Source organism: Amia ocellicauda, chromosome 3 (assembly GCF_036373705.1).
Source record: "Amia ocellicauda isolate fAmiCal2 chromosome 3, fAmiCal2.hap1, whole genome shotgun sequence".
NCBI classification, from domain to species: Eukaryota; Metazoa; Chordata; class Actinopteri; order Amiiformes; family Amiidae; genus Amia; species Amia ocellicauda.
Window position 1 is genome coordinate 5,984,174 of NC_089852.1, and position 415,489 is coordinate 6,399,662.

At 36.5% G+C, this 415,489-nt stretch overlaps 1 protein-coding gene across 4 annotated transcripts; it reads right to left on the reverse strand.

Moving 5' to 3' along the window:
* Positions 1 to 97,407: 97,407 nt before the first annotated feature.
* Positions 97,408 to 406,557, reverse strand: fhit (fragile histidine triad diadenosine triphosphatase). 4 transcript variants are annotated; one of them, XM_066697923.1, is made up of 10 exons: positions 406,525 to 406,557; positions 400,358 to 400,458; positions 326,177 to 326,252; positions 299,019 to 299,141; positions 179,006 to 179,151; positions 171,986 to 172,015; positions 156,655 to 156,711; positions 147,796 to 147,864; positions 101,737 to 101,847; positions 97,408 to 97,654 (listed from the first exon to the last, which is right to left on the reverse strand). In XM_066697923.1, the coding sequence occupies exons 4-9, from the start codon at positions 299,128 to 299,130 to the stop codon at positions 101,746 to 101,748; spliced, it is 516 nt and encodes a 171-aa protein (XP_066554020.1). In that variant the 5' UTR covers positions 299,131 to 299,141; positions 326,177 to 326,252; positions 400,358 to 400,458; positions 406,525 to 406,557; the 3' UTR covers positions 97,408 to 97,654; positions 101,737 to 101,745. The 4 variants fall into 4 exon arrangements, with proteins under 4 accessions (XP_066554020.1, XP_066554018.1, XP_066554019.1 ...); XM_066697921.1 differs by lacking the exon at positions 326,177 to 326,252 and adding an exon at positions 331,312 to 331,386; XM_066697922.1 differs by lacking the exon at positions 326,177 to 326,252.
* Positions 406,558 to 415,489: the final 8,932 nt, after the last annotated feature.

The following is a 415,489-nucleotide window of genomic DNA, read 5'->3' on the forward strand; positions in this document are numbered from 1 at the left end:
TAAAGCTGGTATTCTATATGAAGAGCACAATCTCTGAATATTTGTTAGCAGACTTCACTCTAAATGTACTGAGGATAAATTGTGATAATATATTGAGAAATGTATATATTTTAATCATCCTCCTTTTTCCATAGTAATGAGGCAAATGATTGGAGAGACATAATGGTACAGTCAGGGTATATTCAATGGTGCATCCCTGCTATCCTGTGTCGCTTATGAAAAAGTGATATAAAATCAGTAATTACAGTATTTATGTTACTAAAAGTCAATATACAAGTTATTATATGTATTACTTGTTCTTCAGTTAATGTAATTTATCTCATTTCATGATGGTGGAGTCAACAGTGTGTGGGCAAAACTAGTCATCAGCTGAGGACGTGTATGAAAACAAAAGTACCAGTCGCAGAGGAGAGGTATTTGAGTATTAGATTTTTGCTTTCATATTACCCAAATGCTCAGCAAACAAGAGTTCAGTTCTATTATAGATAAACAGATTTTCTCTTGAAGAATAGCAGTACGGTGGCCATTGAAACATATGTAAACTTTTAGTCTTCTTTTTTTCACAGAACAGTCAGTCTCCTGTGCTAAATTCTATTGTCATGGAAACAACAAGTAGATATCCCCACTAAATGGCACCAGGTCATCTGTTGCATCTGTTGTTCTGCTTTTAACATTCCAAACAAAGGATATCACACAGGATAGCATAATACAAAATGTGAGTTAGTGTCTTAGCATCTCTGCAACTTGAATGAAAAATACAGAACCATAAGTTGTTGATTGTTATAATGGATCTCACACAATATTCAATTACTTCAGCAAGAGGACAAAAATATAATGTCATATTTATTTGATTAGTGTACAAAAGTGCATTTGGTATGAAATCTTTTCTATATTTGTAAAGTGTATATTATAATATATTCTGATATAATATCGAAGATTAAATGCATCTGGTACTGTTTTTGTCTATCAATCTTTGGGGGGTATTTAAAGGGAAACTGATGGGAAAAGTTGATATGCCACACTTTCGTTAAATATTAGACAGGCTGATCAATAGCTTATTCAATACCATCCATTTAAGCACCATTCTTATTTAGACTGTTAACTCAGTTACAGCAACCTGAATACCCATTTGGCAGATCATTTATATAAATTAGGAAAAGCAATAATCTTAACTAGTATCCCAGGGGTAATGAATGCAGAAAGAATGTATACAGTACATATTTAAATTTCAGCAAGCCATTATGTTAAAGTAAGGAACATTTAATTGTTGCATTTACAGTATAATTAGCTCTATCAAATACTCACTTTAGCCTCTACATACTTTCATTATTACTCAATATTTCCAAGTCAGTTAAGTTAAAAATGAAAAATACACAAATCTCAAATTTCCACATGTGCAGTTGCGTGGAAACAAGATGATGACAACTTTTCCAAGATAATATTCATCACATTTTAATTCATTCTTATTCTGTTGAACAAAGCTAATGTTCACAATTTTGTATCAGCCTCGTCTCACTGCAGAGTACCCTAATATACTTACTGAGTGATATCCTGAATTTGGGGATAAATATTGACCATGAGACCATAAGACCATACAAATACAATATATTGCCAATAAAGACTGAGAACCTGGAAAAAAAAAAAAACATGAAAAACTAAACTCTGAATCAGTGAAATCACTTTTACATACAGCAAAGGAATCCAAGAGCACAAATTGTAAGCAATTTGGGTGATTCTGTGAAAGCAATCCTCAAATGTCATACTGTACATGACGTATGTTGAAGAATATATCTCACAGCAGTAACAAGACTTATTTCTGTGGCAACCATAGCAACTTTATAGAAGCAATATTTCTGAAAGTATGCAGGTGTCATCACATTCACAATGAATAATCATTTTCTGCTCTTCTAAATATTCTGCATAGTTATATGCAATAGCTGTATATAAATATATTGCAGATTATGCTATCTATGTAAGGATTTTAGATGTACAGAATATATGCTGTCATATGAGCATATATGAGCTTGTGCAAATTGTAGCCTCTTTTTCCTATTTGTAGTGGAGATGAGTGGTACCCAGTGGGGTCTTCTGCTGTTGTAGCCCATCCGCCTCAAGGTTGTACGTGTTGTGGCTTCACAAATGCTTTGCTGCATACCTCGGTTGTAACGAGTGGTTATTTCAGTCAAAGTTGCTCTTCTATCAGCTTGAATCAGTCGGCCCATTCTCCTCTGACCTCTAGCATCAACAAGGCATTTTCGCCCACAGGACTGCCGCATACTGGATGTTTTTCCCTTTTCACACCATTCTTTGTAAACCCTAGAAATGGTTGTGCGTGAAAATCCCAGTAACTGAGCAGATTGTGAAATACTCAGACCGGCCCGTCTGGCACCAACAACCATGCCACGCTCAAAATTGCTTAAATCGCCTTTCTTTCCCATTCGACATTCAGTTTGGAGTTCAGGAGATTGTCTTGACCAGGACCACACCCCTAAATGCATTGAAGCAACTGCCATGTGATTGGTTGGTTAGATAATTGCATTAATGAGAAATTGAACAGGTGTTCCTAATAATCCTTTAGGTGAGTGTAGTGTAGTGAGAATGGGCCGACTGATTCAAGCTGTTAGAAGAGCAACTTTGACTGAAATAACCACTCGTTACAACTGAGGTATGCAGCAAAGCATTTGTGAAGCCACAACACGTACAACCTTGAGGCGGATGGGCTACAACAGCAGAAGACCCCACCGGGTACCACTCATCTCCACTACAAATAGGAAAAAGAGGCTACAATTTGCACAAGCTCACCAAAATTGGACAGTTGAAGACTGGAAAAATGTTGCCTGGTCTGATGAGTCTCGATTTCTGTTGAGACATTCAGATGGTAGAGTCAGAATTTGGCGTAAACAGAATGAGAACATGGATCCATCATGCCTTGTTACCACTGTGCAGGCTGGTGGTGGTGGTGTAATGGTGTGGGGGATGTTTTCTTGGCACACTTTAGGCCCCTTAGTGCCAATTGGGCATTGTTTAAATGCCACGGCCTACCTGAGCATTGTTTCTGACCATGTCCATCCCTTTATGACCACCATGTACCCATCCTCTGATGGCTACTTCCAGCAGGATAATGCACCATGTCACAAAGGTCGAATCATTTCAAATTGGTTTCTTGAACATGACAATGAGTTCACTGTACTAAACTGGCCCCCACAGTCACCAGATCTCAACCCAATAGAGCATCTTTGGGATGTGGTGGAACGGGAGCTTTGTGCCCTGGATGTGCATCCCACAAATCTCCATCAACTGCAAGATGCTATCCTATCAATATGGGCCAACATTTCTAAAGAATGCTTTCAGCACCTTGTTGAATCAATGCCACGTAGAATTAAGGCAGTTCTGAAGGCAAAAGGGGGTCAAACACAGTATTAGTATGGTGTTCCTAATAATCCTTTAGGTGAGTGTATATTGCAATGTCACTGGCAAATCGAAAGTTGTGCAAATAAGTTCTGCTTAACTTGATTAATTTTTCTTCCCAATCCAATATCCTGAACACTTCTTCATGAGTTGCTGTGAAGTTTTTTGGAGAGGTTGTGTCTCTTTGACATACTCCTTATACAATATATACATTTCTATTTTCTAATACACATATATGCATATATGTTGTCAGGGGCGCAAGTATTGTTTCACAAAAACAAAACGCTTACAGTTTGTATTATGAAACATCAGTACTCAATTACTGAGTGCAAACCCAGAAAAACTGAAACATTAAAAATAATCTGTTCAAAATATACCAGTTATTTTAGGATTTAACAAATCACTTGTATACAATTAATTGGCCAATAATAATAACAACAGTTGAAAGTATATGACTTAAGGTGCTTTCACACTGGACATGGTGTGCATACCGGATGGCAGTCACCAGACCCCCCTTGACACCAAACGTGAATGAGCTGTATGACTTTGGCGCCACTCTGTTTTGACGCTTCTTAACTCCGCCCCTCTGCCACAGCAAAATCAACGGGAGCTGCTGTGCCTAGTCCGGTGTGAAGCCCATTTAACCCATGGAGTGATGACAGAAACTTTGACATTTCAAATGAAGCAATACACGAGAGACACGGTACATACTAATTTAATAGAAACACTACAGATAAAAACCAATATGATTATTGTATTTTTGGGGCCCCTTGTGGCCTGGGCCCAGGTTCACCGCACCTCTAGAACCCCCCCTAGTTGCACCCTGCCTGTTGTGAAGTATTACATCAAATATAGTTGCACTGGCAGGTCTTAATTATGATATATTTCTGCATTTAAAATAGTTCAGCAGTGCATATGGTGGGACCTGATCCATTGTTCCAGATAGTTAGTTCTTATCGTACTTCCACCTCTGAATAAACTGCCATTTTGTAATGTTGTCCTCAGACAACCAAAAACAACTACCAGGCAACAGTGGACTAAAATAAATATTAAGCACTCTTAAATGTAAAATACACATAGCCTTCCTCTACATGTTATATGTGATAAAATAATAAATGCAATACATTATACATTATATATATATATATATATATATATATATATATATATTTACTCATGGCAAATTACCTAGCAGAAAAATGACAAGAGTAATCTATTTTTTTCACAGCTGGCCGGTTGGCCCTAGTTTCTCATCAAGAAGTACATGCTGCTTGCTTCCCAGATGGACAGCCTGGATGAGTTACAAATCCACAGTGCTGGGGACACTAGGTGGAATTTGTACCACCACTGCCTTTAATCTCACACAGCTCTGCTCACTAGTAATTGCAAGTGGCCCATTTCCAAATCAGCATCTATTAGGACAATATCATGGATCCTGTCAAAGCAATTCCAACTAAATCCTTTGCCGGAATTAAGCTAAAGCTTGCCTGTTAACCAGCATGTATTAAGACTGGAGATATTCAACAGGTATACAAAAAGTCAATCTCATTTTAATAATGCTTTATTCCAACAAACATCCCTTGCCTAAGCTATGTAAGTAAGATAATCTTAAAATCCAGAACCTCTGAGACTTTGCTCTCCTTCCTGCACACAGCCTTATTTCACAGACCTCCGTGTGTCTTAAGTTTATTCTAATCTCTACCCTGTGAGAACATGAGTTAGAAGTAATGATTTATTAATAAGAAAAACTGGAAACATCTTGTAAATACAGACATTAAATGCAATTAATGGGTATAACAATACTATCACTGGATACATCGTATCTCTATTTATAATATAAATATACTGTATTTTAAATGTTATGGGGTATCAGACAAAATAGTTTTCTGTAAAAACTTCTCTTATCGATTCTGTCTCGATGACCTTGAAATCTGCCATTTTGACAAAGACTTTGCAGATGTGCTTTATTGTTTTATTTGACTTTGCTATAAATAATGTAATGAAATCATATAATAATCTGGTTGTCATGTAGGGCAGTTCTAGTTCAAATAAAAGGTTCCCTTTGATCAATCATGCTCTTTTTCATGACCTATCCCTTGTGCTAAAAACTGTTGTCATTAGAGTTGCCAATTATGCGTGGCCTTAAAATGCAAGAGGATGGGTATCAAATGAATTAAATTATCCATTACATAGAACTTAATTTGTTTGGTCATGTGATATGCTAGTCATTTCCCTAGGCTTCTGTGAGTCGTGTGAGCACTGGTTAAACTAGTCAAAAGACATCATGACAAATCAAAGCAATCCAACATCATAAAGGGCATGATAATGGGCTGTCATGCAACTGTCTTGTTCCTAAATTCCCTGCTTGCAGTGTTTCTCTGAGAAGGGCTCCAGGGGGTCTCCTGCAGGAGCAATATTAGCAGGAAAACATAGTTTTAAAACACAACGCTAGTCATGGGCAGGTCATGATGGATCACCCTGGCAACAAAGTGAAAAGGACTGTGCCAGTCAATAGTCATGTCACTGTGGCCATCACAAGCCATTTCACACCAGACATAACAAGTGTGTATTTTTCTTCTCGCAATGTGCTAAGAGCTGTCCTCCAATGCCACGTTAGACACCACACAGTTAGAAAACATATATTTATGACTTTAATGCCATACATGGAATTAATTTACATTAATTTAGCCATACATTATGAAATACGTGGGGCTATATGGATGGGTGTCCATTTATTTGTAGATTAAATCATAGATCAGCGTAAGTGCTTCTTCAGAATTAATACTCATTATGGTAGTCTAGTTGTTTGGGCACAATCCATGAAACCCCAAAACCCCAAAAAAGTATCCAATGTGGGAAATAATATATGTGTGTATATGTATAGGTGCACAAATTACAATACATAACTGAACATCTAATTATATTATTCTAATATGTTTACATACAATGGTATATTATATCCAAACTACTGAAAACTAAATACAGAATTCTAATAAAATAAATAAAGTCAATCACATGTATTGTTTATAAAGACTTATTAGCAGTCATAAAATATCTGATGTGGTTCTTGTTGTTTTGTTGTCATTGTTCTTAATAATATTTAAATAAATGTAAATCCAGAAAGAAAAAAAAATCTGGTTCAACTAAGCTTATGTTTCATGCAAATGAGGCTCAGTGCATTCTCGAAATGATCATTGAAGCAGATCAATAGTAATTGTATTTTCTCACATTACAAAATTAATGCTAATCTAACATTTGAAACCGGTTCATAGTCCTGGTTCATTCCACAGAATTAGCATATATTCTACATTAACAATTTGCACTTTAGAGCTTCTTCAAACAGTCATGGGAATTATGGCTCCCCGGATGGGCCTCTTATTCCCATAATAAAAAAAACAGTATAGAATTTTGAAGGACTAAACTTCTCTAAAAATATAACATTGTATCTACAATCTATCAACACATTTCTGCATTTACTTGGACTGCACCCAGAATTAAAAACGAGTTTAATTTGGTGGTTGGCCATCATACATCAGCAGTTGAAACACACATGGAAATACAACTAAATACTAAAAACATAATAAACACATTGATTTAAATAGAATAAGATTTTGACAGAATTAAACAAAGATTGGTGTGCCACACAAAAATAAAAAAAATAAAAAGGGTCAGTTGTTACATCAATTGGATACTTATCTTCCTTAAAAAAATTAATCTTCACTTTAACACCCATACAATACACAGCTTGAAATGAACTGTGATACTACAGGGCAATGCAATGGACAATTGTCTAACTGGATATGGTAATCAATAATAATAGTAATAATAAGTATCCATAATTTAAAAGTTTTTAGCTAATGATATACAGTAGGTGAGACAATTGGCAGTGGCAAAGTGTCCAACAATAAAAAAAAGTACCATCATAGCTCACACATTTCTGACTTTAAACTAACGGTGTGCTGAAGCCTTTTTTGCAACTTTTTATTTATTTTTTCATAATGTTTTTTATTGGCAGACGTGCATCAAAGTCCAAACAGTTTCAAGCTTGAATTCTTCAGGTTATTTCAAATTGTTATCCAGCATCAATAATGCAAACGGAGGCATGTCAAGCAGAATGAGATGGCATATTCCTTTGATAACAAGATACTGTTATTTCTTGAAAAATTCAACAGCAGGCTAGCAAATAGTAAGCTTTCCCTTGGACAGATCAAATTACCTTGTGAAGCATTTAATAACGTCATTAACATTTAATACTTCATCTTCAAACCATGTAATTAAACATCATAAGAGGTAAATATAATTTCCTGTAATTTGTTTAATACAGTATCAGGGGTTATATTAAATGTTCATTTGGCATTTTTTCACCATGGTGGTAAGATAATTCACATCTGTTTGCATTCAATTTAGAATGGTTTATAATGATATATCAAAGTATCGCAAAGGTAATTGGTAAAAAGAAAAAAAAAAAAAAAAAAGGGGGGGGGGAAAAAGTCAAGGGAGTGTATTATAAATGAAACGCTTATATTTACATAAAGACCAGTATAATGAACTTGTTATTTTATTTATTTAAGTGATATGGATTACATTTATATTCCCAAGCATTAAATGCCTTATTGGTTCTATTTCAGATCTTGGAATGTAATTGACAAGATTTTTATATATATATATATATATATATATATATATATATATATATATATATATATATATATATATATATATATATATATATATATTCTGAGGGATGACTGTACATTACACTTTATGTAATTTTTTTGTTTCTATATAAAAACAACCTTACTAGAAAGAGATATTGGGATGGTAGTCTACTTATGTTGCCCCTTACCACTAAGTGTGCTGGAGAGAATGAAGATGAGAGCTTTCACCCGACCATAAGATCCTAACAATAGTTTTACACTGAATCTTAACTCTATCCCAACCCCAAGTGATCTTGACTTCAGAAAGTGAGAAGATTTAGAAATTAGCATAGGTACTCTTGATATGTGTTTTTGATCACGATTTAAACCCTTTTTAAGTCAAATACATCGCTGCCAGAATTTTAAGCATAGTTTTTGATTGAGAACCCTTTGGGGTCTCATAAAAAGTTTGTTTGTCCGCCTCATTGTGTGCACCGGTGCTGTAGATCTCGTGAGTCCTGTAAAACAATCCTTGTAAGGCACCTAGTTAAAAATAAAAATAGGATTGCATTTCATTTTATAGTATACAATCATTGACCTTTTTACAGCTTTAGACAAGGCATATAAACAGTATACAGTATATTTTAGGGTTTCTTTCAATAAACATTAAAATCTGTTGATAGGTAACATTTAAATAAGGAAGAATCAAAACTGTGCAAGCACATATTGAGGCATGATAAATAGTAGACATTTTGTCATTATCGCAAGTTCTCTCTGAGCTGCCTTAATGCTTTTATGTAATACTTTAAAACATATGTTATTATCTTTACTATTGATTATATTAACACTATGTGTTTGTCAATCTGCTTAAATGCCAAAGGGGATATTTTTATTTATTGATGAACAATATAAAATACTGGTACTTTTTGTTTCTTTTAGAGCACAAAAGTATGCTACTGGCACAGAAGGATACAAAACTTTCAGGCATTTGTTGAGATGAGAAAATATATATTTAAATATTTGTTTACCTTAAGTGAGCCAACACTTAGATGAAAAGCAGTATTAAGAAATCATGAGCATGCGCTTTTTGTAGAGGATATAGTTTAATGAGAAACAAATTGTTAATGAGCATGGGATTAGTAGAATGAAAATATTTGTAATGGCAGTCTGTTGCTTATTTGCAGCTGAAATGAAGTTTTAATTATAGTGATATTCCTGGGTGTATAGGCTAAGGAATGTTCCCCTAAATTTTGAAATTTCCTGCTTATGTCAGATCATTCTTCATTAATTTGCCATTTCAAAGCTTAGTGGGACGTTAAGATTGGTATCTGATGATGAAAGGCATCCCTTTAATGTGCAATTTGTTCAGTACGGAAGATTTCATTTACACATGCCAATTAAGTAAATAACAGTTAGACTCATTTGCAGGTTAATGCATTAACTTAAGTTATTCCATTCTGGAGGACTGCAGGACGCAGCCAATTAATGTAGTAGGTGTAAACCCCCTGATGTACAGTACTGCATGTGCAAATATAAAAGGTTGTGCTTTACTCCTAAGAGCAAAGCTTTTTGAAATTAAGTTATTTTTGCGGGTGTTTAATACCATGCTATTTATGCTGCTAACATTTCACAGAAGTTTATAATCAGCCAGTATAGCATCAACAAAGGTATATAATGATTTCAGAACATATGACTGTAAAAACATTACATAAATTGTGAAAGATCTAAGTAATTAGTGTGATACATACACAAATTCCACATTTTGTTAAACCAAAGTTAACATAAAATCTAAGGTTTTCTGCTGTACATTTTCACTGCTTCATTAATGGAGATGTGTTGTGTTGGTACAGCAAATTTTAATCACTTACCTTCCATGGCACCAAATATAGAATCCGTAAGATGCCTGTTGATCTGCTTCAAGACTGTTTTAAACAGTCAAACTCAGCTAATCTTCACTGTTGTGATTGGACATTGTATTCGCTATGGGGGAAAAGGGAATGAAAGATATTTACTCTAGACCCAGTTCATAGCTAACAAAGTGATATACATAAATAAGGACACATTTTATACCCAATGTCACTTTAGTTGTGTCAGGATACAGACATGTGCGCAGTATGCAAAAAAATTGAGAGTAAGCAACAAGTCAACTCATCTGCAAAGTTCACTTTGAACCTGAGATTGGACCAGTCCCAATTAAGCTAAATCAATCCCCTCTAATGTGTTCACTTGATATTTTGCAATTTACTAAAGTGTTCTGCAATTTTACTCCTTCACCACAGTACAGAATGTTAAAAATACATTATAGAAATGCCACTGCAAGCAGTTCTGTCTGTAATGTACCAATGCTCAGCTAAAGATCCAGTTTAGTACCTGCGTGCATCAATATGTCACGGGAGATCTCATGTCCCATTTGATGTGTAAGTAAATGTCGAAGTGGATTGCAATAGTTTGTAATCTAAACTGTTGAACAGAAAAAAATCCTCAAACCACTGCCTAAAAACAACACACCATTCTGCCGTTGTTAAAATAATATTTATTACATACTCTTCAATGAAAACTTCCATTTTAAAGTATGGGTTAAGATTGATGTTTCCTGTTGAATACCGCCAGGTTTCATAAATTATTTCATTTTTGTTCTTGAAATATTGAATACGCCTTTTGATTAATAGCAGACTAAAAACACACTAGCTTCATACTGTGATGAGCTGGGTTTATTTAATAAGCGTTAAAGAAAGAAAAATTGAGCAACTTTTTTTGCCATTTTTCATCATTTATTGGGGCAATTAAATATTTCAGAACCTTATTTCAAAATGTTAGGCTTCTCAGTAGAAATCTGTTAAGACTTATTTAAAATATTTACAATCCCTGTAGCAGACTGGCATCTATGGAAACACAATAAATGCAAGAGACAGAGAAGATTAAAATTGTTTTTTCTCTCCACCTGCAAGGTGAAGTCCTCTATTGACAGCCTAGTATATATGCAGTATATATATATATCACCCAGTGAGGGAAAAGTATTTGATCCCCTGCTGATTTTGTATGTTTGCCCACTGACAAAGAAATGATCAGTCTATAATTTTAATGGTAGGTGTATTTTAACAGTGAGAGACAGAATAACAACATGCTGGAATACCCATCCACGACCCATTTTCAATGCCCTGGCTGAGGGAAGGAGGTTCTCACCCAAGATTTGACGGTACATGGCCCTGTCCATCGTCCCTTTGATGCAGTGCAGTTGTCCTTTCCCCTTAGCAGAAAAACACCCCCAAAGCATAATGTCTCCACCTCCATGTTTGACGGTGGGGATGGTGTTCTTGGGGTCATTCCTCCTCCTCCAAACACGGCGAGTTGAGTTGATGCCAAAGAGCTCGATTTTGGTCTCATCTGACCACAACACTTTCACCCAGTTCTCCTCTGAATCATTCAGATGTTCATTGGCAAACTTCATTGAAACTCCATGAGGTGAGATCTTGCATGGAGCCCCAGACCGAGGGAGACTGACAGTTATTTTGCGTTTCTTCCATTTGCGAATAATCGCACCAACTGTTGTCACCTTCTCACCAAGCTGCTTGGCGATGGTCTTGTAGCCCATTCCAGCCTTGTGTAGGTCTACAATCTTGTCCCTGACATCCTTGGACAGCTCTTTGGTCTTGGCCATGGTGGTGAGTTTGCAATCTGATTGATTGATTGCTTCTGTGGACAGGTGTCTTTTATACAGGTAACGAGCTGAGATTAGGAGCACTCCCTTTAAGAGATGTTCCTAATCTCAGCTCGTTACCTGTATAAAAGACACCTGGGAGCCAGAAATCTTGCTGATTGATAGGGGATCAAATACTTATTTCCCTCATTAACATGCAATTCAATTCATTCAACTTTTTTGAAATGTGTTTTTCTGGATTTTTTTGTTGTTATTCTGTCTCTCTCTGTTAAAATACACCTACCATTAAAATTATAGACTGATCATTTATTTGTCAGTGGGCAAACGTACAAAATCAGCAGGGGATCAAATACTTTTTTCCCTCACTGTGTATCATATATATATATATATATATATATATATATATATATATATATATATATATATATATATATATATATACACACACACACACACACATACATACATACATACATACATACATATACACATATACACACACACACATAGAGGAAGATAAGTGTGGAATTATGTGAGAGAGCCTCTCAAAGGTCTTTCTTCGCTGTTACAAAAAATACAAAAATAAATATATCTACCCCACAAGAGCTGCAGTTTTGGAGATGGTCTGACCCAGTCATCTAGCCATCACAATTTGGCCCTTGTCAAAGTCACTCAGATCCTTACGCTTGCCCATTTTTCCTGCTTCTAACACATCAACTTTGAGGACAAAATGTTCACTTGCTCCCTAATATTTCCCACCTACTGACAGGTGCCATGATAACAAGATTATCAGTGTTATTCACTTCACCTGTCAGTGGTCATAATGTTATGGCTGATCGGTGTTCCATCTGGCCCAGGTGATTTGTTTCTTTCTATTCTGCTTTAGTACATCCTCCTCATTTATCCTGATCTCTCTTAGGGTTGACTGGATTGATTGTTAACCTGTGGCATGTTATCCGTTTTTTCTTTTGTAAAAACCTCTGTGAAATACTCATTTAGAACATTTAACACATCTTGCTCATTTTCCAAGATACTTCCATTTTTGCCCTTTATCTGTTTCACTTCCTCCTTTAATCGACCTCTTGCTGTTGTAGTATTGAAAAAAAGCTCTTTGCATTAGTTTTAGCTCCAAGAGTTGTTTCTTTCAATTTCCCTCTTTGCTTTCCTGATCTCTTTCTTAAGATCTCTTTGGAGTTCAACATATCCTTTGTGTTTTGTTTCGTCTCTATCCCTTTTGTATGCACGATACAACATTTTCTTTCACTTTATTTTTTTGCATACTTCTATTAAACCATTTTGGCCAATGTTTTTTGGTCCTCTATTTGTTATGTTTTGGTACAAATTTCTCCTGAGCCTCAAGTAGTATATTCTTAAAATATAACCATCCATTTTCAACTGAATCTGTATCCAGTGTGCTCCAGTCTAGCTCTTCTAAGTGCCACCTGTCCTGCTCTAAGATCTCAACTCTCCTAGGTTTTGGCGTGCACACCATCTCTCATGGACCGATTGACTAATTCTTCTATATCACTAATACAGCGCTAATCAACAAGCTGAGCCTCAAGATCATGGACCTTGATCTCTAGGATTTCAACATGCCGACAACGTTCACACATGAAATCTTCTTGGATAAGTTCATCCAGGAAGGCAGTCATTCTGCAAACATGACACTGTAGTGACCATATGCTTCTAAATGTTACAGTTTTTTCAGTCTCTTGGTTCCTGTTCTCTAGTCAACTGATTAACTTTTTGTCACAAAAAAACAGCACAGCTCTTTCTCAACAGCTGCTTTAAGTAGCTTTTGTCTACCTGCCACCAATTCACACCTAACTGGCCCCACCTGGAACAGGATTCCTGCTAGTCCTTGACTAAATCACTGTTCTACAACCTATTTACTTTCACCAACTCAGCAGCTGAACTGAATTGACTTTAATTAAGGCAAACTACAGACAAGATTAACTTAAATTAAGGAAAAATGTTAAAACAAAATGAGGAATGCTAAGACTGGTCTGAAACTAGGAAAACACCTGTACTCTCCTGTGTCTGTCTGTGGCAACTTGTAAATACTTCTGTAACTAGGGCTAGGGCACTGATTGCTATATATATATTAGCAATGTATATGTATATTATCACATAAATGGTGTATACAGATCACACTCATACCAGTTCATATAATGTAAGTCATCAACTTATCTTTGAGTTCACTGTAACTGGACAGTGGCACATTCAAAATAAAAATCCCTCACCTGCAGTATCACAGATCAGAAAAAGCTTTCCCTCCGTGATGGATTTTCTATCACTCCAAACAATGAAAGCTGACAGGGCGACTAAAGAAAATGCAAGTTAAATAAAGGATTGTTATGGTTCAATAACTTTAAATTATATCAGCTGTGTTTTTATTTTGAAATATTCATGCGGGATGTTTGACTGACAAAGCATGTTTTACAGCTGCAATGACACTCCATAAATTAATACAGAGCATCAATGTATACATTAATATGCTGTGTTGCAATTTCACACACTAAAGCTGTAGATGTATTAGACACGTGTTGTACACATAGACAAGCATGGAAGTTATTAAATCTGGGGACTTTGCATGCAAAATACAATTCCCGTTGTAATATATAGCATGAAATATCCCCTTAAATAACAAACATTTCAAGGAACCAAATGTAGTGTGTAGGTTGGAGCTCCCGTTTGGATTCAAGGCACACCTCCGAGCAGTACAATCATACAGCTCCACCCAGCAGAGTCTCCCAATGCGGGAGATGTATTATAAATCACATATGAGAAACCAGCCAATCACAGAGCAGCATTTCCCAAAATTCTTATACCTCTTATCATGTGTATGAATATACTCTTGTGAAGAGAACTATGAGTGTTCACAAAATAATAATGCTAGTCATTTCCCAACACTGAAACTCGAATATGTGACACATACAACAGCTTTACATACCAAAAATCACCATGGTGGTCTTAAAACACAAAACAAATAAGTTACTGTGTAGGTTAGTGAAGAAACCCTCTTAAATTGACGAAAACGGCAGCGCAGGAGTTGTGTTGCAAATGGTAAAGAAGTATTTTAATCAGGCCGGCCCGGAAGAAAACCAGAGTGAACTCGTGTTCAAACAGCTTTTTTACTGATCTCTTCCGGGTCTTACATTTTATACAGTAGTAAACTAAAGGTGAATAATGTACAATCAGCAGAGGGCAGTGTCCCGGATGTACATGTGGATTGGCTCAGCCCTCGCTTCTCTACTTCCTCTTCCTCCTTTGGAGTGTAGGGTTACTGAGCACCGGGGGTGACGTCACCGCTTCCTCCGCAAAGCATTCTGGGATGCGCCAAGGACTGTGGGGGAGAGAGTGGTTCGACGTATTTTACACGTGGAACCAGAAAAGTGGGTTTGCAGGGGGAGAGAGACAGACAGACAGACAGGACAGAACTATACAACATCATTTTACATATTCCATTCAAAGAATATATATATATATATATATATATATATATATATATATATATATATATATATACACTCACCTAAAGGATTATTAGGAACACCTGTTCAATTTCTCATTAATGCAATTATCTAACCAACCAATCACATGGCAGTTGCTTCAATGCATTTAGGGGTGTGGTCCTGGTCAAGACAATCTCCTGAACTCCAAACTGAATGTCGAATGGGAAAGAAAGGTGACTTAAGCAATTTTGAGCGTGGCATGGTTGTTGGTGCCAGACGGGCCGGTCTGAGTATTTCACAATCTGCTCAGTTACTGGGATTTTCACGCACAACCATTTCTAGGGTTTACAAAGAATGGTGTGAAAAGGGAAAAACATCCAGTATGCGGCAGTCCTGTGGGCGAAAATGCCTTGTTGATGCTAGAGGTCAGAGGAGAATGGGCCGACTGATTCAAGCTGATAGAAGAGCAACTTTGACTGAAATAACCACTCGTTACAACCGAGGTATGCAGCAAAGCATTTGTGAAGCCACAACACGTACAACCTTGAGGCGGATGGGCTACAACAGCAGAAGACCCCACCGGGTACCACTCATCTCCACTACAAATAGGAAAAAGAGGCTACAATTTGCACAAGCTCACCAAAATTGGACAGTTGAAGACTGGAAAAATGTTGCCAGGTCTGATGAGTCTCGATTTCTGTTGAGACATTCAGATGGTAGAGTCAGAATTTGGCGTAAACAGAATGAGAACATGGATCCATCATGCCTTGTTACCACTGTGCAGGCTGGTGGTGGTGGTGTAATGGTGTGGGGGATATTTTCTTGGCACAATTTAGGCCCCTTAGTGCCAATTGGGAATCGTTTAAATGCCACGGCCTACCTGAGCATTGTTTCTGACCATGTCCATCCCTTTATGACCACCATGTACCCATCCTCTGATGGCTACTTCCAGCAGGATAATGCACCATGTCACAAAGGTCGAATCATTTCAAATTGGTTTCTTGAACATGACAATGAGTTCACTGTACTAAATTGGCCCCCACAGTCACCAGATCTCAACCCAATAGAGCATCTTTGGGATGTGGTGGAACGGGAGCTTCGTGCCCTGGATGTGCATCCCACGAATCTCCATCAACTGCAAGATGCTATCCTATCAATATGGGCCAACATTTCTAAAGAATGCTTTCAGCACCTTGTTGAATCAATGCCACGTAGAATTAAGGCAGTTCTGAAGGCGAAAGGGGGTCAAACACAGTATTAGTATGGTGTTCCTAATAATCCTTTAGGTGAGTGTATATATATATATATATATATACACTTGAATATTTATGCAGAGCTGATATGTCATTTATTGTATTTAAATTTGACAAGACCTCAGGTCTTTCAGTTAGTTACAGCGCATCCTGGCCCAAACCATTTTAGGATGGGGAGAAGGGGAGTTGATTTTTACATTTTATGAAAAATATATATTTTTTGTACTGTAAAGATATTTCTGGGTCAAATTCTTGCATGTGTGATTTATAATAAGTTAGGTCCGTATTTTAAACGGTCAGCCGGATCCGGGTCGGGTCCCATTCTTGTACTTCGGGTCCCGGGCCTGTTTAACATTGTGTGTATTACCCGAGTGACTCAACGACTTTACCAATTGACGATTGGCTCTTTTAATTTAGAAGGTGGGACTTATTCCGCCATATCGGTGATTGACATATGACATATATCGGTGAGTGCATTATTGGTGTCGGCGTGATTTTTGAGATATCGTAGTTGGAGTTCGTTCACTTTGTATCTAAATCTATGACAGATGCATCTCAGAGCACAATGACAGCACATTAGTAATGCTAACGTCAGCGCCGTGGCACTGAACGAACAGTCGTTATTATAGTTCAAGTTATCGTATTATGACAGATACAAAAAAACTGCAAAGCTGCAAAGTCGCGTTTGTCCTCCGCCACCGTGACAGCAATTGGACGTTTGAACTGAAATAATAAGCAGATTATATAGGCACTTTCAATCAGCAAGAGAGAAACAACATGGATGTTATTTTACCAGCTGTCCTGGCGAGGAGGATGGGCTGTGTGCGTCACGGTCAGGTACAGGAGAGAAGCTACTAACGTTACATTAGGTAAGACACAAAGTTTTATTTTCACAACTTGTAAATTAACTTGTTAATAGCGATTAGCTGTGGGATCTGTGCTGATCGGGTCCGGGTCCAGATTTCAAATAATAGACGGGTCTGGGTTGGGTCCGGATAGCACACTTCCGGGTCTCTTCGGGTTCGGGCACACATTTTTGGACCCCTGAAGACCTCTACTTGGAAATATTGTATGGGTTAATTTATTTTCTGAAAAAATAAGGGGGAAGTAGTATACATTTTAAGTGGTATAATGGGATGCCTACTTAATTTCTCTTAAAGTTTCCCTTCCAAAAGCACACAGCACAGCACATTGGTGACTGACAAGCTACTAATCACTTAATATTGTTTTCTTTTTTCTTTCTTTTTTAAATAATGTTATTTGCACCTTGTTTTTTCAGGTTTAGTGGACTGGGACACAGATTTGTGAAATGTCTCAACATCACCTAATGAATCTCTGACAGAGCTGTATGTCAGCGCTGCCTCTCCCGGGCCCACATGCATTTGTGTTCTTGTTTTTTTTCCTCTAACCACAGGTCCACATAGTCTTTCATCTGTAGCAGCAATTCTAGAGGCATGAATACAATTTTAACAAGAGCATTATATCTGACTCAATCTCATGCTCCAACCAATACCCACTGGTGTTTTAGAGCTGAGCAGAAAAAAAAAAATAAGGCAAAACTGAGCTCAGGCGCAAGACAGAATTCTGCCTCACATGCAGCAAACAATGCTGGTACAGGCTGGCTTTAAAAAAAGGAACATTGTATCAATTCCCAAACTACAAGACATCCCAGGACTTTGAAGAGTCAGCAAACAATTCATCGCAAGACAATAAGGCTTTTATTTAAAAACTTAAAATAAAATATCGACTCTTCTGCAAACAGAAATATTTTTTTTTAATAATAACTGGATGTCAAAAGTAATTACTCAACACATAGGGAAGCATGTGTCAGTTACTCAACCTTACCATAAGTGAAGGGGATAATGCCACAATTAAAGACGCTTGACTCAATTTCTTTCAGGTACATTTCTCTTTAAAATGTTCAACTAAAGGGTGGGATTTATTGCATACATTAAATATTTTGTCTAGTCCAGTTGTCTATTATAATACATGTTAAGTCAAGGTTCAAGGTTTTCTATTTAGTCATGTCAAAAGAAACATGAAATTTGCCTTCTTAGTTATTTAAAAACAGATATTAAAACAGTAAAAACAATAAAAAATCACAATGTACTCAGGTAAAATGAGGTCAATGACTGTGACAATGACAGGAATGTCTCTGATTAAATAGCCATAGTATTAGGGATAAAGTAATCTCTGGACTGACTGATTTGGGTGAGTCATCAAGGCCAACAGCCTCCCTGTGCAGCTGTATGTAAATGCATAATGCAGAGGGTGGTTGGCATCTACTGAGATCTTTTCCAACTTCTCCAGCATTGCCCTCTGACACACACTCACCAGGTCCTCCACATCAGCACCAATGATCTTAGCAGCCTGCCTGGCAACTCGCAGCAGTTTTGAAAGATTAAGTTTTGTGAGGCTGCCAATCCAGGCACTGGTGGTGACAGCTCAAATGACATTGACAGGTGATGAAGTCAAGTTAGAACGAAATGCATGCATACATTGATGGCAAGTGAAGTAACAGGGAAAGGTTTTTCATCTCCTGCTAAAATGGGTAACTAGAATATATGAGTTTTCAAAGTATTCATGTTATTTAAATAATATGGTTTCCTGTTGAGGTCTACTGAACCTTTCATATCCCCCTAAAGGGGAATAATCAGCTGTAATTAGAGCTCAACATCCCAAAGCCTAATAACTTATTGACCAAATGAAATTGCTCAACCTAATACTCAACAGCCATCAAAATATATTTTAAAACAGAGTACCTGATCAATGCCAGGCGATATATGTCTCATCATTATACCAGTGTGGATCACAGCTGTTACACTCGATGAATTCCACAGCTGTTGGGAAGTCTATGCTAAATACTACATAATCTATCTTGCTATATGATGCCAATTCAAATATCTATTACATAATGAACACATACATTTTTATACAATACACAAATGCAAGTTGTCTTCAGTGTATGTCATACTCATGGACATTTCAACAACAGTGATCCAACTGGGAAATGTTGCTGTCACTGTTCATGATTACTAACATAAGAAATGCACTAAGGTAGCCAACTCAAGTAGGATGTGGTCCAGGAGGTTTTTTATTTTGTGTTTTAATTTATCATATGTGCCTTTACAGATTGATTCAGTAGCAATTTAAAACTCTTTCATAAGGGTCCAATACATTACACCAGTCAGAAACAGTATATATCTCCTCCATTTTTGGCCCTCAGAATAGTCAGAACTCCAATCAAAGCCAAAAACAAAATCTGAATCTAGGCCCAATTCACAATGCAATCTGTTTTAGTAGAAATGCATCTCTAATGCTAATGGATGCCAATGTGTTCTGGGAAATGTAACCAAACCCAAGCCCATAATCTGCGCTCTAAATGTATTCTAAAACAAATCATATCTTAACTAGTCACAGTCTTTCTCTGAGACAATCTAAGGGCAGGATTAAATCAAAAACATTTGCAAGGTTCGAACGCGAAAAGATGCGGAAAAGTCGCAGGAGGGAATCTCGCAGCTCAGCTTCTCGCTGAATTAAATCTAAAATATGATGACATGCGCGTGGGGAGGAGATGTGTTTCGCTGCGTGGCTTCTGGGATGAGGCACTGCGAGCCAATCACAGTGTCTGAAATTTAAGAGAAACCGGAGGTGGAAGAGCAGGACGGTCCTGCGAGAAGCAATGATGGGTCAATAAAGCATATAAACACAGTGATCTGGCGCTCTGTGCTGTAAATGCACAGCATTAATCTCCCAGCTGACACAAAACTACAAGCCTACATAGCGGTTTTACAAATATGAGTAAAAGAAAAAATAATACAATAAAAACCAAAGTCGCCTTTGAGGAAAGCTGTGTAGTTATTTTTATTATTATTATTATTATTATTATTATTATTATTATTATTATTATTATTATTATTGGCAGACGCTCTTGGCCCTGTTTCAGAAAGCGGGTTTAGTGAAAACTCAGAGTTAGTTGAGTCAGGGTTGAAGGAAACTCTGGGTTTTCAGTTTCACAAAGCCAGTTCAGCTTAACTCTGAGTCACTTACTATGGCAAACATACTCCGTGAAGCAAGTTTTCTTCAACTAACCTTGAGTTGCTGCTCCTCTTTAGCTGAAGCATGCAGACTGAAGGAGGTGTCAGACATGGCACATTTCCAACGTGAGTTTTCTATATAACATCAAAGACACTGAGCATAGTTCCATAACTGTCTGTCGGGCGGGGAGAAATGTGACTCTTACACTGAAACGTTTACTGTACAGTTTTGTGCTGTTCCCAAGTCACAGACCCACAAGACTCATCAAAGAAGAATTCCACAGAATTGCAGGTATCAGTCTAAGCAATAATTAATTTATTTAGTATGAAGCTTTGAGACTAGAAGCACTAATCAGTTAATTTGATATATATTAGGGTTTCCAGGTGTGATTGGCTGCATAGATGGCACTCATATTCCTATCACAGCTCCTTCACTAAATGAAAGAGATTATGTGAATAGGAAGTCTTTCCACAGCATTAATGTGCAGGTAGGCCTAAATAGTAGCCTTTAGCATTCCAGATGAAAGATACTTCACAATTCAGCTAATTACTGTCCTGCACTGTGAAGATCATATGCGATGGAGCCCACATCATCAGCAACGTGGAAGCAAAGTGGCCTGGGTCTGTGCATGACTCGCAACTTTTTCGTGAGTGTACATTGAGCGCCAGATTTGCCCGTGGTGAGTTTATATATATATATAGCTATCTTCTATTATAATCAATATTTTGTTTTCTCCTATTGCAACTGAAAATTTAAACTGTATCCTCGTATTATCATACAAGAGTTTGATGGTTTCCTGCTCGGTGACAGACGGTATCCCTGCCAGCCCTATTTGCTGACCCCTTACCCTGATCCTGAGCCCGCCCCACAGCAACGTTATAACTTGGATCACTGCAGAACACGAGCCAGGATAGAGATGACCATTGGGATGCTCAAGGTCCGGTTCCAGTGCCTTCATAGGCTCAGGGTCACCCCAGAAAGGGCATGTGACATTATTGTGGAGAACAATGTCCTACTCAACCAGTGAAGGATCCTGATAACAACCCTGACCACCCCGCTGACGCATGAGATGGAAGAGCAGTCAGAGACACAATATGCTACCATCATTTCTGATTGATCCATCACCTCCCCAGTGTCAAATAAAGACAATATGCCTTTCTTTTTATGAAGTCTTCTTTATTTCCTGCAAGTACAAATGCAGTAGTTAATATGTTTTATGTTGTTCAAACAAGTACCAATCCACAAGAAATGGGACAAAATTGAGCCAGGAAAATTACAGACCAATCAGTCTCACCTGCATCACTTGTAAAATGTTGGAACAAATGATTAGACAGAAAATAGAGGAGCATCTTAATGAAAACCATATTCTTGGAGATAGTCAACGTGGGTTTAGACGATCATGTCTTACTAATCTATTAGAGTTCTTTGAACATGCAACTGCAGCTGTAGATCATGTGAAAGCATATGATATGATATACTTAGATTTTCAAAAAGCTTTTGATAAGGTTCCACACCAAAGACTGATCCTCAAATTGGAAGCTGTAGGCATTCAGGGTAATGTAAGTAGATGGATTATGAACTGGTTGATGTATAGGAAACAGAGGGTGTCGATTAGAGGAGTCGCTTATAACTGGAGTGAGGTTGTTAGTGGAGTTCCACAGGGATCAGTACTAGGGCCTTTGCTTTTTCTAATCTATATAAATGATCTGGACTCTGGGATAGTTAGCAAAGTTGTCAGATTTGCAGATGATACTAAAATAGGTGGCTCAGCAGATACAATCTCGGCAGCACAGGTTATTCAAAGCACCTCAGATAATATTCAGTTGTGGGCCGACACCTGGCAGATGAAATTCAATGTGGACAAGTGCAAGGTATTACATGCAGGTTACAAAAATGTCCAATATAATTACACTATGGGAGGAATAGAACTAGATGAAGTAATGCATGAGAAAGATTTAGGAGTCTATCTGGACTCCTCACTCTCCCCATCCAAACAATGTGGGGAAGCAATAAAAAAGGCAAGCACAATGTTAGGGTATATTGTCAAAAGTGTAGAATTGAGAACAAGGGCAGTAATGTTCAGACTGTACAATGCATTAGTTAGAGCTCATTTGGATATTGTGGACAGTTCTGGGCTCCACACTTCAAGAAAGATATCGCTGCTCTAGAGGCAGTTCAGAGGAGAGCAACCAGACTTATTCCAGGTCTGAAGGGAATGTCCTACTGAGAGACTGAGGGAACTGAATCTTTTCACTCTGGAACAGAGGAGACTATGTGGGGACTTGATTCAAGTCTTCAAAATCTTGAAAGGCATTGACCACATCAAACCAGAGGAGCTTTTCCAGATCAGCAGGGACACACACACCCGGGGACACAAATGGAAATTGGGCTTCAAGGCATTCAAGATGGAAAACAGGAGACACTTCTTCACACAGAGAGTTGTCACAATCTGGAACAAACTCCCCAGCGATGTGGTTGAAGCAACAATTTGGGAACATTTAAAAATAGACTGGATACGATCCTTGGACACTTAGTTATTAATGGACATCAAACGAGCACGATGGGTTGAATGGCCTCTCATTTGTAAACTTTCTTAATTAAAATCACCCACCTGTGGGCACCTCCCCCACCTTTAACTGATGTTCCAACAGTTGCATTTCTATTTTTGTCTTTTGCATCTCCAGCCTTATGTGGTCCATTTCTAAATTACATTTTTCAATTTGTTTCTCTAAGTGCACCTTGTACAGCTGTTTCACAGGGAGCTATAGGAACACACAAAATGACATTGAATTTCACAGTGCCAGGTCTACTTAGTTTCATTGTAAGTCATGGGCCAAAGCTGAACAACATCTTACTGAGGTAAGTTGTGCTGTGGAGGTGGATGGACCCTCTTCCTCATTGTAATTTCCAGCATTTCTCTGTTAGAGAAAAAGAAGGTGCAAGTTTCAGTATGGTACAACACTAACATCAACTGTTAGATGTTATTTTTAAGGTGTGAACCTCAATAGGCCTCTCTGTATCTTCCCTCTCTGTGGCAGCTGACAAGGTGTCTGCATCACCCTCCTGTAATGAAAATGATCAATTTTTGTGTTGTACTCTAACCCATTATGAAAAATCTGTGGAGTATTAAGAGTACTTACAACTGCATGGAGGTCTGTTATGGCAGAAGGCTCCACCAGACAGATTACACCATCAGTAACTGGTAGAAGATGAAGAAGATTAGACAGTTAAATTATAACTTTACCCAGAAAAGTGCCCCACCTAATTTGAATTTTGTTTTTACAACAGTGTGCAGGCCACATCACAATTTTTCAAATATATAACTCTGAGTCACCTTAAAATAGATTATGATGTCTGAAGGACAACTAAGATTCTGAAAAAGTAACAGCAGTCAATTACAAAGAATTGTACTGCTACAAGAAAATCAGTGAGCCAAGTAGTGTCTAAGATGGATGGGTGGGCGTCACTGAGCTAACACTGGGAAAAGGATGAATGTACATATATCCTCCAGAGATGCCTTCAGCAATAGGTCGCCCACTGTTTTGACTGAGGGCCATCTCTTCAGCCTCTGTGAGAGGTGGTGGTGGTGGTGGACCCTCACTTGTTTTTGGACCCTCAGACTTTTTTCTATTGGCTATAATGGAGGTCAAATTTAAACATGTCCAGTAAGCACAAAGTTGGAGACTTGTATGTATAAAGGCATTTAGGTGTTACTTTCAAATAGACTATTAAATACTGGCAGTGTATGGATGGCTGAAAAATGTATGTCTTTTGCTTAGAAAATTTCATTAACCACTTAAATATATCACATGTTGAATGTAGCCACTGAATGCTATTTAATTAGGTAGGGTAGGCTAAACAACATCACAATTGCTTGTAATGAAATTATACCTTACCTATTTCATCTTCAGTTGCTGCAAAGTACGTTTTGTGCCTGTTGAGTTGCACCTGCATAAATATTAACCATACGCGCACACACACACACACACACACACACACACACACGCACTTATATATATATATATATATATATATATATATATATAATATAAATATTGAATAAGTAGAATACTTGAGATAAAACTTTTCCTTTTATTCAATTAATACTCACACATCAGTCAGCACTTTTCTGCCACGCCAGCTCACGTGCTTTTACTGCTGCTACTGTATTGCTTTTCTCTTAAATATATACTCATAGTCTGCATATGCATTCATTAATATTTCTAATTCCACTCTCCACTGGGGAGAATTAGGAGGTTTGAGTCCTTTTTTCTCCTGTTGTCATGATGAATTATGTTATCTGCGTTCCATTGTTGAGGGCTTCTGATCTTCTCATGCATACGCTTTACTCAGGGTTAACTTAACTCAGAGTTGATTGAATTACTTGTTATCACTTGTTCTTGATCCGAAAACTCTGAGTTTGACAGCTCAGAGTTAATGAACCCAGAATTCAGGTTTAAACTCAAAGTATGTTAAACCTGCTGACTGAAACAGGGCCCTTATCTAGGCATTATCTATTAGCGGGTGGATCAATGGTGTGTTGGGTGAATAACAGGTCAATGTAAATACTTAATTCAGCGTCCATTTCCCAGCTAACAGACAACGTTGCCATGCATTACGTTGCTACAACGTTGTGGCAACATTGTGTGATAGCTGGTTTATGTGTAATGGTAAACATTAAAAACAAACTGTGACGCACCAGCTACAAAACTCATAGTGATCACATTTATCATTGGAAGAAACTAACAACTAAAAATAAGATGCAACTGTTTATTGGAAATCAGCTGTTTCCACTGCTGATGTAGGCATTTCTATAGTGAATGCATATCTCCTGTTGTGATGCCCGACTTCAACAATAACATCAACATACATCATTGTGGGGTTCTTATTTATGTACAGGTGCTCGAGTCTTTCTTCTGTCACAGTGGAGCACAAATAAGTAGTTTTAGCTCTCTGAACATCACTTGTAAAATGAGCATATAATAAGTGACATAACCCTCCATATAAATAAGTGCAGTGTTAAGCCACCTGCTTCAACATATCTACCTAATTGGCCTAGGGGGTGTAACACAGTGTTGGGGTGCTTTGAGTGCCTTTTTTATAAGATGACACTTTCTTCTAATCATAAATGTAACCGCTATGATGTACAGGTTTGTAGTTTTCTATTAGCGGGTGGGTCAAAGTTTTGATTTAATCCGGCCCTTAAAACCATGATAGTTTAGCAGCGCGATATCCATTCATAGACATGCCACTAATGCTTCTGCGAGCGACTCGCAGTGTGAACATTTTTGATTTAATCCTGCCCTAAATGTAACCATCAAACCATTCCTACATTGGCCTGTATCTCTAGTTATAAAGCCTAGTCCAAACCTGAAGCCCACACTGAGCCAACACAACCCTTACCTTAAATGGAGGATTTAACAGAGGGTTAGGATCCAGGTTAGCAGTTGATATCCCATTCATACATGAGAATTGTGAAAAGGATAAAAATATTTTTGGCTGATCTTTGCATTATATCTTTTTTAGGATTACACTCTATGCAGATGATGCCCAGATCTTAATCTGATCTTCTTTCTCTACTCCCATACTCCTCCTCACCTTCTACTGATCTCTCCATCTCATTTCCCTTGGAATCAACCACACTCTCCCCCTCTTCTTCTGCTAAGAGTCTACATACTCTGGGCCAAAGCTTCTGATCGCAATAGTCTCCTAGCTTTTCTCTAGACCAAACAAAAACTTTGACTGACTCTTGCACCCTGTTGCGGTTGTATTTATTGTAAGAAGCCACTTTCCCCTACTTATACATTCTTTTATCATTTCTATTCATATATGAATTATTATATTTATGAAAAACACAGATTGGTTAGGCTATACATTTAAGACAGATTTTTTCCTCTCATGTGGAGCAGGGCAAGCAGTAGCTTTATATTCCAACCCACATTAGGTCTGTGTTGTATGCTTCAAGCAATTTCAATGGGTTTAATCAACCCCTTACTGAACTATTGTTAGACTGATTGAAAATGAATATTGAGCATGTCTAATACACTGTCTTCCCCAAAATGAAAAAGATAAATCAGCATCAGGACCTTTCTCCCCTGCCACCTGTTCATTATGCAGATGAAAATTCAGTTTCTAATATATAATCTTCACTTTGAAAAGTCCATAAAGGTAAAGTACTATGCAAAAGATCTTTGCTGCATGCGTCCCACATGAACCAAGAAGTCACTTTAATATTTCCCTAGTGAAAGTTAACATCTATTCAGATCACACCCCATATTGTGTGAAATTAACTTGAGAGAAAGCATTCATTCAATGATTAACAATATTTTATTTATACTACACATATTATGAGCATTGCTATTGTTACATGTTAAAACTACATGAATTGCCCTTACAAATCTTCATGTATAAATCATGACTGTAGTTGGACATGTAATCAATAAACGTACTGATACTTTATTCTTGTTCATTGCTGGTAGCATTGTATTGACAGGAATTTGGAGCCAAGCTCTAACATTTGAGTACTTTTACAATAATATAAAATGCTTTTAAAATTGAATTTAATAATGAAGTATATATATTATATAATGAATTTAACTGCATTGGAGACACAGGTTTAGAAAGCTTTTTCTGAATTAATTTAAAAAAATCTTTTCACATTTATGCAAATACCAAAGGGATATCACTTCAGGATTACAAATATTGGTTTTGCCACATGTTAGATTAAAAATAAATCATAGTCCCAACAGTGGTGTGAAAGGTACGAACTGTATGCAAAGCCAAAAGGCAATATACGAGCTTGCTTGAAGTCAATTTGTTCTAAACCTATTGCACACTTGTAAGATAATTCTGAAAGTGTCAAGCCAAGGCCTGTGGCCTCCATTACATACAAAGGGACTTTTTTTTCAGAAAGAAAGTCATTGTGTTTCCTATGGCAGAAGAAAGAAGAATATGGGTCATTATCAAATGGCTGCCTAATGTTGTTAACCTCTAATACCCATTATACACCTGTATGTCCTGTTAACTGAAGCATACGGTCTATAGTCCTGGCTCGTGTACAGGCACTTGGAGACTAAGGTACAAGGACTAGCTCTTGCATTCATCTTAATAATTACTTTGTCATATCCCCCCTTGTCATTTGAGCTTCCCTACATGCCGCTGCTGATAATCCAGTGCTCTGCCAGCAGTATTTCACAGCATGCTTTCTTACCTACTCTAAAAAACTCCAAGTGCAATGAGACTGGCACTATAGCAACAGAGCGAATCTACAGTAGTCACATTCGAGGAGAATAACTGACCTTAATTAAGACAACCAGAGAGAAAATACGTCTTATTTCTCTCTTTTTTTTAATACAGCCGTTTCCGTGTACTCATTTATTTCTTTTTTTTTCTTTTTACTGATTATCATTATCATTCTTATTATTTTATATTAGCTTTGTTCTCCCTCGGGCTGTTAACGGTAAACTGGTTGACCCCAATTTCATGTTTTAAAATACCTTTTTAAATATATATCTTTAAAAAACAAAGTAAGCACAGCAATCTCTGCAAAGGGCCATCTTCTTCGATACAAAGCTCCTGTGAAATTTCCGTTTTATTATTCAGTTACATTCAAATCTTTCAGATTAATATTTGGTTTATAAACAAAGGCTTTAAAAATTAATTAGGCCTAGTAATGAAACAGAAAAATACATGATATGGATTTCATGCTAAATATTACATGGAAAAATGCTGGGAGGTAAACATAAAGCAAGAATAACAAGAATTAATAGCTCAATGTGTTATTTAAATTGGAAACCTTTTGAAAGATGGCCAAACCAGGTCAAATGAGTACTGAATATAAAATTGTTATTCTGTGAAAGTCCTTTATAATGAAATGTCACAAAGCTCTAGAAACATACTAAACAGGACTTAAGAACAGCACTGGTAAGAAACATGATCCTTTGTAAAGTATAAAAGTCATGTGCTAAGATAGACATAATTTTAACACCATATATATCCACTTTCAACATTGTGGTTTTCATTACTGATATAATGTCCTATATTGGTGGCTAACTTTAATTTAAACCAATCACAAACATTACTTTTTTATGACCATACAGACCTGGCATAGCATGAATTTTTAATATCTTTGATTCCAAATTTCTACTCAACCATTGATATTGAAGGTATAGCCTATCTATAGATGTTTCCTGAATATAAAGTGTTTAATTTGTGTTGTAATTATTCTTAAGCAATGTAGACTTACACAGAGTATTGTTTTATGTAAGAACAATGTAGAAACTTGGTTTAAATTGACTTAAACATATGTTCTGGCTTCCCAAGGTTTCCTGGGACACGTGATTTATCTTAGGTGGTATAACCCTATTTGTATCAAGGTCTAAGACACACACTGTGACTCCTGTAGACTCTTGCATCTGTTCTCCATTGTGCATATATCTTGAATATCTCATTTAAACAGTCAGACTATCATTCATGTTATGGCGATGTTGAATCACTCAAAAAACTAAAACAACAGAGGACATAAATCAAATTTCATTAAAACATATTAGAAAATTGCTGTCTACAAATTACATTTTTACATCTTTGGGAAATATACTGACAAACCATGATCATTTTATTGAAGAGTGATGCTCTCTGTTTACAGATGCCATTGCCTGATGGGTACTAACTTTCCAGATTGGCGTATCTACTGAGCCATAAAATATTAGTTTCTACTTTGGAGGCTAATTTGAAAAACAAATCTTCTCTCAATGTCAGTGTATAGTTTAAAATCTGACCCAGAACCTAACCTAAGTAATTTCAAATTCTGGATTAAGAAAGCACTTAACTGAGAAAAATCAATAAAATGAAAAACATTATTTTATGGTTTATTTAATACTGTGTAATTATAAAAGATGAATAATACATAAAATACGTATCTTTCTTCATATAATGTTCATTTCCTATTTCTTTAGCTGAGCTTAATATGAAAATTCCTTCATGATAAATAAACCGTGAATTGAATTCGAACTTGAGTGAATTGCCTTCTAGCAAAGAAGAGACGACCCCACGTTAGTTAATACATTCAAACGCAGAGCGCATATCCAGTCCTCCTCAGGAGAATCTTCCTATTGAGGACTTATACAGCATTATAACGTTGATACCATGTTTTATTAATCTGTAGTTAACATAAAAATGAATCATTTATTGAGGCTGTTTGTTGAAGCTGTCTCACTTGGGATATACATTTCTGTCTCCTGTACAACTTTACGACATACATCACCTTAATGTAAGACACAAGCAAATCATACTTTAGAGAAGGCTTTAAAAGAACAGCCTTAAGAAAAGACAGACTACAAATAGTACTGAGCCTGAGATTCTGCCCTAGTGCATTCACATGACCCTAATATAAAAGGAAAAGCAATTTATAAATGTATGAGTTTAAGGTAAACTGCCAACATTTGCAATTTGAATTTAAACAGAAAAATCCTCATAGGTATTTGATCCTTCAGAAAACAGACAACTGTTTTTATCCCCTTCTGTCCAGTGTATTCATCAGGGAATGATTCTGGACATCCCAGAATGCTTTAGGATGATTTAAGATAGTTCTGGAATCTGGCTATTGAAGATAATTCGCTGCACATACATAACAGCATAGCAACCTTTTCCTGCCGATGTGTTCAAGAGGTTTCTGTATGTTAATTGTCTGTTGTCTCATTACTATTTGTAATAAAGTCTAACTGATCTGTGGATTTTTTTAAAGGCCGCTTCATATACAACAGTCAGATTGTGTATACTCAGTCATGTAGGTCTATTCATAGCCAAGAGATTCTCTAGCCTAATTGAAATTGAACAACTTTCCACTTCCACAGATATACTCCTAAACCATGGGTTATCAACACTGTTTTGAAGGTAGCTTAGATGGTAACTTGGATATATTGTTATAAGTTAATTGAACCGATTTCACTCTTCCGTTTGTCAAGTATTTAATTCTTAATCTAATTGTTTGTTACTGCATTGGCTGCCGTGACATTTCTGTGGTGCCTCATGAATCTGCTTACAAAAAGGTGCTACAGAAAAGGATGTTTTTGTTGGATTAGGTGGTGGACACAGATGGCGCTTAACCTGAAAACAACAGGAGCTAATTAACATCTCAGGAAATATTAATAAAATGTGCTGCTCTCATCTACAATTACCAATGCCAACCTGCAAGAAAAAAAAAACAAAAAAAAACTTTCCTTCAACAATTAACGGTTTTTGAAAAAGTCAAGGAAAGAAAAAAAAATAGTTGTTGTTTATCTGCCTCCTGGGAATGAAAACCTCTGACACTGTTGTATCCTCGGCAAATAAAATGAAGGGTTTGGAATCAATCCAGTTACATTTATTCAAGATTTAAATTCAGGGAAGCTATTCATGGGAATGTTGATTGTGTTTAAAATGGAAAAAAAAGCATGTTAGCAGTTAAGTAATTATTATGTCAATGTCTACCTTTTTCACAGAGAGATACAAGGGCATTTCATTGTCTGTTTCTGTCAGAGCTTTCCGAGTAAAACAATGGAAAGATCATTCTCTGAAACTGAAAGGAACCTTTCTTTTCCTCTGGGAATGGCTTAAATCACAGAGAGGGGTAATTCGGTTAAATCTTGTTCATTGCCTGTTGGAGTGGAAAGTGGATCAAAATAAAGGGCTATGAAGACGTGTTCCTGCTTGTCACACGAATGTCAGAATCACTGTAACACAGCAATGCATTACAGGCATCAAAGAGTTTGAGAAAAATAGCAGGTTTGTCATATTCTGTCAGTTAGGCAGAAAACATGACACACTATCATATTTCAAAATGGAAAGCAGGGTTTTTGATAATGCATGAAGATGGGAAACATGTTCTTGTGTAACAGGGTTATACAGTTTTCCCCAACTTATTTACAAACTTGCACCCTACAAGTTCTTCTGGCATTTCAACTCCAGATTATATGAATTTAAAGAACGTATTCTGCCACTCATTTTATTAATCTGTTGACAAAACCCTGAATTATATCTTCAATACGTGATTTTAACAGCTTGTGTGTATTTAACAAAACTGTCAGTGCCTTGACGATGAATGAAGAGAAAGGTAGTTTGTATGTATGTGTTGCTCTGCTAACAGTTCTAGCTGTTATCTTTCTAAAAGTTTCAGGGAAGACAATTCATATCCTGAAAGTTTTCATAAACTGCACAATACTCTTTATTTGTTTTAAATGTTAAACACAGTTGGTGGCTAAGGTCAGTACACATTATGGGGGTTATAAGACAAGATAGCATGATATTTCTTCCAGGCAGCCTCTATACAACACAATAAACACAGTACTTAACACAATCCATCCAGACCAGTAAGCTGTTGCAGTCCTGATGAGTGAGTGGACTCTTTATGTCAGGTCTGAAATTCCTCTGCTGTATAGAAACATTTATTTATATCCACCTGAAGTCTAGAGCCACCCACTAGTGCACTGTTGTAAATCAAAATAAAATATAATACAATTCTCTTTTTATTTGTCTTTACCCATTGAAATGATTGAATGGGCCAGGGGATGGGTCTCCACATGGATTGCCATGGCAGCAGTCTACAAGGTCAATACATGATACTGTTCAATGGGAAATACTGTCCAGTATTACATTTAGCGGATCTGCTACTTTGAGCAAATTGTCGTTTTCTGAATTGGCGATTTTGAAAAAAACTGTTTTCAAATTCAAATCTTGAATTGACACAAAAATACTTTACATTTAAAAGACATAAAATCAGTAGGTCTTTTCTGCTCATTGCATGGGAGTCTTCAAAAATGTGTCAACTAACGTGTTTGTAGTTTTCACTTCTTGCTCAGAGACCCGATGCACGGTCAGGCACACGTGACATAGTCTTGATATTGACGGTGTGTTTTCCATCCACGACATGCTCTTTATTTGAAGACCTAAACATAGCATATAGCGATCACCTTGAAACATCTATTTTTAACTACAAAGTATTAGATCCTTTACCAAACCCTCCACAATGTCAGATTGGGGGCATTGCGCACTGTTTGCGGAAGCCATCATCACAAAAGGATACAAATGATCTATGTGTAGCCAGGAGTACATCTTTCATTATGAAGTATCAGCAGAGAGCTAATAGAGGTGACTATGAAGCTTTAGTTGATATGTTATATATCAGTGTGTTATATCTGCTGGAGAATAAATATGTATTGAAAAGAATATTTCATCAACTATTTGAATAGTTTATTTATTTACTACTTTCAATTTCAGGGAAATGTAATTGTGATAAATGAATCTAGAGGGGCAGCTTGAGCTTTTTAAGAAGACTATTCAGAAAGACAACTCAGGGGAGTAGAGACTTATCCAATTAATTTATAAAAATATTTCAGGTGTATATATATTTCCCTGTAACAGTGTGGAGTATGATGTGTAGATAAATGGAAATAATCCTCCTTTAAAAGCACGAAACTCTGAGGCACTGACACAACAAAATATGAAAAAAGTTCAAGTGGGTGTAGACTTTTCTAACATGTAACATCTCTTCCCTGTGGTCCTTTGTACACCGTGGTCCTGTTTAATTAGCAGAGATAAGAGACAGATCAGAAGCTTGTTTTCTTTTTATCATTGTGCTCATTGATATATCGACAGCTCACTGACGCTGAATTGATATATAGACAATTTGTCAATGCTGTGAGAAAAGGAACAACTGTGCACTGACTACATTAGGAGGTGATTTCAACTCCAGTCTTCCATTGGAGACCTGTTTGCATTGCAAAATCAATAATATAGATGATATTGGAAAACCCACGGGGGAAAGAATCAAATGCCTTCACGTCTGCACTCATTACATTTCCAGTAACGGCTTAAATCCTGCATTACATAAGCTTGTTAATGGCATTACACATCAACCATCAATAACTTGATGGCTCAAGCATCGGTAAGAAGTGAATATTGTATCACACAATTTCACTTGGGTGCTTCTGGGAAGCCTCAGCGGTATAATAAATAATGTAGAGAAATGTTGAGCATTTCTAAACAGAAAAAACCCATCAGATTATGTGTGCCGGTGGGAGGGTTTGTTTAATTTCCACATGGCAAGGAAGGCCATAACTAGGACCCCAGGACCAGCTACTTGATCCCTTGTTTCTAACAACTTCATCAAGTGTACATTAGGGACAATACCTTTGAAGTATTAATAGACATGCACATAATTAAGCTGTTTGAAGTTGGTTCAGAGCTAACCTATAATGATGTAAGAGCCAGCTTAAAGGGCAAAGTCTATCTTGGAAAAAGAAGAACCAATCACATTTCCCAGCACTATCCACAGAAAGACCATGCCACCAGAGAAAACAAATTCAAACTTTGAATTATACTGAATAAGACTGGCTTTTATCTCTTTCATCTGATTTAAATAAATTGCTGGGTACAATATGTTGCTGAAACTGCAATTAATTACTGTAAATATCAGAATGTATTTAATGCACATCTGCCTGCTGTACAGTCATCTATGTTATTTTTGTGAACTATACTTTGGGCCAGAAAAATGAAAAAATGAAACCTGACAGTTTAAAATAATACACTGTGTAAGAGAGGGACTTCTGTCATAGTTTAAGATTAAAAAATGCCCACAAGGAATTTGTAACTATTAGTACCTGTCATGAATGCTGCATGCTTGACGCATGGATAAATTACAGCAGCAAAAAAGTTGTACTTACCATATATTAAAGAGATGAAAATATAAAATCTTTGCGTGCACTGTTTCTGAATTTTTGACAGCTTGAGTTTCAGTCCTCTTCCCCGTGCCTTTAAAATGAATGAGCCCTTACCTTCAAAATACATACTTAATAGGCATGTCTATCTATCCATCTATCTATCTATCTATTAGTATTTAAAAAAACTGTTTCAGTTCTCAATTATGTTATATTATTTATTATGTTTTTACCTGGAAAATGCAGATTTAATGTTGCATTGTTTGAGGCAGTTGTCATTTTTTAAGGGCTTGCTTTGTCAGCTGAATAACAAGATACATATTCTGATTAGGAGCTATTTTGCTCCCCAAGACAGGTAGAAATGATCAAATTTGAGTTTTTGTAATTTAAGTGACTGTGAAAAAAATATATAGTGAGAAAAGCAGTATTCTAAAGTTGCACGCTCGTATAAGCACAAATGGTGGGATTGAACTTTATTTAAGAACGAGGTGTGCTTTCATTATTCTGAGTAATTGTTCTGTATAATGCTTGACAGTGCAAAATAATACAATACACAGAGAGGAAGCGATAAAGATGAAAAACAACCCTGGAGGATTAGTAACCATTAGTAGCAGTCAAAGCCACTGTGAGTGGGATGTGTGGATAAATTGCCACTGCTCTAGAGGTTACTCTTATTAGCAGCACACTCACAGGAAATAGCAAAGGCCATTCATATGGTAACAGCAAGTGAAATTAGCTTGTCTGTATTGTCTAAGTCTAAAAACTAATGAAGCATTCAATAACTTCCTTGAAGCTTCTCTGACATGTTGCTATGGGCTTCACCAACAAAGCTAAAACCAGATGAGGAATGCACTTATAATGTCAAAACAAATTACACAGTAATGTTCAAAAGAATGCAGTTTTTTTTTTTGAAGAATTATATGAGGTCAAGCATTTTGTGTGTGTTTGTGCGTGTTTTCTCTTTCTTTCTTTCTTTCTTTCTGAAAGACTCTCGTACACAATGGCAATTGAAATAATAGCATTATTAGCAAGAGACCAAAGGCAGTTAGCAAATGTATCCACCTACTATAGATACTTCAACAGCTTAGAGTAAGTGTTGGCGTTCAATGAAAGAAAAGAGGGAGTAAAATGGACCCAAAAGGAAAATCTGAAATCACATTTTTGGCTCCCAATTTTCCCAGCCACGAGACTTGCAAAACAAAACTTTTAGTAGTTCTAGTTTCTAATAGTGCTAAAATGGGATATGGTATACTGAATTAACACAACAAACCTTCAGGGAAACTCTGTCACTTGATAAATGATTTGAATATATCCAGAATAACTTAGTGACTATCAGTTTCATTCAAATTCACTGCAAAGTGTGATGTATGGATAAATTGCCATTGCTCCTGAGGTTACTGTTATTAGAGACCGACATATAGAATAACCCCAAAACGATTAATGTGGCAAGCACCTGGGAAATTGCCTCGTCTACATTATCTGAGGTTGTATACTAATGGAGCATTTGAGAAGAAAAAATAGAAAAAAAGAAAGAAACACATAGCTTAAAGTGCAACTGGGGTATTATACAACACTTACAAAATGCAATGAAGTCCTTAGAAATATACAGTGCCTGAAATAGATTCAAATGCTGTTCTGCAAAATCAAAAACACCTATTAAACCTTTGAGTGTTCAATTTTCACAAAACAACTTGTTTATGCGAAAACCTTGGTTCCCACCTTTTATACCTCTCTGTGCTGACCACCATAGAGTCAACACAACTCAAGTGTCAACACATGCTATTTGTTTTTGCTTTAATTTTCTCACCAGCTGAATGCATCATGAGAATGTACATTCTGAATGTATTTCAAAACATTGTATGTTACAAAATGCACAATACTTAAATACAGACTTCCAATTCAAAATGGCAAGTGAACTATCTACGATTGTATATGTAATTTCTGTTCTGATGCTTGTATTTGTGATACTTTAACAATTGTTAAGCAAGTTATGAGTTTTTTTGTGTATTTCGTTTTTTTCCCTTCCTTTTCAGGTATGCCATTAAGAAGCAATTTACAATGACACAATCTAGTTGAGACAATGCACAGTTAACAGATCATTATTATGTTCATGAGTTCAACATAAATTACTATTTCCTTTAGGAAAGCAAATATGGTATCAAATTTTAACAAATTGACGCATCACCAAGAAACCACCTGCAGAATCATAATCACTGATTAGCTATCTACACTCACCTAAAGGATTATTAGGAACACCTGTTCAATTTCTCATTAATGCAATTATCTAACCAACCAATCACATGGCAGTTGCTTCAATGCATTTAGGGGTGTGGTCCTGGTCAAGACAATCTCCTGAACTCCAAACTGAATGTCGAATGGGAAAGAAAGGTGATTTAAGCAATTTTGAGCGTGGCATGGTTGTTGGTGCCAGACGGGCCGGTCTGAGTATTTCACAATCTGCTCAGTTACTGGGATTTTCACACACAACCATTTCTAGGGTTTACAAAGAATGGTGTGAAAAGGGAAAAACATCCAGTATGTGGCAGTCCTGTGGGCGAAAATGCCTTGTTGATGCTAGAGGTCAGAGGAGAATGGGCCGACTGATTCAAGCTGATAGAAGAGCAACTTTGACTGAAATAACCACTCGTTACAACCGAGGTATGCAGCAAAGCATTTGTGAAGCCACAACACGTACAACCTTGAGGCGGATGGGCTACAACAGCAGAAGACCCCAACGGGTACCACTCATCTCCACTACAAATCAGAAAAAGAGGCTACAATTTGCACAAGCTCACCAAAATTGGACAGTTGAAGACTGGAAAAATGTTGCCTGGTCTGATGAGTCTCGATTTCTGTTGAGACATTCAGATGGTAGAGTCAGAATTTGGCGTAAACAGAATGAGAACATGGATCCATCATGCCTTGTTACCACTGTGCAGGCTGGTGGTGGTGGTGTAATGGTGTGGGGGATGTTTTCTTGGCACACTTTAGGCCCCTTAGTGCCAATTGGGCATCGTTTAAATGCCACGGCCTACCTGAGCATTGTTTCTGACCATGTTCATCCCTTTATGACCACCATGTACCCATCCTCTGATGGCTACTTCCAGCAGGATAATGCACCATGTCACAAAGGTCGAATCATTTCAAATTGGTTTCTTGAACATGACAATGAGTTCACTGTACTAAACTGGCCCCCACAGTCACCAGATCTCAACCCAATAGAGCATCTTTGGGATGTGGTGGAACGGGAGCTTCGTGCCCTGGATGTGCATCCCACAAATCTCCATCAACTGCAAGATGCTATCCTATCAATATGGGCCAACATTTCTAAAGAATGCTTTCAGCACCTTGTTGAATCAATGCCACGTAGAATTAAGGCAGTTCTGAAGGCGAAAGGGGGTCAAACACAGTATTAGTATGGTGTTCCTAATAATCCTTTAGGTGAGTGTATATATATATATATATATATATATATATATATATATATATATATATATTACTTCTATTCTTTCAAAAAAGGGCTGCAGTTTCCAGGCAACAGGTGTGACAATGATGTAACTTTTAACTGATTGATATTTTCTGTATTTAAGTGACTCAGAGGTTAACAGAATCTATTTTGCATTCAGCACTCAGTGCTGCATTGTAGAAAGAAAAGAACAGCATGCTTTCTTCATAAAGTAAGTCTCTTTAATGTAACTTTGAAATTCCTCTGGAATGCATTATATTGTAAATTGAAGCAGAGCTGGGCCAAGCACACTTTTTTATACCGTATAGAGTGAGATAGAATAAAAACCATTGCATTAAAATTGAGCCTTCATACAAAAGAGTTTCAAACGATGGATTTTACATTGTCTTGTGTGGTGGAATGCAGTATTGTAATTTATTGTCGCAGTTAAGCGACGGACTGAGAGTGGAGCTACTTACCATAAAACACAGGAGGCTCTTTATTATGGTAAAGAAGAGTGAGAAAAAAATTAATTACAAGTCAGAGACTGTCACAGTTTCTGAAACATTTGTGGGAGGAAAATTAGATTAAAATTAACGCCTCTGTCATCGGAGTGAGGTTCCATTAATTTCTCAAAGGAGCATACCTTCAAATTGGTAAACTTTCATATTTGCAATTTAGATCAGGATCATTTCTTTAACACAGAAAATTTGCCTGTAAGGCACCTTCACACTTTATTAACAGCTCAATCAGTGCCAAAATTGAAATAATTCCCCACAATCCATGTAGCAAAAACACAGAATACAGTTTAGATAGACAGGAGCCCAGTCTTACATTAGTTTGTGTCCATAATATTTTCAGACACACAAAGTTTATCCCCTTTCCACTTTTTGTATCACCAGTATATGTTACCATGTTGATTTCTAGTGGGGCAAAAGCAACAAGATTTACATAAAGCACCTAAACAAATCCATAACAATCAGCTCCCAAAGCAGCATGAGGCTGATGTGTCAAAGCAAAATGGGATGTATAATGCTCATTTGATCCGCCTACTTTCATTGCTTTTTTATTTATTTTCTTCACATATCTTGCTATTCCCCGTTTCTCCTCGGTAATGATAGTCACGGTGTCTGGCTAAGTTCTCGGTACATGTGACAGAGCACTAGTTGTGTACTTTCTGGAGAAAGGCAATAGATGACACGACCAAAATCGAGATTAATAGCAGAAATCAATTTGTGGTGTCATTTCAGAGGGAAGACATCCATCTCCGAAGATTACTAAAGACGAATGACTCTGAAGGAAAACGTCTTGATAATGAACTTTATAATGATGGATGGTGTCAGAGTTTAATGAATAAACTCAGGGATCAGGTTTGTTTTTAAAGATATGTACACAGAAAGTGCAGCTATAGGGAGAGGCTACTGCAAGCCTTTGTGTATTTCTGAAACTTGTTTTGAAGCATCTTTTCAAGCATGCTTATTAAGTATATATTATGTTTTTGTTTTTCCCATTTTGTAGGATCAGTTTTTCATAAGTAATAATGGATAAACACATTCTGTATTTTAATTCATGATTTTTAAAAGTCCAGTAGGCACAGAAGGCAATTATAAGGGTATAAAAATAAGTAATTTTCATAGGGATGTAATATATGTGTAGTATATAGCACTGCACCTTCCTATTTAAATAGAATATTATACTACTGTTGATTATTATTCTATCTTTGTAGGAACCTCATGAAAAGATCTCATGAAAATTAACATGAGTTCTGAGGACAAAATATATTTTTTCCTCTGACAGTCCAAAGACTGTAATAATATCACTCTCCACTCCTCATAAAGAATAAAAGAAAAAATAAAGAACAAATATTACTGGGATAATAAAAATGTCATATATAGGTTTGTGCTGTTTACCATATTTTGAAAATATGATTCAGTACTAGCCATTGCTTTATAATGTGCAGAGCGATAAGTTAACTATGGCGAACTTGAGAGATGCATTAGGTTTCAAGAACAGTTTCTGCTGTGATATAAACAAACAAACAAATAAATACATACATAAATACATAGGTTAGTAAATAAATATATAAATAAACTGAAATGTCTAGTTAAATCCAAGAAAATGTTAAAACACAAAGCTCTCTTGTTATCCATCAGCCTTGTCTAGACTTCATTGAGTTAATCAAATAACTCCCGACCTGCAGCACTTTTCAATGTTGATTCAGCGGCCTTTTATGAGTCATGAAAATATATCAAAAGCCAAATTCAGACTGCTAGAGCTACCCTACTCTCTATTGAAATATGTAACACAGTCTCTTTCTGTAAGATTATAGTCTGTCAATGTACTCAGGCAATCAGTTTGCGCCTGAATTGAGCAAATACAGTATAAGCAAGTGAATTATATTGCAGGACCCCAATTTTCCGGTCAATGAATATATATTGCATTTTTCAAAGTTGTGTAACCTGAGAATATATGTACTGTGGTATATCCTTACAGAATCCATATTATCAGTATGAAACAATCAACACTATTTTTGCCCAAGCTTTGATATGTAGGCTATTTACTTTCGTGTGATTTTTCATACATGAATTCAAAGTACTTGCCTTAGCAACCTGTGTCAATCACTGTTTTCAGGATCGCTTCATATTTCTCAGTTTAAATGAGTTTAATTCAATACAGTCAATGGTTTTAAAGAGATAACTACCAGCAGTAAATGGGTCAGTAATGGGACCAAGGTTAACTAACTTAATAAGACAAATAAGATACTATTCAACATCTCTACCTTAAATCCTATTATCCAAGGGGGCCTCAGGCTTTACTGACCCTAGATAAATTGCTATTACTTTTGCATCATGGTGTTTTTTCTTCTCAGAATAGACCTTTTACCAGCCGTTGACCTGCAATTTAAAATTGCTTTCATAATACCTTTATTTTTCTTTCTCTTAATTAAACCCTTTTAAATTGTAGTACAACCAGAAGCAATCTTTATTCTCATGACGTTTAGACAACTAAACTCTGAGCTGAACAGAGATGATATTGTGCTGGAAGATTGTTGTGTTTGTGTTAGGGGGGTGGATAAACACTCTCATATACTGTTCTGCAATTTTGTTTGTTTTATCTATTAATAGTGTTTATCAACGAAAGCTTAATTAGATGTCAAATATATGGTTATTATTAGACTATGTATACAATCATGTTATTGTTTATGGTGTGTGTGTTTGCTAGTTGTTTTTTTTTCTTTTCTTTTGTATTCAGTGGAATGGATGTGAGATCTACCATATATTAATGTGTGTATTTTGCTACATTTTTCAAGCCTCTTCTCTTGCACATAATAGAGTCACTGACCAGCACAGTAAGGTTAATTGCATTTCTGAAGATAAAATGAGTTTAAGAAGAGAGACTAACAGCTTTTTTTTCGATAAGGTACTATTGTAGTAGTATGGAATAGCATAATCAAATTCATCAACAGCTATGGTGAAATTGAATGTCTCACACTGCCATGGGTACATTTATTCTGTTCAAATATGTACAGTTAAGTCAGGTCTACTCAAGCAGTAATGTTTAATTAAAAGCCATATATTAATATATTTTGCACACATTTTACAAATCATTCTTTGGCCAAGCATTTCAAAGTAGCCCTGCCTGTAGTAAGAGCAGGAAAGTGCACACGACTGGGGCAGGGAGGCTTCTAGTCTATTGGTTAGGGGGAACTGTTTAAATCTTCTCCCAATAGTTCACTGGAAGTGATAAGCTTTCAACTTCTACTTACCATCCAAATACACTCACCTAAAGGATTATTAGGAACACCATACTAATACTGTGTTTGACCCCCTTTCGCCTTCAGAACTGCCTTAATTCTACGTGGCATTGATTCAACAAGGTGCTGAAAGCATTCTTTAGAAATGTTGGCCCATATTGATAGGATAGCATCTTGCAGTTGATGGAGATTTGTGGGATGCACATCCAGGGCACGAAGCTCCCGTTCCACCACATCCCAAAGATGCTCTATTGGGTTGAGATCTGGTGATTGTGGGGGCCAGTTTAGTACAGTGAACTCATTGTCATGTTCAAGAAACCAATTTGAAATGATTCGACCTTTGTGACATGGTGCATTATCCTGCTGGAAGTCGCCATCAGAGGATGGGTACATGGTGGTCATAAAGGGATGGACATGGTCAGAAACAATGCTCAGGTAGGCCGTGGCATTTAAACGATGCCCAATTGGCACTAAGGGGCCTAAAGTGTGCCAAGAAAACATCCCCCACACCATTACACCACCACCACCAGCCTGCACAGTGGTAACAAGGCATGATGGATCCATGTTCTCATTCTGACTCTACCATCTGAATGTCTCAACAGAAATCGAGACTCATCAGACCAGGCAACATTTTTCCAGTCTTCAACTGTCCAATTTTGGTGAGCTTGTGCAAATTGTAGCCTCTTTTTCCTATTTGTAGTGGAGATGAGTGGTACCCGGTGGGGTCTTCTGCTGTTGTAGCCCATCTGCCTCAAGGTTGTACGTGTTGTGGCTTCACAAATGCTTTGCTGCATACCTCGGTTGTAACGAGTGGTTATTTCAGTCAAAGTTGCTCTTCTATCAGCTTGATTCATTCGGCCCATTCTCCTCTGACCTCTAGCATCAACAAGGCATTTTCGCCCACAGGACTGCCGCATACTGGATGTTTTTCCCTTTTCACACCATTCTTTGTAAACCCTAGAAATGGTTGTGCGTGAAAATCCCAGTAACTGAGCAGATTGTGAAATACTCAGACCGGCCCGTCTGGCACCAACAACCATGCCACGCTCAAAATTGCTTAAATCACCTTTCTTTCCCATTCAGACATTCAGTTTGGAGTTCAGGAGATTGTCTTGACCAGGACCACACCCCTAAATGCATTGAAGCAACTGCCATGTGATTGGTTGGTTAGATAATTGCATTAATGAGAAATTGAACAGGTGTTCCTAATAATCCTTTAGGTGAGTGTATATATATATATATATATATATAATTGAAAATGCATGGTGAAAGAATACAAGTTGGAAAAACAATAGCTTGTTGAAGATAAACACCATGTAATTCATTGTTTGTAAAACAGAAATCGAAATGGATGTAGATGAAACAGAAATAATCCTTACTGTTCAGCCATTACCTTTTTTTGTGACATAACATTTGCTCTACACCTGGTACTGTGCAGTAGCATGCATTTATGTATGTATTTATTAAGTTTAATTTAATCACCTTATAGTTTGCTAGTTTATAGTTTTACTTAATTCTCAATGAAGAACCTCATAGCAGTGTAGACTTTCTGAGACATCTGTTGATCACATAGGGACATACAACGATGAATCAAACACAGAAACAAACAGAACAAAGCTCAGTTCAATAATTTCATTAAAATGTTCAAGATTAAGGTCTGATTTTAACTCGGAAGAAAGTGTGTCAAATTATAAAGGGAACACTCACAAATTGATAGATTTGTTTCTGAGACATTTATATTGTAATGAACAAACTGAATCTGAACATAAACATTTGTATTTTCATTTATATGTCAAAGATGCTCATGCACATAAACACAAGTGGTATTGAAAGTCTATTCTTTTAGTTATATATATTTTTCTTATATGGTGGTATTGTATTTTGCACGTTAGTTTTAACATTATGATGAGAACGATTTCATAACTGCACTTGGCATTTTTGAGCACTTTATGTATTGTCTTCAGAAATAAAATGATTTATGTTCATTCTTGTACACATGCTGCACTCAGTCCCAATGCCACAACACAATGCTTTATTCAAGTAACCTGGCGTGATGTCAAGACAAAATAATTTTCTTCTGAAAATGTTAAATTGCTTTTTGTGCAGCATATCATTATGAAAATACATTTCACCCACTTAATTAGGAACATTGTAATTGTGTTGTATTAGTGAGTCAGGAATGATAGCAATCGCAATGAACTATTTTGTATTGATCATACCGTAGTATTCTGTAGCCTGCTGTGCGTGCTTGTTTTTGTGATGATAGGACTGAAAATTAGGACCAAGAGGAAAGACCTGAGGATTAAACAAAACTGATATTGGTTATGTCAACTCCAAGCAGGCTGCATAAATTGGTCTCAAACAAAATTCAACATTCTCTGTTCTTGCACCTCCAATGAAACATTAAAATATCCTGCAGCCCTGCTAATTGGACTAAATCCAAGTGAGCATATATATTTTACTTATGCACCAAACTAATTTCATAGATTTTAAATTAAATTGAACTTTATAACACCATTGCTATGCTTAGAAAGTGTTTCACAGGGATATGATTCTCCTATCCGGTAATTTAGAAACGTACGCTGGGATAAAGCTGACTACAACACTCAACTTCAAAATGGCCTAAAGAAAGCACTGCTGAGCAGCCAATTCATAAAAGCCACTGAAGCTGCCTCGAGAATAAGTTAGGACTTTGAGATGGCCTTTCATATAATTGCAACTCACTGTGTTCATTTCATCAGACAGTCTCATTCAAGACAGCTTTCCCGTGTGTTTGAGATACGATATGTTAATTTTAAGCAATAATGTAGTTTAGAAGAAAGCATTTATGTTATCACATTTGCAATTTAAATATTACTTCTGTATGCTTAAAGAGGTTATGTTAGGTGACTATACAGAGTGTTTCCCAATGTGTACTGTGCATGAACAGGTATGAAACAGACTTTTGAAAAGTCAACCAAGACAAACTTTTAAAAATAACTAAATACAAAACAATAAACTTCTCATGTATTTAAATTTTGTTCCTGACAGAACTGAAAAAAATGGTTTCTTACTTGCCTTAAACATAGATAAATTCACTTCATACAGGGATACAAAATAATGAACCTAATTTAATCTCTTAACTTCATTATTGTGCTACATTACTCCGAATGATTCTATTATTTTCTATAATCTAAACAACTGAAATAACCATTAAACCATCCCTACCTTCATCAGTATACCTAATTAAAACGTAGCTTCTGAAAATGGTCTCATTTCAGATTTTCTTTATTGTGATTTTTTTAAATACATTCAGATCTTTCACTTCATATAGATATGCCTGTTAATTAGCCTAACACCTTAATATTAATCAGACTGTTTATTCTGAACTCTGATTCAGAATTCCACATGAGAGATTTTTACACCATTGTATGAAATCAGTAGCTTACCTCCCCCAATTTAGGGTCAAACCACAGCCTGAACCCCAGCCCTAGCCAAAATAAACATTTCAAACTGGGCCCATTCATATATACTCTGGATTGAGTAAAGTCAGTGCAAAAGCAACCTAAAGTCAATTTTGGAATCAAAACGAGTTCAATTAGATCTGATTTTACGTGCGTTAAAAATGACATTGACCAATGAAAAATGATGGATGATGTGGATTGATGCACTTTGTTTCGGTCCAATGATAAAGCTTATCATCTGTCTGTCTAACCATGAAGAAGTATACAACAAAGCAAATAAATATAGACACACAATATATGGCAAGCTATCACGAGGAGCTGGGCATGAATGGTACCTGTTGATGTAGCTAGAAAGAGGTTAAGCACAGATAAACAACACAAACATGACCTACGTTATTTACAAATATTTGCACTTTCAAATAAGTAGTTTAATGTGGATGCATTCTGCTTTTGTGTCTGAGCTGTAGTTTGTGTGTGATTGTGAGACACACACCAGCACAAGAAGGGGAAAGGCTGTGTACCTGGTGCGGTTTTAACAGATCCAACTTTTCAGATGATGGACTGATGTATCAGATCCTGTGTGCAACGGCCTTTACACTGAAAGAATTTGCAGAACCTTTATTCTGAACTGTTGTACTCCATTACAGTGTCAACAGGAGAGACCTGCCCCTAGACACCATGGTATTACATTAGGGGGTTAACACCGCAGACACAGAAAACAGAAGTCTGTTTAATAAAGCAATATATAAAGTGTAATTCGGATTTAAAAAAAAACAACTTTATTTCCAATTTCTTTTTAACATTTCTTTCAGAGAAAAAGTTTAAATAATAGTTCTATTCAGGCCTTTTATATTAATATTTCAGGCATGCCATGATAAATAATCCGAAAAGCCCAGAATCCAGAGGAGATTTAAATTTCAAGGTGCTAATAACTTTAGAGCACTTAAGGCTAAAGTTAAAAGGACTGGGATTAAAATGACATTCAACTTATTTTTTAGATTTAATTTGATCTATTTTTTATACAGTAACATAAATTCCCAGTTTGGCTTATGAAGCATGTAGCAATGTCATATATCCTTTTTGGGGTAATAAGTTTAACAAAAATGACCCATATATATATATATATATATATATATATATATATATATATATACTAAATAAAATTTGATATTTCAAGGGATCTAGTAGAAATATATCTTGTTCTCAAGGCCATTTGCATTGAATATTCTTGTTATTTATTTATCATGCATGGAGTGGAAATTAAGACTTTATTTTATTGCATAGGTTAACAATAGCAAGGTTACATGACTGCCTGGTATGTAATTAGTATGGTAGAGGTGGGCAGGCTGTACCACGTCCTTAATGTAAGAAGAAATGCAGCAACCTTGACTTACCTTGAGGTTTACAGCACGCTGTCTCCCCGAGTAACATAGTGAGGACAATCTATTTATGTAGTTGCAGGTTTTAAAAACACTGGATGTTGCAGGTCTACAGTTACTCAGGCAGCATGTATAACGGGCAGAATTGAGAAAAACACACCGGGTGAAGGATATGGTGACATTCCTCGAAATGGGTATTATTAGTGTCGTCTGTCAAACCCACTCCTTTCGATTCTACATGCAACAAAGTGCCTAGTGGAAGAAAATGTTATGCAATCGAGGTGAGTGGGGGCCACCCCTGTAGCTCCCGGAAAGAAAGGCATATGCATTGAGCCTTCATGATTTAGCAAATCCCCACTAGTGGCATAAAAATTCTGCTTTAGCCTATGCTTTCCCGATCCCCCAGAAGCTGGCATTCACTTGCTTCAGCCTTACATCTCCCAACTTCCAGGTGCCCCACACGGCATGCTTAAGCCCACAGGCTCTGTGCTTCCAAAAGCCGCTATTCACTTGCTTTAGCCTTATTCTATCGGTTCCGTAGCGTTGCATTTGTCGTCTTTCATTTGATCCCATGGAGAGGCAAATGGATAGGCTACATTTTAAACATGTGATGTCTTGAAGGAGCCTTTATTTATACATTTGTGTATTTATTTATGTATGTATATGTAGTGTATTTAAGACATCGTAATAGAATGAGGACAGGTTCATGCGCTCTGTATGGAAGCTAGGTGCCACCTCCAGAATCCACAATACCCTTGTTTAAGCCTTATATCTCGCAGCTTCCAGGTGCTGTACAAGGCATGCTTTAGACCACCTGCCCCTGGGAGCTGAGAAAATAAGGCTAAAGCAAGTGAATAGCAGCTTCTGGAAGCGCAGAGCCCGTGAGCTAAAACATGCCATGTGCAGCACCTGGAAGCTGCGAGATGTAAGGCTGAAGCAAGTGAATGCCAGCTTCTTGGGGGCCGGGAAAGCATAAGATAAAACAGTGTTCTTATGCCACTAGCAGGGATTTGTGATGGTTGTTCCATAGACTACAATGGGGGGCTATATTGTGAAGGCTCAATGCATATGCCTTTGCTTCCAGGAGCTATTGCTAAGCGATTGCATAAGAAATTATTGTACTAGGCGCTTCGATGCATGTAGAATCACAAGGATCGGGTGGTCTGTCTCGTGGACACCCTGTGCAGCGGGGTGTGGTGGGTCAGGTACAATTAAGAGTATTTGGTTTTATGGCCCCTAGCCACCCCTGCACATCGGTGCTGTGACTTGAATGACTTAAATACCTGTGGGAAGATGCATGTTTGGGGTTTTGTGTACCATAACAATAGGAGAGGACACTGATGCGAGTTTGATAAAATGAATTTCTGAAGAGTAATCTCAAAACACTGCCAGTGCAAAGCATGCTGCGTTGAAAACATGTAGCACAGAAATTGTATGTTTTTCAGTTGTTAAAGTCCTATTAATTTATGTATTAAGTCCAATCTAAAGTCCTATTTTTCCAGGAACTACCTCCTCTCCAATAGGCATTACTTACTTTATTGTGTTCAGTGCTAAGTGGTGCAATTTATTAACATCGATTCACTAAACGTGTGTGTTGTTTTCTCTATTTATAAAAGAAGAAAATCCTTAATAATGCAAGCCTATTAAGTATAAAATTAAACAGTCCAAAGACAAAATCCTTGCTAAAACAGATTAGTAGATGTAAAAAAAAAAAGGAAAAAAAGGGTCTGCTCTACCTGCTAAACACGTTGTCATGGAAACAGAAGAATCAATATCATCCAGCTGGCCAGACAGTTGACAGTCATTTCTGCTGGGTCATGGGATTTGAAGGCTCTGGATGAATTTAGTTATGGGATGATCATAATAAAAAGAAAAATTAAAAACAAATCTCTTTAATTTGTTTATTATTTAAATTGGGACAGACCATGGGTGTAATGCAATGACATGACTTTCATTTGGATCACCCTACAAGTTGTGTAAACAGATTTGCTATCCTGATGAAAGCCAACAACGTATTCTTTTAATGTTTCTTAGATACACTTTGGAAAGAGATCCCACAAGAGGGGAGACAGAAGGTATACTTGTAAAAAGTACGTAAAAAGAGTCCTTAATAAATTATTTACTTAAATATTAATACTTAATAAAATTCTTCCAAATGTGGGTTTTTAGCATGTGTCACACACCCATATATACCCATATATGCCTATATTGCTCCATAATCACCAGAACACTTTGAGACAGAGGATGGATTTGTTTCATCTTTAGAGATTCGAGCTGATTTAAACAAGATATGGTGGCACTAAAATCTAAACTCAATTCAATCAACTGTAATTTGTACAGTCTTCTCTATGCTGTACTTGTACTCAAAAGACAACAAAAGACATCATTGGCAAATACGTGTAGTTCAATGAACACACAATAACACTTTACAATAAGTCTCCCTAGTTAGTTTATTTACTTAGCAGGTACTCAGTAACTACTTCTGTGTTTACTCATAAGAACAGTGTAATTATTCATTAATATAATGTACTTAATGTGTAATAATGATTAATGGTATATGTAATAAAAGTTATCTGGTAGGGATGCCCATCAGGAGGCTAACTTCAGAGCTATACCAGGCATAGCCCACTTTTTACACATTAAGTACATTAAGCATAATTACACTGTACTTATGAGTATCTAGAGTTGTAGTTACTACTACTACTATGTAAATACACTGTAACTAGGGATACTTATTGTAAAGTGTTACCTATTAAACAAAAGCCACTGAAAAACACTGAACTTTACATATAAAGAGATTAGAGTGCGTACCTGATTTAACTCGGTCATTCTGTATGGAGGGGTTAAGATAGGACAGCATGTTATGCTTTACATAAGCACAAACTACCACCCTGGTCCATAACGATTTCATTTAATGTATGGAGTTCACATTGATAGATATAGATCAATATTTAAAACCATCCTGATTAATTTATTTCACAAGACTGTACTTGCTTTTCTCATCGATTTTCTTTTGACATGACATTATGCACGGAGGGCAGCCGGGCTGGTTTCACGTGTCATTCTCAGAAAGGCTCTCCTTGTAGCCGAGATTACAGTCAAGCCGTCTCTGAGACCCAGGCAGAGAGACTCTCCAGCAGCAGCAGTGCTACCTGACATCAAAATCAATTATTCATTTTATCATATTAACATATAAATCAATCATTAATCATATTATTTTATTCATAACTTTCTCTACACTACTAAAAGTGCAATCACGTTGAGATTAACTTGATTTTCCCAAGCTTTTGAATACATTGGAGGGGATCCATAATGGAAACCCAGACATGAGTTGATTAATCATTAATTAGAGATTATTTTATTTATAACTCCTCTCCCCTTTTTAACTAAATGTGGGTGAAGCTTGGTTAGGTTGGATGGATGAAGGCTGTATGCACATGCACACACACACACACACACACACACACACACACACACAAATGATCATGTATTCAACCCTGGACCGGCCCGAGACCATGTCAAGTACAAAAAAATTAACCATGCTCTATTTATTTGTTGCTCAATAAATTGCCTTTATTATAAACCCATTAAACAAAACATAAAACATGACATGGAGACCAGTGGGTTTCAAGAGCATTAATAAATCAAAGTTGTATACCATCCCTTCTGTCTAAGCAGGATCAAAGAATATAGTTCAGAGTGATTGATTAGGCACACTTAGAGTGATTGTAAATCTCACAGGCATCAGAACTATTCATTGACTGTGTCCAAAGACTGAACCCATACGGAATTAACAATGCGGCTAACACACAGGACAAATCAACAATATGAGATTGCTTTGCACAAGCACAGGTGAAAGAGTATAAACTGCTGAAAATCAAGATGCACGGTATACTGCAAAACTCACAGTTCCGACCTTTGTTAAAACACCAAAAGGATTTGTGAAGTTGCTCCTGCTGGTATTCTGGTGCCAATTTAGGTGACATTGTGAGTGGTATTGGAATGAACTGGGGTGGAAACAAAACTAAATAGAGTTCTTGGCTTGGAACATAGCAGTGGGCAGTTTAACTAGGGGACACAACAGAGAAAAGAAAAGACATAATAAAACAAACAAATGTGTTCTTATCATTTATTCCTGCTAGAAATCCAGCAGTTCTTGAGACCTAGACTGAAATTTTAAGACAAAAGGCAAAACCGAGCAACCAGTGTACGTTAGCAACATTAATAACCATGTCATCTTGGATAAATTGTTAACATTAAAGGTTACCCTGCAGTCAGAAAATACTGTTCAACTTCTCAGTAGAAATTACCAAAATAAGCATCACAGGCGTTGTGTGCCTGGAGGTTAATGGCTTGGGTTTGTACATGCACAACATGTTTGAGTGGTGAAATGGGGAGGGACAGACCACATGCTCTTCAAATGAGGGATTGGGGGCTCCTGGCTGTACAAGTGCCACTGCTGTCTATACTCATTAAAGGCAGTGCTTTCTTTTATTAAACTAAAAATGAAGTTACCCATTGCAGATCCCCTAATGCTTCTGCATTGTTTTGACACCATTCAAACACTATTTTCACTGCCAAGACTGAATTGCTTATTTCAAAAAGGGAAAAAAGCCAATAGTATTAGAACTCTGTGCCCAGCCCTTCAGTTCAATCAATTAATACATACATACATACATTTATATGTAGAAACCCATCTACCCATTAAGCCATCTTTCTGTCTCCTCTGTGTGGATGGCCCCTGGGGGCCAACGAGGAACCCCCCAGGGCTGTTGAGCCACAGATGAAGCAGCACTACTTAAAAACTTCCTCTTGCTGTCAGATTATGTTTACATTGCCTGAAGGGAAGGAAACCATTAGGCCTAGGCCAGAGACCCTTGTCATCCTACAAGAGTTTTAATTTTTCTCTCCTTCGTGCCCAATGGTTTACTTTTATATTTTGCACAATTTAATTTTGAATGTGTGAAGCGATCTGCAAAAATGCAACTTTGTGGAAACAATGTGATAAAGCTAAACACAACAATGGAAGACTGGGCATTTTGCTGCCCATTCAATACATTGCAACACCAAAATCTGAGCTAGACCCAGTCCTAATATATACAATCAATGTATATCACGCTTGCCGAGGAATCATCTGCATTAATAGTTTCTGATACCGATGTTTAAGCGGACAAGTAACATATTTTTCCGGTCCCAGAGCATTATGTCATATAAATCCTACTGACTGACCACTAAAAAAGTGATATGTGAATGAATAGTAAATGGTTAATATTGTTGTTATTATTATAGTTTGGTTTTGAAATGTTCTACTTTGGCACTGCATTTACAGGTGCTCCACAATGTTAATAATTCTGGCTGCACCATTTGCCGTATTTGTAATGGATAAAGATCCCATTGTGTCTTATCAAAGGAAGGCCATGCAAGTGTAAATAACAACTACCACCTCCACACTTGAAAGCAGAGAAAATACATCTCCACTTTCTGGCATGTTATCACTGTGCCTTTTTAAGGTTCTGTACTGAAAATTATCTTTTCCCTCAATGTGTTGTTGTCTGTCGATGCTAACAGGCACATAATTAAAACACAGCAGAGTAACCAGTAATGTCACTCTTGACAAAAACAGTAGCACAAAACCAGTAAAAGCTGTGTTTAAGGAGTCACAGCTTTTTGGCCTTGAAGAGAGATTAACAATGTTCTCTGTTTATTCAAGGGTATGTTTTTTTAGCTTACATTTATGGCAGACTAATTGTGTACTTTCATAATAGACACCCACCTTCTCCTGCACATTCCTCGCTGTGTTTTAATCTCTCCTTCTCAATGTTGGTGAAAGGATGTTGTCAGAAAGCAGAGAGCAGGCCCAGGAGGACAGGCACCTTATTTATCTTTACACAAGGACAAATTATTTGCAAACAAGGATATAGAACAGTATGCTTAACAGGAAGCTTGATGATTCCTGAAGATTTATGTTTGCTAAGTGCTTGAGCCCCCAGCACAACATACCTGTTTACCAACATGAGGGAACGCGATTATTAGAGGACCTGAAATCACTTGGTGGAGAAGTGTGTGACAGTGATCGATGGGATTGTACCACTCCTCCCTGCCAAAGCTGCTGACTGGCTGCATGTTTTATTCATGGGATCTGGGGCAGGAAGGGATGCCAAAAGGTTTAAGAATATATTAAGAAACTCTTTGAGATGTCAACCAAGTTGTCAGGTACTGTTAAGCAAAGAAGCTGAGACACTACATTTAGGCCTTGCTGGAGGATGAGAGCATGCAGCGGCAATATATCAAGAAACAAAGTTTTATTCTTCATTGGAAAGAGAACATACTGGAGATATGATGAAAGATACAATCCATATGATTGTTTTGTTCATGATTATATATATATATATATATATACACTCACCTAAAGGTTTATTAGGAACACCTGTTCAATTTCCCATTAATGCAATTATCTAACCAACCAATCACATGGCAGTTGCTTCAATGCATTTAGGGGTGTGGTCCTGGTCAAGACAATCTCCTGAACTCCAAACTGAATGTCTGAATGGGAAAAAAAGGTGATTTAAGCAATTTTGAGCGTGGCATGGTTGTTGGTGCCAGACAGGCCGGTCTGAGTATTTCACAATCTGCTCAGTTACTGGGATTTTCACGCACAACCATTTCTAGGGTTTACAAAGAATGGTGTGAAAAGGGAAAAACATCCAGTATGCGGCAGTCCTGTGGGCGAAAATGCCTTGTTGATGCTAGCGGTCAGAGGAGAATGGGCCGACTGATTCAAGCTGATAGAAGAGCAACTTTGACTGAAATAACCACTCGTTACAACCGAGGTATGCAGCAAAGCATTTGTGAAGCCACAACACGTACAACCTTGAGGCAGATGGGCTACAACAGCAGAAGACCCCACCGGGTACCACTCATCTCCACTACAAATAGGAAAAAGAGGCTACAATTTGCACAAGCTCACCAAAATTGGACAGTTGAAGACTGGAAAAATGTTGCCTGGTCTGATGAGTCTCGATTTCTGTTGAGACATTCAGATGGTAGAGTCAGAATGAGAACATGGATCCATCATGCCTTGTTACCACTGTGCAGGCTGGTGGTGGTGGTGTAATGGTGTGGGGGATGTTTTCTTGGCACACTTTAGGCTCCTTAGTGCCAATTGGGCATCGTTTAAATGCCACGGCCTACCTGAGCATTGTTTCTGACCATGTCCATCCCTTTATGACCACCATGTACCCATCCTCTGATGGCTACTTCCAGCAGGATAATGCACCATGTCACAAAGGTCGAATCATTTCAAATTGGTTTCTTGAACATGACAATGAGTTCACTGTACTAAACTGGCCCCCACAATCACCAGATCTCAACCCAATAGAGCATCTTTGGGATGTGGTGGAACGGGAGCTTCGTGCCCTGGATATGCATCCCACAAATCTCCATCAACTGCAAGATGCTATCCTATCAATATGGGCCAACATTTCTAAAGAATGCTTTCAGCACCTTGTTGAATCAATGCCACGTAGAATTAAGGCAGTTCTGAAGGCGAAAGGGGGTCAAACACAGTATTAGTATGGTGTTCCTAATAATCCTTTAGGTGAGTGTATATATATATATATATATATATATATATATATATATGGAATCAGTGCTTGGGAATTCTAGTCTGATTGTCCCAGAGGAGAGCATATGAATTGTTATATTGCCCTTAGATCCGGACAACATGGAGCAGTGTAACAAATGTTACATTTGCTCATGACTCAGTCCCACCCTTTTTCAAACAAAGTTTCAACCTTCACCCGTAATAGTTGAGTGAAACATTGAGGAACAGCATTTCTGTAGCTTAACAGAAAGTAAATAACACAGTAAACTTTAAAAAAATGATTCTTCAATCACTAAAATATTGGGAGAAAAACAGGTCTTTCATTGCTTTTGGACAAATTCAACCTGAATATGTAAACAGATTTGAAACCCAGCAAGGAAATGAAAGGCCCTTTGGGAGACTATAGTTACCTCTAGGATGCAAGGCTGCAGCTTCAGGCATTATAGCCCATGTTCTTCCCTTGGGTCTATAATTTTCCTCTATATCCTTTATCCATATTTTAAATATAAATACACACACACACATCTGTACAGCTTGTTATACCTTGTCATGGATGTGGTATGACAACAGTTGACCTAACTGAGTTCCAATCCTGTCTGCAAAAAACACGAAGCTGCAGTTGCAGTGGGCTAAGGAACACAAACACTGGACAATGGAGGATTAGAAAAGCATCATCTGGTCTGATGAATCCTGGTTCCTGCCTTTTCATGCTGATGGGAGGACCAGGATATGACACAAACTGCAGGAGCCCATGGATCCATCCTGCCAGGTGTCAACAACGCAGGCTGGCGGTGGCAGTGTGATGGTGTGGGGTGTGTTTTCATGGCACACATTGAGTCCCTTGATATGAGTAGAGTTCTTTCAGCAGGATAATGCTTCATGGCAGAAGGCTAGGATTGTCCAGCAATGGCTCCCGGGAACATGACAGTAAGTGGACTGCCTAGTCACCAGATCTCAATTCAGTTGAGCATCTGTGGGATGAGATGAAACGAGCTACTCAGGCCACCGGCCTGGAAAGCAATGGAGTCGACAGCTTTTCAAGTCCATGCCTCGACAAAAACATACTGTTCTGATTGTAAAAGAGGGAGCAACTTGCTATTAGGTTGGTGTACCTAATTAAGTGGCCACTCACTGTTCAACCAGTGGTGGGCAATACCCTGAACACAGTCCATCGACACTCCTGAAATAAATTATGATAATGATTATAACAGGCATTAAAAGTATTTTACATTTTCCTAACTAGTAATGTGTTTGCTAGTTTCAATTTCATATTAAATCTCTGTATAACAAAGGAACAGTAATAGCAACATCTTTGAGAAGCAATTCTATAACCTTTGTTGGATGTGAGGAACATTCAACTTCTAAAAGGGCACTAAACCATAAACATTGTTCATGAGTACATTAAAAAAGAATGTCATGTACACCTGGCTACAGTGGAAATTGACAAGGAAACATGAAGGCTTGGGGATTGTTGTTCTTTTTCTGGTGTATAAAATAGGAGAATTCATTAAAGACACATCATTATTCAACATAATACAATACCCTCAGGAAGGAGACCCATAGATAAAGGCTTTGTTTTCCAGCATGATAATAACCGTAAACATAAAGCCAGTTGAAATCTAATTTAAAAGAAATAAAGGAAGGAAAACAAGAGGCACTGAAATTGATGCACTGGTCTCTCCAGTCCCCCGACTTTGACCCATTGTAATGTTATTTTCGTTGTTGTTGTTGTTGTTTTTTTTTATAAGTTTTAGCTAGCTGTCAGTTTTTAACCAGGGCTGATGCAGGCCACTTACTGCATGTCAGACGACAAAAGCAGTATGTTTTATGAGGTACGCCATTGCATAAACATGAAAAACAAGGCTCTGAGTAATAGGAACAAGAGGTTCAAAGAGATCTTGGCTTTCATACTTTGTGATCAATTCTAAAACTAATGAAAGGTCAGAGCTGTCTCTATGATGTCCAGTGGATACAATTCTGAATGCGAAATATCACAGATCTCGCATGCTTAACATGAACACGAACAGGTACTTTAAATACTCCAAATACTCTAAACTTTCATGTAAAATTACATTTCACCACAGATACATTTCTGTAGGGCTTCGGTTATTTCACTTGTTATTGAAGGTGCTGTTGCTGTTTGGTTTTGATTTTTACTTTTTTGATTACTGGTTTTGATTGAAAGATTGGTATCGGCTTTATTAAAACATAATTTTGTTCAAACATGAATTATGCAGAAGGAGATGTTTGTAGCATCACAGTGATAACCTTCAGATCTTCGGTTGCATTACATACAACTATTTGCAGAGGAATGCAGTATGTACAGTTAGGTCCATAAATATTTGGACAGTGACACAATTGTCATCATTTTGGCTCTGTACGCCACCACAATGGATTTGAAAGGAATCAATCAAGATGTGCTTTAAGTGTAGAATTTCATCTTAATTTGAGTGTAGTTATATCCAAATTGGGTGAACGGTGTAGGAATTACACCCATTTTTATATGTGGTCCCCCCAATTTTAGGGGCTCAAAAGTATTTGGACAACCTAACATAGTCATTAATTCAATTGTGAGTTTCAATACTTGGTTGGAAATCCTTTGCAGACCTGCCTGAAGTCTGGAACCCATAGACATCACCAGATGCTGGGTTTCTTCCCTGGTGATGCTCAGGCCATGCATTGATTAGGTCTCAATGACATTACGATTAAATATCGATACCCTCTGCCCTTGGTGCCCGTGGCGTTGGAGCAAGTTCAAGGGGCTCGCTACTTCACCAAGCTGGATCTTCGAAGCGCCTACAATCTCATACGCATACACCAGGGAGATGAGTGAAAAACGGGCTTCATTACCCAGTCCGGGCATTACGAGTATCTTGCGATGCCCTTTGGCTTGGCCAACGCACCCTCAGTGTTTCAGGCATTCATCAATGAGGTCCTGAAAGATTTCTTGCAGCTATTTGTTATAGTATACATTGATGATATTTTAATATTCTCCTCATCTCTGACAGAACATATAACCCATGTACGCCAAGTATTAAGTTGCCCGTTACAAAATGGACTGTTTGTGAAAGGGGAAAAATGTGAGTTTCATCGGCAGAGCATCTGGTTTCTAGGGTATGTCATTGATACTCAGGGGTACACGTGGATCAGGATAAGGTCAGTGCTGTCACCAAATGGAACCAGCCCCACACGGTCAAAGAGCTCCAGCAATTCCTTGGTTTTGCCAACTTTTACAGGCAATTCATTTGCAACTTCAGCACTGTCACCTCACCCCTCACTCCTGAACGGCGCAAGGCACAACCTCAGCCACCCTGGCATTTCAACAATTAAAGACTCTGTTTTCCACAGTCCCCATCTTGCAGCACCCGGATCCAGCACTTCCCTTTGTGGTCGAGGATGATGTCTCCGAATCCGGTGTAGGGGCTGTCCTGTCCCAAAGCCAGCAAAACTTTACCCTTGTGTCTTTTTTCCCAGATACTGTCTGCAGCCGAGAGGAATTACAACATTGGCAAACAGGAACTCTTAGCCATGAAGCTGGCCTTGGAGGAGTGGTGACACTGGCTGGAGGGGGCACATCATCCGTTCCTGGTATTGACTGATCATCACAACCTGCAATATTTGCGCTCTGCCAAGTGACTCAACCCCAGGCAGGCCCAGTGGGTGTTGTTCTTTATGCGGTTTGATTTTATTTTGTCTTATAGACCGGTTCTAAAAATGTCTAGGCCGATGCCCTGTCCCGTCAATTTGACTCCATCACTGCACCCACCATTACAGCACCTATCCTGCCTCCATCATGCATCGTCACTTTGATCTGCTGGGACATCATGGCACAGATCACTCAAGCCCTCGAATTAGACCCCGCTCTGCCTCGATGCCCAGCTTCTCGAACCTTTGTCACAGTCTCCATGTGCACCCGCCTGTTACATTGGATACATACATCTCCAGTCGCTGGAATCCAGGTATACAGCGCACATTAGCCCTTGCAAAGAACACATTCTGGTGGCCCACGATGATCATTGATGTAACTCAGTTAATCAATGCCTGTGTGTCCTGTGCTCAGTCAAAAGCTTTGTAACAGCTCCCCGCTGGCTTATTGGAACATCTCCTCATCCCACATCGGCCCAGGTCCCACATGGCAATAGACTTCATAAGAGATCTTCCCAGTTCTCAGGGATACACCGCCATCCTAGTGGCCGTCGATTGCTTTTCTAATGTGTGTAAACTGGTGCCCTTGAAGGGGCTTCCGACCGCCCTTGCTACAGCTGAATTTCTGTTTTACTATGTCTTTCGAGTGTATGGTCCGCCCGAAGACATTGTCTCTGATAGGGGACCGCAATTCACCTCACGTGTCTGGACTGCATTCTGTAAAGCACTTAATGTCTCTGTCAGTCTTTCCTCAGGATACCATCCACAGTCTAATGGGCAGACGGAGCGCCTCAATTAGGAGATCAGCCGGTTCCTGTGCTCTTACTGCAGTGACATCCAACAGGACTTGATTTCTGCCTTGGGCAGGATATGCCCAGAACTCCCTGATCAGCTCCTCCACTGGTCTGTCACCCTTTCAGTGTGTCTTAGGGTACCAACCGCCTTTATTTTAATGGACAGAGGAATCCTAGGATGTCCCAGCAGTGGATGACTGGCTTTGCTGCAACGCGGACGTGAGATCCTTATCGGGTGAGATCCCTGTTACGCTCTCACCGTCGGGGTTGTCACCTACAATACCTGGTTGATTGGGAGGGCTACGGTCCGGAGGAGCAGTCCTGGGTTCCAGCGCATGATGTCTTGGACTCATCCCTGATCATGGACTTTCACCGTTTCCATCCCGACCTCGCGGTACATCCCTCAGCTGCAGATCTCGGATGGCGGGAGCCGCCCGTGAGGGGGGGTACTGTGTCATCTCCACTCCACAATTCCACTGTTTGACACCAGAGGTTGTCATCCCCTGAATTTTAACCTGTCTTTCTCATTCACCGGCATCAATTATCCAATTGACATTCCACAGCACCATGTGTACTTGCAACAGTCAACCTCCACCCTCATTGGATCAGCACCTCACATCCCTGTCCCCTGCCTCTCTCTGTTCCATATATAAACCCCTTGTTCCTTGCATTCAATGCTAAGTCTTGACTTTCCTTGTGTTGTCATTTCTCAGTGTTTTTCTTTGCCTGCCCTGACTACTGTTTCTTGGATTCCCTCTTCTGCCTTGTTTGAACGATCGCCTGACCTCCTGCCTGTCACCCTTGATGACTCTTTTGCCTGTTCCCACGGATCCTGTTTGCTGGCCCTCGACCCTCGCCTGTTTTCGACTCCTCTTTGCTTCTCTGCACCTGGGTTCGTTCCGTCCAGTGTCTAGTCTGTCATTACAAGTAGAGTATGGAGAAGGGAAGGAATTGCTCATGATCCGAAGCATACCACCTCATCTGTGAAGCATGTTATGGCATGGGCAGATAATATAGAGCAGATACTATAGCCCTAAACACTTCAGAATTAATCCTGCTGCTTTTGTCAGCAGTCACATCATCAATAAATACAAGGGAACCAGTTCCCTTGGCAGCCATACATGGAAGGATTAATTCTGAAGTGTTTAGGGCTATATTACCTGCTCAGATTCAGCCAAATGCTTCACAGTGCAGATGGACAATGACCTGAAGCATACTGTGAAAGCAACCCAAGACTTTTTTAAGGTGAAGAAGTGTAATGTTCTGCAATGGCCAAGTCAATCACCTGACCTGAATCCAATTGAGCATGCATTTCACTTGCTGAATGCAAAACTGAAGGCACAACGCCCCAAGAACAAGCATGAACTAAAGACAGCTGCAGTCCAGGCCTGGTAGAGCATCACCAGGGAAGAAACCCAACATCTGGTGATGCCTAAGGGTTCCAGACTTCAGGCAGTCAATGACTGCAAAGGATTTGCAACCAAGGATTAAAACTCACAATTTAATTAATGATTACACCGATCAGCCATAACATTATGACCACTGACAGGTGAAGTGAATAACACTGATAATCTCGTTATCATGGCACCTGATAACGAGTGGGTACAGTGGGTGGGATATATTAGGCAGCAAGTGAACATTTTGTCCTCAAAATTGATGTGTTAGAAGCAGGAAATATGGGCAAGCATAAGGATCTGAGCGACTTTGACAAGGGCCAAATTGTGATGGCTAGACGACTGGGTCAGAGCATCTCCAAAACTGCAGCTTTTGTGGGGTGTTCCCGGCCTGCAGTGGTCAGTACCTATCAAAAGTGGTCCAAGGAAGGAAAAGCGGCATCAGGGTCATGGGCAGCCAAGGCTCATTGATGCACGTGGGGAGCGAAGGCTGGCCCGTGTGGTCCGATCCAACAGACGAGCTACTGTAGCTCAAATTGCTGAAAAAGTTCATGCTGGTTCTGATAGAAAGGTGTCAGAACACACAGTGCATCGCAGTTTGTTGCGTATGGGGCTGCGTAGCCGCAGACCAGTCAGGGTGCCCATGCTGACCCCTGTCCACTGCCGAAAGCGCCTACAATGGGCACGTGAGCATCAGAACTGGACCACGGAGCAATGGAAGGTGGCCTGGTCTGATGAATCACGAGTTCAAGGTGTTGACTTGGTCTCCAAATTCCCCAGATCTCAATCCAATCGAGCATCTGTGGGATGTGCTGGCCAAACAAGTCCGATCCATGGAGGCCCCACCTCACAACTTACAGGACTTAAAGGATCTGCTTCTTAATTTCTTGTTGCCAGATACCACAGCACACCTTCAGAGGTCTAGTGGAGTCCATGCCTCGATGGGTCAGGGCTGTTTTGGCGGCAAAAGGGGGACCTACACAATATTAGGCAGGTGGTCATAATGTTATGGCTGATCGGTGTATGTTAGTTTGTCCAATTACTTTTGAGCTCCTAAAATTGGTGTGACCACAAATAAAAATGGGTGTAAATCCTACACCATTCAAATGTGGATGTAACTACCCTAAAATTAAAGATAAAAGTCTACACTTTGAGCAAATCTAGACTGTGTCGTTTCAAATTCATTGTGGTGGCGTAAAAAATTTTGTCCTTGTCCAAATATTTATGGAACTGTATGTAAGTAATGTTGTTATCATCATTTATTTAATATTGTACAAATTGTGGTGGAATGTTGGAATGTGGAGTTTCTGCTTTTCCCTTGCTACTGAGCGAACACATTATTTGATTTTACTTTTAAATGGCTGAGAATTCATAATGATATACCAGAGGAATAACACCTGAATATCTTATGCACATCCTTTGGCTTCTAATTTTAAATTTCTTTGATCTGATTGGAATTTCTTATAAAGAGTAGACATCAATGTTTTTTTCTACCTTTAGCATGTGAGTAATTTGCTTTTATCTTATTTTCCAAACGATAAATCAGCATCATGGAATTGAAGATATTTCACACATCTTTGGAAACAGTTAAAAAAATAAAAGGTTAGATATTAATTCCATCTCAATACTGTATGATATGACCTGAACATGTGACGCACTTCTTCTGATGTGAATCATATGACTTAAGGGGCATAGCTCATCCATAACCCGAAGCATTTTCAAACATAACAATGTGATGTGAATTTTGAATTCATTTCTAAATAATAAAACATAATGAACATAAAACACATTTTAATTAAGTATAGAAAATGGTGCATAACCATCCCAATAAACTATGTTTGAGCCCCAGACACTTTTTCCAATGGATCAATATCAGATCAGTTATCCATCACACCGTATCACCTACTGTTTCACATCTGGACTAAAAGAGGAAAAGACTCACTCACTGCTCAGTCTAAAGTGCAGTGTGTATGCACTACAGACGTCTTGCTTGCTTACAATATATTGTCTAGAGGTAACATAATGATTGCTTATATAATTTCCAAAGTATTATTGTTTAATACATTATTTGTTGCATGACGCATATAATTCCACATAAACTGTAATTTGCCATGATTCTTACACACATCTGTAAAGGTTGTTCAGCTGTGTAAAGTAAACAGTGTAAGCAAATTAGCATGAGCCCTAGCCTTTTTGCCTACTACTAAACTACTATTGTGCAAGACTGATATAATTCATTCTTCTCATACAGCTCTTACAATTGGTTTTCAAACAGCTACATCTTTCGTTTAGCTAGACAAACAGCTCATCACTATTCTAACAACACAGCAAGGCAGACAGCCTCACCGTATATCAGGATTTACAAAAACGAAAACTAAAGCCAATTTATGGGTAGATTAAATCCAAACTTTGACCCACCCGCGAATCGCTAATTACGAAGTTGTAATTCTAATAATTATTTAAACTGTGAAAGGTTACAGATTTGTACTCTGCGATTCACGTGTAGGTCAAGGTTTCGTTTTGGTCTAACCCTAAGTCATAGAAGAGTGCCGAACATAACTACTTTTTCAAATGTTGGAGGATTTGTGTGTACGGTATGTTTTTCTTTTTCCTTTTCATAACATGATTTTGATGAGACATTTATGCTTTATGTCACAGAGATTCACAAAATTCTCAAATAAAATGTATCAATAGACTGATCACAAGGTATAGAGAAAGGAGTGAAGATCTCCCTCTATCACTATAATACAGCTATGCTCAACTCAAAAGTTTCTTCTGATACACTGAGTCAGGTCCTGTCATTTTGAGACTGCACATTGATTTGTGCTGTTTGAATGAAAGATGCCAGTTGTGAGACATTGCAATTCAGGTGGTGTGTGAAGAATTGTCAGTTACTGTGCAGATTGCTTCATAAAAATGACACTTTACACCATCTATAAATTGGCTCACATCCTGGGATAAAACTAGAGTTGACAGTGGATATTGGTCTTGATGAAATGTTGATCTTTCTTAAACCTCTACAGCACATTATAACAGTGCAGTTATGTTGCACCACATTTTTTTAATGGAACCTTTACCTGTCTAAAGTAAAGGTCTTGGCATCACCTGCACTATTCCCGCGATTTAATACAAGCTCTCCTTTCGTGATAATGATTCGACCAACTTTGGAGCTCATAGAATTATACACTGATTGAAATTCACAACGATGCAACCTGGAGGTCACTAAAATGAACTAATATTCCTGATATCGGGCGTACTTGAGCTGTTCATAATAATGTAATTTGTGGATGTGTCAAATATTAATCTAAGTGCTAATTAAATCTGTTTGCCCAAGATTGTGAAACACAAGCATTTGCAGTCATTTATGAATACATTAAGTTATTTATTCAACATTTCAGGTGTTTGATTTCTCCTGACCTTTAGTTGCTAATACATCATGTACTTGAATCCATAGTTTTATTGTTAGTGTGGTCATACACATAAAACATAAATGTCTTCTACATAGAAGGCTGTTGTATTTGAAACATCCAAGAGTACTCATTGCAGCTCAGCTGTCCTTGGGACATTGGCCAAGACTGGGAACTTAAAGAAATATGAAATTCTCATGAAAGCAATATCAGAAGAAAGGTGCTGTGAGAATGCCGCGACAAAATGGTGAATGCTGAAAGTAAACACTTGCTGCCTGAAAGCATTTAGAGCTGGAATTCATCCACTACACCTGTTTTTATGATTTCTGAGACATGTAACTCATAAATGTGCTTTAGAAAGTTTGTATTTACTAACAGAATCTCTGGCACCACTGCAGAAAACAAATCGTGTCTTAGTGGAAGGTGGCATTCTGTACTATTTATTCATAAAATGCATAGAAATAGATGTTCATTTTGTCATGTGAATCAGTATGATTGCATTACAGTAGAGAAAATAGTCTAATAAAAACTTGTGTTATCAGATCTAAAAGCCTCATACAGCAGCATTATTTCCTCTCTTAAATGATATTAGTCATGTACAATGCTGGTGTATCAAAACATTTATTTTTATTTTGTGTTACAAGTTCAAGCTAGATATTTAATTACGGTTGATCAAATGGCAATAGATGATTATTAATAATTTACATTATTTTGATCTTATAGCATGAAGAAATTTCAAAGTGAAACAAAACCAAACTGCATTTATAAAGCATTTACTGCTACATATACACCATTGCCATGACAATATAAAACAATACATACAATACAATGCAAAAGTACTGGATATGGTAGGAAATAAGTGTATTCTTCATATTCCATTGCTAAAGGGGGTTTCTTGATAATGATCACATAATTCATTGACTTAGAACCCCATAGTGAATATATTGCAACCATATTACTTAAGCAAATTATATAATTCATGAATTAAGAATTCTAAATATTCTAAACACATTTAAAAACAATACATTTGCAGACTGTAGTGACCAATTCATGCATTGAGATATTAGATGCATTCTTTCAATACATTCTGCAACTGAGTATTGGTTTTTTAAGGACCATGCCCTTTAGAAAGTTAAACCAGTCAGGTACCAGAAAAAACATATGTACGACAAGTCCAGAATTTAGATGATAGTGTTACATAATTAAAGAAAAGAGCAATTCTCCTATAACTTTCCCTAACTAATATCTGCAGCTCGTATTTCTCGATCTGTTCTGCACTGACCTCTGTATCCAAAAGCAAATACAAGCTCAAAAGGTGAATGTGTAAAGGGAATAATTGTATCTCCCAGTGGCAATTATGCGGTCATTTATTCAGTATCATAAAGGAAACCAGTTTGACATATGGAGAGAGCGCTGACTTCTCACCTTTCTGTGTGAATTCCAGCATAGCTTTGGAACGAAAGCAACTGTGCTTTAAACTGTTGCCATGCAGCCACAAATCTAGTCATGCACTGGGAAATCCCAGAGGCCCTGGAGTGTGAAAGTAGAGTTAAATGCCTGTAATGATTGCACAAATTCTGTTCCAACAGGTTTCTATTTCCCCCCCTTATAGTATCTGCATTTTCATGTTGGTTCATTACAGTGTTAAGTGAGTGTGCGTTCGTGTATTGCCATCTTCTCATATAATCAGTCAAAATCCCCCACTATCCAGGAAAGTTATCTTCAATAGATGCTTAATGGTAGGTGTCTCAAGTGTGGAGATCTGGAGGATTACTCATCAAGATATTACTCAGTCTTCTAAGAACCCTTCCAGAGAGCTCGAGATGTGGATGTTCCTCCGGGAGCATCAGATATGAGAAATGTGTCTTGCGTGGGACTACTTGCACTCTCATTTATTTTGAAGACCCACAGCACAAAGAAACAGCTGCCATTTACTTGATAGAATTTAATTTTATGTGTACGGAAACAGAAAAAGATAGATTATGCATGTTTCATAAGCATTTTTTCAGACTTTAGTGCATTAATTATCTATACTATGAAAGAAAGAGGTTTCTGGCCACTTCCTGCAAACACAGGGAACAGAAATGCCCTGAAGAGTATTTAGGGTAAGATGTATTCTGTTGTAGTATTGTAGTCACTGCATTCAATCATTTGAATTTTTTCCGATAACAATATTCTAAGCTATGAAACAGAAACATCGAATTTTCAAACAACATGAATTAAAGGGTAGCATTTTCAATAGCTGCTTTTTTTGGAGATTGATTATTCAGGACAAATTAAGTGGGTTCACTATGGAAATCAATAGTTGAGGCTGAATTTTGAGCTTTAACTGGAACAGACCTCAGATCACAAGATGCTTCTGATGTTGTTATGCAGTTTGAATATTATATTGCAAAAAAAAAAAGTAATATATCTATCTGCTACATTAAGGAGACTTTTGTATTTTTAACATTGAGTAGACATTTGTATTTTGTTATTCAAACTCTCAATATATATACCCTACACGGTCAGTTGTCAAATTTGACGTTACCAGCAGGATTTTATATTTTCCTTGAACTGGTCTCTCCCCAGTGGTGCTCTATACCAAATCATATTTTTCAGGGATAGTAACTGAAGCATGATTCACTTCACCAGGAGTATTTGGACCTCTCCAAACATTCACATAGTGAACACTGCCCTCTGAAAGGCATAACGGCAAGTGATATTTATTAACAAAGACAGAACCCTGTTAATATCTTTTATGAGAAAATTGCTAAAGGGAACTGCTGACTGTGCAATAGCTGAAGTGTTCAAATTGAATGCTTTTTTGGGGGGTTTAATCTCAAGTGGCTTATGTATTTCCTTCAAGAACGTTTGCGGAAGCTATCAGTTAAACTCCACCAAGCTCAACATCTAAATTATATTTGATTTTGCTTTTCTATGAGATATACATTATGAATGTAATATTTAATACATCAAAAATAATGATTCCATTGGATCACAGATTATGATAATAATCAGTGTTATTATGATAATAATAATAATTATTATTATTGATAATAATAATAATTAACCTTTATCTGATATGATTATATATAGTTCAATTCAATACAAGTCTAAACATAATGTTTAAAAGTGTGATGTATTATGGAAATAATTACATTTTGTTAAAATAAAACAGGTGTTCCCACTGTCAAACTGTCACACAATTCTACAATGATGTGTTTGGGATTATTGGTGTTGAAATTTTGTCATTCATCAAATATTCAGTACCCCCAGAGTCCTACATTGCTTGATCTTAACTTGATCTGTTTCATAAAAGAAATAAAACCATTTACGTCATTATACTAAAGCTCAAAATGTATAATGCAAGCATTTCGATATTTTCAATACAAAATATGGGGCAAACAACTATATATATATATATATATATATATATATTTTTTAACAATCAAATAGCTTACTCCACAACTGAATAAAATAAAACTCTCGCTGTTATGAAAAAAAATGCTAATATCAACAGTATATGCAATATTACCATATGGCCAGCAGATGGCGCACAAAAGTTGAAGTTAATTAAAAGGTTCTCTAACTTTAGAGAGTCTGACAGTGGTGAATACAGAGTACAGAACAACCATGGATTTGTTTGAGATCAGATAGTTTATTGTTTATAAGCATTTATGAATCCATTGAATGATTTGTATTAAATTGTGCTGTTCATTTCAATATTCAGATTAGGAGATCCTCTTTACTTCTGAGATAATGCTGAGATAAACAGATATATATATATATATATATATATATATATATATATATATATTAATAACTACAGGGCTATCACCATCAGCCCATATCGATTCACTGCTGGATGAAGGACTCCCCTTCTTCCCATTGTTTATGTGGTTGTCTTCTAGGTCTTTTTTCATCTTTTGGGATCCATTTGATAGCTTCTTTTGTCCATCTTTGATCTGTTCTTCTTGTGCCGAGTCGGGTCCATTGGCACTTTAACATTTTCACTCTTTCAATGATGTCACATATTTCTGTTTGTTTATTTATTTTCTATCTCCTCTTGTTAACAACAACTATATATATATATATATATATATATATATATATATATATATATATATATATACACACACTCACCTAAAGGATTATTAGGAACACCTGTTCAATTTCTCATTAATGCAATTATCTAACCAACCAATCACATGGCAGTTGCTTCAATGCATTTAGGGGTGTGGTCCTGGTCAAGACAATCTCCTGAACTCCAAACTGAATGTCTGAATGGGAAAGAAAGGTGATTTAAGCAATTTTGAGCGTGGCATGGTTGTTGGTGCCAGACGGGCCGGTCTGAGTATTTCACAATCTGCTCAGTTACTGGGATTTTCACGCACAACCATTTCTAGGGTTTACAAAGAATGGTGTGAAAAGGGAAAAACATCCAGTATGCGGCAGTCCTGTGGGCGAAAATGCCTTGTTGATGCTAGAGGTCAGAGGAGAATGGGCCAACTGATTCAAGCTGATAGAAGAGCAACTTTGACTGAAATAACCACTCGTTACAACCGAGGTATGCAGCAAAGCATTTGTGAAGCCACAACACGTACAACCTTGAGGCGGATGGGCTACAACAGCAGAAGACCCCACCGGGTACCACTCATCTCCACTACAAATAAGAAAAAGAGGCTACAATTTGCACAAGCTCACCAAAATTGGACAGTTGAAGACTGGAAAAATGTTGCCAGGTCTGATGAGTCTCGATTTCTGTTGAGACATTCAGATCCCACAAATCTCCATCAACTGCAAGATGCTATCCTATCCATAAGGGCCAACATTTCTAAACAATGCTTTCAGCACCTTGTTGAATCAATGCCACGTAGAATTAAGGCAGTTCTGAAGGCGAAAGGGGGTCAAACACAGTATTAGTATGGTGTTCCTAATAATCCTTTAGGTGAGTGTATATATATATGTGTGTGTGTGTGTGTGTGTGTGTGTGTGTGTGTGTGTGTTTATGTGTAGAAGATAAAAATTAAGATACATTGCCTTTTTAATTTAAAGACTGCTGTACTGATAGAAATGCATTGCACTGAAACATGTCTAACATAACATATCTATTCTCCAGAAGGGATACATTTTAATGGTCACATGCCAGTCTAACTTTATGGCCCATACATGCTGATGGAAATAGAACTACACCACCACAGGAACCTCTAATGGGCTCAGATGTGAATGGCTGCGAATGAGAAGAGGAGGCAAGTCCCTTGTCTAAACAGCCATCACGCTGATTCTAATCTGACAGTGTAACTCCTTCTGGGAAAGACAATTCCAGTAGATATGGTGTTTAAAAGACTGTGGTCACCTCAGACATTTGGCTAAACATCAGAAGAGCAGTTTGCCACAGATAAGTCATTCAAGATTATGTTTATCCACTAAGGAAGGGAGATAGAAGCATCATAATTTCAGTCCAGCCCCAGTTACACTACAATGGATAGGAAAACAAGCACAGGCAGATATGTCCATTTGAAACCTTTTCTGTAAAATGTGTGACGGAAATGTTTCTGTAATGCTTTCCCCAACCCTGCTTGGTTTTTGTCTGCCAAGATACTCTCTCTCCTGGTTCATGGGCATATAAGCAGCCACCCAGAGTAGACTGCCTCTGTCATTCAGGTGCTGCGCTTTAAACAAGAGTGCTTTCAATTTGACAGGATATAAACTCTTACAAGTGACATTCTTCTTACCCCACTTCAGGGAACATAAAGGGCATTTAAATTTGCTTCTGGTGTCTTCTGACATCAGACATGCTATTGTATCTCTGAAAGGATGGGAAAACATGGCTTTCATAACGAGAAAAAGAAATGACACACATTTCTCATAGAAGAATCGGGTTGCTTCACTTCCCCACATCATTCCCAAAAGCAGTGAAAATGCATAAGTAGTTTTCAGAGTCCTGCCATTCAGCCAAACCATCAATAACGAGACAGTCAATAGCGTTTGTGTTAACATCATTGGCCCTGTTATGACCTGCGTGAAGAACAAAGAACAGCACTTATCAAACCAAACAAAGTACAGTTAATTGATCTTATTATTGCACCAATACAACACAACCGAAGACTGTCTTAGGGCCGGATTAAATCAAAACTTTGACCCACCCGCTAATAGAAAACTACAGAACTGTACTCATTTTCAGTTAGTTGACACTTTCTTCTAACCATAAATGTAACCGCTATGATGTACAGGTTTGTAGTTTGCTATTAGCGGGTGGGTCAAAGTTGTGATTTAATCCGGCTCTTAGTCTATTTTGAAATCAGTTTAGGAATATTCTTGAAATACATAATCCAAGATTTGTTTGAAAACATACAGTATAAATGAAATGATCTTTATTAAACTCTGACACTTTTGGGGTCCCATTGTATTTTCCCAGATAGCTTACAGGATAGGTTTTAAACAATGAATGAAGTTAGCCTTGGCAGTTACATCCATTTTCTCAGAGTGTTAGAGTCTTCTAATCACTTCACTCCGTGCTAAGTAAGATCTTATTAATATTAGAAATTTCTAGTTAGACCCAGAAAAACCCCCAAGGGGAAAACTCATTGAAGCCAATGCAATGCAATCACTAAAGTTAATAGGCCTTACAAAAGTCTCAGGACCTGAAAACATAAATTAATCCTAGGTATTAAATAATTCTATAATAATGAAACAGTTGTGCAATATGCTGTCAATGTAAGAGATCAGTATGTAAACTATAATAAATTCAGACTACATTTATTTTATAGTCTGCAATTATTTCACAATTTCCCAAGAGTTTTTTCATTGGTTACTGTAATGGAGGAGGATTATGACTGGAACTAAAAGGTGATAATATTTCCACAGACATGACATTTTCCCTTATCTCTAATTGTGTTTGTGTTATTCTTAATATTATTTAGTAACAAAATAGCTAACACAGCAAATCCCCGTGATATATGGCATCTGAAGTGTGAATTTGCTTAATTTCCATATTTTATAGTGCACTTTTACATAGACTAGAATCACAGATATTAAATTAGTGGTATTTCTGGGTCAATGAGATTTGTAAATACATACATACATAAATACATACATAAAACAACCATACATGGGATGCTGTTCTTATATACCGTATACAGAAGATATTGAAATGTTTCTTTTAAAAGTAAGATTTATAATATTTATAATATTTTATAATACCATACTGAGCAGGAAAAGGACTAACTCGGATGAGTGCTACTGATCTGATAAAAATTATACTGTTTCAATACAGTTTCCATTATATCTTAGGCATGATAAAATACAACAAAGTGAGAACTTCTATTTATTAGCTAAATTTCAGTTTCCATACACCATACACAATGTCTTATACAACCGTAAGACCTTTGTGATTACCTCTGTTAAGTTCATGGACATTTAGCTGAATCCTTATTGGATAAGGTGAGACTTTTTTCTATCTAAAAAGGATTTTACATAGTCCCAATACACAAAACGACAGCATGGTTATTTGGTTAAATCCATCTTTTATTTCATTTTCTTTGTGATTGTCAGTCATACGATGTCGTTCCATTACCAAAGCATCATAATCAGAAGAAATTCAAGACAATTACATGGTACTTTCTCTGCACTGCAAGTTCATCTTATGAATGCTAATCCATCTATTGCAATGTGTATATCATAAAAAATAAAGAAAAACTTAAATACAATAAAGAAGAAAAGTAAAAGTGTGTTTCTAATTGACTTTTAAACGTGTTTATATAATATTTAACTAACTAACTAACTGGCTGCCTTTGAGAAACAGAGCAATACAAGCTAAGCTGAAGGTTATTGTTATGAAGCTTGCCAGCAAGAAGTGTTGGAGGTACGTTTCACAACGAGCACATGAACTCTGACACTCTTTAAACATTCGGCAGAGATGTAACACTGCAGCGAGTGGGTCAACAGAATCATAGGAAATTGCTCTTCAAATGTGATTACATAACCAAGCCATTGCTTGCTAATTTTAATGGATGCATATCCTTCATATGTCTATTTTAGGAAACCTCATTATACAAATATTTGGAAAGTTTGGAAAAAAAAAAAACTGGAATAGTCCAGTTTAAAGAAGCACTGGCCTTATCTGGATAATCAAGGTTTAGTTAAGATCGATAACTGCTAAGATGCATAAACATTGAAAACCGACTTGTGTGCCATGTATCTCAATAAAAAAAAAATACATAATAAATAAATGAATGAATAAATAAAGCAAAATGAATGCACTCTCAAATTGAAATATGTTTCTCCCTTGGCAGTTAATTAAGAATTATGATTCTTTTATCATTTCATACAGCTATAGTAAACAATATGACAATGACACAACAGTCAAGTTTGCATTTCAAAAGCAAAAAGCTTGAAAAACAGTTATTATATTTTATGTAATTTCAAATGTTAACTTTGAATCCAACATAAAGCAGGCATCCCCAATGACGTTCTGTGTCCATATACATTATTATATTACCCAGAAACAGCAACGGAAATGTAGGAAAACCTTTCTTAATTCCTTGATAATAAATGGACATAAAGTATGACATGTGCAAATGTAGTCTCAAGTAGTCAAAACTTCCTGATTCAATTGTAAACTGCAGGCCAGAATTCAAAGAAAAATTGTGTGTTCCCGAATAAAGTGAAATAAAGTTTTTACAGGGTTTTTGTTTTGCCATAAAGAGCCATTTTTCACATGTAAACTGTCAAAAAGCCAATTCTCTAACCAGGTTTCAGCAGAGGAAATATATTTGAAAGTTCTTTGGACAAAAGTGCAGTTCAGGGAAAATTTTATATCAGCAATAAAAATCTCATTAGGGATTGAAGAGATTTGTAGGGGTTTAGACACGTCTCCTTCACTTTGATTAGGATTTTCCAGTTCACTGATGGTACACCGTGCATTGTACAGTACCTTTGGCTCAATTCAACCAGGGTAATAAAATATTGAAGGGAATTCTTGCATAATTAAGCAAATCAGAATCAACCACCCATATCCACAAATAGGTTTATAGCATCTCTGGCAGGCATTGATAGTAAGAGCCTTTTTTTGGTATTTCTATTTATTTATGTATTGGTTTGATCCTTTGTTGGTGTGTTCAAAATCAAAACTGAAGATGAAATAAACATTTGCATGAAGGTCCTCAATGATTGGTCTACAACTGATTTCATCCAATGTGTGTAGTCATCAGGGGAAGTCTCCAGATCTTAAATGCTCTGAGATTGTGTGTATTGGTCAGTGGAGTCTCCCTTCGGCAGAATTCGACAGATCACTTTGAAAAGTTATTGAAACTATGACGAAGGCTTCCATCTTCTGGAAGACTAGAATTACTAGAGTTATATACATGAGTGTTTTAAAATGTAATGCCAAAATATGAAGAAAGGCCTCCTGGTTATTTAAGGACAACTGAAGTATGACAGCCATTTTGATTTAGTCACCAGCTGCACAGAAGGCATCCTCAGTCGACAAGCACAATGAATAAATTAATTTCATTTTCAGAGGACTGCCATTTGTCAGATCTTGTAAATCTATTTTTCTGAGGTTGGGGAAGACAATTTGTAAATATATTCTAGAGCATCATCTTTGGAGTATTATCTGTATAAACATACTATAAAATCGTATTATCTGTATAAACACAATACTATAGCAGTGACTGGGACCTCATGGATGCACTTTATAACAAGAGCCTTGGAAATATCTTTAGTTTCTTGATTGTCAGTCTAAAACATCCCCAAAAAAATACTATATCAGCTTCAAATATAATAGGTTTAGGGTTTCTAGTGTGACATTCACTGTCTTGTAAAATGGCTTGTTTCCTAACAAAGAAGTGTAAGTCTTTTATATTATTAATACTACCAATATTATGAAGGAAAATTATATATAGAGGATAGGATTTCGAATTGGATTGTGTCCATTTATTAGTTCTGTATTTAAAGAGGGACCTGAGCTGGGGGTCGATTTGGGGATTTTATTATATATCCATTTATACACATATACAAATATATTTATATAGACAGATACATAGATAAAGAAAATAAATGATGGCTTCCTAGTTTTAAGAAAACATTTTTCTTATATCTTTGATTCATGTCCACTTCTAGTCCTGATGCAATAAACGGGATTGGAAATACCTATATAGAGGAAAAAAAGGTTGGCATTAATTCTTATTCTCGTTAATTCTGACTGTCAGAGTGGGAAGGCAGCTCATAAATAGTGAAATCTGAAAGGGTTGGAGCAAAAGCTATAGATTTAAGACTAGTCCTTATGGACATTATTAAAGGGTTACCTTTTATCTTAGCAAATCATGCACGGCCATTAACAGTCATGCAGTAAAGCATTCTCCATGGCACACTGCAACAGCTCATTTAGAATAATGAATTTTAGAGGGTAAATTTGACAGTGTCTTTATATTCAGCCAGATATAAAACAAAGCTGATGATAAAATGTGGTTGACCAAGCTTTATGTTATGCTACAGTAATTCAAATAGAAATAATAATAATATATTTTTAATGCAGTTGTTTTTAGAATCATACTCAAGTGCTGGCAAAGTGACCTTTGGACTTCAATGGTTGTAAAATGAGCTGAAAGGAATGATTGGTTTGGGTTTAGACTTCTGGAGCTTTTCTGAAGTATGCAAGTGAACTGGTACATCATTATCCTTTGTCGTTCTGTGTGCGAGGGGGTAATTTCACAGTGAAATATTTTGGAAACACTTTGAAATAAGTCCTGCAAACTCATATGCACATCTAATGACATAACATGGAGTGAATGATGAGCACTAATGGCCAAAACTAATGAATACAACCTTATTATTTAGAAGTGTTGCCAATATTTTATTCTAAAAAGTACTGATCATGTATATAACTGAAAAGTCAATTGATTAATAAGTTAAAAACAAAAGCAAATAATAAGAACACAAAACGTTGCACCTCCCTGTTAAAATTAGTTATTTAAACATCTTGGTTTTAATCTGTTTCAGTAGGATGCACAGTGATTCTTCTCCTATTTAGAGCATAATTGTCTGTTTTCATGGACAGCACCTTTACAGAGAAGTTAAGTGCCGTGATAAGGTGGAGCAGCTACCAAAATCAATGGCTGTTGTAGCGTAAGGTACACTTATAAATTTCAATTAAAGAAGTGAATTTATAGTATCACCTTATCACGAATCCTGGAATCTTGTAGAACTCAATTTCTGTAATAATTGGACGCAGACACCAATTCCAAAGATATAAATTGTCAAATTTATTCAAAACAAAGACTAAATGTAGCACTACACTAATTATACAAAAGGGAAAAACGAATTAAAATTCACTCTAGATCAACAAATCAAAGACAAATCACTTTCGTGACCAAATCAAAGACCATGGGATCGCATATGATATCACACAAATCGTTAAACAAAAAAGGTTATAAACACATTGACTACAAAACCGGTTAGTAAGACGAAAGTGAGTCTCTCATTAGTATTGTTAGTCAGACATTAAATAACTACGCAGGTTAGTATTTATGTCAGGTAACTTCTCGTTATATATATATCAGTCTCATTTACGTTTAGGTGCCGAGAAAGATCCTATCATTACTTGTTACCACAATTTCCCTTAACTGATTATTATTCAATGATTAAGGATAGGCAGGGCCACCAATAATCTAATGTCTATTAACTTGTGTCAATTTCAGACTAAACAGTTAAACAGGAATGAGAAGATATTTCTCGGCGTTGACAGATTTTATTTCTAAAATTATCAACAAAACAGTTTAATGCAACACACATTTATATTTAAGAAAACTAAATGATATTACACATTCTAGAGTTATGAATCACAGATTAACATTTCTAATTGATTTCACAAACTGTTAAACTTATCTGAACTTCGTCACAGAGAGGCCTCTCTGGCTTCGGGCTCAGATAACAGCACACGGCACGAGGTCCGTGTGGTTGGAACAAAGGCAGTCCGGTTCAGCTTTGTCCAAGAACTTCCACTCAGTCGATGCACCTGGAAGTTGGGGTTTCGCGAATGTAGAGTCTTTTCCAAACAGATTTTCCACTGGTTTGAAGGCTCCAAGGTTGTGCACAAAATCTTCTTTGTAAGCAGGGGTTCCACCGTAGTTACTTGAAGACAAAGTCTTTCAGGAAAGCAGGGCCCTGTTCGTTCCAAGGGTCAAGTTTCTTAAGACTCAAATAGCTATTTAAATGACTGAACACTTGCGTATACAGTCGACTTAGTCAATTGTCCAGCTGTAAAACTCCACTGATCAGGTGGGCACAGGCGGGCAGCGCAGTCTGTAAAGTTCTTTATTTAATAAAGTCCTTTAAAAGAATTCTTCGTACGGCTCAATCTCCTTCTCCCAGTTTAACTCTTCTGTTGCCGGCAAAGACTTGGTTGGTTTCTGGTTCCGGTTCTGGCAACAGAGCTACAGGTTGAGCTGTGGCAGCGAGTTACTGGTTCAGGTGAGAGAGAGAGAGAGAGAGAGAGAGAAAGACTGTCCGCTGTTCCTTATAGTCTGTCAGATCAATAGATGATTGGTCCCTGAGTTCTTGAGATTGGATTTCGGTTTCAGCCCCCAGTGTCCTATTGGAGGGGGGCTTGATTTATGACTGATGTCAATCCATGCCATCTTTTGGAAATGCCGGTTGGCCTGGGTTCGTAGCTCTATGTCGGGATTTCGGCTCTCATCCACTTCAAAGAGTTTTTATCACCTACAGGCCCCTTTCTCCAGACATCTCATAGCAGAATTCCAAACTATTTGGCCTCTTCTCGGTGCCATCCTCCCCAAAACTGTCACTTTGATGCAAACCAGTTCCAAGCTGATGAGCTAAGGGAATCTGATAACGTTGGGGGGGGGAGAGGTCTTCTTTAGATCAGTGCTTCAGCTCAGAGCCCAAATGCTCTTATCCAAATACACCCAACATAATGGTACACTGTTCTCATCTTGAGCTTAATGATCTGCTCCATATTTTACATCACAGCTACATCCTGGGTGTCCAATGGCATGTCATGGAAAACTTCAGTTTGCCACACAACTCAAAGGAACAAGATCAAAAACTTCCAATCCTGGTGTCCACAATCTAAGAGGGAGGTAAAGGCAGCTAGGTACTAGGTTTGACGCTGTGGGCATCATGGCTTCAGATGTTGTAGTGACTTGCATCCCTATGAAAATATTACTCATTTTTAGGATGCTGTCCATTGCCATATTTGTCTGTTCCAGTCTGATCAGTAATTGATTGTTCCAAGTAGTGTAGCTATGCGAATTCCAGCATAGCACCCTGGCATTTGTAACACTAGATTTTAATTATTCCTTCGTAATAAATTAGAAGAAGCTGGCTGGTATATTGACAAGTAAGCAACTTGTGCCAGGCAAATGTGAAACATTACCTATGCTGGTATTACCCACATATTTCTTCTATCCAACTCATAAGTATGATATATGCTACAGCATTAATAGAAAAGTAAGAGCACTTTCATTTATTATTGCTTGTTAAATATATGACCTAGTTAAAAAAATATAAAGGTCACAGACAATTGATATGCTTTTAAAAAAATCATTAATCAGTTTTTTTTCTTTTCTTTAAAGAATCGGATGACCTTTACACAACATCTTATTGATGAGTGTGTGTCGCCGGAGGAAGCAATGAGTTTGCTGGGAAAGTATTGTCTATGATGAAACCAAATGGATAAAATCTTGTTTGTTGGAGATCACTGAGGTCTCTAATGACTCACACACGCCTGGTATGTATCACTGAGGACTAGTACAAGCTATTTATTAAGACCAGTGTTTCATATTGTTTTAAAGTAGGTTAAACAAACAAATTACCCATAGCTGACATCATAATATATTAATGTCATATATGAAGGGAATGTGTACAATCAGTCACCACCAAGACACTTGTCTGTAACGAGAAAGGCTCAAGGTATTTGAAAATCTCCGTCTACATAGACAATCATGTTTTCTGCATAAAGTCTTGTAAGATAACACCTACATTCATATAATAAAGTTAGTTGCTTTCATAAGTAATCTGGACTGGATGACTATTCCTCAGAGAATGTATGCTGTAGTCGGTGATAAAATAAGATCAAAACAAAAATAACAACAACAAAATAATAAATTATACAGAAGAGATGTGAAGCATATGATTTTCATTTAAGTTTTTAGTTTGGAGAGTTTTCAAAAGTTTTTACTGGGTTTGCTTGTCTGCACCTTTTAAGAACGTTACAATTGGATCGTTTAGAGACACCTACTCTGTAGGATTCCAGGTGTATGCTTATGTACATTTAACATCTAAGGTTGGAAACAGATGAGATATAAACTAAATATTTATATTTTATGATGTTTAAAATATTCTGGAGAACTTTAAGATATTAATTAACCAGTCTTTGGATGTATGAGGAACCATAATTTAAGATGTGTTATCAAAAATAGAGAATTGAAACGGTTGTACAATTCAAATTATATTTCAATATATATAAATTTCGCCTTTCTTCACAAGAGACTATCACAGTACACACCAATGTATGCTGGTGAATCTGTTATTACTGGAGTGCAATGCAGTACTTGACAGGAAAAAAACAAACCTATTGTTTTAGCAGTGATATAGGGTGTGCAGATGCACTGATGTGAACAGGGCTGCAAAATCTTCACTTACTCTGATAGTAATGACAATATTGAGAATGTGTGATCACAAATGATTGAATAGTTATGCTTTGCACAAAATGCGCTTCCAAAGAAGTTAATTGATTTTAACAGCAATGTGTGACTTATTAGCCCCATGATGGTGCTTAATCTCCAGTAATTCGCAAAAGGTTAAAGGTATGACTGGAAGTATGTGTCACTGAAGATAAGGAAAAGCGTGCGTTTTTTATAATTAAATTACATTTACATCATCTACGTTTTCAGTCATCCTATTGAGAAATAACTGTGTGAAAGGAGCATGCGTTTTTCTTTGTCTTTTGTTTGGACTGGAATAATCCTGATTCATGCTCAGGGATCTAGGGGAAGTTATAAGTGACTGCAGGCACATTTTTTATTAACCCATCAGAGGTAACACTTTGTATTAGTGTCATGTGCTTATGCTTTTGAAGCATTTAATTAGAGCTAAACACAAACAAACAAAGAGAAAAATAACTTTAATGTTTAAAACCTGGTGGGCTCAGATATACTGTATGAGAGCCTGAAAGAAAACCTCTACAGCTGGGTCCAACCCCACCCACCCAGCTGAGGCAAAACCACTGATTTCTTTTAGACTCAGATGAAAGACCAGGAAAAAAAGCAATCTAGCTTTGTGTCACCGAGAGCACCCAAAATGCTTGGGTGAAATATTGTTAAAGTACCTATCCTTGTGGTTTTTCACTGTGTGATCTGAACATTGTAGAGGGTAGGGCTAGCATTTATGTGGCACCATCCTTTTCTTCTACAGATATTCCCAGAACACAGAGGTGGTTTAGTGCTACATCTTGGTAGACTGCAGAAACTAGTGGTTTTGTCCATTTGCTATACACATACACACACAATCACACACACACCCAGCTAACACACAATGTTGTGTCAACATTTCAGAAAAATCGGTGTACAACATCAATTATTTGATTCTGTCAGACACAATGTTTTAGTGACGTTACAGAAAGGCAAGATACTTTTAAATGACATTCATAGTGGGGAATTTTTTATATATGGTACAAGATTAGTATTGTACATCACTGACAGGCATGTTAACTCTGTTCCATTGTTTTTCAATGGAAACATCCCTGTAATAAATATCTCTCTGTAATAGTTGTTATATAATATAATGGGCTTTCATGCAAAATCTTAACCAGAACTGAGAAATTTTGCAAAGCCAGGTTGTTTTTTTTCCAAGCAAGTTGTCATTTAAACTTCAATAAGATGTATTGCATACAGATTGTCTTACTACATTAACACACTGAAATGCATTTATTTCATAAAATTTTAATAAATAGCACTGAAATGCGAGAGTTACCCAGTTGGTGTAAATATTTCCTTGCCATAAATATTTACTTCAATAATGATTTAAACCAAAAAAGAAGCCCACAAAAAATGTTATCATGACAGTACTTCTGTAGTGCTGAGAGCTGCGAGATGAGAGCCCGGCTCAAGAGAGACTACCTGAGGAATGATTGGCATACGAGGCCTTGATGAAATTGATATAAGTTCAATATTTCAGCCACGCTCTGCCTTAAGTCCCCAACCTTTTACTCCACCATATATTCTATGAAATAGTTCTTTTTATGTAGAATGAAAAGTCCTTATGTTTATGCATTGCTTTCAGTGCAAAAATCATTCTGAAAGGCAAACCACATAAAAACCCATTCCAAAATATAAAACACCTTCTTCAGCAATTTAATATTACAGACGTGTGTGCCTGTACCAAACGGTATCTTTAGCTATTCTCTCCTGTGTTGAAGGAGTTTGGTATGCTTGGTGAAATCCATCAAAATCTAAAAAAAGTCTAATTTAGTCTTTTCAGTAGGTCACCAGAACATCCACGTTCAATTCCTTGCACATCAACTATATATATATATATATATATATATATATATATATATATATATACACTCACCTAAAGGATTATTAGGAACACCATACTAATACTGTGTTTGACCCCCTTTCGCCTTCAGAACTGCCTTCATTCTACGTGGCATTGATTCAACAAGGTGCTGAAAGCATTCTTTAGAAATGTTGGCCCATATTGATAGGATAGCATCTTGCAGTTGATGGAGATTTGTGGGATGCACATCCAGGGCACGAAGCTCCCGTTCCACCACATCCCAAAGATGCTCTATTGGGTTGAGATCTGGTGACTGTGGGGGCCAGTTTAGTACAGTGAACTCATTGTCATGTTCAAGAAACCAATTTGAAATGATTCGACCTTTGTGACATGGTGCATTATCCTGCTGGAAGTAGCCATCAGAGGATGGGTACATGGTGGTCATAAAGGGATGGACATGGTCAGAAACAATGCTCAGGTAGGCCGTGGCATTTAAACGATGCCCAATTGGCACTAAGGGGCCTAAAGTGTGCCAAGAAAACATCCCCCACACCATTACACCACCACCACCAGCCTGCACAGTGGTAACAAGGCATGATGGATCCATGTTCTCATTCTATTTACGCCAAATTCTGACTCTACCATCTGAATGTCTCAACAGAAATCAAGACTCATCAGACCAGGCAACATTTTTCCAGTCTTCAACTGTCCAATTTTGGTGAGCTTGTGCAAATTGTAGCCTCTTTTTCCTATTTGTAGTGGAGATGAGTGGTACCCGGTGGGGTCTTCTGCTGTTGTAGCCCATCCGCCTCAAGGTTGTACGTGTTGTGGCTTCACAAATGCTTTGCTGCATACCTCGGTTGTAACGAGTGGTTATTTCAGTCAAAGTTGCTCTTCTATCAGCTTGAATCAGTCGGCCCATTCTCCTCTGACCTCTAGCATCAACAAGGCATTTTCGCCCACAGGACTGCCGCATACTGGATGTTTTTCCCTTTTCACACCATTCTTTGTAAACCCTAGAAATGGTTGTGCGTGAAAATCCCAGTAACTGAGCAGATTGTGAAATACTCAGACCGGCCCGTCTGGCACCAACAACCATGCCACGCTCAAAATTGCTTAAATCACCTTTCTTTCCCATTCAGACATTCAGTTTGGAGTTCAGGAGATTGTCTTGACCAGGACCACACCCCTAAATGCATTGAAGCAACTGCCATGTGATTGGTTGGTTAGATAATTGCATTAATGAGAAATTGAACAGGTGTTCCTAATAATCCTTTAGGTGAGTGTATATATGTATACACACACACACACACACACACACACACACACACACAGATAAACAAGATAATACAATGCATTTTCTTGTCTACTTCTTTCTGTGGCACAAGCTCAGAATCCTGAAAAACATCAACAGATCATTCAAGGTCCACTTCAATTGGGGTAGAATGAGAAATAAAGGAGTACAATTCTATTAGCTTTCTATCTGAATGAAAATCAAGTTGATTTTTTCTTTCCTCTATAGCCCAATCTCCCAGAAAATAATTTCACTGTGCATCAGCTATTTTTTATTGCACTAATTCCTTTGGGAAATGTCTACAAGGTTAGCATTTTATTTAAATATTTTCTCTGCAGCCTTTTTACGGTTCCTCAAACATACTGGCTACGAATGTTGCTGCAATGATACAGAACATGCACAAAACATGCTTACAAATTCATGGATCTCTGTCATACATAACCACATTTGAAATGGAAATCCATTTGGGCAACAGGATATGGTACTGTATATATTTATAATTCATATTCAATAGTTTTCAGAGATATCTCCTGAGGTGCCCTAAGGGCAATGCCTCTGGGAGAAAAAGGGTAAAGGAGATGTGAGTAAAGCATAATTTTCATTCTTGTCGATAACAATATTTGTATTAATTTATTATTTCAGGTTTAAGGCAATATTATATATCTTTGAAAGCCCACATTGGATGTCCCTTACATGAATACATCTTCGCCTATCCATATTATTATACTCAAACATGTTATATAAAACATACAACAACTCAAATATTTTCCAGGAAAGACAGCTTAAATACAAATATAGAGTTATTATCTTTAACAATGTTGTATGCTCCTCAATATGTATCGGAACGTAGCCTACAAAATCAGTTTGTTTGTTCACTTTTTCAATTCATGTTTCAATACATGATACAGAAAAATAAACATACTGTACACACTGTACATACTGTATCATGAGGTGAGGTGTGTGGACAATGGATACAGATTTTCTAGCATTAAGAAGTGTGGAAAAACATAACAGAAGATTACCATTCTAAGCAAAGTGACAAGACAAAACAGAAAGAAACAGAGATTGACTGACAAGTAAAGAAATCATAGGTGATATAAGAAGATCTACAGTGATTCAGTATGTCTCTCTCTCCACAGGTGTTCAGCATGGATCTATGTTGGGACCCCTTCTTTTCTCTCTCCATATTTGCTGCCTGGGTGCTCTTTATTTTCAACCATGACTTCTCTTACCACGGCTATGCTGATGATGCAAAGACCTCCCCCTCCTTTCCTTCTTAGCACAATGTCTTCACAGATTTGTTTCTGCCTCTCTGTTATCTTCTGCCTACTCTCACATCACATCACATCAAACAAAACCTTTCCAAACCTCGCTCTGTCTCTCCTGCTCCTTCCTTCTCCGTAGTTACCTCCCTGTCGTTATTCCTATTGATTCTGTTACACTCTCACCCGCCACCTCTGTCAAGAACTGCAATGGAGTCCCTTCCCTCCCTCACTCATTACATCTCTCGCCTGGTCTACTCCAGCCTTTTAGTTGTACATAACATGTACTGTATCTGCTGTACTTAAAATGCTACTCTGCTCATACTTGTGTAAATCTGCCTGGGCTGACCTCCCTGCCTTGCCAAACCTTCCCACTCCGACTCATCCAAACCTCTGTCGCTTGCTTAGTATTTCCTCACTTCATCCATGCTACTCTACCTAACTGACTACATGTCTCTGCCTGCAAGCAATTCAAGAATTTCTCATCTAGCTGACCTTTGTCTCCATCACTTCTCTTCCACCAATTCTTAATCAGTTATTCCTCACTAAATCTACTCATCTTCTCTGCTCTTTAACCGCAGATCCTTCTAATTGTATACCCCCTCCACTCCCCACATCCAGGTTTTGTTTCTCTTCCCCTCGCATCCATTAGGTTGGCACACCTGCAAAAGGTCAGAACGGCTATGTCTTTCACCATCCACGGGCACATCCTCAGAATGTACCCCTGCCATCATCTACAGCATCCCTCTCCTAAAAAAAAATCAAAAAAATCACCAGCATTGTGCTACTTGACAATGCATGTAATCAAAAATCAGATCACAAGCACCTTTTGTTTCTTCCTTCTGCACAGTGGCAGATGCATGATTTTGTCTTGTCTCCCCTCGTGAGACAGGTCTAATGCAGGGCTATCTATCTGCAGTAAATGCTTTGGTACGCTGGAATAACAAACACAGTGATGAGTTTATTCTGAAACTGAAGAACACGGTAATTCTATAATGACATCCGATACACCGGCTGTCTCTGCTTGCCTTCCATCTTTAACGTGCCCATTATCTGACACAGGTATCTGCAGTATACAAAAATAATTGAAATCAATAGTTGAAAGTGCTGTGTCTGGACACTGTCCTCGTGATGAATGGACAGCCATGGTAAATTTACAAGGGTTTAAGAAGCTTTAAGAATCTGCATTAACACTAGGGGGAAAAGAGGAAACATGAAGAGGTATACTTTTATATCTGTGTTATCAATGATAATGAATTTTCATTATGTGTCTATACGCATAAATAATGTTTAAGATTTTGGAGCTTAGGTATACCACGACAAGCATGCAGACTACACATAACAACACTTAGATTAATCTGAAAACTTTGTTAGTTTGATCTCGCAAGTACATTATGTCATATTTTATTCTAGTCCTGTATATCATTGATAATGTTGTGATATAAAAAACAAAACAAAAAAACATGCTGTTTTTTGCTGTTCTGACAATGTACACTCAGTATACTCCAAAACGAGCATTAAATAAATACAGGTACGGCATTGATACCATTTGTTCTGCTCCACTAATCAATATATGTAAAACAGAAGTAAACAGATTAATCCACCAATTGACCTTGTAATGCATTAGCTCTTCAACTGACAGAAATAGCAGACAAAACATGACCTACAGTGAGGGAAAAAAGTATTTGATCCCCTGCTGATTTTGTACGTTTGCCCACTGACAAAGAAATGATCAGTCTATAATTTTAATGGTAGGTGTATTTTATCAGTGAGAGACAGAATAACAACAAAAAAATCCAGAAAAATGCATTTCAAAAAAGTTATAAATTGATTTGCATGTTAATGAGGGAAATAAGTATTTGACCCCTTTGACTTAGTACTTGGTGGCAAAACCCTTGTTGGCAATCACAGAGGTCAGACGTTTCTGTAGTTGGCCACCAGGTTTGCACACATCTCAGGAGGGATTTTGTCCCGCTCCTCTTTGCAGATCCTCTCCAAGTTATTAAGGTTTCGAGGCTGACGTTTGGCAACTCGAACCTTCAGCTCCCTCCACAGATTTTCTATGGGATTAAGGTCTGGAGACTGGCTAGGCCACTCCAGGACCTTAATGTGCTTCTTCTTGAGCCACTCCTTTGTTGCCTTGGCTGTGTGTTTTGGGTCATTGTCATGCTGGAATACCCATCCACAACCCATTTTCAATGCCCTGGCTGAGGGAAGGAGGTTCTCACCCAAGATTTGACGGTACATGGCCCCGTCCATCGTCCCTTTGATGCGGTGCAGTTGTCCTGTCCCCTTAGCAGAAAAACACCCCCAAAGCATAATGTTTCCACCTACATGTTTGACGGTGGGGATGGTGTTCTTGGGGTCATTCCTCCTCCTCCAAACACAGCGAGTTGAGTTGATGCCAAAGAGTTCGATTTTGGTCTCATCTGATCACAACACTTTCACTCAGTTCTCCTCTGAATCATTCAGATGTTCATTGTCAAACTTCAGACGGGCCTGTACATGTGCTTTCTTGAGCAGGGGGGCCTTGCGGGCGCTGCAGGATTTCAGTCCTTCACGGCGTAGTGTGTTACCAATTGTTTTCTTGGTGACTATGGTCCAAGCTGCCTTGAGATCATTAACAAGATCCTCCCGTGTAGTTCTGGGCTGACTCCTCACCGTTCTCATGATCATTGAAACTCCATGAGGTGAGATCTTGCATGGAGCCCCAGACCGAGGGAGACTGACAGTTATTTTGTGTTTCTTCCATTTGCGAATAATCGCACCAACTGTTGTCAGCTTCTCACCAAGCTGCTTGGCGATGGTCTTGTAGCCCATTCCAGCCTTGTGTAGGTCTACAATCTTGCCCCTGACATCCTTGGACAGCTCTTTGGTCTTGGCCATGGTGGAGAGTTTGGAATCTGATTGATTGATTGCTTCTGTGGACAGGTTTTATACAGGTAACGAGCTGAGATTAGGAGCACTCCCTTTAAGAGAGTGCTCCTAATCTCAGCTCGTTACCTGTATAAAAGACACCTGGGAGGCAGAAATCTTGCTGATTGATAGGGGATCAAATACTTATTTCCCTCATTAACATGCACATCAATATATAACTTTTTTGAAATGCGTTTTTCTGGATTTTTGTGTTGTTATTCTGTCTCTCACTGTTAAAATACACCTACCATTAAAATTATAGACTGATCATTTCTTTATCAGTGGGCAAACATACAAAATCAGCAGGGGATCAAATACTTTTTTCCCTCACTGTACTTGCCAAAACATAAAAAAATAAAAAATAAAAACTCTTGATTGGTGTGATCACCTGCACCAAATTATTTATATTATTAGATACAATTATATTATAATACAGATTATTGCAGGAAAATCAAAAAGTATAAGGCAATCCATAGACCATTTAGCATTGCACATGAATGATTTGTGGAGGATGATAAAATGATCTTATTTCTCTGCACACTTGCAGTATCCTAACTTTTCAGCATGTTTTTCATGATGTTAATGATTATTACTGCCCTTTTGTGCTGTCCAGCTCTAACTTTGAAATAGATAATTGCACCAGTTTAATGAAAAATGCAAATACTGTACAATGGAGAGAGAAAGAATTCTGGACCCAAGGTGAAAAGGGTGGATTTTGATTGGTGTGCACACAATACTAATTCATGGAAAATAAATCGCCTTGCCTACCTCAGTGCACTTATGGGAAAAACGATAAGTTCCTCCAAAAGAAAGGAGAAAAAAGGAATTTTTAAAGACCCTGGAAATATACAGTCTCGTGTTTGGAATTCATCACATTAAGCACTGCGGTTGAGAAATGACCTTGTACTGCCTAGATCTCAATACAGTGTTCTCTACTTAACTCTTTGAATACACACAACTCTTTGGTAGATACCGATTCAAATAGGTCCCTGGGCAACTCATGGATAATGACATTTTCTCTAAACATATTCTAACCACTGTCTAACCAATACATCCTGCATCCCCATGAATGTTTTTCATCCCCTGAAGTAAGCATCTGAGAGTGACAGCAGAAACAGCCACAGAGACCAGTTAGGTACAGAATGTATGCATAAACATTTCTTAGCACTGGCATGCACTCTAGGGCAAACCTGCTGTCATTATTTTTATTCACAATGAGTTTACTGTGAGCTTTCATCGGTCCAAACTTGTGGAGAGCAAATCTCCAGTCCTCCACTCTAGGGCTAGGGTTACAAATGACAGACCTCATTTCCAGAATGAACTTTACTTGTTCCCAGATTAATGTATGCAATAAAAGGCTTACAGTCCCTCAAGATAAAGACTGAGAGATATGGTACTGTGCATATTTTAGAACTATTTGCAAGATAAAAGGATTTGAAAATATCAGAGAGGGATTATTTTATGCATTGCTTTAATCAAAATGAAGTTCTTAAAGTTATTATACTTGTGGTTGTCTTCAGAAAAGATTACTGAGTTTCCAAACGTAGTTGTGTAATTACCAGTAACTCCACATAAATTAACGCAGTGCATTACTTATTTTTTCCAGAGTTGGCTGAGCTAACCAGGTATATACAGTTTGGCACCGAAAGGCTGAATATTCTCTATATTTTGATATTAGTAACAATAGCAAAGAAACTAAAAAAAATAAAAAAATAAAAAATGGTTATGACTTCAGTCTTCTTTTTATTAGTCTCATTACATTTGTGTTGAACCCCAATTAGTAAAATATACAGTTCTCAGAGAGACAGCGGGGAAAAGTCAACAATAGTTCAAGGTAGATGAAACTAGCAATAACAAGCACAAAAGGAATCTAAAATTGAGCACGTTACTCTCATACAATGGTGAAGGTCACAATGTCAAGGAACAATGGACCATTCAACTGACCTCTGTACCTTTATATCCCTACACACATTGTACTGTAGAATTTCATTAACATGTTCATATTATAAGAAAAACCTTTAAAATAGAGGTATTTAAAGAAAGGAAAAACATAAAATATGAATGCATTTGCACCAGACTAGAATTATAGTCGGATGAAACACAAATGTAACTTTCTGGACGCACTGACTAGAGCTCTATTTGGTCCAAAAAACAACATCAACAAACCCATATCTGTATACTAAGTTAAGATGCATTTCTTTTTCAGGATATTATTTTCACATTCCTCAGTAGGAACACTGTAGTTTGTATTAAAAATTCATTTAGGACCTTGCAGAACCTGCTTGATTGGGTTACCATTTGTGTCTTCCTGAAGAGATGGTACTCGCAACGAAAGACAGCTATATATCATATATATATATTCATGTAATACAAGATTCATTTGAATTATTCGGTCATTACGTCTGAGTAGTCCTAGCATATCTTACTTGAACAGTCTTAGTAATTATGAAAAAGAAAAATTATGTACAGCATATAATACTAGTGGAGGGTTACAATAATACAAAAAAACACTTTTGCTAAAGTAGAAGATGAAGGATTATGGATGTTTGCATACAAAAAACTCTCACACCCAACTTTGAGGCCACCTGCCTTGAATACTAACACCCAATTTCCAGCCTGCAGACAAGCTTACACTATCTTTCTCCATCTCTGTTTAGTATTCAAATCACTAATGGCACAATTCTTATTTTTCTAATTTTCATTCCACTATCCCCTTTTGGCTCAAGGTTTTTAAAAAAATGTTTGCACTATTGATCTTCCACACAAACGCCTGCTGTTCTTTTATTGAGCCTCACTCTCTGTTGACCAAGAGACAGTGTGTTTGGGGCCAATGAGATGTTTGTACAGGAAGGATTTATACCCCGTGCCTAATATATTCCGATCTTAAAATTTGCTGTATGAGATTTCCCCGAAGCCAACCCCTCATGAAGTGAAAAAGAAAGAAAACAACATGAAAGGTTTCACAGCTTCATTTGAAAAAACAGTAAACAACCAAAAAAGGCATTTTTGTGGGAAGGCGAGAAGTCAGTGGCTGAAGTAAGCACAGTGGAACTATTAACAGAGCCAGTCATTGTGAAGCATTTTAATCAAAAGGACAATATTGCTGGAAAGGCACTTTTGGTTTTCCAGGATCACAGGCATAATGGTACTTCGTTCATAGCAGTACCATTGTGAGCTTTATGAGGGTTTTGAACAGCTTAAGAAGAACCATCTAAGAGATCAAAGAAATGTTTTAAATGCCCTCCAGATCTTTTTCAGCCTAAGGGGGATATGTCATTTTTCGGAAAGGCTGTAAAACAATGGAGTGCGCATTACATCCTTGATACGGCTCCCCAAAGACCCTTAAAGAGCAATTTATATCGGCAGTTCTTTTGAAAGCAGGAATGATGCATAGAGGTTTTTCTCTCTACTATTTTACTGTTTACTTATCTTTCAACATTTAGATTGTTTTCTGTTTATTGTGTAATAGAAAGCATATACCTCATATGGAACATTTATATGCCACAATTAGCCTATTTTAGTATATTTCAAAAATATGGGATACATTTGAATGCTATTTTATTGTGTAATCACAAAAACAAACCGTGGTTTTTAAAATGTTTATGTTACATATGTCGTTTTTACAGAGCAGTGCTGCTGCTATGGTTCTTGTTTCTCCATGTCTCACTAGAGATGATTACCAAGCTACCGGATGGCATGTCTTTACCCTGAATGGAGCAGTTAGCACATCACATTGTTTACTTCCCGAGAACATGGCAAGTTGCCTGAATAATTGGGATGCATTTGTCCGCGTATCATTGATTCTTTTTAAAGCCTGATATTGCTTTACATCATCAATGCAAAGTCCATTTTTACTTTGTTGCATTTGATGCTAGACAGATGTTTGCAACTGCATTTTTTGTAATAAAAATGCTCAACTAGAAAACAAATCCATGTCAGGTTGGATGATTTAAAACCTTTTACTAATTTGCTACCTCTAATCACTTTTTCATAATAACTTACTACGCATACAGTAGGGCGTCTTTCATGTCAGGCGTTCACGGACAGGCCTAATCCACAATAATCAGAGATTTAAGATCGTGTTATAAACTTTACATGGTTTAAACATTCTAAAACAGTAAAAAGGGATACATTTGTATCAAATGCAACACTGATATATCATTACTTATTGCACTGGAGTGAAGACATGATTGGGAAGACACTAGGGATCAACTAAAACCAGATATTGGATACCTTTGTGTTAGTTTTTGATGTACTCACACCTGTAAGCTTAAAACGACAAGAAAGTCCAGATCTCAAGAAACAACCACAAACACTCCTGGTTTTTGAAGGTTCGTCTGGAATGGTGAGTATATTGTCAATCATATGCTAGTGTTTAAACAGCTGTGACATAATCTCTCTCAGGTCCTTTTGCTGGGAGGTCTTATTCTAAACCCTAATAGCAAAGGCTGGGGTTGTATCCCCCATCGGCATTGGCTTAAATAATCAATTCCTTTCATTAGCTACGGAGAAATTGCAAGTAAGCCCTCAGCGGACCTTTTTTACAGCTACTGTAACATAATTTATTTTTAATTAATTTAAGTCCCTCCTAAGAACTATTGGGGCATTTATACATTTTCGCCAGCTGAAGAAGATTCTTAACACCAGGGGGAACTTGACATGTAATTTCCTTTTCTCCATGGCAATGGAAAACATGCACAATTTAGGAAACTAGAGTTGGAGAGAGTGCCCTTTTTTAACCTGTTTTAACCCGTTTTCTCCCATTGCAGTAGCTGAGAAAGACCTGCATGTTAATCGAAGTATATGCAGTTTTATAATAAAACTATGGAAATGAACACCAAATTGTAATGGCAATAATTCAACATTTTCTGTCATATGTTAGATGACAGGTGATAATATAATATTAATAACAATTTCCTGCACTAGAACAGAAGCAATAGCAAATATAGCTGGGGGCAACGATTATTGGGGAGCAGTCAGGCTTGTCCATGATGACAGTTGATAGTTGTTTTCTTATATGGAATAAATGAAAAATGTTAATAGAGGAGGCAGATGTATTTGGTTTGCGTAATACAAGTCTGGAAGGACAAATGAACACATTTGCTGTTTTGGGAATCCTATGTATGAGTTTCACCTTACAAAACGACATTAGTTGCTACCATTTGCATATAAAAAAAGATCATGTCTCATGTGCTTTTTTACAGATGATGTGGAAATATTATCCAGTCTCGCATGGAAGTGACTTAACTGCCACATTTCATAATGAAAATAATGAAAAGTGATTTTCATAAGTGAAAGTAAGTAAATGAAACCAATACATACTATTAACTATTCAATTTGTTAAAATAAATATCAAGAAATGCAGAAAAAGACCAAACACTTACAAACAATAGTAAAGTAAAACTCATACCTGTATGGTGGGAGTTGAGGTGCTTGACATTGTGATGCTTGTATTTTTGCAGCAGCAACATTTTTCCTTTGCTTTAATGTTCTTTGATGTCCGTTGTCAGAAGGTGCACATATTTCTGGCAAAGGTTTTGGACAGTTTGTTTGTTTGTATTTGTTTTGAACAGACTGTATTGCTTTGTTTGATTTTAATGACATTAAAAGACAATGCTGTTTGAAAGGATAGCAAGTATGCAGTTAGTTATTGGCGTAGGCAAAATGTAATGGGGAAAACTAAATTTTTCGATGGCCATTTTAGGAATAATAGATTTAATCTGTCTCCCATTCTTACAAATTAATAAACAGTCCCATATTTATTTCAGATGGTTCTGTAAATGCCATTACAGAGAATGGAAGGGCGAAATAATGTGATTTAAGAGTAATGGAGTGTTCTTGGTTTGTGAAACGACATCTCAACTATGAAAGAATAGATTGTTTTTGCGCTTTTCAATTACTTTTTACTTTATCTGTTTCTCCTTTTGAGTGTCTCGAAGATATTGCAACCATGGTTTCTGTTACCACGAAACTACTTTGAGTCTGTTGATTATGACTTCTTTCTACTATTCTACTTTTCCTTCTTCATTTATATAATCAGCAAGTTTTCTTGAAGCATTATGAGATCTTATTGTGAACAAAACACAGATAAAGAGATGCACAGTCAGCGAATCTGATCTGCAGTGCACAGTGAAGATAGCACTGTTGGTGTCGGCCTTTAAATCACAACATTCCTCTCCCTTTGTTCCTCAGTAGAAGCCTCAGTAAGTTCTATTGTTTAACAAGATTAATTAACATTATTCATGCATATAGTGTCATGTAAAATGTATCCATGCCCAACTAAAAATATCCTGTCATTGCATTAAAGGTGAAACTATGATGACATGAATATAAATGATTGTCTATGTACAAATTAATTTGGAGGAGTGAATATTTTGTGTGATTGTCTAAAATACTATAATAATACAAACTAAGCATGCATGCTCGCAGTCATGAAGATTTGCAAAATGATGATTGATTAAATGCTAATTGTGGGTCAATAATGATGATATGATATCTTAAATGTGCCCTCCTTGCACCATTGCATTAATTTTCACAATACGGCTGCTGAAACTGTGTAGGTGCTATATGTTTTTGGTTTGACAGCAATACAGCTACTTCTGTATTTGTAGCAAAACAGATAATTGTGTGCAGTATTCTATGTAATAGATGCTTTAACTAACAGATCAGTTTGCAGAGACTCTCTACGTAACCAAATCCTAATGAAATCTCGATATTAAAAAGGCTTTGTGGGAGATAAAGACGGATCTCCAGTAGTCGATACGACAGTCTCAGAAAAAAGCAAGTAATTTGCGTCAATGTATATATATATATATATATATATATATATATATATAAAGTAATACTGAAGTGTCAGTAACTTCTCAAACTGTACAAACTGACACACACACATTGGCATTCCTATGCTAGGCTCAGAAAAAGAAGCACTACAAACACATGTTATTCTAAATCAGAGTTAGGCATTATTATTATTATTATTATTATTATTATTATTATTATTATTATTATTATTATTATTATTATTATTATTATTTAAAAGTGCTATTAATCATCCTTAGAGTTTCCACTGTTTCTAAAAGCAGCCCTGGGTTATCAAGGCCCTATAGGGAATAATTATGGCACATGATTGTGCAAGGTGGAGGTATTTCAATCAGGCAGCAGCTGCATCAGTCATTTGCTTAGCATATTAAGTGGGAAAATAAATAAATAAAAGGAATATAATCATTCATGTCAATCTGTGGTTAAGTCTCAAATCTTTCAATTTTAATTACATTTTCTGTGCTGTTGTTTACCTGAATACATTTTTGTTGTTGTGTTTTCTGTTTTTCCCTTTATACACAATCAGATATGTCATTGTATACACAAACTGGAAATCTCTCTTTTCTGTCCTCTGATGGTGCAATTATCTACTCGGTCACAAACAAGGTGCTTCTGACACCAGGCAAGGAGAATTTTACATGTGTTGACTAATAATTCAGTTTTCTTAGCTCTCACAGCAGCCTTTGGTTTTAAACATTTTAACACTGCAAATTTCTTTAATGATTATTAATTAAGTCAAATTAACATTTCCCAGTGGGCACATGTTGACTTTGTATGGATTCGCATGACTTCACCATCACTAAGACATTTACTCAACATAATAAAATATGATTTATATATGTTAATAGTTGCTTTACACTAATCCAATAAGGTTTGCATTAGTGTATATATAATCACTTTTGACCCACCAATAAACCATGTTCATTGTTTTGCCCCACAGCCAACAGCCTTCATAAAAAACAGCAATATAAGGCTCTTACGGTGTTGAAATGTAATATAAGCTGGATACTTCTAGAATATTTAAGACTTTTCCACCTTTGTTAACTGACGCATGAAACATTTATTAGTTTATGGTTCTAAATATTGCCCCGTATAATCAATGGCTCTGGAAATAAACTCAGAGAGGGTCTTAATGTGAGTTTCATAATAATAATATAAACATGAAGTGCAGAGAGAAAAATGTTCTTCTTTCCTCACCAGAAAATAATAATAAAGAAAAGTTATATTAACAAAAGTGGGGGGAGGATTTGACAACTGGATTATCTATTTTTTGTATCCCCCAAGGCTATATGATAAAGAAGTCAATATCAGATGGCGTTCTGATGCTGATACTATATCATTTTCCATAACCTTCTCCATATATCCAGAGGGTGATTACTAAAACCAATGCAGCTCAGTGCCTCCCATTAAATACTGAACCAGAGAGGTATACTTTTGGGTAAGCTTTGTATTTATTTAGGATGTTCATGGAGATAAGCTATTTAGCCTTTGTTGTTACTTGGTTCAGGCAACGGAAAGGCTTATGTTCATGTGATGACAAAATGCAAAAGTGAAAAGCCATTTCAATTTAATTAATTCTGTCCTAGAGCAAGTGTAAATGTATTTCTAGAGCAAGTCCATTAGTTGCAAATAATGTGTTTAAAATATGAAACCACCACCCACATACTCCAGCAGTTATGTCCTAGTGATAACTTAAAATTCATCCCTGAGGTTTTGATTCATGGCAATGCATGGGGGAGGAATAAAGGATTTAGATTTACTGCAGTTAACCATGTATTGCATCTAAGGCAAGACCGAATGGACTTTCCACACAAAACACAGGACCTTCTGTAACATTAATCAGCAGAGGAATATTCCATTCAAATATGTGTCTTTCTCTATACAAGAATAAATAAATACTTTATTTTTCAACAATAACTATAAACAAAGATAGCAAATAGTATAGTTAATTCAAATTACAGCCCATGTGCAAAACACAGCACCTTGTTCTGGTAAAACACCTTTCTATTTAACAATTAAACACAATTAACAAAAACTTAAGAGGACGAACAACTCCCGGAAAAGACAGATTAATGCCAGTAAGGTTGAATAATTGAAACGGATAAGCAGAAATGAAGACAGAAGCTCGTGGAAGAATCTTGTTGAGCCCTTCATCCAGCAGGGAATAGAAAACAGTTAAAGGTGAGGATTTTAGTGACCATGCTCTGAATATATATACAATTAACCACTGAAGATTCATGTTACTGAATAGTCTTCAAAAACAAAAACAAAAAGGTATAGTTTGCACTCTCTAAGCAAGGCCTATGTCCGTTTCTGCTATCCATTAACACTGTGGTGCATTTAATTTATAAATGAGTATTGTAAATAAATAAATAATGTATAAATAAATAAATAAATAAATAAATAAATACAAACATAAATAGTAATTATAGGAGTTACACAGCAGGGGTTTGCTTTATTATTTTTCAGCTCTGTGTGAGGTTATCTTTAGGTAGTTGTGTGGCAAGATCAAAAGATAAACATTTCCCCAGCAAATCAGAGGCCTTGTAACGCATGCCAGGCAAGTGCATGAATACAGAAGAAAATCTTTCTTTCTTGGTTTTTAATTTAGTTTTAGCCACAAACTGAATGTGCAGACTTGTACTCTCATTATTAATTCCATTATCATTATCAACTCTAGTACAATTTCCATATTTCAAGATTATTTCTGATTCACCAAGTACACATGCAGGGACATACAAAGAAAATGCATTTCAACATTAACAAAGACACTTTAACTTGTTTTTTCCTTCTTCCTCACAGTTATTTACAGTGCCCCATGGTACAATAAAAGTGATTCATTAGAGCATTATTCCAATGACCTCATAATCTCCTATAATATATAAGAGTCTTTAAGACCTATAACCAAGTCAGAAAGGTAATTAAACCATATATCAGTAAATAATGGTCTTTGCAATATTCATATAATGATATCTGGACATGAATTCTAATTGAAATTCCACACTCTGTGCAATCTATTTCAAAAACATTCTAAATGGCTAATTATATTCAATATGTTTTAAAGATTCCATTTCAATCTATCCATGCTAATGATTTCCTATTACAATCAATGAAAATATGACCATAACAGTGAATCATATTTTGTATGCTGAAGAGGTATGTGGCAACACAGTCTTGCCCTGCAGGTAAAGCACGAAACATACGCTTAAAGAGTGAATGCCTTTATTTCACATATTACCCAGTGTTTATCTCTGTAGAGTCATATTTTATAGATTTCTTCCCCAGACTCCTTAAATTACCAGCTTAAAGGAATCCTTCATGCTTAATAATATTGTTTAAAATTGATGGTCCTTTTAAAACTTGATTACCACAGAAGCTATGGGTTTCAGCTATTACTCTGTCAGCATCATATTTTCAATGGGCAATACTTCCAGCTGAATAAACAGTGAGTTTGATCATTTTATACTCACATCAATGAAAATACATTTTAAAAAACAATCCATCTTCTTTTGCTTGCTTTCTTGCAAGTTACAATTAAGCCAGAAAGTATCTATGAGGCCGTACTAACTCATCCTTTCCACTTAAGGTGACTGTAAAAGTGTAAGAACAGCACTCACGCATTACTGCACTAGTATTTATATACTGCCTCCGCCACTTCAATCCTTTTTGATTATTATACCTAATCGTCACAGTGTGACAACGGTGTATCTGCTACATATACAATCAGATTTCAGACTAAATTAAACACATTGTACTTACAGGATGTAATGATATCTGATTTATATAAAGCAAGAGGGTGGACAATCCATACATTCCCGTCCCTATAAACTAATACAGTTCTGATAAATGAAAAGGACAGATTGATTCTTAGATGATGGTTCTACGCCGTGCGATCACCTCAGGTCATTTACTGTGCATGGATAAGCCCAGGTGGTCCATGTTGAATTTCCCAGTAGATTGTGTGGCGTACTTGTTCTCCAGCTGCTGGCTGGTGTTGAAGGCTCTGACAAAACATTCGTGACAGGATCCATCTTCTTACTCTGCACAACATACAGTAACACAGCCTCCCATAAGTGACGCAAGTCTGAAGTGTTAATCAGTCGGGTTTCTACTCTTGAACACATGCGTAGGGACACAAATCAGAAAGGGTGAAACCTGTGACAAAAGCCTTTTGATTATCTGTGGCACCCTACTTGTCTCCTTCACTCCAATAAATTCGATTTAATGAGCCTCGCAATATTCCCTCAACAGATGCTGCGTTTTATTGGCCACATGTTACCGTGATTACAGTATATTTCGTCATCCGGTTTCCATGCCCCAAAACGCTGTGCAAGTGTCAAATCAGCGAATTGAAGATTTGCCCCTTTTATTTTTGAAAGGGTATCCCGTTTTAATTGCTTTTGACAAGAACCTGCTACATTGTAATCGTGTGCAAGAGCATAATTTTAGTCTGAGCTTGTGTCTTACAGGGCCCATTTCTGGTATTGTCTTAACAATGAAAGGTTATTATTCAAAATATTTTTACTGTTCTTTTCTCATGGATCCTTGTTACTGCCTTATAAAAAAACAGAATACAGTCATAGCTATTATTTCTCTGAATAGTCTCAACCTTCAAATGAATGTTATTATTGTATTTATGTTACTTTTAACACTCTGATGTTTGGTCAGGGACTGCTGTAGAACTCAAATGACCGCAGCCCTCCTGGGGAAATTGACATCTAGCCAGTTTGAACATGATTTCCAGATCAAAGGCTTGTTTTACCATTGCCTCAGCATCGGAAGAAAAGCTGTGAACCTGTAACAAAAGGAATTGCCACCTACAATGACATCTGACACTCAGCAGACATTGTACTTTTTTCCAATCTGTCATTCTATGAACACCTTAAACTGGACATGTTATTCCCATATAAACCTCCTTTTATACCTGCAGTATTTATAAATATCACCGATTGAATTCACAATTAAATATCTGTCTACCATGAATGTGACATCCAGTAGAGCAGTTTTTTTTCCACTGACATCTTGGTGTTATAATCGTGTTTTTGTTCATGTAAATGGGCTGTGTTTTGCTGAGCGAACAGCTCCGCAGCATCGAGAGGCAGCTGGAGAGTGTTTATGTTTACAGTTCTGTAGAGGTGTTAAAACAACTCATATGTTTGCATTATTTTCTTTGAACTAGAATCAAACTGTGTTGCCAGTTAAAATACAACACTACATTTATTTCCACTTCAAGTCACAGGGGTCTGCTGTGTATGGTTTCTGTGACCAAAATAAAATGTAACTTTATGAAATAACTTTGTTAAAAAAGAACTGTTTTGCACACCTTTTCTTGTCCCATTATATTTGGTCATACATAATACCCCAGTTTGACAGCTTAACTTGCAAGACCAGACAATAATACAAGGAACAGCAACTGAAAATGTTACACTTCAGCAGAAACTGAAGCTGTTAGGATTTATCCGTTCTGGGATATAAGAAAACCTTTGCTTTTCAAGATCATAATAAAACTCCAGGAACTGGTCGTACTAAATGCCTTGAGTACATAAGCTGAATTTAAATGAGAAGGACCACAGTTACATCTCAGCATAGACCCAGACAACAGACAAACATTAGTATTTTAAATGCTCATGTAAAGACTTTATTCAAAACTTATGTCTCTCGGCAAGGCATCTGAGACAGTTCCACAACAAGAGTGAGAATTGAAATTCAGGAAATGTTAAATGTCCATCACAAACTACTGCAAATGATGACATGACTAGAACTAAATTTGCACGAAAATCATTATGCTCCATCAAACTTTTTCCCCAGCTGCTGTTTCCACCTGAATCACATCCGGATCACAGAGAGTCTGAATTCCTGATGGCAAAAAAACATCATGAGACATACGATTCAGACTGCATTACCACAGGGTAACCACTTAAATATTAACATCTTATTAAAAATACTAATTTGTCTGAAAATGCACTGAACTCACTGCCCTGATTAAATACACAGGCATCTGGATGTTAATATCAGGTAGTTGCTAAATGCTTTAAAATGTAAAATAAGGTCCTAAAACTTGCTCTAATAATAATAATAATAATAATAATAATAATAATAATAATAATAATAATAATAATATATAACCAATTAGAGACTACAGTGGATCGGAGGGTTGTTTTTTTTTTGTTGTTGTTGGTTTTGTATGATGTTAAACAACTTAGAAAGCAGCATATTTACTGCACTCTATCAATACATTTGTAAAACTATCTCACTGAGGTGAATACTAATACCCTGTATAATGATGTTCTTCGTTTCTCGTTTCTGATTGTTTCCTGCTTTTGTTTTTTTAACCGTATTAATCATAAAAAGACATGCATAAGCTCATTCAAGTTCAATGTTTATGTTGTAGCCCCAGTGAGCAAAGGCATACCAGCTGAAAAGGTAATGATAATTCACTCTCAGCATGTTATCAAATCCCATTTTCAAAACAGTTTAACTTTTTTTTTTTCATTTGGTTTTTCTTTGAATATTTATATTGCCTAAACTACAAAAGCACTGATTATCTTAATAACTTGGTGCTATGCATACAAATAGAAGAAGAGAAGACATACAAACTTTCAAAGCTGTAGAGAACAAAACCTCATTCTGACAGACAATATGGTGTCTCACACAGCTTCTACGGCCTTTCATAGTTGCTTTATTACACAAAATAGATAAACAATGTAATATAATAATGTAATAGACAATAGCTCAGCAAACAAATGCATTACCTATATAGAGGTTTCATTAAACTATAGCCTAGTTATCAACAAAGTAATAGTCGGAGTAAGATTACAATCTCTCCCAGCTCATGAGTGACTGTCTGAGTATCACACCCCCCAAGTGTTTTTCCTTAAGGCTGAAAATTATTGCTTTCGATCATATTAGATTGTCATTTTGCCAGATATATGAATAGAAACCCTAATGTGGAAGTACTTCAATTAAATTTAAAATAATTTAGGTACTGCATTGATGGCTATCAAGGTTTTTCCTTTGGACTTAATTATACTTTAAACCTGACACTCCATCTTACTTTTAAGAAGATTTAATTTCAAAGAGCCAATTATTGGTTTTCAGATAAGGTATAATCACCCAGTCCTCACGATTCTACATGCATCGAAGCACCTAGTAGAAGAAAATTTTATGCAATCGAGGAGAGTGGGGGCCGCCTCTGTAGCACCCGGAAACAAAGGCATATGCATTGAGCCTTCATAATATAGCCCCCCATTGTAGTCTATGGAACAACTACCGCAAATCCCCGTTAGTGGCATAAAAACGCTGCTTTATCCTATGCTTTCCCGATCCCCCAGAAGCTGGCATTCACTTGTTTCAGCCTTACATCTCGCAACTTCCAGGTGCCGCACACGGCATGTTTTAGCCCACGGGCTCTGCGCACAAAGAAGCAGCTATTCACTTGCTTTAGCCTTATTCTCTCAGTTCTGTATACAGCGCTGCATTTGTCGCCTTCATTTGATCCCATGGAGAGGCAAATGGATAGGCTACATTTTAAACATGTGATGTCTTGAAGGAGCCTTTATTTATACATTTGTCTATTTATTTCTGTATGTATATGTAGTGTATTTAAGACATCGTAATAGAATGAGGACAGGTTTCTGTAGTTTGCCTTAATTTAAGTCAATTCAGTACAGCTGCTGAGTTGGTCTAGTCTAGGACTAGCAGGATTTCAGTTAATTGAGTTGTGCCAGGTGGATCCAGTTGGAGCCAGTTAGGTGACAAAAATGTCAAGCAGTTGACCAGGGTACAGAAACTAAGAGCCCAAAAAATAAAATAAAAAAACTTGCAAACTTTAGAAGCACTACAGTGTCAGGTTTGCAGAATGATTGCCTTCCTGGATTAACTCATCCAGGAAGATTTAATGTGTGAACGTTGTCAGCATGTTGAAATCCTAGAGATCAAGGTCTGTGATTTTGAGGATCAGCTTGTTGATTTGCGCTGTATTAATGATATGGAAGAATTCAGCAATCAGCCCATGAGAGAGATGGTGTGCACGCCAAAACCTAGGAGAGTTCAAACCTTAGAGCAGGACAGTGTAGAGAACTGCTGGGTTACAGTAGGTCATAACCACAGGAAAGGGTGCACACAATTCTTAGAGACATCCCAAGAGCTAGAAATGCCCAACATGTTCCAACTGCTGGACACCAAGTTGGACAGTGACGGCTCAGAGCACCATGGTGCCCCGTACCCCCCAGAGGAGGGAGGTAGTTATAGTAAAAGACTGGATCCTTAGAGGTGTAGATCACACAGTGTGTTCTAGTGATAATGATACCTGCATGGTATCTTGCCTGCCTGGTGCTCAGGTTGCAGATCTCCCTAAACTAGTAGACAGGCTACTGGCCAAAGCCGGGGGGGAATCCACTGGTCATGGTCCACATTGGAACTAATGACATAGGAAAAGGAAGGGCAGAGGTTCTGCAAGACAAATGTAAAGACAAAACTAAAGAGCAGAACCTCCACGGTTGTTTTCTCCAAAATACTTCTGGTACCACATGCATGGCCAGGGAAACAGGCTGAGATTAGAAAGTTTAACACGTGGTTGAAATCTTAGTCTAGGGAAGAGGGTTTTATATGTATGGAGCATTGGTCTTTCTTCTGGGATAGATGGGACTTGTACAGAAGGGGGGCTAATGCATTGGGAGAGCATATGTGTAGAGTAATTGAGAATCTTTTAAACTAGGGACCAGGGGGGCAGGGAGCTCTGACAATGGGAGATGTTCCACTAAGGAAAGAAAACAAAGGGAAACTGCTAGTAGGAAAGTCCTGAAATGTTTGTACCTCAATGCCAGGAATATAAGGAACAAGATGTTAAAATTACAGACCAATCTGTCTCACCTGCATTACTTGTAAAATGTTGGAAAAAATTATTAGACAGATAATAGAGGAGCATTTTAATGAAAACCATATTCTTGGAGATAGTCAACATGGGTTTAGACGAGGCAGATCATGTCTTACTAATCTATTAGAGTTCTTTGAAAATGCAACTGCAGCTGTAGATCATGTGAAAGCATGTACTGGAACTGGGCGGCACCTAGCTTCCATACGGAGCTCAATACAGGCTACATGAACCTGTCCTCATTCTATTACAATGTCTTAAATACACTACATATACATACATACATAAATAAATACATAAATGTATAAATAAAGGCTCCTTCAAGACATCACATTTTTAAAATGTAGCCTATCCATTTGCCTCTCCATGGGATCAAATGAATACAACAAATGCAGAGCTGTATACAGAACTGAGAGAATAAGGCTAAAGCAAGTGAATATCGGATTCTGTGTGCGCGGAGCCCATGGGCTAAAGCATGCCATGTGGGGCACCTGGAAGCTGCGAGATGTAAGGCTGAAGCAAGTGAATGCCAGCTTCTGGGGGGCCAGGAAAGCATAGGATAAAGCAGCGTTCTTATGCCACTAGCGGGGAATAGCGATAGTTGTTCCATAGACTACAGTGGGGGGCTATATCGTGAAGGCTCAATGCATATGCCTTTGTATCCAGGAGCTACAGGGGAGGCCCCCACTCGCCTCGATTGCAAACATTTTTTGTTGCATGTAGAATCGTGAGGATTGGGTGGTATAATTTGTACTGAAGAGTAAATGCAAGTTAAACAAATGCATGTACAGTATGGAGTATATTCAACATTCGTTTTTCAAACAGTATGTGAGAGGGTATTTTAAATGCTTAGTTTATATCAAAACATAGATAACAAATACAAAAGTTCATATTGAAGTCACCTGTGGGAAATTATCTAAATGCAAATAACAGTGTGACTCAATTTATTTTTAATTTGTTTTTTGTGAATTTGAACTTTGACCCAGGGCTAAACTTAGATACTGTCATCATACCTTTAAAACTGTCCCTTCTTTAGCACAGTAATAAATAGATGAGTCATGCTTACCTTGCAAATCTAGTTAAAGTATTTCTTCAGATCCGTGGCCTCAGCTGCCATTTCTTCATCGGATCTCCATTTGGCAGGTATATCCTCCTCTTCTTTGTCGTGCTTCTGGAGCTTTGAATTGAAACATGAAAGCTGATGTAAGAGCTATATATAAACGTTACACTTACTAACCAGAGCTCATTGATTAGTACTGCCTGATTATGTACTTTTCAGGATTGCTTTCCAATAGCTGCACTGAACTTGCAAACCTACAGTGTTTTACAGAGGAGAGCACTTGTATGTTTAAGCTGGACAAACTATAACTATTATCATCAACATGCAAACTTAGACTAGATAGATAGCATTTCAATGGGAGAAGCAATGGAGAGAAGAAACACAGATTACATCTAAATGATCATTTTAAAAAAGTAAACACGAGCACAGAGGAAAACATTTCTTTCAAGGGAGATCATTTATTTGACTCAAGTGCTTGCTTCCAAAACAGTAAATAAATTGAATGGCTAACATTTAATTCAAGAAATATACAGCCCTGTTTTGCTGCTGCTACATTGCCAAAAACAAAAACATAACTTTTGCTATGAGGAAGAAGTCATTTGATTTAACACACTTTCTGTTCACAAACTTAATTGTATTGCTATCCATTCCTGTTTCTTTTCATTGACAAAATATATTTGATCTGTGTAGATAATTTTAGTAATTTGATAAAGCCATTTTGTCTTCGGTATAGTCTACTGCACTATGAAACTACTTACATTGTTTTAATTGACAAAGTCTCCTATATATCAGCAGTATTGTGTGCTGGGAAATGTCTATGTGTTCTTGACATATGACAGAGGAAATGGCTCTGTACTTGTAATACCCATTATCTGTTATAACTGCATCCCAGGAATCTGACTTGTGCGGCAATGTGTTTTGTGCCCAGACTTGTAAAATCAATAAAGACATGGAGTGCAAATAAAAGTTTTATAAATTTGCTGCTGTCTGATTAATTCTGCTTAGGCCTTGTGTCTGTGCAGGAAAGTGAGTCGACGATGCTTGGAAAATATAGGCTGTGTTTGCAAAGGGTGCCACAAATAAAAGAGGGAGCAATACATCATTTTTCTTTATTATTTTATTTGATATTGTCAGCGTAACACACAACCATTTTTGACATTAAAGGGGCAAGGTTGACACAAGCACCAGGTTCTCTTTTCAATAACCTTTAGTAAACAGGCTTTAAATTGGAAACAGAGGGTTCTGTTAGATATTAACAACATTCCACAGGTTCAGCCAGGTGAGTTGTTTACACTGTATGTCAAGACACATAGGATTTGTCCTGATGGAGTTTAGGTCAATGGTAGTATTAAAAGGGGATCCACCCATTATTGATTTTTATATAACAACAGAGCACAAGCAACAGCAAAGACAGGAAAAAAGACAGGTCTGTTTAATCAGAAAGCAATAGACTTTTTCTCTGTACCTCAATAATACCAGCAAAGCTATATAGGCTTGTTAATACTGAAGAAAATACCACTTGAGTTTTTAAAGAAAATCGTAGGTAGGAATTATCTGATTACAGTTTTGAAGGTCAACGTTAGAAGTGTAACACAGCTAGGTCAAACTTTCATATGAACAAAAAGTGCAAAACATAAAAAAGGAGCTACTTCAATATAATTCCAAATATTTGTGAATGTGTGTATGAATGCATACAAGAAGGTATAATACATGTCCCAATCACACATATAGTCTATGAGCTATTTTCCTCAAATCGAGCACAGAGAAATCTTCCAAAGTTTTCTTTCTACCCTCACCAAACTCAGTACCTCCATGCATGCAGAACATTTCCACACACTATTTTTATACTCTGCACAAACACCATATTGTGAACTGAGACTGATGGAAGGCAATTAATGAAGTTTAAATCGCTATAAGAATGATCTGTTCGCTTAGCAAATGCATATAGCAGACTAAAACCTAGAGAGAAAGTGACCTTGAGGGCAACATCATTTGATCTATGATCTGCGAGAAGCAGAGTCCCGCAGAGTTCTGTGCCGAGTCCTTCGCTCTTCATAATATAAGCAAATGACCTGTATCAGGATAAATGTGGTAAATGTGCTGACTATTCAGAGATAAAGGGGAGTTAGCTGACAAAGCTGCTGTGAAGAACCAAGGAAATCTAGATGACATATAGCCATGGGCAGATAAATGACAAATTAAATACACTATTTGTACACTACAAACTCTCCATGATGGGGAAAAATAAATAAATATTGATTGCGAGTATGAAATGTTTGTCACAGAACCGGACTGTGTCTGGTGGGATGATTTCTTAGTGGATTCATTACTATCATTATCTGGACATGGGAGAGAAGCAGCTAAGACAATAAACAGGATGCTTTGGTATATATGATCAAGTGTAGAATAAAAGTGTGGATAATTTAAGGTGAAGCTGTACAATGCAAATAGTATGAATATAACAGTTCTAAGGCAACCATTAAGGTGTAATTTCTTGAAGGTCTTCAGATTCTTTAAAAGAACAAAAAGGCTGATTGCGGCATTTATTTCAAACTTACTTCAAATAGCAGGATACAAGGACAGGAAGGCAGTGAAACCCAATCTGAAGTTAATGTGACTCATTTTAACAGTGGTTAATGCAAAAAAAATGTTTACATGGGCATGTTTTTGATATGAATGTACCGAGATATCCTTAAAGATGTCTTAATTTTAAATAAGACAGAATATGGACCAGTTCTGGACCTCTGGCTTACTTGAGAAAAATAGTTTGATTTCCTTGTTGTTGTAGATTTATATATATATATATATATATATATATATATATTTAACTGTATAGCCATTGCAGACATATGTTTTCTTCATAAAATATTAAACACATCTAATTACATTGAATATTGTCCAAATGCAAATTGCTATTAATTCTAGCTTAGTGACACTGCTACCTGATCGAAATGAATTCCATGAATTCCACTTCCAGATCAGCTGTTACTAATCAGCTGGCACATCCTTTTTAACAGCGTGACAAAGAGATTGCAGTTTTGCAGGTACTAGCAAATTCTAGATGAGGAGGTGTAAGTGTACAGTAATTACATGCCAACAAACTGAGAGAAAGGATATTTTATGTTAGGTTTCTTTTCTGTTAACCAGCACTTTAAAATTACATATAATGAATTTGAGGGGGAAAAAACATGTTTTTGTTGTAAAACAGTGTGAAATTAGTCATGCTGTCAGTAACACCTGTCTCACACCTTCTTTAAAAAAAAAAAAAAAAAAAAAAACTTTTACCAAGTGCTGCAGTCTGTCCCCAAGCTACCAAGAAAATGAAACTGTTGAACCAATCCGAAAGCTTTAAGGTCTTTCCAATAAACAGGATGTGCATGTATTCTGGAGGGAAAATCACTTAATTTTGGGTGACATGATCACAGTAAACAAGCAAGATTACAGTACAGCACTACACTGATTACAGAGGTGTTTTAATCCCATTCATTATGTTAACATATGTTACCAAATGGCTAGAAATATTCAGGGCAAATCCTGGACAGATCTCCACAGCTCGTCTGATATCTCCTGACAGCATAACAGCTCTGAATGTGTTTCTCTGAGGCCACCTCAGCACAGAATATAAAAGCAACACACTGGATGTTTATATATTCTCCACCCACTGAAACAGTGAATGGTAACATCCGATTCAATCCCTACTGTACAATGCCTCAGAAAAATGGCTTAGAAATAAACACTTCTTCATGTATATTTATTACTTTTGCGTAACAAACAACTCTTAAAGCTTACACAGCACTGATTCTCTCAGTGTACTACTACTACTTCTGTTACTAAATCTGAATTTGACAACTGCTAATCCATAGTTATACAACCATAACACATTACAAGATATAGATTATCATTGGATAAAGACACTGACTGCTTGGGCTGGGAAAAACTGTGGCAATGTCTTTACCTCACAATGTTCCCGAGAAACGACTATATCCTGTAACACATAACCTTTTTGTTATTAATGTTTCAAAATATTGCATTTGCAATATCATCTACTGAGTTAAACAATATGCATGAATAAATAGAATAAATGTTAACTTTATTGTTATCAGCGCAGTCACACACCGGTTGTGTGCTGAAACGAGCATGTGAGCAGACAAACTTAAAATCCAATTTGTCTAAATAATGCTCCAACAATCAAGGCAGGACCTTACCTTTCTATTTCCTAAGGTAGGAGTTAAAGTTCCTGCCAAAAAATTAGAAGACATCCACCGAAGTGATTAATTTATTCACTCGCACCCTGCTTGATACCAGTTCAGCGACTCACTGGAAGTCTGATTGGGAGGAGACCCCATGCCGCTTCTGTACACGGTTCAGAAACAGATTGTATTGGAATAAAACAACAAATTATCAAGTCTATCTGTGAAATGATGAAACGTGCCAAATTGCAAATAGTGGAAATACATTTGTTTATAGCATTGATTTACGCAGTGTAAATCTATTCACAGATTGTGTCGTCCTAATTAGGTTTTTGTGTAACAATGAAGAAGAATCACCCCTCCTGTAATGTTCTTCAGTGTTATGACTGCACCTCTTAAGGACCGTAATAAAACAATAATGCCCAATGAAATGAGATGGTGTAACGCATTGTGGGGGGGCGGGGGGGGGAGATGAAGATTAATGCGGTGAAGTATACTTGGAAAATGAGGCAGCGGAAATGTAAGCAGCCCTGCTGGGGTGGCATCGAGGAATGTGAAGAGATTTTCTTTATCATATTTAACTGCTGATCCGAAAGTAAAGTTGACTTTAAGTGCATGTAAAAGAACAAAGTCTCACTTCTTCCTGCAATTTATGCAAGAGGACCACATTAGGATGCGTCGAGAGTAGGATGGGAAAACATTGGTTAGGACATATCCTAACTCCGCCAGTCATTCCATTACAGATGTTGAGAAAATGGTAATCTTCAACATGCTAGTGCATTAGAAGTGACACGGGGGTAAATTAATCCAGACAAGAGCTGGGATTTTGATAGGGCAACAATATTCATAGCCGAGGGGGGTGCAGATATTCAGAAAATCCCTTTCAAAGTTCTCAACATGTTTATGACTATAATATGTCCTTTCTGTTGTTAGCAACATATCATAGCTCATCATGTGTTCAAAAATATATTAAATATACAGTATTTAATGTCGTAATGTCATAGTGATCGAAGAAGACAGTATTATATGAAAGTTACAATTTAATTTGTGATTAGAATTCCCTGGAACTTGAGACTGATTTATGTATTAGCCAACACACTTTAGTGTTATTAAATATATACACAATTCACTCATCAACAGTACAGTGCAAGTCCTGAATGAGTGAAGTGTTTGCACTTACATGAGACCTCAGCACACAGAGGTAGAAGGGTTTTCTACGGTGGAATCACATGCTGATTATGAATCATATAATATACTTTGACATTTTCCTAAATCATTTAGTGCTCTATCAAAATATTAAGAGGCTGACATTTTAATATACCCATGTTCCAATTCTGACAGCTTGTATTTGTTTTCTAAAGGAAAACTGAATAAGACTGGCTAGGAACTTGTCAGAATCTCTAATGAACTCTTTGAGACCTTGACTCACGAAGCAAAGAGAGATATCACTGAAAAGCATGTGTAGCCCACGAGCAATGCTGTCAGCCCGAAAGCTTTGAGGAGACCCGCTGCAGTTACCAGCTCTGATGTTGTGTGAAAATGAAGTGTGAAATTTCAGGGTAAAATTAGTTGAACAGGTATGCAGGAGATAAAACTTTCCAACGCTTGCTTCACTCATCTTATGCTCTGGGAATAGCACAAAAGCATAAACCAATCTTCATTTCTTACGAGAAATATTGGAGGGCATCTCTGGCTTTGACACTGATGTGCAAACACTCATCAGTTTACATTTACAGAGACTGACTGAAAACAGATTAAATTAAACAGAACTCAGGGAAAAAATCACAGATGAAAAAGGAATCGAGCATTTCTACATATTTCTGAATTACCTGCTTTTACTGCTACCCGACCTAAAATAACATTGGGTAGTCCAAGTCTAGTGCTTAATTTGGGTCTGTGGCCATAACCCACAGTCAGTTTTCACTCATTAGCCAAGGCTGACATGCATGTGCAGTAAACCATCAAACAGTTACTAAGAGTTTATATTTTTTCCATTACTATTTCTATCTTTTCCTCCCAAACAAAAGTATTATCCACACAGACAGAAATATATGTATTGCAGTTTGTTTTGCTAGCATGTCAACTCAGAGTTGTTTTTTCTTTCATCTGCTTCATGTCTGTTAGATCCATTTTGAAATGGATTATCTACCAAGATTAATCCTAAAAGCTATGTGTTCAGAATAAATGTGTTTAACACTGCAGAGGTAAAATCTCTGTAAAGGAGATATCCCATCACCGGTACATTTGATGGAGATGTACTGTGAATCTATTCACTAAACTTATCAACAAGAAAGAGGCAAAATGTATCAACTGGATAATAAAGCTTAAACTGCAAAGCTTTTAGTCATCAGTGAAGATGATGGGCGAGAAACTCTATGGATTACAGAGTGTTGCTAAGCAAATGTACTTTTTATATCTCAACAGCACCAGCAGCCAATAAATCCTTGTTTACTACATCCCAGCTTTCCTTCTTCTTTTTCCTATACAGAATGAATAGAAATGGCCACTACTGTGCTACCTCTCTCCCAAAGCACATCATTACTGATAAAAAAAAGTCCTCGGGCTTTCTGATAAAATAAACCCCAGTCTTACTTTGAGCAAATATCTCCAGTTCCCAACCCAGCACAACACTGTCAGATTGAATTATTTAAAAATGAAAAACCTATAGAACTTGTACCTATCTTTAACAGCACACATGTCCTGGTCTAGGTCTGAGTGTAATCGGATGCCAATAAGTCTGTCATGAATACCTGATGTTATTTTATTTAAGCTTTTGTAACCACAGCTCGATTGTTAAGCACGGTGCCTTAAGGTTGTGGATATAGAATCCCGGAGACAAGACACTTACACTATTATTAGTTTTGAAACGCTAGTTATATTTCACACGTAAATAATGCCAGTTAGCCACTTGAAGATCTGATAGTTGTCTCCTCCAATACCAGCCACTGTTTAGAAGACTATTTTAATCCTTACATGGGGAAAAAAGAGATGCTGCCAAATGCTTTGTAGTATAAATGTAAAATGTGAGTTTTTACTAATGTCTTGGGAGTAAACACTTTCCGCACATACTTATGTCTTTCACACAAGGCCATCATCCGCTCCAAACCAGAAGGAAGCAATCAAAGCTATCTGAACCAGTTGTTTGTTTGTTACATCTGAAGCCAGGTAGCTAGTGTGACTGTACTGCTAACCGCATGCCAGAGCTGTGCAGGTGTACACGCCGCGTGTAAATCCTAGCCTCTCATGCCATAACTGCTGTTCTGAGCTAATCCCATTACTATTATAATATTTCTTATCCTTATCCAGGGCGACTACAATATATCATATTATTTTTACATACAATTGCCCATTTATACTGTTGAGTTTATTTTTTTACTGGAGCATTCTGGGTACAGCGCCTTGCTTAAGGGTACAGCAGCAGTGTCCCTCACCTGGGATTGAACCCACGACCCAGCACTTCGAGAGTCGAGAACCCTGACTAATCAGGCAAAAGATTTAAATGCCATAAAACACAGCTTCCATACGTACACCTTTAAAGGTGAATGCACCAGAAATTACATTCAGAAAGCATTATCCTAGTCTAATTGCAAAATTCCTAGCAGGCACAAGAGAAAAGCAGTTTTTTTGTGGTGGATCACAATGTACTAATTGATGATGCCCCATTACTCTAAGCAAACGCAAACACTCCACCACTTTTTTAACTCTTTTAAGTAACTTAATATCACAAAATCACCACACACTCTCCACTCGCAACAAGCTGCATATCAAATATAAATGGCAATAGATGTAATAGCCCTGTCTGGAGCGAAGGATTTCAAATGGAAACTAGGCATTGTTTGCTTATCATATCCTTAAGCACATTTATTCTTCCTGTTCAATTTTATAGTTCCCATTAATATTATACTATAATTAACCATTATACTTTATTGACAGCCCATTAAACACAAACACGTCCAATACATACTTCATCAAACATGTAAGGAGAAACCCCCAGTCTTTTTTTAATATATGTTTGAAAGCAAAATATGAAGGTGTTACGCAGAAGCAAACAATGCCAAGGAACATAGTGACAGGACCATTCAGGATTAAAACAGTCCTTTAAAAACAGGCAAGAATTCAGCATTCATCACTGAGATAATAATAAACACTACCTGAGGGATGGCTGATGCTGACAGCAAGACTGAACACAGAAAAACTAAAACTGGCCCTTTTCAGCGTTAGATGTGTTGAAAATCGTATTGATGTATTAAACACCTTTATATATAAAATTATATTTGGCCTTCTGACTTTTTGCCTTATGAAAATACATAATGTTTATTGCTGACATTTGTCTCTCGCTATTATGAAGTTAGCATTACACTGTCAGGTCACATTGGAAACCATGGAGTGTGACTGTTCTCAGCTCAAGTGAATTTATTAATTCATGCCCTTATTAAAAATATAAACGTGGGACAGTGGAATATAATAAGTTTCTTGACTCTTCCTGACATTTAACAAAACACTCAAGTAATGGGAAAAGGCAAACTCGGTTATCTGCCTCCTGACATTATAACCTTGACATACTTTAATAGCTTTTAAATGTAACGCTCTAGGTCAGCGCATAATTATGACTGTACAAAAGACTTTCAAAAGACAAGTATGAGGACCTTTTGTTCCCATGCAGAAACTGCAGAGTGTCTGCTTTTGGAGGAAAACTTTAGGGAATTAATTGTTGACCACGTTTTAGAATCAAGTTTAGCACTTAACACAACCCCAACACACACTAATTAGTGTTTCCTGAATTATCTCCGGAAAAAGCGAAGTCTGAGGAGATATCAAGGAAAAACAGCAGCAAATAATCTAGAATTTGTTTTCTCTGCAGCCACATTTTTTGACTGTCATATTTTTGAATGGCTTTGATGATGAAAGAACACTGCCCGCAGACAGAAAATGTAAAAGGAGGTGGTGACACCTGTAAAGATACTGTATATAAGGCTTTTCATCCCAAAAGATATCAAAGTGCTTCACGGGTAATGAGGGACTGACAGCATTTACCATTAAAGTCCAGTATCCTCCATATAAATTTAATGAAGTGAAAAATTGCCTGGCCAATGCAACCAGACACAGGATCATTAACAACCGTAATCAGTCAGGAGCACAATTGAATGTCTCTTTTTTTTTTACAGTAGTCCCCACCTGTCCCCATACTGGGACAGGGGCTGCAATTTCTGGTCTAGAAGGAGTACCACCTACTTGGGACAGAGATCGGTGATCCAATCTCAATTGAATAAGAAAACCTCACTGAAACTGCTCTTCAAGTTAAGAACATCAAGATACAGTTGTTTTTCTCTCTTCTTTTATTGTGCTTTTAAATCTCCAAACACACAGGGCCTGGAGAGTAGGAAAGAGTGAAAAAAGCTCAGGGTGAGCAGCAGCTAAACAGTGGTGTCTGCCTGGCCTGGAAGCTTAAGTGATTTGACTGCTATTGATTCTTTCTTTCTGTGTGCATCAATGGTAACATCTGAGATGTGAACAAAATGTATCTGGTAATTGCTATTGGTCAATCCCTACATTTCAGTGAAATGAAAAGACTATTACACTGAAGTCAAATAACCTCTGACTTTGACAAATATGATAATGTTTTAGTTTTTTAAAGAACAAAACACAAGACAACTCCAAACAAACAGCCAGATGACTATTTTAAGGAGACTAGCAAACAAATTTGTTTGTTACTATGCATTAAGTGATAGAATGCCAGTTTTATCCTTATGAAAATCCTTGTCAACACTCATATATTTTACCTCTTAATCATGCAACTTCATTGGCAGGGTTACATATACTTTTCCCCCTTTCTTCCCCCTCAGTTCTCAATGTGCAACATCTTTTAATCAGTATACATAATTACCTATCACAATCTGGCATGCCAGACATATTCTCCATTAGTCTAATTAATTTAGGCTTGATAATGATTCATTTTTTATTTAGCAGTATGCAAAGCAACTAACAGATAAAGGTAGCTTAGCTCCTTCTGATAACATTTCTCATCTGAATCTTTTTTGTCTAAGAAGTTTTTCATTTGAATAATCAAGAAAACTTCTGCAGCTTTTTACAGCCCTTCTTTATGTACATGTCCTAGATTTGACCTCAGACTCAAACACTGAAAAGTGTGCTGCGGCAGTTGCTTGTGAACAGATGATTTAAACCATCACGTTGAAGAAGAAAGAAAAAAAAAAGCTTCTGCTTTCGATCTGCTATATCACCATGTGACCTTATAAATCTCTCGGATGTAATAAAAACTCATCACTAGATCTTTCACGTTGCATTCACTTACAGTATCAAAGACTGTTTATAAATAGTATCCAGACTGAACGATTGTTATAAGTCTACATTGTTATCTCAAGCGTTTGGTCATTGTTTTATAGAGAGGTGAGATTCCTTTTCTTATGTTAATGAAGTAACTTGCTAAACCAAGTTGACATCATCACTAATACATGAGAGGCCTAGCAGCATAATGACATAATGTTTCCTTCAAATTGAGAGGTTCATTATACAGATAGGATTATCAGAATAGGAAGAAGATATGCAGGAGGTCTTGCTTTAGGCTCGTAGCTACAAGGGTAAATGACTGGGAGGTTGTGGGTAAATCTAAAACTTCTCCAGCACCAGCCAAGTGAAAAGAGCAAATTAGTTGTTTGGAACAGAAAATGGGGAAAAAAAAACAACACATTTACCTACAATTTTATTATTGACTTCTTGGACACAGAGATGTATACAATTAAAACATTTATCAGAAAAGAAAGGGAAAGCAACAGTGGGGAAGCTAAATGGTTTGTATCTCACAAGTAACAGGCATTCTGCAGGGACCTGTTAGTCTACAGCTGGAATCAACAGAGATAAAGGACTTACTTTTCGAAATATGTCTATAAAATGTGACAAAGAAGCCATGTTAGTAACTCAGTTCATTAGATGAATAACAGACACCTGCTTTGGGAATACAACAAAACTTGCATGGGATAAGATATTTTAAAGGAAGGCTATTTATACAAAGGCCACGATCTCGATGGGGAGGGATGTTTGTTATGCTTGCATGACAATGATTGTCAACTGGTTTAAGTGTCAAAACACATTACCCCTATTCACTGTGTCCACATCTTAAAGCACTGCACACTACTGGTGAGAATGTACAATGAAAGATCGAGTGCTGAGTGAAGATCTTTTGCACAAGCCAATTAAACAGCAACAACTAGGCTGAAATTAAATATGGTACTTATGCTGACAGAAACAGATGTGAGAAAGTACGCACTTCAGAGAGTATTCTTGATGATGCATGTTTAATAGATGTTTTGTTTACAATTGAGAATTTATTTCACTCCTTCTATTTGAATGGCATTTATCATTTGTTGCGTTAACCTTGGAGAGATGTAAACATATTTGGAGCCTGAAATTGATAAATAAACCTGTAATCCCAGACCTGTCAATTCACACAGTGTGACACAAATACATAAACAACCATTTAATAAGTATGATATATTATTATTTAATATACATAATCATTTGCACCATCAAGTTCAAGAGTTGTCGGTGGCATTTCTACACAGCATTTTAAACAACGGACCATTTTAGGGAGCAGTAAAGAGTATGGAAGAGTTGGGGGTGGGAGCTGGGTGATTTGAAGGAATCATAATCCACACATTTTATATATAGATCAAAGTTAAACAACGAACAGCTTTCCATATTTAAAATTCATCAGATAAATTGTTAAACATCAGCCACCAACAAGGTAGAGCCATCAAACCCATTGTATGGTCTGCTTTCACTTTCTGCCTTAAGAAATAAGTGTCTATTGATTGATATCTCTTACACACCCTCATCCTCTGTGGTCACAGTCTTACCCTGTCAGTCAGTCTCCACTTCTCACAGATCAATTGTGGGCTGTCTGCAAGAGTGTTGATCATTCTATTAAAGACGACCACTAAGAAAAAGGCTCAATTTACTTTTTGTCTTATATGGACTACAACGTCCCTTTGAAAGAAAAAAAGTGTATTGAACAGAGTTATGTAAACAGTTCACTAAGTAGGAAATCAAATATAACGCCCTCGTTAATATCTAGATTTAAAAATAATAAAACAAATACACATCCAAAGGAAACAATAGTTAAACTCTGTAAAAAACAAAAAAATCCAAACCCAAATTTCCCATGGTAAACATGGATAAGGATTCCGGTCAAAACCTACACAAAAGAAAGAAATAGACCAGTTCTTTGGCAGTGGAATTTAATTCAATAAATGCACCAAAATAATTTATTAGACTGTATACAAACACCATCTATTAAAGTAATGTAAAAAATACTACGCAATAAAAACATATGCACACAGAGAAATATGTATGTATTGCAAAGCAGTAAAGTCAGCTGATTTATAATTACAAAGCATTTTTTAACTGCTGCTCGGAGGATTGAAATTGAGTCTTATTTTCCTCAGCCTGCTGTGCCTGCTGGCCTTGTGACCCTAATAACCCCAAAAGAATGTGAAAGTCTTGCTAAACAAAATATGAAGAGACTGCTTTTATTTCTCCGCCTTTCTTTCAGGACTGAAGTTCCCCCGAACGCATGTAAATGATGTTTAGCAGCCAGTAATTACCAACAAATAAAACATAATTCAAGGTTTTTCCGAAGCATTTTTGACAGCTTGTCAAAAGCCTAACAAATCCCATGTTGCCGATTAAGCCCAAGTGGTTTGTGCACTCATTAGGCAATAAAGTCACACAGGATGTATATGTGTAGCTAATGGACCCACCATCTCTATTCCAGCCATACCATATCTCTGACACTCGGAAATCATTGACACAGCAGGCAGCTTCACCTGGCTGATATTCATGAGCCCCCATGCAGGTCTCTTGTGCTAGCAATTATTTAATGGAAACTAATACTAATACTAATGATATTTAATATAACCTCTGGGATGTTAATGAACAACTATGGTCAGAGTATGGGCTTCTGTCTATAAATAAGTACTTGATAAACGACAGATTCCCCAGAAATAATAGCGTCGTTAAAAAAAAACAAAAAAACTTTTGTCAGTGCATTGCAAATAATGTAGAGTTTGTGGGGAATGATCGGGAAAGGTAAAATGTGTACAACAGCAGAACTCTGCAAAGCCCCATTTGGCCATCAGAGGGTTGGTCGGGTAAATGTCAAGACTTCCTTCTGCTTTTCTCATTAGTGTAAGGACATCTCAGACTGTGAAAGCTGCCATGTGCATCGTGGAAAATGCTAATTGTGCTATATAGTGAAAACATATATAACAGATCTGTAACAGCTAATACTATGGCTGAGAAGCAACTTTGAAGAGGGACCTGCGTTCTCCTGATTAGTGAAAACATTGCTCAAGATCAGGAGAAGCTTAGAAGAGTAAAAGTACTTAGAAAAGTAAATATTCCCAAACCGCCACTTCCAATGAAGTGGTAAAACTAGTTTTGGTAACCACAGATATCAGCCTGAGTCTGTCCACAGCAAATACAGGCATTTGGACAGTAGTTGCCAGTTCTCTCCATGTAGGGTCCTCTGTCAAATTAAGTCTCACGCACAAACAACTATCTATGTACACTGTCAGGAGTGGATGTGGATTGTTGAAAGCAATCTTATGGATAAGTGAAAAAACAGATACAAATCTGTTCAGAGACCATGCACCACCAGAATATGTATGATATGATAAGGGATGAACCCCATGTAAATACAATATGGAACACAAGCAATCAATTTTCAAGACTCATTCTTGGATTGTTTCAATGAATTTACTGTCTGTCTTCATGCGAAGTTCATCATGAAACTCCCTTTCAAACCAAAGTTTAGTGGCTAAGACAGGAAGCTGGATTGAAACGCTTTTTTGAATTGCACAATGAGATATGCTCAGTGCATGACCCCTGTTTGTTGCCTGGATTTAATAAATACATATGGAGCATTCCAGTAATTGTCGGAGTAATGCAATTTTATTAAGTTTGGATGGCTTTGAAGAAGAGCTTGAAGAAAATAGTGAACATGAATACAATTGCAGAGTGGAGTGGGTGGGGCAATACATTTGCAATATGGGATGATTGACACCACTGGTCTAGGCCCTAATTCTAGAGAGGAATTTTGAAATGATTTAGCAGGAAAGAAAGAAAGTCAAAACAATTTTTAACAGACCACACTATTTAAGTATTCAAATAATACAAATTAAAAATCACCTTCTAATTGAGACATGATGCTGGAATTTAAACACAGGGTGAGATGCTACGTTCAGCACAGGTCAATAACTAAAGTGTTCCAGGACATATCTATGGACCTTAATAGTAAACTTTTTGACTTGTAAGCAGTCAATAATCCTTAGGTCATGCTACAGGTCTTCAATTCATGACCCCGTGGTCATTATTTAATGGGAGCAAGGCTTGCTTGACTTATTAGGTCTTGCCCTATATGTGGTATGTTTCCAAGGCTGGAAATGTGGTTACTTTGGGTTAATAAAAGGCCAATTCAATTTCTCAGGTTCCCAATAGGAACTTACCGCTTTGGAGTTGCACTACAACCTGGCTGTCCTGAATGAGATAAAACCATCAGTGCATTTTTCAAAAGTGTCTAACTAAAGACTGTAACATGTTCTTATGTTGTTAAACCCTTTTTCCTTATAAAAACCTAATTAAAACCGAAGTACAGCAATAATTATTTGTACATACCTTAGGATAATTTAAAAGATATATAAGTAGGACTATGTATTTAAATATACATATGTGTATATATAATTCATTCACTTACACAATTTAATAGTTATGAGTGTGTGTGTTAGGCTACCATACAACAAAGCAACAATTATTGATTTAAAACATGCAGAACAAGTTTAAACAATAACATTTTTTAATTATAAAAATATTTCTGATTCCTGTTTATTGTCATGTGTATTGAAGCACAAAAAAATATGTCGTGGGAGTCAATCTAATGTGACTCCTTCTGTATATTTTGGCATTAGGTTAGGTGACCAGCACTTTATTTGATGTTGGCTATAAAATATAACCACAGTGCAGTCTTCCAATTATCTTTATTGATTAATTAATCTGGTTTTGCAAACTATTATGTGAGACATTAACCCAAAGCTTGGAGTGAAATACCTTCTTAAAGCTTTTAGAGAAGTATTTCTTCCTATGGGTTATGACAATATACATTATATACAATATATGTATACTATTATTCATTAACATTCAAGTAACATAGTTGAGTATGTATATTCTGCATTATGTATGAGATTAATTTGGCATAATGCAGTGCTTTTAAATAATATATATATATATATATATATATATATATATATATATATATATATATATATATATTTAAAATCTGATATCAAGGTGAGTTTTAAAGTTACAAATAAATTACATGCTTTTAAAAAAGCAGTCTAAAAGCTCTGTAATATTATTCAAATTATACTGTTATTTATCCATTAAAATATACTTAGCAAGTTTTACTGTCAATTTCATATTCATAACTCGTGAACAAAAAAAGCTACACACTCTGTTCAACCTATGAAGGCATGTTCAATTAGCTTGGGATTTCCATAAAATATAATTTATCTTGCTATTTCTGCAATAAGTATCAACCATAGGCATTGATGTTTAGACTCTGAATAGACTACAGCAATATGTGCAACTTCAATATCAAAGAGTACAGATGCAGACAAGAAGCATTGTGCATCCCGTGTTTTGCACAGAAAAAATACGTATTTTTAAAAGCCACAAAACAATAAAATGAGTATATTTAGGAAAGTAAAACGAATCCCCAAACTATTTTAAGAAAAGTTAAGTTATGGCATTTACCATTATAACATAGATTGTTTACATAGACTAAAAGTTCGAGGAAAATCTCACCACAATCTGTAAGAAAAGCTGCTTTCTTTTGCATACTAAAACCCCAAATTTATGGCACAGGTGATTTGCTTTTGATAGCACAGTATTCAAAAGTGTAGACAGGTTTTAAAAATGCCTTTCCTTCCTTCTCTTTGGAAGACTGAAATATCTGATCTTGTTGTGTACAGCAAGGATAAATTACAGTGGCTCAATTAGAAAATATGCCATGGCTGCATGCAAATGTGAAGGCAGGGCAGTGCATTATGGTTGCCAACTGTCTTGATTTAAACTTCAGGCTTATTTAGGCAGTATGAATATTCTCCTAAACAAATATACATGTCTTAAAACGTATGTCCAAAGCAATGATTTTCAACATTTTAGTTTGTATTTGTAGTGCCGGTGTATCTCCTCATGGACTATTTTCCCATCCTCTGTAGCTGCTGAAGAGATGTCATGAATAGACTTCTGATTCTCAACACTTTCATTTACAATTCTCATTAAAAAATAATAACATTGGGTCTGATTCAAGTGTGCTTTTATTTTTTTTGCAGATCCACACAAGAAAACAATACTTGAAACCTGTTTTTCAACGTTCCCACCTTACAACAGCTGTGAGATATCACTTGTGAGTTAATTAATTAAGTTGGTTTATTTATTTATTAGCTCTAATTGGTGCAGAAACTGGCAGAGAACAACACATATCTGTAACAACAGTGTATTTCTTTCAAACCTGTGTTTCTGTGTAAAGAAAAATACAAGTAAATTTAATTACAAACTCAAGTGTCAATTGTGCTTAATACCAATTCAATTCCTCTTTCATGCGCCATTTCAGAAATTAAATTGTGGGTTATTTTTCAATGCCTACCTTCTGAATGTTCATGTGTAATGAGTATCACTGTTACTTGAGCAGCCATTTACCGAGGGCTTTGGCTTTGAGTGACTGGAGTGATAAATGACTACTGAGACAAAAAAGCAGGGCTGTAATGCGAAGAAGCCCTTGAGCCATTGGACACAATCTCCCACAAAGAAAACCAGAGAAACACAGTGGTTCAAGAGATTGGGACAATCCTGTTAATATGGTAGAGCATGGGATATAATGTTCATTAATGTGTATTTCGCCTCTGCACACACTTAGCATGAAATGTTGGTTTTCTGGACAAGGAGGGACCCCCTGGGAAATAAAAGTTGTGTAAATAGATCTGTGAGGTTCAGGAAACACAAGGAGGAAATTAGCGGAGGTGGGGGGATACACTGTGCTCAATGGAAGATATTAAGGATTAGCTTTTAATCGCACTGCCTCTCCCCACCAGTTTACTCATATGAAAAACACATTTTTGGTCATAGGAAATGTTGTTCCTTAAGATATGCCCTTTTTTTTTGGTATCCCAACCAATTAAATTAACTAAAATTATTAATGACATGAATGCAAACAGACTGTTATGTCTAATTTTTTGGAATTCCCTTTTTCTTAAAATTGATAAAACTGAATAACACAAACAATTTTAGTGATGTGTTTTGAAAATAAATATAAAATGCATATCTATGATTCTCCTCTGAATTGATTATGCTCACAGCAAAGCAAGCACAGCTGAAGATTACATGGATAAAATTGTACTAGTAACTTTAAATATGAAGTGTTGCCTCTTAAGTATTTGTATCATTATAAACGGTGTGCTGTCACAAACTGGTAACTAAAATAATTGTAAATGTTAGACTTATACAAAATTATTTGAACTGAACAGTTGACATTTTCTCAGTTCACTGCCTTAGAGTAGGTAAACTAGAAGAATAAGATATGTACTTTGTTAAAGGACAGTGTATATCCTTTACCCTTGGCACTTCCTCTAATATTATCACTTTGTGAGATTATTTTATGTCTTTTGCTGACTCCATAATTTCATACACAGCCTTTCTATATAGCAAAGTAATGATTTATTTTCTAGACGTTCTGTCACATAAAATGACATCTACTTTAACAGGAGTCCACCCAGCTGAACTGGAATACAATATCTGACAGCAAAAGTGCCCCCTTTGTCACAGTTTGTCAATAAGACACACCCTTTAAAGCATTACACCTTAACTCTCATTTACACTAGCATGAGCTGTTCATGAAAGGGCATCCTTTTACTGGGTTAAATGCTACTTTAAACCGTATCAAAACAGGGAACTGAACAAGGTTTTAGAGTATTCGATGCCACTGACAGACATTTATTTTATGTTTTTTTCCATCTGGTAAGTATCCTTGTCATTGCCTACAAACATTATTTGAAGAAAAACCAAGCATAAGTATACCATCAGGCACTTTTTCTTAATTAAATATCACCTTTCAACATGTGAAGGAACGCCATAATTATTTAGTTTGGGAAAAGAATAAAGCACCACCTTTTTCTTTGCTTTTTCCCCCCAGCATGTTCGATTTTCGTGTTTTTATTTTGTCAGTTCATTCACTTGTTTTGATCCTTTCATTAAATCAGTGTACCAAACCAACCCTCAGGGGTCATATTCACAGACAAGTGCCATATATTTTGACAGGTTCTCCATAGAAAGGCTAGTGTATGGCCCAATGTCAAACAGCTGTCTCTAGTACCAAAGACTAATTAGTTCTTAAAGCTCGTTCATCTCATTTTTCACTGCTCCAAAAACATCTGTAATCCAGATCCTGGGATCTATGAGGGAAAACCTCATTTGTGTAAAGTAAATTAAGTTTCTTTGGCTCATCATAAGAACACTAATTGAGCCCTGACTTATGCTACCTCTATTTCACCTCAAACAAAAACACTTCAGAAAGTCTCAAAAGTCCTGTTAAAGCATTATGTTTTGACAGGGCTCTTTGTGGCTGCAGCTTATTTAGTCTCATGGTTTATCTCTGCTCCTTAGTCGGTAATTATTATTATTTATTTCTTAGCAGACGCCCTTGTCCAGGGCAACTTACAAAATATAAGAATACAAAGTGCAATAATATAGTTTACACAAGTGTATACGATATATACAGTAACAATATATGAGGTCTTACATCCTGGATTGTAAAAGCTGATAAGTGCCGACAAGATATTAAGTCACAGTCAAGGGCCAGGGGAAAGGGAGCATAGAGGAAATCAACATAAACAATACGAGTACTAGTAAAGCAAGGCAAGAAGTATGACAAAACGTTGTGTAAGTGCTATTGTACAGGAGAGTAAATTACTAAATTACAAGTACTGTCTGAACAGATGTGTCTTGCATAAGCGCCGAAAGGAGGTAAGAGACTGCTGTTTTAATAATGTCAATGAAAGATAAGTATCTACAGATGGAAAATACATAGACTTGTTATAGCTGTAAGAGGGAGGAGACCCTTAAGGAAGAAGAATGGATCTGGAAAGTGATCCTAAGATTGTTACATATCTACAATAAATATAACGAGATTAAAAATATGGGTAGGTAGACATTTTGACGAAAGTGGACTGGACTGGAGAGTCTCACACATTCGCGGAGAACCAGAAACCTTTCCATCGAACGCAGATAATCGACAAAATCAAATACTTAGGGCTTATAAAATCAAAATGTTTTACAGACTTGAACACAATCATGGTTTCATTGACTCTTTTCCTACTACTCAAAAATAAGATTTGCACATAGTTCAAAGGTTTGATTTGGTCTAGGCCTTTGGATTATAAGAGGTGATTTAATTATTTAATAGTGCAAATCCATTAAGCAGGCAAGAAATCAGCACTTCTTGAGCCAGATTCAGTGTATATATTGGTGGGTGAACTGTAACTCATTGACATGGGCTGGGACTACATTTCCTTGGATTTTAATAAAGTGCAATGTCTTCTATTTCGGTGAAGTAAGCCCTTATTCTTCGAGATGCGCAAGCTGAAATGTGCAGCGCTTTCACAAAGTGAATCGCAACACTTTTCACTGCGTGCAAGAATTAAAAAATAGGTATTCATGTCCATACTCAATACAGGAGAGACTCCATCAAAATGTAACAAAGTGCATTGATTTTGAAATGTGCAAGGATTTACATTGCTGGTGTCCAGCGTCTTTCATAATTGGTTTCAACTGCACAGTGCTTTGCCCTTGGTATTTAACCGCACCATTTCATTCAATTTTCTCCTAATAGAAAAATGAATCTAAGACGGCTACATATTAAAATTACGATAAAATCTTAAGTGTGACTATTATGATTGACATCCAAGTTCGCAATAAATATTGTGATGACATGCTCCAATAGTTTATATTATGTAAAAAAGGGATAAACAACAGATGCAGAGGCAGCTGACAGTTTCAGGGAAAAAGTCCAATGTGCATCCATGGATATCTTTAAAAAAAAATCACAAGGGCAGCAAATTGATTGCAGATGCAGACATACATTTCACTGTATGATATTCAATTTGAAAATAACATTTCTACTTTCCTAATTTCAACTTAATCTACACCGAGGGATTTGGTCAGATGCTACAGGTTCTGTAGTGGTCGCACCACAGCACACGACACAGAGTATGTACTCTCAGAAGGATAGCAAATTATCATTCAGGCTGCTTACAGTTTTGTTGTTTGACAGTTGTGGTGTGAGAGAAAAATCACTGAGGAACAAAATAATGAGACAAGTCTTCATTAGGCAATCTAAATAAAAAGGACTACATTCTGTAGAGTATGTACCAAACTGAAGTATGTTCAAAAGTACATTTCAAGTAGCACGATCACTTTAGTATGTTTAAACTCCTTCTCTCATCACAATACTTTAAGTTTATCTGCCTCTTCTGTTTACAGGTGGCAGGTGATTTCAAGTAATTTGTGAAGTATTTGATTGCATTGCTTTTATGTTCATCCAATTAGGTTAATGTCAGATCAATATCAGATCGCTGTCGAAGCATTGCTTTTCGGCTCTGGTCAGGCTGTGTGATGTTGGAAAACTGCTGCTCTAATGACCGACAAGGTTTTAGAAACAGATATAAAACATCGGCTAAGCTTGACCATTGCTGTTTGTACAACTCCAGTTGATCAAATATACTCAATCATTTTATAAGCAGAAGTTCAATTTACATCAACCTACTTAAGGGTGGGGAATGAGGGGCCATCCCCTGTCATACTCAAACATCTTGAGTTTTGTAACCTTGAATTCAAAGTGGCGCAAGAACCACAGTTCGACTGGACCTGTCAATCCTTCCCTTGTGGATTTCCTGATTTTCTAGCCTCTGCCAGATCATCAGCATGCTTCTGAATGCTTTGGAAAAGGGACTGAACTTAGCATTTTAATTCACACATCCATTGCACAAAGTGTCTATCAGATGCCTCTAAAAGGTCATTTTGAAATGCAAACATACACCTTGTACATATTTTTACACCGTTAATACAGGAAAGGCTTAATAAATATGTATGAAACTGACATTTTTAAATTAAACACTGCTATCCAATAAGTTACAGAAGCAATTTATGCCAAAGTCGATGAAATATTAAAATACCTTTAACTGATAGCTGATTACATTATTAATTATTGTTTAACATTTTATGCAAAGAAAAACACTACAAAAACACATTTAAAGAACTGCAAATATGTCAAGCCAAATTATCATTTAGAGATATCTCTAAATGCATTTCAAGATATCTTCAAATATTTCGAGATATCTCTAAGGGCTGGATTAAATAAAAACTTTGACCCACCCGCTATTAGAAAACTACAGAACTGTACTCATTTTTAGTAAGATGCCACTTTCTTCTAATCATAAATGTAACCTCTATGATGTACAGGTTTGTAGTTTGCTATTAGTGGGTGGGTCAAAGTTTTGATTTAATCCGGCCCTAAATCATTTAAAGATATCTCTATCATTTAGAGATATCTAAATAAGGTGCTTTTTAAATATATCTTTAAATGGTTTAGAGATATCTGCAAATCATTTAGAGACTTCCTGTATTTTGGCTGAGATTATCACTTCCTGTTTCCTCATTCAGTTACATAGAAACGAATTAACAAATTAACACTAAGTGATAATCTTGGGCTACATACAGGAAGTGATTTGAAGATATCTCAAAATGACTTAGAGATATCTCTAAATAAACAGGACGTCAATTGCAGATATCCCTAAATGATTTGCAGATTTTTCTAAATGATTTAAAGATATCTGAAAATCATTTAGAGATATCTCTCAAAATATTTGAAGATATCTTTAAATTAATTAAAGATATCTCTAAATGATCATTTGGCTTGCCATAATGCAAATAGCACAATTACAATTTAAGCCTGTGCTATTTCAAACTGTTTAAAAAGACAATACAATGAATGTGTAGAGATTATGTAATGATTTTAAGCTTGCCATGATTTTGAGGGGATTAACTGAATAATTGTTTTCCCACCACAAGCAAAAAAGATAATTTTATTGGAAAGAAGGTTGTTTATCTTTTTCTCAAACAAAAATACACGGACTCATTTTAGATTAATTATTTCTACAGCAACAACATGGTGTTATAGTAAGCGGTTTTTGAAAAAGGACAGTTGTCTGCTCTTGTTAAACCTTGTTACACTGAAGAAACATTTTATAAAGTTTAACTCCTATAAGATTTCATGCTAAGCACATTTTCCTAAACCACAGATTTCTGGACTGTACCTCAAAAAAGCCTAAAGTAAATAAAGTCCTTCCCTGACGATTTTATATTATGCACACAGGTGAGGTAAACTGTGAGAGAAAGATACAGATTCAATCAATGTTTGACTTGAAATATTCAATTAAAATATTCAATTGCCATTGGTTATATTCCATTATAACTGTAATTCTATTACACAATAAGTTAAATTACATAGTGAGAAATGGGAAAGTTTAATAAATTGAAGTACTCTAAGGAGAATGCATCTATTAAACTCATATATACAGTTTTTCACAGATGGAGAGACCACTGGCATCAAAAAAGCAAGCATGAACTTGCCAACAGCAGGCATCAATGAAAGACCTTGTTATTTTTACCCAGGGAGTAATTTTGCCTGTAGCGACAATGTTACACCAAACACATCTCACAAAGCGCTCACCTTTTACATTGCACTGCAACACACACATTCGATTTAATTCAGAGAAAAAGTGGCTCAGAAAGGCGGCCTTCTGAATATTCTCATGTTTTCAGCAAACGAGGACGTGTAATTCTACAGATTTTTGATGTGTTGGCCATTGCATTTTCAGTCTGAGGGAGAGTCAATGAAATATCCTTTCTTTGATTAGTGGTGCATTATTCAGACTGCGACTGATGTTGAATTAGAGCAAGTTTGATTTTATTATCATGACTTGCGCTATACTTTGATTTACGGGTTTCAGTCTGAATTTGTGAAGCTTAGTTGTCAGGAGAAATTAAATCCTTGAACGTTTCAGGACTTCAGCCACAAGACTGAAATAGACTGCATTATAGAAAGAGCCGACTGATGTATAATATTTATAAAATGAATAAGGAGGAATTCACAAGATTGACCATTATACTACAGTCTTGTAATGGGAAAAATACATTGTATGGTGTTCAGAATTAAATACAGAATAGCCCATTGAGGTTTTAAAAAGCATAGAACATGCAATATTTTTCAGACACTGGCCCTGGGGAAAATTATGTCAAAACTTTGACCCATCTACTAGTACCAAAATACAATATAATACTTGATAGTGGTTATACTTTTGAGTAGAAGAAAAAAGCATCCGACTCATATACAGCTGCCACTGAGTACAGGTTTGTAGTTTTCTATTAGTAAATGTCTCAGTTTTAGTTAATCTGGCTATAGGTTTAATCAATAAGACCAGTGATTATATTAAACATGATAAACCTGAGGTAATACAGATATAAATATATTATCTTGGCTTAGTGTTGTCATATTTTTTAATTCTTCATTCAAAGAGTCCCCTTTTGCCTCAACAAAATCAAATTATTTTCTTAAATTGACTATACCAGGGATTCTCAGTGTAAGTTATCAGTTATGTTAACTTATAAACTTTTTACATTTCTGAGCATACTACTGAATGAAAATTCTTTTCAGCCGGAAATTAGTTTTAAACAAATAAAAAGCTATATACCATTATCCATCTCTTAGCGGAAGCTGAATTACAGCCAAATCAAAATGCGATTATGTTTTTACAGTTAGCTATAAATAAATGCCTCAGTGGTAAGCAGGAACTTATCAAGTTTAAATTAGTTTTCCTGTTCTCCGGTCAGAAGTCTTCTATTGGATTTGATGAATGTTAATTTTAGCACATCACTCCAGATGAATCGTGGACATTCACCACCATCTATTAATTGTAACTGAAAACAAAAAAGCATGGAATGAATTATAGATAATGATTTTTATTTTATTGTTATCCAAGAGGACTAAAGTCACCGGAAATTAATTTCTAAAGTATATTTCTACATCATATACAGAAATACAAATGTCATTAAAAATAAAGTCATGTAGCTGTACTTTCAGGTTGGTCCACCAATTTAAGCATTTATGGATTTGAATGTTTTCATGAATATCTTTGCCAATCAAGTTCCCCTTCTCAAGAAGCTCCAGCTTGTTTGCACATGGACTTCTCAGCAGGAAAGTGAAATACACATCCAAATCTATGACAGGTTAAGCAGGCATACTGTTTCTGACTGGGCATCAAAATATTTAAACCAGGATCGAATAGTATGCATGGCAAAAAGCACAAAGCACACAGCTTAGAGTAGCTGTCCAGGTTCTGTGTAGAGCAGTGATCAAAAATCCCTCCTGAAAAGGGCCTATACAGTTATTAGGCTACAGGCTGCACATTTTCACGGTTATCAGATTCAGAGGAGGATCTGTAAAATACAAATTTTCCAAGAGGTAGATAGATGTGCACATTGTGTGACTGGAAATGTATGGGCTTTGTACAGGTATGCTATTGATACTATTGGTTCTTAGCGTGATAAGTTTTTCTCAGTATGAATGTAACTGAACTGCATTTGAGATTCTTGGACAATTTGGTGTGGTATACTGAGATTCGCACTCCCAGTCAAACTGGTTTGGAAAAGTAGAAATACATATATACAAACAGGACATATATCCATACACATGTATTTATATATTTAAAAGGTAAAGCAAACCCACGTGCATCTCAGTTGTCTATGTTGTGAAATTCCTAATTCTCTGTGAGGTCTTCAGTAAATTATAAAGATATAAAGCTGACCTGGTAATTAAATTACACTCTGGTTTGGTTTATGTTTGGCAGGAAGGAAAAATCTGTGCTCGAGGGTTTAACAGTAAATGCCTAATCGGGTTGCATGTTGCATCTCCAACACGTACAGTCATATCACTTTCTGTGAAGATGTTTCATTAAAAATGCTAATGATATTACTTCTACTAATGTCTAAAATCAACATTATAATCCTGAATTTTAATTAGTGATTAGAATGAATCATCATTTAATTAATAGGATATGTGAATGGTAATGGTCTTAACATGTCTCAGTCCCTAGGCCTGTGAGATTTTTTTTCCGTGTTTAATTTTAATCTCACCGTGGATAAAATGAAAGTATGATTCTGTTCCCCCTTAATTGCAAACTATTATGTCATTTTAACCTTTAGAAAAGAACACAGTGTCATACATGAGGCTTGGTGTGTGTTAGAGGCAGTAATATTGTTCCCATATTTAAGATTCTGCTGCGTGCTTCCCACACCGAAGAAACGCTTTACTGCATTGCAAATCCACAGCCTTAGCAACTGCTGCCAATCAAAGTGTAACAAGAGTAAGTGCTCAGCTCCCCTGAAATTGTACCATATAAAGCTCATATTTATTTACACATACCTTGGAAATTATTAATTTGATTGTATGAATTCTTTATTTTGACTTGTTTTTGAGTTTTGCTGACTGGGGTTGAACTATTAGCACACACCTGTGTTTTGTTTACTGTTTTTTTTTTACTTCTTATGAGGTGGGTGTGAAAGGACAGACTACTATCTATGTACTTTTAACTTATGAAACCAGCCCACTTATTGACTGGTATCGAGGCTTTCTTACATTTTACATTTGATCTTCCTGTGTATTTCCATTATACAAATTTAATTAAATCCACTGAAAACATAGAAGGTAGCTGTATGGATTTATTTATTATATATTATATTTAGGACCAAATAAATTAATCTGAAGTCAAACAAAATATACTTCTGCCCATGCCTTTAGGGCCCAGATTTGTTGTGGTATCAGTTTAAAATCTGGGACAGTGTTATGTCTGTTCAGTCAAAAGGCATAAATGCACTATAAAATGTAAACTGCACAGTCTCAATCCCATGAGTTTACATTTTTACTTGCTTCAATATGTCACTTTTTAAATTATTTTTCAAAGGTATTAAAAGAAGTAAGCCATGCTTTGAAAAATAAGTCAGCTTGGGAAATGATGATCAAAGTGAAAAAATATCAGTTAAAAATGTGCAATTAAACATATAAGACATTAAATATTCTGATTGCATAAAGTATAATTTTAATACGTGCAATCACAAAGTAATTAAGCAGTGTTTTTAAACTTTTTACAACACAGTGGGGCTTATTCCAAAAAAAAAGAGAATCTGAAAGAAGCTGAGGTTTTTGTTTCTACAGAATTGGGTAATATTACTATTAACACTGATTTTGATATATACATGATTCTTGTCTTTATTTGTTTATTATTGTTATCCCATGAATGCAGATATTAATGTTATGATTGTATAATTAATACAGATGAATACAAACACAGGGACACCAGAAGGTACATTATAAATTAAACCAAGCATCTATTTCAAACTATGTACCATGGTGTGAGTGAGAATCAAAGCCACCTCTGCCAACAGGACATGACCGTGTTAATCAAGTGTATTTATGGGGTAAATCAATTTACAATTACCTTTGATGGCAATTTTTGTGTACTGCACACAGTGACATTTTAGTATTAAACCGATAATAACATCTTCTTATAATGAGTGCTAATTTGTATTTTTATACAGCACTATGTAGACCAAAGACTAAGACCACACTGTCCACCCAGAAAGGTATTGTTCTGATACAGCTTTGGTTAAAAACATTTTATATTTTTTCCTTATAAAATCCAGGTATGTATGTAGAATATATTCACTTTGAAGACAGCAAGATAAAATTTGCTTAGAAAGAATGAAAATGAACGAAAGCTGTGACTTATTGACAGATGGTAAAGTTGCGGAGGGCCTTCGGGGAGTTTATGAGACAGAACCATGTTTCTGATGAACACAGTCCTCGAAGAAACAACTGGTCCCCTGTAGGATTTCACCACATGGTGACAGTATTAATAATGTATACACTTCACTACCTAATGACAAATGTGCGAAGCTCAAAGTTATATGATACATTTTCTTAATTAACTACTACATTTGAAATAAATGCAATTAATACACACACACACACACACGTATACATATGTGTATATATATATAGACAGTGCAGGGGGTTTTGCCTGCACTGCCAGGGATCTAAAGATGGGGCTCAGGAAACACTAAAGCATTGGTAAAAGGACAGAAATGAAACCAAATCAATACCTAACTCGTCTCGAACCACCCTGAACATGTAACACCAATCCCTCGCTGAACACAACTAACAATAAACACAAACTCACTGGCAAACAACCACAGTTTAGAACTGTGCAGCCTTCTATTTGATGTTTACAGTTCGTTAAGATGTAACTTCTCTATTTTCTCCATTAGGACTTCCATGATGATTTTAAAGTGTGCTCTTCCTTTTTCATGTAGTTGTCCTCATTCCTAATAAAATCCTCTATTGCCTGATTAGAGCAGCTTGATGTAGTCGCATGGGTTTGGACAAGCTGATATCTCTTTGTAAACTGGATAATTATTCTTGCTGCTCTTTTAGAAGTGCTGTCAGATCTGATGATGTTCTTCTTCAGTCTCCTGTGTATAATGAATCCAACACCACTTGTGCGACCATTTTTGTTCCATGATCAAATAAAATATGTCCACTCTTCAATTCAATTAGGTCTTTTAATTTTCTCCCATTTAACTTTACTATAGAGAGAGTTCTGCAGTCATGTGTAACCAGGGTCAGGAGACTATGGCCGCCTGTCCGTACCCAGTGATTGTTTGCACCTTCTGCTTTCAGTCTCTCTTGACAGCTTATTTTATTTCAACATCATGGGGGTTTGTTAGCCATAACTCATTACTTTGGCCAGATGGGTTGGTGAGTACCTCTTTAGACAGACTGGTTAATTATGTGTTTTACAGTTCTTGAACGAAGCTGTATTTCACCTTGCACATCCATCTAGTTCCTTTCTCCACACTAAGGTAGAAACGCTTTCTCTGCTTCTCCTTTACATAGCCATACAGCCACCTAATATAAATTAATATTAGCTTACCAACAGCAGCAAATAATAGCATTTAAACCACATAAATTACCTTAGATTCTATGCCTATGGCTCAATTGGTATCAATAAAGGCCCTTATTCAGAATGGTTTTGAACAGAATGGTTTGGTGCAGAATTAATCTCAGTACCAAAGTGTAAAGAAGAAAGCTAATGAAGAAACCAAACAAGCCAATCAGCATTATGAACCTCAGAAATCATCAAGCAAAGTACAAATTAGAATTGATGAACTGATTTAGTGTGCTTCATGACCAACAGCAGAACCTAGATGCATTGAAGAAGTGTTCAAGACTTTGGACTGGGAAGAAAAATAAATCAAGTTAAATGGAGCTTATTTTAACAATTTGACAGGCGTACTCTGGAATAGTTAGTAAACTTGTCAAATTTGCCGATGATACCAAAATAGGTGGCTCATCAGATACAATCTCAGCAGAACAGGCTATTCAAAGGGACTCAGATAATATTCAGTTGTGGGCCGACACCTGGCAGATGAAATTCAATGTGGACAAGTGCAAGGTATTACATACAGGTAACAAAAATGTCCACTATAATTACACTATGGGAGGAATAGAACTAGATGAAGTAACGCATGAGAAAGACCTAGGAGTCTATGTGGACTCCTCAATTTCTCCATCCAAACAGTGTGGGGAAGCAATAAAAAAGGCAAACAGAATGATAGGGTATATTGTCAAAAGTGTAGAATTGAGAACAAGGAGCTTTTCCAGATCAGTAGGGACACACGGACCCGGGAATACAAATGGAAATTGGGTTTCAAGGCATTCAAGACAGAAAACAGGAGACACTTCTTCACACAGATGTGGTTGAAGGCGACAATTTGGGAACATTCAAAAATAGACTGGATAGGATCCTTGGATCACTTATCGGTTATTAATGGACCCGAAATGAGCATGATGGGTCGAATGGCCTCCTCTCGTTTGTAAACACTCTTATGTTCTTCTAATTTACAATTTGCCAATGACATCACGTTTTCAAAAGTACCTGAAGACCTGCAACTTAAATTTCAAGAACTCTCAGATGCAAAAAAGAAAATGTGACTTAATAAAGCTGAGTAAAAGAAAAGTAATTTTTAACAGCTTTATTACATCTAAGAAAGTAGATCAACAGATACTTGAAGAAGTCAAAAGTTATGTCTAATCAGTGCAGACGGATGGAAGAAATCAAAATAACAGTGATAATGTAATGGAGTATTTGCTCAGTGCATACTACCAGTGCTCAGTTATGACTGTGAAACCTGGCCACTTAATGCAAAAATGTTACAGAAACCGCAGATGACACAGAGGAGCATAGAAAGATGTATGCTTGGAATAACAAGAAGAGTGAATGGATCCGAGAACAAACAAAAATGTGACATCATTGCAAAGAAGAACAGATCAAATATGGACAATGGAAGCTATACAATTGATGCCAAGAGATGAAGAAAGACATAGAAAACGACCACATAGAAGATGGGAAAATGAAATCATAAACTTGATATGGAAAAGAGAAGCTGTAATTGAAGCAAGTGGAAACATCCTGGGGAGGCCTTCATCCAGCAGTGGATCGATGGGCTGATGGTGATATATACATACATATACCTTTACAGTACAGAATATGGAGCGTGTCCTTCGAAGGAATTATAGATGACTGTACACGTCTAAAATCCTGCCGATGCCCCTCTTTCATTTGTCAAACATAATACTATACACAGATAATACTCTTCACATTCCAGTTGGGACAGGATAAAAATGCCCTTTCTGATAGCACACTTGCATCTTTCAGACATGATAATCACAGCATCATCTTTGGGTTTTGCCGGGAGTCGAGTATTTTATAGAAGATTCTTGTTTCTCCAGGGATCAAAGTCGGTTGCTGGTTAACATCATTAATAATGCATAGGTTATTTCCTAACCCTTGACTGTTTTTTTTAATTACACTCTTTAATGGTTGATTAATTCTGTCATCTTGTGATAACGACTGAAGATCTGATAGTCACTAATTAATATGCAAATTCCTAGAGTTTATGGCTTATAAGATTTTTTTTCTCCCTTTGATAGTCACCTTTTCAGCACCCATGTCTAAATCAAATCTGAAATTCGATTCAGAGAAAATCACAGAATACAAAACAAAAAAAGTTGTACTTCTTACATAATTATAATGCTCAATTCATTGGCAGAGCAGTATGTTTCTTATTTAAATAAAAACATAGATGCTGCAGCATTTTGCACTGTTATTACCAAGACATTGTCTCTGATGGCATGGATAGGAGATATGCCTTTTACTGCAGTATGTATTTGTTCACTGCTTTGGTATTTACTTAACTACACTGTATACCTCAAGTACAAGAAGACAAATACCATTCATACTGCGTTATATTTATACGATAACATTTCATATTCTTTACCATAAAGGCTTTTGCTCCTCTCGCTCATACTAAATAAGAATGTGTAATTTCAACAAATTTCAAATCCCTAGAAGGTTTCTTCATTTCCTCATCATTTTATAAAACAATCCATGAAAAAAAGGAGTGCCATTTAAATGTCAATGATATACTATAGTGAAATATTATGGCATTTCTGTTATAATACAATGAAAGTTTTTATTACTTTGAATTACTTTATAGGGAACATCTGGGATGAAGTGTCCAGGCTACAGGCAGGAGAACACATTACTCTGGACAAGGTAGCGAGTTGAGCTCATGAAGGTTAATTAAAAACTAATATATGCCTAGGTAAATATCCCAGAGATTGGGAATTAGCCAGATTGCTTCATACTGACACGGAAGACATAACACAACAGGTGTCTAAGTGAGTTAAAGCTGAGGTGAAAACATGCACTGTATACAAAAATGTTTGAATATAATAGGAAATAATAAATTTTGGGTTACAAAACATTCCTGACAAATTTATAGCCTTTTTTTCTAATATCACTGTGTTGAATTGTTAATTAAAACACATTGTATATTATTTCAGAAAGTGGAATTTTGTTACCATTTACTTTGTAAAACATGCATTTAAGAGGTAATGCTTAAATGCTACTGCAATTAAAAACACATTTAATTATATTCACTGTGAAGGGATATATGCATCTATTTGTTTGAACAATGCTGAAACTTCAAAGGAAGTCATAAAAAAACTAAAAAAAACTAAATCTACTGGCTGTCACTGCGATAAGTTATAGTTTACTTTTCTCTCACGGAGATTGATCAAAACCACCACATTTACTGTCATGAAAATGGGAAACCACAAACAAGCAAGAATGCAAATGACTATGAGTGTTGCACATAATCTATAAATTAAGCCGAGGAAAAACGCTGTGCTCGGCAGAAGCGGTGTCGAAGGTCAGTGTATTAAAATAGTCTCGCGCATTAGCTTTCTGCTTAGCAGGTGTTTGGTTTAGGATTAAAAACAAACAAAAATAAAACAAGAAAATGCTGTTTTTCACTTGATAAGAGTATTATATGTAAGCACTTTTAAGACCTAAATATATTTACTTTTTGCATATTAGGGGGAAAAATTGATGATGTAAAGATGTCTCAGTGAGGTAGTTATTCAGTGCTGGATAACACACCTGGACGAAGGACAGCACTATGAAACAGATCGTAATGAAGCTGAATAATCCGACAGAAGTATTTAATGCAGAACAGTGTTCGTTCTCCCCAGCTGATTCTTGCAGACACAACCTCGTTCTGACTGCCAGCAAATGTATGTTTTAACTACTATTTGTCATATGTAAAATTAATAAAGACAAAACAGTGAGAGACAAATTGAAATTCAGCACAGCGCCCCATGTAGTGTCTCACTAAATACAAATTATGGAGAGAAGAGCCATGGGATAGTGGTGCTTAATACAAACAATCAATACTAAAGGAAAAAGGCAACAAAAAAAGGCAAGACCTCCAAGATTGATAACAGTCAATCTGCTGATTAAAGTTGGATAACTTTAAACAAACACAATAAATAATATGATCTGAAATGTACTAATGTAACAAAAGAAAATGAATTAATTACCTATTTTTCTTATCACTATTATTATTATTATTATTATTAGAAGTGGTAGTATCATTAGTTTTGCAATTTTTTACATAAGTAATTATACTAAATTAACTCGCCTTGACCTATATCTATCTTATTACAATGACCTGCCTGTAAGGGAAGGGGATAGCAGGTGGGCCTTTGAGTGACAGTTATTTATTTCATATGTACCTAAGACAAATAATCAAATTACAATTGATCAAATGTCTCATGTAAAGTAGGTCAGTGCTTTACTGTTTGATGTAGGCCCATATGTATGTTTTGTGCTTTAAAAGCAAAGACTGTAAACCAATTTGACATGTGAAGTGAATGTAACACACAAGAACACGATCCTAGTTGGTCCCTTCTGATTAATGACATTTTATAATTAACTGATAGCTGCTTAGTTGTAGAATTACCATTTATGTGATAATCGGTGTCACTGTGGTGCATTTTAATTGCTTTATTTTGAAAACAGAAGGTCACAAGAACAGGTGAATAAAAAAAAAATATGTTCAGTAAAATAAAACAATATATAAACATGTTTATTCATCTGTATACATTCTTTTTTAGTCCACTCATTCAGAAGAGTATAATTATCATAAAAAAATTGTAATTCTTTGTACACTGCACTCAAATAAATAAATATAGTTTCCCACAAGACAATGATAAAGTCTCCATATTCTCTCCGTTAATACCTTTGTTTCAGAAAGTGACTACTCCTAAATTTGCATATTGTCCTCATAATTAAACCACAGGAGCATAAGCTGTGATGTAAGGCTGAAGAAGGACTGAAGGGGACATAACCGGTTTCTGCACTTCTGCGTTCAGTTCCTTGTTGCCTGTGTTTATTATTCAAAAACTAATTAGAATTCAAATCAGAATTAAAAATTCTCTTTAACAAGGTGGTGATAGAGAACTGCCTATGCTGTTCAATAATAAGAAGAATGATTTTAAAAACCAGAGCAGGAGGACAGTTTATAATTACACAGTGTCTTTCAAAAGAAAAACACAGAAACCATCTCCCAGTAGAAAACAAATGCAGAAACTGCGTTTTTATCGTGTTTTGCACATGCTACTTCACTGATGTGACAGGCCCCATTGGAAATAATATGGATTGTCGGTTTCAAAGTTCAGAATGCTTCACTTGCAAAAGTACAATAACAGGGGGAAAAAAAGACAGAAAGAAAGAAAGAAAACAACACAAGAATGGATGTGGATTCTGATGCCCAGCAAAGGGATTTTCAGAATCAAATTACAGTTTCCCAGCAGGTATTTCAGAACAGCAATCTTTTGGGATGCGTCATTTATTCTCCCCTAGGCAGCCCCCTCATTGAGGACACAGTTGAAGTAAATCAGAAATGATTTTTGCAAAGGTTAGCTCGCATCATCTGCTGTTGCCTACTTTGTTACAGACTGCCACTCTAGATAAGCCCCCCACTTCTAGGCGAACCAAAATATTTCAGAATTTGACTTTTATGAATGATTGACTGATCTGTAATGAAGGTTTAAAAAAAAAAACCCTCAGAAACATGACACCCGACTGTAAACTTTTACGTTGAACGTCAAAGGGAAAATGAAAACATCCGAATCAATTTAAAGGATCAGAAACGCCCCTTAACTGTTTACATAAAAATACAATAACTAGTAATGTTACATGCAGAATACCCATATCGACTGAAGATGGAAATTCATATTATTTAAAAAAGAATAATTGCTCCAAGCCAGCACAGCAAGCTCCCGAATACTTTCTGTTGATATTATAGATAACCGTCATACCCATCATTGTCATTAGCCTTCTTTTACAATCGGCTGAGGGATGAAAGCCACCATGGGATTTTTCCACTTCTACAGCACTTTAGAAGAAATATTTGAAGAATTACATGAAAATGACTGGGTATGATAAAAAAAAAAGCATTAAAGAGAAATAGTGAGATACAAAGTTAGCTCAAGAAACAGCGGAGATACCTTTATCCTTCATACATTTATAGATGCTATGAGAGATAGGCTATTATTAGTCATTATTTTCATTTTTTCAAACACACTTCTCTAGTATCCTTCTTTTTGACACAGTGTACAGATTAATAAAGTTCAGTGTCTGTTGTTGGGTAGAGTAAGACTTTGTCTAATAAAAAAAATCAAACATTGAAATACCGCAGTACAGGGCCAAGGGCATGTTGGATAAGTATGGATACATCAATATCTAAGAGATTGCTGATCATTCTGTACCCAACTGAAGTGGTGCAAAGAAAGGTTTTTCTTAAATGAAGCAAACAGCGTCAGTTTGAGAAGCCACAGGCCCCTATGGGACGAAATACCCTCCCATGAAACCGATCAACCTTCCCATTAGGATGCGCAATCATAAACAGCTTTCATTAATCTGCGCTCATGTCACGTGTTATTTTACATGGCATGTTCAGTGACTGTGAGAGTCATGTGCTTTTGACCAGCTTGCTGCTGGATTGAGATGGCATTTCGCTCAGCTTCCATAAAGTCAGTAAGAACACAGAAGTGGTCTGTACTGAAGATGGTATGATTATGATTTTTCTTTTTAAGTTAGTAAAGTGCCTTGTTTTGTAAAAAGATGCGACACTTGGAGATGTTATGTTATAAGCACTTGAAAGCTTTTACAATTTGTATTCATTTAAGTTTTTCAATTGCTGCCTCAACCCCTACTACCAGTATATTATTCATATATTTAAAATTCCCTAATGCCTGCCGAATATCAAAAATGAGTGCTACAATATTGCTTAATAATACCAAGGGTTATGGATATTACAATATAATACTGCATTTCACTAGTAAGTGGATAAACTTTTTTTTTTTTAAGTGCTCCATTATCTTACCTATTAAAACCTGGCCCACGCAGCAGCATGGACAGAAACTCAGTTACTTATCTTCCTAGCAGTGAATTTTGATGCCACCGATTAGTATATTAAACAGCTATACCTTTGGCATGAAAATATTTCTGCTTCTTTGAAGTACTGAGTTGCCATCCAAAAGTCACTGAAAGGAAAAAAACACAGGGATCCATTGTTCTAGCAGTCTAACTCTCAGCCAGCTAACTCCTTTGTTTCCATGACAGCAAACTCCCTTTACGCTCCTGATCAACCGCACATATAAAATACAAATAAAGCAATATTCTGCACTTCTACTTTATAAATACATACATAATTTAATAATGCAGGGATTGAAATAAGATTCCCACTGCAAAACAGCTTGATCCATTTTAGGTTTTAATGGCTCTGTGTACCGATAACGAAGAAAAACTATTATTATGTTAACTCAGTCTATGAAAATGCGACTGAAATAAACTAACATGCATCAGGTGTTTAGTATTTGGTGTTGGCGTAGGCACAGGAGCCTGCAGTTCATAAAACTAGGGATGCCTTGAACTCCTATGCAAACAGCCTCAGTTTTACAGAACCATAGCATATGTGGTAACCTCACTTTTATAGCACCTTCTCTTGAAGAACTATCATAAAGAATGTACCTGATTGGCCAGTTTATAAGATTTTTTTTTTTTTTTTTTTTTAATTTTTAATTAAATAAGATTCGGTAAATGGAATTCATTCAATTGACATGTTCAGTCAAGACTGTTGGGGCACAAGGTTTATTCAGGTCAGGTAGGATTATGGATTATGGATCAAAGGATTATGAAGAAGTGATGTTTACAAAGGATTATTAAAACTGATTGTATCATTGATTTTCTAATGGTTAAGGAACATATAATTCTTCCTCATTCATTGCTGAAGTTATCTAGTTATCTGCTTGACATGTTGCACACTTATCAATAATTGGGTGTATTGTACATTATCATTTTCCAAAAATGCTCTGCTTTGAGATGTCGCATTACAGTTGTGGTCACCTTGGTCCTCTACGGTATTTATGAAAAAAAAAACAGAGAACAGCATTAGTGGCAATAGAGACTTGACCAGAAAACTACTCATCTTGTACTTCTTTTTAGATTTTCTATCCATCAGTTACCTGAAATTGTACATTCTGGTAGATTCAGACATCATCCTATTTGGAAACTACAAGTAGTAAAAATAAAAAAATAACACTGAACTGAGAGAGGAAAGTAGACTGGCCATGACAGAGACATCAACATATCCAAAGCTTCATAATGATTTCAAACAAGAAGAATCCCATTTCTTGGCAGCTAGTAGCAATGCTGAGAATAAGTCGATTCAGCATCGGTGACCTCCATTGCAGATCAGCTCCCTTACCCCACCTCCAAAAGCAGGCAAATTTAATTTAAAAGCTATTCCACCAGGGCATTAGCTCCGAATTGTGAACTTGAAATGAGACCAGCTGCCAGGGGTAATCATAACTGTTTTCAATATGTTAAATTCCACAATACACAGAAAGGGCCCATGGTCTGTAAACATAAGCATTATGGCATATCAGATTTTTGTCTTCAGAGTTGTATTGTTCACCCCTGTTCTCTGGGGAAGCCTGGATGGTATTAGGGGGAGAAAGGGACCAGTAGGCTGGATCGCATGACTCCTTGGTGCCAAGAAAGAGATTTCATTCCACTGATTGAGATTCTTACACTCATTAGCATTCCAAACGACATGCAAATCTACTTTTCCAGACACTGCTACACTCACCTCACACTCTAGTTGCAATGATATTCAAATTGCATTCAGCTTAAGTGCTGGTATGCTGTCACTGGCAAACACACATACAACCAAGGTGGTTGCTTTATTGTGCAATTCAATACATTTTCCCCCTCTTCTTCAGGAAACATTTGCATTTTGAAAGATATGTACCTTTGCTGCTGAGAAAAGCGGAGTTGATGGCGTTTCCATATGCTCAGCTAAATTAGTTCAATGTGTTAGGCAGTCATTTGAATAATTAACAGCTTCATCATCAGCAAACATTGTCAATACTAGATTATAGCAAACACATTTATAAATCTGACAAAGCAAAGCCCTAGGGAAAGCTAGCTGTGCTATTAAATTGCACAACTTATCTTGCAGTCTGGGCATATGTAGAAACACTGTGCAGCTGTAAAGCAGTGAGATACTTTCAATGTTGCTTTATTACCCAATTCCTTAGTAGACACCTTTATCCAGGGTGACTTACAATTGTTACACATTCTTTTTACATTTGTACCCATTTATACAGCTGGGCATTTGAACATATATCTATTTCATTATGATATTTTATAACATTTATGAATGAAGTTTTTTAATACTACATAATACACTAGTCACAAGAAAGTTTCAGGTAAAAACTTAAACGCAGAATGAGTCTGTATATACTAAGCATCTTCACACGTTTCAACTGTAAATTAAATTGAAACTTTGGGACCTTCATGCATAGAACTTTCAAAATTCAATAACACAGCCGGGGACAACTGGCCTACATAGCAATACACATACTATACAAAGGTTGTCATGGTGTACTGCACAAACAGTGCTGCACTGACTCGAGGTAGACTTATCTACAGGGATGCTGAAAAAATGTATGATACATCCATTGACATTTCTGTTAAAAGGAAGCATTTAGAAACATATTAGAAGAAAACATGTTCTTGTCTGTAGTTGACCCAGTTTTTCAGACAGAAGCTGCACATTGTGGCCATGAATGGTTACTATTCTAAAAGAGTGCTTATTATTTGCTACAAAGAACTATAAAATGGGTTCTTTATCTTCTTAATCTATCTGTAGTTCTCCTGAAAACTCATACTTGTTACCATGAAAAATGACAAATTTCCCTTCTGATAAAAATGTTAACAAGGTAAGTGTCAGTGAGATGGATCACTGACTGTCACTGCAGGCAGGGACATGAGGATACATTGATATTTCTCATTACATTTCCTGCTTCCCCTATGTTCACTAATAACATTGCCACTGTGAGGATAATAAATCACATACAAATAACAAGCTCTGCAGCATCGCTTGAATATGATAGGTTTGTCTTAATATCTTCACACTCATAGTGGAAAACCATTGATAATGATCTAATGAACTATTTTCAAAAGCGACTGTGTCTAAAATGCTGAGAAAGATCCATTAAATACTCAGACGAGACACTCTGGACTGGAAAAGGGCCTGCTAGTAAAATAATCTAAATTGGAGACCTAATTGATTTAATGAGTGAGAACTGAGAGTAAAGTAAGTTAAATAACTAGAATTGAATCACTATCACAAGAGATCACACTTCTCGAACTCGGAACATGCACAGGGAAAAAATTGTTTATAATAATGTTAGAAACCCATTATTGAAGCTGGTTTCCCAGTAATAAAGCTCATTTATATAGCCTATTTGTGCACTAAAATGTTGTGTTGTGAATACTGCACCATACATATTTGTATTACAGTTGAGAGCTGCTAGAAATTTGGAGATGGATACTTGTTGTGCATATTTCTGTTAAAGCATTTTGATGCAGCATATAAGTTTAATAGGTAACACTTTATATTGCGGTGTCATTAATAAATGGTTGGTAAATAGTTTATAGAACAGTTAGGAAGCATTAATAACTTTATTTATAAATTATCAATAAACCTTTAATACATCATTTATAATGAAACAAAATAGTGCTTTGGCATCTCCCAAAACACTAGTTTAGTTTTTGTATATACATATATAAATGATAAATCATATTAAAGATTTATTAATAATGTATAAATGGTTCCTAACTGTTGTATAAACTATTTACCAACCACTTATTAATAACATTGTAATATAAATTGTTACCGTATAATGATAGGATAACAGTATGTGACAAACTGAGGAGCAGGAACCAGTTTTTATGTTTTAAAACTAATACAAACACCTGGGTAGTACAAAGACACCAGGAAATGTAAAACTCAGTGGGTACCCATTGCATTATGTATTTATATATTTTCACTCAGTCATCTGTCAAAATTGGCAGGTTCTTCAGTCAGTAGCTTAGTGTGGAGATGTCCTTTATTAAGGGAAAGGCCAACAAGGGCTGTAGAGGTAGAGAAAGCACAAACAAAAATCTATTACTGCAAAATGTATTACTGTTGATGTATTTATTATCATTATTGCACTATTTTAGTTTTCTTTCCACCCCTGTAAAATAGTTACAGTTATCCTGATGTTGCAAAAGGTGCTGGCCAACCTCATTCTGCTCAGCACGATGCTCACAACAACACTGAAATGACTGTCCAGTTTGGCTATTTCAGTCCAAGTCACAAATGTGATCTTATATCTGTATTTAAATGTGAGTTTGTTAGTTTTGGAATTCACCCTGCTCACATCACCGGGCATATGTCTGAGGGAAGAAACATAAACCACCTGTAGTCTACTTAACTTGCAGATTGAAAAGAAAAAAGAAAAGAAAATAATATTGCCTTCAATATGCAATATCTACAGTGAATGCCAAACGCTAGCTTGCCTTCTGTTTCTACCATAGTGCTGGGCAAGGAAGCCTTCTGGTCCAATGTTCTCTTTTTTTTTCCTTCTTTGTTTGTCAGACTTAGCAAAAAGTAACTGAGCTCCATGTGGGTGGAGCAGAGCAGAACTGTGCATTACAATATGAATTTTTAACCTCTTTTCATCAACACAGTTTAATAAGTTTGACCATATTTCATTGCTCTAAATCTAATTCAAGCTGCATGAGTCTATCCTTCAGTCATCATCTGCCCACATCAGGTCCAGATTAAATCAAATCACACCTGGCAATCACAAATTACAAATGCAGTGCTTGATGGTAGCATTTTGTTTGACAAAGGTTTTTCTTGTAAGAAACACGGGAAAGAGAAATACCAGAAAAGTAGCTAAACCTAAATGAGGTACTTTCTTCCTGATGAATTTTCAGTGAGAGCATTTCACCAGACTTAGTTAATTCATGCTTCTCTTCAAGCGGAGATATATTTGGTAATAAGATTGATAGCTCTGGTATCTGAATCATTCTAGATAGCATTTGAAGAATGGACAATAACTGTAAGGCCTTCTACATAACATTCAACCATTGTGCAAGGTGTCTTGGCTCTACTGTTTGTGAAAAGATTTAGGTTAGAAAATGTAGTACTTAAATCTCCCTGCTTATCTGATCTTGACGACATTCAGAGAGCATACTGAAGTGTATGGTCTATTCTGATGTATGCCGATCTCCACTGAGAACTTAAATAAAATGCATATAGTATGAATTGGATTTAAACCAAAATCGGATGTGCAAGGCTTTAAAATTTTGTGAATCAGACACTGTGCTGTGACATGGAATCCTGCAGATTTAATAATAATAAAAAAATATATATACTCCTTATTAGTCAGACACACATCGACACGCTTGCATGTAAACTTAATAATGATCCTTTACCTACCATTTTATTTTCACAAGGAACCACACTGAAATGTGAAATAACAAGATTTAAGTGGAGAAAATATTATTACAATGTATAATCGTTTGTTGACATTGTTTCTTTACTAACAAGCATAGCAATGAGTAATTGAGTTCTGGGTGATCTCTGAGGTGGTTCATGGTACAGAAAATTAGACTTGGCAACATCTCACAGTTTTCCTCTAATTAAACAGCCATAAAGTGTACCTTGTTCCAAGAAGCATTGCTTACTTTCTCAGTCCAGGCGGTTTGAATACCAGTAAAGCGGAATCCTGGGGTGATGATATGGGGCTATATGCTATAATTTGCAGACAAAACTGCCTTATTCATTTCACAGCGCAGTTTCCATTGAAAACCAAACCTGATATCATTTTCCAATTGTGTGATTTTGAAACAAGGTTCAATTAAGTCTTCTATTTTTAAATAACATTCATTAGCTTGTGCCAGTGCAGCAAGACATTTGATTAAAGTTCAATTAGTTGGACGTATGTACCCACAGGAACAGTGTTTGCAACCATTTAACACAGTGGAGAAAGCTTGAAACATTTCTAATATGTTCTAATTTCTTCTTATTCATTTTAACATTTATAACACTTTCTATTATTTTAATTGTACAGGGGGCATTGTGTTTAAAGGTGACTAATAATTTTTTTTGTGTGTCATTAACGGTTTATTAATATGATATAGATTACTTATAAACTGCTATTCATATGACCTTATTACTAACTATTTACAAATATGCAATAAACATATGAGTGCTTGATTAATACTTTTAATGTGTTCATGCTATAGTGGACATTGTATTTTTTCATAGTCATGGGTGGGGAAAACATGGTTAGAAATCTGAGATATTTTATTTAAAGTACACCAAATTGACGCAGTCTTTCACTGATGGCAACAAACAGCAGTTCATGTTTTATATTCCATTCCACTAGTATTTCAGTAAAATATGAGCCAGAACCTCGATTCAGACTTCTGCTCCAGGCATATTACTGACAAGCTGAGCCTCATAGCCCACATGAGCTGTACACCCACTACACCAGGTATTTGTACACACTTGAGAACCCAGGGAAGTGACTGCACTGCAAAAAGGCTCACACACTCTTAACTGTGCAGCAACCTTGGCAACTGATAATCATCAACAACTTGATTTGGATCATGGTATTACTGTCTTTCCAGATACACCTACAAACAGCAGGGTCACAAAGCCCAAGCGCACTACTAACCTAGTGTATCAAAAGACTGGTCTCCAACAACATGAGAGTGACATCACCCTACTGCATGTTCCTTGGTTAACATTTGCAGGATTTGACCGTTTTACCTACATGACCTTGCTTTTATCAGAGCCGTTAATAATATGCCAAGTTCCAATGTCAATCTGTCTCTGCAGAGGTTCCCTTCATTAAAATGTGTAGTTCTTTTAGATAATACACCACATACATGGATCCCAAGGACTGTTTAATAATGAGATGTGATTGTGTTCTAGGAATGCCAACTATAATTCAGTATATTTTTCAGGCTGATTAAAAGGTCAAAATACTTATTTTTGAAAACTCCTGACCTTTAAATGTGTAACGAAAGGAGCCTTTGAGGATTGCAATGGAGGTGAGGCAAAATGAAAGAGTGCAAGGGAGACATCTGACTGTATTGTCTCAAAAGCCAGTGTTCAGGGAGGGGATTTAGCAAAATATGAAAAGCACCTCCATGCTGTACGTTGCTGTATCTATGTCTGTACTTCTTATGGAGAGCTTTGGATGCAGAAAATAATAATCAAAATAAATCAAATATTTATACACAGCATATTCACCTAAAATCAGGTTTTGAGTGTATAGAGGTGGGAAATTCAATTCGTGTGTTAAAATGTGAAGATATCACTTTCAAGAGTTAATTAAAACCCTTTCTTAAAGGAAGCTGTTAGACATTGTCATTATAGTGCCGGTGAAGTCATGTGGAATTGCTTCATTTGTTGACGTATGGCACATTTATGAGTAGACAGTTGTAGTCACTTCAGCAGTTCTGTTCTTTAAAAGTGCTTTTCTCACTTTGAAAGGTCAAATTGCTCTGTGAGTTGATTATGAGGATGCAGTAGGATGCTGATGATGAAATAATGCAAATTTTATTTTTCTGGTTCCTCTTTGTACTTTGTAATACATTTATCACATATAACCAGGTAGTGCTTTCAAACAGTTCATTAACATTATGCACACACACAGAGTAGGCATGTAGATACCATACAAATGCATGCATGCCTCAACAATTTTATTACATATTATCTTCAAGTACACACCTGAGCCCTCTTCCTACAGCTCATTTGTAAACATTTCAAGCTATTGGTTATTGTGCACATAAATAAATCAATCTAACGAAGTCCATTTCACAAGATAAAGTATACATTTCCTTATAAATCATACAGTGTAAAGTCTTTTGAATGTCACATGCTGCATGTAGCAAGTTTCCATATGACAGCATCTCATTTGACCCCTCTAAAATACAATGGTCCACAATGACAATGTTTGAGCCCATCATCTTTAACATGTGTCTAATTCAGTGTCCCTGTAAGAACACATGGGCTTATTATCATGTGAGATGCTTAAATATACACAATGATTTTCCCCTTCCCTACTCAGGCTGGTGTCCTTCAAGAAAACACAGCTCAATATTTAGCTTCTAATGTGTACTTGCAAAAACGCTCATTAAGTTTTCATCCAAAAATCAACATATTGCAAGTCAGACAGGAAAACTGAGCTCTGTGTAATGTAAAGTGATATTTTGTTGCCACAAACCAATCCACCCTAACCATTTCATTAGATAATAGAACTTGTTGCGAGCAGGGACTTGCTCAGACTCGTTTTTTGATGCTAGGGGGTTCTGAGGCAAGTTCCCGTGTTGTTGTAAATGAGGAGTAACTTACGGGGGTTTCTGAGAATTGAATCACAAATGAGGCTGTCAAAAGGTTTCTAGTTACTTTATGTAGAAGATCACGTCCGAAAATGGCCTTGGGTAATCAGTTATTGACATTTCAGCCTTTGTCACTGAAAATCAACCTTTCGTTCTTCTGCTAACCATCTTGGCTGGTATTTTCACTATGCATCACAAGCTAATTAACTTTAGGGATGGTGGGAAGGGATATTACATAATCCCAGGATGAACAAATGTCAAAAAAGGTTTCTTGAGACCTAAAGGATACAAATGTATTACCTTCTACTGATACTACAGTCACCTAATATGATTTAATAAATTAGTAAAATGCAAAACATGTTGAAATGCACTCAGTCAATATCTATGACATTAATTAATTAGTAGTTATTGGTAAAACTGCATTTTCAACGGCGATATTTCTTTCATATCTACATACGGTACACTGACAGCAATAATAGTAAAAAAAAAAAATACAAGATTAGACATTAATATATGATATCATAATAATATTCGAAAGAGAGAACAATCTCAATTAAGTGGAGGAATTAAACATTTCAGCTGACTTAAATAAGCGCCCCCTGAAGTTCTCAGCTGATGGAAGGCAAATGGGGACAACAGTGGGAGTCCAGCTGTTTGTAAAAGGTCAGTCATATAATAATCTTTAAGTATTGCTGTTTCTAACATGAGTTTATCGTAACTGAAAACAACAGGGGATTGGGTCTATACACAGTGGGGGCTTTAAACAACATCAATAGTACAGTACTTCCTGGAATTACCAACTCAGTGCAAATTAAACATCAAAGGGAAGCAGGTGACAAGAGCCACAAACAGTTGTTGTTTTTTCTATATTCAACATGTCCTTTGATATATGTTACTTAGGAAAAACGAAATATAAGTCAGCGGTATTTGTCCATTAAAATGTAATGGTTAGATAATCCAATAACCACTTCCACTGTAGTTTCCGGTTATGCAGGCCTTTGAATAGGAGAGGACCACAAAACCACGTGGTGAATGGAGAAACGACAAGTAGGGAGCCAGTACTAATCAGCACTGAATTAAACTGAATTAAAACTCACTGAAAGAAGGATGGGAACTGTTGCACAACACATAACAACAATACAAAAGAATACCGGAGACTACATCTTATGTAACTCTCCGAAAATGCACAAGAAAGGTCTTTTATGATTGCATTGCCTCAGCGTACAGTAATGTGGCTTTATATCTACATAAACTGACAAATAAAACTGCACTCCAGAGCCCTATTCCCAAAACACGACAAACCATTTGCCACTGATATTTTGCCGGCTGCCACAGCAGCGTAATGGCTCTGACTGCCATAAAGGGCACTCATAATGATTAAAATAACCATTAACAAAACGGTTAGGTAATTCATTTTGTTTATTTTATAGTTTGGGTCCACAGGCAATCAATACCTTCCTGTGTTCATTAACAATCTATTTAACAAGGCTAACTGCATGCTAAGGGCATCGAAAGGGGGAAATGTTGAAGGCTATTGAGTTTAATATATGTTTACTTACAAACCAGTCATCAAGGCTGCAATCTTCAAAAATAACAGATAAATGCACTCCTTTCCCCCAAGTTTCAAGTACTCGACAAGAGAAAATTAAACATACGCCGAGTGTCATTATAAAGCCACATAGACTTACAAAAGCTAGACAAATGCGGATAACTTTTCTGTAATTATTTATAGTAATGTATAATACCTCCAAGAAATATATTGTTTGCAAAAGAAATGACATCAAAAAAATAAATGGCAGAGCTGGTTTCAGAATACCCCAGATGGTTTAAAATGCAAATTTCAAAAGAAACTATTTATATTTTGCCACAGTGTAACACTGATGAAGGGGCGGTCTGTTTCTCCCTCAGCTCTTGAGGGAAATATTAGTCAGCTTCCATCCTTCAGATATCGTTATTAAAATATTCCCCAAAAATTTTACTCAACATTTGTTTGTTGTTGTTGTTTTGTTTTTCAAAGGAGAAACTAACTTTTGTTTTTGACTGTAGGCAAGTCACTTAAATACATTAAAATATGTGCGGAGGTTAGGCGAACCAATCAATCAAACAGAAAATGTACATTGAGGAAAATAGAAAATAAAATTAGAACGATGCCTTCAAGAAAAATGATGAATGGTGTCTGTCATTTATAAAAGCAAATCTTTTAGCTTAAAGTATGTTGCACGAAAAACAGATCTACTGATTTAAACAACAGAGACATTATTCTCTTATGTTTGTTTTTCAAAAAACAGTATAAAATGTGTATTCTTCCAAAAAGACATGATTAAATTGATTAATTGATTTAACTGCAGTTTCATCTTTTTATCTGGTTTACATTTCTAATTAGTGTTTGCTGATTTTTAATTGATTTAAACATGTTGGCCACTGTTTACATAAGGAGGTTCACACACACACACACAAAAACAAATGCTTACCTCGTCATATATACTGTCATTCTTCTCAAAGTCTCCTGGCCTTCTTGGGAGGACATGGACATGGACATGCTGAAACAATAAGCAAGGAACAGGGCGTCAAAGATCTGGTTCTTCTTTAAGGAGAAGATGTAGAATACTTTAGCTATAGCAGCTATTTTCACTGTAATCTGTCAATAGTAAAACCAAGGAGTTACCTGATTAATTCACACTCTGCTAGTAGTCACTGCCAAATTGTATCAGACTGCTTTAAAGCACAGGGGGAATAATGCTACATTTCATGAAACACTGTGTCGTTATGTGGTGGAGACATTCTTCTGACCTGTCTATTTTTTAAATTTAAATTGACTTTGTCAGGTATACCTAACATTTCCCAGAGTAGGCTGATGCAGTAGACTAAATCACAAATGCACATTATGATTATTATAGGTTGCAAAGTCTTACCATAGCAACCACAGGGGGATTGTATGCCAACATTTTACAAATGCATAAGATATGTAACTCCGACATTGTTTTCTGTAAAGATGTAAGTGCATGATAAGATGGTTTACTAATAATTCCAGCCACAAGCTCTAGGTTTTGTTTAGAAATATCAGTCTTCATGAACATAATCAGATTAATATTACGTGTATGGTATTAAGGTGTGCTGGCTATGGTTGGCATCCTGATATTACAGCTCACGGTCATTAAAAGCCCCGTGGTGCTGTGATGTCTTCTTATTTTTGTCACAAACAAATACGATGACAATCTGAAACAAATTCCCAACACTACATGAGAGGTGGGAAGTACATTGATATATACGAAGTTCTCACAGTGAGGAGGCAGTGTGCACTGTAACCTGTGCAATGTGTTTATAGTCTCCCTTATTTTCCACTATCATTAAGCTTTGAAGAATATTTAATAGGTAATGCTAGTTGCTTGTAGTTGGTAACTAGTAAATACTAATCTAAAAGGGGAAAACAGCAACAGATATTTACCAGATTAAACTAAAATATAAACCCACTGACCAAATGCAAATGACAGAAACAATACTTCATAATGTTGACTTTCCATTTGGACAATGGTAAAATTATGTGGCACATATGGTAGCTAAACAAAGTATTCACAGGGAGAAAATAAATACAAATAATAAATGCATTAAAATGTCAGGTTGTAACACAATGTAACAAAATGTGAAAAAGTCCAGGGGGGTGATTGTAGTCTTTGTAGTGTTTATAGTCTTAATGTTATCTGGGCCAATATGTAAGAATACACACAAAATAAATGGACCACATTCATGATAAAATTACTGGGCATGTTGTGCATCTGTTTATGCTGGTTGAGATATTTATTCATGTATCTATATTGATTTATTTTTAAAATAGGACCCTAAGAGTTTAAGATTAAACCTGTATAAGCTAACGTCAAGAAGGAACAAGTCAAGAGCAGTTTAATTATTAAATATATCTATTCTGACAAAAATACTTAACTACTTAAATTGGAATGTTTCCATCTAAACTTTTAAAAGTAATGTATCTGATCTACAATTATAATTGTAGAAGGCTACATGTTTACTGGCTGCATACAAATCGATAGAATACAATAGAAAGTGACATATTAATGTCTTTGTAATGTATGCAAAGCAGAACTGATCCATTTAACATTAAGGTGACTTAAATTAAAATAATTTCACAAAATGACAATCAGCCATTGTAATTCACATTGGCGACGGGCCGGGAATGAAATAAAGAATTGAATTTATAAAATCAGAAACAATGATTAAGAAATTCATGCAAATTGAGAAATAGTGAAAAAGATTAGTATGCTGTCAGATAAACAGTCACTTTCTAAAAGGCAAACACAAAGGAGTGCGTTCTTCTGTTGCAACTCCATGATGTATCCCACAGTGTTGTTTTTTGTTAAATAACAATTCAGTCTCTTCCATTTGTTTCAAAGTGACAGAAAAGATTTATAAAAGCTTCCTGGAAATCATCTCTTGCACACATTTGATTAACTGTTAAATAGCATTAAATATGGAAAGCAGTGTATACTTAAGCTTTTGTTGTTGTTTCTTTCTCAATGTTTTTAATAATTTAATTTTTTTTTTGTCTGGTCTTGTTTGACTGAAGTTTTTAATTTTTTTATTTTAAGTGTGTATATATATATATATATATATATATATATATACACTCACCTAAAGGATTATTAGGAACACCTGTTCAATTTCTCATTAATGCAATTATCTAACCAACCAATCACATGGCAGTTGCTTCAATGCATTTAGGGGAGTGGTCCTGGTCAAGACAATCTCCTGAACTCCAAACTGAATGTCTGAATGGGAAAGAAAGGTGATTTAAGCAATTTTGAGCGTGGCATGGTTGTTGGTGCCAGACGGGCCGGTCTGAGTATTTCACAATCTGCTCAGTTACTGGGATTTTCACACACAACCATTTCTAGGGTTTACAAAGAATGGTGTGAAAAGGGAAAAACATCCAGTATGCGGCAGTCCTGTGGGCGAAAATGCCTTGTTGATGCTAGAGGTCAGAGGAGAATGGGCCGACTGATTCAAGCTGATAGAAGAGCAACTTTGACTGAAATAACCACTCGTTACAACCGAGGTATGCAGCAAAGCATTTGTGAAGCCACAACACGTACAACCTTGAGGCGGATGGGCTACAACAGCAGAAGACCCCACCGGGTACCACTCATCTCCACTACAAATAGGAAAAAGAGGCTACAATTTGCACAAGCTCACCAAAATTGGACAGTTGAAGACTGGAAAAATGTTGCCTGGTCTGATGAGTCTCGATTTCTGTTGAGACATTCAGATGGTAGAGTCAGAATTTGGCGTAAACAGAATGAGAACATGGATCCATCATGCCTTGTTACCACTGTGCAGGCTGGTGGTGGTGGTGTAATGGTGTGGGGGATGTTTTCTTGGCACACTTTAGGCCCCTTACTGCCAATTGGGCATCGTTTAAATGCCACGGCCTACCTGAGCATTGTTTCTGACCATGTCCATCTCTTTATGACCACCATGTACCCATCCTCTGATGGCTACTTCCAGCAGGATAATGCACCATGTCACAAAGGTCGAATCATTTCAAATTGGTTTCTTGAACCTGACAAAGCATATTGAGGCATTGGTAATTACTTTATAGCTGCAATAACTGTCGCTCTTCTTGCTGCCACTCTGCCAGGACATTGGCAAAGCGAAACACAAAGGGCTGAAAGGAAAACTAAGATAAATAGAGGATATAAAAACACCTCACATTACCATGGTCTTTAAACGTTAAGAGTCCAATTTTGTTCATGGCACAGTCTCTCCAACATGGTAATACTGATATTACAAAATACGTTACACTGGTCAGATGTATTGATGAAAGCATAATTAAAAACTCAGAGTTCACTGTACTAAACTGGCCCCCACAGTCACCACATCTCAACCCAATAGAGCATCTTTGGGATGTGGTGGAACGGGGGCTTCGTGCCCTGGATGTGCATCCCACAAATCTCCATCAACTGCAAGATGCTATCCTATCAATAAGGGCCAACATTTCTAAAGAATGCTTTCAGCACCTTGTTGAATCAATGCCACGTAGAATTAAGGCAGTTCTGAAGGCGAAAGGGGGTCAAACACAGTATTAGTATGGTGTTCCTAATAATCCTTTAGGTGAGTGTATATACACAGTGCTGATTTTGTAGGTTTGCCAACTGACAAAGAAATGATCAGTCTATAATTTTAATGGTAAGCGTATTTTAACAGTGAATCCAGAAAAACGCATTTCAAAAAAGTTATAAATTGATTTGCATGTTAATGAGGGAAATAAGTATTTGATCCCCTATCAATCAGCAAGATTTCTGGCTCCCAGGTGTCTTATATACCGGTAACGAGCTGAGATTAGGAGCACTCTCTTAAAGGGAGTGCTCCTAATCTCAGCTTGTTACCTGTATAAAAGACACCTGTCCACAGAAGCAATCAATCAATCAGATTCCAAACTCTCCACCATGGCCAAGACCAAAGAGCTGTCCAAGGATGTCAGGGACAAGATTGTAGACCTACACAAGGCTGGAATGGGCTACAAGACCATCGCCAAGCAGCTTGGTGAGAAGGTGACAACAGTTGGTGCGATTATTCGCAAATGGAAGAAACACAAAATAACTGTCAGTCTCCCTCGGTCTGGGGCTCCATGCAAGATCTCACCTCGTGGAGTTTCAATGATCATGAGAACAGTGAGGAATCAGCCCAGAACTACACGGGAGGATCTTGTTAATGATCTCAAGGCAGCTGGGACCATAGTCACCAAGAAAACAATTGGTAACACACTACGCTGTGAAGGACTGAAATCCTGCAGCGCCCGCAAGGTCCCCCTGCTCAAGAAAGCACATGTACAGGCCCGTCTGAAGTTTGCCAATGAACATCTGAATGATTCAGAGGAGAACTGGGTGAAAGTGTTGTGGTCAGATGAGACCAAAATCGAGCTCTTTGGCATCAACTCAACTCGCCGTGTTTGGAGGAGGAGGAATGCTGCCTATGACCCCAAGAACACCATCCCCACCGTCAAACATGGAGGTGGAAACATTATGCTTTGCGGGTGTTTTTCTGCTAAGGGGACAGGACAACTGCACCGCATCAATGGGACGATGGACGGGGCCATGTACCGTCAAATCTTGGGTGAGAACCTCCTTCCCTCAGCCAGGGCATTGAAAATGGGTCGTGGATGGGTATTCCAGCATGACAATGACCCAAAACACACAGCCAAGGCAACAAAGGAGTGGCTCAAGAAGAAGCACATTAAGGTCCTGGAGTGGCCTAGCCAGTCTCCAGACCTTAAACCCATAGAAAATCTGTGGAGGGAGCTGAAGGTTCGAGTTGCCAAACGTCAGCCTCGAAACCTTAATGACTTGGAGAGGATCTGCAAAGAGGAGTGGGACAAAATCCCTCCTGAGATGTGTGCAAACCTGGTGGCCAACTACAATAAATGTCTGACCTCTGTGATTGCCAACAAGGGTTTTGCCACCAAGTACTAAGTCAAAGGGGTCAAATACTTATTTCCCTCATTAACATGCAAATCAATTTATAACTCAATAACCATTAAAATTATAGACTGATCATTTCTTTGTCAGTGGGCAAACGTACAAAATCAGCAGGCGATCAAATACTTTTTTCCCTCACTGTATATATATATATACAAACAGTATTTGTAATCTCACAACCAGATTAGGGCTGTTTGCCCCAATGTACCTTCAACTTTTAACGATTTGTAAATTAGGTTAAAAATACCTACTGTTCAATATCTTATAGTGTACTTTGTGTGTCACTTCTGTCTACCTGAATATATGTCCCTCTTCCTTCAGCTTTTGGCACTACCTTCAATTCCCCCAGGGCACTGCCTTGGCAGAGTCCATTTATACAAAAACACACAAAGCTTGCAGTCATGACACTCTGAAGTAGGAATTTGTATGTGTTATATACCCAACCGAATCCACACACATTCCAAGCTAAAACAAAAAGAAAGGAGTAATAAATATGAAATAAAATTAAATAATAAAATAAAAATTAAATACAAATGGAAAAGTCATGATTTCATATGTATTCAAACCCTCTGATATGGCAAACCTAACTTAATTAAGGTGCACAAAATGACCTTAACGAGCCACACAATTGTGAGGTTCCTTGGTCAGGTAATGAATTTCAAGCAAAGACTCAACCATGAAGACCAAGGAGCTTTCAAAGCAAGTCAGGGATAAAGTCATTGAAAAGCACGGGTCAGGAGAAGGGTACAAAGCAGGGAGTGGAAAGCTTGTTAGGGCTGGAGCAAAGAACAGGCAAATACTAGAGGATAACCTGTTTCAGTCTGCTAAAGACTTAAAATTAGGGCGAAAATTCTCCTTTCAGGAGGACAATGATACAAAGCACAAGATCAAAGCTACACTGCAGTGGATAAAGAATGAGAAAATGAGTGGCCTTGTCAAAGTCTTGAATTGAATCCTATGGGGAGTCTTGAAAACTGCTGTCTATAAACCATCCCCAAGCAACTTGAGAGAGCTTAAGCAAATCTAAGTAAAAGAATGGGCCACAATTGCATCAAGCCAGTTTGCAATGTTCGTAGACTTACCCAAAAAAACCTGCAGGTGTAATTGCTGCCAAAGATGCTTCCACCAGATATTGAGGGGTCTGAATACTTATGCAATCAACATATTTCAATTTGTTCTCTTTTTTTTCTCGTTTTTGCTGACATTTACTGCAAAAAAAAAAGTGTATGCATCATTTTGTAACTTCACAAAATGCAACACCATGGGAATGGTCTGAATAAGTTTGCAAGGCACTGTATACATATATTATAATATGTATTTTCTTGCAGCTTTTTGAGTCATAATATTTAAGCAAGAATGACTGAGTAGGTGGATGTTAAACTCGTTTTCTGAATATTGTAATGTGATTAATATTATTGAGAGTTTAGTCTTTTCTCAGTTTTAAATTCTTTATTAAGAAAAAGCCCTAGGACCCTATTAGCATGATTTATTACCTACACATGTAGATAGAATCAAGCAAAGCATATTACATTAACTTCCATTTTTACATTAACATGATAAATTTACAAACCTTATGCACACATCACATATGAGTAATGCATGATAGGATTGGTTTGTAGCTAAATATCCATAGACTTTATGATAACTGGCAAATTTAATCATCACTGTGGACTCCAAAATAGCAACACAATAATACAACAATAGCTTGCTTTACATTTAATGCATTCTTAATATACTTAATAACACATTCATTTTTGCAGGAAGTGCAATCCAGTCCATGAAAATACTTTACAATTCTCTCTACATTCTTAAAATGGCTGACTACTTTTTATGCTCACAGACCAGCCGTATATTTGTCTCAAAAAAGTGGAGCTTGTGTCACGAAGAACACCATCCGCACAGAAGCCACCCAAATGCATGCTTTCATTAATTTCAGTTTTAAGCTGTTATATAATAAACACAACAGGCTACATGAGTAAGTGCTTACCCAAGGTTACAAACAAGATAACATGTTTAGAAGCATATTCGTTGTCAGAAAACATTCTGTATTTAATGAGGTCATTTGCATAATGTCTGCATTATTAACTGAACCTACCTTAAGGAACCTTTGAACAAAAACACTTTCATATTATTCATCAATTGAAACAAAACGCAGTCATATTAAAACACATACGTATTTAAAGAGGCGTTTAAATTGTACTTTGTAATAATGCTTAATTTGAATTTTGTATTGAATTGTATTATTGCATTTTTGTAATGCTTGCATAGACTGAAAGTTGGCCTGGATAAGGGCCTGTGCCAATAGAGAAATAATAACATTTAAATAATAATAATTCAGCACTAACTACTAACTAAAGGGACTAAAGTCAAATTTCATATTTTAAAATGTCAGGGGACTTCCCTCCTGTGAAGCATAATAGCTGATTATGTTCAAGGAGAAATCAGATATATTGACAGGGGGTTGGTGAACATGCTGTTCCCTTCCTAAAAAAAGTCCCGTGTTTAAATTAAAGTTTTGATTAGTAGTGTGCCACTTTAGGATAAATGTAAGACTGTTTCAAAGTAAACAGATATATTTGAGTAATATGTTAAAAGAAAGCTAAAGCTTTTAATTTCCATGTTTGCTTTGTAAATGTTTGTTAGGTATTAGTAAAGTTATTCAAGTCTATGCTAGAGCAGTATAGTTAAGGCAAGAAGTCTATTACAGTAAGTGGAGTTGAAATGAGAGAGTAAACAAGACAAGACGTGTGTGTGTGTGTGTGTGTGTGTGTGTGTGTGGAGTTTGTTAATAAAACCTGTGAAGAGGTAATCAATCTGCATCCAGATTAATTATTATTAAAAGAAGGATTATATCACCACCTCCAGACCCCAACATTACATAAAGATGACAGAAGACAGTTAGGTTTTCTTATTAAATCAGAGTTGGATTCTTATATGGAAGGTTTGAGTATAAAGAGGTTAGCAAAACCCTTCCATAGGGACACAGGGTTTACAATAAGAGAGAGGGTGAGCTAGTAAAACTGTGTCAGTCCTGCCTTGGTGTGTTTAAGGCAGAAACCTGTGTACCGACAAATACTTAATGGAAACAAATATGTCACCCTATTGCATCCACCGAATACTTATACAATTCCCCCCTTAGGTGTTAAAAAATAGGATCCTAATTGTTATTAGGAATGTTTTTCATTTTTATACACTGTTGCAGTACAAGTCTCTGCTGCTGAAAATAACCTTGAGAATCAATTAATCTTTGTCAAACAAAGCAAAGCCATGCACTCTTAGCACAGGTGGAGAATGCAATCAATAACTGTTCGAATATGGCACAATAAGCACCTGAACTCCTTTAATTTGATCATTTAATGCTTCACTATTCAATTAGCTGGAAACATACTACAGTGACACTTTACTAACTAGTGGGTCACTCAAAATACATCTGTGTCTCTTAGGCTATTTGTTTTTGTTTGTTTTTTCCGAGCAAAGCGTCTTCCTTCAGATGAATATTGAGAATACCGAAATCACACGGCTGTGAAAAGTCACAGTTTTATACTGATGTACCATTAGTTGGAGCTTATTTTTGAGCCATTTGTAAAACCAGACTGTTTATCCTTTTCCTTCCTTTGATCAACAAAAGTTCTAAAATCAGAGCTAAGCAGTCCCAGTGTTGAAGGTTAGTCAATTTTGTATAAGTGAAGGAGCCAAAGATACACGGCAGGTTTTCAGCTTTAGTTACTTTCTAGGAAGTAGGAATCTAGCTGTGACTTGCTCTCAGGATGTTTAATGGGGTCTAAAACATGCAGCAAAGGTACCGATGCACAATTTGTACCATATATTTATAACTCCATGACTTACATGCACATGCCGACTTTCTTTTAGAGCCAATTTCAATCTCAGATGTGGAAAAAAAACCTATTCAAAATAAACAGAAGAAAAATGTAAGTAAAAAATACCTGAGGAAAATACATTTATGTTATGTGCCACATATTTTTTAGGGATAGCTGTGTCTACTGCAAAGCAAACATGTCTTAGAATTATAAATGTAATTTCCATAGTTAAAGATCTCATCCTAAAATAAATATGAAACTCTTTGCATAGTTGTCGAGTTTTTTTTTTTAAATATATATATACAATTAATATATATATATATATATATATATATATATATATATATATATATATCAAAAAAATAAAAATAAAGTTTTATTTTCTGTAAGCAACTAGTGCACAGTGATTTAAGAACCATGCTGTGTCTGACTACTAAACAGATCAGAACATTTGTAGTTCACTGTTGCTACCTTCCTGGGCAATGCATAACTGTGTTTCTGTTTCTTTTTAATTAGTTTTGTACAAGTTTATTACTGAAACTTGTACAGTAACATTTTGTTCTACGTTTGTTTGTCCCTACTAATAATTGCTGCCCTTTCTTTACAGGAGCATGCATCTAATAGGTCGGCCTGTCCTTCAGTTATGCAGGTTTTGTCATTTTGAAAGGCAGGGTACCAACTGCCAGGGAAATAAGAAATACTTAAGGTTTACCAAAAGCTAATTCAAACAGATGTCTATTAATTATTTTTGACTGGAAACAATTGAGAAAAATGGTTATTCTGCTATTTATATTGTTTAGAGCAAATCTACTAAGACAGGCTGACAAATTTATTTTGTCATGAACAGCTGTGTTCTTATTAAGACAGGAGGGAAAAAAACAACTGTGGCTAAAGCACTAGCTACTAATTAGTTAAAAGAGATCATTTCCACTCGACATGCTTTCTCAGCAAACTGAGGTCTTAAAAGGATAGCAATTTATTGGGAGATTCATCTTGCTTTACATTTTGATGGGACCATTTACTTCATGCTGGTAACATATGCTCTCAATTGCTTTCTGAAAGGCATATTTGTAGTTTATCCACTTTCAGTACTCATAATAAACATACTAACGCAAGCTGTTTGATTTGAATAATGTTAACATTTACATAGCTCCTGGCAAAGTCCATCCTCAGACCTGTTCTTTTGCTTATTTGATTGTACTATACTTATCATAGATGCCACATAAATAAAACCAAAATATGCGAGCTTATAATTCCTACAATTAAACACACACAAAAACATTTAGAAGTAACACAATCTGTGTTCTCAGTTGAAGATGTTTCCTATTTACGATCCTGTTTACAGCTTATTTAAATATAATATTACAATCTCTTACATGGATGCTACATTCATTACTAATTAAACTGCTTTCAACAATTTATTGCATATTCTACAGCAAGCCAGGACATTGTGATTCAGAATCCGCAACTACCTTCCTCAGGAGAACACACTTTAATACTAAATTATTCCTGTAACTTTTAAATAGCTTCTTGACTATGGACAGTGCTTCTGTTATATATTTTCCTTTCCATGTCTCAGTTCATAATCTTTTTCAAAAGGCAACACTTAAAATCTGCCATCATTAACAAGAATGGCTTACTGCCCTTTAGTAACATTCTGAAGTAATTTGATGGGTTTAATTTGTCCAAGACATGTGGTTGGAATTTAATATAAGTAGGCTGGGTTACAGGTCACTATTGCCCAGAGTTATTGTATCATCACTGTGGAGATGCAGTGATGTGTGAAAATGTAATGATAATAACTGGTATAGATAGTATTCTGCATTGTGATCTAAATTCAGCGATTCCCTTTTCAGGGTCTACTGTCTTCTCTGTAAAAACAAAACTATGCAAAATGCAAGAACAACATGTTTTAAAAATCAGCCCATGTATATGAAAATGTGCTTCTACTTTTACTCTATTTCTGGGCATTTTTTAAATATAACATTTATTCAAAGTATTCAGGAAAGACAATTAGTTTTATACTTTTTTGCCTGAAGGTTTGTCAGAAATGTCATATGCACAAGTGAAAATGTATACACTATATAATATAGTAAACTGGAGAGTTCACAGGTTTGAATATAGTGCTACACTACATGGCCAAAAGTATGTGGACATCCCTTCTAATCAGTCGATTTGGCTATTTCAACCACACCCATTGCTGACAGGTGTATAAAATCAAGCACACAGTCATGCAATCTCCATAGACAGTGAATTTCATCGAGGCACCATCATAGGATGTCACCTTTCCAACAATTCAGTTCGTCAAATTTCTGCCCTGCTAGAGCTGCCCCGGTCAACTGTAAGTGCTGTTATTGTGAAGGGGAAACATCTTGGAGCAACAACAGCTCAGCCATGAAGTGGAGCCACACAAGCTCACAGAATGGGACCACCGAGTGCTGAGGCACAGAGCGCGTAACAATCGTTGGTCCTAAGTTGCAACATTCACTAACGAGTTCCAAACTGCCTCTGGAAGGAACATCAGCACAAGAACCATCAGCTTCATGAAATGGGTTTCCATGGCCGAGCAGCTGCACACAAGACTAAGATCACTATGCGCAATGCCAAGCGTCGGCTGGATTTTAAAGCTCGCCGCCATTGGACTCTGTAGCAGTGGAAACAGGTTCTCTGGAGGTGATGAATCACGTCTCACCATCTGGCAGTCTGATGGAGGAATCTGGGTTTGGCGGATGCCATTAAAGCATAGAACAAATAAACAAATTGGAGATAAAAAATAAATCATGGATTCAATTTATTTAACAAAATGTAACTCCTTAAGGTGACAAACCCCTCTGGTACCCTAAAAAGGGCACCAAATCCGTGTTTCTCTGTAATCCCATGTGTACTCTTCACTGTTGTGTTGTTTGCCAAGTGTCTGGCATCGAATAAAAACTGAGACTCTCAGGTTTCTAACGATGTGAAAAATTTGATTTTTATACCCCCCACTTACTTATGCTCCCCCCTGGATTCTGAAATGGGGGGGTGGGGGGATACTTGGTCTGAGCAGGAATACAAAATCTCAGAAAACACTGACAATTGTGACACATTCTGGAACCACACAGTCTACTGATCAAAACAAGACCATCAACATTTTGGTAGAAGCAACACACACCCATAGAGAGCTCAAAATGTCAAGATGGAAAACTCTGTGTACAGTGTACTAATACACAACAATTTTACATCATTGGATTTGAACTTTTCTGTGTTTGATAGAACATCAAATAATACATACTGGATTAATCGTTAGGTTGTTCTGAACAAAACAAGCATATTTGCAAAAAAATCCAATCAAAATGGAATGATCCCCCCTCCCCGGAGCACACTGTGCATTTACCCCTCGGGCTCTGAATGACGGCGGGCGACACGGAAACTGTAAATCGGATGTGTTTGAGAATGAAATGTGCTGGTAGCCAAGAGGATAAGCTGGCAAATGATGTGCCCATTGTAGGAGTACAGTGTAACTTCTATGAACAGGAGCTGCATGTAACACTGCCAAATAATGCTTAAGAGGGTGTAGTAACAGTATATAACTCTGAAATGTACATTATTTTTCAGTTTTTGGTTACCTACACTTTTTTTTAAACTGTCAGTTTACCGCTTACCTTTGTACCATTTCAGGTTATTCATTGGACTTGAACTACTTAAAGTTCAATAAAAACTGGAAAACTTGAGTTGTTCTAAAGCGGTAGTGTATATATAGTAATTCCTGAATATAACATATAAAATATTTAGACTAAATAAAGACAATATAAAGATGTAAATTAGGTCTTTGAGAGCTCTAAAAAACACAATAATATTGAGGCACAGATCTAAAATTAATCTTCCTGAAGCTTCAGGCAAGAATCTCACAAAAGCCTATTTGCTTCTATAGACTGCTGTGCACTTATTCAATCAAAGACCCAATTTTTAACACATGACAACAGCATGCTGAACTTGATTGCAAAATTCCTAATGATAAATTGAGGTGCAGCATGACTCTAGCAGGTGCACTATATGCACATGATAATCTGTTTTCATAAAGTGGGATTCTCATTAAAAGTAACTGAATGTTTAAAATTGGTTTAATAAAATAGGTAGATTATTCACATCAGAGGAAATCCAAACACAAAGACGTCTAGCTAGGATGGTACCAGCAGTAAACTAGAAGGTCCGAATATACATGATTTTACTGGACAATTGGTACTCATTCAGAAGTCCTGACCTGCTTTTTGTTTTTGGTTTTTGAGTGGTGTCTAACAAATATAGTGAGTTTCAAAATAATCCCATTGTTCTATTTAATTCCACAAGGATGTGTGCATTTCTGTTGTAAGAAGGGAGCACATTGTTTAAATACTGTCATTTCAATTATCTAATCTGGATAAAACCAAATCCAAACCCTTCAAAAAGGTTATTCTGTAATAATTTGTAAAAGCCTTTCCTTTCATGGATATCGCAAAGACACAATAGTCTGATCCCTACAAAGAGAGATCATCGCACATGTTCCACCGCACCTGGTCTCGGGGGCGATGTCTTCCAAATACTGACCAAATCTGAATCAAAAACTCCATGACTGCAAGCTTGTGCAATAATTTATTATTCATGGTGGTTATTTTAGAGTTGATTTAAAAGCTGGTCAAACAAAATGGATGCCGGCCCAACTGGCAGATTGGAAATATAGATTCACAAGGCGCAGATGGGAAGGCTCAGCGTGTTGAGCCCCTATGAGCCATTGCAACTGCCCCCATAATTCAAAATATATACGAGAAAATAAAAACTCTTCTGGAACAGTAATGCATTAGATAATTTTTAATATTTCCTGGAATTTAGCAGTAACTATTTCTATGAATCCAGTCTTTGCAAAGCTAGAAAGAAAATGCTGTTCTTTGCCTGCTGTAATTTAAAACCTTATATTTAGTGATAAATTCTAATTCGAATTATATTTCTCTTTTTGTCAATAATGAGATGCAGGGCAAAGTGGATAAAGCAGAAGACAACTAGAAACTTTGACAGATTTTTTTCTTCTCTTTTTCTTTGTTTTGTGCTGTTTGCAAAATACCGCCACTCTACCATTGCGCTCCGTAGGTGATCATTTTCTCGTCTCACAGCCGCTTAAGGGAATAAATAAGAGGTTGCAAAAGAATTTGAACTGAGAGCTGTGCAATGATCATAGCAAGTTTAGAGAGGGGATATTTGCAATAGAATCGGCTACGCTGTGTTATTCACATAATTTCTATGGCATAACCTCAGTTTGACAACACAGACACACAGACTGTGTGTGACTTTGCCTGCACACTTTCAGACTGAGCTGGGTTTGTTACGGTTAGACGCAGTAACTGAAGTCTGGCTTGACTTGAATGTAAAATGTGAAAAACAGCTCTGAAAGATAACCTTTATGATTAAACTGTATATGAAATGCATTTTGACACTACACTTCAACCTGCTGCTGTTGTAATGTCCCTGTGTCCTCCAGGCTACTACTGATGGCCACAGATATAGTATTTGTCATGATAAAATGTTAGTTGGATCAATTGCCAGTTTAGATAACTTAAAACATAGATTTTTTGGTATCTATCTTTTTTTATATATAAATAATTGTATAGCTACAGTTTTTTCACCTTTTCAAATACTGACTTTTTTCCCCTGTTCTAGCCACCTGTGTTTGATGAAATACATATAATCCATGTACAATTAAAGATTAAGCAAGTGGAAAAGGGTGATGCACATATCTGTTCCTCACCTTTAAAACTTTCTGAACAAGCATTTCACTTTTCAGGCAACTTTTCTCCAGCCGTGAATTGCAAATCAAGTTCTTCATCTGCAGTGTGTACTTAATCAGGGCCTCTCATATAAACCAAACTGTTATTTGAAGGATAAATGCCAAAAATGAAAAGCTTTCAGCAAGAGATGATCTCTTTAGATTATTTATTTATTTTCCAGAAAGGAGGATCAATTTAATATTTTATAAGGGCCCCTTTTCTAATTGCTTGTTTTCCCTATTTCTCATACTTACAATTTAATGCATTTCATTTAGTTTGATGACAAATATGCATAAATTATGCTACAGTTTGTTTGCTCACATCTTGCTGTTCCAGTGCAACGTAAGGAGCTATGAAACTGAGGCTTGGCAGCAATGTGTTTTTCACTGATTAAACATTTCACATGAGATCCATTCCCCAGGGACTGAGACACAATTTGAAGAGGGATATATATGTGTATATATATATATATATATATATATAATATGACCTCCTCAACTTAGTATCTTTGGAATTCAACTACTTTAAACATGCATAATTTTCTATAATACGTTGTGATGAGTGCTGAGTACTGCATATTTATGCAAACTGAAGTGTTTAAAAACCTGAAATACATATAATAATTGCAAACATGTGTGTATTATCATTGGCCAGTGATTTACATAAGAAGTGCAAGCGAGAACTAGCATGGGTTTTTCAGTAAATTGGATGCAGAGATGTTCAGGGATTACAAGTGCCAGAAAGACTGACGTGAATAAGCAATTAGACGTTCACAAACCAGCTTATCACAAATTACAACCCCGTACTATCGTCTACTGTAATGACCTTGAAAGTTGCTTCATATCTTCCCTAACTTAATGAGCATGGTGAGTATAATCAATTATGTCTGCAATTAAAATTATAATTTGTCTAACAAACTCCACTTAGTTTATGGGCGTTTAGTACTTGTACTTCCACATAAATGTTTTTTCTTTTTTTTAGACAAGCGGATATAATTAATATTAATTTGTTGAGAATGATGCATGTTTTTCTCCCTCTAATCATGATTTTTTTATGGGTTTTGATCTCTTTGTTGTTGTTTTGTGATAACGTGGAATGCCTTTTTTGGGGGCTGTGGTCTTAAATGTAACCTAGTTCCTGAAAAGAGACTCAAAGGATAATCTTCAGCTCAGAGATATTGAATTGAATATAGAGGTGATGATAACCTGGAAACTCGTTACATATTTTCACCTTTAAGATACTTTGTCTGATTGTGCATGAAGCTTGTTCCATGGAGAGGAAATACAGGTGTAATTAAGTTATTTAGCAAACATGCCATCAAAACAAAATGCAGAAAAATGTAAGAACTATGGACAGAAAGAACCATCCCACCCACCCTGCATCTACTTCCAACCTCCCCCCACCTTGAACCCACCCTCTTATCCCTCTGTAGTCTGGAGAACAAGTGCAGCTCCAGTCTGCAAATGGGAGTCTGCTGCAGAGTATGAAGCAAGGCACATATTCTTCCCAAAAAAGATTATAAATAAGCAGGTTCCATTTTTGCTCACAGATTATTGTAAATTTACAAATATAAAAAAGCAATAGTAATAGCACTTCACTAGCTCAATAATATTTGGTATATGTCCCTTTTTATTTTGGACAGTGAGAATCTTTAATCCTCATTCAAATTAAATAAATAAATCATAATTGTACATAGTGGAACACCATGCTAAAGCATGTCACAACATTAAAGAATAAGTGCATCATACAATTACTACATAATTTAAATGTAGCAGTATTGCTACAGTACAGTAAAATGCATGAATCACATTTCATCACACATTCAGTTTGAGGATTATAATGCTAAAGTACATTTAAAACACCCATTAAAATCACAATCTATCCCCAAAACAAAGTCCCACAGAAATAGTCCCATTGCAAGAAGAAGACGTTTGAACATTTGGCTGCATTAGTAACCCTTCCATTTTTTACATTACATTACATTATTTGTCATCTAGCAGACGCTCTTATCCAGGGCAACTGCGCATTTTACTGGAGCAATCTAACTGAAGTACCTTGCTCAAGGGTACAACAGCACTGCCCCACCCACGATTTGAACCAGAGCCCTAACCACTACTCCACAGTTGTTTTGTTTTGTTTGCACTTGCACTCAACCATTACCAATGCACCTTCGTTTGTTTCAACATATGTTTACTTAATATCCACTGCTTTTTCATTTTGTAAAATAACTAAAACTGGTATATTAATATACATTGTGAGGCACTTATGTTTTAAGACAAAAATAATGCAGTGTTATCAATCTACCGTGAGTGCACAAATGTACTCTACAAATCAAAGGCATAATTTGTTTATTTCTGAGAATTTAGCTTTCTTTTGCCAACTTTATGAAGTTTATGAAGGAGTGTTAAATATGAATGATTGTGGCCATTATTCTCTATTTAATACAGAACATAACGGTAAACAAAATGCTTTCCCCCAGCGTGTTCAACAAACCCGTCCTTTGCTGACCACAATGAATCACTACAGCACAGACTTACAGTTGTTATTTTGCTCCTGCTCCCAGAGTGCTGCACCGCAGCATAAACAGTCATCATATCATTAAGTGCCAATCAGTTTAGACAATTGAGGGGTGGGCTGGCAAAAACAACAACAACAAAAAAAAAACAGATAGTCGCTCAATTGGCGGGCCAACCTATATGGCTATGCATGCCACAGGTTCGCCATCCCTGGTCTAGAGCATTAGCAATGCAAACACTTTGGCTATCATCCCTGCCAGTTTTAAAATCAATATATGTTAGTTATTTGGTAATCATTTACTGAGATGAAGAAAACAATGTTCAAATAAGTCATTGCGCCAGCTAATGAGGTAGAAAGTCTTTTTAATATTTGCCTTTTCTTAATAGCTGCTACAGTATTGCTGCTGAGGTGGAGCAGTTCAGAATATATCCCAGGTCCACTAACCCTCAGCACTATCAGCTCGGTGTGTGAGTCTGGTGGTTCTGGACAGTGGAATGTGTTGCCTTTAAAATACAAGAATATAATTTCTCAGTCACCTCCTGATTAGTTTTGCATACCTGCATGATGTTTTACACAGTTTAAATAAGCTTTAAGAGACAACTTAAAGAGAGAAAAGTTCATGTAACACTCCTACATCAGCATATGTTTTTCGGAGATGTCAGAACAATATCAACAACATGAAGGAGAAATACGGCTCCAAACCAGAGCAATGTTTCACTGTAGCAGCTGTCATGTAAAAGCAAACATTAAAATAAAAATCTTCTCATCAACAACACCCTGCACCCTAACCCTGGACAATGACTAAATAATTTCAAGCTAACCCCGATCAAATCTACACAAAATATAGTTAAGGCAGTAGAAAAAGTATCCCTAACCTTAATTATCTAAGGATCTAACACTAAATTGGGCCAACATATAAAATACCCAATTTAATTTAATTGCAGAATGCAACTGATTTCCTAAAATTAACACTCTCTAAACAAACCAAATATAACCTTTCAGGCTTCTAATTTCCATTTTTGATTGTGATTTTGTTTTTCTTAAATAACCAAATCTTCAGATATACCAATTAATTACACCACACCACAATTTTAATTCTGAACTACAATACTACATTGCAGTGTCAAAAGGAGACACCTTATACTTTACACCATTATGTAACATCTGTAGATTGCCTATGGTCATGGAAATGTTGTGGATATGCTACAGAAAAGTGTGAAAGAAACACATAACAATAAATAATTATTGAATAAATAAATAATTCCTCCATACATTAAGCACAGGGTGGGTGGGCGGAGGGATTGGTGTGCTGTTCAAAATGTTATGTTAAATAGGCTTGAAAAGATTTGGAAACATGAATCTACAGGACCATATTTATGCAACGTGCTTCAAAGAAGACCACATAGTATGAAAAAAAGGTATAAGTGTATTGGAGAAGAAATCACTTCAAAGCTAAAGTTCGAGATGTATCACAAATATTTAAAAAAACCTACTCAAGCATTAAATAAGAAATTTCAATAAAAATTTTGTTAGCTACAGTATTTTGAAATCATGTTTAAAAAATTATAACACTTGCAGTGTGATGATAGCTTTGCTATGCTTCTCTTTAGCATTAGTGAAAGGTTCGGTAAACCTTTTAAACAATTTCCACTCATTAATTTCCTAATTTAAACACAGATGTAAACTGTTACACTCAGATAGGTTCTGTACTTATTAAAGTTACTTATTTTGAATGAACTCGTTCAAAGCTGTTGATTGCAATTTTTGTCCATTTGTTTTCATCTTGACTGGTGATTTCTGTTTTCTGATTCACAAGCTGTTTGCAAAGTTACCCTCAGAAATAAGACTGCTAAACTAAATAACTGTATGTTATCTTTTTACATACATACATATATATATATATATATATATATATATATATATATACACTCACCTAAAGGATTATTAGGAACACCATACTAATACTGTGTTTGACCCCCTTTCACCTTCAGAACTGCCTTAATTCTACGTGGCATTGATTTAACAAGGTGCTGAAAGCATTCTTTAGAAATGTTGGCCCTTATTGATAGGATAGCATCTTGCAGTTGATGGAGATTTGTGGGATGCACATCCAGGGCACGAAGCTCCCGTTCCACCACATCCCAAAGATGCTCTATTGGGTTGAGATCTGGTGACTGTGGGGGCCAGTTTAGTACAGTGAACTCATTGTCATGTTCAAGAAACCAATTTGAAATGATTCGACCTTTGTGATATGGTGCATTATCCTGCTGGAAGTAGCCATCAGAGGATGGGTACATGGTGGTCATAAAGGGATGGACATGGTCAGAAACAATGCTCAGGTAGGCCGTGGCATTTAAACGATGCCCAATTGGCAGTAAGGGGCCTAAAGTGTGCCAAGAAAACATCCCCCACACCATTACACCACCACCACAAGCCTGCACAGTGGTAACAAGGCATGATGGATCCATGTTCTCATTCTGTTTACGCCAAATTCTGACTCTACCATCTGAATGTCTCAACAGAAATCGAGACTCATCAGACCAGGCAACATTTTTCCAGTCTTCAACTGTCCAATTTTGGTGAGCTTGTGCAAATTGTACCCTCTTTTTCCTATTTGTAGTGGAGATGAGTGGTACCCGGTGGGGTCTTCTGCTGTTGTAGCCCATCCGCCTCAAGGTTGTACGTGTTGTGGCTTCACAAATGCTTTGCTGCATACCTCGGTTGTAACGAGTGGTTATTTCAGTCAAAGTTGCTCTTCTATCAGCTTGAATCAGTCGGCCCATTCTCCTCTGACCTCTAGCATCAACAAGGCATTTTCGCCCACAGGACTGCCGCATACTGGATGTTTTTCCCTTTTCACACCATTCTTTGTAAACCCTAGAAATGGTTGTGTGTGAAAATCCCAGTAACTGAGCAGATTGTGAAATACTCAGACCGGCCCGTCTGGCACCAACAACCATGCCACGCTCAAAATTGCTTAAATCACCTTTCTTTCCCATTCAGACATTCAGTTTGGAGTTCAGCAGATTGTCTTGACCAGGACCACACCCCTAAATGCATTGAAGCAACTGCCATGTGATTGGTTGGTTAGATAATTGCATTAATGAGAAATTGAACAGGTGTTCCTAATAATCCTTTAGGTGAGTGTATATATATATATATATATATATATATATATATATATATACATACAGTGAGGGAAAAAAGTATTTGATCCCCTGCTGATTTTTTACGTTTGCCCACTGACAAAGAAATGATCAGTCTATAATTTTAATGGTAGGTGTATTTTAACAGTGAGAGACAGAATAACAACACAAAAATTCAGAAAAACGCATTTCAAAAAAGTTATAAATTGATTTGCATGTTAATGAGGTAAATAAGTATTTGATTCCCTATCAATCAGCAAGATTTCTGGCTCCCAGGTGTCTTTTATACAGGTAACGAGCTGAAATTAGGAGCACTCTCTTAAAGGGAGTGCTCCTAATTTCAGCTCGTTACCTGTATAAAAGACACCTGTCCACAGAAGCAATCAATCAATCAGATTCCAAACTCTCCACCATGGCCAAGACCAAAGAGCTGTCCAAGGATGTCAGGGACAAGATTGTAGACCTACACAAGGCTGGAATGGGCTACAAGACCATCGCCAAGCAGAAGGTGACAACAGTTGGTGCGATTATTTGCAAATGGAAGAAACACAAAATAACTGTCAGTCTCCCTCGGTCTGGGGCTCCATGCAAGATCTCACCTCGTGGAGTTTCAATGATCATGAGAACGGTGAGGAATCAGCCCAGAACTACACGGGAGGATCTTGTTAATGATCTCAAGGCAGCTGGGACCATAGTCACCAAGAAAACAATTGGTAACACACTACGCTGTGAAGGACTGAAATCCTGCAGCGACCGCAAGGTCCCCCTGCTCAAGAAAGCACATGTACAGGCCCGTCTGTAGTTTGCCAATGAACATCTGAATGATTCAGAGAACTGGGTGAAAGTGTTGTGGTCAGATGAGACCAAAATCGAGCTCTTTGGCATCAACTCAACTCGCCGTGTTTGGCGGAGGAGGAATGCTGCCTATGACCCCAAGAGCACCATCCCCACCGTCAAACATGGAGGTGGAAACATTATGCTTTGCGGGTGTTTTTCTGCTAAGGGGACAGGACAACTGCACCGCATCAAAGGGACGATGGACGGGGCCATGTACCGTCAAATCTTGGGTGAGAACCTCCTTCCCTCAGCCAGGGCATTGAAAATGGGTCATGGATGGGTATTTCAGCATGACAATGACCCAAAACACACAGCCAAGGCAACAAAGGAGTGGCTCAAGAAGAAGCACATTAAGGTCCTGGAGTGGCCTAGCCAGTCACCAGACCTTAATCCCATAGAAAATCTGTGGAGGGAGCTGAAGGTTCGAGTTGCCAAACGTCAGCCTCGAAACCTTAATGACTTGGAGAGGATCTGCAAAGAGGAGTGGGACGAAATCCCTCCTGAGATGTGTGCAAACCTGGTGGCCAACTACAAGAAACGTCTGACCTCTGTGATTGCCAACAAGGGTTTTGCCACCAAGTACTAAGTCGAAGGGGTCAAATACTTATTTCCCTCACTATATATATATATATATACACACACAGTGCATCCGGAAAGTATTCACAGCGCTTCACTTTTTCCACATTTTGTTATGTTACAGCCTTATACCAAAATGGATTCAATTAATTATTTTCCTCAAAATTCTACAAATAATACCCCATAATGACAATGTGAAAGAAGTTTGTTGGAAATCTTTGCAAATGTATTAAAAATAAAAAACAAAAAAAGCACATGTACATAAGTATTCACAGCCTTTGCCCTGACACTCAAAATTGAGCTCAGGTGCATCCTGTTTCAACTGATCATCCTTGAGATGTTTCTACAACTTGATAGGAGTCCACCTGTGGTAAATTCAGTTGATTGGACATGATTTGGAAAGGCACACACCTGTCTATATAAGGTCCCACAGTTAACAGTGCAATGGAAGAAGTTTGGAACCACCAGGACTCTTCCTAGAGCTGGCCACCCGGCTAAACTGAGTGATCGGGGGAGAAGGGCCTTAGTGAAGGAGGTGACCATAAACTCTGACACTCTGACAGAGCTCCAGCATGTCTCTGTGGATAGAGGAGAACCTTACAGAAGAACAAGCATCTCTGCAGCACTCCACCAATGAGGCCTGTATGGTAGAGTGGCCAGACGGAAGCCACTCCTCAGTAAAACAGTTCAGCACCTGAAGGACTCTCAGACCATGAGAAACAAAATTCTCTGGTCTGATTAAACAAATATTGAACTCATGTCTGGAGGAAACCAGGCACCGCTCATCACCTGGCCAATACCATCCCTACAGTGAAGCATGGTGGTGGCAGCATCATGCTGTGGGGATGTTTTTCAGCGGCAGGAACTGGGACACTAGTCAGAATCGAGGGAAAGATGAATGCAACAATGTACAGAGACATCCTTGATGAAAACCTGCTCCAGAGCGCTCTGGACCTCAGACTGGGGCAAAGGTTTATCTTCCAACAGGACAACGACCCTAAGCACACAGCCAAGATAACAAAGCAGTGGCTACAGGACAACTCTGTGAATGTCCTTGAGTGGCCCAGCCAGAGCCCAGACTTGAACCCGATTGAACATCTCAATCTGAGATCTGAAAATGGCTGTGCACCGATGCTCCCCATCCAACCTGATGGAGCTTGAGAGGTCCTGCAAAGAAGAATGGGAGAAACTGCCCAAAAATAGGTGTGCCAAGCTTGTAGCATCATCCTCAAAAAGACTTGAGGCTATAATTAGTGCCAAAGGTGCTTCAACGAAGTATTGAGCAAAGGCTGTGAATACTTATGTACATGTGCTTTTTATTTGTAATATATTTGCAAAGATTTCAAACAAACTTCTTTCACGTTGTCATTATGGGGTATTGTTTGTAGAATTTTGAGGAAAATTATTAATTGAATCCATTTTGGAATAAGGCTGTAACATAACAAAATGTGGAAAAAGTGAAGCGCTGTGAATACTTTCCAGATGCACTGTGTGTATATATATATATATATATATATATATATATATATATATATATATATATATAAATTGCTATACAATTTTAAGATATTAAGAATGTAATTTATCCCCTTCATACACAATTTATAAGTGATAATTAGTATTCAATCACAGGCACAATACCGCAGTAAAACCCTCAGGCCAAGCAAAGGATGTCTACATCCATGCATCCTCAGAAATGTGAATTGTCAAAATGTCTGCCCATCTTCCTGTCATGAGCCCAGACTACACACAGTGGAGCTACCATGGTGGATAGAGGATTAACCAAGTTCTCACTGATGACACCACAAACAGGCACCTGACCAGTGACCGGAGTTGTTGTTGTGTGGCAAATACACTAAAACACTAACTTAGCAAGCAGTAATCAGGCAATAACATTGTTTGTCCTGGTATTTTAGCGGTGCATCATTATCTAAATAGCACCAATAAACTATTGAGAGAGATAATTTATTCAGCAGGGGGAAAATATAAAAGCAAACACAATTAGAATGAGGCCAGGATCAAACAAACACATCTGATGCATGATGAGGTGTAGCAAAATTCAAACACTGATTTTGATCACAGAAAGAAAAACGGATATCAGCCAAACGGAGGAAACCTTGGCAGGAGAAAGCTAGGAGAAGTGAGACAAAACATGGTTGCGCTGGCTATATTTTTACCATGCCAAATTGCCCTTGCTGCAGATGTGCAATGCTGCTATATTTACGTTTTCTGTGAAGCTAAATATGTGGTAATTTGTTAAAGATATTGGTTCAAGTGGGTTCAGAGAAAATATAACTCAAACCAAGCATCTGCAAATCCAACATTTCAGAGCAACGGAGCAAGGCTTACCCAAAAGATACAGACAAAGCATTTACAAAGAAATCCATTAATAATTTACATGCTCTAAGAATTTGGAATTTGAGAATGAATATAATTATTATTTAATACGATATAACTGTCACGGAGTCTTTATAATATATTTAAAAGAAGAGTATTATTAAGTCCTCACCTTCACAGTTTGTCCAGCTTCGGGGCCATCCTGAGGGGAAAAAATGAGATAATTAGATACTGCTGGGAATTCAGGAATATATCGTTAAATAATTTAGCAGCATTTTAATTTCAGATGAATCACACCATTTTCCCAAAGCATTAGGTATTAGAAATTTTCCTTGAATTAATTTGAATTGATGCCTCTATGCTAAGGCACAATTGTTCTATGACTGGTGTATTTAAATAGGAAATCTCAGGCGTGCTAAACCCCTTAAAAAATATTTCTTTAGACTGACATTTGGAGTCATAATGAGTCACATTTTAAAAGCCACATGGAAGTCTTCTGAGTTTGAATAGTTCAAAGCTTGCATGATAAATACTTAAGCACTCATACACTATAATTTTATTTTTTATTTAACTTTTCAGAGGCTTGCTATGCACCAGAAAAAAAGAAAGTTACTGTTAATGCTAAATAATACCTGTAATAGATGATTTTCATTGCTCAATATGACATTAAAAACAAGTGTTTTTAAAGCGAAAAAGACCAATCAAAGAGAAAGAGAGCTGCCCTATGACTGAGTCTTCTAATACATTGTGATGCCAGCTTCATTTATCTAACTTGACGCACACAAAGTCCAATTACAAGGCTGTTTACATTGCACTGAACTGCGCCAGGCCCTCGGTTACAACCTCTTGTTATGAAAAGGTCAACGCGACGCAAATTAAAATGCAGCTGTTAGGACTATTAAAGGGAATATGTTGTGGTTTAGGATGAAGGGCAGTCACTATTATTAAAAGTAAGTTGTCTAATGATGGCACTTTCTACTTGAAAGAAAGGACAACAAAAATTGTACGACAATATTCTCTGAAAAAATTCAATTTAGCAGGACTGGTGTAGAGTACTACAGTAATATGGGTTGAAGAGGAGTTATGGTTAAGTTAGATTACTGATTTTTCTGACACCCTATATTTCGGTTAGATTTTCGTCTTTTTGTATGTATGTGTTTGTGGTGGGGGCAATTACAAAACTTACAATGTAATAAAGGGGTGTTTTTTTACTGTGATACACTGCAGCATTGTAGTACAGTTCAATCAGACATGCTGATTGCTATTGAACCTACACTTGTATGAGATTTATGGGAGGTCCATCATCTGCACAAAGGCTTGCTTTGTTCCTGGAAATAGACAGGCTTTTAAGCCTGCATTGATATATAAATAACCACAGAATATGTCTTAATCAGATTTTTGGTTAGGATTCATTGTGCAAAATGTAGATTTATGTTAAGTAGCTGTGCCTTAGGCTTGAAAGGGGTTTGCAGTATTGGTGTAGGCCTACAGTAGAGTCAATGCTGCTGAATTTGAATAAATATTCAAGGACAGTCTTTATGGATAACTCATCCATATTTAATAATGTAATCAATATTGACACCAACGATTCTATTTCCTGATTAGAATAAAGCTTCTATGTGATTTGTTTGCTTTCTCACTTTCTACAGCGGCAACTTGAATGGCTATAACTTGACTGACGTCTGAACTGGGTTTTCTTTCAGTATGAGTTAAGAGTTAAGAGTTAAGGTAACTGGAATTGTCTCTGTACGTTTTGAAATGTAATGAATGAATAAATAAATACAGCAGTTAAAGAACATGAAATATATACAAGTCGAATCCGGTCGTGTTGGCCGTCACCTCATTTCTCAAAGCTGTAAGTTGCATCTCATTGTCAAGGTTCTGCATACGTTTGACTGGCAATTGTAAGGACAGCACAAAGAGCTGTGACAAAGATAAAGTAAAGTATTGATACTTTGGAGGTTGTTTTCATGCAATACTCTGTATTCACCATAGTACAGATAATTCTCCAACTGATTAAAGAGGCAACAGATATCTTTGGTCCTGTGCAATCCTATGTGGGTACAAAATAAAGTTTTAAACCAGTTGTGGGCAGTGCATACTGAGTGACTGCTGCCACCATCCCATTGACAGCTCCTATTTATGTATAAATCTCTGTCAGGGCCACAGGAAGGTGCATTTCACCTGATACTTGGCAGCTTTCCAACATCATGGCATACCTCGCAGAGGCGCTCGAAGCACCATCTGCACAGATCATGATCGTAGCATCGCAGCCCGGCCATTACCCTTCATTGTACGGGGCACCTCAGGTCATTCATCTCCTTAGCTTGTTGTCAGAACAATACTCAACCATCACTTTAGCAGATGCTAGATTGACTTTCATCGCTCCACAGAATTTCAGAGCACTATTCACGATCTCCTTCCTGTCATCTGGTAATTTTAAATAACTTTGTGCACTGTGAACTTTAGGTGACCCGACACATTTCACATTGTTACCTACAGAACATATGACATCTTCACAGGCTGACGCACTGCCATACAGTGTGTGTTTGGGTTTATATAAATGGTTGGATTTCTCTTAATAATTAACCATATCAGTTTTTTCACTGTAAGCTCATGTGGGGAGATTGAGTAATCAGTGCCTCTGTGCACAAATGTGTTGTGTACAAAAATCATTATGATATCTGTAAATTATTATGTTTATTAAGTTAAAGGTATATTTATTTGTACAGATACTAGCTAAAGACTCTGATGACATGGATAAGGCATGTAACTGATATCATATAACTGAGTGTTTTTCACTGTAGTTGTCACAATACATTGGTATTTAGATACAATCAAACAGAAAGACAGTCTAGTGTGTTCTATGAAGAGTAGAGAGAAACATTAATTTGGATCAGTTGTTTTGGGGGAGGAGGTGTAAAAAGCTGCAAATGATGCACAGTGACAATCATCTCAAATCCAAGGTATAAAAAAACACAACTTTTCAGTCTGCACTGAAATCCAGCAGAATCAAATCAGCTTAATTGCCTGCTGTGTTATTTTAAGGTTAATTTATAAATAATATTAATTTGACAAGCTGTTTTTCTGTGCTGGGAGGCAAGGTAGTACTTAGCACTGTCAATAGTAGACCGTGCTGGATATATTTGTAAAAAGTAGCTAGCATGTTCAGCAAAATGAGATTGAAAGATTAGATCAGCTAACAGAAGGCATACATTCCAATTAGGAAAGAACACATTTAAAAAATATATATATAATCAAACTGATTTATATATAATATGTATTTTCTGTTTTCACATTACAGCTTGAAAACATGATGATTACCATCTTCAATATTTTAAATCCCACTTAAATAAATGCCTCACATACAGATTTAACCAGAAATAGCTCTATCTTCTAGAAAGGCAGCAGATTACATTATATATACTGTATGTCATAATTTTGTTAATTATATGCTATAGCTAATTTAAAAAAAATCTGAATCACTGTGTATATACAGTTAGGTCCATAAATATTTGGACAGTGACACAATTGTCATCTTTTTGGCTCTGCACACCACAACAATGGATTTAAAAGGAAACAATCAAGATGTTCTTTAAGTGTAGACTTTCATCTTTATTTTGAGGGTAGTTACATCCAAATTGGGTGAACGGTGTAGGAATTATACCCATTTTGTGTAGGTCGTCCCCCCAATTTTAGGGGCTCAAAAGTATTTGGACAAACTAACATAGTCATTAATTCAATTGTGAGTTTCAATACTTGGTTGGAAATCCTTTGCAGTCAATGGCTGCCTGAAGTTTGGAACCCACAGACATCACCAGATGCTGAGTTTCTTCCCTGGTGATGCTCTGCCAGGCCTGCACTGCAGCTGCCTTTAGTTCCTGCTTGTTCTTGGGGCGAACTGTACAGGGTTCTTTAGATGTTTTTTGGCAAACTCTAATCTGGTCTTCCTGTTTCCTGTTTACATCTTGTGGGAACCCCTCTATATTTACTCTGGTGAAGTCTTCTCTTGATTGTAGACTTTGACACAGATACGCCTACCTCCTGGAAGGTTTTCTTGATCTGGCCAACTGTTGTGAAGGGGTTTTTATTCACCAGGGAACACAGTTGTTTTCCATGGTCTTCCGGGCCTTTTGGTGTTCCTGAGCTCACCAGTGCGTTCTTTCTTTTTAAGAATGTAACAAATACTTGATTTGGCCACACCTAATGCTATCTCTCTGATTGGTTTGTTTTGATTTCTAAGGCAAAACTGAAGGCAAAATGCCCCAAGAACAAGCAGGAACTAAAGACGGCTGCAGTCCAGGCCTGGCAGAGCATCACCAGGGAAGAAACCCAGCATCTGGTGATGTCTATGGGTTCCAGAATTTAGGCAGTCATTGACTGTAAAGGATTTGCAACCAAGTATTGAAACTCACAATTTAATTAATGACTATGTTAGTTTGTCCAAATACTTTATTGGTGGTCCCCTCAAATACTTACATTTGGGGGGACCACCTATACAAAATGGATGTAATTCCTACACCGTTCACCCAATTTGGATGTATGGTTTCCTTTCTAATCCATTGTGGTGACGTACAGAGCCAAAATGATGACAATTGTGTCACTGTCCAAATATTTATGGATCTAACTGTACATCCATAAATACTCACTCACATATGAATTCTTGCATCATGTGCTCGTGTGCGGTACATATGCATGCTAACTATTTATACAGGTTGAGGAAAGTCTGCATGCTTTATTTACTGCCTTTCTGAGGAAAAAAAAGGAAATATCAACACTTGTTCTTATACTATTCCAGCAGAGGGTGTCATTCTATTAATTCTCAATACAATAAGCCCATACAGAATATCTTATACTGAATAGGGAGTTTAATATAGTGTGATGTTTAATAGAAACCTTTAATTTTCTGTAGCTCCATACCGAGGTGAATATAAGCTCTCATTTAGCAAGCTTTGCATTACCTAAGATGATCAAAACACACCATATTCAGCAATTATAAACAGATTTGTCTCCTGCTATGAACAATTTGTAGAATGGTAAAGGCCTCCGTCTGTATTAAACATTAAACCTTAGAATTGGAACTGTATTCTAATTGTGTTACAGCATTTTATGTTGTTAAAAATAACCTGGCTACATGTTAACCACATCAATTTAGTAACAGGCATTGTTTTATTAAGTTACTGATGTATTAGTTCATTTATAGTTAAACAATAAGAGATTGAAACTATTTGAAAGTTGTTCTAAAAAATACGAGTTGTGAGAAGTGCTATTGATCATATGTAGTTATTTCTATCACTACAGCACTGCCTGTAGGCTGGTCACACTGGTAATAACCTATCCAGTTCCTGTGCAGTCTTTCACTTATCCTGCCAATAATATTAAGAAAAAGTAATAAAAGATCTGCTACTAATCAATATTGTGTACTTTCAAACCAAAATGAGCTTCAATAAGTCTAGAAAATATTTGAAATGGTCAAAAGAAATACAGCAAAAAAACAATTGAACTAAATTTCCCAAGTGATTGTCAGAATCATTGCCAGGAGCTACAAGCAAACATTTAACGAGATTGTAGAGTAACACTACATGGTAAAGAAACAAATGAATACCATGTATATGCCCTATCGTATTATCAAGTCCATAAACACTATAAACGCAAAAACAAAATGACGATAACATAAAGCTTTGAGCGGAGGTATGCCCTTGGCCTAGTAAGGAGTGAGAAGAACCATAATAAAGGGGCGTAACATTTTTTTAAATAATTTAAAAATCTTTTATATATGTAAGAAGTTAAATTTGTTCTTCTTCGCTTTACTAAAGTAACAAAGAAAATAATAAGGCAGTGACCACATTCAATTATAAAATAACATATGTAGGGTGTTTCCCATTATTGCAATGTGGTAGAAGCAGCAAGACCATGACAAAGACTGCTTAACTTGTAAGGCTGATTTTCAATAACTTGACAGTAACATATCATATATCTGCTTTTCTGCAGTCTGGCTAAGATCATAAGAAAGCCAGAACTCAGGCCAAACATTATAAATTCACTTTAAACAAGCTGCAGAAGACTCTTTCTGTAGGTTTCTGAGATTTCACAATTGTGTGTCTCCCCATTAAATTGTAATGAAAGACGGTCAGTAATGGTGTGGTGATCAAATTCCCACGCTCAGTATTTTTTGGGGTTTTGTAATTTTAATTATTTTGCATTGCAGATAGTATCATTGATTAACAACCTGCTGTAGAAATCAACCTCTTTACAGGCACGGGAATTTCCATGGTAACCAAAGCCTTCTTGAACTGATCTTGGAAGAGACATTTTTACCTTTTATTTGTGATCTTTTTCAAAGGCGTAAATGGCAAATTCTCACAGATTCGGAATAAAAAGGCATTTACTTTTCATGTGGTCTCTTGGTTTTGAGACCGTCTTTCATGCATTTTGAAAAATAGAGGGAGAATAGACAGGGCCAGAGAGGCAAAAGAGAAAAGTTCTTACCGACAACAACACATCAAAGCATCCCAAGTGATTAATAGATGCATTGTGCTACATTCGGACCACATCCTACAAATTGTCTCTCTGTTCAGAAACAGGCAGTGACACGGACGGTCACCATCTCCTTGTGTCTCTCTCACACACAGAGGTAATGGATATATACTGGCAGAGGTTACATATGCATTAAAATAATAAAATCTGACATGAAAAAAATCATATCCAGTGTTTGTGCAGTAACTTGTTTAAGTTCAGTCTTCGTGACATTTGTTGTTTTAATGTGTTTAGCTGTTGTTTTTTCGCTCTTGATACTTATTGTTGATATTATTTGTAGTAGTAGTAGTAATAATAATAATAATAATAATAATAATAATAATAATAATAAAAAACCTCAAATACACCATGCTTTGGCAATATGTTGTTAATGCTACGACACAGTAACTAACTCAGACCCTAACCTTGAGGAATATTCTTGAGTTTGTGGACTTCACAATATCACGTTATACTTAATTTTCGTATCGTCTTCTACCAACTTAAAATGCACCAAAACATGCTACAGGTATAGTACAGTTTTTTTTTCTTTTTTCTGTTAATTGTGACAGTCTATGTTGCATTATTTCATGGCTGTTAGGCTTTTAAAATACATGTGTGGAAAAACAAAAAAAATCCTGTTTAATCCTGTTTCTGTCACCAAGTGTGAATGGTGTACCTGGATAGCGATCGTCAGCGAGGAACCCTGGAAGTGTTGTTCCACCACATTTGCCACTCTTTGTGTTGCCTTGAATAAGTCTGCCACCTCCTCTGGATGCAGATCTCTGAACCGCTCCACTGATCTGCGAGGACAAACTAGCACGTCTGAAAAGTGCTGGTTAAAGAAAACAAATAAATGACACGCTGAAAGATAAAGATCTTGAATGCCTTTTTTGTTAACAAACAAACAAAAAAGTATGCACTCTACCTTCCTGTTAAACTGTATACAATCTAAATCAGGACCAATACAATATATTTAAACATGTGCACGTAGTGAAAGAAAACACCCAGGTGTTTTCGGATTCATTTCCTATACATTTGGTCCGAAGCAAATATTGTGTTAAAGAAAAACACAAGTGGATCTGTCTCTTACACTTTCCTGATTGTCAAACCTAAGCTTGATGTTAAGAGGTTGTGAAGTGAAATTGAACTAACAATAATATACTTCAAAATAGATGTTTCATTCAAGTATGAGTCCTTTTACCCTAAAGCCATCATCTGCTCCTTATGGTTTCCCATCCCAGTTTTCTGAAGCAATAAAGCACTGAAGGATAAGAAGCTGTAGTCACATGACTGGTTTTGGTATTATGTTGTGTAGCTTATATAGATAGGGGAAGAAAGAGGAAGATTGAAAGAGAAGATGAGAAAGGCATTTAAGTTCACACATAACGGCCCTTGTGAGATACGCTACACAATACGAAGCACTGGTTCCTCTTTCACAGGGGTCTGCTCTCGTATTACACATATGCACTGTTCATCTTTCAGAATTTGTTACACATAACTTTATTTATGTATTTATTATAGTTTAGTTTTTTTAATTCATGTGTTGTTCAGAATTCTATTATTAATCCAGTTGATTCCACAGCGCCGCATGCTTACACTTAGTTCTGCCCCACATGAGAAGAGATAACTAAAGCTGTACTTCAAAACAAAGCATCCAAGGTCTGTGATGCATTTATTATTAAACTATATTAATACATTCATATGTCATCCTTTGTTCTCTGAAAAAGGCAATTAAATTCAAGCGTTTGGAACAATATTATGTCCTATTTATGATGCGCTACCTCGGCTTCAGACAAAGGAGAATGGTACATGAAATATCACTTAAACAATAAAATAACAGCACGGTTTCAGAATGATCTATTCATATGATTCACATGCTTTAACAATTCAGTGGTGCATAATGGAAACGTCGACATTTTGTACACCCTTAATAAACACCTTGTTGTCATGACTCATAAGCACTTCCACAACCATAAAAAAGTGAAGATTACGGAAGACTACAGTTATGCTCTTTTGTATTTGTAGGCCGCACTTTGGAAGTAAGATATTTCACTTCAATGCCATCATGTAAGACAATCTGTGCATACAACGACAATACTGAGATCCGCAGTGTCCACTGTAAATCCTTACCAAGAGAAAGGCATGTTACTGACCTTGTTAGACACACTTACACAGCTTGTAATTTGTCAAGGTTAAGTGAACTACCATTAAAGTAAATGTGCAGCCATTACATTAGGAAACAAAACATATAATTACTCTGCAAAGAAATAGTTTTATGGTTCTCATGCAATTTCCTTTGTAACAACATGTAATTATTTTAAATTAACAAGACACATGCTATAAAATCCATTACTGGGAAAACAAAGCAAATTCACCAATAGTGGGGGATAAATCCATTAAAACTATAGCGGCCAGTTCAATAACATCCCTAGCACCATGCAGACTCCTTTCAACTGACAAGAATATGTCCTGTGTTAGTTGGGCAGATCTTGGAAAACCGTAACTTTACGCTCATCCACATTGATAAAAATATGATCTAGACTGGCTGAATGCAAACATTGACAATATACACATTTATTTATGGGGCAGGTGTTGAAAAGATGCAGACTCTGGAGGAAGGGGAGCAGAGAGGGGGTAAAGTTAATCTTCTGGTGCAAGAGAACCAGAGAAGTCGGGAGGGAGTGTAAGGAGGGATGAGAGTCTGAACATAGCTGGCTGCAGTCTGGTTGAGACAACTGTAGGTAAGAATCAAAATCTTGAGCTGCATGCTTGCCGATATCGGGAGCGAAATTATAGCATATTGCCTGGAGTTGTTAAAATGAATGCAAACATTATGAAAACTGTATTCAGAAGGAATAGAAGATTATTATCAAAATAACACCTCATCTACCTAACAATGGTACCCAGACAAAAGAATAGCAGATCAAAATACATATTAGTTTTATGCACTCAGGGAAAACTCATTTCACTTGCAAGAAGCATGAAAATATGAGATAGGTGGGGAAAATATTTTTCTTGCTACAATATTCAAAACATTTTAGTACAAAGCCGATTCCTGAACAGAAAAGCCCTGCTGAGATAAAAACAAATTATCAGCATATCAATGGTTTTGATAAAGGAGAGATAAGGACATCTGAATTGGAAATGTGCATCCATTTTAGATAAGAATTATTCTCCTCTTTCAATAAAAGGAAATCAATATAAATTCTCATCCAACAAGATAAGAAGTATTTTATAAACTTAATTTACCCGGCATGGAAATATTTACAAACATTTGCATTGGTACGAATCAATCTTAAATACAGAAGAACAGATAAAACAAATCTTCAATTGAAAAAAGAAAAAACATAATAATCCATTTATGAGGATGATAAAACATATGATATGAAGCGGCACTCACTTTTGTGTTTTCTTTTTCTCCAGTTAAACATACTTATTATTACAGTACGACTCAGAGCTAAAATAATGTTTTCTCATTTTAAAGACAGCAATGTGTAATGTGTTATTGTTTAACGTGATAGGAGTTATTTACAAGATGGCCGGTGGGTCACTGTCATGCGACACAGCGATTTACACAAACATAGGACATTTTGGTAACCAAAAAGGAGAACAGGTGGACAGAGAGAAACAATATGGCAGCAGCATAAGAACATAAGAACATAAGAAAGTTTACAAACGAGAGGAGGCCATTCGCCCCATTGTGCTTGTTTGGTGTCCATTAATAACTAAGTGATCCGAGGATCCTATCCAGTCTGTTTTTAAATGTTCCCAAATTTTCAGCATCTTCAAGTCTACCTTCATGAACAGTCAGATAAAACAGGAGTAAGTTTCCTGGGAACCTGAGAGGCCGGTACAGCTAGGTATATATATATATATATATAAAAAAGGTAACACTCTTCTTGCCTTTTCTGTATTAAGTTAAATTGCATCTTTATATTTTTCATTGTTGTTAGTGGCTTCTTCAATATGGAACATAGTTACTCGTTTTTTAATTTATGTATGTATGCATTTGTTGTCATTATAAAGTATTTTCATATTAAGACTTTGTTGATATCTGTATGAATCTCTCAGTATCGACAATAATACAATACACAATAAAGCTTTAAAACTTTGAGCACCTTTCTGATAACACACTAGATTGTCTACACAATGTTTCAGATACGACTGACACTGTTTCAGATTTGCATTCATTAATTGCCAGTGATACAAAACTATGGAATCTCAATCCGAGTAAATCTGAATTGACAAGGTGTCGCCAGTCTGCAGATAGTTCAGGCAAATAACAGAATGACTAGAATGGAGTCGCTAGTGGTGTCATTTCAACTGCTGCTACAAAAAATGTGATGCCATTGCAGAATGGGGGAAATCATTGGAGATCCCATTCCCCCAACACACTGGTGCTGTACCGACTCCGGCAACGGGTCGGGGCAGTGAGAGAACATGCAGGATCCACTTCATCAACAGGTTTAATATTCCTCTGAGTATTCCTAGCAGCAGAAACTGAAGAATGGTAATCAATTTGTCACTGTAAATTGTGTAGTTATAAATATATTATTATTATTTTTGTTGTTGTTATTTCATATTAAAGGCCTCAGTTGTTTAGACTCAAGTGGAGATCCTTCATTTTCTGTCTTACATATTTTGATCAATAACCATGCCCTTGACAGCCTAAACAAGACAATTGTTTCTTATACACTGCCGGTCAAAAGTTTTAGAACACCTCGATTTTTCCAGTCTCAATGTACTAATAGAACAAATAAACAACTGGAGATAATAAAGAAATCACGGAATCGTTTTGTTTAACAAAATGTAACCCCTTAAGCTGACAAACCCCTCTGGTACCCTTAAAAGGGCACCACATCCGTGGTCTTCTCTTTAATCCCAAGAGACTCTCAGCTTTCTAACGATGTGAAGCATTCTCTGACATGAAAATGTTGTTTTTTCTAGAGATTATGAGTGATCTATGACCATCTGAATGAGACACCGCCCCCCCCCAACTTTGAAATGTACATTATGTTTCAGTTTTTGGTAACAAACTTTTTATTTTAAAACTCTGGCAGTTTACCGCTTACCTTTGTACCATTTCAGGTTATTCACTGGACTTGAACTGCTTAATTTCAATAAAAACTGGAAAAATATGGGTGTTCTAAAACTTTTGACTGGTAGTGTATTTAAATTCAAGTTACCCAATACAGAGCTTCTGAGAAACTATACTTCAATAATGCACACACTAGAAATGTGTACGTTGCTTTAAATAAACACAACGTGGTAATGTAGTAACAGTTCATAAAGGCTCTATAACAGTACATAAACAATTGGATGAAAATATTTTCCATTGAGTGTAAAACTGCTGATTAAATTATATTATACTAAAGAAATGCAGACCCCAAATCTAACCCCGAATGAATGATAGCAGTAATGTAATGAATACTTAAGTGTTGTGTCATCAGGAAAATGTTGATGAAAGGATTACAAATGTGGTTATGTTGTGTTATGTAGCCTTCAGAAAGGTATTGTGAATGCTACATAGATAGGGTATCAAATAAATAAATATATATATTTAAAGTGATATATGAATATAATATGTATACATAGTATCCCAAATGCCATCTAGTCAAAGGGTTGCACCAGGCCAAGAATGAGTGCAAAACTCTTTTAATTTGTGTCTGTTGTCGCAACGCTTTAAGGACTGCAGTGTATATATATGCAGGGTGTTTTTAGGCTTAGCATCACAATCCTGTTAAACTCAAAAAGAAAACGCAAATCCAGTCAAGTCAGATAAAGCTCATGTGAATTTCTGTATCAAATGTACTCTTTCCTGGGAGGTCTAGAGCCTCTGTATATGATTAAGAAATAAACCCAATGAAAAAGAAACATAATAGGTTTTCTACAATGATAATCTGAGGCAATTTAATTTGAATTTAATGTTATTGTTATGCTAGGGATTTGAAATTTGAGGTCTATTTGATTGATCAATCTAAATTGTTATTATATTTTTCTTATTTTTATTAGGAGTAATAAAAAAACAACTAAGAAAAAAATAATGATGATGGGATAAGTATTTTCTGTCACTTTCCAAACTGGTACAAAAGGAGATGAATTTCTTATTAAACCAGTGCTTTTCATATACTTATGGTAATTCACATCCTGATGAGTATGTAAAAAATAAAAAGCTTAGTCTGAAAAACTCAGTAGGCATCATCTTTTGTGGGGTAAACTGTATTCAAGACAAGAAAACTGACGTTTGTCACAATACTACAAAAGCAGTGCTTTGAAGTATTTTTTTTCTTATGAAGAAAAGGCACAAGGCACAGAATTGTCAAATTTTTCCCTGATAAAATGGAAGTCAATAACCCCAGCTGTCATCGGCACCGCTAATAGAAAGGAAATGAAGCGAAAGCCTATCAAGAGTCTGTATACATTATTATAAACACAGTGGCACTTAGGTGGCAGGAGTCTGATGTCTCACATCCAAGAGTATTGGAAAAATAAAGCATTAACAATGACATGTCAGCTTTATTGGCAGTATGTGGTTGAATTCTATTGTACGTCAAAAAGAGACTGATGCCATTTGTGTTAAAGAAATGCTAAAACTTATTATTTATTTCCAGATGGCTTGAATTAACTTGTTAAAGGAATTCAATAATTATACTTCCATCAAGTTCTTAAGAAGTACCTTTAATGTTAATTTCAAAACAATATAAATACAATACCTCACTAAAAATATGTAATAGTATAAACTTCTAATCTTCTGATTTGAACCAATGTCAGAAGCATGTCTCTAAGAGTAAATATCAGTTTCAAACTCCAAATGTATATGCATATTTATAAAAACACAGCTATTCAGCAGTGAATCCACTTACAGGCATTTCCTGTAGCCTTTTAGTAAGTTCATAAATTGCTCAGGGTAGGTTTTTGGATGTGTGTTTTTGTATCTTTATTGTGGTAGAAAGTCTTGTGAGTTTCTTTACAGAGGACATCAGGTTTATTGACTAAAATATCCCACTGTAAGTAGAAATCCATCTGTCCTGCATACAGCTAGTTTGTATGTATTAAAACAATAGACCTGAATTAAACAAAAAGCATCTGAACTAGTCTTTTGGGACCATGTTTTGGGGTCAGATTAGTTTGTTTGATCATGCTGACCAGTGCAATATATGTAGTGAAAAAAAAAAGGCTAACATATGTGACTATTTTTGAAATATATGGTATTGATGCAAATATGCATAAATGGTTATATTTGTACTATTTACATTAACTATTAGACACACTTTATAAAGGAAGGTAATAATCCTTCATAACTGTTTTTCATAACAGGCATGCATGTACTCATAACACTGACAATAGTACTTTATGATTAAGGTGAAGGGAAAGGTTCATTAACCGTTTAAATGAGTGTACTACAGTCTACATTGTTTCAATCACCAATTGAAAACCCAATGAAAAATTGTAGGCTTTATTATTATTATTTATTATTTATGTCTTAGCAGACACCCTTATCCAGGGCCATACAAGGGCAGTAATGTTCAGACTGTACAATGCACTAGTTAGAGCCCATCTGGATACTGTTGACAGTTCTGGGCTCCACACTTCAAGAAAGATATCGCTGCTCTAGAGGCAGTTCAGAGGAGAGCAACCAGACTTATTCCAGGTCTGAAGGGAATGTCCTACTGAGAGACTGAGGAACTGAACCTTTTCACCCTGGAACAGAGGAGACTACATGAGGACTTGATTCAAGTCTTCAAAATCATGAAAGGCATCGACCACATCAAACCAGAGGAGCTTTTCCAGATCAGCAGGGACACACGCACCCGGGGACACAAATGGAAATTGGGCTTCAAGGCATTCAAGACAGAAAACAGGAGACACTTCTTCACACAGAGAGGCATCACAATCTGAACAAACTCCCCAGCGATGTAGTTGAATCTGAAAATTTGGGAACATTTAAAAATAGACTGGATAGGATCCTTGGATCACTTAGATATTAATGGACTCCAAACGAGCACAATGGGTCGAATGGCCTCCTCTCGTTTGTAAACTTTCTTATGTTCTTATGAGTCCTGTCTGCATCCGGGACTCGCCTCACCTGGGACAGCCAAAATTGATGGTGTGCCGCCACAATGGCTACCAGGGAACGGCCATTTGCTCACACCCCATGGTGCATGACCGTCACTAGCAGATCTGCTAATGATTAGGGAGGGCCGATTGGGCCACCTGCGCAGTGAGTAGGGCGCAGATCTGATCCATCCTGGTGTTGACAGCCAGGAATGGCAGGATCTTGCCCCGTGTCCGTGGAGCTCGGACCCCGGCGCCGGCAGAGATGGTGAGGAAGAGGAGGCAGAGGGGGCCCGGGGATGTCTCTCCATGGGCCTCCTCTCTGTCCCCCTACAGAGGAGACAGAGGGGCTGAGGGCTAGGTGGAAGGAAGGATCTTCCGAAGCCTGGAAAGGAGGACAGCCTGGCGACACGGCGGCAGGGCCCACAGATGCTCTGCGCGAAATAATGTAGTTTTCTGGTTTTACACAAACACAGAGGCTCTCTTATGCATCTTGACAAACCAAGGCGAAGGGCAAAAAGAGGAAGTCTCTGTGCAGACGTCACCTTTGGAAGGGTCTTGTTTGAGTGACGGGCACAGGAGCCAATGGCAGCTTTGTATATAGGACACAATTTCATTATCATACACAGTAATGTCCCAGAGGTTCAGCACAACTCAGTGAAAATGACTACTGCAGTGAACGTCTGCAAAAATGAGTAAGTACCAAATAAGTCACACATTGAAAGGAGAAACATAGCAAGGTAAACTAAAAGACATACTAAGCCTCTGAAATTAAGACCAAAAATTAAGAGACCACTCCAAGTTCAGAAATCAATGTTAAGTGGTCTCTTAATTTTCCCCAGAGCTGTATCTATATGTATGTATGTATATATGTATTTATTTTCCTAACAGGAAGAATTAATTAAGGACTGTTGCCTGAATACCATGTACCTGAGATGAAGAAATAACAAAAGCTGAAAGCGTGTGAAAGGAAATACAAATCATTTGCAGACAAAAAAAATAAAAGCAGTCATTGGTGCCTTTTTCTAATACGAAAGATCAATGAATTGCTTTATATTTCCTACTGTTTCCAGGAGGTTGTTAAGACTGAGGGCTAAATTTAAGATCATAGACAAGTAACCTGAGAATGTGAGTCTTTGACTTTCAATCCCCCAGAGCAGCAGTATCAGTTAAAAGTCAGCAGATATACCTTTTTGTTCTTTTTAAAATTCAGAAAGTCAAAAATAAGAAAAACACAAAAAGAATCTGGTCCCAGATATGCTTGAACAATGTCTGTAACCTAGAATTATATTGTATGTACTCTTTAGATTTGTAAATCATAAGCCAGTATATGTATGCTTAATTAGATGGTCAATATAAAGACACAAACAAAGCTTATCATTGCTCAAAATATGAACCCATATCTATATATAAGGTTAAAACATTTAGTCAGAAGGGGTTACAAAGGAGAGGAGGCCTCTTTGCCCATCCAGCTCTTTCCGTTGCATGGCAATAATAACTTGATCCAAGGATGCCATTGCAATTGTTTCTTGAAGTGTACTAGTGTGTCTGCTTCAATGACAATGCTTAGTAACCTGCTCCAGACTCCCACAATGCACTAGAAGAAGAAGTGCCTCTTGTTTCTGTTCTAAACTGAAGAGATTCCTTACCTGACAATCCTTTGAGGCCAGGAAGCAACATGGTTGATCGGATTCCAGAGTAGCATTATCTTTTTTGTAATGTGCCGATTCAAATGGTACACACATTTCATAACGGGGTCTGACTAGTGCATCAGACAATTTTAGCAAACACTGATTACATTTTAAAATATATATTGCAAAAAAACTATTTGACTTTCTTTATTGCTTCCCCACATTGTCTAGAGAAAGACAATGAGTCGGCATTAACTTCTTGACATAAGTAGCATCGTCAAGCTCATTGGCCCCCCATTTTCCTGCATGTAACACTGTAGTCAGCGTCGTAGTAAAGGGGGAAAGGTGATGACGACTCAGGGGGCCCTGCATGTCTTGTCTGTGGAGCCCATGCAGCAGGGACATGCCTATTGTTTGCGATCTCCCCTTCTCCTAACCATGCCGCGATCTGCAACTTGAAACTTAGACTGCACCTCGGCTGTAATCCTCCACCCAGACCGGACTTTGCCAGCACTCCCCCCCAAGCCTGCACCTCGCCAGCCTCTCCCAGAACCGCACTTTTTGTCTTTCATGGCGCCCTGAAATTCTGGCTATGCCCCTGACTTTAGTACCACGAAGTAACCTTGCGTACATTACATTAAACTTGCCGTATGTCAGCCAAAGTCCTGAACTGCACATACTTTGTTTTCTAGTTCCCCTGCAGTTACTATACTTTTAGCTGCGCCCTCACACACAATTTTACCAAAATTTTTAATCACTGATGTAAATCAAGATAAGCAGTCCTACCAAAACAAATCTCTGTGGCATTCCACTAATTAATTACTTCACCTCAATTTGAGATTTCACCCCTTATTACCATTTTGCTTGCCTCAAACAGCTCTCAATCCATGTGAATACATTTCCCATTTTGCCTGTAATCCCTATGTTTCAAAGTCCGGTATACATTTTCACATAAGACACGACCTATCGCAGCACGAGTCAATCCACTAAACTCACTTTTCTTCCTCCGAAGATGTGAACTTGAATTGCCTGTGATCCAATTATTAGCTAGCAAAATAGTTCTTTGACCTGCTTGATTTAATGTTCTCTTGGGTCATCTAACATATAATAAGCACAAGGCATATGGATTGATTTTACATTGCAAATGCAATCATTTCTTCCAGGTAAACATCCGTCCAGAAGATTATCATTTCCATTGTAAGCCAAGTGAACAACAAACAAAAGCGATTTCATTAAAGTGCATGGAAATTGAATAGCTAGATTATGTGGTAAACAAATGAACTGATAAAATTTTTTAATTTGATTCCACCATAAATCTCTTGATTAAGTTGAGATGAGTGTATATCAAAATACGTTTGCTGTCTGAAATTGAGTATGCATCTGCAGGGGGCAAAGAATGACTTTTCATTTAGAAATACTGTGACCGATACAAATACGAAAGAGCTTGTTTAGGTGGAGCAAGGATTATTAAGAATTAAGCAGTCATCTTACTTTCAAATTGTGTGAAATTAAATCTGCCTGACTGGCACAATAAGGAGTCTTTGCTAGAAAGAGAAGTATGCTAATGCCTTAGCAATTAACAGAAGATATGCTCATTTAAAAAACAATCTAACAACAAAATCAAAGAAATATAAAGATTCAAAGAAATAGCTGAATTCAAGACCATGTTGGTGTGGATCCAACAATGAAATGAGATCATTCTGAAACCTTCTGTTTTTCCATAATTGTTTAAATACCAGACCTACTGCTGTTGCCTAAACCAATATTCTCGTAATGGTAACTGAATTAGTTTAAGCACAGACAGACACTTCTGTTTTAAAGAATAATGGCCCAAGTGGATATGTTTCTATCTAAAGATCATACTAATTGTTACAGCCCTGGGCAAGGACAAAGATAGCATATTTTATTTTCCTATGTTCAACTGCATCTAATTTTAGAAAACTAAAATTTTGCAATGATGACATATAATATAGGCTTACATATAACATGTAGGAATACAATGCAGTACTAAACCAGGAACACATCAAACTTGCTGTCTTTCACGTGGGACTATTTTCTGTCTGGGGTCATAAAATAGAAGTGTATTATAACTTTAACTTTAAAAATCCAGCGACACATTGTGAAACCGGGATGGCAGTTGTTGTCGTTATTTTTGACAGTTTGACCTCCCAGTGTAATCATGATTCATTAGGTCTGACTACCAGTCATTTATAATGTCCCTGTGTGTATTCAAGGTTTAGCAATTTAGCTTGCTAGGTAGAGAGCTAGTTACTGTGTAGTAGTGATTTTGAAGGATGGGGGATAATGTCAACTTTCAGGTCTAAATAAAGACCTCAGATTTTTATTAATCCATGATTACTGCATTTGGTTATAGAATTGTTCTTAATCTTGAACTGAATGAACAGCTTGAACAATGTGTATTAACTCAGTATGTCAGTGTGTCACCAGGAATGAACAAGTGTGTGAATGAAAAGTCACATCAAAATCAAAAAATAATTAATTGAAAAGTAAGAATACATTACTAATTGATTTACATTTCTGACATTTCTGACCGAATTATAAAAGATTGGTGTGTCCCAAAACATTGTAAACATGTGTACTTTATTAAATTATGTCAATAGGTTACCTACCACATTTTAGGCCCAGACCACAGTCTGAACCCTAACCCGAACCAAAACCAAAATTTCAAACTAGACCCATACAAATCAACATCCAATTCAGTTCAAATTTAGCTTGGGCAAATGTTAGATTTTCTAAATTGCAGATGGAAGAGATTACACACTATACACCATTGTATTACATCAGCAGGCTTCCAACCCCATAGTAGTATTTACCATTGTCAGATGTTCTAATTTTGGGAGAGAGATGTCAAAGACACACATTCAATAAATATATGATTCCTCCCAGAATTTCTCTGCAGATCAGGGAAAGCTTCAGTTTTTCACTGCAAGTCAGTTTTGCTTTTAAATTCATAATGAGGTGGGCAGTTGGGAGAGGATGGTGTGCAGCCCAAACGCTTATATTAAGTAGGTGTGAAAAGCTAGAGAAAAACTGTATTAATTGAAGATATATCACTGAAAATCATTTATATGAAAAAAAAAAACAAAAAAAAAACATTGCCATATTTGCAGACCTACCCTGAGACTGAAAGTTGGGTGAACAGTAATCTGTGGTTCTGCTGTTTATGATATTGGGTGTTCTGACCCATGGGAGCTGATGGGCATTAAGCAATACATTCTCAGTTTCATTATGTTCTGAAACATCTTGGTTGAAATTAATTAAGGCAGCCTACTCTCGAATCATGTTGGCAACCACAGAAGAGGCTAGATTTGAGAAATGTATCATAGGTTACAATTCACTCTGTGTTGCTGATTACTTCTCGGTTGAAATTGTCAAAAAATAACCTCAATAAAGTGATGTGGAACTGCTGACAAAGGTATTCAGTCCTTGAAAGGGTTTCATTCATCCAGATTATGTCTCCCTGGCAAAGGACTCTCCTAGTAAAACAAAACAACTCGATACAATGCAACACCTTTATTGTAGGTTCTCTATTGCAGAGTCGGTGAGTAATTTAATGAAATAAAAAATTGGTTCATTGTTAAAGAAGAAAATAACTTTCTCATCAAGCTATATATGCATTGACATTCAATGGTTATTGCTGCATGTTGTTCATTCTTATTTATTTTTTTTGTAAATATATATGTATTACTTTCTACATTTTTCATCATTTTCTTTTCAGGAAGTTACAATAACCATTTAGGTTTACTTCATCCTTGCTGCTGACATCTGACTTTTACCGAGAGCCTGACATTGCACTGAACAGTTTGGTTCATGTCACAGATTATAATATTAAACGTGTAAAACCTTTTTTGTTGTTTGTTTGTTCTCGTCTGCCTTTGTGTAGTTAAACTGATTGTGTCTGACTGAAATACATTAGAGAGATAAAATACCAAAAACAGGGGCTGCACTTTCTCGGGTTGCGACATTAAAAAGCATCACTATATTTGTCTTCAATATATCTCGAGTTCTAGTTGGATGCAACACAACATTCTCACATTTGGGTTTAATGGCAAAAACAGAAACATGCTAATGTCTCCCAGGTGTGTAAGAGGAATATGACTCCGCAGAGATTTTCCATTACAAACACCACCTGTGTTCAGGCAGCTAGAACAAGTTTCAGGAGTAACTCACAGTCTTTGGCAGATCAAGAGAAAATTACATTTGGGCTTTGTTATTAATGCATGTCAAACACATAGACTCGTATCAAAACATAAAACATAATATCTTTAACTATTTATAATCCAACAAATACATTACATTATTTTATCATATTCAGTATTTACTTACTTTTTATGTCTTGTGGAGGGAGAAAGCAGATTATGAATTAGTTATGAATGGCATTTACATAATATGTTTGTCAATTAATTTATTAACCCAGTTATTAAGAAATTTGCCTTATAGGGCAACAGGTGTAGTATATTATTACATAAAGCAAGTGGATGAAAAAAATATTCTGATTGGTTTTTGTTTGGTTTCATTTTTAATATTTTGTTTTTTATTATTACAAAATTGAACCATCGGGATTGTTTATCAAAGCTGATGTTTCTGAGATCTAATTTCGTCTGCTAACAAAATATATTTCCCCAAAATCATCACATCCTGTTAGTTAAATAAAATAACTGAATAAATAATAAGAGGAAAATATTGGGAATATAGGAAATAAACAGAAATTGAAGCTTCAGCTTCTTTAATTGTATAATTGAGCAAATTAATTTGCAATCCAGAAAATAATTAAGAAGAAAAAACTCATTTGCAAACGTTTTTTTTTTTTTTCGTTAAACTTCAGCCATGAGCCGGCTGTTTAGGCCTGATACTTCAGAAGCAGAAACTCTATTAAAATGAGCCCCGATTAATGAACAGACCTACGCAGCGCTGGCTGCATGAAGCCTTCCTGTCTGTCATATCTGTGGTCTTAGAGATCATTCCGGCAATGCAAGATAACTGAACCGAAAGGTCAAAGACACCTCTAGGATAGTTTCTTCACATTTCTGAGTCTGACCAGCCAAGGACAAATGTGTGGCTCCAATAAAAAAAAACAGGCTTTAATTTTAAAAAGAGAACACAAGCCTCAAGGCAGAAATTGCATTCCAGCTAAGCCTGGTCTGGTCCAGCCCTCTAAGTGAAGCTAGCAGGACCTGCAATAAAACGGGGCCTCGGGGAGCTGTGCTGCAGCTGAAATCTCTAACAAGCCCGAGCAGAAAGCCGTTATTTGATTTAATCCAAGTAGTCATTTATTGTCAAAAGACCCTAGCAGACTCTAAGCACTGTCACAGCGTTGCTATGACCAAGTTCAGAAACTGCGTGATTAATTCCCAGGGCTGGTTTGGGACAATTAAGACTCCACACACGGGTCTGCTCCACCCCTGAGCCGCTTCTGTACATAATTATTACAAATCCATGTTTTCTGGGTCATAAGATGTCTGTAGGTTTTTTTTAAATAATATTATTATTCTTAACTTTTACATTCTTCCCATATAGGATTTTAATGGAACATAATGCATTGGTTACCTAATGCATTCCCATTGATTTATCCTTTCTCTCCACTCGGCTTTCAAAAACAGGTGCTTCTAAAGCTGTTATTCCACATTTAAATTCAGCACGGTAACAATGATTATCCGTAGTCTTAAATCCTCAGAGAGAAATTATATTTGGGGTCTGTTATTACTTATGCGCTCTAAATGTACTTTGATGGTCTCTCAAAGTGTAATGGCGCTGCTAATTTTAAGGGCACTTTGCACTACTTTTTGTCTTCCCTTCAAGAAGAAAGACAGGATTATCAGGCGCCACAGAATCATTTTCTTTACATGATTGACAGGAGGCAAAAGCAATCACCTTTGAAGTGTCACTAGATGTAATACCTCTCCAATTCTCTTTCTTTTCGTGACATGTAGGAGTAATTGAAGGTGCAGTCACAGCATAGGATGACCAATGAACCTGGAATGACAGCCCCTTTACTATAATGCCTATCAAGTATATGAACAACACAATGTCTTTCGATATGAGCAGATTGATGTGACGTGACTCCTCTTTGATAGCGAAAGACATAAGCCAAGCTGCTTTTTGCTGGGTTAATGCCAACAAATGGGACAAATTATCAACTTCAGGATCAGATTAAACAATAAGAGCACCTTAGTGTGGCCTTTAGACTATTAAGCTACTTAACTGTGCTACTATTGACAATCGAGAATGTCAAGGCAGGCCATGCTTTGGATGAAACATGTTTGCCATTAAGTCAAATAGCGCCATAACCTATTAAATCACATCCTTGAATCTTTCTTAGTATTTTATAGCAGAATAAAAGGCATGTGGAGTATACATTACCACAACAAAATATACTGAAACAAAAAAAAAACTAGAAACACTAGTTGTTGTATCATTAGTATTAGCAATGAACGTAGTAGCAGTACAGTAATAGTTATATTCCTATTCAGGAAAACAGCTTGTTCCTTTGAAGATAATGAGGAGTTCTGACAGAGAAAAGCAAGTTGTTCTAATCTTGTGTATCTGATGACATTTAATGCTTGACAGTAATGCTGTATACCATTTATATGCTATATATATGTACTGATGTGTATCAATATGTAGTGCTCTGGTAGAAGAAAATCATAAAATATGATCGCAGGATAAACAAAGCTTAATGTTGCATTAGAATCACTAATTAAAAACAATAACAGCTGAAAATTGACCATCAATTTGCATATTATTTAAAACAAAATGCTATAGCACCCAAACATGGTCTAAACATGGACCACAGTATTGAACCTGCTAGTGTACTTTTTCTTCTCATTACCAGAATCCACACGAAGACAACAACAAGAGAAGAGCAGGGATGAGTACTGTCTAATCTATTTAATATCCGAGTAACAAAATCATGTTAAAACCACTTAACGTCAGTGTTATTGTGAAATTTCAACATGGTTTAAAATCTAACCTGGAATAAACATCTCTAAAAACAAAATATCATATCGCCACGTTTCTAATTTACATATACTCTACATTTACTTGACAGATATCATTGCACATAAGTCTTGTTGTCACACAAATCATTCCGCCTTCAAAAAATGTCAAGAGAAAACCATCTAGCAGTCACTTCTGTGCATCTAAGCAATTGTGCTTCCTCACTTGTATTCTGTTATGCCATCGTAATGGACAACCCTATCCTTTAGCTTGTCACCTTAACTCTGGGACTGTGAAGGACCAACTGTAAGAACTTCCCAGGAAGCACAAGAGGCCTTCCTGAAACCCAGAAAGTCTGGACATGTCCTTAACTTAGTCGTGGCATGATCTATATCACAGTAACTAGGAGGGAAGCCATGGTTTACATCAGTGTGCAAAGCAACGCTGACTGGCAGAGACAGAATCAGATGATCTTAACTGACAAGGAGAAGTGGAGTATCCCACATGATGAACTGAGCTGTGAAAGCTAGAGTATTTACAGCAATGGAGATTTTCAGAGCATAGCCTGTAGAAATATCATATTACTCCACTATGCATGAATCACCAAATGGGTGTCTCTTCTGTGCTCTTTTAGCTGTTCTACTTTGTGACGGTGTATGAAACAAATCTACATGTGTGTATAGGATGGATGTAGGGCAAGCAGAAGACTTAATATGATCTAAAATATGACTCTTTAGGAAAAGGGCTGCCCCCCGATCTAGACCTTTAACACATGGTTTTTGTTTACTTTGTTTCTTCATGCAATAAATGTTTATGTAATAAACACAAGCAATAAAGGAAATCCTTAAAAAATGTGTCATATTGAATAGTATATGGTATGATTGAACGGAACCCTATTTTGGACTGACTATCTTCACATTTATTTCTAACAACTACTGAAACTAAATTTAATGTAGTTCCCCACTGTTGTCTCTTGTTATCAAGAAATACAAAAATACCACATAGGTTGAAATCAATATTTTGACCCAGGAACGATAGGTTGCGTATGCAACCCTGGTTATCTGAAAAAGGAAGCACTGCCCAAGGGGGATGGGTTTCTGCGCACTTCTGTGGGAACTCGATTGAAGCGTCACTCTATCAAAGCTGCCATTGGCCCCTGCACTCGTCACTCAGAACAGGTCCCTTCCCACTTCCTCTTCTATAAAACATGACGTCAGCGCAGGTTCGTCCTCTTTTGCCGGGAGCTTGGACTCCCGCGCGACCTTGCAACCCTTGGCCAGTGCTTCCTTTTTCAAATAACCGGGGTTGCATACGCAACCTATCATTATCTTTCAAGTCGGAAGCACTGCCCAAGGGGGAGGGGTTACTGTATAACAAAACCGTCGCAAGGGAGGAGGCAGCGAGCTGATAAGGGAGCCTGCCCCGAGGTGCACCGGTAGGGGACCTCGGCAACACAATTCCAGACAGTAGCCTCAGGGGCCCTGTAGGGCCACACCTGAGCCGTCCAGGAGCGAGGACCGTAGTCACGCTCTACCGGGAACTGTCTGCAATCAGCATATACAAAGCGGGACTACAGAGGTTAACTCTTACGCCCTCCGCTTACAAGAGCAAGGCCGGCTGCTCTACTAGTGCAGCTAGGAGCGAGGCCATAATCTACTTGCACAATGTCTGGCGCGGGCAATCAAGCACTTGTGCGTCCTCCGCGCAATATCATGGCAGTGGACCCCTGATCCAATAGGAGCGGGGCCACAGACCCAGTGAGAAAATTACAATATAATACATAGCTGGCTAGTCAACAGAGTAGCCGAGCTGAACAGTACATAATACATATATATCGCATGACAGCAAGACCTTCATGCACCACACGTGGAACACAGGAGCAGTTGACACCTGTCGAATAGTGCAGCTAACGCAGGGCAACTACAGCTCTACCGTGCGAATAAATGAACTATGTACACAGCGGGGCACTGGAGAACTCAAGTGCCCTCCGCTGGAGGACAACAGCAGCGGTCCCCTGCTCTATGGCATAATACAGCCAGAGCGGGCCACAGACCTGCTGACCAATACACAGAGCGGGGTACAGGACAAACGCATGCACCACTGCAACACAATTACAATGAATGAACTATATAAAGGGCGGCCTCTTAAGGCAACATGCCTGTAGGCCGCACGACAAGCCACGGGAACACATCGACAGGGCTGTCTGTACATCCAGGAGCAGCTCGCGTGGGTGCTCGACTGGAAGGCATAGTCTGGTGGAAGCGAAAGACATGGTTCACTAGCTCCCTCAGGATGCACTAACAGGGGCAGACTGGGAGAGGAAAGGCAGGAGCCAGAGCCTGTAGGCAACTGGGGCTCGACTACAGCCAAAACCAGAATCACAATGGAAAGGACCGGTCCCGTCACATCCAACCTGTAGAACCTGGCAAATGTAAGCGGCGAGGCCCAAGCTGCAGCTGCACAAATGTCTGCCAAGGGGGCACCTTAAAAAAGGGCCCACGATGTGGCAACGCCTCGAGTCGAGTGGGCCACCAGGTGATCAGGCACCGGGGTCCCGGTAGACTTGTAAGCCATGGTAATAGTGTCCACAATCCAATGCGAGAGGCGCTGCTTTAAAAGCGCCTGGCCCTATGTCCGCGCTCCATAAGACACAAACAGTTGGTCTGAGCACCGAATGTCCTTAGTGTGTTCCAAATAGCACCTGAGGGCCCGCACAGGGCAGAGCAGGTGAAGCCGACTCTCTTGCTCTGAAGCGAAGGGAGGAGGATGAAAAGCCATCAACTCAATAGGCCTGTTGACATGAAATGGAGACAGCAGTTTCGGGAGGAACGTAGGGTTAGGCCGTAGGGGGCCCTGGAGCCATCTCCCACAACACGGACACACGATGGGTGTACGGACAGGGCGTGTAACTCGCTCACGTGTTTTGCAGAGGTGATTGCCAGCAAAAACGCAGTCTTAAGTGACACCAGCTTCAGCTCAGGTGAGTTCAGTGGCTCAAATGGGGCTTGGGAAAGTGCGTCCAGCACTACATCAAGGCGCCATGCAGGCAGTGAAAGGGTTCGAGGAGGCCGTAGCCGTCGAGCTCCCTTCAGAAACTGCACAGCCAGAAAATAAGACCGAGGAGGCTCGCCATCAATCCGAACATGACATGTCGAGATGGCCGCCAGATACACTTTGAGTGTGGACGGGGACTTGCCCTGGTCCAACAGCTCTTGTAAAAATTGCAATATGACCCCGATGGGGCAATTAATTGGGTCTTGACTGCCGTCTTGGCACCAGGTGCTAAACGTCTGCCAGCGGTAGGAATACTGCGATCTCGTAGAGGGAGCTCTCACCGACTGAATAGTGGCAACTACCGCGTCCGACAGACCCCACGCAATCAATCGCTCCTGCTCAGGGGCCAGGCCCAGAGCTGGAGGAGGCCCGGATTGGGGTGCCAAAGGGTGCCCTGCACCTGGGAGAATAAGTCCGCTCTCACTGGGAGCTGCCAAGGCTCTCCGTGGAGGAGGGCGATCAGGTCCGCGAACCAGAATCTGCGAGGCCACCAGCAGAACTGTTGCTCGTTCTCTCCTGACCTTCTCCAGGACCACCGGGAGAAAGGGGAACGGTGGGAATGCGTAAAGGAGACAGCGCGGCCACTTGTGAGCTAGCGTGTCGATCCCTAGGGTTCCTGAGTGGTCTTGGACGGAGAACCATAGTGGGCAGTGTGTGGAGATCCACGTCCGCCCTACCGAACCGGCTCCACAGCTGTTGTACCACAAGCGAGTGGAGGCGCCATTCCGAGACCGGGGGGCCTCCCCGAGAGAGGAGGTCCGCCGCCATGTTGGACAGGCCTGTGAGGTGAACTGCTCTGATGGAGCGGAACCGTGGTTGCGCTCACAGAAGCAGACGGCGTGCTAGACAGTACAGTCTGCGCGACCGGGGACCTCCTTGCCTGTTGATATAGGCAACCACCGCTGTGTTGTCCATCCGGACCAGCACATGTCTGTCCCGCAGGACTGGCAGGAAACGAGACAGTCCAAGGAGTACTGCTTGTAACTCCAGGATGTTGATATGGAGGGCCCGTGCGGGCTCCGTCCACCTGCCTCGGACTCCACGTCCGTCGCAGACTGCTCCCCAACCCTGCTTGGAGGCGTCTGTCGTCATGACTGCTCGGTGGTAAACTGGCCCCAGGGGCACACCGAGGGTCAAATTGTGGGGGCTCCGCCACCGAACGCTGGAGTGACTGTAACTCGGTGTGCTCAATCGCGGCGAGGGTGCATCCTGAGAGACCTGAACCACCACTGCAACGGCCTCAACTGGAGGAGGCCGAGGGGGAGGGTCTGTGATGCAGCCGCTAGGAGGCCCAGCAGCCTCTGGCAAAGGGACACCCTGACACAAGCTCTCAGTTGGAAGAGGGACAGACACGTGTGTATTGAGGCAACTCTCCCTGTCGCCCTTGCCCCCTGGCGCATCACCGTGACCAGCTGATCCGCCGCCGCCGCTATCTCCGAGATAGGGGGCGGGATGGGTGATGTGCCATGTTGCTCCGAGGGCTCCACCAGCTGAGCCAATTACAAGGCCAGCAGGCTTTCCGTATTTTGGAGGCGAGCCGCTTGGGCTCCAGCCTCATACACCCTCCGGAGCAGCGTCTCCATGATGCGACACTGCCTGTTGGGGCAGGCCAGGTCGCGTGGCTCCGTGGACAGCGGAGGTAGGGAGACGAGCGCAGCTATGGTGGAATTTACACTGGGAAAATCCACCAAGCCCACTTCTGCCGCGCCCTGAGTCCTGGCATTAAGCCTCCACTCTCCTGGCTAGGGTGGGGGCTGTTGCTGGATGGTCCCAGGTAGCCCTCAGCTCTTCGAGGAGGTCAGGCAGCAGCGGGAGGGCCCGTGTGGGCCGCTGCGCGTGCTGACCCCTCTCGAACCTGGAGCGCGGCGGGGCAGGATCAGAGGGCCAGGGGAGCTGAAGAGACTCCACAGCCCTCTGGATGACTGCCCAGAACTCCCTGTTGCACTGCTTGCGCTGCCTGCGCGGCCAGGAGAGCGCAGATTTGATCCATCCTGTTGCTGAGAGCAAGGGTAGCCTCATTGCACTCTCTGTCCACTGAGCCTGACCTCCGTTGCCGACGGCGGGGCGGGGAGGAGGCCAGCGAAGACTCAGAAGAGGGGGAGGGAGCCCGGGGGTGTCGCTCCACCTCTCCTCCTCATCATTGGCGCGCACCGCGGGCATGTCAGGCAGGGGCGGCGCGGCTGTCGCAGGGGGGGGCAGCTGCCGTGGCAGGTGCGGGAACGACAGCCGGCGCAGCAGCGGGTGTAGGTGGGGACCCCGGTGCAGGAGGCGCGGCTGTCCCCAGCACTACCATCCTGGAGGAGGGGACGGAGGGGCTCGGAGAGAGGCGGAGATCCAGCGCCCCCGAGGCCCCCGTCACTCGCCGGAGTGGGGAGTCGCCGGGCACAGCAGCGAGTGCGGTGGCGCCCGGTAAAATGGCCGTAGCGGACCCGGAAGTCGCGGCCAAATCGCGCCCGCTGTCGGTGCCCAGACAGACGGGGCATAAGACTTCCCCACTCCAGGCGGGCAAGGTGCGCTGGCCACAAGCAACACAGTGGTGGGGGCTAGAGGAGCTCATCGTCGAGCGCCGAGCGCACACGTGCGTGCACAGGGAAACGTGCAGCAGAGGCGCCGATCAGTGTTTGCACCGGGGGCACACAACAACTGGAACGCCTCTGAAACCAGTGGAGCACCTAGCGGGCCCGCCGCTGTAAGTGCGTCTCCACCTGGCAACGTTTATATACACGGGGGCGCTGCGACACCAACCACACGCAACCTTGCTGTTGCCGGACTGAACACTGTGTATACCAAGCACCAGATGCTGGATACAAGCGCCGCATAGGCCCGTAGGCTTAACCACACCGTGTGTGCCGGGGTTTCCGGGGACACCGGGTGACGCGGAGTCCGGGGTCCGCGGGGGCCGAGGGTAGTAGACCACCAGCCGTAGCGGGATCTAAAACCGAGGCACGCACGCACGGACCGGGAGGGCTAGCAGTGCTCATTCTCTGCGAACCGAGAGAGCGAGATCTCCTACAGCCGCAGTTGCGAGCTGTAGTGCGGGTGCAAGCCGGCAGAGGTGCACCTCATGTGGGCGAGATCTCTTACGACACACGATTTACGATTTTACTGCCGCTGCTAGCACTCCTGCTGTGGAGGAAAAAGCCCTGTGAACAAAAAAACCAACACAGCAAGCAGTCGGAATATATATAGCACTATATAACCATGACTATTATTTTTAAAAAGGCTCTTCTTGTGAACGAAACTGAAACCGAAAGTGCAGCCAGACCTCCGGTGCGCGGATGGGACAGAATCGGGATTAGCTATCAATAATAACTAAACACACACAAGACAGAGACAATGTGTAGCGAAAATGGTGGTGAACAACACTATGAAGTGAGCCAGCCAGCCGAAATACGCAGTTTGAATGTTTATTACAAACACAGACACAGAGAGCTTACGTTCCTGAGTCAAGCGAAGAGGCCAAAGAGGACGAACCTGCGCTGACGTCACGTTTTATAGAACAGGAAGTGGGAAGGGACCTGTTCTGAGTGACGAGCGCAGGGGCCAAAGGCAGTTTTGATAGAATGACGTTTCGATTGGGTTCCCGCGGAAGTGTGCAGAAACCCCTCCCCCTTGGGCAGTGCTTCCGACATGAAAGATAACTGCTTTTACAGACAGCTAGTAATAGTATGAAATATCTGAGTGGAAATAGTTAAATATAATCTAAAATATATACAAATAGCAAATAATTAATAATAGACATTATGTAGTTCAACAGCCTCTGAGTATGTTAGTGGTGTATGCTAATCATAAAACAAATCAATTTATAATGGTTGGAGGGTGATTCCTCCTGAACAAATCATATCCACCATGCTGACTTGGATTTATATATATCTTGGAAAAGTAATATATGTAGGGGTCTACTTTAATCATTTAAACAGCACTAGGTTAAAATGCTTTCACACAGGAAGTCTCCAGGATTTGTGTTGCTCAAGATAAAAGAAACAATAAAATGACCTAGCTAAATCTTTGAAGAGACAAGCAATAAAAACTATTTTATTTTTTTTAAACAAACTTCTGATTAACTTGCCAACTGTAGCCTACATTACAAGAGACAATCTATATTGGTTTCTATGAACAATTTAGTTGCATGGATCCTGACCTGTAGCCATGGTCACGCTAGACATATGTAATAAGAGAACACATCAACATGTCAGTCACTTGCATTGGAAGTGCAATGGCTGCTTGACTATGTATCAATATGCAAGGGCTGTTGAATTCCATGAACTAACCGGATAAGATATTTTATGTATCTTTTGCTAAGACACCTAACCTAAATACAAGGGCAGGCAAACCATTACACAAGGGGCTAATAAAATCTGTCGCTTCTATGTGAAAATTATTCAGAGCAATGTTGTCGTGTGATATATTATAGCAATATACTCTGTCTTGAGACATATTGCAATTGAAAGATAAATAATCATATTAGAAAAGATGCAAGGCCGTGTATTATGTTCAAGCAACTTCATATTCTGCCCATAAAAATGACATGAGCACCTTTAATTCCTGACAGAAATACAGTGAGTGTTGAAAGTGAGTTTCTTTATGGCATTTAATCACGTTATATATAGGAATACCAAACAGCTCTAATTTATGCTTTATAGAAAATGGCGAGAGAAATGGTTTGAGAAAGTATCTGATCTCAATATCAGATGTCAGTGCTTCTGTAAACAGGATTTCTGCCAGAGACAGGTTGATTTACAATGATCTTCAGTTTGTTTCCAAAAGGGGAGGGGGGTCAATCTAATCTGGTATCAATTATAGTGTGTCCCATAATATGGCCATGAAATGAGTTCAGTAAGAGCTCGTATCTGAAAGTTTGCCTGTTTATTTATTTATTCCCACTAACAGATTACTGTCTACTGCAGTCAAAGTGAGCTAAGCATTTACAGTGTGTTAAGTCTTTGAACACTATCTGGAGTGCCTTCCTCAAATGAGCTGCGTCAGTAAGTGCGTCAAATTGAATACCCTGGAAATTATATTCAGCGCCAGAATGTGTTAATTGTTCAGGTAGCGATTTTTAAAACCAAGTGCTTTCCCTGGGGATTGCAACTGCCCCAAGTCACTTTTTCTCTTTCTTTCCACTACAGTGACAGTGGGGGAATAAACCACACATGAGCTTTATAACTTCAGTGTTGAACAACCTGTCCAAGCCTCGTTAAAACACATTGCTTTAGATCCCACATGGGGACCATTTTTAACTTTTCTTGTACAGTAGTGTTATTTACTGTAAAGTGTGGATTATTCCTGTGTAGAGATATTGTCATGTATATGCATTACTTTCTGTTGTTTAAAAACAGTATACGTAAAGGCGTCTCCTAAATTATTTAATAATAATAATGTTTTTTGTAGGCATATTTAGTGAAGACTCTCCATCCTGCTTATATATAGCCCACATCAAAATCGCTATTAGTAGCTCAAAATAATGTTTTAGTAATTTAAATTCAAATAATGCAAAGAAACAGTTTTACAAACATGCAACCTACTTTTTTAAGATACATTTATTGTTGTCATATTTAGCAATTGAAAATATAATCATGAATTACCCATTATGCTGGATTAAATCAAAACTTTGACCCACCCGCTAATAGAAAACTGCAAACCTGTACATCATAATGGTTATATTTATAACTAAAAGAAAGTGGCATCTTACTAAAAATACAGTTCTTTAACTAATTACAGTTCTGTAGTTTTCTATTAGCGGGTGGGTCAAAGTTTTGATTTAATCCCAGCTATTAATGATCACATATTTATGTTGCAAGTAAGTATTACTAAATAGTAATAACTAAGTAACCGCAATTGATTTTGCAAAATGCAGAAATGCTAATAAACCAAAAACAAACAAATGATTGTGCTAAATGCTAGAAATTCATATACAGACACCTGGAAATCACTAATTGATTATAGACCATGAGAAGTTAATGGAGAGAGAATGCTAGGGGGAATCATCTAAGGCTGCAACTGAAACCAAAGACTTTTACAATTTTGAGTTTCCTTTTCAGTAATTGGTCAATCTGGCTACTATTTACCATTTCTTGTGCAACTATTGCCTTTGCAATTATTACCACACTGTCATGCTGGATTAGAGGGAATGTAAACTGCCTTGAGCAATCCGTAACTAAGAAAAAACCCAAAAGATATACTCTGACATCCAAAGTCTTATTTTATATCCCTCAAATGGAGAAAATGCTTTAAAGAATGACAGCTCTTGGATCAACAGGATAACAAATACAACCTTGTTTTTTTATCTTTATCTTACTGAGATCTTGATAAGCTTTGTGGATCCAATACATGGATGTTAGAGCTTTAATAATAGTGACATCTTAAAGCATTTACATAAAGACCATTAGATCATTACACAATGCCTGCATAGGGGATTATATTAGCTGTCATAACAAAAATAATGCCAAGAGAGTGAACCTGATTTCTGGTCAGAAATCTTGAAATGATAACAAAAGGGGTACAATTGAATAATTGGAGTTACATTCATCACAGGTGAAATCAATGTCACAGTATGTATATAAATATATTCAAGCATTGAAAGATGTGTGCTTGGAATAACAAGAGCTAAAATAAGAAATGAGTGGGTAAGAGAACAAACAGAAATTTGTGACATCATCTAAAGTGTGAAAATGTACAAATAGGTCGACAATTAACAGATTGACAATGGACAAAGGAAGCTATTGAATGGACCTCAAGAAATTACAAAAAAAATAGAAGAAGACCACATAAACTATGGGAAGATAATAACAAATGTTACAGTATTAATCATCATCATCAGCCTATATCGATCCACATCGGGATGTAGGCCTACCCAAGATGTTTCCACTTGCTTCGATCTACAGCTTCTCTTTTCCACGGCATGCCTGCAAAGCTGATTTGTTTAATCTGTCCATCTTTTATTTATTTGTAATGAAAAGGGCTTATAGGAAAGACAAGCAACTAGGGGATTCTCTAGGCCAAGTCAACATACTTTGAAAATGTATATTTAATACATAAAAAGTTATACGGATAATATATATTTAATTAAATTAACAAGGGTGTGATTTTTTTTTTAAATTAAAACTTCCCATGCCATACAGTGAATACAGTTTTACAGTGAATTGAAACTTCACTTTAATTTTCAATAGCTGGCTTATGTATATTTTAATATTCAAAATGTACAACAAGTCATTGCTTGTTGTTTTTCCTCCTTCATATTTAATTGTGAAATTAAGTTTTGTCCTTAAGGTAAAGTGACAAAAGAATGCTGTATAAACTCAATGATTTCACAGCTGCATTGTTGTTATTATTCGTAGGAAGCTCATTAATAATGCATCTGTAATTAAAATAAGGAGTTGTACATGGAGGTCATGAGCATGTAATAAAATAAATGCCAAATCTGAAGTAGAGTAGTTCATTTAAGTCTAAAAAGATTGCACTTCTAATCTTCAACATTAAAATGCAAATGAACAAGTAAAGTATAGATCTTCATTAGAACTCCTAATAAAAAACAATTTGCCATAATTAAGGCTTATTGTATTGCTATTCTGTGAAATAATTGTTTTACATTCACTGAATGCAATACTACACACACCTATCTTTTCTTTTTTTTCTTTTTTTTGTAGTTCAGCATTTTCCAATGAAAGAAACATTTTAGGAGAATACTGCAGCACAAAATAATAAAATAATAATAGTGCACATATACGTTAAAAGCCACCCTCTTCTGATAATGGAGAGTCCAGATGTCTTGTGTGACATAAGGGTCCCTTTTGTGATATTCTGGATAGTGTACAGCCAGTGAGTGAGAGTGTGTAGAACTAGCAACACAACAGTGCATCAAGTCAAAAAGCTGGGAGCGGGAAACTGAGAAAAGCCCTAAAAACATGTCATGACCTTCTCAGAGTCCTGGCCTCAATCCCATAATGCATTTCTGGGATAAACTGGAAAGGCAAATTGGAGCAGCACTTAAAACCAAGTGTGGGCATACCCAGTTATAAATCGCATTTTATTTTCTTTTGTCCCATTATTGTTAGTAATATATACGTTTCAAATATGTAAGCTGCACATTTTACAACTGCTTATTATTCCACAGTAGTCCAAGACTTCTTATATTAAGTGTTTTATATGCCCACATCTAATGCCATCGTTAAACCTTTACAGCAGATTATTCACCGTGACCTTCTAACTGAGGTGGGTAGGGAGAGCAGAGAATGATCAATTGTAAAACGAACTGGAAAGTGTGAACTATTTCTTGGACATTAATGCAAACAATTAGGCAAGTTAATTGGCTTATCTGCTTATGTTTCAAAGGTGTGAAAGGACTGCATTCCAACTAATTAACAATAAAATATGTTTCAATAAGCAATTGCAGCAATGCAAAGACAGACAGATGGTACTCAGTGGCTGAAGGAACAGCCTCCCAGAGTGACTTATTTAGGGAACATTGAGATGGGAAGGGTTACATCATGTGTGGCCGAGATGCACGCAAGAAGGATAAGCAGGCAAAGAGTCGGGAGAGGATTCAGATTTTCTAAATTAAAATTATGATCTGTGAAACTGAAAAGCATTTGATAAGCTAATGGGAACACTTTCTCTGTAAAACTATATGTTAAATATTTTAACTACTAAACAAATACTTCAGATTACATTAATGCAGAAATCTCTACATACATTTTAAACAGCAGCTTATAACAGTTTCCGTTATGAAAAAAAAGCAGACAGGCCTAGTTGTCTGTATTATAATGTATTAAATACCTCATTACTTCTTCCAGTTCATTAAGGTACTTGACTATCACATTAAGTCACTGTGTCCATTGTAATAAGGCACCTTTCAATGCCTAATTAAATCGAGTGTAATTCAAGCAGCTCACAAATACATGGCTTATAATACATATGAATTTCTTTGAGAATGACACCAACCATAAAGGGCCCACAAGGACCACATTTAATTGCTCATGTGAGGCTGGTATTATAGTGTTAGTATAACAGGTTGAGGCCTGCTGTACATTCAAATCAAACCACTACACTGGATTCAATATAAATGATCTACTTCAAAGCAATAATAACACATTTCAAGAACTTCTACAAAATCAGTGTATGGGGATGTTGTTGTGTATTTAACAGATACAAATACAATTAAAGAGACAAAAACTACCAATAAGTCTTCAACCAGACATAAGCAGGGCGTAGTGTATGCTGATCACAGCTACCATTGTACTGCACTCTTCCAGAAGAGTCTATAGCTTATATATATACTCAACATACGGGTTCCAACATTTACCATCTGATCACATCAATAACCAATAGAAAAGAAACTAGGCATCACGCCACCAAATTGAATACCCAATAGCAGACTGCATTTTACTAAGACATCTTTTAAAATAAAATGTATTTTATTTTAACCCTTTATACACTACAGATGTCATCTTTAAAAGATCCACATATGAACACAATGTGAGATTGTACGCATTTCGCACACTGTTCCACACAGTTGTGTGAGGAGAAGCTCAATTGCAATAGGGGTGTAAATAAGACAAAGTGCTTAGGAAAGGTGGAGTCTTGGGGACAAAAAAAAGGCTAAAGGAAGAAGCAACCACAGAGAATAACATAGTGAATTCAATGTTGACTAGTCGGGATTGATGCAGACATTACGAACAGTTTGAGATATCCATTTCACATTCAGTGAAATCATTAAAATGTCAACGTCAGAGCATGTTAGATAGCATTAGAATAAAGAAAACAAAAACATACAACGACAAAACAGGGCTAAGACGATAAGATAAATTTAACGTGCTCGTACTGTGTTGTCAAATTCTACTTTTTGTTTTGTATCTCTTAAAATCCAGCCTAAGGGTGTGCATTACTATTGTTTTAGAGAGCAGCTATCAAAGACAACACAGAGCTGGCATTGAGACAGTTTACTGCAATGCTGCAGAACACTCTCTAGCTTTGGAGCTTTGTCTTTGAAGTTAACAGACAACTGGGATGAGTTTTTGATTTAATTCCACTTTGCCAGTTGTGGAAGAAAGCAAAATGGTTCTTTGTTGTTTCTGTTGTTTCCCATCTGTTGTTGTGCAGTACTGAGGTTTGGAGCATTAAGAAAAGACAGATCCCCAGCTGTTCAGAAGAGCTCAAGTTATTTTTTTTTACAAAATGCTTTTTTTTAAACATAAACATGTGACACCATATAAATCACTTTCAATATGAAAAATGACTATATGCTTCTTTCTTTAATACTCTATAGAGGAGATGTATTAAAAAAATTAAATCTTCTCTGTATTTTGCTCCCTTGGAACTAATATAATACTCATATTAACACCATTCATAAATCCAAATAATTGGTGTGAATGCCAAAGTAGTAGTGATGCTTGCAGTTTCTATACATTGTGCAAGAGTGTACTGTTGGAGTTAATAGGATTTTATGATAACTGCATGATCAACACTGTACAATGACCAAAACTGCACACTCAAAGTTGGGAGAGTAATGGAGAATTGATGTCATATGTTTTGGTCTGCTCAAGTTCCTGAACTCAATCATAAAGATCTAGACCAGAAAAAGCAAGCTTCCTGGCTGCCACAGAAACACTGTTCATCTGACTCTCAGGAGGATTGACGGGGGCATTAAGCCAAGGGTGGGTCTACACCTTATTAAATACAGTATGAAGAGCTGTCTTTTGGTATTTTTCTATTATGTCAATACTTCTGGTAATATATCTTGTAACAGAGGCTAAGGGTTCTTTCTAAAAGGGTCCCCAATGCATCAGTTGAACACGTCAACACATCAGTAAGGAGACAATACAATCATTTTAAAAACCTTTAAATAGGATTGGAAAAATATCTGACATTTCTGTCAGTGCCAGACATATCCGACTATCATTGTGCACGTTTTAAATCAGAATCACTTGATAAGAAAGGCAAGGTGAAAAGAGGACAGTAATGATTAATGTGGTTCATAATCTAAAATATGTCATTAAATCCCTGTATTCACACATGCAGTTACCAATTCAGTTATTTTAATTTACCATCCATCCCTAATTCTTAAAAATAAGGGGGGGAGGGGAAGGAAAAATACATTGAATCCTCTGTGTATCCCACAGGCTATCCAAAAGGAAACAGCTAACAGTTTTCAAGAGACTAATGGAAAAGAAAATGGAATTGTTTCATTAATTCTTTGGTGACATTTTTACTATGGGAGAAAAGTCTAGGGAATACACAGAATATTTTACAGTTTGTAGAGGGAAACAATTTATGCTCTGCTAGGGACCATAGCATTCATTAGTTATATAGCCGTTTCCTTTGAGCTAAAAGATGCTTTCCACATAAAGCCACTCGAATCCTCTAACTGCTGGTTAAAATGAAACAATAGAGGACTTCACAAGTTATCTGCAACTAGGGACCATCCCACTCTAATCTATACCTTTCGCAAAAAATAAGTTTCTGAATTCCCAGGTGTTCCATCACACCAATCCTGAAAAACGCTCATAATCTCTAACGAGAAAATTATAAGATTAAGTAAGTAAAGCTGACAGGTTTATTATGGGGGGAAAAAAGAATCACTAAGGAGGGCTTTTTAGCCTTAGTGACCTCTTGCTCACTCAGGGGCAGAAACAGTCTTGCCATCATTACTTGAGGTAATTGGATAAAAAAAAAAGGAAAGCTATCCTATAAAACTGTCAGAATAATTATTTTTGGGATAAAGGTTATTTCAACATTTGCTGTTTTAGCAGTTTCATCAAGCAAAGTCATGTGTCTCGCTGAGGCTTATCCGGAATAGTTTTTTAACCTTCCTTTACTAAGACTTTTTGCCTTTGAAAGGGGGTTTAACACTTTTTGGTTGTTGTTGTTGTTTGTGTCAATTTCCTTCTCTGCCAGCATTAAATCTTCCTGAAATTAATACACAATCATTAAGCCTACAACAGCTGCTAGAACTTGACTGAAAATGGAGCATTACATTGCCAGAAACCATTGCAATATAACCCTTTAGTGCAATAAACAGAGTGCTGTGTCAGAGGTTTTAACAGTACTTTGAACATTTTATAACCATGATTAAAAAAGTCCTTAAATCTTCTAAAAGGAGGTTGATGACTGTGTGATTACTTTTTATGTTTCATACGGAAAACAAATGATTTAATTATAATCAGTATGCATCACTATGCAAGAAATTGTTAAGGAAATATTTTAAATAGTAGCTGACACTGAGAACAATACTGAATTATTTACTGGACGGTGAAAACAGAGAGGTTTTTACAGACTGCAAATATGTATTGCCTCAAATCAAATAGTTAGAAAAAACATTTCTATTATACATTATTACATTCTTGCAGGTAAAAAAAATAATAATATGGAGACAGAATCCTACTGAATGCTGAAATCATCTATTTCCTTGTCTTTTTGTCTTGCTGATAATGGAAAAGCTTAAGAGATCACAGTAATCTCATGTAAAATCGGTGGGCTTATGTTGTTGCTTTATTTTTGAAAGTTTTCATTGTAGCAAGAGCATTAACTCAAATTGTGAATAAGTCTATCTCTGACTGTTCAAGGATTTCCTAATAAGTATGTGCACTGACAAGCAGATTTAAAAATCCTTCAGCTGGATGAAAAAAATAAACGTGTAAGTTTCGAGTCCAAACAAATCTGTTCTATTATTATTATTATTAGTAGTAGTAGTAGTAGTAGTAGTCACAGTTACTGTAACTAGTTCTGTATTGAGGAAATTAAGATGAGTAATACTTTTATTAACAGTTTATGTAGACACGTAATTAATTGTATCTAAGTATCTTAGTATTGATATATTAATTGTATATAAGTTTAGACACTTGTCACTTAATACATTCACATTCTAGGAAAAAAATACAAATGTCTGCCTAGACTACACCATTAATAGAAGACATTGGACATTATTTTAGCTTTCCCAAGATATACAAACGACCCAGGCATTAAATGAAATTAAATGATATTGGGTACAATGTAAGCTCAATAAAAGATACATTAATAATATGTCCAACAAACATTCCATGTGGTTCATGCAAATGTTTTAGGTCCTTACTATAGTCAATCTAGTATAGTCATATATTCTGGCTATTCTAAAGCACAGAAACAATTTATATTTGTTATCCAAGTATTTATTACTCTCATGCAAGGATCCACACCTACACCAATGTATAACATGATAGCAACTACAAGAGGTATAAAATAAATCAAAACTTTCCAAATTGAACAGCAGCATTAACAGTTGTATTACTGTATATTGTGATGCTCTGCTGGGCGGCATGGTGAGGCACCACCCCAAACGGCCCTGAACCCCGGGAGAGGCAAATTATATATATAATATAATACATTCACCACTTTTGCACCATACGCATGCCTGCTGTTTCCTGAGCCCCGCCTTGTCCCAGAGCCCAGATGCCTTGTCCAAACCCACATTGGGTCACAATATATATTTTATTTCTGAAAGAAGTGGAAGAAAAAAGGCCTGGATTAAAGCTTCTTTAGTGAAAAAGCAAAACATTGTGCTATTAACCAGTTGTCTGAATAATGATACTGTTATCAGTTTGGCTGCATGCATTCTGCTCAACTGCAACTATGTAATACTGCAAACGATAAAGAGGAAAATGAAATTATAGTTGATGAAAGAGTCTAGGAGGGTAACCCACAGATGGCAGCTATGCTCCTATGGGGCACGGCTAGCTAAATTTACAGAATAGAGAATCCCAACAATATCAACTTTATTACATCTCATTCAAATGATCAAAGACATCTGCTGCCTGCAATGTCAGTTAAAATAATTTTGCCATATGAGGAAATAATAATGACAATGATAAAAAAGTTCTATGCTGCTAACCTAAAGGGAACAAAAAGGAGGGTAGGGTTTTATGTTTGTCAGGGGGGTTTGACGTATACTGAAATCACAAGGGGGTGTTACATTTAAGGCGAGCTGTCAGATAGTATTCAGTTTTCACTTCAAAGTTGTTGTTTTTTAAAGTTTTGATTGAAAGCACAACACATGAGACTGTAGCCATCATTCTTTGTGTGGGGTGGGGGGGTGGGGCATGGTTAGCTGCAAATACTAATGAGCCACCCAAACCTCACAGCTTATCATAGTTGGTACTTCAAGACTGTTTCTTATCTGCTATACCTGTAAATCGCTAAAATTGACAGAAGCATTTCAGATAATGTGTGTCAATGTATGAGATCCTGCCCTCCTCTCGAACACAACAAAAGCAACAACTTGGAAGACCCAAGTGTACACTGACTAAGGAACACTGAAACAAATGTCTTCATGTATTAGTTACAAAATAATGCATACATATATATTTATTTTTTTACGTAATATGTTTTTAAAAACTTGAATGCTAAAACTGAAGACTTTTAAGAGAAAGATAAGTTACAGTAAATGTCAGCAAAGGCTCAAGAGAAAAACATTAAATATATATCGGTTGCATTATTCTGACCCTTCAACTCAAGGACATTCACTTTCTTATTATTTAGCCACTGCAGTGTAGCTTTGGCCTTGTGCTTTGGATCATTGTGCAGCTGAAAGGCAAATTCTCTCCCCAGTTTTAAGTGTTTAGCAGACTGAAACAGGTTTTTCTCTAGTATTTGCCTGTACTTTGCTCCGTCCATTTATCCTTCAGTCCTAACAAGCTTTCCAGTCCCTGCTGAGGAGAAACATCCCCATAGCATGATGCTGCACCACCAGGCTTGAGTGTAGGGATAGTGTTGACTGGGAGATGTGCTGTGTTGGGTCTGCGCCAAATGCATTGCTTTGCATTAAGACCCAAAATAGATATGACCATGGGGGGATGACCATGGTGCTGGGTAGGAAGCAGTCACTCACAGGCAGGGATATGGTGGCCTGTTTTAAGCATTCCTATGTTAATATGTTTGAGGCTGAAACAAAATCACAGTGCATGTATAAAATATGATGCACAGATCATGTCTGTCTAATGATAAAGATTGCCTTAGTTAAATTTATGTTATAGAAACACTTGGCACCACTGTGTCCATTCAAGCTGCATATTAATGTGGGATACATTCAGTATAGTTGGATTAGAACTACATGCAAAGAAATGAAACTACAGCTGTAAGTACATGCTTGCCAACTACAATATCCTTGTGTGCTAATGTAAAGCAGAATGCAAAATAGATTAATTAAATAGTACATATTTTGTGTAAAAATTATGGTCAAAGGTGTTTTGTGCTGAAGAAGCTAGGAACAATATTTTTGAATAAAGGACAGAATCTTGCTTTCGCTACAAGGTAGCAAAGGTATTCTAGAGGGAGTTTTCCGATGATCAAAGTCTTCAGCCTGTGATCAGACATCCCAGGAAGTCCCTGTTGGTTTGCCAGCATTTCGTGCATTTTGTATTCCCTTGCTGAAAAATAATAATAAAATGCTGAGGCTCTCCTGGGGTAGGATCAGTGTCACAGTGTTCTTCCGTGTGACATCATTCCTTCTGGGCTTTAACTAGCAAGAGAACGATCTATATTTCAGCAAGATAATGATTTCAAAAACACAAAAGATTTGGGCCTTACCACCCTGCACCGGGGACAGATAAACAGGTATGTCGCTTTCCAAGTTGAATGTGATTTGTTAAAAATGTGTGAGGTTCAGGATCTGCAGAAGGGGCATGGTGAGCAAGAGCAAGAAAAAAAAAAGTATGAATATAGCTAACTTTTTTCCATTCAACAAAGGCAACTCCTTATCTCTTCACACAAAGATCCATTGCTTCTCTCATTTACAGTCTTTCATTCCACCGGGGCCAAAGTCATGCTTCTTGGTTCACTGTAATTTACAGGGATATGGCCTGTTCAATTTCAGTGTTACTCAGACTTTCACAACGCGCTTTAAATCAAATAGTAGATGGATGACCACCAATCCCAGAAAAAAAGTGTGCCCGTTTAAAAAAAAAACATCTGTGAGTCTATTGTTACAATTTCCACTACATTTTGCACAGTATAAAAGTTAGGAGTTAGAGGCACAAAATACTGGTCTACATGACATGACTAAGGCCATGCAAAAGTCACACGTGAACCTATATGACAAAGACACTAGGTTTCCAGTCCAAAATCTCAAGAGACAAATCAGGTAAACAGGTCATGAATACAATAATAATTGATCACCTTAATTTTCTTTCTAATGCTAAATTACTGAAAAAGTAAAGCTCTCTAAACCCCAGTGTAACTGTTAGACCATCCCTACTTTCGTCTGTATTGCAAATTCCTAAAACTTAGTTTGGTTAAATGTTCAGATTTAGCTTTTTGCATTTAATTGTAACAGTGATTTTTCTGTTAAACATTACAATCCTCCGTTTACATATACATATATACAATAAGTCAGCATAACATAAACAGCGTTTACCATGTCTATGCTGAACTGTGAAACAACATTTCAGTGCTGGAATGGAGATGCATATCACTTTAACTCATTGTTACAAATCTTCAGATTTTAAGTCCAGACAACAGCCTGAACCCCAACCCTAGCCAACACCACAATTTCAAGCTGGGCCCATACAAATCCACACCCAATGAAGTCAAATCGAAAATCAAATCTACCCCTAATGAAGGCCAATGTTCACTGAGGCTTAAAGTAAAACTATTCCAATATGTATTTATTTAGCTGGCATTACAACATCCTGCTGTATGTTATTGTGAATACAAACATGGATCCTTTTGAGACAGTAATTATTGGCAGGACCAATCACGCTTCTCCAATCAGTCACAAACCGGTGACAAATCCTGAACATACGCATAACCACATCAAACATGAACAGGCTTTGCTTTGCTGCAGTTTTAATGCATTGATTCCTCATGTGGTCTAGATCTTCTGAGACCTTGCAGCAATCAATGTTTTGATAAATTACATAAAAATCCTTTATGTCTGGGGAAAAAAAAATGTCTTGGTTAATTAAAGGTCACTTGTTTACATGCAGTACACTACCATGGCTGCAGTTAGATGAATGGCTGAAACATTCACTCATTTGACAAGTTTATTCTCTTCAATTAGATATATTTTTGAACATACTGTATTGACCATATGCATTGTTTAACTGTTTTCTAACCCAGGTATGGAAAGATCACACTTACAGCACTCAACAGACAATAATTTAATATCTGCTAAACCCTTTCTTCTCACGGAACCATGGCCTAACAGTTTTGTGCAAAAAAAAAGAATCCTATTGGTTAGGCTGCCATGTTTAATACATCTCTAAATGCATAGCTTTCTACATCAGTACTTTGAGAATTTTTTATTCTCTTTAGCTTTTCACTTGCTACTGACAAGCATTGGAACTGTAATTGAAGTAACTCTATGCATTGTAAAAGCTGGAGACTCTTTGACATTGCAGCAAAACTAATTACAATGAGCCTTATAAAACATTGCACATTCTTAGAAAACATATTCAAAAGAAATATATTTTCTGCATATTATATCTGTGTGAAAATGGTACTAAAAGAGATAATGATAAAGCTGACCAACAAATACAAATTATAACAATGTTACCATCCACTTTTGAGGATTTTATTATGCATTTAGGCTTTGAAGAGTAAGAAAGTATTAACATGGTCAAGGACAAAAGGGGAAAGTGTGAAATAAGACAACAGGCGAGACATTGTATCAGGCACAGGAGATTTAAAACAAGGAAAAATGGTCTTGCAGTTGACATCTATGAAACACACAATATTAGCATTGGCTTACAGAGTGTGAAATGAAATTTAAATGCATTTGATCTGGACAAGATAAAAAAAGGAAAGTTCAGAATTTGATGCGATTTTTGATTTGATCTGATTTTTTTAGATGTTCTGTAAATAGCTAGGATTACCTAAGGCTGTAACACAGAGGGAGTGTAGCAAACACATGTCAGAAGAAAAAAGAAAGAAAAAAGCTATTATGTTGCTGGAGTTTCAATCTTAATGCATCATTTTGAAATAAAGCAAATCAAATAAGAAAGAAATCATTTTTGATGTTTTTTGAGTAATGCCTGGATTTAGAAGAAAAAAAAAAAACTCTAGAATTGCATTTTCTGGCTCATGGGGTTTATTTTTGCCTTCTGAAAGTAAAGAAATTGGTAATTGTATTTCACATCATGCCATATGATTTTTCCAATGGATATGTGTCTATATTTCTAGCATGGCTTTTTCAGTTCTACATTATGAGAGGGGGAAAATACAAGCTTAAAGGACTCACATTTTTGCTATGTATTTTTTATACTGAAATCTTATTAACCTCTAATTCCTTTATTTCTCAGTTCTTTTCCTTAAGTCTAAAATGGGTCAACTTTGACCACTAGACGCTAGAAAATGTTTCATAAGGAGGTGTTAGAAGTATTATCACATTTTTTACATTATATATAGGCAAAAAATGTAGTTTTTAATTTTGAGTTCACTGGTATTTACTATGCTATACAAATAATATATTGGTATTTACTGAGTCCAAATGTAAAGTGTTTACATGCTTATGTCACTAATGATTTAGTTTTTAACCGTATCAGTTTTTGTTCATAATTCATAATTTGGAGAAAGATCAACGAACCTGAAAAACATGACAAATATTTATTTTTTTATTTTTTATGGACTCTTGTGTTCATTTATTTAATTTAAGTTAATTGCTGCTGTTCTCATTTTCAGCTTTTTACTTTCAATGTTTTTCACCCCATGGCCTAAAGCCCAGATTTCGCTGATCTAGTCAGCCCCAGAGAGCAACTCCAAAGCTCAGCCGGTCTGTGTCTGGCTTCAGTGGACACCTGCACACACAGGGGGAGACCAGCTACCCAGAGTGGGTTTTACTCCCCAACCTGCAAATGCACATATGTTACTCAAGAGCTTCCTAAAAGCCAGAGCCAAGAATTACATTTTTGGGAAGCCTGCTCTCAAAACAACTGTCTCGCAAATGCATTTCGCACCTGATGTGCATTTCATGTGATGTGCAATGATAGATGGATTAGCCACTGAGGACCTTCTGAAGACATAAAGAGAAAGGTACTTTACAGCCGTTGTTGGAAAACCTAATGTTAATCAACCATTTAAAAGCAATAATAAGGTCTAATGAATGCACAAATGTTTTTGAGTGTGTGTGTGTGAATATTCTCTACCATGTTGTAGCCTAAAGCAACAAAAGATATTAATACTTAATTAGTATTTTCTGATATGAGTAAGCTTTTATACCTTGAGGCATATTCCTTAATACATGCATACTATCCACTATCTCTGAAACATTTTAATACATGTTCTGTCCAGAAGAAGAAGAAAAAAAGGCCATTTTGAAATGTAGTATCTTAATTATGTTACATTTACTATAGTCTATAAGTTTTCAACAAATAAAACATCTGAAAACAAGCAACAGATGAAATAAAGCAAGATTCAAATTCTTTAAGCAAAACAAGCTTAAATAAATGATCGCTAATGAACTTACTAATTAATTCAAATTAAGCCCTAATTACTCCAGTGATTTCTATTCTGATAATGTTCATTAAACCTCTGATAACTAAATGCTTAATGCAGTGAAGCAAGGAATACAAATTTTTGGTCCTAATCCAGGGACAGCTTCCGAGGAATACATTAACTGACCGATTGGTTTTCACTGTAAGCCCTTACCACAGAACGATGCAAGTAAACGCCTGTATGCATGCCACACAGCCCTGCCATATTAAAATAAGCACATTTGGATGGAACTGTATTAAAACATAACTTCAGTGCATAATTTAACAAGCTTACTCAACATAATTCTTTCCAAACGTCAGCAAATCGTGTAGCATACTTTGCTTGTCCTGTTGCAGTGGCTTATTAAGACAACAGGTATGGCATGAATGTGGATGTATTGCAGTTAAAGAGGAGTATGTCACTTTTAATCTTATTTAATGCAAAAGAATGGCCACAGGGAGCTTTACAAACAATGTGAAAATGAGATACACTATTCTTGTGCTCATTCTAATATGGCAGCGAACTGCAGCTGTAAAAATAAAAACATACATGCATAAATCATATTATTGTATGGCCATGAGATTCCTTGTCATTAAAAAACATTGATTAGATTGAAGCTGTATTGCACTTTTTTGTTATGTATTGATATCTATATGCCATTCATTTCATAAACCATCACCCTGGAAGTCTGGAGAGTAACAGAGTGTCTCACAGAGCAATATAGATCTCTCAACATGGTTTAGAAAGAGAGCTGCACTGTGCAACCAATACTTGAGGGTTTCTCTGGCCAAAGAGTGTTGTATCATTTTTCTCAATTACACTCCCTTGTCTGTTAAAAATATAGTCCCTGATCAGGACTGACCTTTCCCGTGACAGGTCAAACAGATGAGCAATATCCTCAGCCACTCTGCCAGCTAAAATCTGACAGCCATTCAATTTTTGAAGCCGAGGGAAAAAAGGGCAACCCTGCCAGAGTGCGTCTGAACTCCTTAGCTCAAGTAAATTGGTCATTCACCGTTTCAATTCCTCCCTCCGAATAAATTGCACGGGACACTGTAATTTCCTTTCCAAACCATTAAGTGCATGTTTAAATGTGGGTATCTGTTAAATAAATCTGTGCTTCGCCTGTCTTTCGGCCATCAGCTGAATGAAGGCAACGGTGTTTAACGCTTTTCTTAGCTCAGACAAAATCATATTTACCAAAAGTGTTTAACATGTAGGCCTGAACTGGTTGTAAGTTCTTCTTTATTTTTAGCCCGAGGTCTCCGCTGTGACATGTTCAACAGGGAAGTACAAATCAAATTCTTCAGAATTTATAACAACAAATTGTATGTTTCGAGTTTATATATGAAATGTATTGACTACTTCAGTTTCTACAGGGAAAGCGAGATAAAAATCCATGCATTCAGTCTTGTTAAAATGAGATGAATTCACCCCAGACTTATTCCTAACTGAGCCGCTCTAATTATCAACGGGTCACATGCACACCGGTGAGGACTTTTCAATGGAAATCTCAATTGCTCATCTCTGTCCTGATACACCTCTCTGCAGGGTTGTAAAGCGAATTACAAGATTTTTTTTTTTATCTCCTTCGGGAGACATGGTGGGGGAACTTGCCAAACAAACAAACAATAAACCATAAGTCCTCGTTCCATGTCATTTTAACTGCCATTCTCAACGGTTTATCTGGAGGAATAAATGTGACTCTGGTGCAAAAGCTGTTGATAAATATCAATGATGATTCTTGCGTTCTTTCAGTTTTTTTTTTTACTTCCAAATGAATTAAAATGAATAAAATGCCTGCAGGTAATGTAACGTATAGGAAATTAATCCTTGAAGTTTCAACCTAGTTACACATATGAGTAGCACACTGAACACTTTACACTTAGAAATTATTTGACTTTTAAATTTAATTTAGGCTGTGCCCTATTTAACTGGAATGTGATTATACAGTAAATTAAAAATGTATTCACATGTGGATTGTTCCTGCTCATAAATAAATGCATTCTGGGAGCTGATTAATGATTATCAACGCCTGTCCTACCTAATGTATACCTTCCCAGGTGAGGTGTGGAAGATATCTGTCAGGAACTGATTTAATTTCCTTTCACTGAAATCCCTCAGAGAGTTTAAGTACAGACAAAGACTTGGTCGCTGTGCTCATTAGATCTGTATCACTCTGTCCCTCTTGTCTGTCCACAGAGCAGCTACAAAAATGCCGTCATTGTGAAAAGCAGTTAGTTGGAAAGCTCTTAAGAGACAAATCGTAGGCTATTATTAAACATCTTTTATTTTTCTCCCCCTACAATGGAAAGGAAAAGAAACTCAAATGAAATTCAATGCACTTACTCAATAAAAGGTAATTAATGGTGTATATGCCATAAAGTCATAGTCTTTGACCCTGACGCCATTACTGAAGTCATTAAAGAAGGTGAGGAATATTAATTCAATATATGAATACATTGGTTAAGGGCGATATGTGTTACGAAGTAAAATACAGTTGCACTTTCAAGTACTCGCCACCTTTCAGATGAGACCATGTAGATTGATGATTCATTTAGTTTAATACATATAGTGATTTATCGATTAGATATACAATTAAATGGAGCAGCAGTCAAAAGATTACATAACCATGCTGACAATTTTCCTGAGGCTAAATCAGTGCTGAGCAAACTCTGATAATATTCATTATCAGTAAATAACTATAGTTTAATGACTATATGCATTCAATTAAATTAATCATTGAATAACATTGCTTTAATTGAAGGCTTTGAATGTTTTCAGCAACAACGGCAACATATTGTATTCCGTGCTTTGTAGTCACCCACTGTTTATTTGATATTGTCTTTGTTTGTTTCATTTAATCATGTTTTGAAACACACACACCTGTAAGTCTCATAACCAGCCTGTTTATTTGTACTAGAATATTTATGAAGGGATACAGATAAAGCTTCATCAACAACCTTTTGTTTTCCAGCACAGAGTAACTGCTAGTATATCCACATAATTCACTTGTATTAAATGCCTGTTGTTATAGCTCCTCATGTTCTTCTCCTCAGCCATTTGTTAGGTCGAAAGGTTTAGGGTCAAGGTTATGTTATACGCAAGAAGTATCCTAAAAAATAGCTGCACGCTGCTATATTTTTTTTTTTGGAGGCTGGAATGACAAGATTATATCAATCAATTTATATTGAAATAGTCTCTCATACACATAAAATGTCTCAAGGTACCTTACAGTCAACTAAAACCTAATTATAAGCCTTGCTGAAAGAAAGAAAGAAAAACATTGATTCTGTTTCTAAACAAAGACAAAGAGGGGATACTCCTTATATCTCAGGGGGAAACAGATTCACAGTGCATTGGCAAAGCAGTCAAATAAATACAATAAAATATAATAAAACTGGGCGCCAACAGAAGCAGTGTGAGACGGAGATACACTAAATAGGTCATCGTCAGAGGAGGGGGAAACAAGTGGTAATAGGAACAGGAATTACGAAAAGGAGAATAAGTCCCTTTTCCCCATGCTTGCAGAAGCAAAGCATATATATCTTGATATATTTACAGCAACCTGATACAGTTAAAATTTATAATTCTCAGCTGATTATGAAACAAATTAATTGACCACTACAGTAAAGGTTATGCTGCAGCCTCTGTTGAATTTAATTTGTACAACGACCCACAGTATTAAAAGGGTAATTGTGTCTTATAAATTTACATTACTCCAGCCAAAGCAATCTATAATGCTATTTAAGTTGGTAATTGTTAATGGCTTAAGTGTATTTTCTATCTTTATTTCCAACACTAGTAAGTCAATTAAAGAGCAAGTACTTAGTTTTCAAAGTCTTGTGTTGTTACAGCTGTTAAAGTGCGTTTCTCCTCATGGTGTGTTGTGCAGCGTCACATCTCTTTTGTGATGGATCCTACACAGTGTCATACACAGTGTTCAGCATGGGTGGGGGGGTAATGGATACAATTCTGGTACTTTAAGCCTTTTTATTCCCCAAGGACATCATACATCGTTATGTCCCTGTTACCAGTTGAGGAATGTGAGCAATAACCAGAGCACATGTACTATATATATAGGCCTATATATATATTTGTTCTTCTACTTCTGGAGTCATGAGATGAGTGTGTCTGTTATACCTCTGTACTTTAATGGCGACCCTTAGGCATGTAAAATAGATAAGAGATCATTCCAAAACATTGGTTCAAATATATATGTCTACCGGTATTTACACTAGAATTGCGGTGGTTAACTTTTTAAACAAATGCTTTCTGTGTGTTCTCGTAATCATCTCTCCCCACTATAGTGTAATTTTTTCCCCCCAACTTTCCCAACAAATTTTTTAGAAAAGACATTAAGCTCCTAACCCCAAGGCTAAACGTCTGTGCTTTGGGATTACGTAGGAGAAATTGCACCGTCTATCCTCTCCGACCAACTTATTAACCTTTAGCTGCGGTGCTGAGTACAGGTGACCTGTGCTGTCACCTCGGTGTTGTGGACTGCCATAATTGAGATGTCTTTATCCAAGGTTAGCCGATTTCGTAAAGGTCAATGGCTGGGGACACAGTTTCTATCTTAAACTGCACTTTTCCTTCTATATATATATATATACAGGCACACACACACATATGCATATTTATATATATATCAGCAACAGCAATAGCAGCCTTTATCAAGTTATTGATACGTATAGTGGTCTCCAACCTTAATCAAACCTCTTATGATGTGCCACTAAAAGTTGGTAAAGATAATGCAGGTGTACACTCAGATTTCTTTATGTTTTAAATACATATTACATTCAAAAACAAAAAAATATATGACTTTTAATACTGTATGTATCAACAGCATACAGGCATGTGTGTGAGTGAATGTCTGGAAATATGCATATTGCTTAGAAACCATTTGCCACCAGAGTCCACTCATACAGCGTCCCTCACTGTGATAGAAATGAAGGCATCTGTTCTAAAATTACTCCGCAATCTCACTTCTCTTACTGCCATTATATCACAAACCCTTAAGGAAACTGGCTTGTTCTCCTATAGTGTTGCCTGCACTGCTGCACAGACACAAACATTGGAGCCATTGCAAGTACTTGTGCACACAACTACTTACTGGAGCCCCTGCCAGCGAGATGCATAACTAGGGGCTCTGAGAGACTGAGAGAGTTGCCAGCTGCATGCACTTTGTGCTACAGCATTGGTGTGAATGTTTTTTTCCAGAATAAAGCTCAATTTCAGCCTGAATACATATAAAAACATTTCGCCCAATACGTTTTTGTTTATTACATCGTAATAATTTTGTATCAACATAATAAAACAAAACAAAACTGTGAATTTAATTGTACTAAAATGTTTTAAATTTAGATTTATTATTCCCGGTTCAAGTCCTAGACACTGCAGGACAATGGTTAGTAAAACCAGGATCACAATAAGTCTTTATGCTGTAATTAAATAAAACAGGAAACATAACGTCCAGTTTGGAGGTTACTACAGATATACCCAGAACTTTTATTTATGAATAAGAAACAGATTTTTTGCTTCAAACAATCAAAGATAGGGGAAAAAACTGCTATACTTCATAGATACCTAGATAAGACTGAATGGGGTGTGTTTGTATTTAATATTGGCTTAGCAGTTCTGTGCTCTGCACTTAAACAAGCATTAAAAACTTGACATCAAAGAACCTTTTGAATTAAAGGCTTCATTTCCTGCCCATTTCCATTAAAAATGATTAATGCAAACTAAATCCTCTAAAGGCAAACCTTTATTGTGTGAAGACTCTTTGACTAATGCCTGCTCACAGACTGAAAAAAAAAACCTAAAGAAAGTAGTAACGGGTTTATAATTGCAATTGAAACAGAAATGCTGTTTTAAAGCGTGGAAAATTAACTTTCCCTTTGAGTGTTTCAACATTTTTTATGAATTCTTAATGTAGATAATACGTTTTAAAAGGTGTCTATCATTTGTGGTCTATCTGTGACCTGAGACATACATAAACCACACAATATTTAAATGAAAATAACTCCACTTTAACATGACCTAACATGAACATAGTATATGTTTATATACAAGTAAACATTTCAGATTATAGTTTAACTATATATGTTTTAATCATATTAGTAAAACTATTTTGAAACACACGCACACAGTACAACAGCCAATTCCCCAATGCCTAATTTCAATTTAAAATGAAGTAAATGAGCATTGACATTTGCAATTATACCAAAGCAAACAAACATGGCCTTAACTAAGAAATAAGACATTTATTTTTCTAGTGCTGCTTGGTTAAAGAAAATTGATAGACAGTAATTAATCTATAAACCAAGATTAAAGAACCTTTATACACGTGAGAACACACATTTAAACGTATTTGCTTAAAATTAATGTTGTATTGTATTTAATTGGAGGATTTAGAAAACACATTTCGGGATGTTCTACCTGATCGAATTCCAGGCGCCACTTTTGGAATATATGATGCATCTTTTAAGGAGATCAGGCAATCAGGTTGATTTGGCTCACAGCACAACTCATTTTAATACATTTAAATTCATTTAAATATATTTAAATACTTCAATCCATCTTGCTTTTGATTTGCATGACTTTGGGACACAAGTGGCGTGTCTTTGAAAAACTATAGGGAAATGGTGACTCTGCATTAAATACTAGCAGCAGCGGGGTAAATATCTCTGGGACAATACGGGCCCTTTGCTGCATTGTGAAAAAGCAGGGATAACATCCATAAAGGAGATATTATGAATGACATCAAATATTGATGACAGAGAAAAAAGGCTTGTTCCATCCCAGATGGATTCCAAAGTTAATGCTGAACAAGGTGAAACTTTTGTAAGATTTCAAATTAACTGTTTAATCCTTCATCCATATTGTGTACCTTCTCATTTAATCACCTCTATCAGCGGTACTGAGGTGATTTCACCTTAGACAACGTCTTCGAATGCACCTGATAAGTTCAGAACATCATACTGTACACATAGTCAAATGCATTTACCATTAACGAATAGGTTGAAAAACAAGGCAGGAGATGTGTCGAAAAAATGTTGAATAAACATATAATCCATAGTAAAACACAATTATCCAGCACAGTATGAGTTAAGAAATCTACTGAACCTAATTTCTGCTCCTTTAGATAAAGATGTGTGTGTATGTGTCTGCGTGTAATTTGATCATTAAAAAGTGCCTTGGAAATAGCAGCATTAAATTAATCACAGATCACAGAAATACAAAAAATATAATTGTTAATAGGGTGAAGAAGAACCTGAAAACGTAATTATGTTATGTTTTTCACAGACAGGAGAGAGGGTACTATGTCTAACAGGAAGTCATTGGCAGGTATTGTCCTGAAGTGACAGAGAGAAAGAGAGAAAACAGATATAGAGACGGAGAGTAAAACAGAAGCTATGAGGCGCAGATAACACTAGTGATTGCCTAGATTTTTGTTTTCCTGCATCCTACTTCCAACCTGTACATGACATATTTGCGTGCAGAGATATCAAAATAATAGATTTAATTCAAACACTAACATGAGTCCAACAAAATTCCTACAGATACATTTTTAAGTTTTTTTTTAAATATTATTTATTTAAAGCTGCTATTGAAGTCTCTAATAAAGACAGGATGTGATGGTGGACTTCTAGCTTTTTTCAGTTTTATATATATCTCTTATTTTTTAATTCTTGTTATAATGAAGTCAGTGTAGACTGCCTCAAGGACTAATACATACTAAATAATTTAAAACTGTATTGAGCAACTGCTGTTCTTTCACTAAAAGGTAAAAAAGTAACTAATCCAGTATGGTTGATTAAATATAATCTACATGAAAGAAATCGGTTAATTAATATATGGATATTGAAACTCATGACTCATTTGAAAAGACCGGACAGTACAGAACACAAAGCTAGTCTTTTCTAGTTTCAGAATAGTAATAGTGCGTACTTTTTTATATAGTTTATACTTTTGTCTGTGTGCTGTATCTCTTCACACCAAAAATGCTGAGAATACTTTTGAACAACATAACATATTGAGTCAAAGAAACATCACGCTGAATTACACAGTATAGTATACAATTAACAGCAAATTATTTTTCTCATCAGCTACCTACTGGAATGAATATTTAAAACCACTAAAAACCCCCACTGGAGACACATTGTGTTATATGAAAAGTATACATGTACGTAAGAAAGCAGCTGAAGGTGGCTGATCTTTTCTTAACACAGTAAGAGGTAACTCAGCATATATCATACAGATTTGAATTACTTGAATTACACCTACAGTACATTAACTCAGGAACATGAATATCAAAACATTTCTAGATTTAACTATTGTTTCAATTTATTCCTATATTTTTTAAATTAATTAATGTAACAGCCACAGATTACAAAACAAATACAGACAAAATTGTATCCATTATTTTTAAATGTCACGGGTCATTACATCTGGAACCACTTTTCAAATGAACAATGTGTTCCAAAACTGCAGTGGACAGATTTTGAAATTACAGCATCTGCCACCTTTTATCACAAAGCAGCAGTTAACCTTTAAAAGCTATTTTCACAATGACAATGAAGTTTGGGGTGAATTTATATCTTGATTTATTTGGAAGTGTTCAGTAATTTAGCACTCTCAAAATATTTGTCTGTATAAAGTGAAATCTGACATGATTACACTGTGAACACTTTTAATTAATGTGTATTCACCCCACAGATTGACTAGAGAACTAAAATGTGGCTAATAATAACACAAACACACACACACATTCATGTTTGCACATATGACTTTCAAATGGCATACACAAGCAGACATCTAATCTACTACTATTGTAAATTATTTTAATTCACACCTTAAATACATACCATAATGTAATGTAAAGGAACTAGTATCAAATAGAAGAAAAATCTGAAAAAACAAACATTGTAACACTATTGGAGTACATTTTTCATTGTTATTACTACAATAAACATTGCCTAAATGCAGTTGTGAGTGTACCTTTTCTTTGTCAAATGGCAGAACAAGGCCTGTTACACATAACATTCACAAAATAAGATGTATATTAAGATATATGTGCTGTGTGGAGATAACACAATGTAAAGCATATTGACAAAATAACATTTGATTATAGTATTTCGAGCACATTATATACACCAATATAACTGCAACCATAACTGTTTTATCCCACAGTATTCCCTTCTCATTTCTGATCTGCAGATCTCTCAGATGTTTTCGATTTCCTGACATGCCGCTGCACAGTCTCCACCGCAGTTGACAGGATAGTGAAGACAAACTGTCTTTTATAGAAAACAGGAGAGCTGTGCTTGAAGAGCTCTTTCTCAATCATGTAATCCCTGGTATGTTTTCCTTTCCAACAACAGGAACAGAGTCCCTGCTTGTGTACACACACCTAACAAAACGCTATCAGTTGTCAGTTTAGAGGAGAAGCGCATTCACTTCACTTAGTGCAGGTGGATGTGTAGAAGAAACAACGACAGTAAATGCTGCTTGTCAATACAGTTGTCGCACAAACCAGATGTTTGTATCTAGTTTAAAGGAATGCAAATAAACAAACACAACATCATCTTCTGGGTTTGTATGATTTACATCATAAGTGGGAAAGTACCTTTATTCACAATGTCATATGACATTAGAAGTGGTGTTACAGACATATTAGTTGTCATTCCTAGAGATGATCAACTAATTCAATTGTAAGTCCTTTTGTATGAGCCTGTGATAGAGTAATAGATACATATGAATAATCTGTTTGTTTTAAAACTTCAGAATGGGGGAGGGGAGGCAGATGGTAGGAGTTTATGAGCCACACAGAATTGTATGTTAAGTGGGTGTTGCATAGGTTAGGAAACACGGTCATAATACATCTTTCTATCAAATTCTCACAATTACTTGCCAAGGGGCTCAGACAAGCATTTAAATCAAATTAATTTACATTGTCAGATTTTTACTTCTCTCTAATCACAGTTTTTCCAAACTCTGCATACAAATATTTAAGATTCATACTCCCAAGTACAAGATATACCAATTAATTAGATAACCAAAGGGGCATTGTGATATTTGACCTTGACACTTATTCAATACATATCTTAAGGATACTGCTGACAATGTAAGAAAATCAATATAATAATATATCATCGCAAGTATGTAGCCAACATCAAAATGCATACACTGTAAGTCTGATTATTGTAACCCCTTTAGTAGTCACTATGGAAATCATAGATTGCTATGCTATGGAAATAATACATTTAGGAGAAAAGACAAATATTCCTTCGATAAGTGAAACTATCAGTTGACAATAGCTAGTACGAATCTCATTCTTCCATTCTGCATAGGTTTTTAGTTTTCTAATTACCCAGAACTGTTTTCCTATGCTATCTTGCAAATATTGCTAATTTTGTTATTTTACTGCCAAGAAATTAATCATTCACCTTGCTCTTCCATTTTGTATGCAAAATAGGACTCATTCAGTCGGCAGCACTTGAGCGATGCGTTACCCCTGTCTCACAGAGGTTCAGACTAATGTAGTCGGCCACGTGAGATTGTCTTTTATTAATTCAACTGACTAAACAAAACAAAAAAAAACACACACACACAAAAAATGTATTATGTTAATGATCAAATATACACAGGATACTGAGGGAATCCATCAGCAGAAAATGTATGATGTGAGATTTCCATTTTAATGTGGCAAAATATTTCTCATTGCTGTTGTATTTTTAATGCTGCCAAAATAATAAATTAGATTGTACATTCAAAGGGTAAATGCCCTCTAATGGCCAACAAGGTGCAAATACACCCAGGGTGAAGCAATTACAATTATAACATTTAAAAAATGCCTGAACTGAAAAATTTCCCAGAAGCCCAAAGTTACACAATTCTAGGTAAGAGACTACATTTGAATCCAAGCCAGAGTCGATGATCCAAACCAAAAATGCAATTGTATTGGTCTTGCCATATGAAGAAAAAAGTTTCAATGTGTTTGCCAACATGTGGCATTTTGATAATCAACAATTATTAAATATGTAATAAAAACACACTTCTCATCTCAATGCAAGCAGAGACAATGCATACATTCTATAGCAGTAAGCTGAGAAAGTCGACAGCCAAGACATTTGGGTTCTGATCTCGTCTGATTGCTGTGAATGAAGAAGAACACAAATAAGTCAAATTAATTCTGAGCTCTGTTAAAGGAAAGCTGAGAAAATAACCTCAGGATTACAGTGGTCCAGTCAGGACATGTTGATGGGAAACAGCGTCTGCTTTCTAGAATCAATATTCTAATAGTCATGCATTGTGTAAGTGGGATGCATCTCAGAATCAACATTCCCCATGAATGCCATATGGCGGTGACCTGATCTTTTACTCAACAAACCCATTAATATGCAACAAATTAACCATTCTTCGGATTCTTCATCAAGTCATGTCACGCAACAGCTGATCAAAGTGACCTTATGCTTAGCAATATTATTGAATTTAAATTAAATTTTCCCCAAACAACAATAAACTAGGGTGTTTTGTAATGAAAGATTTCCTTCAGCAGAATTGGCACTTGACACTTTTGAGACTTTACATATATGCTCAAGCAAACTAAAAATAAGGCAGCAGAGCTTCAACCCAAGTGTTGCAGTCAGCGGGCGACCGCTTTGTAAGAGAAATGAGGAATTGGCTAAAAGCGGATTTTTATACTTAAATGCTAGAAACACTTAAAAACCTGCTGGTAATGACATTTTAAACTAGGACTATGGGTTTTGTTGTTCTACTCCATATGGGTTTATGTGTTCCTGCCAAGCATCCAATATCTCCTCACAGCTGGTGCCCTAACAAGGCTACATCTCCAATCATCCATTTATCATGGAGTTTAAAATAATGTGGTTACTTCCCTGCTACATATGCATACTAATCAATTGAGATCTCAGTGTCTTCTAGAACATTTTTTTTTTTTTATTTCATGAGAGCCTGGGAGTTGATCTACCACAGCACCAAAATGTTAACCTGTGCCATCATGCCTGAAATAACAGGTGTGTGTTGCACTCTTCATGGGCTTTTTTACATTCTGTTATCGGGTAGGTAGCCACTGTTTAATCATGTGTTTCAGATACACAAGAACAATTATGCTAATGTAAGCAGTCTGTTGTGGCACAAGTAAGACTCACTATAATATACACTTGCATGCACACAGACAATTAGTATTATAATACAGACGACCGTTTATTGTATATGAATATTACGGATAAATTAAATGCATAGCATGTTTGACCGAGTCACAAAGCAATACCCTCCACGCTGACAATACAGTATTCTTGGCTGCATGTACTAAATCGGTGAAAGACAAGTGAAAGATGCATTTATGATTTTTGACAGGCACAAGAATACACTCTGGACAGTTTGTTACACACTATTAGAGATACATTTCTATTTCCATACTGAATACCTTGTGTATAAATATATATGTATATTTCATGACAGGTCTGCATAAAAGCAACTATAATTTAAAAAGCTCCAGATGACTGGTGCATATCTGTTAGACAGCACCCACAGTGGAGCGACGCAAAACATGGAACTACTAAAATCTCAATTATTGTATTTATCTTTGATATGTCTTCATTGTTTTTATTTAAAATCTAAGTTTATCAAATTAATGTGATCCCTGAGGCTTCGTTTAGTTGAATAATTACTGTGTTTCATTAAGCTATATTTGTGTATCAGTGCTATCTTGTCAGAGTTTTGTTGAATGCTGATTCAACCCAGTGAAAACTGTGAGGATTGTAGTTAATTGAACTATGATAAGAGAGAATGTCAAATGTTCACCAACCCCACCCCTTTTCCCTTTTTCTTTATGGCACCATGAGCATCAGTGCATATTGCGTTATCTTTCAATTTCAAAACAGCTCCCAAGGGATTATGGGTCATGACCTTTGACATGCAAGCAATTAAAATCCTTATAACAAGGCTGCTGATCGGTCTCTGTATGCCGTGTGATGCACTTGTCCCACCCACTGAAACAGTCCAAGTACACAATAAAAAAATGATTTACCTACACATACTATTATCACAAATGCAATACGGTAGTTAAAAAGAATAGCACTGCAAGCTTCAGTATTATGACACTACATATTTGGCAATATCTTTCTCTGCTATTCTGTACATCTGTTGCATAGCTTTTCACACAATGAATCTGAAATCTTCATCTCTTCCAATGTATTAGAAAACACCTTTTGCCATTTCAATATGGAAATAAATCGCTTCAAACAGAGATACTACTGCTGAAATTATAGTCTTGGCAGTGTATAATGGCATTGAATACAACAACAGTTTTCTTTGTATTGTTATAAACTGTATGTCAAGGAAGTCAAAGAAAGGAAACATTACTCTTACAAAAGAACATAAATAAAAAGTAAACATATACATTATTGTTATACATAGAGATTTTAGGATAAAATATCAAATTTCTGTGCTTTTCTGTGCTCCTGCAAAACTGTTTACCTCAGGAAATCTACAATTGTATGTTGCTTCGTGCTTTAGATTTCCTCATTAAAACTTCTTCAAACTTCACCAAGTTCAGTTTGACATCTTCCAACACCTAAAGTCCTAGATTCTAGAGTTTTCCAAATTGTGCACTGGGATGCTCATGCAGAAACTAAGACAGGTACATCGTATCCAACGGATGTCTGATTGAGAAACACATACATTTACAGATCTCCTGCATTTCCCACAAGAGCAATGCCTCTCCTGCCCCTTTCTAATACAAACCATTTGGCATTAAGTATTTTATACACCTTCCAATAATGTCTGCCATCCTCTATCCCAGCATGTCTCTCTCCCATGGGACTTTCCTTCCCCCTATCAACATCTCAATGCATAATTCATTTTCTGTTTGATCAGAATTTCCTCGCTGCATACAGAAGCTACTGATGGGAATAAAGCATGCATATATTCCTTGATCTGCAGCAATCATGCAAATCTCGCCTCACATCTTCCATAGCTTAAAAGTGATGTAATTTGATTAAATCCAGCCACCATTCAAACTCCAACTATTAATCAGTAGCTTCTGTTTGAGTAATGAAGCTGCACCACACAACCAAATGGCAACAAGAAGAACCGAAGACTGCTCCCAACTCTGAGATATTATTTCCACACTACTTACATGCTAACAACTTAATTTCATAAAAAGAGGAGGAGAATGAGGAAGATGAAGACAAATAAGAAGAACAAATGCTTTTTCTTCTCCTTCGTTATATATTATTATTAATGTAGAAATAAAGGTATGATGTATTTCTCAGTTTCTGTTATGCATTCAGAATATTTAAATTAATTTTCACAATACTAGTCTAGACATGATGTCTATCCCATTCTCTTGTTTCATTGTGGTGCCATAATAGTGAAAAACAATCCATACTATACCAGCCTTCAACCTTATCAGCAAGGTAAAAATAGGCCTCTCAAAAGAGTATAATCAGATTCTAACATGAGTGATCCTTTCTCTAAAGACATACTGTATTTACTTTGAAAGAGGAGTTATTGAGCCGACTCCTGAAGGGTAACATATCATGCAAATTAAAGATAGACTCTGCCACCAAAGCAACAAAACAAAACAAACAAAAACAAAAATAAATACCACAAAGGATTGTTTTTCCAAGGCCTCAATGCATATTTGTCATCCTAGTCCACACTGCAACACAAAGTGTCATCGACAACTGATTAATGACAATTCCTAGTCCCATCAATAAAAACACACATTTAATGTATATGAATGCATAAATACAAAACCATATAGAGTTGAAGTGAATAATGTTACTTGCGGATATTACCATGCAAATTCATGATGCTTTTTCTTTTTCAAATGAGGCATTGACTTCCTTTCTGAACCACTTAATCCTATGAGCTTGAAGTAAAAGGATATTGCTTTCTTCCTATGGAAATGTGCAATGCTGCTTTGACTTCATAACAATGAGAAGCAGAATATGTAGCTGCAACATAAATAATTTAACAAAAAATACATTATTTTAATGTTACCTTCCTCTTGAAAATGAAGCTCTTGGTGGGATTAAAAATTACATGTGCTTGACATGCACTGACAAAAAAAAAAAAACATTTCTATAGGTCTACAGTTAAGGTCGATTAAAGACAATAAAATTATAAATAGAGTATTTGCACTTCAGACTTTGGATTGCACCATTTATGTGTGATGTTTGTGTATTTGTTCTGCTCTACAAGAGTTTGAAGTATTCTTGATGGAACAAAAGCAAACAGAACCCAGAGGAAAACTGTAAATTTGTATTAAACATTAGGGATTTTAACATCATTCATCCATGCCATGAAATACAGCATTCAAATATCGATTTGGCTATTTTAGTGTGAAAATCCCCCCAAAAACATTATAGTCTTGGATATGGACTGCAGTTTAATCACTGTTGTATCTCTCTAAAAAACAATACAAACTACTTTTTTCTTATTAGGAAGAGTTGTCATTGACTTCTCTGCACGCATAAAATACAACTTTTTTGAGTTTGCCAGAATTATGCAATACAAATCTTGTAATAAGATTTAGTATTTAAAGATATTTGTAGCTGTTAAAAAATTTATGAGTTCCAATGCAACTTTATACATCAGTCATACAACATTAGACTCTTAGGACTCCAAAAGAGAGTTTGTGCTAAGTAACATTATCATAAGGATTAAAGTGTTGTTTTTAAGATGACATTTGCATTACGCAACAGCTATGTGAACTGGAGATATTCATAGAAGCACATGTTTATGAAAAACCTTCAAATGTGTCACCCAGTGCTTGTATCAGTGATGCTGCTATTTTGCTTTGAAGTGTTGAATCAGCAATATAATCCACAGCTTTCGAGTGCCCTTAGACATGAGAAGAAGAATAATGGTATTATGGGTATTTTTGATATACATTTTGCTTTAAGAGCCGGCCAAGAACATCGACATCTAAAAATGGGTGCTTGAAGTCAACTTCAGTTGGGGAAAGAATGTTATGGACATTTTATAAAACAGAAGGAAGATGTCTCCAACAAGACAAGGACATGTGAGCTGACTCAGAAAGGTGGAGACGAAAGAAGTGATTGCCTATGAAAGCACAAGCAACACTGAGAGGTGCGTGAATTTGCAAAAATATACATGGATTTACAGGATGTTTTATTACTTTTGTAATACTTTTATACACTTAAATTTAATCATTTACATTTCCTTTTGTGTGTTTGCAATATCTTAAAAGTTATGGTGAAGTTGTAATTTTCTTTATAGACCAAAACACAGGAAGTGTGGAGACTTTTATGTCCAACCGTTATGAACTTTGAAGTTAAATCAGTGGTACGCTGACCAACAGTGTGGAATTAACATGTTGAGTGGTGTTACAGCAAAGATGTGTAAAGCAGCAGATTTGAAAGGTTTTTATTCAAATCACATCTGGAGAGCAACAGCAGCAACTCGATTGTTTAGTAAAGGGGTTGACACAGCCGGGCAAAGATCAAAAGTAAAGAACAAAAGCACAAAATCTCTAAGAAACAAAAACAAGATATAATTGCTGTTAAAGGCCGCACTGATGAAATTGCTTGTGGAAGGTAACAAAATGAACAATAAAAATGAAAGGGGTGATGTGTATGTTGAATTGAATTTGTAACTAGTATGTTAAATGTTCAATTAAATCTGATAATTATTCAGTTGAGATGTTGGATTGTTTTGATTTTGGATTCTTAAACCTAATGTGAGTAAGTGTGGATTATGTAATCAATTCATCTGCACTGCATTGAGCTAGTGGATTCCTAGATATAATCAACTGACAGATCAAAGGATGATGTCATTAATTATAATTTTAAAAACAAATTCACCTAAAAATGAGTTTAAATGAAATGTATAATAGCTTAAATGTATAGCTTTTGCATATTGATTGAACTTTTTATTATTTTCCTTGTGCTATTTTTACTCCCTCAAGCCAAATAAAGAACCATCCTGCTCATTAATTTTCCTTGGAGAGACTTTTTTCCTCCCCAGGAACACCCACTTTACTTACAACATCATGCAAATCAAGGGAAAGGCATAGTTTGATATTTAAATTAGCCATGAAAGTCAGAGAATCTGAAATTGTGGATTCTACACACAGTTAACATTTGTATAAACACAAATCACAAAGAAACACACACATGTCAGATGACTGGGTTTGACTTGGGTGTGTGTTCCATTATTATTATTATTATTATTATTTATTGACAGACACCCTTATCCATGTCTAGGTGTGCAATACTTTATTCTTGCTATTGCCCAAATTCAATTCTTGTTTTGCATTTTATGCAAAACACTAAACACCAACAGAGATGTACAATTTTTGTGGTAGATACATTCCAAATATTGTTCAAACATTCAATCTGAAATGGGAGTAGTGGATGCTACTTTATACCAAGATGGAACTAAATATTTACCATTAATGGTTTATGCAAATACTACTTTATAGTACTAATATGTGAAAAAATCGGAGGATATTTTCAATTGAAATTGTATAGCTTAATATCCAAAGCATTACGGATTATAATGTGTTATCTGATTTCTTTTGAAGTGCCGTAAAATGGATACAAAATATTGTAACACATTTGTAAAGATTTAATCTCCTAAACATTTAAATCAGGCTGTAAACACTTAACTTGAATGGTATTGTATGTTACAGAAAGGAAGCAGGTTGTGTAGCTGGCAGGGCATTGAGGCTTGGTTCACATACCTAAGACTCTGATCAGATCCACCATCCAGAAATAATAAAATAAACCCTATGTAATCAACTGACATGTAGCTGCTGTTGTAAAATGTAATTGCTGAAAGCAGAATTGAATCATCCTTGGCCTTGATGAAACAATGTCAACGTGTGCTGGGAGAAGATTTCTGGTGTGGCGAATATCTCTAGTTTTATCTATACGAGAGCAAAACAGGAGGTGCATAATTCTGAATTGCCATCAACACATTACTGCAGAGATCAGGGAATCTGGTGACCAGGTGCGTGGCATTCATTTGATGGGGTCTCTCTGCCTGTTTGTGTAAGTCCAGATGCGAGTCCGACAGTGACCAAGATGCATTCCTATGGTGTACATATACTGGAACAGTCCACTGAATTACGCAGTGACCTTCAATATAGCATGACATCTGGCAAAAAGGCATTTCTAAAAAAAAAAACATTAACATTAGATTGTGTGCAGCTCAGTTGTCTGGGAGCAAAGACCAATATTATTTTGACAGACACATCCATCCCCACTGTCAAGTTTCTATTTTTACATTTATTTCACCTGATGCATCTTAAAGCATTTATATACTGAGGCTAATTTACTTTCCTCATTAAAACATGATGATTTTTTTTTTTTTTTCTGCAAAGTCTGATTGGAAATGTGACAGACCTACTTATTTTAATAGAGTGCTTATCTTCTACAGTCTTTGTCTTCGGTATTTCTCTGGTTGCAGCCATCATCTGCATACTATATTAACTAGAACCAAAAAAAAATAGATAAGGCTGGTGTTTTTTATTGCTCTGTGCTGGGGAGAGAAAGTTTCGATGGGTTTGCTCCTCAGACACTTGGAGTCATATTAGCATTTAAATAGCTGTATTTTATCATTGTATTTCCATACCCAAACAACAACTGTTTGTAAAAGCAAATGGTACTACTGCAGTTTATGGAGGTGTTCCTTGAATTTATAATTCAGGGCAAACTCAAGAGATCTGGTGCGATTGGCTCTTTAGGTAACCAATTAATATCCAATAACAACAAAATAAAATAACGTCCATCTTCAGAGCTATAATTATGCACTGGTTAGGAGGCCAGAACGCAGATACACACAGATACACACAAGCACTGCTTAATAAAAGCAGCACCTGCAAAGCCGCAGCATTGCTATGCATGTCACAACAAATCTGTATGCATCTGCTAATGAAAAATAAACAGCACTATAAAACCATATTAAGAAAATTTAATGAACTGCTCTAGTGGTTTAAAGCTGGTTAACATTGTATTTACTGTGATACAATTCTCATTTAAAGGACATGTCGCTTCCCCGGTGGCATACAAAAACATTCATACACAGAATATGACTTTGAATTGTATTTTTGCTCCCGCTAAAAAGCTTTGATAATGTGTACACAATGAATATAATATTTATTTGGACTACAAATGCTACTTTAAACAAGTGTGAAATCCCAGTAGGATAGTACAGTACATAAGGCAGTCCTCGAGTATAATTTACACCAATTTATATATTTACATAGAAAAAAAGTGTAAAAACTGCAAGACCAATAACTGTGCAAAGTGTGCACCTGTTCTAACCCATAATATGTTTTGTACTGTTTAGCAGGACAGTTAAGTAGGTCATGTTAATTAAAGGTTATCTTTATTCTGAGTCAGCTAAAGCTTAGCTGAAGAACGGCTGGGTGATTACTCAGTGGAACACCTTAATGCTCAACAGTGGAATCCATTCATTGTCTATTTACTGTGACAATTCTTTCATCTCACAGACATTAAAAACAAGCAAGGAAAATTATGGGCCCTTTTATAGTGGCTGCTGAATTTCATATGCATTTAATTAGATAAATGCCAGCCCAAGGACAGCAATCCTGACAAATAAGCAATACGGGCTAAGTAAGAGAAATAGACTGTCTTCTACAAGCATAGTTAATGATCCAGATGGTGGTCTAAAGACTTAAGGAAACATAACAGTTTTCACAAGATTTATTTTAATTATTTGTATTATTTTCATGTTACCAAACAGAGAATTGAACATAAGCTTGAAATTATATTTTAGCATGTTATGTCTCATAGTTATTTAGCAACGTATTATATTTGAAAGGAGCAATGTAAATACAAGGTTTTGACAGTTAATGTTAGCCAGTCATTCACTGTCTTAAAGTACCATAGGATCTGTATGTTATCCCACTTATTGAATCACCTAGAATCCATCTTCACAGCAGTTTATACCAATGGACCTAGAAGATCCCTAACAATGGATCATCATAAAGCAGTGATAACTAATGGAATAATGTCCTATGAAGATCATTCCTGAAATATGTCTTCTATAATATTTAGAGTATATCAATATAACACACACATGCTGTCTGAATTGTTTGTTTGATACAGCCAATTAGTACAGCAATAGTTTCATATGCCTTTAACTAACTGTCCATATGTTTTAACTATAAGCATACAACTTATACATCATCTTGAAGAAAGTATATGAGTGTGGTTGCATAGTGCATTGGTCCATGACATCAATGACATCTTTCCAGTGGCTAAGAACTGGAATTGAGTAGCTGCTTTGACATTAGGCAGGGATTGACCATATACATTTGTATCATCAACAGCTTGCACAAATCATACCCATGAACTCAACGCTTTTCAAACAGTTGTGCTGAGTCTCTGTGTAGAGGACAATTAATCACAAATAAATAAAAATGGAAAAAACAACCCCCAAAAATGGATGTGACCACTTAAAGGGATATCTACCACACACTTTTTTTTTTCCACATGGTAAAGCACATTTCAGCAGGAACACATTTTTCTGCTGCTACTTGTTTATACAATGTCCAAGGTTATTGCCATTTCTCCAGCAGTTTTGATGTGTCACAGTCCTACCCCAAACAATCAAGTCCTTCATTTTTGAGAGAAATTCCAAGCACGCTGGTAAGACTGATGAAGCAAGTCTTCCAGACAATTGACTCCCTGAGGGTCAAGACAGTGATGCTCGATCAGGATTCAAATAGGTCATAAACCCTTCATGGATCTCGCTCAAGTGGGTGGTGATGTTTCCCTGGGGCAGCTCATCATTTCCTGCTATAGTCAAGCACTTGTCATTACAGACAAACTCCCCGTCAATCCCAGGCACTTCTGCTATACAGTCTCACTGTGCTCGACACATATTGCATGCCAAATACCAAACAGTCAAAAAATATGATGAAGAATGAAGCTATGGAATATAATCATTACACCGATAGCATCAATTTCAAAGGATAACAATTCCCTTGTATTATACATGAGAAAGCAAATCATCTATCGCATTTACACAATGGTGCTGTTGTCTGTCTTTACAAAGTCTGCTCAGCTTCCTAAATGGTATCTGGAAAATCTCCAAAAAACATGGGATCTTTACTATCCTTTCCTACTTTGGCTTTTTAGTTCAAATTTCTTAGTCTAAATTTTGTATTTGCTTCTAGCCCCACCCGGGAAAAATCTGTGTTAAATTATTGTTCTGCTCAGTTAAAAGAAAAAACGTTTTAATCTACATAAACCCCCACAGCACAGTATATAAAAGTTCCTAATTGTATTATGAATAAGGAATAACTTTATATTTCATAATTATGTAAAATAAGATAACAATGTTTTTCATAGTACATAAAAGCAGGAAATGATGTGGGACTTGTATTTTGTTTACTGGAAATTTTCCTATCAACTTGTGTAAATTGGAATTTGTAACTTGCATTATGCTTTGAACTGTACTGTATTATTGCACTTTGTATTGCTCTTATATGTTGTAAGTCGCCCTGGATAAGGGATGTCTGCTAAGAAATAAATAATAATAAAATGAGTGTTACTTATATTATTATTATTCAAAAATATATATTTCTTCTCCAAATCCCTTACTGTGCCTACAACTAGGTTTCTCCATTAGCTTCCCTTGACTGTTTTAATTAACGTGCACAATATGCCTGAGTGATAACTGCCATCACAGCTGTGCAATACAGGCATGTTCCTACATGTTTCTGTGATGGAGAAACACATGAACAAACCTGTTGCAGGAGATGGTTTTCTTAGGCTGGAAAAACACAGGTCATACTTTAAGCAATTATTTCCTTGGCGAGTCAGCTTGACAATCAGATTAACCATGTGCCATTAATTGACAACTCAAGATGTCAAAACGTTTTCTGTTGTTGTTTTGAACGCTGTCCTACTTTCACTTTTAGCATTCTGCATATCATAGGCTTAGCCAATGCATTTTTAATTACACTAACAACAATGTATTCTGTTCATGTGTTTATGGGATGACTTGTGGAATATAAAGGCTGCAATGAAAAAAAATATGAACAAGCAAATGAGAAAAGGAATTAGCAAGTACAACCAGGAAACTGAACAAGTAAAATAAATTATGTAATATGCTCCATGCCAGTTTCTGCAGAAAGGCCACATTGTTATTCACAAACAATCTTCTTGAAATGACTCCAATTGATGCAGCAGTCAGTTAAATATTTTCTGCAAATAGGCATTGTGTTAAAATTGCTTTAAATAATTGTCCTCTTTCTATCACTGTGTTGCTATGTGTAGCAATAGAAATGTGGATGTTTCCAGGTAGACTTGCCAACTAAAGCTGCTGACTCACCTCAGACCTTTTAATATTAGCATGATACATGCTCTAAGGTTTACTACATATTTTCCAAGCCTAACAAATTATGTGGGTTTAAAAGGTTAGCATATATGTATCTATATATGTAGTGTATAATAAAAAACATTTCACAACAAACAATTACATAACAAATAAAAAGGTTTAAATGGTAAAGAGTATGTTAATGTGGAATTGTATCATGTTCTTGTCAGTACCCAATAAACATATATATGTAGTATTTATTTTTTTACAGTAATGCACTCTTAATCAAATTCAAAATAGAAATTATGTACAGTATATAAATACACTACATCTATAATAGTTAATGGGGCTGCTACGATCAATTACAGCAACTATCAATGAGTAAGGATGCATGTCACATATTACAATTATCAGATGCATTCCTTACAATACCATGTGGTTGACAATGATGCATACATATCAAACTGAATTTTGTTCTCCCATGTTAACATTACAATTTATTCTCAAAATCCTTAATTAGCTAGTGTAATATCTGCATTATAGAATATAATTTATTTTTTTACTTAATAATTAAAAATATTGAAAAACTGACCTATTTCAGCTGAAAATATCTAAAATTCACTTTTCTTTCCATAAATGAATGCACTAAATCATGACTATGACAATACAATAGTATTGTTCGTGCATTATTAAAATGAGCTGGTTATATCATTAATCATGCAGTGTCTACTACAAACTTATGGAAGCATATCATATTAAAATATATGCACATATATTTTGGTATGTATAATGGACAACCACTAGTATGTGAGATTTCAAAATGTTTCTTCCTCTACTATAATTCACAATTCCACAGTTTGCATGATGTCTTTTGCAAATGAAGGTTTTGTCTTTCAGGCTGCAGGTCAAATCTTGGAAGATGTATTGATAACAGTTGAACAGCGGTTAAAACATCATTACCAACTTATTGTTTTTTAGTAAATAACAGATTTGAGATTAGAGAACACGTATTAAATTACTTTAAACTGAAATTTATTATAAATATGGGACTCCATATTTTTGAAGAATGCAGTCACAATCACATATAGAATAAATATAGCATTGCATTTTCCAGTTTGAAGTTGCATCCTTGTGACAGCTGTGCTATAAACATCACACTGCTGTTTACAGAGTATCAGAGATACATACTGGAAAATGTATTCATGTTCTGTTAGCTGCTTTTCTTGAAAAGGGACTAAAGATCGAGGCACTAGATACATCGTAACTGCTGTTGCTATAAGTTATACATATAAGTTAAACTTATACTTATACCTACTACATGTATGTGTTACACAGACTTTAAGTGTAATTGTTTTTTTGTACATGGGTGCGTGGGAATTTGTTGTCCCATTGTCTTGTCTAAATGTACAAAAGTCATGTGAATGCTCCTCACATGGCAAAGAGGTTAGATAATAGGCTCTAGTCCTGTTAATTGGGAAATTACTTTTTCTTTAGTTGAAGTAACAAATTGAGCCCCAGCAGCCGCTTAAGCTGTGAGTGGAAAGCACATAATGTAAGGCACTTTATTTGTCTACCTCCAAGGCAACTTGGAAAAAATAAATACAAATAATGAATGCTTTTAAAAACAAGTAAAAAACAACTAAAAGCCAAAATCAATTTCAGACAAATATTCTATGCCATATAGATCCAGTGAGGCCAAAGCATTTCCTGTTTTTTGCAAAACAAACTCCAGTGTATGCCAAGGCCACACCTTGGCAGATGCCCACACACATCCTCTGCTTTTACAAGCTCAGGGGAGAGATGCAGTCCAAATCACAGTTACTGTACAACTCATTAAGCATGGCCTAAAAATGCAAACCGTCACTGGCAGCATTATGGATTGCAGTTTTAACTAAAAACTAAAAGGAACTTACTGTGGCATCCAAAAATTTGACAGCTGTTGGATAACATTTAAAAAGACAGATGTTAATATGTCTCCTGCCAGAGCAAGTAGCTTATAGTTGTATTTATGGATTTAATGGAGTGTTTACAGACAGGAAGAAGCAACGGCTAATAATATCAGGTATAATTCATATGTAAATGTCTATACAGTTGTTTTATGAGCAAATGTATGTCCTTTTTCTGTGTGCTTGTGACTCTATGGTGGGGGGGACGTGTAATAGAGAATTCTGTTCTCACTTGGCTCTCTACAAGAGGAAAGAGTAGTTTAACCTTCATCCATAATGCAGATCTATTTTACACATCATGTATGCCAACACGCCTTCAGCTGGTAGTCTACAGAACATGTTTACACCAGCTTAGTTATGTTGTTAATTGTGGATTAAAATGTCATATGAAATACATCTGCTAGTTTAACTTGAATAATTCTGACAGGGAAACTTAAAAAAGGCAAGCTTTCCATCGTAACATTTTTTTTTTTTTTTTTTTTTTAAGATAATGCCAGCTGTGCCTCTATTAGACTGAGTGACTTTTTCCCTCTACTCACCGAGTACCAGCATTCAATCACAAAAGAAAAATCACTCTCCACGGACTAAGCCCACATGCTTTACATCCGAGGCAATCTGCTCGTTTGTTTTTTCACTGAAGGCATGAATAAAAATTGAGGAACATTTTCCAGCTGAGAGCCCTTGTGTGTCTTCATCTCCATGAGCATGAAACAGTCACTGATATTTTAAAGGCTATCATTTATTTTTAATCCAAGTCTTTAAAGAGCAGAGAGTCAGTCCTGAGTTGTGGAGTTATTGTGGGAAAAAAAAAAAGTAAATAATACTTGTTTTAATTGTATTTAATTATTTATTGTAAATACTGTTGCATGATTTAAACAAAACTATGCAAAAACTTTGTAGTTAAAAATTACAATGCTTTATTAAAACACTCTGGTGTTTGTTTGTGCTTTTTATATAGAAGTTGTCACAGGGGATATCATTGAATGGTGAATACACTACCATGTATTTCCTGCAAGCAAACCACATTTCAAATACACAGATGATTCACTGGCAGGTAGGAGACCCATGTAATGTTTGAAAAAAATACCATCTAAAAATGGAAAAAGCAATATTGATGTCAAGATACAGTGAACTGTTGAACTCATATAGTAATTGCTGAACTTATAGTAGTAAAGGTGCTCCAAGAGTGAATGTCAGTGACAAGAAGTATTGACTTGTTGTGAACCCGCTCTGCTTAGTTGAAGTCCACAGTGTGCAAGTCACAGTACTGTCCTTTTATTGGGAATTGAAATGAAAAATAGCATATAGAGCTCTCCAATGACGATGTTTATTGAGTTGTTTATGTTTATCCACACACATATAATATTCCCACTTAAAATAAAATGAATGTAAAGGTACCAATGATAACAAGCCAATTGATTAATCTGAGATGCACTCACTCACCACCACTCAATCTCAGATTCTTTCATTCACATGGATTTATTACTTAAATTCAGAAACTGCAGAAATATAAACTGTACCAAAGTTGTGTCGCTCTCTGTTGCTTCAGTGAAGCCATAGATCAAATATATAACATACATTAAATTAAATTAATTACAATAATGATGGCTCGTGAGGATTTAAATCAAATGTCCTTCCTTTTCTGCATGAAGGCCTACAACACTCACGATGAATAAAATATCAATTGAATATTCTTATCATAAAATATCACAGAAATTGTATGAAGAATATTCATAGCATTGCAGAATCCTAATAGCCTTACAAAGCAATGAAGTAATCTAATATGCCCATAAAAATTTGACTTACTTTTAATGTTCTGCTTATTGCAGGCTGCCTGTGAAACAAATAGAAGCACAGTCAAAATCTTATGAGCCTGCTGTGCATCCCTGACATTTTCAGTCCGCACGCGTATTCACCAGCAATGTGCTGGAACTCCTGTCCGTAACATTTAATCAGACTCACCAAATTTCTCACCAAAGTAATAATAACGCCCTAATGCAAGTCATTTGGCATGGTCTTACACAGCCTAAAGACAGTAGACTACATTATTGATGTTTTGTTAATTTTTTTTCCCTCCAGGCCTGAGAGTGCATTTGAAATGCAGCTGGTGTTTTTATCCATCTCATTCCTGCTCTGAGAGTAAACATATACATACTGAGAAAAGGCCTGTTTGCCACTCCATTTACTCTGATGTGAGCTCTGTCCTCGCTGTTTTCAAATGGATCCGGTGGAACTCAAAGCGAGCCGACGAGCAGCTCGTTGGTAAAAGCCTGCATTAAATAACATTAAATAGGAACATGATGGGGCAGCTCTCGGTTTATCTGGCTCAAATAAAAAAGCACCCATGGGATTCTCAATGAGAACAACAATCACCATTCTTATTTAAACTACTGCTGACACGCTCTTGGGAGACAATCCAGAAAAGAGCGCTGCCTTCATGGAAACAAATTAAACTATAAAGTTATGGCCGCTAATTTGGGGATCATAAGACTGATTAAAACACGAACATGAGACCGATTCCACTTACAAACATGAGTAAAAAGAGACTTAAAACAGGGAACCAATCTAGCTCTAAATGTTGGCTGTGCTTGGTTTAGTTCTCCCTCATTTGTAATCATGTATCATCTAGCTTGAAGAAACACGAAGACAAGGTTCTCTTCTCCGGAAGAGGACTCATTGCACATTCCCCCTCAGGTATTGCAATCAAGTTAGTGTTCAGCGTCTAATCTGTCCTGTTTAAAACTGAGAACTAAGGACTGAAGAAGTTTGAAAAAAACAAGGACACAACAACAAATAACTACCTCAGACAACTACACTTCTGTGACACAAATGTATGGTAACAAAGAGAAATTGGATTAACTGTAGGCGGACTAAGCTTGCATTAGATGAAAAAAGGTATGAGAATTAATACACACACATATATACGTGCCACAAATATCAGAAATACCAGTTATTCATCCCAATTTACATCTGTATGTGCTGTTGTTTACTGCACTACACAACTAACTTTAATTATCTGCTAATCAAACAATTGCCAGGGAGGCACCTGTAAAAAAAAACAACAGGATGGCCTGTCTGTCTTCATATGCATTTGAGTCTGACTGTCTGTGCAGGGGAGGGGACAATCCATCAAAATGTGGTATATCCAAAACTCTGTGTCCCTTAGACAACCAGTAGAGATTTAACTTAATGATAATCTATGCTTAGTGGAAAATCTAACCCTAACCCTGGACTAAGCCTAGTTAATTAGTCAAAATATCACTATAAAAACAACTTAAATGCAACAATAAGACCATTCCCAATTAAACCTAATTAATCCTCACTGCAGTGTTCCTCTGTTCCACGAATAATGCGACCTTTCTTTGGGACACCTGAAAGGCACTTGCAAACTACCAATGATCAATGGGCCTCAGTCTGAGAAGTTCCGACAACAACAGGTCCACCAGAAAGCATTAGACAATGTAACTGTCGTTTGTTGATAAATTATATTAGACATAGAATCAGTAGGTTGTTTGTGATCCTTCAGTTCTTTCCAAAGTCAGTATGATGTATTGCACAGTGCAGGCTGAATGCAGAGCGGAAAATAATGGGATGTGTCCACTACAGAATTTTATTGTGTCATTTTCAATTAAACAATTTCCCCTTTAAAACCAACTCAGTTTGGAGTAAACATCTTCCTGCCTAGAAGTACACAATGGACCTTTCTCTGCTAATTGCGTCCCTCTGATGAAGACCACGATATTCAGAGAGTAGTGGAATCTGTATGAAAAGACCTTAAACTGGGATCATTTGTTGTCGGTGTCAGATGTTATCTCCCAGCATAGACCTCGTTAAATTTAACTACATGTGCTTCCATGCTGCAGCATGCATTGACAATTTGTTGAGAAGTTAATGAAATGTAGAAAAATAAACATTTCAACACAATCTCAATAACTATGGTAATTTCTTCCTATGCAGATTGGAAAGTCTTTATTCCAGCTGGGGCAGAACTAAACTGACTTGCCTTGTGTGGCAGAAACGACAAATTATGATGAAAGGAAAACTTTGGGAAGTGCAACAGGGAATGATTGCAACACTGCACTTTGTTATACGGATATTTCTGGGTAAATATCATAAGAGTAATGATAAAAATAATAAACTATTATCCCAGGAAATGTGTAAATTATGGGCACTTAAACAGATTTTACTAAGCGGTCCAATACATGAAGTGAAGGAGATTTATTTCCTTTATGTCACAAAGCAGTGTTTCAGATAATAAATCATCAACTCTGAATCTCATTAATTTGTCATTTTAATGTTTTCACAGTATGATGATAACCCAGTCCATTATCTTTTTTTATCATTTTCCCCACTGTTTACAGCAATATGAAGGAAATGAATGAAAGTGAAAATGGAGCTAATGATTTGTTTTCTTTAAATCCTTGAATTAATCTTTGATGAAATAAAGAAAAAATAAATTAAGGGAAATGCATAATTACAATCCACAATATATTTTAATTAAATGTTCTCTTTAAATCAATTGAGAAGGAAATACATTCAAAATTAAATACATCTACCCTAATGTTAGGCATTCATAATTAAAGAGAAAAAACACTACTCGCATTGTTAAACAGCAAAGAAATATAAATAAAACACTACAGGTACTGCAACATTTATATATTAATAAATAATTAAAAATAAAAATAAAATTAAGTATTTTTGAAAAATAATCAAGTGCTTCTGACCCTTACAGCACAGTGATCTCATCATAAAGTATATTGTTATTTAAGTGATTTAGCCATGAAACATTACTTTCTCTGTGTGTGGTACAACCCTCAAAACATGAACACATTAAAGTAGAGCTGACAAACTTTATTTATTGCATTTTTGTTACTTACAAAAACCATTTACTTAATGGATGAGTATCATTAGTAACCCAACCGCAAAATAAAGAATAAAATTATGTGGGTAGCAGGTTCATTAAAATAATATTTTAAAGGAATCATTAGAGATGAGAAGTTAAAGATCCGAAAGACAGCAACTTAGCTTCAAATAAATGAGCCCGAACAATGATCTCAAAGTTGAGATGCATGTTTTCAAGTGCATTGCCATTATACAATAAAATAAAAAGAGTAGTGGGGATTCAGTCTGAAGCTGAAGCGGATGTTATTTTAATTCAATGTGAAGAATATCAAGATTTCTCTTTCAATAGGGGGGTTATTTCCAAAGGAGGTTTGCTGGAGGATAAAGGCATAAACCATTATTGTCACACAATTTGTAACTTATTCTGACAAATACTGTATTCCAATGAGGGGAGAACACAATGAAAATCTATCCACTAGATTGGCTTATTGACCATTCTAGCTGTGTTGTCGCAGCACAAAATAATACACAATAAACTCTGCTCATAACCGACACGAAAGGTAACCTTATTACAGGAACCGATTATATTTAAAATATACTGATATAGAATGTATATGTTGACTTCTCCTTATAACAACTTCTGTATAAAGATGAATCTTTGAAGGTTACTGACAGGATGCTAATAAGCAACATCTGCTGCACTTGTATGCTCAGTCATTAAAGAGTAAACTTGTGGATAGTGTTGGTATCCACAGTGGTGCTTTCTGCCCAATTTAAGTTGGTCAAAATACATTATGGATTGCCCGCCCTGCTTGTAGGCTTGTTGTTCATAGATGTTGGAGTGGAGAGGCAATCTGGCCTTGGGACAAAAACTAGATTTCCCAGGATTAATACAGACCACATCATAAGGTGCTAATTAACATGCACATACAGCTAGCAACCACAACAGGGGCATATAGATTAAAAAACATGCAATCCCAGCACAGTTGGGATATCAATACTTACAGTCTTTGGAAAAATGTGATTTTATTAATGTGCGTGTTTATATTAAACTGAATCAAACGCATGTTTTACAATCCCAGTGGCTTACTATTTCTTTATCAACAATCAACTGTGAAATTATTATGGTGTGCACACGCATCCTAATTTCAGGCTGACGTACAGTAAAGTAAAGTTTGGTACCATTCTAAAAACACAAATCCTTTAATACTACTTTGCATGGATAAAACCACATGGACAAAAGATACCTCCAGCAGCAGTTAATTAATTGTTGAAATTATTACTGCTCAGAGTTTAAACTGAAGTAGAATTAAAAGCTTTAATCAGTATCTTTGAGTAAGGTTCATCAAGACACATTCATACAGTACAGTGGAACAGATTGCCTATTATAGTGTTCAGACTGTACTTGTAATATAACAGCTTATTCTCCTGAGCTGTTCAGGACTCTTGTAATTTTGCACATTATAGAACTGTGCTTCCTTATGATCCTGCTTACTTACACATTGTTATATCTCCTGTTGATTTACTGTGATTTCTCCTCTGCCCCCTCATACCAAGGACTTCACCGCATCATGTTTGCATGTGTTACTGCTTTGAACAAGGATGTATGCTTTGTATTTTTTATTAATTGCCCTTCTGCACTTTTGTAATTCCTAAATTGTACTTTCTATTGATTATACTACTGCACTTTTGTAATGCTGTGTAAACTATAAGTTGCCTGAGATAAGGGTGTCTGTTATAATAATAATAATTCATGTATGAAGGTAACTCTGGTATCTCAGAACTCTGGAGAGTGACGTTATTCTTGTAAAAGGACAAACAAAAGTCCTTGCAATCATTTCACAAGTAGAATATGTAAGTAGGACCATATTTATACATCTATATCCTTTAATGAATGAACTGAATTTTTTTTTACTTTTACTTAATTTCAATTGTAAGAGTTTTGTCTTTAAATATCCATGATCCGGAGAATTTATATGATGTCATGTTATTTATTTATTTTTCCCCATAGCATACATCACTTTTTTCCATCCATCTCTAGCAAGCACAGCACAAATGATCAAAAGCATATCATCCACAGCAGAAAATGGTACATGCCACAAACAAATTACTAGTGGAATACATCTTTTCTAAATTGCAAGTATTTTAAGCAGCTGAATATTGCATTGACATCTGTTTGTTTTATATGCAACTCATAACCAACAGTATTACATTACAATGTGGGGAGACTCTTCAAAATCACAAACAATGCTGCTTGATCTCATAAAAATCAACAGTACAACATAAATTCGCTGTAAAAACTATAAATTAGATTTGAATATGTAGAACATAGATTGTTCACATATATAAAATCATGAAGACACCGTGCTCTGCTGTATTCACTCAGCATACCAGCAAAACAAGGGACAAATTAAAGTGCTTTCCTTTTATCTTGACCCTCTTTTTCAGTTTCAAAAAGCTACTTTTTACCTTACATGAAAGACAATCTCATCTTAATTTTAAATAGCTATTTATCAATGTCAGAGACAATGCTCTTAAACTGAAACTTCTAATCTCATAGTCATTACATTCAGTTAGAAAGGATGAAAAGGCAAGACAATGGAAATGGCAGTTCCTGTGACAGAAACATGGTGCAGAGTTAAGGAATCTGTTTGTTTTTGCATTTCTCTGTGTCACTGCAGCATTTAGGGGGTTATAATGTATTACTGGTCCAATGACATGATAATGCAAGGTTAATACATTCACCCATCAAAGTGTATAGAAAAAACATTTGGTTTGCACTGAATCAAGAATGATTAAAATTGTATACATATAAATAATGTGGCGTTAAAATTGCTTTTAAAAGTATATGTCTGCATGGATTTTAAAGCATTTTTCCAGTGAGCAGGTGCATTTTTCATACTTTGCAAAAGCTGGATGATTAAAATTGTTCCTACCAATGGCTTGGATTTTTCCAGTTAAACTGCTTTTGACCTCATTCTATTTATTGACTAATCTCTGAAAAAGTCGGCTTACTTGTTTTTTTTTTCCATCCAATCGTGAGTCACTCTCAGGTTGGGATTCACCTTTTTTTTTTTTTTTTTTTTTAGCTTAAACTCAGTTGAAATATTATGTTAATTAATCATCCCTGTTTCTATTTAACTCTCTTTTCATTCTTGCAGTTGCATTATTTAACCTCCAATGGGATAGTTTACCATCGTGCTTTAATATTCCTTACAAACAGATTTCTGGAGAAATTGTATTTTTAGCATATACCCTTATTCAAATTAAAAACTAATTACAAGTACATCATTTAAAATATCCACGAGTGATACATATTTTGCAATCACTTGCTGTAATCTCTTACACATATAAAGTCTCCAAGGAAAATAGGTATGTCATAATGAATTAATTAATAATATGAGCATAATATGTATTATAACTAAAATGACTACGTCACTGCACACTAAGGTGAGATTCATGTGAAACTGCATCCTTAAAAGCCATGCATTTTCTCAGAAAGTTATGCATTGATCACTTATATCAGCTTAAATACTCACCTGACTGTGTGTGCAGATTGAAAGAATCAAATGCATTAATATTTGTTTTAATCTTCAGTTAAACCACCCCATATTACCTTCTTTCTGTAATGCAATAATTTATATTTTCCTCACAACCAAAGCAATGTATTTATTTATTTTTCATGTTTAAGTCTCTGTAGAAAAGGCTCAATAATGTAGGAATTAATCCCAATGTATTACTTTTAATGCCAAAACAGGTTTAACACCCATACCATCAAAACATCATTAAATAATTTTCCATCTTCTATCTTCCATCTGTTAACTGTTTAATAAGTACTTGAAAGAGAAGTGAGCAGACTGTCTACAAACCCTCTCAGCTTTGCTGCAGTCCATTTCAGTTGCTCACCAGTTTAGTAATTGCTTTACCAGTCAATTGTGTACAAGTATTGTAATGTATATGTATATTATATGTGTATAAGACAGTCAGTTTGACCTTTTTAACATTATTAGTGATTATCCAGTTTAAATAGCAACAGAAGACTTCCCATCAAGCCCGGGAAGCCTGTCCAGTGACACATTCAAACTGCAGAGCTGTACTCTGCTGTACACCTCGTAGCTTCTACATAGAAAACTGTATCAGGTATATTTATACTTCTTTTGTAGCTGTGTTGGTTCTTACACATAACGTATACATATATATTGGAGCGATCTGGGATCCATGGGGACTGTTATGCTAATTAGAGTGACTATAGTATTGTGAGGCAACCCACGCCATTTAGATAATAGCGGTGGGGGTAAACGTATAAGGTGTGTATGTGGGGCGGTGGCAGATCGTTTGGGGATCTGAGTCAGTGTGTTTGTGTGTGTGTGTGTGTGTGTGTGCGCATGTGCGCTGCCAGTGTGTTTGTGGTGGCTCCTGGGGTCAAAGGTTAACCTCATGAGCCTACATGCCTACATGTAGCCCTATAGGGAAATAAACTGGTTTGCTGTTTAATCTAAAAGATGCTTCCATTGCTTTTATTATTCTTCTTTAGCTTAACCCACATAGCTAGCCAGTGCATAAGTTACTATACATATATATATATATATATATATATATATATATATATATATATATATAGTGCATGCATAGCATTAGTATTATGATTTGATTTGTCATAATATGATTACACTTTTTGTCATTATGTTGAAAACATTTTACAATTAGTGTTTAATTTATTTAATCTAATGGCACAGCTGGAAAAAAGTTCAACCAGGATTGCTTTCTTGGAATGGCAATGGGCTTCTATTGGTACATTTTTATGTTGCCTTGACAATGTCTAAATATTAAAGGTCAGCTCTGAGGTTAAAGCAGTGTGAGTGAAGTGATCTTTAATTTCACCTTGCGCCTGACCTCATAGTCTTTTATAGGAAAGACTAAGCCCATGCACTCCTTAAAAGTTTTTAATGAGACAGATACATCACCTTCTTGGTGGCCTTTAGCAACCATTCAGCAGCTTCACAGACTGATGAGAAGGAATATTGATAAAGCTGTCAAAATTCCTTGACTTACGCCAGGTTTAACAAGCTTAGCCCAAGGCAACAGACCTGCTTTCAGATATGTGACTAATGCACAGTTAGTCACTCTTTCTGTTGTTATGTCTGAATGTGCCCACAACAAGAAATATTTTAAAGATAGCATAGCGAGTAGTGTACTATCAAAGCAGGTCACACAGGAAGCAATAACAACAAAAAGTGGGCAATGCAATGGATTTTGATGATACAATCTTTTAAAACCACTTGCAATTCTGCACAGATAAGGATATTTAAAAATCACAGAGACATCAACCCTCTCCTAGGATGGACTGAATCCATGACAAACTAGAAAGTAATATATAGCCCCCTATCCACTCAGAACATACTCTGCAGTGATTGCTTTGAAATCTCCCTCATCTAGATAACATGGTTTGCAAAACATACATCATTGAGAAGAAATCATAATCAAAACGCTTACTTTCATTTATTTGGTAACATTTCGCAAGTTGCTCTGTGTCTTTTCCAGATTTCAAATAATTACCCATGGCTGTTCAGTTTGCCCTTCACAGTAGGTGTACTTGGCCTTGTGACTCCCACTTGTCACATCCAATCAGGTCAGCCCGCCCCGACTCTGGCCTTGAGGGGATCCCTAAGAACATCCTGTTTCTTGGTTTCTATCAGCCACCTATTTTATGCAGAACATAAGAAATGCACAAAAAAGTGCAATGTGCACAGCCTTTGACCGGGCCCAAGAGAGCATGACAAATTAATCTCATTCCCAGGTAGCCCAAGCAGCTAGGCTGGGGGGGGTGGGGTGGGAAATGGACCCCTTCCTCCCCTGTAACAGTATAGTCCCTGCTGTTAAAGTATTATACCCTTTAATATAGGCCTTTACAAATGTATCATGTACCTGGATGTTAAAAATATTTTGACTTCCTCTTCATTCACTAAAAAATCTGAATCGATCGGTGATTCTTAGCATGTGGATTCCGAACCCCTCCCACAGTACGACACCATTTAAATCACACACTGCATATACCATAAACCAGTGATACATAGAATTGATATTTCATTAGCGAGCCCGAGACCTCTTTGTTCATGATCTACTTTGTAATAAATGAGCCCAGCAAGGTTTTGTGCCTTATTAGTACGCTTGAACATTATCCTGATCACTGGCTAGCTGCTGCTGAATTAAATGTAAAATGAACAACATAATGTGCTGTAATTATTATTATTATTATTTTAAGAATTGTGATTTGACTAGGCAAATATATATCTTTTAAAAAAACCTATTCAAATAATCTTTTAAACTGTAATGGAGGGGCTCCTGAGACATGTAGCAGTCAAAGTCTCTGTTGCACTACAGCAAAGAGCAAGCTGTCTCTGCCCAGGACTTCCCAGAGGGCAGCACAAAATGGGGCACCAGTGCCAAGGGATGGGAGGTGGAAATCGGCTGGGGATAGCTCAGCTCTCCATACTCAAGCGCCCCCAACGGCTTCTCAGTTTCTTGCAGGTTCTGGGTGTCTATCTCCATCAGACCTCACTGAATAATGTGAGAGATGGACAGTCAGCATTCTGAGCTTTGCGGTACAAAAAACAGTGATTGGTTTTGATGTCGTGTGAGGCGTGCATCGTGCCATCCCTTGTAAAGGAGAATGGCCATCGTAGAGCTGAGTTTATTAATTAGAAATTCCAAACTGGGCTGAAAAAAGGGTGCGGGAAAATAATTGGACAATCTAATTTTATATAAATAAGAAAAAAAATCTATAAACTGTTAAATGTGCAAAGACTACGTTTACTAAACTGTCATTTCTTTCTCTTTCAGTTAGCACATGAAGACAGCAACATTCATTGATATTCACTGTTTCCCCAATGCATAGAAATTTGAGATTTTGAAACCCAGCACATAAAATAAAATAAATAATCCAGAGAGATGTGCATATGTAAAGTCAAAACTGAGATGACATTTCCTCGTGTTGCTGTCAAACTAATCATTTTAATAAATATGTCTAAAGAAAAAAGCAAAATGACGGCAATTGTAAACATTACCTCTGAGCTCGGGGTTTTTTTTCTTAAATGGAACACATTCATTATTCAAGACTACTTTTCATCCTTGCATGAGAAGTGACAATGCAGAGAGTAAATTCTTAGTTGTTAATATTTTATCTAATTGAAGTAGCCAAGGTTAGATTTGTGTACAGTGCATAAGTCAATCACACCGCATTTAAGGAAGAACTGAATAATACATCCCCACCTCACCCCAAGCTATAATGACATATGAAATAATCATTGCTCAGATGACAATGCCAAACTGGTCAGCTTTTCACCTTTCAAATAAATATGACTTACAAATGTCCTTTGGAATTATAATTACATCATTAGGAAATGGGCTGGACATCCTAAAACCTTTTAATGAAAAAAATCAGTTCCAACCACACTATTATATTGTGTGAACATTAACAGTAGTGGTATAAGGTCTTACAATAATGGTATAAGGAAGTGTAGGATATTTTTCCAGAAAAATACAAGATAATACTAATTTAATTTATATGTATAATTCCTGAGTTCTGTTATTTTTGTTGCTTTTCAGGGAGAATGTAATTGAAAAAAAAAAAGATCTCTGAGTGACTGATACATATATTCCTATTCATTTAAATGGCACTACAACATAATGTATAAAGTATAATCACATATAAGTACATGCAAGTGCAAAACAAATATTGTTCATACCCTCAAATGTATTTAGTGCATGTTAACCACAGTAATGTGCATTACAGAATGCAGAGTCCTCTGCCCTCTATGGGTGAATTGAAGTATTTAAAAAGGCACTACTTTATTAGTAAAGGCCTGATACATTTTGTTTTCTTTTTCTTTTACTTTTTTCTTTATAGTGTTCAGTACCTGCCTCTTCAGTGAAACACAGACACATTTGGATTGAAAGCAACAATAAGATGTGCCAGCAAAACAGCTATCAATCATGATGTTCTCCAACAGATCCACAAATTATTTGTTTTGTCTCAGTCAATTACTTTCCCATTCTTCTCAACATTCACTATATATTTCCATGCAAGTGTAGCACACCAACAGCCTTCATTATACTTAATCAATATAGTCTCTGGAGGGGAATGAAAGGGTTCCTAAGTGAGTGCAGAGCAACACTATTTTTTTAAATAAGTGTATGCAGTGGACAGATTTACAATATACTAAAGTAGGAGCCACCTGGAATGCTTTATTGTTTCTGACTGCAAGTCTTCCTGAGGTGTTGAACGCTGCGTTCAAGCACCGGCTCAGTATGAAAGTATTGGAATATTATTGTACAAGAACACCCCACTAGGAACTCAATTGGACCATAGTACATTAATTCTACATAATGAATTTCAAACGATACTGAAGGCAGCAGATCAGCCATGAGTGTAAACAGCATGAACCATCATGTGCACGGTAAGACAGAAATACATTTTAAATGTAACAGATCTAGATTTCAGGAGCAACACAGTAAATCGTGACAGGCATATAAATAGATTGTGTCAATATGCTGTTTTGTTTACATCTACTATTTATTTATACACTGTGACAGCATGTGGGGGAGTGGTGCACAACGGGAGAAACTTTAGGGCCACGTTGTGTTCCCCCCATCTTTCTTTTTACACGCTGCGTGACAGCGAAGACACCTGTCCTTCCTCACAGACTGGTATAAAAGACCAGCGCATATGACACTCATTGCAAAGTACCTTGCAGAAAATGAGTGGAGGGACGAACCAGCCTGAGAAAAACTATATACTGAATGAAGGAGCCTAGAGGAAAACAACTGACTGACTGGGCACCCAGATACCGACACTGCTTTGACTGAGAACCCCCCAGGACCACCGACACTGAACAACTACAGATATTGACACTGTCTGGCATCCACAAACGTCACTGCCTGACTGCAATACAGAGCTGTGACCCCAAACAGGCTCGGCTCACACCCCACGCTGTACTACACTTATCTATTTATCTATCTATCTATCTATCTATCTATCTATACTTTATGCCAAAGGAAACATGACAAATAATAATAAAGGTTACTTTGCATTTTCAGATCTAACACACATATCTGCTTGCACTGCAAGAAAGAAATTTGCATTAATTGCCTTGTCTGTGAAATGCAGTGAAGCAAAGACATAATTTATATAGCAACTCTGTGGGAAAATTTATGTTTTTTAACTTCAATCCAATATGGAAAGATTATACAGAGTATGGCAGAACTGAGAAATATCTTTAAACTGTCTCACATTAAGATTTGTCCTTATATGAAAGTTGTATCTAAAGTCTATTTACAGGAATCAAATGACCGAAAAAGACCAATGAGGTATCATCTGTTAGAATCAGAAAGTCTGTTTCTGCAGAGGGTGACTCAAACATGCAGAGCTCTCGAGTGGTGGCCCGAAGGCTGAATTTCAAGGTTGTGTAATGTTAACAAAACGGTCATAACCTAAAAATGTAAATATCCAGGCTGGAATTATGACCACAATGACCAAGGCTTTGGTGATTTTTCACATTCATTTTCAGTATTTGCACCTTATTTTCCGCTGTTCCATGAAAAACAAAAAGGTAATTACAGTCTTCCTTATCAGTTTGATACTGGTCTGCCAACCCCTTGAGATGCACATAAAAAGTTACATTACTAGTCTATTGAACTTCATAGGTTTTGTGAATATCAAGTACAATTAGGTTATTGATCTGTCAGACTCTCCCACACTAGAATGACCACTTGGATTGTGCACCTGACATCATAAACTACCTTGAATAGCCAGGGCAATGATGTAATGGCGCTTTGATGATTCCTCCGGCGGTCATCAATTATTAATAATTAGTCTATGTAAATTGGATTTGTCAAAGGCATGATATGATGTTGCTCAAAGGGGGAGGAGAACGATCCCAGCCCATACCAAAGACAGCTGCGGGGTTTCACGAGCTTGGGTGGTCGGGCTGGCATTTCTACTTCAAATGCATCACACACATCGAGTTGTTTGGAAAGGCACCAAGCAGTCCATCATATTCAGACGAGCGCTATGTTACAACTGCATCAGCCCAGGCAGTGCTGATAAGGGCCACCATATAAACACCTCCTGTATGCATTCATCAATCAAGGTTACACATCCCTCAGATAACAGACAATTAATTTGATAGGGCCATACAAATATCAAGGGACTAGGTGTAGCTGAATGGCTACAATAAGAAAGTTGCACCATTTTATGTATATTCTAAGGCATAAGATACGCAAAGAAATACTAGCTTAACTAAGTAACTATACCTTATGCTACATCCACAGAATACCAAGTCCTCGACAAGGTACTTCTGGACACTGAATAAAAGCATAAACACTCTGAAGCTCTAGAGAAATGTGGAGAGCATCTGAGGCAGCGTATAAAATCCAATTTCTGCAAAACAGGCCATTTTCTGTAGATTAGCAGTATCCACAGCTTACAGCTCTCCTCAAATGCCAGCTCAAAAGTAAGCATCAGTGTGGCATTTAGCCACATACTGTATGACTACACAATGGAGAGAAAACTAAATCCTCACAAACCTGAAAACGTTAGCAGGGCCGTAATGCGCCAGAAACACAGCAACATTCAAGCCGGCAACAATAAGCCCGGGGCTGAACATGTGCCGTTTTATTACAGGAGAAATAACCAGCTTCTTTTTTAGTGACAACAGTTCACCTGCTTAAGATATCTCAATGTGTTTCCTTCCATGTAAACCACTTAATCGTGTTTTGCTAGCTTTCTGCTTCTTACTGCAGACTGTAGACAACTTTTCTTGCATTTCCCATAGTAAGGATATATGTCAATCTCCTGCAATGACTTAATCTAAATGAACATCCACTTAGAAGAAGCCAGACAATGCTTTGCAAGTGTGTTCTGTAAAGTAAATTCTGAAATACGAATTACTAAGACTTTGCCAAAGGAATCTATATGTTTTCAGTGAGACTAAACTAAATTACTGAGGTTATATAGTAGTACTGTATTAGATTATACACATACAGGAAAGTAGAAATGTCTCACAAGGGACATGAAAATGAAAAATGGTGTTGTCCAACACCCACACCCCTCCCCGTCCCTATTTTATTTTATTTTTAACAAAAGAGATCACATTAATCAAAATTGGGGTAATTTAAGCATCTAAGACATATAGATATCACGAGTCACATGCAATCATTTAATAGGAAGCAAACTCCAAAGGAAACGGGGCAAATTCTATTTTAATTTTTAATTTTTAAACAATGTGTGGCATAATTGGGCCCAGTGAGAGAAGTTTATTTCTTTTAACAGTTGTCAGGAATGCCACATGAATAAAACTCATCTGTCACATCCTGCAGATTAACTTGTTTCTCACTAACAATAGTATTTTCTGCCAATTACTTTATTCATATACCCAGCTGTGATTCGGAATAAATCACCACATAGAAATTAGGCTAGGATAAAATCATACGGCAATCAGGCTTTTCCATAAAATTGCTAAAATATATTTTATTGAACTGTATTTCTTTGCCTTCAGTAGTGCTTTCGTAGAATGTATAAGACCACTAAATCTGATTTGGCTGTAATGGGAGTTTCAATGCACCGTACTCCGCTTCTGCTAAGGCGTACATTGGTGCAGAAGAGTTCAATTGAATACCTCGTGACTAATATTCATTCTTAACACCTGCTACCATACAATGCCTCTGCGAGTGGCAGAAACTCAGATACAAATTGTTAGAATAATGAGGAAATGAACAGCGATATACAAGATATTTCAGAGTGTCACTCAGTTATCAAAAGCATCCCAACGTGTTGTCTCCTTAGTGTGGAATCAAAAGCAACAACAGTAGAGATATCATGAGACACCTTAGTAGGAGTACAGACGTTGTGGGTTACAATTCCAACAAAACCCATTTGCAAACAGCTTCACGAACACGCTGGCACGAGATCAAGATGACTATTAAATGTTAAGCGGGCAGAAGGACTCTCTCTATTAGGGTTATGTTTCAAAGTGTAACGCATTTTGTTCAGCGGATTCTATTACCAGAAACTTCAATACCTACTTAATTGCTTTTCAAATTATAACATACCCGCCCTTCTCTTTGCTTTTATTTGGTTCAGCATGCTACCAAAGTTGCTCGGGGTCAGATAGATACCACCCTACCATTTAAGGCTTAATCCATGTATCTCTGACACCCCGAGACATACAAGAATGTTAAAGACAAGCTAGGGATCATGTCAAGTGAATAATCAATGACTGGACAGCAGCCTTCTCCACCGACAAATTCAGATTCTGATTTCATTACACTGACAGGCAAGGTAGGTCTAAATATAATCTGAGGAGGTTTTTATTTATTTTATATATAATATCATATTGCAGAACTAGGTAGAAATTAAAAGTGATCTGTTGTGTGTTGTCAGGTGTTATTACATAATGAAATGATATATAATTCGTTAGACTTTGGCTCTGTTCGAAAAGAAAATGAATGTGATTTTATTCACATAATTAAAATATTTTACTGGATTGTAAAGTGTCTGTAAAAATATGCTTATCTGAGGCAGTGAAATCTAAATATATCAACAGTTAAAAACAAAGGCAAAATAAAATACACGCAGATACACAATGAAAATGCTTTGATGGGACACATGTTTCTTAAAACAAAACGTCACAACAGCTCCATCCAAAGTGTGAAACTAATTTCTCGAGTCATAGTTTTTGTACAGGATTTTTTTATGTCAATGGAATGCATTTCCATAACTGTCATTGGTTTATTAGTTAACAGATTAAATGAATACATTTCCCCTTCAGTGATGGTATCATGTTAAATTCCTTTTTATTTTTTATGTTAGTGTTTGCTAAGCAGCAGTATTGTGAATATCTGCACCAAGAATAAACAGGTCACTTTCATAATTTATTTTCTCCATAACACCTGTCAAAGGAAGCTTTTTAAGATGTAACCGATTATTATACAGTGCCCTTTTTCTAATGAAACTGCTATTTTAACCTAATGCTTAAACATTGTCCTAATTAGCATGCCTCAGGTGAAGTACAGGTCAGAGGGACAGAGAGTTTGATGGCATGCCAAAATCCCTACAGCTGTTGACCATCCTAATAGCTTCAAAAGCCTCCAAACTGCTCCTTGGAGAGAGATTTCACCTTGTATCTTGCTCCTACATCTGTCTGCAGTGATAAAAGAATCCAATACTGGTCTGCAAGACTTTTGCATTTCCAACAAAAGCTGTCAAAGCAAAGACAGATAGAGATTTTTCTTCTCGTTGAAACGCAGATTTTACATGTATATCTAAATGACAACATTTTCTCCACACAAATTGTTGCCTAGTTACAGCTTAACAATGAGATCCCCTTCTCGCCTGATACGGATATAAGCTTATGGGAAACCAATATAGTGGTGTTGCCTTTGCAGTTTGTCTGGTTTAAAGTACTAAAGCAATGAGCATCTGTAGCTGGCCTGTCCACTGTCCTGTTAGAAATCCAGTCCTACTTTTCAATAGCACCAAAAGCTGTGATGGAGCGATGTCATCAAGTTAACATCAACCGGCCGGCACATTTGCATCTGTTTCACTTGTCTCAGGGTAGTCCCACTAAGAAAAAAAATAAAACTGGTCCGAGCAGCTGCCGTAGCCAGTTGCCGGTAATGTGTGAGAATCATTCAGGTTTATAGCTGTTCAGCAACCATTAATAGAAGACTTATATATTGACTGTTTAATACGGGTCTTTAAATAAATAAATATACACAAAACATATGATTGGGTGAATAATGGTACGGGTAAATACAGAAGTACACGTACTGTGGAAATCCCAGCCATAAAACACCAATTCAATTGCATTACTTTTCTTTGCCATAAAAGTAACTGGTAATAAAAGATTATACACAGCCCGCCTGCACAGATGAGGAAGAATGACAACTGGGATATTATGAATGCAAGAAGCAACTCACTACAAGAACAATTACTTAACCCAGAAACTCAGGACAGTTTCCTTATGGGTTTTTGCCACTGCTGTCAACAAAGGCTAACATTGAAAAGACTGATGCACACACTGGAAAGATAATGCATTGGACTGTATCCCACAGAGCGTTGGGTCCTGGTTGGAATCAAGGTCCCTAACTACATTAGTTTTTGGATGGCCACAGCAGATGCCCTGTCTCGACTCATTAAGCACAACCTGCTAAAGTTGATTAAGAGCACAGGCTTATTATCTGTTCAAAATATCTTCGACGGTAGCAGACCCAGATGATAGACAAGTCGGATGTATTAATATGTATTCTCTGTTCACCGGGTCCCAGTTAAGCAGTTAGGCGAAACAAACAAAACGAACACTTCAGCTTCTTGTATATGCAGACTTAGGAGCTCATCTGCCAACACATGTGAATAATTGACAGGAAGTCTTCCCATAAGGAATGTGGTTGTTGAGGGCAGGCATCTCTTGCTACTTCTCGGGAAATGGTATTGAGTTGAAAGCCCCAATTATTTGCCTCTTCTCTCCATAGCCACAGTATTTCTAATCATCACAAAAGATCATGAAGGGGTGCTTTTTAGAGGGTGATATTGCCTCTGCTCAGTGGGGTTCTCTAATTACTTCCCATTATTTAGAACCGCAATTATCGCTGAATCACTTCCAGGATGCCAGGATGTTACCTCTATGGACACCATAGAGAAAGAGTTTTGGAAATGAAGTGGTGAAACTTGTGGTGTGTTTTTCCCCCCACCGCTGTAACTAACCGATGTTATATGATGATAATAATACTCCACAGCTTTCGCCATGTGCTTCTTTGAAGGGTCACTGTGTGCATGGTAAACCAGTAATTTAGTCCACAACAATGCATTTCATCCAAGTACATCCATATATGATACCTACAGGTTTATGTAATTAAAGAGTAGTCACACAGTTTAATATAGCATACTAATAGATGTACAGGTTAGAGTACAAAGATGAGCAATGCTTTTTGAGCTGTAAAGTTGAAATACTGAACCTATATATGAAAATAGTGAGGCCTCAGACAAAACAAAATATGGCATGCCGCCAAAATGAAGGTTTAGTTGAGATATTCTTGCATATAATATTCAATGCTCCCCTGTTTTAATATTCCAAGCTTGAAGATTTCAATATTTAATGCTTACACACTTTAATATTTAATCTTAATATATTAATTATTTCAATTCTGTAACTTTCACCTCCACCTGTAGTGCTGCACCTGATGATTATAGTTCGAACTGAATGTATATATTAAAATGGCGGGATTTAAGTGGATTTCTTTGTGGGATTTTAGGGGACAGTGGAAGACGCAGGCATTGAAAAACATTTGTCTCTGGTAGTTTAACAACATACTCTATCTTTAACCAAACTGAATTAACTGAATTCTCAAGAGGTAAGCAATGCATATTTGTGATGCAAAAAACACAAAATCGAATTAAGTTGGTATTATTCCAATGGTTTAACCTGACAGTGGAATTACCAATTCTGTATGAAGAATCTGCAATCTGCATTTGTTTTGGCAAATTAAAATGAGAGTCAAGTTCCTAGTTATGATAAGGACAGGGCTGGAGATGTTTCAATTACAATGTAAACACTGTAGGTTTGGATTTATATTTCACAATGTTTTAATTTTCCACATAGATTTATTTTAAAAATGACATGTAAAATAAATGTGATGAAATCAAAAGCCTGTGAAACGAATTACTGAGCTCCCCAGTGACTCAGTTTTTTGTATATTCTCAGATATGTATGAAATTTATTATCCCAGCATTCCTTTCCCCCCATATTTAAGAAAGGAATCGAAGTAGAAACTCTGCAGTGCACCAATACAGCACATCAAATGATAAGTGGGTTACAATGTCAACTCCTGCTCTGACTGGTAACCATTATCATCACTCTTTTTAAACGATGAAGGATAGCCAAGATTCTTTAAAGACACAGGACTGACAGCACGAACATGAAACCTTGGATTCATCCCTAGGTCAGATACAATGGAGGATGGTTTCTGTATGCCCTGAATACTTCTCTGCTACTGTGCTTTAAATCCGGCCCAAAGAGACAAATCATCTCCCTGAATTATAATTTATTCTATGTGATCATTCAGTTTATGGACTGGCCCAGGGAAATTAAGTGGTTATCACATGTATTAATGGCATTGAGTGAATTGTGGGAAACTATTTGTTACGGTTGTGTCTTTACTGAGGGGGGGCGGGGACGGACACTTTCAGTTCTAGAATGGCCTTCATACGTCAATAACAATGAGTTTCTGGTCCAGCTTCTCAGAGATCAATAAACTGTAAAAGAGCAGTATTTAGTTTATTTTTGTATCAAAATTAACCTCTAGGCATTATCTTAGGATACTGCCGTTATTGGCCAAAGGTTGTGGTCAGACACAGACCCTGTTACTTTGTTAGTATTAAGTGTGACAGTTCTCCAATCTCAAGATCCCCTTGCTGGAGGGGAAGACTTATTTTTGTTGGGCCCTGGGAAGAATATGCCATCTTTTATTTTTATGTTAATGCAAATGATTTTCTAGAGATTGACTGACCTGCAAAATCATCGACGGAGCTTGCGGAGAACCCTAATGCATAGCCTGTAGTTTACATGGAAGCAGAGGTCTTATTTCCAGCGCTAATGATCTCCTTGTCTTTATTCAATGCATCTCATGTCATGTGATAGGCTACAAAACTATTGGTGTCACCCAAATAGGGCAGAAGACAGATTATTTATTTTTTTAGCAATTATCCACAACTGTTGAAAAAAAGGGACGATTTTATATACAAACATTTATAGACAGTACGTCAAGGAATTATTCAATTACTCAACAAACCCAAACGTCCAAACGTTCCTATTGTATAAAGCCGCATGATTCTGTAATTCAATTTTTGGAAACAATTATTGTCAATAAACACTAAACTTTTTGTTTATAGTTTAGATTATGGTTTAGATTTTAGCAAAAACAACCATTGATGATTAAATGACTCATAATCATGTGAGATTGTGTTAAAACACTTCTGTCCTCACTCTTGATGTTAAAAAATGTGAGGTACATGTCGCTGAAACACTTCTTACAGCTTGGTATGCACATTTCTGGATTTCCGTTAATTCAACCATTTTGACAATCTTGGTTGTGATCCGAAATGTGATTTGTTTCCTCCCAATTTCACCATTCTGTCAGAATCCCATTAAATACAGATGTTCATTTAACGAAGAAGTTGTCAAGATAAATATTTCATTTGTATGCACTCAAAGTAAAATTGCAGTGTGCCAATCAACATTTATTATGAGTGACATACAGAATAGCCAAGGTCTCAATATTGCTGACAAACATGCATTTTGTTGAAAATTAACAAAAAATATCAATTTTACAGCACCATAGATTGGTTGTTATTACAGAGCCCTTACCAATTGAATTGAGCACGACCAAACATAGTGGAAAATGCAGGTTTCCTAATCTATCAACTAATCATTTAAAAACTGTGATGATACTTGCAGCTGCATGCCTTCTTTATTGTCATTCATAATTTCTCACTTACTCAATGAGCATCACAATTAGAGGCCATCAGTTGTATTTGTATTGATTAACCATAAACATCCAAATATAAATGCATTTTCTCAATTAATTAATACAAAAATACAGTAATGAAGAGATTGAGAAAAGAGTGAGTAGTCAACAACAGTTTCCTTCAGTGTGACTTTATTTTTCCTTGGAAAAATGCTGAAATAACACAAACAGGGTCGGGGTACTAAAAAAGTTCATAAAATGGATATTCACCTGACTTCAAAGTGGTTGCTTAGTGGATCATCTGCTTATGAAAATCCATGACAAATGCTACCAAAAAATGTAATAGTTCATCTCCCATCAGAGGAAAAGAAAATCCTTACATGATCAGTGGCAGTAGGTCTAAGTGGGACTGAATACCAACCCCCCCACCTCCCCGACCTGTGAAACCCCCCACATAAATATGACAGCAGACACTAAATGGCACAGCAAAATTATATCTTAAAAACATGAAAAGCAATGTGTATACATTTGGCCTGAAGTAAAGACAAGGTATCAGATTACATCTATAATTATATTACACTTGTCTGTGACAGAACAAAAAGAAGCTTCGCGAACCTAAAGCATTTGAAACTGCTGCTCAGCGGTTCAGTCAAAATGCTTTGAGCTCGTTCTGTAATGCCATTTTATTTGCATCATGTCAAACTTTGCCTCCTGCTGCTACTTTCTAAAATAGTTATTTTCTCCCCATTATACACTTAAGAATAGATGAATGAAAATATTCAGCTCCTTAATATGTATCATAAATTCCTCCATTTATGATCAGCTTATCACAGGAATACATGCAGTCGAGGCTTAACATTTCCAGAATGTATTTTTACCCAACAGAGGACTGACGTTTAACTCTATGCCAGAGCAATCTACACTGGCAACTTTCTAAAGACTTTAGCAAGCATTCTTAATTTGAGAAGAAGATATCTGTCCATCATACAACTGTTTGATCATGTTGTGTCTCTTTAGTGCCTCGTCTGTCCTGGCTTTAAAAGTTAGTGTACAAATATGTTAATTTCTGGGCTTACTTCAGTGGCTTTCACGATACGTGCTTAGTAAGCAGACAGGACATTGCATTACACATGGCCTAGCAGCCTATACACCTGTGCATTACTATCAAATACATATGGGCATAAACATAACAAAAACAGACAGAAAGAAGACTGCGATGAAATATTGAAAATAAAGGTTCTAATTTTACTGGAGACTGTAACCCTAACCTGAACCAGAATGTAACACTAATTTGATCACTAAATATAATTTAATTTGGTTACTAACCTTAATTAATTTGAAAAATTAGGCCACAGTCTAAAATAATACTGTTTAATTAAAGAAAATATTACTGCAAGACCCGTCCTATCCACTGTATCCTTAATTTCACCATCATTAAATATTTCCTAAATCTCCAAATTACATAGTATTTCTAATGCGCAATCATAATCCTTGATACTGCAAAGTTATAAACTGGGACTTGAAACGTTACCCAGTGTTTCCCAACCAGCGTGCCATCAGGCATGAACAGGTGTGCCACAGAACTATGGAAACGTCAAACATGATAAAAAATTAATAAAGTAATACATTCATTAATAAGATTAAACATCTAATGCACTTAAACTTAATAAGTTGCAGGCAGAACTAAATAATTCTGCTAGAAAAAAGCACTCCATTTCTCATGGAAAACAAACGTTGCATTTAATGTTTATAATAGTGTGGATGGGAGGGGTTGGTGTGCTGCACAAAATTGTAATCTATACAGGTATATCTTGGGCTAGAAAAGGTTGGGGAACACTGGTCTAGCATAACAGATAAGGCTCAGAGTAATTAAAAATAAGATCATCTGCTTCACTGGCTACATATTTGGCTTACTTTCAGATTCAAATTAAAATATTTAACACTGGTTCATAACAGCAAATAATAATAAACAGTCTAGACCTGGACCCCGTGACCCTACGTCAGCAGGCAGCCTGTGTACTGTGGTGACTGTGGGGAATTGATTTGTTAGTATTTGTAAGTTTGGGAAATTATATTTGCACAGCATTGTCCGGTGTTTGCTAGCTTGTAGTAAACGGGTCCCGGTGTCAGATACCGTTTTTGATTAATTAACAAAACGATGCATCCGGAATTGAAAGTCAGGTTATTCTTATTAATTCCCATATCTGTTCATGGATCCTGGTTAACTTATTGCTCTCTGCGTTTAATCACACACAGCGCATCCTATCGCAGCGCAGTCAGACAGGGTGCTCTGGTGATAACCAGTAATAGGTACTAACAAGACGCCAAGGTTGACCAGCTGGTCTCTGCTGAACTGACAGAAGGCCATGGAGAGTTTCCCGTTGTAGGATTAATAATAGGTGCAACGGTGCAGTGAAAGCTATTTAATTCCTTAATCTGTTCTTTTCAATTATTTCTAGGTTACTTAGCCAATTTGTATTTATTTTCATTAATAATAATAGTTTTTGATCATTTTTTCTATATGAGTGCAGCCATTCCAATCCACTGACACTAAAATAGGTGGCTCATGATACTAAAATAGGTGGCTCAGCAGATACAATCTCGGCAGCACAGGTTATTCAAAGGGACTTAGATAATATTCAGTTGTGGGCCGACACCTGGCAGATGAAATTCAATGTGGACAAGTGCAAGGTATAACATGCAGGTAACAGAAATGTCCACTATAATTACACTATGGGAGGAATAGATCTAGATGAAGTATCGCATGAGAAAGACCTAGGAGTCTATGTGGACTCCTCACTTTCTCCATCCAAACAATGTGGGGAAACAATAAAAAAGGCAAACAGAATGTTAGGGTATATTGTCAAAAGTGTAGATTTTAAAACAAGGTCAGTGATGTTCAGACTGTACAATGCACTAGTTAGAGCTCATCTGGATACTGTGGACAGTTCTGGGCTCCACACTTCAAGAAAGATATCGCTGCTGTAGAGGCAGTTCAGAGGAGAGCAACCAGACTTATTCCAGGTCTGAAGGGAAAGTCCTACTCAGAGAGACTGAGGGAACTGAACCTTTTCACCCTGGAACAGAGGAGACTACGTGGGGACTTGATCCAAGTCTTCAAAAACAGTAAGGCATCGACCACATCAAACCAGAGCAGCTTTTCCAGATCAGCAGGGACACACGCACCCAGGGACACAAATGGAAATTGGGCTTCAAGGCATTCAAGACAGAAAACAGGAGACACTTCTTCACACAGAGAGTCGTCACAATCTGAACAAACTCCCCAGCGATGTGGTTGAAGCTGAACATTTGGGAACATTTAAAAGTAGACTGGATAGGATGCTTGGATCACTTAGTTATTAATTGTAAACTGTTATTATATTCTCTCCAATCCTTATTCAGCCTGAAAACGCCTATGTCAATGTATGGTTTTAAGCAGAATCTATACTGATATCAGAATCCATCAAATTTCTACAGAATGTGTTTATGGTTTCTTGAACAGTAACAGTAAATGGAAAATATTTTGGTTTTCATTTAAATTGTAATTGAAATAGATAAGACATAATTAAGTTGTTTATTCGGGTGTTCTTATTCCACAGCGCATGCAACCTAATAAGGTTATAAGGAAATGCAAGCATATATTCTTTCATTTTCATTTTATAATTTTTTGTTCAAATATACATATTGTACTTTTAACAATAGTATTTCAATCTAAGAAACAAAAAAATGATGTGTTTTCTTTCTTTCTTTGTAGCTATCTGATGTGATTCACTGTGCAAATTGACTCACCTGTGTGCCCTGGAGGCTATTGAAAACTAGATGCAACATCTCTAATGGACGGATTTACTAAGTGTTTGCTCCAGTGCATAGATGAGGTCTCATTTGCCCAATGAGCTTACATTTGTATTTTGAAAACAAGCTTTCTGAAAACACATTTTAGTATTGTTCTATTTTTTTCTGACCAAATCAAAATCTTTACCCCCCCTTACCCACCAATCACAAATTACAATTCCACTGCCTGATAGCAGCTTTTTGTCTGACAGAGAATCCTTTCTTCTAACTAATGAACCAGTTATCAAGTGCATATAGATCTTTCACATCGCTTTGTACATGGGCAAAAAAATGCTAATTGCTTTTCTTTAAACAGTAGTTTTACTTTGAGAAGAAATTCCTTTTTACATTTTACAGCCTTAAAAATATCCCTGCCAGCTATGTGGAGAATCATCACATAGCTATACATATATATTTTATCACTGCCTGGACCTGGACCTGTCTCAAGCTCACCTCTGACAATTTGAACTCTTAAAAAGCAGTTGAAACGATTTCCCTGAAAGTCTATTTTTAGTCACCAATGTTCCTAACAGAAAAAGTTTAATTTTGTATGGTTCAAGTGCCTTCTTAAAAATGGACAGCTCCACTGGGAGAGGAAAGAAGATAATAAACACAAGTGAAGACTAAAACATTTTGCCCTCCAATGATCCAAGTTATAGAGGCAATGCAATACATAATAATCCAATTACATGGAGTGATGATCTTATTAATTAAAGCACGCACTATGGTTACAACATTCAGGGTATGGGTTCATCGTTGGGCTTAACCTTGGGAAGTTTTTTGTCTGCATATTTCAGGTGTCACAGAGGAGCTCAGATGTTAGTCACTGATTTCCTTTGATGTGCTGACAGTCGGTGATGAATATTTGATAAAATCCATAGTGAAATAGATCATCATAGCCATTATTATGATCTGTCTCTGAGAGCCCCATTGACCCTTGTTCTTATTTCTTCATTTTATTGTATTTAAAATATCAGTGTTTCAACTACTCACATTTTTTCCCAGATACTTGGAAAATCTACTTGGTAGATCCTCTCTTTACCATCATCTGTTGTCCCATAAGTAGGGCCTTGCGTTTTACATGACTCAAATACAGTTTAAAATGTCAGGTCATGTAAAGTCAAGTCTACCCATAAGGTCAATAAGAGGGGCTGGCCCTTACATTACTACTGAACATTAAAATACGTATTCCTCAGTAGAGGTAAATGCCATTGTTCTCAGGTTAGCCAAATTACCTTGATGTGCAGCAGATTTCAAAACTATAATTGTTGTCTTCACTTTGATTCAAATTAGGTGTGGAAATGTCAAATAATTAGATATGTATGTATTTTATAGCCATATTCTTGGATTATTTGAATATTCTACCTATATTAAAAAGGAACAGTTCTTCAAATTCAAGTTCTTCATATCTGACACTTGTGGAGATTATAATACAGAATATAAATTCACAATAGGACGTCAAATGATCCTTTAAACCTGAACAGTACAAAAAACTAAACACAACAAACTGCTTGCTGTATATAACATAAAACAGAGATGTCCCTGTAAATGTTGTGTAAAGTTGAGTAGCAAATATGTAAATAAAACAAATCTGCTAGCTTTTGAAAGGAGTTCCTATCCTCATCAGTGCCTATACAGTGCCTTGTGAAAGTATTCAACCCCCTTGGCATTTTTCCTATTTTAATGCATTACAACCTGTAATTTAAACAGATTTTTATTTGGATTTCATGTAATGGACATACACAAAATAGTCCAAATTGGTGAAGTGAAATGAAAAAAAGAACTTGTTTTAACAAATTCTACAAAATAAAAAACGGTGCATGCATATGTATTCACCCCCGTTGCTATGAAGCCCCTAAATAAGATCTGGTGCAACCAATTACATTCAGGAGTCACATAATTAGTTAAATAAAGTCCACCTTTGTGCAATCTAAGTATCACAAGATCTGTCACATGATCTCAGTATATATATACACCTGTTCTGAAAGGACTCAGAGTCTGCAACACCACTGAGCAAGGGGCACCACCAAGCAAGGGGCACCATGAAGACCAAGGAGCACCATGAAGACCAAGGAGCGCTCCAAGCAGGTCAGGGACAAAGTTTTGGAGAAGTACAGATCAGAGTTGGGTTATAAAAAAATACCCGAAACTTTGAACATTCCACGGAGCACCATTAAATCCATTATTTAAAAATGGAAAGAATATGGCACCACAACAAACCTGCGAAGAGAGGGCTGCCCACCAAAACTCACAGACCAGGCAAGGAGGGCATTAATCAGACAGGCAACAAAGAGACCAAAGATAACCCTGAAGGAGCTGCAAAGCTCCACAGCGGAGATTGGAGTATCTGTCCATAGGACCACTTTAAGCCATACACTCCACAGAGCTGGGCTTTACGGAAGAGTGGCCAGAAGAAAAACATTGCTTTAAGAAACAAATAAACAAACACGTTTGCTGTTCACCAAAGACTCCCCAAACCTATGAAAGAAGGTACTCTGGTCAGATGAAACTAAAATTGAGCATTTCGGCCATCAAGAAAAACATTTTAAAAAAAGTCTGGCGCAAACCCAACACCTCTCATCACCCCGAGAACACCATCCCCACAGTGAAGCATGGTGGTGGCAGCATCATGCTGTGGGGATGTTTTCCATCGTTAGAGGCTGGGAAACTGGTCAGAATTTAAGGAATGATGGATGGTGCTAAATACAGGGAAATTCCTGAGGGAAACCTGTTTCAGTCTTCCAGAGATTTGAGACTGGGACGGAGGTTCACCTTCTAGCAGGACAATGACTCTAAGCAACAGTTGAATGGTTTAAGGGGAAATATTTAAATGTCTTGGAATGGCCCAGTCAAAGCCCAGACCTCAATCCAATTGAGAATCTGTGGTATGACTTAAAGATTGCTGTACACCAGCAGAACCCAAATTGAAGGAGCTGGAGCAGTTTTGCCTTGAAGAATGGGCAAAAATCCCAGTGGCTAGATGTGCCAAGCTTATAGAGACGTACCCCAAGAGACTTGCAGCTGTTAATCGCTGCAAAAGGTGGCTCTACAAAGTATTGACTTTGGGGGGTGAACAGTTATGCACGCTCACGTTTTCTGTATTTTTGTCTTATTTCTTGTTTGTTTCACAATAACAAATATTTTGCATCTTCAAAGTGGTAGGCATGTTCTGTAAATCAAATTATATAAACCCCCAAAACATCCATTTTAATTCCAGGTTGTAAGGCAACAAAATGAAAAATGGAAGGAAAGGAAAAATTAAAAGGGGGGTGAATACTTTCGCAAGGCACTGTAGAAAAGTTTTTATTTAATATTGTATTGACAATGTATCACTGTGGATAAATTATTATTTAAAATGATCAACATTTTTAGTTAACTTCAATGGTGTATTATTCATGTTATGTTTGCAACAGTTGCAGCCATTGTATAATATTCAAACAAACTTATTCATTCCAACTATGTCCTTGCATTATTTCTTTGAAGATCATATTATCTAATCCATCACTGCTTATATTATTTATTATTATGTATTTGCTTGGCACCTTTATCCAGGGAGACTCACAGGGTTAAATCTCTGTCTCTGTCTGGTATGTTGTATAAGAAAAGAAGCTGTCAGCAATTGTCTTCTTTGTCTTTGTTATGAGCATACTCTCTTTATGTCGTTGTCATTGCTATAAAATGACAACTGATTAAGTGAGCTCAGTTGTCATTCTGAAGATTCATGTCATTTGTTTGATTTCCTGTTTATCTTTCTTTGCTCTACGTGTTTCTGTAGAACACATGAAGTCTATTTTCAGGGGTAAAATAGAAACAACAGCATTTAAGCCTGAAGTGAGCTTTAAGAATACAATTTCAAAAGAGGGTTTGACAAAAAGCTTAACTGGAACTTTCCCTTTTAATACATCTCCTTTAGTCAAGCTGCATCAAAGTTTATAAACCAGTAGAATACTTTACATCATAGAAGGAGATCAATAGATGCTCGACATCAGACTGCTTTATGGATTTGGAAAAGGTAATTCTTGTCTAATCCACCTTTTAGAGCTTCCTTGATTAAGAAGTAGTACAAATGCATACCAATTAAACGTATGATCATTAAAATAAATAGACGGGATTTAATCAAGTTCCTCATCAAAAATTAGGCAAGAAAGCTACAGGAGTAGAGACACTTGTGCAGATGGAACTGGCCAAGATCTAGAAGAAGGCGTAGTAATAAGGGGTGTGAAATTGCAAATTGGGATGAAGTAATCCGTGGAGTAGCACTGCGATCTGTTTTACGTCTTCTGCCTCTATGACTTACATCAATGATTGAGATTATGGTTTAATCAGTAAACTACAAGGGAGTTATAAAAATATGTAAATAGTATTCAGGGCTGGGCAGACAGTCAGCTATAATTGAATTTATACAAGTGTAGAGTATTATAAGCAAACAGTAAGAATGTCCATTATAAATATCAGAAGAAGCGACCTTTGAAAAGGTGTGTATCTTCCTCTAGACTAGGGGTTCCCACATCGGTCCTGGAGGACCCCCTGCCTTGCTGGTTTTTGTTCCAACCGAGCTCTTAATTATATAATTGAGCATTATATTGCATTGTTAGTTCAAGTAAGGAATCAATTAAGCAATTAAGATCTCAGTTGAAACAAAAACCAGCAAGACAGGGGGTCCTCCAGGACCGGTTTGGGAGCCCCTGGTCTAGACAATGCAGGAAGCACTAAAAAAGGCAAAAATAATATAAGATATATAGTTCAAAATAAAGAATTGAAATCGGAATGTGTTATGCTAAAGTTGTACAATGCAACAGTTAGACACCATTGTTGGTCTAGCTATTAATACCACTTAACTTTATAGTACTCTGTTACACAATATGAACAAGTGCAGTCTCTAAATTAGACGAGTTTTGCTCCTGTTATGTCTGGAGAAGAAACCTGCAGGAAGCAACATTTGGTCCTGTCAGGCTTTCATGTTATATTTTATTTGAAATATTTTTAGTGCATGTCAAATGGATAAAAATAATAAGCTAATGTTTTCTCACTACATCAATATGCTTCATCAATATTATTCTGACATGCCGTGCAAAGCATTTTTGGCAAATAATCTTTCCCTGTGCTGAGTTTTCCTCAATGAGCCTGAGGCATTATAGACCATAGTTATTTACTGTTGACAGCAAAGAGGGGGTCATATTAAGTATTAAACAAAATGCACCACGAAGAGGATCATAATATTAAACAAAGTCATTATTCAGGAAACATGTTGAGAAACAACACTTATTATACGGAGTTGTGTCCTAGTGGACAAGTTCATAAAGGTCTCCACATTTCATTATGCATTATTACAAATGCAGAAAAAGGCAATTAAAATGTTTCAAAATGTTAATGTTAATAAAGTTAACCTGGAGATCATGTTTTACTGAAGATTTGGTGCAGAAATGTGTTATTCATGTGCAATGCATTCATTTAGAGAATTAAAAACACAGTTTCAGTAGGTTTTCAGCAGATATTAATTTATTTTAAATTAGTAATTTGTGCTAAAGGTAAAAAAAAAAAAAACATCAACTATGCATGTAATAAAAATAAAATTTGTATGTATTATTTTTTATCTCATTATTATTATTTTAACATCATGATAAAATAACCCTAATATATTGCAAATAACTGTTTAATTATGAAAAAAACAGCACCTTGTGTCTTCATATGAATTCATGTCTCTGTGTTTAGTTGTTGTCAACGCTGTCCTTCTAAATCGTTTAATGTGAATTTGCAATAACAGGAAAAAGTGTGGTTTCAAATTGCAGAATCACAAATATGCAAATACATATTGTGACATTGTAATCAATAATATTATTCTTAATGTGGATTCCTTAGTTATATGAGGTTATTTCATAAGGAAGGGGTTACAAAGGGGTTAAAAAACAACATACTAAAATTATAACTATTATTTAATAGCTTAATACAGTTTTGGTGTTTTTATTATGACCACATTTTGTAAACCCTACACCCCCACAGCCAGGTTGATAGTTCATAAACGGCCGCCCCACTCCTGGCCTGGTCGAGACCCTGCGCTTTTAATGTCTAGTTCTTAATGGCCCTGTTCTTAGCTATAGAATTACTTTTTTTTAATTTTGCCCCATACATTGGCATCCCAGCGGTCTACTAAGGCCCTCATTGGATCATGGAGAGGAATAAAAGTATCAGACTGAATAAGTTAAATAGATTGATGACAGGATTTCCATCACTTTAAACTATCAAGACCTGAAGGCATTCCTCTTAATCTGGATCTCACAGTAGCATTAATAATTGAAATGCAGACGTGTTAAAAGTTCACTCAGATTTTAATGGAGACTATTAGTGATTAGTGCTTTTATTTAGTGGAAATACAGTCATGCATACTCGCTCTGCAACTACTACAACTACAACTGTTATTACTTCTACTGCAAGACTGAGACTTTTCTTTGCATTTAATTACTTCAATTACTGTACATTTTTCACAGGGAAAGAATACACCACAAATGAATACTTCTAATAGTGCAGCGTATGCTAAATGAAAAGGTAACTGTTTACTGTGCTTTCCACCACCACCACTGACAAGCTAATTAAAGAGTAGCAATCAGAGCAGAGCTCACACAGATAACACAAACAGCAGGATGGGGGATTAGAGGACTCTGTTCTGATTAAGTAAGTACAGTAATAACCTCTCTCACAGAGCACGGGCCATGACACCTACCCTCATATACGAGTATTCCTCCTCACGATACGTCTTCGATTGGGCAACGATACCAGTGTTGCTTTTGAAAACGGTGGTTCATATCTTATTATCTTCTGTTTATATCTGTGTGTGCCTCCAAATATTATCTTGAACTTATGACAAAGAAAACAGAGATTGATACTGAGGTTTGTTTTGCTTAATTGCAGTGTTGTGAATGCAATGTTTTTTCATCTGTGCTTCTGATAACAGAACATAGGCAATCTTTAACGTGACTTTGCATTTTCACTTTAACACTTACTGCCATTGTTTATTAGCAAGTGCTATTCCATCTAATTACAATTGATTATAAACAAGCAAAGTCTAGCAATGACGCTTCTTATTCATAGTTGTTATTATGATACACTGTTGTTATTATTAACCTGCACTGTTTGAGGAGTGGAATATTTGCTATTTAGTATTATTGTTATTGTTAATATTGTAATCATCATCAAGATATGTGCTAGTAGATATGTCTTTTAAATAGCACAACTTATTATTCTTACTACAGATTTGTAACTGCAAACAACACTTTTTGCCATATTATTTTAAATTTAATTAACAGACTTCCTTAACCAGGGTTACAGTTTCACGATTAATCATACAGTAACGGCAGCTACAATATAGCAGGTTATAATTGAACTAAAGTGTGCACATTCCAGTCATGGTGTTTATGGACTGATGGACATGTTTATTAAACCAGTCCTTAATGTTTTAGAGGGAAACCCAGACCTGCTGTATTTATTTAGTCATTCATTTAACTTGTAAATGGGCACACATTAACTAAATCGTGTTCGTACTGATTGTTTCTGAGGGGCTGTTAAACAACAGACCTGCAAACCGTCCACAGGAAAACAGACTGAAAACATCATCCGATTGTTCATAAAATATTAATAATATCGTCTGCTACCGATCCGATTATTATCCTTCAGTTTATTGTTAACTAGTCACGGCACTGCACCAGTCCTGTGAAATCCGTGTTCGGCAAGTTTTTAATACACTCGGATATAAGCTGTAAGCAGTCATTGTTTCTGTATGTGGATTTCACTACATGCTGCTAATAAAACTGTAATTTCTTTGTGATCGCACACGGTACTTGAGATATATCTTCCAACATAATGTATCTGATCTCTTCCCTGTCTGTCTACAAGTCAAGCGCACACCTCCACTTCTGAAAGCGAAGTATTTCCTTAGTTGGCGTGACGGACGCTTACAGACACGTCTGGCAGCAGATAGTTAACCGTCCACAAAACCAGATGCTTAAGCCAGTGGAAACACCCGTTTTAGCGTCCGGGACTGGATGTGTCTGGACGCATCCGCCAGTGGAAATGGGGCATTATTGAATTCAGCTTTGCACTGCACACGGATGGGAGAGAGAGGGAACTACGATTAACAAGTGCACAGTGAAAACAAAGTATCAATAACTAAATAACTGAAAGTGATGAATATGTAAATTTCAATTGGGCTGAGAACAGGTGAGTAACTGCATCAGCAAAAAAGTCAAGTTTAAAAGGATGGGTTTCGAATGTAACCACGGTTATCTGAAAAAAGAGAATACTACCCAATGGGGGATGGGACATTGCTCATTACCATGGGAACGTATAAACTTATTATATATATAATACTTTCATGGGTTTCTGTGGTAACAGCAATACCCCATTCTCCATTGGGTAGTATTCTCAACTCAAAACATAACCGAGCTGTTGGATGGAAACCTGGAACACTGCTCCGCCCAGTCTTCACACGACTCCACAGTCTCCCTAAGGGCACTCTGTTCTCCACATATCTATTATGCAGTGGTGTCAAGTCTTTGGTTAGTACTTGCCAAAAGGGGTAAGCCCTATAATGAGTCTACAACACTAAATCTGCTAAAGCTGTACAAACAGAGCTTCAAGACTAATTTGAAGGAATTACGTATTTGTAACGCAGTTAGGATGCTTTAAACTCAGCTTGTTAAGCCCTTAAACAGGACTAAGACTACGATTCCATGCCCAAAATTTCTTAACACCTTATCCCCTTAATGTGGCTAATTGAGCTGTATTAATTGATTGTACAGTGGACAATTGTCTGTCTGGGGCCACATTGACACCATTAAATGAATTCAATCTTGGTCAACAAAGCAAATATATCTCAGTCTGCCAGTTTTATCTCACTTCAGTGTTGCATACAGAAAATGGCCAAACTGACCAGAGACTGATTATACTGTTATGGTTTGAAATTGTTCTGACATATCCCAAAATATTCATGCATGTAAAATAGGACTGGAAAGGTTAAAGGATTTGTGTGTGTTATTTTTCAATTTGAAAACTAAATGATGCTGTAGAATTCTCACATTGACTTTCCAGAACAGTTCAGATGTTCAGTAGCTATTTATGTATTTATTAATTTGTATTATTATGTATTTTTTAATTATATAAACCCTGAAGATTCAAATAATTTAGTTTTCAGAGGAGTCTGTGAAAAATATGAAAAAAAAACACACAAAAAACATGCTTAAGGCTTACATTTAATAGTCTCAAACTGACTGCCAATTGCAGTATTTGACCTATGTATACAGTTGGCATGTGCTCATTAAAAATTGTAATTATACTATAGCATTGTATTTCTTGATTACATTCATATAACTGCATCTTCCCGAGACCACCAGAGAACAGGGATGAATAGTTGTATAAAAAGTAAATCAGTACATTTGGATTATAGAAGAAGAAGAGAAAAAAAACAACTCCATTATCTCTCATTGCAGCAGGGGAGGTGTCAGAGAATACATTTATTTAATGTGGCAATTTAATAAAAAAAAAAGGCATTATGAAATTTATGAATACAGTAATTTTCTCTTTATCACATGTTAATAATTGTCAACTTAATGAATATCTACGCCCAAAGTGCTTTGGTTCCTCCCAATATTTGCAGCCATTTATTTAAAGAGCCATTTATCTTACAACCATCATTCTCTTGCACATTAAAAACTTCCTAGTTTAGAAATGAAATATAGTTGGTTGACTTCAAGTCCCTATCAGCAAGCATTATAAATGGTTCCTCATAATGCGTCCCTGACACAGAATATTTTTTCCACCCCTTGAATACATACAATTACAACAGAGTGTGAACACTGCAAAGGAAAGGAATTTGTAGACTCAAACAAAAACCACGATTCTCAATTCAGTTCTAGAGATTATTAAAAATGAGCCTGGTGCTCAGATCTCATTTTCTATTAAACACACAGGTAACCTAAGTTAGAACCGGGTTAACACTATAAAAGTGTCTTCTTATTTTCATCCTCTCTGTCACCCACATGCTACAATGCAAAGAAAACCTTGCTTAAACCATAAGAAGCAGCCCAGATTATAAATGTGAACAGTCACTTGGGTCAGAAAGAAACAAACTGTTAAGCACCTCCTACCAAAATTTGGAAGTTGTAAAGCTGAATTTCTCTACTTTTCTCTCCAATCATCAGCCCCCAGGGAAGGGAAATGTCTTGCCAAAACATTTAATGAACTCAGAATGGTAGTTTCAGATAGTGATTTACTTTCTCCTTCAGTCAATAATAAAGACACCTAAAGGTTTACAGCTATTAATTAGTTTTATAGTTTCATTGGCCAACGGAAGCATTTATGAGTAAGCTTAGGTACTAAAGCACCACAGCTCTGTAATTGTGCCAATAACACATTTTGACATATTTTTTATATAAACTCACACACATAAACAGATTGATTCAGCAGGAATGGAGAAAGGTTGCAGTGGATTTATTCAGTGGAAAATAATGTAATAGGTTATAATACTTTTAATAGTACTACTAGGGCATAGAATATCTATATTTTTCCAGGCAGTTACCAAGATTGTACTGAACTAGAAACCTACTGTAAGTAAGTATATTTTAAGCATGCAGAATTCTTTAAATGGTTCCTTCTGTTATTACTTCAAAAGAACCAAGGTTTTTTTCATATCGTGTGGAAGCTTAAACTAAATGCTTTCTCAGACACTCATTTTGTTTATACATTTGGTTAGGCCACTAATTATCTCGACATTTGTTTTTGTTTTTCCTTCTACTGTCCATTTTGAGAATCAACAAATCCCGTCTTGGCAAGACAAATGATAAGAGTAATTACGTTCCCCTACCTGAATCATTTGTTCTGTAAGGCATCTCAGACTTTCAGCAAGGACAGAAAACTAAACTAATGATAGACATTAGTTTACATACATGAATTAAAATCTTTGCAAAGGGGTAAATAAAACAAGGACATTGTTTTTCTTTCATGATTCCTCCTCTCCCCTCGCCCCGCCACTTCATGTCTTGAAATACCGCAAAGACTGCACAATTATCATATTTCTGTTCAGTTAAACTAACCTTAAATTGACATTTCTCACTGACGAAATATCTTTCCCAACCAATTTACGGCCATTCACTCTATTTCACGGATATTTTCTGTCAATTCCATCGTGTTGCATTTGCTCCACATAAATCGAAAAGACAATGAGAACTATTTCCTCTGATTTTCAACACTTTTTAAATAGCCTACTCTCAACCCAGCACCACTTAATACAAATTTTGGTCACCTATGTCTCTGCCAGCCTGTCCACACTCTGTCACAATGGGATTTGGTCTATTATGGCATGTTTAATTACTGCCGCTGTTGTTCTTGATATCACACAAGATTTAGGCTGGCAGCAAGGGGTGCCGCCATCTATTTCCCCATGCTGTGCGAGGTAATGCTATACAAGCTAATGAAACTGAAGTTTATTGATTCTGTGCGCTTAATTAAAATAAAAGTCTAGAGTGAATAAATGTTTTCACTTACTGCTGGTTATGTCTTCCTTGGAAGGAGACCTTTAAATTACACCCTTACTTTTAAACCCCTCTCACACTGATGCCCAGGCACAAATAAGTAGCCGCATTGTGTTTGAAGGGAGCAATTTGTAATTTATTAATTTACTCCGCACCCCTCGCTCACTAGTTTACATTTACATTTGTTTTAACATGCCATGCGTGTCAACACGGTTCATCATCTGTTTAAGCGGTTGACAATGCAAGTGCCAATATGATGTTCTTCTGCCGGTGATGGTCAACCTCTTGCAAGTGATAAAACCCTATGTACTTTGCCTGAAATGCTCCAGTGAGCAGGCTACAGCTTCAGCAGATAACTTTCATTCCACTCTATTTCTCATGTCCCCAACTTCTATTTACAGCTGTACACACCATATCTATAAGTCTTCTAATAACCTGAGAAATCTTCTAACACTGCACAGCTATACTGTATATATATATCTTCAGGTTTTCATTAGAGGTTAAAGCTTTATGTTAGCACTAGTGTTGCTTATGCATGCTTATATGATGAGCCAAAAAATATATACAGAATATTGATCTTTATATATAAGCAACGTATTTTATCACAGTGGCACTATTGTGTGTTCTTGGGCATTAACAATAATCAAATAATTTCCCAGGCAAGAAACCTAATCCCTTCAAATGAATACAAAACATGTAAAGAACTCTTAGAAGTGTAGAGAGCACAACTATTTAAGAATATGATGGCCAAACCTGTTATTCACTCTGAGACCAAGTAAGTATAGTCTGTAATTCTGTACTGTATTTTATTTTTATTAGGAATTTTATCATTTTTCCACTTTAGCTCAAGGATAAAAATGACACGGCGGGTGTCATAAAGATACTGGTTATCTATCTTGAAAATGTCTCATATCCAATGAAGGAGAGCTGTGCACATTTATAAATCCAGATGTGTATTGCCAGCAGTGCGCTGTTACACACGGTACTTTAACACGGTACTAGACTGTCCTATTGCAAACACTAAAGGGAAGGAACGTGAGTAAATATAAAAGTTGGATATTTTCCAGAAAAGTACCTTGCAAAACAAATCATACTTCAAAGACAGAATAACGTTTAGTGTTCAGACCTAGGAGCTGGGGCAGAGTTGAGATATAAAACTTCCATGATGTTTATGGTTCGTTTACTGCAACTAAGATGGTTTGACTAGTGAAATGGGCTCAGCTTCAAATATTGATATTGGCAAGTGATTATGTTCTATTTTATGTAAAGGCAACTAAATAGGGGGTATACAAATCTTTTCCAAAGCTTAAGTCCATTTCCATCTACATTACTACCTTTAATTCAAACCCTAAACCATTCCTAAGATAAGCTATAATCCTAAACCTAACCCTTTAATAGACATTTTATCCCAACCGTACTATCTAATAGCAGTACAACTCAACGATTTGCTCTCAACGAGTCTTTCTTTTCACTCAAAATGCTGAATTTATTAACATGTGCATTGTTCTTTATTACCTGATTGCACTTTAAAGACTGTAATTTTAATGGAAGGAACAAACTGAAAAATGACTTTCAGGACATCATGAATAAAAAAATAGATTGTTTCACACTCTTGAGAAATTCCTGTCCTACATTCACCGCATATTCATATTGACTGGCTATGTTCTGTATTAACTGCACTGTATTAACTTTTTAACATCTTAATATAGAATAATAATATACATGTATATGCTTGTCCAAAAATTAAAAATGCAGCTTTCTTTTTCCTTATTGAAAATATGTCTGCCATCCTGTACTGATATTAATCTGAGATGAGATTGTTTGGAGATGATTCAACACAGTGTTTGTTGTTGGTGGTTTTGTTGTTCAGTAAACATATATAACATTTGGCTTTTTGCACCTCCAGTCAAATTCCATCAATACTGCCTGGTGCAATCGTTCACATTGTCTCATCCCTTGAGCTTCTAACATCACAGTAAAAAAAAACAACAACAAAAACCCAATCATATTTGCAATCCTTTTCACAAGCTGTCATGTCCAAACATTTTATACACCACCTCGAAATACATTAGTAGTTTCTAATCCTGGAATCATCTATTAATATTAATCAAACCGAATACGGATTTTAGGGACGTGTTATGCCAAATCTCTTTTTAAATTTGAATTTACAAGTAGGTGAGACATACTTAGAGTTTGTAGATTCATTATTCCCAATTGCAGAGATCACTCCCCTGTGATGTGAAATACATCTTCTGTCATTGCATAGTGTCATTTAGAGGCCTGGCATTTAGTGAGAAAAGTCTTACAGGCACGGCTGCTCATACTCACGCAGACACACATACACATACACACACACACACTCAGCATTAGAGATATGAAATGAATTGTTTTCCATTAAATTGTCTCATTTCACCTGAATAATTTGCGGTAATTATGAATAATGAAGTTATTTGACATTCTAATGGTGCGTTGCCACACTGCTCCTGCCCATCAGTCACTGTCAGGGAGGTCAAATATTTGTATTGAGCTGCATTGTTTGGAGTTCATTAAACGGTTAAAAGGCAGTATGCATTATAATTGTCTCTGCGAAGTGCAACAGCGGCACGGCTATTGTGCTCATGATATGTTGCCTTTATGTAAAAGCATGGCAACCTTGAAAAGGTAAAGTATCTCTCTTGTGAACCAGCCCCTTCTTCACCAGAGGGCCTGGTACTCACTTGTGGCCTTTTACGATCGAGCGAGGGCACCGAGTTCAGCGGTACATCTGGACAAGGCTGCGGGGAAAGTAGTCTTAATTATGAAAGGGATTTTTTATCCAAAAAGGAGGTTACAACATAGCAATGCTTTTGGGAGGTAAGAACAGATGAGTAGCACAATTGTCACAGTTGTGGGACTTCATCAACCTTCAAGTTTTATTATTTATGATCATTGTTGCTTATTTTTACGACTAAGCCTTCTGTTAGAGCCGTGTATCCTCTCCTGATGATCTACACAGGTGTGTGCGATGGTGTTAATGGTGTTAATATGTGTGTGTGTGTGTGTGTGTGTGTGTGTGTGTGTATATATATATAGTTTTTGTAAATAAAGCACATTCAAAATTGAAGAGTTACATCTCTCTCAATAGGGTGCCGTGGAAAATAAACTAAACGTTAAGTTAAATATATAAATAAATGGACAAATGGACAGACAGATAGATATTATCCAGAGGTATTATTACTGTTCAGATGTAAATAATGTGTATATATATTTATATACAGTACTGGGGAAAAATTTTAGGCAGGTGTGAAAAAAAGTAAGAATGCTTTCAAAAATAGACTATGTTAATAGATTATATTTATCAATTAACGAAATGCAAAATGAGTGAACAGAAAAAAAATCTACATCAAATCCATATTTGGTGTGACCTTTACCTTAAAAACTTTACATTTAGTTAGTTGATAAATATAATCTATTAGCAGACCTATTTTTGAAAGCATTCTTACTTTACAGCATTTTTTCCAAACCTGCCTAAATACATATATACAAGTTAGGTCCATAAATATTTGGACAGTGACACAATCGTGTGTTTCTGCCCAGAGTGCATACTAGATCAAAACAGGCAAGAGCAAGCAAACCTTGACCGCTGCCTGTGCCATTGTGGACTTTGATCCCGAAGGGCGGCACAAATCTCGCGGTGGCAACTCGGCTCTCTGTAGTCGAGGGACCCCTGTGGCTTCTCAATGCCTGCACATTTGGGGTGTTAGCGGTTGTGACTAAATCAAATCCTCCAGGTCATGTGGTAGGTGGGCAGTTGGTGTTCTCGACTGGAAGTGCAAAAATGTACAGATGGCTTTGACAGCGTGCGGGTTGGAGGACACATGCTTGGTCTGCTCAGTCATGAAGAGGCAAGGAAGGTCATAGCTGTAAGCCAAGCTTGAGAATCACTGATTTCAAATTGGGGTGAAAAATAATTGGACAATCTTAATTTTAAATTATATTTTTTTCATGTTTTGTTCTGTGCTAAGATCTCAGTTATTCTTGAAAGATTTACAAAAATAATAAAACTAAATCTCCATCATCGTATCCCTAATTATATGCTGCTTCTAATATGACAGCCCTATGAATAGTGCTAAGCAGATATCATTATTCATGGCCAAAAAACAACAAACAAAAAAACAACAGGTTTTTGATTTATTGGACTTACCAGCATGATATGAAATATTAAGCTACAAACACTTGTATAAAGGGCAGAAGTGACTCTCAAGCAGTTGACCTTGAGTTGTACCTTCACCTCAGTAACACCATTACTAATATAATATTAATAATAATATATTGTATGACATATGTATGACTGATTAAACATTTTATTCGTTAGGTATATGACTTTTCAAATATCAAGTCAGGCTTGCAGAAAAGATGAAGAATACCTTCATAAACAACATGTATTCCACTCCTAAATATATGTCACATGTAAGCACAGAATACTGGCATGGCTTTATTCTTATATTCCTAAACTAGATATACCTAATCTAAATGCAGTTAATTCCCTCAGCAACTAAATGTTATGATTGTTGTGACACAGCTTACAGCAGTATTGAACTGCGCTAAGACCGATGCACACAGTTTCAGAAGAACTGGTACTTATTTCAGGGAGGCAACAAAAATCTCTGTTATTATCACCAAGTTTCAAACTATTGTTTCTTGAAATAACTGAAGCAATAATAGGTGTGGGTGGCAATGTCTCAGATAATATCTGAAGCTATAAAGCCAAAATGTATTTCTTTCTTTTTCAATTAAAAGCTACTCAGAAAGAAGCAACAGAGGTGAAAAATTGGAGCCAAATGCATTCTGAGAATAGGGTACGGTGTCAGATAACAAAATGTCATCAAAGACACTACAGAGTTCAAACAAGCCAAACCTCACAAGATGGCCTTATAAAAAGTCAGTTCATGAATTGGCGACTCTCTGTTGGCATACATGTGCACTTCAATAGCAGACAGGAAGCCAGAAATACTTCGCAACCAGGTGCGTTCCCATGGCAAATTTCATTTAATCATGCCTCACTTGTCTTGGTAACAGGCCTTCAATGGCTTTTTTGAAAAACAAAAGGGACATCACACACTTGTGTTAAATGCGTGGTGATTACTGCTCAACTGAAAGTGAATATTTGAAGAAAGTGGACAAAAAAATAGCTGGAACTTCAAGACCAAGCTATACTGTAGTAAATTGACAGTATTCAATCATGAACGATAGGGGGGGAAAGTTATTTAGCACTCTGTTGGCTTGATTTTGAAAACTACTGTTTACTGTACCATATTGCTGGGTTGATTTATCCATCTTATTCCCACACAAACTTAGCAAATTAGCCCCATGCTTTTGGATTAAATTGGCATGTTCTTCTACAGTATCTAATGGTATGTGGTTACAAAGGGGGTAAATTAGCAGAGTGGGTAAAAATTCAAAGGGATAGAAGTTGCCGTATTTTGAGGGCTTTTCAATGTATTCCTGATACAGTCAGGTTGTGGACAATTAGCAACAAAAATATCGAAAAAAGTTAGCTAGATTATCTACTCATTCCCATTAGTATGGATAATTGACACAATACTGCTGACCTTACGGTCAGGACGACTGAAGATAATGACAACTCTTGTGCACCACAGTGCGTGTGAGTGCAGTATAAATGTGGAAAAGAAAAATGTAATTAATTGAGATTTACTATAATATATACAGTGCACATATATATATATATAGAGAGAGAGAGTGAGATAAAAAGGTATAATACAAATTGTGAATATGAGCAGTATTCCGATTTAAAATAACCCATTATCCAAAATAAATTATGCAGCTTCTAAGGCAGATTCAGACCACATTGCAAAGGTATGGGGAAGTAAAACTGCAATCTGTTGTTGTTGTTACGTCAAGAAAATGACATATTCTGTGTATACACTGATTCCAGAAGGACAGAATCTGTCAATAGCAACTTACATAAATAGTGATAAGAAGTAAGACATGAAAGAAGAGTGATGCTGGAAGAGTTGTCAGGAATTATTTAGTAAGGCAAGTTTAAAAAGACACATCTTCAAAAGGAATTGGCAGAAAAACTATGTATGTAAACTTTAAATTAGTGCTGTAGTATATTTGAAGTCTTCAATATTTAGAGGGAAAAGTCTTCTATAAGTTATTAATAATTGTTTTAAAAGGTTCATTTGTATTTATGTCCTTTTAAACAGGATTAATTTCAAAGTCTCGGAAACGACCATGAACTGAAACCATTTATCATTTTTAAATGGACAAATACTGTAAGCTCCGCATGACAGTATAAATTCTTAATGTCTGTGGAGGATTACAGAGATGTTAGTGCACTCAGATTCCTTCCAAATGAAACATTTTTTGATTATCCCTCAGCAACTGAAGTCAACCCTATTATAAATCTGATATTTGAAAACAGAAGCAGTGAAGGCCCTTCTGGTTAACTGGAATTTCACACAGCTACAGAATATATCTTTGAAAACACAAAATGATAAAGGGCCAGCCCCTCGCATGTCCTAAAGCTCAGAATACCTAATGACCTGATTTCTCATATAGTTTCTTACAAAAACACAGTGATCCATGTTGTAACCACCCAGCCATTTGCTGGAAGCACTATATTTCACTGCCATATCACTAGAATGGCCCGGAGGAACGAGAGATTTACAAGGTTTGACATAAGAGAACACTACAACCACAAAAAGATTTAAAATGGAGAGAATGTGTCAATCTCTTCAGGATTCAGGAGTGAGACGTGTCAAAAAACATCAGGTTTAAGACATTGCGGAATCTGTATTTTGTGGAAATAGAGTAGTGAACCGGGATCACCCACACAGACAAAGCCTATGGACTGTAAGAGGGTTATTAATAAAACATGCAATTCCTCTTCAGTGATATGCATTTATTGACCAACAATAAACAACAATTAATATCACTATGCCAGGAAACTGAAGTAATTAAAACCTTGAAAATAAATAAATAACAATGGCACATAACAAATAATTTAAAAAGCTAGGAAAATTAAATAGTTCATCACTATGATTGGGAAAAAACAATGGCAAGTCAACTTTAATGGATTCCATTTACAGCTTTTCTCTTTGGGTTAAATATACGTACAACGTGAGTGAAATGGCACTGATTGCCATTACCAGTTACCATCTTTCTGAAACTACCTTACAAATTGTCCCCAAATTCAACGTCTTATGTAAATCTATTCAGAAAAGAGTGTGTTTATAACATAAAGAGTGTGTTTAATATTGCTTTGCTGCATGCAAGGTGCATTACATCTTTAAAGAAACAAATAAAAAATATTACATTTCATCAAGAAGGTAAACCAAAACAACGACGATGGCATCTCCTGTTAGTATAACGTATACAGTGGGGGAAAAAAGTATTTGATCCCCTGCTGATTTTGTACGTTTGCCCACTGACAAAGAAATGATCAGTCTATAATTTTAATGGTAGGTGTATTTTAACAGTGAGAGACAGAATAACAACAAAAAAATCCAGAAAAATGCATTTAAAAAAAGTTATACATTGATTTGCATGTTAATGAGGGAAATAAGTATTTGACCCCTTCGACTTAGTACTTGGTGGCAAAACCCTTGTTGGCAATCACAGAGGTCAGACGTTTCTTTTTGTTGGCCACCAGGTTTGCACACATCTCAGGAGGGATTTTGTCCCACTCCTCTTTGCAGATCCTCTCCAAGTCATTAAGGTTTCAAGGCTGACGTTTGGCAACTCGAACCTTCAGCTCCCTCCACAGATTTTCTATGGGATTAAGGTCTGGAAACTGGCTAGGCCACTCCAGGACCTTAATGTGCTTCTTCTTGAGCCACTCCTTTGTTGCCTTGGCTGTGTGTTTTGGGTCATTGTCATGCTGGAATACCCATCCACGACCCATTTTCAATGCCCTGGCTGAGGGAAGGAGGTTCTCACCCAAGATTTGACGGTACATGGCCCCGTCCATCGTCCCTTTGATGCGGAGCAGTTGTCCTGTCCACTTAGCAGAAAAACACCCCCAAAGCATAATGTTTCCACCTCCATGTGTGACGGTGGGGATGGTGTTCTTGGGTTAATCCTCCTCCTCCAAACACGGCGAGTTGAGTTGATGCCAAAGAGCTCGATTTTGGTCTCATCTGACCACAACACTTTCACCCAGTTCTCCTCTGAATCATTCAGATGTTCATTGGCAAACTTCAGACGGGCCTGTACATGTGCTTTCTTGAGCAGGGGGACCTTGCGGACATTGCAGGATTTCAGTCCTTCACGGCGTAGTGTGTTACCAATTGTTTTCTTGGTGACTATGGTCCCAGCTGCCTTGAGATCATTAACAAGATCCTCCCGTGTAGTTCTGGGCTGATTCCTCACTGTTCTCATGATCATTGAAACTCCGCGAGGTGAGATCTTGCATGGAGCCCCAGACCGAGGGAGACTGACAGTTATTTTGTGTTTCTTCCATTTGCGAATAATCGCACCAGCTGTTGTCACCTTCTCACCAAGCTGCTTGGTGATGGTCTTGTAGCCCATTCCAGCCTTGTGTAGGTCTACAATCTTGTCCCTGACATCCTTGGATATCTTTGGTCTTGGCCATGGTGGAGAGTTTGGAATCTGATTGATTGATTGCTTCTGTGGACAGGTGTCTTTTATACAGGTAACGAGCTGAGATTAGGAGCACTCCCTTTAAGAGATGTTCCTAATCTCAGTTCGTTACCTGTATAAAAGACACCTGGGAGGCAGAAATCTTGATGATTGATAGTGGATCAAATACTTATTTCCCTCATTAACATGCAAATCAATGTATAACTTTTTTGAAATGCGTTTTTCTGGATTTTTTTGCTGTTATTCTGTCTCTCACTGTTAAAATACACCTACCATTAAAATTATAGACTGATCATTTCTTTGTCAGTGGGCAAACGTACAAAATCAGCAGGGGATCAAATACTTTTTTCCCTCACTGTACATCACAGTATGAAAGAAAAAATATTTATTTTTCTTGATTTTCAACAGTCGTGACAAATTTTCCTTTTGAAAACAGGTATACTGCTTTACAAAACTAATGGTAGATGCATTCCCTTTTTAAAGGTTGCTATCTTAGCACTTGCATGCACACATGAACAAGGTGGGGAGAAAAACGTAAAGGGACTAAAGAATGTAATGACAGCTTGGAACAGAATCTGCTCAAAAGGCAGAAAGAACAGAAAACAATGGGGAAATGCTTGGGAATGCAAAGCCTTCAGGTGAACTTCCGAAAGGATTTAAAATGTAATGCTGTATCTCTTGTTTTTTTTTCTTTCCATATATTATTGAGGAGAAATCATCAAGAAAGAAAATTATTTTATAAAATCGAGAAGAATTACAATGAAGGAAACATACTGTACATATTGTGTGGCATAGTGTATATATTTCAGAGAAAAAAAGCTCTCTTGCTTGCAAAGTGAAGAGATTATTGAGAACAAATGGCAATTGAAGGTATTTTCTGAATCTATATTTCACTTTGTGATTGTGATGACATCAGCAGTTCTTCATTATTTAATCAAACTACGTCAGTGCTGAAAAGGTTTTATACGGGAGTCCAGGCAGTCTGGCTTATTTGTATTATAGTGTTCAAAAGAGCATATTTGAACAAAGGGTGTCCATTTACAAAACTGCTGTGCAGATACAGACGTATAGACATTCACTAAACAGCAGTAAGATATAATATGCGTAATCAGCTTGACTACTACGCAATCATATACCTGCAGTATCCATGAGCAAAAAGAGCTTCTGTTCTTGAGTTACTTCAGGGAGTGTTTTGATTGATATTTAAAGAATGTCTGCCATAGATGATTCAAAAGCAGATTTAACTGTTTAACAAGATCAACATACATTTCAGCAGTAATAATATGATTTACCCATTTATTAGTTTTGAGTAAGATACACAGTACGCTAGCACACTGATTCAATTAACTCATATGACTGTTTCTGCTCAGCTAACTGTGGGTGCCATGGCCACTTAACTCATGAACCCCCAAGATGCTTTAACACCAAAATGGGAGCCGTAATTAATTTATGATATTTATTTTATGTATTGTTTTTGACCTCTCATGCTTAGACGTTCGCATTCTGTATGTGTCACCCTCACAGCGCTCAGTCTCCGCTGCTGGACTGTGACGGACACAGAGGCAGCAGCAGATGCTTGATTGGTTTCATCTGTATCTCCTGACATGCAACACCGCCAGTGTAACGCCTCCGACGCGCTTCACTGGTCAGTCACCTGTGTCTACCGTTGCCATACGCAACTGGGGCCTGGTTTTTTGCAACATACCATGCACTATGCAAGCTGTCAATAAAGTATTTAGCACACGTTAATTATGCATTTCATTAGCTTAGTGAATGGGGCTGAAAATAATTACTATGCATGAAGAGACTAACTTATACCACACAGCAAAGTGGGTCTTTTCACTGTAGCTTAGTGAATGATGCCTATAATATGCGCCGATAGTGTCTGAGACTCATCACAGTTCATCATTTCACCCGAATCAGTTCTAGTAGCGATGAATCAGGCAGTAGAGATGCCAAATAATTTTTATTAACATCCTTGTTGTTGAGAAATCTGCATCAGGAGAAGGAGACTCCCAAAAAATCTATCAAAGTGCAGATCTACAGAGTGCCATCCTTCCAGGGTACAATTTGAATTCTTATATGAACCTCCACATTTCATGGCATTCAACTTGAAAGAAGTTAAATGTTTATAGAAACGTTAAAAGAAGAAGGTTGGAGAAATGTTGCCAAGCCTGTTCCGTATGGATTCGCAATGACTTTTTCACAGTTAATACAGGGATAAGATGTTTAGGTTTTGAAGACAATTGAAACAGGAAGCATCTTATTTCAAACTGAATCTCTGCTCTGTTGTGGTCGGAATACACTGTGAAATGCCAGCATTTTTGTACCAATTTATAATGAGCACTGAGTACGAGTAACATAACTATTTTGATGCAATACTCTTAGCATTTGTGCTCAGATTCAGTCCTGTCCCTAAGAAGTACCATTTTACAAAAAAGGTCAGCATTTTCTTATTTAATTAGCAATTATTTAAAATAGTGTATTTTGTTTACCGATCTAAATTGAGGTAGACTTTTCTTTGACAAACTTGTACAACATACTCATTATAGAAAAAAATAATTAAATAATAAGGCCAGTTGGTAATAAAGTCATGTGCAGTACTGAGTATGAAAGAAAAGTTAGAAATGTATACAACTGTAGCATTAGAGCAGTAACCCCGAGACTATATTCACAATAAAAGTATACTTGAATATTATATTAATTGTTGTTTGTGTGTATTTATAGCACACACACACAAAAGCCCAAAGACACTTATATTGAAATATGTGACAAAGTATTATAATGTGAATGATAATTTGTAGAATTATATTTAGGTAATTGTCAGATTTTTTTTTTTAATTCAGTACCTCAGGAAGGCTGCAGAAATATTCACAGTTCATAATTAAGTTTAATAGGATTATTGGATTCTGAAATCAACAATGCACCACATCATTGTAATTAATCCTGAAGGGGAAATATTTAATCAAGATTTGTTATTCATCTTTCGAAGAGATTTATATACACATGATGAGGATTTAAAGGTAGTGCATATGTGGATAGCAGCAGAATACATAATGTATCCAGATTTGGAGGGTATTACATATCACAAATAGTTCAAACTTATATAATCACCACATTAATGTGGGCTGTATTTAAAATAGCAGCCAAGGTTTGGAAATTTAAATAGCAGTATGAACATTAGGACAAAACAAAAGACAAGAAATTAAGAGGTTTGCGAACATGCACGAACTTGCACACACAAGACGAATGTCACAGAACCAAACGTTGTAACCATAACAAGGTTCTGCGAACATAATTTTATATATTTCCTTTTTGTTCACAATGCCTAAAGAGGAGCTAACATTATCTAGATTAGAAATGATGAAAGGGGGAGAAAAAGTTCTCTCTTGGGCGATACAATGGTTAAGAATTTCCTTAATAAAATAATTTCAATAGCAAATTTTGGCTGATTTGGTTAATGCATTATTATTATGCAAATCCTCATTCTTTGATGTTTTGCATACATGTGAACATAAACATTTACATAAAAACATTAGGCCTATTATTTGAACTATGATAAGATTAATCTCTGTACATAACATTCAGGTCGTTGTTTCAGCTACACAATCAACAATGAAAGCATCAATAAATTAAAATATTTCCATTAAGAAAAGTTTTTAGTAAAACAAATCCAGACAAACTAGGGTTTTAGGTAACAACAAGGCAAAGGAATCATAATTTGTATACATTTTGCAAATTAGCACAATATAAAATATGCTGAAACTGAATGCTGATGCTTTTTAATATGAACATGAATATTAACTAAATTGTTTGAATTATTATTAGTGTTAATGATTCATTGGAAAGTGAAATGAAGGACTGAAACATAAATGTAGGCAACAATGGGATGATGAACAGTCATTATTTGAACGTAAACTCTGTCAATATACAAATTAAAATTGCAGCTGCAAATGTATTCATAATCTGATTGATTCCTGCACCAATAGCTTAGTTTATGTGTTTTCTTCCAATTCACATATATAAGCCCTACAACCAAACCTAACCCCAACCCTAACCTTTATACGGAGGTGAAGTTCATGTAATATTCAGGTAAATTCAAGAATCTAGCACCTTTCTCATGGAATATACTCGACTGCATATGCTCATAGTTAATTTCAGTAAATAAAATCTTAAAAAAAAAAAAAATCTTAGAAAAGTTTTAAAAAATAGCAATTTACTTCATTAAAATGTTTATATAGTTATACAGAATATTATAGCATTAAAAACATTACAGAAACATAAGCAACACTTGTAGCATGGCTATTTTGTATGTTATTTATTTGAATGTCAACTAATTATGACATTTATCTTACATTATAATGAACACACAATTATATATTTTAAATGAACAGATATTATTAGCAATGTATTCTGTGTCTGAACTTAGTGTACCTCATTGTAGGTAGACTGCTAGCTTACTAATTTTCTCACAATTAACCTTGCAGGTAAAGTATTAAGAGTAATCGTTAGGCTACATATTGAGAATAAAACACTGATCACCAAACTGGAAGTATAATTTACTGAAGAACAACATTGTTTCTAAGTCTCCTATTCTATACAGTCAGTCTTTCTTTAATTCCATAGATTCTGGAGGACAATATTTCAATCATTTTGTTCTGGGCTTCAGATCGTGATTACACACATATACACCAGATGCTTGTTGTCACATATGATAATACCTCAATCTGCCTTGATTGAGGAATTGGTAGAGGCCTTAATCTATCATTTGGTTTGTAATGCACAATTTGATTTCAATACATTACTTCAGAGCTTACAAAATAAAATAAAAAAACATTTAAAACCCATCTGCCTTTACAAGTTAACTGTATAAACATAAAGATTGTTATATTTGTTTTCTTGGCACGCAAAGACATTAATTTATACTTAAATTATATATTTATTAGTATTACAAATACATATAATTAATTCCATATAATCTATTCACAGTATCTGCTACTTTCACCAAGAATCAACATCAAATCAAATATATACATTTTAAAAAGTCATCAGTGACACGCAAAATGTAAAGAATACTTTAGGTTTTTTACTGTTTGTTCAGCATGCTGCAAGGTGACTGAACAGCAGTATTGCTGGTTCATCAGATTTGAACATCATGTATCAATCAGTTGACAGTGACTGAGTTTGATTAACACACAAAGCTTAATTTCATGTAAAAAATATTAAATATGAATTTCTATAGGCAAATAGTTGTGTTGTCATACTCAATTACAATCTGTATTAGTGATTCTCATGTGTAAGCTTTTCCTACCATTTAAATGGGGTCATTACAGGATGAATATTAATTTGACTTAGCATGCATTAGTTATCTTGGAAGCAGTATGCTAATTAGGTGTCTTATTTTTTAAGCAAGTTTCTTAATGCTTGAAGTTGAACTTGGAAAAATGTTTTACCTCTAAAAATATCTGATGCCTTGGGCAAATTCGCAACCTATAAGTTTTTGCTATGAGAATGAAGTCACTATTATAAAAAGCACCATCACTAACTTTCTGTCTACTAACATTACAGTCAGATTATATTCTGTCACTAATGCATGTCCTGGAAATGGAACAAAGAAGTTTAAAAAACAAAACGCCCTTTGCAACATTAGTCGTAAATCAAAACTGATGGTTTACTGTCAAAAACAATATACATTAAACCTGTGTGTCAAAGTGAATTATTATTTTTCTTAAAGATGCATGAGAAAAGTATTTTAGCTTCATTTTTTTAACAGACTTTTAAAAAACAACTTTGCAGTTAATGTTTTACTTATGTTGAATTATTGTATATAGCTCACACAGCTTTATTTATATACACACACACATACAGTATATATACACAGTCACACACACACACGCACACTACATTACACAAAGTATCGGGAGAACCGAAAACATAATAACAATAATTGCTCACACTGTATTTAACAGCATGTAGACCCACCCCTGAATTTAACAACTGTTGCCGTCCTTAAATGGACACTTTCCAGTATGTTTTGAAAGGTGGCCAGAGGAATACTGTGCCAATCCTCCTGCAGCACAGCTTCTAGTGCATCTAGAGGCATTTGATATTCTGATTTGCCATTCAAGTTCATCCCAGAGGTGTTATGTGGGATTGAGGTCACCAAAAACTTAAAGTCTAATTATGAGAAACCTTCCAAAAATAGGAAACTGGTAGGATGTTGGTGACTCAATAAACATGATTTTTGGTTTTAAAACAGAGCTCAACAGGCTATGGGCTGGAGGAAATGCAATGCATCAGATCAAACATTAAAGCAATGTACCACTGCTTAGAGAATTAGTTTGCTTACCCTACTGTGTTGGCTAAATTTCAGTAATCAATTATTACCAGTCCCTACTGCGGATTACTCTTATGGACACGTACAACTGTCCTTCTGATTTAATGAGATATTAAATTGGATCAGACTTCTGCTGTAAAAGAATATCTTCAGCAATCATATTCTCAGCTCAGTGTGTCATTGCACTAATTACTGAGTCATGTGAGACTTCCTCTCCTTGCCAAAATGTGTATAATTATGTGCAGCCAAGGAGTAGATCAAGTAAATGTGCAGTCCATATATATACGATACAATAAGTTGTAATGTTACAATTTAAGGTGAATTATTAAGCACATTTTCTAATTACTAAGTTATATATACTCAATTGTCATGAATGGCAGTTAGAGAACAGCTAGAGAATGTTTTAAAAACAATGCACATTCTTAAAATAGTTTATTGTTTGTGTGTGTGTGTGTGTGTGTGTGTGTGTGTGTGTGTGTGTGCATGTGTGTGTATGATTTGCTGTTTCAGAATGCTTGAAAATCATTGAATCTTCTCTAAATAGAAACAATATAGTCCAAAAGCCCACAAGACGTGGAGAAACCATTTCTTCATATTTTCTCTACAATAACTGAATTAAGTAAAGGCAATAACTATAGAAGATGATCCCTATATAGGATGCAGAATGATTTTTCAGTTCCACAGAACATGGTTCCAAACTCACCGAAGACAAATGTGTTTGGAATCTGTGCTGCAAGTCCCAGAGGACAATACCACAGCAGAGGCACTGGAGTAAAGAAAAAAAAAAAAAAATCTGAAGTAACTTGTCTCACTGATATCTACGGCATTCTTATTTCAATAGGAGTTTGAATGAGCAGACTAATTTAGAACAGAAGAGGCATTATGACAAACCACGAAATGAAATAATGGCAGAACAGAGTATGCAATAGACAAATAAGTGGTCCAGGACTGTCTTAGAGTATTGGTAAAATGATTAGCCTATCACAAGTCATTCTTCTACATAATCAGCTTACTGAACTGCGACTCGACGTGTCTGAATTCAGTGATTTTAAAACCCACCAGTCTAGTTATGAGAAAATATTTCAGAAGTATAGTTCCAGTAATCGTGAGCAGCCTCTCATTTAAATGCCTACAAGGCCAAGCTTCTTACAACCATTTTCTCTTGTTCCTCACACTCCATCTCTATTGATGGATCTGCTAAATTTAGTGTTACTTTAAACTGAAAAAGTAATGGGATATAATCACACGATGGATTCACCCACCCTTTTCCCAATCCTTACACCACCTTTTTTATTGGGGGTGTTAATGCGTCCATCTGCTGGATATTTAATTGAAGAGGACAGGAATAAGCAGCTATAGTCCATACTAGCTAGACGTAAAGGCAAGAGTCAAATGTACAGAGCCATATACATATGCATACATGCAATACATATATTAAGATAAAGCGGGCAAAATACTGATTTAATGAATCCCCTTTTTGTGGATAATTAAAATTGGAAACCTTTATTTTGTAATAATGAATTTACAGCACCGTCAGTCTGGGTGAATTTGTCTTAATAAAAGCCGGGGCTATCAATCCTGTTCGGATAAGCATGGGAGTTCTTCACCTTCAAAAGGTAACCCACGAAGCTTGGATTTTAGCTGGCTATTTTTAATCTCAAAAGGAAGATTCCTATTTAGATATGTTAGTGTTATACAACGGACCTTAGATTAGAGAAACAAGGTCATTTTTATATATGTCCTTGAAATCTACAAGAAGTGGATTTCAACACTCGTCACAGTCCGATTTGGTTTAAAACCTTTTGACAGTAACTGTCGATTTGTATTCTTCATATGCCTCAAACGCAGAGCAGAACCTGAGAACATGCAGGGCCACAAACAGCCTGAGGATTAAAGCCAGGGATGCTAGTGGCAAGGTAAAGGCATTTAAACAATTGCAAAAAGACTTTGCAGATGTTACCCTTTAATATTTTAAAAGGCCATATGGTCCCTTTGTATGAGAATGTAATGAATCGATTAACTTGTGCTTTAAGTCCAATTTATTATTTCAATCTTATTTATTGGATTGTTTGTTTTATAGCAGCTCAAAATGTAATTCTGACATTTAAGTTAATATATTCAGGGGTTTCTGTGAGCTCTGTCTGAAGGCCATTCTGCCAATCAAAGAGCAAGAAGTCTATTAGTAGGTACATGCAAGACATTGCTCGATCTACTGCTGTGTATTTTGACAGTTATTTAATTACAGGCTTTATATTGTGCAGTTAAAGCCTCATTTCATAAAATTTCACATATATATTATCTTAGCCTGTTGGTTTAACATTATTTTATTATTATAATTATTGAAAACAATACAACTTTTTCCCCTTGTCCCACAAAGATTATACATATTTTTTGGCTCTGTATGAGTATGATTAAGTCTCAGTCATTCAAAGAGAAAAATGGATGCGCTCGTATTTTCTAGAACTGACTATTCTCTATAGGGTGCCCTTCTCACGGCCTTCATTTCATAACTCCACCACATTTACAAATGTTGCGTCCACACTCGAGTTCATCAAAATGTATACTCAATTATATAAGAAACAGTTCAAAAACATTACGCATAATACAAAAGGGGTTTTATTGATAGCGTATTCTTAAACTAATTGACCTGGGCTCTCTAGCAGATTTGGTTTAGCAGGACCAGGTGCCTGAGATACATACATCGCTAGTGAACAAAGCCCTTTTTCATCATTAGCGGGTTTTAAAATGCATGCCTGCGAGCTTGAAATTAACTTGGAGAAATCAAAGCTGCTAGTGAGAAAGTTCACTTCATCTCCAGAGAGGGGTGAATATAAGAGAATAAACTTCATTTTTTGTTTATTGGTAAATATAAAGTCATTACTACTCTACATGCAGAGACAGTAAAGTGTATACATGCACTGGTTAGGCTGAGATGATAAAGACATTGCCGCTATACACTACAGAGTCCCCAGGGGGACTGCAAAGCCTCAGAGACAGCACATCTATGCTTCTTCAAAAAGATATAAAGGGCCCACTATAGCGGAAAGCCTTTAAGATCTTTGCCATGTAGAGTCTACCTCCCCAAACTGCTGCATATATCATGTGAGTACAGAGTCTACCTTTGATCCAAGCAAGTTGTCACCCACAAAGCCATTTCCAGGTTACACTGAGAAACGGTTTATGCATATTCAGTGACACTGCTGAACCAGGGCTGTAAAACCAGCCTCTCACTGCGTACATTGATGGTCACAACACTCACGAAAAAGTGGCCTGACACTACCAGAATTAAAGTTCATCACTGAGTGTATTATACGGTTTATGAGCCAGAGCCACTGCTATTTTGTAACTAGAAAGTGAATGTTCACAGTAAAGGTAAATCATTTTGTGAACATTTCTGTAATGCAGATTTATTTGAAAAAAATGTATGCATAATATATGCATAATGCCAAATGTCTTTACATACAGCATTCAAACTAAACTAAATAGCCCATATTGATAGTGATATTCCATGATAAACTCAAAGATAATGCCTTACAGATATATGTGATATATATTTACAATCATTATAATGTTCCTTCAGCGACATTAGAATTAAATTCTGTAAGTCATCACTTAGAAAATGCGCAATCCCTGTTGAATGCTTAAAAAAAAACATTATGGAGGACTAACGATTTTGCTGTAAAGTCTTGTGATGCTGATACATTTATTCCCAGGACCAAGTTAATTTAAACATAGAAATGTTATGTCAGGGAAAATAACTATGACAATCTGTAGACAAAGCCAAGCAGCTATTAATATTCAGAAGGAGAATAACCATGGTATTCAAATAAATCTGTCAAGGAAAATAATGTAGATATATGCACAATCTCTGTTAGTTTGTTGACAACTAAAGTAGAATTGTTTACAAGGAAGCAAAAAGCATTTTCTTTGAAAACTCCAGAGGAGAGCACAGTTTCATAAAGTGTATTAATAGGAAGTTTAAAATCAATTTAAATTAATAAAGACATCACATAACTTGCAATCAAATAATTCAGTTTTTGTTCAGACAAACCTAAAAGCTAATTTGTTTTGACTCTACATATTTATGCAATTATTTAGGTCAGTATCATCTACAACTACATCTGACTTTTCAATGCTTAAGCTCACATAATATACATTATTTGTTTTGTTCAGTGGACAAAGTGGCAACAATACAAATTCTGAGTTCAAGAATCAGTTTTGAGGCCTGTGTCTGCAATGTATACATTATTTGTTATGGGTGATACACCCTTGAATATACTTAAGTACATTATTTTATCTGGCATCATCAACTACTTCAAAGGGACATATCTGAAACTTTCTGTAAAAAACTGTTTATTTGGCCTTTTGATGAGGTCACAATAAACATTACCTCTAAAGCTACGTGTTGCTGAGCAACTAGTGCCGGTAGCACTGCAGCACTGAGCAGAGAAGATCCAAGTGACTGGCTGGAGAAACAAGAAAGCAACATCTTACCTGTACCTTGATTAAGAAAGGCAAGCCTGTCAGCCCACTGCTGTCTTGATTTCAAACAGACACTGCAGGACTGGTCAAGCTATAAAGTTCTTTTAAAAAAGGATACGTCCAGGGACCACTGGTTTTCTGTTTACCAAAGCAAAGGACGACTCGGTCTGAAGAAATACGACTGAAGCCTTGACAACATGTTGTCCGAAACGGAACGTGGATGCACTCATGCTTCCAAAGCCTGAAAAAAAAGGGACAAACTTTAAGTATTTCAGAGTAGCAATAGAGTATACCAGAATAAACCCACCTGGTAATGTTGTCACACACGTTGCGTTATCATGACTGACTTCATATGTTACAGAAGATCTCTGTAGCACGGCATTATTCTATTGTTGTGTTTAACTACATAGAAAATGTGCTCCACAATTAAACATCATGATTATTTGTTGGGTTGCAATGTTGTTTTGTGATGTTCACATTATTGGAAAACATTTCCTGAGAGTCATGATTAAGATTCATAAGACCTCTTGAAACACTTATTTTGAAAATAAAGGAAATGACTTCAAAATTCAAGCACTTCCCCAATAAAGAGATGAGGCTTCTTGATGATAAGACTATTCAATTCAACAAGGTGGTCCTTTAAAAAACAAAAACAAAAAAAAATATTTTGTCAGTGAAACCAAAGGACACCTCAATATGAAATTGGCTCTATTGAGTTCAGGTCTAAGACGTTTAAAGCTTCAGTAAAGCTTTTTTGAGCACATTTTGCCAAAATGGGTGCCGATTCATTTTTCTTACTTCTCATAAAAACAGCATCACGGCTTTTTAATGTAATTGAAAATGATAAGCCCTCTTATTAGCACCTGTCAGGGATATCAAGATCTTCTGTAGGATTCTGCTGTTTGCAGGAGCTAATGTGTGAGGTCTCTATATAGAATGTCAACAAATATCAGGACTGACAACAGTCATTACCACGGTTGTAGCTACCTTTTCTGTATCTCTGGAACAGAAGTAACTAATGATGTAAGATTATGAAACGCAAAGAATAATAAGATAAATGTATCTGGAATGTTCCATTGTTTTTTTGGTTTGTGTTCTTTTCACTTTTCAACAAACGGAGAGTATATATGTCAGGAATATTTGTGATTTTACTTTTTGTTTGTTTTATGTTTTGTTTTTTGTTTTTTAATCCGGAGCTTAAATAGCTTTAGTTTGTATTTTAAATATTTCAGAATTTGTGTTTAGTTTTGTTTCCAAAGTAGAGAGAGAAATATAAGTGTCATTAGTGTCAATCAAACAGAAGGACTGTTGTTTGGTTATGTCTCTCTGTCTCTATTTCTTTTTTTTTAAATCATTACATTTAACGACCACAAGAAGCTTTTGAATGAACTTTGATAATGGGGTTAACGAATATGGCTGAAACTTGTATATTCAACTCACTCATCTAATTGAAATAAAAAGATGACTGAAGCCTTGAAATAATGAGGTTACATCGTCTCTTGGTCCTATAAGCATTTCTGCTTTGATGATATTCGCACTACATCAGCTATCGCAATACTTTGACATGTTACTTTAGTAGGCATGCAGCAAAGACGCCTGACTATATTTGGACTCCATCCCAGCAGGCATTAGAAAAAGGCACCAGCTGTTGGGGATTCAAATGAAATTAAACAATTCCACAATTATGAATTAGAATGCTGCAATTAGTTTATTGTGAACTGTTATGACCCATTTAATGTTCATTATACCCTTTTATCTGGCCACAGTTAATATGTGAATGTCATTTAAGCCTCTCTCTTGTAGAAAGCATTGCATTCCTCTTGATGTGGGCTTGCTTTGATTTAAAAGTGTTATCTTTCTGCAAATAAAGATTACTTTTACTTTAGAACTAAATAACAGTACATTTCCTTTTCATTGCGAGTTGCAGAAAACTATGACACAATCACTCTCATTTCACTATGTTCAATGTACTTGATACACATACATTTTAATATAAACAACATAGGAAAGTTATTGTTTAATTTAATTAAGAAAGAAAGAGTATAACAGTAATAAATAAACATATCTTTACCTTTTAGATTAGACAATAATTCCATATCCAATAGCCTGAAATACATCCTTTAGCTATAGTTAATCAACCTATTGCCAATAATGTATTCAGTACTGGATGTTTTATAAACGATCTATTCAAATAAACTAATAAAATAAGGTAAAATAAGATGTGTTTATGTGAACTATACATCTAATTCAATCAAAAAGTTCTAGTCAACATTGTATAATGAGTGACATTTATAATACAATATAAAATGTTCATTTTTATACTCCAAGTTTGATGTAAATGAAATTCAATCATTTGTCAGAGCAATATATGTTCAAAAGCTATGATATTGTCTGTACATAAAAAGTTAATGGAGCAATATTTCTTGCCTGCAGCTCCTATTTAAAAACAACTATTCAGTTTAATAACAGTTGATAGAAATGTTGCAATGTGAAATATTGCCTTCCACATTTGCAGTTTTTGTGTTATGTCCTTTTAAATTAAACAATATTGAATGCAGAGAAAACTTCAAATGTCATTGCTTCACCCACATTCCCATCCTCCTGCCACCCTTTCAGAAATTAAGTATAATTAACTCTTTCATGTTTCCTGGCCTTGCAATGTGCTTAATCCATAATACTGCTAAACTAAAGTAATGGAATGGCTTTATCAACTTGAACAATGCAGCAAAACCTGATAAAATAACCTTAAACAAGTCTAATGTATTCAATTTTGAATGTTAAACCTTGTAAGTTGTCTTGCATTTCCACAATGACCTAATGCAGTTTCTCACAGCTTTAAAGTGATTAAAACACTCAAAACAGTTATAATTAGTGCCATATTAAAGTTTGAAGAGACACCCAACGGCTTATGGCAATGCATGCGAGCTAAATCTTAGAAAATCTCTGAGGATATGTAAACAGTTGTTACAGTTCCTGTAACAAGGAAGTTGAGTTTCAAGCTGAGTTGTTGTTGAGCTCAGTTACTAGTTGAGAGGGAGCGGTCAACAGGAAGGCACTGTGGCTGAGGTTAACATACAGCAGATTGAGGATAGAGTCGGAAAGAGTTCAGCAGCACTTAGGGAAGGATTTGGATTAATTAAATAAGTATAGCTCAGAAAAATGCCAAAACTCTCCCAATTCAAAAGGCTGAGAATTCAGTTTGTTTTGTATTCATTAACCTTTAAATTGAGTTTTCATTTTACTTTGAGGTGTTGTCTGCTCTGATCCTAACTACAAACCATATAAACATATACACAAAATGTGCAGCTACAGTGATCACACACTTACAAATGTTATTTCTAAGGATTTTTGTTGTTGTCGTCATCTTTTTTTGTCTATCAGGCAATAACCCCGGACAGACAATCTTTTCAGACTATCTTGTTACATCTGACCATTTAAGCCCCAGGGTCAATCCTATCACCATGAGCCATTGCTTTACACCTTAGGTCCTAAATAGGTATTGATTACAGCTGTAGCGCTGGCCAAACTGCAAGCAGGACCTCATAAAGCAAAATTGAAAAAGCATGAGACTCATAAAATGAACACAGTGAGAAAATGACTGTTTACATAAAACAGAACTGCTAAGGTATTACATCTATTGAAAAAACTGACTGTAAGAGACAATTGCACACTTACAGTATAAGCTTGATTGTGGTGTACTAGCATTCACTTAATATGCAATATGTACATTTCACACACACTTCTATAATCTACTGCCAAATCTTCAGGTATCTGAATAGAGCACGTACGTGGCTCAGTCTCAAAATTAAGAACCTAAGAAGAAAAGTACAGAACAAGTGAAGTTAATTTCTCCAAACTGTGATAATTCGCTCTCATGCAAGACTGATCCGTTAGCACTCAGGAGAGGAACAAAAAACCCCTAACAGGTAATTTTAAGAAAAACTCTGGGAATCCATGGCTGAGACTAATCACTCTTCCTTCAGGCAGGCTGACTAAAGGTCTTACACAGTCAACTAAAGGAAAAGGGAAGGCAGCCAAAAGTGACTATACACTTGGGCATTCAGCTTGATCAAATGGCTTTAATTCATGATTTAAGATGTAAATCCTATCTGCTCAGGTATTCTTAGGAATCTAGCATACTTTAAAAAATCAGTACTAACTACTCAGCTATGGAATCGTCTCTTGTAATTAGCTCACTTAATTAATCAATTACAGCTGAATTCTAAGTAAATATAACATCTCAGCAGTGTTCCAATTATGTTAAAGCATATTAATCATGCAACCTTGTTTTCAGAGTTCTGAAACAATGATATATACTGCCTATACATACATATTATAGACAGAACAACTTCAGTGTACATTTTGTTTAATTAAAAGTGCAGAACACCAGTGTTTTTATTGGGTCCTTAACATGAACTAAATTAGATCAGCCGTAATTGAACATAATGTCCCTAAATCACTGTTTACAACTTTGCTCACATTCATGGGTATACTGTTTTGTCCTTGTTTATTTTGTGTGTTCCTGGGCTTGTCTTTCAAACATGTGTGAATTACAAACAGAAGAACACTACTGATCTGCAGAAAATAAAACAAATAAGTCCTTGCATCAGCCATTTTTCAAGATTTTCAGCCATGGACAGGAAATAAGCATCTTTACAGCAGGTTCAATCTTCCACAGTACAGGCACCATTAGGTGGCAGCACAATGAACAAGCACAATAAGGATTGGAAAACCAAATCTACAATACATATATAAAGATTTGAGGTATAATTGAAGAGGCAAGTAAATTCTGCTTGACACAAACAAAAAAATACAAATCTGGATGGAATTTACAAGATTGTGATACAGGCTACAAATACAAAATTGCAACAATGTAGATATACTTGACTCTTATTAGTCTCACAGCAGTAATATTTGGTGTGCTGAACACAACTATATTTTTTCCATTATGGGGATCCGTTCAAAAACAATTGATTATCACTGGCTTATCTAGAGGTCTTACACCTCATAAAACAAACTCTAAAACATATTGTTTGATTGCACAGATTTTGCCTATCTTCACAATAGAGGTGCACAGGGGAGCTGGAAGGAAAGCTATGCCTCTTTCAATTGTTAAATATAGCTAGTCAGAGATAATTCACATGTGTCATCAAAGATCAACACAATCATCAGAGCTGCAGGATAAATAGCACCTAAGAAGTATAATAAATACTGTTTGCTTGTACACTAGTAAATATGGTATTTAAGGCTTCATTCAATTTTTACTTATAATACGTTACACGTATTTCAGGTTGTTAAAATTTTGGGGTCATATATTTGTCTGTTTAGGTTTTATTATAATTTGTGTTTACGCAACAGAGTCTGCCTGCTACGGATACCCCCTATGTATTTTCACTCCTGCTCGCACTCTGCAAAAGTAATATTTTTAACAACCATTAAACATTAGAAATATATCACCATACACCTATGATGTACAATCACATGGTATGCCTAGGGAAAGCATTATGTACAATTGTTATCACATAAATAGTTGGATAACTAGTCATCTCCTAGTTTTTGACTGCTCGGGTCAATTGATAAATATCCATGTTCACTATGTTCAAAGTGATGGCTAGCTTATAAAGATTTTAGCTGAAAACTTGCATTTGTCACTTCCAAAAAAACAAATGTAATTGAAACACATATTCCTTATTTATTGGAATTCAGAAAAGATTCACACCATCATTCGTTGTTGTTGCTGTAGTTTTTTTCTAGAACTAACACAGCACTGGTCGACAATTTTTGCATCCGGACTTCAGTGTCAGCAAGGATTTGTTTCTGCAGGGACATCATAGCCTGAGGAACACAGGGTTCTGAATACTATACTGACATCTGACTTCAGACTTCCTAGTACTGTATTTTATAATATCAATATTAACATATTGGAGAGGCTTTGATAAAACAAAATGCATGATTGGGATTCTTAACGTTTAAGGATCATGGAAATGTAAAACATTTTTATATCCACAGCTTATCTTAGTTTTCTTCTAATCATTATTATTATTATTTATTTCTTAGCAGACACACTTGTCCAGGGTGACTTACAAAAACGCAATCATGCACACAAATAAAAATGTTATTATCAAATGATAAATAATTTGGAACAAGGTATGTGAATCATTCTGTCCCTAGCTCCATTTTCTTTTTCTGTCCTATACTACACAAAATAAGTGTGTTGCCCCCTTTGTTTCTGATGGCTACAGCTGTATAATATGACGAGCAATCTCTCTGATAAATGGAGAAATGGGTTTAAGAAAATGGTTTAAGAAAATGAAACTCTATTCCATGGGGGATATACCATAGTGGGGCTACTACTGCTACTGTTTTTCATTCCAAAGGTTTTGGAGATCAATTCACACATGTTATTTAGGACAAGCCAGGGTGAACACATTACAGAATCTTCCCCAACATTCAGAGGGTTAGGCTGCTTCAATTACAACCCTGAGCAGTTTAAATGATAGCTCTAGTGCCATAATCTAAATTGCTTTTCACAACACAACACACAGCCATGTAAAGTGCTAAAAGCAAGCGCTTACTTTCATATCTTGCTTTCACAGTGGTGTATATGCTATTCTGATTCATGAGTTGTGATATGCACAGGGTATTTAAGCACAGGATAGAACAGCTTCACCTTACGTCTATGGATGCAAATCTATTCGGCATTCTTTGAGATGCTGTAGCACTGAAAATGGATCTAAACATCCCCTACGAACTGGCAGGATGAATGGCTTTTATGGACAGCCAGATGCCTCCTTAAAATAATCTTTTGTTAGGAAATCATTCTGGAAGCAGAAAAAGCCCAAGCTTCAAAAACAGTCGTACTTAAGAATCCCTTTCTTCGCGATATTCTCACCTAAATCCAGAAAGATATGCATCTCTTAATATGTGAATCAACAGACACTTCAGACACTTCAAATATGCTCTCTATTTAGAGCAAATGTATTTATTTTAAGTAAAACAAATAAGAAATCCATTCACACACTTTGAGTACTTTGAAGGCCGAGAAAATCAATTGTTTGTAATGTCTCTTCGGCCTCATGAGTATATTTCACTTCATTCAAACACTGACTTTTCATGAAATACCCTCACAACTACACTCCCATATGCACATTTATTTTCTATTCTTTTTACATGAAAAAAGTGCCATTTATTTATCACCAGGAAGAGTGTCTTTCTCGGTTTTGAATCTTGGATAAAAGGCAGGAGTTAACAGAGTTTGACAGAAGGATGATCATAGGTTGCTCTATAATTGGTAACTCAGCGAGGGTAATATCAACTGTGCTAAACATTATTATATTGAATTGGAAGATGAAAGGCTATACTGATCCTGACCATCACATACACAGGCCAGGGGAAATTACTCAATGAAGAAGATGTACCCAGAAAGATTGGGAAAATGAACTGAGCCTCTAATCTAAAGGACCTAAAAGAAACATTTAATATCTCGTCTGTTCCAGTGTATTGTGTTAGACATTCTATTCAATGGAAATCCAAGCGCAGGCAGCTGGACACAAGTTCCTTATTACGATAGCAAATGCACACCGTCTCCTCAGTGATACAACTGTTAAACGAATGCCAAATGTCTTCAATGGCTTTTCACTATCAGAACATAGAGCTGGTGTATGGAGGTTCACCTAAGGAGAAACAGGCTTGTAAATACAAGATTTTCCTTTTTTTTTTTTTTTTTTTTTTTACTTTCTGCAAATTATTGTCTAAAAAAACAAAGCTCAACATACTGAAGCAGAAATAAAAGTTGTGAACATTTAAAGGCTACAGGTAACAGGTATAGGAATACAGTTTTATGTGTGTGTGTGTGAGTGTGATTGTTTCTTTACTTTTGTAATTAAACCTAGCCTTTGAAAATTGCCACTAGTTTAATCAGTTGGAAAAAGCAGTCATCGATCAAATGATTACAGTAGTTATTAAGGCCAACAATGGGTCTACACCTTATTACAGTACACGCATAGTAAACAGCTGCCTTTCGGTATTTGCCTATTGTCCCTACACGGTTGGTAATATAGCTTGCACTCTATGAAGAGAGCTTGATAGTGTATGGCTTTTTCAAAGTCCATCCCTTAATTACTAAAAAAATAAATCAAGAAAACAGCAGTAAATACAGGACTGCAAGGAAAGACTTGCCACTGAAAGCAATGTAATAAGCATTTCTGCCTTCAAAGTAATAGCTCTAATATCTTAGCCGGCCTTGCTTTATTTAAACGCTCACAGCAATTATGAAAGATTTCTGTTTGCTTATCTCCATAAAACAAACTGAATTGGAAAAGAAAATATTGCATTTCCAAGTGCATGCACAATGTCTTTAAACAGTCAATTGAAGCTTATATTAGCACTTAGAAGGCTGCATTTAGAATGTCACTGGGCGATTTGAAATTAAAGGCCATATTCCAGCCGTCAAATTCAGTTTCATTATCAAACTGAGGAACGCAGCAAGGAAGACCTTTTAGTTCTCTGCTGAGCACGGATGAACCAATCCCAACTGAAATTTCACTGGACACATAAAAGAAAGAGGATCAACATTTCACAGACAACAGAAGGTACTTTTCCTGCAAAATATACTTATCTATAATGATGCTTATGGCAAGATCCAAAGAGCCAGTGCATTCTCCACTAAGGGCACATCTCAAACATATATACAGAAAATTGACCTTTCCCGGGTAAGACAACTTTGAAAAGTATTCTAAAAAGCATGTTCAGTTCCCAAAGGTAAGAAGTTGTAAATCTGTCAAGGATTAGTTCAAACCTATTTGTAACAGAGAGAGAGTTCTCATTCAGATCATTTCCAAAGATATTAGTTCAACGAAATGCAATACATTCCCAAGGCATCAATGGAAATCCAAATAAATCACATTGCATAATTGTATAGTTCTTACTTCATGCTTTAGTATTTCCCATTGATTTCAGAACTGATGATATATAGGTTTATTACCATATAATGCAAACCAAATAACCTGTATATTGTCAAAAGCAATCTTTCAGCTGAACGCGATTCCTTCGTTTATGACTATGATTTGCTCTACCTAAGTCTTAAACATGCCTCTTAGTAAACATCCAACTTCTATACACATAATCCTCTTCCATACCTATTTTTAAACTATTTAAACCCACAGGGGTGGACATCTCTAGGGAACTATTTTATCACTCTTATTTGATTGTATATACAATGTAATAAAGAGATGGTAAAAAAGTAATACTGTTAAAACTTTACCAATTACATTTTGTTTGCCCCACTTCCCACACAGACAAATTAACCCCTACAACTGGAGAAGCACAAGAAAACTCAAGGGAAGCTTCTTAACAAGCCACTTATTCCTCCAACTCTTCTGGCTGACATAATTGCCCATAATGATACTATTTTCCATATCAAAAATGTTAAATGGCAAGGACTTGTTCAAAAGAAGACAGCAATAATGAACTCAGAGCCATTTTAAGAAGACATGGCCTATAATTTATTTTTCTGCAAGGTTAATGTGGAATTCTTCTTTGAAGTAGGCATAGACAATAAGATTTGTTCCTAATGGATGACCTTCAGTCCCTTCATGCAATCTGAAGACAGAAGAAATATGACCATAAATATCAGAACTTCTTTAAAGGAAATATGTAAAGAGCAGTGACCAAAAAGGCTAATAACATCATCTTTAGAACCTATTCATCTAGAAGATGAATTTGTATTAAACTGAATATTTTTCCCTTTAACTTAAAGATACCCTATGCCATAATATTGTTTTTAACATTTGCATTTTACCACAGCCCAACATGATTAAGTGAAAGTTTATTAATATCAAGTCAGACAGCAATCTAGCCATCTACATTAACTAAGCCTATAAGTAAGCAAAAAAAACAACAACATCAAAATACAAAATAAATGTAGATCAAGAGAGATCATTCGGTTGCATTTTTGTATAACTTTTTTCCAATCAATTTTTCAATATATATATGGCCAAAAAGACAGAAATGGGATATAAATAGATTAGTGACTGACAAACTAGACCCGGAAAGTCTTGAGTTGTCAGAATGCTAATAGAGAAATAGACTCAGCTGGCAGATATCATCACAGTTCCTCTGAAGGTTTACGTTGCAGAACATACATCAGAAAATACATACTGTCCACTTGGTCAAATGTATGACTTGCAGATATCCATGTAGATCTTGTGCAGTTGTGGTCACTGTGTTATAAAAAGGATATTGCCGCCGTAGAGAAAATTTAACTAAGTGACAGCGGCATCCGAGACATGCCATACACAAAGACGGTAACGGGAATGGTTTTAAACCTTGAGCAGAGGAGATCATAAGTGGATTTAATTAACCAATCCAAACACGTCTTCAAGATCAATATTGACCGAGAGCGGAAATTTAGTATGTTTAGGCCTAAACATAATAGCTATGTGTGTACATATCAGTTGGCGGGACCAATTTATTAGCCCTATAGTTGGAGAAAACATTCTGGAATCCTTCAAGAAATGTAGGGATGACATTCTGGGACTGATGAGGTACAAAAAGAAAATTCAATATGGCACTTGGCACTTCATTTGTAACCACGCGTGTTAATTGTCTTGTGACTCTTTGTGTAACACTGGAATGCAGTTCAGACTTCCACTCAGCAGCAATCAAGCGAGGAGGCACATTCATGATTCTCAAACTTGTTCAAAATTGTTAGACTTCCTATTGTCTTTCTGTACAAAAATTTCTTTAAGTGATCAGTGATGATCCATATGTCATTGTCTATCACGCAGCAGGGCTTTCTGTTTGTATTTCCACTGCTTTAGAATGTATTTTTGAACTTAATGAGGCATCAGACACTAGTCATGATATGCAAGCAGTGCACTTAAAGAATTTGATTAAGGATGTTTAATAATAGAGAAAAAAGGAGAAACAGTTGCTGTCGTGCTGTACGTTTGCATGGAGAGCAGAATAATGGCACTTTTAATTAAAATTGTTTCACCAAAAGGAATTCCAGGTGTATTATTTATATCAAAGCCTAAATTCTTCAGAGAAATCTTATTTAGATTCAATTTTCTGATCAACCGTAGCTAAACAGTAAACCTGTCAGGAATAGTTTAGTTTTATCACCCTGCATCTACTCTGAGGCCCTAAACACTATCACATAAAATGAAAAGCCTCGGCCAGATACACAGATGTCTTGTATAGTCTTTTTAAACTGTAACCTAAATATGTAATGATGAGAGAACAACCATCCTGTCTAGGTAAAGAATACTTGTAGAGATTAAAGGTTGCCTAATCCCCATGCAAAGCCATAAATTAAAACAAGGCAATCGGAGACAAACAAACAAACAAACCACAGAATTGCACTGATCCACAAAAACAGCTAAAGTTGTGGCAGAATTTAAGTTAAAAATGTTTTTTTTTTGTTGGATGTCTGCTATTTTGTACGTGTGAAAGAGAGAAATGTTAAAAAAAGTCCTTTAACTAGTATATCGTGATATATCAAGTAAATAACATTTTAGTAAAAGCTCTCACTGCAATAAAACATTCTGTGCAAGTGGTCCCAACCACGTTTTAATTTCCCATGTCAGCTCCTTACTGGTTCGGAGTCCAAAGCCTGAACAACAAGCTGTATGAAAGTTTTGATCTTTTAAACATATATTCTTTCTCATGAGAAAATACATAGCTTTAAAACACAAAACTGCCGAGAGCATTAGTACCAAAATAAATAATAAATTAAAACACAGCATTAGAATGGCAGTGCAGGCTAAATTAATTGACATTTGAACTCTGATTTTGTTCTGTGTAGAATAAAAATACGTTATAAAGTGTGCAAGTTCTCAGATTTTGCAGAAAGCGAGGCAAAGTCCACATCAAAGTATTTTTGTTGAATATATTTTTTGAGATCGAGGAGGCTGGATTGCTAAATAAGTAAGATTCAATCTGAAATGAAACCGTTTTCAAGCTCATTAGCATGATTTTAGATCTTCAAGTCTTCTCATAATATGCAGGCTTTGCTTGAAACTTGGCCTACATAATGCCTACACACAATTAATCTTTCAGTTCATTTACAAAAAAAACAAATAAATCGCACTGTGTTGCCTGGTGTTTGATTAATAATGAAGCCAAATAAGAATCTATGACAAGTTTGTTAATACAAGGGAAATATTTTAATATGGTATTAGCACATACCAGCTCTGTTATACCTTTTATCACTGTGGTGGCATAACCCATAATGAACTTCTATGAAATTGTGCTCAATATGAAAATAATCTGAAATAAATAAATGACTGGTTAATTGATGAGAGACAATTCATTAACTGTATCCCAACTCTCAACCTTACAATCAGTGCTAGTCTTTTGACTGTAAATGTAACATTATTTTTTGCGGAGATTTTTCTCTCTCTTTTCCAAGTTAATCTGAAATTAGGAAATATTAAATATGAAATTATTGGTATAATTGGGCTGAGACCATTCCAGTATGAATTACTTTAAATTGTACAGGCATTAAGAAATAAGAGAAAGATCCAATTTGAGCGTATACATAAATCATTATCATAACATGCCGTGTCAGCACACTATCTCTTGAAAGGTATTAGCAGCAGAAATTAGATTAGGTGGACAAGTATCTAAGGAGAAAGGGCAACAAAATTAGCTCAAAGAAGATTAAGCCTGAGGCCAAACAGCCATATCAACATTTCAGGAGGTCTCTGAGGATTTTCTGCTAGGTCATTGATTATTTTGTCACTGTAACCTTTAAACTATGATTGAGGATTTGTAGATACTATAAATTTACATTTGCACAGGAAACCAGAAATTCCTGACCTTCGTGTAATGTTGCCAAAATTCCAAAACAGTGTTTATATTCAACAAGTCATCTTTCACACTATATACAGCCAAAATGTGAAGTGTGTGTTTTGTTTGCCATTGAAAACTATATATGGGCCTTATAACAATGAGAATATATTTTCTGATAGATAGATAGACAGACAGATCTTACAGAATAGTATGTATTGAAAACAATTATAAACAAGAACTCTATTTCCTCATTAGCATTAGGATTATGTAGCATTTGTTCGGGTTATTGTGTTCTGAAGCTCTATTTTAAATGATTAATGAATAAAAACAGAACATCAGCAATTAGAAATGGCTGAGAAGACTTGTTTCTCTTGGTGGTTGGCTTCTGCTCATGTTAGGTCACACACAGGGAGCAGAACACAACATTAACCTGCCCTCTGAAGATCTCTCCGCCTTTGCACTGTATAGAAGTGCAGAAGTAGCATGATCTACTTTCTGAGTTGGAGAAAAAATATTTTTGATTTGAGAAGTGGAGCACACACTTTGGCATTTCTGTACCGTTTAGGGATCTTTCAGGGGGCGGGACAATGCTCTGTTGTGCCTGTGATGTAATGTAATGCGAAAGTTCAGGGAGAGAGCCACGTCTTCTCAACTGTTTTTCATGGCTGATATTGTTTTATTTATTAGTCATTAAAAGGAGATCTTCAGAACGCAACGAAGCAAACAAATGGTACATAATCTTAATACGATCAAGGAACTAGACTATTTTTGTTGTGATTTATAATTAATACTATCCAATTCCACACAGAATCCATTCCTCTTTCATGTAACGCAACAATGATGTCAGCACCGCTAAGAAACCGCTTGTAAAACATTTAACAAAGATAAATTGGCTATATGTATCAATAGCAGGAAGGCATTGCGAATCGTCTCCTCTGCCAAACTGCGATCTATCACTAATGGAAAAGTCGAGCAAATCTTTCCTTAGATGTGATGCAGGCCAATTATTAATCATGCTCATTATAGTGTCAACCAGAGGAGTAGGTTACGCCTCAGGGGATTCAATGAGCTGAAGACCATCTTTGGTAATTATTATTATTGATATTTTAGAGGAGATACATTTCTTGCAATGCATAAACACTCATTCCTTGTGTTTTCCTTTGTTGGTGGAATTAAATTGCATTTTACTTTTAAATAAATGAAAAGACACTGTAGAGACTCCAGCCAAGATTTGCACTGAAAGAGTTACCCAAAACTAAACTGTTTGTCTTAAAAGATGCTGCAAGCAAGGGATAATTGAATCTCCCTTGGATGAATGGTTGCCAGTTGTTTCTAAACTAGGTGTTCACTTTTAGAAACAGAGACAGCCTCAAGTATCTGTTATATTTTACACTACATCTATGCAGTGTAAGTTATATTTTTTTTCTGTAATTTACATTAATATTGCGCTCCTGACAAGTAAAACTGATACATGATGGTAACCCATTTTTTCTTCTTTTTTGTTTTCCAGACACCACATATTTTATATTCAGAAAAATGTTCACTGCTTTAGGATTTCTTTCTCCTATACTCAAGCCAATTAAACAAACAATAGCTTATGATCACATGAATTTGAGAGTGTGTGTTACATATCACTTCTGGGTTTTAGAGTTTTATTTTATATTAGTCTATATAACTCTTTACTTTGGATAAAAGCATGTTTTTTCAATCTGTCTACAATATTATCACATGATGCAATTACAAATAAGTTCTGTAATATAGTTTTTAGCTTCTCTGATATTATTTTAGGATGTCAAACTGGCCTTGATTCAAATCATAAGCATTAAAGTTGTAAACAGAAATGATACCTTTTTTTGGTTCTGCTTGCATTAACATAATCCATCTCCCCTTCATTGGCAGTTATACTTTAATCAGACGTGTCCTTTCAACGTATTAAATAAAACTGAAACCTCAGCAGAAGGGTTGGAAACAGTCACTGTTAAAGTAAGCGATGTCACCCCATTGGCATATCCACAACCCGGACTGTAAATCTCATGAATGTGTTTCGTGTAGAAGCATAACATCTAATAAAGTGTAGCATAATTCTAATAAGAGTATTCCTTTTCCTATCTTATTAAAACGAATACCCCCTCTGTAAGGTTATATACAGAGGAGAAAATGACAAGGGTGCTAGGTATAATTGGTGACCCAACCTTCCCAATGGCAACATTTGCAAATTCTGCAAATGTGATTGCCACGACCCCATGCATATGCACACTTAATTCCACTAAAGCATGTATTAAGGTTTGGGTGTTATGAGCAGGAAGTATGCAGGAGCTAGGCAGACTCACTTATATAAATTGTATATGTGCAGAGAGAGCAGTAGAGAGTATTATCGTTGTTAGATTACAGTATTCAGTATCAAGCAAACAAACTGCATGGCATTGATTCTTCCCCTTCCGAGAGCTGTTAAGAGTCGTTCCACTAATGTACCTGCTTTAATAAAATAAGAAATTAACTTTGATAATTCCAGTTATCAAGCATACAGTTTCCTTGGGAAAAAAATAAATAAATAAATCTGATGGAAATATTTTTTCAGAATATTGAATATTTTAAATCCCAGAGCAAATGTGATATTAGTTTGTACTGCACCTCCTATATCATTTGTACTCTCTGAAGGATAATGAAGAAGAGGAAGGGGTTGAAGAATACGTAGAGATATTTCAAAGTCTTTCCACCTAACCGAGCACAGAAAAGACTTGAGGAAAGGTCTCTGAAGAATTCCTGCTAGCTCCCACGATTTTCCCCACAGAGCCACAGTCAGATAAATCAAAAATGGTCAAACCGGAGGAAGAATAAAGCTTATATTCCCATTGCCGGACAAATGCCGGTCGGGACTGGTTAGGATCTTTGCTACCAGCTCAACGGCACGAGGTTGCAATATGCATTAAGCAGTTTACAGACATGCAAATATATGCAGCCCTGCTCCCATTGGCTCCCCTTCCTTTAATTTGGCTTGTATCATTTACAGGATGAGGGAAATTAATCCAAAATATTATTTCAAAGATTTATTCCTCCCCAGCAATATCAGCTGCATTCTTGGAGATAAATGCAAAGGAAAATGATTAACGACCCTTGACATTGGAATATAAAATGCCCTTCATGCATATCTGCTGCTCTAACCATCGTTTGTATTTCAATGCCAAAATGGGAATTAGAATTGCAAAATATCATAAAGAGATACAAGGAAATTACACTGTGAAGTGGTTTCCATTGTCACACTGAAAAGGGGGGAAAAAATGAAATATGTACAATGTAACGCTGATATAATAGGTCTATAGTATTGTATCTGTTCCCGCTTTCTTACGAGTCTCCTTTTACTCGACTACTAATTAATAAGCGTACTTCAAACCAAGCTTTCATGTAGGAATACCAGGTAAAATATGTGCAGCCCCACTTTGTCCCCTTTAACTCGAGTGGGCTGTATTTAATTGTGTTTGTATAAATAAATTGCTTTACAAACACGTCATTCAATATCAGAACAGCTGGATTCCAAGAAGCTTATAAATCAAAGATAATGAACAACATAGAGAACATTTCAAACATAACATAGAGTAGCCCTGTCCATAATTTGGCAGTCAAAACAGCAGTACTAGACATCTGAACTGAAGTAATTGTTGTCAGCAAAAGAAAATAAGTATTACTGTCCACCCATACCATGTTAATATCCGGAATGCTAATTAATCTCCTTACTTATGAAGTAGCCAATTAATTATCAGAGTGTTATTGAACAGACTGGATTAAAACAGATATAAAGGTAAAAGAAAATGCCATGATAAACAATATTTTTTCTACCTTGTTACAGCCTGCACCTTTCAATAATTCAGTGCCTTGAACTGTAACATTAAATGAACTTGATCATCCAGGCTCAAGCATCACAAGTAACAAATGTCAAAATATAAATTCAGACTCCATCTCCCTCTATTAAACCCTGTATCTGAATAAAAATAATAATTCTGAGAAATGGAAAAAATGCCATTTCTCTCTTTTAATGGGCTTGCCAATCACATGAAATGTATTAACAAAGTGAGTTAGTCATGCGAACAACTTCACTTCTTTTGCAAGGTATGGTTACTCAGATGGAATAAAAGTATACCAAATACCCTGTAAGAATGCTACAGTATGTACAACATTATTTTAAATAAAAGCATTGCTTTGCTACATTTGTGGGTGAGAAAAACTGAAAACAGCTAAAAAATCGTTTTTATTTTTTAAAGAAACAAAAAAGCAGGATAGGAAGAAAATGCATTTCTTTCAAAATGCTGTTCGAAGAAAGAGAAAATGAAAAGAGACTTGAAAAAAATAAGTTTTTTTAAATGCAGTAAAAATGAGTCTCAGGTGAGCAGGTTCTCCAAGAAGAAACCCATATCAAAGAGATGGATTGATCCAGCCACACTAATATTTAATATGCTTAGCACTGGAAGTAGAAAAGATGGGGATGTTCAGGCAAATAAAAATAAAAGGTCAGTAAAACATATTGTACTCTATAACTTCAGGGGACGTTCTGCATTGTTTGAGGTAGGTTCCAGTCAATGATGCAGATACTGACAAGTCATCTAAGCAGAAAAGAGAATTAAATAGCCTTAAGGACCAGAAACTATCCATTTACTTTTTATTCTTCATACTTTATTTAGTACAGGCAGCCATATTGTAAGATATAATGTATTATGTATTTTCTCCCATCATATTCTACAACTTTATAGAATATGATACCCAAATGCAGTGAAACAATGAGGTGTTTAAGAGTCACATGTAACTTTATGTTGAATAGTGGTACAGGCAGGTAATCTGATCACAGAAATGGTCTAGAAAAAGTGGCGTGCAAATCTGGGCTGGGTGAAGTTGAGGGGGGGTAGCTGTGACATTTCATTCCTGGCATGGAAATGGAAGGAGAAGAAGTGCTGTGGGCAGTATGTCAGTGCTACATACTCCAGAGATTGTGTTGATAATAAAACATTTAATTTATATAGCACTTCTAGAACCAAAGGATGAAGTGCTTTATAGACAGAAGGGGGACTGACTTAATCTGCCAGAGAAGTGCAACACCCTCTAAGTATCATGTCATGCTCCACTGATGAGTATAAATCCCCAAAAAGGTCTCTTCCTGATTCACTGCTGGATGAAGGCCTCCCCAAGATGTTTCCACTTGCTTCGATCAACAGCTTCCCTTTTCTACATTAAGCCTGGAAAGTGTATGATTTCATCTTCCCGTGTGGATGACACAAAGTAGCATAGAAAGATGTATGCTTGGAATAAAAAGAAGAGATAGAAACATAAATGAATGGATCTGAGAACAAACCAAAACTGGTGACATCATCGAAAGAGTGAAAATGTCAAAATGGCAATGGGCTGGACACACTGCAAGAACAACAGATCAAAGATGGACAAAGGAACCTATTGAATGGATACCAAGAGATGAAGAAAGATGACCACATAAAAGATGGGAAGATTAAAAATATATATAGATAATATAAACAACTCTGTAACTGGTTCAGGTTTGTAATTAATTGGTTTAGTTAGCTGTGAATGGAGGGAAGGTAGACTGGGGACTCTCCTGTCCTCAGCAGTGTGTGAGGTAATCACATTCACAATATTTATGCAAAGGGATAAGGATTAAGCTATATAGAGCAAGTTTACTTACAACCTTGCTTTTAAGTCTGATCCAAAGGTCAGAACACAAACAGGTTCAACAATTAGTTCAATAAAAAATGTGTCAAGTCAGTGAAAGAACCAGGTGTACAGCCTGATGAATACAAAAAGACCTGAACTTTTGGTTGCAGTTTTTTCCCCTGTAGAACTGTGAATCAATGAAACCAACACATTAAGGGAAGCTATCTACATCAAATGGCAACATTAAGAGGTGCACTTAATTAAAAAAAAGCAGGACGTAATTCAGTAGTAAGCTACTAATAAGGGTACCTTTGTAAATCAATGAATGCTTAATTCTTAAAACATTAACATGTTCTATGCAAGGAACATTAAATCATAGCTTAATGTTTGTATTTGCTGTTGCATTCAAAATAGTAGACTTTTTAATGTCTTTAAATTGTCTCTATTTCTTCAGATAATTTCTATTACACCAATGAAATTATTTAAGGGGAATTTCCTAAATCTCTTTTTTTTGTTGGTTTGTTCTCAAGTCCTATTTAGATATCAAATTAAGGAATAAAACATTCAGTGGTGAAACGCACAGGCATTCAGAGTCCATGTATTGACAGAAATGTCCTGCTTTTTTTGACAAACTACAGCACACAATTAGGGTAATGCATCTAAATAAGCACTTTATTTTTACTGTCATCCAGTGGATTTAACTGACACACAAAAACAGGAAAGAAAATACAAATGAAAGATAAATTATTCTTTTCACACTCAAACAACTCGGTTCATCCGCTGGCCTGTAAGTACAGTGGTGTCTGGATGTGTCACTCTTAATGCCACCCTGGAAATGGCGAGTTGCCTGGTAAATAATTTATCAGATGCTGCAAAGATACCAATTATGATCAGAATTTCTACCATCTCCAGCAAGAATTTCTAAATGTAGAAGTGATGAGAAGGGTCACTGGCTGACCTTTAACACAGCTCCCTGAAGTAAAGAGTCAAAAAGATCACGGCGAGTCAGGGACCTTTCCAGATAAGTGTGCTACTTTGTGAATGAATTAGCTGGAATTTGCATGTAAATAGACTAACATCTCATCTCTGCAATAAAAGCAAGTTTCTAGGGATCAATGGGTTGTCTCCTCTTCATCACTATGCCACTCCAAAGCAAAATAGCAGCCGTGTATAGATTTGAACAGGTTTCTTTACGTTCCCCACAAGAAGTTCACCGAGAAATCCAGGTCCCGTGTGAAATTCACTCAATTAGCAAAGGACAGTAAAGGGGAAAAACAAAATCATAGCTTTATTAACTGCTTCGTAAAGCAAGAATCAACAGGAACTTAAATTTAATTCTTTACACATCAGCCTTTGACAAAAAGCACACCACTTTTCCTGTATCAGTCCATCAGGATTGACCAACTGTGTTTGTACTGAAGTGTTATAACTGACTCTTTCAAGTTGACAACGGGCATCCAGAAACTCTAGAGTCTTAAAAAGCCTGTAATAGATTCAGAAGTCTACGTTCTGTATTTTAACAGGTTGCCAATACAATAATTCCTTTCTAAACATAAGCTTATATATTTTTCCCCAAGTACATATAAAACTTGGCAATGCAAAGAAAACAAAGTGCAGCCATGGTAACCAGTTTTCTTTTGTCAGGGTATCAGATGGTGTAGTGTGGTTCACAATCTCATGAGGATTTCCAATAGCACATTTCACAGTATTTAGAAAGCTACTCATTTAGCACAGTGCTTGATAGGCAGGGGGGAGAAAGGACGATCAAATCGAGCTCATTAATCACCCGTCATGACCATATAATAATTTAGTCTATGACACTTAGCTGAAGGAAACAGTGTTCTTTCAAACAACAAATTGAAAGATGATAATCCTGAGACACCTGTCACAGAAACAAAAAAAATCTATATGTATCAAGCTTTCTGTCTTCTCAAAAACACAAATATATGTTAAGAAAATGACAAGTACAAAAAATTCAAACTGTAAAAGTCTGAAAGGTAGACTGGCATTCTCTCTGCTCTGTAACACGGAAACCTGTCAGAGTGGAAGACACACAACATCAAAATGAAAGTCAAACATATCCTTCCAAAGCCTTGTATTACTGTTTGAATATGGAACGATCATTTAGAAGCACAGTAAGATCTGTTCATAACTGCATGGACAAACGGGTGAAATAATTGTTCTACGTTTTGTTCCTTAAATACAATTAAAAGGGTTTTTGTTTCTTGTAAAAAGAAAGTGACAGTGAGATACAAATTCCTTCCAATAATACATTCTTCAGAAAAGTAAGTAGGTTACAGCTATATACCCATATATATATATATATATATATATATATATATATATATATATATATACACATATATACCCATATGCTGTCTGCACACTGTGAGTCAGTCATACTAACTTTGCTTCACCTATGGCCTGTACTGTATACAGCTTTCTCAAATGACAATGTTGTATTATACATGACAGTTTCAATATACAACTGTGTAACCCAAAATCATACCATGCCACATGGTGTACACACAGAAAGGCAGTTCTTCTACAGTGCTGGTAATAGTCTAATAAACGAAATGTAATAAATGTCAAATGCATACTGCACATCATTAGTTTGCAATTAAAAGCTATTGAGGATAATAGACTATTTATAGAGAACCATTTACCATTTTTAATGAATATATTTAGATTGGTACGTCATTTGCTCATATAGAACAAAGTTTTAAAAAATTATTCTTAATAATAATTAATTAACGTGTTGGAGAACACTTCGAAGAGAGGGAAAGTTGCGTAAGATATACAATAAGCACAGCAAGACAGCCACAGGGGGAAAGAGGTTTTCTATCAAATACAATAAAACGCTGTTACTGTGGCCAATTAAAGGAAGCGTGGACGTTATCTAACCAACAAGAAAAAACAGAGTGAGTTAAAGGTGAAACTGACTAAGCAATTATGATGGAAAGTAGAATCCGGCACAGCTACAGAATAACCTAAAGGGATAGTAGGTCACAAACCTCAACAGTCTCGAGTACATGTGTACGGCTTCCCATGAGAAAGTAACTGCAGGATGAAGAAAGTCAAGGATGACTAGCTTCCATTTCAGTTTTCATTGAATAAATGTAAAAGCCTGACAGGTCACAAGGCAAGCTCCTAAGTTTAAAATGATTTCCCATTATCAGTCTTTAAACTTTCACTGTCTCTTCTTTCCCTTTACACATGCACACACACAAACACACACACATACATATATATATGCTTTGTAATAACATAATTAGTAGCATAATTATATGCTTTGTAATAAGATAGTTAGAGTCAAATGCCAAGAAAGACTAATTTGATTCCTGAAACCAAAGAAAAGATGAAGAGAAAAGGATGTGTTTGTACATCACACATTTTTTAAATGCTACCAGTGGATTACATGGATATAAAGGACTGTCCGCACGTGCTCTGAGGCAGGTAGGTGATACAACGTAACCACATATGAAACCGTTACTTTTCAAACTTATGCTTATCATTCCAAACAGAAGAAATACTTGATACATTGCCAATACAAATTAATGGAAATTGACAGCTTGGTTTTCTTAATGTTTGCATCATCTAATTAAGAGCAGAAGTCTTTGTTCATTGACTTTGAAGTACATTTTAATCATCAGCTTGTAGGAGAAGCCATAATCACTCAAGAAAGCTTCAGCTTAGTGCAGATGCAGTACAATAACGAAGTACAGAACTGCCTACCTCATTGAAATTATTACACCAGGAAATCATACTGTATGTCCTTGCAGCAAATGAATTAATTGTTTCCAATCTCACTAATGTCATCCTTGACAATAAGTAGCTCATTAAATACAAATACTGCTGACATGTATTAATATCAAAAAAATTTAAGTGGTGACTCTGTCTGCCAAAAAATCTCACCTACTGTACAGGAAGCTTATGTTCTAATGAAATGTGGATGATTTGTTTTATATTATTAAAAGTAAAATATTTTCTTTTTAGAAACCTTTCTCGCAGTAACTGTCATAATCAGGCACAAAAAAGCCTCCACAAAACTTGCCGCAACTCATTATCAACATCATTACAATGACAGCATGTTAGTATTGCCAGATGGATCTAGCTATGAGTCATTAACACAGAGGTACATTATGTAAAATGTAGTCTGCTGACAATTCAAGCTGGTATGTCTTAATTTAATTGGGAAAATGTGAGCTACAGAAAAGTTGACAACAAAGATGTATTACATTGTATATATATATATATATATATATATATATATATATATATATCATACATACATATATATATATAGATGTACACACACACATACATATATTGTGCAGGAATAATAACATACATCAGTCGTTGTTTTACAGGGAAAACATAATAAATGATGTGATGGAGATATATATTCTTACAAATGTTTTTACACATGCCATATGACCAAAAGTATGAGGACAATAGACTAAGTGTTTAGTTGCAAGACTATAACTTTTTTAATGCTTTACAAAATTAAACAGGCCTTGAATCGATTTTTTACACATATACATTATTTGCACCTTTATCTTGATTGAAACTAAGTGCTTTCTCAATTATTTTACTATCCTCTAAATTAAACAGAGATCCTTAACATTAGAATAGCACCATTTCAATCATAGAGATAACTCGAAGAGATGCACTTAAGTGTCAAGGGATTATCTGGTGACTCCTACTCTAACCTATTTTTACAGCTCCTTTATATTTTGGATTCAAAGGATTCTTACAATTAGATTCAAGATTTCGCTTTTAAGTGTATTTGAACTAAATGTTGTCGATGTTCACAACTGATGCTCCTCTGTTGCGCTTTCCATCATAAGGTGCCTCTGATGTTTAGCTACCATGCCGTGTGCCAGCAAATATAATCAATCAATAGAAGAATACGGAGTAAAAGATATAAGCATAGTAGTGAGAAGATGGATGTGTTCATCAGCATTAAGGGAGCAGGGCATATGTGGGAGGTATGGGACTTGCAAAGACTGATTGTTACTAATTCTCATTGTTACTTGTATTATTCTACCAAAATACAAGATGTTTTGTATACTTTCATTTCTTCATTCCGGTGAATGCCTGACTAAACTAGTGAGTAACTGTTTATATGACATAAGCACACAGAACTTAGAGGTCTAGCAGCCGTGAAAAATACAGATGACATTATAGTACAGGGTCTGAAAATGCCTACAGTAATACAGTAAATCAAGTAAGAAAAAAGTTGTATTGATCAACAAGCCACTATGAGGCACAATATACCATATATATATAAGCCAAAACTTTTTAAATAAGATGCGTCCATCATACCTTAACCATACCCATACCTTATCTCTTATACATAAAAAAAGTCTCTAGCCTCAGCAGGTGAAAGATTAATGTTTACGACATTTTCAGCCTTGTTGAGATGTATCGCTTAGAAAAATAAATACATATTTCCACTGTGCTACCCTCTTCTGTACTTCAGCTGTAATTTGGGAGCTGCTTTTATTCCAAGCGTCTCCACAGAAGAATCCAATTCTTGGAAAGAGTTCAAACTAAGTGCAGACTGCCAGTAGAATAAACATCTGCAGAAAACATCTTCTAGCAAATATTGCCAAATCGCCCTCCCCTCCAAAATTAAAAGTCCATCATAACGTCTTCAAAAGGAGATTACTGTATGTGCCTTTTAAACAAAGAAGGAGATGCACGTTAAATAGTGTGAAAAGATGTTCGTATGTGCTGCATATCACATTCTACTGCAAATCTGCAAATGTATATTATCACTTTATCCAATGTGACCTATTTCCATATTTTTAGGTTTAGGCATTTGAGTTGTAACAAATCATGGTAAGCAAAATAAATCCCAGAAAAAATATTCATTATTCATTGAAATCTTGATTTTAGATGGCAGCCTGTGTTTGTACTGTTACCATGAATTTGCTCAAGCAATCATACTATTTACTAATTTATACATCTCCCTTGGAATACAAATGTCAAAAAGTCAATTACATGAAAAGATAGCATCTCTTAATGTCCTGTTGCATTTGTAGAGTCTTGAACATTTCTCTAACCTTTACAGCATTAAAGAATTAAATGACTAAATACCTTTTTATCATATCTGAGACCCTCTTCAGTAATACCTTGGAATTAAGAGATAAACTACATTTGCATTTATATTCAACACAAACTCTGTGTTCTTTTGATCACAAAAGATGAGAATATTTTAATCCAGGACTGGCTTTTTCTGAAGGATAACAGTAGGATGAAAGTTTAATGTATTCAGTCATTAATTACATGGTTTTGAGAGAAACAGTTTTTTAATGTTTTGTAAAAGTGTAAGCTAGAGCACAAATGTAGGCAGAAAAACCCTACTTATGTTTTCACACAGTGTTATGCAAAACATTGAATAAGAAATTGAAACATGTACTGGTATAATTTAAGTACCACATCAGTATTTGAAACGCATAGTGCAGTGATAATGTAAAGCAGATCAGTTTCCATATAAATAATTGTTATTGGTGGAGAAAAATTGATGGGAGAAAAAAGCAGAACAAACTGACTGTCATTTCAATAATAAACCCCATTTGATAAAACCGTGTGAAAGAAGGAAGTGGATTTTCTTAAGACAATTAAATGTAAGTTCAATTGTCATTTCAATTGACATTTGAGACTGTGCTTAGTGAAATTTACGCTTAACCTTTCTGAACACATGTGATTATCACCCGCTTAAGCTCGGCAGTACTTCAATATGGGAATAGTCGCTTAAGATGGCTGTTAATTATAATTGTCTCAATTAGGACAGAAGTACCTAACACATTATGAATTAGGAAAGATCAGGTACACTGCACTGAGGTCAAAACAAGGAACAACTCAGGTATAACTCTAAACTACTCTAGACAACATAACCTATTCCCAGTCTTAGCAGAAAACAACCAAGTCCTAACACTACGTTTCCTCAACTTAAAAACATAAGTTATTATTGATTGTAAAAACATAGTTTAATAAAGCTTTGACGTTAAGGAGCATTAAAGGCGTTAAGGAGCAATAGAAAGAAAGAAAGAAAGTATATTACAGATGCACTAAAAACTAAATATGACTCCTAAAACCAGAGGAGCTTTTCCAGATCAGCAGGGACACATGCACCCGGGGACACAAATGGAAATTGGGCTTCAAGGCATTCAAAACAGGAAACAGGAGACACTTCTTTACACAGAGAGGCGTCACAATCTGGAACAAACTCCCCAGCGATGTGGTAGAAGCTGAAAGTTTGGGAACATTTAAAAATAGACTGGATAGGATCCTTGGATCACTTAGATATTAATGGACACCAAACGAGCATGATGGGTCAAATGGCCTCCTCTCGTTTGTAAACTTTCTTATGTTCTTATGTTCTTAAAATTAAAAGAATGAAGCTGATGTGCTTTAAAAGATGTCATGCACTATAGTTATCATGACAGAACACTTTTTCCTTATATTATGAGGCAAAAACAGTAAATTGAGAGGTGCTAGGAGACTTTTGGAAGGAATGGGCTAACGGTGGCCAGGCAAATATAAAACAATGTAATGGCCTGCTAGAGTGATTCACAGCAGAAAGCCGATCCCTGCTGATGGCCATATTTAAATATGGTCTGAGAAGCAGAGCTGGCAGATTTAGTGTAATTACACCCAATGGACAGCTTTTCACAGCCATGTGTTCAAGTTCAAACAAAAAGCTGAAAGGATTGAGTCAACATGTCTTCCTTTTGAATGTATTTCACAGGCACACACCAACATTAAAAGTAACTCCTCTTTACCTTAACCACTCACTCTGATGATGAAAAGTGAATGCAGACCACTGGGTTAACTACCTTCCTCTTTATTACTGGGTGGAAATTAAATGTTTCATATAAATGGTAAGCCGTGTCAAGAAAAGACATCAGTCATCTAGTTCATGTGGACATCTGACATAACTACATAAACCGAAGAAGATGGAACAGTATCACGAACAGTAATTTTTCATATTGTACTGATAGAAACTCCCAAAAGTTATTGAACACGTTTTATTGAATAGGAATATTAGGTGGCCTTAAGTAATCAATCTTTCATATAACGCACTAAATAGTAAAATAAGGATTCGTCTCAGACCTAAAGCGAAGTGGGGGAATGCTAAATTATTATGAATTAAAGCACAATATTCTCATTGTCTTGACATATTATTAAATGGATACATTTTTCAACAGAAATTTATATAGGCGATAAAAATACGTTGGTAATTAATTACTTTCCCACTTTCTAGATGATTAAAATTGCAATTAATGTCAGGTATGAGGCAATTATATTATATATGTGATGTGTCTTAATTAGTTGTAAAACTTCTTGATGAATATGAAAGACAGTGCAGTGACATTTTGCTTTAAATCCCAGTAGACTACACAGCATTATAACTCCCACCCACCCCCCAGAAATATCCAATGTATCTGATATGCAAAGTTAGGCCACCCAGCTCTCAAGCAACACAATGATCTATTTACCGAGGTTTGTTTTTTAAGGATCACAGAGCATAAAGTCTATGTGCATTGCCCATGAAACATGACATGAAAACACATTTCAATATTAATGGTTTACAGTGTTTAAAAACATTCTCACAAAACAGAAAATACATTAGATGCTGATTTGCTACACAAGTCTCCAATGAAGAACTGCAGATCCTAATGTAAATGTGTGACCATAGTGTGACACTGGCCCATGCATTGCAAGCTTTCTTAGGTGATCTGGGACATTTTTCAGGGGGGATTCGGTACATGTATGTACTGCCGCTTATTTCTGCTCCTGATGAGGAAGTTATTAAAGTACCTGCAGATTAATATCAGACATCAGTGTCTGTCTTTCCATAGATGCACTGTTGACTTGAAGCAGTCTTTGATGCAATCTGTGAGGAAAACAGAAATTATCATGATTAAGAATTTTAACTGTAAAGTGTGTGTGTGGGGGGGGGGGTAGAACAGAACTATTTTTCTCGTTCCCCCAATCAACTTCTGTCCATCCAGATTAAGTGGGTACATCAAAGTGTGTATAAAGAATGATTGTAGCTACTTGTCAATTTGTTGTAAAAAGGCAAATTAGAATATTGTTCAATGTTAAAAGACTTATCTGTTTCCCACAGATTGCCAAGTACATTTCAGAACTGCTTCCCTAATTAAATCAGTCGAGAGGGAAATAAATGGACATGCGTGATGGGTATGGATCCAGGAACACAGGAAGAGTGTTTTCCTTTGCTGAGAATAACTTAAAAGTAGATCCTTATTTCCATCCAGTCCCCCCCTTTTAACAAGCTTCACTGGGATCTATAGAACGCATGCAAAGCAGGAGAAATTATTTAAATGATTCAGCTTGGAAGGAAAAAAAAGTTATTTGTTGTGTGTAATAACATATTGTGCATCATAAATCGACCTCATACAGATTAAGAATAAAATAATAACATACTTTTTTTATGAATTGTTTTTGGGGCGTGGACAGAAAATAGTAAGCTAGAAACATGTCCCTTGTGAAGGAGAATCTATTATAATGTTTTCACAGGCCGCTAGCGTTTGAGTCTATCTTTTTGGGTACGTGTCATTTTTAAGACCTCAGCAAGGCAGAATGATAGACCAAATGAACTTCTTTATCATATAGGTAACCTCTGACGATACCCATGACAGGTTAAACTATAACTCTGTAACATTTGTTTTCGGGGGTTCTTCGGCATAGTTTATGACTTTCAAAATCTTTACTGTAAATAAATCTGGTAATACCTGACATGACACATAAATTCTTTACAGCAGAGCACCGTCGCCTCTTTATAAATTACTCCTGTTATTAGCATGTATACTACTTTACTGAATTTACTGTAGACTCCTCTGACATGAATTATGAAGCTTAAAAAGACAACAACTTCAGACGAGGATTTATGGTCCAAATAATAGTATTTGTGGCTGAAGAATGACATGCTCTTTGAATATATTTTGCTGCAATAGTAAACTGAATGCCCGTTTTCATCACTGTCAATATCAACACATCTATGCTTCAAGGGCATTTAAACCGAAGGTCAAACTCGGCCATTGAACTTAATTACACTGATGGTTACAGGAGACTAAAAGCTCCATGTCATTAGCACTAATAAATGCCTATGCACCAATCCCTAAACGATGGTTAAATGTGCCAGGAGATTGTTGCAGTGCTATACTGTGCCATACGTTATCAGAGAGCAAACTGATTTTGGGATAGGATGTCGGGATAAACCATTGACAATCATGTACTGACTCAAGATGTACTAGAAAAACAGATAGATTTACATGGAATAACTGCTTGGTAATCTTTTCAAACGCAAGACTGAAATACCACAAAACACAAAATACCATGAAATATGAATCATATTTTAGTAACCCAGGTGGTGAATAGTGCTCCTATTTTCACAAGTCTGGTTAAGTGCAATAGGTGATATTCATCTAATGGCAAGGATGGGGGAAAAGGATTTATTGCTGAGGGGTAAACACGATACCTGCCAAACTTCTAAACAACCAGCAGTCTCTGTAGTGAATCTTATGCCATGGGTCGTGTGATGGATACCAAGGGATGAGGAAGGAACAAAAGTAATGATCTTATAATGTCGAACAAGTGACTACAAATTCACAAAAGGACTAATTTATATTTGCAGTGTTTTGGCATTTGTATATGAATTGCACTAGTTTAAATATAAAAAAATAAAAAATAATAAAAAAATATTTGCAACATTCACATCGTGTGTCTCTCAACTGAATTTTTAAATTTTCCAATATTCAATATGGCAGATGTCCCATCCAATTCAGCACATAATGGACAGAATACAGATTTCTGCAATCCGCACTATACCAGCAATGCAACATAAAGTGATTAAAAACTGGATTGCTGGCTTCTGTTTTCTTTTTCTCTTTTTTTACATTGAATATATTTTGGAGCTGTCTATTCTCACAGCCCTTTAACAATAGCCTACAAGCCATTTCCTGGGTAGCTGCCATAGAGCTGTGAATGTAAAGCAGAAATAATCCCCACCACGTCTTAACAAAGCAATCCCTCAGCCTAAGGGAATTGAAGGCAATATTGCCAACTCTCTCTCTTTTTTTTTCTTCATTCAACAAATAAACAAGACTGGATCTCTAATGCAACTAAAAAGTCATACATTTGTAAACCGTACATGTGTTTCAGATAGAGTGCTTTATTTAATCAGCTACTCGCTTCTATTAAAAATTATCAATCAATGTCACAATTTAACAAGTTTAATAAAATATACAAATCAAAGGCGTGGGGGAAACTTTAAGGGAAAGAGTCTGTGCTTGTCCGCATTTGTTTTTAATAAACTGGAAAGATTTCCTCTATATCTGCTGTTAAAATATGTACAATACATTCATAATATACAAACTCTGCTGTATAAGCTCAGAATCAGCAGCAGCAGCTGTCTTTTAACAAAAACTGAGTTTGGGGATCACTTCACTAAAGATATTAATATTGTTATGCATATCCTTCATAAAAATCATTTTTGTAAGTCAACACAGAAGGCAGATTTGTCCTCAGCTGTATTAGTAAAACTGCCTGCTCCTTTTAGCGTTTTGACACCATCTAAACATCCTATGACAAGGAAACCATCCGAGATTTCGTCTCTCCTAATTGAACTAATTAGATCAGCAATCCATCATTAATTGAATGACTCATTTCACAAAATTAGGATTTATAGAGCACTGAAGAATAAAAAAGAGCCCTTCGATCCCCCCACTGTGCCCCGCACACATCCACACACCATTAAGCGCTCTATATTTCAAATGTGACCCAAGCACACACATTTTGGCAGAGAGAGAAAATGAAGGGTAAATCCTGCTCATTCCTGATTTATTGACAGAGAATATTGGCAAACCCATGGTAGCTCAGAGTTCTTGGAAGTGTGCCTTTTTCTAGCGGATGCCAGTGATTAACCTACTCAAAAACCCCCAAACAAATGTTTGAGTGGAAGAATTCATAATGATTCGAAGGAGTTTGTATGAACACTGGAGAGAAGCAGACAGATACAAGCTTTCTCCCAGATCATGTTTCTCTTCACACTGTACACCTGCAGCACACACAGCAGACACAGAGCATTGTGGGAAGGTAAAACGCCACTACCATTGAGAACTGGGTTTACAGGTGCCCGTCCACCCGTCCAAGCCCACTGGGGAATAGGGATCAAGCTGTGATGTGAGTGGAAGCCTTTACCAGTAGAAGCCCATGACAAGTTTTTGCATGTGAAATTTACAAGTCTACAGTAGCTTGCATTTGTGCTGTCCCTCTCTTGTCAATCATAGCTGCCAGACAAATCCTCCAAAGCCTCATTATCATTATTATATTTCTTAGCAGACACCCTTATCCTGGGCGACTTAGGATTGTTACAATATCTCATATTATTTTTACATACAATTACCCATTTATATAGCTGTTTTTTTCTGGTGCAATCTAGGTACAGTACCTTGCTTAAGAGTATTTTCAGCACTTCTATAATTTTACTGTAACTTCCCCTGATCCACCACTTCACACATACCAGGGACTGAACTCTATTATGTCTGCAGTTGTTAGCTCATTTGTGCGTATGTATGTATAAGGATGTATGCTTATTGTATTTTTCACTGATTGTATTGAATGCACTTCGTAATGTTTTGATAATGTCTTGTGAAGAAAGAAGTAGAAGACGACAAACAGGAATCTCAGGAAGACACGAAACACTTCATTTATGTGTACTTTGTCGTTATTTAGGGGAAATACAGCTTTGAGAAAATACCTGAAATCCCAGTTCTATAGCTGTAGATACTCGAATGCTCCAGGGCAAATGGCAAATGGCAAATAAAGGTCAAATGATAGCACATCCTGTGTCCACACCTATGCATTGTAACAAGTTAAAAATACTGTAAAGCATGTTGTGAACATTAATTTATCAAAGTGGACATACAAAACATATGCCATTCTTTTTATTTATATTCCTTTCCAATTAAAACAAGATATATGTTTATTTTTCTCATTAGCTTTCTTTATCAAAACTAATGAGGTCATCTTTGAATAATCCACTAATTTACTGTCTCTAAATTCTCAATAATTAGATCTTTCAACTCTTTGAATGCTTGGGATTGCATGTCTTTTTTTAATAATAGATTTGTTTTCCAATTATTCAATACTGTTTTTGTCATGTAAAACTTCTCTCTTTATTACAGATGTGAACTCTGTGTTCATGTTTCAAAGGAAGTTCCCAACATTATGCCATATATGTCATATTGTCGTGGCAGAGGTTTTTGTTTTTTAACCGATTCCATTATAAATCGATTTGTGTATAATGGAACCTACTGTATTTGAACATTTACTGTGTTCAAATACTGATTTCAGGTATAGTGAATGGAAATTGCACAAGCCTGCTTTGTAGTGAATACAATGGTATCTCATCCAAAGACTAGTGCCATTTGATATCAGTAAATGTATCTTTTCTTGGATAAGGGATACCCGTTTTGCATTTCAGATATCAACCACTGGCTTCACCTTCAGATGAACAATAGAAACAGGGTTCTCTCATGTAGCTCAATACTATGATTGTCACTGGTTTAATTTCTGAAGATATTAATTTCTAATTAGCAGCCCACCATAATGATCCTATATGTCTGAAGTACAAAAATAAGTTAAAACAGCAGCCAAAACCAAAGGGAAATGAACCAGAAAGGGAATTTGAGAGGGTTATCATGTATCAATGGAACATATGGGTATTGAAGTCAGCTACAGGCTACAACCTAATGATCAGTACAGCTGGCTCCAAAGAAACATCCGAAAAGAACGTAAAAGTATGCAACTAAACGTGCTGCATGATAATTGCCCATTTTATGCACCACCCTGTTGCACCTTTTCCTGCCATTATAATTTCCACTTGTTTTAATCCCATAATTTTAATGCACCTCCAACCTCATTCCTACCTTTCATTCTCCTTTTGCAGCAAAACCAGTCCCCCGCCATTCGCCAGCTTAACAACTTTTAAAAGTAGGATAGACCTTTTGCAGAAAGAAAGAAAGGAAGAAAGGAAGAAAAGGAAAAAAAATCTCATCTGGTTGTATGATTTTTCTTTACACAATACTATGAATACTTTTAACATACAATTTCTTATTTTCAACTTGGACTGGAGACAGAGGGTAAAAGTGGAAACGGTATGCCTCTCACAGGAGCAATTTGACTGTGTTTTACTGCCCAGGATGAAAGCAAGAGGTCAGCAGTGTGTCCTAAAGGCCACTCTCAACTCAAGAGGAGATTATCAGTAAAAAACTATCAGAATATTTCATTAGCCATTGCACTTCAGTTTCTAGAGTGCTGCAGAAGGCATGCTTACAACCAGATTTCATTTCTTCTGTTTGTCCATGGCATTAAATACTGTTCTTCTTGGGCGTCTATTTGTAGATTTGTAAATATATGTTCTGAGATGGTGGGGGTGATTACAAATAACAGAGTGCAAGAGATTCCAGACAACAAACACATCCCTCCAATGGAAACTCATTTTTAAATAAATTAAACTGTTCTCTGCACACACAATGTATCTGAAAGTTATCCAGCAATCAAATCGTATCAAGTGTCTTTCATTACACAGTATTTCGGCTAACTTCTACACTAATTTAGTCAACATCTTATGAAGAAACTACTGACACACAGTTAAACGTGTCAGCAGCAATTAAAATGATTCTGGAAAATAAGAAGCACTTTAAATAAACACAAAAATGTATTTTGGTACAGAAACACAAAATCTGACTCGATCCCTCTAGTACACATACAGTTAGCCCTGCTATGCACTCAGTATAATGCATGGAGAGCCCTGTTCTACTTTGTAAATGCAGAGATTAATAAATGAAAAGCAAGTTATACATGCCAGACAACTGAATATTCATAAAACATGTAATGAATATGTATGACATGACCACAGAAAGCTATGCATCACCTATCAGTGCATTAGAAACTACATTTGAAAATGAATCTAAATGTAATAAGTAATGTATTTTGTATACAATGATTAATCACTGGTTAAAATAAATTAGAAATGGCATCAGGAAAAGAAAAGCAAACAATTCTAAGAATACTGAGGTGAGATTTTACAGTGTTGGCTGTGATGTTTCCAGCTCCATGGGTCTTGAATTTTGTCACTGTAACTAAGCACTTAATTACCTAATAAAACTAATTATTGGCCTAATTAGTCATAATTAATGTGATCTTTGGCCAGTGGGAAAAGACAGAAATTAAACCTGTAAGATCAGTGTTGGAAACCCTCTCTCTAAACGTATGCCATTCTTTGGTAATATATCACATTTACAAACATTATATTTCTAATGTTTTCAAATATTTCAAAATGGTAAAAATGAATATGAGAATGCATGGCCAATTCCACATCCTACATTTTTCTTTTCATTTCTTTAACAGTTTAATAATTTGTCAGAACTAAACTGGGCTGCTATCTGACAGTATCAAAATATATTTTGCTGGGAAAAGACACTGGACTGTATTAAAAAACTACAAGATAAAATATAAAAATAACTGCACTGCTAATTCATCAGCATCTCTTGAAATATCTTATGCACCCATTTCACAAAATAGTATTTTGGAATGATGAGAAAATGTACAAGTTCTGGCCATTCCAACATGTTTGCTATGATCCATTTTCTGAAAGAAATATAACTATCTTGCCAGCAGTCTGTGGTTGCATCTTACATTATGCCCTAGATGGTATATCTTCAATATACCATTATTGAACTATACTGCCTGGTACACACTGAACTACTCAAAAACACTGCTTTTCTGTAGCCTGTGTCTCTAGGAAATTTACAACAGAGATTTCATTCAAATGTAAGCAAAAGACAGCAATTTTAGTATATTAATTTTTGTATTAAATTTGATGTGATGCATGAATTGTTTGAGTAATGGGAATTAGAGAAGGTTCCTGTTTTATGAAATTTAATGCTGTTATTTTTATTGGGAGGCATATTAAACTTTTTGGTTGGAAAAACATTAATTATTGAAGCAATAACAGCTTAGAGTCATCTTGATTAAATTGTGAAAAATATGCTCGAGATACTAGTTGGCATGACAACAAACATATCTATCTTGGTTTATTCCTGCTGGCCTACAAACAGTTCAACTTATTTAAAAACTGTTCAGTATGATAAACCTTTATTTGCAATCTACAAGCTCTCATATTACAGTCATTCTTATGCTTCAGAAAGGACTTTTTTTTTCTGGAACTTTTATCAATTCAATTTTGGGCCAGTTTTTTTTGTTACCGATTTGTTTCTTTCTGTATGCAAGGGTTTCAAAACCGTGTACAAACAGGGTGATGTTTTTTCAAATGGTACCATACATTAAGCTGACTGAAGTGAAGGTGTAATTAATTATCCAGTTTCACAAATAAGCTACAAGCCATTTCTGAACATCTTCTGCAGGTCCCAGTGAGCATTGTAATAAGATATGTACCTCATCATATTCTTTTCATATCTTTTGAAAAGACATTGGTTGGTCATAAATTGATTCTTCTGATATTAATTTATTATATGTTCCAAATGAAGGACTTAATCAAGTCAACATAACAATTAAAAAGCAAAATCCATAAATCCTATTCATAATTACACATTATGTAACCATCCAGTATTAATTATCACTGTTCCTGCAGGTTCTGCCTGGCTGTAATGGAATGGAATCTGTTCCTTAATCTCTTTATGTTTTTTTTTTTTTTTTTGTTGGTTGGTTATCCATAAAATGATGTCCAGTTACACATACATCCTTAAATTGGCCTGGTCCTCATCTTAAAAACTATTTTTTTCCACCTACATGTTGATTTACATCATATTAGACACCTTGATGAGAGTTTAAATGTAGCAATAGTGTATACCTATTACTAATTCAATTTACAATATGTCAAAATGTTCTTGCTTACCTTTAAAATATAAATGATATTCTAAGTTAGATCAGATCAAAAATTACAAAATCCAAATTATAGGGGATAAATCATTTTAATTCTCGCAGCAGAAATAACGAACTTAAATGCATTCATATCATAATAAGGGTTAATATAAGCATCATGACTGCAGTGCATTGTGCTTATTTGTTCACTAAACATTACATTATTTTGTCAAATGCCAAGAAAGAAGGTATAATGATTTCCAAAACTGATTCTATGTCCTTAGGACCAGGCTCTTTACCTGGAAACTGCTCAAGACTTCTCTGAAGCATGACAAATATTTTATACACTAAACATTCTCGTGGCCATTTCCAAGCCAACTGCTCTGTCTGATCTTATTCCCAACAGCAATATAGATCACTTGGTGCATAGCAAGGGGCGACATTTAAAGAACATATCTCCTGACAGATCTTTTGAAATTACATAGGAAAATGTTTAAAAATATTAACCTGCCTAGAAAATAAAAACGTCCTTTTCTTAATTACATTCTTATGAACCTCACTATGGTGGCAATTTTGCTTTTCAGAAATCATATCTTATCACTGCCCAACCATTTATTTGTATCTCTTAATGTTCTAGGGAATGCAGTGATAATAAATAAACAGGTAAAAATAAGCTTCTGCCACATTTCAATTAAAGAAAAATTACGCTTAAAGATTCAGATAAAAGATCATCGCCATTCAACAGGTCACCAATAAATATTCTTATCCTTTCATCAAACTACTTTCATTTCTACTGCAATTTATTGTTTATAACATAGTATTATCACATTTGTATATTACCATATGGGGTAACCTGCATAATGAACTGATTTCTTTTTTAGATTGCCACAAACCAAATGCACATTTGAGAGAGAGAAGAAAAAAATTAGAGTTTGAAATTCTGATGTTTGGAATTAGAATAATCCCCAATCTGGCGATCATGGTGAAGTGCAAATCTTATTTTTAAGTTTAGGTTTTTAAATTAACATCAAAAAGCACAAACTTTGTGCGAGACAATAACAGTAACTCTTCTGAGCTATGTAGTTGATCTTTATCTTGTTATAAAACATTCTGTATATTCTTCCATGCTAAATTCTATTACTTAGTTGTCAAGGCTTTGGATTATTTGCTATGCCACGTAAAATGCATTACAGTTCTTAGCGATAACAATTGGCTTCTTTCAATTCCATTATGGGGTTTTGATAGAACACTTTTTTATCACAAAAAACTGGAGGCTACTATCAGTACAAAAGAAATTACCTAGCATGAGGGTTTGTGGGAGTAAAAACTGGCTAAAATGCTGCAAATTAACCTAAATAAGCATACCTGAAGAATTACTCAGTAGTTTGCTATTTGTGGAATCTCTAAAATTAGCTAGCAATATCTATGTAATAGCTTTCTTTCATTAGTGACTGAAGCATATTGGACATGTATGGTCAAACATCACATTGTAAACTAAATAATAACAAACAGAAAGAGTCTGTGAGGTTGTATGTATGCTATTTAAGATACACAAAGGAACTCTTATTGTAAATACATGAAAATCTGTAGACTACAGAGTAACAGTTTATAGCTGGTGATCGGAGACTCCAAACAAATGACCTTGAAAATATGTTGCCTGCTTTAAGGTACAGTTAGCATTTACGAGTCACTGAATGATGTCTATCCCAGCAGGGCATCCGTGTTTCAGACCTACTTTTAGCTCATGAATGACTTAGCAGAATAAATTAGGAGGCTGCACATTGGAGACAGCTTTCAGACCACCCAAAATAGTATTAGCAGAACAGGCCCACTTGGTTAGCTGGATTAAACAATTGTTACCATTGTGTTTTTTGGGGAGGGGTCTAAAATGTCACTGAGGCGATTGAAAGCTTAAATCTAAGAACAGCTGTGACAGTGTGTATTGATTAATCACCACTATAATGGAAGAAAAGATAAAAAACCTTCAGTGAGAGGAGAGAAACTCTGCACAGACCGATGTCTTCAGGTTGTTATTTATTGGTCACAGCTAAATGCAAAACCACTTTTAATCAAAATAGTTAGTTTCACTTGATCACATAATTGTAATAACCTGACTCATGAATATCAAACTCTCCTAATTCAATCATCTTAACTCCTGTTTGGACACTGAATATTTATTTTGTGCAACTCTAATCTACTTGATTCATGACATCTTTAAGAACCTCAAATGGGAGCTACACGAATGCTATAACAAGTTTTGTAAAAGCAAGACTTATTTCAGGAAACAAAATAAACATATTTATTTATATATATATATATATATATATAGGTCCTGGATCAATGCAGAATGATTTGATGTTCTACAACATGAGGTTACATTTACAAAATACATAAACAACACAGTTTTACCTTAACTGTTTTTTCACAAGCAACTAATATAACCTATACAGTCTGCTGAATATGTACTATGTGGTAATATACAAAAGTATACAATTACACAGAGTCTGACAGGACAGTTAATTAGTTTATTGAAAGACTTTGATGAGTCTAGAATTGGAGATGCCATTTTATAGTACTGAAGAAAATATTTTGAACAATAAAAAGGTGCTCATCTGTGCAGGAACGCCTTCATGAATCTGAAGAGCAGCCCTCACAATCAATAACCCATATTGTGATTCTCTGATGAATATGCACTCAAGTACAAGGGGGGTCTCATGGCACAGCAGGGAAGACCACAGTGTCTGTACTAGCTCACTGCACGCACCACACAGAGAGAACCTTATTAATCATACATGATTCCCCAAATCCTACTTTATATCTTGCTTATTGAAAAATACTCCCCAAATACTCTCTTCCCTTTGTTTATTTTTTATTGTGCCATTATGCTGACAATACGGCTGATTTTACAAGAGGTAGGATTTTTCAATAAGACTCCGTAATTACTATGTTAGCAGGATGCATAAAGTAATACAGGGAAACCTCCTGAGAAACTGAAGTATCTCCTGTATACTGAAGCAATTATACATTAGTGAACCTTTCCATATTCTAAAATTTATATTAATATGATTTCCTTTATTCAATACACAACTTAATCATACATAGATACATATTAGCATGATACAGTTCAATTTTCCATTACAGTAAGTCTGAAACTCTGTTCTTGATGGTATACCGATGACACAAATCAGAGGAAGTACATTAGCCATTCACCTTTTTTCCTGTGGTATTCAGACAGAATTCCTTATGAATGTGTGACAGTTATTATCAGGCTATCATGAGAAATATGGGGGGAAATCATAAATAAATCATTACAGACCAGAAGAGGCTCTGCTGCATATTAGAGCTGAAAAAGGCACAGAAAAAGGTGTCAATTTGTTTTTTCTCATCTTGTGATGTTTTTTTAATCATTTTTTAACGAAAATTTAAAAAAGAGGAAAACAAATATCTCACAAGCAGTCCAAAAGAGCTGCTTGAGACTTAAGTTATATATGTTTAAAAGTATGACCTTCATGCTTGTGTAAGGAGATTAGAACAAGTCACAGCACTGAAACCTTGAAAGTCTAAGACTTACAGATCCCTGAAGCAAACAGATATCCTTTACTCCCCCAAGAGTTTTGTACAGCCTTTTTCTTTAGATCTGACAGATCTTCTTGCCAATATAATAGATTAGTTTGATTTCCAAACACAGGAGTATCTGTGACCTAGGCCGTGGATATTATCACTTTGTTGTGTAGGGGGTTCAGCTTTTGAAGAACACTGGATTAGTCCCAGTGGAATATGCCTAACTGATAAATTTAGTTTCCCTGGGAAAGTACTTTTTTTCTTCTCCTTTTTGGAACTGCTAAAGATTAAGATCCATACAAATGCAAACGATAAATAATTTATATAGATATCCATATATATATATATATATATATATATATATATATATATACATATACTGTATATATATATATATATATATATAGATGTATATATATACAGTACTGTGCAAAAGTTTAGGCAGGTTGAAAAAATGCTATAAAGTAAGAATGCTTTCAAAAATAGACATGTTAATAGATTATAGTTATCAATTAACTAAATGCAAAGTGAGTGAACAGAAGAAAAATCTACATCAAATCCATATTTGGTGTGACCACCCTTTGCTTTCAAAACAGCATCAATTCCCTGGTACACCCATCTACTGTCCGGAGAAGTCTAGTCAGAAGTGGCCTTCATGGAAGACTTGCGGCCAAAAAGCCATACCTCCGACGTGGCAACAAGGCCAAGTGTTTCAACAATACACGAAAACACAGGAACTGGGGTGCAGAAAAACGGCAGCAGGTGCTCTGGACTGATGAGTCGTAATTTGAAATATTTGGCTGTAGCAGAAGGCAGTTTGTTCGCCGAAGGGCTAGAGAGCGGTACACGAATGAGTGTCTGCAGGCATCAGTGAAGCATGGTGAAGGTTCCTTGCAAGTTTGGGGCTACATTTCTGGAAATGGAGTTGGGGATTTGGTCAGAATTAATGGTCTCCTCAATGCTGAGAAGTACAGCCAGATACTTATCCATCATACAATACCATCAGGGAGGCATCTGATTGGCCCCAAATTTATTCTGCAGCATGACAACGACCCCAAACATACAGCCAAAGTCATTAAGAACTATCTTCAGCGTAAAGAAGAACAAGGAGTCCTGGAAGTGATGGTATGGCCCCCACAGAGCCCCAATCTCAACATCATCTGGGATTACACGAAGAGAGAGAAGCAGCTGAGGCTGCCTAAATCCACAGAAGAACTGTGGGCCAACCTAGCTGCCGAGTTCCTTCAAAAACTGTGTGCAATTGTACCTAGAAAAATTGATGCTGTTTTGAAGGCAAAGGGTGGTCACACCAAATACTGATTTGATGTTGATTTTTCTTCTGTTCACTCACTTTGCATTTTGTTAATTGATAAATATAATGTATTAACATGTCTATTTTTGAAAGCATTCTTACTTACAGAATTTTTTCACACCTGCCTAAGACTTTTACAGAATACTGTATATACATATATAAATATGCATATACTGTTTTTGTGACTAAGAAAGAGGTTTAGATTTAAGAAATGTTTTTGTATCTTCTATTTACTTAAAGTATAGGCCTAAATAAAACTTTTACATTCATGATAGTGTTCTACTTTTCTCCCAACAAGCTTCAAAATACCCTTTACATGCTACCTTCTTACACTAAAATGACACCTGTTTTTGTGCCTGAGATTAAATACAATAAAAGGGTATAGACCATGTGTAATCATGTATATGATATTCTTATTAGAAGAAATTTTTTTAGATCTATAAGAAAATATTTAGCTTTCATAATGGTAAAGAATTATCAACTGGATGGTAGAGATTTGACTTGTTCATATAGTGTCAAATGCAGAAAAGAAGGGGACATTTGACATATCACACAGTATCAAGTGAATATATTGTATATATATTATAACACCGAAAAGCTTTTGGATTTCAGATGACCCAAACTTAAGAGCTTCCCGATTGCATAATGAAAGAGTCACAGTCTCTGTGTCCAGCCCTGGTCTAAACAATGACATTGGCCATTTCAGGGACAACACATTTGCACTGCTGAACATAAAGGAGAAAAAAGTCCAGGTTTCTGCCTAAATAAATACATTCACTCAAAATAGATTGCTAGGATTCCAGAGCACGGCCTGAGGTCGCGGCGTTTTTCAGTCGAGTTACTTGAAGTCTCAAAAATCCCACTGTATTGAGTTAAAGCACAAGAGCCGTAATGATCTTGCACTGGAAAAGAATGGAATCAAAGAGCTTTAACAGCAAGCCAGAAAGCAGTATAATGATTTTGACCTCTCGAGAGTGTCAATAGTTGTTGGCAGGATATTTTCAATAAGGATCTAACCAAAGATGATAGGGCCAGGGAATACAAATAAATAGCACACACCACTCAGTAGACTAAGGAATAATGGTTATATGCAAATCTGTCCATATTACTCTTTATCTCGTTCTAATTTAATGATGTTTAACCCTTTTAAACTATAATAAATATGACGAACATCTCAAAAGAACAACTTTATCATGAAAAGCAAAACACCATTTTCATGTTCCCTCATAATTACGGAATAATTTGCTTCCTTTACTCACTATATAAATAAGACAATTCTATATACTCTGCAATATCCATCACTTATTAAACTGCATAACTTAAAATTAATAATTGCATTGCTGTAGGTTTTGCCCATAGGGTTGCATTAATTTACATATATTGTGCACATTCAATACATTTAATAATGTTTTTGTGTCTGTAAACCTGGCTACTCAAACCTGTGATTTCCCCATTCCTCTCCTGTATGTTCCACTGTGTAAATGTATTATAGTACATACCCGCAGGGCTGTACTACTGAGTAAATACAAGATTTTAATTTACAATGTTATTGAAAGATTTATTTTTTTAATTAAACTGTGATATGTGTAGGTGCACAGCAAGCCTAAATGAAATCGAACAAAATGTACTTGGCTGGCAACATTTATAAGTTACAAAATGTGTAAAGTCAGTACAGAAGCATGCACACACACACACACATACATCTACATGATGCAGACTATTGACTTTACAAAATTCTCTTTATGGAAAAAGTTAGATCAATTTGATTATATACTACTATATCATACAGCCCATGCACTGCTGAAAACAATTTAAGCAATGGCAATTCTGACTACAGAGTCTGATGACCATCTGCAGAGAAGTAGGAAAGAAATAAGAAAAGCCAATCATATCTTTTGAATATTTGGAGGCTTCAGAGTGAATACATTCTAACGAGCTGGAAATAATTCATACTATGATATCTGGGAGTCTCCACCAGCCATTTTGTTAAAAGTCCACAGATGAAGACATTTAGCTTAGCCAATGTAGCTTAGTATAGATATTGATGAAATAAGCATCTCTTGAGAGATAGAGCCCCAGGAAAGCAATAATTACACGAAGGGAGAGTAATTAATTTGAGAATACATTAAATAAGTATAAGGTAATTTCTTACAAAACTCTTACAAGGAAGTTAAGATTATAAACATGTCTATTCACTTCACAAGGTCATTAAAACTGGACTTCTCCAGAGGGCTTGCCGTAAGTCAACGGAAATCCAACAGAGATTGACTATGTTAACATAAAGACAATGGGGACTTGTTTTGAATTGTACAGCATATTCAGTGATTCATTCAAAATAATAAAAATATTGATAAGAAAGAAGCATTCAGATCTTCCCTTCAATCAATATACACATTCAAGACCCTCCAAGATGCAGTACAGCAGAGGAGATGCTATCCGATTCCTTATCACCGCGTAATGGCCGCCCACAGTATTCGTTTGCTCAGCTGGCTCATTAACATAGCACAGTCAATGAATGCTTTGTAAATGAGGGTGGATTTTTTATTTGGTTTTCTTTTTTTCAGATGACTAAATAAATCAATATCTTAATTGAACTACTAAATGAAATGAGATATGATCAAAACATTTTGATTCAACCTAATGCTTTTTCAATTATAAGGGCAAAATTGTGCAATTACATAAATGTCACCTTCTTCCTAAAGTCATTTAAGCTATTTTATCATCTCTTGTTTTATTGACAGTTCTGTAGATATTGTGTGTAGTACTTCTGCAAATAGCAAGTCTTAAAGATAATTATTTCAACTAAATCGGGTTAGATGGGCCCCTTCGTTACTATAGATTTTCATTCTGTTTCCCAGAATGCCAACAAACATTCCATCTCAGAGGATGCAGGACTTTAGAGCAGTCACTGGTAGTGCACTGGGAAAACACTTCATTGAAAACAAATACATCAATACTGGTGAACACTAGTTTGTGTAATTTAACCATGACAATAAAAAAAATACTACAAAAACTAATATATATATATACATATATATACATATATATATATATACATATACATACATATACATACATATACATATATATATATACATATATATACATATATATATATATTATATTAGTATTTTGGTGTTTGGTGATGTTTGAATTTCAGTTTGCATGCACTTTTCAGATTACTTCAATGTACTGTGTCTAACTTTTTCATTATATATATATATATATATATATATATATATATATATATATATATATATAATAAATCCTGTGCCACAACAGGTATGGTGGATTTTATTTCCCCTTTCCCTGCTGTTAAACTATTCGGTTTTCCCATCATATCACAGCAAGACGAATGAAAGATTTATAGTGTAGCTGCAAACAGTACTACAGACAGTGCCTGCAAAGTTGCTTCCTATAATAGGATGAGTGGTATGGGTTTGAAAAAGTTATTTTCTTTTAAATCCAAAGACTTTCACAATGGGTATTAAAAGACGAGCATTCTTACACCTGTGTTGTTGTTTTGTTCTTTGCATCAAATGGAGTGCAACGGTCTTGTGTGCCTGCAGAGCTGCAATGATGAAATGCCAAAATGTTCAAATGGTAGTTCATTTATCCATCATGTTTAAACCTAGATGTGTATCATCAAAACTAAAGTTACCGTAAAACTTCAATTAAACACCCCTGGCGTCAATTGGAGACCATTGTGTTAAACATTAATAAATAAAAAGACATCCCGGACTCATGCAGGGTAAGAAGATAAGAGGAGCCTGAAAACATTGCTTCATTGTAGAAGCAGGCTAATAGGCCAGGCTTTTATTAATTTTATTTTTTAATTATTATTATTATTTAATAATTTGCTTTCCACAGATGTTAACAAATCACATTCAATGTATGGTGAACTATAGACTGAATTGAAAACAAGATACCGGTGCTTCTGTTAGCTCTTCTGTTAGTGTCGATATACTGTGATCTCTCGCTAAATAAACACAAAGCACTGCAACAAAACTGTGCAAATACGCTTTAAACTAAACCATCAACATTGTATATCATTAATGCATTGTTTATGTTGCAGTCGACAGTTCAATCACTACAATTAACAGCAATACAAATATACATACATACATATATATTCCATATATATATGCATGTATGTATATTTGTATTGCTGTTAATTGTAGTGATTTAACTGTCCGCTGCGACATAAACTATATATATATATATATATATATATATATATATATATATATATATATAGTAGAAGTGAAAAATAAATTAATAAAAAAACATGTGATAGTGTTTTTTTTAATTAATATATGGTATATGTATTTACTGAAAACAAGAAAGATGCAAGAAATAAAAATACAAGTTTACGTAAATATGTTGTGGAAGGTTCTTTCAAATGTGTTAATGCATCTTTAGAAACTGTATCGATTTCCCTTTTCTTTATTTACAAAACACTGTCAAGTCTGTTTTGTAGCCTGGCGTTTATTAGATACATGATTATGCAAATCAACACGGCGACTATTGGAGACCAGCTACTATTTGAGACCTGGCGAGTATTGGAAGTTTTATGGTATATAACAAAAGTTCAATATATGCACAATTAAATATGTTGTTACTAACATTTTAAATATGTATGATATATGTATATTTATTTTGCCTTGTTTTCAAATGCTAAACCATTTTGTTTATTTGTTCTTATTGTGGAGTCTGACTTCTATCAGTAATTACAATCATGCAAAGATCCATTTAGAGTTATGCATTTCTGGTTGTGTAAGATAGTGCTTACAGTCCACTGCATGATATCAGATGCAAGTGCAATACAAAACTCCAAAACAGGCTAAATATATACTGTCAGCAGCAGCAGCTTATATCGATCCACTGCTGGATGAAGGCCTCCCAAAGATGGTTCCACTTGCTTCAATGTCCTCGTCAGATCACGCCTGCAAAGTTTATGATTCCATCTTCAAATTTTTCATGTGGTCTTGTTGTCGGTCTTTTTCGTCTTTTGGAATAGATTCAATTAACGTCCTTTGTCCACCTTTGATCTGTTCATCTTGCAATGTGTCCTGCCCAATGCCATTTTAACATTTTCACTCATATTCACTCAATATGCCACATATTTTGGATTGTTCTCGGGATCCATTCATTTATTTTTCTTTCACTTCTTATTATTCCAAGCATACATCTTTCCATGCTCCTTTGTGTGAATTTGTCAGCCATGTAGCATTGTGGACCTTTTTCATTTGCAGGTCTGAAGTTAAAGTGGGCTTCACAGTTTTAGTTTTTAAACAAATCCCCATTATATTTTCCACTGTTCCCTTTCCCCAGTTTATTGCTGCTTTCTCATCCCTCCCCTCCAATGTATTCTGAATTCCCACCAGTATCCTCCTACTCCTCCTACTAAATCACTTTTTAGTCCAAACCTTTGTTAGATGGAGTCTCTCTTCTCCCCTCGAGCAGCCAATCACGATCTAGAAACCACGTCCCGTTCAGCCAATGCACTGCCGGTTGCCATAGAAACTGGAACGGCAACAAACTACATATATATGTATAATCTGATCTTAATAGCCTGGACCACAAAACAGGAAACTGCACAATCACATGCTGTCTGTTTGTTTGTTTGTTTTCCAGCTTCAGTTTATCTAGTCATTAATTAAACTCTAACAGCCAAACATGATCAAATGACCGTAAATCAGAAGTACGAAGAGTATAAAACTGTAAAAATAAGTGAAAGCTCTGAATCTATATCAAGACATGCATATAATTTTATTTCAGCACTACATGTAAGAGCAATTAATAATTCAAGAAAGGTTGGAAATGTAATTACACTGAATTACACGTGGGTACTTGGAATTGCAGCTCACCGCAGTCTTGCTAAATTGGGAACATCAGCATGTAACCCAACTGGGAGAGTTCCTGGGGCTCATACAGCCTCAACTAAATCGCTTGACTTCTTGACTTCCAAAATTGCCCGCTTGTATCCGATGAACAATATCATATATCAAGGGGAAACTAAAGTCTGAAATTGTCCATTTCGGACTTTAAAAAAAATATATAAATATTAAAGATCCAGGGAGAACAGCATAGCCCTCCATTATAACACAATACTCCTTCTGTACATAACAAATTATAGTACATCACATGCATATTACCTTTTAAATGAAGTATATGAGATATATGCAGTATACAGATGTATAATTACTGTTGAAAGCTGGGGCATCAATAAGGCTTCAACCTTAACTTCTTAACTCCTTTTGTGTTGCTGCTTGGAAATGGATACTCTGTATTCAGCACAATGCCAGCGCCTGTTTATCTGGAAGGCTTCCATTTGTAACCCTTCATAAAGTATATAGTGAGTGTGCAGAAATCCTCTATTAAATGTAATAGCATCCAATGCCCTCTCCAGTAGCCTTTGTAACGCCTAATGCAAAACCTGTCATGATAAATATGGGCACCAATTTAAAACACAATAGTGGAAGTGATAACATGTTTAAATTACATGAAACACATTGAATTTTGTTGAAATATATTAGGCAATTTCTAAGCATGGCTGCCTAAACAATTCCTGATGCAACTGTTAACTGGATGTTTTATTCCTTTTTATTCCCTCAATTTGCCCACTTGGGATGTTTTTGCGATTGTATATTTCACTTGTGTTAAAACTTACATCTTCTTTACATTCATTTGCCAAAAGGCTTTTTTAATGCTTTTACTACTTATTTCAGTGTTTAAATAACAAAAAAAATCTAATATCAGTAGCATGACAGCCCCATCCAAATAAATTAAATGTTCCTGAAAGAAGCCACAAGAACCACAGGAAGATTCTCTGTTAGTACATATTGCCTAATTTTAGAGGGATCCAACTAGGCTTTAAATTGCATTAGAGCATATTAAAAACACTTCCACAATAACAATTCTCATTTTCACACATTATGTGTAACTCCCAAGGAAACTTATAATGATGGTAACGAGTCCCTAGGAAAAATAATTCGGTCTAATGTATTAAATGTCAGCACAAAACCTGTATGAATCCAATACTCTGGAAAGTAAATAGGGCAAATTGAACTTCAAGACGGGCATTCGTAAACAAAGGATGCAAGGGAGGATAGAAATAACTACTCTCCATACATTTTAATACTGAAACATTTTCTGAGTGCCTCAAATGGTTTGAGGATATTGATGCATTAAATGAGGTAAAGGTTGCATTTAAATAAATAAATAAAATGACATTATTCCAAGATTTGTGCTCTTTTGCATGCAACATATAATCACATATGAAACTAATAATTTGAAAATATGTTACCCATACAGACATTTTGAAAGTCTTTAATTAGCATTCTCTGTGGAAACATTTTGTGCTTTTTTTAATTAATTGATTCAATTAAATTTAATATATATACTTTGAACTGGGAAGACAAACTAATCAAACATGCAAGAAAGCAGGAACTGAAATGAACCTGATTAAAACCAAAATCATGTTTAAGAGTTCTGTTAAATTTAAGAAAATTGAGGATACTTTAAGTCAAAAGCTATGTCTGCCTTGGACAACAAATCAGCGCAGATGAAGATTTTATAGATGAAATCGAAAGAAGAGTGAAAATGTGATGAAATACATTTGGAAGAAACGGCACGCTGATGAAAGGAAATCTCCCCATTGTTTGAAGAGAAAAGTATCTGAACTAATTGCGATGTGTTACGGGTTGTTCACTGAGCAAGTGCCCTGAGAAAAAGGGGCCACTCCTCATAGCCTATTCAACAGGAAAATACATTTGGGCATTTTCCCCCCATTATATTAATTTTATTTTTATCATTGTAGGATATTTTAGTTTTGTTTTAGTATGTAGTATTACTATGATAGGACGGGACGTTATTTTTTACTCTAATGTGATCCTGTATTAGGCTGCCATTTAAGAGAGGTTTTAAAACGAACAATGAAACAATGCCACTGTGATGCGATCATCGTTAAAGCGTGACAGAGTCAATGTGTTGGTATTATAGGCAGGAACCTCCAACAGAACATCACTGAGAAACACTACGTTTGTAACAAACTGAGGTTTACATATCATTTCTTAAAATATTTATTTGAATCTAAAAAGTGTATTTCAAATTCTCCTTTTAAAGTCGTGATTTTAAGTCACCAACTATATAACACTAAAAAAATGACTTGCAATGGAGTCATTTGCACACATATGTTTGTGCGTATTTGTTTATATTACTTTTATTTTGTATTTGTGTAGTTCTATTGTTTGTTTGCTTGTTTTTGGTAAGCATTTTGTTTTTCTACCTCAACCAATTGATGATGACAATCTAATGTTTAATATTATTTATGGTTTACATTTATTTTATTTTACTAGAGTTCAGGAGAACCGCCATGTCAGCCCATCTCAGAAAGTAACACATGCCAGACTGACATCTGCAATAAATACATTTTACACTTTATTTTACCAGTGTCAGTATATCTATTCGAATCAATGTATAAAACATGGCTAGTCATTATCTTGGTTCTGTATGGATACAAAATGGGACACAGCTGGTTCAGTTCATTATTGTTGTGCAGTGGTGAAAAATGTGTGCGATCAATTAATGTGCTAGTGTCACCAACTGAAAATGTTAGTTGCACCAGTGCCACTAGTGGAAAATGTTGGTCTAGAACCCTGCTGCAATAATCTGAGAACAAACAAGAATATGTGATATCAAGAGTGAAAATGTTAAAAGGCAATGGGCTGGACATACTGCAAGAAGAACAGATCAAACATGGACAAAGAAAGCTATCAAATGGATCCCAAGAGATGAAAAAAACATAGAAGACGACAAATAAGGTGGGAAGACGAAATCAACTTTGCAGGCGTGACATGGAAAAGGGAAGCTATAGATCTAAACAAGTGGAAGCAGGTGGGGGAGGCTTTCATCCAGCAGTGGATCGATATGGGCTGATGATGATGATGATGATATTATTTATTCCTTTCTTTATTTTATACCCAAGATAACAATCTACCAATCAATAACACTTCAGTAAAAAGGATTTGCTTCATTTTGGTGCTTAGATTACTATACCGAGTACGATACAGTGATTTAACATTTATGGGGTACAGACTGAGAATGTAATCTGGAGGAAAACAAATGACAAAATAAAACATATCATCTGTATATTCTGTCCTAAGAAATCATTAAAGCATCTCATGATATAAATATGCATCTACCTCTGTCTACAAATATGTGTCACAATTGTACATTACGTAGCTGTGGAAGTTGTTATAATTTTACTGTTGCATTACAGTGGAAATATAATTCCAATCTTCTGTTAATTATACAATGCTAGTAATATACAGTAACCACCACCCTATAATCTACCTAAATCTATTGAAACTCAAATGAAATACTATACTGTGGCATACACAGCTTTGAAAAAGAATATAGATTAATAGTGTCACATAATTCAATATTATATATGCATATATATATTATATATATATATATATATATATATATATAATATATATATGCACCAATTCTGTTGCTGTTGAAATGCACCTATAAATTACAACACATTCAACAGACAATCAGGACAGCAATATATGTACATAAGTGAAAAAAAATGACTCCCTACATAATAGATTGCCTCTAAAATCAAATATAAAACATTAATCAGACTGCTAAGATACATGCTTTCTTGATTACCATTTAATTGCTCATCAAGGACTAAAACCAGTGCATTTATATCATGAAATGGAGATTAAAAAGGTTCTGTAATTAAGATCAAATTAATTAGCCAAAATATCTGACACCTACTGGAAAAGATGCTTCAATTGATGTTAAAAGTAGAACCTAGAAACTTTTGTAGAAAAAGAGCAATATGATTTAAAGCCAACTAAAACACAAAGACAAGCATACTCACAGTGTGTATTCCTCCTAGATGTGATGCCCTTTACAGAAGAATAAAACCTTACTCCATATAAATTATTTTACACGTTATAAAGAACAATTATAGTCAGCAATTTTTTATTTTTTTTCCAGTGTGATACTGGATTCTTTGGTTCGTTTTGCGTTTCTTAAAAAATTTAACCGAGTAATATATCTTTAATGGGATTCAGGAAATTAATATAGCTGCAAGGTGCTTTTTGGAAGTGAAAACTGCTTTAGCTACAGCTAGCATGCATACAAATATTATGATCGCAATAATAAAAAAAAAAAGGTATTGCATAAAACACTTTTGAAATGCAAGCCCCCCCAAAAAAAAAAAATGAAAAAAATAATCTACGTTATCCAAGAACTGTCTTACTTTGTTTTGTTTTTTTCAAAGGTACATTGAAATATGAAATATCTGAGCATTTCAATGGTAAAGAATGTTTTCTCTCTTTAACACTTTCTGAATTGCCATTCAATATGTTTTCAAAGCAATTCATGAGTTAATAGAAAAAAGGGTAAAAGAAGATGTGTGGGAAGTATTACAAGAGGTTAAACAAGTAAATTCTAGATCCTAAGGTCTATGATGATAGACAATGATTAAGGCATCTCAGCCCAATAATGTGGAAAGCTCTTTGGGCTGACGTGAACCGGTAACAGCGTGGTTCGCTCTAAAGGCAAAGCTTCTTCTGGGCACAAGGTGGGGTGTCAGTAATACTGCCTCGTAGCATGTTAGGATCACTGCGAAAACTGGAATGAAGCAAGCATCCTAGATTAGAAGTATAAAATGTGGGTTTAAGCAATTAACATGTTTCTTGGAAAATACAAAGCAGTGGGAGAGTGTTAGAAAAAAAAGAAACAAAATAAAACTTTTAGGGTGCGTGTCTAAGTCTTAACAATAGCCAATTAAAAGTTTCTTAAAATGGTGGTTGTTATTCATCTTGTAGAAAAAGGTGTGCTAACTTTAATGTATGACTTTAAAGTTTGTGTTTATTTGGTTTTATTAGAACAAAAACTAAACTTTGAAACAGAAATTATGATTTAGGTTCAGTAGGTTGTTAATGCGAGCGCCTCATTATTATCTGCTTCATTTTTTTATTTATGTATTAATCTGCAGTAGTGTCATCATGATTGTGATTAAGAACACTTCACTCTTCCTCTCCATGTGTCTAATACACAATAGTTTAAAAAACAAAATCTGAAATTAGGGGCCAGAGAGGCAAGATGCACATTAGTTTTAATTATCGGGGTGGCCAGAGCAGTACTCAAACACCATTATGTTGATTGGAATTGCTAAGTATAAAATTAAGACTGATCATCAAATGCAAACACATTTAATGAGATGGAGTAAAAGTATGACCTTAGCGGGTTTTTCTGACAACGCTTCAACAAAAAGTGTCTCTTCATTGAGTTAAATTAGCATGAGCGAGTGAGTCGACACTACAGTCCCTGTTGTCATGTATACCAGGCGAGTTCGAATACATACAAGCAGAGTCACAATTTTAGACCAGTCGAGATGTGTTCCACTTTTAGCGGAGGGACACCAACTGTACGCCGAGAACGAGGCAGTGTGGATTTTTAGGCCTGTGTGTTTGATTTGGCCATGACAGAAGCTGACAGTGCCTCGGTGGAGAAAAATAAAAGATCTGTCACACCTCACCCAAAACATTTTCTAATGTCACCTGGTCCTTAGGCTGCCCTTGATTTCCATACTCTTTAATTTGCCTCACTAGTGTCCTCAATTCAATTCCCTTCTTCCCTGCACAACTGCAAACATGCAGAGAGCTCCAACACTATGCGACTCAGATTAATATAAAGCAGACCAGTGTAACTAAAGCAATAGCACACTTCTCCATATGGTTTGCTGACAGCTGAAGGATAACTCCGTCAAGAGGTATTCAAATGTGCTGTCACTAAAGTGTATTGTATTCACGTTCTGTTGTCTTTAAGCTTAAAAAGAAATGTAATTCTTCTTCTTTCATTGTGTTTAGTTCAGTCAGGTGCTTCAAAACAAGTCCATCTTTGACATGTAGACAGATATTGTATATCCTTCAGTTAGAAGCCATTTTTCACTCTTCCAGGATTGAAACATATCCAGATGCACAGGAAACCAAATTGGTAAATTAGCCACTATTGACTGAATCCCCAAAAAGTATTTTGCTCTTCATTCACAATTGAACCTGCTCTAGAAAACATTGTATAGATGTCTGTAGTATGCATTTCAAAATGAGAGTTTAATATGATAACATAAACCAGAAAATCACAGTGCAGTCAAAGATAAAATGTACACAGAATTCTTAGCCCCTGACATTGACATATATTTACATAAAATGCAGGTACATTTTGATCAACCCAGTTTCCTGAGAGGTTTATCTGAAACATCGAAAAACCACATCAACATCTACATCATAATTTCCCATTGCAAAGTAGTTCCCTTTAGATGCCTGTTCAGCGATTTATGCCTCTAGAAGAGATAAGAAATCCTGACTTATCCCAAATCAATACCACTAAAATCCATTAGGAATGAAATCAAATACTTTGCTGAAACTGACAAAACAACAATAAAGGTTACTTGCCTATATTATTCCTTAATGTGTAGGAAATGTCCTTGAACAAGAATCAGGCACCCTTATGTGTTGAGGCTATAGGCAGATTGATAGATAAAGTGTAAATCCCACACAAATAAATGTTCCTAGCAGATTGTTACAAAATCTGTGGGGTTTCTATAACATCTCTTGACGGTGACAACATCCACACTGTCCTTAAATTATTTGAGCAAGATTAATGCGGATATAACATTTGTGGAGCCCTCAGGCATTCAAAATCCAAAATAAAATAACCCAAAAAAGTGCCACACATATCACTATCTAAAAGTGCTGGCACTGTGAACTACACAGTATATTGTTTTTTAGCCCCTCACAGTATAGTACTTTTGGATTACTGCAAATACAGTGAGGGAAAAAAGTATTTGATCCCCTGCTGATTTTGTACGTTTGCCCACTGACAAAGAAATGATCAGTCTATAATTTTAATGGTAGGTATATTTTAACAGTGAGAGACAAAAGAACAACAAAAAAAAACAGAAAAAGGCATTTCAAAAAAGTTATAAATTGATTTGAATGTTAATGAGGGAAATAAGTATTTGACCCCTTCGACTTAGTACTTGGTGACAAAACCCTTGTTGGCAATCACAGAGGTCAGACGTTTATTGTAGTTGGCCACCAGGTTTGCACACATCTCAGGAGGGATTTTGTCCCACTCCTCTTTGCAGATCCTCTCCAAGTCATTACGTTTTCGAGGCTGACGTTTGGCAACTCGAACCTTCAGCTCCCTCCACAGATTTTCTATGGGATTAAGGTCTGGAAACTGGCTAGGCCACTCCAGGACCTTAATGTGCTTCTTCTTGAGCCACTCCTTTGTTGCCTTGGCTGTGTGTTTTGGGTCATTGTCATGCTGGAATACCCATCCACAACCCATTTTCAATGCCCTGGCTGAGGGAAGGAGGTTCTCACCCAAGATTTGACGGTACATGGCCCTGTCCATCGTCCCTTTGATGCGGTGCAGTTGTCCTGTCCCCTTAGCAGAAAAACACCCCCAAAGCATAATGTTTCCACCTCCATGTTTGACGGTGGGGATGGTGCTCTTGGGGTCATAGGCAGCATTCCTCCTCCGCCAAACACGGCGAGTTGAGTTGATGCCAAAGAGCTTGATTTTGGTCTCATCTGACTACAACACTTTCACCCAGTTCTCCTCTGAATCATTCAGATGTTCATTGGCAAACTTCATTGAAACTCCATGAGGTGAGATCTTGCATGGAGCCCCAGACCGAGGGAGACTGACAGTTATTTTGTGTTTCTTCCATTTGCGAATAATCGCACCAACTGTTGTCAGCTTTTCACCAAGCTGCTTGGTGATGGTCTTGTAGCCCATTCCAGCCTTGTGTAGGTCTACAATCTTGTCCCTGACATCCTTGGACAGCTCTTTGGTCTTGGCCATGGTGGAGAGTTTGGAATCTGATTGATTGATTGCTTCTGTGGACAGGTGTCTTTTATACAGGTAACGAGCTGAGATTAGGAGCACTCCCTTTAAGAGAGTGCTCCTAATCTCAGTTCATTACCTGTATAAAAGACACCTGGGAGCCAGAAATCTTGCTGATTGATAGGGGATCAAATACTTATTTCCCTCATTAACGTGCAAATCAATTTATAACTTTTTTAAATGCGTTTTTCTGGATTTTTTTGTTGATATTCTGTATCTCACTGTTAAAATACACCTACCATTAAAATTATAGACTGATCATTTCTTTTTTCAGTGGGCAAATGTACAAAATCAGCAGGGGATCAAATACTTTTTTCCCTCACTGTACAATACTGGTCTTCAAACTTGTCTATTGTCTATGGAGGTTAGAAACACTAGTGACACATTAATCAGGCACAACCTGTGCTTTCAACACCTCTCAGCCTTCAAACAGTAAGAGATGCCAAGAGAGAATAAATATGCTCTCGTAGGCCTGTTAAGTGGTTATTTGCTGAGAAGTCTGTAGAAATATGCCATACACTACCAGAATAGTTTCTAAAAGCCTGTTCTATGAAGAATGCCACATAATTGAAGCAGGGTGCCAGCTGTCAAGTGACACAGGCACAGAAAAGCATAGTTTTGTTTTCTTGTACGAGTTGGAAGAGGAAACGACTCGATAGTTCTGCAGTTAAGTGTATATGTCCTGATGCTTTGACAGTATCTTGAAAAATTGGCTCTGACAAAGGGATCAATACATTGAATTCAAGCTGCATGATTATTGTTTTTTGGGGTTATTTTTTTAGGAATGACAAACACAGACAAAGGGACAGCGGTACAAAGTAACATATTTCACAACTATATCATTTTTTATAAATGTCTCAAAAATTATGTGCATTGTTAGAATTAATACTTCAGTTATATAAAATATAACCAAAAACATTCAAATAAGTTGTCCGAATCATAATGTTCCAACATTAAGCACATATAAACATTGATTGATTCATTCATTAATTACAACCTGAAAGTAATATTGTGTGGAAATGTCTGTTGAATGTCTGTTTAACCAATTATACTTGCTACTGCAACATCACACAGTTTGAACCAGCTCTAAACAACCAATACGACCAGGACAACAGACAGAATATTAATGAAAGCTTCAATGACCACATTCCTAAAAGTGCCATTCCTCCAGTTTATACAAATATCAATGGCTGTAAACCAGATCGTGACCCATATGCACAAACCCCACTGCCAACCCCACGCAGCCAGAGTAATGCATTGCAGATCAGGGCTGCCATTACTCAAGACTCTCACATCTGAAACAAACGATGTGCAGCATCACTTATTACTCCATTGGGTGCTCCCGCAGTACTCTGTACATTGGTCACAGTGTTAATGTCTCTACTTGTTTCCGCGGATGATCATTGGCTTGTGTGGGTAGCGGCCCACAAATATATTTATGTATATCATCACTGCTTATAAAAAATCACTACAATGGCAAATGGAACCATTTAGATAACAGAGAAAATGTCTACTGTAACAGCTAACTATACTGAAAACCATAATTAAATAATTATGGGTTGGGGGGTGTCTGGTCCTGTTCGTCTGTTTGCATGCTCATTATTTCTGTGATTCTAGGACAGCTATTAGAGTATCCATTAAATATTGACACTTTATCCAATTTAGAATCGCATTCGTATTCTAGTCGTTCTTCTGACGTAGCTGGAGTCAACCAGCTCTATGGATTGATATACATATCTAGTGTCAGGAACATATTCCTTCACATCTATACCGTTTTGTAATTATCAGACATATAACATGAATTTTGTCTTATCAGCCGCTGTGTATCACTGTCCATGTAACAAAGCCCATCAACGTATTAAACCACTTGAATTATACGGCCTGGAAGGGTGCACCCTCGACACATAAGCATTACACCTAATTGCAGAGGTAGTAAAACATTTCCGCTGTGCAAGCTCAGTTACCTGGACACAGTTAATAAAAGGAAGATCAATATTTGACCATTTACTGTATTTCAATAAAGGAGCGTGCAAAACTGGAAAGATTTTTCTATTATGTTCACACTAGGAGATCACAAGACAGCAGGGATACTTCTACCAACAGCACCATTTAAAAACAACTTTAAAAATTGCTTATTATTTAATTGCTTGTATATCTTTTAATTAATCATGTAAGCATGTTTGCATAAGTTACACCACAATATGTAAATAGATCACCTCATTGTGTAAAGAAACAGGGAAAACTGGCCTGAGTCTGGAGAACATGGAGTCCCAATCAAACTTTGATATGCTTTACTACCACAAAAAAAAAAAATCATTTATATCCCTCTGAACAGTAATGGATTGGAAAATAAAGATACTCAGTTTTTTTTTTTTTTTTTAAATTGCACTTAGCATTCAATTAAATAAAGAGGACCAAATGATGCATTTGTGCTTTTTATTCCTTCAATCCATGTGGGGAATTATCTGCATAAGAAAAGAAATATTATAAAAGACTGTTGAGAGTTTATTGTTCGGGAAGCTATGAAACAATTATCCTTAAAAGCTATATTATAGTGCTCACAAACATCTACAAATAACAATGTGTCTAATACTGAATCATCAGCTGCACGACTATACATCACCAGTACTTATACTTGGCCTTATCATGTCAAAAAGTGTTGTCTGTCTGCAAACCGTTTCAAAGCCGGGCTCCTGAGATTGTGGCGCTGGACCTGGTGATTGTGGCACTGGGCAAAGTGGAGCTGCTCAATAGTTTTTTCTAATTGCATCATATCTAAAAGAACAACAAAAACATCCAGAGAAAAAGGCTACTCGACTTGTCTTCCCTGTCTCAAGATTGTGATTCAATATCAATATGATACATAAACAAGGATGGTCACTTAAATTACTATGGGGATGTTACCTGGCTATCAATACACATTTGTCTGCAAGGGAAATGTATTTCATGGATCAATTAATACAAATAAAATAACTAACCTTCACGACTCTGGCTCAAATCCCAGTCTAACTCTAATCCCTTCACTTACCTTGCTTTAAATCTAGGGTAACAATAAATCTCCATTAGAGGTGTTTGATTCACTTTAATTCAATAAATGTTTGGACATTACAAATAAAACCGTTTAAATCACATATAGACACAAATATTTATACTGAAGCTACTTTTAAAAAAATGTAGATTTTTAAAAAATGTTATACTTTTTATTTTAACAATAATATTAGGTATTTCAACAGAGAAGCACTGATTGACCGATTACAGAAATTTTATCCTGTTGCGGTTGATTTTAAACATTGCTAGAATCTTAACCTCTCCAAGTTCTTATAAAAAAAACAAAAGAAGTTCTGTTCCCATTTAATCTCAGTACTCAAAGTAACAAACATCACGTTCCTCATATGATATCTAACATATGAGTTCATCCAGTATGAATACTAAATTTTATAGTAATTAATACTACAATAAAATGTATACCATGGGTCATATCAGGGTAGCACACTGTGTACACCCTCTCTCACCACTGTAACTATACAAATGTAATGTCAGCTCACTTTAAGCTTTTGGTTATTAATGTATTGCTCCCTTTAAAAACAGAATGGTTTACCAACCACCTCCCGCAGATTGGGGTGGGTATCAGCACATGGAATCGCCTCCGAGGGCGAAAATTAGTGACTGCTCCTACTACAAACTTGAATGTACAATGCATTAATTAACTTATTCAAGCTTTGGGCTATTAATTTATTGTTGATGCTGAAACTGAATTACTTAACTTTGCCCCTACACCCACTCCCACGGAATGTCTTGGTCAGCGCGCCGAAACATCCCCTCTGGCGAAAAAAAGAGTCACCATCCAACTACCCAACTTGAATTTACAATGCATTAAATTACATATTAAAGCTTTAGGCCCTAGAGCTTTTCTATTCGCTCAGTAGTTGTTTGTCGACAGGGTATTTTGTAATCTGTCTTGAGAAATTACACAAGCTTCTTGAATCTTGTATTGTCCAGTATCTTGGACAATTGAAATAGGCCAAATTTTCTCTCTTCTAGATCCTGCCAGAGTTCAACAGACATTGTATGCAAAGGATGCTTTAGTTTCATGTGATTCAGCATCATTCAGCAGTCTATATTTCACATTTTGCTCTCCCTTTCTGTCGAAACATGCACAGACAGCACTTTGCTTAATTCTTGTTCCCAAAGTTGACATTGCAAATCGTGAATAAAAGCATGCAGGATATTGGGACGTGATTATCCATGTGAAAGTACACCATAAAATAACGCTCTGATTCAGTATAACCATCTCATTTTTTGTTTGTTTGTTTTTTTCTTGGGGGGAGTGACAAATCCAATACAAATCCCACTAGAAACAGTGTTAAAGAAAGGGTGCAAAAATAATTAATAGGAATAATATCAAAAGTCAGTTATACATCATTTTTAAACATCAGCTGCTACTGTTCATTGACTACTTTTCATTATTTCTATTTTAAGCTGAAGTGCACATAATAACAACAGCAAAAATGTTTGTTATTATGTAATTGTTTAAACTGTGAACTATTAACATCCCTACTCTCCATTCCTAATGTAAAAGAGAACTGTTTAGGAGTTACCCAAGTCAGACACAGGACAGGTGAGAGTGTTTTTACTTTCAGAAGGTCTTTCAGAAGATTTCTAATCTTGCCTTAACTGAAGTATTATTCTTAGTTTGCCTTAATTGTTGTTAATTCAGTCCAGCTGTGGTGGAGTCAGTGAGGTGTCAATTGGTAGCCAGAAGCTGAACACAAAGGTATTTAAGCAGCTGCGTTGTTTCTCGGTAACAAAAAAAGGTCAAGCAGTTGAATTAGGGGACAAAAACCAAGAGCCAGTGTTTAGGGCACTAACAACTTACTAAATTTAGAAGCATGTAGCCACTACAGTATCATGTTTGCAGAATTATTGCCTTCCTGAATAAACTCATCCAAGAAGATTTAATTTGTGAATGTTGTCGGCATGTTGAAGTACTAGGGCCTTTGCTTTTTCTAATATATATAAATGATCTGGACTCTGATATAGTTAGCAAACTTGTCAGATTTGCCGATGATACTAAAATAGGTGGCTCAGCAGATACAATCTCGGCAGCACAGGCTATTCAGAGGGACTAAGATAATATTCAGTTGTGGGCCGACACCTGGCAGATGAAATTCAATGTGGACAAGAGCAAGGTATTACATGCAGGAAACAAAAATGTCCACTATAATTACACTATGGGAGGAATAGAACTAGATGAAGTATCGCATGAGAAAGACCTAGGAGTCTATGTGGACTCCTCACTCTCCCCATCCAAACAATGTGGGGAAGCAATAAAAAAGGCAAACAGGATGTCAGGGTATATTTTCAAAAGTGTAGAATTGAGAACAAGGGCAGTAATGTTCAGACTGTACAATGCGCTAGTTAGAGCTCATCTGGATACTGTGGACAGTTCTGGGCTCCACACTTCAAGAAAGATATCGCTGCTCTAGAGGCAGTTCAGAGGAGAGCAACCAGACTTATTCCAGGTCTGAAGGGAATGTCCTACTGAGAAACTGAGAGAACTGAACCTTTTCACCCTGGAACAGAGGAGACTACGTAGGAACTTGATTCAAGTCTTCAAAATCATGAAAGGCATCAACCACATCAAACCAGAGCAGCTTTTCCAGATGTGCAGGGACACACGCACCCGAGAACACAATGGAAATTGGGCTTCAAGGCATTCAAGACAGAAAACAGGAAACTTTTCTTCACATAGAGAGTTGTCACAATCTGGAACAAACTCCCCAGCAATGTGGTTGAAGCAGAAAATTTGGACTGGATAGGATCCTTGGATCACTCAGTTATTAATGGACACCAAACGAGCACAATGGGTTGAATGGCCTCCTCTCATTTGTAAACTTTCTTATGTTCTTAAAACCAGTACTGAATCCATCCTTGAATGTTGTCACTCCACACTCTTAAGCTGGGGTCACACTACACGATTCCAACAGTCTGACCCGATTTTGAGAACGATGGGCAGCTCACACTTGATTATCTTGTACCTAATTTATGTCTTTTGCATCGTGAAGGAGTGCACACAACACGATCGCTTAAGTACAGGGACACACACACACTTCACGACTGATCTGAAATCCTTGATTGGTGCCGATCGAGTCATAAATATTAAACTTTTAATAAAATCGTAGGGTCTCCGACTAGCTTATGATCGGAGCGGAGCGGAAGTGATTGCATCGTGGACCGTCTCACACTACATGACCATCAGTACAGGCTTAAAATCGTGTAGTGTGACCTAGGCATAACTCAAACTATGGGCCTGTTTCATTAAAGCACTTAAAGCACTGTCAAAGAGGTATTCAAATTTGACTTATTTAAGAGCATCTCGTACATTTGATATTAACCTCAAAGTAAAATCTTACTGTCTAGATATCCAGCTTGTGTGATTACATAGAGCAAGAAGACACAAAATCCATATCAAATGATATTGCCCTTATCTTTGTCTTAACAGTTTTCAAGTAGTTTCATTTTCGGATGCCTAAAACATGCTTCCAGTGTGAGGTGCAAATTTTCTGCAAAAACTGAAAGAAAGGGTAATGATATAGTTGATGTAGTTCATGAATATCAGTTCATTAAAAGGAGCACATGTACTTATGCAGGAACGTTTTCTGCTCCAATAAAATGTGAGTCATCCCAAATGCCAAAATGTCTTTTGCTAATAAATGCTGTCTTTTGATGCCCAGGCAGCATGCACTGCAGCTTAATTTGGGAGGATTTCAATTTTGCAGGATGTGCATATAACTCACGCGTGATGTTTGCATTTAACTTGCAAAATAAACTGCTGCACAATCCGTTTCATTACTGGGCCCGTTTTCTGCATTAAAAATAGCAATTGCAATGATTTATGAAAAGCTCAACGCAATGGCACCTCAATCCCACCCCCCACTGCAATTGCATATATTTATAAAAGAGGTTTCTAATTCTCAACCCTTTGTATCCCCAAACCTAACTACTCTAAACCAATGCTAACTATAATCCTACCTTAAACTCTTAAGCATTACCCTAGCCCAATCCAAATAATCCGTAGACAAATCCTAATCCCTGCCCAAGATTTAGTCTCAACCAAATCCTTAAATAAACTCCAAACCCCACACTCAGATCCTACTCTCCAAATTGTACCCTAAATGTTGTCACAGTCATACATTTTGCTCACGTCTAACTCCAGCATGTTTTACATATAATTATTTTAGTAGAAAACTACAAAGAAATTAAGAGAGATAATGAGAAGCAAACAGTAAAAAAACAAAACAGCCTATTATATTTAACTGAGATCCCTAAAACAAAATTGCACTGTTAATTACTAGTAGTCTATCTTTACCAGTAAGAAACCATGGATACCAATATGCAGAAGGGTTAAGTGCAAAACAAAATGTTTTCCCCAGAAGAAACTTCTGAAGGCTTGCTGGAGACACTCTCTCCCTTTTATCCATTTGCAAAAAATAAATACTAAAAATGAAAAACAAACCACTTAACAAACACTTTATTTTGGGAGGGATATTTTCACAAGTTCTCCAAACATTTAATCTTTTGGGAATATTTTCACAAGTTCTACATCAGCCATTCTGTCTGTTCTTGCCTTTGTGTTTGCACAAATTTTTAGGCAGATACATTTTAATCAACAATGTATTAACATAAATCTTTGTTAATATTTAATTAATTGCACAGCAATTGTAACATAATACATATTTTATACATTTCTTTCTGGGACAAATGTCCACATGTATACACTATATTTGGTTATATTTATTTACATTGAAAACTGTAATTATTATAATACATATGTTTATATTGACATATGCCAGGAAGAAGTTACAATGAAGGCAACATTTGTTCCCATACATAGAGACACAGCATTGCAGTTTTCCTTAAATCAGCGGCATTGCTTGGCATGCCCACCAAAACACCCTCCAGTGATAAATAGGCTAGTCAGGAAATTACTTAATCCTATTTGAAATTCTCCAAAATATTAAAGAGTCATTCTACTATGATTTAAAGAAAAACAAAGTAACCTTAGGTAACTGGTTATTTCTTGATTCATAAAAGGGCAATAAAGAATACTTAGTAACGCATGAAATATCAACTAGCTTCTAAAACCTGTTGCCTGGAAATTCATTAATCTCATAGCATATACATAGATACCACATTGCAGCCAGCAGCTACAATGCATCTACCCTGTCAAGTGATGTTTTTGTCAGTCTGTCTCCTCAAGGCCCATTTGGCTACTGAATACAATAGTGACAGCCCTGACATACAACGTTGACACTACTAGACCAGATTAAAGTAAAGCACAAGAACCTTCACTTCCCTTGCACATAATAATAACACAGAGTGTTGATAAACCCTGGTAATAAGCGCTTCAGAGGCTTTGATTGTTTTGAAATTGAACCCATATGATGTGTAGTGCATCTCATAATTATTACTATGATGTACAATCACCACATTAGACGAGTGGAAAAGCAGGGCGACACAAGAGCCTTTGACTGATTACATTCTGCAGATATAAGACACTGACAAACCTTGTGCTTTACTTCCTCAGGTGTAATGCAAAGCTCTGAAGTGCCATCGTCAATATGCCCTTAAGGTCAATGGAATATCTGTATATTATATTTGTATAGCACACACACACAAACACTAGCACACATCATTTGATTTAAAAATAAATGTACATAATATTTATATTAAAAGAAAAAGTCAAACCTTATGAAAGTATATAATCAAATACTAGTTGCAAATAAAGGCCCTTTACTTGTACATATTTAACCAGTAATATAATAAGTATTATTTGTTTCTGTCCTGGATGGAGACAATGTCCTGAACCAGGAAAGTAATTAACTGTACTACTCCGGGATATCCATGTTGATAATCACCAGATGGTACATTCACGCCTTCATTTCTTTCTTGCCATCCATCTGGACTATTTTACAGGTGGGTGTAATATATGGCTTTATAGAAGTGGGACGGGCTGCACATCTTCAAAGCCGAACAATACGGCAGATCTAAAAAGGATGAGTACATTTTGCCTTAAGCTGTGGTCAAGAGAGGATACATTTCTTTGTATAGCAGCCAAAACACAAGCGTGCCAGAATCGCACAGTGGAATGTGTGTACTCGAAGCCTGCCATCGCACAATGGACTTTGTGGAGATGCAACTGCATTTACAACAACTGAAGAAAAGCAAAGAGTTTATATAAACAGCTCAATATTCCACACATCCCTTCACTGGCTGGAGGGGTAGATGGTTTGTGATCTGCCTAAACACAACAGAAGGGAACATGCATTATTTTGAGGTTGTGTGGGGTTACACAGAAGATTTCAGTTCTTTTTCATGTTGTCTCCCTTGACTTTAACACTACAGGAACTCTGCTCCCACTTGTTCCTTATTGTCTTTCTACTCCACATTAAAGCAATTGTTTTTTTTATCACCAATTATTATTTTGCCAGGATAATTATGGCACATTAAACAGGTACTGAAAGTAGTACATTGGAGGTACATATTTTGCTCAATAACACTGCATAGCCAAGCAGATATTCTTTCCAAAACCCTTGAAGTTTATTTTAAATCTCTTCCTTGCCCGCTCCAGCCTTCAAAAACATATTCATGCTACTTTTTCCTCAGTCTGCTTTTGTATGGTGAATGAGTATTTTAGGATCAACTCTTCTCTGGTGAACAAAACATCGAAAATGTATTATGTCCCAGACAAATGTAGCCTTATACTTTGCCTAAGCAAGACATATTTTAAAGTGAGACAGTACACATACAACAGTAATACATTATTTATGAAATGCAGTGGCATTTTGTAGTGAACACAGAACCGATCATGTACACCCAAGCAAACTACAGAAATTAGACCTAGAATACATCTCATTACAAAAAGGGTAAACACAACATTGAACGAGTTAAACATGTTAAAGCCTGTCAGACATGAAAAAGTCTGTGGCTTTATAAAGACAGACAGACAGACAGACAGATAGATAGATAGATAGATAGGTTTAGGTTTTAATAAGCACTTTATTTACAAGTTGAAATAAACAAAAACACTGTACAGCAATCCACTAAATCATTAACACAGCAACCACCCCAAACCCTCCCATCCCCCACCCCACCCACATTCTACCAACTACTACAAGCAAAAGTATAAAACCTGCTATCTTATACAGTATAGCACATAAAACAGAAACACAGGAAAGACCCCATACCCTCCCATCCCCCACCCCACCCACATTCCACCAACTACTACAAGCAAAAGTATAAAACCTGCTATCTTATACAGTATAGCACATAAAACAGAAACACAGGAAATACCCCATACCTTCCCATCCCCCACCCCACCCACATTCCACCAACTACTACAAGCAAAAGTATAAAACCTGCAATCTTATACATAAAAGCACATATCACAGCAACCAACACAACATTTTCAAGAATAATAATGCCCCCCCCCTCAGGTTGATAGAGATATAGGTTTTGGTTAAATAAGAACTTCATTCATAATTTCAGCATAACAATAACATTGTAGACCTATCCACTAAATCATTAGCACTGCAACAACCCCAAACCCTCCCATCCCCCACCCCACCCCACCCCACCCACATTCCACCAACTACTACAACCAACGTATAAAAACAGCAGTCTTATACCTTAAAAGCACATAAAACAGCAAACCAACCATGAAATCATCATATAAACAACACTAAAACACCCCCCTCCACTTCACACAACACTTTGTTTACACACCACAGTAGCTCAAAGCTGTCCAAATCCTGCATAGCGCTGTAGAACTGAAAATCTACCCTGATTTTAGACATCACTAGATGTTTGAAAATATGCACAGGATCCTGAGCGATAAAACCACTGACTTTGTTCTTCCTGCTTTTTAAAATGGCAAACTTGGCCTGTCCAAAAATAAAATTGCTCAGCTGAAAAATGCTTCGCCTCGTCTTTCGGTATTTAAAACCAAAAATAAAACTTGCTTCAGTAAACGGCCACCCCAGACCCTCAATCAGCGTCTTCATTAGCATAAACAGTGGCCTCAGTCTGGCACAGAAAAAAAAGCAGTGAAAAACAGTCTCCTTCTGAGAACAGAAAGGACAATTGTCCGTAACCCCAGGCTTAATGATGGTCAGAAAAGAGTTAATGGCAATGATGGAATGCAGGATCCTCCACTGCAGATCCCCCGACCTTTTTTGCAGTGGAGGTTTGTACAAAGTACGCCAAGCCGGTTCAAACTCCTCCCCCACCCCTAACTGCTCTCGCCAGTGCGTATCAGGTAACTGCTGGAGCTGCTGCTGATGACGAACCTTCACGCAGGCCTTGTACACCTGCTTCCCATCCACAGTAAATAGAGAAAGCTCAGTAACATTCTCAACCTTCAGTAAATGTCCCGGCACCTCAGTGTGCTGTGAATGCTGGGGACACTGTTAACAAGGGGAACTCAGAGTCAGGCTGTGGGGCCCTCCTTTGCCTAAGCATTCTCTCCACCAAAACCAGCCCCTCTGTTGGCAGAGCATTACGGACCTGATTTAGAAACCGCTCCATTACACGCACAGAGTTAACGCCCAGCTCTGCAGCCAAAAGCTCAGGCTCCTTCCACCTAAAATGACTCAAGTCCAACAAGTGCCTGACTTTCACCACTCCAGCCCTGACTAACACACTAGTGAAATGCGACCTCTCCACTAGCTGTGTTTGGAAAAAGGGATTCAGAATCAGGGGCTCCTCCTGTACACCATAGAAACTGAACCTCTCAGTATCTCTGCCGACAATTCTGAACAAGCTCCAGGCCTTCAGGAGACTGCAGTAGTACAGGGGCAACTGGGTCACCTTAAGGCAATGCATTTCTATGAGAAAAATACTCTTTCCAAAACTCCCCCACCTGTCGCAAGAAACCCAGAGCAAGCTGTGCCCAGGGCAGGTCCTCTGAAGAGTACAGCAGCCTCTGAAGTGCCTTCAGACGAAAGGCCGCAGTCCTACTGGCAATGTCGATCAGACCCTGCCCCCCCTCTGCCAAAGGCAGATACAGCACAGATTGTCTGATCCAGTGCAGCCCGTCCCAAAAAAAATCCAACAAAATGGACTGAAGCTGCTTAATCAAAACCTCAGGAGGTTCTAAAACAATAAACCTGTGCCATACACTTGAGGCAACCAGGTTATTAACTACAAGTGCCCTGCCCCTATAAGACAGTTGAGGAAGTAACCACCGCCATCGCTGCAACCTGGCTTTAAATCTCTCCACCAGCCCTTCCCAATTCTTCTGAGTGGTGGCGTCATCACCCAAAAACACTGCCAAGTACTGGAAACCCCCCCTGTCCCACCGCAGTCCTGCTGGCAGGTATGGCGTAGCACAGCCATTCCAGTCACCCACTAGCACTGCATTGCTTTTCGCCCAGTTGATTTTTGCACTGGAGAGCCTCTCATACTTTCTCTGGCATGCCTCAAGCTGCTCCACATCCCCGTCTCCAACCACAAGCACTGCTATGTCATCAGCATATGCAGTGACTTTGAAGGACATATCTGGACACTGAGGAAAAGTCACCCCTCTCAGTACTCTCCGTAACTCATTCACCAGGGGCTCTATAGCCAAGGAGTACAGCATGCCAGATAGAGGGCAGCCTTGCCGAATGCCCCACCATACCGAAAATGGGGCACTTAAAATGCCAGTTATCTTCAGTACACCAAAAATATCACCATAAAGCAGCTGGATTTTCTCAATAAAGCCGACACTAAACCCAAAGGCATCCAGGACCTTCCACAAATACAAGTGATCTACTCTATCAAAAGCTTTCTCTTTATCCAATGACACGATACCAGCTTTAAAACCAAAAAGTTTAGAGGCTGCCATAATGTCCCGAATCAAAAAAACATTGTCAAAAATGGACCTGTTAGGTATACAGTACGTCTGATCTGGATGCACCACCTCACTCATGACAGTCTTTAAGCGATTGGCTAGGGCTTTCGAGATGATCTTATAATCGGTACAGAGTAGCGACACAGGTCTCCAGTTCCTTATTCTGCAGAGGTCCCCTTTCTTGGGGAGCAGCGAGATCATAGCCCTTCGGCAACTCAGAGGCAGTTCTTTCCTTTGCAGACTCTCCTCCAACACCTCACACAGATCTGCCTTCAACAAGGACCAGAACAGTTTGTAGAACTCCACTGACAAGCCATCAATCCCAGGAGCCTTGCCAGTGTTCAGGCCCTGCAAAATGTCAGTGAGCTCCTCCTCACTCAGATGCTGCTCAAGTCGCCTGGCTCCCTCCTCTGAAACCTGCGGGAGGTCCTCAAGGAAGCGCTGGGAATCCGACGTCTCCTCCATGGCCTCCGCCATGAACAAGTCCCTGTAGAACTCTACAGCCAGCCTGCGAATGTCCCCAGGCTCGCGCAGCTCCTGTCCTGCTGAGGTCATCAAGCAGTGTATCAGCTTACTCTGTGCCCTCTTTTTCTCTAGCCCGAAAAAATAATGAGTGGGAGCATCCATCTCCGCACAACTCTGAAAACGAGCCCTCACCAGGGCTCCCTGTACTTTCATTCCCAACAGATCCGACAATCCCCTCCTTTTCTTCTGCAGACTCTCAATCAGTCCAGCCGTTGGGCAGGAGTCTACGGCTCTCTGGAGCTCCAGAATCTCCACCTCTAAAACTTTCATGGCTTCAGTTAAGCCTCTGGTGACATTCATGGTGTACTGCTGACAAAAAGCCCGAATCTGTACTTTCCCCACATCCCACCATTGCCGTACAGAAGAGAAACCGGATTTCTGCGCCCTCCACCTCTCCCAAAAGAAGGTAAATACTCTCCTAAATCTAGCCAGAGAGACATCCTTCTCTGTGATCTTCGTCCAAGCATACTGTCTGGTGTTGTTAAAAACTTTCCAAACATCAGCCAATTGAAAACGTTTAATAATCCTTAAAAGCTCTTTGCTGGACTGAGGATGAGGTTCTAAATGATTCCTATCCTTCAGAGGATCAACTGTACAATTAAAATCCCCCCTATAACCACCGTCTCCTCAGGTGTGCACTCCAAAAGCAGTGTTTCCAACACTTGGAGGAAACACACTCTCTCTCTTCCCTCAGTGGGTGCATAAACGTTTATAAAATGAAAAGCGTGTTTTTCCACCACTGCCCGAACGCTCATCAAACGTCCTTTGACCACCTCGTTCAGAATGACAGTAGAGGGCAAAAACCCTCTACTAAACAAAACCGCCACCCCTGCACTGACATTAGTCCCATTACTAAAGATGAAGTCTCCTGCCCACTCCTTCTCCCAATCTACTTGATTCACACAGTCTATGTGGGTCTCCTGTAAGAAAGTAACACCCAGGCCTTTCTGAATGATATAAGAGAGAACCGTGGCTCTCTTTACAGCATTCCTACCACCGTTAATATTTAAGCTCCCAATATGTAAATTATGATACATTGATAAGAAAGAGGAAGAAGAAAACAAAAACAGAGACGCAAAAAAACAGGTGACCGCAATAAGAAAGTAAACACCAGTGTTACTATACATTGGAGTCTTTTTTCGTTTTCAACCCTTTACAGAGTTTGCTGGAGATATTCTTTAAACGAACAAACTCTTGCATACAGAACAGCTCTTGCCCAACAGCAGTGCTTTTCAGAGACCGCACCGAGCTCAGAAACAGACTTACATCAGGGAAATAGCCTTCAACACTAATCCGTCTCCTACCCTTTGTTTCATCAAGAAATTCCTTAATAAGCTGCGCGCTGTAACCGCCTCGGACTCTCTGTACATCAGAGGCTTCCGAGGCGATGGAGGAGTCGGTGAGACTGCCCTCCCCCTCACTGTCAGACTCCGAGCCGTCACACTCCACGGCGTACGGGGATCTGAGCCCGGCTGGGAACACACTGCCTCATCCGGTTCAGGAGCTCGACTCCGTTTTTAAGCAGAAGCACCGTCCACAGATTTGCGAGTGCGTTTCTTCCCAGGCACTTTAAAAACCCTGCCATCCTGACCAGGATCCGTCCCCACTTCCATTCCTGTGTCCCACACGCTGCTCAGTGTTGTCTTCACAGTCTCCATCATTTCAGTCTAGTCACCAACCCTCTCACTGCTCACCCCCACTCCACTACCTGATGCCCCGTCCTGCTGCTGTATACTGCCATCCAGTCCAGTTAAACGGCTGTCATCCGTACTGTCTGATGCTCCACAAACATTAGCTGACACACCGCTAATACCTGGGACCTCCACAGTCGGCACGGTACCGCCGCGGTCAGAAGTACTCTCACCGCCCACACTCTCCTGTACCTGGACCTCCAGACCCTCACTCTCTTCAACAGCCTCCCCCGCAGCCCCTCTTCTCACCACCTCTGCCTCCTCGGCTGTTCCGCTAGTAGGGCGGTCGGGCTGCTCACCACTCCCCGACCTGGCCTACTTGGGCTGACCTCCCCGGTTTCCTGCCCCCGAGTTTCCCCGTCGACTAGGACCAGCACCCTCATCCTGATCCTTCTCAGGGCAATGCCTAACAGTGTGGCCTTCATTACCGCAGTTGAAGCACTTCATAGAATCAGATGTGACAAAGACAACATAATCATTGCCATCAACCTTGAACTTAAGCACAATGTTCAGATCCCCATTTATGTCATTCAAAATCATAAATACCTGCCTTCTGAACGAAACAACATGTTTCAACTGCTGTGACTTACACCCAAGCGGTATATGTTTCAAGCCCGACGTTATCTGCCAATGTCTCGCCAGTTCCCTCTCTAATAGGTCGTTTGACAGAAAAGGAGGAACATTAGACAAAGTAACTCTCCTGGCCGGAGCTGCTAGGGGGGTAACATTGATCAAAACACCACCGATCACTATACCGGTCTTAACAATACGCGAGACTAACTCAATGCTGCTCAGAAACAGCACAACAGACCCGCTCATACGAGCTGCCGACTTTATATTTTCACAACCGACAACTTGCCCGATCACCAGAACACACTCCTCCAGCGGCAAAAACTCATCAGAGGTCACTTTAACGCCATGCCGACGTGTTAAAGTCTCAAATGAAAAACTCAGATTCCCCCCCCTCCCCGACCCAGCCCCAGACATCCCGATCGCTTCGCTGACTGCAGGAGTCAGCTCAGCATGGGGAAACTCCTCAGAAAAACCTTTTACAAAACTGTCAAAAACACATTCAGAAAGAAAGAAAGAAAGAAAGGAAAAAGTAAAGGAGAAAAACCACAAACAAACCTGGCAGCAGCAAACATGCACACCTGCACCTCCACACTCACTCCCAACAATCACAGCGGCAGACAGCAACAGTCGATAGTCGATAGATAGATAGATAGATAGATAGATAGATAGATAGATAGACAGACAGATCATTAACTCCATCTTCATCTTCATATTTCACCAATGTACAGGACAGTTAGTACAAATTATTGAAAATGCATCAGTAATTGGTGCAGTGCAAGCATAGTCATCAGGAAAACTGCTCGCGTTCATCGTTAAGTGGTGTATATAATTCCCTGAAGGTTATGGACCATTAATTGTAATTCTATAACAGACTCGAAATGTCTGACAAAAGTCTTCTGTCAGCCTAACATTTTTTTCTTTGTTGTCTCTCCTTCAAAGCTTTAATGCGGCTTTACACAAATACACAAAGCAAGCAGTCGAGTTTACTAATAACATGTATTATTCACACAGACAGAGTCCATCATCAAAAAGCGCAATCATCATTAAAAACACACTGATTGCATACTTTTCTACCAACACCATAACTTCAGTCACAATGTTTATTAAGAGTATGTAGAATCATTAATGAGATGCTAACAATGCAGAGTCTCTGTTCTGACTCTAGTTAGTAAAAAGCCTGGAAGAACATAAAAGAGCTCTTGGACTAATATGACATTTGACAAGTTTTGTCATTGCTAAACTGTCCCCACTCCTATTTTTTCTAAAAACACTCGTAGTCCAAAATTCTAAAGGAAATTGTAAGCATTTATAGATTAACATAAATAAGGAGTCAGAAAATGGCAGATTTATTCTTCTCATTGTTGGACAGGTAGGAGTACACAATCCATGATTTAAAAAAACCTATTCAATTATGATAGTGGTCTGTATAATGTACTTAATTGCAGTTTTAATTCAGTAATGGTAGTGGTCTCTAATGGACTGCAATTGTAATTCAGAAATGATCATGGTCTACAGTTCAAAGTTATGTAGATGTAATTCAGTAATGACCATGGCGTATGACGTTGCCAGTTTTAGTTTCTACTCCATAAACTCAACAGCCAATGAAGTACTACGTTGTCACTGTAATTCAATCGTAGTAATAATAACACTATTTATATCTATGATCTATGCTGTACTCTACAACTGTACATGTTTCGGTCATGATCGAGGTCTATAATGGCCTGTTTTCAATCTCTAATCCAGTAATGCTATTGGGCAATAATGTACTGTATCACAGTTCTTATTAAGTGATCCAGTCAATAATTGGATGTATTGTAGTTTTTAATCAGTCGTCTAACTAGAAAAGCCTGTTTAGCTTGTTGCTTTTAAAATGGTTTGGCAAGATTACAACTGTACTGTGAACAGGCTTTATAAGAAACCCACTTTTAACAGTAAACGGGAAGAAGCCCTTTTCGAGGCTTTAGCAGGGCGAGGCCTATGGCATGTTATCGAGTCTCAGAGGTTAGTGAGTCAACAGCATCACAGATCACTGATTATCCAGTCAACTGACCATCTGGGACAGCAGTACTTTATTGAGGTCAGTTCTGAAGTCAACAAGCATGTTAAGTTGTTGTCTAGGCACAAAGTGATGCTTCAGCTGCTTTTATTAACTACCCTGGGAAAAGATTGAAATTTTAAAATTTTATGAAAACCTTTTTTCCCCCTCAGTTATTGTTTATATATAAAAAAAAGACTGCACCATCATCTGTACTGTTATACTGTACATGCTGTACTGTTTTACTATGACAAAAAAAAAATGAGCCTAAACTAAAGTAAAATGTAAATAGCTTTGTGTACATACCTTGTTCATAATATTAAAATAAATCTGGATCTATCTAACTAAAACAAATTCTCATTTACAATGAACACTTGAAAAAAAGATGCATACCACCAAAAAGGGAATAAAGAAAATAATAAATACAAAACCTTTCAAAATTGTTAAAGAAAGCTAGCAAGCACAAGTATGTTTCATTATTGTTGTACACTACAGCTTAAAATCCAGGTGCCTTTGTACCTTATGCAAATACAGTAGTTGTACTGGGAAGACCCAACTTCATAAGTGTGTTTGATCTTCAATTATTATTTATTTATTTATTTATTTATTTATTGGCAGATGCCCTTATCCAGGGCGACATACAAAACAACTGTTAGATGAGACAGAGAACTGCAAAGGGTTAATCTAAGAAGGAGGAGTTTTCCGAATCAGGCTTCTGTAAAGTCACCTATAAAAGTGAAGCAACTGCCTGGTCCGCACAGAGGACCCTGAATCAGAGTACAGAGGTTGCAGTGGATAAAGAGGATCAGTAACAAATCTTATGACAGAACTGTTTAACAAACATCAAGCGTCTCAAGCACATATTTAAAGGCCAATTTACAAACATCATAATTAAAAATGGGAAGAACTGGACAAGCATGTATTTAGTAGAACTTGTAAAACAAGACTTTTTGCAGTTTAGGGAACCAAGTCCAGGCTTTGAAATTGTAATTTATCAAGATGAGTTGATCCAACCAAACACCTACTTATTAATACATTGCTAATTACTCCAATTCAGTCTTACAAATTGTATTAATTGTTCACTATAATATACAATTAGTATATATATTTTTATTATATAGCAGGATGAGGACCAAATCAATATTAAATGGTGTTATCTGCATACAAGTAAGTAAGAGAGTTGCCTGCTACCTATGCAATACTATTAATACAGATAATCTTAACAATCGGACCCAGTACAGAACCTCTTTTATTGAACCATGACAAATAGGTGTCTTTCAGATTATACGCATTGTAATCATCACTTTCATGTTACTAAATATTAGTTAATTTGCTTATATATACTACATAATACAGTTACGTCCATAAATATTTGGACAGTGACACAATTGTCATAATTTTGGCTCTGCACTCCACCACAATGGATTTGAAAGGAATCAATCAAGATGTGCTTTAAGTGTAGACTTTCATCTTTAATTAGAGGGTAGTTACATCCAAATTGGGTGAACGGTGTAGGAATTATACCCATTTGTATATGTGGTCCCCCCAATTTTAGGGGCTCAAAAGCATTTGGACAAACTAACATAGTCATTAATTAAATTGTGAGTTTCAATACTTGGTTGCAAATCCTTTGCAGTCAGTGAATGCCTGGAAGTCTGGAACCCATAGACATCACCAGATGCTGGGTTTCTTCCCTGGTGATGCTCTGCCAGGCCTGCACTGCAGCTGCCTTTAGTTCCTGCTTGTTCTTTGGGCGTTTTGACTGATATGCTTGAGAAGGAAAAGTGAGCAGCAAGTTTTTTTTTATTTTTTTAATTGTGTTCAACCAGAAATAAAATGGCTTTTTGCCACGACAGCCTTCTCTTGTGACTATTTTCTCAGCTCTTCATACTAATGGTGTATAATCAACACTAATACAGGACTTTTTGGGGGAACTCACTTAAATCCTTTCAGACATGCCCACTGGGTATAGCCTTTTCCTAATGAAACAGGTCTGGGATTGAAAAACAAAAACGCTGCCAACAGAAATGAGAAATGAACACGGAAAAGTAACAGTTTTACAGGAATCATGATCAAAAGAGTCTTCCCACCGGATCTATTGCCATTCAAACACTACAGTCAGGCACAGTAAAGAAAAACGCTGCAATATTTACTTTAAAGGTATGACATTAATGAGGCAGTTTCCTGATGTTTCATTTTTTTTTCTCTGCATAACTATTTCAAACGTATTAGTATTGACAAGTAGATAATGTATCACCAGACCAATGGCTCTCCCATTACCGGTCTAAAATAGTTGGGAGGATTTTTTTTGTTTTTTTTAAGTATGCACCATTACAGTAACCCGATACAAAAGTGAATTATACCTCAATCAAGTTAGCTTTGTTAGATGATTTCATTGCATAGTATTGGTTTCATCTGGGATTTCTCAACTGGCAGCACCTGAAATGTTTTCCATCACAGGGTGTTAGAACAACATGGCTTCGAAACAAACTTATGATGAGGTGAAGGAGCTCAGGTGGAATAAAGCCTTTAGATAAACTAAATGAAAAGAGTGGGCAGTCAACAATATTACAGGTGTCTCACCTTCAGCGAAGTTTGAGAGTAAAATCCCTACATAAGAACCACAGTGATGGCACTAAGACTTCAACCTCTGATTAAAAACTGCATTTGAATGTGACATATGACTGGAAACAGACCAGAATGTAAAATAACCTTATTTAACTTAAAAATAATGAATGAATAGCGATCTTTTGAGGACCTAAGACATCTACCTATTTGCATAATTACTTCTAGTGCTATATATATATATATATATATATGTATGTATTTTTTCACAGAAAAAAAAGTATAGGTCAATAATGAGAAGCAGATGAAAACAGATAAAAGCTGTATCATTTGAAATCCATTTAAAATAATGCATAGTAAGTGTAGAAATTACCTTCCATAAAACTGTCAAGATGGTTTTTAAACTATGTGTCACAGGGCTAAGACAGAAACTTCCATATATTAAAGTGAAAACTTTTCCATTAAGGGACCAATACAATAGGAATTGTGAAACAGTGCGAATATTGCAAAGGCGAATGCAATAAAAAGAATATCCCCAAGGACATTTTTTCAGTTCCTTCATTGAATGCATAGTCTTTCTTTGTTGATCTCCAATACAAAGTTGCTTTTGGCTTTATGTTATTTTTTTAAGTTGGTTCATCCCTGCTTAAATGGAGGTATGGCCACATTGTGCAGGTCTGGCCAGCACTTCCTTTAAGATTAACGCAGTATGACACACTACAGCACAGTATTTTTATCATTTCTTTAAGTGTACCTTTTCACCCACAATTGTCCTGCTATGCCACTCTCCCTAATCCAGACTATTGGGAACATTACAATTTATAAACTGCTAGTTTACTGGCAAAGGTCAAGGCAAGATAAGTTCCTACAGTTAATTAAAATTAACAATGGGCACATTCATAGAAGAAGAATGTATTAAACTGGTATTTCCAAAATCTCTTGGATGGTATATATATGGTTGTTGACATCAAACCCTTGATATATTAGAGTATCCAATCTGCAGGATGCATATCATTTGACTCTCTGTGACATATATGAAATTTCACCAAGACCCAAGTTTCTATCTAGCACAAAGGCATACGTATTTTGTTGATGGTATTAGGAATGATGTAGGATTTTTGTTTTATGTTATAATAATGTTCTATTCTATTAACAGCATGAGTTTTGTTGTTGTTGATGATGATGATAGTAGAATATATCATTATTTTTGCAATTGACATTAAGAAGCTTTTTCAGTAGCCTGATGGAGTTCTGGACAAACTTCCTACAGCAAAAACAAAACAAAAAGATAGTTAATATACTACATACAGGGAACGGGCACAGTTTCTAAACAACGCAGATTAGCACAAATAATAAAAATCCCAGATTTAATACTTCATGTGGTCTTCACGAGGCATTCAATTCATATCGTTTATAAGCAGCGAGGATTTAAAAATAGGCAGCTTGCACATGCCGGAAAATCAGAGATGGTAGTAAATGCTGGATTTCCAGAAAATGCATGAACCGCTGATGAGCTGTTCCTATCATCTGAATTCTTTTGCTGTCTGTTGACGGTTTAAAAGAGGTCAAGTCAATTTGCGCTACTGCTGTGCAAATTAAACTGCATCATTCAGTTTATACACAGCACCACGTGTACAGGAAGGGAATCCACACTGATTACAGCACCATTTTGTTAGTAAATAGAAAATAGCTCATATATGGAATGCGCACAGGCTATTCAAATATTATATGACATATTAGTATTTGCACATCAGACACATGCACTGAAAGGCAGGGAGTAAATAACACACATTGCCTGCTGTGGGTCATCTTACACTGCTTTGGGTTATTTGTGTGGATAAAAAATAAACTGAAACTGCATACCACCAATTATGCTATAAGATTAATAAAAACAATCTAAAGCAGATTTTGTAATATATGTGACGCATGCATCTTTCTCAAGTTTCCAACAGCGTTAAGGAATTTGAAGTGAAAACAATCTAAAATGTGTTGGCATTATTTGTGTAAACTAGCAAAGCAAACACAGACCAATAAAGCACTAATATATGAGCTCTTTAAAAAGAAGTAGAGTTACTATAAAATACCATAATTGTTTCCTAATAGCATGCAGCATTGAAAAGACTTACTACAAGAACAGTGTTTTCAGTTTTATGAGTTAAAATATGAAAAGACTTATTTTACCAAAGGGGGCATTTTATCAAATATCAAAGGACCAGAAGGGCTCTTAAGCACAGGATCCAGTTCATGAATAACGTAGCCAAGAAAAAGTGCATCGTTTCTCGAGGCAATCCGATTGCTTTGTTTCATCCCTTTACCGTATTTTTAACCCTCTGATCGCACGGCTGTCGGGATGGAAGCAGCACCAGTGGCAAAGCACTGTCCGGGGTTGCTCTGTAACAGAATCACTAGTGTTTGTGGGCCCCAGCTCTTCGGTCTGTAGGTTTCAAAAATCAATAAATGCAGTTTATTTGCTGGCCCCAGCAAAGCAGCAAGAGAGCCTGTTCTTGTTTATGTAGGATATGGAGCAACATGCTGAGAGTGAGAAATTGACACTGCTTTGTTCCAGTGAAAAAACACATTGTAAAGTTCTTTAGTGCACTGAGCAGGAAATGTAAGGTATTTTGTAATGTCTTTACTGCTATATATATAACAATACCCAGGAACTCAGTTAGTCTCATAGCCATCATGTTATCCTCTTCTTCAAACAATCAGTTGCAAGATCTCAGCAGAGTATACAATTGTGGTTTTAGACAAATCTTGGGCTTTTGATCTAAACTCACAAATGCATTATTTTTAAATGCACTTGAGTGAAAGTTTTATTTGTGTCTAATTCTAAAAACAGGCTAATACCAAACACTAGACTGACCAATCTTATCAGAGATTACAATAATAGAAAAATTAATCGTTTTTTTTCACGTAATTGAGGTTTTATTTTCTGACTTAATTAAATATTAATTACTACTCCAATTAAGACGTTACAACCTCACTACAGAGCTGCTCTGCATGAAGCTGAGTCATGCTCGTTGCATGCAAATTCATTTACAACTTGTTTTATCTTTTAATTGATGGCCTGTCATAAAAGCAACTGATTTAACAGAACACATGAGGAAAGTCATGGGTTAGAACACAAACTATAGCTCTTCCAAATATACAATATAGATGTGGGATATTTGGGGAATTACAACAAAAACAATAATAATAACAATGAAAAGAGCTTAAAATCAAATGTGGGTTCGTACTGGGAACAGAAAAACAACAACATATCGAACGGGAGACCAGGACCAGCAGGTGCCTGCACACCACCAGTCAGGGTAAAGCAGGAGCAAAGGCTACATTGACACGAGACCAGGAGCTGGGGTCAAAGGTCAATATTACTGTTCTGTTGAAAACAAATATCACCAATAATAAGTTGTCTTCTCAATTCTTCAACAGGTCAAGGCAAGAAAAGTTCCTACAGTTAATTAAAATTAACAATGGACACATTCATATAAGAAGAATATTAAATATGGTAGGATCAAAGATTGACAAACAGTGTTGCATAACAATTAACTGAAACGAACTTTAGTCAGCAGTAGATATAGTTACCCTCAGGGCTAATCTTCACTGCATAAATAGTTGCCAAACTCAAGACTACAGTCATTTATTAGATATGAAACAATAAGTATTTACTCCACTGCAGACCTCAGGGAACAAATATATGTACACAGCAAAGCTATGGAATAAAGTTCATATCTGCTTTCCACCAAATGCTTAGCCTTGGGAGTAATCTTTTGATTACTTGATTTTATTTATTATGTTTTAGTTTTATTTTTTTTTGTAAAGGTCAAAAACGGTTTTATTTAGTTTTCTTTGAAACTGCATTAAGTATGTTTCACAATCATACATGAGCCTACTCTTAATAAGCTACTTTTTTAGGCTGGTAAAAATGTAAAACATATGTAGACCTTTGCCTATGATGACACACAATGCAAACATGTGTCTTAACTGGGGACCAGACATTTGTTCAGAATGGAAATAATCATGACCACAGAGATAATGTTTCAATGATCCAGATTATATGATCCAAAATACCATTGTCAAATAAGTGTAGATTGCCTATTGATTATTACTTTTGCCTAGGATACACACTGCCTTTTGTAAGATAAGTAACTTATTGTCAAAGGTAAAACAATAATGTCCTTACTTTTTATTGTAGAACAAACTTTAGTATGAGATAAAATTGCAATAGTACAATATTGTAGTCCAATAATTTTCAAAGATCTTTCAGACACAAATTTAATGCAATACATGTTGAAAATACATCATATCTGCACATTTAATTAAAAAAATCCCACAGACCCACAATCCCTCAATCCCTTCCCACAGAACACAGTATGAGAACCTTTAGGTTAGTCGCTTGAAAATATAAAGCACTAGACAATATAAATCAATGGTATGCCCTGATTGTCATGAGCAATTCCAGTTTAAAGGCTACAATTAAAAATAATCTTCCTTAATTATATTGTGGGGGACACAAATATGAACAAAGATATTAACAGTGTAAACAGTGATGTTTATTGTTAACTCTTATGCATCAAGGGTAGGTTTTCTCTATGTCCACAATATATCACACTGAGATTCAATGCTATACCCTCATTTATTTATTTTTTGCTAACGATCAGACTTATCCACTAGTGTCTTACTGTTGCAGGGGAGGTATTAGTGCCTTACAGTACTATTGAAGATGCACACAGTATGAACTCAGGATCAATAATCGCACTGGATGCTTTCAATATTCCTCAGCACTATTGCTGCCCTCATTTGCCTTGATCTGCTGCTCAGCATTCTCCGTGATGGGACAAATAGGTAGTAACATAAATTGTTCTGTCAGCTATATTTTTAATACACAGAAAAGGTTGGGAAAAAATCAATGCCAAAGGGATGCAATAGATACAAGTACTTTGACCAATAACTTTCTGCACACTATCACTATTAAATAATTAGAAGATGTAAATGAGAGGCTGATTTACAAAAAGTAAACAGAATTAATTAATTTCAATATAAAAGTGCAGCCACTAATTTGGAGTTTTATATGACCTTCATTTGCAGTCATTTTCAATCAGATTTTACATCAAATGTTTCTTTGACAACGTCTGTCAAAAGACAAATTGACATGCTTTTTCGGTTTGGGGGGATTTCTGCTTTTTTTGTCAACAGTTCTTATACAGTGAGTCCACAACCATCTCAACCCGTAAAAGCCTCCACTCAGAACAGTTTGGGTCGTGTCGTCCAGACATAGATGGCTTACCAGCCACCTGTGAGCTTTCGGACTCAGATTGAAGACATAAGAAGATAAGAAGGTGTATTCACAGCACCCATTTCAGAGGACGGGTGTTTCTTTGTACAACTGTATTAGTTTGAGGGTAGTAGCAGTGAACAGAGTTGATTTCGCTTCTGATTCCAGAGTGAGAAGGTAGTATTTTTTCTATTGCTGGTATACCAATACTTCTGTTCTTTTCTCCCTGTACTCCTTACAGAAGAATTAAATTGAGACATTAAACAGATCACTACCTGATGCAAGATCAATATATTATGTACAGCTCAGAGTTTCAAAAGTTTCTGCTTTATACCTGCAGCACTGTATTAGCCTTAATAATATAGTTACTCCCACATATAACACTTCTAAGACATATTCACACCTATCAAATCATCAGTATAATTATAAGAAAGGTCTTACATTTCATCAAGGTTTACAAATTACATTAAAAATTCATTATTAGCCAAATCATTTACATGTTACAATTCTTAAATCATCTTGAAATAATAACCAGAAACAAAGCTCTTATGGAGATAATTATATAGTTCTGATTACTAAAAGTAATCATGAGCTCTTCTTTAATTGATATTCATTCAAAACAAACAGAGTATAGCTAATGTAACTCAAAATAATAAACCGCTCTGTTTACGATAAGACAGAGATTACTTACCTAGATCACTGGCTCCTGAAATAATCTAAAACAAAGGCACTTTTTGAAGGTTCGCTAACATAAGTTGTATATATCAAGAAATACAAAATTAATAAGTCGCTTGATAAATATGGCTATTAAAATCAAATTAGATGTACAAAATAATTGTGTCCCTCAATGCAATTAATTTAGCTAAATACTCTAATATTAATCTTTGTGGAATTATGTATTGCATCAGCAAGTATAATCGTTTGTCAAGCCACCATTTTAGCAATCCAATCGCGCAGATAAAACACAGACTGGCACTGCCTCTGATAAATGTTCTGATGGCAGCCATTACACACATGTTTTAAATCCTCGTTGAGATGTCTAGAGGCACTTTTTGTGGGCATAGGTCCCAGAGGTGTCTGGAGAAATAGAAGTGACTAATAGAGGTTATAATTAAGAGAGTTGAATTTAGGTGAGGGTAGGGCATGTCAACAGGAAACAAGCGAGAAAGTCATCAAATTCAACAGGAAACAGAGATGAAACTGATTTAAGAAATGCAGGCTTATGATGTGTACAATTAATCAATGTATTCCAAGGCTAGTAGGAAGCAACTTTATAGTTAACATGCACATACATATGCACATGGAACAAAAAAAAACGTAAGGGTCACATGGACAGTAAAATGTGAGATACAACTCAGTAATGTAGCATCAAAATAAATGTAAGTTATGTGCAGGGACTCCACTGCATGGAGCAGTGGCATAACATTTGCTATTTTGTTTTTACATTACATGAACTATGTCTATACTGACCCTTAACAGAATATACTTTATGTATTATTTGTCTTAGTAAATGTTATTCTCGAAGGACAGATTATGTATTGTGCATGTTTTTGCTCATACTGTACCATGGTTCTTGAAATATATATATATTTTTGTAGTAAGTGTTGTGCATGGGCTTATACACGAATAAATAATTCATGTATTCTAATGCAATGTAATTCCTGCTCTTTCTCAACAAAAGCCCCCTCACGTCCGCTATAACAGATACTCATACTCAAGCCTTCGTCCACTCACTGCTAATCTCTGCCCATCATCGCCCATATTTATGCTGGGTGCAATCTTCTTATTCACTCTTGTCAAGCTCATCCACCATAATGTCAGTAGGGTTAAATTTAGGGGATTAGAGATCCGTGTAGCATCCGTGTAAAATCCTGTTGATCTTCTTTCCAATTTAAGTTATCAGGGTTTAGTATCTGTTCGTTTAGAGATCCTTCACCCACAAGTCACCTCCCTGAGACCGCTGCACGATGGTGAAGATACAGTGCCACAGAAATTGTCCCCAATTTATAGGTTTTGGGGTTTAAAGCAAACAACCAGTGTCTGTGTCACAAAAGGTGACATATTTCTTACTACTTCATATAGAAGCCATGTTTATTTCTACCTTTATCGTAGTCAGTCACAGGTTCCTGATCAGGAAGCTTGTAAATATATATGTTTTTATTTTTTATTTTTGTATGAAAAGAAAATGGCAAGCTGGATTTCATACTGCAGTTTTGTAATTGACCTCAGGCAGATTACCACTGATTCTTCCCGAGATAACTTTACTTATGTAAACATTACATTTTTAAGCCCAGAAGCTTTTTAACTTCAAAGGTCCAATTTGCTCCAGTTTTAGAAATTCAATCAAATCCTCATTCGTATAACTGTTCCCTTCAAGGAGTTCTGTCCTTGAGGCAAATAGACATTGTTTTGGTGCCTTAAATTTGTAATTATGAAATTAGTATAAATAAATAAATAAAAACTCAAAACAAAACAAATTTTGTCAATAGCCCACATATATTAATGCATAATGCAGCTCAGAAAATCAAATACATCACTCACAATTACGGTAGTATTCAGTTTACTGTCATTAGGCATACCATATATTTAAATTAAAATTACATCATGTTCTTACATCCTAATGCGAGCAGACACTGCCTGGGCTGTTTTTCTCTTTCGGTGGTTTATTTAATGACTAATACGATAACCCAATATGAAAGGATACTGTTGATTCTTTAACTTGTAGTATATAAATTAGATCAAGCAATCTGGCAGTTACAGTGCTCCAGAATTATTTTTCAACTATAGTAAGTGCCTTGAAAGATTTCTCATGGCAATACAGAACTGTGATTTGTATTATATTTTAATCTTTCTTTGCGTATGTCAGAGTTTATTTATTAGAACTAAACCAAACCCTAAACCTGACAACTAAAAATAGTTTAACTCTTTAAATGATTTCCCTCAGGAAATATCTGCAACAAGCACAGTGAAAAGAAAAAATGGATTGTGTATTCATATCCTGTTACTTTGCTTGCTTTAGGGTATTATTCAATATTGTATAAAGTTTAGAAGTATTTCCTAGCATTGTAACAAAGTCTTGCTATAATTATACTTTGCCGATGACAAATTTGCAAAAACACCTGAAGACTTGCAGCTTAAATTTCAAGAACTCTCAGATGCAAACAACATGTTTAACAGTTTTGTTAAATCTAAGAAAGTTTAAGTAGATCAACAGTTACTTGACAAAGTAAAAAGCTATGTGTACAATAAATCAGCGCAAACAGAGATATTATAAAAAACTAAATCAATAGAAGAGTAAAAATGGGATGGAGTGCATTTGGAAGAAATGGCACACTGTTGAAAGGAAATCTACCCACTTGCCTGAAGAGAAAAATATCTGATCAATGCATAGTACCAGTGCTCACTTATAGCTGTGAAACCTAGGCACTCAATGCACAACAGAGAGAAGCATGGAAAGCTGTATCCTTGGAATAACAAGAAGAGATGTAAAAAGAAATGGATCTGAACCAAAACCAAAATATGTGACATCATCATTGAAAGAGTGAAAATGTTAAAAGGCAATGGGCCGGACACAGTGCAAGAAGAACAGATCAAAGACGGACAAAGAAAGCTATTGAATGGATCCCAAGAGATGAAAAAAGAGCTAGAAGACAACCACATAGAAGATGGGAAGATTAGATCATAAACGTTGCAGGCGTGACATAGAAAAGAGAAGCTGTACATCAGGGGTGTCAAACTCAAGGCCCGTGGGCCGAATACGGCCCCCAATGGTTTTAATCTGGCCCCTGTCAAGGTGGTGTATCATTAATTAATTAGGCCCACGACATCTTGTGAATTAGGAAATTGTGTGTGAAAACTACAATTCCCTTCAGTCATTGCGAATGTCATTGGTGCGAAGTAGGGTTTTAACAGCCAATCATAGTTACTGTCCAAATTCCTGTTCTTTCAGTAATCTGCAATAATCTCAACTCAAAATGTCCAAGAAGAGAAAAATCAACAAGGAAGGTAGAGTGTTTCAGGAAAGGTAGGAGTGGGAATATCTGTTTGTGGAGCAGAGTTTAAATCCTGTATGCCTATTTGCCGTGATGAAAGAATTCAATATACGGTGGCACTACGAGACTAAACACAAAGAGAAGTATGGGTGTTTGGAGAGAGAGCAAAGAGAGCACAAAGTGGCTGAATTAAAAAAAAAAAAAAAAGTCTTGAACTACAGCAAACCATGTTCAAAAGGGCAAAAACAGACAGCGATGCTACCGTTAAAGCAAGTTACATCGTATCCCAAGAATTTGCCAAAACGTCAAGGTCTTTTTCTTTTTTAAACAACTGTATTCTTAAAGTCAGCGGTGTAGTGTGGCCAGACAAAAAGCATTTCTTCGCAAGTTTCAGTCTCTCACGAAATACCGTTGCCAAGAAAGTAGATGATTTATCTGCTAATCTCAAAGACCAGCTAGCCGAAAAAGCAAGTCATTTCATTGCATACTTGCCTGCTGTTGACGAGAGCACTGACATAATGGACACAGCCAAGTTATCTTTTTTTATCCGGGGGGTAAATTCAGATCTAAATGTTACTGAAGAGCTTTTGGATGTTGCAGCAATGCACGGCACCACCACAGCAAATTACATATTTCAGCAAGTTGAGAGATGCATGAACCAAATTAAGTTGCCGTGGGAGAAATTAGTGGGTCTGACCACAGATGGAGCGCCTGCCATGTGTGGTTAAAAAACAGGTCTGCTTGCTAGGATGCAAAAAAAGCTATGGGAGGAAAATGGTCAGTGTCCCAGGACAATTTATCATTGCATTGTACATCATGAAGCGTTGTGTGGGAAGGTGCTGAATATGGATCATGTAATGCACACGGCAACAAAAACTGTACATCTGATCAGGGCTAGAGGTTTAAATCACCATCAATTCCAGGCATTCTTTGAGGATCTTAACGTTGAATGTGGTGATTTGCCTTATCACACAGGAGTGCGCTGGCTGAGTCAGGGCGTAGTATCCAAAACGTTTTTTGAGCTATGGGAAGAAATCAGACTTTTTCTGCAAAACAAAGGGAGACAAATATCAGAGCTCTCGGATGAAAGCAGGCTGTGCGATCTTGCATTTCTATGTGATGTTACTGAGCATCTTAACACCTTAAACATGAAGCTAAAGGGCAGTAAACAGGTCATAGCAGAGTTGTATGACAGTGTGAAAGCATTTCAGCTTAAATTATTTTTATGAGACAAGCAAATGCAGCAAGGAAACATTTTCCATTTCCCAACTTGCCAAGCCATCTCTAACTCTCTCACAAACGTCAATATTCCCAGCGCTGGATTCACTGCAGAGCTGAACTTGTTGTGTCAAGAATTTTAGCGCTGCTTCTCGGATTTGAACAAACAGCAATTCGGTTTCCAGATTTTCTCCAACCCGTTTGGTGCTGATGTGAACACTGCTCCAGATGGAATTGATCGAATTGCAATGCAATGACACATTAAGGCGCAGTTAAATTCCGTTGGTGCTGCAGAGTTTTACCCCTTATTACCAGTCACGTTATCACAGACCCGCCAGCACACTGCACAAGTCCTCTCAATGTTTGGAAGCACATACCTGTGCGAACAACTGTTTCACTGATGAAGCTCAACAACACAACTGAATTGCAGGCATCTACACTCCATACTGAAGATCGCTTCAGCACAAGACATTACACCGGACATTGACAAGCTAGTCTCATGGAAAAGGTGTCAGGTCTCAACAAATCCACCCCCTCAGAGCAGCAATTAGGTCCAATGTGTGTTTTGAATAATCGTAAGTGTTAAAGATTAAGTATTATTCTAATTCATTTAAATGTAGAGTGTTGCGAATTTTGTTGAAACAACAGTGAATTAAAATAGGGACGAGCAAATATTTATGTGGCCCTCGAATTAAACTTGAAATGATCATATGGCCCATGGTAAAACTGAGTTTGACACCCCTGCTGTAGATCAAAGCAAGTGGAGACATCTTGGGGAGGCCTTCATCCAGCGGTGGATCAATGTGGAATGTACAGAAGGCTAAATTTAACTGCAATCCAGATGGGATGATGAACACAAGAACTACTAGAATGTTTAGATGTTCAAATCTGTCCCAATTCTTATGAACTTCTTTTAGTTTGGATTCACCAAGTATTTTATACCACTCCAATCAGGAAATGATCAATAAACTCAACTCAACCTATAATCTTCTTAAACACAAGTGGAAGCTGAAGACACACATAGGAGACCTCCAAAGATATGCTTCCATTTGGTAGGCCAAAGCACAAACAGCACAAATGTAGCATTTAAGGAAGAGCTAATGCAGCTCTCAGGCCATTTTACCGTTTTCTCAGGCTTTTACCAGAGAAGCCACTCAGCGATTGATCTCTTATATATTCACAAATGCAGTTTTTGGCAGTGGGGTGCATTCTCCATTGCGACTCAAGGTTTCCAAAGCTTTGAATGTATACCAATAACAGAAAAGACAAGTTATTTAAAATGTTCTGCATAACTGTAAAAAAATAAAATAATAATAATAATAATAACATAATGTACGTTATGCACTAAATAGTATGACATTTTTTACTGTATATGTAATGTTCCTCCTTTTAATTCCACTCTAAACTTTGTTTTCATTATAATAATAGTAAGAATGTATTTGTTTTCAGTTGCAAATGCACAAAAAATAGAAACTGAATACTGAACAAATTCCAATTTAAAAAACAACTTTTCGTGGTATGTAGTGTATCTTTTAAAAGCATTCTTAATGTTTTTATTGCAATGGATAAAGTGAGTGTTAATACGGACATCATTTTAAAAATTGAAATTAAACCAATTGTCCTTTATTTTTAACAAAGAGCATTATCAGGCGCAAACAAACCCAATTATGTGAGAAGTTTTATATGAAGCATTTAACCACCCACTGATAGAACAACTCAGCTTTATTTGTATGATAAAGTACACAAAGTACTGCACACACACACTGAGAAAACTGAGACATATCTAGAATGTTCAGATAGTAGAAACTTTCTACCAGCTGTTCTTGCTTCCATTTCTATGATGCACTTTGATCTCAGAATTTAATATTCATTAAATCTGTGATGTTAATTAAATGAGCAGAACTTAAGGGCTTTTAAGAAGGCAATTGTACATTGCTGCCACTGGCTAATAAAAATTGAAAAAGCATAAGCACTATAGCTACTGTTTTATATCTCATTATGCTTTAACAGTATAGCGCATAATAAACACAAATGATGCTTTTAAATGCAAGTTTCGGTTGTGCCAAATAAGTTTTAAGTGACAAATTTAAATTGTTTAGCTGAATTACAATAGGCAAGTCATTACCATATTCATTCACATGGGCTTACTGTACCACGCTGCGTCAAGCAGTGGGGAAACTGACACACTTTAAACAGTGCCTGCTTCCATGGTCATTATATTTGAAACAATTAATACAAACATTATGATAGTAATATATGATGGGTTTTTTAATTTAATTTCTTTTTGTGTCTATATGCATGTGTTTTGTGCAGTTATATTGGATATCAATGTGGTCTCTGACACATTTGGTGATGTTTGACCAATTTAAATGTGTAATTTAACACCTTACATTTGGCAAGTCAGAAACTTGCACGTAAACGCAGCCAAAGAAAAGCATATGCACTGGTGTACCTGTGAATATGCATACTTTCTAGCAGAACTATTTTGAGGTATGATTCCAGTTATTACACTGGGTCTAAATCATGCCAGTTCTGTAGGCTTTGCACTGCCCAGCAAATCCCTTATTGTGTGCACTGCACAAGAAAAATTGCTGAATCAAGACAGTTTGCTGCTCTGATTTTCTCTAAGGAATCAAGATTTTCAGCCCAACAGAGGATAATCTTTCAGGGTCAGGTTAGAGGTAGATAGATAACATGGTGTGAAGAAGCATTACACCCCACCTTTGCATGCTTCATTTGTCCTAGATATGGCTGCACAGTGTAGTGTCATTTTTCAACACAAGGGATACTTTATCACATAAAGCTGTTTTTTTTTTTTCAACATTGCTTTTTTATTTTTTGATTTTATCTAAATAATATTCTCACTGTTGTCTTCTGTGTAACACACCTACTATTTCTGCAGGGGATGTGGTGAGCATTCAAACATCATCAGTGCTGGCAAGAAGGGAATGATGGGATTGCTTTTACATACAGATACTACTCTCTGTCTCACTCTCAATGTCTCTCCTGTGGGGCCCCGGACACGCCTATATATCTTGCCCCCATACACAGAACATACAAACAAACTGCAGTCCCTGCATTTAACATGTACAGTCCCGAAGGATCACAGATCGCTACATATATATATAAATATATAGAAGGACAGCGGAAGCAGGGGGGGCCACCAGGGCCAGGTCCAAGGCTACTATTGCCGCTATACATGAGCCGCTCATAATGAGCAGTCTGGAAATTTGAGTGGAAAAATCCTTAAAAAAATAGTCAAAAGAAGTAACGTATTAATGCCAACAAGTAATAATATATGTCAGGACAATGCATAATAATGATATCCCTCAATTTTCATTTTAATTACATTTCACATTGCCTAATTAGGTAATTGACGTTTCCAAATTCCATCTCTTTGCGCTGTCACTGTGCTTAGTCCCGCCTTCAAGAAGTAAATTTCCTAATCAGGTGCGTTATATATGTCCTGCTTCCTAAAGGCAAGAAATCAATCAGACGTCAGGAAGCTTGTGAAAGGTTAGAATTATTTTAAACAAGAAACCAGGAAAAACAATACTGGAGTTTGGAAACATTATGCAAGCATATGATCAGCTGTAAGATCTTCATCGTGAAATGGAAATAAGAAATACCATTTTATTTTATATATTTATATTTTGCATTGAATAAATACTGGCATTAAAAACCATGCGCATCTGTATTGTGTTTTCGTTGTTCCAGTTTTGATGGTTAACAGGTAGGCTACAGCATAGATTCAGACATGTATTATAAAGCATGATCACGTATCTTTGTTGGTAGGCTTGCAGGAAAAAGTCTTAAACGTTTCTCCAATCTGGCAAACATGCAGTTAAGACTAAACTCAGAAAGAGAGATGGAATACAAAAATAAATAATAACAATATTCATTATATATCCGATATTAGCCAACATACCTATCTAACACAATAATATGATATTTTCTGATCATACTGCATAGCAAAATCTTGCATTTGAATATGATTATTTAAAAATACATAAGGAAATAATTGCCCGTTTACAGATGCTAGATTACTGTAGAAATACAATTTGTATTATTATTATGATTATGATGAGGTAGGTTTATATAGCCTAATATTAGCGCCTATTTTTTTATTTTTATATCTTACGCTCTCTGTGAGGCATTGTGGTTGAATATTATCCAGGTATCTTTTTCACAGAAATGCCTAAACATTAGCCTGTTGATGTTTCTCTAGTGAGACTGGGCTGGAAGTGAATACAATGTCGCTAATTATTTTGTGAGTGAAATGAACGATGGATGCACGATTACAGGAAGTTTGAGGAGCACCAAAGCATGTGATTTGCAATTCCATTTTTCCATTCTGTTGTGTAGACTGGGTGCAATAGGCTACATAACTTTAGTAGCAGCCTGTGCTATACACACTGACATTAATGGCAACACATATCGCTTCTGAAGATGCGTTCCGCGGCCATGAATATATACCATCACCATCAGCCTAAATCAATCTACTGCTGGATAAAGGCCTTCCCAAAATGTTTCTATACATTATATATTATATCCATTCCTTGTGTTCAAAATCTAGTTTTAAATGCAGCTGCAAATCATTTGAACTTAGAGTGCCCATCTACTTTGGTTGACCATGATCAAAAAGTTTTCAAACATACACGATATCATATAATATTCAGAATGCGTTACAGACCAAAGACATGCCTGGAGGCACAAGAGACAGACTCAGACATATAGCAATATAGACATATAGACATTTATATTATACATTATAAAGGGACTGAAAATTGATCAGCTGGAGCTATTCAGGCTTTTACTTTAGAATACAAATATATTTAAAACATGAAAATGTATTGTATTCAGTTATTACATCAATATTTAAATTATTAAAAAAAACTCTTCCAAAATTCAGGTGATTCAGTATATTTTTCTTATTTTTAAATTACGTATTTACAGTGTGCTCATATTTTGTAATCTGTGTAGAATTTAATATTATAATACCATAAGAAACAGGACAAACCTCCCTCCAAAAGTAATACTATTGTCTGGAATGCTATTGTCTAAACACCTAAAAACACAATTACATCATGACACGAAGGAGGGGTGGGACGACACCCAACTGAAAATATGAATTGCCTGTTATCCTGATATGTTGGTTTTATAGTGTAAATAATTTAATTAATTCAGGTTATTAGTCGCGTTCCTTCAATTTGAAAAATCGATCCTTCATGCAAATCAGGGAAATCCACTGGATGCTATAACTCACTGAAATAAGGTAAATGTATTACCATCAAAAGAATTTAAACTCTAATTCTGAACATGTAGCCTAATTTTTCAATTGTCCAAAATAAATGTTGTCAGTATACTGTCAGTACATCAAACATGATGTCTTTTGAATCAGGTTTGACCTATTAAATTGTAACCATCAATTCTCAATGTATCCTTTATTCACTTTTTCTAGACAAACAGCTCATTTATGACTAACAGTTAGGCCTCTGTTGCAATAAAAGTCAATACAAATACATGGGAGTGTGTTGGATGTTATAATTTAATTTACCAGATGTGATTGTTTTCCTTTGTTGCCGTAGGCAAGGCCCAGGTGATCATTTATCAGAACTGGAAACTTTTAGAAACAAGGTACATTTTAAAAGGCATTAACACATTTTGCAAACAGATTTTTAACTTGAATCCAAAAATGAATTTGGCATCCCATGTTTGTCAGTATCACCCCAGAAAAACAGCAATTGTGTGAGGCCAGTGTATGCAAGCACTAGCAACAGACCATTAGATAATGTACCAAGGCCTCCAGGATATTAAAGACACAGGAGGATAATTACAGTTTTTAGATTTTTAAAATACGATAAAAATATTATAATCTAAAAAAAGTATAATTGGTGTGCCTTTAAGCATGTACAACTGTGGCACATGTGAAAAAAACAAAACAACAAAACAGGTTTGTTTGTAAATTCAATACATTCCTGAAACAATTGTGTGCCACAAAAATGTGCAATGTGATGGGATGTGCAATTCCTAAAATTACAGTTTTATGCATCTTTATATACTGATATACTGATTAAGTAAGAGGTTTGCACTTTGCCAGTAAGCAACTTTTAAAACTATAAAATGTAAAACTTACATTTTATACTTCCGGTACCACGTGCATGGCCAGGGAGATTAGAAAGTTTAACACGTGGTATTAAATCTTGATGTAGGGAAGAGGGTTTTAGATTAATGGAGCATTGGTCTTTCTTCTGGGATAGATGGGACTTGTACAGAAGGGGGGCTAATGCATTGGGAGAGCATATGTGTAGAGTAATTGAGAATCTTTTAAACTAGGGACCAGGGGGGCAGGGAGCTCTGACAATGGGAGATGTTCCACTAAGGAAAGAAAACAAAGGGAAACTGCTAGTAGGAAAGTCCTGAAATGTTTGTACCTCAATGCCAGGACTACAAGGAACAAGATGTTAGACCTAGAAGCCACAGTGCTGGTGTGTGACTATGATGTTGTAGGAGTGACAAAAACATGGCTTACAGAAAATGATGCGGGTGAATACAAGTTGAAAGGATACACACATTTTAGGAGGGACAGGCAAAATCGAAGAGGGGATAAGGTAGCATTATATGTCAGAAATGACACTGAGGCAGAAGAACTTAAATTAGATCCTGGTAACAAAACAGAATTTTTGTGGGTTAAACTTTTGAAAAAAAGATCCGGAGGATTAGTGGTGGGAGTGTGTTACAGACCACCCAACTCAGATATTCAGAAATATTGCATTGTACAGTATAATCAGGACTGCATGTAGCAAGGATGTGGCTGTTATAATGGGGGATTTCAATTTCCCAAACACAGACTGGGAAAGCCCAATTGGGACTACAGAAGCAGAAACAGAAATGGTTGAGATGGTAAATGACTGCTTTCTAACTCAATTTGTGAGGGAACCAACCAGGGAGAGCGCATGTATTGACTTGATCTTTTCAAATGTCCAAGATAGAGTCAGGGGGACACTAGTTAGACAACCAATGGCAAACTGTGATCATAATATGGTTAGCTTTGAGGCATTCTTTCAAAAAACAAGGACCAAGTCTAAAACAATGGTCTACAATTTTAGAAAAGCAAACCTTGAAGGTATGAGGCGGCACTTAGAAGAGTTACACTGGAGCACACTGGATACAGATTCAGTTGAAAATGGATGGGTATATTATAAGAATATACTACTTGAGGCTCAGGAGAAATTTGTACCAAAACTTAGCAAATTGAGGACCAAAAAATTGTTTAATAGAGGTATGCAAAAAAATATCATGAGAAAGAAAATGTTGTATAGCGCATACAAAAGGGACAGAGACTAAACAAAATACAAAGAATATGTTGAACTGCAAAGAGATCTTAAGAAAGGGATCAGGAAAACAAAGAGGGAAATAGAAAGAAACATAGCTCTTGGAGCTAAAACTAATGGAAAGAGCTTTTTTCAATACTACAACAACAAGAGGTAAATAAAAGGGGGAAGTGAAACAGATAAAGGGCAAAAATGGAAGATAAAGGGCAAAAATGGAAGTATCTTGGAAAATGAACAAGATGTGGCAAATGTTCTAAATGAAAAAACAAAAAAACAGATAACATGCCACAGGTTAACAAATCAGTCCAGTCAAATCCTAAGAGAGATCAGGATAAATGAGGAGGAGGTACTAAAGGGACTAGCAGAATTAAAAACAATCATATCACCTGGGCCAGATGGTATATTTCCAACAGTAATTAAAGAAATTAGGGAAATTATTTTTAGGCCGCTAACTAAAATATTCCAAATGACACTTAGAACAGGGGATGTGCCAACTGACTGGAAGACAGCAAATGTCATACCAATCCACAAGAAAGGGGACAAAACTGAGCAAGGAAATTACAGACTAATCAGTCTCACCTGCATTACTTGTAAAATGTTGGAAAAAATTATTAGACAAAAAATAGAGGAGCATCTTAATGAAAACCAAGTTCTTGGAGATAGTCAACATGGGTTTAGACGTGGCAGATCATGTCTTACTAATCTTAGAATTTTTTGAACATGCAACTGCAGCTGTAGATCATGTGAAAGCGTATGATATGATATACTTAGATTTTCAAAAAGCTTTTGATAAGGTTCCACACCAAAGACTGATCCTCAAATTGGAAGCTGTAGGCATTCAGGGTAATGTAAGTAGATGGATTATGAACTGGTTGATGTATAGGAAACAGAGGGTGTCGATTAGAGGAGTCGCTTCTAACTGGAGTGAGGTTGTTGGTGGAGTTCCACAGGGATCAGTACTAAGGCCTTTGCTTTTTCTAATCTATATTAATGATCTGGACTCTGGGATAGTTAGCAAAGTTGTCAAATTTGCAGATGATACTAAAATAGGTGGCTCAGCAGATACAATCTCGGCAGCACAGGCTATTCAGAGGGACTTAGATAATATTCAGTTGTGGGCCGACACCTGGCAGATGAAATTCAATGTGGACAAGTCCAAGGTATAACATGCAGGTAACAAAAATGTCCACTATAATTACACTATGGGGGAACAGAACTAGATGAAGTATCGCATGAGAAAGACCTAGGAGTCTACATGGACTCCTCACTTTCTCCATCCAAACAATGTGGGGAAACAATAAAAAAGGCAAACAGAATGTTAGGGTATATTGTCAAAAGTGCAGAATTGAGAACAAGGGCAGTGATGTTCAGACTGTACAATGCACTAGTTAGAGCCCATCTGGATACTGTGTACAGTTCTTGGCTCCACACTTCAAGAAAGATATCGCTGCTCTAGAGGCAGTTCAGAGGAGAGCAACCAGACTTATTCCAGGTCTGAAGGGAATGTCCTACTGAGAGACCGAGGGAACTGAACTGAAGAGTCGTAGAAATCCAGAGAGAGATGTATGTTTCCAAGCAAAGGTTTTTAATACATGCAGCTGCAAGGAAGAGGTTCAAGAGGCAATCTCAAGAACAGTCTTAGAGAAGTTACAAACTACAGGCACTTTTATGCAGACCAGACAGTAGAGAAAGATAACAGAGCCCACATGTCTGTCCCGTGATGAGTGCAAGTTCGGTTTCTGCCTGACAACTTGTTAGGAAAACCCATCTATGGTTAAACCGGGGAAAATTAAAGCATATGTAATGTTTAATATAAGGGGGGTTTGCACAATGTATCAAGCCCAAATTGCTAGAGAAAACTGGAACTTATCAGAGTCTGTTCCTCTGGGTATCAGGGTTGAACTATAGCACAGTACAGTAGCACAGTGAGCCAGTGAGACAGTGACCTTGAAATGCATTTCTTCAGAACCTTTTCACACTGGAACAGAGGAGACTACGTGGGGACTTGATTCAAGTCTTCAAAATCATGAAGGGCCACATCAAACCAGAGGAGCTTTTCCAGATCAGCAGGGACACACACACACCCGGGGACACAAATGGAAATTGGGCTTCAAGGCATTCAAGATGGAAAACAGGAGACACTTCTTCACAATCTGGAACAAACTCCCCAGCGATGTGGTTGAAGCTGAAAATTTGGGAACATTTAAAAATAGACTGGATAGGATCCTTGGATCACTTAGGTATTAATGGACACCAAACGAGCACGATGGGGCGAATGGCCTCCTCTTATTTGTAAACTTTCTTATGTTCTTATCAAATTATGGAGGATGTCACTGATGCTCTTTCAGTGTTTCAGGATGTGTCGTGTCATAACTTCCTGGATAGAGAAAACACAGTGGAAAAACTCCCAGCAGTCATTATGCGACCAGAGTTTAACAGTTTAGAGTATTAGAAGTTGCTTATGTTATAGAATCTAATTCTAAAAATCCCATTCAGCTTACCCAGTCATTATAAGGACACATAAATCCACAATTTTAGGAACCACACTAGTTCCCAGCATGTCTGCTGAGGGAAGTAAGTTAGTTCACTATATGATTAAGTGAAATGGCTCTCAGATTACAAATGTAACAGCATGTACAGTGAGGGAAAAAAGTATTTGATCCCCTGCTGAATTTGTACGTTTGCCCACTGACAAAGAAATGATCAGTCTATAATTTTAATGGTAGGTGTATTTTAACAGTGAGAGACACAATAACAACAAACAAATCCAGAAAAACGCATTTCAAAAAAGTTATAAATTGATTTGCATGTTAATGAGGGAAATAAGTATTTGACCCCTTCGACTTAGTACTTGGTGATAAAACCCTTTTTGGCAATCACAGAGGTCAGACGTTTCTTGTAGTTGGCCACCAGGTTTGCACACATCTCAGGAGGGATTTTGTCCCACTCCTCTTTGCAGATCCTCTCCAAGTCATTAAGGTTTCGAGGCTGACATTTGGCAACTCGAACCTTCAGCTCCCTCCACAGATTTTCTATGGGATTAAGGTCTGGAAACTGGCTAGGCCACTCCAGGACCTTAATGTGCTTCTTCTTGAGCCACTCCTTTGTTGCCTTGGCTGTGTGTTTTGGGTCATTGTCATGCTGGAATACCCATCCACGACCCAATTTCAATGCCCTGGCTGAGGGAAGGAGGTTCTCACCCAAGATTTGACGGTACATGGCCCCATCCATCGTCCCTTTGATGCGGTGCAGTTGTCCTGTCCCCTTAGCAGAAAAACACCCCCAAAGCATAATGTCTCCACCTCCATGTTTGACGGTGGGGATGGTGTTCTTGGGGTCATTCCTCCTCCTCCAAACATGGCGAGTTGAGTTGATGCCAAAGAGCTCGATTTTGGTCTCATCTGACTACAACACTTTCACCCAGTTCTCCTCTGAATCATTCAGATGTTCATTGGCAAACTTCAGACGGGCCTGTACATGTGCTTTCTTGAGCAGGGGGACCTTGCGGGTGCTGCAGGATTTCAGTCCTTCACGGCGTAGTGTGTTACCAATTGTTTTCTTGGCGACTATGGTCCCAGCTGCCTTGAGATCATTAACAAGATCCTCCCGTGTAGTTCTGGGCTGATTCCTCACCGTTCTCATGATCATTGAAACTCCACGAGGTGAGATCTTGCATGGAGCCCCAGACCGAGGGAGACTGACAGTTATTTTGTGTTTCTTCCATTTGCGAATAATCGCACCAACTGTTGTCACCTTCTCACCAAGCTGCTTGGCGATGGTCTTGTAGCCCATTCCAGCCTTGTGTAGGTCTACAATCTTGTCCCTGACATCCTTGGACAGCTCTTTGGTCTTGGCCATGGTGGAGAGTTTGGAATCTGATTGATTGATTGCTTCTGTGGACAGGTGTCTTTTATATAGGTAACGAGCTGAGATTAGGAGCAGTCCCTTTAAGAGAGTGCTCCTAATCTCAGCACATTACCTGTATAAAAGACACCTGGGAGCCAGAAATCTTGCTGATTGATAGGGGATTAAATACTTATTTCCTCATTAACATGCAAATCAATTTATAACTTTTTTGAAATGCGTTTTTCTGGATTTATTTGTTGTTATTCTGTCTCTCACTGTTAAAATACACCTACCATTAAACTTATAGACTGATCATTTCTTTATCAGTGGGCAAACGTACAAAATCAGCAGGGGATCAAATACTTTTTTCCCCCACTGTATGACTTAAAATAATAAATAATAATAATAAAAAATAGTATTTAATAGTCTCCTTTTTATTAAAAAAAGCCAAAACGTTCTTGCATTTCGAGGTAAATTAAAGACTGTACATAGTTTCTCTACTTTACTAAAGCTCTAAGTGTTTGACATACACTTGAAAAGTCAGCTGCCCCAGATGTTATTTTCTAAGGTTCAGCAAATAAGATGTATAAAACGGGTGCATTGCAAACAAGAAAAATGACTATATGAAATACACAAACCTATAAAAGAAAACTCTTGTTTCCCTGTGAACAGACTGATGAGATTTGCAGGAACAGCTGTGTACAATGTTTAGCTTTTACATTTCAAGAAGTGATACTTAACTGACTGATTATGCTTTTGTTTTATTTTGGCTAGAATTCTACAGGGTATGTTCCAGGGAGGAAATATGATTATTCTATTTCAAATTAATAAACATGAATTTAATTAAAAACGAAAGAATTCCTATTCTCATAGTTGTATTGATGTGGTTAAAAACTTCAATTAGTCATGGTTCACTGTTTTGCAATTTCCATGAAATGTATTTCTTTCTTTTTGCGGTTTCTGCATTATACATCCTGAATGCTGATGCCTGGAGATAGAGCTTGCACTTAATACTCCCTAATCTTTCACACAGAATTTATAGCAAAAGAGACGACACCACCCCAGTCTGTGGTTAATCTAATACTGATTCTGATTTACTGGTCCATATATTCAATACCCCACTTATTAAACCTGATTATCACAAAATATTAATGTTCTTTCTATTCATAGACTAGCACATATTCCCACATTCAAGGACTTTAATTTTAATCATGAAATGTAATCATTAAAAAAGTAATTTATATTTTTACCTCTGTAGGACACAAAACTGGTTTACACATCCTGAGATCAGAGCAACTAGGCACTAAACACCTTTTTCTTTACTTACCATTATTGCCTAACTATATCTAATTATTGTACACAAAAACACATTCCCAAAATGGAAATACCATGCATATTAGTCCAAACCCCCTTAGCCAAGACTTCATAAAACTCTTTGTGGTCTCTTTTATCTTTGTACGTGAGTGACTCTGAACACTGGGCGTGGATGTGGCATCTGCATGTAAAGTAAAGCTATTCTAATCAGGCATACAAACTGATTGATCTCACTCTAATAAGGGGGTCAGAGTCAGGGGGCTAGATTCGTACAAAGTAAGAAGCAAGTAAATCAACTAAAAGTGAAAACATAATTTCATCAAACTTGAGTAATTGCAAGTTATTCTATAGGTCTAACTTTATGTCATCTTTGCCTTCAGAACAATATACTCACACATAAAAATAAGTCTCTAATGACACACATAAATATACATGTGACACATACCTTGACTATTTTTTTTCCTAAGTTCAGGTGAGCAGTGATGGTAAAATAATTTAGAGCTTTTGTTCCAACATAAAATGATACTCACAACAACAAAATTAAATTAATTACAAAGTAATGTATGATTGATGTTATCACACTGATTCTGCTGTGAATGGCAGTGCAACAACACTCCAAGGTATAAGTTAAACTGACCCAATGTCTAATGCAAGTAATTATTTTAAAGAGTCTAATACATTCTCATGGAGTGTGGCCCTCAAGGACGGGATTTGAAGAACACTGGGAAAAACAATACTTTCTATTCCTCGGACACATTACAATGAATCACTGTTGTTATTTCATCATCAAGCTCTGACTATATAGCAAAAAACTAATGAATAAAAAAATAAAATCTTGAACCGATCAAACCAACTTACAGTCCTAATAGCTTCATATGTAGGCTTTGTTTTGTTTTGTTTGATTTGGATCCTTGTTATTGTTGTCATTTACTTATTGGTAAATATATACAAAAAAACATTTTTATTACTGTTGTTTTTCTTTTTGACAGGAACCATAAGGAGAAAAAATATACGATTTTCTTTTCAAGGTTAATAGGGATATGAAAGCTTCTGCTGTAGGAGCAAACAAGCTTCAGTAAACACTATACTATACTAACCAGTTCATTTAGGATACCAAAGTATTCATTACATTCCCTAGTGCCTACACAATGTACAGCAAGTACAGCAATTACTTCAGATTTTTTTTTTAAGCTTTCATTCATCCAAGCCTAAATATGACAGCAATTTTTCATGTGTAATTCCAATTCAACCTTCCTTAACATAATTTATGTCTGATGTGATTGTCTTGCATTTTAATTTTAAAAAGGTTATTTTTTTTCAATCCAAATATAAGTAATGGTTACATGTTAAGAAATACAATTAGCTAAGCTTCATTGCTTTTATTGCTTCTGGTAACACTATCTTGTCCTGATATAAAGAAATGTGGCATTTACTGAGGCTAATATTTAGTATCAGTGTGCACCGTACCATACATATCCACCAGCTGCTGAAGATAATGCATAAATATGATAATATTTCAAGTTCCCACAATAAATTTTTCATGAAAAGGAGGAGTATGGTAGTTTTGTGGAAATTCAGACAACATAAACTAATCGAAGCAAGACGCAGAGTTTAACATTCACTTTGAGTCCTCCTCAAAGCGTTTAAAGGCTTAATAGTGTTGCAATTGACCGTTGTAAATTTAAACTTTTTATCAAGGAAAATGGCATTCAGACTCGACTGCCTCCGAATATAAAGCTCTTCCACAGACTGATCTTTGGACTGTCTCTCTTATACACTTCAAGCAATACGATTTATTTATAAAGCCGGATGGTGGTGGCAACAAGCACATTCAGCCATAGGGTCATTTTTTATCAATTCTGACATCAGACTGAATCTATAGTGGGCTGTCATTTGGCATGAGACATTTTGTGTTACCTAAGGCAAAACAATTTTCAAAATAGCTCTCCACCTGCGTCTGTCTGTGTTAAGATCTTACACGGAGTGAGTTTATGATAGAATAAACAGAATAAACAGCAATTTAGATAGAAATGGTAAATCTAAAGGAAGTACTCTTTTTATTACTGATCTGTAAACTCATTTGTCACCATCCTTTTATTTTGAAACCATACTTTTTTCAGGTCAGGTTATGCATGAAACAATACTTTACTCTGACACACAAAACCTAAAACAATGTTTGTAATATATATATATATATAAGTATATATATATATATATATATATATATATATATCATCACCATCACCATCGGCCTATATCAATCCACTGCAGGATGAAGACCTCCCCAAGATATTTCCACTTGCTTCGATCTATAGCTTCTGTTTTCTATGTCACACCTGCTAAGTGTATGATTTTATCTTTCCATTTTCTATGTGCTCATCTTCTAAGTCTTTTTTCATCTCCCTCTATACATAAACGCATTACATTCAAATCCTATAACATTTTCTCAATGAGAGAATCACATTATGGAGACGGTCCATACAAACCACTTTACAAGTTGATAGACTTCAAACTGAAATATACATATTCCATACGCAATGCACCAAGTCACTAATGGAAAAGTGACTATTAGAGTATGGTTTAATACATAGATTTTTCTGTAACATCAGCAAAGCTTTTCTAATACTCAGAGGTGTTCCATTCAATTCCCAACTTTAATTGAATGTTTTTTAGTTATTGGGAACTGTCTGATAATTTACAGAACAGCACCTTTACAGCTGTGTTGTACTGAATGCAATAACTGTAATCAAAATGTATAAATACATGATTTCTTGATGACAAAAAAGTATTGCTTTCTGCTCAGAACCTGTCACAGTTCCCCTACTGTCTACTTAGAATACTAATTGACACACAGGAGATACCTAGTGGTGAGTTAATGACATTGCCACAGCTGACAGAATACAAATGTTAAAAGTGGCTTCAAGTTTACACGATCAAATTACCATCTAATAGGCTTTTAAAAATATACACTTTATCAGGATTCTTCTGAAAAACATCAGGGAATGCATATCCAAGTGTAGCTAGATATCCAATGTTAAAAGGTATAATCTGAAACTCGATTTGATGCCTACTGTCTTTTCTTAAAAGAAATAGTACCCGAAAGGCTATAATTCCCACTGAATTCACTTAGAAACAGAACCATCAAAATATCCAGTATCAAACAATGATATGGTTACCAAACATAAAAGCAGATACCCATACAGCCCGACTGACTATTTATATTATGTTCTGAACTTCTGACTGCAGTTTCCTTTTTATAAACCTGCAAAGTCCCCTGATCATGATTTCAACATCCTTCTTTTTTCAGTGAAGTTCACGATTCAGTCTCCAATTTCTTGAGTTGAAAGGGTTTGTGGGAGATTATGTGAGTCATTTAATTTCTGATTGACAAAAAAGCTAATAGAAAACAAGAACAGGCTCTGTCACTTCCAAGCTTGTCCTTTTATATTTCGATAATCTCCGTCTTTGAGTTTCATCCAAAAGCTATAGGCTAGATATGACCAAGCCTCTGTCTCCAAGAGATTGCTTTTGTGACTTATAGATAGGTAAATATAGATTTTAATTGGAATTAAAATGGGTTTAAAAAAGACTACAGAGATTCCAACTAGTTAGTTTCATCAGGAATTACATGCTTTGCTTCTTACAAGATTATCACCATAAAAATGTACAACAGAACTCAATTGAAATACAAATACAAGATCAAAATCAGTGCTTCCCTTTGTATAGACAGCAATTGCCTCTTTGCCACTGTATACGGACATAGAAACAGACACACACACAAATATGCTGATAATGATAAATATGCTGATAACTTGATTTTGAAGAATGATGAAGATCCTTAGTAAGCTGTAAATGTCCTTCATCTCAGTGTGGTATTGCGGAAGGATTAAGGGTATGTCAGATGTTGCAGCCATGTTTGAATACTGTAACTGGATGCATTTGGATGTTTACCTGATATTTACAATTCATGAACATTTAAGCCGACATGTATCTGTTGTTTAGTCGTTTACCTCTTTCAGCTGATCGAAAGTACTGTAACCTTCAGAGTCCTATTTCACGGGTAATATCAGAAGTTTGACTTGGTCTTCTTTTCCAAGATCCTGTATTCAACCTAAAAAAAAAAAAAAAAAAGTTAAGAAATAACAGTGAAAAACCCAAGATAATTTTATATTCTGACAAGGATTTAACCCCATTTCCCCGAAGCTAAACGGCTCTATTTCCTGCTGTGACATTTTTTCTGCAGTCCCTCCGCAGTATGTCTCAGCCTACAATATTCAGTTGACCTCAGGACTCTCAGATACAATGACAAAATAAGAACTTTCCTCTGCCCAGTCAGCATCATGGTCTCAAAATCTGCTTACTTTTTTTTTTTTTTTCCTCTTTTTAAACATAGTCTGCAGGGCAGGTCAGCAGAGACCAAGTCACGTATCTCTTGATCTCCTGACACTGAAAATGTACCTATCCATAGGTTGAAACTGAAACTTCGGTCCAGACACTGAAATTCAAACGAAAAGAAAAAACAACAACCAGAAACAAAGAGCTCCCAATAATAACTTAACATAACATGTGTGATCAATGTTTTTTTCCCCAAAGCAACCCCTGAGCATATACTTAGGCATGTGGCAAATGTGTGGATAGGAGAAATTAAATCTGATGTAGGAGAATACGTTCTAGGTGTTAAGGAAAGAAGTGATACATTTGTCATAATGCCACGACAGCTGGAATCAAACTAATTAAATATTGCAAAGTGTGTAAAATGAAGACAGAATTACAATAGCATCAAGAAAAATAGAAAATATAAGCCACAAATAACTGCAGTGCAGAATTTCATTACCAAGATGTGCTAAATAAACTGTCTACGCACACATCATATTCCACTTGTCAAGTCTTTCTTTGATACAAATGTGTATATTGATCCCATAATCTGAGAGGAATTGATCTCTGCAACTTCAATAGTCAATATTTAAATAAAGGTACAAGGACCACACACAATGTGGGGAATATGACAGAAACATAAAAGGATAGCCTACATTTACTACCAATGAGTTCCCTGGAGGAAGAACATTACAGACTTTCTAAACACTTGTCAATAAGGTGTAGATCCTCTAGATCAGTGGCTCTCTAAATGTATTTATAAGCATATGACTTGAATAGCAGGGGAACCCTCCATGGATTGAATGATAAACAGTTTAATTTTAATTTGTGCAAATAAATCTGTATTAATAATAACCACATGCTTTATCTTTCCGTGTTTTAATGCAGGATTTTCATAGTCAGTTTGCTGGAGGGTCTTGAATCAAATTACATTAAGTAGGTGAAATGAATATGTCTATTAATATGAGAATTTTCATTTGTATTCAGGCATATTTGAACCTATCTGTAAGACACTCAACTAAATTCAAAGCCATATTGTCACTAAAAATTACATCTTACGTATTCCTGCTTCTGTAGTGTATGAAAGAGAGGGGTGGGGTGAAAGTATTGAATATTCAGAAGCCCCTTTATAAACCAAGTTAAAACTAAGTTTACCTTTTTGTTAGATTTTTTTTTAACAATAGGGGAGTGGTCATTATAATATAAACTGATGCTAAGTAGCGACTAGGCTTGAACTGAGGCAGAATTTTTGGAGAGGAAACAGATGGTACACATTAAGGGAGGGGGCATGTGACAGCCCCCAACAGTACTACTGAGAACAAGATAATTAAAAGAGAAATTTAATCAAATTCCTCAAATTAAAAAATCCAGATGGACTCTCTAAGGCACCTACTGTTCTCAACACCTCCACCTCTGGATGCTTTGAATTTATCACACTTAACTTCTGTACCCGATATCATTACAATTTCAGAAGATTGTTTTACCAAGATTGTAAGTATTCATTACATATATACCATATATACCGTCACCATCACCCCACTGCTGGATGACGTATAATCACTCTGCTGAACCTGCTTGTGTTTTATTTTTATTACAAATATGAAATTGGTCTGATAAGCAACAATCTTAACTAACATTTTCTAAACTTCAACAACAATGTCACTCAAATAACACATAATTCTAACATAATTAGTCACATTACAGATATTATTATTGAATAAAAACACTGCTGCATGAGCTTGAAGGAGGCATTCACTATTATTTTACACTTTTTCACTATTATTATTTCTGTCCCCCAAATGTTTTATTATAAATTAATTCAACTTCTCTTCAACAGATTATCAATAGACTCCTCGGGAAAGGTCTTTAGTGGGCAAGAGCTTATTCTTTTGTCACTTTACACAATATAGAAGGTTAAGTACCATCATAAAAAAGACTTGTGTTTTTATTTTTTAAGTGTTATATTTTTAGATTTTGTTTTACTAGTTGATTCTGGTAATATCCTTTAAGCCTTGAAAGCGAGTAGAAACAACCTAAATCAACTCCTGAAGTAGCATTATCCTCTAGCTTTATTCGGTACATTGCTGGAAGTGCATCAACAATCCAAGTGTATGCTGCTCAGTTTGTAATTGTTCCAAAAATACCACTATGTCTCAGAATCAAACAGTCAGATTAAAGTTGCTAAATCCTTTAAAAGTCCAGATAAAACCACAGACATATGTTTAACTGCAGGGTCACAGTAAATTTCATAAAGTAATGACTTGAATTCCACATCAATGTCTACAGATATTATATTAATATTGTTTCATAATGTGTAAACAATTTGAAATTCTTTAAAGCAAGTCCACTTTAAAAAGATTTGTATCCTAGGAAAGATTCACATCGGTCTAATAGATGTCACGTTTTAACCTTCAGCTCTAGAGAAAACCGTCAAGACCGGAAATTACACTAAGTGTTTGATAAAGTTACCATGCGGAATATATTTGTCTTATTTCATTTATTTACAGTACAGATTTATTTTAAAATGGATCAGTGCTTGAAATGTTTAATTTTGAAAATGTACTTAAGTTTTATAAAAAGGATGGGCAAAGCATACGTAATGGTAAGTGAATCAATTATACACAAAATCAATATAAAATGTTATTCACTACCCTTGTCTCATATGAACCATTTGTGACTGGAATTCTGATTTGCACTCACTTTTCATCAAAGCAACAATCTCCTAAGTCTCCTACACAAGACAGTTATTATGCAACATCCATACCCTACTGCACACATAATTCAATAAACCAGTAAGTATGTTAGCCCTCTTCTCGGATCCATATCTTTTGTGTTATTAAAAAGGTACCATTTTGATAACTTTAAATAAAAGCAGTAAAACCGCTTTTACTTAAGTGTCCACACTTAACTGTTCACTAAACTATATTTGAAGGAAAAATGTTCTTCATAAGAGCAAAAAATGTGTATGAAACACAAATTACATATAAAAAACAAATGCAAAGTGACCTTAAAGAAATGTGTCCCTATACAGCATCATTATTCAGAAACAAAAGGGAAAAAATACAGGGTGATTTTGTAAAACTACATTTGATGTACCTTGGGAATTAATAAGCAAGTCCTGCAAAAGCAAAATAAATGTATATTTCCCAGGCCGTTTGAAAATAAAAACTCTTTTGGGAACTAGAGAGAGGAATACATTGTAAGTAGCCAACACATACACCTCGGTCCCAATCTGCCCAGTAAACGTGCACTCGGAATGTGCATAGGAAACTTGTATGCATTGCCGTTGTTGATGCTGTGATTGTTTTTTTGTTTTATAGCTTAAGGAATCCTATAATGTTTATTGTCTTCTTCATAAGAGTCTCATTCTCCAACTGATGTTATGAGGAGTCAGCCATTTCACATAACATAAATGTCAGTAACATTTGTTATGCTTATAGAAGATAAATTACATTTATGACTTTGCTTTTTTATTGTTTTATAAGCTTCTTTTTCCCCAAGCACCACTTGCATACAAAGTTTAACAATAATAAACAAAAATTGTTTATGTTCACCACTTGGAATTACCCAGATAATGCTTGTTAGCAAAATAATGTAAGTTAGCAATCTTTGAAACAAAAATTGTACTGGTTGTGTGTAGCTAATTCATTCTGTATATTTACAATGATAAAGGAAAGCCAATAAAACCTGGTTTTATTGGTCAATGGGCTACTGATATGAACCTCAGAATAGGTTGACATTCCTCAATACTGTGATTATTCCAGTCTAATTAAAACTTTGTGGAATGGGGGGATAGCTGTAAGGAATTAACTAAATCTACTTAGCTAATTTTATGTGAAACCGAGATCTCAATATGCAATCACTCTGCAAGCTGTATGAAACAGATGGCAAAATAATCAAGCTTTACTTTAATTCATAGCAGCCTAGCTTTGAGTGGGACTTAAAAGACAAACATGTAACTGTTTATGGCACTGCATGAAATCTTTCTTCTAAGCCGCATTTGAATGACAGAGGTCTCTATCCAAGGTATTTTGGCATTTTAATTGGCATTCCTTTTTTTTTCCTTTTCTTTTTTCTCTGTCTCTGAAGGTCACGCTCCACTAAGAATACTGTGGCACAACAGCGGTCAAAGAGAGGAACATTTCTAAGAGGGCATCACAGATTATTTGTATCTTTACCATATAGCATATGATACCAAAAGGCTGGTCAAATACAGAAAAGGAAAAAGCACTCCCAGCTCTGCAATATATTGGCCTCCACACATATACATACACACTCCTGCATAAATCATGGTGTGCAAGCTCTCTATTAGAATGCAAAGCTAAAAGTCATTCTGTATTCAAAAGACAAGCCTTTTTTAAGAACCCCTAATCCTGTCAATCCACACAGAAAACATAACTGTATTGGCAGGTTAAATAAATAATAATAAATAAATGCTTCTAAGCCATTTAAAATAAATACAGACTGCTCTTTCACGTCTGGATTCGCATTATACTTTTCCTACATCCTGTTATAACTCTGAAGTGGTAAAGCATCAGAGCACTTTAGGATTCGGTCTGTGGCAGTTAATTGCAAATCAATGCTGCATGAAGTTCAAATACAAACTCATTTAGCTACTACCCTAAGTCTACCTGAATTCTGTGAAGTGTGATCTTCTACATAGTCTTATTAGGGTAACCAGTGAAAGTTTTCAGGTCAAAACTACTACAGTTGTTGTTGAGCGAAGTTTAAAGTGCCATTGACAGAGGAATGAATGGCCCTTTTTCAAGCAGAAGATAAAACACTCAACACCACCCTCAATTTCATATACATATGAATATAATGTTCATACAATTGAGCAAATCAAGTGAATTAGAAGTTCACTGTGTCAAAAAATAACACATACCACAAAATTATGTTGCGAATGGCAATATGGGAAACATTTTTATTTTCCAAAAAAGAACAAGTTTAGTAGATAGGTTACTATAACTTTATGCTATTTGGACACTTCAGTCGATTTGCAGGTCATAACATATTTAGTTTGTTTATTCCTTAAGTGGAAGAGATGGGAAATTATACTTAAATTGGCTTAACGTGACACTTATTTGACAGTCTAACGTCTCTTCCTGTGCATTGTAAATCATTTAAGGATATATTTTTGTATGTGCCATCTTTATAAATGTTGTGCTAGACTGAATTATGCACCTGTGAATGCATTGCTGCTTGAAATAGGCTGTCTTTGAATTAAATGTATAGCCTATCCCTCCATAACAATAATGCATACGTATTAACGTTGCCACAGTAGTGCAACTGCTTTCAGGATACAGCACAATGGACTTTATTTAAAATGAAAGTAATCAATTAATTAATTAGCCCTGGTCAATGTGTTTAATTCGTAGCACCCAGATTGCATTCTGTATTTAACCACGACATAAAGCCAGTGTTAAATTCAAAACATAACCAGGTACTAGGACATTTATTGAGTACGGTCTAAATTCAGATAACTATCCTAGCGTATAATATAATGTATATAAATATTATTATTATTATTATTATTATTATTATTATTATTATTATTAAAATACAAAAATACAAATATACGCCCAGCATTTAGATAACCGAAACCGGAAAACAACAGTTGATTTCTACAGCTAAACAAGTACAACATAACCTACTGTACACATGACTGTTTAAACAAAATCTCATATATTGCATACTTAATAGCAGCAACACATATAATGTATTTTGAGGTCATATTTAGCCTCTTGTGTTTAATGGTAGCCTCTGCAAGCTGGAGAAACAGATATGTGACACAGGAACTTACCCTACATGTGCGCACCTCTGGCTCACACTAAGCATTGTGGGAGTTGCAGTTTATGACTGATATAGACTGTAGTTTTAAGGACGCTCAAAATGAATACAAATACCAGAATGCAATGGGGTTTACAGTTCGCTACGTTCGCCTGTCCGATGCATGTGTGCTGATTAGCAGATCAGATTGTAAACTGGCGATGTAGTGGTTTAGCTATATAAAACAGCAGGAAAATATAGAATGTTTGCAATGTAAGCTTAAGTAATAGTTCATAGTAGCAATAGGTTGAGAGAATAACAGAAGAATACTTTTAATGATGATTATTTTTCTAGTTTTGCAATGATAATAAATATTTGAATTGAATAACCCCACTGAGCTGTGTGGGCTGTGCTTGACCAAACCCACATAATACTGATCCATTCCTGGCTATAAATCACGGGGAGATTCTCGGGAAATGGGTGTACCAGGACACTTTTTATAGGAATTAAATTAATTTAGTGCTACATGAGGGGCATCTCTTGTGACTACCTAGGCCGTAAGACAGTTGTGACTCTCTTGTTGTGGAACGCTGTGGGTAACTGAACCAGTACAACTGGTGCTCTGTGAAGGAACAAGAACTTCAACCCAATGCATCAAGATCCTTCCCTCTCCAAAAATATATACATTTCTACCTCAGTTCTCATTTGGCTGGTCCCCTAGAGGTATAATGCCAAAGCATCACCACCCTGGCCTGGCCTTGCCATTGAGTGGAAAGGAACCCATTAAAAAGCTATGGGCTTTCCTAGAAATGTACTAGAAATGTACCCTTCCTGGAACTTCTTCACATATATTGTGTTGCAATTGCTCATTAAATTAAATTAAAGTTTACATCCACTTTGGCGTTGATAATATGGAAGATACACTTCCTGTAGCCTTTTCATAGGATCATCAACTTCTCAGGAGGCATATTGGACCACTCCGCCATGCAAAACCTGCCCAGCGTCTCTTGATTGCAATGGCTTGTTCTTGTTCTTGACTTACGTTTTCAGTTCATACTTCACATTTTCTGTTGGAAATGTGTTCTATATATATATATATATATATATATATATATATATATATATGTATGTATATATGTATATATGTATATATATATATATATATATATATATATATATGTATATATGTATATATATATATATACTAGATTAGTAGATAGAATTCCTTTAGATTATGTTCTTTGTGTTTGTTTTGGGTTATTTTATCTCTGGATAGGAAAACCTATTGTGGATTTATAGGCTTTCTTTCATATTACATCCTCCTCTGATTTCTTTCGGTTGTTTTGGGTTTTGATTTTTAGAGGAGAAGCTACTGTATTTTTAGATTTCATTTTCTTCTACAACAATCCAAAACAACGATTGATCTACACAGCTGCTGAGTGAGCAGCTTCGGGCAATATCCCGTTTGTTTGTTTGTTTTCAGTCCTGTGGTGTAAAGCAAGTTTGTTTAATGTTTAAGGGATTCAAGGTGATTAAGAAATAGTAAACTTTATCTAAGAAAACCAATCTTGTTTTTCTGCTGAGCAAGTTTACTGATTTTTTTTACTTATCTTAAACATCTAAAACTGACATTTCATCCTCTGGTACTTTTGTGTTTAAACTGTGGCCATCTCTATGTTTTTATAACAGCCATTGTGTGTGAAGCATCTACAGGGAGGTAGGTGAAACCAAATGGGCTACATTTTAAAATCATGACTGACGCTCTGCTCCACGCCCTTTGTTCCTGTGTGGTATTGAGTGTAGAACAGGCTGTTAGGAATGCAGGCACAAAAAATAAAGACATGACGTGTGATCTCGACTAAACCCTGAAATTAATTTACAGGTCCTAAGGATGGGTAACTCTATTAATCATTCAGCTCTGGAATGCCTTTGTTCATTTGTTATACAGTTTCCATAAAGGGTAAGAAAAAAAATCAATAATAGCTAGGTGGGAAAAAAATGATGACATGAAGTCTACAATGATAAAAGTTTAAACATTGGGTGGAAAGTATGACATTCTTGTACTGGCTATTCCACCAAAGGTCTAGATTTCTGTACTGAAACTTGACCTCCTACTAGTGAAAACTGAAATCTTCCAAATTAGTCACAAACCAATAAAACATTAGTGATTAATAAATAAATACATATGTAAAATAAAATGTAAAGCCTGGATCAGGGACATTTTTGTTTCTAAATTGACATTACACTTGCTTTTGCATACTTAGAAATAAAGTACATTTTTAAATAATAATAATAATAAAACAAATTTGAAAATTAATGCAGGGTTGATAAACATTGTGAAGGGTGTAGTTTAGCTATTCATCATCACATAGCATCACAGCAGTTGAGCTTTGTCACTACCCATATGGACACTGGCTGGTTTTCGAAATGGATTCCCCAGTCTGCGCTTCAATGGGAATTCTTTCTCCATCCCTGCTGTTCATTTGAGCTCAATTCAAAGTGATAAGATGACAAACTTCCATTTAGAATTTGCTGTCATTTTTATCTACATAAAATACATATGTTCTCTAAAAAGTATTCAATTACTTTTTTTTTTTTTTTTTTTGCAATTACTCAAAATTAACATTTGTTTTGTATTCAGCCACACAATCCAAGTTGACTCCGGCCATTAATATCTAAGTGATCCAAGGATCCTATCCAATCTATTTTTAAATGTTCCCAGATTTTCTGCTTCAACCACATCGCTGGGGAGTTTGTTCAGATTGTGACACCTCCCTGTGTGAAGAAGTGTCTCCTGTTTTCTGTCTTGAATGCCTTGAAGCCCAATTTCCATTTGTGTCCCCGGGTGCGTGTGTCCCTTCTGATCTGGAAAAGCTCCTCTGGTTTGATGTGGTCGATGCCTTTCATGATTTTGGAGACTTGGATCAAGTCCCCACATAGTCTCCTCTGTTCCAGGGTGAAAAGGTTCAGTTCCTCAGTCTCTCAGTTGGACATTCCCTTCAGACCTGGAATAAGTCTGGTTGCTCTCCTCTGAACTGCCTCTAGAGCAGCGATATCTTTCTTGAAGTGTGGAGCCCAGAACTGTACACAGTATCCAGATGAGCTCTAACTAGTGCATTGTACAGTCTGAACATCACTGCCCTTGTTCTCAATTCTGCACTTTTGACAATATACCCTAACACTGTTTGTCATTTTTATTGCTTCCCCACATTGTTTGGATGGAGAAAGTGAGGAGTCCACATAGACTTCTAGGTCTTTCTCATGCGTTACTTCATCCAGTTCTATTCCTCCCATAATAGACTGAACATGAACATGAATAGACTACTATACTACGTCTGAGCTAAGCAAGTCGAGCTTGTTGCTTCTATATATTTTTTTGTTTTATTTACCTAGTACTGTTTATATTTTGTGTTGTTTTGTTACATTAAATTATACATCTTAAAGAACAAAGACGCAGATAACACTCCCCACTCCCAAGACAAAAGAGCACCAAGTAGCAAACATCTGGAGGCAGAACTATGAATGTTGATGGGACTTTTAGTGACGATCGTCAAAGTGGGTTCTTTCCAATAGAAATGGCAGGATGATCGAATTGTTCTTTACAACTACCAAGAAAATACTTGTAAAAGCCAGTGATGAAGGAGGGATCATCGGGTTCAATGCAGGTTTCCAGTGAAGGTTGTGAATGCCTCTTCAGTGTTGGAAGTTATATTTTCCATCAAAATGAAATCCTTTGTGAGAATCCCATTGTACGTTTTTACTTTAACGTTGCACTATCAAAAGCTTCCTTTACTAGACATTGAATCTTACCTTGTACAATTGGCTGTTGTGAACAATCTGTGATTGGCAGCTGCTATCCTGATTAATTTTCTTTTTTTTAAATATATATACTGTAACTGTGCAAGTGTCTTTGAATGTAGCAACCTAGTTTTTCAAAGCATAGCTAGCTACTATTAATTTCAAAATAGTTACCTCCTTTTTTATGAGTAGCTTGCAGTTTTAGCCAGCAACTTGTCAAAACAGCTTCCCCAAAACTAGTTATAATAAAAATAAATGGAGTACATTAGGTACATGTATTTGGAAATTCTGCAGTATGACTTTGAAATGGGATTTGAAAATAAAAATAGGACCACAGTAAACAGGGTAAAAGAAGCCTTCAAAATATCATTAACATTCTTGAAGTCAAAAGGAAAAGGATGAAAGACCTTGGATCGTAACACAACAGGATTACTGACTGTATAATTGTAAGTGATACTGACAATATTCTGTAATAAGGCTGTGATTATTTTTAGATAAGGCTAGTAGATAAGTTTTGTATTCATGGGTCATGCTGTTCTTAAATGAAATGAATCAAATATACTGGTTACATTGCCAAGAACACAGACATGCAAGAAAGATTACTTATCTATAATACAATTACAGAAATTGGATGCACTGCTTTCAATAATTTTATTGGAGATATTTGTTTCTTCCAGAAAATGTGTGATTAAAACCTCAATCTTTCTTCAACTGGAGTTGTGGCTGTGCATCTAAGTTGGCTGTGTAGTTCTAGGTTTAGTATTTTGACAAGCTTCCAGCGAATTGTCTGTTCTTGACATTGCAGTTGGACACTTTTTGTGCTGTTTGTTTGGCAGATATTGCAGGAGTTGACCTTTCAGGAATACTGTAAAGCTCCTGTTTGTTTGAGCATGCTTTGAGGACAAGCAAATATGAAGAGGAATATGCATGGGTATGTGTGTGTGCCTACATGGTTTTACGTTTATCTATAGGAAAACAAAATTTTGGTAATTAAACTCTACATTTAAATTAGAAGCATATTAAACAACATACAATTAATTCGGTGAATTAAGAATACAAGCAGATATTATTTCAGAGTAATCTTACAACACTAGAGGGATGGTATTGCCAGCTGTAACATTTATGATGCTTTTGATGTAGGTTGCAAATTGGTTGTCAGGAAAAGTCTTCATTGTCACACGTACAGCATCCCTCTAAAGACATAATGTCATAAATGCCGTAAAAGCGATGTTTTGTTTGATTTCACTGTGTGCAGTCAATGGGAAAGGAAGATATTGATTTACTCTCTTACAGATGTCAGATAAATGATGAGACATCTGGACATGACAGATTGACATCATAAAAAAGTCCCCCTTGTGGGTACAGTTTTTACATCCTGCAGTGGCATATAACACATCTCTGCAATTAGTTTAATACAAATGGTCAAGGACTGACCTCTAATGTATCACAAATGTAATCTGGAATTGGGGTAATAAAGTAAAAGAGTTATGTATTGTTGTCCAACAGATGGTAAAATGGAAATCCAATTAATTTCTATAAAAGGACCATACATGTACCTGGCAATCGTATCCTGATAAATATTTGTGAATTTATCTTATGGATGTGTTTAATAATATGACAGAATCCACACATCAATATCAATCATCCCTTATTAAGTTGTACAGATTCAATCAGAAGCATTTATTGACACGTATAGCCCAGTGAATGGGCGCTGTTGGATCAAATGTATGTATATTAAATATAGATGTCCCTTTTCTCTTCAATCTTACGAAGTAAAAACATTATAATTACAAAACATCACTATCTGATATCATATCTTAAGATGCTGTCTACAAAACTGAATTCCACCCTTTTTTTTGCACCGTACAGCTTGTTGCTAAATGAACACTGAGCTGAGACCACCTTGTGACTAAAAATGGTATGTGTCTTCTCCTTCCTGTCATAATATAACTCGGTTAAATACATTTACTGAGAAGTAATATAGTCTGCTGCAGTAGACCTAACTTCTTTTGTATGCTAAACAGAAACTGAGATATTATGTACCAAGGAACAATGACAGTTTTAGCCCAGTGGAAGGTATATTGAAAACAAACTGTGACAATGGTAGACTTGATATTTATTTAATTGTCCTATACACTGTTAAGACAATGTGGAAGACGAACATCAAAACCTTGTTAGCTAAGATATTATTTCAAGAAAAAAGATTTCATCCAGAAGGAAAAAAAGCAACCATTGTTATCCATTTGTATAAATCAGTTTTTGACGATAATGTCTTTGGTGCACTTTTCCTTACAGTTAGATTATTTTCCACCACAAGTTCTAGTGATGTCTTTTGACTGCTGTATTCCTACTTCATACAATTATATATTGATTATTTGAGTTATGGTTGGGAAAGGATAGAAAGAATGTTATGAAGTTGTATAAACATATTTCCCATTGGGGCACTATACAGCATGACCCATTGTAACAGACAACTTAAGAGGTCAAGGTTTTATTTTTCCTTGATTTCCAACACTATCACTCGTATTGGAAAAGCCATTTTCTAGAGAATAGACACCTTGTGGTTCATAATGTTTTAAAAGCTACTCTATACAGTCTTGTTTAGCACTGCATTCCTCTTGGAAGGTTGTGCAGGGATCACTTTCACACATAACTTCTGAATAGGAATCTGGAAGAAGACAATAAATGTATAATAAGTCTTTAAGTGTCAGATCCATTACAGCCACATGCCCTTTTCAGAAAATAATGAACCTTTTAAAGGAAATGCTGCTAACATCCAGCAACATATCTTAAATCTACTGCATTATTTGACCTATTTTGACATTATAAGGGGACCTTGGGAACTATGAAATATCCCTGGTGTACCAGTTTCAAAAAGTTTTCTTTTGTAATAAATACATGTATCCAAACCACTAAACTGATTCAATCTGTTCCTTAGTTGTTTAATTTAATCTCTGACTTCCCCCCTGCATTTCTTTAACATTTTCACCACAGTCTTAATATATTTATTAATACATCATGCACATGACCATGTTTGTCTGCTTCCATCTTCTAAAATGTCTCATTTAAACCAACGCTATTTGGTACAGCTTGGTAGCTGAAGAGTTCTTACAGGAAAGAGATCAAACATTTCAGTAAGCCAGTCTTAATTAGTGTATTGCAAATGCAACATGGTGGATCACAGTGAAAGCATAGTTTGTGAAGTCAATGAAAACAATTAATAATTGATCATGTGTCTTTACTAGTTTCCAATGGTCACTGGCATGTCAACTCACCTGCTGTGACCCCACTGAGTTTAAATACACTTTCCTCCTTTGAATATATGGGTTTAATCACAAACATTTAAATGTAGCCTGGCATTTCTATGTTATTGGTATGTTTAAAGTATTGCAAGTACATGTATTGAGTGGCCTTCAAAGCGAATAGTGATGTATCATTTGGTATACTGACAATCTTATCTTCTCTGTTTGTGTATGTTCAGTATTTTGATTAGTAGGAGATAACTTGTGATATGGGAACAAGCAAACCTATCACATTCACTGCTGCAATAAGCTCCGTTTGGTAGGAGACTTTTGCATCATTCTTCTCCAGTTTTAAGCAAACAATTTAAGCTTAGAGTTTATAAGAGGAAGAGACAGAAAATAAATTCTGAAAACTCTGTGGATTGCTCTGCAGTACTCTGTGTAATGGTTCAGACCTCTATGCCACAGTGAACATTTACAAGTCCTTTACACAATGGTGTTTGACTTTGTAAAAAAGATAATAAGGCAATTAATGCAAAGAGTGCATAAAAGGTATAATGCAGTGAACTGCTCTGCGGTTAACTGCCTTGCTACATCAGGGACAACCAGGCAGAACATTTTAAAACCATAGCCTTTAACAATTACCACCTTGGCCGTCGGTACTGCTGGGAATGTTTCATTGCTTTATTTTGTTTCACTGTTATTTGTCTGCAGGTGTCAAGCCTGATGTTAGATCATCTATAATGGCTGATATAAAACTTTTGCACTTTCTGCCTATAAGTACTACTGTTGCTGATACATGTCAGGAAAACTGAGGCCACAGATTATTTGATTGATTTGATTAATAATGTCTTGACAATCTGTATATAGACAAAGTATAAATAAGGACACACATTAAAAGCATTTGGAAAGCACCTGTTTAAAAAGGGGTTTAGGGAGATGGTTGAATACTTTAACTTGAACTCCAAATCTGAGTTTTGTTTTATGTTTTCTTGCAGGAACAAGAACCAATAAACTTTATTGTCTGATATTACAAATGTTCATCTATCAATACTCAGAAATAGGCCTAACCCATGTGACCCTTAATAATTGCCATCTTTCAGGTTTCCACATGATATTTGCTTTAACAAGCAATGTGTTTTTCTCTGGCTTGTCAGACACACAACAATTTCTTATTTATAAAAGATTAAATTAGATGTCTCTAGCAAATAGAGGGCACTATCATTTGGCTTACCATTCTCTCTATATAAATGGTGAAGCATCTGATTGGTACCTTGTGTGAAAGAATAGCATGAATAGCAAGGCTGGAATGCATTTACTATCACATCAATCAATGTTAAAGATCATCCACCAGCCAAGACCAGCAATTTTCAAGCTTATTACACCCCCTTAGACTAAAGTTTTGGGGGTCCTGTTGCTCCTCAACATATCTATGTCCACAAAAAACAAATACAAAGCAAGCATCCTGACAGTAAAATATGTCAATTAAAGCATCGTGTATGGGTTGGGGACTGGGAGTAAATGTGATTAGAAGACAAACGTATTGTTGTGCGTCATACAAATTAATTATAAAAATAGTGACGCATGTTAGGACAGTTGGGGAAGTTTTCTACTTTTTCTTTTTCCACTTCTCATTTTCCACTCTCTGGAGTTCTGTCCCAACAAGATGTATACTTAGTGCCATGTATAATGCTAACAGGGCACAGGGCATGGTTTGGAAGAAACCAGGTGTTTTCAGGTAGCCTCCCCTGTCTCCAATTGAACATCTATGAGCAATTGTATTTAAAGGTGTAAGAAAATTCAAGGCAAAACTACACATAAGATTGGCTGAGCGATGGAAAAAGATTGTAAGTGTCATCACTTAACCTTGAGGAAAGCATTCCCTGGTATTAAAAACAACAATAAAGGAAGAATAAAGGAAACATATCCATTTAAATACATTCTTTTCCATAGAACGTC

Excerpts from the sequence above, each read along its gene's own strand:
- fhit (XM_066697921.1), bottom strand. The coding sequence starts at position 331,351 with ATGGCGGGGGACTGGTTTTGCTGCAAAAGGAGAATGAAAG. Across the intron at positions 179,152-299,018 it reads AAAACCAGTGGTCCCTGGAC|ACGTGCTAGTTTGTCCTCGC; the intron begins GTATCCTTTTTT and ends AGCACTTTTCAG. Across the intron at positions 101,848-147,795 it reads ATGACAGTATATATGACGAG|CTCCAGAAGCACGACAAAGA; the intron begins GTAAGCATTTGT and ends TTCAATTCAAAG.